Source organism: Phodopus roborovskii, unplaced genomic scaffold (assembly GCF_943737965.1).
Source record: "Phodopus roborovskii unplaced genomic scaffold, PHOROB, whole genome shotgun sequence".
In the NCBI taxonomy this organism is placed as follows: Eukaryota; Metazoa; Chordata; class Mammalia; order Rodentia; family Cricetidae; genus Phodopus; species Phodopus roborovskii.
Genome location: NW_026126567.1, coordinates 30,713,875 through 31,290,590, shown reverse-complemented (window position 1 = coordinate 31,290,590; position 576,716 = coordinate 30,713,875). Strand labels below are relative to the sequence as shown.

Sequence of the window (576,716 nt, the reverse complement as noted above, 5' to 3'; positions counted from 1 at the left end):
TTGTCTCAGGAAAAATATCTGTCATTTTTTTTCTCTCTCTTTTTTATATATATTTATTATTTTTTCTTATTGTACATATCAATCCCAGTTCCCCCTCCCTCCCATGCCCCCTGACCCCCTCCCATTCAATCCCTCTCCCCCCCCCCCACTCCACAGGGAGCATGATGCTTTTCAGAAGGGATCTTCAAAATCTGTCAAATCATTTGGAGTAGGGTCTAGGCCCTCCCTCCAGACTCTAGACTAAGGGAGTATCCCTCCTTGCAGAATGTGCTCCCAAAATCCTTTCATGCATCAGGGACACATTCTGGTTCCACTGTCAGAGGTCCCTTAGATTGCCCACGCCTTCTAACCAAGACTCATGTTCAGGGGGTCTGAGTCGGTCCAATGCTATTTTCCCAGCTATCAGTCTGGGGGGGGCGTCAATTAGCTCCCCTTTTTTCAGGTCAGCTGTCTTTGTGGGTTTCTCCAGCCTGGTCTTAACCCCTTTGCTCTTCTCTCTCTGCAACTGGATTCCAGCAGTTCAGCTCAGTGTTTAGCTGTGGGTGTTTGCTTCTGTTTCCATCAGCTACTAATGAGGGCTTTATGATGGCATATAAGTTAGTTATCAATCTCATTATCAGTGAAGGGGATTTAAGGTAGGGGACCTAGTATGAATCTCTTAAGTTCCAAGGAAGAACATTTTATAGCAAAGACGGGTAAGGCTGTGGCATCTGTGTGACATCTTTAACCTTCTTTAACTTTGGAAGCCTTTGCCCTTGACCATCACAGTTTTTCTATTACATGTTGAGTATCTCAGAATCTATTAAAAAACAAGTCGTCTGGACCTGATAACCATCAAATATATTTATAAACCTTCATTTCTATTTCTCTGTCTAGGCCAATGTCACATTATTTACCTTCCCTTCCAGTTTTAACTCTCATCAAATTAAGGTTGGATATCCATAGCCATCTTGTACTTTTGCTCTATTTCATTAAAGATGAATTTTTCTGCCATTGTAATTTCTTGTGATCAAAAGAAAATAAGGTTTTTTTTTTTCCAATGTCAATTCTTTGTTCTCTTAGTTTATCAAGAGAAATATTGCATGGACCTCTGCTTTCCTCAGTAATGCCTTTCTATTATTGCAAGGGTCTGATTTAACACAGACATGGTCCAAAAGAGGATGGATGACAAAAGGGATGAATGACAAAGGGAAAACAATGAACAAGCATCATTATAAAGTCATGAGATTATTTTTATTTAAATGATTCTATTGTAGCACACTCTTCACATTTGGACATTCTTTTATCTTGAGTGCTAAAAAAAGAATCCTAAAATTTTTCTCTTTCCCATCATTGCCTTTATGAGAATCTTAGGAAACCATTTAGCGATAGAGTTGCCTGTATACAATTGTATGGCCTTTTGCAAATATATATTATACCGTAACTAGTAAACAGCCTTTGCATTTAAAAAAAAAATAGGCAAAGGTGATGATGGAGTTTCTTTCCCATATGATACCACAGCTGCTTTGCCCCAAATAAACACACAAAAACTTATATTAATTATAAACTGTTTGGTCAGTGGTTTAGGCTTCTTAGTGACTAGCTCTCTCTTAATTAATAACCCATTTCTATTAAATTATGTATTGCCATGAGGCTGTGGCTTAATGGCATGTTACTCCTTCTGAATAATGGCATCTCCCTGGCAGCCTTTCTCTGCCTTCCTTTCTCCAGACTTCTCCTATTCTGGTAACCCCACCTATTCTTCCTGCCTGGCTACTAGTCAATCAGTGTTTTATTCATCAACCAATAAGAGAAATACACATATACACACACACGCATAATATATATATATATGTATATATATATATATATATATATATATGGAGAGAGAGAGAGAGAGCGAGAGAGACCCACCATCACAAAGGTATACCAAATAAAGATAATATTATAAAGGAGGATCTTTAGGAAACTTTGTTAGTCAAAAGAATATGCATAACAACCAAAGGTATGAGTTTATAATTTATAAAAATCAGGAAAATTTGCCAGTAAATATCAAGTAATGTCAGAAAAAAAATGCTAAGTAATATCTTTAACCAAATAATCATAAATATAAGCCATCATTTATTTTGTCTATTTTAAGTATTCCTTTGTTAAAGTTAGAAAACAACTGGAAGTTCTTGGTCCACATGGCACTCTTGTGCCTGCTGGTACTGCTTTTTCTCTGGGAGTTGTTTTCTGGAAAGCAATTTAGCAGCAGGCACCTTGTCACTCCAGGTTCTGTCAGAATACAAGCGATCCAGCAGCAATTCTGAAAAATTGTGCTAAGCCTGACACCTCAGCTTGGAAATTGAATAGAGGGTCAGGAATGCTCTTTCCAAGAAGTCAAGAGCTGGGCAATGGTGGTACACACCTTTAGTCCCAGCACTTGGGAGGAAGAAGCAGGCAGATCTCTGTGAGTTCAAGAGTGAGCAGCAGAAGAGAAACTTTCTGAAAACAAAACAAAAGAAAGGAAGGAAGGAAGGAAGGAAGAAAGAAAGAAAGAAAGAAAGAAAGAAAGAAAGAAAGGGAAAGAAGTAAAAAAGGTTTCAATAGTGAAATCTCAGCTCTCAGTTCCCTGTAGTACCTAAATAAGTGATGCTTTGGGAACAGGTAGAGCTTAGTGCTTGTGGGGCTAAGGTGTTTGATGCTCATGATGCTGTCTATAGGCTCACGAAAAGCTCCACAACTAAGCTCACACGTTCCCAGAGAAAAATAGGTTCTCCTCTATCTCAAATTCTTACAGCAGCATATTTTTAACAGAATCTTAAGCTGGGGAATCTCAGAAATATTCTTTCTGGACCTGAAGCCTCTATGGCATTCGAGACATCTCAAATATGGTGCCTATATTTTCAATGTATTTTTGATGCATTGCTTCTTGGAATTTAAACCAAGCAATACAACTATGTATGCTCATCCTTATGCTACTTAAGACAGAAAATGGTAACAATTGTAGTGATACCCACCTCCACACTTGTAGCACTGACCACACCCTTTTGGTCATGCTCACAGGTGCAGATGGGACCAGTGATAAGGATTAGGTTTGGGGCTCAGAGCTCTCTCTTGCTTCCTGGTCTGGTTGTGGAGAGCACCCTGGTGGCAGGGCTGGCATGCTTGGAGCGGGATCAGTCATCTGTTTTCTATGTAAGTGCATTCTCCTTGAATAAACTTCACTCCACCTGTACTGAGACTAGTGAATCTTGATCCCCACACAAATATCTGGTGCCCAACATGAGGCCCCAGCCCATGACCCTGAGATTAAGAGTCTCATGCTGTGCTCATGCCAATAAGCAACAACCTAGACAGTTACCAAGACCAGACTACTTATATAAATGATGGTGAATTCACGCAGGTAAATTCTTATATGAGATTCATTAATGAAGCTTCCTAGTTTCTCATTCTACTTCTACAGAAAGTGATATGCTCCTAATTTCCCGAAGTTTGGTGACACCATGATTGGTGTGTCAGTCATCACTTGACAAAATATTTAAGAGAACTATTTAAAAAGAAAAGATTCATTTCAGAGATTTCAGTCAGAGTCCCATGCCTTTGTTATATCTTGGGCTGTGGCATTCAGGACACCAGGGCAGGGAGCTCATGATGGCACAAAAGAGTCTCAAATCGTGGTACCAATGAAACTGGACAAGAGAAGATGGCACAGGGATAAAAATCTACCTTTCAAAAGCTGCCCCCAAATTCTCCAACTGAGTCTATGCCATTCCCCAAGAGCTGATTAGCTTATGAATCCATCGATGGTTTGCTTTCTAAGAGGTTAGAACCCTTATGATCCAGTCACCCCTAAGAAGCCCAAGAAGCCCACCTCTGATTACAGCTACAGCAGAAACAAAGCCTTCAGCACATGGATATGTGACATACATTTCAGCTCTAAACCAATGTCAACATGAACCAAGCATTTTCTTTACCTAGTGATGGAGAAGAAAGACTCAGTGTGATGTTACAGCAATCTTCCCCTGCTGCAGAGCACAGAATCACTCCTGAGAATGGAGACAGCAGGTAAACAAGTGGGCGCTGCTCCCTGATCCAACTATGTAAGCAAGAAGTGATCCTGATTGAATAAGCCACTGAGTCTTAGGGGTTGATTTTGAAAAGCAACTTTACCTATTCTGACTAGTATAATGACTTGCTCACAAAAAGATTGATCTTTCTGCCTATCAAAATAGGGAAATGAACACTATATGATCTTTCAAGCATATCATTTTGGAAATGTTAATATTTTGGTGGATAGTTTTGAGTGAAGGGATGAACAGATAAAAGCAGGTTACAGATAGTGGGTACATTTGAATTCCATTTACCTAAAAATACATGATTTGTGCATGAGATGCATGCTTACACATAAGGAGAAAGGTGACTAGAAAAATACTTGCTAGGATGCTATCCAGATGTGCAGGTTCTGATATTTGCTTTCTTTTGCACACTCTTCTGCATGGTGGTTAATTTTTGTAGTGTGTGTGTGTGTGTGTGAGAGAGAGAGAGAGAGAGAGAGAGAGAGAGAGAGAGAGGTAGAGAGAGAGAGAGAGAGAGAGAGAGAGAGAGAGAGAGAGAGAGACTGGAATACATTGTTAGATATCACTAATGTTAATTTATACAAATAAAAGTATCTTTGTTAGTGAAATATTGCTGTGATACAATACCATCAGCACAGCAACTCTTATAAAGGTAAACATTTATTTGGGGCAGATTTACAGGTTCAGAGTTTTAGTTCATTATCATCATGGCAAGGGTATGGAGGCATGGAGACATGGTGCTGGAGAAGGAGAGAGAATAGATCTGGATCGGCAGGAGGAAGAGAGTGAGATACTGAGCATGGCTTGAGCATTTGAGATCTCAAAGAACAGTGACACACTTTCTCCCATAAGGACACACCTACTCCAACAAGAAAACACCTACTTGCAAAAGGGCATGCCTCCTAAAAATGCCACCACTTCCTCTGAGCCTATGGGAGCCATTTTCATTCAAACCATGAAAAGGTAATATTTAAAGTAGGTTCCCAATATTTAAATGAATTCAAATATATGATATACCCACCAAGTTAGATGGAAGATGTGAGGGAATTTCTATATTTTATCTCTTATCCATGATGTGATCTAACAAATTCGCCTTCTAAAGATTCAGCTGCTGTTCAGATACTCTCTAGATTCCTAACAAGTGATTTGAATTCATTTTTCTTTCATTGGGAAGCAATTTTATTTCAAGCAAATAACTGTGCTGGACTCCATTTTCATTATCTGTAAAAATGGAGATTCATAACATACATAAACATATACACAGTGACTGAAGATACTGTATTATTCCATTAGATAAATAGTATAGAAGCAAAGAATTTTACTGTGGGGGCCACATTATCGAGCTTTAGCTCTCTGCCAATGACTAGCTGTATGACTCTGGGCAGGGCTTTCTACATTTTTGTACTTCAACATTTTCACCTGGAAAATCATGCCGATATTAGTAGTACATATTCAGAAGGTTTTTTACAAAGCTCAAAGAAGCTAGTGTTACATTTTTAAAGCAATCCTTGGCAAACTTAACTATTCACAAATAAATATAAGCAAATGCCATCTCAGATGCCATTGGAAGAGTGACTGGCATGTAGTAAATTCTCTATAAATTCCCACTATTGCTCATAAATGCAGCCTGATTCATGGGAAGCACACTCCTGAAGGTATAAGCCTCTGTTAAGCAAAAGTGAAGTGCAAAAGCAGGCATCTTTATTCATTGAGGATGTCATTTAGAAAGTGAATGTCTTTAATAAATCCTTCTTGTCTCTCAAATAGCACACCAGAACACATTACAGATGACACTGAAGGTGAATAGATGTGTGTTAGATCTGTCCCTCCTTAGCTATTCTTACAATCTCAGGCCATAATGTCATAATAAATGTGTGTAGACATGAAGGGATGTTATCAGAAATGCCCTGAGTAATTATTTAAATTGAGATCCATAGACACCTCCCTTGTATCCCCCAGGGCTCCTTCGGGGAGTTCAGTAACATTGGCAAGATACAGGATGCTAAGTGGGAGGGCTTGGAGAACTTCACTCATACTACAGCATCTCCACACTTGTCTATTATACACAGCCACAGCCCTTAATATTGTCTGATGGTACTAGATAACTTCAACACAGCATACTCTCATGGCAATGTGAGCATCATCAGAGTTGGCCACAAGATTACTTGGAGTTAAGTGAAGGGCCTCTTAGACCTTAGCAAAGCAACCTAGTGGCTGTGAAGGAACAAAATAGAAACAGAGCAGCTAAAAACCATTCAAACCAGTCTCTGCTATTGATCAGAAGCCATTCAAGGACCTGTGTTCAGTTCCATATCTGTCTCAGATGAACAAAGCAAGGGAAATGCTGGAAAGAGAGGACTCTGTATTAACATCTTCAGGAATAGGTCTGGTTGCTTTGCTTTGATAAATATAAAAATAAGATATTAGCTATAACCAACCAAAGTTTCATATAATGAATAAAGAGGTCATTTATATAAGACTTTTGGGGAAAATGGTTTCAATGTTTCAAGAACAGTGGAAGAGCAATGATGCTGGCCTTCACCACATCCCTGGCCATGCTAGTCCATATGGACTCCAAAAAATAATTTACCAGAAGGAAACCTTTCTTCTTCTGAGACCTATACCTGGAAATAACACACACAAAGCTTTGGTAATGTCTGGTATGCCCTATGATGCCTATGCCAGACCTCTGCACTGAGGAAGAGAGGAAAATTCAGGAAAATGGAACGTTCTTTGTAGCAGTATGTCAAAGGTATTGAGTATTGTATCACTAGGGTAGCTATGAAGCACAGAGAAGGAAAGAACTACTTCCACCCTTCATCTGCTACCCACTAAGCACTCTTTTTGTACCACCAGTCTTCTCAAAATAATGAAAACACACCAGATCCCAGCTAAAAAATACAACAAACCTTGAAATTTCACCCTCTGATTATTTCCACCCTAGGGAGGAACTATCATGAAAGCGCTATGTGGAGTGGCAGAAATTGAGGCTCTGTAGGATTTAAAATATTCTAAGAAAAATAAAGAGCTCATGGCACAAGTCTAGAGATTAAGCTCTCATCACTTTTCTCTGAGAGTTCAGAAAGAAATGCGGAACAAAGTCACTGAAGCAAAGCCAAAAGCCACTTTCATTTTGGTACAAGCAACTCCTGCTGCCTTTTTCTCTGTGCAATTTATCATGAAAGTGTGGCTTTTATTCCAGGGCAGAGGGGAAGCTAGAAGTCAATTCCATCTACCTCCTTTGATAAGAGTATCATGAGTGACTGTCAGAATTAAAACAAAAGAAAAGAAATTTGGTCCTACACCAGGAAAAATAATATTCGGCAGCATAAAGGGCATAAGTACCACAACCATTCATGATCTAGAATTAATGAGAACTCTGGGCAGCATGAAAAGTGTTCATCTGAAGAGACTTAGTGGTGCATTAAGTACTGTTCTGCATGACAAAAGCAAGGTGGGAATCTCATTTCTCTAACGTATATGTATTCTAAGAGGTCATTTTTCTGATGACTCCTTCCTTGTCAGCAAACTTCTGTCCATTTGTGATCTTCCTCCAAGAGCAATGAATGAAGGGTAGAGTGATAGAATTTGGAAGTTAGGGGCTGGAGAGATGGCTCAGCAGTTGAGGGTGCTTGCTACTCTTCCTGAAGACCAAATTTTGTTTCCTAACTCCCAAATAATAGCATATAATGGTATCTAGCTTCAGCTTCAGAAGAACTGATGCCCTCTTCTGGCTTCCTCTTCTATCCACACACACACACACACACACACACACACACACACACACACACCACAAATGAACAATAACACACATACAATAATTAACAATAAAATTTTACAAAACATTATTGAAATAGGGGGATTATATGGGGATAATAAATCTAGGTAGGAACTTGTTTCATACATATATCAAATAAAATTCAAGGATATTAAATAAAAACCAAGTCCCAGAGATAACACTTAACTGGTTATAAAAGCAGAAAGATATAGGATTTTTAAAATATAAATGTTACGTAAAAATTTAAATTTCTAAATTCCATAAAACATTGTGTTCATAGTTAATGGGCAAATATATGAGGCAAAATACATTTGCAGTATTTACAATAAGCAAAAGCATATCTACTATATATAATTAGTTCTTATAAATAAATAGGAATAATACCAGCTCTCTGTTCATCCCTGTTCCAGAGGTAGCCACATCTTCTCAAGCAGCGTCAGCCTCATCCCTGAGGCAGGATGGTGAAGGTCAGAGTAAACAGGCCATGTTGGATGATTGCTTGCTAGGGCTGTCTTTAACTCCAGCAAAGTTGATATTGTTGCCATCAATGACCTTTTCACTTATCACACTACATGGTCTACATGTTTCAACCTGACTCTACTCACTGCAATTTCCATAGCACAACCAAGGCTGAGAATGAGTTGAGTAGCTTATAATCAATGGGAAGGCCATCTTCCAGGAGAGAAATTCTGTCAATGTCAAAAGGGATGATGCTGGAGCAGAGTGTGCTGTGGAGTATACTGGTGTCTTCACCGCTATGGAGAAGGCTAGGGACCACTTGAAGAATGGAGCTATGGAAGGATCATCATCTGTGCTCTTTCTGTTAATGTCCTATGTTTGTGATGGGTGTGAAGCAAGAGAAGGTCAAATCACACAAGATTGTCAGCAATGCTTCCTGAACCACCAACTGTTTACCCACTCCTGGCCAATGTCATGCATGATAACTTTGACATTGTTAAAGGACTCCTGACCATAGTGCATACCATCACTGCCACCCAGAAGACTATGGACAGTCCCTCAAGGAAGCTGTGGTATGATGGCCATGGGATGCCTATCATCCCTGCATCCACTGGTGCTGCCAAGACTGCAGACATGATCATCCTAGAGCTGAATGGGAAGCTCATTGGCATGGCCTTCTGAGTGCCTATACCCAGTATTCCACCACAGATCAGACATGCTGCCAGAGAAAAGCTGCCAAGTACAAAGACATCAAGGAAGTGAAGGGCATCATGAGCTACACTGAGGACTAGGTTGTCTCCTTTGATGTTAACAGTGATGCCCACTTTTCTCACCTTTTATTGCTCTTAATAACAACTTTGTAAAGTTTCCTGTTATGGCAATAAATGCAGCTATAACAACATGTTGGTGGGCTTTATGACCTGTATATCATTCAAGAAGTAAGAAGCCTGGATGCCAGCAAGAATACAAGAGGAAGAGAGGCCCTCATCTGCTGAGGAGTTCCCATCCCAACTCAGCCCCTAACACTGAGTATGTTCCCTCGAAGCTCCATCCCAAAACCCCCAAAGAAGGGCAGGGGCTTAGGGAGCCTTACTTCCTCCAATATCATCAATAAAGTCCACTGCACCCATTCACCATTCAAAGGGAATAATCTCAATGCACAAGCAGACCAAGGATATAAATGCTCAATTATAAAATGCAAATTGTTAGTAAGTGGATAAACAAAACCTTATCTCATAAAGTCCTTAAATAATGTCACCAGATGACAAAGCTGTTTATAATGACAAGCTGCATGCAGATGGCACCTTTGAAGAACTTGGGAGAGGTAGAAATCATAGTCAAATAAAATGGATAACTTCTAGTCTAACAAAGGGCTAGTTGTCTTGATGCCAAACATGGGTTCTACCAAGATCAGGGAAAGCTCAGAGCACAGACTTTGGGACCTCAACCAAATCAGACAGAAACACTAGCATCACTCCCATGCTACTAGTTAGGACTGACACATGTCCCTGGCATCAGGTCTGATCTCACCTGTGCCCTGTTCTCTGGGGAGCACATAATGATGTGGTCATCTCATGTGTTCTTTTGGTACAAAATACTGGTCCACAAAGATTGGTATACCAAACCAGGAAGGCATGTAGCAGTGCATATCACAAATCTCTATATTCTGAGACAGTGAAGTGTAATCTAATTGAAATAGCTGTGCAAACAAAGCAGGCTGCTGAAAATACCTAAGGAAGCACTTCTTTCTATTGAAAAAAAATTCCAGGAATAATCTGACTACCTTATGAATTATAGATAACTTAAATGGTAAAACACCAAGTAAACAAAATTAATATTTTAAGAAGTTTTAATAATATGTGAAAGTACTCAAGATATGTAAATTAAAAATAAGTTAAAACATTATCTATTTTTTTAAGAAAAGGACCCAAAATTTAACAAAATATAAAGGCTGCTTACCTTTGATATAAGAAATTAATATTGTTTATTTGTAAGATTATAATATTAACTATAGTAGTATAATTAAAACTATTTGTAGGGCAGGAAAGATGAGTCAGTAGTTAAAAGCACTAGCTTCTCTTCCAAAGGAGCTAAGCTCAGTTCCCTACAACCACATGACAGCTCACAATCATCTGTAATTCTAGTTCCAGGGATCTGACATCCTCTTACAACCTCCAAAACACAAGGCATACATGTAGTACATAGATGTCCATACAGACAAAACACTCATACATAAAATAATAAATGGAAATACTAAATCTGTTAGGAAAACAAACAAGGATAAATAGAGTCATCTCACATGTGTAAAATTTGATTAGTTTTGAAATAATTTTTGTTTTAATTAAAATATAATCATATCACTTCCCCCTTCCCCTTTGTCCCTCCAATTACTCCCCAGTGCCCTCCCTCTAATATTTCTCATGTTCTCCCCACTCCTGGTCAAACTGATGGCCCTTTCTCTTTGATTATTATTGTTACATGTATACCCATAAATATATAAATACCACCTGGTAAGTCCATTTTTTCTTGGGTATATGATTTCAATATTGGTCACTTTGTATTGATAACAAATCTCTGGAAGAAACTTACTCTCTCCTCTCACTGTATAATAGGTAAGTGTAGCTCTCACTGCATATCAAAGAGGCCTCTCTTTGAAGCAAATAGAAACAATTACAGAAAACCACAACTGGTGGGAATTCAAATTACAGCTGAGGGAACATCACAGAAGAGGGGGCAGAAGGATTCTAAGAGCCAGAGGTCCAGGAAGTTTGCTGTGAGACTTTGTCTTCTAGAAATGACAGGACTCTACCAGTGATGCCTTAGCAACATGGCTGTCAAAACAAGACCAGACTAATGACAACACCAAAAGACATGCTAATATGAAAGCTCATGAAGGCCCACACATAAACATGGAACCTCAGACCAAGAAAAGTTGTTTTTATCATTTATCTTAATGAAACAGCATGACAAAAAAAAAAAAAACCTGGGGAAGAAAGGGTTGGTTTGGCTTACACTTCCATATTGGTGTTCATTACTGAAGAAAGTCAGGACAGGAACTCAAACAGGCAGGAGCCTAGAAGCAAGGGGCTGATGCAGAGACAACAGAGGGGTGCTGTTCACTAGCTTGCTTCTCCTGTTTGGTGGTTTCAATGAATATGGCCTCTAAAGGGAGTGGCACTATTAGGCTGTATGGCTTTCTTAGAGTAGGTGTGTCTTGTTGGAGGAAGTGTGTCACTGTGGGTGTGGGCTTTCAGGTCTTGTATATGCTCAAAATACTGCCCAGTGACACAGTTTACTTCTGTAGCCTGCAAAATATAGAACTCGGTTTCTTCTCCAGTACTATGTCTGCCTGAATGCTGCCATGTCCCACAAGATGATGATGGACTAAACTTCTGGAAGTGTAAGCCACTCCATTCAATTCTTTTCTTTATAGGAGTCACTGTAGTCATAGTGTTTCTTCACAGCAATAGAAACCCCAACTAAGGTACCATGGCTTGCTTAGCCTGCTTTCTTTTTTTCTTTTTCTTTCTTTCTTTTTTTTATTTTAAATATTGACCCCAGTTCCCTTTCCCTCCCTTCCTCCCTCCATTACTCCCTCCCTCCTTCCCTCTCTCCCCCCTTACATGCACCCCAACCACCCTCCCCTCCAATACACCCCACTCCACATGTAGGGTGATGCCATCCAGGATGGGTCATCTAAATCTGTCAAGTCATTTGAAGTAGGGACTAGGACTTCTCTCCTGTCTCTAGGCTAAGGGAGTATCCCTCCATGGGGGATGTGCTTGCAAGGTCCTTTTGTGCACAAGGAATACATCCTGGTTCCACTGTCTGAGGTCCCTTAGGCTGCTCAGGCCTTCTAGCTGAGACCCATGTTCAGGGGGTCTGAGTCAGTCCCATGCTGGATTCCCAGATATCAGTCTGGGGGCCTGATTTCTTATACCCAGGACCATCAACTCAGGGATGGCACCACTCACAATGGGCTGGAAAATCCCTGAATCACTAATTGAGAAAATACCTTACAGCTGGATCTCATGGAGGACCTTCCTCAACTGAGGCTCCTTCCTCTCTGATGACTCTAACTTGTGTCAAATTGGCACAAAACCAGCTAGCATAGCTGATGCCTTATGAACTTGACACACAAACATATAACTATTAAGCCCTAATCCTTCCCTTCTTATTTATTCCCAAGATCTTACATTAAAAACAGATAACTTTAAAACTTCCACAGTCTTTAGAAGTTCAAACACATTAAAATTTCAGCCCCTTTAAAATAGCTAACCTGTTAAAATCTTTTTAAAATTTAAAAGTCTCTCAACTGTGGGCTCTAGTAAAATACTTATACTTCAAGAGGAAAAACTCAGGAAATAGCAACAACAACAACAAAAAAAAAAATCAGAGCAAAATCAAACTCCAATCTATTCTTAAGAGGTTTTACTCTTTAAAATACCTTAAAATAATATTCTGCAACACAAACCCCCAATGCCTGGGATCCACTGATGACCTCTGGATTCCTCCAAAGGCTTGGGTCACTTCTCCAGCTCTGCCCTCTGCAGAACCCACAGCTTGTCTTCTAGGCTCCTGCTGGCCCTACTCCACTGTTGCTGCTGTTCTAGGTGGTCATCCCATGCTACTGGCATCTCCAAAACTTCTGGGGCCTGCTATGAGCAGGTTTTCCCGCCAGCCTGGTCCCAGAGCCACACCAGCTCCAAATAACACACAGAGAGGACACTGTATTAGATATAATGTTGTTAGCCTGCTACTAGTGTTTCTTATTGGATAGCTGTCTTAAATATTAACCCATTTCTATTAATCTAAGTATTTTCATGTGGTCTCATCTTACCAGATAGAGGGCCTGGAGTTCTGCTCTCTCAGTCCTACATTTTGAAACTCCTCCCTACTACTTCCCGAATCCTCCTTGTCTCCTAGTCCCGCCTATCTTGCCTTCCTATTGGCCAACAGTGCTTTATTCATTAACCAATAAGAAAAACATATTTACAGAATGTCACCTCCCCGTGACTCCTTGCACTACACTTTCACCAGTAGTCTCATGGGGTTTCTTCATGGCTCTAAGCCTCACCTTCTCTTCATGACCACTTCAGTCCTGGGCCTTCAACTACCCCTGAGGCTTCAGCTTCACCAGTGGCCATTCCTGGTCTCTCATGATGCTAACCCTTAACTGTTCTCCATAACCCCTTCATGCCTTCAAAACCAGCATCACCTGGGTGACTCTTACATATTACCAAACTGCTAACACATCCGTGGCCACCCCTGAACACAGCTCTGTGGTTTCAGAGAACACTTCCTAGAAAATTTAACCTCAATAATTTCCCAGTGATCTCACCTCAACCCTCAACTAGAGCTAATTATTTAGCCCCAACTAACCAGCATCAATTGTCCTAGTAATTCGAAGGTTTTACTTCAGTGACCTTGCCTAGGTCTATAGCGCCAGGCATTTCTGTAATAGCCTGCCTGTGTGAACGTCTGAAATCTCTGGGACACTCACAAATGAAAATGCTAATTTAGATGTGCATTTCCATGAGCCCATAGTTGCTTCCTTTAGCAGTCTTACCCTGCTTGAAATTACCATGACCCTTTATCTGTATGTATCTCAGTATCACATTACAGTCTGAACAAAAGTGAGAGGTATGTATGTGTGCATGTGTGTGTGTGTGAGAGAGAGAGACCCCTGTTAGAACATAAGCACATTGAAAGCATGACCTAAATCTATCATCTTTGTGTTTTTCATTGGATTTATCTAAGTGTGTAACAGATGCTTAGTAAATATCTGTGCAAAATATTAAAAGGAGTACACATAAAATTACTTTTGACAAGTAATATATAAACTTTACACTGGCCTTTGCCAATTCACTTGGTACGTGTCCAAGCAGCCAACAGAAGTGAGTGAAATAGACTTGAAGTATTTCATCTAATAATTGGTGAGTTATTCAGGGATGATGGGCTTTCTGTCTAGCTGATGATACCTGCTGCATAACTCCTCATAAATATTGCTGGGAAGGAATTGGCTAACAGATTTGCCAAACCCCGCCTTTTTTTCTGAGGCTAAAATTCCTAACCTATGAGAAATGTTTCAATTTTAAAATTTCACCTGCTTATCAATGCATTTTATATATACAGAGCATAACAGGTAGTTACTTTAGAATTATACATGTACCACAGCCTACCAGCTGGCATGATATCATGTCCAAAGACAGGGATTCTGGCTTAATCTCTTCTTACTAGAAGGTAAAATGCCCCACAGCTTGTAAACATCTATCCTTGCCTTCATTTTTTCCCCATCCTCTTCTGTAACTGCCAGGATCAACTCTAAGACCAGTTTTATTGTTGTTCATCTGTTTTTCTCTGGTTGTCTTGTCTAAGATAAACTCAATATCCCATCTTTAAACTGCCCTCTCTTTCTGTTTATTTTCTATTTTCTGGCTTTTATTGCTTTTGTGAAGTGAAGGTCACTTTTTCTCTGTAATCCAATGCCCAACAAGCCTTTCTTTCTAACATTCTTTGAAATACGTTGATCTTGTCTATGCTGACTTTCTTTCATTCTACTTGAACTTTTGGCTCTTTCTTTTGTATTAATTGATTTCTTTCCACACTTTAAGTTTGAGGTTTTTCTCCCCTTTGGCCACTTTTTGCCTTGGGCATAGATTTGAAGTGTCATATTTCTCTAGGGAACACTGACTGTATCATCACTGGGTCTCTCTTCCCAGTAAATCTGTTCATATCTGTTGGGTATCTTCAATAGTAGCCATGATGTCTAACACATGTATATAGATATAATGGGACTCTGGTCACCATTTTATCCATATACTATGATTCATGGGCCCGAAGATCCAAAGATGGCATAGACCTGTCCCCATAGCAAGATAACATCAATATTCCAGTTACTTCTGTGAACACACTGGGTGATTGTGTTCATATTGTTTCCATAGTTTTGAGGAAGCAAAAAAAAAAAAAAAAAAAAAAAAAGCACAAAAGATAATGCACAGACACGTCAACAAAATCATCCTTCTTGCATGGTTTCCTACGGTTCAGCTTTATAAATCTTTACACCCACCTCTAAAACTGTATTATGGACCCTACTGGGTGTGTATAAAACACAAAGCTGAGGCTCTTTCTTAAACTTCTGCTGTCTTTGTGAAAAGGCCTTTCCAAACTCAAGCCTTTATTTCTTTCATGTACTGGTATGAGTAAACTACAAACCCAATTTAAGAATCCCATTTTGTATATCTATTAAAACCAGGTCTACAAAGGATGTTGAATAAAACAGTTGTGATTTTAACTGGAAAGAACCAAACATGAGCAAAAAAGGAAACCTTTGAGGACATTTTGTACACACATGATAATAAGCCATGATTAAAATATCAAAAGATACCACTATAGTCCATTTTCTATCACTAAAATAGAATGACATAGAGTATCTTGGAGAATAGACATAACTTTCCTCACAGTTGCAAATGCTGGCAGCACAAGAAGAAGGTATTAGCATCTGGTGAGGGGCTTCTCACTCTATCATAGTGTGGAAGAGAGTACTGCAAGGAAATGTGCATCATGCTCCTCTCTTGTGTCTTCCTTATTTGTCTCATAAAGCCATAAATGTCATCAATTCCATCTCAAAACAGCATCGTTCTATGATTCAAGGGAGGTATATTTTAATTAATGATTTACTGGAAGAAACATTCTAATTCTATCAGATACATAAAGCTAGGCTGTAAACTGGCCATGATGATGCCTGCCTTTAATTCCAGCACTCAGGAGGCAGACGCAGGTGGATCTCTGAGTTCAAGGTCAGTCTGGTCTACACAGTGAGTTCCAGGATGTTGAGGGCTATAAAGTGAGATCCTGTCTCCAAGAGAAGACGAGTGAAGGAGAAGGAAAAGGAAGAGGAGGAGGGGGAGGAGGGAAGAAGTGGGAGGAGGAGAAGGAGCAAGAGGAAGAAGAAGGAGGAGGAAGAGGAAGAAGACTATTTCAGGAAATATAAATGATTAGAACAATCTTCATGAATACCTAAAAGACAGGTAAGGTAAACTAAATCTATTACACCAATTTATACCACTTCCCATGATTCACCAAGCTTTTGGTGCTTTTTATATTTTCACCAGATAAACACAGCTAAGTCCAGTCTGTTGTAATATTAAAGACACCAGTGAAGGTTAAGAAAATGAGGGAGAGAGAGAGAGAGAGAGAGAGAGAGAGAGAGAGAGAGAGAGAGAGAGAGAGAGAGGCTTTAGACCATTGATAACCTGATGATGCTCTTTGAAAAAGATCTGTTAATGTTTGAACCTGAACTGGAACCTGACTTGGGTAAGCAGAAGTGTGGTTATGTGTACATTTAAAATCAAACCACTACTCAGGGGTTGTGCAAAGTATTTTTTAAGAGTTCAAATACTCACGCGAGATTCACATATTACTGCCCTATTGTTCAAATGCTAAAGTCTTTCAAAAATTTTTTAAAATGGATAAGACACTTGAAATACTATAGTTTTCAAATTTCTTTCCTGATCATACAGTTTAAAGTATGGTGGCAAACCATAATTGCTTATTGTCAAACTTCCAATTTGTATTGCCGGTTCAAAATACCTTCTCTCTGAATGGGTTTGACCTTCCTCAGAGAACACATGCAAGCCCAGAAGTATTCCATATCTTAGGGTCCAGGAAGCAATTCCATCATCCTAGATACCATAGAAATGATCTCATGTGCTGACTGCCAATATACATTTATTTATTTTTGAACTTTTCCATCTGTTCTTCATTATGAGAAAGTAATGGGAACTCAAAATAAAGAAAATACCAAGATATGAAAATCAATTGACACATTGAAATACCAAAGTTGTGATTATATAGTTTTGTCTCACTATCCACCCCTTTACCCCCAGTGCTTGGGTTGGAAGCCTATGTCACAATGCCCTGCCAATGTTATGTTTATTTTGAGGCAACATGAAACTCTATCCTGTTAAGAGTGTTTTCCTACTTACTCCCAGTCAGATTAGTCCTAGCTGACAGTTTACAAAATCTGAGTTTTTGTAGGGAAGGTAACCTTTCTCGTTGATTAAATCCAAGTCACTATTAACACTAACAACTGTCACTGATAACACGAGATGTTACAACATTCTAATCTCAAAAGTCAAGAACTTATATGTTAACTGATGATCTCATCTAGTTTCAAATTAGCCAGATTAAAATAAATTAAATGCTCATTCCTTTTCATGTAGTGAGACATAAAAAGTGTCCCAGTATGTCTCTTGGGAATGGCTGCTTTCATTTGGCTCCAGAGATGATATGGTGTCTTTAATTCTTTTATCAATGTTACCAAAGCAACAGATGGAAGATCAGGCAGTTAAGGGGAGGTGAACATGTGCTACACTTGTGATAACTTCTTTTCCCTGATGAAGTTGCTCGCTGAAAATCATTTTGCTCTTGTCTGCAGCTAAGGGTAGGGAGCCCAGAAATGACAAAGAAGAAATTACAGGGCCCTGCGAAATTCACAATCTGTTAAAGTGGCAGGGACAGAGAACAAATTCACCTCTCTTTTCTCAGGCTTTTTCTTTGCCTCATGTTTTTCTTTCAGTCAGAGAAATATCCAGAATTCTTTGATTTTTTTTCCCTCGACAAGCATTTGTTACTTATTTTTAAATGTTTTATCTAATTTGGGGGAAGGTACCTGAGCCACAGCACTCAGGTGAGGTTAGAGAAAACCACTGAACATCCGTTCTCCCATGCTTCAATGTAAATCCCATAGGTTGAACTCAGGCCCTTTGGCCTGAAAGCCAGCACTTCTACCTGCTGAACCAGTTCACTAGTCTTTTTAACAAACTTAGTAAGCATACATACCTGCTACACACATATGAGATAACAGAGAGTGGCAAACACTTGGAGCCCAGCAAGCTAGCAAGAAGATGGACACTAAGCAGTAACTTCAGGAGCTAGAGAGAGGTGTCAGAGCTTAAGAGTGCTTGCTGCTCTTCAGCACACATATCCAGAAGCTCACAACTACCTGTAATTCTAGCCCCAAGGGATCAGACACCCTCTTCTGTCCTCCACGGACATTTATACACACATACACACAAATTAAAATAAATGTCAGAGAATCTATCAATTATTAAATGGAAAATAGATTTAGTTCATTGATCTAGGAATGAAGAAAGGGTACATGAGTCATCACCCAGGATCCCAACAAGAAACAGAAGCCACTCACTCATACAGGTCAATGGAAGACGTCATAAAAAAGAATGAGGGGACTATAGATAAAAATATGGTTAGGGAGTAGACCCATGATAGGAGAATTGCAGTGTTCCTGGGTAGCAAAAAGTAGTAGAATTCTCAGGGGAACAGCAAAGAATCGGGGCCTCTCCCTTATAACCTACACATCACATTACCCCAGCCCCACCCAACACATATGGGGGAGACCACACACACACACACACACACACACACACAGACAGACAGAGAGAGAGAGAGAGAGAGAGAGAGAGAGAGAGAGAGAGCAAAGGGGTAATGGCACCTGTAGATGAGCTACATGGAGCTATCTGCATGTATAAGCCTTTCCTTAGTGGAGAAATGCCTGTAGCCCAAGAAGAGAGCAAGCTTGGACAATAGGAACTAAGCCATATTATTATCTACCCTGTCTCCTGGTGTCTCTCTTTTGCAAGACCAAGTGCAAAACTTAAAAAGCCCCCCCATAATTCCCCGGAACTTTTTCACTTTCAGTTTAATACTGGCACTGGATTAACACAATTAAAGTCAGACAGCAAAATAGTAGACTTTGACCATGGAAAGGGCAGAGCAAGTCTGAGAAATGGAGAGCAAATTGATGAGGGAGTTTGTGGAATAGACAGCACACCTGCTTTTGTTTCTGGTAAATCAAATTGTATCTGCCCTGAGTCTCCGCCCATTGAAGAGAAATTCAATTTCCATAACTATCTGGCTCCCAATTCCTTCCTTCATAGAATGATAGGATAATCTTAGCAATTTGTGGCAGAAGTATTGGGAATTGAGCCAGGTCTTGGCAGTTGTTGCTGTCTATAACTTTCTCTCCTTTGGATAACCAATTATTTCCTTTCTCTGGGCATTCAAACAGTTAGAAACAATCTCTGTTTCAAGGCAATGTCTTTCTGTTTAGCACCGGCTGGCCTTGAACTCACTTTGTAGCCCTGACCTCATTGGCCTCAAACTCAATATGACCCTCCTACCTCAGCTTCCCAAGAACTAAGAATATAAGCACACACAAAAACCCATAAATCTACGCTATGGTTTTCTTTTTATGTTCTTCAATTTGGTGTATTCAGTGGAAAAATGGATGGCCATTCCACCGTAGTTTTAACATAGAAAGTGTACATTTGTTCTATACACACTAAGATAAATAATATCTGTCTAAAACATCTCATATTTAAACCACTGTTTTAGTCTATATTTTAATTCATCTTCCAACCACAGCTGCCAGGGACAAACCCAGCCATATGCTTCATAGACATGCTCCCCTGAGACTGTATCAACAGCCTTCTCTTCTTACACTCAGGGCCTGTTTCCTGTGACCTTGACAATGTTTTTAGACACAATGGTCACTCTGATACTACTTCTAACTCAGCTCATCTTAAAATTAGCCACCTTTCTCCACTGATGAATCTATGGTTAATCTTTCTGAGTGGACTCAAACTTTCCCTGTTCTTATTCATTCCACCAAAAAGAATGCAGACATGTAAAGGCACAGCATGGTTTTCTCTGTGCAAGTGTGTGAGCACACAACACTTAAAAGGAGTATTCTTTCAACAACCCATCCTGTCACTAAATAACACCTGCTTCAATGAAGCAAATAATGGTGATGAAAATTGTCAGGGAAGAGGGAAGTTATATCCTGTATAAACTAAGAAAGAATAGGCAAAGACAGCCTAGGGAAAGGTGTGTGAAAGTCAGAGTGCCTGAGCTTGGCAGGCATCTTTGCTAATTTTGTAGAACTTCCAAGTTTTCCTGGTACCTGCCTTCTCACCTATGCTAATGATGATAAACTGTTGCCTCAAGATCCACAGCCATCCTTTCACACCACATATGGGCTTATTACTATCACCTTCCAACAACAAGCAGCAATTAGGGAAGGTGAGTATGTAGTATAATGCAAAAACTCACAGTTGTTGGTTTGATCCTGCATGACATTCACATCTAATTAACCTGGTTTCTGGAGGAAGATCTGCTGGATACTAAGCATGGTAACAAAACTATTGGCAATTTTTAAAAAATGAGAAAATAATATGTTCGTTTTGGTCACGCACTTTAGTGGCCTGTCCAATAGTTATTATATTAGGTCAATACAAAATAGTTGAACTAATAAACCCATAGCTCATGGGCAACTGGGAACCTAATAAAGGATGTACCTTATAGCCCCAGAGAGCCCTGTTACTGCCAAGGATATGCAAGTGACACAGAGAAGTGGCAAGAAATAAATTCCCTAACCTTTTCCTCCTAATGTGTGCTCATCTCTTCTTCCTGTTTCAGCTGGCTAAACCCCAGGTGAAACTTGGAAGGGGGGGAGACAAGATGCAGTACCAAAAGAATTGGGCTAACAAAACAGATCTGCTTGAGAACTGAGGACCTAGGAAAGAGAGTTTCTAGGCAGAGAGCAGAGGAGAGAACGAGGTGAGAGGGTGGGATGGAAGGGCTATCACTGTTGTTTTATTTCCTGTATTTCAGATTTGAGAACCAACCTAGGGTTTGTGAACCTGTCAGGGAACAGAAGTATGGCTAAGATAGCCGGAAACAGTCAATATCCTTGAATAGAGTGCAAAAGTTCTTATAAGATACAACAATATTCAAGGTAACTTACAGAATGGCGAAAAGACTATGATATGTAGATACTGTAGGGGAAATGTGAAATTGACCATGAGACTCGTAAAAAAGTATTAAAGGCACATTTTATTACAGCATTACTCTATTACAGTTTTATTCCTTCAACCAATAACAATGTAGGTCTTAGATATATTGAGTTAGTATTTTGTAACAGAATAATAATAACAACAACAAAATACAACTATCCATCCACAAGCACATCTTCCAGACTATGCAGGAGACAGACAGTGACAGATGTTTAGATTCCTCAATGGGAATGTGGACTTTGGTCTTTCATTCTTTAAGAGTACAGGTAGCAAACAGCTCTAAACGGCTCTCAGCTGTTAGTCCTCTCTAAGGATTGATTGCCTTAGCCAGGAGAAAGACATTACACAAGGTCATATATCTTTTTCCAGTCTGGTAATGGCTCAGATTCATTGTCTGATTAATATGAGCCTACAAATGACCATTCTTGTGCTATCTTTGTATCTTCCCCCATAGGGCTACCCAAGGCTTCAACTGAGACTGCTGCAACTCAACCCAACTGCCCTCTGCTTCATCCTGATTCACTCCTTTCCCTTCTGCAAGCTGATCTCAAGAATACTCTATAGTAAAAGATTTGTCTACTGATCTCCTTATCTACCTTCCTTGGAACCAAGCTGCTACAGAGAGTTCTTAATAAAAAGTGCTCATATTTCTCTACACTGTTCAGCATAAATACTGTGGTAATATAGCACAAAATGCACATCTTCCTGTCAGTATATCATCAAATTCTCTCCACATTATATCCCTTTCCTGGGTATTAGTTTTGCTATTTATATGCATTTGAGAAATTACTGTATCTATATCCTTTAAAATAAACCCAACACAATACATCTCCAGTGAATAAACCAAAGGCAAAGTCAACAGGACAACCAAGGGCCAAAACTAATGAGTCTGTCCTGCAAGCATAATCAACATAATTCAAGAGATGGAAAAGAGAATCTTTACTGGCCAAAGAAAATCTTAAGTCCAACAAATCCCTAACACAAAATATCCAGAAAATATGGAGCACTGTCAAAAAGCCAAAATCATAGAAGAAAACTTTCCCAACCTAAAGAAAGACATGCCAATGAAAGTACAAGAAGCTTAGTGAACACCAAATAGAGTGGGCCACAAAAAAATGTCCCCTCACCACATAATAATCAAAACACCAAACATACAAAATAAAGGAGGAATATTAAGAGCAGTGAAGGAAAAAACCAAGTAACATATAAAGGCAAACCTATCAGAGAAATCCTTGGAAACTCTGAAGACTTGATGGACCTAGATAGATATTCTACCAACATTAATAGATCACAGATGCCAATCCAGACTACTAAACCCAGCAAAGCTTTCAATCACTATTGATGGAGAAACCAAGATATTCCATGACAAAACCAGACTTAAAGAATATTTATAAACTAATCCAGCCCTACAGAAAGTTCCGGAAGGAAACCTCCAAGCCAAGGAAGTCAACTACACTCACAAAAACATAGGCAATAGATAATCCCACTTCATCAACAACCAAAGAAAAGAGGAGGGGGGCATCCACTCAAATACCACCACCAATTCCAAAACAAACAAGAATTAGCAATCAATGGTCATTAATATCCCTCAATATTAATGGTCTTCACTTGCCTATAAAAAGATACAGGCTAACAGAATGGATATAAAGGCAGATTCCATCCTTCTACTGAATACAAGAAACACACCTCAACTTCAAAGGCAGATATTACCTCAGAGTTAAAGGTTGGGAAAAGATTTTCCAATCAAATGGGCCCAAGAAACAAGCTGATATAGCAATACTGACATCTAACAAAGTAGACATTAAACTGAAATCAATCAAAAGAGATGAAGAAAGTCATTTATTATTCATCACAGGAGAAATCCATCAAGATGAAGTCCCTATTATGAACATCTATGCCCCAAATACAAAGGCACTCACATCTGTAAAGGAAACATTACTAAAATCCAAATCACACATAAAACCTCACACACTAATAGTGGGAGATTTCAACACCCCACTCTCAACACTAGACAGGTCCACCAGACAGAAACTTAACAAAGAAAAACAAAGGAATTAACAGACGTTATCACCCAATTGGGTTTAACAGACATTTATAGAACATTCCATCCAAACACAAAAGAATATCCATTCTTCTCAGCACTACATGGAACCTTCTCCAAAATCGACCAGACACTTGGCAATATAGTAAACCTCAGTAGGTAAGAAAAAATTAAAATAACCCCCTATATCTTATCAGACCATCATGCTCTAAAGTTAGAATTCAACAACCCAAATTGCAGAAATCCTACAAACCCATGGAAATTGAAATTCGCAATTGCACCATTCCTGGGTCAAGGAAGAAATAAAGAAAGAAATTAAAGACATCCTAGAATTCAGTGAGAATTAAGACACAATATACAAAAACTTATGGGAGAATTGGAAAGTAGTACTAAGAGGAAAGTTCATAGCACTAAGTGCCCATATGAAGAAAGTGGAGAATAGTCACATTAGAGAATTAACAGCAAAACTAAAGCTCTAGAACAAAAAGAAGCAAACTTACCCCAGAGAAGTAATATCAGGAAATAATCAAATTGAGGGCTGAAATCAATAAAATAGAAACTAGAAAATCAATATAAAAAAATCAATGTAACAAAGAGTTGGTTCTTTGAGAAAATCAACAAGATAGATAAACCTTTATCCAAACTAACCAAAAGGCATAGACAGAACATGCAAATTAAAAAGATCAGAAATGAAAAGGGGGACATAATAATGGACACTAAGGAAATCCAGAGAATATTCAAGTCATACTTTGAAAAACTGTAGTCCACAAAATTAAAAAAACTCAATGGAAATGGACAATTTTCTGGATAGATATCACTTACCAAAATTAAATCAAGAACAGAAAACCAATTTAAGTAGACCTATAACCCCTAATGAAATAGAAGTTGTCATCAAAAATCTCCCAACCCAAAAAAAAAAAAAAAAAAGCTCAAGGCTAGATTGTTTCAGTGCAGAATGCTACCAGAAATCCAAAAACAGCTACTACCAATACTCCTCAAAGTGTTCCACACAATAGAAGCAGAAGGGTCATTGCCAAACTCTTTTTACAAGGCTATAGTTACCTTAGTACCAAAGACACACAAAGATACAACGAAGAAAGAAAACTACAGACCAATATCCCTCATTAACATTGATGCAAAAATACTCAATGAATACAAAAATACATCAGATAAGTCATCCACCATGACCAAGTAGGCTTCATCCTGGGGATGCAAGGATGATGCATCGTACAAAAATTGATCAATGTAATCCACCATATAAACAAACTGAAAAAGAAAAATCATATGATTATTTCACTAGATGCTGAAAAGGCCTGTGACAAAATCTAGCACGCTTTCATAATTAAGGTCTTGGAGATATCAGGGATAACAGGAACATACCTAAGCATAATAAAAGCAACATACAGCAAACCAACAGCCAACATCAAACTAAATGGAGAGAAACTCAATGTGAATCCTCTAAAATCAGGAAAAAGACAAGGCTGTTCACTTTCTCCACATCTCTTCAACATTGTACTTGAAATTCTAGCTAGAGCAGTAAGACAACAAAAGGAGATCAAGGGGATACAAACTGGAAAGGAAGAAGTCAAACTCTCACTATTTGCAGATGATATGATAGTTTGCATAAGTGACCGGAAAAACTCTACCAAGGAATTCCTACAGCTGATAAACACCTTCAGCAATTTGGTAGGATACAAGAGGGAACCATTACAGGTTTTAGAAGAAATCTGGCACCAGGGAAATGTCCAGAGATCTACAAGGATGACTCTAAATAACAATCTAAGCAATCACTGAAAGGCTACCTTAAATGCCCTTCCCCGATAATGAGAATGATGAGTACCTTATATGTTATCTTAGCGTATTCATCTAGTAGCTGATGGACACAGTAGCAGAGATTCACAGCTAAACACTGAGCCGAACTCCTGGAATCCAGGTGCAGACAGGGAGGAGTTATGAGCAAGGGGTCAAGATCAGGCTGGAGAAACCCACAGAATCAGTTGACCCGACCAAGGAGGAGCTCATTCACTCTAGTCTGATAGCTGGGAAACAAGCATAGAACCAACCTAGATTCCCTGAGTGTGGTGTTAGTTGGGAGGACTGGTAGTGGGATCAGTATCTATTCCTAGTATACAAATGGACTTTGATTGCCTATTCCATGTAGAAAGATACTCCCTCAGCCTAGCCATATTGGGGAGACCATGGGCCTTGCTCCAAATGATATGACAGACTTTGAAGACTCCCCACAGAAGGCCTCATCTTCTTTGGGGAACAGAGAGAGGATGGGATGGGGGTTGGTAGGGGAGCAGGGGAGGAGGGGAGGGTGCAGGAATTGGGATTGATATGTAAAACAAGCTTGTTTCAAATTTCAATTTTAAAAATTTTATATAGAAAAACAAATAATAAAATAAAAAAAATTAATGAGATGATGAGAAACTTGTGCTTTTGCACATCTCACGGAAAACACATTTCAAACAGAAGTTTGATGACTGGTCCCTTGGTCTCCTCTCACTGGAGACCCCTTTGTGTCAGAAATCAAAATCTTCCTCTGCTTATCACTGTATCACTGTATCATTGCATCATTGTATCTCTGTATCACTATATCACTGTGTCACTCCATCACTGTATCTCTGCATCACTGGATTATTCCATCACTGTATCTCAGTTATCACTGTATCATTCCATCACTGTATCTCTGCTTCAGTGTATCTCTGTATCATTGTATCTCTGTAGCACTGTATATCTGTATCACCATATCTCTGCTGCATAACTGTCTCTCTGCATCACTGTATCTCTGTATCACTGTATCTCTTCAATTGATACAGTGGCATGTTCTACCCACACCTCTAAACTTAACCTAGGAAGATGTCACAGGTGGAAAAAGTCAGGATAATGTTGACTTATTATTTAAAAAGTTCAGCCCTGCATATTGAAAATGAAGTCATATCTGAGATATTAGAATAACAGGTAACCTATAAAATGGGTATGTATATGGCACAGTGCTAAATGCTTTAATAGTGTCTCACTTAAGGAAAGGGGGGAAGCAACTGCTGGAAACTACTAATTGTGACTTAGAGTCAGTTATTAACTGGTTATAGATTTTAAAGAAAAGCACAGATCAAATATGAACTACAGTGGTTTTGCAGTGTTTTAGTGTGAGTCTATTTGTAAGCCAGTCTCTACTCACATGAAAGGCTGGCCAGTCTTACCTTGTTAGCCTTTATTTGCTCATTTGTGTCATGGTATATGTGATCTCCTTGGGTAGCTATTCATTTTCAACAACCCCATTTCAATAAGCGTGTGAGATCATGTGAGCAGCTAATTGGACTCTATTTCAAAAACCATTCCATACACAAAGACTATCTCAATTAAATATCTTACAAACTTGATCCCCAGGCCCTTGTCACACGGAATATTAACTTCCAGATTACAGAGTCTAACTGGGTCAGTCATGACATCTGTGTAGAGATTAATTTCTTCCTTTCACTTTTCTTCAGCATCCCTTATTTAAAATATTGACTGCCACAGCGATTTCCCACAATGTCCAATCAGTACCAAGTGAAGATTTTTCATACTTCCAGGCAGGGTTTAAAAGTGCCAGCATTTAAAAGCTCAAGTTCTTCTCGAGGCAAATGATTATAGTCATTTGTGTAATTCTTGTTGACAGTTTCTTTAACTTTGGTCTCCAAGTCATAAAAATTAATGTCTATAATTTGCTTTATGGTCCTACAGAGAGGGGTAGCAAATGAAAGAGGAAAAATACCTGCTCTATCAAGAGTATGGCCAGAATTGATCTCTGAGTGAAATTCCAGAATAAAATTAATGCTAAGAGGCAAAGAAAAGGAAATGGAAGAAGAAAAAAGCATTAAACAACTATACCAGGGGAGAAATATAAACCCTACAAAGACAGGTCTGCTAATAAAAAGATAGAGTACTAAATTATTATGACTCTAGACCTAGCTAAATGATTATAGCCATTTTTCAACTCCTGTTTACCAAGTCAAATTAGAAAAATAAACCAGCACAATAAGAATGATGGAGACATTGCTAAATAAGTATTGGCAAATTGCAGGTGAGAGTATTTACAATAAATGTGAGCATAAACATTTCAATGAAATGATATGCATCCTATCTACCTAGTAAGAAAATTAGCATCCATCTACTGAATTGCTTATAATTGTGTTTAAACAAAGCACCCAAGACGCAGCCCAAGATTAGAGGAAAACAGATGTGATACCATTCATGTAGCAGGTGAGAATGACTGCACCAGCCATTGTAATTCAGAAACTCTACCTTAACAATAGTATAATGAAACAATACAATAAAATGAGAAATCGTTAAGCAGCTAGAATGCAATGGAATCAAAAGCCAAAGATGAGATGGGCTTACAAAGAAAATATCACATTAGGCTAGAGCCATAGATTTTTTTCCAAATTAGAAAATCAATGGCTGAAAGAAATGAAGGAGATGTTTCATAATTGGCCTTTGGTGGAGCTTGTGACAAAGTCTCATAAAATTTTATTTGTCAAATTGCTTTGAATTGGCTTAGAGACAAATAGAGTCACCTGGACTTAAAATTGGTGGCCTCAATGGCAAAATACACCTAGAAGGCTCTAATAAGGATGGGTATTTAAGTTAGTTAACTTTGGTCTATAAATTTGTGGGTTGAAAAAGATGACCTTCATCTTAACCTCCTAAACGATGAATCTATCTCTTTTACTCCCCAGCTAATATTTCCCATCTTCTCACCTAAAAAATCTTCCTTGTTAGAGGAAAAAATAATTTTCAAGAGGTTTCTTGCAAAAGTACTTTGTGTCATTATGGGGGATGTCCTTCTGTATGTACAATTCTCTCATTGTCCAGAAGCCAGGCAGGAACTATAGTTGGGGCTACCAGATGAACAGAATGTAAAAAGAGGTTTCAAAAGAGATGTCATGCTGCCAAAGGAGTAACATGCCAGATTATGGGTAAACCACAGCCTTGTGGCAATACATAGATTCATAGAAATGGGTTAATAATCAAGAGATAGCTGGCCAATAAGAAGCCTAAGCTATCAGCCCAACAGTTTAAAAATTAATATAGTGTCCATATGTTTATTTGGAGTGAATCAGCTGCAGGACCAGGTAGAACAGAAGCTCGATCTACATGTCAAGCATGCTTGCACATGTCTATAAACCCAGAACCAAGGGTTTGGCAGATGTGGGGAGGTTCAGATCAGCCTGGGGTACATAGTGTACCTCTGTGTCAGAAAGCATACAAATACCACTTTGTCTTTCCATTTAGTAAGAGCTATTTTTTTCCCCATACAATCAAAAAGAACCCAGGACCTAGAAGCTGATTCTCTATCATGACAAGAGAGAGAAACATCTTTTTGTCAATATCCTAAGATGTAAATGTGGCTCACTCTAAACAGGTGAACAACCAGTAGATATGGTAAGGCAGCCAAAATCTAGTGCACCTATTCTGAAGAAAAAGCCAAGAGAGACATTTTTGTTTTGTTGTTGTTAGTTTTGTTTTGTTTTAGGCACAAAGATAGACATAGAGGTAGCTGGAACTGAGACGCAGAGATTAAGCAGAAGACCATGTGAGATACAGGAGAAACAAGAAAAACCAATATCCTAGAAGGAGGAAACCTTGCATGCTATGGCACAAGAATAAAGTGCCTTGGTTCAGAACAGCTATGTTATGTGAATTTAGGTTGACCAGATACCCAATGTTCAATATGCCACCCAGTTTAAAGTCTCATTAAGTACCTTTTTGTGTGTACAATAATAGTAAAGGGAACTAGCTTTATGGTAGAAATGGCCAACACAATCTGGGCCCTGCTTAACTCACCAGTTTCACCTTGCAGCTTCCAGATACCATACTCCATGGGGATTTCCCACTTCTGTTATTGCTGGCAGAAGAGTCAACAACAGACCTTTTGTTCCAGTGTATCATTTCAAGGCCATAGGGAATTATCCTAGAAATTAGAGATAGGGGCTCCCTCTGGATGGAAGGTAGATTTTCTGATTTCCCAGTTTTATAAAGGTGATGTCTATGTAGACCAAAAAGCAGAAGGGCTTACTACCTCAGACTTCTCAAACTCAAGAGTTCCCGGTGGTGACAAAAACTCACTGCATGTAGCCACACCTATGCCTGTCCACCACATTGCCTCAGAGGACTTGAGAATGAGAGAAGGAAAATGTTGCCAACATATTTCTGCTATTTTCTTTGCTGTGAATAACAAATAGCATCCCCTGTCTCTGACTTGAGAGTAGTGTGTCTGTCTTCTGCCAGCATCCGTACATCCATAACAAGAAAAAAAAAAAAAAAAAAAAAAGGTTCACTGTTTTAGTTTTAAATGCTCGATTGGTAAAATCTCACCCCATCCATCCACAGCTCTTGACACACCCTCACTTTCTGAACTACAACCATGCTGGCTTTGTTTACATTTTTATTTCCTTGGTCATACGCATTCACTATTTAATTTGCCCTATTTGACCTCCTGTGGCTCTCAATTCAAGCCTCACTTGCTCAGTGTGAAATCCTTTCCACACAGACAGACACCCCCAGACACTTAGTATAATAAACCTTACAAAACAAAATGAAGTGACACGCAATGCCCAATGGGATTTTTTCATATCTCCAACACTAAAAAGAGGGCACAAAACACAGTTTCCTAAGTTCCTAGACTTTGGTATGTGTGTTCACAATTGGTCCATTTAAATCTTATTGATACAAATGAAACATATTGTTCAACTAGAAAAAAATAAGGATATGGACTTGGCAGGAGATATAGATACTTTGGGCTTTTTTGTTTGTTTGTTTCTTGTCTACACTATACTTGTCTTTCTTCTCTAACTCCAGCCAGGTGAAAGGTTGTCAAGAGAAACTTTCTCAGAGATTAGGACTGTTACTAGAGGCCACTCCCAGTTCACTCCCTGTTTAGTTGTTTACTTAATAGCAGAAAGTAGGCCTTGAGCTATGCTGCTACTTATACAGCCTGTGAGTTCTAGGTTCTTTATCTATCTATCTACCTATCTATCTATCTATCTATCTATCTATCTATCTATCTATCTATCTATCTATCATCTATCTATTTTACTTATTTTGCTTTTTAAGCGAGGTTCATACTAAATAGCATTTGGTGCCTAGAGTTTTCTATGTAACTTGGCTGGTTTCAAACTCATAGAAAACCACTTACTTCTGCCTCTTGTGTGCTGATTAAAGACATATTCCACTATACCCAGCAAACCTTTGATTCCCTAAGAAAACTTTATGTAAGATGGGTGTGGTGGTACAAGCTTTCAATCCCAGCACTCCAGAGTTAGAGAGAGACCAGATCTCTGAATTCAAAGTTAGCTATATTTATAGAATGAATTCTAGGACAGGCAGTACTACACAGAGAAACCCAATCTCAAAGAAAAAAAATAGGAAGCCTTATATATGTTTCTTGGAGTCAAAGATGAGAACATAAAGACCTAAAAGTGAGTCTTCAGGAAAAATCTAGAAAAGTGGGGTTATCCTGAAAGTTCTTTCAGAACAAACGGATGAAAGAGGGCAGCAGAAACACAATAGTTTTGAATATCTTGAAATCTAAAGATCAAAAACATATAATATTTATCCAAGCATCTAACGGTTATGATTGAAGTTACCCAGGTTACAATTTTATCCAAAAAATTCATTCCCTGGGGCTATCTGCTGATCTATAAAAACCCAGGAGTGGTTGTCTAGATAGGAGCTCCTGGGTCCTATGGTTCAAAGTTGAAATGTTTTCACAGGCTTATGTAGGCTAGGCTGCCTGCCAAAAGGCTTTGGGAAGTGATTAGAACTAGAGGATTGTAATCTAGCCAGTAGATTAATTGGTTAATGGATTCCAAATGTGGCATTATTGGCCAATAGTGACTTCTTGGAGGAAGTAGGCCACTATGAGTACTTCAATAATCATGAAAAGATACACTAGGTCTCTGCTACCTTACTTTTCTTCCTATTTCCTAATTACCATGTTGTAGACTCTTCTTCAGAATGTACCTCTTATTTGAAGAATGGACGCCATGAACCTTTCCTTCTCTCCTAAATGGTTAGTGTCAGGTATTTTGTCATGGCCATGAGAAGTCTGACTCTTGGAAAGAATGATAAGATATGGTCTACCAAATACATGAAAAAGAAGAGAAAGTGAGGAGCAAGAAACACCAAGGCCAGCTCTTTTATCCGTTGTTCATTTTGGGAATCAGACTTTTAACTGAGAGACAAAAATTTAGATTGAGATTTGTATGGACTTTATAACATCTCAAAACATGCTGTATTTAATGTCAAGGTGTTATACCAAAAGTTATAGGCCCAAGAAAATGAAATAAAGTCAAATGAACTAGAAATAAATTAACTGTTTCTATTTACACACAACATTAATTATCTACATCAATGAAATCTAAGGGATTAAAAAACATCCTCATAAAACTGCAGTTCAACAGTTCAACAAAGGTTGAACGTATAAGATTGTATAGAAGCCATTTACATTGCTATATAAGAACATAAAAACAGAAACTAAAATCACCAAGCCATTATAGATGCTCCACTAAAATTGCATATTTAGCTATGAAAGATTTAATATGCAGAGCAAGGATATAGGAAAGGATAAGGAGAATAGTTCTTGCAAGCAGAATATAGAAAATCACAAAGAATGGACATTGATATAGGTGGAAAGATCAGGAATTATGAGAACAAGAAAGGTTACTATGGTAATGGGGTAATATGCTAGACTGATCTTGCTAAATAGGGCTAGTTACGGAATCATCAAACCTTTGTGGAATAACTGAAGGCTCTAAATGTACAGCCAAGAGAAAGCCAGAGTATGAAAGGTTTTCACAGATCTTGGCCCACAACAAGGAAATAGACCCCAACCCTGGAATAAATGATTCCAAATGAACAGTACTGTCTGGGTCATACCTGGCCAATGGACAGTCTGGGGACTTTCCAAATCATTCTTATGGTTTATCCTTTAAAGAAGAACAGGTCATAACTGGGTGAGCTCTCAAACATGAGATCATACTTTGTAATCAATCGCCTTGTGCCCCATGCATGTATGCTGATTTGCGGTTTGTTTCTATAAAAAGGAGCCTAAACCCTTTGAGGGGTATGCAGCTTTCCCTGAGATTTGCTGACACCCAAGTGAACTTGTTCAATAAACACCTCTTGCTTGTTGCATCTCCTGGTTTTGGTGGTTGTGTCACAGGGCTCTCCCATCGGCCCATGAGGACTCCTGAATTAGGGTCTTACAGGTATACAATTTAAAAGTCATGTAGAATCTGTATACTAAAAATTATAAATTTCTGGTTATGGAAATCAATGAGCTGAATAAATTGGAATAGTATGTTCAAAGATTGACAGACTCAACTTAGCATAGATGTAAGTTTTGCTCAGATTTACCTAAAGGTTGGTGATGTAGCTCTCAGTGGTAGAGTACTCAAAAAGTATGGACAAAGCTCTGAACAAGCCAATTGACCCAAGAAGAATGTAATTCCTTGTATAGATGTGGGGAAAGAACCCTACAATTAATAACAGCAAGGTAAATATTATAAAACAATGGAGACAATATTGTTATGTTGTACCTTTATTTTATTTTACATGGTTCCATAAATTTCAGTATACACATGTTTCTGTGAGTTCAAATATGTAGGGAGGTGTGTGCCTGTGTGTGCGTGCGTGCGCATGCGCATGTGTGTGTGTGTCTGTGTGTTAGAGTTCTACTTTGGATATCATTCCTCACTCATTATTCACTTTGTTTTTGTTTGTTGGTTTGTTTGAGACAGGTTCTCTCACAAGGACCTAGGGCTTACTAATTTATCTAACTGCCTAGCTAGAAAACCTCAGAATCCTATCTTCCCTACCCCAGCACTGAGATTATGAATGGGTTCTACCATGCCAATAGTGTGTGTGTGTGTGTGTGTGTGTGTGTGTGCAATTGCATCTCCATGCTTGCAATAATAGGGGCTAAAAGAAAAGGTCTATGTCTTGCTGATTTAGTATTTGTCTGACTCCTTTGATACAGGTTTTCCTGGTAAGCATGCAGCTCATTGATTCAGGTAAGCTTGTTGGCTAGTATGCCCCCTTACCCTTCTCAGTGTATGGGTTATACATGCACTTTACCAACTAAGACATATTCCATTATAATGCTTCAAAATTTAAAGATTACAAACAGGGAGCTGGTTAGAAGTCTGCATTGAATAGGGATTTAGGGTGGGAAGCAGAGAGTGATTGATGTGATGATGCAGAAGGAATTTCAAATGACAAAACTCCCTTATCTATGGCATTGAATACAGGTCTTAGTTAGGGTTAACATTTCTATGAAGAAACACTATGACCAAAGAAAGTTGAGGACGATAAGTTTATTTGACTTACACTTCCCCAGCACTGTCCATTATGGAATGAAATAAAGGATGGGAACTCAAACGGGGCAGAAATCTAAAGGAACTTATGCCAAAGCCATGGAAGGATGATGCCTACTGGCTTGTTACCCATCCCTTGTACAGTCAGTCAGCTTTCTTATAGAAGTGAGGATCATCTTCCTAGGGGTGATTCCACCCACAGTGGGTTGGGTCCTCCTATATCAATCACTAATTAAGAAAATGTTCTACAGACCTGTCTACAGCTTCATCTTATTTAGGAATTTTCTCAATTGAGGCTCCCACCAGTCCAGTCAATCCAGCTTGTGCTAAGTTGACATAAGCATAGCTAGTGCAGCACATGAACCTACACATGGGATAAAGTGATGCACAACAAATGTTTACACATGTACACAGACACATGAACACAAAACTAGGGAAATGTTAAAAAGAATAACTGGATTTTATTGATATCCAGATTGTGGGAGTAGTTTTATGAAATGTTAATATAAGATAAACTTGTAATGAGTATCTGTGTCCTCTATATCATGTCTTAAAACTGTGTGACTCTGCTATCAACTCAATAATTACATCAATTAGCAAGTTATGGAACATGAAGAAGATCTCCTTAGAAAAGTAATTTATCTTCCTAGTCGCACGTGCTTTCCTTCTCTTTCTCATAGTTCTCTCTCCACTCACTGCCCCCCTACTTCCCCTGTGCTCTGGGGGACTTGTCCCTTCCCCCTTCTGTGAGGGACTTTATATGAATCTCTTAGAATACACCTTGTATCCTAGTTCCTCTGGTAGTGTGAATTATAGGCTGGTGATCCTTTGCTCTAGGTCTGAAATCCATATATGAGCGAGTACATACCATGTTCCTCTTTTTGTGACTGGATTACCTCATTCAGGATGGTTTCTTCTAGTGCCATCCACTTGCCTGGGAATTTCAAGATTCCATTATTTTTTTTTCTGCAGAGTCATATTCCATTGTGTAGATGTGCCACCTTCTTTACCCATTCTTCAGTTGAAGGGCATCTAGGTTGCTTCCAGGTTCTTGCTATTACAAATAGTGCTGCTATGAACATAGTTGAACAGATGGCTTTGTTGCATTGATGTGAATCCTTTGGGTATATGCCTAAGATGGGGATTGCCGGGTCCTGTGGTAAACTAATTCCCATTTTCCTGAGGAACCTCCATACTGATCTCCAAAATGGCTGTATGAGTTTGCACTCCCACCAGCAATGGAGGAGTGTTCCTCTTTCTCCACATCCTCTCCAGCATAAGTTGTTATTGGTGTTTCTAATTTTAGCCATTCTGGCAGGAGTAAGATGGTATCTCAAAGTTGTTTTGAGTCAGGGTAGGAATAGGAGACAGGAGAGAGAGAGAGAGAGAGAGAGAGAGAGAGAGAGAGAGAGAGAGAGAGAGAGAGAGAGAATACAAAAGAGGAAGCCATTATTGGTATGAAGAGGAAACTGAACCTATAGAGAGGTCTAGAGACCTACAAGACTGACTCCAACTAACAATTTGAGCAACTGTGGAAAGGCTACCATAAATGCCCTTCCCTGATAGTGAGATCAACAACTAACTTATCCACCATCATGGAGCCCTCATCTAGTACCTACTAGAAACAGAAGCAAACACCCACAACTAAACACTGAGTTGAACTAGAATCCAGATGCAGAGAGAGAGGACAAGACCAGGTTGCAGAAACACATAGAGACAGCTGAACTGAACAAGGAGGAGCTAATGCCCCCCCAGACTGACAGCTGGGAATCCAGCATGGGACTGACTCAGACTCCCTGAATATGGGTCTCAGCTAGAAGGACTGAGCAGTCTAAGGGACCTCAAACAGTGGAACTAGGATGTTTTCCTGGTGCACAAAAGGACCTTGCAGATACATCCCCCATGGAGGGGGGAGGGGGAGAGACAGGAGAGAAGTCCTAGTCCCTACTTAGAATGGCTTGACAGATTTACATGACCCCTCCTGGATGGCATAGCCCTACATGTGGAATGGGGGTGGGGGGGAGGGAGGGGAGGGTTGTCAGGGTGCATGTGAAGGGGGAGAGAGGGTAAGAGGGAGGGAGAGGGAACTGGGATCAACATGTAAAATAAAAAATAATAAAAATAAAATAAAAATTAAAATAAAATAAAAAGAAATTTATCAAAATGTATTTAAAGGAAAAAATTTCAGAAGATGAATCCTTTTCCATGTACACCAACGTAAGTACAAGTTAATTTTTCATGCTGTCATCCTCATTTTGAGTATCCTTTGCCTTTTGTCCCTGTGGCTTCTTCGTGGCAGGCTCATGTCTGGTTCACTCATTATTCTACTATTCCATCTTGGTATCTAATATTAGACAGTGAAATATCATCTACTAAAAAAAGAGGAAGTATAATGATATGAGGTTAGTCAAATAGAACTTCATAGTGGTTAATAGACTATTGTAAGCAGTTATGACATTACAGGAAGCAGGGCAACAATAAAAACTGTGTTCAAGCTAATTCCTATTCTCCTGAGGAACCGCCATACTGATCTCCAAAATGGCTGTACGAGTTTGCACTCCCACCAGCAGAGGAGGAATATTCCCCTTTCTCCACATCCTCTCCAGCATGAGTTGTCATTGGTGTTTCTAATTTTAGCCATTCTGGCAGGAATAAGATGGTATCTCAAAGTTGTTTTGATTTGCATTTCCCTGATAGCTAAGGATGTGGAGCATTTTCTTAAGTGTCTTTCAGCCTTTTTGATTTCCTCTATTGAGAATTCTCTCTTTAGTTCTGTACCCCATTTTTTAATAGGGTTATTTGATGTTTTGTTGACTAGTTTCTTGAGTTCTTTGTATATTTTGGAGATCAGCCCTTTGTCAGATGTAGGATTGGTGAAAAATCTTTTCCCAGTCTGTGGGCTGCCATTTGGTCTTGTCCACTGTGCCCTTTGCCTTATAGAAGCTTCTAAGTTTGAGGAGGTCCCATTTATTAATTGTTTCTCTCAGTGTCTGTGCCCCTGGAGTTATGTTCAGGAAGCTGTCTCCTACACGAATTTGTTCAAGAGTACATCCTACTTTCTCTTCTAAGAGGTTCAGTGTGGCTGGATTTATGTTGAGGTCTTTGATCCATTTGGACTTGAGTTTTGTGAAGGGCAATAAACATGGGCCTATCTGCAGTCTTCTACACACCATCATCCAGTTGTGCCAGCACCATTTGTTGAAGATGCTTTCCTCCCCCCATTGTATACTTTTAGAAACCTGATAGATCCAAAGAGCATCAGAGAAGCAATCAGCTAACTCTTCCTCTCCACACTTCCCAAATCAAAAAGTACTAGCTAACCCCTCCCTACAATTTACTGTACCCCCCATCTAGGTCATCTGAAACCTGTGCCCCCATCTAAGTCATCTGAAACCTCTCTGCAGTGGTGTCCTGACTGCAAAATATAATAGGGCAATGGTGGCACAAAGTTTGTGGGAGTAACCAATCAATGTCTGATTTGACTTAAGGCCAACTCCACAAGTTGGAACACATACAGAACACTGTTTGAGTGACTAAGAACCAAAGACTAAATAGCTGAGGGACTTAGGATAAAAGAAGATACTACTGTTCTACTAAGTGACCTTAGCAATAAAATAACCCCTGATGACATTCTGCTGTACTCAGAAATCAGAGATGTTTCCTTCTGCAGCAGATGGGATTGAAGACTGAGATTCACAGCCAGACATAACGCAGAGATGAGACCTTGGATCACTGAGCCCTAAATCAAATGTCTCTATCAAATCCCCCCTCCCTCCTACTCCCAGGTCAGGGATCATGGAATCCCAAGGAAGAGGAGGCAGAAAGAATGGAAGAGCCAGGTAGAAAGGAGGATATCATGAAAACAAGATCCTGTAAATCAACAAGACCAAAACTCACAGAGTTCACATTATAGAATTTTATTATTATCCTTTAGAAGTTTTTTTCTAATGAGAGACAGAAAGGAGGTGAATCTATATGGAAGGGGAGATGGGAGGAATGGGAAGGAATAGAGGGAGTGGACACTGTAATCAGGATACATTATGTGAGAAAAGCAAAACTATTTTCAATAAAGTAAAAATAAAAAATGGAACCATACACAAAGTGGGGTAGGGACTGGAAGGAATTAAAGAGAGGAGGAATTGAAGGAGAATATGATCAAAATACATTGTATAAAGTTCTCAAAGAATTAATAAAATATTTATTTAGAAAAAAAAAGTGTTTTCAAGTGTCAAACTGACCAGGGTTCACGTTCCTCCTCTGCCTTCTTTAGGGAGGTGACCAGGAACTTACATGATCCTCTAAACCTCTGTTTTCTCATCTACAGCATGAAAGTATTAAGGTCATCTAGCCTAGAAAGGTTGTTATGAGAACTCAGTATCATTAAAACATAATGCTTAGGACAAGTATTCAGTGAGTGTCCCTGCTTCTTCTACTAACATTATAGTACTTACAAAATTCATATTACAAGACCACTTTTTCCCACTAAAGAAAGAAAACAATGATCAGTGTGCTTCAGTGAGACATGGGTAAAGATATTTTCTGTTTTGGAAGAATCTCATATATGCACATTACATATTTTGATCAGGTTCACATCCCACCACCTCTCTATAATTCTTCCCCATTGCCATAGCACTATATCTTCTCCAGTTTCATGTGCTCTTCTTGTTTGTATCCCAGTGAATCAATGCAATGTCTCCAGTAGGGGTACTGCTGTAGGGCTTTCTATTGCAACATAAGGAAGCCTTTAGGGGCTTTATCCATGAGAAATCTGACTCACACTCTAAGTAGCTATCAGCTGCCAATAGCTCTTCAGTTAGAGATATGACTTTGTGACTACACCCACTATGCAGAAATTTTGATTGGTGTGATCTTATACAGGTTTTGTGCATGTAGTCACAGTCACTGTTTGTTCATATGTTTAACCACCCTACTTTATCTAGAAAACACTCTTTTGATCTAGCTCCCTACAGGCTTCTGGCTCTTTCAATATTTTAGCCTCTTCTTTTCAACAACGATCCCTAAGGCATGGAAGGATGGGGTGTGATACTGATCCCACATTTAGGGCTAAACACTCTATGTCCTCTTATTCTTTGTTCCATAATTAGTTGAGGGTCTCTGAATCAACTACCATTTATGACAAGTAAAAACTTCTCTCATGAAGGCTGAGAGATTTGCTTATCTACTTTAAGGAACTTGTTCAGTACTGTGTCAGTCTAGCAAAATAATAAGAGTTGGTTCTCTCCTAGACCTATAACCTGAGTTCTGCTTTGTGGAGAAGACATCGAATCCAATCAGAAAGTTATTGTTTACTTTCTTTACATGTGTGCCACCATTGTTGCATACCCTGCCATGCCTTTCATTATTGTTGCCTTCAGTGTTCATAGAGGGGTAAGGCTGTTGTCTATTTTTTTTTTTTACCCAAGAGCCTATATAGCATCTTCAAGCACTCTGAAGCTAGCTAGCAGAGAGGAAACTTCCTGGTCAATATCAACTTTGTATCTCTGTGTTCTATGACTTGAATATGTCATGTCCTCAGCAATAGGGCCTTACTACCAAGTTCTAGTGGGTCACCAAGAGCAAAGGCAATAAATAGTCTGTACCGTTTGGTCTACTGAACTTAACTCAAAAAGAGATAACTCATTCCTGGGCCTTTTATTTGATAACTTACAGTATCTGGGAAAACACTGCTGAGTTATTATGAGGGAATTCCATTTATACTGTTTTTCTATATGTCTGCTTTATATTTTAGAATACTTATGCACTTTGCTTCCAAGTGGCCTTCTCAAAGGTCTTTAGTGTTAATTATTCCCTTCACTCACCCTTCTTGTACAGTACTCCCACTTCCTACCACCTGAAATCTTTTCCCTCTCTTGAAAGGCCCCCATGAAATTCTTACTGATTTTCCCAGCACTTTGATTACTCCAACTTAAACATATGTATCTAAAGAGAAAGAGAGAGAGAGAGAGAGAGAGAGTGTGTGTGTGTGTGTGTGTGTGTGTGTGTGTGTGTGTGTGTGTATATATATATATATATATATATATATATATATATATATAATTTCCAGCTTCACCCGTTGCTTGAAAAGTTCATAATATCATTTTATATAATAACTCAATAGTACTACATTTTGTAAATTTAGCAATTTACTTTATCCATTCACCAGTCATACAGACTTTCCCCTTCCTGGCTATTGTGAATAGAGCAACAGTGCATGAATGAGCAGGTATCTCTATAATATGATATGGAGTCTTTTGAGATTTATGACCCAAAATGGTACAGATATATTTTAGTATAGAACTGTTTCCACCTTTTTGAGTAATCTTCACACTGATTTCAGTAGTAGCTATATTAGTTTGTACTTCCACCAGCAGTGAATAAGTTTTCCTCTTTCCTAACATATTTGCCAGTATGAGTGTCATTAGTTTTGTTGATCTTAGTACTCTGACTTGGGTAAGATTAAATCCCAAAGTAATTTTAATTTTTATTTTCTCAATGGCTAAAGATGTTGAACATTAAAAAAAAAAATCTAAGCCATTTGTATTTTTTTCTGAACTCTGGCTCCATGTTACAAGCTTTAACTTTTTTTCTTGATGTTCAGTAGTTTTGAATTTGTATAGTCTAGATACACACTTTTTGTGTATCTAGTGGAATGAGAATGGTCCCCATAGGTTCATGTTTAAATGATTGGTCCCCAGCTAGTGAAACAGTTTGAGAAGGATTTGAAAGATGTGGTCTGTTAGGAGATGTGCTACTGGGGATGAGTGTTGAGATTTCAAAGCCCACACATGGTCCTGGCTCTGTCTGTCTTTGTCTCTGTCTCTCTGTGTGTATGTGAGTCTCTCTCTCTCTCTCCTCTCTCTCCTCTCTCTCTCTCTCTCTCTGCCTGCTGTCTTCAGATTATGATGTAGCTCTCAGCTACTTTCCTAGCAACATGCCTGTCTGCCTCCTGTGCCTCCTGATGCCACAATCCTTACTGTATTGACAATGGACAAAACCCAGAAAATTGCAAGCAAGCCCATTAAATAAATGCTTTCTTTCTTCAGAACTGTGTTGGTTGTGGTGTCTCTTCATAGCAAGAGAACAGTAACTAACACACTCTTTCATTTTGCATAGTTAAAAAGTGACATTTTCAGAAGATGCTCATTAGTAAAAAATAAATCAAAGTATGTATTTTTTTGGAAAATACAATTAATGAATGTATTACATTAGATCATTTGAAATGCAATATTTATAGGATTATACATTTAGCCACAAAATACATAAATTTAAAACAGCAATATAGAGCACATAAAATATATTCTATTCACACAGTAAACTTTAAAAAATGTAAAAAGTGATAATTGTAAAATCCTCTCAATTACTTGGAGACCGCTGAATAAACTAAAATGGCACAGGGGCCAAAGGAGCAGTGAGAGATGTTTTGAACTAAATTAAAATGAAAATTTAAATTACCAGCAGTTCCTCTAGAAAAATTTATAGCATGAAGTATATATAGTGTGGGAAAAGACCTAAAGTTAATAACTAAGCCTCTGCATTAGAAAATAAAGAAGAAAAATGCAAGCCCAAAGCAAGCAGAATAAAAGAAATAACAAAAGGTGGAACATATGAAATTGAAAACAGAAAAACAGCAGTGAGTAGCAATAAAACTGAAGGCCTGGCTTGGAGAGCAATAATTTACATACTTCTAGCCAGGTCAACCAGGGGGAAGAAGATATAGACTTACAAGTGTTCAAAAGTGAAGAAAGTATCAATGCCGCAGATGTTGACAAGTGAAAGACATCGTGACTATTTGCCATATCCAAACTTCATAGCTTACCTGTAATTGACCAGTTTCTTCAAATATATTAAGTACCAAACTTCAAAAAGAGAAAACCAATTTCATGGAGGCATTTCTCATGCCATACTAAGGGGACACCATATAGCAACAATTTTCCTAGCCCTGTGGCTCTTAAAAATCTTTCCACAACCCTTTCCATGAACCTTAGGTACAAGGGTTGTGCTGATGATATGGTGCTTGAGATTGAACAGTCCAGTGTCCCTTAGTTTCTGTATTGTGACTAGCTGGTTGTGTCTGTAATCATTTTCATCTGTTGAAAAAACAAACCCCTTTGTTGAGAGTCAAGCTTATCTGTACATATGAAGTTAAGTATTTAGACATTATATTAGTTTAGGATAACGGCTGTAGTATGTTCTTCTCTAGTGCCATGGATAGTTGTGTGGGTGTATAGTATTATGAATGAATTTCCTTCAATTGCATGTCCTTAAGTTCAATTAGACCATTGTTAATCCCTCCCCCTCCCCAAAGTTAGTGCCAATATTGCACCAGTGGCAATGTATTGATGGTATAGTCATTATGATGCATAGACTTTACAGTTGGGGTGGGGTTATAGATTGTTCCTTTCCCTTGGTAGACTGAATATCACCTTCTGCTACTATAAGAGCTATGTCAGATTGGAAGTTTTCAGGTAGGTTCCAGATTGAATTATCCAAATCATGTGATCAAAGTGTGTAGTGTCTTCATCAATAAAATTTTTCCTTCAACCTCTGGGAGAGAGCTAAGGATAATTGTCATAGCCCATGTTGGTTTTGGAGACTCTTGCACTCCTCAGGCCAACAACTCCTGTGTAAGTTTCCTATTCCTCACACTAGCAATACCAGCTGGCATGCAAACATGGACAAGAGAAATTTCACATAGATGAAGGTCAATGGCTGCTGAGACAGCTAAAATGAGCTCCCACATAGTATGTACAATACCAATGGTTAGCCCTGAACACATTTGCTTATGAACGATGCTAAATGGACATAATATATTGCATACACATATTTGACAACAATTAAAGAAGAGGCCATGGATTTGAGAGGGAGAAACATGGGAGGAATGTGATGTAGATATAGAATTCATGCATGAAGTCCTCAAAAAGATTTTTAAAGTAAATTTAAAAGGATATAGTTAGCTGGGCATTATGGTTCATGCCTTTAATCCTAGCATTTGGAGATAGAAGGAAGCAGATCTCTGACTTAGAGGCCATCTTAGTCTACAAAGTGAGTTCCAGTACAGTCGGGGCTCCATAGAGAAGTTGTCTCATGAAACCATTAAATAAATAAATAAATAAATAAATAAATAAATAAATAAATGTATGGTGGAGCACAATGTTGCTTCTGAGACCCCAACTAAGCTCTTACAAGGAATCTATGGGCATAAATTATAAAAATAGTAATTTTCACTTTGCAGATGTATTTGGATCCAGAGCAAAGGTTACCACTGATTGGGTCAAGTTGAATTAACTGTTTGAGCTATGGAAAACTGTGGAAACAGTTTGGAAAAGTTGCTTTTCTTTCTACCACCTCTGTGAAACAATACATCTCATAATCACCAATAAATATTTCTAAGATAATTTCTGATTTTAGACAAACTACAAACACACACACACACACACACACACACATACACACACACATTCATACACAGAGAGAAAGAAAGAGAGACAATCATTTGAACAGGCACTAATCTATTACACAAGTGAATTAATAATTCTGAAGCTTTAAATAAATAAAATAATAAATAAATTAATAAATAAAATCACCTGGCTAAGACAGCCTCACCAATGGATCCTACCAAATGCTTAATGAAGAAATAAATGTGTGATGCCTCTACTACACATTTTGTTTCAGTCAATAAAACGTACAGAGCAGTGACCCACTTATTACAAAAGGCTAATATTATATCAACACCCAAATCAGATAAAAGCAGTAAAAGAAATAAATACCAGCTACTACTTGTTAGTAATATGGATTCAAAATCTCCATATTAACATGGGTAACACTTCCCTCCAAGTCTGTTAAAAAATCAATACCAGGATCAAGAATAAGTAAATAAGGCTGTCACATTCAAAGGCCAATCCTTGCGTTCTACCATCACAAGAAAAACTAGACAAGCCTTCTGAGCATATCACATATGCAGACAAATGATGGGAGATGTCATTCTGTATATATGTTTCTCTTATTGGTTAATGAATAAAGCACTGTGGGCCAATATGTAAGCAAGATAGGTGGGACTAGGAGAGGAGAGGATTCTGGGAAATGTAAGACAGTCTCCAAGTGACCTCTGGAGAAGAAGATGCATGAATCTGGTGTTCTTGGTAAGATAACACAATGCAGAAATACATTTATTAGTAACTTGAGTTAGTAATTTAGACAGACCTAGCCAGTAAGAAACACTAGTCAGTAGCCAACAGTTTCATAATTAATGCAGTGCCTCTATGTTTGGAGGTAACACAGCTGCCAGACCAGGCTGGTGGGAAAGTTCTCATAACAGACAAAGATTTTGGCAATGTCTGAAGCACATTCCTGAAAAAAGCCCCCAACAGACCAGCAATGGAGATCTCTCTCATCTTGGAAAATCTGCACAAAGTTCTATATGCCTAAAAGTCTACTTTAGATTGTTTATAAACAAATGCACAATTTACATAATTATGTTTTAAAATGTATATATCTACACAAAAAGCATAGTGGCATCAACTCTAATGGCGAGGAGCTGGTTTCTTCCTCCTCAGGTAATACATGGAATGCTGGTATCTATTCTTTTCAATACTTTTGTATGGCACAGAGTCTTGGGTGTTGTAATTAAGAAAAGAAAAAAATGTTGAATAGTGTGCAGATTTGGAAATAAAATTATCCTTTTTCCTCAGAGCACGTGATTACCTATGTGCAGAATCCCAAAGAAACAAAAAGATACTTCTTAAACTACTTAGAATATTTAGCAAATCACAGAACACAATTAATACATAAAGTTACTTGCTATTCTGTGTCAGAAGTGAACACTGAACTTTCAGAGACACAAAGAATAAATAAGTGCAATTTACAAGGGCTTTCAACATAAAATTGCACAATTGTAAACTTATCACAACATATGTGTGGCCTATATATGGAAAATATAAAATTATTTTTCCTAGGGAATATAAATATGTTACACTTCCACTCTGCCTTTTCCGCCCCATATTTTCAGTTCATATTTTAACCCCTCTAGGAAAGACTTCATGAAATTACAGCTGATTCCTGTAGCCTATTCCTGGTTTTGTGACCCATGGAGCCAAGATACATTTCCAATACAAAAAAGTTGCACATATAAATTCTTACATGTACAATGATTTTGTTTTCCCATAAAGACAAGAAAAAACTTGATTGGTTAGTTCAATAATTTTTTTCAAATGTGTTTTCTTTATTCTAATATGTGAATTTTATTTTTCTTTTTGAATTTGAAATTGTATATATTTATAGTTTGCAACACAATTTGGAATAACAAGATGAGAAAAATTATAAACACAGTTGTCTGTGACAAAGAATAAAATTTCTCAACATTTTTTTTTTTCTAGAGACAGTGATTCGCCATATAATTCAGGCTAAACTGGAACTCACATGTAGTTTAGATTGGCCTCAACCTCAGGGTCCACTAGCTTCAGCCTCCTATGTACTGGAAATATGGACTTACAACACCACATATGATGTATTTGTGTGTGTGCCTGGGGGGCCAATTTTCAATATATTTTTATTCACTAAACTTACCGTATTGCATAATAGATCCCTTGAACTTATTCTGATCTAATGAAAGCATTTTTGCAGTTTGGCTAACATCTACCAAATTCCCCATCTACTTCTGCCTCCATAATCACCATTCTACACTTTGCTCTGATGCGTTTCTAAAAAATAAAAGTAAAATGAAGTTGTCCTATTTATTCATGTCTTTCTTTTCTGCATTCTCTCTCTCTCTCTCTCTCTCTCTCTCTCTCTCTCTCTGTGTGTGTGTGTGTGTGTGTGTGTGTGTGTGTGTGTGTGTGTGTGTGGTGTACTCAGGTGTCTAGGAAAGCCAGAAGAAGGAGGAGGTACCAGCTGGAGTTATGATTATAAGTCATAAGGTATGAATATTTGATACTATGGGAGAGACGCAAGCACACTTAACAACTCAGCCATCTGCCCAGCCTCTAGTTTAACATTTCAGGATATATGAGGTATATGGTATTTATCTTTCTGTCTAGATTATCACAGTTACTACAAATGAGAAGATGTCCATTCTTTTTTCTAGTTCCAAATAGCATTTTTATGATCTACAAATGCAACATGGTGTTTATTCGTCTACTGATAGACCCATAGGTTGATTCATAACTTCGCTATAGTGGATCATGACATGAACTTGGGAAGTCAGATGTCTGTTCAACATACAGATTTCACTTCCTTAGTACATTTACCCTGTATTGAAATTGCTATATCAAACAATAGTCATATTTAATGATTTTGAGGACCTTCGATACTATTTTCAAAGTGACTGCACCAATTCACATTCTCACTAATAATGTAAAAAGTTCTCCATTATCTACATTCTCATAAACCCTTGCTTGTGAGTGAGTGTTGTAATAATACTTAGAATTGCACCAAAAAAATTAAATAAAGAATTGAACCAAACTACAAATTTCTGCTAAAATAAATAAATAAACAAAATCTCTATAAAATGGAAAGAGTCTATATTCAGAGGTAGGAAAATAGTGTCAAGTTATTAAAATCTTATAAGTTAATCTATAAATTCAATGAAATGTCTGTCACAATTTTAGCATAGCGTTTTGTTGCTATTGACAAAGTGACTGTCAGGTTTCTGTGAAAAAGTAAGTGTTCTGAAATAGCCAGGACTTGATTCTAAGACTTATTTTAGAGGAAAGGGTGTGTTAGAAGCCTGTAATCCTTATACTCTAAAGACAGAAGCAAGAGGCACAGGAATTCAAGGCTAGCTTTGGCTATATAGGTAGTTAAAAGTCAGCCTTAACCACATGAGACCTAATGTTAAATAAACAAGAACAATAAAAAACACCCTACTGTAAAGCTATAAAAATAAAAATAATGATCTGTTAACTAAAAGAAAAAATCAGTTCATAGGTCAGTGGAAAATAGTTGAAAACTGGATGGATAGAAATAGTCAAGTGACATTTGGAACTAGAGCCCAGAAAACTCAATAGTAGAAATTACAGTCTCCTCATTTATGGTGCTGAAGAAATTCCACATGCCAAAACAAAAATAATGCCTTGATATTAACATTACACCTTTCAGAAATTTTAAATCAAACTGAATTATATACTTATGCTATAGGCAACATGCAAAACTATAAATTTCTAGAAAAGAACAAAGTAAACAATTTATGAGCATGTGTTTGGTGGTTGTAAGACACAACACTAAATGATAATGATAAATGAATAAAATAGTAAGTTGGATGTTATTAAAATGAAAAGTTTTCATCCGGTGTAGCACATTAAAAATGAGCAGACAAGTTACAAACTAAAAAAAAATCTATAAAACACATATCTGACCAAGGACTTGTGTCCAATATATAAAAAGAGTTCTTAAAACTCGACAATAAATCAATAGGCACTTATTTTTTTAAATGTTTGTTCTATTTTATGTATATAGGTGTTCTGTATAAATGCATGTATGTGCATTGCATGCATGCCTGATTCTTATAGAGACCAAAAGAAGGCATGGAATCACCTGAAACTGGAATTAAGACAGTTGTTAGCTGCCATGCAGGTGCTAGGAATCATAGCTTGGTCCTCTGGAAGTTCTCTTACCTAGAGAGACATCACTTGATGTTTGTGAGATATCATGTGTAAATTCTGGAATTAAAAAAAAATATTATAGAATTCTCATATGAGGCTAAACTGGAGGATTCTTTTTATTGGCCCTTATCCAAACTAACCAAAAGGTAGAGAGAGAATAGCCAAATTAGCAAAATCAGAAATGAAAAGGAGGCCAAAATACCAGACACTGAAGAAATCCAGGGAATCATCAGGTCATCATTATCAGGGAAGAGCATTTAAGGTAGCCTTTCCACTATTGCTTAGATTGTTACTTGGGGTCATCCTTGTAGATCTCTGGACATTTCCTTGTGCCGGGTTTCTCTTAAAACATATAATGGCTCCGTCTATTATGGTCTCTTTTTCTTGCTCTCCTCTATTCTTTCCCTAACTCAATATTCCTGCTACCTTCTATGCCATCTTAGAGTCTTCATCTAGTAGCTGATGGAAGGAGAAGCCGATACCCACAGCTAAACACTGAGCTGAACTCTTGGAATCCAGTTGCAGACAGGGGAGAGAATAAGCAAAGGAGTCAAAACCATGCTGGAGAAACCCATAGAAACTGCTGACCTGAACGAAGGGGAGCTCATGAGCTCCAGTATGATAGATGGGACACCAGCATAAGACTGACCTAGATGCCCTGGGTGTGATGTTAGGATATATATATATATATATATATATATATATATATATATATATATATATATATCCTATACTCCACAAAATTGAAAAATCCAAAAGTAATGGACAATTATCTGGATAGACACCATCATAAATCAAGACCATATAAATAATTTAAATAGACCTACAATCCCTAAGGCGGTAGGAGATGTCATTAAAAGTCTCTCTACCCCCTCCCCCAAATAAAAGAAAACAAAAGTTCAGGGACAAATGGGTTCAGCACAGATTTCTACCAGAATTTCAAAGAAGAGCTAATACCTACACTCCTCAAACAGTTCCACATAATAGAAACAGAAGGAATATTGCCAAACACTTTTTATGAGGCTACAGTTACCTTGACATCCAAACTGAACAAAGATGCAACAAAGAAAGAGAATTATAGACTGAACTCCCCATGAACATAGATGCAAACTGAATCCAAGAACAGATAAAATAATCACCGACCATAATTAAGTAGGCTTCATTCCAGAGATTTAGGTATGGTTCAACATACTAAAATTTGTCAATGTAATCCATCATATAAACAAACAGAAAGAAAAAAAAAGATCATCTCACTAGATGCTGAAAAAGTCTTGACAAAGTCCAACATCCCTTCATGATAAAGGTCTTGGAGAGATCAGTAATAACAGGAATATACCTAAACATAGTAAAAGCAATATACATCGAACTAACAGCTAACATCAAACTAAATGGAGAGAATCCTAATGTGATTCCTCTAAATCAGGAACAAGACAAGGCCATCTACTCTCTCCATATCTCTTTAATATAGTAGTTGAAACTCTAGCTAGAACAAAAAAGACAGCAAAAGGACATTGAGGGGATAAAAATTGGAAAGAAAGAAGTTAAACTTTTGGTATTTGTGGATAATATGATAGTTTACATAAGTGACCTCAAAAATTCTACCAGGGAATTCATACAGCCAATAAACACCTTCAGTAATGTGTTGGGATACAAGATTAACTAAAAAAAGAAATCAGTAGCTCTACTATATACAAATGATAAACAGGCTGAGAAAGAAATCAGAGAAACATCAACCTTTGCAATAGCCACAAATAATAGCCAAATAAAAGCCAAAGATAATTTGGTTTAACTCTAGCCAAACAAATGAAAGAACTGTATGTCAAGAATTTTAAGACTCAGAAATAAGAAATTTAAGAAGATATCAGAAAAGGGAAATATGTCCCATGTTCTTAGGTAGGATTAACACAGTAAAAATAACAGTCTTACCAAAAGCAATCTACAGATTCAAGGCACTCCCCATTAAAATGCCAACACAATTATTCACAGATCTTAAAAGAATAATATTCAGCTTCATATGAGAAACAGAAAACCCAGGATAGTTAAAACAGTCCTGTACAATAAATGGAATTCTGGAGGCATCCCTGACTTCAAGCTCTATTATAGAGCTCTAGTCCTGGAAACAGCTTGGTGTTGGCACAAAAAACAGTCAGGTAGACTAATAGAATCAAATTGAAAAGCCCAATATTAATCCACACAACTATGAACACCTGACTTTGACAAAGAAACAAAAATGGTACAGGCAAAGTGGGGGGGAAGCATCTTCAGCAAAGTTGCTGACATAACTGGATGCTGACATGTAGAAGAATGCAAATAGACCCATATCTATCCCTGTGCACAAAATTCAAGTCCAAGTGGATCAAAAACCTCAACTTCAATCCAGGTACACTGAACCTGATAGAAGAGCACGTGGAAAGTAGCATTACATGCATTTGTGCTGGAGACCACTTCCTAAATATAACACCAATAGCAGAGACACTGAGAGCAACAATTAATAAGTGGAACCTCCTGAAACTGAAAAACTTCTGTCAGGCAAAGGACACAGTAAATAAGACAAAATGGCAGCCCACAGAATGGGGAAGTATCTTCTTCACCAACCACATTGGATAGAGGGCTGATCTCCAAAATATATAAAGAACACAAGAAACTGGACATCAAAATACCAAATAGTCCAATTTAAAAAAATGGGTACAGATCTAAGCAGAGAATTCTCAACAGAAGAATATTCTATTTTTATGAAGTATTTTGGTTAGCATATAAAACAATGGTCTCATTGTGACATTTTCATACGCATACATATTGAACTTTGTTCCCATCCATTTCCTATTATTCATTCTCCTTATCTCTGCACCTCTTTATCCCCACAGGAACTTTTAATCTTTAAGATCACTTTGACATGCCCCTTTCAGCTGTGGACAGCGATCTCACAATCTCCTTTTGCCCTTAGTAGTAAATGAAGAAAGCTTACATGCACACATTCACGTGGTCTGCATGTTTGGCCTCTGTTCTGTCACATTGCTTTATGATATTTTTATTGAATATAGAAATTGTTTGTTCACTGTGTAGTTCCTTTCTGACATACAGTGAAATATTTGATAGTAAATGATACATCCTCTGACATTTACTTCAAAGTGCTTCAGACATAAAACGTACTGTTTTCAAGAGTAGAGATAAGATATATATGGCAAGATGTTTTGACTACTGCACCTGGGTATTTGGGCTTGCCAAAATTTTTATTTTCGTGAGTGCTTTTAAAATTTAGTTTTAAGTGTGTACTGCTCTTCAAATGTTTATTTTTAAAAATAATTTCAAGTTTTCATCTGTTTCGTAAGGCTTGCATACTGTTATTTGCTTTTACAATATGCCAATTTATAGTTCCACAAACACAGACCTGAAATAATTAAAATGTAAAACCATCATAAAAAGAAGTGTTAGTCCTTAAATCAAGGAAAGACTCTCTGTACTACCTCAGTCTGTGCAGTAAATTATACATACTGTAAATGAGCACAGCTTCTTTTAAACTTACAAGGAACAATTTTGTCTTTGTGAGAGTTTTATAACTACATCTAACAGCCTATAAAAAGCCTGTCTTGAAGTGGTTCCCATGGTGACAGGATATAATATATGTGTCCATTAAATTTGGAAATTTAATGAAGTGTAATAAAAATCTACTTCAGAAAAATACACTTATCAGCATATTTTTATTAATTAAAATATTTCATTGAGCATTTTTCATGTCTGCATGCCTGACAGCAAATAAAAGCTTTGCCACAGATTAACTGTGACTTTTGAGTTCCATCCAATATTAATTGGTACAAAATAGGAAAGGCATTTCTGCAGAGAAAATATTTTGACTGGTGGCCCAGAATGATTAATGAGTAAACAGCCATCCTTCCTGAACTATTCATATACCAATTCAAAGGCCAGCAGCAATACAGAGTTTGACATTGTGTCTTTGAGGTTGGGAACACATGACAAAGTGGTTGGCTTTAATATTTTGGGGAAGAGAAGAGCATTGCTAGGGGTGCGTGACCTTTGTGCCTATCGAGAACACCCAGTATCTCTGTAGCAGTTTAAGAAGACTATATACACATTTAGTCAGTTGATGCAAACAAAGATGACAATACACTCCTTAATATACCACTGAAGGCACATACATACATAAATTGCAAAAGCAGTGGAGGAGGGGAGTGATGGGGGGGTGTCCTTCTCTGAATATCTTTCTCTTATTGGTTGATAAATAAAACACTGTTTGACCAGTAGCCAGGCAGGAAAGATAGGCTGGGCTATCAGACCAGGAGAAGGCTGGGGAGAGGAAGGCAGAGAGAGGCTGGGAAGAGACAGCACGCTACCAAAGGAGTAACATGCTGGATTATGGGTAATCCACAGCCTTGCGGCAATACATAGATTAATAGAAATGGGTTAACAATTAAAACAGAGTTAACCAATAAAACAGTCTAGTCTTTGTGTTTATTTGGTGCAACGTGGCTGTGGGACCAGGCAGGATAGAAACCTCCATCTTCGGGGAAGGGAGGAAGGAAGGAAGAAGAATGCATAAGCAGTGAGTCAAACATATCTTCCTTCCTCCCTCGACTGCATCTCTCCCTCCTCCATGCCATCCATCCCTTCCCCTCCCTCCTTATCTTTTTTCCAATGAAGGATCACACCCAGATTCTAACATATGTTAGGTAAATTCTCTAATACTAAGCTAAATCCCAATCACCAGTAATATTCTCTTTGGGGGTGATTAAAATTTTAACAACAAAGAAATATCTTTTTCCCATGATATTTAATTAGTTATTTATCACATGAATAGCAGGATAGAATACCTGTTCCTTGGGTTCCATTTGCATGTAAGTTCTTGAGTTACCAATATCTGAATGACTTTGACATAATAGAAATCACCTAGGATATAATGAGATAAAATATGTGCCGTCCACACTGGAAGATCACAGTGGTAATCACACATCTGCTGTCACTGTGATGATTACTAGAGAAGAAAAATTCAGAGGAAAAACTTATTCAAGGTTTCAAAGCTTCCTGTGGTCACCTTGGTCATCATAAGGAGGCTGAGACAGAGTAATCACTTACAACATGACAACCAGGAAGCAGAGACAGAGATACATAGGGTGCGGAAGCTTCTGCTACCTGAGATTCTCTATCTAGTTCAGCTCAGCAGTCTATGTGATGGTGCTACCCTTTGGAGTGAGTCTGCCCCCTTAGTCCTCTCCAAGTGCACTCAGAGTTGTACCTAGGGATGGGCTTTACTATCTTCTAGGTTCTTTGCAAGCCAATCAAATTATTTATCAAAATTCATCATCAAAACCATCAATAGCCTCTTGTGATTAAATTAATCTGAGGACAGTTCCTTTCTTCAGTTCCTGTACTAGAGTGCAGTGTGAGAATTACAAGGATCTTCATTATTCTGGTAGCTGGACCATGAAGGATCCTGATGATTAAACAGACTGAGCTAATCTCTTGATGAAGGAGTAGGGGCTGGGTTCTTTAGGTTTTAAACCCTACCCCCAAAACACCTTTCAAAAATATTCTTACAAGTAAGTCAGCCATCATGGTTTGCCTATAATTCTGGCATCCAGGAGCATGAGGCAGGAGGATTGTTAAGTTTGAGGTCAACTGTAGCTACATAGTGAGACCCTGCCTCAAAACAAAACAACCTCCTCTTATAAATGACTCTTATTATTTGATCACATTTCAAATTCCTAGTTACATTTTCACAACTTTAGAAAAACATATCAAGGTTCAATATCCCCTATTTACATTAAAGAAAATGTAAATAAATGATTATGCTGGGCCTGTTGCTGAGGGCAGAGAATGAATATTTAACCTGGACCACTGGTCATTCTTCAGTTACAGATTCCTGATAAAGAATGAACTGGGGAAGTCAGGTGTGTTTGCAAAGGCTCCTGATCCCAGCCCTAGGAGGCAGAGACAGGAGGATCTCTGTGAGCTCAAGACCAGCTACATATTGAGTTTCAGGACAGCCAGGGCTTCATTGAGAGACCAAGATTCAACAAACAAACAAACAAATAAGTAAATAAGTAAGAGTGGACAGAGGATGAGTGGACAGAGAAAAGACAGAGAAGATAAAAGCTGGGTCAGGAGTTCTTGAACAAGCTATATCTTATGCCAAGCAAGTTTATAAAGAAGTATAGCATTTTATAAACACTGTTCCTGGAAGGAGAACTGGAACAGTGTCAACAAAAACAAAACAAACTTGTCACACAATAGCACAAAGTCAGCAGGAGACTGAATCAACGTTACACAAGGGGAACACAGGAACATCTCAAGGACATCAGAGACTAAGCACACAGTAGCTTTGTGATGACAACCAAGACTCTTAGAATGGGACAGTTGAATGGTTACAAGGCCACATCTCTCTCAAGGCCCTAGCCCCAGGCCATTACCAGATCAGCCATGTATATTCCTGGGTTTTGAGAGGGAGTCAACTGTGTTCCTTCTCCATACATAAGCATCTCGAGAAAAACTTTAGTTGATAGAAACCTCCATGGTTCTCCATTTTCATTTTTACTAAGAACAGGTGAGTTACTTGTATCTGAGTCTCCAAGAGTTCCCACCGTCCTTTGATCCAACAAATCCACCCCATCCCGGTGTTGTTAAAAGACTTACTAACACAAATATTCCAAGAATGATGCTGAATGAATGTTGCAGGATAGTAAAGGAGTTGAATACTTGTAACTTAAACAATAGATCTTTGGCCAATTTGGAGGGGGAATTGAAGGCAAGACTGGCATAGTCTAAGTCAATTACTAATTGCTTAAGGATTACTAAATCCAAACTAACATTCCCTATAGGTGATTCTTTTAAAATTTGTTCCCATTTCCATTCAGACTCATTATAACTTTTTTTTTTTTTTACATTATTTCTTAGGTTTTACTTTCGGAAAAAGAAAAAGATAATGAGAAACTGTTGTGGTATCAACAATCACTTATGTGTACAAACATCAACCCCACACATGATTTATGCCTAGGAGTCACTTCATCTAGTGAGTCTGGAAGCTTCTTTGAATAAGCAGTTATGTCATAGCTTTGCCATAGCTTTGAAAGCAGCTGTGGCTCTGGCCTGGAATACAGAGGGGCACACTTGCAAGTAATTGTCTTCAAAACTTCCCATTCCCACATTATTGTCATCAGTGTAAATATTTCACAAAACCACATGCAACTGTTATGAGTGTAAAAGTCACTTCACAGTCTATCTACCTCCATCAAACACAGGATGATTCATTCGCCACTACGTGCACATACATGGACAGTCTCATCTCCAATTCTTAAGCAAAAAATCAGAACTCTGCAGAATCTTCCACTGTCAGGGCTTGAAATAAAACAGAAATTATTCAATGGGCAGGCAGAAGTCCATGGGCTTCAGAAAAAGGAACTGAACATCAAATGTTAACCAGCCTTATCCGCTCTAATTTGACAGCCTAAGGCACTGAGACCTAATTGGTTTCTTGTGCCTAATAACAAAGACAAGTCCATCTTCTGTCTTAACTCTCAATGATGTCTGATAGTATCACATTGCTAAGGTTGAGATCACTTCATCCAACTTCAGCCATTTGCCCTTCCCAAGACTTCATTTTGTTATCTTAATGAATTCTATCATATTTAGCAAGCTGAATTTATGCCTGCAATTCATCAGTAGGTAGATTTTTCCAAGCCTCATTTATAGTCTTCAGTCTTCCTAGAGCAGATCCATCTTTAGTCTCTTGGAAGCTTTCAGATGCATAAATGTTATATGTTGATTGAGGTCTTTTTGGTTTTCCAATCAACAATAATTCTCTCTTTTTTATTGATGCTTTCTTTTTTAAACGTTTTTGCTTGACTTCTTTCTCAAAAGATAACAACTGAGTTGGAGTTAGCTGGTCTTTAAACTTGCTCATAACTTCTCTGTATGCTTTCCAGTGTGCCCTAAAATCAGCTTCATACTTTTTTTTTTCTTCTGCATCCGGTAGTTCCCTCCATGTGGTCGCTATTTTTCTAACCAGTTCCGAAAATTTTGCATATGGATGTTTAGCTTTAATTCTGGGTAGCTGTTCTGTAGAAAATTGAAGGTATGAAGCCATAGGTTTCCTTGGATAATTAATCACCCAAGTTGGGTGAAAAACATCTCGGAATACAGACAAGGCTGAGCGGCAAGGTTAAGTGACCTCCACAGCCCACTCACATCTCGGCCCCAAGTGCCCGAGTGCCCTTGTACCCTTAGCGAGCCCATTTCCCAGAACAGTGCCATTGCTGGGGCCGGCTGCAAAGAGCTGTAGTAGCTAGCACACACCACTGTGCCTACACACAGCCGAACAAGCTCAGACGTATCTTGAATCATCCAGACACTGCAAAGTTAATTGTTGTTATATAGTTTGTACTATATCTCATAAGCGTAATACCATAGCTTTTTAAAGCATTTACCTTACTCTCTAGTTTCTTTATCTATATTTTCTTGTGTTATAAGCAAGCTGATTAACAAAATGGACCGTTTATTGAGTAAAGACCACTATAGTAGTATTTTCTTATTGGGACTGACAGCCAGCAAATAATAACACAGAGACTTACTACTAATTAAGAAAATTGGCCTTCAGATTAGACTTTTTTCCAACTAGTTATTTTAACTTAAATTAACCCATATTTTAAAATCTATGTTCTGGCATGTGGCTCATTACCTCATCTGCATACAGCATGTCCTGTTTGCCCTGTGTCTCGATAGCAAATCTGTCTATCCTCTGCTTAGGGTTCCTTTCTCTTATAGGAAATCTTCCTATTCTTTCCCGCCTAGCTATTGGCCATTCAAACTTTTCATTAAACCAATCACAATGACACATATTCTCACAGTGTAAACAAATAGCCCACAACAGGCCACTCTGGAAGCAGCCACAGATGCTATAGCAATGACTCTAACAAAGATGTTAAAACAAGACCTAAAAATATTCACTTCCTAGTAAGAACCTGATGTAGTTCAAAGAAGGAAAACTTGTTCCAAATCACTGTAGTGTGTATCATTAAGAAGCACGGGAGACATAACAACAAAAACAAAACAAGGAAAAGGGATGTTGAAGCAAAAGAAGGCTCTTACGAGCAATGGAGGAGTTTACAAAAAATTAGAGAGTATCCAATTAATACAAGTAATTTTGAAGTGTTCCCCATGTTCTTGATTAGGGGAATTCCCATTCAGTAACATCAATGGAGGGTAAGCTCTATTAGTGAGTCCAAATATAAAAGAATGCCCAAAATCACATAAATGATCACATTGTTCAGGGCTATGGCTAACAGCCAATAGTTCAGCTGAAACTTTCCTTCTGGGAACCATATACCAGGAGGTGGCCATTAAGGAGATCCAAGGAAGTTATCTTCATCCAGACCATATGGATACTTGCTTCCAGGATAAGCTAAGCAGCATCTCAGGTCATCATCTCAGGGGTAAGTTCCTCAGAATTACGGCATGCCACCAAGGGGGTACTCGATTTTTAGGTCAAGGTCTGGATCTTCATTGCAGACTGGGAAGCATCCATCCAACAGGACAGTCTGACTAGAAACTGGAAAACTCTAGTGAAAAATTAATTGATAACACTTGATAAATTGAACCTTCAAAACTCTGTGGACTCCAAATCCTTAAAGGTTACTTAAATGAGAGTGTAATCCACACTGACTCACCAATGATAAATAAATAGGAGTGGATAATGTCACACTGTAGTCAGCGAGCAGTGTACTGCTTTTTTTAATCTTAAGAGATACATTTGGAAGATCAGATATGGCTATTTGATATTGTTAAATCTTATATAATAGTCTAATAGCCAGATATTTAAAAATAAACCTTGATTTAACATAGATTTTAACCAATGTCACTGTAATTGTTGATCTTAGACTTTAGAAAAACTGAAATATTAATGAATTGTTAAGTCTTATTATGGAAAGAGAGACTATATACCAAGTCACTATCTCTTGTTTTTGTATTCATGTCTCTTTAGCGGTTATGAAATTTTGGGGTTTTCCTTAGCCACCAGGCAAGTACTGACAAAACACAAAAGCTTTTTTTATCCATGGAGGTTTTTATTTTCATTTATATTTCTGTTAGTAGAGAAAGATAGTCTGCAACAAAGTGCTAATAAAAGCAAAGGGCATGATATTATAGAGTAACTTAAAAAGTATAAATTCCACAATACAAACCTGGTACGTGTGCTAGCTTGTTGGAGCCCATATAGTGGGATGGCAGGTTCAGCCCTAATATATGGGAAAGAAACCTGGCCCTGTTCCAACCTAATGAGCCACACTATGTTGACTCCTCATGGGAGTCCTTACCCATGAGGAGGAGTGGTCTGGCGGTGGGTGGGAGAGAGAACTGTGGTTGGAATATAAAGTGAAATCAAAAGTTAAAAAAAGTATAAATACATAGACAAGAAAAATACTCTATGGAGAGGTGGATGATGGTTAATAATGACAATAAACTTCATGTGACTAAATCAGCAGAGAAATAAACTTTGGTGGATGGTGTGTGATGTCGTTTTTAGAAAGGATTAGCTCAAGACCAGGAGAAAGTGTTGCCTGCTTGACTACCTAAATATGTATTGCTACGTATCTGCCCTTAAATCTGCCATCATTCACTGAAGTCAGACCCTAGCTTCCACCCCTTCAATACTGACTTAATATTAGAAACTCTCCAGGAATATTTCTGGACTGATAAAAAAAACTGTTGAATTATTCAGTTTCATGTACTGAGAACCTACAGAGTCTCAGCTTCTCTAGCATGCACACAGCCATTGTTGCCCCTACTAGTATATCCCCTTTTCTGATATTCTTACATTATATTGGGTCTGTTCCTCTGGAGACTATTGCCTAATACATGGGATGACTTTGATCAGCATGAATGTAGATGAGGACAAGAGAGTATTTACTGAGACCTAGAGAGTTAAGAAGACATGCAAACATTTTAGATTTATTGCTGTGACAAGAGTAAAGATGGGATTGTAATTTACAAAGATATGATAGATGACAACTTATTTTATAAATGATCAATTCTAATAGGAGAGTTAGGAACTTTGTTACTGGATCCTGAACTTTATGGTTTGATCCATTGAACATACCATGAAGTGAAATGAAAGGTCTTTCTAAAAGGTTATACTTTATTTATTTCAGTGTTTCCCAATTAGAGTGATTCCACTTCCTCTAACATTTGGCAATATGGAGAAACATTTTTGTGTGTGTGGTCATAATAAGGGGATGAGGATGCTACTAACATCCAATGATCAAGGGTCATTGAGATACTATTTAACATCTTACAGAACATATGCATTCAGTGATTCTGCAGCTGAGAATTTTTCCCTAACTCTACTCTAACCTGCATTTGACTCATCAGTTGCATGATGGGAACAATAGAAAAAGATGAGTTATGTAAATCATAATATGTATTTTTTCATAGGAAACAAAGATACCAATCACAGAAATAAAAGTGCAAATAAGTGGAAACTGCACAGCTAGATCTATAATCTCATCAGGCATGGGTCATCCATTAGTATTCCCTTTTGCACCAAGAGCAAAGACATTTTGCTTGAGGAACAAGCTGAATTCTCTTTAATCTTCTATTTAATCTTTTATGTGATAAACTTCAGAGATAAATAATACAAAAATACAATTATTCATTATTGTTCATTATTGTCTATTAAACAGATAATACACTAATTTGACCTGTAGAAATCCCCAAGGAAAATCATTTCATGTCTATAGAAGGAACTTTCTTTGCAGAAGTTGATAGCTTGCCTTCAGAAATGTGAAAATGTTTTTTTTAATTATACTCGTACTTTTATAACTTTTTATAAAGAGTATGTTGTTGTATTTTGTTTTGTTTTTCTAGAAAGGGTTTCTCTGGGTATCCCAGGCTGTCCTGAGATCAGTGTTGCCTTGAACTAAAAAACTTGCCTGGTGTGTGTGTGTGTGTGTGTGTGTGTGTGTGTGTGTGTGTGTTCATGCTATTAATTATGTTCCTCAGAGAGCCCTCACTAATACAATATATGTTGAAGAATTCTTTGTAAATAAAGTGGTATCCCTGCAAGTAAGGCATCCTTGAGATGATTTATAGTTGACCTAAAATGTGAAGTGTTAGCACAGCTGTATCTCCAGAACATAAAATAATGCCAAGAACATTTTTAATACATCTTTATAAATATTTACCAAATGAAAAAATGTAACATTAAATGGAAGAAGTTACAAGAATTTTTTCAGTACAATATACAATCTAGATGATCTCACACACAGACACACACACACACACACACACACACACACACACACACACACACAGGAAAAGATTTAGAAGGATAGACATTGTTTACAATGTTAATGTTAATTATTGGACAATATATTTATGAAACCTTTGTATTTACCTTTTGGGTGTTTGTTGTATCAATACATATACATTTGTGTGTATAGGTATATATGCATATGTGAAGGTCATAGGTAGACACCATGTATCTTCTTTGAGTTCTACCTAGTTTTTGAGACATTTTCTCTCACTGAACCTGGAACTTTCCTACTTGGACTAAACTGGCTGGCCACTGAACTCCATAGAGCTTTCCTCCCTCTTTTCCTATACTAAGCTTATAGACATATAGACATGGGCCAAGTAGCTCTCTCTCTCTCTCTCTCTCTCTCTCTCTCTCTCTCTCTCTCTCTCTATTCTGATGTTCTGGAAATGCAAACAGCCCCCATGTGTGAAAAGCAGATATTTTATGGACTGAAAGAAGATTCAGGAGGATCTCTGGGTTTGAGGCCAGACTGATCTACATAGTGAGCTCCAGGACTACCATGACCATGAAGAGGAATTTCCAAAAACAAACAAACAAACACGAATTCCCTGATGGTCTTTATTTCATTCTGTATGATAATCATTTGGGTATATATGACAATTTAATTTAAAAAATGTGTATTGGTGTTCTGTTAGATATCTGCTATACTCTTAACAGAAAGGGATGGACAATATATTTCCTACCATTAAAGATACAGAGTTAACACAAAGTGTTGGCTTTTGCTATAAAGATTAAACAATGATGATAACAAAAGAACTACTTTTAGTGTCAGTAGCCAATACAACAATAAAAAATATGCTTGGGTCATCAGAACCAAGATCTGAATGCCATATGGCTTGGGTCCCAGTATGACAATAATACTGCCAGTATGACAATAAAACCTGAGATGTGAAGAAAAGAGGCATAGCTGTGTGTTTCTGTGTGTATTCAAGTCACATCTTTATTTTTAGCTAAGGAGAAATGACAAATAGCATGTTGACTGCCACTTCCAGACTCATGGCTAATTTACCATCCCTCAACCTAACTCTCATTCAAGAGTAAGTCTTTATTTAACCTCTTAGGTATACCTTCATATTCGCCACTATTCCATCCTCTTCATTCTACATCCCGTAGCATCCAGGACTCCACCCAACCAAAGAAATGCTTTCAATAATGTCTTCAGGATTGTGTAGATGAGAATTTATGACTTACAATCTATATAGTATCAATTCAAAGGATTGAAGTAACTGACAAAATGATAATTTTTAATCAATATCTGTAGCTCTTCTTTGTTTTTTTTTTTTGTTGTTGTTGTTGTTTGTTTGTTTTTTTTGTCATCTTGGACACTGAAGATAGATGGCCTTAATATGCAGTCCTTTGCATTAGTAAACCCAAATTCAAAGGGAGAAGCCCATAATGGAATCTCTTCTTCAGTTAGGCTCATATCAATATGCATTTAAATCAACAGCTATGGTACCCTGCTCAGGGTGTCATCGGAACTGAGGAGTGTGTGCAGGGGACCCTGCCCTAGTGGTCCAGCAAATCTGCTGCCAGAGTCCTGATGCCACCTCCAACATGAGAAGGGATAAGTGTGGGCCTGTTTCCAGCCTTCCTTCTGGTACCATGCTCAGAGCATCCTGAGCACTGAGAACTGAGGACTGTGTGAAGGGGAGCCAAAACTAACATTAATGGGTATAGAAAAAGGTAATGAAACCCAACTCAAAGGTGTAGAAAATATATTCAACAAAATCATAGAAGAAAACTAACCCAACCTAAAGAAAGACATGCCAATAAAAGTACAAGAAGCTTACAGAACACCAAATATAGTGAACTACAAAAGAAAGTTCCCTAGCCACATAATAATCAAAACACCAAACATACAGAATAAAGAAAGAATACTAAGAGCAACAAAGGAAAAAAGCCAAGTAACATATGAAGGCAAGCCTATCAGAATTACACCTGACTTCTCCATGGAAACTCTGAAGATCAGAGGTCCTGGTTAGATATTTTGTCACCACTAAGAGATGATGGATGCCAGCCTAGACTACTATGCCAAACAAAGCTTTCAATCACTATTGATGGAGAAACCAAGATATTCCATCATTTAAACAATACAAATCAACTAATCTACCCCTATAAAAAGTTCTGGAAGGAAAACTCCAATCCAAGGAAAATAACTAAACACACACACACACACACACACACACACACACACACACACACACACACACACCACCACCACCAACAGAAAAAACATAGGCAATAGATAATCTCAGTTTACCAACAGCCAAGGAAAAATGGGGGGAAATCCACACACAATACCACCACCAACAGCAAATTCAAAACAAGCAAGAATTAACAATCAATGGTCATTAATATCCCTCAATGTTAATATTATCAACTCACCTATAAAAAGACACACCTCAATTTCAAAGGCAGACCCAAAGGGTTGGGAAAAGATTTTTTTTCATTCAAATGGATCCAAGAAACAAGCAGGTGTAGCAATAATTAATCTAACAAATTAGACTTTAAATCAAAATCAATCAAAAGAGACAAAGATGGTCATTTCTGATTTATCAAAGTGGAAATCTATCAAGATGAAGTCTCAATTCAAACATCTGTGCCCCAAATGCAAAGGCACCTACATTTGTAAAAGAAACATTACTAAAACTCAAATCGCACATAAAACCTCACATGTTAATATAGAGAGATTTCAACACCCCACTCTCAACACTAGACAGGTCCAACAGATACAAGCTTGACAAAGAAATAAAGAAACTAACAGAAGTTATGACCCAATTGGGTTCAACAGATATTTGTAGAACATTCATTCCAAACACAAAAGAATAGTCCTTCTTCTCAGTGCCACATGGAACCTTCTCTAAAATCAACCATGTACTTGGCAATATACTAAACTTCAATAGGTACAAAAAATTGCAATAACCCCCTGTATCCTATGAGACCACCATGCTTTGAAGTTACAATTCAACAACACAAATTGCAGAAAACCTACAAACTTGTGGAAATTGAACAATACGCAATTGCACCAATCCCGGGCCAAGGAAGAAATTAAGAAAGAAATTAAAACTACCTAGAATTCAACGAGAATGAAGACACAACATACCCAAACTTATGGGATACTTTGAAAGCACTACTATGATGAAAGTTCATAGCACTAAGTGCCCATATGAAGAAATTGGAGAATAGTCACACTAGAGAATTAACAACACAATTTAAAGCTCTAGAACAAAAAGAAGCAAACTCACCCTGGAGGAGTAGAGGCCAGGAAATAATCAATTTGAGAGCTGAAATTAATAAAGCTAAAACTAGAAAAACAATACAAAGTATCAATGTAACAAAGAAAATCAACATGATAGACAACCTGTTATCCAAACTAACCAAAAGACAGAGAAAGAACATGCAAATTAACAAAATCAAAAATTAAAAGGGTGACATAACAACACACACATGGGAAATACATAGAATCTTCAGGTCATACTTTGAAACCCGTACTCCACAAAATTCGAAAATTTAACAAGAGTGAACAATTATCTGCATAGATATCACTTACCAAAATTAAATCAAGACCAAATAAGCAATTTAAATAGACCTATAAATATCCCCTAATGAAATTGAAGTAGTCATCAAAAGTTTCCCAACCAAAAAAAAAAGCCCACGGCCAGATAGTTTTATTGCAAAATTCTACTGGAAATTTAAAAAGCAGCTAATAGTAATACTCCTCTAAGTGCTCTATACAATAGAAGCAGAAGGGTCATTGCCAAATTCTTTTTACAGGGCTACAATTACTTTCGTACACAAACCACACTAAGACACAACCAAGAAAGAGAACTACAGATCAATATCACTCATGAACATTGATGCAAAAATACTCAATAAAATACTGGCAAGTTGAGTCCAAGAATACATCAGAGTAATCATGAACCATGACCAAGTAGGCTCCATCTCAGGGATGCAGGGATGGTCCAAAATATGAAAATCCAATAATGTAATTCACAATAAAAACAAGCTGAAAAAGAAAAACCATATGATTACCTCACTAGATGTTTAAAAAAAAAACCTTTAGCAAACTCCAACACCCCTTCATGATAAAGGTTTTGGAGAGATCAGAGATAACAGGAACATACATAAAGAAAATAAAAGCAATATACAGCAAACCAACATTCAACATCAAACTAAATGGAAAGAAACCCAATGAGATTCCTCTAAACTCAGGAACAAGACAAAGCTGCCCACTCTCTCTATATCTCTTCAATATTGTGCTTGAGCTACTAGCTAGAGCAATAAGAAAACAAAAACAGATCAAAGTGATACAAATGGGAAAGAAAGAAGTAAAAATTTTCACTATTTGCAGATGATATAGTTTACATAAGTGACCCAAAAAATTCTACCAGGGAACTCCTACAGCTGATATACACCTTCAGCAAGGTGGCAGGATACAAAATTAACATCAACAAAATCAGTAGCCCTACTATATACAGACGATAAAGGGGCTGAGAAAGAAATCAAAGAAGCATCACCTTTTACAATAGTCACAAACAATATAAAATATCTTGAGGTAACACTAACTGAACAAGTGAAAGACTTATATATTAAGAACTTTGAGTCTTTAAAGAAAGAAATTAAAGAAGATACCAGAAAATGAAAAGATCTCCCATGATCTTGGATAGGTAGGATCAACATAGTAAAAATGGCAATCTTGCCAAAAGCAATCTACAGATTCAATGCAATCACCATCAAAATGCCTCACAACTCTTTGAAGACCTTGAAAGAACAATATTCAACTTTATTTGGAAAAATAAAAGACTCAGAATAGCCAAAACAACCCTGTATAATAAAGGAACTTCAGGGGGCATCACCATCCCTGACTTTAAACACTATTTTAATGCTATAGTCCTGAAAACAGCTTGGTATTGGTACAAAAATAGACAGGAAAACCCACAGAATCAAATTTATAACCCTGATATTAACCCACACACCTACAAACACCTGATTTTTGACAAAGAAGCTAAATTTATACAATGGAAAAAGTATGTATCATTAACAAATGGTGCTGGCACAATTGGATACTGGTGTGTAGAAGACTAACTAAATCCTTATCTATCACCATGCACAAAACGTAAGTCCAAATGGATCAAAGACCTCAGCATAAACCTAGCCACATTGAACATCTTAGAAGAGAAACTGGGAGTTGAACAAATTGGTACAGGAGACTGCTTCCCGAACATAACATTATTAGCACAGACACTAAGATCGACAATTAATAAATGGGACCTCCTGAAACTGAGAAGCTAAACCAGTAGTCCACACAATGGGAAAGAATCTTTACCAACCCCACATCCAACACAGGGATGACCTCCAAATTATATAAAGAAATGAAGAAGCTAGTTACCAAAACACCAAATAATCCAATTAAAAAGTGGGATACAGAATACAGAACTAAATAGAGAATTCTCAATGGAGGAATCTAAAATGGCTGAAAGACACCTAAGAAAGTGCTCAACATCCTTAGCCATCAGGAAATGCAAATCAAAACAACTCTGAGATACCATCTTATTCCTGTCAGAATTGTTAAAATAAAAACACCAAAGATAGTTTATGCTGAACAGGATGTGGGGAAAGGGGCACACTCCTCCACTGCTAGTGACAGTGCAAAATCACATAGCCATTTTGGAAATCAGTATGAAGTTCCTCAGGAAAATGGGAATTAGCCTACTTCAAGATTTCAGTAATTCTACTCTTAGGCATACCCAAAGATGCACATTTATACAACAAGGATATCTGTTCTACTATGTTTATAGCTGTAATAGCAAGAACCTGGAAGCAACCTAGATGCCCCTCAACTGAAGAATGGATGGAGAAAATGCAGTACATTTACACAATGGAACACTACTCAGCAGAAAAACACAATGGAATCGTGAAAATTGCAGGGAAATGGATGGAACTAGAAAATCCATCCTCAGTGAGGTAACCTAGTCACAAAAGACAAACACAGTATGTACTCACTCATATATAGATTTGACAAAGATCAAAGGATTACCAGCCTACAATTCACACTGGCAAAAAAGATAGGAAACAAGGAGGAACCTAAGAGAGATATTCATGGTCCCCTGAAGTGGGGGGAAAGGGACAAGAATCTCCTGAGCATATTTGGAGCAGAGAAGGAGGGCATAGGGAGTTAGGTGAAAGAGAAGGGGAAAAGAGGAGAGGAGTAGTGGGTATGAGGGAACAGAAAGATTGAGACAGGGAAAGAATAGAGGAGAACAAGAAAAGAGATGTCATAATACAGGGAGCCATTATAGATTTAAGGAGAAATCTGGTACTAGGGAAATGCCCAGAGAGCTACAAGGATGAACCTAACTAATAATCTGAGCAGTAATAGAGAAGATACCTTTAAAGCCCTTCCATGATTATGAGATAGACCTTATATGTTGTCTTGGAGCCTTTATCTAGTATCTGTTGGAAGCACAAGCAGACACCCACAGCTAAACACTATCTGAACTCCTTTAATCCAGTAATAAAGAGTGAGGAGTGAGGAGCAAAGGGGTTAAGTCCAGGTTGGAGAAACCCACAGAATCAGCTGACCTGAACAAAGGGGAGTTCATGAACCCCAGATTGATAGCTGGGAAACCATCATAGGACTGACCCAGACCCTAATATGGATGTTAGTTAGGAGAACTGGACAGTCTATGGGTCCTCCAGTAATGGATCAGTATTTATCCCCAGTATAGGAATAGACTTTGGGAGCCCATCCCACATAGAGGGATACTTGATCTGCATAGACATATGGGGTAGGGCCTAGGCCCTGCCTCAAATGATATGACAGACTTTGAAGACTCCCTATGGAAGGCCTCACCTTCCTGCGGAGCAGAAATGGAATGGGATGGGTTTTGGTGTGGGTGGTAGAGAAAGAGGGGAGTGTGAGTTAACTTTGATTAACATGTAAAACAACCTTGTTTCAAATTTAAATTAAAAAAGAAAAACTAGAAAAAAATCAACAGCCATAGTGATTGTTAAATTATCAATGTAAGATAATAATAATTGTGTGTGTGTGACTAATAAGAATAAAAATAAGAATGTAACCTATTTTTGTATAGTGTAAAGATAAGCAATGGAAGTAGAGGTCAGAAGCAATCTCTCAATCATAGGGCAGCAGGAGCCAACATATGGGCCACAGAATGCTCAGGGGACCACAGAGCTGCTATACAGAATGAGAACATCAGTTAAAAATTCTGTAAAGTATTCAGTTAAATGTTTCCTTCACTGTCTGAAACGTGCCAAAATGGATTAAGTTTATCTATAAAGATAATTTAGTGCCCAAGTTTTACTGGCCTCATAATTTATTTTTTCAGAGCATATTGCAGGTTTAGGAAGTGTGTTGTTGTTATTATCTTCAGGGATTTTAAAAATCATTAAACCAGATTAGAAGAGATTTCTAATTTTGGTGTGGTGAAAGTCTATAAGAACCATTCTCATTTCTGATGCAAAGTAAACTGGAAGACCTTTAAAAACCTGATGACCAAGTCATACCTCAGGCAAATCAACCTAGTCGAGAGCCACTGGCATTGTTATCAGGTCTTACATCAATGCCTGAAGCCCCAGTCTCCTTGATAATCTTAATGGGAATCTCGGTGGCCCCATGGAACAGGGATCTATCATACCACCATGCTTAACATAAGATGAAGTACTTTGCATCTAAGATCATATTTATTTCAGTCATATCTTACATTGCCATCATTGTAGGACACATGCTTCTTTCCTGTCAATATAAATTAATGGACAATATTTTTTTTCCTTAGTTGTTTGAAAATGCTATTCTGGAAAAAAAAATCAGCACATAGGAAAAAGGTTCAAATTAACTAATAAAGTTCTAGTATCACTGAAAAGCAAATACCAAGATAGAGAGTAAAGAATATTAACTCTGACATGTAATATTTAAGGGCAGACATTTTATTAATATTTATATACCTAATATGTACAATCTAGAAATCTAAATAGCAGAGATGCTTTTTGCATCACACATTTAAGCCCGGTGAATGTAGCCATGCATCTGCATCACGTAAAAGAGTGAAATTGTCTTACAGGTAGAAGCTGACATTGACTTCTTTGCCAACCAAACTTAGCTTTTCAGAAAACATAATTGTTTATAGTTCTTCCAAATGGATCTAGATGAGCTATGTGGAAACTTGTTGTGCAGAACATTATGGTTTTTACTTAATAGAATAAAAAATACTTCAACTTTAGGACTTCCAGACACACATTCAAACAGTCAAAATCCTTTGATTTCAAATAACATTGACTGAATTCTCCTAAAACCAAACAACATTCTTCAGAAATCTGTCAATGGCTAAGTTCATTATTTGGAGTGATTTGATACATTGCAGATATCCTTTTAAAATGAATACTAATTTAATGGATTAAATCAAATCCATTTGTTTAATTCCACATGGATTCAAAGTAGAATCATTAAAGCAAAAGTATATTTTATCAATAAAATTGAAAAGACATATGACAACAGTTTTATTGTTTATTTATATTATTAACCAGAGCCCAATTTCAACCTGATTTTCTAAAAACAGTTATCTGGTTTTAGTCACTAATGCATTTTCCTTTGTTATTTGCATTGCTAATGATTGTTTTGAATAAGGAATTAGGGAGACAAATGATATTTCTGTATATTTAATTACACATATTTAGGACCTTTTGCCTTTAAATGCAGTATATTGGAAGAAGTAGATACTAATACTAGATAATTTGTGAAATTATATATTACATTATTTGTATTTAGAATAGGAGAGGAGCTAAGTATTTCAAGACTGTCCAAAATCTAACAACTACTAGTTCATAAATATACAAATGAGTTTTAAAAGATTTTTAAAATTTCCATTTATCAAATAAGTATGAGTTTTATTAGACCGATCATACAACACTTTAAGATAAAAATGTAAGAGTTACCACCAACTTCAACATAGCAATTCATTGAATTTTCTTGCTGTGGCAAATTTGTGTCTAATTTAAGTGACATTCCTCACAAAACTGTTGGTTTCCCTAATAACGGAATGATGCTGTTACTTCTATCACAGTTTGTCAGAAATTATGAAATTGGAACAGAAAGTCAGGGACCAAAGGCTGCAGTGAGAAGAGGAATTTATGCTGTATTTACTCTGGTGGTTGCTGTCATGTTGGAGAGGAGTTAGAATTTGTTTCTGTGGAATAGAAACCACAGGGGCATTTTTCAGTGATCAAAATTATTTCAAGATGGAAACATCCCACAAATGAAATAAGCTACTTATTAACTAGGCTAGTAAGCTTGAGTGTTAAAGAAGACATATGAATGCAGGACCAAAATGTAACATGACTACTTTTGAAGTTTATTTCTACACAGAAATCCTAGGACTGTCTAAGGTTAATGACAACTGCTTGCGACTTATCACAAACCACAGAATTGAGTTTAAACAAATCATTTGAGATATCAGAAATCAGAACTGATCTAAAATAGAAATTGTCAGGCACGATAAATCTTCTTAGAAAGACAAATTGCTATGCCTAAAAATTCTCTATAAAATATAGACAAGTATGACTATTTTCACCGATTCAGATTAGAGAGTGCAAAGACTATAGACTTACGATGTTTAAAGTTACTCAGTGAATGTTCATTTCTTTATGATACATGTTAGTCAATGCTCAGATATTTATGTCATTATATTTATTTTATTAAAAGGATCATGGTCAATTATCAAACTTGCACACATAGTTAGAAGACTATTTTGGCAAATTTACACATCCACTGAATGAAGTTGGAAACTTAGACATGATAACTCTTTCAAATTCTCTTTGATTTCAATTGGAGCTGTAAAAGAATGTCTCTAAGCACCTGTCTTGTAGTTTTCTACATTTGTCCTTTGGTTTCTTTGAGCAGCAATAGCCTATGTAGTTCACTAGAGAAAATTCACATAAATCAGTAACAAAAAAGAATATTTCTGCTGCATATCCTTTAAAATACACCATTATTTTGGTGAATATTTGAAAACAAATGGTATCTTAGCTTTAGAATCAGCTATTGCTGATAATTGTTAATAGGTTTAGTTTCAATAACTATACTGATATGTGTGTAAAAAAATACAGCAGGATTTAATGCTAACAAATTAAACATTTCATCTAGATGTATTATCATGGTCAAAATGAAAACAATGATCACACCATATGAATTCAGAAAAAAAAAACCATACTTATTTTATACCAATACAACTTAAGCACACAATAAAACATGTGGAAAATGTCTTCAGTATTTGCTGAGCACTGACCACTTACATGTATTATTTTAAATGTTATGACTAAAATTTAAACCCATTGTGGGAGGCATTAGCAAGAATTCAGAATTCAAGTGTCCAAGACTATTAGAAATTCCTATGAATCACTGTGTAAGATAACGGATTTTTTAAATTTTGTTTTTGATATTACAATATAATTACATTATTTTTCTTTATCTCCTTTGAAAGCTTTCCACTAATTTCCCTTGCTCCCTTTCAAAATTATGGCCTCTTTTTCTTTAAATGTACACACACACACACACACACACACACACACACACACACACACACACTGATCATTCAATATAATATTACTCGCATTTGTACATTGTCATGGCTGACAATTTGGCATCAGACAACCAATCCCTGTGCTCTTCCCCGGAGAAGACAATTTCTCCCACTGTTAGCATTTCTTAGTTGCCTGTAATTATTTGTGTAGGTTGAGGCTTTCACTCATCTGCATTAGCTTGTCTATTGGATCCATCCTTGTTCAAGTTTAGGTGGCCATGTTGTTGAGACTTCATAGGAGTAGGTTTTGATATCTCTGGGAAACACAATCTCACAGCAAACTCCCTGTCCCACTGACTGTTGCAATTCTTTTTCTCTCTCCTCAATTATTCCTGATCCTTAGATGAAGGAGTTATGTTGGCTTCAGATCTCTGAGTTTTCATTATCTGTGGTTTTCTCTAATGTTCTCTGTTGCAAAGTGAAGTTTCTTTGATAAAGGGTGAGGACTATGCTTATCTGTAGGTATAAGGACAAACACTTAGAATGAAGACAGTAATTATGCTGTCTTAGTAGAGTGATGGTTGTAGGTTCTCCCATGACTTCACTAACCCTGGGTAATTGGCTAGGTTTGAGTATCAGACATGATTTCCTTTTAATGAATATGTCAAACTAGAGCGCTGTTGGTTATAGACAAGTTATGTTTGTAACTATTGAACTCTTAGGATTATCACATCATGCTAGTCATTGTTGTGGTTCATAGGATTCATAGCTGGGTAGGATTATTGGTTGCTTCTCCCTTTTGGAATCTTGCATGGTGCCTTCTGGTAACAGAAACACAGTCCTCAGGGAGGGGGCTTTTACATAGATTTTGGATCAGAATTCCTGGGCCCTGTGTTAGAAGTGCATGATGTTTTCGGCATTCACTTTCCAAACCTCTGGCAGCAACAAAGGACAACAGCAATAGCCTGTAATGTTTTAGGAGTTTCTTGAACAACCCTAACCAACTTGAAAGAAGTCTTCTCATGACTGGCATTGGGATTTTTCTTAGTTGGTCTATGGCTCTTGACAGGAAGCAATGTCAACCCAGACATGAAATTTTCATTTAAACTATATATGCATATTCATATGACAATGATATGCCATTTTTTACAGGTACTTAATAGTATGGTTCTTTATGATTTTTTTCAGATAATCGATGCTTTTAAGATGCAAACATTTCATCAAATTACCATTGTGTTATTCACAAGAAAATAATTGATTTAATTTCTAAAAATTAATCCAGAATGCATTAAAGGCAATATGGCATGATATAAAATGATGCAACCAATAACTGCATAGTTCTGCCACTGTACCTGTGTATATCCTTATCATGAGACATGCTGGGTGATTGCTGTCACTGCTACCAGTTACAGATCTGTTCTTCATCACCCTGTCTGTCCTGTGCTGAGACCAGAATTGTATAAACATCTCAGTATGTTATCTTGTCCTATGTTTTCTACAGAATTTTCCAAGAGAAATCAGCAGCAGGAGATGGAGAGATAGTGAGCTGAGAACAGAAACATGCCCCTTGTTGGGCATCATGGATTGACTGCTTCTGAAGCTTTCAATTGTAGTTCTTACAAAGTTCTCTTCTCAGGAATATGGTATGTACTCAGTCATATATGGATTTTAGATATCGAGCAAAGGATCACCAGCCTATAATTCACATCGCCAGAGAAACTAGGGTACAAGGAGGAACCTAAGAGATTCATACAAGGTCCCTCACAGAAGGGGAAAGGGACACAATCTCCTGAGCATATTGGGGGGAGGCAGTGAGTGGAGAGGGGAATGGAGAAAGAGAAGGGGAGGACAGAAGAGCATGAAGAACATGTGGGACTAGGAACAAATAGATGAGAACAAAAAGAAAAAAAAAACACAAAAAGAGAGAGATGCCATAATAGAGTGAGCCATTATAGGTTTGAAGAAAAAACTGACTATAGAGAAATGTCCAGAGAACTACAAGGATGACCCCAACTAACAATCTGAGCAACAGTGGAGAGGCTACCTTAAATGCCCTTCCCTGATGATGAGATTGATAATTAACTTATATGCCATCATAAAGCCCTCATCTGGTAGCTGATAGAAACAAAAGAAGACACCTATAGCTAAACACTGAGCTGAACTCCTGGAATCCAGTTGTAGAGAGGGAGGAGTAATGAGAAAATTGGGGCAAGACCATGCTACAGAAACCCACAGAGACAGCTGACCTGAACAAGGAGGAGCTAATGGACCCCAGACTGATAACTGGGAAACCAGCATTGAACCAACTCAGACCCCCCTGAATGTGGGTCTCAGTTAGAAGGCCTGGACAGTATAAGGGTCCTCTGACAGTGGAACCAGGGTGTATCCATGGTGCATGAAAGGACTTTGGGAGCACATTCCCCATGGAGGGACACTCCCTTAGCCTAGAGGCAAGATGGAAGGCCTAGATCCTACTCCAAATAACTTGACAGATTTTGATGATCCCTCCTGGAAGGTATCACCCTCTCTGTGGAGTGTGGGGAGGAATGGGATGGGAGGGGGAGGGGCACGGGAAGAAGGGAGGAAGGGAGGAAGAGGGGACTGGGATCGATATGTAAAATAAGAAAAAATAATAAATATGTATATATATTTATAATATATAAATAAATATAAATTAAATAAATATAATACATACACGTGTGTGTGCACGCACACACACACACACACACACACACACACACACACACATATATATATATATATATATATATATATATATATATATATAAAACAAAGTTCTCTTCTCTCCATAGTCTCAATCTCCCAATGTTCCTAATAACCCAGCTTTTTCTCAAACTCTTGTAGATCTAAGACTGATAACATCTCCCAGTGGTTACTAGCTTTAGGGAATCCTTCTGTTTTCTCTGCATGCTGCCAATGCTTTTACACTGGTGTCTTGTTAATAAATTATCCAATTTGAGAGAGCCATCTATTACCTAGGCCTGATAGAGGAAATCAAACATCCGTACCTAACATCTTAAGTATCGTTAAATGGACTTTCTGACTGTGCTCTGTTTGTCCTAGTTTTCCACTCTCAGGTGCTAAAACTATAGTTTGGGATCAAATAACTTGTGGCTAGTTAATTTCTGACTTAAAGAAAATAGAACTCCCTAATTTGATTTACATGGGGTTTTGTTTATTTCTTTGAGACAGTATATTGCAGATCCCAGGCTAATTTCCAATTGGTCATATAGTTGATGTCCTTTAGTTACTGATGTTTCTGCATATACTTCCTAAGTGCTGGGGTTACATGCTGGAACTATTACACCCAAATTATTTCTACAAGTTTTGTGTTCCTCTTCTCCACCTAGTAGCCTTAATGTAATCAGTGTGCATTCATAAATGGATGCTTACAATAAATGCACAACACCTGCCATCATTTGACTGCATGTTCTTTATAGATTTGCCTATTCAGAACTTCACTAGAGTCTGCCAGTTCTTTCCTCTGCATGGACCAATCCTGGATAGTTGACTATATTTCTTCTTTGTCTTTTAATCCTAAAGAGTCAGGCACTTGGAATCTCATTTATCTCACAGTGGATTTTATGGTGGGTCATACAAATAGCACTTATCTTCCTTTTTCAACCATTATGATGTTTTTTCTTTTCATCTATAAAAGTTACAGTGGAATAAACATGCAGCTCCTACCCACACAGAACAGTAGGATTTCCTGTGTGTCCTCTGATAAGCCTTCTCTAGTATAGGTTTTTGGTGGATACCTGAGGAATGTCATATCCATAGATCTCCTTCTCGCAAGCACTGGTTTATTAAATATATATTGAGGGTGACTTAATATGCCAAAATGGCTCTGGGCCTTGGCTGGTAGCCACCATTACCACTCAGAGGAATCCAGAAACACATTTTGAAAGTGGCAGTGATTTGAAAGTGTTGGTCATTTTGAATGCAGCACCACATAATTGATCACAGAGATTCATCTCACAGCAGTGAAACCAGGCACGCTACTCTGAATTGTAAGGCTCTGTACACATGTAACCCTTCTTCTCCCAAGGCTCTTGGAATTGCAGAAATACAATTTAGATTTAGCTGGGGAGCCACTGAACATTAAGTTCCCAAAAGCACAGACCAAAACAACCTCTGAAGTACTGGGATGAAAGAGAATCGTGGCAGCATCATTGAAACCTGAAACACAGCAATCACTTACTTTTCTACTAGCACTGACCTAAACACCTTTGATCAACTATCGGCTCCTGAACTGCAAATTTAAATCTTCACCTCAGACTTCATCTATTGCTTCCATCTACTACCATGTCCTCTGCAACATGTCCAAGACTGAGAAGATGCTTCATATCCCTCCAGTTTCCCTGGAATATTTCTTGCATCACTAAATAATGCTTTTGTCTATCCAAATATACTCAATTTTTAAAAGCTTGGATTTCTCAAATCCAGTGTGCCAGCAAATGCTGTTAGCACTTCCTCCTAAAGATGGAGAGTTTGATCATAACTTCCCACCTCTCCCACTGCAATCCATGCCTGTACAGCAGAAACCATTTCCTGGATTAACACTGAATTCTCTAGTTCTCTTTTTCTTTTTTTAAAATTAATTTTTATTTAAATTAAAAACAATCTTATTTTACATACCAATCCCAGTTTTCTCTCCCTCCATTCCCCTACCAACTCCCCATCCTACCCCTATTCACTCCTTAGGGAGGGTGAGACCTCCCATGGGGGATCATCAAAGTCTGTTACATCAGACCCTCCCTCATGTAGCTCTCCTTTTCTAGATCTGCTCCCAACATAGACTACACACAGAGTATATAATGTATTCCTTTTACAACATGATTCATCATTTCACATGGCTTCGGCTTCTACATCCAAACCTCTGGAGTCCTCCCAACTTACACAGCACCAAAAAAACAAAAACAAAAACAAAAAAAAAACCCTTTTTTCTGTTTGTTGCTTCTCTCAGTCCCCTTTTATTAGATTTCAAAGTTAGCTTTCTAAATAATGGGTCCCACTATGGTGTCTTCCACATATACGTCATTACACTTGCTTCTTATCAATTCCCCTCCACTACTGTCGTCCTCCTGTTCCTCTCTTATCGATCTCAAGTGGTCTCACCTTCTGATTTCATGTCAACCCTTTCTTAACATCTTTCTCCACTCTCATGTCTCCTTTCTGATGTCATCATACCCCCCCACACACATACACACACATGCATGCATGCATCCATGCACACACATGTGCATACACATACACACACATGCATACACACACATGCGTGCACACACACATACCACACGCACATGCACACACACATCCATGCATGTACACACATATCCATGCACACACACACATACATACACGTGCACACACACATGCATGCAAACACATGCACACACGTACAGACACACACAGGCACATACACTCTCTCTCACACACACCTCTACATTCTATGCATGATAGAAAACTTTAGCATTTTATTTTGTGGCCTACTTATTTCATATAGCATAGTCATTTCTGCTTCCACCAACTTTTCTGCCATCATAATTTGACTTTTTATAACTAAAGTCTTGTCTAATATATTGTGAATTGTTTTATTCACTCATTGTGGATGGACACTAAAGTAGAAATTCTTTACCAATACTTAGGTGACAAGTTATAAAGCTCTTCTCTGATTTTTGCTGTTAACTGGTTGTTTATAGTGTGTTCTCCTATCCCAGACTTTCACACTCTAGTCCAGCCTCATAGACACTTGCACTGTTCTTTACCTTTACTCCCAGTAACATATGTCTGTTTTGCATCACATCCATTACCAAAGACATGTATGTAGGGGTGAAGGCTCTATATAAGCACCAGATTGACTTTTCCATGTTCAATGAGTTATGTAGGTGTTGGTTTTAGCAAAGGAGCTTTGCCATCAGCTTGTGGAATACAACATATAGTCTTGGAAACAATCTAGTTTGTATAGGGGCTCCCATGGGACCCCTTTGGCCAACAACTCAATCAGCTATAACCCAGTTTCAGTACTGGGAGCTTCATTTGATGATAAGCAATGTCTACTTGATGATCTGTCTCCCCCCATTATTTGATGATTTCATTTAGATTGCCTTTACATGTGTATTTTAGGAGTCTCTTACATTATTTCCACACTTCCCCTCAAATGTTCCTTAGTTATAGCTGACTTTCCTCCTATTCCCTAGCTTGTTCCACTCTTTGCTTCCCTTCCCAATGACTAAGACTGATTCTTTCTCTAGTTCCATTCATTTACCTGAAAATTGCACTCCCATCAGCAATGTAGGGGTATTCCCCTTGCTCCACATCCTAGACAGCATGAGCTGTCACTTGTGTTATTGATCTTAGCCATTCTGATGGGCATAGGATGAAATCTCAAAGTAGTTTTCATTTGTATCTCTCTGATAATGAAGGATGAACTCAGCCATTTTGAGTTTTCTCTTTTGAGAATTCTTTATGTCGCTCTGTAACCCATTTTTAAACTGCCTTTTCTTCTTTTGTGGTTTTTGAGTTCTTTATATATTTTAGATATTAGCCATATTTGGAATGTGTAGCTGGAAAAAAGAGGCCTTACAGAAGCTTTCCATTTCACGAGGTCTCATTTATTACTTATCGATCTTAATGCCTGCACTAACAGTGTTATGTTCAGAAAGTCTTCTCCTGTGCCAAAGAGTTCCAGGCTATTCCCCACATTCTTTTCTATCAGGTTCAGTGCATCTGGTTTTATGTAGGGGTCTATTGTGCACTTGGATTTAAGTTCTAGGTGTGGTGACGAATATGGATTTATTGGCATTTTCCTACGTGCACTCAGCCAATTTGACCAGCACCATCTTTTAAAAACAACCTTGTATTGTTCTTTATTTTTGTGGAATTATTCTTTATTTTTGTGGAATTATTCTATTTAAGTTGATGTTAGGAGCTATGGGCTTACTGTAAACTGCCTTTACTACATTGAGGTTCATCCATTGTATTTCTTATCTCTCCAGAACTTTTATCATGAAGGGGTGCTGGATTTTTGTCAAGGGCCTTTTATGCATCTAATGAGATGATTATGTTGTTTTTGACATTCAGTCTATTTATATGCCAAACAACAATTATCCTTTACTTGCATTGAATGATCCCTGTTTCTCTGGGATGAAGTGAATGAACTTCACAGTGAGTGAATCTTTTTGTGTGTTCTTGGATCCAGTTGGCAAGTATTTTATTGAAATTAAATTTTCAGTTATTTTATCTTTTCATCTGTGTTCATAAGGGATATTGGTCTGTAGTTCTCTTTTTCATTGAGTCATTATGTGGTTTGGGTAACTGTGAACTCAGAAAATGAATTTAGTGATGTTTTTTCTGCTTCTATTTTGTGGAATAATTTGAGGAGTAGTGTCATTCATTCTTCTTTGAATGTCTAGTAGAATTATGAGATAAAACTGTTTGGTCATAGGACATTTTTTGGGGTGGGGGAACTTACAATGACTACTTGTTTTTTAGGACTTATAGATCAGTTTCAATTGCTTATCTGATCTTGATTTAACTTTGGTAAGTGGTATGCATTTAGAAAATCATTTCTTTTAGAATGAAGTTTTGAAAATGATCAGGATTCTCTAAGTGTCTGATGTTATGCCCCCCTTTTCATTTCTAATTTTGTTAATTTTAATATTTTCTTTCCATCCTTTAGTTAACTTAAGAGTTTGTCACTTGTATTCTCAAGGAATCAGCTCTTTGTTTCATTGATTCTTTGTATTTGTTTGTTCAATGCAATCCCCATCAAAATTTGGGTGCAACTCTTCACAGAGCTCAAAAGAACAACACTTAACTTCATATGGAAAAACAAACAAAAAAACAGGGTAGCTATAAGGGAAAAACTTCTGTATAATAAAGGAAATTCTGGATGTATCACCATCTCTGACTTCAAGATCCACTATAGAGCTATAGTAATAAAAACAGCATGATGCTGTCATAAAAACTGACAGGTGGATCAATGGAATCTGGTTACACTGAACCTGGTAGAAGAGAAAGTGGGAGGTACCCTTAAATGAATTGGTACAGGAGACCACTTCCTGAATATTACACCAGTAGCACAGTTACTGAAAGCAGCAATCAATAAATGCGAACTCCTGAAATTGAAAACTTCTGTAAGGCAAAGGACACTGTCAATAAGACAAAATGACAGCTTACAGAATCAGAAAAAAATCTTCACCAACCTCACATCTAAGAGAGGGCTGATCTCCAAAATATATAAAGAATTCGAGAAACTAGCTTTCAAAATACCAAATAATCCAATGGAAAAAAAAAAATGTGGTACAGATTTAAACACAATTCTCAGCAGAAAAGTCTCAGTGGCCATGAAACACTTAAATAATTGTCCAACATTCTTAGCTATCAGGGAAATGCAAATCAAAATGACTCCGATATAATATCTTACAACTGTCATAATAGCTCAGATCAAAAATGCTAATGACAGCCTAGGTTTGAGAAGATGTGAAATGAAGGGAACACTCCTCCATGGCTGATGAGTGTAAACTTGCACAGACACTTTGGAAATCAGTATGGCAGTTTTTCAGAACAGGTAATTAATTTACCTCAATACCCAGCTATAACAATCTTGAACATATATCCGAAGGATGCTCAATCATACCACAAGGACACTTAATTAACTATGTTCATAGCAACATTATTCATAATAGCCAGAACCTGGAAACAACATAGATACCCTTCACCTGAAAAATGAATAAAGAAAATGTGATATATTTACACAATGAAGTATTACTCATTAGGGGGGAAATGACATCATGAAATTTGCAGGAAAATAGATGGAACTAGAAACAAACAAACAAAAAACATTCTGAGTGAGGTAACACAGACCCAGAAAGACAAACATGGTATGTACTCACTCGTAAGTGGATGTTAAATGTAAAGAAAGGATAACCATATGTAATCCACAGCCCCAGAGCAGCTTAACAGGAAGATCCTAACAGGGATCCTCCTGGAAACAGGAAATAAACAAGATTTTGTGGGTAAACTGGGGGCACAGTGTACGGGTAGAGGAGATGGGAAGAGGGGATGGGAACATGGAGGATCAAATTGGTAAAGTTGGGGGCAGGACAGAGGGGGAGAGTAATGAAAGAGATATATTGTTAGATGTATCCCTTTGGGATTAGGAAGAAACCTGGTGCCAGGGAAACTCCCAGGAGTCCACAAGGATGACCACAGATAGGACTCCTAGCAATAGTAGAGAGGGTGCCTGAACTGGCCTTCTCCTGTAATTACATTGGTGACTACCCTAATTGTCATCAGCGAGCCTTCATCCATTAACTTATGGAAGCAGATGCAGAGATTCACAGCTAAGCACTGGGCTGAACTCATGGAGTACAGTTGAAGAGAGGGAGAAGAGATTACACAAGCGGGGGGCAGGTCAAGATCATTAAGGGGAAACCCACAGAGACAGCTGACCTGAGCTAGTGGGAGCTCAGGACTTGAACCAACAGAAGGAGAGCCATTGTGGGACCAGCCTAGGCCTTCTGCATGTTTGTGACAGTTGTGTAGATTGGTCTGTTTGTGGAGCCCTAGCAGTGGGATCAGGACCTGTCCATGGTGCATGAGATGGCTTTTTGGGATCTATTCCTCATGCTGGGATGTATAGCCCAGCCTTGACATGGGGGTGGGGGAGGGAGCTTGGTCTGTAGCAACTTGATATGCCATATTTGTTGACTCCCATGGGAGGCCAGCCTCTTTCTGAAAGGTGGAGTGGATGGAGAGGGTAGATGGGAGGTCAGGGGAGGGAATGGGAAGAGAGGAGTGAGGGGAAACTGGAATTGGTGTGTAAAACTAAATTAAAATAATTAATAAAAAGAATGAGGATGGGCTGGAGTAGGTACAGTCTGAGGTTGTCCACAGGAAGGAAAAATGCAGACTGTTGCACTGTGTTCTGCTTAGTTCCCTGGGAATGGGGGGGGGGAGAGTAAGGAGAGGCCACAAAACATGTAGTCTGCTACAGGGCTAGGGATAAGACTGGGAAATTGGCTTTGGAGGAAAAGAAGAGGGTGAAGACCCAAAGCTTGCCTACCTGCTTTGCTGGCCTACTTTCTTCTCTGGCTGGCTTGGACAGAGGGTTCCCAGAAAATGCCTGCTGGAGTTGGGGGTTGAGATAACAGGATGAGTGGGGAAGAAGCCTGAAGGAGAAGTTATGGGAGATATGATTGAGACATTTCTGGGGTGAGGGAAGGTGGTCTTGCTACACGGTTTGAGGTAAGATTAAGGCATGGATTTAGAGGAGAGGAGGGAGAAATGAAGACCAGCAGTTAGGCTATCTGCTTCCCTGGCAGGAGTGGCCTGCTGGTTTGTAGGGAGTGCCTGTTGGAGGTGGAGGCTGGGATAAAGTGAAGGAACAAAGGGTAGAAGGGAAGATCTGTGTGTTTGGATGGAGGTGGGGCAGGGATGGAGGCAAGGCAGCATCAGGTGGTCTTCTACTGAATTGGGGATGAGACTGGGGGATTGGTTTTAGAGTAAAGGAGAGAGAGGTAAAGATCTTCAGTTAGCCTATATGCTTCCCTGGTTGGAGTGCAAGTTAATCATCCTTTTCAAGCTGACATTACCCCATGGTCAATTTTATCATCTCTTATACCAAGACCGCTGGAAAAAAATCCAGATTTGGCAATTATAATATTCTCCTAAGGAGCCATTTGATGCTCATAAAACCCTAAAAACTACCATCTAGGGAGCAAGGAGGCTGGGGTAGTGGAGAGATGCATTATCTCAAACAGCTTGAGCGGGCTCCCAAGAATAGGCTGTGGCCCATAACATCATAATGACCTGTCCATTTCTCATTAGGAGGAAGCAGTGTGGCCAGCAGCACAAACTACTTTGAAAGCTCTTTCATGAGCCTGTTTTCTTACATGTTCACTGCGGTCTTGTGGCAGGAATATGAGATTCTAAAAGAGAATTTGTAATATCAAGGCAAATAATAAAAATATCCCATGCCTCCTAATCGTAGAATTAGAAAATGGGATTTAAAAAAAAAAAGAAATGTGAGGGAAGAAATTGCTGCAGAGAATACATCAAGTGAATTTAAAGCAGATCTTTACACTCTCATACTTAATAGGCTAAAATATTAGACAAAATACCATGTCCCATTTGTTATATGTTACATAACATATTTGACTCTAAGGAGGAATTCAGAAATTGGTATGTATTATTTTTCTAATCTCTGTGACATCGGCTAAGATTGTTGACTCAGTATCTCATATATGTGAGTTAAGTCCTCACTATTATTTAATAGCCATGAGAATAAATCAGACACAGCCTCTCTGGTCTTCCATTTGCCAGTAAAACTAATAAACAGAATAAATAATGTGTGTAGTGCACTATGTGGTGCCTCATCTATGTCTCAGAGTTACACTATACCATTTAGTCCCTATGGCTTGTAAATATAGAGACTCCATTTTTACTCCTCGTTTGCTTATAAGGCCACTTTGAAGACTTTATACAATGTCCTCCAGTCTCAATTCCCTTGTCTATAATATGGGGGAAAATATTCGACATGATAATTATTAGGGTTCTATGAGGACAGAGAAATTGATGTTTGGCCTATGCTTGTCACATCAATATTCTATATGCACATACCTGGCTCAGCATTCATTCAGTTATTCATGCAAAAATGTTATAAAGCATGTGTTATTGTCAGGCACTATTTTCAGCTGCAAGTGCAGTCAAGTCAAGAACAGTAACACTAATTCCCAAACAGACTACTTCGGGAGGCTGAGAGTTAGGTTGGTAAAGAATGACACAAAGTACATTGGCAAGAAACGGACAACACTGCAGTAGATGCTACAATAGGTGGGAAGGCATGAATTAAACCCACCCACATTTAGAGGGGAAGAAACCTTTCCAAAGCCTTCAGTAGTCAAAATAAGATCTGAAGGATAATGAGGATTACATATACATATATGTGCTGGTTGAGGTTGCAGAGGTAGTTGTAAGGAGTATGGTTTTTCCACCCGCCGCCTGGTCTTGTCTTGCCGCCATGCCAGCCCCAAATAATACACTGAGACTCTGTATTGGATATTATACTGTTGGCCAGTTACTACTTTTTTATCGGCTAGCTCTGTCTTAAGTATTAACCCATTTGTGTTAATCTATGTATTTCCATGTGGTCTACTTATTGGGAGCCGGCTGCCGCGTACTGCTCTCTCCAGACTCTCCATCTTGACTCCTCCTTACTACTTCCTCTTCCTCCTTGTCTCTTAGTCCCTCCTATCTCCTTTCCTATTGGCCAACAGTGCTTTATTTATTAACCAGTATGAGAAACATATACAGAATGACATCTCCCATCAGGTATATAGTGGTAGTATAGTTAATGGGTAGGGCAGTCCTGGCAGAGGCAAAGCATGGAAGATATTCTCTGTAGTGAATGTGCAAAGAACTAGATACAAGAGACGCCAATCAAATAGCCAAGAGCATTTCAGAGCATCTGTAGATAACAAAGGCTATCAATCGATATTGAATTAATTAGTTGGCTCTACATAGATAGGCTGGATGCCCTGTTTTCTTAACTTGGCTAAATTTTTATGATATGTGTTCTGGCATTTGCTACATTTCTTTGAAAACGTGTTCACACCCAGCCAAAAATTATAGTTAAAACAAATGCTCTAGATGAAGAGTGCCTAAGTTCAAATCCCAGCTCTTTCAGTCACTATTGGACATTGCTCATTAACCTCCAGTTTTCTCTGTCATGAAATAGGTATATTTTTAAGATGCTTATGTGGATGTAGCTAAATATTATAGTAATTGGCACAATACATTTAGCCAAAGTGTGTTATTAGCACAAGAGTTACTCTTCCCTAAGATTTTACTGCATGTATTTCTTGCTTTAAGACCAGACTATCAGCTCTGTGATGTCAAAGACACCATTTTAAATACTTTCTTCATTTGATAGGACATGCCAATGCTAGCTCAAAGATGTTACTAAATGTGTACCGAAGGTTACTTTAGTTTAGGTCGCTGAGAATGATTCATATGATTATAAATCCTAGACACAAACATGCCCAGGCATGGATCTGTGACTCTGCTGGTGTGATCTCGGGAAATAACCCTACCATTATTCTAGTTTTCCTGGGCATAAATGGAGATGGTCAACACAGTATCTTCCTTAGTTTATTATGAACATTCAATGGATTTCTCTACATAAAACATTTAGGTTACAGCTGGTAATTCAAAGCTAGTATGGTTATTATTATGCTGTTTGTGTTTTTGTGTTTTTAGGCTTGGAATGGGAAATCAGGACTAAATGAGGTATACAACAAATGTTAAAATGTAGCCAACCAAGAGATATAGTGACATAAGAATAGGCAATTTTCTTTTATTTACATAATCATTTGTACATGTGCAAAATGCTTATGTACCTTCATTATATTAAAATAACAGTATCTAATATAACTGGCCATGAAACTGTCTCTCTGCCTTGTATCTTACTCAGTTTTACTAGTTATAGCTCAATCACAATCTTGACTTTGATAAAACATAAGCAAGAAAGTGACAAGCTTTCTAGAAACAAGGAACTAAACAAAAATCTGTAGCCTACTATCCTGACACCAAGAAATAACTACAAATTTAGCTTCAAAAAATTTTCAATTAATAATGGCTCAAATCTTAACAGGCTTAATGCAATTTGAACCATCAAAATCAGTTGTAGAGCTAAACCAAAGCCACTTATTCAATCCTGATTTGAAGCTTAGAGAATTTATTCTTCTAAGAATCTGTAATTCCAGTATCTCTGTGGGGCTTATTGGGTAATGGAGGAAGACACAATATCCATACAGAATGCTAGGAGTACAAATTGGGGAATCCCTAATTCATTAATTAAATTGCAGGGGTAATGTTTTCTGTACCAATAAAATCCCTATGAGTACAATAATGATCTCAGACTGATAGCTGGACAACAGAAATGTGTAATGTCCTGGCATACAGTTGAGAACAGAGTTCATTAAGGCTGTTATGGCAAATGACTTCAACTGAAAAAAGTATGCATGCATATTAGCTATATAATACACACACAATACACTGTAGTGTAATAAAGACTTCCTTTTAAAAGTCATGAATTGAGATTGCTTCCTTTCAAAAAAAATTACAATGATCACTTTTTGTAAAAGTGGTTAAGCATGAATCCTGTGCCTGTCTTCTATATAAGGCTATAGCCTTATCCTTAACATTTATTTATAAAACTTTCTCTAGGGTTCTGAACTATAGACACAGGTACAATAAAAATGAGATGAAGAAATATACCTTGGCTACTCTACAGCCAGTAATTTGATGTTAGCTACCATGTTATTCTTACAAAATTTTTAATTCAGTCAGTAAGTTCACAAATGCTCATGACTTGCTTGTTTCTTCTTTTTATTTTTTCTTTTGTTCTTTACTTATACTGACTATTTTTAGGAATTCCAGGTAGGAATTGCTTTGACAAGTTAATATTCCTGGGATAACCATGAGGAAAGCTTGTTTCATTTTCCTCCAAGCTATGAAAAGTGGGTAGATCTTTTCAAAGTATCTAAAGGTACACTTTCACTAAGAAACTTGGGGATTTGATCTTAAAACTCATGTATCTACTAAATGTAGATCATGGGTAAAATAAGTGACCCAGAAGATATTCCTGCTGAGTCTTGCTGAGCTAGACTCTTGCTGAGAGGATGGAGTGAGCTTCAGAACTACCACAAACCAAGGTTATAACATGTAGCCTTTCAAAACTATTGTGACAACTCTCAAGATTAACAGTGTATAAGTAAGATTCCCCTTGGCCTTGGGTCAAAGCAGCATCCTGACTTGAGTTATTACTGAGCTCATCTAAATTTTACCCTCATTTGTTTCATCACCCCAGTAAATTACATGGTAGGGCACACACATTTAAGCTTCTCTTAAAGATAAACAGGCATGAACATTCAATGTATGCACACACACGCGCACACACACACTCACACACACACACATACAAACGCATATTTCCTCATACATTCCTATACATAGACATAGTTCCATAAGCACACATATCCTCATACAAACACATAAATGTTGAATAAAGAATACACTAATTAGGTTTTTAAATAGTTTTTAATTTCAAAGTTGATGCTCTTTGAAGATATTTGAGAGTTATGTTCTCTGAGTTCACTCAGAAGATAAGAAAAACAATGGGAAAAAATTATAATTTACTCACTACTTACCCTTTTTCTGTGTTTCATATATATATTTGTATTTTTCCCAAACATAAAATAACGCAAAATGGTATTCCATCCTTAATTAAATGAAACATAAACATTGTTGGCTTTGGAAGTAAGAACATGAATGCCCAAATTGACCCTCAACAAATGCTGATATTTGTTTTGTATGATTGGATTTAATTGGTTGAGTCCATCCTTTTGAGGTATTATGAACCATGCTTGGATGGAACTTGCATGAGCTAATATTATACTACTCTAACTAAACACCTGGCAAAATGCGTTTAAGGAGAAAAAAAAGGCTTATTTTTTTGCCCTGGCTTGAAGAAGTATAATCCATCAAGGTATAGGCCTTCTGGCAGGGGTCACATCATGGTGGGAGCAGGCAACTGGGACTCCTCAGATCTACACAAAACAAGAAGCAGAGAATAGAATCCTGAGGATTGGCTGGCCTGCTCCTTTACCTAGCCCCAAGCTATTCCATAGTTCTGCCCACATTCCAGGTATATCTTCTCCAGGCTGTTGCTCCTGCCTGTAGACCCTCTCAAACATACCCAAAGTGAGTCCTCAATGTACTAGGTGTTCCTTAATGCAATCAATTTAACAAACAAAATTAGCTATGACAAAACTCAAGAAAAATAGAAATGTTGCCAGTGTGATATGATCAACTGTACCTTTGTTGTTGTTATTGTAGTAGTAGTAGTAGTAGTAGAAAGTACAAGGCCTGAACATGTACCTGCTCACTTCAATCCTATTTTACCATTGCTGAAGGAATGGAAAAAGAAGAAATTACCTAAGCAACCTGAACTCTGGCATCTGATTATATGCTGTGCTTTTAAAAATATTCTGAGGAAGACACATAGACGCTCATGTAAATCAACTAGTTATGAAATGTGGCTTATCTGACTGCCCTGCTTAATGAAGTGTTCCTTCAAATGAGGTTATTTTTCATGGCAGAGGCTATCAACAACAGCTTTTAAGTTCAGAACTGCTTTTTATGTTTACAGAAGAGGTGTTTATTTTCTTTAGAAATCAAAGCCATATAAATACTATAATACTTCACATGGAAACACACACACACACACACACACACTAGTTGAAACAATCCTGAATTATAAAGAACTGTCAGAGGTCTCACCATCTTAGATTTCAAGTTATGCTACAGAGCTATAGTTAAAAAAAAATATTCAGCATGTTAGTGACATAAAAACAGACACTTTGATCAGTGGAAGAGAATTGAAATCCAAGACATAATTCCACACACATATGGACACCAATTTTTTGACAAAAAAAACAAAAATGTACACTGGAGAAAAGATGGTGTCTTCAACAAGTTTGTGGTATTTTAAATGTAATTGGCCCCCATAATCTTATAGGGAGTGGTATTATTAAGAAGTATGGCTTTTTTGCAATGGGTGTGCCCTTGTTGGAGAAAGTGTGTCTCTGTGGGACACTGTGGGTTTCCAATGCTCAGGATACCACCTACTGCCTCAGTCAACTTCTATTGCCTGCAAGATGTAGAACTCTCAGCTACTACTCTACCACTATCATTGCTGGCATGCTACCATGCTACCATGCTCCCCATCATGATGATAATGGACTGAAACTCTGAAACTCTAAGCAAGCCACCCCAATAAAATGTTTTCCTTTAAAGGAGTTGCTGTGGTCATACTGTCTCTTCATAGCTATAGAAAGCCTAACTAAGACAGAAGTTGATATCAGTGACTGGAGTATTGCTGTGATTGGTCTGACCATATTTTTGTTGGAGTAATATGGGCTTTGGTACTTTGGGTTAGGAAAACAGTGGAATGCTTTAAGTAATACTTAATGATCCATACTAGTAGGAGAATGGAAGACAGTAGTGCTTAAGGTGATTTTATGAACTGTGGAAATCAAGAGGTTTCAGAGGAAAGAATTTTCATATGTTGGTTAGAGACTGGTCTTGTGATATTTTGGTGAAGGAAATGGGTATCTTTTGTCTTTGCCTGAAGATAAGGTGAAGAATTTTGGATTAATTTCTTTGGCAGAGGAAATCTCAAAACAGGCTAGTATAGACTCTATTGTGTGGTTATTAGTGGTGACTCTAATGAGGATTTATAATGAAAAGGAGCAAATTGGGAAAGGTAAATTAAAAGATGAAATTTTTAAGGAGATAAAGAGCATCTGGAAGTGGAAAAGAGCTAAATCCTGTTTTGTGTTCTAGGAGATAAATAGGTTAAGAAATAGAGTAAAGGGAGACGTGACCTCAGGGCAAGATCCCACCCAGCTAAATTTCCAACTTGTGAAAAGGAACTAAAGCAAAGTTTAGAGCCAGGTGTGGTTGGGTGCTGCTTTAATCCCAAAACTGGAAAGGCAGAGGCTGCAGTATCTCTGAGTTTGAGACCAGCCTGGCCTAGAGATCCAGTTTCACAACAGCCGAGCTTAGGCAATGAAAGACAGAAAGCTGGTGAAGATGTAATTAAATGAGGGATCCATGTTCCAGCCCCAGCAAGCAGCCAGACTTGACAGCTTCAGCCACATGGTGGATCTGGAGTTAAGGGTAGAAGACAGGAGTTATGGGATGAAGCCAATGAGACAAGACATGTGTTAAGGTTATCCTTGAATGGAGGCCTACAGAGACTATTACATGAAGCTATGAAGTTGACGCCTAGATTACTTTAAGAACGCAAGATATTAGAGATAACAGAGTGTAGCACCCACACTACACTCTGCTTCACTAATAGGGCGAAGGCCTAGATATTTAAATAAAAGACAAAACAGCAGGTCATTTGTTCAACTGGAATGTTGAATGCTGTTTATTGAGGGAAAGGAGCGGGCTTATATACTGACTCACAGCACAGTGGAAAACAATCAAGGGTCGAGAGTGAAAGCTCTCTGGCTTAGTTCCTCCCCAGAAGATGTGTGTTAGCAAATCAAGAAGAGTACAGAGAACTACTCTGGTGCAAGATGCTCCAACCAACAGCTTCAGGCTTGCTCAAGGTGACTCGGAGGTCCATGCCTGAGGACCCTACACCAAAATAATGGGATGCCTGCTGAGGAGAGCTGTTAACAGAGAGTGAAACCAGCCCAAGAGAAAGAACTGTGTTGCATTCAGCAAAGCTGAAAGGAATTGAAGATCTGAAGAGCATTTTGTCATCAGACATGTAAATGCAGTATTTGGAGTTTGCCCAGCTGGTTTTTGCTTTGGTGATTACAGGTTAGGAGATTGCATGAACCTCAGAAAAGACTTTGAATTTTGGATTTTAAAACATTATTGAGACTGTGACATACTATAGGGACTTTTGAAGTTGGACTAAATGCATTATAATATTGTTATAAGCTTATGGGGGCCAGGGGTGGGATGTGGCAGTTTGAATGTAATTGGCATCCATAATCTCATAAGATGTAGCACTAATTAGGAGGTGTGGCTTTGTTGAAATGGGTATGGATTTGTTGGAAAGTATGTCACTGTTGGAGACAGGCTTTGAGGTTTCCTATGCTCAGGACAGTGCCCAATGCCTCAGTCAACTTCCTGTTGCCTGCTAGATCTAGAAATCTTCAGCAACTACTCCAGTACCACATCTGCCTTCCATGCTTCTGGCCATGATGACAATGGACTGTAAGCTGCCACCTCTACTAAATGCTTTCATTCATCAAAGTTGCCATGGTCACAGTGTTTCTTCATAGCAATAGAAACATTAACTAAGAAAGACAAAGTGGTACTGGTCAAGACAAACAGTTGCATGTAAATAAGTGAAAATTGATCCATATTTATTACCCTGCACAAGACTGATGAAAAAACTCTCAATATAAGAGCAGATACCCTGAATCTAGTAGAAGAGAAAGTAGTCAATAATCATTGCTCAGGAAAGGACTTTTTGAAGAGGAATCTAATAGGACAGTGATTAATATCAACAACCAATAAATGAGACCTCATAAAGGAAAATAGCTGCTGAACAGAAAAGCACACCATCACATGAGCAAAGCAACAGACTTCAGGATGGAAAAGTGTTCTTTACAATTTTACATCAGAAAGGAGTTAGGGTTGAGAATCTACAAAGAATTTTAAAACTCAATTAAAAAAAATCACCTAATTTGTAAAAATAAGCAAGGGAATACTGTGCTGGCTAGTTTTATGTCAACTTGACACAAGCTAGAATCATCTGAGAGGAGGGAACTTAACTGAGAAAACGCCTTCATAAAGTCTGGCTATAGACAAGCCTTTATGGCATTTTCTTAATTAGTGGTTTAAGTAGGGACACAGTCCATTGTGGGTGGTGCTATCTCTAGGCTAGCTTTCTATAAGAAAGCAGGCTGTGCAAACTATAGGAAGCAAGCTAGAAATCAGAATGCCTCTGTAGCCTCTGCATCAGCTCCTGCCCCCAGGTTCCTGCCTTCGCTGCTTTGATAATGGACTGTTATATGTAACTGTGAGTGAAAGAAACTTTAAACTAAGACAGGTACGGAGTTAAAAGGGTTCTCAAAGGATGAAATGCAAGTGGCTGAGAAATACTTTTAAGATGTTGCTAATTGTAAGCCACTAGAGGAATGCAAATTCAAACTACCATGGTATTTCAACTTACCCCAGACAGAATGGGTAAAATCAATAAAATAAATGATGACAGAAGATGCTGGCAGGACACAGGGAATGGGAGCACAGATAGGTACAGCTCCTGTGGAAATCAGGAAGCTCTGAGCAGTTCTCCCTCAAGATCCAGCTACTCCACTTTTGGAATCTACACAAAGGAATCTGTGTCTCACTGTGGAGATACTTACTCATCCATGCCATTTGCTGTTCTATTGATAACAGCCAGAAGAAGGAGACTGCCTAGATGTTCATTAACTGATGGATGGATAGTGAAACTGTGGTATGTTTACAAAATGGAATCATTCAACTGTTAAGAAATATTAAATTATAAGTTTTTAGGTAAATGAATGGCGCTAGAATAATCATCCTGAGTGAGATGATCTGGACACAGAAAAACAAACATTGTATGTTTTCTCTTATAGGTGGAAGTTGGCTTTAAGCTTTTGATATGCATTTCATTTAGTGTTCACAGAACTAAAGTAGCTAGTAAGGGACCAGGGAGGAAGAGAGGATCATCCAAGGGGGTGTATATAAAGGAGGAATACAATATATAATGTTAAAAATAAATAAAAGATAAAAGAAAGTTTAAGGGGGTGATGGGAGGGCAGGGTAGAGGAGGAGAGATGGGGAAGGATAACTAACACTAAGGCATTTGAAAAGTCATAGAATCCTAATAATGTAGACGCTTCCTAAAATATATACACATATAATGGAATTTATTAAATGCAGTTATCATATAATGGGGGACACAATGCTATAACTAGATACAATATGCTACCCCACAAAAAAGAATAAAAACAAAGTTCAGTATCAGAAAAGGGTTAAACTTTTTTGAATCACTGGTTAAAGGGGTCCCATATATTTCCCCCAAAACATTACAGGCTATTGCCAGTGTTGTTGTTTGTACCCCACACCCTGATAGTGAGCTCCTCTTGTTGAAGACATCACATAATCATGTTATTGAATATGGACAAATAGAGCTTGTGCTCAATTAGAAGCTTCACTCCTGACTAATATTTATGCTCATGTGTGAAGGAGTGGAGTATGTGTGTGCATGAGTATGAGATGGTAAATATGTGAATGAATTATGTGGCATGTGTGAGTGTATATGTGGGCATGATGTATATACATATATATGAGAATGTTGGAACATGTGTGTTTAGATTTTGTGTGTGAATGTGTAATTGTATGAGCATACACATGTATGAGAAAGTGTCAGTGTGAGCATCTGTGATTATGAGATACAGTATTTATTTGTGTGTGTGAGTGAATTTTTGTGTGTGCAAATGTCTGTGTGTGTTAGAGAGTCTGTGATTACAGAGAAAGACTTATATGTTCTGCAATTAAGTAGGGATCTGAAGTACTGTCTTAGCCTTATCTTAGCAAAACATCGCTGATTCTATATTTTGTAGATCCTAAACCAAGCAACAAATATGTAAATGGTAATATAACCATATATTCAAGACTTCATTAGTCCTTGTTGATACCTGTTGCCTGGTAGACTGTGGGAATTGATGAGCACATGCATGAATGAAGGGTTAAGAACTCCCATGAGAAGACACAGGGTAATAATTTTAACTTTATATGTTGAGCACAATTCTTCTTTTCAATAAGTCTGCATGATTCCATGTGGGCCACAAATTATAGAACTAGGCATGAGATCCCTTGGGCCATAGTTTTGTTTTAAGTTTTTCCTTCCTTGTGACTTAAGAATTTCTATCACATTTATGAACAATGATATGTGGTTTTTCTGATAAACATAGGATTTTTAGACTTATGCTGTTATTATACTGTACATGACAAAAATAATTGAAACATCAAATCTGTGAGCTATAATAATAATAACCTATCTTCAAGATATATTGGTCCACTTCTACAACAGAGGCATATATGCTATGAGAAGACCTGTTCCATAAAATAAAACCCCTACTTTATACTTTTAAATTAACCCCAGAATCTGAGATTAGTTAATGAGCACCAGGGGCACTCTTACTACAATTATTCTATTAAATGAAGATAGTAATAAAAAAAACTTAAAATGATAAATCAGCAAACCCATAGAACAGTGCACTGCTGAGCCCTCATCAGAAAAGTCTCTTATTATTGTATATGGTAATTAACACAGAAACTAACAACTAAATAATATCAGAAAGAGAAAGATTTTGGAGTACTCATCTATAAGTGGGATATCTTCATCAAACACCTCTCCATAAGTCTCACTCAGGGTTCTATGTGAAAGGGGAGGCATACAGATGGTGGTTGACAACTCAAAGGAAACAAAATTTTCCAGAAGTAATGGGACTAATGTACATAGGACCTTTTAGAGAGATCAGCCAAGACTCTCTTGTATCAGAAACTCATTGTGGTGGTTTGAAAAGAAATGGCCCCCACATGGAGTAAAGCTATTAGGAGGTTTGGCTTTGTTGGAGTAGGTGTGGCTTTCTTGGATTAAGTGTGTCATTGTGGAGGTGGGCCTTGAGGTCTTAAAAGCTCATATCTGGCCAGTGGGACACAGACTCTTTCTGCTGCATGCAAATCAAGATATAGAACTCTCAGCTCCTTCTCCAACACCCTGTCTGCCTGTCTGCCTCCAACTACCATGTCCTGCCATGATGATAACAGATGAAGCCTCTGAACTGTAATTTAGCATTAATTAAATGTTTTCCTTTGTAAGAGTTGACATGGTAATGGTGTCTTTTCACAGCAATAGAAGCCCTAGCAAAGACACTGATTGATGAAGATCAATGTGAGGGAAAGATTTAGATGTCCTGCAAAGACTTTGCAAGCCTTGAAATTGATACTCCCCAGGTCAAACAGGCAGGTGCACAAATAGAAGTTATACTCAGTCTTCCAGTTCTTAAAACATGTGATGTGCCTATAATGGAAACAGTAGTATAGAAAATCACAGAACAGGTAAGAAAACAAGAGTCTCTGAGGTACGGTTAAATGCTAATCATATGGAAATAAAAATGTGTTGACATGGTGCAATCATATCAGATGTTGATGAGATTAAAAGGAAGGTTGAAACTTGTTCTCATGGTACCCACAAATGAATGAAAGTTCCTCAATCCAAAAGTGATTTAAAAGACCCTCTGAAGGCCCTATCACCCACACAGCAGGAACCATCAGCACATTCAATAATCAAGAGTCCTGGAGCTTGTTTGGTCTGTAACTCAACAGAATAGCCTTAGTCAAGCTCAAAGGCCATGCTGCCTTCCTTTAAAGTGATTGACACTGCACTCAAATCCAAACTCTACTTAGCTAAAGAAAAACATAATCTATTCTTAGGCCTGGCAACATGGGTCAGTGGTTAAAGGTGCTTCCCACTCTTACAGAGAATTCTGGTTCGGTTCCCAACACTCACATAGAAATTCACAACCATCAAGGGATCTAATACCACTTTCCATCCTCTCTCAGCACTAGGTAAACACATGGTGCACATACACACATGCCAGAAAAAAATATTCCTGTGGTGATATATTGTTTATGATCTAACAAAATTTGTCTGGAGATCAGAATGCAAAGCTACACACAGACACAGAGGCCAGGCAGTGGTGATACAAACCTTTAATCCCAGCAGCATACTTGCTAGCCATAGAAGCCAGGCAGTGTTGGCATACACCTGTATTCCCAGGACTCAGAAGACAGAGGCAGATGGATCTCTGTGAGTTCAAGGCCACCCAGAGGTACATGAGAGTGAATCAGTCTAAAGAGAAATAGAGCTCACGCCTTTAATCCCAGCACTGGAGACAGGAACAGGTTCTCGGAGCTGGCATTCAGTCTTAGGCAATCAGTCTCCAGCCATGATAAGATTCATGAAGCTAAGAAGGATGTCCCAGCCTTGATAGAGGTAGGAGCTAGGTGCTTGAACCCCAGTATCTGCCTCTGGGTTTATGTTAATTATATTACACACATGCATTAAAAAGAAAAATGTTTTTAAAAGAATCTGTGTTTTCCAGCTAAATACTGATCCGAACTCTTGGAATCCAGTTGCAGACAGGGAGGAGTGATGAGCAAAGGGGTCAAGACCAGGCTGGAGATACCCACAGAAACTGCTGACCTGAACAAGGGGGAGCTCGTGGACTCCAGTCTGATGATAGCTGGTAAATCAGCATAGGACCAACCCAGATTCCTGGAACACGGTGTTAGTTGGGAGGACTGGGCAGTAAATGGGGCCTCTGGTAGTGGGTCAGTATTTATCCCCAGTATACAAATGGACTTTGGGAGCCCATTCCACATAGAGGGATACTCCCTCAGCCTAGACACATGGGGGAGGGGCTGGGTCCTGGTCCAAATGATATGACAGACTTTGAAGACTCCCATGGAAGTCCTCACCCTCCCTGGGGAGCAGAAAGGGGATAGGTCAGGGGTTGGTGAGGGGGAAAAAAGAAGGACAGGAGGGTGCAGGAACTGAGAATAACATATAAAAAAGAAGCTTGTTTCAAATTTAAATTTAAAAAATTATAAAAAAGAATCTGTGTCCTCTTATTCATCACTTTCTTAATAAAGAGAGAATGTATCTGAATCTCAACAGAATGTATTCCTTGTAGAGACTATTTTTTCTAGTGCTGTATCATATAATCTTTCAACATCTACACGTAGCTCTTTTTTAAAATTATTGCATGAAACTACCTCATTTAAGTCTTCCTGTAACTATGAAGTAGTCAGATAATACTAGAACACAATATATTGTTAAAATTTTTTAAGAACAAAAATACTAATGATGTCATTTAAAAAAAAAACGACATTTCTAAGCATAAGTGTAGTGTCTTGCTATCATGCTCATGAGCTCACAAAAGTTGAGGCAATCTATACAATACCTGTACAAGTTCAAGCCAACCCACATACTGAAATAGATGGATTGATGACCTTTTAGGCTCTACTCATGAGGAGATACTGGTAGTGGATGGTTACTAGGGAGAATCACTTCTTTGTTCAGGACATGGTCATTGTTAGGGCTCCCATATTGTAGTGGATGGACCCACACCCATGCATACACTGACTTTCACTACTATTAGTGAGCTTTTTAAAAGACAAGGAGCTTAGAGAAATGGATCAGCAGTTAAAATGGCTAAGCAGTTATTCTTCCAGGGAACTCAGTTTTGAATTCCTGCACCCATACGGTGGCTAACAGCTATCTGTTACTCCAGTCTCAGGGGATCTGATACCTTCTTCGGACCTCTGAAAACAATGTATGCATATGGTTCACAGACATACACACCAAGCAAAGTACCTATAAAGGTAAAAACAAAAGTAAAGGTTTTAAAATAAAATATATGAAGATGGGGGAGCACGTTGAAGGAGATATGGGAGAGCTGGGGGAATTGATGCTAGATATAATCATATTTCAATGTATTATGAAATTCTTAATAATAAAAATTTTGAAATGTATAGTGATAGCTTCATAAACTAATGGCTTTTTATACTAACACATTCATTTCATCATTGCTTTCAAGACCTTTATAATTCAATGAGAGAATGAGAGAAAAAGAGGAGTAACAACAAGAATGAACCAAGGTAGTAAAGTAAAAGAGAAAACAGTTGACATCACAGAAAAGCCAGAAAGCCAAGGCAGAAACCAGGAATATAAAAAGGTGTGCCATGATATGATAGTTTACATAAATGACCCAAAAAGCTCTATCAAGTAACTCCTACAGCTGATAAACACATTCAACAAATAAGCAGAATACAAGATTAACTAAAAAAAAATCAGTAGCCCTACTATATATAGACAAAAAATGGGCTGAGAAAGAAATCAGAGAAATGCCACAAAATAGGCACAAACAAAATAAAGTATATTGGGGTAATGCTTACCAAACAAGTGAAAGACCTATATAGCAAAAACTTTGTACTTTTAAAGAAAGACATTAAAGAAGATACCAGAAAATGGGAAGATCTCCCATGCTCTTGGATAGGTAGGTAACACAGTAAAAATGGCAATCTTGCAAAAAACAATCTACAGACTCAATGCAATCCCCATCAAAATTCCTCACAATTTTTCACTGACTTTGAAAGGGTAGTATTCAACTTCACATGGAAAAACAAAAGACCCAGGATAGCCAAAACAGCCCTGAACAATAAAGGAACTTCAGGAGAAATCACCATCCCCAACTTCAAGCTCTACTATAGAGCTACAGTCCTGAAAATAGCTTGATATTGGCACAAAAATAGACAGGTAGACCAAAGGAATCTAATAGAAAATCCTGATATTAAACCACAGTGATGGACACCTGATTTTTGACAAACCTGCTAAAATTATAGAATGGAAGGAGGAAAGCATCTTCAACAAATGGTGCTGGCACAAATGGATGGTGGTGTGTAGACTGCAGATAGACTCATCTATCACTATGAGCAAAACTTAAGTCCAATTAGATCAAAGACCTCAACATAAATCCAGCCACAATAAACCTCTTAGAAGAGAAAGTGGGAGATACTCTTGAACAAATTGGTACAGGAGACTGCTTCCTGAACATAACACGAGTAGCACAAACACTGAGATTGACAATTAATAAATGGGACCTCCTCAAACTGAGAAGCTTCTATAAGGCAAAGGACACAGTGGACAAGCCAAATGGCAGCCCACAGACTGGGAACAAATCTTCACCAACCCCACATCTGACAGAGGGTTGATCTCCAAAATATACAAAGAACTCAAGTCACCAAAACACAAAATAACCCTATTAAAAAGTGGGGTACAGAACTGAATAGAGATTCTCAATAGAGGAATCCAAAATGGCTGAAAGAGACTTAAGAAAATGCTCAACATCCTTAGCCATCAGGGAAATGCAAATCAAAACAACTCTAAGCTACCATCTTACTCCTGTCAGAATGATTAATATAAAAATAGGGAAGGTGTGCTGGTTTGAAAGATAACACCCCACATAGCATCAAATGCATCAATATTTGATCCTAAATTGGTGGAACTATTTGGAAAGGATTAGGAGCTGTGCCCTTGCTGGAGAAGGATGAAATTTGAGGTTTCAAAATATCATACTAGTTCTCACTGTGTCTATATCTTTTCGTTTTCTACTTGCGGATCAAGATAAAAAGCTTTCACTTGTTTTTTCACCTGGTTTTCCATGCCTTTCCTCCACCATCCGGGACTCTAACCCTCTGAAACCATTGAAACCATGCACCTAGTTAAGAGCTTTCTTTTGTAAGTTGCCTTGTTCATGGTGTTTTATCCCAGCAGTAGGAAAGTAACTAAGACAGATGGTGAATAAAGGTGAATAAAATAGATAATATTAAGTAGTTAATGAGTAAGTGCATCTGACAGATGTGAAAATCTGTAATTTCCTCAATAATGATTAGACAATATAATTTCTAACACTACATAGTGCTTGTACTGGAGATGTCTTTGCCCTTTGAATCTACACTAAACCTTTTCTTATTATTAAATTGAACCCTTTGGTATGGCTTAAGAAGACTTAAGTCCCCTGGGGGAAATTCAACGTGTGACAGTACCACAAATGTCAGGACCCTTCACGACACCTCCACAGAAGTAGATCTTTAAGTTTAGAGAATTTGATGATTGTGTCTCAAGATTAACTCTTAAAATGCTGCATATGGAAAACAAAATCAGTGGGTTCAATTTTTGTCTTAAAAAGAATAGGAGCATGAATTTCTTTCAGAGAAAACATAGTCATTAATAGCTGTGTCTCTTTAAATAATTAAGCTTTCGAATATCAGATTTCCCCTCAGTTGAGCTCTAGATTCTGTGAAGCCCTCACACTAAAATCAGATTTCAGCTGACTTAAGAATCTGGCTACATGCTGCGGTATTGACATGGTTAAAATGTCATAATGCTGTGATTCGGTATTCTCTCATCCCCCATGAAAAGATGGGACAGGGTATAAGGAACTTGGAGCCAAGGAGAAGTGACAGCCCAAGAAAGATAGAGGAGTCAAAGAACCTGCAAGTAAAGGGTCTTCCAAATCTTTGCTCTACTCATGAACTTTTTATTGGATCCCACAGAAGGAGTTCCAATGCTCTAGCTGTACTTCCCAATTTTGGTTTTTAATAATAAAGAACCCAGCACATTAATTTTTAAAACTAGGAAATGATAGGGCGAAGACTCCATAAACATCTGAAATGTTAATCACACAAAAACTCCCAGAGCAATTTCACTCTGGACATCTCATGGTTATGCATTACAATGGGAGTTTTCATCAGAACACTGACCCTGGCTGACATGGGCTGCTGAGCAACGGGCACCTAAGGCAGTCTGAAACTGTGAGCCAGGTCCTGTGGAGTCAGGCAACCAGGAGGAAATGTTCAAGAAGGTCCATTGCCTTGTGGGTGTGCTGGGCCGGGGTGTGGGAAGTGGTACTTAATCTACACTGAGTAGCTCTAGAAACCCAGCATATATTCTCACAATGGACTGCCAGAGCCCACAATGAAACCTGCTTACCATCATCCGTGTTTCACCACTGAGGAGAATCTGGTTCACAAAAATAGAAAAACTCCTCTGAATTCACGCAGTCATATAGGACGTTTGCATTGCTATAGCTGTGTTCTTTCTGTATGACATTCTACCACTTGAAGAACACAGATTTATTATCTCACAGTGATTGTGGGTCAGGAGTCTGGGTTTAAGCTTCTTAGACCTTCTGTTCAGGGTCTCACTGGGCTGAAATCCAACTGTCAGCTAGGGCTGTAAATTTTATGAGTGGTTTGAAGTTGAATTTTACAAGCTCAGTGGTTATTCACGGGATTAATTTGCTTGTGGTTGTATTACAGAGATTCTTCAACAGCTGCCACACAGGATTCCTCTCCATTTGAAGTCACACATAGCCCTTGTGTTAGGCCTTTCCCAGGCACTTCACTTCACTGTAATGTTCTCCCAGGCCATCAAGATCTCTCTCTCTCTCTCTCTCTCTCTCTCTCTCTCTCTCTCTCTCTCTCTCTCTCTCTCTCTTATTTAGTTATTTAGGCATAATGGTGCTCAAATACAGGGTGGAGACTAGGAAGATACTTCTTAAATAAACTTTTGGGATTTTTATTTTCTGTTGGAATTATTGTCTTAAATATAAATATTCTATAAACTGGTCATGGATTTGGACATTCTCTCAATACAGGTTAGCTTTTGCTATGATAACAAATGAAGACAAAATTTGCAGTGACTTAAAACATTTAATTCTTGCTATATAATATGTAACCATCAATAACAGGACAAAGGCTGATGGAGCATCCTCTACAGGTCAACATAACAGAGAAGAGGCATGATAAATCTAAAATATCCACTTTTTAAAAAAGTTTTCCTTTAATTCACAGTACATTTTAAAAAGTGAGACTATGTAGCCATTCCTGGGTTCAACAAGATTGAAAAAATTCCCCGTGTAGGAAGTAGCTCTTTGAGAATGGAAAGTGAATTTTTGGCAAACAGTAACATAACCCATTATGACTGATATTAGCAGGTTGCAAGACTTTGTTCTACCCTTTTGAACTTGCCCTTACTATGTGTCAACAGTTAAGCTTCTGTAGTGATGGAAGCAAAGGCAGTTAGAATTCTAGAGTAAAGAGAAACCGGAAAGCTTTCATTAGAAAGCAACTCACAGTTCCCTAGGTCACTACACTCTCTTTTATGAATAGGGAAAACAACTCAGAGAATCTACCTGACTTCCCCTCAGGAACTCTAGCATAAAATATGAGAAATCACTGGCTTCACAACTCAAAACATTTTCCTACTGCCTACCTCAAAGCGAACATCACCTACTTCTTAGGAGTAGATGCATAGATGTGTTCAGTGCTGAAATATGATTTGCACTGTTGGTAAGAGGACCTCTGTCCTTGAGACATAATGGGACTTACTGAAATAATTCTCCATGTTCTGTTGGGATAGGCTGTAATAACTCTCAGTTTTTTGCTTGTTTTGAAGCTTTGCATGGACATAGCAAGATCATCTATAATAAAAAATTATCTATGGGGCCTTGTGTCCTTCTATATAAATTATGTATGCTTTAGTGGTGGCTTATCCTGTGGCTTTTTATCAAAAGTTAGTTCATTTAGGACTCTACTAAAGTCTGTATTGTCAAGAAATGTAAACTTAACTTTCATATTTTTTATAAAGGAAAACAACAACAAACCTCTCGAGTGTACATTAAATTCTGATTCCAAAGCCTTTTATTCTAACCTGTTTCATCTTCTCTGCTGCTGTTATCACTTCATCATAAGTTTCTTTTCTACTCCTACACTTGCCACCAAATTTGATTACATCATCTGATAAATGCTTTCATTTATCAACAGGGTAAAGCTTGAGGGTGGCAGACAATTTAGTAGAACAGAGAGAGATCTCAAGAGCTAAAAGAATTTTGGATTCAGTTTTAAATATAAGCTTTTGCAAGTATCATGCACTTTAAATCCTTCAAATTTTTATCACTTATACATACTTCAGTGTTCCCGAATCCCTTAGACTTGTCTCTGCCCTCTCCTCATTTGCTGACTCTAGCAAGTGTTGCAAGCAATAGTTGGTACGGTTTACTTCTGAACAGATCCAAGGCTAGAAATCTGATAAGTGAATTCAGCTTCTGATGATTTGTGGCTCTCTCTTCTACACCCACACCCACACACGTATACATATAATGCAGGTAAGTATTTCCTCGAGGGTTCACTAACATAAATAAACTAAATGATGTCAAGTCAGACAGGGAAAATTCTTCAAAGAAAGCCAACTTGGCATTCATACTTCAGCCATGGGGGGGAGAATATTCAAACAAATAGAAAGAACGTGTGTCTGAAAAGCTGTTTCTCTACAAAGCCAGAATTTGAGAAAACTTAGAAATGTGATTATTTGAACAGAAATATTCCTGGAAAGCATCATTGATTACTGGGAAAATGACTGAGCTAAGGTCAGGAACCCATAATCTCACCCTGTAAACCTTGAAAACTTACCGTATTCCAGATCTTAGTCTCCTCATTTGGGAACTACAAAGCTTAACCACTGAACCATCTCCCCAGTCTCTTTGCCCTTTTTTTCCTCCAGGATTGGGTGTTCCCATGTCTACTACTAAACACCATGATACTACATACAGCATTTGTTACTTTTGTTGTTGTTTTGTTTTGTTTCTTGAGAAGTTCTGGCTTTCCTGTAACCTGGCTTTGTAGACCAAGCTGTTCTTGAACTCATAGAGACTAACTTGCCTCTGATTTCCATGTTCTGGGATTAAAGGTGTGCACCACCACCCAGATAACATTTGTTACTTTTAAAGTTCCTCTATCAATGAAATCTCACACATTTATCTGGTTTCTGTAAATTGCATCGTCTTACAACATTCTCCTGGCTGACTGGCAAGTGCTGAGCTACTGTCTGCTTAGAAGTATTTGTTGTTTTGAGCCATGATTACAGGGCTTTCCAGAACTAATGTATTTTGTGCAATAATCTCATTTAAACAGACATTGCTTTTTGTAGGAAAACAAGTGTATAAAAAATAAGTAAAAGCAATGACAGTTTAACAATTGCTTTTCTTCTTACCATTTTCTTCTCAATAACACTACCATTCATAAGTATAAGAAAGGGTTAAGATGTAAGAACAGAGAATACTCAAGTTTAGTTCCAAAGATTTAGACATACCTTTGCTATCTGCCAGATGGGCCTTTGAAGTGCAAAACAGGAACAGATCCCTAAGGGAAGGCTGGCAAACAAGTTCTGACCTGTGAATTAATCAGAGAAACAACTGGGTGTGAATAGACCCAGTATTGTAGGTGTGACTGGTGTGGGTTGCTTAACCAGGGTGGTCTCCATGGAAGGAGAAAGCAATAATTCACTTGGGACCCAGGCAGACAAGTGTAGGATCAGTCTCTCTAGACCATCACTAAGTGCAGGTGAGAGGCAAGTTACAAATCACTCACTATGGAAACTTATGAATGAAGATTTATACTTTCCACGTTGTGCGCTGTGATCTCACAACTGAGCAAGAAAATCTAAATCCTTAGCATTTAAGTTACACAAAAGCAGACTTTGTTCATTTTGTTCACTATTGCATAAGCAGCACCTCAAATAGTGTCTGGCATTGCTTGTAATGGCTCACTAGATGTGTACTTTACAAGTTATTCTTGTACTAAGGTTCATATAATCCAGACAGATTGCAAAAGAAGATTATTTTTATAATATTCTCTATATTTTACACAAACAGCATACAGATTTAGGCATACACATTGGCACCTAAGCCCCTTTGTTTTCACGCTTCTCATGTACTTTAGCATAATCTGAACTGTTAGCTGAAATCCGTATCTGGTCATCATGAAAGCATCAGAGATCTGAAAGAGTAAAAAAAAGAAATATAGATTCAGACTATGTTACTTATAGGACTGAGAAGATAGAAGAGAAGGGTCTACATATACTCCCCATGATTGTCAGAAAATCGTGGCCTTTCTGAGAATCAACAGCAAGGACTCAAGAAAGTCCCCTCAGGAACTGATCCTAGTAGGGATATAGAGATGATGGAAACAGAGGAACCAGAAACTTTAGAAAAAATAAATCCTGGGTCTAGCCTTGGCATAAGCAACATTGCTCACTGTTGTTGTAAGATTCATTCATTCCAGAGAATTATCATTTCATTCAAGTCCTAATCACTTGAAAATGTGTGATCATACCATATTGTTGAATGAGTCTTGGTAAGGGCTGAACATAAAGACAAAGATTGAATTTCCCTCTAGCCTCAAAATATGAACCTATGTGTCCACTTTAGTTTCTTTTGAAGAAAGAAAGTGTGATACTTCATTTTTCACACTGTGTTTAAGAGTTCAATGTGAAATTTCAAATATGTAGGAAGAGTGAAGAGAGTATATTATTGAATACTCATTATCCACCATCATCCTTACCCATCATCAATAGATCTGTTTGTTTCATCTCTATTTCCTACTCTCTGTACTGTGCTGATCATTTTTATTTAGCAGTTTATTAAGACATAAAACTTAAGCTCTTCTATTATAAGATGTGTCTGTTTTATTGATGTCAATGGGAGGCCTGCCCATTTCTGAAAAGAAATGGAGGAGGAGTGCATGGGAGGCAGAGAGGAGGTGGGAGGAGGACCTGGGAGGAGCAGAGGGAGGGGAAACGAAAGAAAGAAAAAAGAGAGAGCGAGGAAGGGAGGGAAGGAGGGGGAAAGAAGGAAGAAAAATAGAAGAAAGAATGAACATAATACATAAGAAGATGTGTCAGTGGTTTCTAGAAAATTTGTAAGTTGTATAAATATGACAATAAATTTTTAAGACATTTTCATCACACCACGCTTCCCTCTGTTCATTTGTATGTAGTTAATCTATCTGTTTATTATTATTATTTTTTTGTCTGCAAACCCAGGCAACCACAGGTCTTCCTTGTCTCTACTCAAGTTGCTTCCCCCGAATATTTCACATATAGGGAACTGGATAATGCCCAATCACTTGTTTTTGTGATTTCTTCATCTAGCATGAAGTTCTTGAGTTTTGTTCAGGGTGTAGCTGTATAAGTGGTTCAATAATTTCCATTGCTAAGTATATTTAGTTCTCTGACCACTTGGTATTTCGTTTATACATTCACTAGTATTTAATTTAATTTGGTATTTAATTTTCTTGGGGATTTTATATTACAATAATGTTATAGATATCTTTTGGTTATAATTTTCATTTTTCTTTGGCAAGCATTTATATATGGAATTTTTACGTGAGAGTCCCCCCCCCCAATTCAGTGGAAACTTAACTTGCATACAATGTTGAGAAGGGGTAATATTAGAGGGTAGAGATTGGGTCTGTGGGCTTTTCCCTTATTAACGGAGCGAGGCTGTGATCAAAGGAAGGCAAGCTTATGTAAGTGCAGTTTACCTTGTTCTCTCTCTTTCGTTCTCTCTTGCCACGTGCACCTCAGTGCTCTTGCCAGATTGAGGCCTCAGGCTTAACTTTCTAGCTCCCAGGACAATAGACCATGTAAGCTTTAAGTATGCACAATTTTTTCAGCCTGTGGTATTCTGTTATAATAAGAGATTAGGATACAGGGTCACATGGTAACCAATTGAGAAAGTAGAAACCTGTTTCCTAAAGTAGTTCTAGCATTTTGCATCTGTAATGTGTAGAGGTCTAGTTTTTTACATCCTCTCTAACCCTTATTTTTAGTTCTTTTTTTTATCATAGTCATTCTGGTGTATATAAAGAGAGAGTATGCTTTTAATTTGCATATGCATAATATTCATTATGACATTGAGTACTTGTTCTTGTATTTTTATTTGTCTTCTCTGGTGAGGCTAGTCAAGTTCTCTCCACCCCTAGTGAGTTGTTTGCCTCCTTACTGTTGAAGCAACAGTGTTCTTTATATATTTTGGACCCAATTTCTTTAGGAAATACATACTTTGTAATAATATGTAGTACTATGCAATAGCATTTTTTAAGAAGTCCCTTATTTTTGTAATGTGGTCTTTTGAACTCCCTCTCAACCCAGACAGTTACACTACCTACTTAATTGATGCAGGCACGGGACAAATTTTTTCGTAGTTTAAGCTATGAGAAATACTGGGAACCAATTAAACTTTTCGAAAGACTGGACTAGCACCTGAAACAAAAGACTTGTCCAGCTTCTGGGTGGCCTGCTATAGGGAAACAGAGGACCACAAACAAAGATGTGTGGGGTCAGAACAGCTGCTGGGATTTTGATAGCAGTTCAATGGGGAAACTATACATCTATTTGGGGATATTTAACATCTCCCAATTCATGAACATGAAACTTCTCTCTACTTTTTTAGCTGTCCTTTTTATTCCTGTCACCTATGTTTTGTAGTTTGCAGTGTTAAAGGTCTTACATTTCTTTTATTCAATTTATCCTTAAGTATCCTATTATTTGTGGAGCTATTGTGAATGGAATTATTTCCTAAATTTTATTTCCAGACTGTTCATTGCTAGTATATAGAATTACAATTGATTTTTGTACATTGATTTTGTATCCTATGATCTCACAAACTCATTCATTATTTCCAACAGCTCCTCCCACAACCACTTAGGATTTTCTGTGTAGCAGTGTGGGATTTCTTTTGCATATTGTTTGTATATTAAAATTTAGAACATCCTAATTTTAAATTAAGCAAATGAGAATATTCTCAAATTCAGTCCTCCAACAGGAAATGCCTAATGGGAAGAGCTTTCTGAGCAAGCTTGGGTATATCATCACGTGGGAGAGTAGGCAACATTTGCTTCATTTACCTGTGATAGACGACCAGAAACCAAGTTCACTGTAGCCTTTGAGACTTTCGTAAGCATGGGATCTGCAAAAAATCACCTTGTGCATATTCTAGCTCCTGGGGCCTACATAGTCTGAGGCCAAAACCTCACAGAAGTTATGGACCATGCACAGTCCCCAACTGTGTCTGCAAGGTGACAGGCAGTGGCAATGCTCAGGTGGCACTCTCAGCTCTTTTCCAGAGAAATGGGAAGTGTTAGGAATGTATAAAGGTAATAAGACATACCACTTTAGTTTCTCTATTTCTAATCAGACCTATTTTATGCCCTCCCTCTCTCTTTGATAACCAGTTTGTCCTATATAGCTAAGGCTACACTCAAGCATCTGTCCTCCTCCTTCAGTCTCTTACATGCTGAGTTCATAAGCATGTGATACCTTACCCACTTCATTTTACAGCAAACACAAAGGTCCTATTGATGCAGGAAATAAGTACTTGTCAATGAGACTAGTACTGCAACCTGTGGTTGCTGCCTCTAGGAACACTGCACTGATTGAATGAACATTCTGGACTCAAGTTATCACTTTGAAGTTTGAGTCATCTCATATCTCAGAGCCTCTGTCCTTTCTTCCAAACATGAGAAGCATAATAACACCCCCATACACATAGCCATGTAGAGTTGCATTGGGTATAAAGGAAATATATTCTATAGTATCCCTTCACAGTCCAAAATCTAAACAAGTAGAAACAAAAATACATTGACCCACTGCCTCCATGCTATGATGTCTGAAACATGTCCCAGGTATTCATATTTAGATGCTATATTTAGCTCCAGTTTTCTGAGATATTGTTCTCCCAGGAGGTATTTTTAGTTGTAATAATATAGATTTTATTTTTATAGAATTGTGTAATGTAATTTTTATTTGAATTAAAAGAGCTTGGCTTCTCCCTCCCTCCCTTTCTCCTTCCCTGTCCTCTATCTCCTCTCTCTCTCTCTCTCTCTCTCTCTCTCTCTCTCTCTTCTTCTTCTTCTTCTTCTTCTTCTTCTTCTTCTTCTTCTTCTTCTTCTTCTTCTTCTTCTTCTCCTTCTCCTTCTCCTTCTCCTTCTCCTTCTCCTTCTCCTTCTTCTACTTCTTCTTCTTCTTCTTTCCTGAGTGGGTCCCAGCACAAAAATGGTGTTGTTAATCTTGGTTTTGCTTGGTTTCTTTGCTTCTATCTGACACTCTGTGATTCCCTGCTTCCCATACCCCCAGTCTACCCTAGAACACAGACAAATCAGAGCTTGACTCTTTTCCCGAATGTCCTTTATCCAATCAGTCAAGTCTTAGATTTTGTCTCCTTCATATCACTCAAACCCATCCATTTCTCCTCACCCCACCTGACATGCCTCCATTTTAATTAGTTATTTCTCACCCAAAACTCATGACCCAGCCCCCTACACAGACTCTCAGAGAAGCCCCATGCTTCTCTTTATCTCCATTCCTTTCTCCATGTTGCAGCCAGAACGTCCTTCCTGAAGTTCACGATATTTATATCCTGGAATTCCCTGCTGGATTCTCAGAATAATCAAATCCCAGACTACTGACCCTGGCACACTTGCCCTTTCAGGTCCATCCTCCAAGCATCAGGCCCCTGGTCATCTTCTTGCTTCTCCCTTTGCTACTATTTTTATTGCCCTTTTACTCTGACAGTTCCTATCTCCGCAATGGGCTCCTTCTATTTTACTTTCTTGTCTCCAGCTACTCATAATACTGGCTCCTGTTTTCTTTAAGTGTTCTTCCAACCTGCTCCTTTCATAAGCCCAATTCCAAGTCACAGCCCATAATCCTGTCCCCTCTTGTGATAACCCTTTCCAGGACTTCTAAAGCTAGGCTAGATGCCTCTTGCTGTTCCCTTCTTATCTCCCTTATTCATTCATGCTTCAATTTGCCTATTTGTTACTATGGGTCCTCAAGTAGACCACCATCTCTCTGAGGACATGATGCATGCCTATTTCTGTTATCTCCCAACAGCAAATGTTGCATTCTTATTCTTATTTCTTCTAATTACCTAGATACTGGGGATATTGGCTGCAACTCAAAATCATGTCCCAAACTTGGAATTGCCCTTGGTTGCAATAAGAGAGGGCTTAAACACCTGGAGTGTGGTCCACTACTTTTTAGATGGCATGGGCATAAAAAAAAGGCTTGAATTCTTAGGTTTCTATTACTGGGATAAAACATTATGACCAAAAGAAGCTTGGGGAAGAAATAGTTTATTTTGTTTTATAGCTTGTAGTCCATTATCCAGGGAATCCAGGGCAGGAATTCAGGACAGGAAAATAGAAGCAGGAACTAATGCAGAGGCCATGGAGGAGTGCTGCCTACTGGATTGTTCCTCCTGATTTTCTCAGTATATTTTTTTATAGCAGCCAGGACCAGCAGCCCACAGATGGCTCCATACACAATAAGTTTGGCCCTCCTACATCAATCACCGTCAAGACAGTGAAGCACAGGCTAGCCCACATGCCAGTCTGGTGGAAGAATTTTCTCAATTGAGGATCCCTTTTCCAAAATGACTACAGCATGTGCCAAGAAGACATAAAAGTAGCCAGTACAGTCCCCTCACATACTTAGGACAGCTTTCAGACACAAAGTTTCTGGCAGAATTTGACTAGGTCTCAGATGCAACTGTGCTGAGTTACACAGTTCTCCCTGCACCATCTCCCAAGATTGTTGTTCTGTGATACCTTCTGTACCTAATTCATTATTTCCTATCTCAGACAATATTTCCAGGGAATCCTGGCTAAGATAGTCTTAAAACATAGTCTCTGAAACATAATAGACCAAAAATGTTTGGCTCACAAACAGGCAAAATGGTGAATGGGTAAGCACCCTTTGAGACTAATTCTAAGCGTGAAAAACTTGCAAGATTTTACTGCCTACTTTTTTGAAAGTTCCCTTGGACATCCTATTTGTAGGATGAAGGATGCCATCTTTAGAACATAGTTCCTTTCTTGGTCACCTGGCTCAAAGTGATCAAGCTAAGACTACTTAGGGGATGTAACTTTACTGTGTATATTAGTGGAAAGGAATAAGATGTTACTTTGCAAATTATAAGTCAAATAGAAAATAGTTTGTTTTTCATTATGGGATCTTTCTGAGAATTAAAATAGTATTAGAGCAAATTTTATGCTGTTCAAAGGTGTTTTAGGTTAAGTCTTTAGGGTACACTTCAAAGGGACAAAGAACACATAGTTACCTGAAGATGCTACACAGACTGAAGCACCTCAGCTTTCTCATGGGATAGCATTCATTTCCTGGGATCTAAAGGAATTCTCTGATTATACAAACACTGGATATACATACAGACTTAATGTCTTGAACCTGAGAGAAATTTTCTAATGGGGAAAATCAAGATGAACCATGGGACTTCACTGGGGATGGCTGGAAGACTAGCCTGCCCAAATAGATGTGTAAATAATAGAGAGGTTAGGTTTGAACGTTGTATGCTCAAAGTAGACCATCTAGCCAATGACTGACTTCTTAGTAACTATAACCATAGGAATACAAACAGAGATGTTTGCCTGAGCATGACTGCACACACTCACACACACACACACACACACACACACACACACACACACACACACACACGCACGCACGCACGCACGCACACACGCACACACACACGGGCTCTGAGAAATGTATGTTAGATTGTCACCAAAGTTTTGCATTCTTTGTGAAAATGACCATTTAAAACCCTTCATTACTCCGAGGGAGTTGTTGTCATTTGTTTCATTTTTAACTACATGATATACACATAAACAAACATATATTGCAATTCTGAAGCAATGGTTATTAGGAGGCCAGTGTGGGAGTTAAAATAATAGGAACACAGTTGTAAGGAATGAGTCACAGAACTTGATGCATTAAGGTACATTTCAGTGAGTGAAGGACTCATCATCAAGTAAAAAGAATTGGAGAAGAGACACAGTGATAAGAAAGGCCTTTCATGTGTACAACCCAAGAAAATTTTATGATCTGAAACCTGTGCTTGATCTTGAAAATTCCAAGAGAATATCTGGGTTATACCCTGCCATATACATGCTTGGATGAATCACCTCACATACATTAGTATACCAGAAAATTCTACTGATAAAGAAAACTTTTGGGCTGCTGTCTGGAAAAAAAAAATAAACCCTACCTACTTATACATAATAATATTGCCAGGACCACCTTATAAGGAACTAACAGGGTTGACTGGAAGGCTTATTTTAACAATAGAGTAATATTGCTAATAAAGGTATTCTCGAAGATTTATGTGGCCATTGAATACAAGAAGATTTAGAGGAGAGTGGGCAAAGATGTGTTAAGCAATAGCTACTATTTTTCAGTTTCAGTCCTTATCAAATGTAAAATGAGGACAGTGGTTGAGGGATGAGGAAAGGAATGTCAACAGAGCAATTGACAATGACAGAATGGATGAACGTGTTCACTAACTCGCCATAACTATTGAAATGATGGGAAGGCAGGATAATGGAGATGGTGTAATCATGCTTTTAGAGCACAGATGACCTCTATGAGCGTCTATTGGATGGTTTTCAAGCTCTTATGGAGCTGCAGAACCTTCAAATATCAACATTTCAAGGACAGATATGAAGTTAAAACAAAGCTTAGGAGCAATGTGGGTATCTATCCACTGGTGGGTGAAAGAAGGACACAGATTCTTTCACACTGAGAAACTTTGGTAGGGAAAAGTTTTTAGAACAATATACATCTGAAAGAAGGGCTTGGAAGTATAGACTTCATGACAGAAGTAATATTTATTCCACTTCCAAAAATAGTTCCAAGTAAATAAGTTTAGGAGGAGAAATATCTCACAGAAACAATTCTGGAGGCTTTGTTGATAGAAATACCCATACAGTAAGATGTTAAAAAGCTGCATCTTAGAACATATTACTTGAAATCAACGTTTGGCTCTATCAAAGCCATGGACTCCCTGGAGAATGTATTACATTAAAATTAAATTAGGAGACTGATACTTATTGGCATCTCATTGTGAAGATTAACAGCTATTCCATAGACAAGGCTTAGCCCAAGAGCAAACACAGGGCAAGCAACAGTTAATGCATTAAAATAAATATTGCATACCAAGTACTGTAGCAGACTTTCTTGGGCTACCAGCCCCCAAATCATGACATGGAAACATATTAATGCTTAGCCTTAGCTTAGACTTGGTTTACTCACTCTTATAAATTAATTTAACCTGTTTCTATTCATCTACATTTGCCCTGGAACCTTTTAACTTTCTTTCATTCTGTATTTCCTACTTTCTTGCTTCCTTTGTGTCTGGCAGGCTGGCTCTTGGCATTTCTTTGGTGACTCTTTTTCTTTCTTTCTTTCTTGAGCCTAAAATCCTCCTACTTACTCTCCCTACCTGGGAGGCCCGCCTATTTGTTTTCTGTAATTCACCTTTGTATTAGCCCAATCAGGTGTTTTAGGCAGGGAAGGTAAAATAGCAACACATCTTAACATAATTAAACAAATGCAGCCTAACAAAAGCAACATACCTTTACATAAACAATTATTCTGTGACACAAACAAATGTAACAACCTTTACTTAGTTAAGCAAGTATTCTTTTCCTCAAAAATTTTTACTGTGTTGGTAATGAGGGGGTGGCCTGGAATGAGATACTATTTAAGTTTTCACTACAAGAATCTTAACCATGTTACCTCCTATAGAAGTGTAAAGCATGCCCATGCTTAGACACTGTAAGGAGTGGAACCTATTCTTTGTCACTTGGGTTTGGACTGGACTTCATTGTTTTTAGGAGGTAGAACTTGTGGCTTCCTCTTTGCTCTCTCCAGTCACTCTTATTTATTTATTTATTTATTTATTTATTTATTTATTTATTTATTTTTTAAGCAAGCTTGTTTTGCATGTCAATCCTCTCCCTCCCCTCCTCCCCTGTCCCCCACTCTAACCCCCCATTCCATTCCCTTCCTGCTCCCCAGGAAGGGTGAGGCCTTCCATGGGGGATCTTCAAAGTCTGTCATATCATTTGGAGCAGAGCCTAGGCTCTCCACATGTGTCTAGGCTGAGAGAGTATCCCTCTATGTGGATTGGGCTCCCAAAGTCCTTTTGTATACTAGGGATAAATTCTGATCTACTACCAGAGACCCCATAGACAGTTCAGGCCTCCTAACCAACACCAGCATTCAGAGGGTGTGGGTCGGTCCTATGTTGGTTTCCTAGTTATCAGACTGGAGTCTAGGAGCCCCCGCTTGTTCAGGTCAGCTGATTCTGTGGGATTCTCCAGCCTGGTCTTGACCCCTCTGCTCATCACTCCTCCCTCTCTGAAACTGGATTCCAAGAGTTGGTCTCAGTGTTTAGTTGTGGGTGCCTGCTTCTGCTTCCATCAGCTACTGGGTGAAGGCTCTAGGATGGCATATAAGGTAGTCATCAATCTCATTATTGGGGAAGAGCATCTAAGGTAGCTTCTCCACTATTGCTTAGATTGTTACTTGGGATCATCCTTGTAGATATCTGGACATTTCCCTAGTGCCAGATTTCTCTTTAAACGTGTATTGGGTCCCTGGGTCCCTCTATTATGGTGCCTCTTTTCTTGCTCTCCCGTGTATTCTTTCCCAGACTCAATCTTCCTGCTCTCTCATGTCCTCCTCTCCCCATCCTCTTCTCTGCTTCTCTTTCTCCTAACTTTCTTTCCTCTCCCCCCCTCATGCTCCCAATTTGTAGCATACTAATTCCCACTTTCTGTCACACTGATTTCCAAAGTGGCTGTATGAGTTTGTACTCCTACCAGCAGTGGAGGAGCGTTTCCCTTTCTCCACATCCTCTCCAGCATAAACTTTCTTTAGTGTTTTTGATTTTAGCCATTCTGACAGGAGTAAGATGGTATCTCAGAGTTGTTTTGATTTGCATTCCCCTGATGGCTAAGGATGTTGAACACTTACGTGTCTTTGAGCCATTTTAGATCCCTCGATTGAGAATTCTCTATTTAGCTCTGTACTCCACTTTTTAAGTGGATTATTTGGTGTTTTGGTTACTAGCTTCTTGTATATTTTGGAAATCATCCCTCCCTCTGTAAATGTTGGGTTGGTGAATATTTTTTCCCATTTTGTGGGTTGCTGTTTTGTCTTGTTGACTTTGTCCTTTGCCTTTCTCCTGTTATGAGCCTGGTTCCAGAGCCATATCAGCCCCAAATAACACACAAAGACACTGTATTATATATAACACTATTGGCTTGTTACTAGTGTTTCTGACTAGGCAGCAAGTTGTCTCTGTCATTTTTAAAGTTTATATAATCCTTCTATGCCTTTGATGGAGTTGGAAACAGATAGTTATGGTTATAGTTTTCCTTAGTTAGGACTAAATGTAAGTTATATAGTAAGAATTTAGACTCACAAAGATTGGATAGATGATGGAATATTTTCTTTAAATCTTGCTAAATGTTAATGAACTAAATATATTTAACTGTAGTTCTTATTTGATAACTGTTTTGTTATATATTTTACTATGTTAAAGTTAAAACCCATCTTTTTATTTTAGACAGAAAATAGGAGATGATGGGAGATGTCATTCTGTAAATATGTTTCTCTCATTGGTTAATGAATAAAGCACTGTTGGCAAATAGGAAGGCAAGATAGGTGGGACTCGGAGACAAGGAGGATTCTGGGAGATGTAGTAAGGAGGGTCAAGATGTAGGACATGAGAGAAGTCCAGACCCTCCCTCCAGTAAGATAAGACCATGTGGAAACATTTAGATTAATATAAATGGGTTAATATTTAAAACAGAGATAGCCAATAAGACACACTAGTAACAGGCCAACAGTGTTATATCTAACAAAGTGTCTCTGTGTGTTATTTGGTGCTGACACGGCTGTGGGACCAGGCTGGCAGGAAAACTGCTCGTAACATTCTCCAGTCACTCTTTAAGAGAGGACAGCTATGATTTTTTGGAGGTCACCCCTAAAATTCTACAAACAGATCTATGTGCAAGGCTTTGAGGCTTTCTGCCAACAGCCAGAACTAAGAGGGTAGCCAGTGTTGAGTGACTATCTAGCCCAAGTCAAGTGTTCAGATGAGTACAGCCCGACAGACAGGCTAACTGCAACCTCACAAAAGACCCAGTGACACAAGCACCACAACTGCACAGTTGCTTTATTTTCATATTGCTTTCGTGTGTTTGTGTCTCTCTCTGTGTGTGTGTGTGTGTGTGTGTGTGTGTGGTATTACACTTCTTCCATGAAGTCATGCATGAAATTCAGAGGTTGATGTAAGCTATATTCCTCAATTGCTTCTCCTTCTTGTTTTTGAGCCATGTTCTCTCACTGAGCTTATCATGTTTGATAAGCTGGCTAGCCACTGAGTCTTCAAATTATGTCTGGCTGGCTTTTATGTGAATGTTGGGGATATAAACTTTGAAACTCATGATTGTATAACAAACAATTTATTCACTTGGGTATCTTCCTGGATCCTACCTCTGACTCCTTGAGCCACAGAAATTGTGTGAGATGATAACTATTCACCACCTGAAACTTTTATATTTTAGGATAGTCGGTTATATATGCAGATACTATCTTTCAAAAATACTCCATAAAAATGGACAATTGTTCACAACAAAGGCAAGAAAGTCATAGCCAGAGGTGTTAATTACTTTGTTTTTTTTCCCCAGCTAGTCCATACTACATAGACAAAGTCATATTTTGAGTCCAAATCTGTTTTCAAGGTCCAAGGTACTTTTATCTCTGCATCCTCAAAAGGGATCTATGATAGAAGTAATAAAGCATTTCCCATAAGGAGCCAGGGCCTGGGGCAATTGTTGTTGTAGTGTATGTTGTTTTCTTTTTTCCTGAAATGAGCCCAGAGAGTGAGAAGAACCCTTGAAAGATTGTATGTGGATTCCAGGTGTCTGTCGTAAACATGCCCCTGCATTACCTATGATACCTAACAAATATTACTTAGTTAACATTAAAGACTGTGAAGCAAAAATTATCCCATAATTTCCCAGATCACCAACCATTCAAATTCCTACCTCACAGAAATACTTTTCAAATTCTGCATTTTTACTACAGTACAGCACAGGCTGAGAAGGCATATGGGAGGCAACTGCTACTTTTCTTGTCTTTCCAGGCACATTTTTTGGTGAGCTGTGGGCTCGCTTTCCCAGGTACAGTCTAAATCATAACCTATGTCTCATTTTTCTTTTCCCTCTTTGCATTTGTGAACACTAAGATCAAGTCCTAGATCATGCCTTCCAGATTTATGAAGACAGTAATACATCATCCACACTCTAGGAGCCTTTTTGCCTACTTCTAACTGATTGAATTCTCTGAGAATTTTACCTTCTGACCACTGTTGGACATATTTTTCTCATCTTGCATCACAGAAGTCCAAATCCTTTCCTACTTTTTCCAACAGCATAGCATATAGGATAACACACATTGGGAGGGGGGATGGAGGGAGACAGAGAGGAGAGACTGCAGAGGTTTTGATTTGCAATAGTTCACGAATATAAGCACAGGGATGGACAACCATAGGCACATACCTGATATTATGGTATTCAGCTTCATGTGCTGACTCCAAAACTGCATATAGTGAACCAAATTATATGGAAACTTCTAAGAATAGTATAACATGGTGGATCAGGCTGGCTTCAAAATCTCAGCTTTCCTCTTCAGCCTCCCAGATGCTAAAATTACTTACAGGTGTGCATCACTACTTCCGGCAAGATATTGTTAAGCCTTTCCCTGTAGTCACTCCTCTGTGTTCTCTAGCATACTGGGTAATTAGGCTTTAAGACTGCAAATACATTATAACCCAGCCTGTATTTTATTAACAATGTAAAACATTTCAAGGGAAAAAGCTTGTTCATTCCTGATTTTCACAGAACACTTTTTTTTTTACCTGGAATCTAATCACCCACACTCATTCTTTGCTCTTAACAATTATTCAACAGATTCTGACTTAATAGTGACTAACATCCTATGCCTCCTGCATACTGTACTTGGTTGGAGTGCTGCTGTTTTTTTTGTTTTTTTTTTTTTTTGTATTTCCCCCCCACCCAAGCTCTGCCCAGAGGCATTCTCTAATAGAACTGGTTGAAGGGAGAGCTATGGAATAGGCCATTGGTTTTTGGTTTTAACCACCAGTACTGTTTTAAAGTCAAGAAGCTGGATGAATAGGAAATGGGTAAAAAAATGAATAGCATTAGGTTACATTTTTATCTTTTAAGAAACTATTTTAAAAATATCATTGAAAAAATTACTACCTTTAATTGGCCAGACCTGCATCACCAAAGGAAGGGGAAAAAAATCAAAAACTAATTAGTTATTCTAAAATACCATCAGGGTCACTCATGAGGGAGAAGAACAGAATGGATGTCTAGAAAGAAATTCACAGTTTGGGCAGAACTGGGTGCATGCAGTCAAATCATCCATCCTGTGTGCTTGCACTTTCTTAGTTACAAGAGCAAAGCTCTTAATCCCAGTTTCGGTTGTCAGGAGTGCTACACAAGAAAAAAACACAATGTTCTGCTTGCACTGTGGCTACCTGGCCCACGAAGTCAGCCAATAGACACCTATTATGTCTGTTATTCTATGAAGAACAAAGAACTAGATAAAGCTGATAAAAAGAGGTAACGTTCTGAGTAGTTAATACGAAAGGATTCAGGTAGGCCACTCTGCACAGAAACCACTGGAATTTCTCAGTGTGAATGGATTTGAACATTTTGCTGTCCAATTTAGTATCCTTCATGTGTTCCTTCCTTTTAGTTTTATGGAGAGCCCTGGACCTCTGGATAGGACACAAGGCATTTGTGTTCTTGGACATTTCTCAGTACACTGACAGGTACATCCTATATACCTTCCCTGATAGTTCATGGTCTTTTCTCCCCTCTCTGCTTGCACATGTATTTAAACACCATTAGGAATGCCCTGCCTCCTACTTTGTCCCTATGACTTCAGTGCGTTTCTCATCACCTGGTTCAAGCATCTGGATTCTGGGAAGCCCTCTGTTAAGGTTGGGGTCTGAACTTCTCTCACAGCCTCAAGATTTGAATGGTTGGTACCTGTTGAGCCTTTAGGATCTGTCCAGCAGAAACAGATCATTAGCCTTTTAGGGTTATAGCTCTTTCTGATTCTGGTGTTGTCTCTCCACTTCCTGTTTGTTGCTACATGAGAAGTCTCTATCCCACACTCCTACCATCATTTTTTTCCCTGCTATGATGGACTAAAACACCATGAAACTGTAAGGCAAAAGAAGCTCTTCCTCTAGGAAGTTCCCATTGATGGGCATTTTGTCACAGGGATGAGAGAAGTCAGTCAGTATTCTTATACATAATAGTGCTTTACTCAATATGTTATTCTTTAGAACTCACGGTTCCTTTGGCTGTTCCAGTAAGGACCCAGAATCTAGACAACTCTATCACTTGCCACAATTTAAAACATCTGCTTTGATGAAGCTTATTTGCTTTTAATTTGAACCACATAAAATTGACCTATCTAGTGGCTTTTCATGTCTCAAACTAGTATTTCCTTCATGTCTTACACTAAAAACAACTAGTAGACACACCAGTTAGAAAAGATATTAAAGACTTGACTTGAAATTAAATTTTGCATTAACAGCATATTCCAATGATTTTAAAATTTTAATATCACCCAGATCATTAAAAGTTTGAAAACAGCTAAGGATTTTAAGATTTTGCTATGGAGTTTTTAAAATCTCTAAGGTGGTACATGTGTTTAGAAAGTCATGTGTGAGAACCATAGGCAGTGTCTTTCCTCTGGCTTTCTTTTCCATTCATTCACTCTAAAGAGAAATTTAATATACATTAAACCACAAGAAGGAAGCTGGATTTCAGTTCTGTCCATATTTTCAATACTTGATGGCCTATTCTAAAATTGTCTTCTTGTGGACTCTGCCTCACTGGACGGGTCTATTTCTATTCTATGTAGAATGAATGACTTAGGCTTGATTTGCACAAGCTTCCATAGACTTGGAATTAAAGTAACATTGATGGTGTTTAATGGTTGCATGAAAGCAGCTTTTAAAATACCTGCACAAAGTTACATTACTTTACCAGAGGACTAAGCTTGCCCTCAGTAACCAGTAAACAAGAACAAAACCCACTCTGAAACAAAACTGACAAGAAAGTCTTCCTGGTAATCAAGATGAAGAAAAGTAGAGGGTGACTATCGAAGAATCGGAACTCCCAAATCACTTCCTTAGAGTTCTTTTGCAAAGAGTCTTGAAAACAAAAACAGTGGAGGCTGGACAGAAACTTGGGGACTGGATGGCTTCATTACAACAGGCATATATGAGCTCATGTCCTTTAAAGTCTTAACTCACTCGAGAGGTTCCCAAGGCCATTGGCTCATTCCTAGTAGGCATACATGAGTCTATATTTTTGAATAAAGGAGAAAACAGCCGAGGAGTTTATCTTTCATCATTTATCTGTCAGGTCTGAGATACGGCCATACACGTGTTTTGTTTTGTTTTGTTTTTTTGTATCCCCCCCTCCCAAGCTCTGCCCAGAGGCATTCTCTAATAGAACTGGTTGAAGGGAGAGCTATGGAATTGGCCATTGGTTTTTGGTTTTAACCACCAGTACTGTTTTAAAGTCAAGAAGCTGGATGAATAGGAAATGGGTGATTTCCTTTTATTCTTTCTACTTAGAAGTGTCACGAGAGAGGCCCAGAGTAAGGATACATCCAGAAGCTAAAAGAAACTGAACTGTGTATAGTGTTACTGGTAAGACTATCACAAGAGGCCAAGGGACAGAGAAGGCTGACAGAGAAACTCTCACTTTGGAAGCCAACTGTCCCATTCTCTGATGTCCTCTAGTGTAACCTTTTCATCAGACCTTTAAGGATGTTGCCATTGGAAAAATTTTAAGCCACTCCCCATATCAGTCTTTACCCTGAGAGGATCAAAAGTCATCTGTCTCTCCTGCTGGGATACCCAAACATTACAGAATGCACAGGAACAAGTTTCCATGCACCTTCTGCAGCAGGTCCCTGGCACGAGGCGAGGCGGGTGGGAGGTGGGGGCAGCCACTACTCTCCTCACTGACCCATAATGGCAAGGGTCCAGGGGCCCAGAAAGAGAACACAGCACCCACTCAGAGGCTCACAGCCCTTCAGCCTCCTGCCTAAAGACAGCTAGGTGCCCAATAGCTTCTAATTGACAGCTAAGGTCTCAATCACGGGTCCCTCCTCTCATAGCTAAAAGAAACCTAGCGCATGACAGTTTGGGAGATGTAGTCCTCTCAAATGCTAGTTCTCTCAAGACTCCCTCCCAATGGCCCCAGAAGACAGAACAGTCAGTCTGCTGCCACAGAATCTATATCCCCAGTCTCACTGTGGCGTCGGAATTAAGCTCCAAGTGATATTTGGGCGGCTTCTCGGTTGGGAGCAGAGAGAACGGACTACAACACCCATGCTGCTTCGCGCGGAGCAGGAGCCGGGTGCTCGCTTTGCGTGACCGCAGCAGGTTGGTCCTGGAGCAGATGAGCGCAGAATATTTAGGCGAAAGCGACAGGAGGGGGGGAGCGCTGGGCAGGAGGAGTACCTCGGCCAAGAAAATTATGCATGCGTTAGGCAAGCTCTGAGAGAATGGCTGTGGAAGGTAAGGGACGCTTGGGGCGTTTTAAGCTCCCTCTTAACCCGCGCACCCCAATCCACACATCCCTGATGAAGCTAGGCTCCGGAGGGGAGGAGAGAAAAGGGGGTGGCGGCGAGCGGGCCCCTTCCCCCCCCCCCTCAGGTACTCACCTGAGCCCTGCGAGGCCAGGAGGCGCTTGCCTTTGAGAGACCTCTTAGGTGCGCGGGACTTCAGGGTAGGAGGTGAAGGAAAGAGCGCTCTCAGACCTGAGCAATGTACTGGAAATGGGTGGAAAGAGGGGAAGTCCAGAGCGCGGGTTCAGCCCCTTTCCCTGTTAGCGAGGGTAGACTGGGTATGCTCGTTTTCGCCACCCAAACGTGGGTGAAGACCCTAGCCAGGTGAGTCATCCAGATGGTTGGACTTCCACTGGAGCGAGGACCCCTTGCTGTGCGTCCCCAACAGTGGCTGCAGTGGGTATGCCCCTAGAATGAGGGAGGTTTCACACCTGTTTCCAAGTAGTCCTGCCCAGGGTTAGCAAAAGTTCACTGCATCGAAGTGTGGCCAGCTGCTTGGATTGGGAAATTCATTTCTTTGAAGACTGCCTTCCTCTTCCTTCGTGTAATTTTTGAACTTCGAATTTGCCATTTTGATTGCACAGTCCTGCCTCTTTTGAACTTTCTGATTAAGAGTTGAGTCAGGCAGTTTTGGAGGGATCTAAGTATTCACGTCACTTTCACTTACTTTAGAGCACACAGAAAGGAGCATGTAGACAAGAAGGGTTTCTTATGTCAAGTTAGATGTCTCATTGTGCCTCTATAAGGAGATGAAATATGAGTGTGGGGTGATGTGGGAAGCCTACCTTCACTTCCAAAATTATGGTTCCTGAGTGCACTTAGGGCTAGAGGGGACCAGAAGTAAGAAAAAGAAGGCATGGCTGCCAGCCACATCAGGCTGCTTGCCAAAGGGCAAGGCGCTGGTTCCTTGTTGGCTACAGACAAGAAAACCCACAGGGGTTTTTGCTTGTTCCTGGCCTCTCTGCCTTGGGAGATAGCACAGGAAATATTCTGACTCTTTAAAAGGCAACAGCCCAGCTCACACACTCAACACCTTTAAACTCAGGAATAGTGGCCTCTGGGCTATCTCAGGATCAGAGTCTCAGTCTAATGCCTCTACTTTCAGCTTCCTCGATTGTACCAACAAAAATAACCACCTCCCCAACACGCAAAACCCTGCCCTTCTTTTCAGGTAGTCAAGTAAATAGGTAGACAGGTAACAGATAGATGATAGTAGATAGACAGATAGGCAGATAGATGGTAGATAAGCAGACAGATGATGGATAACAGGTAGCTGGATAGATATGGACATAGATGATATATAAATAGATGATGGAGTACAAATAGATAGATATGAAGATAGGTAGGTAGATAGATAGACAGATGGATAATAGATATGCCACAGAAACAGAAAGCCAACATAGAATGAGCTTGAGAACAAAGTCTGTTTATCTTCAGCCACCTTTTCACTTTATCCACCAGGTGACATTGATTATGATCTCTCTTTTGTGTCCCTCCCACTTGTTGGCAGTCCACAGTGCTCTTAAAGACAATTTCCTGTTCACTTGAGAAGTATAGAATAGAATTAGTCGTATTTCTTGCCTTGTGGGGGAATTGCACCAGTAAAATCAGACCTTACCAAAACAAGGGCTCTAAAAAGTGCTCATAGATGGCTTCAAAGAGCTTATTGTATGTTCTAGTGACTTCCTTGACTGAAAGGTCTCAGTAGTAAACAGGAGGCCCTGGGCCTGAATCATAAGGAGGGCAAAGGAAGTGCTTTAAACTTTCACTGAGAAGGATTCCTGCCTGTAGTTTTTGCAAAGAGGGTGCTTTCAGCAGGAAGTAGGTCCTTCTGGGGTTCTTCCTCCTGGACCTTCAAGGCTCAGGAAAGACAATGTTTCCTGGAAGAATTCATTCCAGACCTTCCACTCTTCTGTCTTTCTAAGCTACGGGGACTCCCTGATCTGATCAGCCCTATCACAGTGCTTAAATCTGCCCCACACTTACCATACTTAATGTCTCTTGATGGATTCTGAGGCCTTGGAGGAAAGGAGACCATGCACTCTAATTTCCAAGACATTAGCATAGACCTTTGCCCATAGGAAGTCCTCAAAACTTGCCAGGGATTGAACAGCAAACATTCATGGAACATTTATAACTGACTCCATAATGGTGCCCAAATGCCATAAAATGGAAGTTTGAAGGTATTTATTCAAGGACAGTTCCCTTTTCTTAGCCTCAGTGTTTGAAGACTCAAAGCTACTATTTTCATCTGCTACCCAGACTGACATTTTTGTCCTCGTACCTGATGATACTACTATTATTATTATTAGTAGTAGTAGTATTTGGTTTTTGGAGACAGAGTTTCTCTGTATTGCTTTGGAGCCTGTCCTGGAATTAGCTCTGTAGACCAAGCTGACCTCAAATTCACAGAGATCTGCCTGCCTCTGCCTCCCAAGTGCTGAGATGATCTTGAACCATCAAAGTGCTAAATATCTTATTATGTATAACTATTATATACAGAAGTCCCAGGTCAATACCAAACATTGATCAGTTTATACATTTTCATTAAGAAATGGTGAGTCAGGCAAAGAGGAATTTTATCAGAGGAACTGGACAGGAAATTAGTATGTAATAACATCTGGGCTTTCACGTCTCTATCTGGGAGAAGCAAAATGGGCTTGCTAGTGTTTGATGATTGGAAATAGTGCAGTAGAGGACAGGCCTTATAGAAGGATGTCTAGAGCACAGGATAACTATAAATGTTACTTATACTCACTGCCATTTCTCTCATTTAAGAGAAAACCCTACTGCTTAACACCTGTTTTACACCCTGATGCTTTATTCATGCCAGCCACAATCTCTAATTAGTAACAAATTAGAAGGTTTTTATAATGTGTAATCCTCCCCTTAAGTAAACTTGAGCTTGTAAAAATGTTAATTGCAAGTAGGGCCCTTACTCATTTTGTTTAATGTGTGGCTTCCTATTTAATATAGAAAGGGGTGCCCTTTGTTTAATATTTTATGGGTACTGTGACACACACACACACACACACACACACACACACACACACAAGAATGTCTTATTTGTTTCTTAACCTAATTATGGCTTTTTCTTTGTTTTACATTTATAGGTGCCTGGGCTACTATATATCTGTCTTAGATGTTAATATCTTATAGTTAGGTCTTGTGTTTAGCCCAGTGTGTACCTTATGTGAATGAATGAATGGATGGATGAATGATTGAAAGGTGATCAGTTCCTGGGTGGAACTATGCGCTGTTTTATTTCTGTTCTTGCCTCCATACACATGTGTTATCCTACCATGGAATATGATTCCATATTATGGTCTGCATTGTGTTGAGATTGTATCGTCATGTTGAGTATTTCTAAATGGAGAAGGAAGACCTCTAGTCACTCATTCTTCATGTATAGAACACATGGGAAGGTCTACTTATTGGTGTGATTCTGTTTATCAGAAATGAGTTGTAATAGTTTACAGGGAGAGGGGGAAATGGAAATCTGTTAGGGTAGTCGGTGTGAGGTTTGTCTCTGTGGTCTCTTAGCAGTGCTTGGCACTTAGGAAACAATGACTGTTTCATGAATAAACACATGATTCTCCAGAGCTAGAGAAGAAGGGTGTTTCTCCCTGTCTTTGGATCCTTCTCTACTCCTTTATCCTTGGCATTTTTTTGACAAAGTAGGATGAGGGAGCACTCTTCTCTTTGTGTTTCTGAGGCAGCCAGGTCAAACAGAGTAGCTCCTCTTAAATGGCAAGGAAATTACTTGCAATTTTCAGCACTAGAAGCTCCCCTCCCATCAAGGAAAGCATTCCCAATGGAAAGCTATGTGCTCTAAATGACTTCTATGATTTGAATTTTCATTCTTAACTGATGATACATTTGTTGAATGACGCCTTATCAGTCATTCAGATTCTGTGGTTTTGCTGTAGTAAGAAGGAAAACGCTGCTTATTGCTGGCTTCTTGGGAGACAAGGTAACTGGAATAGAGGAAAAGAACAGACACTTGTAACAAAGAGAAGCAGTTATAGGGTAGTGGGGTTTGAGAACTAGTAAATGCCGACTTTACCTACCCATCGTGATTTGATAACCAGACTCCTAGAAAGGAATAACAGTATGAGATAACAATGTCACTTTTATCATAAGCCAACATGGGTCACCTTTTAGACTCTTGATTCAATAGTAAGCAGGCGTGTTCACACTGCTCTGAGAGCAGTAAGAACTGATACCTACAGATTCCAAGAATACCCCAAAGAAAAAGAGAGAGGGCTAGAGTAACCCATGCCTTGTGACTTTCACAGGCATGCACGTAAGATTACTGTCTCTCCTCTAGGAAGAACTGTGAGTGGACGAAAAGAGAGCTACCAGAACCATTTAATGAAACCTCCCTGTTCCATGCAAAAGAGAGATGGCTTCCCCGCCCTGTATGCCCTTCACTGCTATCCCTTCTGGACTTTTACAACTACGTTTCAATCTTTCTTATGTCTGACTCTGAATGAATGGAGGAGAGATGAGTGAATCGCTGAGTGGGATTATGAATTGTTTGAATTCCTAACTGGCCGCCACGCTGAAACTTCCCAGTTCCGTCGGCCTATAGAAGCAGTGAGAAAGTGCGCATGCTTCCCAATGGTTGTTTCAGTGTAACTTTTCCGGCTCTCCTCCACTACACATGTCATGAAGGGTTCCTTCCTTCTTCTTCTTTGCTTAATTTCATTTTGTTTTCCAGTCCACCAGATCTGAATTACCTGCCCCTTCAGCCCCTGTTGATCACTGTTTCTGGAAATAAGAATGGTGACTGGTTACTCATCACTGGAAACTCCTGGGGAGCGGGGGTGGCTCCATGAATAAGACACAAGGCCTCAACCCCCTGATTGGAAACTTGCTTGTGGCAGCAGCTCTTGCTTCACCCATTGCTTTTTGCAGATTTCTCCTTCAGTCTCAGACAGGGCTGGGTCTAATCCCTTGCCTAACCTAGCCCAGCCCTTACTAAATCCTTTCATCTTGCCCTTTCTTCCTCATTGGCCTTGCTGTTCTCATATGCCAAAATGAACAAGGGTAGGAATAAAGAAGGGACATGTGGAGTTGAATGAAGTGCTGAGTCACAGTGGTTGCTGTGGTGACATGTCACTGAGAGAGGTCACTGGGAAGCTGAAGCCTATACTTGAACTCCTAAGATGCTATGCCTTTGATTCATTAGGAGAAGAGGGGTGCTGTTGCCGGCCCTCGTTTGTGGTCCTTAGACAGGTTTTATAATTCTGGCAATGAGCAGTAGAGTGCTGTCCATGTGCAGAGAACTATGCCAATTGTGGTGGCAGAAGTAATAAGGAGGGGTCCTGAGCCTTTCTGTTCCCCTGCCTACAGCTCTCCTACCTACAGTTTGGTGAAAGACAAGCCAAATACACCCGGTGCCGTAAGTGCTAAATAAAATTACAAGCTTCGATAACGTGGGAGGTCTGAGAACAAATGGGGCATTTAGGGACAGGCTAATGGAGGAGTAGCAGCATTGAGTGAGCCTTTCATTAGGATTTATGGGTGGGGTAGTGGGTAAAGGGCATGGGACATGTATGTATTATGTGTTCTTCCTATTGGGGTTTTCCCCTAATCCTAGAAGAGTGGTTGTTTTGCCCTATGGACAAGAAAAATGGAAGAAAAGTCTCCTAAGTCAACTCTAGCATATTCTTTTCCCAAAGGACTCTTGTCATTTGCTTTCTCAGCTTCAGCACTCCCCATCCCATCTGGATCATGCATGTGGCTCTTTGGGAACCACAGGAGCAAGTGAGAGAAGCTGTGCTCTTGTAAATCATGCTGGTTCCTGCTTGATTTCCTGAAGTGGAATAGAGCAGTGCCACCCTCTCTGAGCTGGCTCCTAAGAGAAATTGTGGCTATATTTAGTCTGGCTTTGCTAAAGAGTGGGTGCAAGAAGCTGTTCGTACAGCTCATCTCCTCGAGTACGGAGAAGGATGGCGCAGCTGCCAGTGACAGGGGTGGCCCACCTCACTGCCTCCCACAGCCAACTTCCCTTATCTCTGAGGCCTGGAGGATCAGGTTGGCAAGTTGAATTTCTTTGCTCCTGCTGCTTCGCAGTTGCCTTGATGCTGGGGAAGGTATTCATGCTATTCTCTTGATCGTATCCCAAGTCTCCAGTTATTTGATAGATCTCTGTGGAATGCTTGATGGATTTTGGTCTCCAATTACCCTTGGAACCTGGGACAGAAAGGGGGTCAGGCCAACTCAATAGGTTCTTCTCAACCTCCCCATCTTGTAGTTGTCCTGGTGGGGCCCAGAGCAGCAGTGGTGATCACTTTAAATTTGCAAGTTGTATAGCTAGATAAGCTGAGCAGTTATGCAGAGGTGCAGAAGACCTTCACAGTATGTCTGGGCAATGCATGTAGCATTTAGTACATTAACCCAATGGGAGTTCCAATAGACATTAAGGCAACACTAGGACTCAGTCTGGCAGTTGCTCACTGAGTGCTCATGAAAGGCTGAGCCATATGCTGGATGTCAGGCTGTCTATCTCTGCTTAATTTCCTGCCACACTCAGGAATGTATCTAAACCATGTTACATAGTATTTAGTAGAATAGTAGGTATCTATGTAGGATAATACTAATAATGTGTAAGTGATGCATTATAAAGTGTCTTCAGTTGAAAACGTATTTGGATGTATTCATAACCAGATGATGTGTATATACAGGGTAACAACAAGATACAAATCTTGTTGGCTTAACATTTCCTGAGGAGACATGAAAAAATATTTACCCCAGGAAGGGCACCTAAGTGAGTTTTGGGGACCGTACATTTACTTGGAGTTACTTATAGGAGCTTGGTAAGGATTCATCTAAAGGAGCATGAACAATTAAAGAGCAGATATACCCCCCAAGAAAAGACAGAGGTGATGGGCCTAGTGAGGGGCTTCCAAATCTCTCCCAAGCCTTGTGAGCCTTTCCTCATTTGAACACGTAAATGACAGTCATGTCAATGCTCTGAAGCTCCTGGGACATTCAGTGTGGGAATAGGCACACATGGCTAAGGAAAACATCCCACAACAAGAAGCCATTGTTCCTGGAAGTTATTCAGTAGAGAGCCATCTCTGACCTGAATATTCCCTCCCTCAAACTTAAGAAGAGTAGTTTTGTATGTCTCCGCCCTGTCCATTCATCACCCAGATACATGATATAGAGGCAAAACAAGAAACATCTCACTGGACTCTATGGAAAGGACATTGGTAAACTGATTGACTGTGGCCCAGTTAAGGTAAGAGTCAAATGACTCTTCTGCTGCAGAAAATTTACAACAAGGTTGGTGTGGTAAGTGCCCAAGAAAAATATGAGAACTTTCTAGAGGTTTAAGCAACATCTTTGGTGAAACAGAATATCCTAAAATATTCTGGGGGGAAAAATGATCTTTCTCAAGTAGGCAATTGTGAAATGAAAGATATTGTCTTGCTGGCATAAAGCTTGATGTGGAAATTATATAACAAGTATAAGATAGATTCTTTTTCTGTTCTAAGAATTAACACATATTTATAATTATAGCCAAAATGTGTTTGAAGAGGACATTAAATAAACTTACCTTCTCTTTCCAGATCAAGTAGTATCCTTCCAATTGGGTCAGTATTATTTTCAATACTCTAGTCTCCATCTGGAATGTATTCATAATCTCCCATTCTCTCTTTCTCTCAGTAAGATATAGATAGATACTTCTTACCTCTTGTTCTGTCTTTTATGATTTCATATTAATATTTTAAAGCTTTTTTAAAACTTGGATCTTTTAGGTGATAATTTTATACAGTGAAATTATAAAGTTCTCAGCCTTTCAGAAAGTACACATACTCCTCTAACCAACAGTACTACAGAGATCTAGAACATTGCTAATACCTTGGAAAATTTGCTCCCCTGACAGCACTGGTCTAGAGTGTGTCCCTGTTATTTTCTTCATCTAGAATATCACATAATGGCATCATACATCTTGTTGCTATTTGAGACTGGTCCCTGAGCAATATCCTGTGGAGTGGAAATACTGACATTTACCGAGGACATGTGAATTGTTTCTAGTCCTTGTGGTTGTTAGTGAGCCACTGCAAACAACCACCTACAGTTTGTATGGCTTTCAAGAGTGGGATTTTTAAGTTACATAAACTGTGTTTCAGGAGCAGAGAAGAGAGCTCGCATCGGTAACGTGCTTACTGCGCAACTGTAAGGACTTAAGTTCATATCCCTACAACTTATGTAAAACTTGTATGTGGTGGCCCGTATCTGAAACCTCAGCCCTGAAGAAGGCAGAGATGGTTAGCCCAGTAGTTCATTGGCAGATGAGTCTTTCTGAAATGACAAGCTCCATGTTCAGTGAAAGACCATGTAGGGACAAACAAAAAGGAAGATACCCGATGTCAACTTCAGGCCTCCACATGCACACACAGATGTGTATGCTCACAAATAAGCACACAGACACACATATGCATACACAATCCCCTCCTAAAATCATAAATTATAAATAAATAAATAAATAAATAAATGAATTTGTTTGGCTTTGTACAGAACTGCCAAATTGTTTGCTAAGGTATCTTTGTTTCACACGTAAGTTTTTTGATTTGGATTTTTGTTCTTTGTATTAATCATCTCCTGATAATGGATGCCTCACATAAGTCAGAGACTTAAACTAATATGTATATGGTGGTTGGGTAGGATTAGAAGGGAACAGCTGTATGGCTATGACAAGTACACGTCCCAGATTTCACAGTAGATATAGCCTAAAAATGTCACTAACTTTAGCGTCTAAAGGAGAAAGGGTCTAAATTTACTATTTGAAGATGTTACATAAGAAGTTGTCATGAAGGTCTGGACACTAGATTGCTGCTGTTGTGTTTGTGAGATCAATTGTAAGAGAAGAACAAGGCTTGCTTTAGGGAAAAGTTTGGGAGGCACACAGATAGGAAAAAGAGGCCTTAATCTGAGTACAGGGGCTAGAGAGACGGTTCATTGGTTAGCAGCATGTGCTGTTCTTACAGATAACTGGAGTTTGGTTCCCAGTACATAATGGATGGTTCAGAGCTCTGAACTCTATTGGGTTTGATGCTCTTTTCTGCCCTCCTCAGACATTGCTGTCACATGCACAAAATCCTACACACACACACACACACACACACACACACACACACACACACACACACACTTAACAACAAAATAAAAATAAAATCTTTGCAAAAACAAAGTTTAGAAAGAGAAGGAAACAACTCATTGTCTCTGAATAGATTAGTCTTTCCTGTCAAGATGAATTAGTACTATCTGTGGCCCATGGGAAGGTTAGCTGCTTTTACATCGAATAAACCTTGAGGAAGGGCACAGGCTGGCTTGTGTTTTGCAATGAGAATTGAGTCTTTCATCAACTGTTCATTTATACATTAAGAGCAGTAGTAGTTTCACCTGCAAAAGCTACACATTCTCAGCTAGAAAGTGGGTCTGGCAGTAGAACTGCTTCTGAATTCAGCCACAGCCATGGGGTCATTGCACAGGTTTTCTTACAATTAAGATTGGGATAAAATGCCATAAAAAAGGAACTTGGTGGGGATAGGGTTTATTCCACTCACACTGTCATATAACAGTTCATCATCAAAAGCAGTGAGGGCAGGAACTCAAGCAGAGCAGGGACATGAAGGCGGGGGCTGAAGCAGAGGCCATAGGGGGTTCTGCTTACTGGCTTGCTTCACATTGCTTGTTCAGCCTGCTTTCTTATAGAACCCAGGCTTACCAGCCAAGGGGAGGCGTCACACCCATCAATCACTAACTAACAAAATGTCCTATATGCTTGTCTATAGCCCGAACTCCTTTTATGGGTACTTCCTCAGTTGAGGCTCCCTCCTCTCTGATGATTCTTTGTGTCCTTTCTGTTGGCATGTCCTGTTTTGGTAGTTTGACTTTACTAGTTGTCTTTTAGAAACCTTAGTGATTTATGATGGACAGTATAAAAATAGGACACTAATTAGATTCTGGCATGGGGATAGTTCTTCTGAGTTGTTGGAGCAAGTCTAATAAATTGTCCTGCTCCTGACTTTCTACACGTTTGCTTTGCATTGTTTTTCACATGGAGCATCATGTCTGGGCTTGTGGTGATATGCTATTTGTGATTTATTAAAGCTTGCCTGAGGATTCAGAAAACAAAGTCAGCCACAAGCCACAGAAGCTAGGCACACACCTTTCGACCCAGGGCTCAGGATTAAGAGGTAGATGGATCTTGGTTGTTCCAGGCCACACTAAACTGCACAAATTGATCCAGTCCTAAAGAGAAAACAGCCCACACAAAGATGATCTCAGCACTTGGGATCACAGGCCTTTAATCCCAAGACTCATGACAGGTATGAAAGACAGGAACAAGTCTCAGAGCTGGCATTCATTCTCCAGCCTCACTGAAGATAGGAAAACATAGAGTCTCTAGCCACAATGCGGAGAACATATCAGTCCTAGTGAATCTGAGGAGCAGTGAAGATGAGAGCAGTTTGAGGATCACACCTTTGATCTGAGCTGAGCTAGAGGTAAGAGCTGGTGGCCAGATGCTTTGCTTTTCTGATCTTCAGCTTGAAGCTTTAATACATCACAAATTTATTGCTGTAGTTTACCTGTCCTGCCATCCAAGTTCACCTGTATGCCCAGCCTGTGATTGGTGAAAATCACCATTTTTCTTGGACAATAGATACTTATTGTATGCCTTCTGTAAATTATACCTTGTGAAAGGCACCAGATGGTATAAAAACGTCTGGAGGTACTGAGTTTTTCCCTTCTGGATATTAGTTGAATCAGGGATTTAAAATTTATGCTCTAGCTAGGTGTGGTGGCCCATACCTTTAATAGGAGTAATTAGGAGGCAGACACAGATAGATCTATGTGAGTTTGAGGCCAGCCTGGTCTACATAGTGAGTTCCAAGACAGCCAGAGCTATACACAGTGAGACCTTGACCTAAAACAACAGCAAGATTCATGTTTTAAATGTATCAGAACGAAAACAGTAGCTCTTGGGCAAAAGAGGCCATGAGAACAAACCGCACCCTCTTTCTTTGTATCAGAGCAAGCTACTATGCTTGCACAGATGCATCTCACACCACCTTGCATTGTATGTTTTTGTTTTGTTGTTTAACCTCTATGGAAAGGATGGCCATAACATGCAAAGACGAAAAAGCAATAAGGGAGAAGCTGTAGTCACATGTGATGGTTTGAACGAGAAATGGCCCTCATAGTCTCAGGCATTTGAATATTTTTGTCCCCAGTTAGCAGTACTTTTTTGTGAGGTTTAAGTGGTTCAGCACCTGACCATGCATGTCACTGGGTGCACGGAATCTTACAGTTGTCCTTGAGGGGCATGTGTCATAGTTTTTTCAGGTTATAGTTCATGCCTCCTGGCATATGTGTGTACCTTTCAGTTCCTGAGAAACTGAGGCACTGCCTCAGGCAGTGAAGCCTTCAGGCCACATGGGTATCTCTGTCTTCCTTAGACGTCAATGAAGCATTAAGAAATCTGACAGAACAATTGATCTTAGACATTAACCTTGTATACCTTGCGAACGTTGTTATTATATCCTGGTAACTACTGTTCTATTCTGTTTCTGATAAGGTTATAAAAAGTCTGATTGCTTAGAATAAGCTTGACTCAGCCTCAGTCTTACTGAGGTCCCTTCCTCCAGCCCATGCATGCCTGGTTAAGATTCTTTTCTCACTGGCTGTATCAGGACACTCTGGTTTGGTAAATAAGTGCTGGCATTTACAATTAGCGACTTGCTTTGAGGTTAAAAAGGTATCAACACTTCCAGTTTGCTCTCTCTGTGTGGCACTTATGGTAAAGAATATAAGCTCTCAGCTTCCTGTTATTGCATTCATTCCTGCCACTTCCCCACTTTGAAGGACTTGCATCCCTCTAGAACTGTAAACTGAAAACAAACAAGCCAACAAACAAACAAAAAACAAAAATTCTTTCTTCTATAAGTTGCCATCCTTGGTCATGGTATTTTATGATAGCAACAGAATAATAATAAGATAATAATGGAACAATAGGAAGGGGGAAAGGGAGGAGCAGCTGTTAGAAATGTTTTCTAGGGGAAAAGAGCTAGGGTTTGGGATTATTTAATTATAAGGAACAGTCGATATGTAATTAACCCCAACTGTTCAGGGGCTCTCCACTGACAATACAATGGAATTCATGTTCTCCACTTTCAGATCCCTCCAAAAGGGCTGTGCCCTCTTTCAGGGATCACACTCTGCTGCTAAGAAGTCTTTGTATTCATTTTCTGGGGACCACAACAGACCTTCCTTCTGTCTGTTCTTATCCCTTCCCTGTTAAATGCCTTACCCATATGTTCACACACTGCCTTTCTCACATCCTTCTCTACACATAAGGCAAGAGAAAATGTGGGAAAGAGCAATAGATGCTAATATGGGAAGTCTGGAAGAGTAGCATTCTGGAGGAGAGATGGGAGAATTTTCAGGAGATGGGAAGAAGCAGCCAATGGAGTCATCTATCATGCCAGTGTCAGCATTTCACATGTACAAAGTCAACCAATGAGTGTGTTCTGGGACCTGCCTATCAGCTTTGGCAAGGAAAAAAAGGTTTTAAAGTCAAATGGAGAAGCAGATCTGCATCATGATAGTTCAAGAAGTTGATGGGCATCAAGGGAAAACCTATTCTTTTCAGTGTGTGTGTTCATACATGTGCACATGTATGTTTGGAGGCCAGAGACCAACTTCAAATGTTGTTCTTCAAGAGTCATCTACCTGGTATTTGGGACAAGTATTCTGATTGGCCTGGAGCTTGCCCATTAGGCTAGACCAGCTGGCCAGCAAGCCCCAGGAATCCACCTGTCTCTGCCTCCCCAGTGCAGGGTTTATAACCACACAACCTTGCCTGGCTATTTTTTAAAACACATGTATTCTAGTGATCAAACTGGGATTCTTATGTTTTCATGGCCAGCACTTGACTTACTGGGAATCTCCTTAGTATAAGGAAACTATTTTTGATGTACTTGGATGGAAATGGGGAAAAGAAACTGTGTGAGTGTGGGAAGAAGGGATAATTAATTATAGTGAACACCGATCCATGTCACAGGGATCATTTCTAGCATGGCTAGAAATTGGGAGAAAGGAAACAATGGACTATGCCTGGACCTGAAACAAGTTAAAGTGGAGGGTTTTGCTTTGGTAGGAAATACTTGAAAGTACTGTTTTCTAAGAGTGAGTGAACCAACTTAATGAAGAGGTAGTGTTTGAAGGTACAAAGGGATAGAGAGGATTGGAAGAGAAGGTACTGTTATTTCTGGAAAGGCTAGGTGGTAGATGGAGTCAGTAAAGGAATGCTATAATTGAAAAACTAAATTCACAGCTATTAAAAAGTTCTGATGTGATATGCACTGCATTAAATGTTGTATATGAACTTACTCATCTTCATATTGATCCTGTCAGGTAGGGAACCACTACCATCCCCAGGTACAAAAGGAAAAGAATGCAAAAGGCTAGCTTGTTTGCCCGTGGTCACACAGCTGGTAAACAGTAGAGCTGCTGTTGGAACTATGAAAATGATCATGCCTTTACTACATAATCATACTTTGGGGAAATGCTAAATTAAGATATAATCACCTATATAATTTTCTTTTATTTATTTTCATTTTATGTATATGGGTAGTTTTCCTACATATATACCTGTGTAACACATGCATACATGGTGCAGAAGGAGGCCAGAAGAAAGCACAAGATCCCTTGGAACTGGAGTTAGAAATGGTTTTAAGCTTCCATGTACTTCTAGAAGAACAGCCAGTTCTCTTAACTCTTTAACCCATACATTATTTTCTTTTAAAACAAGAGTTTTTGAGAATATTTTGTTTCTTTATTCTGCAATAGCTAAGTAGAACATAGATGGAGCAAGAAGGATTCTTGTTCTCAGGTACAAGAGGAAATAGGTAGTAGCAGAAGAAAAGATGAGAATAAATCTGGCCAACTTTACAGTTCCACTTGGAAAGACAGTCAGTCTCTATTTCCTTCTCTCTCCAGGGCAACTTCCTGCTCTCAGCTGCACTAGAATTTGGTTTCCAGAGTTCTTAGGCCACATCTCTGCCTGTTAGGGATGAGTTTCCACTACCCCTAAGCAGCTCTTTGGAACTCCTGCCTCTCTGTAGCTGGCCTTTTTTTAAAACCAAATCTCAATAGCTGGTTGCTTTGGCACCCGTGTGTTTGCTGGGACTTACCGCAAGACCATCATTGTTTAAGTCACATAGCCTGGCTTCTTTGGCACAGGGATTTCTAAAGTGTTCCTTGTTTGAGCTGCAGATGATCAGCTGGCTGCTAGAAGAGAACTCAGGCTTCCTTTTCATAATTAACGGTGTGAAGAGTCCCCTGGTTCAAAGTCACATCAGGTGGTGGAGAGTTGAGATTTAGAATTGGCTGGCTTGATTCTTTTTATTGTGACTTCTGTGGAAGAGGTCACATAGAGCCCACTTTGGAAGAGTTTGTAAATGAGGTATCAATCCTTGTCTATAGAATTTCATAGGGATCCAGAATTTGTTTTAAATTAAGGACATAGCAACAAGAACTCATGTGATGGTGTGAAGGAGCCTAGTTGTCTCAATATGACAGGTTGAACACTTTTTTATTTTTAATTGATTTCTAAAGCTTCTGAATATCCAAACTAAATTTAGTTTACATTTTAAAGTTTGATCCCCTGAATAGTAAAATCTTGATGGTTTCCATATGGGAAAAAATATCATAAAAAGACAAATAAGAAACCTACAGTAATAGCTAACATTATAACAGCTCAGCTTGTAGGCACTTGTGACATTAGCAATCAGAATACTCTTTGGCCAATAAGCCATGGTTGATGGCCAATAGCAGTTCTGAATAGTCTTATGAAATGGGTATTAATATTATTTCCATTTCTGCCATGAAAAAAATGACCAGAGAAATGAAACATTTCCCAAAGACCACCACAAGGAAGAAAATCATGGTTTGAGAATTATAACTCCTTTGGATAACTTCAGTGTCTGCTTTGTTGCTGCTGAATGTATCTGCTACCCAGACATAGCCAATATCTCTCTCATACAAGGAGAGTTAGCATTTTTGGGCTTTATATGAACAAATAGCTATACCTAGAGTAGCACATGCTAGTCTAGTATATCATGATAGTTGTTGATAAAAATGACAAAAGCATTATCATCTCTTTGCATGTACTTGAGTATTAAGGATTGATTAACATTGTGCCCCTTAACTGTAGCACTTAATGAGGCCAATGATAGGGAGTCTGAAGATAGCAAGAAATATGTTTGGAAGTTATCATCACTTTCTGTTTACTTGGGGCTGTTGGGTGTTTGTGGTCATTGTTAAAGTCATTGATTAGTCATCCTGAAATGTGTTTTCATGGGCTGGTATGGCATAAGGACAGCATTCAAGTTAATTGCAGAAATGTACTGTAACATGCTTTCCAGTTGTCCTTATTTACGCTCATCATGTTTGTGTATTCACATTTACTGTCCTTATTGATTACTGCCATGATGTTTCATCCTAATTTTCAATGTATTCTTTGTACAAGGTTTTCTGTGCCTCTCATTCTTTCGGGGTATCATTTTAGTCTTCTCTATCTAGTAACCACCTAATGTTTTATAATTTCTACTTCTATTTTGTGTAGCATGGAGGCTGTTAGGTCATTATTGTTCTTAATATCATAGAGTCTTTAATTAAGTAACCATTTAGAAGCACTATATTTCTTACAGTTAAACACAAAGGGACCTCTGTGGTTAATACTTCAAAATAGGGTTTCTTTTGTCTTTTTTAAGTGATAAAACATAATTCATTATTTTGCAAGGAAATAGACAGATATTCTACATATGCCAGGCATGTGATTTGGACTTTCATGAAGCCTCAGGATTAGATTTCCTGTTGTAGGGTACTGGATCATACTTAGGCTTCTACCTTGGTTTTGCTAGCCCACATCTCCCAGTTTCCCAAAACTTCCCAAAGAAGGAAGGTTCATGGGAGGTGTGCTTCAGAGATCTTGCTCATCAGAAAGAACTTTTATTCTCCCTTTATTGCTTAACTGATAACTTGATTAGTGTTTTTTTATTTGAGTTGGAAATTTTCTTCCCATACAAAAGGAAAGGATTAATATCATTTTTATGATAATATATTTTTATTTAAATTTGAAACAAGCTTGTTTTACATGTCAATTCCAGTTCCCTTACCTTCTGCTTCTCCCATGTTCCCCTTTAACCCCCATCCTCTTTTTGCTCTCCAGGGAGGGTGAGGCCTTCCAAGGGGATCTTCAAAGTCTGTCTTATCATTTGGATCAGGGCCTAGGCCCTCCCCCATGTGTCTAGGCTGAGAGAGTATCCCTCTATGTGGAATGGGCTCACAAAGTCCATTCCTATACTAGGGATGAATACTGATCCATTACCAGAGGCGCCATAGACTGCCCTGTCCTCCTAACTAACACCCACATTCAAGGGGGCTGGGTTGGACCTATGCTGGTTCTTAGTTATCAGACAGAGGTCCACGAGTTCCCCTTTTTCCGGCCAGTTTCTGTGGGGTTGCACCAGCCTGGTGTCTTGACCCCTTTGCTCATCACTCCTCCTTTCTACAACTGGATTCCAGGACTTTGTCTCAGTGTTTAGCTGTGGCTGTCTGCTTCTGCTTCTGCTTCCATCAGTTGCTTGATGAAGGCTCTAGGATGGCACATGAGGTAGTCATCAATCTCATTATTGGGGAAGAACATTTAAGGTAGCCTTTCTACTACTGCTTAGATTGTTAGATGGGATCATGCTTGTAGATCTCTGGACATTTCCCTAGGGCCCAATTTCTTTTAAAACCTATAATGGCCCCCTCTATTATGGTATCTCTTTTCTTGCTCCCCTATATTTTTTCTCTGACTTAATCTTCCTGCTCCCTAATGCCCTCCTCTCCCCTACTCTTCTCCTTTTCACTTTATCCTAACTTCCCCTCCCCACCCCCCCATGCTCCCAATTTGCTCTGAAGGTCTTCTCCTTTTCCCCTTCTCCAGGGGACCATGTATGTCTCCCTTAGGGTCCTTCTTTTTTTTCTGATGGTATGGACAATAGGCTGGCAATCCTTTGCTCTGCATGTAAAATCCATATATGAATGAATATATTCTATGTCTTCTTTTTGTGAATGAGTTACCTCACTCAGGATGGTTTCTTCTAGTTCCATCCATTTGTCTGCAAATTTCAAGATTCCATTGTTTTGTTTTTTTTCCCACTGAGTAGTACTCCATTCTATATATGTACCACATTTTCTTCATCCATTCTTCAGTTGAGGGCATTTAGGTTGCTTCTAGGTTCTAGCTATTACAAATAATGGTGCTATAAACATAGTTGAACAGATGTCCTTATTGTATGAGTGTCCATCTTTTGGCTATATACATAAGAGTGGAATTGCTGTATCTTGTGGTAGACAGATTCCCATTTTCCTGAGGAACTGCCATACTGATTTCCAAAGTGGCTGTACCAGTTTGCACTCCCACCAGTAGTGGAGGAATGTGTCTCTTTCTCCACTGTCTTTGGTGTTTTTTATTTTAATCATTCTGACAGGAGTAAGAAGGTTATCTCAGAGTTGTTTTGATTTGCATTTCCCTGATGGCTAAGGTTGTTGAGCACTTTTTTCTTAAGTGTCTTCCAGGCATTTTAGATTCCTCTATTGAGAATTCTCTATTTAGTTCTCTGTACCTCACGTTTTATATGAATTATCTGGTGATTTGGTAACTAGCTTCTTGAGTTCTTTGTAAATTTTGGAAATCAGCCTTCTGTCAGATGTGGGGTTGGTGAATATCTTTTCCCATTCTGTGGGCTGCCATTTTGTTTTGTTGACTATGTCTTTTGCCATACAGAAGCTTTTCAATTTCAAGAGGCCCCATTTATTAATTGTCAATCTCAGTGTCTGTGCTACTGGTATTTTGTTCACGAAGCAGTCTCCTGTACCAGTTTGTTCATAGGTACCTCCCACTTTCTCTACCAAGAGGTTCAGTATGGCTGGATTTATGCTGAGGGTTTTGATCCACTTGGATTTAAGTTTTGTTCATGGTGATAGCTATGGATCTATCAGCAGTTTTCTACAAATCAGCATCCACTTATGCCAGCACCATTTCTTGAAGATGCTTTCTTCTTTCCATTATATAATTTTAGCTTCTTTGTCAAAACTCAGGCTTTTGTAGGTATGTGGGTTTAAATCAGGGTTTTTAATTCTATTCTACTGTATATTTTTGTACCAATACCAAGCTGTTTTCAGAAGTATAGCTCTATAATAGAATTTGAAATCTGAGATGCTGATGCCTCTGGAAGTTCCTTTATTGTACAGTGTTGTTTTGGCTATCCTGGTCTTTAGTTTTTCCATATAAAGTTGAGTACTGCCCTTTCAAGGTCTGTGAAGAATTGTGCTGGGGATTTGATGGTGTTCGGCAAGATTGCCATTTTTATTATGTTGATCTTGCCTGTCCATGAGCATAGGAGATCTTTTCATTTTCTGGTATGTTGTTTAATTGCTTTTATTATGTTTAGGTATATTCCTGTTATCACTGATCTCTCCAAGACTTTTATCATGAAAGGTGTTGGATTTTTGCCAAAAGCTTTTTCAGCATCTAGTAAAATAATAATGTGGTTTTTCTTTTTCCGTTTGTTGATATAGTGGATTTCATTGATGGATTTTCATTTGTTGAACCATCTCACCATCTCTGTGATGAAGCCTACTTGGCCATGGTGGATGATTTCTCTGAAGTGTTCTTGGATTTGATTTGCCAGTATTTTATTGAATTTTTTTTTTTTTGCATCATTGCTCATGAGGGGTGATAGATGGTCTGTTGTCTCTTCCTTAATTGTGTCTTTGTGTGACTTGGGTACTAAGGTAATTGTAACCTTGCAAAAAGAGTTTGGCAATGACCCTTCTGCTTCTATTGGTATTAGCTGTTCTTTGAATTTCTGGTAGAATTCTACAGTGAAACCATCTGGCCCTGGGTCTTTTGTTTGTTTGTTTGTTTGGCAAACATTTGATGACTGCTTTATTTCATTAGGGGTTATAGGTCTATTTAAATGGCTTATTCTGTTCTTGATTTAATTTTGGTAAATGATATCTATCCAGAAAATTGTTCATTTCCGATAAAATTTTGGTTTTTGTGGAGTATAGGTTTTCAAAGTATGACCTGAACTGTTTCTGTATTTCCTCAGTGTCCCTTGTTATGTCCCCCTTTTTATTTCTGTTTTTTGTTGATTTGCATGCTCTCTCTGTGCCTTTTGGTTAGTTTGGATAAAGATTTGTCTATGTTGTTGATTTTCTCAAAGAACCAACTCTTTTTTACATTGATTCTTTATACTGCTTTCCTAGTTTCTAATTTATTCATTTCAGCCCTCAATTAGATTATTTCCTGGAGTCTACTCCTTCAGGGTGAGTTTGCTTCTTTTTGGTCTAGAGCTTTCTATTCTGCTGTTAATTCTCTAGTTTCTTTCTTCATGTGGGCACTTAGTGCCATGAACTTTCCTAGTGTCCCATAATTTTGGGTATGTTGTGTCTTCTTCTCATTGAATTCCAGGAAGACTTTAATTTCATTTTTATTTGTTCCTTGACCCAGTAATGGTGCAATTGCCCATTGTTCAGTTTCCATGAGTTTGTAGGGTTTCTGCAATTCGTGTTGTTGTTGAATTCTAACTTAACACATGGTGATCTGATAAGATTAGAGGGTGTTATTCTAATGTTTTTGTACCTATTGAGGTTTGCTATGTTGCCGAGTATGTGGTCGATTTTAGAAAAGGTTCCATGTGGAATTGAGAAGAAGGTATATTCTTTTGTGTTTGGATGGAATGTTCTATAAATGTCTGTTAAACCCAATGGGGACATAACTTCTGTTAGTTCCTTTGCTTCTTTTCTAAGTTTCTGTCTTGTGAAACTGTCTAGTGTTGAAAGTGGGGTGTTAAAATCTCCCAGTATAAGTGTGTGAGGTTTTATGTGAATTTGAGTTTTAGTAATTTTTTTTTTATGGATGTGGATGCCTTTGTATTTGGGGCATAGATGTTCAAAATTGAGACTTCATCTTGATGGATTTCTCCTGTGGTAAATAAGAATTGATCTTCTTCATCTCTTTTGATTGATTTTAGCTTAAAGTCTAATTTGTTAGATATTAGGATTGCTACACCTGCTAGTTTCTTGCATCCATTTAATGTTTCTACTGTTGTTTTAAAATTTTCATGACTTTTCTGGTTTGTGAAATACCTTTAGTGCCCTGTGTTGTGGATGTCATGGGTCTTTCAATGTTTCATTTACAGTATTTAGAATAATATGATAGTTTAGTTGAGCGTTACTTCTCACATTTATTTCTGCAAGTTCCCCTCTCCTGTTTGTTCATTTGAAAAGTTGTTTCATAATATTGAATTGTTATGGTCTCCACTTGTGGAAAAGCCCACTTTAAAAAGTAAAAGACGGGAACCTTCCTGTAGGTGTGAATGACATTTATTGATTCTCATGAGCTGACCAGTTAGTTAAATTCAGGGCAAGGGAGAAGGGAACTTACATGATAGCATTTGTGTCTTTTTTTTCTTGAATTGGTTACCTGGAGAAGGTCCAGCATTTGAATTCTAACATCTGGATCCAGAGTCCATGTCTTTGATTGCATCCCTCTTATTTACTTTCAGGTATTTTCATATCAAAGTGTGCTTTATCATGTCATTTCTATGAATGTCAATGACCTAAATGCATATGTTGTGGTTTTCATCACTAAAGAGGATTCTTTTAAACAGAGATTCTTTCTATGAATTTTGTAATATTGCTTTTTTCACTGATGTATTTGAATTCATGTTATAATACTTGGTGCCTAGCAGATGCTCTGAAAAAATTGTTGATTCAATTTAGATCTTGTTAGCAGTATCAGGCTTTCTGAACAATATAAGTGGGATATAGGATAAAGCCCACATTTCATAACCACCTTTCTTGTGCATTTGACAAAAATGAGCATGCCAATAATACATTCAGTACTAAAAGAATGTTTCTGTTTATGGAAATTTTGGGGACAAGCACTTATCTTCTTATGGGAATGTATTTCAGAGAAACCAATCATAGTTGACCTGTAAAAGAAATGTAGAATGAGAATGTATAAAGTACAGACCTGGTAGACTCATACAAGTAGGAATATTGTGGCTCTTTGAATCTCGATTTGCATACGATGTGCTGACTGCTCCTGGAGACCTATACCATCTGTTTCTTTGTGCTGAGTTTCTCTTTTTAAAGTTAGGATGAAGGAGTATCCCCAAGGGCTGATACACAGCTGTCTCTTTCCATCCCTACTTGTCCCTTCTCCTCTCTGCTTCTATCCAACAGCACACCATTAGAGTAGAAATGTGTCTGAGAGCTTAGTATTGCTTAATTTGCCTCTTTGCAAAGTCAACTGTCAAACAACAGCTCGGCCATGAGTCTGCTCATGTTATGCCTCTTCTCCTTCATTGTGACATCTGAACTTTAGCTCTCAAAGAGGGAATCTATGGTCTGAGGATCCCCTAGATAAAATATAGACCAAGAAGAGAGCAACTGTGTTAAAAGTGTTAAAAGATAAACGTCCCTAAACATTTGAACTTCTGGTAGCAAGATGATCCCATGCTAGGCTTATTTGTTAGTATATGAGCAAAGAAAAGAAGTTTGTATTAGGATTGGAAAAATGAGGAGAATTGAGTGCATGGAAATATTTAGACACAGACAAGCCATTCAAGAGTCAAAGAGGAAAACAATATTGTATTTAGCTTTATAGGTACATTGTATGTTTAGATCCAGAAATGGAGTTTACAAATATAAAGTTTTAAGAATCTAATTTACTAAATTCATGTATAGGGCAGGGTGATATCAGAAATTCAAGAGCTTAAAAAATTATGCAACGTGGCAATATTAACCTATTTTAAATTAGCAGTTTAAAACACTTGACATTACATGCCTATTTTATAACTCCTTTGGAAAGAAAAAAGAAAAGATTATCCATGGATTTACTTTCAGAATACAGCCACTATGAGTATTTGGCATATTTTATTCTAACCTTTCCCATGGGAGATTTTTAGTTTTGCATAACAGTCATAAGATATTTGGATGGCTTTTTAGTGCAAATCTTTGGTTTTGGTTGAAGTTGACTGGGTTGTATTCTGATAATGCATGTCTGTGATGTGTTCTTTTCTTGTCATGAGGTTGAAAGAGCAATGCCTTAGTTTTTGGCTTGAATAAATTCTCTATGATGATATATATATATATATATATATATATATATATATATATATCACTGTTGAGATTAGAAAGTGAATAATCCTTAGAGGAAAGAAGGGAATTGTGTGTTTCACAACCACTTAAAAATACCTTCTAAAAAATAATCAGAAGCACAAAAGTGGCTTGGGGGACATGTAAAACATAGATAAGACTTTAAGTTTCCTCATTTGGGAAAGAGTCTCTCAGTGGCTTTAGGACACATTATTGATATATGTTAATGTTTATTAAATTTGTAGTCATTATTATATATAAAGTGATGATTTCCATGCCAAAAGAAATGAGTGTTTATACTCAGAAGCAAGTAAAGGAAACTGTAACAAAGTCACCACTGAACCCAGCTTGGAAATCTTAGTCTTGTCCATGTCATCCTGTCATGACTTCCCCAAGTACCATCCCCAATAAAAAATGATGCTGTGAAACCATGCTTTTTTCATGAGTTCCTTTTATAAATGACATACTGTGACTCAATGAATTTATGATTCTGGCACTGAATGTAGAGAACATGAATATCACACAACCATGCATTCCTCCCATGTAATCAGACTTTCTTTGGACTACCATCTCCATAATGACATGGAGACTTCATACTAAGAATAAAGGCTTGGCCTTAGCTTAGGCTTCTCCCTAACTAGCTCTTATAACTTAAATCAACCCATTTATATTAATCTACATTCTGCCAGGTGGCTTGTTACCTCTCCTCCATAATGTATCCAATGACTTCCTCCACATCCCAGTGGCAAATCCCCTGCCTCTCGGATTTCTTCCCAGAATTCCTTTCTCTGCCAGGAAATCCTGCCTATCCTCTGCTGCCTACCTATTGACCATTCAGCTCTTTATTAAACCAATCATAAGACACCTTAGGCAGATGAGGTAAAACAAAGACATATTTTCCCAGGGAACAAAAAATTATCCCACAACACACCCATTCCCCATATCCTGTAAGGTCCCTCCTTTCACTCCTCATTTTTCTGTACAATCCAGAGATCAGGCAATGAGGGCCTTGTATAGAGTTATGTTGCAATATATTCATCCTCATTGTTGTTTTTGGAACTACAAAAAGCCAGGTTCTGAGGTTCTAACAAATAGTATGATCTGCAAAGTCTAAACTGTTTACTACCTGTCCCTCCATAGAAAAGACTTTCAACCCTGCATCTAAACAGATGGCATGGAAACCCCTTGCCATCATGATTACCTTTGTCCCAGCTTTGGCCTTTATATTTTCACGTGTGGAGAATCCAAAAGCCTCTAAACTTTTCAAAATTCAGTTTTTCACTGTGAAGATGCATTCTCCATGGAGATAGGATCAGTTTTTAAGTCTTGAAACACCAGATTTTTTTTCCCATATCAAATCCTGCAGAGGCATCCAGCTTTGCTATTGATAAAAATCCAAGTCCTTGCCTAACACAGGAGATGAAAACCGCTACATTGTGCCAATATCTGAAGACTTTTTGACCCCAAGAGACTAGATTCTGTTTAACATAATATGTGTTATGTGGATTTTAAGGCTTAGGAAATACAGTACAAACCACAAGGCTCAGGTAGGAAGCTCAGGTTGGCTTCCCTTCCTTAGATATGTTCTGTAGATTTAGGCTTGATCAGAGTTTCTCACTGTGTCTCCTGGAATATATGATGTCTGTGGGCTTCTTTTTTTTTTATTAGCCTACTCTCTGCTCTTGACTTCAAGTAGCCTCTAATTCTGTGGTATACCCATTCAGGTGTTTATTCAACAATGGGGGAGAGCCTTATATACCCTCCTCCCAGCACCCAGTCTGTGTTCTAATCCACTGATGTTGCCTGATTGCCCCTCTTTGGCTATGCACAATCAGGACCTTGGACAAAGCCTGTTGCTAGGCCCTCAGGCAGACTCCAGGTTGGCTCATCTCTCAGCCTTGTAGGCCTTATCTTTCTACACATCCGTCCTTTTAAATTTATTACATGGACACTCAGTGGACACCAGAGTCCTTTGGTCCAGCCTTGTTGGCCCTGTCTCAGGAGGACTCAGGGACTGGACTGTGCCTGTCTTAAGTTAGTCTGTGCTGAACAAGCTCTTCTCACCCATCATTGACTACCTGCCCTCCCTGGAAGATCATTCCTTCCAGGAGAGTTGCCAGGGTAAAGGTCTAGGCAATAGCCTTTTGAGTTTCAGATAACCAGACATGCATAACCCCCTGAGAAGTACTTCAAGAGCCATTAACACACAAAGAGTTGCCTCACTTACTGCCTGCTGCTGTCAAATATTCTACAGGAAACATTTAAAGAGAATACAATGAACAATACCACCCCACCACTTAAGTCATATATGAGCATCCAGGAGGGATCAAACAGCCTTTTTATATTATGCCTAACTTTTTTTAAAAAAATGAGGAGTCAAAGGCCATAACCTCTGCCCTTATCTAATTTAATTGCAAAACTTCATGTGTTAGCTATGATGAATAATATAGAGTCTTAGTTGACCATGTGCCCTAAGTATATTTAACCAGCTCCTGGTGTGCTAAACTAACATTCCTCATCTCAAATGGCTCATACAAAATGAGGAAAAGTGAGGGTCACAGTTGAGTCTTATCAAGGTATTTAAAGGGCCAATTTTTTCCTCCAATAATAAATCAATTTGTTTTGAGTGCAATGAGAGCAAGAAGGGGGAATATATGCATTACCCATCCTAAGTTATTCCCTCCTTGGTGGAAGCAGGCTGATCCATGGCCAGGTACAAGTCTCTTACTGAGACCCCTAGTGGTGTCATGGCAGTCTGAGGAAAAAAACACGAGAATACCCTTGCCCATGGGTTAGTGAAGGGGCTAGCCACTGCTATTGAAGAGAGATAGGATTTCTCCATCTCACCTTGGCAGAGTTGTCCAGTGCTTGTAGGCTGGGCTGAGCTTCTTGTCATCAAAACTGAGAAAGTTCATATGGAAAAGGACCTCTTTTAAAGCCAGATGAAGATCTCTCCTAGCTTCTGACAAGTTAGTCCTGGCCAACAGCTCCTTAAGAGCTCTGTTGGTCCCCCTCCACAATGGCTTGTCCCTGCAGATGGCAGAGGATTCCAGTGGCATGGGAAATCCTCCAGGACCCCAGAAAGTCATTGATTTGTTTAGAGGCATAGGCAGAGCGATTGTCAATATTAACTACCCAAGGTACTTCCATAACTACCATGCTGACTTAATGACCTTGATAACATTGACAGCTTTCTCCCTGGAAAGGGTGAGGGCATAAACAAAAGAGGAACAGATACCTATTATCTCATGAACATATTTAAGATCGCCAAAGGTGGCATTGTGTGTAATATCCATCTTCCAGATTGTGCTAGGCAACAAGCCCTAGGAATTAACCCTAGTGCATTGAAGCGGTCCTAAGGGGGCAAAAGGGGTACAAGTAGCACATGCCTGGGACAAAAGTTTAAAGCCAAAATGGTCCTATCCTGTAGCTCCAGGGGAATTTGAAAAAAAAAAAAACTTAATATCTAAAACTAAAATATAATAAGATGGAGGAATAGCTCTAGGGTGGGGGAGGCCTGTTTTTTTCCATTTGGTTGTTAACTGCATGAAGATCCTGTAGGCGGTGGTAGCATCCCAATCTCTTGGTTATAACAAATATGGGGCTATTATGTTTACTTGTGGTTGGTTCCATGTGCCCCATCTTTAGCTGTTCTGCAGCTAATTCCTAAAGGATTAGGATTGACAACTTGGGTTCAATGATAGGCTATTGTTCCACCCAGATGTCTTGATTCAAGAGCCATGTCAATGGGATGGGGACAGGAGGTTAGATCATGGTGGATTTCTGAGAAGCAGTGGCCCTTAGAATTGGGGGTGCAGCTCACACATAGGATTACAGTTTGTCAAACCTTTTTTTCCCATGGACCAGAACCATCGAAGAAACTATCACTAATAGTTAGGAGAGCACCCATATCATCCAGGATATTTCTGCCCCAAGGATTCTTGGTACAGTTGAATGGCTTTCTTGTTGTCATCAAGGTCTTTCCAATGAACCAAACCAGAGTTAAGTTTTGAATTTTGTTGGCCTACTCCACAGCTGAGAGCGTCAGGTCTAAATTTCCAATGGGGAAAGTAGAGAACTTTCATTTCTGTTAGTATGGTGACATCCACACATGTGTCCACTAAGCCTCTAACAGCTTGTCCATCATGATAGAGGGTTAGCATTTGGAAAACATGGAAAAATGGGCAGTGTCCAGTAGATTTTTGGATTACCAGAGCCTCCTCTTACTGGCAGGGCTGAGGAGTGCCCCACCTGGAGTTTAAATGGACAGTTAGGTGCTTCAGCAGGCTGAGACCTACAATTCTTTGCCCAGTGAAATCTTTTATTGTATCTGGGGCACAGGACCTTAGGTTTTGCCCAAGGGCAGACATGCCATAGATGGTCTGGTTTGCTGTACCCCCAGCAAGATCTATCTGCTTGGGGGCTCTTGGGTGTGTAATTGATGGGCTGCCTATATACAAGGAGGGCATTTGGGGTCAAGATCTCTTGTAAGCAGTACCCACTGCCTCACTGACACATGCAAAAAAAAATCAGTAAAAGCTCCCTCAACAGCCAGCAATTAAATAAGATTGCAGAAATAAGCATGCTGCAAGCCCTAAGAGCTTTGAAGGCCAGGTTAGAAACCTGTTGGTAGGAGGGCGAAAAAAAGAGGCCTTAGCTGAAGTGAAAACAAGGACTCTAAGAGATGCCGTCTTCATGGGTTTTGATAACAGCAGCAGCAGCAACAGCAGCTGCTGCAGCCATGAAAGCAAATGGTGGAGTTGCTAGAATTTTTCTCAAACGAGCTCTGTGTTCTTGACTCCCCCTCCCTGCACCTCCATTCTTAAGGATCGAGCTAAATAGTAACAGTTGGTGTTTACAATGTTGTAATGGCCATCATATTGAGAAGTGACTGGATGCATATTTAGAAATAATTTATACTACCATAAAGTAAATTGCTAATCTTTTAGAGTGGATTCTTTAGACTTTTGCTGTTTGCTTTTTCATACCAGCCAAGAAGATGCAGACCAATGAGACAACTGCTAGAATGTTTTAAAAACATCATCTGATTTGAAAAGCTAAGTGGGAATATAAATCTCTCTTAAGTACACCATGTTCTGTTTTCTGGTGGTTTTGTTTCTTTGGTTATGCTACAGCTCAGTGTACAACTGTATGCAATAAAATGTTCACAGGATACATACCCACTAGGTCTCAGCTGTAGGGTGGGAGCATAAGGGCTTTGGAATATATGCTAACTATCACCAATTAGTTTCCCTGGTGGATTTAGCATATAAAGGGACACAGTTATCGATGTCCTTTAAATTGTGATGTCTTGAAGCATCATCACTTAACCAAAGAAATGTGGTTAAGTAAAGCAAGTCTACAGTGAGGAATTGTGATATAGGATGCAATAGAATTGTGTCTTGATTTTATGATGGAAGCAGAGATCTAGCCCAGGGCCTGTTCATGTTCAACACATGTCCTACCACCAAGCTACACTCTTAGCTGTAAGCAATGACATCCTAATATGCATACCTCATCTGGAAGGATGCTCATGTACAAGCATAGTGAACTTGAATGTTGTTACTGTGTGTTTATTCATGCATATTACTGAAAAAAACATGAGCTAAGTTCTTTTTCCTGCTTGAAATATTTAATGACTACATAATTGTTCAGGGAGAAATGAATCCTTATTTCTTATGCTAATGCCCAGGGCCCTACTTCCTCAAAGTAATGACACCTATATTATTATTTTTTTTGTAAAGTTTCCATTACCCCTCTTCTCAACTGAACATAAGCCAGGATCTCGTACATTCTAGAGGCTATGTTGGTTAATTTAGTTAAGTCTTCATAAACTGGGGTCACTTGGGAAAAGAAATCATCAAATGAGGAATTGAGCCCATCAAATTGACTTGGAAGCATGTTTGTGGGGGAATTTTCTTAATTAATCGTTGATGTGATAGAGCCCAGACCATTGTGGGAGGTGCCATCCTTGGAAAAAGTGGTCCTGCATTGTATGAGAAAGTCTGAACAAGTCATGAGTACCAAGCCAGTGAACAGTGTTCCTCCATTGTCTCTACTTGAGTTTGTGCCTTGAGTTCCTGCCCTGGCTTCCCTCAGTGATGGACCATACCCTGTTCTCCACATAGACCCTTTCCTCCCAAAGCTTCTTCCAGTCAGTGTTGTCTTCCTGTAGCATATGTTCCTGTCGTAAACCCTCTTCCCCACTCCCTCCATGATTGATTCCCAGCCTCCTGCTGTCCTGAGATTTACTATGTAGACCAGGCTGGCCTGAACTCACAGAGATCCACCTACCTCTACCTCATAATTGCTTGGATTAAAGGTGCATGCCACCACAACTGACGTTCCTACTCTACTTTCTGTTAATGTACTTTAGGTTCCATGTGATTTGCTCTTCTCTACAAATATTCCCTCCCTAATCTGCACCTTTTTTAAACTGGCTCTTTTGCTTGGTGGCTTCCTATGATATGTATTTGGAAGCCTGACTTCCTCTTCCGATTAATTTGAGATATGAAGTTCCTATGAAGCATTTCCTGTTTTCTTCTTTCTTTTTCTTTTCTTTTCTTTTCTTTTTTTTCCCCCTGGCATTTTGCAGTTTTTCACCCTTTCCTTGTTACTTTTTCTGTACCATTCACTGCTACTTCTACCCTTTTGGCTCCTCTGTCACCCATGGTGTCTCTATTGGTCGGCTTGCTTTTCTTTAATAGTGTAGCAGAATTCAGAGTCTTGGTTTTTAGAGACACTTTCCAAATGAGAACACATATAGTTTCTATAGTTGACTTTTTTAAAAATAAGCTTAAAACTCATATGTATATAAGACAGATTTACCATTTCTAGTCTGACTTCATAGACACTGCAAATGTCTTCAGGAAAAATACTTCAGGAAAGGTAATGTGAGAATCAAAGCGGGTCTGGCGCTGTGGCCATTTTTTGAGCAGAAGACTCAAAGAGCAGACTACTTTTCATTTTGCTGATGGCCAATGACAGCTTTGCCCATGTTCCTGTCTTGTCTGGATTGGTTTTGTTGAGCTGCCTTTTTAGGAGACTGAGCTTTGCCAGAGCTGATTTATCTGTGAACCCCAATTCATCTCTTTCCACCTCCAAAATAATCTTCATTCTCTAAAGGCTTATAACAAGGAAATAACTGTGATTTGTGACAGAAGCAGCCAGGTTGGGGAGTAGATTATTCAAAAAAAAAAAAAATCTGACAGTTGTCTGAAGTAACTAAACAGGAAGTCACTTGCTTCTACAAAACCGTGTCTGAAATGTGTATGGAAGAATAATAGGAAGGTTACAAAACCTGTTTATTCTCAAATGGATGAGTGTTTTATAACATCCCTTGTTAAGGCATTATCATAATTTTCTCTTATCTTTAAGGTATAGTCATGACTACTTAGATGATTTTAAACAACCCCTAAAACGTGATCACCTGAGGTAATTTCTGACTTCATTTTTTTTCTCCTTCAGTACCATCAAAGTAACATTTATAGAATGAACAGGTTGATTTTAAGACAGAGAAGCTGCTGATGAAATTTAAGTTTGGACAGTCTGATGGGAGATGTCATTCTGTATATGTTTCTCATACTGGTTAATAATAAAGCACTGTTGGCCAATAGGAAAGGAAGATAGGAGGGACTAGGAGACAAGGAGGAAATAGGAAGTAGTAAGGAGGAGTTAAGATGGAGAGTCTGAAGAAAGCAGTATGCCGCTGGCTCCCCGGTAAGAGAAATACATAGATCAGCAGAAATGGGTTCATAATTAAAGGCAGAGCTAGCCGATAAGAAACAAGTAACCGGGCCAACAGTATTGTACCAAATACAGAGTCTCTGTGTTTTATTTGGGGCTGGCGGCGTGGCGGTGGGACCAGACCAGCGGCGGCGGGCGGAAAAACCATACACGTTACAACAGTCCAATAACATCTACGTGATAATGAAGATACTCAGTAATGTGTACTGTCCAAGTACAGCAAACACAGTCACATGGCACAAGGAGGGAAGGAATTTAAAATTGTGTTGAAATAAAATTAAGCCAACTTCTAACTGTTGTCCTGGTTCTAAGTTCCCCTCCAGTGACCTTAACCATGATGCTTCATATCTTTGGGTCTACCCCCTTTGAATATCTCTCTCAGCACTATTGATGAAAAGCCTTCTATACTTGTCAATCATTTACTGCTTGCTTTCCCCTTCTTGAAATATCGGGTAAAGAGTTCCTATGCTAGGGTCACTTTTTTTTTTTTTTTTTTTTTTTTTTTTTTTTTTTTTAATTATCTGGTTTTGCTATTGAAGTCACCTTGCCAGTACAACCTATGTAAGAGGTACGGCATCTTACTGTATAGAATGGGCTCCCACAAGCTAGCTCATGCACCAGAGAGATCCTGGTCCTACTGTCAAGGTCCCCTCCAAAAAGACCAATCTACACAACATGCAGAGGGCCAACTCAGTCCCTAGGGTCTTTACAGCTGCCAGTTTAGAGTTCACAGATTTCCAAAAGCTTGGTTCAGTTATCTCTGTAGATTTCCCCTTGATGATCTTGGCCTCCCTTGCTCATATATTTCCTCCTCCCTCTCTTTGAATGGATTCCCAAAGTTCAGACTGGTGCTTAATTATGGAACTTTGCATCTGGTTCCCTCAATTTTTGGATGAAGGTTCTATGATGACAGTTGGGGTATTCACCAATCTAATTACAAGGGAGGGCCAGTTCAGACACCCTATCCACTATTGCTAGGATTCTAAACTGGGATCATCCTTGTGGATTCTGGGAATTTCCCTACCACCAGGTTTCTCTCTATCCCCATAATGGCTCTCTTTATCAAGATATCTCTTTCATTGCTTTCCCACTCTGTCCCTCCTCCAACTCAACCATCCTATTCTTTCATGTTCTCATCCTCATCCCCTCCCCTTTATCATCTACCTCATCCCCAGTTTACCCAGAAAATCTTACCTAATTCTCATTCCCAGGGTGATCTATTCATCCTTCTTAGGGTCCTTCTTGTTACCTATCTTCTCTGGAGCTGTGGATTTTAGTCTAGTTATTTGCTTTACATCTAGTATCCACTTATAAGTGAGTGCATACTGTCTTTGCCTTTCTGGGTTTGTGTTAGCTCATTCAGGATGGTTTGAGATTTTTTTTTTTGTTGTTGTTGTTTGCTTGTGTTTTTTTTCTTGTTCCATCCATTTGCCTGCAAATTTCATGATGTAATTTTTTTAACAGCTGAATAGTACTCCATTGTGTATATTACCACATTTTCTTTATCCATTCTTCAGTTGAGGGATATCTAGGTTGTTTTCAGGTTCTGGATATTATGAATAATTCTTCTATGAACATTGTTGAGCAGATGTCCTTGTACTATGATTGAGCATCGTTTGGGTATATGCCCAATTTTCTGAGAAACTGCCATACTGATTTCCAAAGTGGCTGTACAAGTTTGCACTCTCAGCAGCACAGGAGAGGTGTTCCCCTTACTCTACATCCTCTCCAACATAGGCTGTCCTTAGTATTTTTTATCTTAGTCATTCTGACAGGTGTAAGATGGAATCTCAGAGTCATTTCGATTTGTGTTTCCCCAATAATTAAGGATGTTGAGTAGTTCTTTAAATGCCCTTTGGCCACTTGAGATTCTTCTTTTGAGAATTCTCTGTTTAGCTCTGTATTCCCCTTTTTATTGCATTATTTGGTACTTTGGTGTCCAGTTTCTTGAGCTCTTTATATATTTTGAAGATCAACCCTCTGTCAGATGTGGGGTAGGTAAAGAACTTTTTCCATTCTATAATTGTCATTTTGTCTTATTTATCATATTCTTTGCCTTATGGAAGCTTTCAAGTTTCAGGAGGTCCCATTTACTGATTGTTGCTTTCACTGTCTGTTAGGAAGTGGTCTCCTGTGCCAGTAAATTCAAGGCTATTCCCCACTTACTCTTTTATTAGGTTCAATGTAACTGGATTTATGTTGAGGTCTTAGCCTTAAGGCAGGGGGTCCTGCCTGAACTTAATGGGCCAGGCTTTTTTGATTTTCCATAGGAGGCCTTATTCTCTTGGAGGAGTGGTAGATGGAGAGAGGAGATAAGGGCTGGGCAAGGAGGGGTGGGAGGGAGAACTGTAATTGGAATGTAAAATAAAATTAAAATAAATAGAGGTATGGATACTGTTTTATCATTACTTGTAGCCCCATAGTGTATGTGTGATATAAATATATATGATTTGTCTAAGCATGTATATGTGTATATAAGTATATGTAAAGCTGTTCTTTTTTCCGTCTTTCTTCTCAGTTGAATTTCACTTTAGTTTGTATTTTTTCACTAAGGAATGCCTTTTATAAGGCATTCCTACATGTATCCTTTAAAACAAATGATCAGTATCTTTAACTTATTAAAACTTCTAGTTCCTAATGTTGTATCACCATGGAAGGGAGTTAATGGGATACAGATAAAATATAGGCATTCACTGAATTAATGTTAGATGTCAGCTGCTTTATTAATATCTTGTTTTACCAACACAATAACAATGCAAGGGTAAAAGGTGAGATGATATTATAATTCCTGTTATATAGAAAACATGCTATGACTGTATATTTAAATGCATATATTACAAGACAGTAGTGGATTATACTCTATTTGTTGCATTGGATGAAGAGTAAATATGTCAAAGTCATTTGTAAGTATAATTAAAGCTTATTTCATACCTTGTTTTTTATTAACATCAAAAGTTAATCCATATGCAATAAGCAACATGTATTGAATGTTAATTTTCCAACTTACAAAATATTATCCAATTAAAAAAGCAAAGCACCCAGCATTTTGGTTACCCCACTAGGGACTTCTACACTCTCCTTAAATAGTCTCTATTCCCTCTATTTTACTGCCCAGTCTACGCACATAGCCTTTCAATTTGGTTATTATATTTTTTCAACTGTCACATTTTAATTTGTTCTTTATTTCATCTATTTCTTTGCAGGGACTTTCTATTTCTTCGCTGGAGCTTTCTCTCTTTTTCATTTGTGTAAAAAGTAGTGTCTTAGCTGGGGTTTTCTATTGTTATGAAATGATACCATGATTACAGCAAGTCTAAACTTTTAATTAGGGTGGCTCCCTTACAGTTTCAGAGATTCAGTCCATTATTTTCATGTCAGGGAACATGATAACATGCAGTATCCTGAGCATAGGAGACCTCAAGTCTACCCCCACAATGACAGACTTACTCCAATAAAGCCATACCACTCCAACAAAGCTATGCCTCTTAATAGTGTCACTCCCTATGTATGAGATTATGGTGATCAATTGCATTCAAACTACCACAAGTAGTTTCTCACTGAAGCATATTCAAAATATCTGCTTTAATATCCTTATCCAATACTTTCACACCCCTGTAGTTTGATGATGGCATCCTTTCATTACCTTTTTATCATTATGTTTGAGATCCTTTGATTCTTGGTTACAGGCATTTTTTGTTTTAATTGAAAAAGGATATTTTAATTTCATGTCAGGAGACTCTGGATCTCATTGAAGTTATCTGTTTCTGTTTGAGTCCTTTAACCTTACTCTGGACAAGGGGGTGGGGTAAAAGGTAGCTATTCTATTATAAGGTGGAGTTAGAATGCAGGTTTTCATCACTTGATACCTGAAGGTGGATTTCTTCCTTATGGCAGAATGCTAGTCAAAATCCTGCAATCCAGAAGGCTTCCTCTAGATACTACCCAGAGAAGGAGGGTTCAGATCTTGCTTGGTAGTAGAGCAAGTCCACCCTTAATACATCCTCATAATTAACACTTTGTGGGTGAAGAGGTAGTTTCATAACTAGTTGACCCACCTGAAAGTTGATCTTTGTGCTTGGCCTCCTGTGAAATCTACCTTCTTGATATGTTGGGGGTAACTTGTTTCAACTGAGTGAGGGTGAAAGTCATTCTCCCTAGCTTTTTCTAGAAGGGATAGAAGGGTTACATTGTTTTCTCTCATGCCAGAGTAGAAGAGTTATGTCCAAATGCTTTACATTTTTCTAGGCTTTCCATTTTCTGGCCTTTTGGCTGCTGAGCTCCAATCATGTCTTCTTGCCTGGGTTCCTTAAGCTCTGAGGTTTGTATATATGAGGGAAAGATAACTCAAGGAATTCATACCCACTCTATTTGTCTAGTTGGAAGATCTTTTTATGATTTGCCTTCTCTCCTATTCAGTCTTATGCTTGTAGTGTTCCTCAATTTGGGTTTTATTTTATGGAATAATTTCAACAACAAAACAGAATAGAGCACCTATGAAAAACCATCATTTCATAAATCTGTAATACACATTGATTGGACCAATTTGCTTCTATTTCTTCATCCATAATATGAAATATGCCTCATATGACATTGTTAAAAATATTTTAAAGTGAAATTATATAGATAATTTGTTATGCCCACAAAAAGATACTGGTATCTGTTCTCTAATAATTTAGATACCTCAGTATTGACCATTATGTCCTTTTTACAAGTGAGAATATTTAATATTCGTGTACCTCAAAGATTGTCTAAACCTTTCCCCACTCTATTTACTGATGTTAAAATACTAAAATACTAAAATCTTTTTTTTTAATATCCACTACATTTAGATTGTCTACTTCAGATATACTGGGTAAGTTGATGTAGTCATTACCAGTAGGTAGTCTTTGAAGAGTGGCATTGATTATGAGAATCTATTCAACAAAGATGAAATTATCTCCACAGACAAAAAGAAAAAGGCAGAGTGAGTGTGTATCATGTGCTTTAGTAGGGACACTGTCATCTCACAGCTGCATGTAGTGTAAACATCTGGCTGAGATGAACAGTCATCTTGGCTAAGCTTTAAAAGTCACATCAGTGTTGCCAGGGATATCATTGGATACGTGGGTATTATATATATTAGTGTGATGAAACACCATGACTGAAGAAACTTGAGGGGGAAAGAATTTTATTTGAATTATATTGACACACTGTAATCCACCAGTGAAGGAAGTTGAGATAGGAACTCAAACATGGGAGGAAACTGAATTTAGGAGCTGATGCAGAGACCATGGAGGAGTGCTACTTACTGGATTACTCATCTTGGATTGTCATCTGTCTTTGTTATAGAACCTAGGACCAAAACTCCAGAGATGGAACCACCCACAGTGGGCTAGGCCCTCCCCCCATCAAGCACTAATTAAGAAAATGAGCTTTAGACATTCCTACAGCCTTGACATAGGGAGCTACTTTTCTTTCTTTCTTTCTTTCTTTTTTCTTTTTTTTTTTTTTTACTTTATTTAATCATTCCCTCATATGTTACATCAGACTGTAATGCCCCCTCTATCCTCTCTTCCCAGTCCCTCCCCCCACCTTCTCTCTCCCCCAGAACTACTCCTCCTCCATTTCCCTTCATAAAAGGGCCATCAGAGATACCAACAAAACATGGAATATCATGTGTTGCAATTAGACTATGCACACCCTCTCAAATTAAGGCTGGATGAGGCAATTAGGAGGAAAGGGGTCATCCCAAAAGCAAATATAGCAAAGAATCAATAGGAATTATTTCATTAATGTTTTGGTGCTTATTAATTAATTTTAATATCACAATTTGGAGTTAGTGTCTATTCACATATCAACCAAACTTACTAATGTTCACAGTATTTAACAATATAGAAATCAAAGTATTACTTACACATTTCATTTGGTAAAATGAAGATATTTGAAATTTTTGTCAATACTTCTCAGAGGAAATTTAATGTGAATTTATAAGCATATTTTTCTGCCAATCTTATCAATTTTCTAAATTTTATTTTCTAGTAGGTTGACATCTAAAATTCATTTTGGGATGGCAGATTAGGAATAAATAACATAAATGCCATACTTATAACAACTTTTTGAAACGTGAAGCAAATTTGAGGGGAAATAGGATAACAAATATAAAATGCAAAGAAAATTTAAAGCATTTGACTCTCAAAGTACTTTGTGAGTGTTTGTTTTCATGAATTGCTACCTTTTTTTATTTTCTTTTTAAATTATTTTTTTTTTCAGATAGCACTATGAAATGTGCTAGTTTTTGTCATTTATTTTCCTTGTACATTTTCCAAATGAGAAAGTTTCTGGTAATGTGATGAGCACATTTCCTGCCTTCAGACTCTCATAGAAAGTCCTTTCCCTCCTTTTTCTTTTTTTAAAAATTTCTTAAGTTTTTTTTATATTTTACTTTATTATTTATTTATTTTACATGTCGATTAAATTTTTTTATTATTTTTTCTTATTTTACATATTGATCCCAGTTCCCTCTCCCTCCCTCCCATACCCCCTAACTCCCCCCCCTGCACAGGGAGGGTGATGCCTTCCAGGAGGGATCATCAAAATCCATCAAGTCATTTGGAGTAGGGACTAGGCCCTCCCCCTGCCTCTAGGCTAAGGGAGTATCCCTCCATGGGGAATGTGCTCCCAAAGTCCTTTTGTGCACCAGGGATACATCCTGGTTCCACTGTCAGAGGTCCCTTAGTCTGTCCAGGCCTTCTAACTGAGACCCACGTTCAGGGGTTCTGAGTTGGTATAATGCTGGTTTCCCAGCTATCAGTCTGGGGGTCCATGAGCTCCTTCTTGTTCAGGTCAGCTGTCTCTGTGGGTTTCTATAGCCTGGTCTTGACCCCTTTTGTTATCACTCTTCCCTCTCTGCAACTAGATTCCAGGAGTTTGGCCCAGTGTTTATCTGTGGGTGTCTGCTTCTGTTTCCATCAGCTGCTAGATAAGGGATCCATGATGGTGGATAAGTTAGCTATCAGTCTCATTATCAGGGAAGGGCATTTAAGGTAGCCTTTCCAGTGTTGCTCAGATTGTTAGTTGGGGTCACCTTGTAGGTCTCTGGACATTTCTCTAGAGTCAGTTTCCTCTTCAAACCTATAATGAGGAAGCCATTTTTTTTTTCAATTGAAGTTCCCTTCTCTATAATGACTCTACCTTGTGTCAAGTTTACATAAAACTTTTTGAGTCCCTAATGTCTTTCTTTCCTCTTCTTTTTTTTTTTTTTTTTTCTCTTTTCTTTTCTTCTCATTGATGGGATATCTTCTTCCTTCTTGGTCCTTTCTTACATGGACTAAAAACCCTACCTATTACTGATTACTTAGATGTTCTGAGGATGATCTCATCCATTGTTTAATGCTGTAGCACTGATGTTCCTGAACAGAGAAAACGAGTTCTGCTTGTGTTTACAAATGTGAAGCTTCAGCATATGTGTGGTAAACTAGATTTAGTTCACTAGAGGAGAATTTTGTAAATTACATTCTGTTTCCTCATATCCTGACACAAGTGATAAAATAGGGCACACCTTTAATTGCCTGGGGTGGGGGAGGATGAATGAAACCCATTAGAAGACTTAGGAATTTCTCTGTGCTGTTACTACGGTATGCAGCTTGGCTTCTTATACCCCAGCATTGTTGTGTATCTGTTCGGGCAGGGGTTACTCTTACTCTTTACTCTTTTGGGGGGTCCACTATGAATCTCTCAAATAATCACACACAGACACATGGATGTTTATTCTTACTTACAAATGCCTGGCCTTCGTTTGTCTTGTTTGTAGCCAGCTTTTCTTAAATTATCCCATTCTCCTCTGTTTTTACCTTTCTCTATTCTGTATATGTTTTCTTTCCTTCTTACTCCATGTTTGGCTGTATGACTGAGTGATTGGCCCTATCTTTTCTTGTTCCTTTGTCTCTTTTTGCTCTTTTGCTCCTTCTATTTATTCTCTCTGTCTGCCAACCCCACCTATCCTTTCTCTTGCCTTGTTATTGGCTGTTCAGCTCTTTATCAGACCACTCAGGTGTTTTAGACAGGCACAGTAACACAGCTTCACAGGGCTAAACAAATGTAACACAAAGAATACAACACATCTTTGCATCATTAAACAAATCTTTCAAAGCATAAATAAATGTAACACACCTTAAATTAATATTCCACAACATAGCATTCTCCAGGATACTGTTGTGCTTTACTCTAGAACAAGAGTCAAAATTTTCTACAAAGGGATGCCTAGTATTTCAATATTTCACACTTTAGGGCAAACAATCTCCTTTTAACTACTCATTTCTGCAATTGTAGCACAAAAGCAGATGAGCAATAATACATGAATAAATGAACATGGCTGTGTTCCAGTAAAACTTTATTTATGGACATCCAAATTTAAGTTTCTCATCACTCTTGTGTGCTACGAAATCTTTCATTTTTTTTCTCAATAATTTGAGATTTATTATTTTATGTGTGAGGATTTTTTTTTTATTTTACCTGTATGTCTGAATGTATACCATGACAGAAAAGTGATTGGTCCCTTGGGACTGGAGTCAACAGTCAGTTGGGAGCTATCATATGGAATGGTATTCACAGCGGAATTCAACTAGGGTCCTATGCAAGAGCAACAGTAGTTGTTAACTGCCTGAGCCAACTCTGTAGCCCCTACAATTATTTATAATGTGAATTAATCTGTGGTCACTGACCACATAGAAAACAAGGTAGGCTGGACTTGATTGATATACCTAGATCTGCTTATCCCTGTCATGGTAGATGACTGGTTAGGTTTATTTGCCCAAGGAGACACTGTGTTCTCTATTAGTGAAACAAAAGTATCTTTGTTCCTGAGACAAATGTTTCTGATAGTCCTGAAATATTTTCATATTTAACCCTTAGTATTCAGGTACCTGTGAACATATACCTGCTGATGTATGAAAAAGTAAATCCATAAATTATGGACACAAAGTTGGTGACACAAAGTAACAAAGAAGTAATGCTTTTGCTGCCACTTCTTCAAAGCCTTTCCTGCATTGATTCTGTCTCTGATAACTGTGGTTTTTGTTTTGTTTTGCTAACTATATTCTTCATGTACGTCTTCCTTGTAAGTTACTATTGTGCTTACTGCTTATCCAGCTTCTGAGTCATGATGAATGTATGAAACCTGGACCAGAATGTTTTCCTCAGGCCATTTTTTTTATCCTTTAGGAGGAGCTAAGAAGCCACTATTGTTGATTAAAATGGAGTAATGCATTTTACAAGTCATATAAAAAGTATAGGCGATTTGACTCACAATGTCAGAATAAGCAGTGATTTTTTTTTTCTCGTGTGCTCTGAAGACCAAAAGTTAGTGTTTAGGAACAAAATCTGATTCCCTCAAATATGTCAGAGCCAATGACTATTAGACTCTTGACTCTCATATATGTAGCCATTCTAGACTTCCATTGAATTCCATGTAAAAGAGAAGAAGACAAGCTAGTATCAAATCATGTCTTCATTTGTCAGTTTCAATATTTTTCCCTCTCCTCAAACTCCTTCTAATATCCTCTGTACTATCATCTGCCCACAGCCACATGTGGCTGCAAGGGCAGCTGGGAAATTGAACCGGACCTTGAAGCTTGAAGGGGAAATTACTGGAAATGTGTTTGTATTCCAATATGTCTACAACAAGGAGAAGCAGAACCTGTGTGATAATCAAATTACTTCTGCTAGAAAGTTTCTACTGAATTTGAATCCAGAATGATTTATCTACAGTTATTACTTAAACTGATATTTTAGGGTATCTACTCTGTGTCTCATATATAAGAGAGGTGTGACAGAAGGGCTGTTTTGTTCAGGGACTTCATCTCTAGCTGGGAACAAGAGAAGCACATGTAATTTTAAACATGCTACCTCAATTCTAAAAGCTAATGATAGGGATTGTAATATCTTTATTTCTAAGACCATTCATTCACTTGACAACATTTATTGGATACAGCTATGGACAGCTATTTAGGCCTTTTTTGGAACAAAAAAAAAATGAACAAATCTCCATTCTGCAGATGATAGTCAAGCTTATCAAAATAGTCCTGTAGTTCAGTCATTTTGTGAATTAAATAGGTAGCTTGGAAACAATCTTTATTTGCTGTTCTGAAAAATACACAAGTTATTCAAAAGCCAACCACAATGAGTAGGGTTGAATCAGAATCATTCCATAATTTCTAGCCTTTTCTTTAAACAATGGCTAGGTATCTACTGTGAATTGGTTATGCAGTCAGGCACTGAGTGTAAAACTCAATAAAATGTAGTAGGTTTCTCCTGGGAACTATTGGTAGTCTAGGCAGGCATGTTATAAATATTTGCAATGCATAGCACATACTACACAGAGACACATTCTGATATTCTAATAAGAAAAAAAATATGAATTGCCAACATTGTTCAGGTAAATACACAGAGTACAAGCTCAGTTAAGGCTTTATGGTGGAAATAAGACAACATGAACACTGCCTGAAGAGGTTATCCATTCAAATAATGTCAAAGAGCACTGTGTAGAGTCCACCCAATTTGGGGAAGCACACACATTTCAGGCACCTGTGGTGGAGGTGCTACTGAGCCATTTCACCTTGAGATTTCATGGGGAATATTTGCTCAATGTTTGTCCAATACAGAGGTATTGGACATGAATGAAGCTCCATTCTTTCTTTCATGTGAGATGTATGGAATTAGAAAGGATTGGGTAGTTGGGTGACTTCTTATCAAAGTACTCCCTACATCAGTGGAGTGATGTGGTATATACTGTGACTCTTATTACAGCTACATCTATGTCTGTATCTATCATCTATCTATATAATCTATATCCACATATATATATGTGTGTGTGTGTGTGTGTGTGTGTGTGCATATATATCATTATCAGGAGACAAAATGAGCCTAGCACTTCCTTGTTTGTCACTGTCATCTAAGTCACATCTCAACAGCATTTCTGGAGGTACAGTTCTGAAAGGACTAAACATGCTTTGAAACAAGAGGCAGCCCAGTTTGATGGGAGGTGATTCCTTCTCCAGAAAAATTCTAACGTGTTGTTGAGCTGGTTTTTCTTTCCATATGTGCATGCATGCACACATGTGCACATGTGTGCACACACTCACACATATGTAGAATTCATAATAACAAAAATGTAACAATTAATATACTAGTTGAGAATACCAATGAGGTTGCTGATGAAGAAAGTGTGGAATCTGTGAATAACAATGTCTTGAGAACTTTGCTTTCTATTTATTGATGACATAATGCATCAAGTGAGAATGAATATAGTAGGCTTTTTGTTGTTTACTTTGTTTTTAAATTGTTATTATGATAAAATGTAATTTAAGCTCTTGTAAGTATCCAGTGGTACAGAAGACATTAAGTAACTGTAACCACTGCCACTCTGCAAAACCTTTCATTATCCCAAATGGGAACACTGCACACCAAGCACCTAAAACAGCTCCTTATTTTTTTCCATACCCAGCCCCTGGATTACAATTGTTTTAGTTTTGGACTTTCTTGATTTGGCTGCTCTAAGTAATTAATATAAGTGGATTCATGCAAATGTTGTTCTAAGTACTCTTAATTTTTATCTTTTTATTCCCTTTCGGTTTCTTGAGATAAGAGTGAAGGGTGTAGTTCAGGCTGACCTGAAATTTGTTATGAAGCCCAGCCCTCAAACTTGTGACAGTGCTCCTCCCTCAGTCTTCCAAGTGCCAAGAGTCACTACACAGAGCTATGTCTCTTTGTGACAGGCTTGTTTTATTTAGCACAATTTCCTAATGTTCATGTGTGTTATTTTCTTTCTCAAGATCTTATTTATGCTTAAAATTAATTATAGTTCCATTTTATTTGTCACATTTTTCCCAGCCCTTGCTGAATCCATGGACATTTAGATTGTTTTACCTTTCTATTTACCAATATCACTCTTTTATTTTTTGTCATCCCTGGCATCAACCCAGACGTTCATGTTTTCTTGATATATACTCATATTAGTCACTCATATTAGATCAACTCCCTTGTTTGGGTTACCAACCTACTCACCATCCATGTCAGCCTACACATCTTCTTCAGCAAAAATCCTTTGGTTATACTGCCTCACGCAACTATTCTCAGGGACTGAATGCACAGGAAGATTTGGTGGATAGATATGTCCACCACATAAATGTGACTGCCTTTCCTACCATGGCTGCAAGTCCTAAGAGGGCAGATACATACCAACCGATATTTATTATCAATGTCTCCACTCCTAGATCTCAAGCACAGCATATGATACACATATAAGAAAAGAAACATTTGTTCAAGTGCAGAATGAACCAGAATTCTCCTCTCTTTTCCTAGTTATGCCTTAAATCAGTAGGAAAGTTTTCTTCACTAGTATTTTGTTTTCAAAATATAAGAGAGTCTATAAACAAGAAGCATAGTATAGTTTCTTGACTTTCTATACACGTAGCATTATTTGTCACACAAATACTTAAATCTTCCATAGCTGTTCCCTCCTTGATGGCAAACCTAGGGTTGATTTAGTTTTTTTGCTCTTGGACTTATTTGTTTAAAAATATATCTGACAGGCTTTGCTTTGTTTTCTCTGAAATTTCATGTCCCTGAAATTTACAAATCAAGTGATGTTCCAGTGGCCTCTTCTAAGGTGTGACCTTCATCTCTGCTCATCATGTACAAGGCACCCCTTTTGCTTTCTCATTTCTGTCTTCATCACTACCCTTGCTTGTTTTCACTAAAGTTATTTACTCAGTTTAATGAGCTCAGCTGCTCAGGGGTCATCTCTGAGACCCCCTTCATGTTTCTTTGATTGTTCTCAAATATTCCTCTGCTGAACAGGTTTCTAGTTATTGAATCAATGCCATAGAAAGCTTGAAGTCTTTACCCAAAGGTTTTTCAGCCATGGCTTTTATTTAACGTATTAGCATTGAACCCTTCAAAATGAAGAGTTAAAATCCAAAATGTATCTTACCTCATTGTTAAAAACAATTAGCATGGAAAAATCTTCACCACAAACGGGTATGTATATGTATATGTATGTATATTCCATTTTGAAGACATCATCTTCCTTCATATGAACCTTCCCCTCAAGGGGAAGCTGGATGAACATTTAGAGTAGTGCACAGGTAGAATAAAACGTCTTTCTAAGGGAGGGACCCATGTGAAAAGATGATGGGAGTATGGGAGTCTGATTTGATGGGAGGCAATAGGGCAAGAAAATCTGAGGTGTTGGAAGCTCATAGCAGTGCAGTGGTATTCCCTGAATTTCAATGCAGAAAACCAACAGGGGATCATGCTGGAAGAGAAAGATCAAAGCTGCGCATTTTTCTCTCTCTCATTAATGTCTAATTCCATCCCATGTGAATCTACTATCTCCCTACAGAAGCACACCTTTTTAGGATAATCACAATTTTAGTATATGTAATTGAATATTCCTTTTAAGAAGGCTAGTCTTTGGAGATGTAGACGCTGATTGATATTAACAGTAATTAGTTTCATACCCTCACAGATTCTCTTTCTATCACTGTAATTTGAGCATTGTCATTTGTTCTCCAATATTCTGTCTATCCCAACTCTATTGAGTAGCAGCATTAAATGCTTGAGAAACTGAGTGTAGTTGAATTTCATTTGGCTTAAGTTCACTGTGGTCACTTCAAGGGTTTCAGTCAAATAATGAACATGTTATTCACTTTCAGCTGATGGGAAAGGATTAAAGTTTAGAGGATGATTTGGGGAAAGAACTGTGCCCTAAATTCTCTCTTCTTCAAGGTTAATACCTGAAGCATATAGCTCAAGGGTCTCTCTGTAGAGGATAAAAGTGTTGCAACCAATAGCAACATGGAGAGATGGCGGGGGGGGGGGGGGATCAAGATCTTTTAGCGGACTCTTGAGCTACAAACTCAGCTAGTTTGGGACTTGTACTTAGAAAGAACTTTCCATTATAAAAGCTTACAGGTTTCTTTTCTATTTAATCTAGTTTGGATATGCTCATCTCTAACTTAAATTCGTGTGCATTGCAAATGATCCTTGATCTTTGTGACCTTCTGCAGACACCTGGGTGACCTTTTGTACCATAACCCCTTTGAGCCTCATTTCCCTTATCTGAAAAATGAATATAATTATGTCTGGCAGAGTTTTTCATGAATATCATTTGAGGTTCAGAATAAAGCCTGTGGTGGGGGGCACATGGACTGATATTTTCTGAGTGATTAACATTGGGATGTGACCGTTCATTGCTTTTAGGAAAGCTTGAGACTAGGGGAAGAGAAATCCATTAATAATATCTATATAAAATTGCAGGAAATCATATGCTTATGATCTTCTTTTCAAGAGAATGGTATAGATTATTGGATATTTATACTCCACAGTACCTGGTATGCCAGGGGAAGGTCACAGGTATAGGGGTGAAACAAAGAATTAGAAAAAAAGGACATAGAGAAGTCATATTAAAGACAAAGCTTAAAGGCTGAGTAGGAATTAGGTGAATACTGGAGAACATTGTAGGCAGAGACACAGGTACAGGTGTTTGAGTTGGAAAAGGACTTGATGAAGAGAAAAAGGAAACAATTGAACAAAGCATGATGACCAAGAGATGTTAGCTGTGGGAGGACAAGCTGGAAAGATCAAAGAAGACAGATAACAGTGGGATTTTTTGGACAAGATGAAGGTTTCTGAATGATCTCAGTGTGAAATGAGGCCAGAAGAACACTGTAGGCAAAGGAGTCTTATGACATCATATACATACATTTATGTGTATAGGTCTTAAGGGACAAGAAGAAGCAGATAAATTTGAATGGAAGTCTGATTGTGTGATGCCTGTTGTTGTCTATAAGGGGTTGTTGAGATGGAACAGGGAAGCATTTGAATGGTTGTTTGAGTTCCGGCTAATGGCTTTGCTGATAGATGACAGAGATTGTGGTGAATCTTGGGGAGAGTGAAGCCACGTAGGCAGATTTTTGTCATAGGGAAACTGAAATTCCCATTTGAACATTTGCAGATTCGGTGTTTCCTGTACGAAAAGCTATGGGAATACATGATACGTGTGAATTGAAAGAAAATGCCTTGCTTCACTGCTATTGGAAAGTATTCTCTCAAAGTAGTCGTCCCTATAGAAGAGTCTTCAAAAGTCAGTAAGAGGAGTGGGAACACAGCCTGGATAGAGTGGCTAGGGAAAACTACTGGAGTGCAGAGTTGAAAAGGTGACCAAAGGGGAAGAGTGGAATGTGGGAGACTGTCAGTGGATTAATGTACTAAGGGAGATAAAAGCGAGATTTTAGTATTTGACTTTGAGCCAGCTGAGATCAAAGAGCTCATGATGTGAGGAGAATTTAAATTTTATGGTTTTGCATCAGAAAGATGTGAGATATTTTATTATGACCTATCCCAAAACACATGCACGTATATGTCATGTGCATACATGTAGCTATAAAGAAGTGTGTGCAAGTGGTGATTTGTGGGAATATATGATTCTCGTAGCATTCATTGCTATTTCTTAGATGATATTGGGTACATAGGAGGAACTTATACATATTTTCCAAATAAATATACCCAAAACTGAGCCCCAGGCTTTATTGGTAGACACAGCCATTTCAGAGACTAAGATGAAAAATTATAGCTATTAGGCTTGAGCACCCTAAGCCCCCACATTCATCTTTACTTCTCTTTCTTGTAGCAGTGATAACTTTTAAAAGTCATGAGTTCATTTGTCTGTATAGTTCTTAGAATGTCCCTCCTGTGTTAAGTCCATATGGAAGTGTCTACCATAATGACAGTATATACACATGCACAATAAATATAGGTGGAATGATTTTAAGAGGGTAGATGGAGTAGATGGATGTTTTATGAAAAGATGACTTCAGTAGGGTGCAGGGAGTGAGCAGGTTCTAGATGAAGGCAGAGCAATAAACCAGACTACAGAGTTGAAATAGCTAAGTGAGAGGCAGTAAAGCCATTGCCTGGTCTGGTGCTCCATCTGTAATGTGGGGATTAACAGTGTGCTCAAAGTAAAAGTCTTTGGAATCAAGGGGTTTGGATTTATGTTCCCAAGTTCAAGATTTCCTACAATGCCATGTTCTTTTCCTCACCTATATTATTTCCTACAGTCATTAAAGCACCTCTCAACTCCAGGACACCTTGTTTCTTCCCACTTAGGCCTGATGGAATATTTTCTGTCACAGACACTTTCTTTGTATGATGTGTTTTCTGAGATCTATTTGTTCGTCTCTCCTAGCTCTCCATTGTGGTTTGAACCCTCGGGGTATTGATCACCCTGCCCACGCTGAAGGAATTAAGCTGCAAATTGAAGGTGAAAGTGTAGAATCGCAATCCATTAAAAACAAAAATTTCCAAAAGGTGCCTGACCAAAAAGGAACCCCCAAGAGACTGCAGGGAGAAGCTGAGACAGCAAAGGTGAGCTATTTGCCAATTAAGCGCTAAAAGTCTAAAGCTGTAGGCTTGCAAAGCCCTGGTTCAGCCACAGAGAAGGGCTGATGATTCTTCTGCTAATAGCTGATATATCTTTGGTAACATTAGTGCTGTGTCTGGCTGGTAAATGACAATAAATGCAATGTTGACTGAGTTCCCTGTGGGTGAAATTGAAACACATGTGCAGCTGTCCCGCAGTGTGAGGCTGTGGGCCATGGGTCATGGAAAAAGACCCTCTGTACGTAACAAGAGTAGATTTGTAAACCTTTTATCTTTTTGCACAAGTTATGCAATTTTACGTTTCATATTCTACTTCTGTAAAGGAATACTAAAATCTGTTTCCCCCGTTTAGGATGAGATGAGCTGAGTAACTGATTTTTGTGCCCTTAGGGGCTTATGTTTTTAATCATCCTATGAATCAGAGTATAGTAAACATTAGTTAGTGTTTTGTCTTTGGCCTAAAGGTAGATGCCATACAACTGACCAAGAATGTTTTGAAAGTGTATACAGAGAGTGGGGTTCTGAGGGCCAACCAGTTTTTTTGATGAGGACAGTCTCTTGAAGATTTTACTTTCTTAAAAGTCACCATGTACAAATATAGAGACGCACAACCAAACATAACACACACAGAGAGAGAGAGATAACACACACACACAGAGAGAGAGAGACAGAGAAAGACAGAGAGGGATAGAGACAGGGAGACAGAGACACAGAGAGGAGAGAGACCTTGGTGAACTCAGCCATACATGGGATGTTTCCATCAAGTCTCCCCCCTTAGACCTCAAGGAACCCAGAGGAAGAGGAGGCAGAAAGAGTATAAGAGCCAGAGGGGATGGAGGACACCAAGGAAGCAAGTTCCTCTACATCAACATAAGCAAGGTTCACACGAACTCGCAGAGACTGAGGCAACAGGCACAGTGTCTGCAGTCTGCACCGGGCCCTCTGTGTATATTATATCTTCCAGTTTAATGTTTATATGGGATTCCTGAGTGTGTGAATGAGATCCTTATGCTTTCTCTAGAACTCTTTCCTTCTGTTGATTTGTCTTGTCCTACTTTGATGTGATATTTTTTTTTATCTTACTGTATTTTATTTTGTTAAATTGTATTATTTCCTCTTAGAAGCACATTCTTTTCTAATGAGATACAGAAAGGTATTGGCTCTGGATGGGAAGTGAGGTACGGAGGAACTGGGAGGAATAGAAGGAGGGGAAACTGTAATCAGGATATATTATATGAGAAATCTATTTTCAATAAAAATGGGGAAAGTCACTGTATGGATTTTTGTGTGAACTTGGTGAGGATATCCATGGCAAGTGTTGAAGATGTTCATTTTAATTCTTTTTTAGAAACTGAGGGAATTAATCTTGCTAGACATTTGGATCCTCTCTTTGCAGACTCTACAAGAGAATTTCCATTGATGTTTGTTGAGTGAGTGAGTGAGTGTGTGAAAACCTTAGAAAACAAATGTAAGAACCTAAGGACACTCAGAAGTAAGAAGGTCATCATGGTTGTTGGCCATGATCCTCTCACCTCTCCCCCAAATCACGTTGTGTGTATTAAAATGTGATTTTGTTTGTGATTTACCTGCAGTTGTGTATAAAGACAATCATTGCTTCCTCTCTTTGGCTGGATAATTAAAAACTGATAACATTACTCATATGTATCTCTGAGTGTGATGTAAGAAGTGGTGAATGATCAGTGAGGAAGCTATCACAAGCACTTTGTACTGAATGTTTTTATGGAGAGACATAGCGCCTTGAAAGGAAATTGCTGGGTGCTCTACGTTTTGCTTCTGAGCAGAGTTGGTGATAAGTGAGCTTTTACCATGACACCCGAATTTAACCAGTCTCTGGTGCTACACAAGCATCCAGAAGATGCAGGAGAAAAATGCCCCAGGGCCTTACTTTACTCCGAAGATAAACAGAGCTTGTCTGCATTAAACGATGCCTAAAATATTAAAATTCCAACTGGGAAAAAGAAAACTAATTCTTGCTATTTTGTTTCATTTTAGTTCCAATGTAATTGAATATTTCCAGATTATACCTCTGTTCTTTAAAAAAGATTTACAGAAAGTCATTTCAGATCTTATGTGGCTTGATTGCCTCTGAATTAATTAATGGTGAATGTGCAATGTCCTGCTTCTGCTGAAAATCCCTACAATTCTGGAAAGTGGTCCTCTGGCTCAGCAGAGCCCTTTGTAAGTTGCCTTGCTTCTCTTAAAACTGAGGATCCAATATGCACCTTTGCAAAACAAAACATCACAGTTAGAAACTATGTTCATTGGAGTTTGTCCAAATCATCTACAACAAAAGCCCGAAACAAGGAGAGTCTAGGGTTTTGACATGGACATGTTTAAGGATAAACAGAGTAAAAATTTCAGTAAGGCACTGACAGAATTCCACAATTCAATTTCAAATTCATAAGAATGTGTCCATCTCTTCATAGAGGGTTAGCAGGTGAAGATGGTTGCTTGGGAGATAAAGTGACAGTATCCTCAGGCCATAACTGCAGGTGCAGTGACATCAAAACCTCAAGTCTGCCCCTCAAGCAGTTCAGACTGGTTTTATGCACATATAGACATGTTCCCATTTTCTCTTCTGTTGTTTAGAGAGGGCCAGCAGAACTGTGAGCATTCTTTTTTTTCTCCTTGACTTATTCTTAACTTACCCAATAAACCTCTAGCCCAAAATATGTGTATATAAAGTCATTCAATAGTGCAAATGGGCACAGCTTTCCTGAAGGATAGTTTAATGGTAGCTCTGGTAGCTCCTAACGTTTTCAGTGGGTATGATTTTCAGGCCAATGAAACTCTTCCTAGGTATTTATACTGAGGAAACAATAAGATATACAAAGGTGTCTACAGAATAATTATCAGCCCAACACTGTTTATAATATAGAAACATTGAAAATACCTGGATTCACAGCACACTGGCTAAAGAAGCAATATGCGTTGATGTAGTGGAAGGAAGCAGGGATGCTTATGCATTTCTATAGAAAGATACAGGTGATAATACCTTAAATTGTGGAAGACATGCTACTACAGAATGTGAATGTTGCCACATATGTAAAAATGTCTTTAAATAAGCCATTCCAGATGGGAAAGTGTTCAGTCTCCATTTTGAGCAGTAGTTTATATTGAAGTTGAGTTGAAAGGGGAAACTTTTTTTTTAACTTTTTTTTTATATATAACCAAGTCCATTTAAATGAAAACAAACATTTATAGACAATATTTGGGAATTTGGGCATTGTTCTTTCCAAACTACTACCTGCTGATAAGGGGCTCTGACATGGGGGATTCGAAGAAGGCTGTAGTCTGTAAGGCTGCTTTGTCCAGCTGTTTTGAATGTAGGATCACCTGGTACTCTGTTTCAGGTGGTCTTGCTTGATCAAACCACATTAGTCTGGAAGGAATCCACATCTTTTCATTTTCTGTGGAAACAAAAATAGAAATCCTTTTCCCCAGTAACTTGTCCTTGAACTTAAATTTTGGAGTCAAAGCATTTTTTTTTTTAATTTATTATTTTACATGTCGATTCCAGTTCCCTCTCCCTCCCTCCCTCCTTCCCTCCCTCCCTCCTTTCCTCCCTTTTACCCTCTCTGCCCTCTCACATGCACTCTAACCACCCTCCCCTCCCATCCCCCCACTCCAATTCCATATGTAGGGGAATGCCATCCAGTTGGGGTCATGTAGATCTGACAGGTCCTGTGCAGTAGGGACTAGGGCTTCTCTCCTGTCTCTAGATTAAGGCAGTTATCCCTCCATGGGGGATATGTTCGCAAAGTCCTTTTGTGCACCAGGGATACATCCTGGCTCCACTGTCTGAGGTCCCTTAGACTGCTCAGTCCTTCTGGCTGAGACCCATATTCAGGGGGGCCTGAGTCAGTCCCATGCTGGCTTCCCAGCTATCAGTCTGGTGGCCCGTTAGCTCCTCCTTGTTCAGGTAAACTGTTTCTATGTGTTTCTGCAGCCTGGTCTTGAAGGGGGAAACTTTATATACTTCTGTTTTGTTTGGTTGTTTTTAGAGATAAGTATTATTTTCATTATATTTATTTACAGAATTAAAGGCTCTTCAGATTTTTTTTATCTTTTTGTTTGTTTGTTTGTTTTTGTATTATGAGAGAGGGTTTCTGTGTGTAGTTTTGGAGGCTGTCCTGGAACTCACTCTGTAGACTAGGCTGGTCTCTAACTCATAGAGATCACCTGCCTCTGCCTCCCAAGTGCTGGGATTAAAGGCATGCGCCACCACCACCCGGCTCTTTCAGATTTTTGTATTCATAGTTTTAATGTGATTTTTTTTCTGTTTACAAGTAGTGTTTTTCCTTTTAGGCTGCTCAATTTCCTTGTGTGGCTCCTATTCCTGCTGGTAAGTTGCTTGCCAAAGGAGTGAAGCTTCTAATACCTGTTGATAACTTTTTATTTGTTGAAAAAGTGAGTTACTGGGCCATTGCCTTCTTGTGGCTTAGGTTGTAATGAAATCTAATTAGATACTCATTTTACATTTGTCTCTACTTGGGGAGTTCAAACTCTGGCTAGCTGCTACCTTTGATTGATTTGTGACCTGTTTGGCAAGTTAATTTCTTCCATATATGTTCCCTAGACTCTACCCAGGGAACCCTGTTGTAGCTCTGGGCTGTGTCACAATGAGTTGACCCTGTTAGGCTGTGACTCCAGTCCTTCTGTCATCAGCACCTGGTTCAGATCTCCAATGGATGTTGTGAGCTTTGTGACTCCAACTGACCAAAATTCATCATCTTTAATTTCAATTTTTGCTTTACATTAGCTCCAAACTTTAGTATCTTAAGACTTATTTTTTTTAGTGTGTGTGTGTGTGTGTGTGTGTGTGTGTGTGTGTGTGTGTGTGTGTGTGTATCTTTGTAGAGGTATGTGTATGTGAGTGAAGATGTCACAGGAAGGCCGAAAAAAGCATCAGATCTCCAGATTTGGAGTTACCAACAATTGTGGCCAGTCTACCTGGGCATTAGGAACTTAATTTGATTCTTCTGCAAGAGCTTTCAACCACTGAACTATCTCTCTAGCCCCATTATTAAATACTTTTAAGCAATGCTAGAGCCTATGTGAGGGTTGCAACATGAGTGTAATTGAAGTATATTTGTATATCTTTCATAATTGAAAAGATACATAGATCCCTCATTCAGGATTCAGGGAACCCCACAAAAGAGGAGGCAGAAAGAGTGTAAAATCCAGAGGGGATGGAGGACACCAGGGAAACAAGGCCCCCAAAGTCAACATGAGCAAAACTCATATGAACCCAATACCCAAGCAGCATACACAGGGCTAACACAGCACTGCATCAGTTTCTTGGCATATATATTATGTGCCCGACCCTGCGGGGCAGTCAAGGACGAACTGGGAGACACCTAGGGGAATCGAAGAGTAAGGGACAAGAAGAACGACAGCAAGTCCATATTCTGATCAAGCTGCCAAACTTTATTTTCTCAGGGGAGGCTTATATAGGACCATGGGCAGGATGTGAACAGGGGTTTGCAAGTGGTCAGGATGAAAGGGTCAGTAGAAGGAATGCCCTGAACTAATCTTTAACTGGCTTTAAAACTGTAGCAGGAGGAATATCCTGAGATATTCTTTAACTGGTTGTAAAACCACAAGCCTGTATCTAGGAATGTTATGCTAAACATTCTGCTTACTTCTTAAGGAACAGTAATTTTCTATCTCAGAGGCCTGAGGTAGTGAGGATGGTGATGGTCCCCAACAATTATGGTTTTTAATAAAATCCCAGAGTCAGATATAGAGGAGGAAATTCTGAGATATCAGAGAGATATAGGAGCAAAACCACAGTCTCCTTACCTACTCAACTTCCCAGCCAAAAAGAGACTGAGCTCCTGTCTTATCACTTCCTCTCTCCACCCTGCCATGCCACTTCCTTTCTGTCTGTGAAGACCTCCAGAAATCTATGGTTAGCCAGTGGTTAGCTCTACCTTCTGATCTTCAGGCCAGCTGTATTTGTGATGCAAACAAGATATCACCACAAATTCTGATATATAATAGTCTTTCTTTTCATTTATTGTATTTTACTTTGTTACATTGTATTATTATCCCTTAGAAGTCTGCTTGTTTTCCAACGAGAGTCGGAAAGGGAGTGGATGCAGATGGGAGGGATGGTGGAGAGAACTTGGAGGAGCAGAGGGAGCTGAAACCATACTCATGATATATTATGTGAGGAAGCAATAGTTTGAATACTAGAAAAATATATGTGCATGTGTATAGCTGTTAATTTTTATGGTTTTCTCAATTTTTGGACAATTAACTCTTGTGGGCTTTTTTTCTCTTAGAAAGTAATGTAGGAACAGCTCTTTCTAGTTGCCACCACCTAAGGAAGTCGTCAGTAACATGCTGCTTCTAGCTCTTCTAAAGCAAAGAGAAACCAACAGAGTACCCCACTGTGTCTGAAAACCAATTGCTGGAAAGTCTTCGTTTTAGTTCACGGAACTGAACACAATTGAAATGTGTCGCTTTGACAGATGCTTAATGTGAGTCCTCAGGATTCCCTTGAGTCGGTGGAAATCTTTGCCAAGAGTATGCGCACCATCCCAGCAACTGTAGTTCCAAACTCAAGATATAGAAATAATACTTTAACATTGCAGGGGAGAGTACAAGACAAGAGATACAATAGACACAGCATTTCTGTTTCACAGGGACTTCCAGAAGTTCTTTGAAGAAACTGTTGCCATAACTAAGAGTTTTGATGAGGATGACTTTCTGATGCAGCAAAGGTGCAGCCTCTTTCTCAGCCATTTTCTATACCATTCTAGTCATGTAGCCTGTGGGCAAGTGATAGTTTCTGCAACTAGGTGACAGTTTCCAAGGAAACAACCCGGTGGGTAGCAGACCCTGCAGACAGGGCCAGAACTGAGATCAGTTAGCTGTTTGCTCACAAAGCATTTTGGTACAAGACTAGTAGGAAGGGTACCTCATTGATCCCAGGTAGAACTTGATCTATGTTGTGAAGTGTAAAACGATGCAAGCTCACAGCAGGGAGGATGGTTGTGTCCTTAGTGTTGACTCCTAAGCAGCATGGTCCAGATGTGGCAGTAGAGATAATTCAGTGTATGCAACAGATGTCTCAGAGGGTTGGATTTGTATGGTGGAATTCAAGGCTGGATAAATGGGTGAGGGACAGGTGTATGGGACTTGAGTGAAAGGCGTGGATTTATTTTCAACAGAATTGTCCAAGAGAGTAGCCATTAGGAACCCGTGGCTATGGCAATGTTAAAAGTTTGAATAAAGTGAAACAAGCCCCTCTTTTGGTCACAACAGCCACATTTCAAGCTTGTGATCACAGCACATGTGTGGAGGCTCTGGAGGCTCCGTCTTGTGCTGAGTGGGCTGAAGACAGAAAGTCCTTCTGTGAAGGAATACTCTTATCTGGGAAAATCTGTGGAACTGTCTGGGTACAGGAGGGAGTTGAAAGACTAACACAGGTTGATGTTCTCTCTGAACTTTGTCCTTGGGCCTAGATGGATGCATGTCTCAGTTAGAAATACCATTTATCACAATAAGCAGAAGACTCTTATGAAAGTGGCATTCCTTCATGCTCTGATGGTTGAAACTCTGCCATCATGCAGAGGCAGAGGTAGGTGGATTTCTGAGTTCAAGGCCAGCCTAGTTGACAGAGTGGATTCCAGGACATCCAGAGCTACATGGTGTTCCCAGAGGAAATCCTCACTCAAAAAACAAAAGAATCAAAACCACATTTTTGAAAATTGATGATGAAATAGCATCAATCCAGAGGCAGGCAGGATCCTGGCCATACCTCATCCTGGGATTTTGGTCTGTGTCATCACAGTGACATAAATGAACTTTGGGAAACTAGAAAGTCCTGATTTTTAGAATTAATCTTCTAGGTGTTTAATGGGATTGCCACCTGGTATATTCTTAGACATATTTAGTACAAGTTTTATGAATGTAAGAATCTTTCTTTTCCTTCCAATAATGCTAATACCAGAGATATGTTCTTTAACTGTCTCTCTCATTTCCAGATCTGTCTTGTACTTATATTTTTACAATCACCACCTCTGCCTCCCAGTTCAGAAACCTGGCCGTTTAGGTGGCTCATCGAAATGTAGTTTCTGTTTAATAACTGAAATCTCAGTCTAATAGCTCTAAATTTGCAGCTTTGTGTTGCCTAAGCATTAAATGAACACATGATCTTTTTATTTGAAAGGAACAATGCAGTCTGTTGCACTTAGGATCTAGCCCAATAGGCACAAGAAGAGGTTAAAATGTTACATGTACTCTTTCCTTCTCGGAGAGAAACACAGCAGATCTTGATCATTGTATTATATAAGGGAGAAACAATGCCAGCATCTGAAACAGTGAATAATTCCCTCACTTGGCTTTGGGATGTATTATGTGAATCTTTGGCAGTAGATAGCCTTTTCTCATTAGGCTAATATTAGATTCAGTTTGTATTTCTTTGGCACAGACTTAAAGGAGCTGGCCTGGAACTTGGTGCTAGAGGCAGAGAAGAAGAAAGCCTGGTGTTGTGGATAAAGCCACAGGCAAGTAGATGACAGTGGACTGCAGGGCAACTGGAGAGATTTGTAACAATGAGCAGGAGTCATTATCCAGTAACAAACAGAAAGCTGAAAGAACTTTGACTCGGGTTAATAAGATGAAGATGGGGGTTAACCCTTGATCATATTACATTGTTTGGCGGACACTGAGAAGGTTTGTGACAGTGTGGGGATGATGTCATCCTTGGCTATCTGTACATCTTGGCTCAAGGAACAAGAGTGTCTCCACATAAAGCTGCCAACCCAGTGTAATGTCCCCAATGATGGGAAAAGATGTAATGCATGATACACACAATGAGCACATGTTTAATGAATTGTCAAAGGGTCAGAGCAAGAGTGAAATAAAAAAAAATGACTTCATGCTCTGTGAGTCTCAGCCTCACCACTGTATTGGGTATTTGGAGAGATCTCAGAAGAAGCCACAGTAAACTTTCACTCAGAGATGTGTTTATTAATACGAGTTAAGCTTTGAAAACTTTACCATGACATGGTACATTTCAGCCACTGACTCATGGTGTGGCCAACAAAGAGAAAACTCTCAAGAGTATCTGTTGAGATGTTGAGATTCAGTAGGGTTCCTGCAGACTTTGAGGCTTGGCAGGACTACAGCTTACCTTAAAACACACTTCTTCCAAATTCGTGATCCATGGTAACAAAGCAGTATGCAACATAGTCAAGCAGCTATTGACTAGTGATACTCTTCTAGAGGTCTAAGACTACTTGGAGTGACACTTGAGATTTCAAAATGAAGAGTGGATATTTAAGAGAGATGGAGCATCCAATCGAGGATGAGGCATCCTGTCATCTCTCCATTGGCAGATTTGATACAGCTCAGACAGTTCTAAGAGGATGACTTTGAGTTCTGGATGTGGCTGCTCATAGACTGCAAAAATGTTCTTTCTTCTAGTCTAAAACACTGGAGATCCACCCAAATGTGGCAGAACTAACACAGTCATAACTGGATTGATTTAGATGTCTCAGAATTGCCTGTCTCTATAAGAAGGTCAATTTTCACAAATAAACATAGGGGACTTTCATGACAGCATTAGGTTCATGGTACAGTCAAAATGAAAAGACCCTCAGTCCTTGACAAGGAGCATGTGGGAAGCCTAAAGGAATTATGTGCCCTAGCCAGGTCTTTCAAGTGAAGGATTAGGAAAGTGATGATACAGAACTGCATAGCAAAGAGCAGGGTGGTACAGGACCAGCACTCATAAGGGGTGGTAGAAAGCAGAGTTCAGTCTTTGACTAGGCCCTTGACTAGGTCAGCAAATTGCTGACACCAATGACTAGCAGTTGGCGAACATACCTCATTTCTAAGGAGGTAAAATAATTTACTCTCTCTTTCCACATTACCATATATCTTATTTATAAATGTTGTTAGTATGGTTTTCTCATTCCTTCTTGGTTTACTTTCCTAATCTCCCACACTGTAGTTGTTGCCAAACTATGAATATATGGACCCAGGTGACTGTTTAGAATAGAGATAGAGATTTGCAAACCTTCTTGTAAATGATCATCTAAGAGGTGTCTCTGTATGATAGACACTGATATGCCATATAATATTGAGGGGGCAGTTATATTTCATTGAGATAACAAGGTACTTTAGACACAGTCTGTGTCTTCAGGATGGTACAGCATGTGGACAGAACACCTTACCAGAGATGCCAGGTAGATGATGAGAATGTAGTTGGGTATACTTTAAGCTGTCTTAAATAAAGACATCCTCTGTTTTTTTTTTTTTTTTTTTTTTTTTTTTTGCCTTATTTTTATCAGTATGTAAAGGTTCATAGCATATGTTCTGTCTGAACATAAAGTACAAGAGGTTTATAATTATTAAGGTCGAAACCGCCATAGTACATAAATAATTTAGAATTGTGCTGTTACCACTGGTGCATGCTCTTACTGTTTGGATATAAGGGTCTTCCCAGTATGTTAAGAACTTGGTCCTCAGCTAGTGTTTTGGGGGAGATCTGGGAACCCAGATCATGAAATGTCTTGTCCCTACCCCCTTCCAGTGTCTCTTTCTGGTTTCTTTCTGCCATGAAGTAAACATCCTCCTATACCACTCATTCATTCTCCCTTGATACAGGGAAACTTCTGAAGTTGTGAACTGAAATAAATCTTCCATTAGATTGTTTATGTCAGATATTTCATACCAGTGCTGAAAAAAGAAGAAAACAGCATATATTGTGAAAGACAAAGGTTTCTGCAATGCTGATAAATTAGACTGAAATTGAATATCATGTTGAAAATGCAAATGGCATTGGCAGTTCTGTCTTGTAAGGTGCCGCAGTAATCTGTAAGTCACATTTATTCTCCCCATTACCCCTTCTGAAGTCCATGCTTGGTCTCCCTCCATAGCTCTCACATGGTTCCTCCTCACCATCACTTTTCCATGGAACACACGAGTAGCTTCTTTACTCTTGCTCTCTTGGGACCCAGTCCTCTTGTAGCTGTCACAAGTGGGAAGATTCCATTCACTTGCTTACCATCCTTAATGCTTTCCCAGAGTGCTTCAGGTGAAAACCCAAGCCCCTATCATGGTCCATAATAAATTTCAAAGCTTCAGTCCAGCTCAGTTCCTATTGAGTCCAACTTGCTTCCTACCAGGTGCTACCCTAGCAGGCGGGCTCTCGCCAGAATCCCCTTCTATTTTCTTGAACAGGAAGTTGTGTTAACTTCCTGGAGAATATTTGTACTTACCATCTCTTTTGCCATGATGCTCTTCTGTTTGATAATTGTGAACTTTGCTCTTGGTCTAGATCCCACCTCTACCATGGCTCTTTAAGAAGCTAGTGCTAAATCCTTTTTCCACACCTACATTAGTCTCTCAGTGTGGTGTCCTCCACAGAAGATCTGTCAGAAGTTATCTTGTTTCTTTTCTGTCTTTCCACAGGAATTCAAGCTCCCTGAGAGCAATCTGCTCTTGCTTGTTGCTCTAACACCATTGTCTGTTAGTGTGTAGTTAGGACTAAATTGTTGATAAGTGAAGGATGAAGCTAGTTCCCATGGCGCAGAAATCTCTTACCTTTCATAGTGTGTTGATTTTGACAGTTATTTCATTATCTTTAGCTTTTCCAGTAGTAATCTAAAGATAAATCTTGGGTCCCACAATGGCTGACTGTTTTGCAGGAGTGTATGTTTATCTACACTGGTGGGTGCAATGTGATGTGATTTACATGGCATATACATGCTACTTGCATAGTCACTCTAGTAGGCTCCATCCTCAAAAAAACACTGGTTGTACCTCAGTCTAGGTAAATACTTGGCGAAGATCAGGGCTAACTTCTCAATCTTTATTTACATGAAGTCTCTGCAGCCTCAGGATCAGATCCTGCTATCTCTCTACAATTACCACTGTTGTCCAGTATTATATATGAAGACTACCTGACATGATCCTAGCCTTCAGTGTAATGGTCTCTGAGTCCCCTGGTTTTACTCTCCATCCTCTCAAGCTAGTCAGTACTTGAAGAAATGGAAAGAAGCTTCCCCCTTAAATAATTAGGAGCTCTGATTTAAACTGGAAAATTAGACCCGTGGGCATGGAGCAAATCCAACAAGATTACTTCCAGGACTAGATGAACGGTTTCCAAATGTTTGACAGGTCCCCTTATATACACACTATCATAGCCAGCAGGAGCTGCTGTTACAAAGTGCTGTAAACCAGGTGGCTTCAACAGTAACTATCTGTTTCTCATAATTCTAAAGCTTAGAAAGACTACAATCAACATGCCAGATGATGTGTTCCAGTGAGTGTTCCCTTGGCTTGTAGCTGGCCAAGTTCTTTCTGTGTCCTATGGCAAAGAGAGTGTAGGCTAATGCCTCCTCCTCTTAAACCAATACTCATTTTCTATTATAACCTCATCAACTGAAATTACCTTCCAAATTCTTCCTCTAAAACTATCAAATTCAGGGGAAGGGCTTCAACATAAGAGTTTTCAATGCTCAAGCATTGAGTCCTTGACATATACCAACTAAGTGTTTTAGCCATATGCCAAGTGTCTATTTTTAAATCAATATTTGACTGTAGTTGAATATGGTCATAAAATGGATGTCTGACATACAATAATAAATCTGAAATATTCATACTTTTTATTGCAACTTAATTAAAGTTGTACAAAAGAGTTTTACAATTTGGCATTGAAGAGCTATGATAATAGTTTCTTAGGACTGTCCCCTACGGGAGTTATTTTATATTACATATTTATGACACTGAAAATAAGCTCTGTCAACTGGATGCCAGTGAAGGAGCAAAATACACTTTCTTCATGCTTCCATAACAATACTTCCAATGGCTATACCCCCACCCCAAGTCATTAAACATTTTTCCTTATTAATGACCAACAGTAAGACTTGGAGCCTGGGTTTGCCGTGTTGTTTGATATGTTGCGTTATAGCATTCCCATAAACTAAAACCGTGGGCCAAGTTTAAAGATGCTTTCTAGAAACTCACCCTAAATATTTTTACTTTTTTACTGTTCCTTTATTATTCTTTGTAAGCAATGTTTTCAGAGATCCACAGTTAAACATGATTCTCATTTCACCAACCAGTGTGACCCTATCAATAAACAGACACCTTATTATTCCTTTGCTATGTACCCTCTATTTACTCACTGTTTCCCGCAGATTAGAAGTCCACAACATTCCAGCATCCTCTCAGGCCTGTGTGCTATGTCCTTTAGAAAGTCACTGCTGTCATCTGCTACTACACTTTTTCATGCCCTGGCTGTTCCTGCTTCAGTCCAGGCATTTGTCTACCTCAGGGCCTTCATCCTGGCTGCACAGGTGCACTCCCAACTCCTTGTGAGCTGTTCCAGAGAACATTCAGGAGGCAAACTCTTTCCCAAGGCTCCAATCTTTGTCACATTATCCTCCCATCCCCTTATCGCTTTCTAAACGTATATATACTTTGTAATTTATTGTGCTTATTATTTAATGCCACCATCTGCTAGACAATAAACTCAGGGCCCTAAGTATCTCAACCCAAGAAACACTTACAAAGACCAGCTATTTGTTGTTTGCATGAATTCATCTCATGTCCATTACACATTCAGTCTTCACTGGGCTGGTAGAATTTTCCTGTATAAAACAAACCAGGAGATTGCATTTTCTCAATTATGTTTAGAATGTTTTATGTTAGAAAGAAAAAAGAACAAGCATCAATAAAAGAAAGAGCAACAATAAAATCAGAATGAGTTATTGATAGTGGTACATTAATTGGATATGTAAATAATCTATATTAGCAAATGTTCATTAGCTGTCCACAAGTTCACTGTTTCCAAGAAGATAGTTAAAATGGCATTTGGCTACTTAGCCTGCCAAAACCCAAAAGCATAGCCAATTCCTAACAGCAGATATTTGGACGAATCATCACAACCAAAGCTGAATTTAGTCCTTCTTTATCCTCATATAATTCATCTCTTTAGGTCTTAAATACTAGATCCAGTTTCCATGTCTGTCTTGCATATTATGTAACTAATTTGTTGGAGGGGCAGGACTACAATTCAGCTTTTTCTCATATTTTATCAGACAACAAGGGTGACATGTACATATTTAAGCAGTAGGAAATTCATAGAGGTCATCAGTAACAGGTCAGACAAGAAAACATCAGTGTCTAAATATGCTAAGCAGCACAAATTTTTTGCAGAGGAAATGTAATATATTTTAATAACCCGTAAAGAACACAGACCCCAGGAGCCTTGGATCTAACACCTGTTCTACCCTGACACTTACAGCTATGTTACCTGGGGCCAGGTTCTCAGCCTTTGTTGTCTGTGTGCATTGATGTGTCGAGAGGGAATAATACAGTCTACCTCACTGGGCTGTCCAGAATCTTTGATGCTTACATATCAAATGGTTAGATAGACACCTGACAGCATCAGCAATATGAGTCTGTATTGTTACCCTTAATATATAGTTATTGTCCTCAGAAGCACAAATTGAATTAAATATTGTATTTCTAATGTACATGGACACACCCATACTCCACAGATATTGGAGATGGATCCAGATTAGCTGCCTTCACTTTGTTTTGTTTGTCTAGATTCACTTAATGTTTAAACAATTCTTCACCCGTAGAAATTCCAGAAACTTTTCCTTTAAATTCTCAAGAGTTCTTACTTTTCTGGAAAAACTGTAGCATCTGGAAATAGGCACTGTAGGTTCACACCAGCTGGGACTGTACAGCTGCTGCTCGTGTTTGATGGGCAGCTCTTTCTCTCTTGGTTCTGCTCATGTCTGGTCCTCTTTACTCATTTGGATTCCTGCTGGTGATCCACGAGCTGTTTCGTTTCTGACCCGTGCTGTATAAAACACAGACACAATACAAATGGGATAGCTAACTGTCTTTTATTTAGCAAGGATGGATCTTACAGGCCTAAAAGTACACATGTTCTATATTCAGTAGTGCATATGCAGTCCCTTCTGTGGGCATGTTATATTGTACAAGACAGAAGGGACATCACCTTCATGGCATCTGTCTTCTATTAGACAAATCTCAAGTAATTATTCTAATAGAAAGTCTAATATTTGGAAGAAAACTGAGGTCTAGAAACTCAGAAAAAATAAATAAATAAAGACCGAGTAAGACACAGGAGAGATGTAGGATAGGGGTAAACAAATATAATAATTTTTTTCCCCTTAGGTGAAAGTTAGATATTGACAGTAGGCAGCATTCTACAAGCACAACCATGTTTAGGAAAGAATGAGATCATGGAAAAATCATGACATTGTATTTGAGTTGTTTTTATTATTAACTCCTGTGTGTGTGTGTGTGTGTGTGTATGTGTCTGTGTGTGTGTGTGTGTGTGTGTGTGTGTGTTCCATTGTGCATGCATTGAAGTCAGAAGATGACTTACAGGAGTCAAATCCACCCTGTGTTCTGAGGATCAAACTTAGGCTGTCAGGCTTGCATGGCAGGTACTTTCCCTGCTGATCCAGGGTTTAGTTTAAACAGTGCATTGTAAACTCAGGGAAGGGATTTCTGTAGAGGAAGGGTTTACAAAGAGAAGCTCTGGTGGTTCCTCGGAGAGGAATTAGAAGCTAGGAAGTACTGAAATAGGGAGACAGGGGCAGAGTTATTGTAGATTTACAGGTGAAAGGTGATGGTATCTAGAACAGATCAATACAAATGAGAAATGTAAAAGCCAAATATATTTTGGACATAGAACTTCTAAGATGTGATTAGTTATAATCCACGAGGCAAAGAAAGTAATTAAGGATTGTTGTTGAATTTCTGATTTGTTTAACTAGCTGATTATTGATATTAATTAGTAACATAGTGAATCTTGGGAGGAATCAGAATTTCATTTTGACCTTGTTAATTCTATGATTCCCGAGTAGGAAGATGCCAAGTATAACATTTAACATGAATCCAGACACAAAACGTCTTTGCTCAAGATGAAGATTATATGTCACACTGGTGTGTGTGTGTGTGTGTGTGTGTACTATTATAAAGTATGTAGAAACCATGGTGTTTTCTGATGAACTTTATCTCTGAAGCAGTAAACCTTCTTTCTATTTCCTATAAGTCTGCAGCTACTGTGCCTTCTCTGACTGCTATTTTGCTGTGTATCATGAACCATGATGGGTTGAGTCTCTACTGTTCCCTTGGAGGAGAAATAACACAAAGTAAAGGCATTTGCATATAGCTCCTCTCAGATGTCTCTTGTCAGCCTACTTTTTGACCATACCATGATCCCTATCAAATACTGCTTTATCCATCTAATGAAGTAAAGAAAATTCTCTCTCTCTCTCCCCCTCTCTCTCTTTCTCATACAATATATCCAAACTTCATTTTCCCCTCCCTCCCCTCCTTCTAGCCCCCTCCCCCTCCACTAGCTACTACATCCAGTGCTCCTCCATTTCCCTTCAAAAACGAGCAGGCCCAATGTTATGAATCAAGCATTCTCGGTGAAGTAAGAATAAGTTTTCCCTGTGTCCTAGGTTCTGGAGATATTTGTTACTGCAGCACAACCAGATCAATCCAACTGGTATCTTTAAAGAGTCTTGTACTGCTTACAGTTACATGGAAAGTTACTGTCACCTTGATGAACTTTGGGACCAAATGTATTCCCTGACAAAAACCTGGGTGCTTAACTGATACTCCAAAGACAGTAGCAATCACAAATTTTTGTTTTAGCATGTAGAGTCTATCTATCTGAACCCCCCCCTTTTTTTTCTTAAAACAAAATTACTGAAATAATAGAAGTAAATTTCGATTTAAAGAGTTTTTTTCTCCTGGTACCCAGCATTTGTTATCTAGCCATTCTGGGACATGGATTTCCCTAGTGCCCCATTTGGTGTTTGAATATAACTGACAGCAATGAGCTGCTGCTTCCACCTCCCACTGATGCTCATTTCCTGTCACGTGGTACTTGACACTTTTTATCACTGAGTGTGCAGCACCTGTAGCAGATTGCAGCTGATGGGCATGAGAGTTACAGATGAATGTTGTTTTGTGTGCTGAATGCATGAGTGCATGGGTGTGTGTGGGGGGGGGAGAATGAAAGAGAGAGAGAGTGTGTGTGTGTGTGTGTGTGTGTGTGTGTGTGTGCGCGCGCGCGCGCGCGCGCACGCGCATGTGCGTGGGCACACCCAAGTGCCCCCATGGTGCATTGGAAAGGCAGGGGTGTGCCTTAATGTACTTAAGTAATTACTTCGATGTGGAAAGGCTGGCCTGCTTTCCCCTCCTGAATGCTCCTTTGGCACATACCCTTTCTTAGTGTTAGTGTCAACTTTCTGAGACATGGCGCTTCTCCTTGAACGACCTCCTCTTCCTCTTGGGCTTTCTTGACTAATATTTATTGGCAACATCTGGAGTTTAGTTATTTACAGCAGTGCTTATTACTGTGTGCCCCGTGAGTCATGGCAGCTTGTAGCTAGCTCTGCCATTTTGTTGCAGATGCTCACAGCTCCCTCCCCCACCAGTCCTGAGTCTTCCAGCCATTTCTCAGAAAGCAGGGCCTGCAGGTAGTAACAAAAATCCCAGACCATCCATGGATGAGGAATGGTCAAAATTACAATAGACATTGAAAGCCATCGAATACTTCTCATTTTTAAATGAAAATACTATTCCAGGGCAAAATGTTGCTGGTAAAGAAGCAAAATGGATGGCAAAACCCTGCAGTTAACATGATTGCTATTCATATCCTACCACACCTTCCTGTTGTGAAAGTAATACTTCATTCGCAAATCATTTCTTAGGTATTTCAGCCATGGCAGAACAATATTAATGTGTTTGAGTTAATTACTTTAGCTTAAGGGCTTCTTGACCTTTCTCCTGAAGTTCCTTTAAGAGCCTTTGCCTGTTAGAACTCAGCAAGCTGGGATTCCTGCTCTGGGTGTGGTTAAGAGGGACAGAGGAGAATGGAATGGGGAGGGTCAGGCACCAGCCCCTGCTGCTCAAGGTAATTCTTAAAGTACCATACCACTCTTTTCTTAGCAGGTAACACTTTCTACACATACAGAAGCATATGAAGTAGGTTTGTATGATTAAGGGGAAATTGACATTATTGAAGCTCTCCCCAGCCCTTGTTTTTTTTTTTTTTTTCTTTAAATTTCTTTTAAAATTTAGTCTTTGTGTCTTTCACATTATGCATCCTGATCCCACCTGTCTCCTGTGCCCTCCCATCAGCCCTCTGCCAGTGGAACCCTCCCACACCCCAAATAAAATAAAATTTTAGATAAAAAGAAAAAAGAAAGGAAGAAAGGGAAAATCTTGTCATGGAAGCTGCAGTGTGACACTGTGAATCATACATCTTTACATGCAGACACCACAAAGAATCATTGGTGTGGTCTGAGGCCCCTGGTCTCTGCTACACTATGACACTGGCCCTCACTAGGACTCTTCCTGCACATCCTATTGCTGCCCTATGTCCTGGAGATACTGTAGCCCTGGGTCTAAGTACTGCCCCCCATCCCCAAGCTGTGCTTCCGCATATTATGGATGGGGTGGATGTTGGGGTGAGCCAACACTTAATCCTAGGTCAGGACCTGGGTAGTTGCAGACTTGGTCAGCCCACCACCTTTCCTATCTCTTCATCACAAGGTGAGCACTCGAGCATCACCCTGGCCTCAGCAAAGCAAGGGATGAGATCAGTTTTCCATCAGTTTTCACATCCTAGGGGTCCATTCTTCCACGCCTACATCCTGACCCTGTCACCTGTAGTGTGCAAGGGAGCTCTCAGCAAAATGGACATTGCACCTTGCCTAGGCAGCACAGTAGAGCTGACCCTTTGTGAGGCTGACCTTGGCAGAGGTGTGGGTGAGTCAGCCTGATGTTGGTTGGGGAGAGATAGCCCCTCCATACCCGTGAAGGCCTAAGGCAGATGGGAGATCTGGCCCTGAGGTCTTATGAGTAGGAGAGCTGTCCCTGTCCCTCATTAGCTGGGTGACTGGCCCCTATGCCATGCCTCGGCAACACAGTAGAGCAGGCCTTGAAGATATAGGTGTGGGAGAGCCAACTCAGAAGACATGAATGCAGAACTGACCAAGCCCCTTGATCATCCCTGCAAAGGGAAAGCTAGGCCAGGGCAATGCCAGAGAGCATTGAGAGGGTAATGAGGACTAAGGAGGGCTGGTGGGCTAACCAACCTTGCCACTACCCAGGCCCATAACCAGGGTTATTATGTTGGCCCACTCCAACATCCACCCCATTTATGATCTGCTGGAACATGTGAAGGGACCCACACTCAAAGCTGCAGCATCTCCATGACACAGGACAGCAGCAGGATAACCAAGAAGAGTTCCAGCGAGGGCCCAGTATCAACAGACAGTGTAGAGAAATCAGAGGTAGGTGAGAGAGCAGTCCCCGTTATGTGTCATGTGGCCGCATGAGTGGGGAGGAGACCCCTTTGCCACCATGCCTCTGGTGGGAGAGCTGTCCTGAGGTTGTAAGAGCAGGAGAACTGTCCCTGCCCCTCATCAGGTTCTGCACACCAGAGAGTGCCCCTACACCTCCCTGGCCATTTGAAATAGTCTTTCTACTCTTGAATTCCTCTAGTATTCTCTGCACATGATTGGCTCTCTTAGCTGCATCCTGTTCTGTTCCGTGCCTTTTCTCTTTTCATGACATGAAGTAGACATGTTTAAGTGTCCTCTGTCTTCAAAACAACCATAAGAGTGGTGACCTCTTGGTTTTCTTTACTTTTTTCTTCAAATATAGCCATTCAGGAAGTACTTTGAGCTCTCCCCTGATTTTAAAAAAATAAAAAGTGTTATGTGCTCTATCTACACATTTATTTCAGAAGAGGGCATCAGTTTCCACTATGGATGGTTGTGAGCCACCATGTATTTGCTGGGAATTGGACTCAGGACTCTGGAGGAGCAACCAGTGCTCTCAACCCCTGAGCCATTTCTCCAGCCCCTCTTCTCTGACTTTTAAACTTTAATTTTCTATTGTTCCTATCACTGATGACAGCTGAGTCTGTTTCTCATGCTGGCCTGGCTTCTTAACTGTTTCTGCCTTGCTAGGTTTCAGCAGTGTGGCTGACAGTTCCATGTGAACAAGCTGGGGTCATGTCGAAGGGCACCATCAGAGGAGCAAAAAGGAAATGCTGCATCTCTTCTTTATGAAACTGAGAATTTATCACAAAAACCAAAGAACAAAGCACAGCACACACACACACACACACACACACACACACGATGATAGGGAAGTTTGACTTGATTTGGTCCGTAGTTCTGAAGGGACTATTTCTTTTCACATATGCTACAAACCAAATTATTTGACATTACTTTTAATTATCTTTGTCTTGTTTTGTTTTGTTTTATTTATTTTACATTTTAGTAAAAATTCAAATATTTTCCTGTTATAAAACAAACACTCAAGATAGGTAATGATTTTATATTTTCCTGTATTTTTTTATAATGTATCTACTATCTGGGCCTTGAATGTCCCCTTCAAAGAGAGAGAGCGAGAGAGAGAGCAAGAGAGAGAGGATGTGTGTGCACTTTAAAATAAGAGAAACATAAAGCTATTCACAGATTAATCATTGAAGCAAAGTATAATACCTCCTAGGCAAATAATAGATTACCTTTTGGAGATCAGCTGTTTGATGTATTGTTGTGAGTTTTTAAATGCATTTTTGATTTGCTCTTTGAGAATTTCATACATGAATACAATGTATTTTGGTCAATGCCACCTCTTATTCTCCTCCCCACTCTTATACAATATATTATAACTCTATTTACCCCCATAGCCCTCTGCTGTCTTTTTTTCCCATCTCTGTTTCCTACTTGTCCCCCAGTGACACATAACTGAAGAAGTGACCCTTACTCTTGCAGCAATCAATAACTTCTTAAGAAGGGGTGGGGCCTGGTGTGGCACCTCCTCTATCCGTGATGGAATGTAGAAGGATCAAGCATTTTGCAGATATTCATTCCTGGTGTGTGTACAGGATTCTAGCCTCCCAGTGGCCTTGTTTTCTGGATAGCATCCTCTCCATCTTCTGGCTTTTAGTTTTTCTGTCCCGTCTTCTGTAGAGTTCTGTGTGCCTTGATAGGGGAGAGGGAGCTGGTATAGATGCTCCACTTAGGGCTGAGTGCTCAAGGGTCACTAATTCTCAGCACCTTGTCCACATATGAGTTTCTGTGCTGTCAACTTCTGCAAAAAAAAAAAAAAAAAAAAGGAGTCTTCTCTCCCCAGGCTGTGGGTGGCTCTAGTCTATGAATATAATGACAAATATTTAGGAGGTAGTTTGGCAATGTGTCCTTTTAGGGAAACAATGAATATCAAAGGGATTTAATTGGGTTTATAGTACTAGGTGTGTGTTCCTTCTGGTGGAGAGGGCTCCAATCCCATTGCAGTGTAGTTAATTAGCACCAATAGAGTCCTGTCACTGAGGCTCCAGGGGGCATATCTTGCCTGGAAGTATTGCAGCAAGAATGAGATCACTGATGAGTTTTCTCTGCCAGTAACCTGCTTGGCACCTACCAGCACTGTTGTGAACATTAACCAGCAGGTGAAGAGATTCCAGTTCACTACTAACTTGATTTCTTTGTGTCCTATAACCAAAGTGTGTGGAATGCCTTTATTTCTCTGTATCCTATAATTGAAGTGTGTGTTGTCTTCAGCAGAGGGAGGGCTCCTGCCATCTGGTTTGGGTGGACACCCAAGAGCATGAATTTTTGTGTTTTATGGTACATTTCTTCTTAATTTTAGACCATTTTAAATATTTATGTTTATTTTTAACATTTGTTTTTATTTTGTGTGCAAAGATGTTTTGCCTGCATGTATGTCTGTGCAAATTCATATACCTTGTTGGTGTATGTGCATATGAATGTATGTGATTGCAAAAGCCAAAAGAGGGCATCAGGTACCTGGAGTTGGAGTTACAGGTTCTGAGTCACCCAAAGAGGGTGTCAAAACAAAGTTCATTCCTCTTCATCTGTGACTTATGTTCTTAACCACTGAGCCACTAATCCAGACCTACTATGCTTGCTTTCTCTATTTGTGGGCTGAACAAGAACTTGTCCTTATGTTTATTAGTTTTTTAAACCACATTTATTAATCAGGCAGTCTTCTGCACCATACATTTGAATGCACTAATGTCTTTTCCCTTTAGTACATTAATTTCATGTTGAGAGTTACAACTTAGCATTTGGCTTCTTTTATTGAAAAAGACAGGTTTAAGACAATGATAAATTAGAGCTTTGGATGTTTATAAATGGTTTTAACTCCTATTATAAACTGATTCTACAAGGAAAATATAGATGCAATTTAAATTATAGATGTGTGTTAAGAGTAGGTTTTCCCTGTCCTGGTCCCAGTGCCATGCCAGCCCCAAATAACACACAGAGACACTGTATTTGATATAATTCTGTTGGCCTATTACTAGCATTTCTTATTGGCTAGCTCTGTCTTAAATATTAAATCATTTCTATTAATCTAAGTATTTTCACATGGTCTCATCTTACTGGAGAGAGGGCCTAGAAGACCTCTGTTTTCTCAGCTCTCTACCTGTTGACTCCTCCCTACTACTTCCTTGAATCCTCCTTTTCTCCTAGCCCCGCCTATCTTGCTTTCCTATTGGCCAACAGTGCTTTATTCATTAACCCATAAGAGAAACACATTTACAGAATGACATCTCCCATCAGATGTGCTTTTAAAAGGCTGTACTCTTACCAATAGATAAATGAAAGCCTTTGTTTGCTATAAAATACTAAAAGTTTAGATTTTCACAATATCAGGAGCCAGAATTTTATTATTCATTAAATGTGTGCTTTGATTTCTAAATGTGTCCTCTCTAAATGTGGTCTCTAAATTTGACTACTATCTGTGAGTATTTTGTATATATTTTGTGAAGCTCAGACACTTTTAGACATTTGGCTAAAAAGTTTTAAATGTGAACAATTGAAAAAATATAGGTATTATAATTAGGAAAATAAATAAAACTGTGAGTTTGAATTGATTAACATATATCAAAAACATCACAATTTAAAAAGAAAATAAGATTTGCTAACTGAGCTAAGTATGTCCATTTTACCTGTATGTTTTAACTGCACATTGTTCATAAGTAACTTTCTAAAATTTTCCGGGCTAAGAATAGAAAATTTAGTTTTTCTTCTAATGTATCTTGGTATCAAGGCTAAGATTTGTGTCATTGGCTCTTCACTTACATATACTTACATATACTCACTGGTTATTCTAACACTGGGGGCTTTAATTCGAAAACAAAATGCATAGCTCTTTGATTTCCTACTGTTTCTATAAAAAGAAGAAATGGTATGTTTAGAATCATATATGATATATCATATGATATATGAATATATATATATTCATATATATATATATATTGTACCATAAGGGTTTAGGAGAACCAGGTTCTCAGAAAATACTTCCCAGAGGCTAGTTCCTCCTTTACCACAGCTCTAAGTTTGCTTCCTCTACTCCACAATGCCTCCACTAACAAATATTCCTGTCTTATGACAGAATGTGTCCAAGTGGGCAGGATAATAGTGGAAATATCCTGGGAAGTCAATCCTAAGCTGAGAGACATAGTTGTAATGTACCTATACATGTAAGTAAGTTCACAATATTTTATACCATATAGATGACATGAATTAATATGACTTCACCTCAGCTCATCCTCAGCCAATTCTTTAAATATCTGAGTATTCTAGCAATCTTTGACTTGGGAGAGAGAGTCACCGAGTGGAGTGGGGCTAGGAATAGTTACCGGACTATAGAGGAAATACCTTATTCTTGCCAATTTCACATACATTACCAAAATGTTTGAATAAATGAATCCATTGAGAACTTTCTGATCTTGAGTAAATGAATTGTCCTGAAGCTTTTATTATATATGTAGCTGCACAGAATAGTTGCCTCTGTTTAGCTGTGAGTTCTTAAGTTTTCAAAAATATATTTCTTTTTTTTAAAGGTGTGGGGGGGATGTAGGTGTAGGTCTGTGTGTGAGTGAGTGTGTGTGTCTGTAGACATGAGAGGCATCAGATTCCTTGAGATGGAATTACAGGCAGTTGTGAGCTACCTGATATAAGTGTTGAGAAATTAACACAAACCTTGTGGAAGAAGAGTAACCACTGAGCCATCTCTCTGTCCCTGCTATTAGTTTTCTGAATCTTAGCTATGTGAGATCAGTTTTTGAGACAGTTTTAGTACCAGATTTTATTTTAGTGTTTTCAGATCAAAATGTATTTCAGATCAACAAAGATCATCTAGTTGATTTCAGATCACATTAGACAAGCACACTAGGCTTGCTATCTATGTACTTCATTTAAAAGTACCTACTTTGTATAGTCATTCGAGAAGTATGGCATACTGGACTTCTTACTAGAGTTTGCTAAGTTACACATTAAAAGAAAAAGATGCCTTTAATGACAGCAGGCACTTATAGAGTCCTTATCATATGCCAAGTGCTGTTTCCATCATATGTGATTTATGACATGATATCTTATTCTGGCAGCACTGCATGTTAGATAAACTAGAAGCCATCCTTTCACAGATCTCAAGAAACACTGGATAAAATGTGAACCACATCCTAGCAAATGTATGTCAGGCTTTGCAAGGAAGTGACCAAATCTTCAGGTGCTAGAAACACCATGATGACTCTATAGTGTCCTTGACTGAGGATGGACACTTGGATTTACTGCCCCTTGGTCCTTAGAAGTGGCCCTGTAAAAGAAGAACCATTTGAAAGCAAAGAGTGGATCAAAATGTCTACCCAGTAGTTCAGGAAAGAAAAGTTAAATTGCTGTGTCTTATTGTGGATCCTAGGTATGGGAAAAACAAGTTAGAATACCCTGAATCCAAGTGTCTACCCTCTTGCCATGAGTTTGTGATCTATATATTTCCCATGTTCTCCAGGATCTACATCACTAGTGATAAAGGTATTGGAAAACACCAAGACTGGTAGTTCTACCTGAAGTATCATTTTTAGAGTCACATTACTAAGTAGTTACTTGACACACTTCTTTAGGGATCCAGTATATCCATTATCAGATTTCACATTGCAGGGGGAAAGAGGCTTCCTCCTTCTGGTAGGGCTGTGCAATAAGCATATTGCTTTGTTGCCCTGGGCAAGAGTGTATGACAAAGGTACAACACAGCCAGGAATTTCCCTACACCTCATCTGTGCCAGCTGTTGCCCAGTGGAAACCAGGAAAGTTACGATGTGTTGATCCAAAGTGCAGAATAGATCTCTGAAATAATCTTAAATTATGATATTAATACTTTTGAATGCCGGTGTGGTTGTCACCTTAGGCTATAGAATTCATGCACCCGTTTGATTCATTAACAAAAGGCTGGAAGTAATACAGAGTGCCCTAGAAAAACATCCTACTGGCTCCATGGTGCAGGGGTGGAGGAGCTGGGGGAGGAATAATGCTGTCTTAAGGAAATGAGTTTTGTTTGTTTTTTCTGGCACCTACTCAAGAAGAAAGGAAAATATTAGGAGCAAACTGTGAAACTTGGGTAGGAGTGTTGTTGTTGTTTTATTAGTGGTTTAAACAAAACAAAGAATGCAAATCAAGCCCCAAGATAAACAACATCAGGACTCTGAAGAAGCTTCCATGGAAACTCATTTATAATTAATTGATTTGGGGAAGGACCCTCTGTGTGCTCTTGATTTGCTTTCTTCTCACATTTGCTAAGTTAAGGAATAACAGATGAATGCTAGCTCTTTAATACAGTTCCTCACACTGTGGCGACTTCCCTACCATAAAATTATTTTCATTGCTACTTCTTAACTGTAATTAATCATAATATAAGTATCTGATATGCAGGATATCCAGTATGTGGTGCCAGTCGCCACCTACGGGTTGAGAACCACTGAATTAGCGTTTGCACATTGTGTGGATAAATCGTGCTTTTCCCTTTATAAAGCTACTGCAGTCACAGTGCAAGTTACTGGGAAGCTGGGCAGGAGGAGGAATGATGTGTTTGTTAACACAGCTGAACCTGTTTGATCTTCTTCCAGACATATTAATGAGAATGTATATTTGAAGTATCCTGTAAACACTTTGGATATTTGGAAATTCATATCCCTTTCTTATGTTTGTCCCAGTTGTTGGAGAATAAGTAAGAAAATGGGAGATTAGGGCTCTGCACAGTTTCCTAACATCCTCATCTCACTAATTTCATCTGTAGAGAAGGATGAAGGGTGGTCTTGGGCTGTGGCATCCATATCTGTTGTGAAAAGTCTGCCTCTGATAATCTGTAGTGTGTTTGTGGCTTGAATATTTTATAAATTCTGGATTCCTTTTCAAGTGAGTTACTTATACTACCTCAGAATTGTATACTAGAGATTGGAAGTGGCATACAGATGAACAATGTTTGATGTAATGGTATGTGTGTGTCTGTGTGTGTGTGTAAAGAGACAGAGAACCAAATAATGACATTCTGGCTGTTCCTGCCCAAGACAAAGAGAAAAGTATCATAGGTGATAATTTTAAAGAAAACTAATAAAAAAGGGCAGGTTTTAGATAAATGGAGAAAGATACTACAAGTGACCAAAATGTAGGCAATGTCTTATGTTAATCTATCAGCCTATCTCAACATGCTCACATTCTCTGTAAAGACTACAGTCTATAATCAGACAGCAGGGTGGACAACTGGCCATTAAATATGTGCTCATTTATATTGTGTATATTCTTGTGCTGAGCACTGGCAGCAGAATTCTTGTGGGAATGTGGTGGGTTTGATCCTTCGGACCATACTTCTTGGGATAAAATGAAGGAGGAAAGTGTCCCTGTCTTAGGGACACCAGGAAAAGCCTCACTGAAGTTTTGGTTTATATATTGGGGTGGGCATCCCAGGCACGAAGCACCAGGGACCTGATGCCAGGAGTTTTAGCGGATTCTTTTTTTTTTTTTTTTTTAAGGAAGTTCCCATGGGGCATGGCTGAAATAGCTCAGCAGGGAGAGCATTAGTTTGAAGGAATTACCCAGGACGGTGTATTTCAGCTGTCTTTTATTCCAGATGGCAAACAAGCTATCTGTCCATTCTGGAATGTTTGTCCTGTAACTTCAAGGCTTACAGTTTTTTATTCTCGAAAGAGTCTCAAGCAGAAGTCCTTCACAGTCAATGGACATTCATTTTCATTATGTCTTTTGTCATATCTTTGTTTTATGAAAAGGTAAAAAGGAGACTGATGACTTCAATGATCTCCAATGAGGACCAGCTTTGTAGCTGTAATTAAGTGGCTGCCTTTGGTTTTGTGTTTGCTGGGAGCCTCCTGCAAAGCAAACCAATGTGGCCTTCTGTTGTGTTTCCAGGAGCCAAGAACTAGCTGGGCTAGATTCCCGCTGAGTCTGTGTAATGTGTTCCTTCCCAAGCTGCAGATCTGCAGGGTTGACATCATCACCTTGAATAATCAAGCTTCCCAAGCTGCTTGAATGAAAGGCATGGGACTTGAGGAGGGGCAGAGGGCATTGCCTGGGGAGTTCATAACTAATTTTATCTCTCTGCTTAAAAAACAAAATCCCCTGTAGGAATGTTTCCTGGTAATTAAGAGAGATAACAAATTCAAACTTGTATAGGGTTACTTTATTGCTCCTCATCTCCTATCCTGGGAGGAGATTGGATCTTGCCAACAGGCAGGATTCAAGTTTGCTTTCATCCCAGTGGTCCTCACCTGGTTTCCCTGGGAACTGATGGGGATCTTATAGGGTAAGCCTCACTGCCAGGACTGCTGGATGTGGTGTTTTCTAAGGAGAATGGCCTGCAGAGCTCCTTCCATGCCAGGCCTGGAACTTACAGAAAACTCTCCCCACAGCACATTGACAGTTTGATGCTACTTGCTATCGTTCAGGTTTCACCTTGGTGAGAGCCCTGATCAGTTACCATTCCATATTCTCTGGCCATGCCATAACCTTCTCTGTCATCCAGAGAGTTGGTTTTAAGCTCCTTCATGCACAGAGAGTTGTGTGGAAACAGAAACATATGCATGGGGGGAGAGCTCACCTTGTGCACAGCAATCTTCCTTGTGTTGTGTGCATCATCCACAGGCATCAAGCATACGGCAAAGGGTGTCTTGGAGCTCAGCTGCCCCTAGGAATTCTGGGAATTCTGGTGAATGAAAGCTTTGGGGTTGTGCACAATCTCACTAGCTGTGAAACTTGGAGGAAGTAACCTCAGTTGCCAGAAAGAAAACCAAAGATTACTATAGTAAGAACTTGTAGCTCAGCAATTCAAAGGTGTAAGTTTGTCATATTTATGAAATTGGGTGGTATCTTACTGTCACTTACATGTCACCATTTCATTTGTAAGAGGTTTGGGTTTTGGTTTTGTTTTCCTTTCTTGGGAACATTGGGATACACTGAAGTATGCTGTCTTTCTTTCTTTCTTCACTTCAAACAAAGAATATGGGGTCTGAAGAAAGTAGTAATACCCTAATTTATCAGGTATAACCATGCCTGAGTGATATTAGGGTGTCCTGACCTGCTTATTTGAAAATATATGTGTGTATAGCCTTATGTACAAGCATGTGAATATAACATCTTTGCATACCATAAATACTTTTTGTATGGTTTTGTGTCTTCTCTCAGGTATACTGATTTATCTTTATATGACTGAAGCTGGACCATCTGCTTTTTATCACTCAACCTACATGGTTTTATTACAGCAAAAATGAAAGAAGTGATAATCGGTCCTTTCACCTATCAACTTGGCTTTGATTCTATTCTAGATGCTACCTTAGCCTTTCTATCTCCTTCCTTCTTCGGGCTGTATGTGAATGCACATATCACAGTATCTGACACATTGCATGTTCTCAACAAATCTAGCTTCTCATCTTCATTCCCCTTAAAGCCTTCACAATTAGCAGAAAGGTGGAGGTATTGGAGGAAGGAGGGATGTCGAGAGAGGAGAGCTACTGACTGTCCTCTCTTTGAGTTGTTAGCAAACAAGAGGAAGTAAGACCACCCAGCTTGAGTGGTTTGCGTCATGTTGTTCGTTTTCTTTTGGTTCTCAGTAATATGCAACAAGTTGCTTTATTCTCTGAAGATAAGATGTAATGATTTCACTAGACCCCAGATAAATGATAAATGGATGTTTATCGGGGGACACTTACACAGAAAATAATGAAGAACCACGGGAGTGCGGTCTATGCCCTTCTTATCAGATCTGCTGACCCCAGAGAAAGAGAGTAGGCAAGCCAGACCAAGCCTCACGCTTCCCCCTTTCTGCTTCCATCCGCCTGAAACCACGCCCAAAGGGGTGTGGCCACTGTTATAGTTCACCAGCAAGATGCCTCTACAATTCTTAGTTTGACTTTTCAGGACATAATTTGGGTAAAATCCCAGGGCACCTTCCTACCCTCTTTTGACTTGGAGTCTTCATCATTTCAAGGACAACATGCCTAGAACACCCAAACTCTAGTCAGCCCTTGCCAGTTGCCCATGAAAGGCAAGTATGACTCTTACCATGGAAGCAGATGCCTTTGTGTTTTGTGTCCCGCTCTCAAACTACTGCTACTATCACTCAAATAACTGCCTGGTAATGTGCCCTTTAGTATCTTTCCTTTCAAGTGTCTAAGGAAGGCTGCTTCCCTTAACAAAGCCTGGTCAGGGGATGGGATTCTTTTTTGTTTCTAGTTTCGATGACACCATGCATCTGTGATTTCTAATCAGTCTCTTCTTGTCAGATATGTCTCTAAACCATAATGCCACTAAATTTTTGTAGCATATTACAAAAATAAAAGATGATCTCAAGCCATCAAGCATATAAACAATTATTAAATACTTATATCATTTAGTCAAATATGTGAGTGGAAAAAGTGGTGATGGATATTGATATTTGGAGAACTGATGGGGACTAGATTGGGCCAGGGTGGGTTTGGGTTTGGGGAATGTAAGGGAAGAGGGTTAGAAGAGATGGTAAAAGACTTATACAACCAGACCTAAGTTCTTAAATGCTGTCCTGCATGCAGGAGCCCTAAATGACTTTCTTAATAGGAGAATTATAGGATAAAGGTGATATTAGGAAGGGTCATTTGACCCCAGTGGCTTGGCATAGGCAAAAGGAAAAATGAGTATGAAGACTATCCTAGAAATTTGTGAATGCTGATAGGATGGATGAAAAAACAGAGATAGGATTACAACATGGTCTGTAGGAAGAGTCTTCATGCTGAACACTATACATCAAGGTCACTAAGTTATCCTTGGTGAAGTACAGTAGGGTGTGAGAGCAAAATGCCAGCTTAATGAGGAGGTGGGTTTTTGTTTGACTATGTCACATGAAATGAAGGTAGCTGATGTAAAGGGAAATATCCACTTTTCGTTAGCTCCAAATGATGGTGAGGCATTGGCGGAGGATGTACGTAGTGTGAAAGTTCTTCCAAATGGAGTATGATTGGCATCAGTCATGAGGAAAGGTGATGGCAGAGATAGATGCCAGACTCTGGGGAATCCTTAAAACAGGAGGGGTCAAACCAGGAGTTCACAGGGCTGGAGAATGGATTGAGCCTTTCAAGAGACTTTCACATTAAATAGAATATTTTTAATTAATGGTTTATGTTAGCATTCAAGCTAGTGAGTCGCATCATGGCATCTTCATCGAACTGTGCCATTCTGGTTTATTTCAATTACCTGTAAGTCACCAGATTAGAAAGTTACCATGAGAAGGGAAGAAGAGATGAGATGAGAAGTAGCAGAAAACCTGTAGTAGGAAATTGTAAAGGGATCTGAGGAAAGAAAGGGAGGCTCTTGACTTTTTTTCTGTGGGGGTGGGGGTAGAAGGGCCCAAGCCTATAGGGAGAGCATGGTTTTCTTTTGTTCTTAAACAGTTCAACTTGATTTAATTCTACGTTTTACTCGTATTCCCTTCATTGGCATCCCGCCCCCATTCTTTCCTTCCCACCTTTCACCTTCTTGCCTTCCCTTCCCTCTTCATCTCTTACATTACTCTTTTCTCTCTTATATTGGCTTGCTTTGACCTGCTGTCATGCATGGATACCTGCAGACCTGTCTGTGGGTTAGACATAGCATTGCATGCAAGATAAGAATGAAGGTAGAAAGGAAAATGTAAGCAACCTTGGGAAGTCCAGGGTTGTGTTTGTTTATATCACATGCAGGAGCACTTTGTCCCTCAAAGGCAAATTGATCCGCCTGATAGAAGTAAAATGCATTTTGTTAAATGGTGTTTGCAGGCAGCCCATCATTATCTAAATGTGTATGAGCTTGGAAATTAACTTTCACTTATATCCAGTTATAAGTAATCTCACAGAAGCAACTGCCATCAAATTGTCTCTCCATGTTCTCCAATTCCCTGGCTCTGGAAGACCCAAGGAGTCCTTTGCTTTTCCTTGTAATGATGTTAAAAGACGAAAGCAGCATTTAGCCTCTCCCAAGTGCCCTAAGTGTCAGAGTCTTTTATACACCAGACTTTAAAATCTCTATCTAAAGTTGCTTTCCCTTTTTAAAATTAATTTTCTATAATTTTGATCATGTGTTTTTACTCCCCCAACTTCTCCCAAAACCTTTCCACCTCCTTCACCACCCAACATCATATTCCCAGTCTTTCCTGACATTCACATCTCTCTCTCTAAAAACAAACAAACAAACAAACAAACAAACAAACCCAACCAATTAGACAAAAAAAAAAAAAAAAAAAAAAAAAGCACCACCCTACACAAAAGTACATGAGGTCTATTTTGTGTTGGGAAACTATTCTAGGACATGGAGACTGCCCTGAAGTGTGGTTGATGTGGCTGATATACTCAGTGACACTCCATTGGAGAAAACTGATGTACTTCCTTCGCTAGCAGGTATAAATTGCGAATAACTTCTTGGTTAAAGTTTATACCTTATGTCTACTCCCCCTCCATTTGGGACCCCATCTGAGTTGAACCTGTGCAGGCCCTGTGCATGCTGCCAGTCTCTGTGAGTTCACCTGTGCATCAGTCCCATTGTATCTGGAAGACCCTGTTTCCTTGAAATATGACTCCTGGCTCTTGAAGTCTTCCTGCCTACTTTTCCACAGGAATCTCTGAGCCTGGCAGGGAGGGCTTTCATGCAAACATTCCATTTAGGACTGAGTGTTCTAAAGTCTCTCACTCTCTAAGATTGCAGTCTTTATTTAGTACAGTATTCTAAGTATTTCATGTTTGTGGCAAATATTGTTCATTGTGGGCATGTTTACATGTTCCTAAAGCATTTAATCATAAAATGATTTCTTTTTTTTTAAGTGAAATGAATGGAAATATATGTATATGTTTTCCCTCAGAGAGTGAAAATACCCAATCATCTTTAAACATCCCAGAGTTTATTTTGGGCACTCTTCTCTTGCTATTTGAATGTCTTGTGCTGTTGTTACAGAAACTAATTTACTTTCCAGCAGCCCAGACCCCCATTTATCACTGGTCCAGTAGGTCTTCCACCCTTGCACAGAACTAAAATGGACTGCCCTTTGCAGATAGCATATGACCACCCTCTAAGATGCACTTGTCTCAACTTTGGTTTGTTTTCATTGTAGTATTTTTGCACAGCCTCTTCAAGAACAAATAATAGTCAGAACCCCCTGGAGTTAACTCATTCATTACCCTGATTAATTAGTGTGTGTACCTTGCTTGCCATTTAATGAAATAATTATGTATTTCATCACGGGTGACTTAATATTTTTAATAAATGAAATTTAACATATGGAATTTAAATCTGGCTTGATGGCCATAAGAGCAGCTTAGTATACCAATCTAGTTCCACAAAGCTAAACCCTGCTTCTCTCTGCTGTTTTGTAAATAAAGTTTTATTGACACATAACCATGTATATTCTTTCTCCTACAATTGTAGGTTAGAGTAGCCCCAACATATACTGCACATCTTACAATGGCCCCAAAAGCTCGTGGTCTAGTATGCGTCCAAAACCTGGAATAGAAGTTTCCCAGCGCTGAAAGACTTGGCCACAAAGTCATGGACAGGCACTTCAGACTGGCTACAGAGTCATATAAAATATTTGTGCTTTCTGGGAAGAGGGTGGGCCATAAGTCCATAAAGATGGATTGAAATCTCTACTCCTCTCTTTGCTGACTGCATGCCCTCAGACAGAGGTTTAAACTCAGAGGCCTAGACACATCAGAAAGGTGGGCTGAATAACACTGCACTTCCTGGGTACTAAGGATCTAGTGACTTAATACACATACAGTCCCCAGACATGGGGTTTCCCATGTTTAGCTTCATTCTCTGCAAAGATGGGTTCCTGTATGTCTAGGTTTATGCATTTTTGCCAACTGAGATGAAAGGAAATCTTGTTGTCTGCCTTGCATCAATTAAGCTTCTCAAAAATAATCTCAATCAGTTCTACTCAGGTCACATGCCCACCCTGGAGTCAGTCATTGCCCCACCATGGTCCTGTGACTTTACTGAGGGTTGTCTCCCATCAGAAGGGAATGCAGCCAAAAAAATTAATGTTGCCAGCTCTGTTCTCTCCTTTGTTTGACCTCTTCGTTTGGTTTTTTAGCTTATCTTTGCATATATTTTACCATGATATAAAACTTTTCAAGGGCAAAGGCTTGGGACATTCATGAACACATTTTATAGGCCATACTATAATGGTGGATATTTAAGAAGCAGAAAGATTCCTTTAGGGAATATTTGTGCAGCAGCTATAGTTTACTGTGTTTCTAGAGTATATTTGGAATTCTATGAAAGACAGTCTCCAAGATCCTTAGATTCCCATTTTCCTCAATAGGAAGTAGGATTTTTTTCCCCACAAAGACAAAGCATAGGTGTATACACACAATTCACACACACTCAGAGTTGTGCAGTTCCTTCTTTCTGGTTATATCAGGTTCCTCTCCATTAAGATAATGGTTAGAAATGCAAATGGGACTGCCATTATTACAGATGACCTTGAAACTGCAGAGGAAAAAAACCATAAAGCACTAGCCAACTTTAGTGTTTTATTATAATTAAAAATTACTAATGATAGACCTCATCACTGGTCATAGGACACTGGGGACCTGTATCATGGTGGTTGAGAATCATCACAATGGAAGAATTGGGAGTCACCTTGAGGTGATGGGAGATATGTGTAAAATGAATGATGATTCCATGGCATAAATTGAGTACCAGTGAAAGAGCCAACATCTGGATCAACTGAAAGGGCATGACATCCTTCAGATGGGGTATCTATTACTTGTGGATCTATGTTAGTCATTAAGTCACTGATTGTAAGAACTAGAAAGCCCCCTGCTAGCTTAAGCACAAATACAGCCGTTACTTTAAGGATTTAGAAGCCTCTTGCAGTCCTCAGTCAATGAACCTAGAGACTGGCACACCATAATTATTATTGGATAAATATAGGACTCTCAAAGTAACGCTGTCAGAAGACTAAATCCTATTTGGTCTTCAGCTTTTACCTCTTTTGTATATCAACTTCTCTGTTTTTCCATGTTCTTCCTTGCAGTAGGGGTCTGCTTCCCAGTCCATGAAGCAACAAATGAATACCCATGTATGAGTAGACATCCCCAGCTTAAAAACAGAAGCATTATGCTGAAAAGACACTCCAAAGTCTCCACTGAGGCTATCACTAGATAGAAGAGATGAGTCAATACCAAGTCCATTATAGTATTCACTGGTGGCTCAAGCTGGAGCCAGAATAGTTCAGCCTGTGGTCTTGTATAGAAGTCAACTCTGTTTTTCTTCTATGGTTCTTGTCAGTTAGGCTCTGGGACAGACAAGAGAACTTAAACTGTCATTTGAGAATGTGTCAATTTGAGACATCCTTATTTTTGTGATAGCAGCTAGTTGATGCTGAATAATAATGGGATTCTATTCCTGGACTTGTGATGCGATTTCTGAGAAAATGCACAGCAATTTGGAAGATATATCTATATATGATTGGCAATGCCAAGGCAGCTCACACTGCTAAAGCAGTACAACTCATTTGCGTGACATTTCTAGTCTGTTTGTACTGAGTATAATAATGATTTAATATGCGATGGATCATGCACTACTCTTGAGAGGTTGGACATGGTGGTTCAAAAGTGTCAGTAGGTTTATAAGCTTCACTAACCCACTTTCCATCTCTGTAATGTGGAGTAAGTTCCTTCACTCTTCTGAGTTTTAACTTACCTCTTGCAAAATAGAGATAATGACGTCTGAGTTGAGATAAAGAGAATGTAAAAACCTTAGTTTATAAGCAACAATATAATATACTAAAAGCATTACTTTTTGTAGGAGAAAAGCTGCTTAATTATTGTAGAATTAATAACTTCATGTAAAAGATCACATGAACACAGTTAAACATAGAGGACAACATGGAAGAAAATATTTGTAATCTAAATAGCAAGCAATGAATTTATTTTTATTTATGAGAATTTGGGCAAACAAATAGTTAAAATACACCCCTTAAGCAAACCAATATATAGATGAATGGGATAAAGGAATAGACTATTCAACGAATTAATTTAATGTGACAACAAATAAATGCATTTGTTTCACTGATAACCAAATAAATTCATTTTTGAAATGGGGTGCGTTTGCACAAGATAAGAAAAAACTTTAAAAATCATTAAAATATCTGGTACTGCCAAGTACTACAAACATTGGGTACTTATAGTTGTGGTTAATAAGAATGTTCTTTAAAAAAAATCTTGTGTTTAAGTCATTTTGCAATACTAGAAGAAACCATCCTGAGTGAAGTAACCCAAATGCAGAAAGAAAAGCCTGGCATGTACTCATTCATAAGTGTGGATTTTAGACATAGAGCAAAATATAACCAGCCCTGGAGCCACAACCCCAGAGAAGCCAGATAACAAGAAGGACCCTAAGAGAGAAAGACATGGACCCCCAAGAAGGGGAAAGGGACACGATCCTGAGTAAATTAGGAGCACAGGGGGATGGGGGAGTGAAGGAGGAGGAAGAGGAGGGGAGAAAGGGAGGAGGAGAAGAATATGAGGGATCAGGAAGGTCGAGTTGAGGGAAGAACAGAAAAGGAGAACAAGGAAAGAGTTACCTTAATAGAGGGAGCCATTATGGCTTAAAGAGGAATCTGTCACTAGGGAAATATCCAGGGATCCACAAGGATGACCCCAACTAAGAATCTAAGCAGTAGTAGAGAGGCTACCTTAAATGCCCTCCTCCTATAATGAGATTGATAACTCCCTTATAGCCATCCTAGAACTTTTACCCAGTAGCTGTTGGAAACAGAAGCAGAGATTCACAGCTAAGCACTGAGCTGAACCCCTGGAATCCAGTGGTATATAGAGAGGGAGGAGTGATGAAAAAAGGCATCAAGACCATGCTGGGGAAACCAGAGAAATAGCTGACCTGAGCAAGTGGGAGTTCACGGACCCCAGACTGACTGCAGGAAAACCAGCATAAGTCTGAACCAGGACCCCTGAATGTGGGTGTCAGTTGTGGGGCATGAGCAGTGTATGGAGCCTCTGGCAGTGGAACCAGTGTTTATCCCTAGTGCACGAATATGCTTTGGGAGCCCACTCCCCATGGAGGAATACTTTCCCAGTCTAGACACACAGAGGAGGGCCTAGGTCCTGCTGCAAATGCAAATGATGTGACAGACTTTGATGGCTCCCCCAAGGAGGCCTCACCTTCCCTAAGTAGTGGATGAGGGGTGGGGTGGAGGGTTGGCTCTAGTTTTTCATATGCCTCTATTGAAAAACATTTTTGCCTTGTGCAGCTTGTCCTTGTTAATGTATAGTTTACTCTGGTGATGTAGTGAGCTCTCAGAGTCTAAATTGCTCTATGCTCGCCATAAAGCTGACTATAGCGGGAGACTTTAGTGTGTCTCATTTATTGGCTCCATTCTCCCAGATCCCACCACCTTTAGAGCAGTGAATATGTGGTGACCCTTCTAAGGTTTCTTAATATCATAAGCCAGATGGCGGAGGTTAAAGAACCCTGCCATTTGCCACTGCATGGTCCTCAGCAAAATTATTTACTTGTCAACCTCAGCTTCTGCAAATGCAAAGGGAGTTAGTAGTTTCTACCTCACATTATTAAGAAGCTTAAATGAGGAAACCCATGTGGAACAGCAGGATACTAATAAACTTCCAGTAAGTATTAGTTATTATATAGTGATAGTTTCCATTTACTCTCCACATTAAAATTTTGCCATCTTAGGACAAATAGGACTTGTTCCTTATATCGAGCCTTGTGAGAAATACAATGAATTAAGCAATTGTGATAAAATGCAATTAGATGTTTGAGCATTTACAAATGCCTAAATTACCTACATTATTAACTTTATGGATGTCATAAAAGTGAGGTGGCAAAGTAGATGTGGTTCAGTGCTGTTCTCTCATCATTTTGACAGAGCTAAAGCTTGTGTGTACAATCTTGTGAACATAGGAACTAAATAACTCCTGAACCTAACTGCCCAGAGATGTATTCCTATGGACTGCTTCAGGAATACTGCAGACATGCGAGAGGCAGGATATGGTAGAGACATTTGTACCATAACGAAGACATTTCCAGCTTGTCTACCTGTTGAGGAGGAGATAAACACATGTTTCAGCTACAGGAAATACATGTGGTGTCCACAAAATGTACGGTCTTTCTTCCCCTTCTTCCACAATGTTCTCTGAGCCCTGGGTGCAGAAGTCTTTTGTAGATGTATCCCCTGGAACTGCATTCCACAATTCTGTGTTTTGATTGATTATGGTTTCTGTAATAGTTCCCCTCTGTTGCAAAATGGAGTTCCATTGGTGAGGGGTGACTACTGTACATATCTATGGATATAAGTACAAATATTTAGATAATTGTTAGGAATATGCTGGTTTAGTAAAGTGTTGGTTGAGGTTCTCCTCTAAAGTCCATGACTTCACTATCCCTGAATAGTTGGTTAGGCTTCCCATACCAGATATGGCTTTCCTCTCTTGAGTGAGTCTTAAGTCTAATTTGAGAGTTTTTGATTACTGACAAGATATGCATTCCACTACTCACCCATAAGGATGTTGTGTCATGGTAATTGTTGATGGGGTTCATAAGCATTGTACTGGGTAGGACTGTTAGTTTTCTCCCTCCTTTGGAAGCTTGCATAGCTCTTTCTGATACCATAAAAGCTACTCCTCAGAGTTGTTTTCAACTAAGCCTCTGTCATTCTATTTTATTAATAAAGACACTGGAGCCAGATGCTAGGGTGAAAACCTACTAGCTTGGAGAGACAGAGGAAGCACTGCTTCCTCCTCCACCATCGTCCCAGAAAAAGAGACATTTCTCCAATGCCATCTCAAACGAAAACTCCAACTGGATGTTCTTCCATGTATTGTTTTTTCCTATAATTTGTTTGTTCCAACTTTTTGACCCACTGTTGGTTTTATTTAATCCTAATTACAATGTTTAAGCAGAAAGCTCTTGAACTACAGGTGTGTGTAACATGAATAATAAAATCCTAGAGACAGATATTGGGATTAAAACTAAAGATCAGAAAAGCAAATCAGCCCACCACTAGCTCTTACCTCAACCTCAGACCAAAAGGGTGATCCTGGCCTCAGATTGCATCTCCAGACTGCACTGCTCCTCAGACTCACTGTTCTCCACCAAACCTAAGACTGCTAGCCTGCTGCTGTCTCCTCCAACCTTATATTCCTCTCTAGTGCTGGGATTAAAGACATGCCATCCCAAATTCTGTGATCAAAAGTATGAGCTCTATTACTCTTTTGGACTGTTTCACTCTCATGTAGCCCAGAGTGGCCTTGAACTTACAGAGTTCTATCTGCCTCTGCCTCCTGAGTGCTGGGATTAAAACTATATGGGACTACTGCCTAGCCTCTATGGCTAACTAGTGTGGCTGCTGGGATTAATGGTGTATACCACCATTGCCTGGCCTCTATGCACAGCTAGAGAGGCAAGTTTTTCACTCTGATATCCAGGCAAGCTTTATTCATTATATCATAAACAAAATATTACCACAGGTGTATGCTAGGGCTAAGCCACACCACAGCTAGAAACAGGTTTTTCCAGTAAATAATGCAATCTCGGTCCACAGTGTGATCAAATATTTTCAACACCTCAGGGAGGAAGCTCTTGGGTCAGTTCCAGCTCAGGGGTCTCTGGGCCCTGTTTATGAACTGTGTGGTATGTTCAGCAATTAGGAATTTACCTATCACTTCTTGGAAAACTAAAGGCAATAACAGTAGGCTATGTGTTTTCGGAGTCTCTCCAATAGCCCTGACCAACAAGGAGGAAACTAATAGATATGCCAAAATGGACATGGGAAAACCTAGAAGACCTCACCTACACACACACACACACACACACACACACACACACACACAGAGAGAGAGAGAGAGAGAGAGAGAGAGAGAGAGAGAGAGAGAGAGAGAGAGAGAGAGGTGGGGGTAACTAAGTAATGCAGAGAATGGAAGAAATATTATTTTCAAGGGAATAACACACCAACTGGTTATCCAAAACCATATGGTCATCCCTGAAAATATACATACATTTAACGTCATACAGACTTAGCAGGGTATATTTAGGAATATGCATGTGTGTATTCATGTAATAATTATTAATAAGAAATAGACTGAATTTGAAAGTGAACAAGGAGTTGTATATGGCAGGACTTGGAGGCAGAAAAGAGAAAGGAGATGTCATAATTATATTATAATCTCAAAAATAAAAGAGAAAATGTGGAAATTGGGGTGATGGTGGTAGTTTCATGTGACAGGAGAACACAGACGGTCCTGATGAACTTTAGAACCATTATTTCCTTCAAGCTAACATTTGAAACTTCTACTGTGGATCAGGTACTGCTTCCTCTTGGTGATTGGAGCATGGATGAATGCAAACCTGTGTCTGTTATAATGGCACTTACATTCTTGGAAAAAAAAAATTAGTCAATAAGCAATAGGTAAAGGTACAGTGTGCTCCGTGATAACTGATATGAGAAGCGATTACAAAGCGGGGTGAGGGACAGGTTGAGCAGATGGGGGACAACAGTGGGAAGTCAAGGAAGACCTGACCAACAAGTTCATGTTTGTTATGAGATCGGAAGGAAATGGTAGTCTATCTTGGGGAATCGATGCTGCGATATGTAGGTAAACCATACAGAAACTCTTGAGGCTGAGATTGCTTGAATAGCCTGTATGGCTTCTATAGAAAGGGTGGCAGGCAGTGCATCGGAGAATAGAGAAAGAGTAGATCTCAAATGGAGTGTAGTGAGCCTTTGTGCTCATTTTTGCCTTTTCTCTGAGTGAGCAGCATTAGGCTGTGATATAATCTGACAGCATTTAGGGAGTACCACTCTGGCTGCTGTGTTGAGAGTAGACCATCAATGGCAAGAAGGAAGCAAGAATGCCACTTATTATTGTGATCATCTAGGGGGAGAGAGGGTGGCTGAACAATGAGGACCCAGTGGGCAGGGAGGAGGAGGTTTTAGGCATTTTTATTCTGAAAGTAGGACAGTGTTATTTGGTGGTGGATGGCTGTGTGAATGCCTGGGGAAAAAACAGCCAAGCCTGTCTGGAGGTTTTTGGTGTGATCAATTGGAAAGCCACAGGTAACATCTGAGTCAAAGGACTACAAAAGAAGTGGGATTGCTGTGTGAGAATATAACCCAGAAATTAGTTTTTAGACATTTTCAGTTGAAGCCATTGAACAGGTGACTTGATAGAGAAGCCTAATATTCAGAGAAGCCCAAGTTGCAGATACAAACCTAGGAGGCAACAACAAGTGAATGGTGTTTAAATTCGGTGAGTTTCTGTAGGGATCTGCTGCAGTCTGAATGCTGGAACATACTTAGAAATCAGAGAAATTAGAAGAAAATAGCAAGTACTGAGTTAAAAAAAAAAAAAAAAAAAGCAGTAGCAGAGTAGGAAGGGAAGCTTGTGAGTCATTCTCAATGCTAAAACCAGAAAGCATCTCTAGGGGATGGTAGAAACAAATGTTCCTGGTATGTTGAGTACAGAGCTGAGAGCTGGCCCTAGAATTCAGCCGTGTGAATCCATGTTGACGGTGAAAGCTTTGCCTGTGTAGTGTGTTAGGTGGTTTGTTTATTTGTTTGTTTTTTAGCCTAAGAATTGTGGCTTCAATAAAGAGCAGGCTGAGTTTGCATTTGGAGAACACCAACAATTAATGCTTCCTAAGCGTTTTACTCTGTAATGGAAAGGATGGAACTGGAAGGTAGCATTGGTTGTAAGAATGAGAGACATAAAATGACAGTTATATTCTGTTGACATGACCCCATCAAAAGGAGACAGATGAGGATGTGGGGGAATAACAAATACATGCTAGACAGATTGACTTATGGGCGTCCACAGTTATATGAGAAGAGGCAAAAGGAATGACACAGGAGACAAATGTGGGCAGCAAAGTCAGTGATGTGTGAAGTAGAAAGGATTAGGGCTTTCTATTCTACAGCTGAAATTAGACTTTTCATTCAGAACTATTACTGGCTGGTTTTGTGTGTCAACTTGACACAAGCTAGAATCATCGGAGAGAAAGGAATCTCAGTTGAGGAAATGCCTCCATGAGATCCAACTGCAAGGCATTTTCCTCAATTAGTGATCATTGAGGGACAACCGAACCTATGATGGGTGGTGCCATCCCTGGGCTGGTGGTCCTGGATTCTATAAGAAAGCAGGCTAAGCAAAGCAGGGAAAGCAAACTAGTAACACCCTTCCATGGCTTCTGCATCTGCTCCTGCCTCGAGGTTCCTGCCCTGTATGAGTTCCTGTCCTGAATTTCTTCAGTGATGAACAGCAATATGGAAGCATAAGCCAAAAATAAATCCTTTTATCTCATGGTGTTTCATCACAGTAATAGAAACCCTAACTATGATAAAAGTACAGAGGGTTGGAGTATATATTGAGGGGATGTAGGTGATGGGCTGCTTTAAGGAAAACAAAGTCACTGAGAAAATAGAGATACTTGTGAATGACTGGCCCTGGATTTCAAGGGACACTAATTGGTACAGTTATCTAGTTCTTTCGGGACTCTTCTATCTGGCAACTGTAGGCACTGAGTAGAGAGAGTTAGATTATGCAAAGCTGGTATGTTCATAACAGGCATGTGTGTTGTCAACATTTGAGAGAGGCAAAAATACACCAAATCAGTTTAATTTTATTCTCTAAGCACTGGTAAGCACCTATGACATGTTTTGTAGGACAAACTCTGACAGCAATGATGGGTGGGTAGAAGGAGCACTACTATAGTCAGTGATGAGAGAACCAATTCTAAACTGTGTCTGTTTTAGCTTCTCTAACAGTGGTACCTGCTTTCAAGTTTATGGGTTGTTCCGAATCTAGATCTTTTGTCCAAAAGTAAATAATAACTTCTCTTCCCACAGGAAATTGAGATACCACCTCATTTCTGCTCCCCTTTCTACAGACGTCAATAGGCCAAGTCAGCAGTTCTGATAGATTGTCAAAACTTACTTTAAAATTTCTGTGTTCTTCAGTACACACGTGTTGTGGACCCCTTCAGTTCAACTGGGCCAACTATTCTCAGATATAAAATCTGTAACACACACACACACACACACACACACACACACACACACACGTTTTGTAAAACCCTATAAAATTGCATTTTCAGATAGAGAAATTTCAAATATCACAATGACCCCTAAGGACCAAAACAGCCTGAAACATTGTGTATCTTATTAAGTAGAGAGATCCAGACAAAATCTACCATGTGGATATGTGTAAATGTCTTTATGCCAGAATATTCTCTTACAGCTTTGTCTTGGGAAAGCTTTAACGTTCTTATTGGCTGATGCCCTTAGAAACAGCTCATGACCCATTTTCATTTGTTTTTAATTTAGGTAAATAAAAAGACATTGAAAACTTCCTGGTAGATCCTGTTGGGCTGTGCTTGTTCACAATGTGTTTGTTTCCCAAGGTAACAAATAAGGGAAAGACATGCTTACCTGACTCACAGTTAAGTTGGTATGAAATCTTTAATCTTGTGTTGTCACCAGTAGATCAAAAGTTCACAGCAACTTTGTAAAAAAATATCCCCTTTAATGTGAAATAATTCCCCCTCATTTCTTTTTTATGGGAACTTTGTTAAAGGTCATGCTTGCCGATGAAGTATGGTTATTTAGTATTGAACTTAACATCTATTATTCTATGTCAGCATTCATTTTTAATTTAATTTGGCACATGCATCGCTGTTACTATAAATCAAGCCTTGATATGCTCCAGTCTCCCAAAATAGTGCTGAAAATCTCTCTTCTGCTCTTTTTTTAGCAGAGGCCTCCAAAGCTTGAGAACTCCATGTGAGTGGGTTTGGATTCTGTCTAAATCTCGCTCTCATTTGATTTCTCTTTTCTTCTTCTGCCCTTCCCTGTATATGTGCCCAGGAAGGAAGGGAGAGAAGCAGGGAAAGGGAGAGAGATACAAATACACTCAGACAGACTGACTAACTCTGACATAGGTAACAATAATCTCTACTAAGAAGTCTCTGCCACTGAATACTGTAAACAATGAGGAGTTATGGGAGAAGAGCATTTTAGTCCCAACGGCTCACAATTTTAAGAACATTGGACAAACCATGGGTATGTTAATTATTATTTGTGCTACAGACCTTGTTTGCTAGGGAAAAAAAGCATTTTCTGTTTACAAATATGGATACTGACTCACTGTAAGACTCCCTATTTAGTTATCCAATGTGAATTTGAAACACTAGGCAAAAACATCCACTCTGCCTTTGGAAAAGGGATAGCTTTAGCTTTTACATTGGTGCCTTAACTTCTGAGTCTGACTGAATCACAACAAAATGAGTTGGATATAGGGGTATGGCATTTAATTACCTGGGAAGAAAAAAGTGTAATAAGCTCTTAGCCTTATGACTTAGCATTATTATTATTATTACTGTTAAGGAAAGTAAGGATCTAGTTGGGATCACCAGCACAGCCTGGTCTTAGATGAAGCCTGGATCTGCATGTTAAACACGAAAAGTGGTGAAGGTCACACGTCAGTCACTTCAGCTATTGTATGCATATCTGGTAGTATAACACTATCAGCCAGGGCATTGTCAAATATGCAGGTAGCTGGAGGATAAATATGGAAGCGGTGTGAAAGGTAAAAGCAAGAATAGGAGAATAAATGACAGAGAGCACTTATCTCTCAATAAGAGAAATGGTTTCAAATGTGCCCTCCTTCAGACCAGCTCTGACAGGTCTCATACAAAATCCTCATGCATCCGAGAGGGAGAGACCCTGTGTTCAGCCTCCTCTGCTCAGCAAAGGGATGAGGAAAATGGACATGGCAGCTGGTATTAAAGGAGCTTAGCTCAAAGGGAGGATCAAGGCAAATGTGACAGACAGCGAGTGCTGGGTAGAGATAAGAGCTTCGTGATAAATGTTTGAAAACGTGTGAGGAATTGGTCAATGTACAAAATAAAATGGAGAGGGAGAAACACCACAATTTTTAGATCAGCATGCACAAGGCTGTTAGTCTGGACAAAAGGGGGAATCCAGCAAGTACTCTGGCAAGCATAAGCCTATGTGGCATGAATATATATATATATGTATGTATGTATGTATGTATATACATATATATAATACATACATATATATATTTATGTATGTATATATACATATATATAATACATAAATAAATATATATATTTATGTATGTATATATATCCATATATATATAATACATAAATACATTATAATTATAAATCTACACAGAGACCATCAGATCTTTAGTACCTGAGTATATATAGATTGACGAGACCGATAGTGACTCTGTGCTCCATAATAGGTTTACCCTTGTCCTAATTATTCTTTATGGATCACTACACAGAATGGATATAAAAAAGAATGGCTTTAACCTTTCTCTCAGGCTGATTGGAGTTTTACTATCTCTTTGCTCTTCTCCTTTCTAAATCTGGGGGAAAATTTTGTATAAGAAACAGTAAATTGAGCCACTATGACCTTTTGATATTTGGGTATAGCAAAAATGTGATTGTCTTTAGACAACTTAGTGGTGAGTCCTCCAGAAGAGAACATAAACTTGGCTTTCTGATGTCCAGTGTTCTCCCACTGAACTATCCCACCAACCATTTGGCATTCTAAAGTCCTTCCTCACATCACAGTCTAGTATTGAAGGCCTGTACATTCTCAGATGGGTTTATGCTTTCAGAAATGTTAACCCATGTACATGCCTTAGAATAAATGCACATTTACATTTTAAGTTTTCTTTATTGTATTCCCTTTATCCTTGCCCTAATAGTATAGGGATGAAACTGACTTTCATTGTCCTCCCTTTCTGTGTTTGCAGTAATATAGCCATATTTTGAAGCATCTCACATTTCTGTAGTATGATCTCTTGCCATTCTTGACAGTTTAGACAATCCTCATGTATGAATATTCAGGTAGGCATGCAAATAGATTTAAGTTGACTACATTTTCTGAAAAGTCAGGAATTTGAAGATAGACATTTTTATAGCTATGTTTTCCTTTTGTTGCTTAAAGCTACAGCAATATTTCAGCTTTATGTTTATCATAAGATAATTGTAGTAGGTCCTGATGACTGAGGACTGCATGCAGGTAAGTGTGCCATAGTGGTCCAGCTCACCTGGAGGCTGCCAGCATCCTGGTGTACTGATGCCACCTCCAACCATGGGAGGGGTAAGTGTGAGCCTGTTTCATGCCTGCCTCCTGGAGCCCTTCTCAGAGACTCGTGAGGATTGAGGACTGTGTGCAGGGGAGCCCACAGTAGTGGACCAGCTCATCCAGAATGTGTAAGCATCCTGGTCCAGCCTCCAGCCATGGGAGGAGTCCTACCACCATCCACTGGAGTAGAAAAGCCATAGAAGCATGGGAAATGCTTGCACCCAAAAGAAGAGAACCTTGGTCTTGTACCCACCAGAAGAGGGAGAAACCCTACCAGTATGCACTGGAAGAAGAGATGGGTAGACGACAGTATAAGACCACAGTCAACAACAGAAAGATCAAAGTGACATCCCTAGAGTCTAGGCCCTCCGCACCAGTAAGACTTGAACATCCCAACACAGATGAAGCAGAAGAGAAAGACTCTAAAAACAACTACATGAAGATGATAGAGACCATAAAAGAGGTAATGAAAAAAATCCCTCAAAGGAATAGAAGAAAAAAATTAAAAAAAAAAATAGAGGAAAAGACAAACCAAAAATTAAAAGAAACAATTCAAAAATGTACAAGGTTTGAAAGCTGAAATAGAAACAAAGCTGAAAAACAAACAAACAAAAACAAAATAATAACAGTCTGAGGGAATGCTTGGAATAGAAATGTTAGGCAAACTATCAGGAACAACAGGTGCAAACATAACCAACTGAATACAATAGATGGAAGAGAGAAATTCAGGCATTAAAAATACACTAGGAGAATAGATTCATCAACCAAAGAAGATCTTAAGTCCAACAAATCCCTGCCACAAAACATCCAGTAAATATGGGACAGCATAAAAAGGCCAAACCTAAGAATAATAGGTAGAGCAGAAGATGAGAATCCCAACTCAAAGGTGCAGAAAATATATTCAACAAAATCATAGAAGAAAACCAACCCAACCTAAAGAAAACATGCCAATGAAAGTACATAAAGCTTACAGAACACCAAATACAGTGGACCACAAAAGAAAGTCCCCTCAACACATAAAAATAAAAACACCAAACATACAGAATAAAGAAAGAATACTAAGAGCAACAAAGGGAAAAGTACAAGTAACATATAAAGGCAAACCTATCAGAATTACACCTGACTTCTCCATGGAAACTCTGAAGGGCAGAAGGTCCTGGATGGATATTCTGTCAACACTAAGAGATCACAGATACCCGCCCAGACTCCTATACCCAGCAAATCTTTCAATAACTATTGATGGAGAAACCAAGATATCCCATGACAAAACCAGAATTAAACAATGCACATGAACTGATCTAGCCCTACAAAAAGTTCTGGAAGGAAAACTCCGACCCAAGGAATTAACTACACACACAAAAACATAGGCAATAGATAATTCCACTTTACCACTTTACAGCCAAAAGAAAAATGGGGGAAATCCACACACAGTACCACCAAGAATAACAAATCCAAAACAAGCAAGAATTAACAATCAATGGTCAGTAATACCCCTCAATATTAATGGTGTTAACTTGCCTATAAAAAGACACAGGCTAAAAGATTGGATACGAAGACAAAAATCCATCCTTCTTCTGCATATAAGAAACACACCTCAACTTCAAAGACAGAGGTCACCTCAGAGTTAAGGGTTGGAAAATGACTTTTCAATCAAATGGAACAAAGAAACTAGCAGGTGTAGCAATACTTATATCTAACAAATTAGACTTTAAACTAAAATCAATCAAAATAAATGAATAATGTCATTTCTTATGCATCACAGGAAAAATCCATCAAGATGAAGTTTCAGTTGTGAACATCTATGCCTCAAATACAAAGGCACCCACATTCATAAAAGAAACATTACTAAAACTCAAATCTCACATAAAACCTTAAACACTTATAGTGGGAGATTTTAACACCCCACTCTTAACATTAAACCGGTCCACCAGACAGAAGCTTAGCAAAGAAACAAATGAACAAACAGAAGTTTTGACCCAACTGGATTTAGCAGACATTTATAGAACTCTCCATCCAAACAGAAAAGAATATACCTTCTACTCAGCACCACATGAAGCCTTCTCTAAAATTGACCACATACTTGGCAACATAGTAAACCTCAATAGATACGAAAAAATGGAATAACCCCCTGTATCTTATCATACCACCATGCTTTAAAGTTAGAATTCAACAACAAAAATTGCAGAAAACCTATAAATTCATGGAAACTGAACCATGTGCAATTGCACCATTCCTGGGTCAAGAAAGAAATAAAGAAAGAAATTAAAAACTTCCTAGAATTAAATGAGAATGAAGCTACAACATACCCAAACTTATGGGACACTTTGAAAGCAGGGCTAAGAGGAAAGTTCATAGCCCTAAGTGCCCACATTAAAAAATTGGAGAAAATCACTCTAGAGAATTAACAGCACAATTGAAAGCTCTAGAACAAAAAGAAGCAAACTCACCCCAGGGGAGTAGACACCAGGAAATAATCAATTTGAGGGCTCAAATCCTATTAGAAACTAGGAAAAAAAATACAAAGAATCAATGGAACAAAGAATTGGTTTTTCGAGAAAAATCAACTAGATAGACAAGCCTTTATCCAAACTAACCAAAAGACAGAGAAAACATGCAAATTAACAAAATCAGAAATGAAAAGAGAGAGATAACAACAGACACAGAGGAAATACAGAGAATCTTCAGGTCATACTTTGAAAACCTGTATTCCACAAAATTCGAAAATTCAAAGGAAATGAACAAATTTCTGGATAGCTATCACTTACCAAAAATTAAATCAAGAACAGATAAGCAATTTAAATAGACTTATAACCCCTAATAAAATAGAGGCAATCAACAAAAGTCTCCCAACCAAAAAAAAAAAAAAAAAGAAAGAAAGAAAGAAAAAAGAAAAGCTCAGGGCCAGATGATTTCAGTGCAGAATTCTACCATTCTACCAGAAATTCAAAGAAGAGCTAATATTAATAGTCCTCAAATTGTTTCACACAATAGAAGTAGAAGGGTCATTACCAAACTCTTTTTACAAGCCTACAATTACCTTGGTAGCCAAGCCACACAAAGACACAATAAAAAAGAGAACTACAGACTAATATCCATAATGAACATTGGTGCAAAAATACTCAGTGAGATACTGGCAAATCGAATCCAAGAACACATCAGAGAAATCATCCACCATGACCAAGTAGACTTCATCCCTGCGTTGCAGGAATGGTTCAACATATGAAAATCCACATGATCATCTCACTAGATGTTGACACAATCCAACACCCCTTCATGATATAGGTCTTGGAGAGATCAGGGATAACTGGATTATACCTAAACATAATAAAAGCAATATACAGCAAACCAACAGCAACATCAAACTAAATGAAGAGAAACTCAAAGTGATTTCTCTAAAATCAGGAACAAGACAAGGCTGCCCACTCTCTCCATATCTCTTCAAGATTGTACTTGAAGTACTAGCTAGAACAATTAAGACAACAAAAGGAGATCAAGGGGATACAAATTGGAAAGGAAGACGTCAAATTTTCACTATTGCACATGATATGATAGTTTATATACATGACCTGAAAACCTCTACCAGGGAACTTTTACAGCTGATAAATACCTTCAGCAAATTGGCAGGATACAAGATTAACTTAAAAAAAAATCAGTAGCCCTAATATATACAGATGATAAAGGGGATGACTTACCCTTTCCAATAACCACAAACAACATAAAATGTCTTGGGGTAATTCTTACCAAACAAATGAATGACCTATATAATAAGAACTTTGAGTCATTAAAGGAAGAAATTAAAGGAGATACCAGAAAATGGAAAAATCTTCCATGCTCTTGGATAGGTAGGATCAACATAGTAAAAATGGCAATTTTTCCAAAAGCAATCTACAGATTCAATGCAATCCCTATTAAAATCCTGGCACAATCCTTCACAGACCTTGAAAGAACAGTCTTCAACTTATATGGAAAAACAAAAGACCCAGGATAGCCAAAACAACCCTGTAAAGTAAAGGAACTTCCAGGGGCATCACCATCCCTTACTTCAAACTCTTATTATAGTGCTATAGTCCTGAAAACAGCTTGGTATTAACACAAAAATAGACAGGTAAACTAATGGAATCGAATTGAAAACCCTGGTATTAACCCACACACCTAAACACCTGATTTTTGAAAAGAAGCTAAATTTATATAATGGAAAAAAGAAAGCATATTCAACAAATTCTGCTAGTATAAGTGGATATCGGCATGTGGATGACTGCAGATAGATCCATATCTATTGCCATGCACAAAATGTGAGTCCAGATGGATGAAAGACCCAGCAACACTGAACCTTTTAGAAGAGAAAGTGGGAGGTACCCTTGAACGTATTGGTATAGGAAATTGCTTCTTGAACATACCACCCATAGCACAGACACTGAGACAATTAATAAATGGGACCACCTGAAACTGAGATGCTTCTGTAAGGCAAAGAGCACAGTAGACAAGACCAAACGGCAGCCCACAGAATGGGAAAAGATATTCACCAACCCAACATCTGACAGAGGGCTGATTTCCAAAATATACAAAGAACTCAAGAAGCTAGTTACCAAAACATCAAACAATCCAATTAAAAAGTGGTGTATAGACCTAAATAGAGAATTCTCTATGGAGGAATCTAAAATATCTGAAGACACTTAAGAAAGTGCTCAACATCCTTAGCCATCAGGGAAGTGCAATTCAAAACAACTCTGAGATACCATCTTACTACTGTCAGAATAGCTAAAATCAAAAACACCAAAGACACTTTATGCCAGAGAGGATGTGGGCAAAGGGGCACATTCCTCCACTGCTGGTAGGAGTGCAAACTTGTACAGCCACTTTGGAAATCAGTATGGTGGTTCCTCAAGAAAATGGAAATTTTCTACCTCAAGATCCAGTAATTCTATTCTTAGGCATATTCTCAAAAGATGAACATCCATACAACAAGGACATCTGTTCAACTATGTTCATAGCAGCATTATTTGTAATTGCCAGAACCTGGAAGCAACCTAGATGCACCTCAACTGAAGAATGTATGGAGAAAATGTGGTGCACTTACACAGTAGAGTAGTACTCAGCTGAAAAACACAATGAAATTCTGAAATTTCCAGGGAAATTGGTGGAACTCGAGGAAACTATCCTGAGTGAGGTAACCCAGTCACAAAAAGACAAACATGGTATATACTTACTCTTATATGGATTTTAGACATAGAGCAAAGGATTACCAGCCTACAAGCCACACCACCAGAAAAGCTAGGAAACAAGGTGGATCTTAGGAGAGACATACATGGTCCCCTGGAGAAGGGGAAAGGAACAAGATCTCCTGAGAAATTTGGGAACATGGAGGGAGGGGAGAGGGAGTTAGGAGACAGAGAAGGGGAGAAGAGGAGGGGAGAGTTGGGCATGAGGGAAAAGGAAGTTTGAGAGAGGAAAAGAATAGAGGAGATCAAGAAAAGAGATACCATAATAGAAGGAGCCATTATAGATTTAAGGAGAAATCTGGTACTAGGGAAATGTCCAGAGACCTACAAGGATGACCCCAACTAAGAATCTAAGCAATAGTGGAGAGTCTACTTTTAATTTCCTTCCACGACATTGAGATTAATGACTGCCTTATATGCATGCCATCCTAGATCCTCCATCCCATGGCTGATGGAAGCAGAAGCAGACACCCCACAGGTAAACACTAGCTGAACTCCTAGATTCCAGTTGCAGAGAGGGAGGAGTGATGAGCAAAGGGGTCTAAACCAGGATGGAAAATCCCACAGAATCAGCTTACCTGAACAAAGGGAGTTCATGCACTGATAGCTGGGAAATCAGTATAAGACTGACCCAGACCCCCCAGAATGTGGTTTTTAGTTAGAAGAACTGGGCAGTCTATGGGTCCTCTAGTAATGGATCAGTATTTACCCCTAGTATATGAATGGACTTTGGGAGCCCATCCCACGTAGAGTGATAGTTTTTCAGCCTAGACACATAGGGAAGGGCCTGGGCACTTCTTCAAATGATATGACAGACTTTGAAAACTCCCCATGGAAGGCCTCACTCTCCCTGGGGGAGGGGGCAAAAAGGGGATGGGCTTGGCCTTGGTTGGGGTGATATGGAAAGATGGAAGGGTGAGGGAACTGGGAATGACATGTAAAACAACCTTGTTTCAAATTTACATAAAAAGGGAACAAAAGATAATTATATTAGTATACTGCAAATGAGCTTAGCCTCCCTTTTCTCAACTCCACTCTTGAGTATGTAGTGCCTTCCCTGGGGTATTCTCTACTGTGGGGCCACAGAAAGCTCTTCCATAAGCTGACAATTACCTGAAATTATCAGCAATCATACAAGAGGAAATTAAAATTTATGGAAGCGGCAACATAATTACTATATTTTAAAACACAGATCTTAAATATACCCTAATTGCTTTAACACAAATGATGTCACTGTGGCTTTAACCAGTTGATGTAGAAAACACAGGCTAGAAGACCTATAAAAACCACGTCCTAATGTTAAGGATATGTATCTTTAGACAATCTGTGGAAATCCCTTCTTTTCTTATATAGTTTGCTCCCATAGGATGCACCATGAAGGAAATCATCTTCAGGCTGAGGTGTGGGGTTAAATGGGAGGCCTGGGTCCTTCAATGGGAGACACCATCATGGGAGACAACTCACACATGTCATATGAAATGAAAGGACATCCATTGCACATGAGTATATGATTAAAATGAGTACAATTGTGTTTTGTGTACCTTACAATGGACATAAATATTGTACTGTATTGATTGGTGACTTATTTCTAGGGAGCTTTAAATTGTGCAGAGCTTCATTATATTCTGGGATTAAGCTAGCGCTTACATTTTAGCCATTTGTGCTCTTCTTTAGCAGTTACTGCTTCAATTAAATATAGCAAGAGCTTAGCAAAAAATGCATAGTATTCAGAGGGGGCTTGGTGACTATGTAGCACATAGTTTCTTAGACCTTAAACAGACACACAGACACTTAAGTGGGTATTTGGAAAACCAAAGATCTACTACTAAAGTTCAGCAAAGGTCCTTTTATACTGAGGATCTTGATGAGGAGAAATTGAGCAATGCTACCCTGCTGTTGGGGTTCTGTCGTTCCCATGGATACACACTTGGAAGTCTGTGACCATAAATCAGGTATCCTCTGCTTTTGACAGCTGTATCTTTCTTCTGCTGGTGACATTTTCTGTATTTCTGTGTCTCCTGCCTCTCCGATGTAGCTGTGTTGTTCGAAACTGTAATCTTGAGCTTGGTTCTCACACGTGGTTCTCTGTAAGAGTTCATCCTTTTCACAAACATTTATTACAAGCCTATATGCCCCGTAACAAGGACACGAATAAAGAAATCTTGAGTGTATACTGCTCAGATATGCATTCCAGCTCAGAAACCAAGATACGTCCAGCTCCAGATGCGGGTAGGGTCTGAAGATGGGTGAATGCAAGAGCAGTGACAGAGAAATCAGGCATGGGACACTTGTTAGTTTTATTTTAGGAGAGGGCAGAGAAGCAGCACATCCCCTGTGAGATAAGGTCCCAGAAAGGGATGTAAGGAGTGGGTAAGGGAAGGAAATGAGCCAGGCCATGGTGGTCAGAAAATCTTGCTGTCTGACTGACTGGCAGTCAGAGAGCTTCTTTATTTATACAAAATTTAGTAAGTAGGGAGACATTTGTGTCCCAAAACATAGATCATATCATTTTTGGTTCTGGACATGTGTTTGACATTTTTTTCTTGTTCATCTTTTAGTCATTATTAATAAACTATGACAGAGTTATCATTTCCAATCATTTTCCCTCAAGTTTTGGTATCACTGATAAATAGTTATCTTTCATAACCATTTTTACGCATTAACCCCATAACCCAATTTTTAAGAATCTGGAGCCATACGACAAGGACACTAGACAAAAACAATCTTCAACCCATCCCAGGCATACTGCCATGTGCCAAGCAGTGTATCATTAACCCTTAATGGTCAGAGTGCACAAGAAATCTCCTCAGGCGCTGCTGCAGTTATTCAAATTCTAGCATAATATAATGTTTGTATTTTATAATCTTTATAGAATACTTTTTATCATTATCTTTCTACATCATTCTTTGCCAATCAGTATGAGTCTCTGTAGGACAGAGGTGACTTCAGCTCATCTAATTTTGTTGCTGTATATGCCACGTAATAGCCTGAGTGTATAGTGGGCAGAGGCTTGCAGTCTAAACTGTGGCCAAGTCCTCTAGCCCATCGAATCTTGTTGACCTTTTTGAGTTTACTTTGTTTTGAATATCTTGTTCCTATGTAAGTGCAGGGGCAGATGTTTCAAGGATGTCTCATAGCCTCAAAGAGAGACCTCTGGCATCTTTATATGTGTCACAGGCATAAGGCATAAGGAAGACCTTCAAGTAGATAAAGGTGTCTCCCTGAAAGCGGGAGGGGTAGTGTGTTCAGGACTTTCCTGGGGAAGCCTAGAAGCAGTATTCATGGGAGAAGGTATAAAAGATTATAAGGAATTTTCCATTAATACAAAATCCTTAAATTGAACAAATATTAAAAGTCTCCCAAGTATACAACAGGTGGAGATGAAAACCAAAGGTGGCAGGGCAGCCATCATGTGGCTCAGCTTTGCCGGAGTTTGTCAAACAGCTGTGCTGGCCTTATGACTTTTGCTATTCCCAGCAGATATGACTGTGCCAGACATGGAAATATTTAATGATGGTTTTCTTTAGGTGTTCCAATGTACTTATCATGAAGGTGGTGCAGTAGGGTATGAGTCTCGAACTCTGGGTATCAGGGAGGAAGAGAAACATCACCTGAATGACATAATTTAAGTCCGGATGCAATCATGAGTTTGCAGTTACATATAGGAGTCAAGCTTCATCTTCTAATTTATACTGAGGATGGTTTCTCTAGGAAACTGTTTCTTATAAACTTACATGTCCAAGAGCTAAGCAATTATCAACAGATGCTAGACAGTTTTGTTAGCTATCTGCATTTCCAGGAAACCACTTAACACATGTGATCTTTCATAAAACACTTTGCATCCTCCTGATGGACAGTAATAGTAGACTCCATAAAACGTCTAAAAAGTCTTACAGACTGTAAATGCTTATGGATAATTTATCCCAGAAATTCATACAGGTTGCCCTTATGTGCTTAATATTCTCACCTTTGATGGAACTATTGTTAGACATTAACAGTGTAAAGTCACTCTGAGTAGCTATTTGGGAATGATACAATTGCTATTTCATTTTAGTTAAGCAGGTAGAAGTGCTATGATTATAACCTTCCAGACTCCAAGGACTGATGTAAACACAGAGAGTAGACATTGTATCCAAACTAGCTTTGACAGGATTTACTCTAGAGAATCTCAACCTTTTCCTCCCTACAGAGAGTTTGTTCTTCCTAGAGATGAGAATGCCAAGGAACCACTTTGAACCAACAGCCACTAGATTAAAATGGTTTGTTTCTCATTGGTTATTTGTAGGAAAAGGTTTTAAGGAAATGAAAATTGTTTCCCATGTTAGGGAAACAAAAATCAGCCTAAAAATAAAGATTATAATCTCCTAATTGTCTTGAAATACGGAGTTTATAAAATATAAAATCTTCACAAATACAATTTGGATATTAATTGATGGCCAAGGAGATGGCTCAGTCAGTAAAGAACTTACTAAGCAGTCGGGTGTTGGTGGCACACACCTTTAATCCCAGAACCAGGAGTCAGAAGCAAGTGAGTCTCTGTGAGTTTGAGGCCAGCCTGGTCTACAGAGTGAGTTCCAGGGCAGCCTCCAAAGCAATACAGAGAAATCCTGTCTCAAAAACAAACAAACAAACAAACAAAAAACAAAAACCAAAACAAACTAGCTAAAAGAACTTACTAAGCAAGCATGATGACCCAAGTTCTGATTTGTTTCATGCACTTGTGGTCCTGAGGCTGGGAAGATGGAGGTGGGAGGATCCCTGGGGCTTTCTAGCCAGTCTGGCCTATGGCTGGGGTCCCCCTTTAGTGAAAGGCCCTGTCTCAAATATAAGGTGAAGGACAAATGAGGCTATCAATTTCTGATACCCACACATGGCACACATATGTGTATTTACACCCCACACACAAATAAATAAATTGAAATTTTATCTGAAACACAGAAAATATGTCTTTTGGCAACACAAACAAGCCTTGGGATAGCTTTAAAGAAAAACAAATGAACAGGAATAGATAATTAAAACCAAATATTTAAAATACAAAGGAGGAGAAAGAAAAACCTTTTGGACTCTCTTGAGGGCTAGGTTGCTCCAAGGATATCTTCATCACACAGCCTCCAGATTCTCACCACCAGCCCTGAATGTGTTTAGTATAAATGCACACACATGATATAAAATGGCCCAAACTATAAGCATAACTGAGGTGCCATCATAACAGCCCAAACTAACAAATGCAACAGTTAGAATATTCTTATAAGGCATGATTTATATCAGCATGGGCCACTTGAGAGAAACTACCCATCATGCCTACAGAATGGAGGCAAGAATTAGTGAAGCTTGTAAGGTATGGGGGGAAAGTTAGAGAGGCTAATGACAAAAGGTCAAGGGTGAGTCAGCTGTAGAGATATGAGTTGCTCTTCGTTAGAGCTTTCCTGGGCCTCTAGAGAGTCTTCCTAGCAAGTCTCCATGTAGCAAGGGAGTTGGAGAGACTGGAGTCACTGTTCTTATGTCTAATTCTATAGCTACCCTTTATGATGACAGGGTTTGACATTGACATTGTCATGTTCTTTTTTTGTTTGTTTGTTTGTTTGTTTGTTTTTGTTATATTCTGTTTTTTGAAACAGGTTTTCTCTATGTCGCCATGGTTATACCAGAACTTTCTCTGTAGACCAGGCTGGTCTCAAACTCAGAGATCTGCCTGCCTCTGCCTCCCAAGTGCTTGGATTAAAGTCTGTATCACCACTGCCAAGCTCAGAATAGGATGTTTTTGTTTAATTATCATTAGGGTTTAATGGGTCTTTGAATGGTGGCTAGAGGGGATGGTCAAGGCTGGGTATTCCAGATAGTTTGAGGCTCAATCTGATCAAAGACATGTGTGTGCAGTATGAGTAACTTCAGGCTCAGAAGAAGGGAAAATGATTGTTTCCTTTACTAAAATGTGGGACATGAGAAACGTTGAGATTAAAGTGGTCCTCATACCATCCATGAGGTTCAGGCAGGGGACCCCAGATAAACATCACTCCATCAGTATACCCAACCACACACTTTTCCTAGCTCCCATGATGACTTCTCTCAGTACACAAGTGCAGGCCAATAATGCTGTCTTCCCAGTGTCAATTTTTTTCCACATAAACGCATCTTATTTTTTCTTGTCAACTACCGCTTGTCCGTATTACCATATATTTCAGGTTGGCATCTTATATCAGCTGTAATTGCCTCTATTTAATTGTCTTACGTTGACTAAATCAGCCTTTCATATGCAACATGGCATAAGGACTCACAGATGGTTTGCAACCTAAACAATTTATGGACTGCTTTAAATGCATTATAGATAGAAGGAGAATGTACAACCTTTAACAGCACGTCAGCCTTCACCTGTAGTAATGGAGAGACTAATGGAACAGGAATTTCTCACTCATAGATGCTGCTCAATAAAACTTTTAAGGGCAGGAGCTCAGTCCTGCCTCAACTTGATGTTCCATTCTTTGTGCAAGTCCCTCAGAGGCCTGTCCTTTTCTGAATTGAGATGGATGAGGAGCTGATGGGAAGGGGAGGTAAGTGGGAAAGGGGAGAGGATGGGAAGAGAAGAGGGAGGGGAAACTGGTTGGCAAGTAAAATAAATATTATTTAAAGTATTTAAATAATATTATTTAAATAAAATTAGAAAGAAAAAGAAAAAAGAACAAAAAACAGACCCTTGTGATCATACGTAAAGATAAAGCACGAGGTGACTCCTTCTGCTTTCTTCGTGTCATGCTGTGAGCTGTCCTTCCACGCTGAGGTAGGGATAAATTGAGTCTGCATGCAAAGGCAGTCTGTAAACATATGATACCCTATTAATGTTCAAAATCCCTACAGTGCCCACAGTTTATCTTTGGGACCTCTCAGGTCATCTAATTGGACAGAAGCTTGTGAGGTAAATGCCTTTTGACTGAGGAGGCTAAGAACTTCCAATTATCTCTGTATACAACAGGGACGTCACATTTGAATTTTGTCCAACAGGTGGATTTACTTGGTCTGCCTATTGATCTAAAAGTTTTACTTAAATTAGGTGCCACCATTTAATAATAGAAAATTCAGCTAAAATATGAGTTCTAAGTGTTTTTGGAAAGCTTTATACCTTAATTCCCATATAGAACCGATCAGCTGAAAAGACATAGGCCTGGTGTGTTTCTTCTTCATTAGCGGTGATACCCATGATAATCTGTTTTCCCCAAAAACACTGACAGAAGATCTCATTTGCTATTGATATTTTTTGACTCTTCCCAAAGCCGCCCTCCTCATTTACATTACCTGTTTTGACCCTGTAGACTGTCAAGTTGACTTCCTGCAGAGGACATTGTTACCATGAAACTCCATCCTTATTCAAAATATTCCCCCTACCAACTATATCTGAACTATTTGCCTCTGAAGCCTGCCTTTCTTTCTTCTTTGTTTGACTGTCTGTGTATAGCAACCAAATCAAACTCTGTGTCTTTCTCTATCAATATATAATGTACATTTGAAAAATATATTAGATAAATGCAATATATTAGGGATACATATAAATCTGTTATAAATATATCTCATCTATAGACATATATTAGAAAAAGTGCTGTGTTTGGTCTAGTTTTTAACAAAAACATGTAAGTGTATATGTGGAGGGTTAGGAGGTTAGTGTGTGTTGGTTTGTTTGGAAAGGGCTATTTGGAGAAGCATCCACTTTTGTAGTATATTTACAATTTTCAGATTTAGTACATACTGCATGAGCCATACTAGCCTTTTTCACAGTTAAAACCTTTTATACAGACTCTGATTTTTAATATTTATCAGTGTATGCATAAATCTTTATCTTGAAGACTTTAGACTCCATTTTTACTGAATTATTTTAATATTTTACTTCCAAAATATTATCTTCAAATTCTCTGTCCTTGAAATACCTGTATTGGGGATGGGTATTTTGCTTAATTTTATAAGCTCTTGATTTATAAGAGAAAAACAAATCAAATGATATATTTGTGATAGGTATAAATTGAGTATCCGTATTTATTTCACTAAGACAGTTCATCAGGCTGTGGGAAAATAAATATTTTTTTAATCTCAGAATCATCACAGTGTACTAAGAAGACTCATGTAGAGGACCTAAATTACAAGAAAAAAATTACAGTGAATAGTAACATTTAAAACATCTAATCAGGCATGGTGGTGCATGCCTTTGATCTCAGACATCAGGAGGCAGAGGCAGATAGATCTTTGTGAGTTTAGTACCAGCATGGTTTACATAGTGAGATTGAGGCCAGGCAGTGGTACATAATGAGACCCTGTCTCAAATCAGTACAGATCTCAGTAGTGCATCAGTTTTTTTCACATATGTATTACTTGAAATTAAGCAAGGGCTTTGTGGAGAAATGAATATAACTGATGATATGATTAGGGAAAGCTTCACATTAGAAATGATGCCTGAACATGGATGTAAAGGATGATGTATACACTGCAGAGTGGAGAAAGGTCTAGTGATTGCTCTCCAAACCAAGGGACTGCATGTTTGAGGAATAGCGGTGGGGATGGGTGTTAGGAGGCAGGCTCATATCATTAGAAAAATAAATGTGACCATATCATAGAGAATCCAGTGTGCCATGCCAAGTATTTAAGCACAAAACTATAAATCTCCATGTTTCTAACCATTGGCTATGATTTTATTTTCTGTTGTATGAACTATCCTTTGAGATGTGTGCCTGTTTAGTTCAAGATCTTCATTTGAATTCTCCAGACTTTATTCAGGCATAAGGGACATAAAATAAAGGTAACACAGAGTGTTTTATGCAATCAGCCATGTAACCAACAAACTGTAACAGGGTAGGTTTTTTGGCTCAAAGAACTGAAAAATCAGATCTCAGAGATGGCTAGATCTAGTGTGCTATATTATTTTATGTCTTTTTGGCTTTTTGTTTGCTCTGTTGATTTGGTAGTTTTTCCTTTGTTTTTTATTGTCTTTCCCAATGCTGTCTGGAATCTCTTTCTTTATTGCATTTCTAATCTTTATTTATTTTACATCCCATTTGCAGTTTTCTCTTCCTCCCCCCCCCCCAAGTCCTTCCATCACCCACCTTTTCTCTGCCCCCCATCCACTCCACCTGTTGTTTCTTTTCAGCAAGGGGCAGGCATCCCATGGATATCAATGAAACATGGCATATGAAGTTGCAGTAAGATTAAACACCTCCCTTTTTTCATACTGGGTTGCTTTGCCCAGTATGAGGAATAAGAAGCCAGCAGAAGAGTCAGAAACAGCCCCTGCTCCCACGGTTACAGACTTAACAGAAAACCAAGCTATTCAACTGTCACACGTATGCAGAGGGTCTAGGTCAGTCCCATTGCAGGCTCCCTGGTTATCAGTTCAGTCTCTGTAAGCTCCTATGAGCCTTGATAATTGTGTGGGTTTTCTTGTGACGTCCCTGACCCCTCTGGCTCCTACAATCCTTCTTCCCTCTCTTCAGCAGAATTACCTGAGCTGTGGGTCTCTGCATCTGTTTCTACCAGCTGCTGGATGAAGCTTCTCTGATGACTATTGGGCTAGGCACCAATTTACTTGTATAACAAAATAACCGTTTCTTGTCCTTACATTGATGTTTTTCCTCCAGTCATGTTTGGTTCTGTTGTAGGTCTCTAGGTTATCCAGCCTGTGCTTTTGGTGCACCAGGCATTGTTGGGGTGGGCTTACTCTCCTGGCAGAAGTTGTAGGCTAGACTAGTCATTGGTTGGCCACTCCCTCAATCTCTAGGCCTCCCTTACCACAGCATATCCTAATTTTGTTTTGTTTTGCTTTGCATCCCAGTGTGGCATTTCCCAGCCAGGAGTTATATTTACTTGCCTGATTGATAAGTGAACATGAAAAATTGGAAATGTGAGCGTGTGTGTGTGTGTGTGTGTGTGTGTGTGTGTGTGTGTGTGTGTGTAGCTACAAATGTCCTAACTTTAAATGAAAAGGGGAAGATATGCATACATAGTTGAAAAAAATACCCATTATAGTGACACAATATTTTTAATTAAAAATAGTTAATCACCATTTATTTATCTGTAAGTAAAGATTTAGATACCATTAATAAGCCAAAAAAGATTAAGCTTAATTCTGCCCATTCTAAAAATAACATGGAAGACTAGGTCTTTGTTCTATGTAGGGCTGTAGGAGTTAATTTTTGTCAATGACACAAACTAGAGTTATCTGGGAAGAGAGAATTGTGTCTGTTGGGTATTTTTATTTGCTGGTAATTAACATAAAATGGTCTATCTAGCCTACTATAGGAGATGACATTCTGGGCGTGTGGTCCTAGGTTGTGTAAGAAAGCTAGATAAGCATGAGTCCGAGACAGAGTAAGCCCATAAACAACTTTGATACAACAATCATTCATTCATTTTTGCTTGTTTCTCCCTGAGTTCCTTACTGACTTCCTCAATGAAGCATCACCTGGAAATGTAGGTCAAATAATCCCTTCATTCCCAAGTTCTGTTTAATAATGATGCTCTTTCACAGCCACAGAAAGAGAAGCTAGATTGTTACTTTGATAAGGACAGTTTGGGGGAAGATTGTAGAAATCTTTAGAACCTTGGGCTAAAAAAGCTATTGAGTGCTTGGAGCTTACTGGGCTGTTCTGTGAACCCTTGGAAATAAAAATGTTGGAGAAAATACAGATAATAGAGGCCTGACTACTAAAGTTTTAGAAGGGAGCAAATACCTAAGTACTGGGCCAGGGTCATTTGTTTGCTACTTCAGATTAAGAAGTGATGGAAGAAATGAAATTATTGTTTTACTAGGACAATGGACACTAGTCAGCTGGGATTGAAAATTAGCTGTGATTTTGTTTTGTTTTGTTTTTTTTTTAAAGAGAATTTAGACTTTTATATCACTAGAAATTTTAAAGTCTGTGAAATTTTAAAGTGGTACCTTGTTTTTACATGGTGATATTAACATGAAATCTCAGGGACAAGGAAAAGTTAAGGTTTAGCAGGGATCTGTTTGTTTAGTTGACAACGGGTGGAGTTAGGATAGTTAATCTTCATTGTCAATGAGACACATCTGAGAATCTGGAATTGAATTGTCTTTATCAGTTTGGCCTGTGTGCATGAATGTCAGTCATCATTTCTCTCCTTGCTAGCATGGCTAAATCTAGGCAGTTTGGCCTTGTCTGTTTAAAAATGGTAGCTGAATATGAGCTTGGAAGCAAGCCAGTGAGTGGCAGCATTTCTTTGTGGTGCTTTTCAGTTTCAGTTTCCGGTTCCTGCCATGAGTTACTGTCTTGTTTTCGCTTGATGTTTGCTGAAATAACCTGTTCCTCCCTGCCTTGGCTTTACTTATGGTGTTTATCACAGCAACAGAAGCCAAAGTAGAAGTGAAATATGTCTCTGATTTTTGCTTCCACAAGTAAATACATATGGTTAATGTAATCACAATGTTGCATGATTTAACTTGAACCAAAATCTGTCTGTGTGATGTTCCACTAAATGACCCACATGACACTGTGAAGTTCAGCATTCCATAGTATATTTTGTGTTGTGTGGTGTTATGAATGTTTTAATTTTTTCACTTTAGTTAATAGTTTTTCATAGAAGTTTGATTGTTTGAATTTTAAGAAATGTCATGCCTCTCCAAAAAAGAACTTTAGGCTTGCTTGGGCCTTGCCATGATAACTGACACAGCAAATATTGCTTTGAAATTTGTCTTATCAAATCTACCCGTTACATTGTAAATCTACAGTTTACAAATCATCATATGCATTGTTTTAAACATCAAAAGATCTCTAAATTTGTCAGTTGACCTTCTAGACACAACATATGGCCTAAAATAACACAGCTAAGTAAAAAATGTGGAATTGTCAAATCCCTAGAGTTTTACTAGCTTTCTTTTTCATATGAACATTTCAATTTCAATGGCTGTCAATTTCTCTGAATAAGAATTTATCTTTTCCCATATTCCAGGCCATCATTCTGAGTGCTTTTCAGAGGAATAGTCAAATTAGATTGTTCTCTACAGCTTTGAAGTTTCATATTTATTTATTTATTCTTTAGTAATTTGGTGAGTGTTTTGTATTATAGCATCCCTTTTGTTAACAGCTCAGTTTCTTCCTACCATTCTAGATGAGGTGTCAATGATAAGCAAAGTAATATTTGAATTCCAGTAGATCCTTTGTGAAGGAAAATATAATATCCTAGACTGTCACAGTCAGTTTATTTTTTAAATGACACTGATGTATTAGACTTTTACTTGAATTTCACAGGAAACCTCGTTTCCATAGCATTGATATCTGGAGTGATCCTGTCCATAGCTTGTTTGTTTGATGAAGGGCTTTCTATATGTTGAATGTTGACAGCTACTAGCAATTTTAGTTGTTGTTCCAAGCTCTCTTGATAGAAAATCTGTGAGCAATACTAAGTAAAGAAATTTTCTCCCCTGTTCCAACTTTTAGGAAATGATTACACAAGTTCCAGATGTTGGGTGCATTGTAGAGATGGGCTACACTGTATGACCAGTAGGTGCCACTGACCAATGCATGTATGATGCCTTCTCAAAAGCCATGCAAAATAAATATATGGAGGAGTGTTACTGTCACTTGGTTAATGAGTGGCTATTCCTCACATGTTGTAGAAAAACACCTCTACTCAGAGGTCAATATCAAGTGATGTAAATTAAATTATCATTCTCTTTAACTGGCACTAATGGAGTGTTATAAAAGAATCTCCTTTAAATGTGTGTAGTTTCCTTTCCTACCTCAAAAATTGTAACATTACTTGGAAACTTGAGGAAACAGCTTTGTTTTCACGTGTATAATTTGTCATAGGATTGTATGAGAGCTGGGTGTATAACTCAGTGGCAGCATGCTTGCCTGGTCATGTGTGAGGCCCTGGGTCTTAACAGGGAAGCATAAAGATTGTTTACATCCTACTGTTGCCTACTGTGATGATTAATCTTGCTTTGTGACATTGACACACCTGGGAAAAGGAAGCCTCAATTCAAGAATTGCCTCCATCACTTCGGCCTGTTGTCGTGTGTGGGACATTTTCCTGGCTGCTAATTGATGTGGGATGGCCCAGCCCACTGTGGGTGTCACCATCCAAAGGCTGATGGCTCAGGCTTCATAACAAAAGGGTCTGAATGTGAGCCTGGAAACAAGCCAGTGAGAAGTAGTCCCTGCTTCAGTTCCTGTCCCCAGGTTCCTGCCTTGAACTCCGCCCTGACTTCCCTTAATAATGCTGTACCTGTTGCTGCCTAAGTTCTTCTTATTCATGGTGTTTATTGCAGCAAGAGAGAGCAGAGTAGAACACTTTCTCAGGTAGAAACTTGAGTTGGGGTTACAGGAATCTAAAGCCGTGATTCCCAAACCTCCCAGGAGATTCTTTATCATACTAAATATTTTTAATTAAAAAAATTCTACCTGCTATGAAAAAAAAAAGTCCAGTACATCTTTAGAAGAATGGAATATCTTTTCCACTTAAAAAAAAAGTGTGAAAAAACACTTTTTTGTATGTATGTATGTGCTCCGTTGCATGGATATGTGTGACTACTATAAATCACACAGATAACTCAGCTTTGATACTAAGTTTCAGCAGGGATATTCATTATTATTGAAGTAATTTATTACACATTATATAATTGTATACATCCATGAGTTAATGCTTAGATATTTTTATCCCATCAACATTTATTTTTATCTATCATCTATTTATTTGTATTTATTTATTTGAGATATGGTCTCTGCATACCTCTGGCTATCCTGCAACTCACTATGTAGACAAGGCTGACCTCTAGCTAACAGATATTAACTAACTAAATGATTAACTAACCTGACTCTGTCTCCCTAGTGCTGGGATTAAAAGTGAAGAAACCACCACAGCCAGCCCTCCCATCAGTATTTATAATCCAAGATGGATGGTCATTGGTATTAGATATATAGGACCTAATATTGAAGACAAAAGGCAAAAACAGTCTCATTTTAAACGGGTTGAAGCCCTCAAAAGAAGGAAGCGCCACAGTCAGAACTAGATACAAATGGAGGGCAGGAAGGAGCGTTGAAGTTAATGTTTGTTTTTGAGTTTGAGAAGAGTACATCTGCAGAATCATATACTTGCATATTTACGTGGAAAAACAACTGCAGTGTGGATGTAGGAATCAGGACACTTGACCCAGTATAGATGAAGTGGAGTATATTTGGAGAAAAGAACTTACACTGGAAACAAGTGACTGTCGCGGCCTTCCGCTCCAAGGATACAGACCCTGCCACCCAGATGCTCTCTGTACCCGAAATAGGGGCTCTTGAGCCCCAATGCCTTTCCTTTTAACCTGTCACGTCTGCACCTGTGACCACGTCCAAAAGGGCGTGGTCAGTGATACAGGTGTGGAGGTGGATGTCACTACACTGCAGGGATGGCATCTGTGAAAATATGTTCACTCTGTCCTTAAGTCAGGGCTACTTTGTAAAGACAAGGAGTTCCTGGTGCCTGGGGAGGGAGGGGTGTCTGAACACCTGACAGTTCTGCCCCCTTGGTGCCCACAAGTCAGCTCCACTCCATCCCTTTTACCCTGCCTGGTCTCGCCTATGTGGCTCATCGGGAATGATTCCATGACTGTTTTTTCCTAGGTTCTTGATGATTAAATATTATTAAAATTTGGATTGTTAGCCAAATCCTTTCATACAAAGTTTTTTGTCAATTTTCATATAATGATTTAGCACATAAAGAATACAAATATACTGAAATATATTTCACTAGATAATCTTTTCACCTCCTCATTAATAACTAATTCAAAATCACCCCAGAAAGGGTTTTTGTTTTATCAAAAAATTATTTAACCTTATGGGGAAAAGGCTAATATCCTTGATATTTTTCTCATTCTTTTATCTCTCATGTGTCAATTCACTGTCGATGTTTAGAACAGATTATATTATTATATTATATTATTAAGAATATAAAATGTTACTACAAAGCAGATTCCATAAGAAATTTGATACATCATTTTTGTATGATACCAGACTTTCAATCATGTTGTAACATTAAAGTTCCATTTTTAATGTTGCCTGTCCCTGGATTAATGTTCAATGCTAAAGAGTAAAAAGAGGTTTAGAGAAAATGATTTGGTTCTTCCTTTTTATCCCAACATCTCTGACCTTCTCTGTCTAACTTTATGATTGATCTTAAAAATTGGGTTGAAAAGAAGTGTACTTACTGTGCAATTGTTATATACCAAAAAAAGTTTCTACATTTTATAATAATGAGAATAATGAACCCCCTGCCCAAATAATAAAAATGAACATAATAAAGAGTAGGCTGGGAAGGTGAGGTTAAGGGGAGAATCTCAGATGATGCATGAGTTTCCTGCTTTACCGTTGAGATGACATAGAAACTGGAAGCAAATCAAACTGGCATTAACAAGTCCACACTTATTATTAGTTTTGAGAATGCGTACTTCCTAGATATAAACACAAAACAGTAGTTTCAAAACGACCTTTCTTTGAGAGAATGTTGCTTTAGTCTACTTTAGTCCTTGAATCATTGGTATTTAGATAAAGACAATACTTGTGAGTTTGTTCAACAAGGAGACACCACCTTTATTTTGAGAGGTGATGCCTATGAGGTATACTCATAAATTAAAAGTTGAAATTATTTCCTATTTGTCAGCCCAGGCCTCTGCTCTGTTACATATAATAGCTAATAATTACTTTTATTATTGGTTTAGGGTACAAATCTTAATTACCTATGGGATCTTGTGCAAGTTACCTGGATTTTCTAGGACTTTTTGGTTGTATTAAGCTACAGAAAAATAAAAGGAATGTGTAGATACATGATGATTGTGCCACACTTGGCATCAGGTTTGGTACACAAGCCTTTGTTCAGTGCTTTGTGGGATGTAAACCTCAGTCAAGAGGTTTACAGTCTAGTTGTCAATAATGTCTATATATTCATATGGTTGTAATTTAGTACAAGGTACCATTCAGAACTGACAGAAGCAAATCCTCACAAGACTGAGATGATGTATTACTTGACTTGGACTTTGAATAATATAAGGAATGTCTAAATATATCCTGGCTTCTCTAGGAAATAATTGCACAAGCAAAGCTAGAAGGGTAAAAATCCACAGCAGCTTAGTGTGGCTGCAATGTACAATGCATGAAATACAGCCATGCAACAAATATTAAGGCCCATGAGGTTGGTTGTATTTATACTGCTTTGTATAAGGTCTGGAGTGGCTGTGTTTGTTAGTTTAGTCACTGAGCCATGGAAAGTGGATTTTCGTTGTAATGATTTGGAGAAATTTGAGGCTAATTGATTTATAACCACCACACCACTGATAGTTAGGAGTCCTTCCCTTAGTAGCTTCATGGAAGCATAGGATTTGTGCTGACAACCAAACAGCTGAAGTCTCTGTTCAGCTCTGGGCTTCTATAGGAAACAGCCAGTCACAGGTCACATGTTCCTTCATACAAGCCTAGTCCTGAGCATTAGAAGTCATTTTTTGAGTTGTCTAAATTAAAGACTAAAAGTTTCTAAATTGGCCAAGACTGATGTTTTTTGTTATTAGTGTTAATCTAAGAAACTCTCAGCCAAATGTGCCCAACCCTGGGGCCTGTCAGCATGTTAGTAAAGACATCAAATCCATATGGCACATCATGTTTTAACAGATAACCAAATGCATTTCCTTTTACTCATTTATGAGTCAAAACCCCAGACTGAGAGAAGGTGCAGCCTTTTTGTAGTTCTTGTAAACATGGTAGATATGGCAGCAGGATCTGCCTTTCCCATGGGAACTGGCAAAGTAACACAGAGTAGGTCCTAAAATGTTAGGCAAGGTTAAGACTCTAGCCAGAGGATAAGGGCCTCTCTATAATCGTCTTTACCCAATATCAGGTTCTAGAATCTGATCACAAGAGCTTTTTGAGGTATGGTTTAGAATTGTAAGTTATTAAGTTTAATGAATGTTCAGTACATTAAGAAAAATAATATAATGGGTTAGGAACCCTAGAAAGCTCATGGAATACAAGGTGCCAATCTATAATATGGAACCCGAACTTTCCTCTGCCAGTGCCTCTACTGGTCCATCCTACTGGTATGGAGGGACTCTGTTTTCTGTGAACTTAACCTATTGAGCTTTGGAATTCTGTTCATTACTACAGCAGTAACCATGAGAGTTGACTCTAATTTAATGTTTCTTTTTTAGAGATAATGATTTGGTGTGTTGATGACTAATGTTATGGCCAGTACATGAAGGAATATCTAAATCCTATTCAGGGGGGCACAGAAGATTTTCCAATAGCTGGAAAAATAGGAGACAGATGAATTCATCCTTTTTGTTTCCATGTAGATTCTGCTGTAGGAAGCACTAGTAATTTCATAAAGAATGGTCTCTGTTTCTAAGCTGGTGGACATGCTAGGATTATATCCAGCTGTGAGTTATAGAAAAACTAATTAAACAGTGGCTTAAGTGCAAGGCTGACTTTTCTCACACGGCACTGAAGCTCAGAGTATGCAGTGCATGACTGGATCCCAGAGGTACAAGCCCCCACCTCTGTGCTTTCCTTAGCATCAGGCTTTTCCTTTCGCTTAACTTCTAGCTGGCTTACCCTATTTGCATGCCAAATTCAAAGAGGTGTGGCCCAAGGGGGAAAAGGTGGTATGACCTTTTGAAAGCAGTTTTCCTTGAGGCTGAAACTTCCACTTTGACCCCATAACTCAACCACACACCTAGTTTCAAAGGAGACTCCCAAAAAGCTTTACAGTACTTTTGTGAAAATTAGGAATTTTGTTTGTAAGAAAAGAATGATTATTATGGAAGCTGGAAGCATCAACTTCTAAAGTTTATGAAGTTTGAATAAGATCAAAATGAGTAGACCCTGAGACTTGCTCAGGGTCTGCTTCTTTTCACCAAAACTCAATTCTGTAGTGCCACACCCTATTCTAACTCTTGCCACCTGTGGAGTCAGAAGTCTGAGATCAGTGTGTTACCAGGACCTTCCAGAGACTCCATGGAATCACCTCCTCTTTTCATTTTCCAGTGTCAGCTGTTGGCAATCCTTGACTTGGAGCTGCATCTCTCTGCCCTGTCTTCATGATGTCTTCTCTTCTGTCTCAAATACCCTGTGCCTTTCTCCTTGTAGTATATTTATCATTGGATTTAAGGTCCATTTCACCAATCCTGGAGGGTGTCATCATCTCCAGATCATCATGTGCAAAGGTTCTGAGAATTAGAGGATGGACAGTTTGCATGGATACCTTTCATTTCACGGTACCTTTTCTAAACTCTGAGACTTGCTAGGGAGTTCTGAGCCTTTCTGAAAAAAAAAAAAAGATAGAAAGATCAAAGGTCCATCTACCAGATGATCTTACCAAGATTAACAGTTCGGTCCTCTGGGTTTGTGGGCAGAACATGAAGATTTGCTTTGAGTATTAGATGAATCTGATCTGTCCATCTGTACTGCTGTCATCTGAGCTTCTCTGTAATGACTGGGTTCGGATAAGTGGTCACAAAGTGTGTCACTTTGCTGTAGCTACTGTGGCTGTTACTGAAGAGGTTTATATGGATTGATGTTTTCTTCCCTTTCAACTCTGGAATTAGGATATAGGCGTATAATGAATGTGAATGGCTCTGTATGCTGATACACACAGAAAAGAATACCTTTTTCTTGGTGGTGTACATTGCACTTCTCAACACTGTGAAAGCTAGCCAGGAGTGATGAAGCTTCCAGATCATAGCCAACTAAGCTGGCAAGCTCTAAAAATAACTGGCCCCAGGTTTTATGGTGTGTGTGTTTAGGGGGGGGGAGTTCCTAGTGCTTTCTCTTAGTTTCTTTTTATTTATTTTATTTAGTTCGTTCATCTTGTTTTATCCTTGTTTTTGTTTTGTTTTGTTTGCTTGCTTGTTTTCTTAAGAGAGAAAGAGAGACAGAGACAGAGAGAGAGAGAGAGAGAGAGAGAGAGAGAGAGAGAGAGAAATTGGGCATAGAGTTGGAAGGTGCTGGGAGGAAATGAGGGAATGGAAACTATCATCAAAATATAATAAATTAAAGACTTTATTTTGAATTTTAAAAAAGTTAGAAGTAGTTGCCCTGGCAACACAGGTTCACTCATCCAATAGTGGTATTGACATCATTGGAGTAACCAAACACTTTTAGATTGGACTTAAGTCCACTCTACAATATGAAAAAAAAATCCATACCTGTCACTGTTACCAGGTCAAGAATCTGTGACTAAACAGATTGGAGGCCCTAGGGAACAGCCTACTATTTTTCTGCTGAATGGACGCAGTACCGAACCAACTCCTAATGACTTTTTCAGTATACCCATAAATCAATGCTTCTCTCAGTTCTCATCTGGGAAGCTTCTATTTGCAGTAGACGGAGATTAACACAAAAGCTTACAACTGGCCAAGGTGAGCATAGGGTGAGAATGCAGATTGCCCAGCCCTAAGTGGAACAAATATATCATATTCCCTCTTCCATGGCCCTGATATCTCTGTGGAACAGTAGGCAAGAAGAGTGTAAGTGCTAGGTGCGGTGGATGACTTCAAGGAGATACCTTCTTGACACATGGGGAAGCTGCTTGTAAGAATTCACAGTGACTGTGATGGGCATGCACAAAGGCCAGACCAAATCCCAACATCAGGTGGGGGCGGGATTGGCATGAAGTTCTATTCTTATCCATGGAGCTCTTGGCAACTGTTAGCTGCTGGTAGAGGAGGAGAGAGTTTTCTTTAAGAGTGTAGCCACTGGTAAAGTCGGCAGTCCACATGCCAAAGAATATTTGAATAGGACAAATTGGTCTTGAAGAGTATAAAAAGGGGAACTAAGGGCATAAATTCAGATGTTATTATTGATCCCTTGAGGTTGGGGGTCAATATGATCAAAAGACATTGTATGGAACTCTTTAAGAACTAATAAAGATAAGGAATGGTTGATTTAAATGGTATTGGGGATTGAATTCATCCAAGGAAAATATCTGCCATAGGCTCTTTTTCGGTGGTAGATTCCTTTCAGGATGTGGCTTTAAAGATAGTTAAATAAGGGGGTTTTGAGTCTAATCGCCATTGGTAACTTGAAAAACTAATCTTATTTACAGACCCTAAACAATCATCTCACACAGCCTCTTTGAGACGGAATTAATTTTTACTTTTGTTCTGATTTAGACAGTAGTTTTCATTGTGTGTTACCTTAGGCAGAAAAGAAGACATGGCTATGGAGGGTTGACAAATGAAGAAGGCAGATGATGGTAATCTTGGTTTTCTCCCTCTTGCCTCTAGGTGGCAGTTGGTTTCTGACTAATGTCCAGCTTTATTTTCTCCTGCATTGCTCAGAAACTAAGGGAAGGCATAGTCTTCAAAACAATGGGCTGTGTCCCCTGTAAGCTTTCTTTCATGAGTTTGAATTGGAGCTTTCTTGGACGCTCTCTACAAAGTTAGTAAAAGTTGTTTTGGGTGAACTTTGAAGTGTTCGTAGCTGGGCTGTTGTGCTTGGTGCCACACGCCTGTAATCTTAACACTTGGGACAATATAGTAGGAGGATGATTCCCCCTTCCGGGTCTGAGCTACATGTTGAAATGCTATTTCATTGACGGGGGCAATGTATAAATCTACAAATAAATAGTGTATGTAATGCTGGCTCCTGAGAAGGGAGCACATATCCTGCATTTCAAAATATTTGTTAAATGAATAGACCATCCTAACACTTTCTATCAAACAACTTGCCTCATTAAAGCTTCACTCCCAGCCACACAAGTAATCACCAAGGGCTCTTAATTTCCCTCTGTGATGCTGCATTGGGATGAGAGCTTGTTTTCTATTACAAAACCAAACTGCAGTGCATGATACATTTCCTTTGACTCTACACAGACAACATTAATGGATTTATTTTAAATTGTTGTTTGTAAAATGAAAGCAAACGCCAAATAATTATATGAAATTGTTTTTTAATGTTTGCATAATTTTTTCATCATTAAAAGCCACCAGCCTCTTTAATATTGAGGCACAATCAACCATTGGACATAAAAAATCATTACCTTGACGCTTTTAATATTCCTGCCTTGTACATAGATACAGGCTCTCTCTCTCTGCACTGCATGGTTATTTATAGTGCTTGACACATTGGCACCTTATTCCAGAAAATGCATTGTTTGGGCAAGAACTTCAATATGCAGATAGAAGGGATGCTGGAAAATCTTTATTCTGACAATTTCTGCACACCAACTTGGGTACTTGTCTTACTACAGAGAGAAGACTAAAAGTCATTCTCTTTTTATAATTTTGCAGAGCCTTGCTATTCTCACCCCTTCTTCCCATTTCCAAAGCTATCCCATTCTAAACTATAGCCCAGGGTTGGAAAAGCCTACAGAATCTATTTACTAAAATGAAGGTGTGGTTTTAAAGACACCTTTCAAAATCACTGAGGTGGCCTAGATGTTCAGTGGGTATTTGCTTTGAATTTAATTGTGCGTATTTTATTCAGTGCCAGATCTGAATGAGAATGTGCCCTTCGGTATCTCTGAGATTTGAATACACAGGAGGCCATTAGTGCTTTAACTTTCCTGGGTTTGCAACAGCTATGAGGAAAAAGCATTTTTCCTCTTGTTTCTGTTTCATTGACACCTAACCTGAAATGGTGAGACAAGCTTCATGGTAGTTGTAAATGGTTGTTTTCATCTCTGCAAGTCAGAGCATTCATCAGCAAAACAATATGCAAAAATAAAACACTAATGCTAATGTGCATTTGTCTCACATCACCCACAATTATGTATTCATCAAACAGTCTCACTGGTCTCATGAATTCACTGGCTTTATAATGAAGAGATGTTATAAATGTGAGCTTATATTTATTTATATATTCAGGATAACGAAAGATTCCTTTTGTCTGTTATAATAAAGTCCTTAAAAGAGAGAGTTTTAAAGTTGTCCTCTAATAAATAAACTAATAAGAGAGTTCAGAGTGATCTGCATGCCAAGCGTGAGGAAGTTTGTTAGAAGTGTGTAAGCTTGGCAGTCACTCCTGGTATCATTCTCTATGGTCCATAGCCATACTTTCAGTTTCAAATGTGTGAGTTTGTTAGGCATGTAGCAAACCAAAATAAAACAGAAAATATCAAGAGGCAGATAGAGAGGAAAAATCAAATCAGGTGCTTACAACATCTGTAGATGATTGGAATAGCCTAATTGAGAAAGAAAATAAAGGTAACATAATCAACTCACAACGTCCAGCAGAAATTGCCTGGTAAAGAGACAGTAGTACTGGAATTTCCAGCTCAAAGTTATCATATGGCTTCCTGTTCCCACTGCAGACATCAAAGAATATTACTCATTAATTAATTTATTTGTGTGCATGTGTTTCTCTGTGTAAATGTGCATGAATGTGTGTTTTCGGGCATGTGCCATCCATGTTTGTGGAGACCAGAATGAAACTTCAGATATCTTCGTTCTATTTGCCTCTGCTTATTCCTTTGAGGAAAACTCCCATCAAACTTGGGGCTCAAATTTTTAAGCTGGAAGCCAGAATGCCTCAGCAATTAATCTCACCTGTCTTCAGCCTTCTTCAGAACAATGGCTGCAAGCATGTATTGGATGTTACCAATGAGCTACCTCTCCAGTCCTCACTGTAGGCATTTTTTTTTATATCATGTAATAAATAATGGTAATCTCTAACTGGAAAGGATTTGTCCTGCTAGTTTTTCTCAAGGACATGTTATTTTTACTCACACATGTTTTTGCTGATCTTTCTCCTTGTCACAGAGATAAGGGTCACAGTCCCCATCCTCCAGACAAGGAGCTATAGAAGGTACTTTTACACAAACATGCTTGGGTTTGAATTAGGGGAGTCATGTCTACCCCCAGAGTTTTCTTCTTAGTAAGCCTAAATAGCACGTGACCATATACCCATAGATTGTATACTTCAACTTTCCACCCACTAGATCTGCATCAGGATTTTTTTTAAGAGGAGGGCCTTGTTACCCATATACATGTTAACATTTGAGAAACACAGCACCAGTCTCTGCATATTGCCATAAAGTTGTAGAAGTAAAACATTGTAACACATGAACAGTTAAGGAAAGATGCTTTCCAGCTATTGCTAACAAATCCAAGGTCCAAGCTGGATAGATTCGCAGGCCACATCCACAATTTCTTTTAAGTCTTCTGAAGACCAGAAATCTATAATTTTTAAAGTACTTAATTATGATTTATTGAGAAATAAAATTGTGCTGTATTCATAGTGTATAATATATTTTTAAATAAATATATGTTGTAGAATGACTGAATTAAGCTAATTAACATGCATACTTCCGTGGTTTTGTTGTTGTTGTTGTTGTGATGAGGATACTTGAGATAGGCTTAAGCCTTTCTATGTTTGGAATGCTTCCTAGGCAGTTGTGGTGAATGGCTAGTTTTATAAGAAGCAAGATTTTGGAAGAATTGGGCATGAAACTGACAGCTTAAGAAATTGCATTGTAGAAGGGAGACTTCATATTGTAAAAAGAGTTCATGTAAGATTGACTACAAAATGCACAATTATGGTCAGTTGGAAGCTTTCAAAGGAGGGTCACAGAAAATGAAAAAAAATGAAGCACTCACTCCATTCTTCATCTGATTGTAGTGAGGATTAAGAAAATATGGAAATCCAGTGAAGTAACAATTCTATTCTGATCATAGAGGGGGCTCCCAGAAAGGAACCCCGTTCCTGTGTTCTAAAAACGATCCTAATCAAATATAAGAAACATTTCTGTAGAAAGAAGATAGAGAGAGGGAGGGAGTAGGAATTCCAATGACAAACACAATATTGGAACACATGGCCTGTTTCTTGGGGCCCAAACCAACATCTATTCTGATATCAGCAACCAAGAGAGAAGACAAGAAAGGCTCCCAGCAATCTGTGGTAAGGGCAGTTTTCTGTGGCTGCTGGCTGCACCTAATCATCTTGTTGGTTATCTTGAGACTTTGAGGTGGAGGAAATCAAAGTCTTTTAAAGTTTTCATTACTAAAGGAATGGATATTTGAGGTTCTTAGATTTCATCTTGATAGTGCAGAAGGCTTTGGCCAAGAACCACAACATGTGCTTTTATCCACAGTGATCAGTTAGAAGATTCCAATTTTCAATGGTTATTCTCCACTTATTCCAGACAATGTCCTTTCTGAGCACATGGAACTCATACCCAGTGCTGCGTTTCTAAGTCTTTTATAGGTGTTCATTCATTATCACTCCACAGAGTCTGTAGGGCCACTACTGAAAATAGGAATGAAGCATATTAGTGCAATGTAATTTTGATTTGAGACATTAAGTGACTTCCTGGGCATATGGCTAATCTTGGAGCTTGGAATCAATCACTTTCACATTTCTGCTCTTATGTTATAATAGAGCACTGTGGTCATCATTGGTTCTAGATAACATTTCTCCTGTCTTCCCCCCCCCCCCTCATGCTTCTAGGGACTGAACTTTCTGGTCTCCTGTTGGCTAGATGATTCTAGCTAATTAACTGTAAGTGGAGATGATGTGTGATCTAATGCTTCAGTTTTCAGGAAGAAGCTAACTTCTACCTTCCTTTGTCAGTGTTAATCACTGAAGTCTGTGTTGGGCCATGCCTCTGCTTATCCGAGTCCCTGAGTTAACCATGGGCCTGTATTGGTTGCTTTTCTCTTTGCTGTGACAAACCTGATAGAGGCAATTTAAACAACAACAAAAAAAAAAAAAAAAGAAAAAAGAAAAGAAAATTACTTTGACGTATGGTTTCTGGGAATACAGTCTACCTTGGCAGTGATGCATGGTGTCTGGGCTCTGTCATTGGCTTCAGGAGGATGTAGTTTATTCACATTGTTGCTGACCATGAAGGACAGATATGTCTAGAAGCAGGGCTGAACCGTACTCTCAGAGCCTGTCCCTAGTAGCCTACATCTGCCATCTGAATACTACATCCCCAAAGTTCTGCAACACACTCAAACAGCACCATCAGCATCAGATGATATGTTTATGGACATGAGTCTGTGTGGGACATGTCCCATTCACAACAGAAAACCTGTCATAGAAACATACTGTGATCCACAATTAAAACATGTTGACATTAAATCACTAGTACCTAGCCATTGTTACTATATCATAGTCTAGCATATACGGGCAGGTACACATTCTTGTCTGTTTAAGCTCTAGAGAGTGAGAGGGTGGAAAATAAACTTAGCAGAACACTAAGCACTTTTACATAGCCCACAATGTACTTCTCTCTGAGAAATGGTATTATGTTTTTCTTACACCTCGTTATGTTAATAGTTTCTCCTATATGCCTAAAAACATCTATGATTAATGAATGAATAAAATTTATAATTCTATTTTGAAGTGAACTGCATGGATATGTTCCTTTCTGTCATGACATATGTTAGCAATATCATTTCTATTTCGAATGTTTTTCATATTTTCTATGCTTCTCTGTCCTAAGCCAAGAAGATTTAGGAATATACACCAACACTTCCTAAGGTACAAAGCTTAGGTAATGGATGTGTGTATTACTTTTTAACTGCCAGCATGGGTTGCAGAGGAGCAAGGAAGAGAAGATGCAGTTACATTATTATAAATTCAGTGCAGTAGCTCATCCAGTTTGATTTGCTGGCTTGCCTGGAGCCATTCACAGACCTTTAGGAGCATTGTAAAGAAATAAATGTTACAGGAATAACATGCCTATCAAGCAGATCTTAAATGTATTAGTGTATACTGAGATTATTTCATTTTTTATTTTGTTGTGAACACTATGTTGTTCTCTGTTTTCTTTTATGTACCATACTAATGAGCCTGTCTTCAAGGGAATAGCATATTGTGCTTTATACGGAGTCTTTAAATGGAGGCTGTGTGGTCATTGAGAAGACTAAGTAGATTTCAAATACCTTCCTTTAAAGCAAATGTGTTTTGTCTCATCTTTACTCCTAAGCCTGCTGGCCCTGAGAAAGTTGTGTGAGTACATGGTGATGCACCCTACTGTGGCATAGTCTCTATCTTCTTCTACTTAGTCAGTTATTGCTTTTTGATCTTCCCTTTAATACATACTGTGATTCTTTTGTTGCTTGTGTGTGTGTGTGTGTGTGTGTGTGTGTGTGTGTGTGTGTGTGTGTGTGTGTAGGACAGGACAGAGGTCAGTATCAGTTTTCATCAAATTATTCATTGTTAACCCTCAAGTAAATTTCACTGACAACCCAGACATTTCAATCTTATTAGTGTTTTCTGTCAGCTTTCTTATACTGATCATAGCCATCCTCCATGTCTGAGAACTTTTTTTACCCTTATTATATGTTGATTATCAAAAGGGTATATTTTTGAATAAATTTCCCCAAATATTTGTGCAAGCGTTCTTCTGTATTCTTAAAAGACTTGAGAAAAATTCTGAAAAGGCAATCATCTTGTGTGAATCTCTTAACTCACAAGTTGTATTATTTCATAATAAATTCTCCTCAAACTACTATCAGTGATAGCTGATAACATTTAGCATCCATAATGCCATATCTATCTGTGATGTTTTGCATATGTTATCTCATTTAATTTTTCCTAGGACCCCAGGAGGAGATTGTTATTGTTAAATCCATTGCACAGATGAAGAATGGGGGATGGAGAAGGATTAGTAAGAAACTATAGCTTAGCCTAGCCACCAGAACCACGTCTCCAATCTCTAAGTCACAAATTTAACTGTAACTTAGAGAAAGGGACATAAAGGCACTGCATAAATAACTGAACAGAAACGCCTGCAATATTTTTGGAGACTTTTTCCCCATCATTGTCAAAACTCACTAACTTTCCTGTTTTCACCTTGGTCATTAATACATTTTGATTTATTAGTTGAAAAGATTATGCACAAATCACACCCAGATGAATTTAAATGAAGGGTCTGGATGTATTTCGGTATTTCTAGATATAGAGTAGAAATGAATACCATGATGGCACACTTCCTCTCAGGCCCTGACTTTAGCTGTTCTAGGAGTCCTGTGCTATAGTTAATACCAAGGATCCATGTTGGTCTATTGTGGTAGGAGCATAAATCTTTTTCAGTGTCTGGTGGCTTCATCCTCACAGTGGCTCTCTTTTAGCTTGATGCTCTATTGCTCAAGCTCACCCTTTGTGATTTCTCATCTTCTACCAGAAACAGTGGTGGCAATGACCTAGTGCATGTCAGACACACATATCTGGCTTTGAGAGCACTATCTTCTGAGAGTCTTATAACTCCATAACATACAGATTATCATATTTTATAGGAAAATCGAGCTCATTGAGGCTTTGTAACTGTTTATGATAGCACAGTTGGAACATCACAGAAATGCATAAGCCCTGTATTTGGGAATAAATGGAGAACATTCACCAGGCATCTGTTATTTGGGCGTGGCGTGAGACCCTGCTGCACAAGAACACTCAGTAAAAGGGAATGGACTTGACCTTCACAATCATATAAAGGAATATTCACACAAGGTATTAGAAAAATGAGTAGGTAGAGCTTGTTGATGAAGGACTGACAAGTTCCTTAGGAAAACCTGAAATCAGAGTCAAGACCGCTTTTGATTAAACAGTCATTAGCCAGACAGATAAATTCTCAGAGTAGGGTCGCATTAGAATATAGGTTTAAGAAGACTAATATCACAACTATTTATGAATGTGTGTTCAGTGAGGACCTAGGGGCTGCTTGCATGGCCCTTGTACTTCTCCAGCTGGCATTAAACACAATTTCTTAAAAGTACGTGGCACACATCCTACCACGAATTTTCATAGAGTGAAGGCAGGTGAAGCTGTCAACTTACTTTTCTTGTTACTCCTCCACATAATTACCAGCTTAGTGTCCTGTAATAGGGGAGCCTCCATTTCACAGGTCTGGAGGTCAGAGTCCCAAATGGCACTGAAAGACCAAAACTAAGTTATCTGTGGCTTCTTCCAGACTCTAGAATCCAGAGTGTCTTGGAGAGAATCTCCAGTCCCTGAAAGACTGGCCCGTGGCTCCTTCTAGCATTTTCAAAGCCATTCATATCACCTCTACTCTTACACTCCTACCTCCTTCTTATGAAGGCTCTGAGAGTCCTGCCTTCACCTTCACAACATTTGTGAAGAGGAACATTTCCTTTTGCTGACCATGGCACAGTCAGGTGAAGAGATTCCCTTGGCTCTAATAGAAACTTGGAGATAAATAGAAGCAAAAAAGCTACCAACATCTAGAGCATAGTTTCTCAACCTGTGGTCATGATGCCATGGGGGTCATATATCATATATCCTTAATATTCTATATTTACATTAGAATTCATAACTAGCAAAATTACAGTCATGTAGTAGCAACAAAAATAATGTTATAGTTTGGGGTCGTCACAACATGAGGAACTGTACTAAAGGATCCCATCTCTAGGAGGCTTGAGATCAGGAATCTTTCAATTGTGAGATGATAAGGTCTAAAACAAAAGGAGTAAAAGTAGGAATGGAAAGCGGTGATTGATTTGAGAGAAATTGGGATGTACAGCAGTTGCCAATTAGCTGGATAAGTAAAAGAAGAGGAGGGAGAATTCAAGAAGGGCCTCAAAGATTCTCATGGTCACCAGGCTAGCAAGTATTCTTAATTTTCTATGTACAATAATATTTTGTAAACCTTTAAGTTTTGGCATAAATATTCTCAGCTGGTAGAGCATTAATTGATTTGACTTCTAACAGATTATTGGTTTTGGACCCTCCTGCTGGTTATTCACATTTTCTGTTATAATATTTTTTCTTTTCTCTGTTGTAAACTATAGTTTAATGAAGGGTAGGAACTTGTGTCTTCTGCACTAAATTACACTTTAGTATAGTATTTTAAACTGGCATGTTATTGAGATTTTGATAAAAGGGTTCCTATGTATTCTTGTAGTGGTTTTTTGATGCATGTAGGAAAATATTTTTTATAAATGCTTTGGGCAAATAAATTGCTTTTTGTAATATAATTGTAGATTATTGACTTTCATGAAAAACTGGCTTTCATGAATGCTGGCTTTCATTTGTGGTTTATGAACCATAATTTGAACACTCTAGGCACTCAAGAACCCATAGAATGGTTTTATCTATAATATGCTCTAAATTCCCTTTTTTGTTCATCATATGTTGTGTATAGTTTTTAGGTAAGAATATATATTCCTTTGTTCAAATATTTAAGGATATGTGCTAATAACACAAATTAAACTATTTAAAAAAAAAGGTATGGAAGAAGTGTTAGTCATATCAAAACAGCAGAGAGCATGCCATGGGATGAACCAAAGTTTGCTTAACTGAATGATTTAATCACTATTACCTAGTTAAGCAACTGCATCCTTTCTGTTGTATTTGAAATATATTTATTGAGTGATTTCTGTTAAATATTGTTTTCAAAGATGGAAAATATGCACTGTATTTATCAGAGAGGCTATTTTTGAATATATAAAGGTGTCATAAAAATCAACAGAAACTGCCCAGTGTTGTAAATAGTCAATGATTCAAATAGATACTACAAAAAGGATGTTAATGTTCAAAGCCCTTAGTTTATCGCAGCACTGGAAAATTAAATATTAGTATAGCCAGTGCATGCATAAATTGTGTTTAGCATTTGAAATGGGAAATGTAAATTAGAATCACAGTCACATGTGACCTGACATTGAAACAATGAAAAATATTGAAGACACCAAATAACTAAAAATATGGAGAATATCAATTATCAATGAATCTCTGGAAGAAACTTCTCATGCGTTCTGAGTGGGAATGTAAAATAATACAGTTACTCTTGGAAAACAGTTGGCAAGTTTTCACACACATGCAGAATACCTAGAGAGTTAATGTGAGATCCCATGTCAGGTCCCTGGTACCACAAATAGTTAAAAACACATTTAACAAATGTACATTTGCTCAGTGACTTAAATTTTACCCTTATGTATTTAAAAGGAATTGCAAGCACGTTAGCAACATGATTGTATCAACAGACATTGTTGAATACAGTGAAACTAGCCCCCTCAGAGATACACCTAGAGGAGAGGTAGGCTCTACTATTCTCCTGGGAGTTTCTCTGATGGGGAATTTTTTTTTTTTTTTTGGATGTTGTGACTATGAGGTGTTTTTGTTGTTGTTGTTGTTGTTGTTGTTGTTATTGGTTGATGAATAACAGTGTTTTGGCCAATGGACAGGCAAGATTTAGTTAGGGGGGAGTTTTGAACAGAGGTAGGGAGAGGCGGGACACTAGAATATTACCCCATAAGCAAAGGCCATGTGGTGATACAAAGATTAATTGAAATTAATACATAATTAAGAGCTAGCCAGTAAGAAGCCTGAACCAATGGACAAACAATTATAAATGTATATTAAATCTCTGAGTGGTTATTTTATAGTAGTTATGGGGATCCAGTTGGGTGGAGAGAAACCAATCCATTGAGACCAAGATAGATGGAGAAAGTTCCCTTGTATTTCTCAATATAATTCAGGTGATCATGATTGATCATGACAGAGGGTGGCAGATTGTGGGCAGATTCCAGCTTGTAAAATTTTCACAGAGCCTATTAAGTGATTTGATATTTGCCCAAGAGTAATGGAAGATCACATTTGGTTTTACTTTTTAAAATTATCTAACTGGGAAAGCAAAGCTAGGTATTTGCCAATTTTCTGATCATTATTCTGTTTTGAAAATGATTAGAAGGGCATCACCAACCACTAATAGTAAAGGGTTCCTGCCTTTGTCTTACTTAGGGTCTTATGACTCAATTCTGGACAGAAGACTATAAATGGATGTATTCTTTGGTGGATGCATGGGGTTGTCTCAAAGAAGGAGCTGATATATATTCCCACTTTTTATCTTCCTTCAGGAAGTCATATATAACTTTCATCTTTAAAGATGGTGATCACACCCTACAGTAAGAATCTTTATGTACTGTGGAGCACATTATAGGCAGATTTTAGAGTCCTAGGTTGTGAGAAGTAGAAGAGTATAAAGGGTGAGAAGGTAATTTAGGATTTTTCTTAGATAAACCTATTTTTAACCAAACATAGTTAGGTTTGAATGTTTCAAAACCATCTTAGATTCATTACTACTTTTAAACACAAAGATTCATTTTATTTTTTAATGATATTTTACTTCTTTTCCTTCTGTTTCTTCATCATTTAAGGATAGAAGTGATAGAAATGAAACAATCTAACATCAACACAAATAGCAATCCTTGGGTTGAACTTTCAATTTATATTAATGGCTGCCTTAAACATAGGAAAATGATAAGCATGATCCACAATTATAAACTAATTGGCAAGAATATCAGAATAAAATTTCAATAAATGGGTCTCTTCCCTTTCAGTTTTTACTAAGCAAAGTTTATTAGCATCTTAAAGAGAAGCCATGCATGGCTCTCATATCTGAGTAACTGTAAAATGTTTACATATGGTAATAATTTCCTACATCAACAATATCACTGTCTATATTAAAAATGCCCAAATAATAAGCACTTAACACATTGTTACTTAATAAAGATTATTCCTATCTGCTAGAAGGAAAGAAAGGTAGGGAGGATATAGAGAAGTATTATGCAAGAGGTCATTAATCTGAATTGTCTAGAATGTTTCTAGAGATCCAAGCTCCATCTTTTCCCCCCGTTTCCCACCATGTTGTCTACCAGGGCTTCAGTATCCTACTAATAACCAACAATTTGTGCATTTGTTTTTTACAATTTAATCATGTTGCTTTCTTTTAATAAATTAAACTGGAAATTAACCTTAGAAACACATATAACCATTAGAATGTTTGCACTTAGAAAGATATGAGGAGCTAAAAAATGTTTCAAATTATTTTTAAAGGCTTTATAAAGACATCATCTGAACAGGGTTGTTATTTCTGGTCAATATAAAGAAATAAACATCTGGACTTTTAAACACCAGAATTATTGAAGGAAGTTCATCAAAGTAGTTTCTCCCAAGATCTTTACAGGGGGGAAAGGGTCACATATCTTAGATGATTTAGAGGAAACTTGGCATGAGTTTAGAGACTAAAACTGGTGCCATTTAAACACTCCTTTTGCTAGAACTTTATAGTCATCTTAACAGCTTTTCTTTATGTGCTAACTGGATACTTTTGATGATAGAGATCTGCCTTGACCATGCTTCCTCATGGATCTTTCCGTTTTATTCTACCAGATACATGGTTGACTTCACAGTACATATGTTAAGGTTTCTGTTGAAGTAAATATAACCTATTGATGAAATTAATCAGATTGAAGAAATGGAGAATGTTGTATAACTGATGAATCTTACAAGTAATGAGGGCATGATCTGGCCAGTCAACATGGACTGGCCCATGCTGGGCCAGTCAACAATGGACAAGGATATAGATCTGAAGTGTAAGAACTGAAATCAAATTCTAGCTTATCTTAGTGCTCTGAGACAGTTACTTTTCATCCCTAGGTTTCATTTTCATCATTTCTAATAGAGTACTGATCGTGCTCACCTCAAGTGGTAATTTGGGAAAGTAAAATGAAATGATAATTTTGAAGAGCTTATCACAGCCTATTATCCTTATTAAGCTACAAACTCTATAAAACTCTGGAAGCCATACAAGATAGCCAAGTGTGAGTTGTGTGCTTATTCATTTCGTCTCATCTTTTTAAATTTCTTTCCTTCTTTCTTTTTTTTGTTAAACAGCCACATTGGTCAGTTTCAGGCTAAGTAGCAGAAGCCAAATGCTGTAAACCAATGTGATTAGAGTCCCACAATGAAAGGAAGCATCCTGGAGATACACTACATTTAGCCTGGATTATTTTTAGTGCACACTCATGGGTATTCTATAGCTCCCCTAGAACCACTCTGTACCCATTTTTTTTTTTTTTTTTTTTTTTTTTTTTTTTTTGCTGTGCTGGTAAGACTAGAATATATAGGCTTCCTTGCCCTTTGGCTGCTATTTGGAAACAGATGCCCAAAGAGTAAGAATACAGAGTGTGGATTATTGTTTCTTCTACTCTACTACTGTTGGGCTGAGACTTGAGAGTAGCTTCATTCTGCTACCAAAACACTGGCTCCTGTTGAGTAGTATCAACTACCTTGATTCCATCTTATTGTCCTTGCTCAGATTACCAAGAGGTGGTGATCTGCCTCCCTGTCATGTAGGTACAAAAATACTTCATTTCCTTCTTTGGTTCTACTACATCTTTCTCTGGTTTTCTTAATGTTATTTGCTGTGTCTATTTCTTGTTGTCAGTATTGCAAGCAACTATAAATTCTATGGCTCACAGCAACATGTTATTTTACTCTATAGTTCTATGTCAGAAGTGTGACATGGGCTGAAATCATGTCAGCAGAGTTACCTTCCTAACGTAGAGGACATGAGGGAAAATCTGTTTCCTCATCCTTTCTAGCCTCTAGAGGTTGTCCAGATCTTTTGACTCTGCTCTCCATCTTCATAGCCATCCAAAGCAGCCATTGTGTCCTTGTGTTAGTGTCCTGTTACTGACACAAAGTATATGAAATAATCACCTTAAAAGTCAGAAAGGTAGCCTGGCAAAGTGATTCAGTGGGTGAAGGAGACTTGAGAGACTAGAGCCTGGAGACGTGTTTGAAACTGGATCTTACGTGTTAGAAGGAACCAATTCTAGCACACTGTCCTCTGCCCTCCACACACATTCCATATCACATGCCAAATGTAGAAAAGAATAATTTACATTATTTGTTTGCCTCCTTATGGTGATAGAGATTAAACCCACGGCCATGTTAACAAAGCCTATTACCCTTTGATTACAAAGGGTTATTGTGACTCATGAATTTCAGATGTTTCAGTCAAGGATCACCACATGGCCAATTGCCTTTGGGCCTGTGATGAAGGACTACCTCATGACAGGAAGCATGTTGCAAAGAGGGACTGTCACCTCATGACAATCGGAAAGCAATGATAAAGACAGGCCAGGAGCAATGTCCCAAATTCTCCTTCACAATCTCATTGTGATGACCAGCTTCCTCTCCCACTTTGTAAAGGTTCTGTCACCACCCCATAATGCCACAAACTGCTGACCAAACTTTCAATATTTGAGGATAGTCTAGAAGTAAATGTATGACAAACCTCATGTCACTTCTTCAGGGTCTCCCCTGTCACACTTTTGATTTTATGCTTGCCCAAACAACTGATGTAAATTTATTTATCACAAGATCCCTACCTAGCCTTGCTCACAAGAGCAGATGTCAGGTAACATATTTATAAGTTCAAAGGATTACAATATGAACATCTTTACAAGTATTATTGTCTCTGAGAACCTCCACTAAATGTTTTCCATTTACCCCTTTTTGTCCCTGCTTCCTGCCAGGACCTGAATGGATGCAATATGATTTCCTGTGTCGATTCTGAGGTAATATTATTTAATATATGTTGAAAACAGGTTCCGAAATGAATCAGTCCAGTTTGGAGTTGACATATATTTATGGCAGTTTAATGGTTTTGAATAATTTTTTAAGACTAGAAAATCCATAAATTTTACATTTGCCAGTAGATAAAACTATAAAATCCAATAAAGATTGGTTAGCTTAAGTCACAATATTTGATTTATAAAATGTAAGCATCAAATATATATGCACACATGCATATGATCTATTAATTCTCTAGAGCTGAGACTATCAGCCTGAATAAGATTTTTGAGAAGGGAACAGATGAGCAAGAAAGATAAAATCTATACTGAAGACCTTCAATTTGAGAAAGATACAGAATGTGAAAGTCTGAACTTTGTTCTGGTTCCTTTTTCCTTTCTTTTTAACCATCTAACCAACCATCTGGTTTACCTACTAAGAATTCACAGCTGATTTTGACCAGTGGATTTTGTAACCCTACCAAATGGACAATTACTCCAAAATTGCCTTAATTCTTATTATATACTTTGATAACCAATGTAACATCTAAATCATGCAATGAAAGAACACAAAATAGAGGAGGAGCCTAAGAGTAAGACAAGGCACAGATCATGATGGTACAGTTGTAGAAGGTTTAGGAAAGATTTCAAATGGAGATCAATATCAACCATAAGCATCATTAGGTAGAGTCATGTGAGGGAAAGCTGTATAGTACCAAAGGTCACTGTTTGGATTTCTTCACCCCCATGTTCTCATAAATATTAGTTAAATGAAGGAATCAAAGACAGATGAGAGAGGGAGATAAAGAAGTGACATTTCAGAATTGTAATCACTCCTTTGAAGTTTGTCTTTGCTGTATTATGCCTCTTTGAAATTGGAGCATGTAAGAATAGATATCAGTGTACTGGAAGCTCTAGTGAAACAAGGCCAAGCAAGTGAATTTGTTGTCAGTTGACTTTGTGTAGGAATTTCTCCTTCTTGGTTCTATTTGGTGAGGAGACAGGAATACTTTTTGGTTTTAATCACTTTTTTTGGGAGGATCACTGACATGCAAAAAGCTATATTTAATGTATACAACTTGATGAGCCTAGAAGTATATACCCATGAAATCTATTTTCATAAAGGAAACACAAACCTCCCAAGGTTTATTCCTATTTAATTTATTACTATTGCTTTTATTATTTGAGGTTAAAATATTTAGCTTAAAATTTACTATCATAACAACATTTTAAGCACATATTATAGTACTATTAGCTATAGGCATATGCTGGACAGATCATGTAAGGTGGTCATTTGTAATTTGCTTTAACAAGTAAGAATTCTAATACATTTAAGTTCTAGTACATCTCTAGAACTTAGTTTGCACCACTGTAATATGAAGAGAGTTGCATTTAAACCATGAAACTACATCAATAATGAATGTATAAATGACTCAGAGTAGACCATCCTAGGAATCCTTCTTGGCTAATGCATTATTTCAATTCAAATATTCGCATGATCATTTTATACAACTGATGTTACTGACATGATCACGGGTTCTCTTCTCACATAGAATCTACCCATCACCTACACCCTTCTGCTTCTCACATAGGATCTACACACCACACCTACACCCTTCTGCTTCCCTTTCCCTATTCTATGTCTGTTTTCTCATCTATAAGATAGGGAAATTTTACTTCACGTTGTTATTTTTAAAATTAACTAGAAGTAGCGTGGGTCAGCATCTAGCCCTTCGTAGGTCCTTAAACATGCTTGCGTAACATTGCCTATCGTAGTTGTGTGTCTCTTCAAGAATGTAGGCACTTTTATTATATAAAGGTATCAGTGTTTTAGGAAGCATTAATATTGATCCTCTAGATATGACTTGCAATAACCATATTTCATCATAAAGACAGAAAATCAAAAGTTGGCCACTGACCAGTAAATAACATGTTATAATGAAATTCACTAGGTGGCAATCTTGGTCTCAATATGGCAAGTGTTGAGTAATTGACAGGAATTCTTATTTGTTAAAGCAAATTGCAAATGACCACCTTAGATGACACAAGCAGGGCAATAAATGTAGAAAGTGATTTAAGACTAGGTTCGTATAATGTCAGTCTTTCGATTTACAAATCTAAATGGTATGTTTCTCCATAAAAAGTGCATGTTAATGCAAAACAGTGTCTCCTTAAAATGTCAAGTGTGGTGAATTACTAAGATGTTGCTGATGCTTTGTGTTTTAACCTCAAGCACTCCCTATTATTGTCTTGATTGTTACAAATAGCAGGTATGCTTTCCGACATGATTATTACTTTATTAAATAATTTTGGCTAATGCACTTCTACCTCTTCCATGTGTCTCCAATAATTTATTCATGAGCCTCATCATATTCTGCATAAAATTGGCATGATTATATTTGCACCTGAAATTTCTTTAGATTGAAATGGATGCAAAGATCAGATACTTTAAAAATACTTTGCCACGCTGCCTTCTAATTGCCAATTTCACCGAGTGTAAGAATGCAGTTACTGTTTCCTTCCTTGTGGCTTCCCTGGGAATAATACTCCAAATGCCAAATAAAAACCAAGTAGCTTCTTCTTCTGCCTCGGCTGAGGGCATCAGTGTCAGAATGTCAGAATGTCCTTGTTATAGAGTAGGAGGTGACTTCTGTGAGCATCCGGAATTACTGATCCTTGAGCAGCTTGAAAGAGAGCAATACAACATATATACATTTTCCTTACCTTTGATCTAGAAGGCAATCAGTAAAAGTTCCAGTTGTGTTTATAAAGTAAACAAGTCAAGGCAAGTTAAAATATCTTTTCTCTGAAAATTGCCTATTGTTCTGCTGATAGGATTAAAATTACTGCCATTACAAGCTTCTGGAGTTTAGGTGACTGCTTGTCCAACTAGCCACATGAAAAGCTTGTTTCATGTGTGAAATTATATGCTTCTGTACTTACTAAATTAAAAATATACTCATCATTTGGGGGAAGCAGTACAAATAATGAAAGTATTTAAGAAAGGACATTTGGTTACCTTTTATTGGGGCAAAACTGCCTGGATACAAGTCCCTGTTTGGACACTGTGTGGTTTCCTTAATCTCTACAATGGAGATTGCTGTAATTAAGTCATTGGGCTGTTGAAAAAAATTAAATGAGTTAATATATGTGAAGTTAGACTTGAGGGAAACACTAATGGTATCTTCCGAGGCAAACTGCAGACCCTGCTTCCCCTGTAATACCATCTGCTTCGTCCCTTCCCAGCTACCTGTGTGACTGATCACCCAAGTCCTATGCTGTGGGCTTTTATTGTGTCTAATGGAACTCTTTATTGTACCTCTGTCATTTCCCCCTATTCATGTAAGCCAGTCTCACCCACACATTGATTAAGATCACAGAGTGTAGGGATTGTGAACAGCCGCTTTTAAATCCCACCTGTGCCCAGTACCACAACAGGAGCCTACAAGACTTTGACTTCAAATCATTGGTGAAAATAGATCAAATTAACCCCTCCTGAAAAGCCTTTTAGGGTTTTGGTTTTCTGTCTCAGTGGAGAATTAGTTGGTTCTTGCCTAGTGTTTCCTGATTCTATAAGCTTTTTTTTTTTTTTTCTTCCTCCTACCTGCCTCTCTCTGAAGGTGGAGGTTTCTATCCTGCCTGGTACCACAGCTGATTAGTCCCAAATAAGCACACAGAGACATAATAATTATTAAAGTGTTAGCCAATGGCTAGGGCTTCTTACTGGCTAGCTCTGCATTAAATATTAACCCGATTCTATTAATCTATATATTGCCACAAGGCTGTGGCTTACCCATAATCCAGCATGTTCCTTCTTCAGCATCTCTTCATAGCCTCTCTCCTCAGCATTCTCATCTCCTAGCCCTGCCTATCTTCCTGCCTCTACTGGACAATCAGTGTTTTATTTATGAACCAATAAGAGAAACATATATACAGAAGAACATCCCCCACCATCCTTCATTCTTTTCTTTCATTTGTCTATGATCCAACCTCCTAGCCATCATTTAGCAAATACCTCTTAACTGCCAAACACATTTGAGAAGTGGTGCTAGGTACTGCACATACAGATGGGCAGTCTTCTAAAGAGACTCTGCGTTGTATAGAAGTTATCATATGTTCTAAACAAGATTATCATTTGATTATTAATGACTGTATAAGATGTTATAGGAAAACTATATCATAATTGCTTAGGGGAAAATAGAAGTAAGGAAAGTCAGGACAAGTGGAGGGGACTGTGTAGGAGGTGGCATGACAGGCTTTCATAGGTCAGAATGGGTCACTGAAGCCAAGACTAGAGAGTACTGTTAAGCAATAGGCTGAGATATCTTGTCCTTCAGGTCACACAATAGTGTCCATCAGTACTGCAGTGGGAAGCCACTGGAATGTCTGAAAGGTTGAAGTTTCTGGTTTGTATGTGCACTTCTGGTTACTTCCATAGATAGTGCTTTGTGGGGATCCAGGTTAATGTAGAGGTCAGTATTGTAGGCAATTTCCATTACCCAATCTCACACATTGAGCAGTTTAGTAGTTAACTTAATTGATTCCTCTTGCTTGGTTTACAAGGTCCTAGGACCTAATATGACACTTAATAAGCATTAGAAGGCACTGAGGAAGGAGTAGCTGGATGAATTTAAGGATGCTGTTTGTGCAGTCACCAGGGTTTGCAGCTCCTGAGTTATCTTCTCATTCACGTATTGTTGGTGGCTGAGTGCTGCTGTCTCTTACTTAACCAAGTGGGATATGCTTATTCCTTCACCAAATGCCTGTGATCAAGGACAGTGCTCTCTGTCCAAATAACAGAGATCTACTTGCTTCTCCTTATCTAGATAACCCTTAAAACAACCTGATCTTGAGAGTTTCTGGAAGTTAATGCTTAATTTCGTCTGACTGTTAAGATTGCTATTTGGTTATTGTGGTTGTTCTTGATTTCCAGGTACTTTGCTTATTAAATCTATATTCAGAGTCTGATGAATCTAGAATTAGAGATACACATCTCTATTCTCCTCCCTTATTTCTTTGTGTGCCACTTTTGGAAGATAATATGACCACCATGAAGTTGAGACATTGGTAGCATCTAGGGGTGCAGCAGTGAGCTCAAGTGTCAGGAAGCATCAGCTGTTGAAAAGCTGGCTTTCTAAGAGCAATTTCACAGGAAGTCAATGAGTATGGGAAGAAAAAGAATTGCTAGACAAGAATGCTTTATTGGGAAAGTAGTGTTCATACAAATTCTTGAAGAAGAATGAGTTATAATATTAGGAAAGAATGTACCAGGTGCAAAGACCAACCAGGACGAAGGTCCTGAGGCACAGTGTGCCTGGCTAATTAGAGAGTGTACAGGAGGACAATGTAGTTAAGGGATATTGACAGGAAATCTGACCAGAGAGATGGTAGGGGATAGCAGAAAAATAATTTTCAGTGTACCATTAAAGCGTGCCTTTCCCTGTGGTGGAGATGGGGAGCTGGTACGGTGTTTTAGTTGAAGTAATTAGAGACATATCGAATATTAACTGTTCTTCAAGTGACAAAGGGAAAATACTCTACAAAATGCATTTGTCTTGAAATCAGTATCCCAGGTATGGAATAAGAATTTGCTGACATTGGCTGTGAGTAATGATGACATGATTTTATTGGCTGGGCAGCTTACAATGTCAAATAATGGAGTGTCAGCTTTCTATAATGAGCTCTAGAAGCTCTTACCCATTGCTGCGCAGAGTCACTCAGGATCACGCAAAGTAGATCAATGCAACAAAGACTGTGATGACAGTAACTGTTCCAGGTAGCCAATTGTTAGGAAGAGAGAAAATGTAACTGAAGTGGATGGGCTGCCCAAAGGAATGTTCCATGACAGGGATTCTTGAACCAAATTGCCTGGCCAGTGCTTCCATCTCCATGTTATGTAGTATTATGTAAGTTCGTTTCTCTGTGCTGCTGTGGCCACAACGATGCCATAGGAATAATGATGGTTATTATGAGTTGTCATGACAGCATCTTCTGATCTCTAAAGATTCTTATGTGCTTCAAATAAATCTGAATCCACATCTTCATTTTCCTTGGGTTTCTACCTGACATTTTTTACTTTTTGGAAATGAGATTGCTCTCTTTAGGGTCCCATTGACCTTTCCCTGATTACCTGCATCTTTCTGTCTGCCTCCACATAGCCAATGGCCCTGCAGTGTAGCCTGAAGATTATTTAGTCCTTTCTTCTATTTCTTCATGAAAACAGAACAACAGCTCTCCCTCAATGGAAACACTGTTGGAGAAAAATATTTTGGCCAAGACATCATGGTAATTATCTAAGTCTCAAAGGAATTAATTTTCTGGTAGTAGTTGAGCTTACTGCCTTTAAAAAATAGTTTATTCAATTAATATGATATAAAGGGATTTGTATTTAAGTAGTTGGATGGTTCCCAGAATAAGAATGAAGGCACATTCCCTTTGGAGTACAAGGCTAGGCAGTCTTTGCTAGTGGACATATATTAAGTTTGTTTAGGTTCTTAGGATTTTGAAGAATTAGCGTCAGTGTGAGACTATATCTAGACTATTTGTTTGTTTTTACTCTAATCTATAATAATGTCATTACACTCTGACATTTTGTTGAGTATCACCTCTATTCCAGAAATACTTAGAAATACTTAGAAAACATTTTTAAAATCTAAACATTATTGTCATGTGGCCTGGTAGATAGCATCATAACTATGTTCCACTTTAAACAATCTGGACCTATGATATCATAAAGCCAGTGTTCACAGCTTCCTGTATCTACTTCTTACATTTCCATTCTTCCCACCCCTTGTCTCTTTGATAGACAGATGCTTAGACATACAAGTGAAAGACCTTGCTTTTTCTAGCCTGGCAAGTAACATGAGCACTTCATTGTTAGAAACTGAGTTGTTTCTGTACGAGTTTCCTATATATCCAGAGTAGAGTGGTTGGGAGAAGTTGTGAACCTTCAGGAGATAGAGTCTAATGGGAGGTCCTTAAATCATTGGGATGGGTTGTGTGCCCTTTGAGGAGTCTGTTAGGTCAGGATGTTTCCTGTCTTTTCCCTCCTCCTCCCCAACCCCAACTCATAAGATAAATGGGTTTTCTGTGTGTCTTCTACAGTATTGTCATTCAGTAGTAACTCCAGTAAAGGCCCAAAACAGTTGGATTGTGCAATCTTGGACCAAACCATAGTTAAGTAAACCTTTTCTCTTTGTAAGTTAACTACCCTGGATATTTCATTATAGTAATGGAAAGCTGACTAACATATCTTCCCAGAACCAATAACATAAAATTGACTTTTAAGGAAGCCAGGTGTTTATCCTGTCCCTGATGCTTTTTAGGACTTAAGGACTTCCGCTAAGTATTTATTCCAAAGGATCATTTGAACCATCCATATAATGGCAAAACATAAAAGGAAAACATTATAGGCTTGAAAGAGGTAATTGACAAAAGTGAATACTTTCATTCTGAGATTTCTGGTTGTGTTGTAACGAAGGATCTTTTATCATACACTTTATCATACTTAGAGCACCAGCAGCAGCAGCTGCTCCTTGTGAAGCATCCATCTGGAACTGATAATAAAGAAAGCCAAGGACCCATCTTGGCACTAAAAGCCATACAGATTACTACAGAGACCTGCTGACAAGTGTAGGTACAGGAAGTGGTGAGCCTGGGTTGAGCCCAGGTGGTTACAGGCTCTCTAGAAGACCTGCATTTATAAAACTGCCAGCAGTTAGGAAGAGGCATTGAATATTGCTCCAAAGTTGGCATGGAGTCACTGGGGCTAAAGGAGCATATGCCATTTTGTTAGTGACTTTGGCAGAAGTATTGGATGTTTGGAGATGCCAATATGTGAATGAAAACATATAATAATTTCATCATTTGTTTTGCGTAGTTATAAAAACATACCTAGTATTATCCTGTCCCTAGAGCCACCTATTCAGATTTGTAACAGCAATGCTAGTTATCTTTAGTCTTCTTTGTTGCTTATAAAGCTCTTTGCATTATTCATTCCATTTCTTGTGTGTTCTTGTTATGAATAATAACTGTTTAATAGTTATGAACTAGCATCTGGGAACTCTGAAACAGTTGGGGGTTCACAGAATTGAAGATATCTCACCTTTTTTAGCTAGAGTAAGCATCTGTTCTTATTTATAATGTAAGATGGACATTTCATGCATGAAACTACAGAAACTATCCAGAACAAATATATTACTCCTTTACTTAAAAAAAAAAAGAGTACCTAACACACTCTGAAAAATATCCTCACTATCCCTCCTTTCCTATATGAAAATAATCTCATATTATCATGATCTAAGGTCCAATAATTGGCTTGAACTTCCCAGATTTTGGGCAAGATGCCATTAGACACCTGTGTAGCAAACAGCTGAGACTGTGCCACTACCCCAGTGAGTAACCATTCCAATCTGGACCACTGCTAGCAAGCCCAAATTCTCACAATGTTTGGAGAAAGAGTTTAATAGTGAAACCAGGCAGAGCTTCTAGATGCCACTTGGGATACCAAGGGGTAGATATTGTATAATTTCTACTTAGAGGCATGAAGAGGAAGGATTTATGGGAAATTTGCAAACATTACATTGCCTTCTGCCAATGTTTTGGCATTCAAATCTTAAAAATTCCTTTCTTAAGAGTGATGACTGATTTGCTAATCCCACCTGCTTCTCATAAGAAGTGATGGAATTTATGTTGGTTGTTAATGGACCTGCAACCCAAAATGATTTTTTTCTAAACAATTTTTCTACAGCCTGATTTAACCCTGTTACTTTCCCAGTATTCAATTTTGTGTGTAGTAATCCTCATTAGCATTTTTGGGAATAATCCATCAAATTCTATTTAAGTGCCTTTGAGAACAGTACTGAAGCATTGAGTATGGACTCTAGAACCAATGCTAGCTGGATTCTATAACTAGTTTCTTTTATAAGCTAATCAATGTATTTAAATACCTTATACCTCCATATCAACATCTGTAAAACAGGAGTAATAGTAGTATTTGCCACATGGATTGATGAAAAAAATTAATATGTACTAGAGTTCTTAGATCACTTGTACATAGGTGCTACATTTCAGTGCATATTGGATGAAAGAAGACAAAGGCCAATGGTTATGATAGCAATACTGATAATTTTATAATAATAAATGTATTAACAATAAAATAATCATATGCATTAATCATTATCATTGGGTTGTTGTTGGGTTTCAGATGAAAAGGACAGCTGTACCATGGAGTGGCTAATGAGCTTGGAGTGAAATATAGCCCCAGTCAGTCCAGTTTCTTAAGTGTTGGCTAAATGCGTGAGGGACTTTAAAAATATGGAAGGTATTTGAAAGGATTCTGGCGATATCTCAAGCTAGCAGTTTCTCAGAGCACTGCTTTCTAAGCTGGGGAAGTAGTGTGTGCTATACAAGGAACTGGTGAGTAGGTGTGTAATGATGAGTTAGAACGTAGCACATCTCTAGAGAGGAACTGGTGAGTAGGTTTGTAATTATGAGTTAGAATGTAGCACATCTCTAGAGAGGAACTGGTGAGCAGGTTTGTAATGATGAGTTAGAACGTGGCACATCTCTAGAGAGGAACTGGTGAGCAGGTTTGTAATGATGAGTTAGAACGTAGCACATCTCTAGAGAGGAAAGCCCACAAAAGTTGTCACATGCCTTTGGGGCCCTTGTAGACTGTCTGCATTGGGAAGTTCTGATGCATGTGAGCAACAGAGCCAAGGTGGCATAAAATCAAAGAAATGAAGACTGAAGAAGACTCTTGAGGACTTGGAGTTCTCTCTTCACAAAGGTATGAGTTTTATAGATTGCAGGATGACGCAGTCCCTGAAATGATTTTAAGACTAAAAAGAGTGGTCAGAGCTTTCTTTATTTGGATTTTCTTTAAGTAATGTAGGAAAAAGATCTTAAGAGACAAATGGAAAACTGGAATGGGGATTTTTATAAAATAAATATTCAGTAAGAGACTGTTTAGAAGTATGTACAGGGTTTAAAACTCCAACAGGACATAGCAAGGGTTCCTGGAGTGTGGGAACCTTTCTTTGTGGGTCTTCAGTCAAAACCAACCACCTTGCCTGGTTTGTACCTGAGATGGGGAGTGTGTATTGAGAAAGGGTATGTAAAGGCATTAAGAGAAAGAGACAGACACAGGATAGAGCCAGGAGAGCAATCCAGTGAACACTGAATGGCCCAGTTTATTCTTCAACATTTTTAAGTACCCAACCACAAGAGGGAACATGACCGAAGACTTCTATTATCATGTATAAAGAGCAAACAGACTTCCATTAATCCTTCAAGCATTTGGTAACCACACCTGTTATCTGGCCTTCAGGGTCAAGAGTAAAGGCACCTGAGCCCAAATGTGTTGTTATTTGGATAAGACATCTGCTATCAAGGCTGAAACATCCTGCAGTAGCCAAGCCTTGGTAAGTCTTTTGACTTACTAAGGACAGTTTTGTACTTTCTGACCTTGAGGCAAGATGGAGAGCAGCCATCTTTATGGGCCCCAACACTGGAGGTAGCAAAAGATGGAGTCCCAAAGGGAGAGATCACTGTGCATTAGTTGAAGTCCAGAGATAGGAACATGTGACAGACGGCAGAAGCTAGAGAGAAACTCAAAAGAAGCAGGGAACAAGATACTCAGTCCATATGTTTATCATACCTCCTGCTAGTAGTGCTTCCAGGGACTAACCCTTACTGGAAGCCATGGTTCAATGAAGAAAGAAGTTACTCTTCCTGGTGTAGAGAATTACTAAGACTAGGGCAAAGGAAGAATAACCAACACTGCTTTACTGCAGGTCATTTTGACATCCTTTTAAGTCCCCCAACCCCACTGAAAAGCTTCAGAAAGACACTAGTTAGGAGTAAGACTGGAATGTGGAATTTTCTCAGCACCTTTCTTTTTGTTTTGAATCCGAGCCACCAGTCTTCTACACAGCCCCCCCCCCCTTTGTTCTAATTACAACCAGCTCTTTTCTATTAAGGCATTTTAATTAAAAAGACACAGAATAAATACAATTATTCTTCCTCCCCTTTTCTCATTTATTGAAACTCTTCTGTGTGGCAAGCTTTGGAGACTGATTACCTATCCTTACGAGTCTAGAAGTTGTTTGATATTGGTATTCTGTGGATGAGGAAGCAGAGACATTGATTACCCAGACACTGTAGCTAGTAAATAAGGAGAGTAGGATTCAAAATCGGATTTGGTTTGTGTTCACACCTCACTGCCTACATGCAATGGAAGTTCTCTAAGCAAATCCACTACTCTGTCTGTAGAGGATTTTGAGGAACGGGATCTATGCTGTCTAATTAATCACTACCATTGCCTTTCTCCTCAGCACTGCCACCAATGCCAGGGTCACAACACTGCCTTTATCACCACTGTTACCACCCCCAGAACCTTCTAGACTATTATCACCACCACTACTGTCACCAAAACCACCACCACCTCCCACACTATTACCACCTCTGTGATCACCTTCACCATCACCGGTGTTCTTACTACCAAAACAGAGATGGCAAATGCTTAACAGTGGAGTTTTATGGCGCGTCAACCCAAATATTTTAAGGAAGAGTTGTTTCAGGTCAACTTTCATTTTTTATTTTTATTTTTTAATGAAATGCTTCAGTTGTACCTTGGCAAAGGCATTTTATAGGTTCTTTGGTCCATTCTTCTTGGAAATGTTTTCAGCAGTGACATGTTGGTTATAACTTGGTGTTACAAAGTGTTTTAATAGAGCTATTGGTTTAGGAACTACTTTAATTCTGCTTTGACAGAACTAAAATTTCTTCACCAGAGAGTATGATGAAATTGTTCTATGCTCAAGATTATCCATCCTGTCTCACCAAAACTAGTGAGTTGCTAAAAGTCCTTAAACTGCAGACTAGGTAATTGAATATTTTGTATATCAAATTAAGGCACAAATGATGCTTTTAATAGCACAATTATTCATAATAGGGAAAAGGTCAGCTTTCGCTAGTAATTATCTATTCTCTATAATTTTTAAAATATGGAAAAAAAACTGCTGTGGCCAGCACATCCAAAGGCAAAAGGCACTAGAGTACCACTGGTATGAGAAAAACACCCTGACTATTAAATTAGTAATTTTGTTTGAAAGGCACAATGTGTAATTGATCATCTAATTTGCCTGAAGTCTTTCATTTAAATATTACATCTCACAGCTTCTCCAATGCACATTTTCATAACTAGGTATCATATCTTCCACAATTTATTTAGCATCATTTTTCTTTTCTACTTTAGTGATACATGAACTTAATGTATATCTTAAAACTAGTTGAATCTTACATGAGACAAAAAAAAAGGATCTAGAACTTTTGTTCTCCCAATGAGATATTCCTGAAAGAGGAAAAAAAAAAAAAAGCCCTTCAGATAAAACTAATGCTTAAGAATGCCAAAGATTAAATCCTGTCATTGATTTCTCTACTGTATGTGTGTGAAATACTACATTATGGGAGTAGTAATTGTAAGCATAAATAATATCCCCTGCTTCATTTGGATAGTGTTTTATAATTTATCAGTGGCTATTGCCTGACTCATCTTATTTATGCTGATCATCTTGAAATGTAGACATCATTCCTCCACTCAGCCAAAATACTTGAAAGTCCAATGACTCAACTAAACCTAACCAGAGCACAAATCAGATCATAGGTCTTGGGCCTGTAAGCCCATTCTTTCTACTACAAAAATAAAATAAAAGTCAGAACTTACTACCCAACTAAACCTAGCCTACTGCATACTTGTAGCTGTTCAGATTCTTTCCCCGTGTTAATTTTTAATTGTATAAGCAATACATCTATATGGCCCACTTTTTAAAGGGGGCAAATACAGTGTAAAACACAAAATACCTCCTTACTGTTACCCCCTTCTGAGTATTTACTATGTGTCTGTGAGTATCAACATCTTTTAGTGTAAACTGATGAGTATTTTCTGTGGATTTTTTGACTTGACTGTCTCACTTGTACTCTATCTTGGTGATTTATTCATTCATTCAACAAATATTTGCTATTCTCAGCACTGGGAAATCTTCCCATGTAGCTTTAACTTTCTGACAGATGGAAAGTATCCATATATATATATATATATATATATATATATATGTAATTATATATATATATATATATATATATATATATATAATTTATTAAAACATCTTCCTTTCGCCAGACACATTTGGCTTGTTTCCAGGATAATTCCAGTTAAATTAATGCCATAATGACAGTATTAGAAACTATAGTACCTGCCTGTCTGTGCAAATGTGTTTAATTGTGGACTAGCTAGATTGCTTGGTGGCAAGAGGTTAGGCAGATGTACAAAAATTGTAGTTGGTTTGTCTCAGAGTTTACAAAAAGAGCTGAACCAATGATGTGACAGAGTAGGCAACCTTATTTCTGTGGACTCCATTTATAAAATGTCAGTAATAACACTAACCTCACAGAGTTCAAAACTTCTGCAGAATAAAGCAGAACCCTAGCAAGATTTTATCCTTTTCACAGGGAAGGCACATCCACAGAAAAGTATATAACAAGCATCCTGTTCTTGGGGATATCTGCATAGCCCAGATAATTGAAATGGGTCAGAGGAAGCCCTGAGAGTTCCAAAATGTGTTTGAAAGGGCAGAAAGGTTTGAAAGGTTTGACTCCTCAAACTTGAAGATAGAAATGGGCTAAGCTGGGACATTCCAGGGAGAGCCAACAGTGGGACCGAGGCAGAGAAAACACCTTATCATTGTGAGAAACTAAAAATCAGCAGATGAAAATGTGGTAGTTCTCCACAACAACTTAAAAGTTGGAATAGGCGTTTACACGAATTCACAATGGCCAGGAGAGGATGGACAAGACAACTGCAAGGCCAAGACAACCAACATGAATGGGGGGTGGGGGGAGGCTCAGGAAGTCCCAATACTGTCCAAGAAGACGCTGCTATTGATGACTACTGGGAGAGGATGAGTCACTTTTCTTCAGGGTTCTGAGCCCGGAGGGAACACCCATGCAGTCCTTCACACATGCCCATATAATCAGCACTAAATAGACTCAGTGGGGTTTAAAGTTAAAGGCATACATACACAAGAGCAGAGAAGGAGAGACAGAGAGGGCAAGAAGGTGCACTGACATTAAGAGAAAGTTGTTGAGGGGGGTAAGGAAGGAATTGAAGGGGAATGAGGGAGTGGATTGGATCTAAACTCAGTTATATTTATGCATGAATATTGAACAAAACATTTAATTTGGTAAGTTTTGGAATAATTGTTGAACTTTGTATCTGAACATCCATGCAGAAAATAACTCCCTTTGTTTTGCCACTTTTGCTTGGCCACTGCCTTTTGCACCTTGCTTGTTAGCATGGAGATAAAACTCTATACTTGTGGAAGAACTCCTGAAGTCCAGCATACTTTTCAGTCAGGGAATTGTGGTCATGAAAAGGTCAGAAATAGAGCAAAAATTGGAGTAAAGAGTCAGTTCCACTATCACAATGAACCTGCCTTCCAGACCAACCTGTCTGATCTGCCCTTGGCCCAACACACTGCCAGAAACTTTGGAGTTGAAGAGGGAAGGGACCAAGGGAGTTGGATGACCAAATGCTAACCACAATCCTCCATGTTAGAATACCCACACGGCTCTGGGAAGGACTACATGGCTGTCTGGATTTCCCTTTACAGGGAACTATTTTCTGAAGACATTTCTGAGCTCATGGAAATAGCAGCAGAGTAGATGAAAGGCATTTTGGCATTTCTTACAGAGGATGATGCTGCCAAGAGCACTGCGGGTTTTGTTTTATTATAATATATATATATATATATATATATATATATATATATATATATATATTCTGAGCATGAGGAAACTGATTGCTTTACAGAGGCAGTTGGCAAAAACCCAGCCCTCCTTGCTGGTTCAGTTACCTCCTGGTGAGTCAGCCAAGCATCATGATGAAAGACTTTTGTCTTCTACTTGTCTATCATTCACAACTATTTATTCCTGTTAGGAACCTGTACCAGGTGTGTGTGTGTGTGTGTGTGTGTGTGTGTGTGTGTGTGTGTGCATGCTCATATATACATGTATGTATGTGTGTGTGTGTGTGTGTGTGTGTATACACAAAGTTTGCCAGGGTGTTCTGCTATTTGATATTGTTTAATTAACATCTTTGTTTGTCGTGTTGACAAAAAAGAATTGTGCATTATAATAAGGAAGTTATTGAAGGAATAGGAAGTAATGGCTTGTAGCAGTTCCATTCTTCCACTGAATGGAACTTCCATTGAATGTGGAATAGTAGTACTTCCCATCCTCGTATTCCAGTATAGCATGGAAAGCTACAAGTCACATGATATCATCATACCCTTAAATCCTAGAATTGGTAATGTGTCTTGGTGATTTGAACATGTAGTCTAAATTTCACTTTGAGTCAGAAATAGATTGGCCTTGTCATAAATTTACTGAGAATCACTTATGTGGCATTTTTACCCCATCCTTTATGAAGTAGAATTCAAGCAGATCTTTATCAACTTACATGTTTAGTTTACATGAGATCCCACATGGGTAGGAACTTATGAACCTAAAGCTGTTCTAAGATCCTATATCCTTCAACTGTTCAAGATGAGTGTACATGCTGATATCATGTCTTACCCTGAGACAATCTTGAGGCAGAATGTGGCAATGTTTGCTCTAGAAAGACCTACCATTTTTCTAATAGAACTTTTCCCACAAGAGTTAGAACAATGTGTGAAATGTGACAACAAAGTCAATAATTTAATACTAAGCATTTTTATGTAGACATTTCAATAGGCAGGTATTAGTCTAAACACTGTACATGTACTATACCTCTTAAGTCTTCATTAGCCCCATGAAGTAGATAGATATTTCCATTAGACACAGAAACAGAAATTCTAAGATTATCAGCTATGGACCATAGAGTGCACATGCAAGCTCAGACAGTGTGGTTCTAGGAACCCTTCGCTAAAGCACGTTGTGAGATCTGTCTCAAGGGGACTCAGGGAAAGTCATATCGGCAAGGATTCATAGACAAGAGACATGACAAATAGAAGTTTGGACCACTGCTCCTGAATAGAAGACACAAGGAAATACAACCCTGCCATTTTCTGCTCCCAACAGACTTATGTCTTCTTTTGAGATTTCTACTCAGAATCATTGATTACTGAAAGTGGTTTGTGAAGCAATCCAATTAAGTGAGCCACGAATTACATGTCAAGTGTTACCATCTTTATTTGCTTATGTCAAGTAGAGTCAGAGGCTTTCTGTGATCAGAAAAGCAAGTGGAAAGTGGCTGATTAATTTTCTTTAAATTTTGTCAAAATTTCTGGGCAGTGAATCTAATTTTCACTTTTTCTTTCTTAACATATCCCATTTTTTCCCTTTGTCTGTTCCTGCTAGCCAGAACCTACCATTTATAATTTTTCTCATATTGAGTATTGTATTAATAACATTAATTGGACTCTTTCCTTATTTTGCTTGTTTCAAATAGTTTGTAAAGAATGATCAGTTACAGCAGTTACAGACCTGCTTAGATGGATGTTAGCCATCTTATAGACTACATATAAATGCAAATTATTTTTAAGAAACTATCTTTGAAATCACATATGAGAATTTTTCTAGTTAATCTTTCTGAGTGATTTGTTGTATATTTACTATGAGCCAGAAATGAGGCATTTATAAGAATGAGCTTACAACTATAACTTCATATTTTCTCATGTATGATATGAGTTTAATACTGAGATTTCTATCTGATCATATGTAATCCTTCATTTTTAAACCCACAAAATCCAATTTGAGCTGCTCACATATTCTTGGATATGTGGCCTTCAGCTGGAATGTTTTCAGCTTTCCAGAGGCTGTAGTCTTAAAGAAAACTGGCTCTCTCTCTCTCTCTTTCTCTCTCTCCCCATCATCATCATCATCAACTATCAATTGCCAATGGCTCTTCTGCTAGAGACTTTGTGCCTGCCTCCCCTCCCCATGCTGGGGTTTGGTATGGTTTGAGCCTGCACAGGGTGTGTGCATGTTTTCACAACCACTGTGGCTTCATATATGTTACTACTCAATTGAATCCAGAAGGCACTATTTCCTTGTAGTCATCTACCGTGTCAGGTTCTTACATTCTTTCTGTTCCCTCTTCTTCTGTAACGAACTTCTGCACTGGGAGGAGGGGTTGTGATATAAATGTCCCATTTAGGGATGCACATTTCATAGTCTTATTCTCTGTACATTGGACAGTTCTGAGTATCTGTGTTAATCATCATCTACAAACAGAAGCTTGTCTGATGAAGGGTGAGAGATGCATTGGTTTGTGGATATAATGATAAGTCATAAGAAACCACTTTATTACTGTGTCCACTTAGGAAAACAATAGTAGGTTCTCTCCTAGGATCTATGACCTGTCTAGTTACAGGTTCTAGGTCCATTAACAGTGACAAGTATGGTATTTATCTTGTCGATAAGGACTTAAATCCAATCAGAAATACAGTTGGTTACTTCCATGATGTCCACGCCACTATTGCATCAGTGGTCATGTTTCACCAGACCAGTTATAAAGACAGCAGGGTTCACAGGTGGGTAAGACTAATGTTTATTTTTCTGCTCCAGAATTGTTTATAGTACCTCCCACTGCTTTGGAAGATAGACAAGAAGGATGGAGTTTAATCTGTATAAATCAGTTAATCTGGTGCATATGGCTGAGTGCTGTCATATTTAATTGTAGCCACATGTTCTCAGAGTTGTCTTGACTTCTGAGTATGAGAACTAGAGCAGCCAAATACTCTGGTTTTAGAACTCCTATCAATCTCTGGGCTCCTGGATTATGTGTCAAATGCCTGTGTACTGTTAGCCATTGCTTTTACCTGAACTACTGTTATAATCTCAGAGTCCATCTTGAAAATCACTGAGCAGAGTCCATGGAACCACAGTGAAACTCACAGAGACAGCTGACCTGAATAAGGAGGAGCTAATGGGCCCCCAGACTGATAGCTGGGAAACCAGAATTGGACCGACTCAGATCCACTGAACATGGGTCTCAGCTAGAAGGCCTGAGCAGTCTAAGGGACCTCTGACAGTAGAACCAGGATGTATCCCTGGTGCACAAAAGAACTTTGGGAGCATACTCCCCATGGAGGGATACTCCCTTAATCTAGAGGCAGGAGGGAGGGCCTAGTCCCTACTCCAAATGACTTGTCAGATTTTGTTGATCCTGAAAGGCATCACCCTCCCTGTAGTGTAGGGGGGGTAGGATGGGAGGGTGGTCTGGGGGGGGGAGAGATGGGAGAGAGGAAGGAAAGGAAGGAGAGGGAACTGGGATTGATATGTAAAATAAGAAAAAATAAATTTAAAAGAAAAAAGAAAAGAAAACCACTGAGCAAAGGGTCCATTACAAAAAGAGTACAGTGTTTGCTGTTTCTCATTCTTTATGCTGAGTAACTGAGATTTGAGATCTAGGACATCTTTAATTTCTCCTCTAATCTTCTAGTTTCCTTTAGTTACTATAAAGTGATTAATGAAGCCTCTGAGATAGTGGATCAATCTTAGAAGCCAGAGGTTTGAACAGGTGGCTAGCTCATCCTAGATCCACTTGACATTGAACTCTCTGAGTGCCCACAACCTTATATGGGATGTTTGGATGCCTTAGTTTTAAAACTAGAGTTCCAGATAACTATCTGGATAGTTCAGATAAACTATCCTCTAAGTTTTCCTAATACTTAGCCAGCATTGTTATGGATATGAAGAGCAGTTAACTTTCCAGTTTGGAGAACTCTCCACTGTGTAGTACCAGGCACACTGACAACTATTGCCTCTGCTTTAACTCTTTGAAGATAAAGCTGCTTTTTAAAAAGCATAAACTATTATTATCGTTTCTAACTTCCTAATGACACCCCAGGTCATCCCACCAGCTCTGAGATGTTCACAAACAGTTTTTCCCGGTAGGGGGAAAAAAATCTTTGAGTGGGAAATACCCTCTATATGTGATTGCTTTTTTTTTTTTTTTTTAGCTCCAATTTTACATAAAAGTATTGTAAATCTTGCTCCCGAAGGGTTAGGAGACAGCCTGCTGCCAGTTCTTTAAAAAGAACTACATTCAACAAAAATGTAGAAACCTAGTAACACTGGATAGGATTGATCTGTGGATCCTTTACCGCACTTTGAGCCATTTTCTGTGCCTTGTCTTGGCAGACTTTTGGGGGAAAAGCTTTTATTCTCAGCTAAATAGCATGATATTGGTTGGAATCCAAATTCATACCATTTTCCCAAGCATAAATAGCCCTTGACTTCTTCTGATTGTCTCTGTGATTCTCTCTACAGTCAGCCTGTAGTATTTCACTTTTGACCCCTTTTCTCAGTAGTATGCTCATAGGTGATCCTGGCCAGCCTTTCCTGAGCCACTGGACATACAAAGTCACTCTGTCCCTGCAGTTTCTCATTTACGGGTTTTCCTGAAGGTGAATGACTCAGTCATATTATGCTATTTTATAACATAACCAATTTCAGTTCAGCCAAGTTAGTGCCATCAGCTATCATAAATATAAAGCAACTACATTTCTTTGTGTGAGTTATTTGAGGGAACTTCTCCCAGTTCCCTTTTATTTACTTAATTTTTTGCACAACGAGGCGGGGGGGGGGGGGGGGGAGGAAGGAGGTATGTAATTGAAGGATCAACCAAAACCCTGATCCTTTTAGCAACACTGTTGCTTTTACGTGCTTCTTCTGTAAGGAGCCTCTGAAATACTGTTCTCATTTTTATTCCTGAAAACTCAGGCATCATCTCAAAGAGAGATTAAATGACCTCCCCAAGGACATTCATTGCTAGTCAGAGGTTGATCCAGTAATCTAATTAAGGCCCTATAATTCTAGCAGTCTTGCCAAAACCACACTTTCCCCTCCTCCTCCAGCCAAAGCCAGTAATTGAATATGATGACCTGCTTGGCCCCCAGCCCTAGAAGCCCTCTGATCCCCCAGCTGAAGCCATGAGACCACATTTAAAACTTCTGCAGGCTAGAAGTATGGGACAGTAATCATTAATTAGAGAGAGTTTAAAGGACTCTCATGGGAGAAGTCAGTTCTTGTCACTTATGCTTCTTTGGGCTTTGTCTTCTTAGAGGTAGCTCAACTCCGTTATGTAGCATGGTACTCACACTTTTAGAACCACTTTTCTCTTCACTTTCATGAGATTTTCCTCTTTTCATCCAATTCCTACAAGGTGAGCTTGATCCGCCTTGACATCCGTCCTGCTTTCTCACACTTGTATTCTTTTGTGAGCCAATGGCAGGCAGGGAGTCCTGCCTTCCCCTGCCCACTCACCACCTGCTCAATTTCTCACATGATGATGGCTGTGCCATAGCTGTGATGCCCAAATAAATTCCTACCCTTATTCCCAAATCCCCAGTCCAGCAATGTCCACCTGAGCCACTGTGTTCTCACCATATGGTGAGTGGTTGTGCTCACCTGCCTGCCTAAGTACTCCATGCCCTAGAGCTTGGTCAGCATCGGCCAGCACCACCCTTGTGAGTCAGGCTTAGTTCAAGATTCTAGCTTTTTCCTGCCACATATGAAGCACCACCTTCTTGGTCTGGAAGGGAGCCATCCATTTCCTAAGCCATCTGAAGATTTCAGTTGGACTCAGTAGATGTCTGACTTTCTGTTTATTGCTTACAGGAGTTAACTTTTTATCCTAACATCTGAGGAGAGCCAGCTATTTGTCTTTCCAAGTGATACTTATTTCCTTTGCCCCCCCCCCAGTTTTCCTTGTCCTTATTTTCAAACCATTTTTTCAAGTTTGTGAATGTACATATATTTGTTTATTCATCTCTTTATTTTCTAGTTTAACTTTATAGAAATGTTTGAGGCAACTATTGATGTAGCAATGTAGTCCATGGGTAGATACAAAGACATATGATAAACGAGAAATAGGCATATATTCATTGGGTTCCTTTCCTCTTTTTTGATCCATATTGACTAAACTTAAAGTATCTGGTACAAAGAAAAGTATCTCGTGCTGTCTATGAAACTGCATAGTACATCTTTGAATTTTATTGCTGTTCCCTTCATAACTCCTTAAATATATTTGGCATTCAACCTGTATCCCTTATTAATAATAAAGCAAAAGCTGTTTTTTTATTCTCTAGTTTGCTGTCAAAATGAAGAAAAAAAAACCTGTACAAGTTTACCAAAACAGCAATATCATTCACTTTGTGTAGGAAGAGAAGCCTGACAAGGCTATTAGAAGTCTGGAAATAAGTAATGATCTTGAAGGGACTACATGATCAGATGCACACATAACCCTGGATTGCAATTATTCAAAAATGGTAAAAAAAAAAAAAAAAAGAGGGAGACTTTAAAATCAAGCAGACTTTGGAAGGGATAGATAGAAGATTGTGCCTGAAATTAACTAAATCATGCAGAGAGTCTATAATTTATTTGACACTTATGAACAATTAGGGTAATTCTGAATTTTCACTGTTGCAAAAGTGCCATAGAAATGCACTCATTTATAGTAAATATTTTATCAAGCATATAAAAATATTTTATGGCTTATATAATTTTACCTGTTTCATACTTACCTCACTATTACTCCTCCCTTGTCCTGTGTGGTGACATCTTGTTTGTATAAATAAAGCCTGTCTGGGGGTCAGAGGATGGAGCTAATACTAGCTAACCATAGAGGTCTGGTGTTCTGTACAGACAGACAGGAAATGAGGTAGCTGGGCAGAAACAGGATATAAGCAGGGAGAAACAGGAAATCTCTCCCTTTTCTGCTTAGATGCTAAGGAGGTAAGATGTGCTCTGACTTGCTCCTTGTCTCTGATCTCTCAGCATTTCCCTGTATATCTGATTCCAGACTTTTATTTTCTAGACCAATTAGAACTCTATTTACACCTCTGGTCCTCTTTATTTCCCCAAATGGTCCCTTTTCAACTGCCATAGGCTGTGCATATGTACACTGATGTATGCATGTGCATCTACATATATAAAATATATTTCTAAAATCTAAGTTCTAGATATGACAGAAAACATACAATATTTGTTTCATTCTCCCTACCTGTTATCCTTCATTGATCCTTTATCCCTTCTCTTTAACTTTTTTTTTCTACTAAATACCCCACTTATGACTTTAGTAGCATGTATGTTTAGTTAGATTCTGCACTGAGATACTTGACTTCTTGAGCCTGCTTTATTTCATTTAATATGATTTCTGTTTCCTTCCACTTTTCTACAAATGATAACATTTCATTCTTTGTAGCTGAATAATTAATTTACTAACTGATAGACATCTGAGCTTGCTCCTTGTGGTTGTGAATATACTGCGATGTACATGGATGCACAGTAATAGATAGCTTTGAGTAGATGCCCTGGAGTGCTACAGCTAGATCTTATGGTTCTGTATCTAAGGTCTTGAGGAACTTCCATACTGATTTTTACAGAGGCTGAAGAACAGCATACTGTGCTGTTTGATCTCCACCAAAATGGCTCAAAAATATAATCCCAACACTTGAAAGTCTGAATCTGGAGAAACCTGAGCCCTGCATTTATTATAGCAAGGCTTTACCACACATGAAATCTTATCTGTTATGTTCATAGGAGAAAAGTCTTGAGCAAAATACAAAACTATGATCTGAGGATATGCTTCAATAGGTACTTTACTCAAGCATAAGGACCTGATTTCAGATTCCCAATGCTCACAGAAAGCTGGGTATGGCAGGGCACTCAACCTCAGAGCTGAGGAGAGATGACAACCATATCATGGGAGCTCATTGTCTAACCAATATAGACAACTAGGTAAGCTCCAGATTCAGTGCTAAGATTCTGTCTGGCTTGAAATTGTTCAAGTCTTACACATGCTGCCACACACCTACCTTTGAATGCTTTATTTGATATTTTTGTTATAGATGGAGAGAGACATGAGAAAAGGCTGAGAAAGAACTAACCAAGTTGTGTGGGGAAGGTCTGGGAGGAGTTGGGAGAGAGAAAAATCATTATCAGAATATATTGTTAGAAACAAATTGCATAAAAAGCAACATTAAAGTACAGAGTGATTGGGGAAGATAGTCAACATTATCCTCTGGCCTCCACATATCTTCCTGTCAAGCACACCTGCACATGCGTGTGGCACAGAGTATGCATGCAAACATGCGCCACACACACACAAACACACACAAGCACATATATTTTACATATATATATGTATATACATATATATATACATATATATATATATATATATATGAAAATAGAAATCCCAAGTATTTCTTCAAATCCTCTAACTTGGTGACTGATTTTTCACCAGCTCAAGAATTTGTATACAATCTTCAAATCAAATAATGAAAAGATACACAATTCCATGTAAGTCACATATATTAATCCCACCAGGTATAAGAAGGCAAATATTTTTTTTCCCATTCTGTAGGATGTTTCTTCACTGTGATTGCTGATGTTTTTCTTTTGTTGTACAAACTTTTCTATTTCATATGCTGCCATTTGTAAATTATTGAAATTGTTTCCTTGGGTATCGGAACACTTCTCAGGAAGCCTTTGTCTATGCCAATGCATTGAAGTGTTTTCCCCTAGTGCTTTCTTTCAAAGACTTGGTATTAAAAACTCATGTTTAAGTTTCCATTGAAACTTCTTAGAGTCACTCGGGGTCACCTTCTTTGGCAGATCTGAACATCTTTGCATGTATCTGACACAAAATCATCCAAGGTTAATAATGGTTTGTTACTTTTAAGTGGCTGTTTAATAATTTGAATTGTGATATGCAGAGGCATTTCCCATGTGCTTGCCGCTGCCCTTTGTACCACCAACCATTCTTTGGAAGTCATCTTGTTTAAAGTGAGGACTAAGAAAACATGGAAAAGTTCCACTGAATATGTTAACCTTATCAACAAAAAATGCTTTGCAAATAGGAACTGTAAAGTTAATGTGACAGATTATAAAGTATTGTTGGACTCCTTTCTGGTGTGGCAGATTTTTTAAAGTGATATGCTAATATTGTAAACCCTGAAGTCATGAACTGAGTGCAGGCATGCAGGCACAGGCCCGTGCACACATGGAGACTGAAACTACTATTTACTTTGAACAATGGAGCAAACAGCGCATGAAATGAGGTGTTGGGCACATTAAATCTACAGACTTTAAACTTTTTATATGGTCACCTCTCAACAAGTAATAGTAACTTAAAAAGCAGTTTGAGTCTAAGAACTGTGGAATAAATTCCATTTGATGATTGCAAATACTGATTGAAAAGCAACCTGAGAGAGGTGGCTGTCACCCTGTTTGCAGTGTGGAAGATTTTTGCTGCTTCATAATCAATACTCCCAAATGATTCTGAAAGGTACAGAAAAACAATGCAATTGAAGACTGAAGAGTCAGGGGGAAAAGTCAGTTTGAAATCCTTTGCAGAAGTTTTCTTCAAGGGTCAGGAAAATATACCATGCTGGACTTTCTCTGTTCATTGTATTAAATGTTTAACCCAGATATTTCATTATTAAGGAAATGTGCTTTCAAATCAAAGAGGTCAAGAAATGCAGAAGATGCCTTTGAACCTCCAGGCTCCTTCTGCATTTTCTCAGAATACTAAATAGCTAAAGGACCAGAGGGAGGCCCCAGAATAGAAATAGAAAATAAGGTACATGGAAAGACACAGGGCGATGTGCTTTAACTTAACAATCCGGCTATATCAAGGGAAAAATGGAAATGGAATACAGGAGGTAAGAGGGAAGCTTGCTTACTAAAAAAGGGAAGGAACAGGGGAAGTGAAAAGAACAAGAAGGTGCAGGAGGGGTTTTAGATCACGCTATGTAGAGACGTGTTAGTCAAGGGGAAAAAAAAGTGATTTGTGGTCTGTCTCCTAGTGTCATTGTTCATTTTCACAGACCCAGGCGCTGCTTATCAACTAGAAAGGATTTTATTCCTGGGTTTCTTAAGCACCTTGATAGGATCCCAGATTTCACGGTCACGAATAATATGTATGAGCAGAATGAACATTCTCCATTTGACTCCAGGTTTCTATTTCTAGTCCTAAATGATCCTCCCTTGAGAAGGCAGTCATCCCTGAAGGCCCAAAGGACAAATCACATTGGAAACAAAGGTTGAGCGGTTGACCGTGTTTCCTCTTGGAGGAGGAGTACATGCTGATTGGGAGCCAGGATCTGTGTGCAACTGAATCTTTGTGGCCAGACAGATGCTGCAACAATGCTGCAACGTTGCTAATAATAAGAGTCAGCCACATATTTAGGTCTCAGAAAGGACCAGAATATGGTCCTGTGTTTCCTATCCTTTTGTACTAATTTTTGGAAAAGAGCTATAAAATGACAACCATCGACCTTCTGCATGCTTGAGAATCTGGGTAAACTGTGGGTAAGAAATAACTCATCTGACTTATTACAGAGCTGCCAATGAAATTTCTAAGACACATTCTTTTGATTTCCACCTGTCCCATGTAACCTCAATAGGAAGGATTGCAGGAAGAGTACATAGGATTAGCCAGCAGCAGCAGGGACCAAGAAATAACAATAACAGTCAGGATTAACACTTGAGCTAAACAGCACATTTTCTGTTTATGCTGTAACTGAATCCTCACAGCAAACCTATTAAATAGATACCATATCTCTTTTGCCTTGATGGGGAAGCAGAGGTATAGAGAAATGAGATTCCCTCCTTACGGCTGCATAGTGAGAAAGTGAGGAAAACCAGGATGCAGACCTGGCATGTGAAATCCTACTTGCAGAGTCATAATTTCTCCCAGGATTAGGCACCCTCCCTTGCTTAGACTTCCTGCAGCTTCTCTCCTACATGTGAGTGTGGAGTATATACAATTTAAGGAAATGCCTCTTGTTGCTTGTGCACTGTTCGATATCCAACATTTAAAACAAAGCCAAACATTAACAAACTCAGCACATAGGAAGGGATGGAAGAGGGGCGAGAGGAAACCCATCTCTATTTTCAGACTCAGATTTACAGGGGCACAGCAAGTCACTGCAGGATGCTTTATTGCTTTGCTTTGTCTCATGATTATAACTAAATATCTCTCTTTTATCGAATTAGGGCAACCGCACCTAGAAGATTAAAAAGGTTTATTCTGTAGTCTCACTTCTAGAATTAGTATATCATGGAGGAAGAATCTGAATAGTGGAGAGAGTTCTACCTTGTTATACAGTGTACTCACCTATGGACTACTTATTGTGTGCCTACATGATAGCTTCAGGGACTATTTTAGCAGTTGGGTATAAGAAATCGTTTTACATAAGTGCTGTAATGAAAATACAATGGACTAAACATGTCTTCGAGATTGATTTTCATTATGTGGCCGACAACAATCCTGAGATGACACTTAAACTGAACTCTGAATGGAAACCCAAGCTATCCCTGAAAGAGGAGCTGGCTTTGTTTATCTGCTCTCGTTGTATTGGAGCAATGGAAAGAGGACAAGAACATCTTGGTCTTGAGACATCAAGACCATGACAAAGAAGATGAGTAGATACTCCAGAATGGAAGATGGAGTCTGGGTTTTTTTGTAAATACAAGGGCAGCCCATGTAGGTTCTGGTGATATTTACATACTTTTCTCAGGTTTACTTTCCTCGTGTGATGGAAGGTGGATTATAAGAGGGCAAGTAAAGAAATTTGGAAATCAGAATAGGTTTGTTTCTTCTAGCTGAGAAGCATTTAATTTGAACTAAGGTAGAGGTTAGTATATAGATCCAGCTGATATTTTCCACATAGACTTCCATGGATATATACATATATATATACATACATATATACATACATACATACATACATATATATATATATAAATGATATGTGTATGGGTTAATAAAATATTTTGTATTTTATTTGTATAATAATGTATATGTATATGGGTGATAGCGCTAGAGGGAAGCAGAATGGCTCCAAGATGTAAACATTTATAGAAAATCATATTTGAATGAGATGTGAATTCTGTTTGAAGGAGATTGTGAATTCTCTTTTGAGCCTGTGAAGTTTAAAGGTCATGCTGGGCTTCTAAATGAGATATTAAACAAGAAACTTATAGATCACTCAGAAGTATGGTAAAATAATAATAACTCGTGTGTGTGTGTGTGTGTGTGTGTGTGTGTGTGTGTGTGTGTGTAAAACCCAGTCATTGTTGTTTTAACAATGTGAAAGCCAGGATGTTAAATTATTCTGAAGAGAGTAAAGGCAAATACTAGAAGTTTTACAAAAGAACTATTAAGTATACCATACAGGTCATAGAAGAGACAACAGGCAAAGGCAGGAGTAACCACAGATGTAGACAAAAGATGTCTGAGAGGGGTGAATGGAAGCTGAGCACAGATTGCTTCTCAATACAAAAGTTTACACTACTGCATCATATAGGACCATGAGATGACCTGACTGAAAGTATGATGTTGGAATTTACAATCTATGTGCATGCAGGATCATGGCAGGAGTATTTCAGTAGAAGGATGAGAGGGAACCCAAGTAGAACTTGAGAAACACTAAAGAATGTACATATAGATTGTTACCTCAAAAGCCTATCTCAAAACATTTACTGTGACCTGACTAGAGTTGTGGGAGAGTATCAGGGCATAGCCAAGACAAGGAAGAAATTAACAGTTTCCTAAATCTGTGGTGGCTAGAGCAACACAGATTAAATAGTAAAAACTGCTAAAAAGCTAAATGGCTATTTGTAGAGGATGATTAAATTCTAGCATATCATTGCAATGCAAGTGTTGAGAATGTATGTTTTGGGGTATGGGCATACAGTTTTAGCATGTATAAAATGTTTCATGTGGTATGCACCTATAATGCAGGCACATAGAAGAGGGAAGCAGGATGTTTACCAGTTCAGGACCAGCCTGAGCTACATACAAAATGAGACCATGTCTCGAACAAATAAATGGTATACATTATACATATATGTGTATTTTAAAGATATATGAAATTGGAGGTTTCATGGACAAGATGGCAAACTGTGAAGAAATACCTCATTTTTTTTCAACTGAGTAACATTAGAAATCAGTAACATGGAGAAAAACATAAGACAACAATTACAGAGAGTACAGAGGAGAGGAGAAACATCCCTGAGGGAAGAGGATTTGGGAAAGCCAAAATCGTTACAGAGAAGGGATCTTGAGGAAGTTAGTATGCTATAAAATCCCAAAGTGGCTTTGGGCTTGGGAATTTGAGTGACAAACATGACCTAAAATGAGAAATAGTTTAAGAAGAATGTATTAATCATTTATTGGGAAGCCAATGCCCTGATTAAATTTTAAGCACAAACACCAAGAAATGGTTTGTGTCTTTAAACTGTGTGTTAGGGTGTTCTGTCTTCTTTCATTTTGTTTTTTACATCTAGTGTGGTTTGCTGAATCTTCACTGTGGTGCTTGGGGGATACGGTATTAAAAGGCCACTCAGGCAATAGGCCCAACACAGAATACAGAAAGCCTAGTTTAGTCTTTATTGCCCAATTATCATTTTAAACAAAGTAGTAAACCAGTGATTTCCAAGGCACATACAGATGGTCAAGTATGCCTAAAATTTTTTTTTAAAAAAAAAATAATCACTGTTATATCAAAAAAAGGAAAAAAGAAAGAAAGAAAAACTTTCCATTTCTTCAAAGCAAAACTGACAGGCGAGATACATTCCAATAAAGTGCTTGGTGAGTTTTTCCCAGGTCTCATTTTTTTTTTAAAGCTGAACTGATAAAGTTAGTCACTTTTTTCCCCATTTTGTTTGAAATACATTTTAACATCTTTTTTTTCTCTCATATATTACATCTTGACCAGACTGCCTTCTACACACACACACACACACACACACACACACACACACACACACACACACACACACAGTAGATCTACTCCTCCTTCATTTCCTTTCATAAAAGAGTGGGCCTCTCAGGGATATAAACCAAACATGGTGTAACAAGTTACAATAAGACTAAGCACATAATATCATACCATGGCTATGTAAGGCAACCCGGTAGGAGGAAAAGGGTCCCAAAAGCAGGCAGTCCCTGTTCCCACTGTTAGAAGTCCCACAGGAACACCAAGCTATACAACTGCCACATTTATATAGAAGACCTAGATAAGCCCCATACAGTCTCCCTAATTGCCAGTTTCTGTGAGTCATTATGAGTCCTACTTAGTTGACTGTATGGGCTGTGTTCTTATGGCATCCTTGACCACTCTGGCTCCTATAATCCTTCCTCCACCTTTTCTTCAGGGTTCCTCCAGCTCTGCCTAATGTATGGCTGTGGGTCTCAGCATCTCCTCCTACAAGTTGCTGGATGAAGCCTCTCTAATGATGATTATGCTAGGCTCCTGTATATGAGTATAGCAGAATATCATTAGGAACCATCTTGTTGACATTTTTTGTTGTTTTGGTTTGGTTTTTGCCTGCCATGTTTTGTTCTATCCTAGATCTCTGGGTCATCCATCCTTTGTTTCCTGGCCCTCCAGGTAGTATCAGGCATGGGTTCCCTCTTGTGGAGTAGGTCTCAAGTTGGACCAGTCATTGGTTTGCCACTCCCACAAATTCGGTGCCACCTTTACCCCAGTACATCTTTTAGTCAAGACAAACTGTAGGTTGAATATTTTGTAGCTGAGTTGATGCCCCAGTCCCTCCACTGGAGGAGGCCTTACCTGATTACAGAAGATGACTGGTTCATGCCCTCTTAGATTCCTGGGACTTTCCATTGCAATAAACTTCTACCTCACCCCTGAAATGCCAAGCTACTCCAGTCGTCCCTCCCAGTACTCTCCTTCCAACCCTGCCCCATCCCTTCTGTTCCCATCACCACTGCTTCCAGTCCACCCAGGCCATATCTTCTATTTCCCCTTCCCAGGGAGATCCCCCACTTGAGCCCTCTTTGTTACTCAGCTTCCCTACATCTGTGGATTGTTGCATGTTTATCTTGATGCCATTGCTTTTAACAGATGAGTAATACTTAATTGTGTAAATGTACCACATTTTCTTTATCCATTCTTCTGTTGAAAAACATCTTGGTTGTTTCCATTTTCTGGTTATTATGAATAAAGCTTCTATAAACATAATTGACCACCCTTATAGTAGGATGGAGTGTCCTTTGGGTATATGCCCAGGATGTGGGTAGTAGCTGGGCATTGAGGTAGATTGATTCCCAATTTTCTGAAACACCACCATAATCAAAGAGCTGGAGAGGCAAAGACAGACACATCCCTGGGGCTCATAGACCTGCCAGCCTAGCCTGCTTGCTACTTAGCAAGTTCTAGGATATTTAGTCTCTCATTGGAATCTGAGGGTAGATAGCTACTAAGGAAGGACAGCAGTGGTTGTCTTTGTACCTACCTACACACACACACACACACACACACACACACACACACACACGCACATGCACATACACATACACACATGTGTACACACACTCAAACTTGCACAAACACCCATACATTCACACATGTATATGCATAAAGTTCTAATGCTTCATAGAGGAACAAATCAGGATGTGTGTGTGTGTGTGTGTCTTCAAAATTAAACTAGAATTTAGATTTTAAAAACTAGTAAGTTACTTGGCAGATGAAATTGAGAAAAATCTGTCATGTGAACAGGAGTCAGCAAACCTTTTCTAGAAAGGTTTGGGTAGTAAATATTCTCATCACTACAGACTGCACAGTCCCTGTCACCATTATTCACCCCAGATTTTTGTACATGGTCATGTTCCAATACAATGCAATGCTTAGGAAAATGAAATTTGAGTTGCTCACTTTTTTTATATGCCATAAAATTTCTGTCCTCTTTTTTATTGCCAACCACTTAAAAATATAAAGATGGTAGCTTACAATCAGTAAGAGGTTATATTTGATCCATGGGACATAGTTGCTGACTCCTAGTTTAGAAAGAGTCTGTGTGTGATATGTGGGAAAGGTATTTTTTGTTAAATATAAATAAATATTCAATATCTGAGTCATACACCTAAATGAATTGAAAGTAGAATCTCATATTTGCATACCCATGTTCACCGCAGTATCATTCACAAGGCAAAAGAGTAATAGTTATCCCTAATCCATCCCTATCACAAAAATACTGATTGATCTACCTACCAATATACACGCAGGAGTCTAACATCATTTTGGAGAATATCTCCTAGATCCATACACAAACCTCCAGCTCAGCTCAAAATAATTCTCATAGTTTCAGCCCTTGCTATCGAGAATCATTCTTTTTTTTTTTTTTTTTTTGACCTACAGAAGGTAAATCTGATATCATCCATAAATGGATGAATGATAAATAAATTGAAGGAAGATATGAATTATTGTCCAGCATCAAATAGGAAGCTTAGGAGCTGGAGAGATGGTTCAGTAGTTAAGAGCACTGATTGATCTTCCAGAAGAGGAGGTTACAGTTCCCATCACCTATGTCATGATTCCCAACTGTCTACAACTCCAGTTACAGAGTATGTGATACCCTCTTCTGGCATCCTTGGGCACTACATGTCTATAATACCCAGATGAACATGCGGGCAAAATACCCATGCAATAAAATATAAATTAATGAAATCTCAAAAAAAAAAAAAGGAAAGGCATTATGACACATGGTACTACATGAATGAACCTTGAGGACAGTATACTTGGTAAAGAAAAATCAAGACAGCCACAAAATCTATACCTATACCTATACCTATATAATAGTCAAACTGACAGAAACCAAAACTGGAGTGTTCATTACAGGGACAGTGAGGGGAGTAGATGTGAGGGGATATCATCAAGTTTTGTGGGGAGGGGGAGGATCTGGAAGGACCTGAGGGAGCAGAAAGCATGATCAAAATATATTTTATTGAATTTTTTTACTGTTTTTTTTTAATAACTAGGTGATGGTATACATCTTTAATCACAGCACATGGGAGGCAGAGGCAGGAGGATTTCCAAGCTCAAGGCCAGCTTGGCTTATAAAACAAGTTGCTGGACAACCAGGGTTACAAAAAGAAGCTATTTCTCAAACTCACCAACAAACAAGAATAAAAAGAAAATGCTACAGCCTCCTTGAAACTGCTGTAGTCTTTTCACAGGACTACTTGGTGTTAGAAAGACATAGCATAATATCGTCAGAATTATCAGTGATATTGTTTACCAGCTTACAATTCCACATCTAGTCATTTTATTAATCAAAGTGTGGAAGTAGAATAAAACCCTTTTCTTATGTGCAAAGGCTTCTAAGAAGTGTCTTTGGCTATTGCTCCACCAAGCAAAAGATGCAAATAAGAAAGGGCAAAAGAAGCATCTAGGAAACCATCCCCCATCCATCCATCCATCCATCCACTCATCCAACCATCTATCCATCCACCCAGCCATCCATCCATCAATCCACCCACTCACCCATCCATCCATCCATCCACCCACCCATCCATCCACTCATCCAACCATCTATCCATCCACCCAGCCATCCATCCATCAATCCACCCACTCACCCATCCATCCATCCACTCATCTATCCATCCATCTATTCATCCATCAATCCACCCACCCACCCACCCACCAATCCATCTGTCCATCCACCAATTCATGTACTAATCAAAACTAAGCTAACCTGTAGCCAGGAGGAATTCATTCAGTATATATTTGAGAAAGGGGGAAGGGGACTATGATTACCATCTTTTAAAAATATTTTTCTTTTATTTGTGTTTGTTTGTTTGTTTGCTTGTTTTTAGAATGAAAAGCTTTCTATGATGGTGCTAAGCTATATAACCAGAACTTGGGAAGGCAGAGTTGGGAAGACTGCAGGTTTGAGTGGTCAGCAATGAAAAGGGAATGAGACAGGCAGGAAAGAGAAAATTAGATAGTGCAAAGACCTAAAACTTCATAAGAATTTATGTTCCAAATTAGAGTAAACTAAACTGTGGCATGAATTTCAGCAATAGTGGAAATGTCAGAGATATGATCTATTTTCCTCTTGTAAAGACTTCTTTAAGATTCTCAAAAGATAGGATATTGGACTTCTAAGATTATGGTAAAAAGAACAAAAATAATGCTGACTAGGCTACTTGACTCCTCATTCGATCAGAATCTACACAATTGTAATAATTAGTAAATGACTCTTACTGATTATTAACTTCACAACAATCCACAATCATAACATAGAAAAATGGATAGACTGTTGGATTGAATAAATAATGTTGACAACATAATAGCAAAACTACAGATGACAAAATATGGTACTTTGGAAGAGCAAAACAAGTAGAGAAAATTTAAAGGTGTCTATATTTGAAATTCATATAAATATAAGTGTACTACTTAAGGTTATAAAAACAATCAATAGAGCTAAAATTACTAATGAATGGACAGCTGATGGAATAAACTACCAATTTGCTAATTCCTAATTCCTAATTATTCTTACTGAGAAATCAATAGATAACTCCTGAAGCCCAGTAAATTAAAAAGATCAAGAAGAAGACCCATGGAGATGTTGGTGATTATGTTACCCAACTTTTCCATTGCTGTGACATCTGAGAGGAACAGTTTAAAGCAGGAACTACATGCTTGACTTGGTCTCTTAGCCTACTCTATTGTCACCAGATCTTTAACAGAACTGAAACATCGTGGCAGAAAGGCATGGCTGAGGAAGGTTTCCTACCTCATGGAGGCCAGGAAACAGAACATGTTAACAGGGAAAAACCACGAGGTTTCACCTTAAAGACATTCCCACAATGGTCTGATTATTCCAACCACACCCCAACATCCACAGTTTCATCACTCTTCAATAGTCTGCTCATATTTTGAATCCATCCATTCATTGGTCCACTGGTAAAGGCAATGCTTTGATGCAATGACCCCCCAGCAAACATCTCCCCCTGGATATTGCTTGTCTTGGGGCCCATGCCTTTAATGCATAATAATTTTGGTGGATATTTCATATACAAACTATAAATGCCCTCGAAATTGCAACTGCAATTGGAGATGTTGACTTAACTTAAGACCATGTATAAGTTCTTTGAAGAAAAAATAGCTGCCAAGACAAGAAATGTGTTTTTCACTTTAATCTCTTAAAACTCTTTTTCATGCTTTCTTTGATAGTGGTAAGATTAGAAAATAAGTGTGATTATAGAAACAAAAGAAGTAATTGGGTTATTAATCAAATGAAGATGCATGAGTATTTGTTCAGACGAGAATGTAGCCATAAAGATGTGTACCTGGACATGGATTCTGGAAAAGCAGCCCATAATATTAACATACGATTCTAATAAAGCAAGTGCTCAATGATTTTTTTCTTCAGTGATATGAAAATCAAGTGCAAATATACAAGAAAATGGGTTCCTTGATTGTCTTATAATTCATCTTGTTTACTTTGTCATCCTGTTGATAATATACTGGTAGTGAGATTTTCAAGGTCCATCAATCTTAGATTCTTAGGGTGTTGAGTTTAAATTGACCAGTCTCTGAGCAGGTTTGGTCCTGTGTAATTTAACTTTAGATGCCATGTCTGAGCCACAGACTAGGTGACTTAAATAACAGACTGTGTTTCCTCAGTATTCTAGAGGCTGGAAACCTGAGATCAGGGTGCTATCATGGCCAGACTCCTGTGAGAAATAGCCTCTTGGCTCACAGGTAGCCACTCTCACTGTGGTGAAAAGAGAGAGAGAAGGGAATAGAAGGAGAGAGGGTGGGTATGCCCTGGGTTTCCTCTTGTAATGCTACTAACTCTGTCAAATGGGATCCACCCTTATGACCTCCTAAAACCTAAATCTGTGTTAAAATACAAATTCAGAGTTAGAGCATCAGTGTGTGACTGATGAATTCCCACAGCACCTAATACATAGCAGCCTTAATTGAAGTAATGGAACAGGTTAACAGACTATAGTGAGCATGAATCCATGAAGCTGGGAGATGAGATATCCTTTCAGTAAGTTTAAGACTAGAATTGCAAACATCACACAGATACTATACTTCCAGATATTGGAACTTGTTTCTCTATTCCCCACTCTACACCAATCCAACACCCTCTTTGGGGTGCTCATGCTTTCTTTCTAGGACCAAGTGTTTGGTAGCCTCAAACTCTGTAAGGATTCATTACCTTCCATTTTCTATTAAAAAATCATGCAAACTAAATAATAAGCTATTTTGTTACTTTACTTTCAGTTTTACATTCTGGACAGAGTAGCTGTTTTCATTGTCCTTTTACTAGTATTACCATTGAAATAGAAAGATTATTATTATATAGTATTACATAGAAAATATGTCCTCCATCCAGTTGTGGAGAGGGCTGAGTGATAAGCAAAGGAGTAAAGACCAGGCTGGAGAAATCCACAGAAACAGTTGACAACGGGGAGCTCATGGACCCCAGACTGATAGCTGGGAAACCAGCACAGGACAGACCCAGCCCTCCTGAATGTGGGTGGATTGGTCAATCTATTGGACCTCTGGTAGTGGATCAGTATTTATCCCTAGTATAAGAATGGACTTTGGGAGCCCATCCCACATAGAGGGATAGTCTCTCAGCTTAGACACACAGGGAGGGGCCTAGGCCCTGCTTCAGATGATATGACAGACTTTGAAGATCCCCCATGGGAGGCCTCACCCTCCCTGGGGAGCAGAAAGGGGATGAGATAGGGGGCCAGTGGAGGGCATGGGAAGAGGGGAGGGAGAAGGAACTGGGATTGACATGTAAAACAAGATTGTTTCTAATTTAAATTTGAAAAGTCATTGTGTCCTCCATTCATTCCCATTAATTGGGAAGATTCATAGTGGGGAGGGAAGCAGACTAGCTTATATATCTGCCCTGGATATACCAAGACAATAGTATGGCCTTCTTTCTTGTTTATATTTATCTTAATTGAGTGATCAAGGAAGCCATGTAGCCCCAGGAGTATCAATAACATAGTCCATATTCCTGACCTTTATTTTTCCGTTATGTCTATCAAACTAGAGTCTAGTTACACAGCTAAGTCTCTATGCTGTGTAACTTTATTGCATATATACCAAATGCAGCCCTGAAGCTCAGTAGCAATGATTTCATATGTGTTGCTTGACTTCTGTAAGCCTGTTCCTCTATAAGTCAGATATGGTAGGTGCTTCATAAACTGTTGGAAAGATTCAAGATGACTTTTCTGAAGTCAACAATTTCCTTATATTCTGAATATTATATTATTTCTAATATTGCTTGGGATGACTTCATAAATACCCTCTGCCAGCTTCCCCTCATCTATTTAGTAGGCTTGACTATGCATGATCTCACAAAGTTTACAAAACATAAAAGAACGTAGAAAAGACACAAGTTCACTCAAGAACTCATCTCAGACATGCAACAACTTTATCTAATCTTGTATTTTTGTCAAGCTAAGCCACGCAACTCCTACTTGTCCACCAGACTCAAGAAGTGGGAAAACAGATGAAAACTTGTTACTGAAGATCTCTAGTCATATTGCACCTGATCCCTTTGGAATGAAGACATCACTATTATCAACCCACTCTACTGTCATTCCAAAGGCATTCTTGCAGAAATATACAATGATAATGGCAAAGTAGCATCAAAATGGTTCATATTTGTTTTCATATTTGCTTTTGTCATGCTTTTCTGTACCCATCATTCACACAAAGAATTGTTAATAGGATGTTCATGCAGTTAATGTATGCCTTTGTGTGTAGTACACTTATCACCTGTGAATGTGTTCATCTGTGTGGCTGAGTGGTGAGTTTTCCTGCTATGCCAAGACAAATCAGACTCAAAGCACAGTATGAGCCTCTCCATGTATATCTCTTGACCAGATTAGCAATTAAGCTATTAGGAAAAAAAAAAAAAAAACAGGCTTTGATAATTAGAGCCATACAGGTTGCTAGATGGAACTTGTGTCATGTTGATTGCCTGTTTAGTTAGGAGATTTTATTGTTAGGAACCCTGGTGCCAACAGCATGCATTTTGGAGAAAGGAGATTTTAGCAACCTTGCTTACAGGCATCCTCGGTGACACTTTCAAGCAGCACCTGTACTTGTGCGTAGATCACAGCATCTGTACATGTGAGTAGATCACCACATCTGCACATGTGGGTGGATCACCACATCCGTACTTGTGGGTGGGTCACATCATCTGCACATGTGGGTGGATCACAGCATCTGCACATGTGAGTGGGTCACAGCATCTGCACATGTGGGTGGATCACCACATCCGTACTTGTGGGTGGGTCATATCATCTGCACATGTGGGTGGATCACAGCATCTGCACATGTGAGTGGGTCACAGCATCTGCACATGTGGGTGGATCACCACATCCGTACTTGTGGGTGGGTCACATCATCTGCACATGTGGGTGGATCACAGCATCTGCACATGTGGGTGGGTCACAGCATCTGCACATGTGGGTGGATCACCACATCTGTACTTGTGGGTGGGTCACATCATCTGCACTTGTGGGTGGGTCACAGCATCTGCACACCTGGATAAATAGTGTCTTCCTTTATAAATAGCCATGTGACATACCTGGGGGCTCTGAACTGTGACTGTGGTATGTGATTAAGGCACTTTGCAAATAGGGAAGGCTGAAAGTGAGTTTGAGTCAGAAATCACTGCAAAACTTCTCGTAAACTCCAGAACATCATATTTGTGTAGCTCGCAGAGTAAATAGTATGTTTCCATAAGAATGAACATACCATACCTCCTTATTCAATATCTTTTTTATCGTTTCTTCTTTTTACTCTATTTTCTCACCCTCTCCCATACCCATCCTTATTGACTGATGTCTAAATCCTACTCCTTCTGTAGCAGCTATCTTTCTGCAGTTAAAGGTTCAATTTTAAAATTCTTCTTTCATTCAGTACATCCCAACTACTATTTTCCCTCCCTCTATCCCCCCTGCCCCTTCCCTCTCCCCTCTGCCTCAGATCCACTCAGTGTACCTATTTTACTGTGCCCACAATTCAAGTCACCTGACCTCCACAAATCACCAGTGCCCACTGTGCCATGCCAGCCAGTGGAGAAGTTTATGAATGCAATCAAAGATGCATTCTTTCTAGACACATAGTATGTGTGTGTTCATGTACTATTTACATGCCTTAGATAAACAATCTCTAGCCCTTTCACAAACCACAGGGTAAGAATTATCTGTAACATATAGAAGGGAAAAGCCTGTTTAGAATGGTCCAGGAACCATCTCAAGATCCATAGTACTAGTGATTAATGAAACTGGCCTTCGTTGAAGGCCTTGCATGACTCCAAATGCCAAACTTCTCTTGTCTCATCATTCTCTGTGTCAATCAAAAACAGGAAAAAAAAAGATTAAGAGTCATAGATGTGAACTATGCTGCTAAGAATCATGGTGCTAGACAGCTTCTGCATTTTTTTTTCCTGCAAATTCTGCAACTTCTGCTCAGTCAGTACAAGAAAAATCTAATGGGAGGAAAGGATGCTTCAACTTGAGAATGTTAAGAGCACAGCTGGGACTTGAACCAGTTTTCTGACACTGAGGATGTAGGAGTTGTGATATATGACAATGTTCCAGACAATTCTTCTATTTGTTAACAAGATAATTATTGGACGCCTGGTACAGGTCACTGTCCTAAAGTTTGGAATCTCTCACAGAAATGAGAAAGAATTCCACCCTTTTGCAAGGTACAAAGCCCTGAGAGAAGTCACATAGTAAACAGTAGATCAAATGAGTGAATTGTGTAGTGAGCTGCATGTACTTGTCTCAGAGAAAGAAAGAGTACAGTGAGGTAATGAGAACTGGAAGTATCAGAGGGAGGGATGCTGGATTTCTAAGCAGGGAGCCAGGGATACTAACCCTTACTGAAAAAAGGCTGATGGAGGTAAGGAGGAAGCCATGTAGGTACAAGCATATTCGAGGCAAAGTAAGGGGCATTGTTGACACTTCTAAACAACAGCAAAGAGACTGTAATAGTGAGAAAGGAAAGTATTAGGAGAGGGATAAGCAAAATGACATCAGTGACATTTGGCAGGGAGATTGTGTGAACCCTTGTACACCATTTTAAATGTTTAAAATGAAGACTAAGGGAAGACAGAATTCTGTTGGTTGCACTGGACACTCAGGTACAGTTGTCTAGGTAGAGCACAGCAGTAGGTAGAGGGTATTGATAAGAGAGATGGAGTTTGATATACTTGGTTGTAGGTCCCTCGGGTATCTGTAGTGGATTCTATGCAGAATATAAGAGAAACAGAGGGATCTATGGTGAATCTCAGCAAGAGAAGGAAGTCTCTATCAAAGGAGAGTCTATCGTATGAATATCTATTTTAAGATGTGTTGAGAGTGACAGATGGATTGAATATGTAACTAGACCTGCAAAGTTGTCTGTTCCACATTGGAGTCTATAGTTTGGGAAAAGATTGAGCTGGAAATATACTTTAAGGTTCATCAGCATATATCATGGTATGAAAACAACATCATTAGATCCACATAGAGCTCTGATGTGGTATGAAAATGAAATTTAGTTTAGCTAGTGGTGAAGAAATCTGTTTTCCTTTTGATATAGGCTACAACTCAATAATCGGTGAGACACATGATGAAGTCCAACTTTAATTTTGGCATGATGGAACCACTAGTGCTCATTAACAATGAATGGGTAATTTCATATAGATAGTTATTAAAACTGCAAAGTTTTAGGAAGAGCCTTGAATCTGTACAGAAAAGAGAGCAGCAAGAGGGAGAAAGAGGAGGGTATAGAGTGTAGTTGTTTTCAGTTAGGGGACTGATAGGTAGTCCTGAAGAGAAGTTGCTCATGCCTAGGCGTGCGCGCGCGCATACACACACACACACACACACACACACACACACACACACACACACAAAGCCTTAATATATTCATCATAGCCAAGCCCTTTGAACCACTATTTTAGATGTCTTGAATAGAATTGAATTCCTGTGTTAGATCTTAACCAGAAACTAATTGATGACTCAGACCCTTGCAAACTTGCTGTGCATATGAACCTGCAGCACCAACGAATGAAAAAGAGCACTATTAAGTTCCATTGTGGACAAACAGGAGAAAACTTTTTTCAGTCCATCCTTATATTCACTTTTTTTTCACTTTTCGTAAGGTCTCTACCACAGTGGTGTCCTAGAGTAGTGGTTCTTCTAGGCCTTAGCACTCTGTTACATTTTTAAAAGTAATTGTGAACCATTAAGAGCTTCTATTTTCATAGCTGGTACAAATATGAGAGGGTAGGCAACAGAATGGTTAATGTCGTTTGAAACAATGAATTTAAAGCTTAAAAATTGAATTGGGATTCAGGGAGAAAAAATCTGCGTAAACGATACAACAGCTCTGATTTGAGTTCAGTTCATTTGAAGAAGACTCAAGAGTCTAGATTTCTGTAAGTTCATCATAAGTCAATGGTGTGACTCAGTAATGATCAATATTTTAGCTTGTCAGCAATCAATTTTATTTTTATAGTCAAAACACTGAGGATGCTGCCGTGGAGTTTTGGGGGGGGGCATATGAACAAATTACGGTGGGCAATGGGGAGTTACATTTTCTAGCACATTTGAAAAAGCTAACAAAGTTATACTATGGCTTTGAAGTATTACCCACGTTGCTTCACCATTGCTGCTCTTCAGGAGCTGTTAGCAGAGGGGATCAACACAGTGAGAAATTATATCATTCTGATGATGTTAAAAACGTGGCTGAAGGTAAAACAATGTGAAATAACAGTACACGTGCATGCATTCCTTCAACCAGGAGGATATAAGCTCTGTTTTTGTTGTTGTTGTTGTTGTTGTTTTGTTTTGTTTTGTTTTTTTGTTTTTTCCCCTGGGAATATTCTGACAGGGGTTGTCTTCTCTTTGGGAGGCCTGTGTCTTAAGAGCTTTCTCAGCCATAATATATTTGGTTCCAAACAAAGAATAATCATAGGAAGTGAACTTCATGTGCCAGAGAGATAGGTCAGTTGGTAAAGTACCTGACTTATTTGTAAGCCTGAGAACCTACATTGGATCCCTGGAATTCAAATCTTAAAAGGAGGAGACAGATGAATCCTTGGGCTTACTGGTCAGCCATCCCAGCCTGTTTGGTAAGTTCCAGGCCAGTAAGAGACAAGTCTCAAATAACAGGATGGACAGTATCTAAGGAATAACACCCAACATTATCCTCTGGCGACCACATGTATATGTACCTATACACATATACACACCATAAAATAATAGTAAGTAATAAAATAAGTGAACGTCATAGGCTGCCAACAGAATATAATAGTTAAGGGATAACTTCACAATTTTCTATACATCTCTTTCCATGAAAGAGTTAAAGTGGGCATTATTATTGTTAAAAGGTTAGTTAGTTCAAGTATTGATTGAGTATTTTATGAACTATCACAATTTTTTGGTGTTTAGAGACTGTTTCATGAATGAATGAACATTTAAAGCCATCAAAGTAGACTCTGACCATTTATTGTATGTAAAAGTATGTTTCTTTCTCTTCTTTCTTCCCTCTCCTCTGTCTTTTTCTGTAGTCTTAAGTGTGATAGCACAGGAGCAGTCAACCAAAGAGAACAGGGAACTAAAGGGAGGGTATGTGGTTTGAATAAGAATGACCTCCTACAGACCCATATATTTGAATCCTTGGTCCCCTGTTGATGGAACTGTTTTGGAAGGGTTAGGAAGCATAGCCTTGTTGGAGGAGGTGTGTCACTGGGGAATGGTTTTCAGGTGTTGAAAGCTCATATTTTAACCAGTGTGCTTTCTGCTTCATGGTCATGTCACAAGATGTAAGCTCCCAGGTACTACCCCAGCATCATGCATGCCTGCTTGCTGTCATGCTTCCCACCATGATCCACGATAGTCATGGACTCTCGCTCTTTGAAACAGTAAACCTCAAATAAATGCTTACTCCTCTAAGTTGCCTTGATTTTGGTGTCTTATCACAGAAATGACAAAGACAGGGCATTACAAGAAAGTAAAAAAAGACGCTCCTATAGCTTGCCGAACTGATATATAATAAGATGCTGACATCACATGTACCACTTTCTAATAGTTGTCTATGAGTCTCATTTTGTCCCACCAATGACTATAATAAAAGCTGCCAAGTTCTCTGATTTTTCTCAGTCAACCATTTAGGACTCACACAAACTCATCCAGCAGAGCCTTTACACAGTAGTTACATTCTTGTAATTACGGTGTTCTCTTATAACTCAAAACCAAGTAAATTAAGAGAGAATTTGTATTGGAAAAAAAAAAGAGGGAGTAATTAGATTAAAAAATAAAATTTGGCTTTAAATTCACTTTTCAGTATGTTCTTTCAATACTAAATTTATTTCAAGCATTTAATTATTTCATTACTTAGCAGAAAAGCTTCATCTTTACCTTGGGAAGCTCAAAATTTACCATTTAAAACCACTTTCTGGCTAAGCACAAATTATAAATTACTATAAAACACAGCTGAAATTATTGCATATGGACAAATTAAAATTAAAAATCATTTGCAAAAACAGTCATATTTTGCAAGCAACCTTTCCCTCAGGCTATGAGTCTTGCATAAAGTCTCCCTGCATAAGAGAAAGTAAAAGTGTCTGAAATGCATTTTCACTTTGTCAATATAAAGACCAGGGCTAGTTCAGATAGGAAATGTCTGGAATCCTGCTTCATGTCACAGAGCACAGAGGTTAAGATAATAAACTGCCTCGGGCCTCTCTCAGGGCAGCAAAACAAACCAAAATTGTCTCTGGAGTTGTAAATCGAGGAATGGTGCGGTAAAACTGAGCATGCAGAAAGAAAACCGGGGTAAATGTTTTTTTAATGTTGGCCGTTGGGCAGGATTTTTTTTTTCTATTAGTTTACTGTTCACAGCAAATATGAAATGCTTTGTCTCGGCTGTTTGAACTATTATTATTTGGGTTTAGTCTCTCGCTGTGAGGGAAAAAGAAGACCTAGCAGCTATTTTAAAAATGAGAAAATGATCATCTAGTGATAGATACAAAGAGGAATGTGAACACTGAAAGGCAGAGAGAAGGAGAGCAGTGCAAGGATGTGACACCTACACACCTCCTGCTGTTACCTTCTGCAAGGGTCAACATGCTAATCTCATGTATGGGGCTAGATTTAGCCTGTTGTTCCAATTTATACATAGAAGCAAACTTGAAGCTCTTCCAGGGCATCAGGTTATGGTATTCATTCTCAAAACTCAGTTGAGGTTGGGATGCAGTTAATGGGATGCTGCTACAAGGCACTACGGCCAAGGATCATCTTGGTGTTACAAAAGAGAAGTGGAGAGAGAATAAATTTTAAAACTAGTGCAGACAGGGGGATTGTCATTATGACTCATTAATGCTACCCCTTAGCAAGCTAATGTGTAGAAGACTAATAACAATTTAATAATGCAACCATGGTTAAGAGTTAGCTGATAAATAGGGTCATGACTTTTAATCACAATTGATTAGAGAGACATTAAACAGTGAATTTTAATGACAAATGGAAATCAGCCCCATCCCCCATTCCATTTGTCATATATCACTGGAAGTTCACACAATCTGGAGCTTGAGTTTACTCCTTTTAAGCAGATAACACCAAATTCATACTTAGTTTTAATAGAATACGTTAGAAGGAAACTTGAGTGTTAGCTTTAGAACCACTGAGTTTCTGATGAAAAGGAACATATCTAAGAAACGCGTCCATGACAGGATGGTGAGGTTGCGCTCTGCGTTGACTTGACAAGTTTGAGTAAATCATCACCTGGAGCCCAGCTGAGGGACTCAAGCCCCCTGTTCCTTAGGAAATGAGCAAGTTAAAGGGTGACCTTTCCAGATGGAAGTTTAATGTATTGATGTATAAGCAACTTCATCCTCCTGCCTTCCCTGTCCTAATTTACAGTCTTCTCTGACTGGTTTATAGGAGTCTTCAAAAAATCTGATTAGCTTTACTTTTTCGAAACTTGCAGGAGTTTCAGGGTAATGATGTGTCAGCTCTAAACTCATTCAGCTAATCTGAGGGGAAAGTTTTAGAGTAGGAAAGAGCCAGATTCAGAGGTGCTGACTTGTGAAACATGCTACAAAGTACACTTCTACCTAAGAGCTCTCAAATTCTAAGTTTGTTTTTTTTTTGGGGGTGGGGGGTGAGTGTTGTTTGGTTGGTTGGTTGGTGTTTGTTTTTTGTTTTTTTTTTTTTTTTCACACAAACGGAAAGAATGTTGTGATGGACAAAAGAAAAAGACTCAATATTAACATCAAAACAACAGCAGCTATAAAAACATATGCTCCCTTGAATTTTTCAAGAACAAAGTTCTCCTCTTTCATCCATCGGGATTAGGAAAAAAAGTCCATAAACTTTCAAACAGAAGAAAAAATGGCTGCCTCCTTAGGTGGTAGGCAGAGGTGGCCATATTTGACTGCACTCCATTTGTCAGGATGGTCACATACCTTGCTGAAATTCAGTGGCTAAAAATATTAGCCCCTAGTAACAGAAGTGATGGCCATCACATCGTATAAAGTATAAGCACATATATGTAAAAGTACCCATATATTTTTCTATTTTGCTAAAATATATTCTGATTAATTTGATAAGCACCAAAAATTATTACATGTTGTCTTCATTACTTTTCTATTGCAGCAATAAAACACAATTAACCATTATAAACTTGTAAAAGAAAATGTTTAATTTGGTTTGTGGTTTCAGAGAGTTAGAGCCCGTGACCATAGGGAAGGGATCACTGAGAGTTCACATCTGGATCCATAACTAAAATTCAGACAGAAATAGATAGGGAAAGCTCCGGACATGGCTCTAGTCCGTGCCCAGTGGCACATCTCCTCCACCAAGCCTAATGCTCCTAACCCAAGTAATTGTACCAAGTATTCAAATATAGAAGTCTATGAGAACCTTTTACATTGAAACTGCCACATATAGCAAAGTAAAAAGTGAGAGCATCATTTGTAATTATTTTATATGTAATGGCCCAAGGAATCATCCAGTTATTAAAAAAAAAAAAGAAAAGTACTACCTGAGTATTTACCGCAAGGATTTGCATTTTCTATCTCCCCATCTTTTGGTGAATATTTCACTATCTGTACCATTCTCTCTTAATAATGTTTTCTTAAAATTGGAACTTTGAGCAGTAATTAAATATTGCTCAAAAGCAAACTAGATATTACAAACCAGAAAATATATTTTGTGTCATAATTTCTTCACCACAAATAATAGTTAACAGTAAGTAAATAATTGCAGAAAGAATAATTGCAGGTTAGACCTACTGCTTTTTGTTAAATATTCTAAAACCGAAGCAAGTCTTTCTCTGTAAAATAAAAATAAAATGTTCACAAATATTTGGAAGATATCATTCACACTCCTGCCAACTTAAGGCCTTCTCCTTGCCTTAATCTAACAGGTTGAAAAAGGAGTAAAATAAAATAATACCTACACTCGGTACCAGTGGAGCTATCTTAAAGAAGTCTCAATATTTCAGCTCTCCTTTTTTGACAAATATTGAAAACAATAAAATCATTGACATAGGAGCTTTCAGCTAGCCTAACTTCAATTCTTGGGATCCATGAGGAAAAAGACAGAGCCAACATTTAGTAATAAATGTATTTGCAATCAACCATTTATCAAAGACTGAACCTTTCACTTCCTGTTTTATTTTTCACTTTCTAATTTTTATTTTTCTTTACTTATGATCAGTTCCCTGGGAGATGCAGTGAGCAGTAAAAGGCCTTGACTAGTTGGCTTCTATATAAAGCCTAAGGACTCTCATTATCTTATTACCATTCCCTGCGTGCTGGCAGAATTGACTCCTTGCTTTCCCACTGTGGCATGACTGATGCTCCCAGGCTTCATGGGACCACCCTGTGTCCAGAGCCCCCAGGCACACTAGCACTTTTTAGTATGCTGGTATCTAAAGCCGCTAACATTCAGTCCTGAAGTAATTATTCTCACCTGCTAGGGCAAGCTCTGTAACAGGTAATAGGGATGTCAGGGAGGAAACAGAGATGCTTCCAGCAACCACAAAGGCACTTGACAATGACTACTTTACCCCCAAACCTTAAGTACCTGCTTAGAAAACCTATTGTGTTGTTGCTACAATATTTTAAAAATTCCACTTTCTAGGAGGTTTTCCAGTACAGATAATAACTCAAGAATGGGTCGAATGTTCATTGCCTTTTCTGCTCGCACCTTTTCGTGTGTGTGTGTGTGTGTGTGTGTGTGTGTGTGTGTGTGTGTGTGTCTGTCTGTCTGTCTGTCTGTCTGTGTGTTTTCACTATTGACGAAGGTTGCTGAGGTTACAAGGAAACAAGAGCTACATCTTTCTCTTCAGGGAATTCAGGCTATAGCCTTTTCCAAGCATGCTAGGATGTTGAACATTAGTGCCTTTCCTGGAATAGGGCCACATTAACAGACATCCTTTCCTTTTCTCCACAGTCAGCCACGGTGAAGCTGTCAAAACCAGTGGCCCTGTGGACCCAGCAGGATGTCTGCAAGTGGCTGAAGAAACACTGTCCAAATCAGTATCAGATCTACAGTGAGTCATTCAGACAACATGATATAACTGGTAAAGTCTGCAGTATCTGAAACATTCCCCCTTCCCCTCCTCTTCCCATCATGATGGCTTTTCCCCATGCCCATACAGCAAAACACTATTTTCCTATTGAAGTTTCCTGCTATAAGTTGGCTCTAGAGCAGGCAATAAACTCCAGATCAGAGAAGCCATGATACTGAACGAATCGGGTGGTTATTGGAGGAAAGCGGATTTTTAATACGTAATGCAAGTATATGGGGGGGGGGGAGTGGTGGATCCTAGAGTAAACAAGAATCCATCACTTCTAGTAAAGAGAAGGGAACAGTCAACTTGGTTTTAGGATTGGTGTGGGGATTTTGTGAAGATGAAGACTTTCTATGTGGGAGAATCTTTCCTTTTCCCCACCCTCCCACCCCCATAAATCAAGCCTATTGACTTTTTTGATTGATTAGCTACATATGTGCAGCTAATGATGTAAAAGAATCAATATTGGAAGTCCCTTTCCTTACCAAACCAGTCCTGTCCTGTCAGTCATACAGCCGTGATGCACACTCTGCTTTGTCCCCACCTGAGGTTGCCTAAGTGTCTGAAGTGATGCTGTACTCCTTACCGTCACTGAGATGAACACATTTAAGTCACATAGTAAAACTACTTTTCCATTGAGGTTATTATACAGCAGTATTTGGAATCAGAAAAGCGGGAAGGTAGGATATTCTGGAAGGCCTTTTCAATCACGTCTCTCAGCAGGGGATGGCATGGATAAGAAAGTCCCATCCCCACCTTCCTCCCCACCCCCACTAGAGTGAGGAGGAACATACGTGGACTTGTCTGGTGCCAAGATTCCACCTGCACATTGACAGCTCTCCTCCCCACCATCCTTCACAGCTATGCCTTAGACAGACAGGACTGTGGAGCACTGCTCTAGAGGAAGGGATGCTTGAGAATCAGGAGTCTGGTCTAGAACCTTTCTTTCCTTTAATAGAAACCTGAACCCCTAGTTGAAAACATTGCTTCCCATGGGATTAACAAGTAACCTGGACACCAAGCCTTTCCCCAAATCCATGTTCTACTCTGAGAAAGAGAAAGAGTAGTCTTTCTCAGTCTGCTCACTTCTGTTACTTTGGAAGGAGATGCCTGAAGGAAAATGTACTTCCCTTGAAGTTCAGTTTTCCAATGCAACTCTGCTATCTGGAGCAGATCTTCCACCTCCCTACATAAAATTTGTCTGGGGGTTCTCAGAGTACAGTCAATGGCATCCTTGAATCCTAGAGAAATAAGGAGGGGAGTGTGCCAGACTGAGGGGAGGGTAGTGAAGGTACACAGCCTACTCAGTTTCTACATTTCACTTTCTAGTTCCTGTCTTAAAGTATATGAACAGCAAAGGCCCACAGAGGGTCTGTTGATCTACTGCAACAGTGATCAGTCCATTAGGAACCATCCACCAGATAGCAGTTATCTCCATTAGATAATGGCTGCTTATGGTCCTTTAATTCCTGCATGATGGTAGTGGAAGCAGTGGTATCACTTTGTGTGTGTGTGGGGGGGTATTCAAGACAGGGTTCCTAGGTATACCAGCCCTGGCTGTCCTGGAATTCACTTTATAGACCAAGCTGGCCTCGAACTTACAGAGATCTGCCTGCCTCTGCCTCCTGAGTGCTGGGATCAAAGGTGTGTGCCACCACCACCACCTAGCTACGGTGAGAATTATGACATGCACTCAAGAGCCAGATGTGTCTTCCGGAGACTTATATAAGGAGGGTAAACAGTACCTTCAGACTAAATGACTTCAGAATGGAGGAAATAACCAAGTGCTTGGCTAAGTGATTGAAATGGGATGAGGTGTGGGTTAGTTGTCAAGCTGCTCTAGACAGTGTCTTTGGTCTCCACAAAACACCTGTGGTGTCAGTAATCCACTATACGGGTCTGAGCTCGAGCTAAAGCTTCTTACTCCAGCAAGTTATTAAGTTATTCAACCTCACTTCTTTGTCTCCAAAATAAAGATAGTACTTAAAAACATTACAAAGTTGTGAAAATAAAATTAAATAATATAGATAAGCCACTAGGGCAACCCTTCTACCTGCAAGACTATGTTCTTATTTATGTCAGGTCTTACCTGGAATTGTTAAAAAAAAAAAAAAAAGAAAGAAAGAAAGAAAGAAAGAAAAAGAAAAAAGAAAGAAGGAAGGAAGGAAGGAAGGAAGGAAGGAAGAAAGGAAGGAAAAATAACCCCCTGACTTTAAGATCAACCTATTTCTATCAAAGAAGGCAGGGAATTACTTGGGGACTTAGGAAGAGAATGATTTCAGACTAACATTTGGTCCATATCTTTTGGACACTCACCTGTTTTTTTTTTTTTTATAGAGTATTTTTTATTTAATTTTATATAACAAAGTCCAATTAAATGAAAACAAACATTTATACACAATATTTGGGAATTTGGGCGTCGTTCTTTCCAAACTACTTCCTGCTGGTAAGGGGCGCTGTCTTGGGGGATTCGAAGAAGATTCAGATATCCTAGCTGTAGTCTGTAGGGCTGTTTTGTCCAGCTGTTTGGAATGTAGGATCAGCTTGTACTCTGTTTCAGGCGGTCTGGTGTGATCAAACCACATTAGTCTGGAAGGAATCCACATCTTTTCATTTTCTGTGGAAACAAAAATAGAAATACTTTTCCCCAGTAACTTGTTCTTCAACTTAAATTTTGGAGTCAAAGCGTTTTTTTTTTTTTTTTTTTTTTTTTTTTTTTTTTTTTTATTTTACATGTCGATCCCAGTTCCCTCTCCCTCCCTCCCTCCCACCCCCCAAGCCCTCCCTCCCTCCTTCCCTCCCTTTTGCCCTCTCTACCCTCTCCCATGCACTCTAAACACCCTCCCCTCCCAACCCCCCACCACAATACAATATGTAGGGGAATGCCATCCAGTTGGGGTCATGTAGATCTGACAGGTCCTGTGAAGTAGGGACTAGGGCTTCTCTCCTATCTCTAGAATAAGGCAGTTATCCCTCCATGGGGGATATGTTTGCAAAGTCCTTTTGTGCACCAGGGATACATCCTGGCTCCACTGTCTGAGGTCTCTTAGACTGCTCAGACCTTCTGGCTGAGACCCATATTCAGGGGGGTCCGAGTCAGACCCCCTGTTGGCTTCCCAGCTATCAGTCTAGTGGCCCTTAGCTCCTCCTTGTTCAGGTAAGCTGTCTCTATGTACTTCTACCGCATGGTCTTGTCCTCTCCATCTGCTTCTGGGTTCTAGTTTGACTCAGTGTTTATGTATGGGTGTTTGCTCCTGTTTTCAACAGGCATTAGTTGAGGACTCCATGGAGAAGTTAGTTGTTGATCTCACTCTCTGGGAAGGGCATTTATGATAGCCTTTCCACGGAAGCTGAGATTGTTAGTTGGGAGCAGTCTTGTAGTTCCCTCGACCTTTCTTTGTGGACACTCACCTGTTAAAAGCCAGAGAACACTGCTCCCTTGCTCTCGGACCTCTGCTCTTCTCAGGATGAACATATAGTACGTAAATCATCCAGATTCCCATGTGACCAGAAACTAATTTCCAGAATTTATATCAGTCTGCAGTAGCTAGCTACCTGACTTTGAAAGCTGTGGGAACTCCAGTACACTTGGAGTCTGTGATGATAACCAGGGAAGGGAAGTTCATAAAAAATAAAAACAGAGCTAAGATCATAGCTACATTGGTAGACTTTCTAGGCAGTCCTTCACAAAGCCTGGGATTTGGTCCCCAGCATCATATAAGCCAACTGTGGTTGTACATACTTATAACTCACCATATGGGAAGCAAAAACAGGAAAATCAGATGTTCAATGTTACCTCAACTAGCTAGTGAGTTACAGGCTAGCCTGAGATACATGAGAGCCTACCTCAAAACAACAACAGTAACCAATTAAACTGTAATGTAATGGCAAACCTCAAGAGCATATGCAACCAGCAGAGTGACTTGGAGAAATGACAGAAGGAAGGGGTCAAAGCCCAGAGATGCAGCATTCTCGTGTGTTCAGTGCACTCCAGTTTGCAAGAGATAGTTCCAATACCTCCCTTGTGGTGCTGCTGAGAAAATGGACCACATCACAGGAAGCATACAATAAATGTGGACTGGGGCAGTCTTCCTATACGCTGTCCTGATTTCTGAGAAAACAGACCACACCTTTAAGCCGTGTTGATCTAGCTCTATTATACTGAACACTGGGAGAGCAGTGCCCGAAGGGGAAACAAAACAGTTTGGGCTAGTATATACCCTGTGTTAATCTGAAAGGCTATGAACAAGATTATTTAGCTGTCTGCTGAGGGATGCTATTCATTTATTTCTCTTAAAACAAAGATAAACAGGTACTTGCTCACTGGGGGAGCATGCTCTGTCAAAGTAACATAAAACACAAACACCCCGTGATTTCCAGGCAGCCAGTCCAATGATGGTAATTAAAATGAGCGTACATTACATGGACAGAAGGGGAGAGGCAGTAGGTGGGCGTCCTCTGTCAAACCATCGTCGATGTTCTTTACCCCAATCTTTAAGACACAGTAACTGCTTGATGTCACACAGCTAGTCTCTGTCAGTAGCATGCGAGTGATGTTTAGCATAAAGAAAGCATCATTGGGAAGATTTAATGGGATGGTGTGTGTGATGGGCCAAACTTAATGCCGACAAATAGTGGGCTTTCACCCATTTAGCATGTGTTTATGGAGCATCTACCACTCAGTGGGTTTGAGAAATAAGGAAATATGGTAACTGTGGATCCATGTGGTGGGAAAGTGTGTGTCCTTAAAATACCGTTACACCATTGTGTTATCTAATTCTAATGGAAAGAGCTGTTTCACAAGTCTGAGTTTCAGATAACTAATAGTGCACTAACCTCCTGCTTTTGTCTGCGCTTCTACTTTAAATGCTGATTTTAATTACTAATAGGTTATTAATTACTAATGATCAACAGTAGTTTGGAAATATTTAGTGGAAACGGCTATGTTTTGAAGATACTATATTTGCCTAACCATTTCATTGGTTACTCTTCTGTGGCCAGTTTCTAAGCTCAACTTTGTCATAGGTATACACAAAAGAAAACAGATAATATTTTTTAGGGTTGGGTATGAAAGACTTTGAAATATACCTGTGGAGAAAAAGCGGGGACTTTGGTAGAATAAATTTCTATCCATTTACATGTAAATTTTGTTCCACAAAAGTTTGCTTGGTTCAGCCTCTGTGGAAAAGTGAACTTGGCCTTGCATTTGCCCATTGATTTCAGCCATCCCAACCTGTAATTGTGTCTGCTGTTGGGTTCTTTTTGGAACTAATTATTGCAACATATATGTTTCCTCAGCAGTGAATCAAGTAAAAATCTCAAATACATACTAATTTTTGTATGGGGGAATGATTTAAGCTTTTTCTTTCTTTTTTTTTTTTTAAGACAAGGTTTCACCAAGTGGCTTATCTGGAACTTGCCTGTCCTTAAACTTACAGCACCTTTTGCCCTAAGTCTCTGAGTGCTGGGATTGATTGGAGGACTGTCCCAGCATACCTACCTTTACTTTAACCTTCCATTTGGAATTTACACATAACCTTAAAACACTTTTGGACTTGTACTTTTATGAGCAATTCCACAATATTAGTATTTTTTATGCCATTGTTTCAAGGACATTAAGTTATAGCCAGATTTTCAGCTCAGTTTTTGTAAAACCTAAGAAGAGATATATTTTTAACCCACCAATGCTTCCAAGCTTTTGTAAATTTTCTATTAAGAGTGCTGATAATTCCATTGTGCTCAGGGACACCTGCTATTTTATGTTTAATCAGATGAGAAGTTACTTGTGTTAATTCCCTGCAGACACATTCTTTAAAAGAAGTAAGATGGTCAGAACACTGGAGAGACATTAAGATATATAGATTGAAATCATCAGATTAGGTTTGAAGGAAAGAAATCCACCTCTTTTTCTCCCCTTGCAAGATTCTTTCCCTAGCTTCCTGGGGCCTGCTTTGGAATGCTGATGAAGAGGCTATGTTGGGACTAGGTGTAAACTCACAGTCAGCTTTCAGATTCTCTTTCATGCACAGTTAAGACTCTTTGCAGGTTGGAGGAGACTTCATCCCCTGGCTGTGCCAAGTATTCCTGTGGTAGCTGCTAAGTCAACCTAACTCCTCTGGCTTCAAACCCAGTACCTGTGGGGACTGTTTCCCCTGCCAACTTTAAAGACTTATTTTCATGAGCAAAGCACTTACAATTTCCCAGAATATAAAATATTTTTAATAGCTACCTCGAATAAATGTATGAAGGATTTCTGGGTTTGTGTTGGTCTATTTCATGCAACAACTATGTGTGTGCTTTATATGTCTGAAGGAATAGAGATCTTTTGAATATCCCTTGCACATGTTTCTTATTGATTTTCCTATCTCTAAATAGTCTCCCACATGATTGATGAATCCCTCTAGACTTTATTGTTTTGAGGGAGTGGGAGGACTTCTACTATTACCTTCCCCAGGTTTAAAAGAATCCCACTGAGGATGATGGTTAACACAGAAACTTACAACTGTTCAAAATGCAGAGAATAGACATTGTAGAGTGCATGGCCACAACTGGGACATCTATATAACACCCCCTCCCTCTAAGGCTCAGTGACCATTGTTGAGAATAAGGCAGAAAGATTTTTAAGTCCATTTGTGGACTGAGTTTTTCTCCTGCCTGGTCCCATAGCCATTTAGTCCCAAATAAACACACTGAGGCTTATATTAATTTTAACCTGTTTAACTCATGGTTCAGCCTTCTTACTAGCTAGCTCTCTCTTAATTATTAACCCATTTCTATTAAACTGTATTGCCACAAGGCTGTGGCTTACTCATAATGATCTGTAATATTACTCCTTTGGTGGCTACATGGCCTCTCTTTGGTGAAACTCCCTCTGTTCCTCTTTCCAGAACTTCTAGTCTGGTAGCCCTGCCTATACTTCCTGCCTGGCTACTGGCCAATCAGCATTTATTCACCAATCAATAAGAGAAACATATATTCACAGCATACAGAAGGACATGCCCCATCAACCATTGGTTTGAAAAATTCAGGAAAAAAGAGTATTTTCTGAACGTGATAGGACCACTTGCACTGATGAACTCAGAGCAGCTGTGGTTGTTTGTGTAAGACCCACACAAGATGAAGCTACTCAACATCCATGAAAGAGGAAAAGGAACCATGAGGGTCCCCGCCCCCATTACTAAGCTGCTATGAACCTTTGGTGACATCAGGAGTAGTCAGGGTCAGATTTCTTTAGGGGTGTGGCTCCTGGCAGACAACCACACTATATACAGATGCTCCCAAACACAAGAGTATATGGACAGTACAAATTGGAGTTGATGGGTTATTTTTAAGACATTTGAGATGGAATAGAGATGGTTACAGATCTGGAGGAAGTTAGCAGAGGGAGTTTGAGATGAATGTGATCAAGCTACAGTTTATAAAACTCTCAAAGAATCAATAAAGTACTTTTAAAGTAGGCTAGTGATATTCATGTGCCTAAAATTTGACAGTTCTGCTTATACTGTGGAGTTGAGAGAACCACTTTATCTTTTTCAATCCATTTGAATATGACTCTATGAATTTACTAGCATTGTTCTATAAAGTGCTAATTTTTTGAGCCGTTTCACCCCTTTAATCTTTGCTATTGTCTTCTTTTATTATGGGTAGTTCCCATCCCACTTCCTTGTTAAATGTCACTAGTTACCATGCTGGCCTAAAATTTTGCACTTACCACATGCCGGGTAGAGCACTATGGCCAATAGTTCTAGAATACATGTTCTTCATAAGTTTGAGGGAATTTTGCAACCCAATATACCATTGAGGCCATAGATAAATGAAGGTCACAACTCTGAAATTCTGTACTTTATATAATATTCTCTGATTGTAGCAAAATTAAAGTGCAACTCATTTAAAAATATGTCTGTGGGAGAGATGGCTTGGCTGTAAAGGACACTCTTTGCTCCTTCAGAGGACTTCAGTTTGGTTCCCAGCACCCATGTAGTATATTACAAGTGTCCATAACTTCAGTTCCAGGGGATCTGATACCCTCTTCTGGTCTCTATGGGAACCAGGCATACATAAGGTTTACACACATCCCTACATGCAGGTAAAACATTCACACATGTGAAATAAGAATATATAATTTTTTATAAAATATGTAAAGTTAAAAAATAAATACTAAAAAAAGTAGCCCTTTATGACATCAAGTAATTCACAGTAGTTAGAAATTGAACATGTATGTATATAATTATGAGGATGAAGAAGAAACCACAAGACTAACTGGAAATTCTTTGGAATTTGATGGTAATTGGAACAATTTCATCAAATGCTTATGGGTATAGCTGTGGTAGAACAGAGAGGGCAATTATAGCATTAAATAGCTATATTAGAAAGGAAGAAGAAAGACATTAAATGAATTAAATGTCCATCAAAAAAAGTTAGGAAAGGTAGAACACACCAATGCCAGAATAGGAGAGAAATCATACATTTAAGAGCTTGAACTAATGAAGCTAAAAATGTACACACCATAAAAAATTTACAAAGTGGACCTTTGATCAATGCCTAGCTAAACTGAACAAGAAAAAAAGGCAATACAAAGGAAGTAGTTTATCCCTAAATTTTTAATAATTTAAATATGATTATGTGATTAAATAAATGTGCTGTTATTATGTGATATAAAATATGCTTATGCCAATACATTTAGTAGCTAGCATATGAGAAATGTGTGTGAATATGCTTATGCCAATACATTTAGTATGTTTGAAATATGCAAATTTCCCCAAAATTGTTGACTTAAAACTGACTCAGGAAAGACAGACAAATTAAGTAGCCACATATTTCTTAGTGAATTAAGTTTATGCTTAGAATTTGTCACAAAGAAAAAGTCTAAGCCCACAAATGTTTCTCAGTATATTCAAGTAGTTGGTAATACTAAACATTCCCATCACTTCAGGAAGTTGAAGGAAAGATGTGGCAGGGAATCCTTCATCCTTCAAAGCTCAGAATAACTGTTAGCATAACAAGAAAAAGGTACAAACAAGCTATATTAATACATGCAATCATACACTCAAAATAGACCTAAAAAAAGTTGCCAAAAATATGATTTCAATCTTGAATGAAGACGCCACAATCTGCTTCAAAAAATAGAGTATACTTTCATTGTAATAAATGTACAATAAAAGTGACAAAATTTAACACATACATGATATACATGATAAAACATCTCTGATATAGAATAAACAAAATCTTCACAATAAATAGTATCTATAATAAACCGCTAGCTAATGGTTTAAAAAACTTTTTATTTCTCTCCTATATCTGAGAGCAGATGAGGACAGATTCCACTGCCAAATATATACAAAATATTATGAGTAGGAAACAAAATAAGTAAAAGAATTAAAGGCACAAGGATTATAAGGGAAGAAGTAAAATTATTATTTTATTGATGACACCTTATTTAGAATATCAGGACACAAATAATCAAGGGAGAAATCTTACAAGAACTATTAATTTAATTTTGGAAACACAGAAAATAAGATTAATATATAAAATTAATATAACACATATATAACTATTCAGAGAAAATTATAAAACATTGCTGAAAAATTGAAAGTCTAAACAAATGGTGTTATACCACATTTGTGCATAAAATTCTCAACCTTAAAATGTCTATTTTCTCCAAGATGATATATATCTCTATTATAATATCAGAAATGCAGAGAGTTTTTTAAGTGAAATAAACACATTAATTTTAAAATGTATGTAGAAATATTTAATGAAGCTGGAGTAGTGAAAATAATTTAGAAAGAGTTTTTTGTGAGCTTGCCCACTTGATTTCAAGACTTACTAAGTTGAACTACATATAGTAGTGGAGTAAGGACTAGCTTCTAGACCAATAGAACTGAATAAAAATTATAGAATTATACTTACATACGTGTGACCAAGTGACTTTCAAAAATGATACCAGAGAGAGCTGGAAGATGTCTTCATTTGGTAAGTTGCTTGCTCATGAAGCTTGAGGACTTAAGCTTAACCCCCATTACCCACACACAAACCAGCCAGGGGGGCATGTGCCTGCAATCCCAGCACTGGGGGAAAAAAGAGACAGGAGGATCCCTGAGCTAACTGACAAGGAAATGTGGACAAATCATTGATCACTGAACTCAGTGAGAGAGCCTGTCCGTGTCAGTTACTTTTGTATTCATGTGAATGAACACCATGGCCAAAGCAAACTTAATGAAAGAGGTTTTATTTGGACTTATGGTCCCAAAGGGTAAGAGTTCATCACCATCACTGCATGAAGGCTGAAAAAGCAGGCTGAGAGCTCATATCTTAAACGGTAATAAGGAAGCAGAGATAAGTGTCTGGGAATGGCAAGGGGCTTTGAAGACTCAGGGGACAAACTTCAACCCCTCCTAAACCTGCACAAACAGTGCCAGCAACTGGAGAACAAGTACTCAAACCTCTGAGCCTGTGGGGTACATGTGCATTCAAATCATGACTGTCTCAAAAAATAAAAGTGGGAAGTGAGAAGACATGTGGGGTCAACCTCTGACTCACATATGTATGCACATATGCACACATCCACTAATACATAGAGATATCTAAACACTGATGATATCAAACCCAGCAAGAAAGACCGATCTTATCAATAAGTGGTACCAGAAAACTTCAACCCCTGTTATAATACCTGAATATAAAGTCTAAATCTATAAAATTCCTAGAAGAGTGACACGAGGGGGAAAAAACTCTTTATATACTTGGTGATAGTTGCAGATTCACTAACAAGTCCCCCAAAGCACAGCTTGCAGTGAGATTGACAAATTTATCCAAGTTAAACCTCCTATTCTTCTAAACATTCATCAAGACAGGGAAAAGGCCAAGTCAATTCAGGATGGAGGCAGTTTTTAAAGAGTACTTACAATGCAATTCATAAGACATGAAAGCACAGGAAAGATTATTTGAAGAAAGGAAGTGGCCCAGGTGAGGGGGCAGGGGATGGGAGAGGGCAATGGCGGAAAGGGAATGAGCAAGAACAAAATGTAATAGCTATCTGCATGAAAGCGCCACGGTGAAACCCATCTCTTTGTGAGCTAAGTTTAAAAACTTAACCTAAAATCTTTCTGTCAAGAAAGTGCTTACAGAGAGAATACATAAATGACACTTTGAACTTAAGGCAAATAACTACTGATCCACTACCAGAGGCCCCATAGACTGCCCAGTCCTCCTAACTAACACCCACATTCAGGGAATCTGGGTCAGTCTTATTCTGGTTTCCCAACTATCAGACTGGGATCCATGAGCTCCCCCTTGTTCAGGTCAGCTGTTTCTGTGGGTTTCTCCAGCCTGGTCTTGATGCCTTTGCTCATCACTCTTTCCTCTCTGCAACTGGATTCCAGGAGTTCTGCTCAGTGTTTAGCTGTGAGTATCTGCTTCTGTTTCCATCAGCTCCTGTATGAAAGCCTCTGGTAGTGGGCCAATATTTATCCTTTGGGAGCCATTCCACATAGAGGGATACTCCCTCAGCCTAGACATATGGGGGAGGGTCTAGGCCCTGCTCCAAATGATATAACAGATTTTGAAGATCCCCCATGGAAGGCCTCATCCTCCCTGGGGAGCAGAAAGGGGATGGAATGGGGCAGGGGAGCAGAGGAGGAAGGGAGGATGAGAGAACTGGGATTGACATATAAAACAAGCTTGTTTCAAATTTAAATAAAAAAAATTATAAAAAAAAAAGAAGGCAAATAACCCAATCGCTGTGCACAAAAGATGCCCTTAGGATGATGACACTTGAATTGACAATAAGCAACGTACTGAGGGAGATGGAAGCAAAGCCATATTGAGATGCCACTTTACACCTGATATAATGAAAAGTTCAGACCCCAGACTAGGACCAAAGTGCCATAGATATCATAAAAATGAATCTTTGTCCATTTTGTGTGCACAGTATAGTACCATATGTCTAGGCAACTTTAGCTTTTAGAAAGTTAATCCCAATTTAAGATGATGCTTCAGTTCTGTTCTGAGAGATTCCTTCAGGAGAACTGAAAATAATCCCTAATAAAGGTTTTAGCCCACTAATACTTGATGGAGCTTTACTTGGAATAGCCAGAAAGTCTCACCAACCCTTATGTCTATCAAGAGGGAGCAGATGAAATGTGATATATCCACCCTAACACAACCACTCAGAGTGAAAACCAGCTGAAGGTCAGTGCAAGGTTTTCAGCACACATTGTACTGATTGTGGTGCGCTTAACACAGAAAAAGCATGCAGTGCAGGATTCTAATTGTCAGAAATTCTGTGACAGAAATGATCCACCTGTGGTTAGAGTGGTCAAGTCAGTAAGTCCTAGCATAGAAAGCAAATGGGAACAGACTGCAAGGAAGAGCAAAGGGATTTTTTTACAATGGTGAAAATATTTTATATCTTTGCCAGAAGCATCAATTTGTTATTTCAAGTATGTGGAACTTGTCGTATATAAGAGTTATGTATCCATCAGTTTGGCTTTTAAATATTTATTTATTGTTATTTTGTGTGTAATGAGTGTTTTCTCAACATGTGTGAATAGGCGCCATGTGCATTTCTAGTCTCCTTGTAGACAAGAAGAGGGCATCAGGGCGTGAGATGCCCTGGAACTAGAGTTACAGATGATTGTATAGCATAGTATGGGTACTGGGAAACAAACCCTGATCCTCTGAAGTAGCAGCCAATGTCTTCACTGAGCCATTGCTCCAGGCTCCTAGGAAGGTGGTTTTTAAGAACTGATACACTTCTCTGAAATTTCAAACGACATACCGATTTAAGAGAGAAAATGACAATATCATCTTACATGCTTCCATCCTGGCTATAGTGTCACTTATAATCAAATTGAGTGGATATTGATTTTAGAATCATCTCTGTGTAATAAAGTTATTTACAGAAAGATTGAGTTTGTAAATCCATTTTATGCATTTCTTTCCTCTGGAAAGAATAATCTGAATATACAAAATCATTCTTATAAAGAAAGGCATAGACTTGCCATTTGTGCAAGATTACTATCTCCGAAGAACAAAACTTTGCTGTCTTCTTAGAATTCTTCTAGATATCACTGATGAGTTAAATTGCAAAACATTTTTCTAGAATATATGCTTGTCACATTTATGTTTTATCCATTAATATTTTTAAATTAAAACTACTCTCACATCATCTTAGAGAGCAGTTTTTGTTTAAAAACAAAACCTAAGATTTAAAACTGTAATAAATTTGGCCATAAGAAAAACGCACATCATTTTTATTTCTCCTGTTTTCATCGCAGAGCACTACCACTAACACAGAGAAGCTGCCGTTCCAAGGGGAAACATTGATTTTTCAAATGCAGGATTCATTTATTATTAGTAATAATACAATGAAAGTTGCCTCTACTTGAGCTATTTGTTTCTTAAGAACAGCAAGAATGGGTGGACAATAGAATTGTCCTGCTTGGAAATTCCTCTGACATCTTTCATGTTAACAGTTGCTTCTAGGTGACCCTGTGCAGGCTCTTAACTGAGCAATGAAAGTGCTGTGTGTATAAATGCCATGCACCATCCAGCTCTGTGCCTGGAACTGACTGTTCACTGTGGAAGAATAAGTATCTCTTAACAACCTTACATGTTGTTACTGGTGAGGAAGAGAGACTTGGCATTCAGGAAGTCACTCAAAATATGTGGAGGTGCTTGCTGAGCAGGTATGCACCATCACACACACACACACACACACACACACACACACACACACACACACACCAGCTTGTTGTGGGCACCAGGTGGTTAAACTATGGTAAAAGGTTAGAATGTTGCCTGGCACATGGGGGCAGTAAACATTGTTAATTTTTATTTAATTTTTTGAGATAAGATTTCTTTGTATAGCCCTGACTATCCTGTAATTCACTATGTTAACCATGCTGGCTTCAAACTCATAGAGACCCACCTGTCTCTGCCTTCTGCATTCTGGAATTAAGGGCATGTGTCACCATGTCTAATTCCCATTATTACCATTCTTAATCTGTATTTAATTAACTGATAAGCATTTAATGGGCACTGCTGCTTGCCCATAATTTCACTGAGGAAGATAGGTTAGACCTGTCCCATTAGGGAAGAAAGCAAGGCATCACTGGTTCTGCAGTGTGAGTCTGGAAGGAACCTCCTCCCATCCATCTTCTGTCTGTTTGCACAAGAGTAGTCAGAATAACAGAGCTGATTTGCAAAAGAGAATACAACTTTCCAATTACTTGATTATGTCCAGAGCTAGGTCACATTATTCAGGGAAATGAGAACATCTGTTTTAATGGAAAATCCATAGCTTTCCGTATTAGTTATTTTTCTGTTGCTATGGCAGACTATCTTAACCAAAACCAGCACAGGGAGGAACAAATTTAATTTGGCTTATGGTCTCAGAGGAATACAGTCCACTGTGGCTTGAAAGACATCACTGCAAGAGTAAGAAGCTGGCTGCAAGAAGCAGAAGGAACAGGAAGCAGGGACAGGCTGTAAACCCTCAACGCTGCCCTTGGTGATTGACTTCCTCCAGAAAGGCTCTACTTCCTAACGGTTTCACGTCAATTAGAGACCAAGTACTCAAATACACGAGCCTACGTGGGACATCCCTCATCCAAACCACAATGACCATCCATTTCCAAAGAGCAACTTGAATGTCTTATGAAGATGGACTTTATACATTTACTGTTCTCCAAGCAGACTTTGTTTTTCTTGTCACTAGGTAACCTCTATAGTCTCCTATCAGAATGTCACAAGATACTAGATCAGATAACACCAAGTCTGTGTCAATATTGAATATTGAGTTGTCTGCCCCTTGAAAAATAAAGTCCATTTTGCATGAGGTTCCTTCGCTGTCCCCACTTGCTTTTTGGCTCATTTCCTTTTAATTCTATTTTTTTAAACTAGTCACTGTGTTAATTACAAATTTTGTCTTGTTTGGACTTTGTATGTTTGGAGGAAAGTTCTGGACTTGTATCATCAGAAAACCCCTAGCTTGGCTTTCCTTTCCTTTTGAAAATGATAAGTCCCACACACTCATCAGCACATAGCTCCAGACTACATGGCCATTATCTTCATAACTATATCTTTTTTAAAGTTTATTTTTAATTTCATTTTGCATTCCAAATGAAGTTTTCCCTCCTACCCCTCCTCCTGCCAGCCCTTGCTTCACCCACCCCACACACACCCAGTCCAACCCCTCCATCCACTCCTCTCACAGGGTAAGGGCTCCTATAGGGCAGTTGACAAAGCCTGAACAACAAAGTTGAGGCAGGGCCAAGACTCCCCCCTAGTCCCTCCTGCATTAAGGCTGTGCATGGCATCCCACTGACAGCAGATGTCCTTCTGTATGTATACTATGAATTTATGTTTCTCTTATTGGTTGGTGAATAAATGCTGATTGGCCAGTATTCAGGCAAGTAGTACAGTTGGGGCTACCAGACTAGGAGAATGCTGGGGGGAAAAATGCAGAGTGTGGCCAAGGAGATGCCGTGTAGCTGCTGAGGGAGCAACAGGGTCGGGCATCACTGGTAAGCCAAGACAAAATAGTGGAAATACATAGTTTAATAGAAATGGGTTATTAATTAAGAGAGAGCCAAACAATAAGAAGCCTGAGCCATTGACCAAACAGTTCATAATTAATATAAGCATATGTGTGTTTATTTGGGACAAAACAGCCAATGGACAAGCAGGACAGAACCTCCATCTATATTCCACCATAAAAAATGGGCTCCAACAAGCTAACTCATGTACCAGGAATAGATATTGGTCCTTCAGCCAGGGCAGATAGAGCCAGCTGCACAATTGTATCCCACATACAGAGGGCCTACATGGGGTCTCATGGCATCTCCATGGCTTTCAGTCTAGAGTTCATGAGTTCCCATGAGTTTGGTTGAGCAGTCTCTATAACTTGCCCCTTCACAATCTTGACCTCCCTTGCTCATGCATTCCCCCTTCCTCTCTTCAACTGGATTTCCATAGCTCTGCCTGGTGCTTGGTTGTATCTCTGCATTTGGTTCCATCTATTACTGGATGAAGGCTCTATCTTTTCTAGAGCTGTGGATCATATTTTACTGGATTAGGCATTTAGAGACAGTCAGATAACTTGACTGATGACTCTTTTATTCTGGGTGTCATCATTTGTGGTAATAATCCCTATATAGCTTATGGTAGAAGGCACTGAAGTCCACATGTGGGAGCTAATTATATTTAAAATATTATGGAATTGCCATAATGATGTGTAACTGTCTTCAAAAGGTCTTAGCTAGCAGCACTCTTAAGAACATATTGTTTAAACTTCTATGCCTCCCATTGAGATTTTCTTTAATTACCTTATTAGCTTTAGGATAATGTTACTGTTAGAATAAGCTTGACAAGGTTTCTATTTTTGATAGCTATGTACAATGAGAGGAAAAAATTCCATTGCAATTTAGTGCAGTCCATTGAGTATTTACTTGATGTAGCCTTAACTAAACCTTTCCTAGTCTTGGTTTTTCTTTTCTTGAAAATATGATTATGGCAATTCATCTCACAAAGCTGGTATCTGCTCTTCCTAAAAATGAGCTGTATTTTTATTAATTCTGTACAGAGTTTTGTAAATCACTTTTGAAGTAGTAGAAATTTATATAAATGCATTATTTGTACATGCATGTATGTGTTTATGTATAGATGTGTTATGGTTATGATAGGAAACATCTCAAAAGGCTCATATGTTGGATGCTTAGTCTACAGAAGGTAGAGCTACTGAGAGGTGATTGGATCATGAAGACATTAACCTCTTGCATGCATGAATCCATTGATAAATACAATCTGAATGGGCTATTACAAGATGGAGTCTGTGGATCTCTCCCTAAAGAGCTATCCACTGTTAATAGTGTATCCACAGTGGTGTAGCTGTTAGTTAATTGCCCTTGCTTAGTGCATAATGCCTCCTCCAAATATCATGCAGGAAATTCTAACTAAATGCAGTGGGTCAAAAAAAAAAAAAAAGAAAGAAAGAAAAAGAAAAAGAAGGAAGAAGGAAGAAGGAAGAAAGGAAGGAATGAAGGAAGGAAGGAAGAAAGGTAAAGGCAAGAAAGTAGGAGAATCATACTTGTTGATAAGAAGAAAGGTTTTGGCAGGACTGAGAAGGACATAAGAAGAGATAATGGAGGTACAAAAAAAATAAGTGTAAAATATATATTATTTCCCCAAGAAATAATATGAGCCCTAATTGGAGGAAACAGGCTACAGATAGTATGTCTTTAAAGTGTGTACTTTGGTCCTGGTCCTTCTCTGCCTCCTGTCCCCTGTGAGGACATAGTATACACCATACTCCACACCATGCTGTTCTGCTTCATTGGTCATGGGATCAGAAGCAAATGTCCAAGTGACCATAGTCTTTGAGCTGTAAAACCATGAAGTAAAATAATTTTCCCTTCCTTGGGTTATTTCCCCAAGTATTTTGTCACATCAATTAAAAGTGACTAGCAGTCTATGTATAGTTTTTCTTTTTGTTGTATAAAAGGAATATGTGTAAATGACCTAATTAATTTTTTTAATGAAAGATTTTTCTATTGCATATAATACATTGTTCTGGCATATATGTCTGCCCACCAGAAGAGGGCACCAGATATCATTACTGATGACTGTGAGCTGCCTTGTGGTGACTGAGAATTGAACTGGGAACCTCTGGAAGAGAAGCCAGTGCTCTTAACCTCTGAGCCATCTCTCTAGTTCCTAATTAACATTCTTAAACTTCCTAAAGAGCTCCAGTTTCCATGGCCCACTGGACTTTTGCTTTATCTAATACATTTTAATAATGGTGATTTCCATAAATGATTCTATATACTAAACAAATTTAGTATAGCAAACTTCCAAGGCATTTACCAAGTAACTTACAATGAAAAGAATTCAAACAGTATTTCCTTAAAGTATCACCATGTTGAAAACCATATAATTTAAATCTACTGAGTGCTTATATGCCAGGTACCTGAGTTAAAATACTATGTGTATTGGTGAATTATATGTTTACTACAGCACTGTAAGGTAGATACTGTCATTATTCCTATTTTACCCTTGAGTAAAATGAAGACAGGAGAACTTAGGTAGTTTGTTTGCTTGTTTGTTTGTTTGTTTTTATGTTTTTGGTAGCAAAGTCATGATTTTAGATTCAGGTATCTGGATCCTCATTTTTAGTGCTGGCCTAGTCTACACAGTATAAGACAGCATCCCAGAAGTTCGAGTAAGCAATGTAATATGGAAGTAAGAAATGAAGAGGAACAGAGTAGCAAAGTACATATTTGAAGAGGGTGATTGGGAAGTCTCTTTAGGGATAGCTGAATTTATACTACATATAATATTAAAAGAAAAAACCCTCAAATTTAAAATTCTATGCATATAATGTTGTCTGTCAGAGAATTTAAAATGAAAACACTTGAGCTGTGGGATCACCATTCCCTAATGCCTCAGATTCTGCCTCTCCCCATGCTGAAGGCATTTGCCTGTCTGCATCCTGGGGGGAGAGGTCTAAGCAGTGAAGATAGATTCGAAGGGCAGAGAGGCGGTGGTATTGCAGAAGACTTTGAGGACCACATAAAAGAAATTTCTCCTGGGTTTCCTTCAATACTTCAATAATGATAGGACCCAGTTAGTAATGAGTGGAGAAGGGAACTCTATGCGTAGCTGAAAAATCATAGACATACTGATATTCCTGGGAGGGAAGCCCACTCTTAAAACTGAAAAGAAAGTTTTTATTGACTGGCACTGAAAACATGGCGGTGGCCGAGCAGGCGTGGGGAGCTGTAGCTGGTGTATCCTGGCTGTGCAGGAGGTTCTGCCATATGATGTCATACACCTTTAAGCAACAACCTCTGCACCAATATGTATGAAGACCGCCTTTCCCGATGGGTGCGCCCTAGTTTAACACAGTACGGTTCATGTTTATTCAAACACAAGATACCCCATATCCCAACAACTTAAAGTTTATTCCAGGAAAGCCGGTTCTTGAGACGAGGATCATGGACTTACCCACACCAGCTGCAGCTTTCCGATCCCCTCTGGCCAGGCAGTTATTCAGGATTGAAGGAGTGAAAAGTGTCTTCTTTGGACCATATTTCATCACAGTCACAAAGGAGAATGAAGAATTACACTGGAATTTACTGAAACCAGATGTTTATGCAACAATTATGGACTTCTTTGCGTCTGGCTTACCTCTAGTTACTGAAGAAACAGCTTCAAGAGAAGCAGGTTCTGAAGAAGATGATGAAGTGATAGCAATGATTAAAGAACTGTTGGATACTAGACAACGGCCTGCTGTGCAGGAGGATAGGGGGTGACGTGATCTACAGAGGCTTTGAAGATGCCATCGTGTGGCTGACGCTCCAGGGCTCCTACCCCAGCTGCCCCAGCTCCATCATCACCCTCAAAAGCGGGAGTCAGAACATGTTGCTGTTTTATATTCCGGAAGTGATGAATCAGATTAAAAAGGAGCAAATCCACCTTAGATAATCCGAATTGTCTTTATCCGCATCCTTTGGATTTAACTGTACAGAGCCTTATTAATCTCTGCTATGGGAGGTGGTTGATAAAATCCTTCCTTCCTCCAGAATGATATAAATGTAATTTGCTGCACCTCACAAGATATTTATACTGTCCTGAGTCATTGTCCACACATGTAGGGTGTTTTTTTAATTTTTACTCCTCATCTCTTCTGGTTCTTCCTTTGCATGCTATTTGAAGCTGTTTAAAATACATTTCCCATTTAACTCATTTGCCTTTTTTTTTTTTAACATACAGAAATAAATAGAAAGAATGCTTTTAAAATATTAAAAGAAGGAAAGGAAGGGAGGAAGAAAGGAAGAAAGAAAGAAAGAAAAAGTCTTTATTTGCTGATCAGCAGCCACATGCATGCCCAAATCATACAGCCCCCAAGCCTTATAGTTCTTAGTCTATTATGCACAAAAGTCACATCCTGGTTAGCACGTTTCAGTTAGCAAGAAATGGAATGACAGAAGTAAAAAAGCAAGGTTAGTACATTTAGGGACTTTTTACTCAAGGACCTAACTGGAACTGTGGACTAGGTCTTTGTTCCCATTTTGGCAGGGGTTAGGACCTACATGTAGTGTTTTAAGGTCGGAATGGCACCTTTAACATGGCATCAGTCATTCTAAGTTCTGGGGCCTAGTATATTGCTCACTGGTTCAATGGCATGAGTCAGATAGTGGACTCGTCTTGTGGAGGGGGGTATATTGTCCCCTCAAAACTCACAATTTAAAAGAATTCAGTCTCTGTTTTATATAATTATGTAGCCAGCTGAACAAACAGGGTCCTGTGGTGAGGTTTGGGAGTAAAAGCATGGTCATAAGTAGGGTAATTAACCAAGGGACCAGGAGAACAGGATTGATTTCAGGTGTCTCCTTTCTCTTTCCTTAAGTTTAATTCTGACCATGACTAAACTTACTCTAACTACCCCTGCCTGGTTGGCATAGAAGCAACAAGTTTCTCCCAGTGCCAAACAAAAACTTTATTTTATGAAGATTCTGGATTCTGAAGAACAGCATTCACTAAGGTATCCTCCAGATGAGAAATAGAATTTTTGCAGATGTTCTAAGTCTATGTCTACTTGAGCTACATTTAGAGCTGAAGTGGAGCCTGCAATACCGGCCCCCACCAACAGGGGAATGAAAATGGAGATGGCCTGCCATGCATGGGAAAGCCCAGAATCTAGATGTAGGTGTATCCTGTCCTCTTCAGTGTTATAGATGAACACCTGTGGTATGACATTCATGAGGATGCAAAGAAATAACGTCTCCTTCAGTGTAAACAATTTGGAAGATATACACTTAGTTAAGCTATTAGCGCAATGTACACTTAGTTAAGCTATTAGCACAAGCAAGCCAGGTAGTCTCTGCAGCCTAGAAATATACTGCACTGCCATTCTTGGAGTTAATATGCTATGTACGGCTACATGAATCTGAATAGAGAAAAGTATCTAAGGGGTATAGTGATGACATAAATGAGCACCCTTTCCTTGCTGGTCCCCCAGACAAACATTTTAGGTTGGTCCCTATATAGTTGTCAGGATTGGAAATGGAGTTTATTGTTTGATTAATTGTCTTCTTCACTAATGGATCCATAGCCCCAGGAGTGAACTCCTTTGTGTCCTCTTATCCCACTTGCCTCTGGATGTAATATTTTATAGAAATCTACCTGGAAGATAGGCTGTGTCTCAATGGATAGATTACCTACAGCTTCCCTGGTTTCTTAATTTCCATACCCAGAATCTTGGCATGTGGAGGCTACGGGCCTTTCCCACAAAGTGATGAAGACTAAATATGACAATCATAGTCATAGGTCTTTGTCAATCTTAAGTGGTTTGAAGGACCTGGTGATGAGCCATCTATCATCCTCCGTAGCCTCCTTCCACTGGGTGTGATAGATCTATGGGGTAACACCTGTGACCTTCACTGCTGTAGGGGTGGTGAGGATCATAGGGCATGGGCCTTTCTATGTCAGCTTCAGTCTCTAGGTTGGGATCCTCTTCACTCACATAAGATCCCTAGGCTAGAACTTGTGGGCAGGCTCAGACACAGGAAGGGTATAGCACCAGTTCTAATAGGCTTTAATAATAAAGGAGCAAACCACAGACATACCTTGCTTCTTAAACTTCCCAGTCGAAAAGAGACTGAGCTCCTGTGTTCTTCTGCCTTATTACTTCTTCTCTCCACCAAGCCATATCACTTCCTGTCTGTCTTAAGCCCTGGGAAAGGAGGGGTTCTTGTACTAGAATACAACTCCTCTGGTGCCTGGTTTATCTAACTGTCTCTTGTTGTGATAAGCCAGTACCTGGAATAAAATGGACATCTAATAGTGTTGATTGGATTAATTCAGTCTGCTTGCTTTGATGGTCTTAACACTCTATTGAAAGCCTTTCTTCATTTTTTGCCGAGGCAATTTGATTACTGCTCCTTCAATTTCTTAAGTTGCCTCTTTCCCCAGAACTCATCCTATACTTCGTTGTCAGCAGCTTCTGATAATCACTCTCTATTGACGTTCTAGTCTGTCTTCATGTGACATCCTGTTTTGTGTTTTTAAAGAGCTCCTCATTTGGCTCTGCACTAAGTCACAGAACGCCATCTTTAAACATGCCAGAAGAAGTATTCTTTACAGACTCTCCAAATTTTGCAGTTCTCTGAATCCTATATTCCCTTGGGTGGTTCTTCTTGAGATGTTTTGGCAAACTGCATCTAGAACTGGGCTTAGATCTGGAGAGATTGTAACAGTGCTATGAAAGTTCACTTTGTCTAACAAAATTTTAGAATCAGGTGATATTTTGTTGGGTAGAAATGAACATCACTTATCTGAAAATTTTCACTTTAGGTCAAAAGGACAGGGGTATGTAATCTGTCACACCATAAAGACAATGAGCTCTGATTTGCCTGTGTTTCAAAGTACATTATAAAGAGACCATCATTGCACCCATCCAAATGTTCACATTTGGATGTAATAGTGCTTACATTTTAGGTGTTGGACCTTCGTGGCAATTTAGCTAACCAAAGACTGTATAAGGACATTAATGTATATTATCTCAGAGTTTACAGCCTAAATTGGGAAAGTAATAAGAGTAAGTGACTAATGTATGGTTGGTCTAAACTATGTAAAGTTGCTAATGCTGAGTGATTTTGACCAATAGTGACAGTTTCATTAGGTCTGACACAAGTGGAATAATACATCTTATTTAAAACGCAAAGATAATAATATTTTCTGTTTTATCAGTGTGACAAGTACTTTGTCACACTCATGAACCCTGAATTTGTAGAGTGAATATAACAGCTATTTTATAATAAAGCTTTGTTTTTACAAGAATAAATTGGCAGGCCAGATGTGGCAAACAGCCTGCAATTTGCCAGGCCTTGTTCTGACTTCTGTTTGTGAGTGGTATTTGCAAAAGAAACCAGAAGGCATGGTTTTCATAAGCCTCTATTGTATTTCACTTTTACGTACATTCAGTATTGAAAACTTAAAATGCATACAAAGAGTTGGAAATTTTATATTCTGCTTATTCCACCATTCTGCAGTAAGAACTTATACACACATTTGACACATATCCTCTCCCTGTTTTCTCTGCACAGATGTTTATTGCTAAGGAGTAGTGATGTTCCTTACAAGATGGTATAGTCTTCTTTCCACTAAAAATAGCTCAGGATTGTAGGTCTGTGTTGATTATCAAGCACTTGTGTTTTCTTTGACTTCTTTATAGTTATTGTCTAGATGTTGTCTACTTTATGGATGAACTGTGTGTCTGGTCCCATTCATTTTCCACTCAGCACCTTCAATACTCTACTCACTCTTCCCTGACCGCAGCCATGTCTCAGATTGTAAAGTAGTATCATGGATGTTTCTACCCCATACTTAAAAGCATACACACACACACACACACACACACACACACACACACACACACACACACACACACACTGAATGAGAAACACAGCTTTTCAAGACCATTGATTTCTCTTGATGCTTATAGCCCTCTGTCGGGAGAGTGACAATTATCTTTCTCTCCAGCATTTGTTCATCGGGTATTGATTTATTGATCAAATCCCTTCACTTTTGTCACATCTGTGAACAGCCACAGTAATGACATCAGATTTGTAGGTAAATGAGCAGAGGATTCAATCCAAACTGAGTCCCTATCTTTGGGGAAAGTGAAAATCTTTGACTGTGCTTTTTCTGTCTGCTTCCCTCTTCCCCAAGGCTTCCCCGAAGGAGAAGCTTACACAGCTTTTCTTAAATTCATTAAATTTTCAGTGTCTTTCCCCAACAGTCGTACACAGCCCATAATATAAACCATGAGGATATTAGAATTCCTTCCGGGGAAGAACAGACCATGAGCAGTTTTAAACGTCTCATGTTACACCATGTCCTTCTCCATAAACTTTTTAGTGCTGATGAGGCAGGTCCATTGGCAAGTGGAGGGGGTCCTATGCTCATTCCAGAGTGATCTTAACCCCATGCCTTCCATTTTGTAATAAAGTCGCAGAGGTGATCAGCTGAGCATATAGAAAAAGAGAAAAGGGGAACATAAATTCGTCCCTGTAAAATATGCCCACGTTAAGTCTCAGTCCAACAAAGTAAACAAATATAGCAGATGTAAAGGATGAAATGAAAGGTGACAACAAGTGATGCTATGCTAGATATCTGGAAGACCACAGACGGCCCAAATGTTCCCAGAATGTTTCCAGACTGACTTGAATGTTGTTAGTTGTAATATATATATATATCTTCTGTTGAAAAGTGTACCTCATTTGAACTTTAATAGAGTATCATTTCACAGATTATCTAATCGTAGAATCCTGTTGGTCGAATGTAACTGTGAGTCTCTTCAGATAGTCTACAACTCATGTGTTTAAAATAAAGAAGGGGATAAAGAAGAGAACTCAAAAAATGAAAGGAAATAAAAGAAGAAAAATCAATAATACCAATAGAATTAATCATATGCATGAATGAAACTGTCGAAAGGTTTAAAATGAAAAATAAGTAAATCTCAAAGGGAAAAAAGGTGAATTTGACCCAGGCTCCAGTGCCAGTAGATGGCAGCACTCAGCTCTCCTGACACTTAAGGCTAATTTTTCTTTCTATTTTCTTTTTTATTCTAAGGAAAATTCTGCCATCTCTACTCTCATTATTTGCCTTTGTTAATTAAATACTCACCACAGCAATATTTACCTATCATAGAACTGCTAATCTGGTGCTATTGATATGTAGTTTGGGGGTGGTGGATATTTTATGTCAAGAAAGGATTGTTTTGGAAGAGTCAGTATTCTCTTGTGATGTGTCTATTTCAGACATCATCATTTGAGATTCTGTAATGCTGAAGTTATCACTCAACAAGAGAAATTGCTACCTTTATCTACAAGTAGAGAAGACACAAAAATGATCTCCATATCCTTTTTGATAATGCTAACAAAACATCAGAGACAGGATGACCAAACGCAATGGGAAAAGCAGTTCTTAATGAGGGGTCACATGGTGGGCTCGTATGTGTTCATGTGAGTGTGGGTATTTGCCAGACGATAACAAATATTCTTGTGCTTTACTGATTTTATTGAAAAACTGGTTGACTTTCTTTTGGGATGTTGTTGTGATTCACATCCCTCCTTGTCACATTTGCTGTACACATTTGACTTGCTTTTCCTATAAAGGGTGGTTTAAAATAATGGTTAAAAATTAAATTGGATTTATGAACAGGTCTACTCTGCTCTCTAGAAAAAGTGACAGTACTAAGGGCAAAGCCATGATAGCTTCAGAAGATCAGAGGCCCCTTTTTTTTTTTTTTCTTTTTGAAACATTGTAGTTTAATAAAATGGGCATTTCAACTACACCTTAAGAAATACTAATTCAGAAGTCACAAGTGATGTGGCCTTCTTCTTAGAAAGACTGTGTAGTAGATGCTAGAGACACAGGGGCCAAAAAAGAATCAACTGACTGAATGTGTGGTGAGCTGTGTGCTTGCCAAGAATTGTAGGGCAGGTGTTCATCCAAAATGAGTCTCAGATTCCTCATCTGCAGAGCAATGCAGTTAGAATAGAAAATTCTCTCAAGATGTTTAAACGCTAAGATTCTAAATTGGGCATTTAGCAGTTGAATATTAAATAAATCATTGTTAATAATAGGATATTATGCAAGATGATACTGTGAATCGCACTACTCACACTAATTTATCTAATTTTGCTTTAGTACCCACTTTTATCCTACAATATGAGAAGATAATAACATTTGTTTTCATTGCAAATATCCAGTATTTTAGCCCATTCATTTTAGGGGATTTTTTTTCTTTATTCTGGCCATTTGTTTACTTACTGAATATCTCATAGTTATTTCTTTGAAGTTTAATTATTTACTGATTAACTAAATACTTTGTAATTTATTATGAATTGCTAATTTACAAATCATTCATTACCTACTAATTGTTCAATTATCTTTAAATTAGTGCCCATTAATTTACTCAATAAACACTTGCTGAGCTATTACTAGAGGGCTGGCTCTGGTAGAACAGATACACGAAGAAGACAAAGAGACAGGGCTCATTGTATAGAACAGAGACATGAAGAAAACAAAGAAAGAGACAGGACTCATTGTGTGAGGATGTAACTCTGTTCTGAAGCTGGATTTGCTAGTAGAACTCTCATGTCCAAAGTTTTCTTCACTAACCCCATTCTGCATATCTCCATTTTTTTTTAAGCCAGAGAGCACAGTACTCTCCCTCCCAAAGAAAGTGGCCAAATTGCCAAAAACTTCAAATATGCAAACACTGAAAAATATTCAAAATACAAACACATTAAGTAACTCTTCCAAACAAAGTTTGAGTCTTAGATAATCAAACAGCACTCAGTGGTGATTGCAAATAGAGGTAGATGCTAAGTATTTAGGGGCAGTGAAAGAAGAGAGATGGATGCAGACCCTGCAGTGGGGCAAACAAGCTTGGAGGAGTGAGGCCGGGTAATGTTGGCTGAGAGGCCTCCCTCTGTTTCCATCATTCTGGTTGTCCTCTGGCCAGGTAGCACTGGCCAGGTTAGCCAAGCCTTAATGAGTGAAACTGTGTGCCAGAAACTGGCTTGATTTTCACATAAGACAATCTCTACAATCTCAGATTTTGGCAGCAGTAACATTTAGCTCAACAAGCTCTATATTATTTTAGATGAAGCCAAGTCTTTGCTATTTGATTCTGTTCACGTTTAAAGGTTTCTTTGAATCCAGCTGACTCCCAAGGGCCTGTTAGAGGCAACTGAGTAGAATGGCAGTGTCACTGATTATCCTGTACCAGAATTTGAGTGACAGTCCCTGATTAGGGGGAAAAAGTGGTAGTGCAATTCTTTCCCATATCTTTTAATGTAATTAATAGTAACAATTAATGTAGTTAATGATTGGGAAGGTGACTATTTCTTATAACATTTTGTGTTTCCCTTTACATCCCATATTTAATGCCACCACATTGATTTAGATAAGTCATACACATTGCAAACTGCCTGTGATTCCACTTTAAGAGAACTGCTGAATTAATAGACCCAGTTTCCCTAATCTAGTAGAAAGAAAATCTTGCTCTCCTTCCCTACCTCTGACCATTGATGTCTGTTCTTTGCCGGGATGTGGGAAATGTCTCCAGAACTCTTTAGAGAAAAAAACGGGGAAAGGCATAGTAGATAAATGCCATTGAGAGAGGGCTGCAGCAGACGAGGCATTTGAGTTACTTGAGGTTGTGGGCTCTGTCAGTCACAGGAAGCTCTCTGTATCTCTTCGGTCTCCCAAGGGACCAGCAGATCCCGTGTGAACATGTGAGCACACCTGAGCACACTTCTGCACTTAGAATGTGACTGGGAGACTTGGCTGTTTGACATGTGTGGGCAGATTGGACAGCTCATCCTTAAAACACATTTAGGAATGGAGACTGTTTATTCTAGAGTGGGTTACTGGAGGCCGGAGGCTAGAAAGAAATGTAGTTCTACCAAAACCTCAAGGAGAGTCAGCTCTCTGGTATGCTCATCTTGAACAAAGAACAGAATCTGCAATTTCTCCTTTAGCCAAATAATTTCTTTTTCACATTAAGTACAACTTTTTGTCCAAAAGGGTCTTCTGTTATTTTTATAACATAAGCAACTAATTATCCATAACAGTTCACACATTGTTGCGTGCATGAGCGCACACACACCACCTGACAGCAGAGTTATCTTTACTCTTTAAAGTAGTTTCTCCTCAAATTGTCTGCATACAAAATGAAGCATGGCCATCATGGTAGTATGGATCCTTTATATCTATAACTTTTATATCTTAATCCATTTGGGGTGAAATTAATCAATAAAAGATCTTAGATGGAAAGTTGTGTGATGGAATTTGACATCTTTGTGAATAGTCCTTGGAAGAAATGTTTGTGAAGGATTATTTCTCCACTTTATCCTAAAGACTCCTCAGTCTTCTTATGCAGAACAATAGCTGATTAGGCACTTGCAGTTCCGAGGAGGTCCTCAAGGGGGAGCAGTCACATCAGTTAAAGGTAGGAGAGTTAGCTAGGGGTTAACTCCCTGTCACTGGCCTGAAATACCTGGTGGTAACTAACATATATAGAGAAAAGGGTTGTTAGGACTCACAGTTTTGAAGGTTCCAATGCAATATCAATCAGATCCATTGCTTTGGTCCTCTGGGTAGACCAGATGGCAATAACAGGGAGCACTGGGCAGATCAAGCTCTCATCTTGTTCCTAGAAAGCAAAGACAGGACAAGGTAGTGGTTTCCCAGTCCCCTTGAGTGTATTGACAACAACATCCTGCTCACCTTTCAAAACTGCTACCATCTCCTAACAGCACCACTGTATGTGAGACGAGATGATACACACTAGTAATATTCTTTTAAAAGAAATTTCTCTTTAGACATACTGGATCTAAATTGATCAGCTTTAATGCTGGGTGTCACTACCATATGCCAGGAGTGTGGTCAACCTAGTCAGTGTCCCTACAAGCTCCAGAAAACTCTCAAAGCTGAGTCTTTGGCATGTAGTATTAATTGGGACATTCTATGTAGATAGAGCTACTCAAACTTACCTACCATCTTACACCACCTCATAAGGTACAGGATTACAGAAAATGTGAAAAGAATTACTCTCCTCCTCTCATGGGAGATTTTCCTCCTCTACATCACAAACCTCAGCTTTTAGTCTAAATCTTTCCATGGCAGAATACCTATTTAGCCTAACATTACTAAACGATAGTCCTACTTGAAGATGTCTTTCTGTTTCCAAAGAGTAGAGGCCAATTACTAAATATGTTTGCCTCTCTTGTATGTGAAGTTGAGGTGGATTGACTATAAACTAGACTCTTTTCCCGGACACTCTTCCCCTCTCAAAAAAGGTATGTTGTCACTAAAACATATTTTTTTGAGACAAGAATTTCATATAGCCAAGAATAACCTTGAACTTCTGATCCTCCTCCCTCCAGCCACCCAGTGATGTGATTCTAAGTGTGGCCATGTTTGGATGTTTGATGTAAAACCCAGGGATTTGCTCATGTTTAGCAATCATTTTGCCCTCTGAACTATAGGTCCAACCACATTTTGGCGTGTAGCTCTTCTCATTCAGCTACCTCCCCATTTACCTCAGACATAATTTCCTAATGGAAAAAATTGAAACAAAGGTTTCATAGTAATTTTTGTCTTTACAGTTTTTGAAAATAAAGTGACCTTTTATGAAAAATCCAATATTAAGAGGAAATTATTCTTGTGTTCTCACTCAGAATGCAATGGGAAGATTTCTGTGGAGTATAAATGTTTGCAAACTCTTTGTTTAAAGTAAGCTTTAACCAAACACCTGGTAAGGATTGCAGTTCGTTAATGACTTGCAAAATCTCCAAGTTGGGAAATACAGTTATGCCTCTGATTCATTTGGCAGAGAGTCAAGCCTGACAACCATTGTTTAACATCTTTTTATCCACGAAGACTCTGATTCATTGAGAACATCTGAGGTTTCAGCAGAATTCCCCACCCCTCACCCCTTGACCCTGTACCAAATTGCTCAATTATGTTCCATAAAGTATTTTATTATTCTTTCCAATTTGAAGTAACAGAAAAATGCTAGTAAGCCATGTTACTTATCTTCTGTGGTCCTTACCTATCTAATGATCCTTCCAAAATCTATCACTCATCTGTGCCTACTTCTTATATGTGTTGAATAATTATTATATTCATGAAACTGGGCTGCCTGCTACCAGGCCTGGGATGAAAGGTGGGATACTGTGCCACTGGGTAGTCAGTGAGCTCTCCAACTTCTTACCTGTCTTCACCTCCCCAGCTCCATGACTGCAGACACCAACTTGCCCAGATCACGCTTCTCAAATTTTCACACTATATAATATAAATCTCCTTTCTTCCACATCCAATGGTATGCTCTCTACTTTCTAGTGACTTTTTTTCACTGAAAGCTCCCTACCAGTCTTTCCCCTTAAAACCCGTTACTCTTACCATTCCAAAGTCAATGCCACATGTTGAGTCATTTTGTTGTATGAGCACCTCACTTTTGGCAACACATTCTGGAAGTTAACTGTTACTACATGACAGAGAACCTCAAAAAAATCTAAAGCTGGGGATTTTCTGTGCCTTCTAATACTTCCTGAGATCATTCACAGGTATTGACATGACCAATATACTGGGAGAGAGGGCACAACATGGACTCAGAACATGCCTGGCTCAGAATATAAGGCTTGGGGGCATTGTTCACCTGCACATGGCCTCTCTTTTATGGCTGCCTGAGGGCAATTGAACCTCGTACATAGCAGTGACCTTCCCTCACAGCAGAGTGAGTATCCCAAAAGCACCAAGAAAAGTTCTGTTGTCCATAGCTGTCTAATGATTCTTTCAAAATCAAAATGACTTTTATTGACAACAAAGTCTATTTGGTCAAAACACACAGGAATCCACCCAGATCTAAAGACAGGAAGCAAAGTCCCTACCTCTCAATATAGGGAGTGTCAAAATGTTCACACTCCTATTTTAAGATCACAATATAGACCATTGATGTATGCCATATTCTACATCTGAATTTTCTCATGGGCTTCACGGAATCATTTGGACTTGAGCTGAGACTGCCCACACTTCTTTTATTCTGTCAGACATAGCACTGCTCTCAGCCTTCAGTTCCCAAAATCTCTTCCCATAAAATCCATTTTTACTTTGTTCATTTTTTTAAGACAGGGGTTCTCTGGTTAATAGCCTTGACTGTGCTGGAACTAGCTCTGTAGACCAAGCTGGCTTCAAACTCGCCAAGATCGGCCTCCCTCTGCCTTCCAAGTGCTAGGATTAAAGACATGCACTTACTACACACATCAATGTTATGAAATGCTTATGATCATGTCTTCCCGATATACATAACTCCACCTCATTATGCTGCACTTTATACCTGAATCTCATAAATGTGCTCTTTCAAATGCAATTCTAAACAACAAAAAAGATAGTTCCCATAAGACAAATAGAAGACATTGTAAGGTATGCTAATTGTTATTACTTCAGAACACGTTTTCACTAGCTAATACTTCAAAGGGAAAATATGCACTTTAAGATAACATTTAGGGGCTAGAAAGATGGATCAAAGGTTAATGTCATTTACTGCTCTTCTAGAGAACACGGATTCAGTTCCCACCTCCCTCATACAGGCTCACCCCTACCTGTAACTCCATTTCCAGGGGATCCGATGCCCTCTTGCCTACTCAGACAGGGTCCTGCACACACACGATGCACGGATACTTACACTAGTTCACACATATACATATGAATAAATAAATATTTTTAAAATATAGCTTTCAGAGTTGATGATGATGAATGTAAATACTTATTTAAGTTGGTATTTCTTTGCATTTTTTAGGTTTTAGTGCAGTTTCCTTATTAAAATACTACATCATTGCTTTGAAATTGGGATGGATCTAATCAAGTGATTTTTTTTTCAGCATCATCATTTGTTGACTTTCAAGATCTGTGTTAACTTTATGTTCTATTCCATGTGAGCCAGTTTAGTTGAAGCTAGAATGAGGAGCTATAAAGCTATTTAACAAGTGCATGTCCATTCCATGTCCCCTTGTCCTGATGAGAGCCTGTGAGTATGCATAACAGTGCTGCCTGCTCAGACCTAGGAACCCCCAATTTTCTTTGGGGTTATCTTTTGTATTCATTGCCTCTCCAAATAGTAGATGCTTGTTGTTTTAGGTGAAATATATATATGAACATATAATATTTTCTTGCCACCTTGTCATAAGTCATCTAGTGTTTCCCTTTAGAGTCCAAGCATAGTAAAAGTAACTGGCATAGGTGACATTCAATACATATCTAAATATCTATTTGCTTTCTTTAAATGACACCAAAGGGGCATTTGGTGTCTGTTAAATGAACAACGAAATTGTTCTGTGTGCAACCAAAAGAAAAATGTGGAAACCTTAGTCACTTGCAGCTGCTGTTCTCCTCAGCAATCTAGTCAAACCATGGCAAATAAGCAAGCAGTGTCTTAGTCAGTGTTCTGCTACTGTGAAGAGACACCATGACCCTGGCAACTCTTACAAAGGTAAGAGTTTAATGGGACTTGCTTACACTTAGTTCCTTATCCTCACGACAGGGAGCATGGCAGCAAGCAAGCAAACAGACGTGGTAGCTGAGAATTCTATGTCCACATTCAAAGGCAGCGGGAGAAGAGAGAAAGCCACTGGGCCTGGCTTAGGCCCTTGGGCCTCAAAGCTGGCCCCTAGTGACACAGTTCTCAAGTAAGACCACACCTACTCCCACAAGGCTATGTCCATTCCCTAGGCATTCAAACATAGGAGCCTATGGGGGCCATTCTTATTCAAGCCACCCACCACAGAGTCTTGTTTTCCTTTGAAATGATTTCCACCAGAAGTTTGAAAGATTAACATTCTGTATTAGTGAAATCCACACATTTTCCCTGTTCCCTGCATACTTTCTGTGTGTGACTTCATCTTCTCATCTTTCATAACAGCCACATAAGTACCTTAGTGTTGCTCAAACATTAACTAACTTGAAAGCAAACTAGCTATCTTCTTTTGTCCTTTTTAATGAGAGAGCTAGGTGAAATGAGTTAAAAATTTCTTGCTAAAGAACATGTAGCAAACCAGTAACCATGCTGGGATTAAATTAAATATTCTGACTCAAGACCCTTACCTCATTCTTCTGAGCCACTATGGCTTTTGATCTTGGCTTGAAATAGAAGACTCATTGATGATTTAATAAGTGGACTTTTAAATCTGCAAATGATAGAGCATTTTAAAAGTTAAAGCAGTTGACATAGCAAAATTTTGAGGACTGTTTTTGTAATGAAGTTACTATGAAATAGTTTATTAAGATAAACAAACTAGGACTGAAGAAGGAAGTGTGACTTGATCGTAGAAAGCTTGTCTAGCATGCACAGTGTCCTGGGTTTAATCCCCAGAACTTCAAAACAAATGGTTAAGATGCTGAATTTGGGACTTGAGAGCCGGATCAGTCAATAAAGCACTTGTTGTGCAAGGATGAGAATTCTAGGTAAGATGGGTAAGATGCTCAGTGCCCACACGGAAATCTAGGCACAGCAAAGGTCGACTGTAATGCCCATGCTGGGAAGAGAAGAGTAGAAGACCCTTGAGGCTTGCTGGACAGCCAGCAATCAAATCAATAAGTTCCAACTGTAACGAAAGACCCTGTCTCAAAGAATTAAGGAAGACAATCTATCTACATCAACTCTGACCTCCACAGCCAAGTCCACATATGGGCACACATATGTACATGCACATATGTAAGTATAGTAAATTATATGATTTTAACAAAGGTTTAAAAAAAATGCATAGTGTTTGCTTCAATCTAATTTCCTCAGAACAAAAACAGGAGACAAGCCTATCCGGGTCTTGGGTATTTTTACTCTTTAAGTGATATTTTTCCTTTTTTGTAGTCAGGGGGGTGGAAACACTTAGATTTGGTTCCCTCCAGCTTGTATAACCTGGTTAAATCAATATTCCTCATTCTCCCAATATCATTGACCTTGTTGTATTGCGCTGTGGAAAATATTTTTGTGACTGACCACAGAGAGAAAACAAAATGAAGTCAACAAGACTTGCTTTGCTATCTGTTTGCACATATGATTCCCATCTGTGGTTAATATTTATTTATGGAAACTATCATCTCCACCTAGGCTTTCTGAGAGTTTTGAAATATGATGAGCAGGGGCAGAGTAAAGTCTATAAAATCACAAGCGGCAAGAACCCAAAGTGATTTTAGACTAGTTATCCAGGCTCTTAAGTCCTAGGACAAAATGCCCTACCTTTTCTTCCTTTCCTCCACTTTTCTGTCTCTCCTCCCTCCTACCTTTTCATCTCTCCCCCTCTCCTTCTTCCTCTCTGTTTTCCCTCTCTTCCTGCTTCCCCTTTCTCTTTCTTCCTCTTCTTTTTGCCTTCTCTCTGTCTTACGCTGTCTTCCTCTTTGTTATTCCCCCCTCCCCCCAGCCCTGGTTTAACATATATACAGTAAAAGTGTATGGATCTTGAATGTACAACTCAGTATGATTTACATATTAGCATACCCTCATGTAAACCTCGCTCATTAGGTCAGACTGTTTCTAGGACCCTACCTGACTCTCCCATGCTTCCTCCCAGTTAACGTCCCCAGAGTTAACCAGTATTCTAACTTCTACCACCATAGATTAATTTTGTTTATTAATCTCTTTAGGGCTCAGGTTTTTCACTGAACTTTTTCTCCATGAGACTTGTCCATGTTATGGAGTATAGCTACCGGTTTTGCTTTCTTATTGTTGAAAATTATTCCATTGCATGAGTATATCCTAATGTATCCATCCCATTGCTAAGAGTTACTCCATTTTTATTTTCAATTAAGCTATTACATGTATTATTATCTTTGGGTGGAAATCAGCATTCATTTGTATACTCAGAAATAAAAATCCATGAATCTTATGTACACTTAGACTTTGTACATTAAATATGTAACCTGGAGTTGTCAAAGATGTTCACTCTAATTTATACATTGGTACCAACAAACCCCCACCATATCTTGCCAAAACTTCACATTGTTATTATTTCTTAAATTGGGCATTATGCTGAAGTTACAGAACAAGTCATTCATAAACTGAAGGATACAGATGAAAGAAAGAGTATTTCTGAGAAAGTGAACATTCCTGTTACCAGGCTTTTGAGAGGAACACTAGTTGGGGGGAAAAAAAAAGCTAACAGTTCTCTGAGTATATCTGAGTACCTTAGCCTTTTCCTGGCTGCTGGATAAAGAGACATTCTCCCAGGCCTCACAATTACATTCTAGGAAGTCAGCATGCAAGCCACAGTGGTAGTGTTTTTCACACATGGGAATTTGTACGCTCACCACCGTTGACATTTGCAAGTACCAAAACCTCAAATAGCAACTGAGCAAACTAGGTTAAATATCTGGTGTCTGTAATTTCAGGCTGAGAGTTGAGCTACTCTGAAGTCAGGATAGCCTGAGAAAATCTGAAGTTTCTATGGTATTGATCGGTCTAGTGTGTAAATAAGTTAATAATAATAATTACCATCCCAGATGGAAAAGAGCATATAGGAATATAGGACCAAAAAAAAAAAAAAAAAAAAAAAAGGATATCTTGAGTTTTATTTCTGAGGTCAAGAATTTTACAAATTAGTAAAATCACCAAATCATTTGTTTAAGAAAGTCAGAGAATAACATGCATTATAAATAGTAAAATCCAGACAGTATCACCCTGAGACTTGTTTTATAAAATAGGAGTGTATTGTCATTATTGTCATATTCAAATAATAAGGAAACTATTTATCATCAAGAAATGCATGGCTCAAGAGAAAGCTCATGGTTCTTTGAGAATATATATTGTTTCTACCACCTCTGAACTCCCTAATTCCTCATTTACTTTTCTTATGTCCTTCGTTGTATTGTGTCAAAACAGACTTGAGAGTCCAATTACTGCAGTCTATCCTACTAATTCACTTTTTATCAATATTTATAATCGTTTTAAGAAATTTCTTCCTTGATGATTTTTTGTCTTTTAATTTGACAGTGGCCACCCTTCCTAGGTCCTTCCTGAGTGTATAATATCCCATTTCATCCTCATCCTTGTCATATTATTAAACAAACACTATTAGCATCCTCTCCTTTTCATTATTTTTAACATGTAGAAACCATGTTTGGGATAAAACCAAAGTTCCCATATTAATATATGAAACAATTTAATTCTAAGGCATTTCACTCCTAAACTCCTGTTCTTCAGATTAGGAAAATGAATCAATTTATACACGCAAAGACTATCCACAGCATTTTAAAAAGTGTTGAAGACACTCTTCCCTATCTCCATTTAGAATTTCAGAATTGTAGCCTGGTTGGCTCAACAAATTAGGACACCTTATCCTCCACTATTCTTTTTCTCTTTTATTAGTTCAGTTGCAACAGTGACCTGGCTAAAATTAGCTAATACTCTTGAATTCTCAGGGTTGCATTAGAGGAGTAGGCAGGCTGCAGGAGGACAGGCAGCTGCCGGCTTCAGCCTTCCTGTAGACAGCTGTGATCAATCATGAGCAAAGCTCAGTACCCAGCTCACAGAGCAGAGCTTGACAGGGATTATGGTACATTTTAGAGATTATTCACTGGCACATATTCCCACAACTCATGATGTAATCCTGCAAAATAAATAAACAAACAACCAAACAAATAAAATACCCCCAAGTCTTTGCTCTGCCCAAGGTTTTTGTTAGCAGTACCATGTGAAGATACTGTTTCTGGATAGTTCTGATTATCTTGGCAGCCACCGATCTGGTTATCCTTTAGGAGCACAGAGATTCTTACATCATATGTCCTCCCGGTACACATTCAACATCTGCTACTACCCCTTGCTTTTTACTAGAAGACAAACAGGGCTGGGGATTTCTAAGGGTTCAGTGACATTCCATAGATCAAAGGGCCAGGTTTTACACACACAGATGACACTCCCTGGCCTCTGACCCAGAACACTTCTGGCTTGTTTGGCTGTCAGGGTGTCCTTTTAAGCCTTGATCCCTGGGCACTTTGCCAATGTGGGTATTATACATGCCTGGCATATTGAGCTAGGAAACGTTCACCTACATTTCTTTCACCTTGATATGTGAGTATGATTTCACCATCTGCCTTGCTTCTGTGTCTTACATATTTCTCTCTGATATTTTGATCTATGAGGACTTGCCTTTGATTAAGGTTTCTGCTGCTTAAATGTTCACTTTTGGTTTCTCTATCAGAAGATTGGAGATACCTCCGGTGACCCAACTTCTCTAGCATATTAAATCTGGGTGTCAAATATGTGTACTTTCTTTGATAGATGGCCTAATAAGCTGTTTCTATCTAATTTCACTGGTTTTGTAGTGCTGAATTATTTCTTTCTATCTTTCTTCCTCTCCTGTGACTTCCCCATGTTGCATAGGGCTTCATAATTAAATAGAATAAACTGTTTATAGCTTCATCTTGAAAACATATGTTGTTTCACATTAAAAGACAAAAAAGTGGGGTTTTATGTATCAAAAGTATAATTAACAAAAAAGAAATAAAGGAAATGTAAACCCAGTTCAAGAAAATCTTACTTAAAAGTTGCCCTGAAGGATCATGGGGGTGCATTTCTAAGTGGCAGGATATATTCTGAAAATGGGAGCTCACAATTAAATGCAAAAGCACATCTGGTGGGCATGTGGTCAGTCTTCATATCCTCAGAAGGTGTATGCTCAAAACAATTGATCTCATGGCATAACTTATTCAAAGTGTAAGTTCTTATCAACCTAATTTGTATGTCCTCATGTGTTTTAAATGTTTTCATTTTTTTTAGATAAAGCCTAGAATAGTAGTAAACACAGAAATAACACATAGAATCCAAAACAAAATAAACAGGAAGACCATTGTCTTGCTGTTAATAATAAACTGCACGAAACATTAGAAATTTTAATTTTCAAAAGTGCCCTAATTTACCTGGGCAGTGGTGGCACATGCCTTTAATCCCAGTACTCAGGAGGCAGAGGCAGGTGGATCTCTGTGAGTTCCAAGCCAGCCTGGTTTACAAAACTACAAAGAGAAACACTGTCTCAAAAAGAAACAAACACACAAAAAGTGCCCTAATTCTTTCTTTAAATAGGGAGGGTGCTAGGAGTATTCCCTTCAAATAGTTACATCCTTTCTCTTAGAGGCAAATTACAGCAATTGCCCAAGATGCGGTGAATCAGAATGACATGCCACAATAAAATCCAACCCAAAACAAACAAGATTTGATGTTCTATTAGATATTTATGATTTCAGACATAACAATTCTGTAAAGTCATTCCAAAGATGGTGTCTCTTCTTTCTTCAGTTTAGGCACATTCCAAAGCTATTCTTCACTGTAATAGTAAAGTTGTAACATTTGACATCTTTATGTAGAGGACTTAATTTAGCCAATGTAGTTTTCATTGAATTCAAGCTGTTGGTGTTATGGCGGCAATACATTTATCAGTTATAAGATGTGTTCTCAATCTCAGTTCTGTTTTTAGCAGCTGATCAGTATTCATTGGAACAAGCCCTTCCTTTGACAGAGCTGTCTTCTGTCTTGTGAGGGTATATGTTCTAACAGCCACACCAGGGTGCACCGTGTGTTGGTTTACAGATTTTTTTTAGCTGAAGGCATGTGTTCTGCTATGCTCCATTGCTCTGCATACAAAGGAAGGCATTTCCGTTGTAACATCAAGCTCATTTCAATTATGGAGGCTATACAGATTTTGCAAGGGACAGAGGGCAGTGCTACATCTCCATGCTACTTTGAGGCACCTGACTTTTATTTATATCCAAGTGTCTCCTGATGGAAAGAAACTCATTATACAAAAACTGAGATTTACCAAATGAGAAAGCAACAAGTTGAATGTTTTTGTTACTATGTAGACTAAGGAAAAAAAATCTTATTCAAAAGAATGTTCATTTTGGTAGAGTGGTTGAAAAAATAGGATTTGACATTGCATGGTCCTACAGCTGACCCAAAAACATTAACTCTCTGCCTAGGAAGTCTTTATCTTTATTCTTTACTTATTCTTTACTATTCTTAACTTTTACATCTAGAAAGAGAGAGGAAAGTAATTGTGCCCACTTGTGAGAACCCAATGGGCTAATTCATGTCAAGCATTTTTATTTTAAGCCCTAGAATAGAAAAAAAACTCTCAGTCAAATGTATTGTACATAAGTATTCATTTTTTGTGTAGAAATATGTACATGTGAACATTTTATGTATATATTTATGACTTTACCTAGTGTACAAGTACATACTGTACTGCAATTATATAGTACTCAAAATGTTTGATAGAAAATGAGCTACACTTATACAATCAATTGAGGATAAACACATAGAATCTTTACCAGTTTTGTCTGACTAATTATGTATTAGCAAGGCTACTATTCAAATTCATTTTCATTCCTTGTACACACAGCTACTAACTATAGGAGTTATATGACCTAAAAACCTGTTTAATAGTACCACAGAACCATCTGGGCTGTCTTGAAATCACCACAGACAATATGAACATTTGTGTTAGAGAGTCAAGTGATGCCTCTCTACCCCATAAACCCCAGTTAGAAGTGGCTTCCTTAGGAAGCCAACTTAGAACAGTGTCATAGTTATTGTTTTATTGCTGTGAAGGGATCCCATGACCAAGAGACACCAAGAAAGGCAATTATTTTACAAAGAAAGAATGTAATTGGGAGCTTGCTTACAGTATCTGAGGGTTAGTCTCTAAACATGCAAATATATGAATATGAACTTATGGGGGCCAATTCTCATTCAACCACACAACCAAGTTTCCATAGGGCAATATAAGGTGATTCATTACTTTTTGTATTACTGTGACAAAGGCAAAGCAAAACAAAACAAAACAAAAACAAAAACAAAAAAACCCAGGGACAAAATAAGTCAGGACAAAAGGTTTTTTTTTTGTTTGTTTGTTTGTTTTTTTTTTTTTTGATGTATAATTTCAGGGTAAGCTCTGTCTGTCATGGTGGGAAAAGCATGGCAGCTGGGGCCTGAGGCAGCTTGTCATATTGCAGTCACAGTTAAGAAGCAAAGAGTAGCGAATTTCAGTATTCAGCTTGCTTTCTCCTTTTTATTCAGTCTGGCACTTAGGTGGGCTTTCCTTCATCAACTAGCCCAACATCTCCCACAGAAATACCCAGAATTTATCTACAATGTGCTTCTCGATTCTGTCAAGTGGACGCTCAATGTAAACCATCACACAGACTATGCACATACTCAGCATCTGTGAGGAAGTTGACATAAGCAAGATGGGTCAGAGGAACGAGGCAGGATATGGATCAGACTCAGAAGGGCCTGGGTTCTTCCCTTGGAATGATCTGGAGCTGGAATTATCTTTTGAAGTTCCATGGGGTAAGAGGTGCCAGCATGGTCATTAATATAAACATTACATGTTACCTGTTGTGACTTTAAGATAGTCCTGATGGCCCCACTGTATCACCCACCATGTCACTAGGTCACTGCTTCTATTGTCAGTAAGTCCTGTGTGTAGAGAATGAAAATGAACTTGAAGAGTGGCCTTGGCGATACTATGTAAGCAATATAAAACTGTTAAAACTTCCATGAATACTGGGAGAGTGCCAGGAAGAGCGAGGCTGGTACCCTCTTCTGCCCATATCACTAGATGCAGGCTATTCTCAGGAAAAGGAGCTTGGCCTTGGTCAAGGTGACTCTTCTTAGTGGAAGAAACTTACAAGAATGACTGACAGGTGGGAAGACACTGCTAAGGAAGCAGCTGGGAAGTTCCTCAGTCCAGAAGGAAGCTCTGTGTCACAGCATGAGGTCCATGAGCAATCAGTAGAACCAATTATTGTTGGAAAGTGCGGTTTGATTTGTTCTGAGTTATCTGATTTCTTTCCTCTGGTTTTGCTCTTTCCACCTTCCCCTGTCTTCCACTCTTAACTATTCATTTCCTCCCTTTCTACAGCTTTATTGAAGTATGACTGGTGTACAATGAAGCACGCATGTATTACATATTTAATTTGTTGATTTGCATCTGTGACTAATCCAATCCTGCTGAACCACCCCCAGCATCAATTTCATGACTATGTCTAGCACTTACCAAGTTTCTTTATTTCCTTTGTGTCCCTCTCCTTCTCTGCAACCCATCTCTCCCAGTATCACTGGGCTACTTTGTCCTGTGAATTTGGACTTTGTAGAATCTTATTTAAATAGAATTGAGGGTAGTTTAGTGTGGGCTAGAAATAAAAAGACCGAGAGGATCTTCTTCTTTTCAAAGCCTCTCTTTGTGCAGAGAAAGGCTAGACAGCTGTGAGGGTAGAGAAGGTAAGCTTTGGCACTGGAAAGCTAATAACTTGAAATCCTACCATTCCTTGCTGCCTCTGATCTTAATCATATTATTTAAATTGTCAGGCTCCATTTTACTCATTTTAAGGATGAGGATGATAATTGAACCAGCTCAGAAGAAAGCTGCAAAGATTATATTAAAGACTGAAAACAATTGCTGGAAGCTACACCTAGCCTATCATAATTACTTGTTAAATTATTGTTTATGATGATGTTTTTATTGTTTCAACAATGGTGCTGTCTAAAGTTTAAGGGTCTATTTCTATGTAACTCTTTTCACCTTTATCTGTTGGGCCAAACAGATTAAAAAGCTGAGGGAAAAGCTCCTATAGTGTGACCTGGGCACAGGAGAATCTAATATACAATCTACAAATTCAAAGATTCTGTCCTTCCAGGACCTTAAACCTCAAAATATATGTAATGGCTTGCCTTGCTAGATTCCCCAACATTCAGTAAAGGGTAAGTTTCTTGAAGCATACTGCCAGTGCCTCAGGCTTCTTTCTATATCTGCTGTCACTCCTCAAGAATATCCTAGTAGGCCCATACCTCTATTCAGCCAATACTATTCAGCCAATATTGATGTTCTTCAGGGTGTGAGTAAAGGGACCTCTTCTCATTTCACACTCAGTTTCTTCCTGCTTGTGCATTCAGATGTCAACTTTACCATGATGTCACCCAAACAAAATCCCCAGACCTGCCTTCTCTTTGGAGCTCCATTCTGTGTAACTGCATGTCCACTCCACCTCTAAGTTGACCACGTCACAGACAAGGGCTGTTCCTGTTAGACATCCAAACCAATGTGACTGCTGTTTGCTCTCGTACCTGCTCACTCAGTCCTTGCCATGTCAGCAGATGGACTTTAGCTGTTAACCAGATGTCCTAAACAGATCACAAGTGACAACACTTCACACTGGATTCGGGTCCTTCATCTTTGACTGGTCATTCTGGTTCTATGTGCATTTTTTCCTACTTTATGCTTATCTTCCTATTAGCACTGTTTCTAAGTCAAAGCCACCGTGGTCTATGAGCTCAGCAAAAGTTCCAATTTTCCAGCTACTTATCTTCACTTGCTGTCATTGCTTATGTCCTCCATGGAGATTATTTGTGAGAAGCCAGAAAGAACTTTGAGTATAAAAGTCATCATGCCATTTGCATATTAAAAACTCTGTGTTGACTCTCCAGTACAATCATTTACTGTAAAGTGAATGACAAGATTCTTCATATTTGCCTCCAAGACCATTGCCATTAGCTAGCTCTCCACCATAATCTCAAATCTAGGGCCTTCTAGAATTCCATGTGTTAGACTCACAGGATTTCTTGCTTTAATTTGAAGCCTGTATTCCAAGAGCATTTGCATGTATCCCCTCCCCCCCCAAAAAAAAACTATTACCTTAACACCCCACAGTCTATCAGGAGGTAAATAGAAAGTTCTTCTTCAACTTTTCTTTTACCACACCATATTCCTATTCTGGATAGCTGACGTCCTTCTCTTGAAAAGCACCATATTCTTTTCTGATTTGAAATGATGTCTTTATCTGAATGGTGTTTTTATTGTTTTCCCCATGGAACTGTAAATATGGACATAGACTACATGGATTGTATCCTGGGCCCTTATACAGTCTCTGGCCTAATATCTGACACATTCCTTCTTAAATGAGAAATACCTAATTAAGTAGCCCTAGCCATCCTAATAGTGGAATCTTGGTTCTAGTCTTTGCTCTGTCATGTGCTCATCATGTATCTTTGGACAATTCCCTTCATTTTTCTTTATCTGCTTTTGGGGATGATATTTCTTTGCCTTTTCTCACAGAGCCATTAATTTACTCAGCAATTGTTGAGCACTGAGTTACTTTATCAAAAGTCTAAGAGTGAAAAGAAAGGCTGGGCATGTGAATACATTTTCTAGTGATAAAATAATAAATGTAACAGCAAGTCCTATACAAGTCATACTGTTCTACAATATTTGATCCAAAATAAACATGTTGCATCAGGTACTATGAAGGCACTTTTAAATTTATAAATTTATATTTTGTGTAATTTGTTATATAAAGTAGAATAATACTTTATTATACTTCATCATAAAAACCCCAAGGCAATGAAAATCAGTCCTATTTCACAGAAAAGGGAATTATGACTCAGCAGCATTTAGTAAATTATTCATGTTCATAGAACCAGACTGTGTAGGCAACATGCTTAATGCCCATGCTCCTTTCTCTAAAATAGGGTCTCTGCAAACACAGCACAAAAATGAAAATACCATCTAAAGTGAAATGTAAAGAAAGCAATGCAGTACCACAGCAACACTAGAGTCAGTGCTCTAGAACAAACTGTTAAGTGTAAGGTCCTCCAACCTCAAAGAATTTCTAAGCATTGTTCTAAATAACACTCCATTCTCTGCGACTACAAGCAAGAGAGGCATTACAATTCATAAGAAGCTCCTGCAATAATGACCACAAATAAACAATAACAGAAATGAACCCAAAATAGGTTGAATAGAAGAGGAAGTTGGAAAAAGTGAAGGTTTTGGTATAACTTCAATTTGGATTTGACTTTTAAGAGCTGAAATTCAATCAATTAATTCACTCTTCCAGCCATAATTAAACTTTAGTCAACTTCCATTACTCTTCCATTCACAATGCCCTTCAAGTTATATCTTAATTGAAATGCTCTGTTATGTGCATTGAGATGTCCAAAATCCAAAATAGGAACATTTTTACTTGAACTAAATTGGAATCCCTGTCCTGATATTTGTCCACTTTGTTTTTAACTGTGTATATCTTCCACAGAAGCATTTCCCTCTCCTGTAAAATGGAGATTAAGGATCTATCCTAGGATAGTCCTGTGGATGAGATCCATATGAATATATTAAAAAGTCTATGATGAGGACTTCTATGTTGGTTTGCCTCCCTGCCCACATAAGTCCTATGACAGAATCCTGGGGGTATCTGCCTTTTGGATTGGCATTTTCAAAAGCACTTGGTTAACAGAAAACATCAATCAGTGGTTCTTCACCAGGGCCAACTTTGTCCTCCATCAGTCAGAATTTGAAGATACTTTTAATTGGCCCAGGTGGGAAGACATTGTTATATGAAAAGCCAGAGATTTTGTAGAAAACATCCTAAAATACACAGGACAGCCACACTTGGAGTCATGGAAGTACCCAGCCTCAAGGGTTCACAGTGCTACATATCATGATGTCTTTTTGTGATTTTACATCTTTAAAAACATAGATTTTGTTTCTCCCCGTTCAGCCTTGCATCTTGTGAAGAGTTTCCCAGTATCCATCAGGACCCCATCATTCAGATATTGGCCATAGTTTTGGTGTGACTTACACAGTTCCCCTTACAGTCTAGGTGGACTTTTTCCTTTCCTTTCCTAAAGAAAATAACAAGACTGCATTCTGCTACCTAAAGTGATTCCTTGCGAGCACACCAGATGGAAGGGAGAAGGTAGAATACCACTCTGCTTTTCAGGTGAAGAAATTGAAGCCTGGGAAAAGTGTTGACCAATGGCTGTGTAGCTAACAACTGAGTAATCTAGCACGGGATTTGCCCTGTCCTCCAAACTCAAGGCCTCTTTCTTTTGTTAGAGTTTTCTTCGTTGTCTTTGATGACAGGTTTCATCACTCATATGTTCATTACTACTGATTTGATGGCCTTGTATCTGTGAAAGCCAGAACACTTTCTATTTCTCCTATTGTGCATCTATGTAATTAGACCCAGTCACTAATCCATACTGATGAATGAATTTTGAGTATGCAGAAGGTAAGGGGACATCACAGGTAACTTAGTTGATAAAGCTTTGCCTTGAAAGTGTGAGGAATCGAGTTCAATACTAAGAACCCATGTTTAAATAATAATAAAAACCACATTGTACTAGTAATCCCAGCACCTGGAGTGCAGATACAGGCAAATCCCTGATGCTTTCTGAGTGCCTAGTCTAGCCTAGGTGATGAGTTCCAGGCCAAGAAGAGAATCCAAAAATTTTACAAAAGACAAACATCATCCAAGGAAGAACCGAGGCTGCCCTCTGACACTGACATACATATAAATACATTTGCATAACCCCTCCACACACATGTACATCTATACACAGAGAGACATGCACAACCAAAAGTATAAGGTAAAACAAAGCTATCCACCTTAAAATAAAGTCAAAGTTAATTTACACCCAGGATTTAAATGTGACTTGGCCATGTATTTCAAATTAATTCATTTGTTGAACCTAAATTGCTCTGCACCTGTTATTTTTCAATATAAAAAAAGCTATATGTGTTGTTCTACTGTAGCTATGACTGTGAGTAGCATGTTGAGGAGGGACAAGTACTTGTCATTAGGCATCTCTTGATAGGCATGCTTCTTGATAATTAATTTTAAAACATGCCAAGTTTGCAAGTCATCATTTACCTTGTGACACTCAGTCAACAAAGATTCTCACAGTGCAGATGAATGCTGACAAATAAAAGCAAAGATTCCATGAGGATTGGTTTACCCATCAAAAGCAGAAAGGCCTTGAAGGCTGCTTTATTGTACCATGAATCTTCAGCTATAACCACCATTAGGTTGGTATGAGACTTCCTTTCAAAAATAACAAAAAACAAACTCTGACTGCTCTGAAGTACCAGAGAATATTATTACTGAGTCTTCTTAGAGAAGAAAACAACCCCCCAAAAAATGTTCTAAGGGATTTTAAAAATAATTTTGGGAGATGATTTGGTAACTGCAATTAGCAAAATAAAAATACTTAAATTTTTCAAGAGGCTAAAAGTAACAGGAACATGTTTTTGCTTCATTTAAAAGGTACTGTAAGTAATTTCTTTCTGAATTTATATTTTAGATGGGAATTAATATTATTCCAATTCCCTCCTATTAACATCATCACCACCTGAATATAGTAAGCCAAAAAAAGTAGACTGTCTAAAACAGACTTTCTACCTAAGACTGGTTAAAAACATCAGTATGCAGTTCTGATCAGTCCAGTAAATTACTTACAGTAACCACAGTACAAATTTCCTTCTCTTCTTCATCCCAAAGAAGGGCATGCCAATCATTTGGAGTCTCACCAAGTGAAGAACCAGGCTGGGTGGTGGACGGTGCTCTCCTGAGATATATTGTTCTTGCCTCCTTGCCAGGAAATGATGTAATGAGTTGGCTGACCTTTGAGTTCTTGCATGTGCCGGTACTAGGGGATTTGTTGTCACCTTTAAGAAATCAGGGATATTAGGCTGTAGGTTTAGGAAGATGAATTTGTGGTGTATTTTTAGGCAATAAAAAAAAATCGTAAAGGCCCTTCACTACTCTGGGACACAGTGAACTGTTCATTTAGAATGGGTTGCACAGAATTCAGTGGCAAAGCCCAAGCCCTATTCCTACAGACAGTTGGGACAAAGCCACCAAAATTCATTTCTACTGAAAGAAGGAGAGTCACGACGAGGGAAATGTGATAGAGGATAAGACATTGAAAGTATCAACTTGTGAGTAAAATATGGCCCATATACATGATTTGTTCGGCTCTAGCAGTGTGAAAAACAGCTAATTTTTAAACTGGTAGATTTTGCAAAACTAGTAACTTTTCAGTTATTCGTAACTTAAAATGGAAGCAGCAGCAATAGATGGGCCATATTCTAACTGTAATTTCACAGAGGAAAAAAAATGGATTCAAATAGTCTGTTTCAAGAGAAAAATCAAACTGTGCAGCCCAACTAATTTCAATGGAGCAGTTCTCACACAATTACATTATCCTCACAAGCAATGCATTTGAATTTGTGATCTCTGCAGTAATTGGATAAGGAGGACAGGATCCTCTAGGCACATGAAGCAGATAGAAAAGTATATGGTCAAATTTGGGGTGAATTCCAAGTGTATTCTAAAGAATAATAATTAAAAGGCCAATATTTTCCAATGACTAACTTGTATAAAACATCAGAGCCCTATCATTTTCATTCACTTATACAAGATTTCTTTTCTTCAAATGGGAATGGGGACTCAGTGGCAGCTTGGCTCACATTGACACATAAAATAGAACCTGCCACTCACCACCCTACCGCCTCAGTTCCCTCCCCTCATCATATATTGACATTTGTAACTGAGAAACTCAGGGTGTCTGACCTCAGGCAAGGCTGCATTGAGAAAAATCAAATAACAGTGTCTTCCACCCCCATCTACCCACTTCCTCTCGGTCTCCTATTTCTCTTCTACTTTCTTGACTTTGCTCACTTAATTCCCTAGCCAGTTCTCTGTGTGTGACAACAGAGACAACCACTAACGGCAAATCTATAATATATTATACCTTGGGAGATGGTTTAGCAGGAAAAAGAACGTTCCTCTTAGCAACCAGGACAAATCCAGTAAGGAAGTTATATTTGCTCTGTCTGAGTCACACCCACGCAACATTAATTTAACAAATATTTATTTAGTGCCAGAATAGAGTCATACTGTGGTTAGGGACTTGGGAACAGCAGTGAAGCCCCATTTTCAGAGCTTGCATCATGGCAAGGTGTAGGAAGGAAACGGCAAATAAAAATAAACACATTAAGCAAGAAAGTGATGCTTTTCTCAAGAGCTGAAAAATACTGCAGGGGAATTCTTTTTATTTTTCTTTAATTGTCAAAAGTTTCCCCCAAAAGAGAAAGAGCAGCTCCCAAAATATGAAAGAGAACTTCTCTTACAGTGACAAAGATGGACGCCATAGAGACAAAAACAAGAGAGGTGCTAATGATTTTGATTGGGGTTTGTGGCTACACAAACATCATTTCTTCCACCCCATGTGTTCTCTTTTATTGTAGAAGGGAAAAAAGGGAAGACTGGGACCAAGAATTTCCTGTGCCTGCCTGCCTACCTTCTTTCCTCCCTTTATTCCTCCCTTCCTTCCTTCCTTCCCTCCTTCCCTCTATCCCTTCCTCCCTCCTTCCTGACTTCTTTCCCCCCTTCCCTCCCTCCTTCCTTCTCTCTTTTGCCTCCCTCCCATCCATCTATACTCTTCATACCCAGCAATGGAGAGCTTCTGAGAACTCCTGAATATACCTTTCTGATTCTTAGAGGCTGTTTCCTACGCCTTGAATTACCTCCTCCTTCCTACTCATCTCAATGGCTTCTGTCTTTTGCTCCAAGTTCCCTGGAATGCCATACACACATATGCATGCTCGCGCACGCACACACACACACACACACACACACACACACACACACACACACAATGTGTGTTTTGTCACTGATGTGAAATCCATTCTTTTTTCACTGTCTTCCTAGTTTTTGTAGAGGGACAAGTTCAATCCATGATAAGCATGTAGTCTGTGATAAATGAATAAATGAATCTGTTGAATAGCAGCTGTCAAAGCCACCACTCCCCCCTCCCTCGTCACTCTCCACTGCATGGTGGTGCTATGTTCCTGGTCCCATTGTTTTCTTAAGCCCACAGAGATGGTGGCCATTCACAGCCCCTCCAGCTCACTAATCTGAGTCCCTATGCAAGAACTAGCAGAAATAAGCTTCATGAGTGTCTTAGTTGCTTTTCTATTTCTGTGCCAAAAACACTGTGGCCAAAGCAACTTAGAGAAAGAAGAGTGTGCTTGGGGCTTATAATTCCAGAATCAAAAGAATCCTTCGCCATCATGCCAGGGCAGAGTGGCAGCAGGCAGGCATAGTGGCAGGAACACCTACGAGTTCACATCTCCCACCCCAGACAAGAGGCAAACTGGGGATGGTGCTTGGATGAGAAACCTCAAAGCCCACTTCCAGAAAGGTGACATCTCCTAAAACTCCTGCAGTGGTGCCACTAACTGGGAACAAAGTAATCAAATCCTGAGCCTGGTGGAGGTCGCGGAGTGGGGGAGGGGCGCATTCCCATTCAATCCACCACAGGAGGATGAGCGTCACGTGTAGAATTCCACAGCAGTCAGTTAAGTTAGAGGATGCTGAGTAGAATGGCCTCTCCCAAATCTACAGCTTCTTAATAGGACATAGAACAGCAGATTTTGGGAGTTTTATAGCTCCTAATCAGCCATGGATAAACATGGTACTTTCACAGAGTCATTAACAATGAGATAATCTATGTAAAGCTCTTAGGACGGTGTTTAACACATAGTAAATGTTTGCTATTGTTATCACTGTCACAGGAGAAGGAACAGGAGTCCTGTGAGTGTGAAGAGACACCAAATTTGTATCATCCCAGTGGTTCTAGGGTACAGAACCACTGCATATGTTCTCTGCCATTGCATTGTTGCAGTCTGTGGAATAGTGTCATTTTTATACATGTTTTGAAAATGAGGAAGCTAAAACTCAGACTATGCCTTACTGAATATTAAGCCATATCTATTAGCTCATAACCCCATGCACTTATTATTTTCTACTTTCTCCTTGTCTCTTTGGGTCTAAATATTCCCATTTTGGAGTATTGGGACAACAGGTTTGGCTAAAGAATGTTGATTATATGATCACCACACTGGTATTTGCTCTGAACGGGGTTAAAGTTACATCCAGGGATGGCCGGTTAGTGCATAAAGTAGGCCTTTCCTGGGAGTGGATTTGAACTGACTCTATTTGAAATAACTCAATACACACTGACCATTTGTTTGAGATTAGCCCAGAAGAAAAGATACCCTGAAATTCAGTGCATCTTCCAAGGAAAGTGACACTGAGGAGTCTCAGTAGCAACAAAGCTGAGGTCAAGCCTGCAGTCCACCCCAACATTTCCATTTACACCATCAGCATGCAACCATTATCTTGAAAACCTGTGATGGTGTCAGGCATAACTGTCTATCAGTTGAATGACACCCAGGACCAGGCTGGACTTGACGGTTAGAGACATATCCAGATCTACGTCTTTGACTGGAGCCTCCCTTCTCTGTGTGGACGTGGAATCCTGTGCCACACATGAAAGGCTCCAAAGTGCCCTCCGGTTTCAGTTGACTGAAGAAAGACCTGCAAAGACAGCAGTGCCCAGTTCTTGACACTTGTCCTTATCTTCTAAGCAATGGCATCTTTGCAGGTGTGACTAAGGCTCTCCCCATGAATCAATTATACCAGATTATTCATGTGGTATTACTGCTAACCACAAGTGTCACCATAGGAGAAGTAGAGATTTTGTGTGTGTGTGTGTGTGTGTGTGTGTGTGTGTGTGTGTGTATTATATAATATATATGAGCTGTGTGAACATCTTCACGCAGTCTTCCCTGACGCAATTCAAGGCGTGCTATGAATATTTTTAACAACAGTAGCATCAATCTGGATAATCCATACAGAAGTTAGGTCTTAGCAATAACCTCTTATTTCTGTAACTCCTATCATGATCTACAAATGATTTCTGCTAGCTTAATGATTTGGGGGTTTGAGACCAGCATTGAAGGAATGAGAATATTAAGAGGAACAAAGAAGGACATTTTAATGACCTTCTTTTTTTAGGTCGACCTATTCCATTACTTCTGCAGACCCCAGATGTTTGCTGGAGATAGAATAGCAGGAACAGGCCATGATTTCCTGCCTCCATCACATCCTTTCCTGGAGCAGTTACCAATTTCCTGCTCATAAAAGGGGCTACCAGCCATTGTGGATAAGCTTGGAAACCTGAGTGGGAACCGAGGGCCTCCTTTTCTCCCTGCTGCTTCTAGGAATTGTAAAGTCATAAAATCAGAGTCAGGAGCCTTACCTATCCCGCCATTCTTCCTGGCTTTGTGACACCATCTCTTCCTGTTTTGACTTCTCTCGATGTCCAACCTCCCATCTATTCCCTTCATAAGAACCAGTGAAGACATGGCGTAATGCCCAAGTCAGAACTGGTCCCACTTTAATCTCCACTCCTCCCCAAGCCTGCCAGGCTTTCTTAAACTCTGTCCTGGCCTCCTCTCAGACCTCGCTTTTTACCTTTGCCCTACCGCTACTAGTGACACTTTCCATTCCTCTAACTTACTCGACACTTCCATTCCCTTGTCTTTCTCCCAAGTCCCAGTGTCACCTCCACAGACAGACCCAGGACTCAAAGTTATTGTCCCTTTACTACCATCTGTTCTCTACTTTTCATTATGACCCCCACAGAGAAATTGGAAAAGGAAAGAACTCTTTATTTGAGTTATTTTTTAAAAAATAATTTTATTCATTCTTAGAGAATTCTATGCCCTTATACTTTATTCATAAACATGTATTTTGATCGTATACATCCCCATTGCCTTAGCTCCTCCAGACCCATTCCCATCTACTTACCCTTAAAATATTGAATTAAATCTATGTTGCCCAAATACCACTCAGCATGGGAACGTCCCCTCAAGCATACATCCCCTTAAAGCAAACTAACGCTCCTTTTCCCAGAAGCCATCAATTGTCAGTATCTTCTCCCCATCCATGCTGGGATTCTTTTCGACTTGAGCTTGCACAAGTCTATTTGAGTTCTTAAAATGATGTCAATTCCATTCATGAGGATAACTGCTGCTGTAACAAATTTAGAGGCTTAAAGTATTCATTTGTGAAATTCAGAACTTTGAAAATGGCTGTCATGGGGCTCAAAGTGAAATAATAGTGGAATGACTTTGGAATATGTGGGAGAGAAGCGATTTTGGAGTCAGCTTCTGAATTTATGGGGACGCCATAGCTCCTGGCCACTTCACTCTGACTTCTGTTTGCATTGCCACCCCAATATTCTCTATCTATCTATCTCTCTATCTCTCTATCTCTCTATCTCTCTATCTCTCTCTCTCCTTCTCTGTTCCTTTGTAGTGAGACTTGATGGGCTGCCTGGGTGATATTTTGTAGTCCTTATACTTCACTCACTTTTACAAAGCCTCTTTTGCCATGCAATGTAACAAATTAGATTGTAACATCTTCCAGTGACGTTACTTTATCTTGCTGCAGAAGGCAATGGAAAGGGAGTGTGTCTCCTTTTTCCTCTTGTTCCTTTTTCATGGTCACTATGATCACCTGATGGAATCAAGCCTGACTTGTATCTGTGGGGCTTCTTCCATCAAAATTCCATAGAAGCTGTAGATCACTGTCAACACACGAACACACACACACACACACACACACACACACACACACAGAGAGAGAGAGAGAGAGAGACAGAGACACAGAGAGACAGAGAGAGAGAGATGTTCTTCCCAAACAATGGTCCATGGTCATGTCATCAATATTCCCATCCAATATTCCTACCTACCCTATTGTACCCACCTAACTTCTGGGCAGAGGGTTGGAGGGAATCATAGCATGTCACAGTATACAGCTGGCTTTTTTCTAAGTAGGAAGGGCCATGTCATTGTTTCTGGCTAATAAATGACTGTACACCAAGCATTCCATTGGTGAGAGGAGATATATAAGCACTTTTCTTTTCTCTACCTTTGCTTTGATGATCAAAATTACTAAGTTCAAGGAAGGTAGACTTACAGTCAACATGCTGAATAAAGCCAGGCACAGTGCCCCCACCATAATTTCCTGCCCTTGGGAGTGTAAGGCAGGAGGATTTTAAGTTTAAGGCAAGCAAGGGCTACTTGGTAAGACCTTGTCTCAAAAGCAAAAAAAAAAAAAAAAAAAAAAACCAACAACAACAACAAAAAAAAAAAACAAAAAAAAAACAAAAAACACATTCAGGATAAACCAGTAAGTGTTGAGATGTTGAGATATAATTTCAAGTCACCATGTGCAGCGTATAACCTAGCTTATCTTGACCAGTTTTCTGTGAAAGGGTTATGGAAAGGGAAGATGAAGATTGAATAGCACTGGCTCTCCTAGCTGCTCCTCTCCATTCAACCTGTATCTATTCACAGGCTGCCCATTCATCAGCTACATTCATGGGTTTTGTTGTTCCTTTGACGGAAATGCCCATCTTCCCCTTCTAGTTGTCTGGTTTCTTTTCTAAGGTGATAGAAGATGTGATTCCGTTCTTCATAAAGAAACAAGAGTTGCAGTTTGTTAAGAAGCAATTCTAATGTAGATCTAAACATAGATATCAGGGAAGGGAGAGTGGTGTTTAGGGAAAGAACAGCACACACCCAAGACATGGATGTGAACTTCTCGACAGTTTCCAACACCTATACAAAACTGTACTCACAGACTTGTCATTGATCACAGACAGCTGCCTCTGTCTCTTCTTCATGATAGAGACGATAACAGATCCACAGGTGTGACAGCTGAGGCTGTAGAAAGAGAGTAAACAGTGCTGTGGGCATTTAACAAGGTCACTCTCTTAGCGTCAGCCCTGGGAATGAAGTATGCTTAGTTCAAGGTAAATGCACAGTGGGGCATAATTTGGTGACTTCATAGAAATCAAGGCAAAAGAAAAACATGCAGACATCTGGGGACAAAAATGGAGTTGGAAGGGGGGCGTGCTGAGTTGCCAAGGCCTAGCTAGATCTGTGGCATCCTAAGCAGCAGAGCTCCTGAGTTTGCCCTCCTCAATGACATCCCTACCTTGTCTCCTCTTACCCTCCTCTTTATGGGTCTTTTGTATTCAGCAAATGTTGGGGTGAGCAGAGCTTCCCGCAGCTGGAGCCAGAGCTGGATGTCTTCAGATTAAAACCAGACCATAAATGTGTATTTCACAAAAACAGGATGGCTGCTGGAGTTCCTGTAAGCATAGTGAGAGCACCTAGTTCTACAGCTGGGGTGTCAATAAAGGTTCCATTGGCCAGCCTGAGAATCCATCACCCAGTAAAGAGCACCGTTTCCATGGAAACTTGCAATTAGTGACCCAGATAAGCAAGTGAAAGTTCTCTATTTTACCTACCTCATTGTTTGGGTCTACTGAGGATTTCCACTATTGCATAAAAACTAGGACTTTCTTTTGCATAGGTGGAATTTCTCTATGCAAATCACCAGTCCTGTCATCATAGACCACAGGGGTCCCTCTGTTCTACATCAGCTGCACTTAGTTATAAACTTTTTTTTTTTTTTGGTCGGGGCTAGCCGAAACCAAGATGGAAGTCATTCTCCAGGATAATGCTCACTTTCTTCTCTCTCCATTCCTTAAACCCCTGCAGGGCGAGCCCTGCTGAGACTCACCGACAAGAAGCTGGAACGCATGGGGATCGCCCAGGAGAACCAGAGACAGCACATCCTACAGCAGGTGCTCCAGCTGAAAGTGCGGGAAGAAGTCAGAAACCTGCAGTTACTCACACAAGGTAGCCCGCTGCTTCCTGGTGGGTGGGTGCACGGGTACCTGGGAAGACAGAACATGTGATCATTGTGACAGAGGGGAGCCAGGAAATTTGTTGTTGTTTCCTTACAGAATTCTCTTCATTAAAAGAAAATAAGTAGGTAGTTTTAAAGGCTACTTCACTCCAAAACTTTTCTTTTTCATTGCTCACCCGAGAGAAAGATGCATAAATAAATAATGGGTGCACAAATGGAATTACTGGCGCTAACTTCAAGGTTATCACGTACAGCGAGCGGCATAGATTGCTTACTGCACGGCTCCAGAGAGCACCGATCACATTGATCAGGGTCCAATCGCTCCCTCCAGAGTTGTGTGGTGTGCAGGCTGCACAACTAAATAGCAAAATCCTGACTACCCTCGTATGAACAATAATTCTGAGGAGGTCTTAGACTTTGAATAACTCTAAAATTAATATGGCCAGTGATAGAGATGAGGTTTTGATTTATTTGTTTTACTTTGCTTTTCATTGGCCAATAGAGGGTATACTTTTTTTTTAAACATACCTTTATTTAACTGAATTAATGCATGCATATTCTTTAGAAACTAAAAACTCAATTAAGGTCTTGAGAATAGTATTGTTTAAAATATAGACTAGGATATTTAAATTTGGACTGTTAAGGCTGTGTAACTCAATATTGTCTCTATGACTCTGAAGTATCAAGAAAATCTAAAATTTGAAGAAACTCTTCCGTCCCACTATATATAACTTAGGTATTTACACACTGTTTGATGGCTATAAGCTCCCATCGACTCTACTCTTTCTTCTTTTGTTGCCCATCATGCATCATTTTAAATGAAAGAATGATAAAGTGTTTTTTGAGAGCATTGAGTAATTTTCAATATTCAGAGCATAGTAATTGTATGCATACTGGAGAAACCTAGGTCAGTCAAGTTTCCTATTATTGCATTTAGATTAACCCAATAAGAGTCCATTTGCCTAGAGCAGTGGTTCTCATCTGGTGGGTCATGAAACCTTTGGGGGTTGTGTGTGAGATATCCTGCATATCAGATATTTACATTATGGTTCATAACAGTAGCATAACAACAACTATGAAGTAGTAATGAAATGATTTTATGGTTGACGATCACCACACCATGAGGAACTGCATTAAAGGATTAGAGCAAGAGGCAGGTTGAGAACCACTGGCCTAGAAGAGAAGATGTAGTGTCTCAAAGATGAGTCCTGCAAAATGGTAAGTACAGACAGAGAGTGAAGCATTTGGATACACCTGTTGGAAATTTGTCCCTAGATACTCCTGGTGGTGAGTCATAGGAATGGGTGTGCTGAGTAATCTGAATGTGACCTGTTGGTACACCTTTATATTTCTCTTAACAAGTAAATAGAGATAATATGATTTATGACAAGAAACGTTATCATGGTGCTATTTCTACAGTGGAAAAAAAAAAAGAAGAAGTGAATCATTCTGCTTAAACTTTATATAACCCAGGCACTAAAAGTATCTTTTAAAGAATACATAAGGTAAGAAAAATATTTGAGAATGGGAGTGAAAGCATATGGAAAAGTTGATTTATCTCATGGCTCAATTCTTCAAAATACAGATTTATTATATTTTCACATATGTGTAATATGTAAGTAAAGGGGTGCAAATGATTATGCTACATTTTCATGATGGTTCTTTCTGGGACACATGCTTGTGGATGATCTTAACTGTAATCATGTATTTGTTCATGTTTTCTGAATCTATTATAAAGTACTGTTGTTTAAGCAGAGCATATTAACTAGTAGCGTCTACAGCATCCTTCTTTCCAGGTTTTATTTGGTGTCTGGACATTCTAGGAGTTTTGTTTTTCTCCTGTGTTGATGATGAGGGAGAGATGTATCCTCATGGGGCATGTCTTTGACACCATCCTTTACTCCTTTCCACCTGCCTAGGCTGTATCTCACAAAATCATCTTTAGCATGCATTGCCCAGAAGTCTTCCTCAGATACTGTTTAAGCCTACTAAGCTGAGTTTGTCAGTGCTCTGGGAAGGTCATAAGCTCAACCTTTCTGATTCCACTGTTGGCATTTTCCCCCAGTTAAAAACCTGTACATGCGGTGTCCTTTCATCCCATTCCCTTTAGAAGAAACTAGTGTTCTCTTTAGCTCGTGGGTATTTTTCTCTGAATTTTTATGGCCTTTCTTAGTGTTTGTCCTTCGCATCTTCGTGTGCAGAATCACTTTATGTCAGGCATCCTTTAAAAAAAAAATCCCACCATGTTATTGAAGTGTTAATTTCTTTTTTTTTTCTTCTTCTTCTTCTTTTTAGAAAGGGAAACAAAATTGACAAGATGTTTTGAAGATTGATAGTAGATGATATAAAGAGATCTGGGGGGGAGCTTTGAATTATTGGGGGGTCTAGGTTTGCACTAATAAGAATCAGTGTCCCCTCTACTCAAGGGAGCTGACTGGTTTGACACGTATATCATATGGCGATATACTACAGGGGTGATTCTATATTAACTATCTGACTCTTCAAACCCACAAAAACTAAGCTAAAATATGTAGAATAAGTATAAGTATTTCACGATGTTTTTTTTTTCAGTCTTTTTTAAAGTCTATGGGCCTGTGTCTGGAGGACAGTCGTTCAGTTTCTAGAAAAGGAACCCAGTGCCAGGACACATTAATATCATTACTCTGTTTTTGTTGGCGTTGATTGCATAATCCATTCACGCTGCTGCAGTAAATGCTGCAAACTAATTAGATTATTGCATTGTAGTTACTATTCTCACTTCTGTGACAAGATGACTGACAATAGCAACTTAAGGAGGGATGGTTTTCTTTTGGCTAACAGTTTGAGGGTATACTTGGCACACCTGGTAGGGTATACCTGGAGGGAAACCATGGCAGCAGAATTGTGAGGCAGCTGGCCACATTGTTTCTACATTTAGAAGAGAGAGAAGAATGCTGTGCTGGCTTCCCTTTCTCCTTATTCACTCCTGAACCCCAGCCCACACAATGGTACCATCCGCAATTAGAGTGGATTTCCGACCTCTGAGAGTTCTCTCAAAGACATACCCACAAATTTGTTTCCTATGTGATCCTATATTTTGTCAAGTTTACAATAGGTATTAATAGTGAAAAGCAATGGATTTATTTCTAATCTTTCTGATTCCTGAGAAGTCTGGGGCCAAGGTTCTAGAGGATTCAACAACTACTAAAACCAGCTTCATGAGCCCTTCTTACTGAGTCTTCCCATTGTCATTCATATGTCAGAAGCAAGACATAAGCACTTGGACATCCTTAACAAAGGTACTTGGCCCATTCATGAAAATTCTAGCCTCAAGAGCCAGTCCTCTATCAGAAGTCCGATCTCCTTAAACCATACCTTAAGGATCACAAGTTCAATAAATGAGTGTGTTTGAAGGACAAGATATTTGATCTATTGCATTGGTATCTAACTTTGTGTTATTTTTAAACAAAATAACCATTTTAAAGGTAGTTATCACCTTTCACGTAATCCATGTATGAATGTGTGTGTGTGTGTGTGTGTGTGTGTGTGTGTGTGTGTGTGTGTGTATGGAGACAGGAAGTTGATTTAGGATGTCTCTTCTCACTCCCCACCTACTTTAGTTTGTACAACTGAGTATAGAGCTCACCTACTTCTCTAGATTGGCTGGTCAGTGAACTATGAAGATGTTCCTGTGTCTGCAAACCAAGTCTAACACACACACACACACACACACACACACACACACACACACACACACACACACAGTGCTAGAGTTACAGATGTGCGTCACCATACCTGGGTTTTTTGTGTGAATGCTGAGGATCTGGTTTTAAGTCCTTTTACATCAAGCACCTCTTGAACCATCTCCTCCACTCCCAATGTTCTCCATTTTTGAGGAAAGGATTTTATCTTTTAAATGATTGGACTTTTTGTGCATTTCTATTTTGCATTTAGAGGTCTTTGGAAGAGTATAGGTGGCTCCCTTTAGAGAAGCGGCTAAGTAAATCATGGCATACATAGTTACTGGAGGTCTCTGAACCTGTAAATGAGGAATGCAGAAGGACCCTTGGGAAACCATGAAAAATAAAAGAGCAAGATGCAGAACCATATTCATACATACTGTGCATTTGCCAGAAAGAGAGAAATAGTTTCTCTGTACATTCTTTGTTTATATAAGAAATGCTGAGTAATGTAGAAGAAACTAATGGAAATTTCACTCAGGGGGCAGGAATAGTGGATAAAACTAATGTAAGTTACAACCAGGGGACAGGCAATGTGGCTATGGAGAGAAGATGTGTGCTTCAGGTGTCTTGAACTATGTGGACTTGAACTACTTTAAAGAACATATTTTAAAAAATAAACAAGGATACTCTCTCAGCTTAGACGAATGGGGGAGGGTTTAGGCCCTGCCCCAAATGATATGACAGACTTTGAAGACTCCCCATCACCCTCCGTGGGGAGCAGAAAGGGGATGGGCTGGGGTGATAGAGGAGGATAAGGGAACTGGGATTGACATGTAAAATAGCTTTGTTTCAAATATAAATTAAAAAAAAAAAAAGGAAAAAAGAAGTTTGCCTTGAGAAAAGTCAATTATGGTGTACAGAAAAAATATAATAATACTTCATTGGTTTGCATACAGCATGGAGTAAATAAAGTTCAGCATTCAATTTCAATTTTCAAAAACAAAAAGTAAACAAGAGAGAGAAAGAATACGTTTAACATTTGCTATGCTTGGATTTTAAATCCTGACATGAACTTCTCATGCTGTTGCTTCTGAGAAATCATTTGAGCACTCTGTGCTCCCATTTATTAACTTCTGAAATAGAGATGTATAACTTTGATCAACCAATAAGAATATGGTAGGAATTAATGGAGCTGAATATGCTTAGCCATTAGCCATTGTCACATAATTAAACCAAGTGTGCATTTACAACAGACCTCATCATTTTAATACCTTTTCTGAAATATTTTATCTGACACACAGTTTACTTACATTCACTTAGGTCATACTTTATGCAGGAAAAACTAAGATTCTTGCCTCATTTTTCCTGATCCACTCCTCCTGGATGGTGACAAAAAGAAAAATAACAAAACAAACAAACAAAAAACCTATAAGACTTTTTTTTTAAATTGCATAATGGGTGCATAGTAAATATCAGTTTTTACTCACTGTTCAGAAACCATAGCGAACACTCTTAAAACAGCTCATCATGTGAAATCAGGGCCATCTCCTCTGAAGTCCTGGCTGCCCCTCTTGCCATTGACAATGGCCTCATAGCTCTCTCACATTTGCAGGCGACATTACCAATGTTTGCTCTTGCTTTCATGCTATATATTTGATGCCTTTAGAGAGATTGTCTCTAATGAAAGAAAGCCTTCGGTGAAAGCCTTTGGTGTTCTGTGTCCTACCCGTGAGCAGCCAGAGTGTCAATCTGGTGGTCACATTTGATTAACTGTTTCTGATAGAAACTCAGCTGGCTCAGGACACTCCCAGTCACATTTTGGGAAAGTAGCTGGAAAGTCATCCTGACACTCTACTTGTGTTTGATTCATGAGAGATGGGAGTGGGGCTGTGCTTTATGCAACACACAAAGGTGGTATGTAGTGTTCTAGAATCCTTCAAATTTATCCATATTTGGTGATATAATCAGCATTCTTGGCATTTTAATATTTGACATTGCTTCTAGAAAGCAAAAGTCCCCAATAGATACTGTATTTGACATAGCTAATGGGTTATAAATGTTTAATATACATAGAGCATGCACAAGTTGTCACACCAACTCTTCATGTGTCTCTACCTTGGTCCCTATTGTTTGCTAGTCTCAATGTAAATATAAGGGATAGTGACAATGATCATGTCCAAAGGTAGACAAACCTTGCTAACAAAGGATAGCTAAGTTCTATCTCAGTCCAGAGCAAACATTTACTTTCTTCTCATGCTTTTTTTGAGACTGACATTTTTTTTCTTATGCAGGATTACACAAGGACACTTTCACGCAAGTATATTTGCTCCAGTTTTATATTATATATTTGATATGATATATATATATAAATGTTACACATATATAATATCTAGTACCCACAAATGAGAGAAATAATGCTATATTTCTTAACTTAATTTGCTTGATGATTATTTCCAGTTGCATCCATAGTTTTGCAAATGGCATAACTTCATCCTTTTTTAAAATCATTTTTATTTTTTGAAGTTATAATTACAATCTTTCTCCCCTATATTGCCTCCCTCAACCTTTCCTATACTTCTTTGTGTGTAAATTATTTCACTGTGCATATGTCCCATGTTGTTTTTTAATTCATTTTCTGTTATTACACATTTAAGTTGGTTTTATAACTTGACTTTTGTAATTAGTTCTTCAGCAAACATCATTGTGTAAGTTCTCAAGGATGGATTGTCTTAGGGTCATTTGGGTGTAGACTAGGATGTTGTATAGCTGAGCCACATGTAGGTCTATGGTTAAGTTCTTGAGGAGGCTCCATAGTGACTTCCATAAAGGCTGGACCAGCAGTGCATAAGGCTTCCTTTTTTTTGTCTGCATCTTTGCCAGCATTTATTACTCATTTCTTGGTGACTGCCATTCCGACTGATAGGAGATGAAATTTCAATGCAAATGTCTTAACCAACTAAACCATCTCACCAGCTCCAATTTTGAATGATTTTTAGATTTAAGAAAACATTGTGTGTGTGTGTGTGTGTGTGTGTGTGTGTGTGTGTGTGTATCAGTATGAGTGAATGTCACACTAGTGCAGTAATTTTAGAGGTTAGAAGAGGGCTTTGGATCTATTGGATCTGGAATTATAAACACTTTCATGAGCCACCTAAAGTAGATGATGGGAACCAAACTCAGATCCTCCCAAGGAGCCCCAAGAATTCAGAGCCACTAAGCCACCCCCCACAGCCCCTGAATAAATCTTACTTTTCTTCCAAATAATTTTGAATATTCTTGCTTTGAAGGTTACATTTTCCTTGACACTGAATTCTACCTATTCTTTTAAAGAGTTATTTCTTTTATTTTTGAGAATATTATGTAAATACATCATTTCCCCTTCCTGCTTCTCCCTACAAACCCTCCCATATATATTCCTAAGTATAACCTGCTCAGACTGTATAACGTTACTTGAATGTATGATTTCAGGGGAGACAATTTGGTATTGGCTAACCAAGGTGTGTGCTCTTCTCTGGGAACAATTTCTCTTATCATTTCTCACTTGCCTATAGATAGTTCACTTTAGGATATCTACTGTTGTGAATCTCATTCAGCTCATATTTAGCCAGTCAGGTTGATGAGACTTTGTAAGTGAAGCTTCTACCATTTCTAGAAGACAAAAATCTCACTGTGAACTCTGTGATCTTCTGGCTCATTGGAGATTTTAATTGCATTTTTCTTATGGCTATGATGTTGGACATTTTTCCATATTAGATTGACTATTCACGTTATTTTTGTGTACTATCTGGTCATTTCATTAGCTCAGGTATTGATTAGGTTATTTAATTTCTTGTTCTTTAGGCTTTTAGTTCTTTGTGTATTCTAGATATTAACTCTCTGTCAGAATATAATTAGAAAAGCTGTTCTCTCATTCTATAGGCTGTCTTAATTGTTTCCCTTGTTGTGTAAAGGCTTTTGAATTCTTTGTAGTACCATTTACTGATTGTTGACACAAGTTCCTGAGTAACCTGAGTCCTACTCAGAAAGTGTTTGTCCATGCTGTGCCTTACAGTGTTTTTCCGAGTTTTTTCCACCACCAGTTTTAGTTTCGGTCTTACATTAAGGCTTTGGATCCATTAGGATTTTTTTTTTACACTGTGAAAGCCGTAATGTAAGACCCCAAACTGAAACTTCAAACCCACTGGAATGGTCAGAGTAAAAATAAGAGTAAAGTTAAGAAAATATAGAAATCAGAACTCTTACTCAGTGGTAGGGAGAATTCAGAATTGGATAAACATTATAGAAATCACTATGGAGGTTTTATCAGCTAATTAAAAATGGAATTACAATCTGATCCATCAATACCACTTTTGGATATGGCCAAATGAAGTCACAGCAGGAGCTCGAACTAATATAGGTGCACTTGTTATCATTGCATCACATTGACCAAGAGACAGAAATATACCAAATACCTACCTTCAGATGAATGAATGAAGAAAAGAGAAAACACAGGGCATATTTAAAATGGAATATCATTTAAAAGCATTTAAGAAGGAAATACATAGAGGCTGAACACATGAACATTAAGGAAGTTCGTTATAGATCACAGAAACAGAGGGGCTCTCAAGGACAGCTGTTGAATTAGTGTTTGTGGGTACAGGTTTACAATATAGAAATGTTACATACATGTGTTGCACTGCAATTTCAATATACTTCACAATACCAAACCTTACTCTTAGCAATATTTAAGACAGAAAGTTTAGTGTTATGTGCTTTTTTGTACTATAACTAAATCAATGTCTGTTCATTTGTGTTTAAAAAATTAAGAACATATGCTTTTGATATCCTCAGCATTATTGTTGCTATTCCTAAATTTTCCCTTTTCAGTTATAAATTCTTACCTCAGTCCCAGAAGTAGTACAATAAGGTCCCACTCCTTTGGTGTCTGTTCTCAATGACTTACTCAGCTACAAAAGTAGAAATTGTCTGAAAATATATCAGCAACTGGTTTGGTTAAAATCAGGCAGTATAAAGCAATGTTTCAAGTGACAGTTAGGGTAAATGAAAGCAGTAGATCTAGCCATCATTAATATATTTATAATTACTGCCTGCAAAATTTGAAAAGAGAGAGAGGAAGGAGTAGGAAGGGGGAAGGAAAAGGGAAGGAAGGAGAGACAGAGAGCAGACAAAGAGAAGCATGATTTAAAAAAAAAATCATGTCTGACTGTTTGGGCTCATTAAACATTAGTGTCCTAAAGGGCTGCTTCTACTTTGTCCAAATATATGTGTCAAAATTTAGTTGGGAATGGCATGACCAGATGGACTGCTCCAGTGTTCCACTCTTGGAAAAGACAAAAATTGGAAACATTGCATTCAGATCCAAGAAGATGTTTCAGAACTCTATGTACAGTTTGAGTATTTTAGTACAATCACCTCCACAGTGATGTTTCGGCAAATAAACTAGGCCATCTGGTCCCCCAACCTTGCTTAAAGGAGGAAGTTTGTAGAATAGAGCAATGGGCCTTTAAGCAATTATCTAATCTCATTTCATATATCTGACCATGGAAACTCAATTGAATAGAGAAGTCTTCATACTACAAACCAAATTCATAGAATGTCTGTAAAGGACACCAATTCTCTCATTGTTATTAATATATAATTTATATACAGTACAAGTCATCAATTTTAGTGTGTGGTTGTGAAAGTATTGCAAGATGCTTGCAAAATCATGCATATCAAGTTTCCTTATAAATTTTGGGTTTCATTTAGTTGGGTGAATACATGGAGGTAAAATTACTAATTTGTATCACAAATATGTTATTTGCCTAATAAACAACTCAAGGTCAATATTCTTAAACTAATGAAAAATGAGATTGACCTCTACCTATAACATATATCTAAAAATATCGCTAGGTTTTCAGAGAAATCAACTGTATCATTGGTGTTTGTTTTGAAATTGCAAGGATGAAACCAAGAGTGTTGTGTGTGTTAGCTGCATGTCCTCCCACTCTTTCCCCTCCCCATCTCTTCTTTTTACTTTTTATTTTGGGAGAAAGCTGGGGAGATGGTAGTCAAATTTAGCTGTGACACTGGTGTTTCAAATCTGATGTAACCTGTCAGTTTTGATACGTGGCTTTTCTGCCTTCTCAAAAAGTAAAATTGACCTTCATTTCCTTGACTCCCCTATCCTTGTGTGTCTGATAATGACACTCTAACTTCTCCTAGTCTTGACTTAACAGTTCCTTCTCAGGCTAGTAGTATATACAACTTATTCTTAAATGTTCATGCCTCCTGAAAATGGATCTTAGTTTTCTCATTTAACACAGTCTCTGAAAATCTCACGCACAACATACATACTTTAGTCATTCCCAACCACCATCTCCCCAGTCCAGTCTTAACCCCCATTGTTTCTTCTCCCACATGACAGTTAATGTTGACTGACTACTTTTTTGGACTGTGCAGCACTTACAATACTAGTAAAGGATACCAGTGGGTGTGTCTGTGTGGGTTTCTAGAGATACTACATCATATGAGCTCTTACCTAAATGAATGTCTTAATAAATTGACTGGTCCCAATTTGAATAGACTATTGGGACATGGCAGAACTGTATAACATGGGGGCAGATTGGAGGAGATGTGTTCCTGGGCAACATATCTTTTGGAGCTGTAAGGGACCAGCTGTTGCCCTAATCCCTTCTTATTACTTTTCGGTTATGCTTCCTGGCCAACACGCAGTGAGTTGCTCTCCTTTGTACAAAGGACTAAGCCCTCTAAAAGAATGAAAATTAACCTTTTTTCTTTAAATTATTCTCTTGAGTATTCAAGTAACAGATACCTGAAAAGAACTAATAGCTCAAGGTTAATGCTTACATTACTTGCAGCTGGGGAGATGGCTCAGTGGTTAAGGGCATCTGTTGCCCTTCCAAATCCAGTTGCCAGCATACATGTTGGGTTATGACAGCTCCAGGGGATTTGACATCTTTTGGGTGATGTGGGTACCAGCACTCACAGGCATATTCCCACGCAGAGGAACACACAAAAATACACATACATAGTATTTAAAATAAGTCATTTTAAAAAGTATATATATTACTTGGTAACCTGATGTTGAAGGCACAATTTCAGCTGCAGTATTCCCTTTGTACATATGTAATCAGTAGACAAATCCACTGAGTTCCACTTATAAAATGTGTTTGTAGCCTTATCTGCCTCATTACCACCCCATCACTGCATCAATTCACCCCTTTGCATTCCCATCTGAGACCATTAGCATAACCAACTAGTTATCCTTTGATCACTAGTGTCTGTTTACCCATTCAATCACTTCTTCACTCTTAGTGTCATGGTTAATTTAAATATACCTTTGACAAAGTTATTTTTATCATTTCCCAGCAGGTGTATTCAGCCTTTGGCTGGCAGGCTACCTGTGTCCTAGGATAGTTCTGAATGTGACCCAATACAAAAATCATAAGCCTGCTTAAGCATTGTGAGGGTTAGTGTAGGTGTGCACGTGATTATTTTGTAGATCAGCTGCACAGTTCCTGCGTGTATAATTTTTAGATGACAATATTGTAATCATAATGTCAAAAGGTTGGACATGACTGCAACATTTGTTGGCTCTCTTTCACCTACAGAAAAAAATTAAAACTTCTAAGCATCCCGCAGAAAGACATCTAGATACATTATTGATACATTAATGTTAACTTTGGGCAAATTGATTTCCAGAAATAATGATACTTCAGCTGTAAAAATAAGGATAGAATGTGTTTCACAGGTTTATGATGATTATGTACTAAAACTTGCAAAAGGACCTAGCCTTGGTGAGTTTCCACTCTTTCTGAAAAGGTTGCCTCATCTTCCTGAACCAATCACATCCCAATATGAATTGTTCCTTTAGTCTTACTAATTATGTATTTATTGCAGAGTATCCATTTTCCTTTATTTTCATGATCTCTGAGTCCCACAGTAGGCACTAAAGATGAAAGTGAACACCTTATGTAGTAATGAAGTTAGAAGTCATTATAGAGGTATGCAGATGTGTAATGGTGGCATGGAAAATGAATCTAACCACAACTGGGGACAAGGGGATAACAAAAACTTTAGAAGTGTATGCCACATGAACTAGCTCTTGAATGAAAAAAAATCCTATGTTATGTGTTATGTGTTATGATTTAGAAACCAAATAAAGCCCCAGAAGGATCACATGTCACATGTTCAGGCTAGATCTGTAGCTGTCAGTAGTTTTTGTGAAGTTCTGGGAGCTAAGGAGATCAAGCCTAGTTGGAAGATGTAAGTCAACACAGGAACATAGGTAGGTGCTAAGGAGCTGTCTCTTGTCCTGGACTAACTCTCTCTTCCCTCTCCTTCTGTCTCTCCCTCCTTCCCTCCTTTCCTTCCCTCCCTCCCTCCCTCATTCCCTCCCTGCCTTCCTCTCTTCCTTCCTCCCTTCCTCCCTTCCTGTTCCTCTCCCTCTCATTCCCTCCCCTCTCTGCTGCTTGTTTGCCATGAAGTAAACTGCTCCTCTCTACCATATGTCACATCGTTGCAGATCCAGAATCAACCAAACCGAATGACTGTGTATTGAACCCGTTGAAACTGCAGTCCCAAATAAATGATCCATACTTTCCTACTTTTAAGCTGTAGATGTCAGGTTTTAAGTCCCTGGAGCCAAAAAGAAACTTGGTTCCTGATGCCCTAGGACCACTCTGGCCCCTGTAGATTATTAATAATCTCTGTGGTTGTCTGATCTTGCTCTGCCTATCCACCTCCTAGCATTAGAGTCCAGCAAAAAGTGGATCCTCTGTGAGTTTTTCAGATTTAAATTTAGTTGTTGTATTTTGTTCTCATTTTCTAGCTCTTTTTATTTCCCATGTAATTGTCTCTTAGTGGAAGATACCAATTTCAGTTTGAGTTTATAAAAAGTAAAGGTAGTTATTTAAACCAATGTCCATAAAAAGCATTATCTAGAATTTCTGTTATTCTTTTTCTTCTCTCACCTCTTTTACTTCCTTCCCCTAAGTATTATCATCATCAACTGTAATCTTCTTTTATTGACTTGGATTACCAAAGACAAGGGCTTTTCAATTTGTAAGTTACCCACCCACATTGTTTTGCCTAGGATATTCAATCCCTAAATGTTCTCCTGAGTGGCGCTGTCAAGCTGCTATAAATGAACCATTTCCTCCTCTGACCCATCATTCAGCATCAGCACTTGGTGGGTGAAGATGTTGGGTGAGTAGTCTCATGGGATCTGGTTAGATTCTCCTGCTACAAGTGGGGTCATTTATGGTCTCATTCATCATCATCCGATTACGATCTGACAAATGCATGCTCTTCCTAATTTGCTCCAAGAAAGTATACCTACAAACTTTTACTTCCCTGAGCTTTCCCCTGACACACTTCAAAATCTTCCTACCTTATTATGCAAATTTTAGAGTGAGGAATACTTCTAATTTTATCGACTCTTCAAACTGTCAAAGAATTCTCCTTAATGTGAGCTTTATTCATAAAAGTCTAAACACAGCCATCTTTTAGGGATTTTGAAAACCACACATCAGTTTATCAGTGGGGTTTAGAAGGATGATGTGTGCATCCTAGTTAGTATTCACTCTAATTCATGTTTAGTCTGAGTCCACTGTGGCCAATTAATATAAGAAGGTATTTTGTTTGAAGTAAGGTTTGATACTGACTCTTGCTTTTGATCTGTGGGATTCTTCATGACATAAAAATGTTTATCTATTCTAGTGCCCCCAATGACAGCATAAGGGAGAGGCATCCACACCCTTTTTTCTCAGACTTGGACTTGTTATGGTGATGAGTAACGGGGATTCCCAAAGACTCCAAGTGCTTTTTTCTAAGCTCCTCTGTAGAACTAACCTCACATTCCTTTACCATTATTTGGGCAATTGAAAATGATCACGTAATTATGTCACCTCAACCTTATGGATTAAGGTTCTCTAATGGTCCATGTTGCATTGAAAGTAAGTCAGTACATCCTGGATTTGCTACAATGACATTGGTTCCCTTCTTCAGGGTGAGTATAGAGGATGCCACCCTAAAATCTAGTCACTGCAGTGGCCAAATGCTTTAAGGGCTTTCGAAGGTCCAGTGAACTGCTCTGGCTCTTCTGAGGAGAAACAGGGAAATGTGTGTAGTTTAGAATATATATCCTTTGTGTTGAATATTATCAAATTTTCTGCCACCTTTCTTTGTTTTCTTTCTTTTCTTTCTTTCTTTCTCTTTTTTACCACCAATTCTCAGTATGTAGCATAACAAAGTATAGATAATACAACGTTTCCTTGCATCAAAGTTCCTACATGCCTATTCCAGAATCACGTGTGTCAACTAAACTGGGAATAGAGCCTAACGTTTAAAAACCATTATTACAAAGCTGTATCCTGGCCAAGAGCAAGAGTCTTTTGTCATCTCTGGAACAAAGCCTTCTTCTTTATTAATATATATTTCTCCTTTCATGTATGTATCTTCATGGCTATGGTACACATTCATTCAGTGATTCCTTCAACACACATTTATTGAGTACCTACTTTGTAACAATAAATCCCTATATACTTTCTGTAAGGCTTGATAAAGGGATGAGTTGGACAGTCCTTGCCATCAAAGTCAAATGATGTAGTGTGCATATGAAGTGACATAACACAAAATGAGGAGTGACAGAGGGGAGTGAAAATATCTACAGGAATATGTCATTAAGACATCCAAGAAGAAGTAACTTCTGAACCATGCCATGACTTAGAATTAACAGGGTGTGTTTGCTTTCTCTTTAATTATCAAAAAAATATGACAGCATCAAGGCACTAAGCACCCTTGAGAAGTACATAATGCTGTAATAGTGAATGTACTATAAGACTAGGAATTTACTGTTTATTACATGAGAGACCTTTACTGACTTTTTCTGAGATATGGTAAGCAAGAAAGATAAGATACATATAGGCAATTTATATTTTAGTGATAAATCTTTTATCACCAAATATTTATAGCAGTCAGTTAAATGAAAGAAAATAAGGTCTTAATGAATAAATGAATGAGCAAAGGGATTTTCCTGGCTCCAAAGAATAAGGCAACTCTTTCTCAGAAAACTGAGATCTAAAAATAGAAGAGGGGTTATCCAGCATAGCTACTTCTTAAGGACTATAGAAAGAAACCCTGTCCCACTTGGAAGAAACAGGCTGTTCTGAGGCTGTATTGGGGTTTTTCTGAGAAGAACCTGTGGGGTATATATAGATGTATGAGGAGCCATATTACGGAAATTGGTTCACACAATTATGTAGGCCGAGAAGTCCCACAAACCTGCCATCTGCAGACTGAGGAACCAGAGAAATTAATAGTCCCATTCCATACAAGGCCAAAAGCCTAAGATAGGGGACAGTAGTGGTATAAGTTCCTTAGTTCAAGGGCCTAAGAACCAGTAGCTTCAATGTGCAAAAGTAATGGAAATTAGAAAAACCAACTTGAGAGAGAAAGAACCTGCGTTCTCCCCCATTTGCTGTTCTATTCTTATTCTCAGCGTTTTCAGTGGTGGTGGTGGTGAGGCCTGGTCCTTTTGGTTCAGCCTACAAACTCAAATACTGATTTCCCCTGGAAGTACCTTCAGAGACACACCTAGAAGCAGTGTGTTAGCACTTCCCTTTTTCAGTTGACACATACGCCCTCCCAGTTAACACATAAACCATCAAAAGCTTTGATGAGTTCTAGGTCCCTGAAGAATGCTAATGTAAGTTTGAGGGTCTACAGGAAGTAGGAAGGGTGAGCTGGTAAGAAGATGGACACGAGTATGGAAATTCAAAGCCAGGGAAGAGCCAGTGTTTCAGAGCAGATTTAAGAGCAGAGGCAAAGCAACCATACAGCATGTGGCTGTCGGGCAGGGAATGTCCTCACTTGCTCTCAGAAAGATAAGGCTTTTAATTGATTCCAATTTTCAGCTGATTTTTCTAGGGTCCTGTCAACACTTGGTATGGCTGTCTGCTTTGCAATAACTCCAATGGGGAAAAAAAGATTAATTTCATGTGATACGTATCTGCTGGTGCATCCAAGATTTTACTTAACCAATTGTCTGGGCATCCTGTAGTCCAGTCAATGTGATACACAAGAGTTATCCTCAGATTGAGTAGGATGGCTGGTTGGCCCTGACCACTTTCCTAATATGAAATCTTTCTTGTTCCAATGATCTTGGATTTTTCGTCACACCGATAAATTGTTAGCCATTATGTACTTTTACAAATTAATACTTGAGCTTGTTAATATGAAAGGGTTTTTTTTTTAATTTAATTGGTGTTTGTCAGACACATAGTTGTCTTCTTTTATCTCCTATTTTTCACTATTCATGACTTCTGGGAATTGGGATTATATGATTTATCTGAGCTACCTACTAGATTCTTTGATTTAGGGGTGTGAAGTCATCACACTTATTTCCAATATTAATATAATAATGAAGCAGAGATGCCACCCTTGCCTGTCCTCGTTTCTCCAAATTTTTGGAGTGATCTTAATCTCATCAGATCAATAACATGAATTTTTTTGCTAGTTGACATTTTGATTGACCCAACTGACATTGATTCCACACAAAGGACTACATAGTACTCTATTAATAGTGACCTTAAGGATTTCCCATGTCTGGTGTGTAAGAGGTGGTGTGGCTTTGTATTACATATTTGAAGTCTAACTCTTCAGATTATCAAATACAAGCAAAACTGATGCTTAGCATTAAAACCCATCAAACACAGCTGAAGGTTGCATAAGTGGAGGGTCTGAAAAATATAAGAAGCACTTGATCCTGGTTTTTAGTTCATCACATTCCCACCACATGGCAGCTGCATGGTTCATACTTAATGGAAACTATATACAGATATGTATCTTTTTATGAGGCAAGAACTTTGGCTTTGTGTGTGTGTGTGTGTGTGTGTGTGTGTGTGTGTGTGTGTGTGATTTGTACTACTAAAACTAAGATCATTCACCGAAAAGTAGAAGAGATGAAATAATAGATCAAAGTTTGCTGGCCTAAAATTGTTTTTTTTTTCCTTTGAAAAAATAAATTGATTATCCATCCCGACTTTGTTTTCTAGAACAAAGAGTTTTAGTGAAACACTTGTGGTCTAGTAGAATCCCATATGTACTAAATAAAGCATAAGTAGATTGTCTCTAATTCTCTTTTAGTTTTTAAAAGTTTAGTGTGTGTTCTTTTGTGTTGCCTTTCCCTTTTCTGAACTAATTTTCTGTCTAAACTTCCCTTCCCTCCCCCTAACCCTTGGTATATTCCTCTTAGCACTTAGAAGAGCTATTAGAAACTTATTAATTAAGGATCGCTTTCTGCTTTTTTGTCAGGGGCAATCATTTGTTTTAGAGCTGATTTTCTGCCTTAATTAAATGAAAATGTCACCCTGTCAAATGAATTAATTTATATTTATTTATCCAGTTCTCCAGGCTTGAATATCTTAGTAGGGACCTTGGTTCATCACATTTGCTCACACAATGAACTGAAAAATGTCTTGTATATCAGTTTTAAAGACTCATAAATGATCATTCCACCCTGCAAAAACATCTCCTAAGCAAATGGTTCTTTTTTTCATGGAGAAGTTATCTAGATACATGTAAGATTCATATTGAAGGATGTCTGTGTATGCTCAAGCATCAAAGAGGGTTCTACCCATCACTGGGATCCCTTGGGCTTTTGAGTGACAAGCATACTATGTTAACCACCTGTGTGCTTGTATTTACCTTTTCAAAATGCTGATAACTGATGCAAGATTTAAGTTCTAGCCTGCTTATCCTCCAAATCTGAAAGATTTATTTATTGTGTATAGCCTCTGTAATTACCTCATAAATGCTTTAAGAGTTTAAAAGACAACTAACATTCTTGTGTGTTATTCATTCAATATGTTTATCATGTGCCTACTATATGTCAGATGAAATATTGAGACTCATTGATGAACAATGTAGGCTAAGCCAGTAAAAGAGAAGAGGAGGACAAAGAGTAATATGAGCAAAACTATGACCAATACACAATGAAGTCCGAATTCAAATATGCTATAAAAATTCAGTCTGGCCGGGTGTTGGTGATACAGAGAAACCTTGTCTCAAAAAATAAACAAACAAACAAAAAATTCAATCTATGTATACATAACATGTGGTACTTGGCATGTAGAAGTTACTTAACTAACTGAATGAGCATATTAATAAATTAATCTTGCAGAATAGGTGGATAATAGTCTAGCAATTATTAAGTTACTGACTGTATAGAATCTCATATTAATGTGCTGGAAATTAGAAGATTGTATAGTGGTGATTAACAGAATTAAAGAAGAGCAGGCAGGGAGTGTTCTCCAAGAGAAGAATAGTGATGCTAAGATACTCACTACAGCAAATACAAGGTTGGAAGGTGAATGGTTGGACATGGGGCTACAGATTTAGGCCAAAGCTAACCCACTAGAACTTCTTCAAATATATTAAATATAACCATAAACCCAAGAACTTCACTGTCCAGTGAAGAATTTAAAATAAAAAAAAAAGTGACAAAATCAAGTGTCATTTTCAGACGCTAAATTTGACTTCTTCACAGAGAATGTGTATCATGTTGGGAAGGCGGGAGTTCACATTATTTTCTGTGTATGCTAACAAATCACCAGATTGGTAACATAGAATTCTGAGACAAGGGTGTTATACGTTTCTGGGGCTCCAAATTCCAGAATTCATTTTTCTGAGCTATTGTTAGGATCTCAACAGGCTGTGTTTCTTTGAAGGGGACTCAAGAGTAATCAACTTCATTGCTCTTGTACACTTTAGATGCCATGCTCAGTCTCTACTTAGTGTTTTTCTTCTTATATCTTCAAAACCAGTCAGGAAATGTCAAATCCTTGTGGCTTATGTCATCCCTGTGGTTTTTTCCACTCATCCATTTCCTGGGTTAAGTGTAACTTCCCAACTCCAAATCAATAGAGAACATCCATGCACAACTAGGATTCTCCTTTGATGCACCAGCTAACATGCACTTAAGATCTAGGGTTAGAAATTAGATGTCTCTAGAAGGCTTTCTTCAGCCTGCCTTAGTGACAAGTTGATAACAATAGTTAACTGTTCTTGGGAAGTTGATAATGCCACCACGATTTCCACTCTAGCTTATAATAACTATGAAAGAGACAGAAATTGAAAAGTACAGAATTTCCTTTAGTAATGATGGAAATGTTCTAGAATTAGATAATGCTGATTATTTGTACAACCCTATGAATATAACAAAGCACACAGAAGTGAGTACTTAAAATGGTTAAAATGAATTTATTTATCATAATAAGCAACAGAACTATGAGATCTGGTCAGTCACCTGAAGTTTTGTAATGTTTCATTTTCAGCCAATAGGCCATAGTGTGTCTGGCAGACTCCTCAGCAAAGCAAGAAACTTTCCACCTATATTGGCAGTTTGTCAGTCACTTTTCTCTGTGTACTGTAGACTGTCTGGCAGACTCTTCTTTGAAGCAGGAACCCTGTAGGAATGTCAATCTTGTATCAGCAGTCACTGTTCTATGGGTCCTGCATATCCAGTTTAGTTTATACATCATAAAGTCAAAAGTCCAGACAAGAGTAGCTTCATGCCCAAATGGCTAGTTTTGCCATATTAGAAGTAAACTCCATAATGAGTTTCTTCGATGTCCAACTTCCTTTCTGACACAGGTGGTGTTGCCAGGAGCAGTTATGTCTCACTGTCATGAAAAATCCTAAACCATTTTAAATATTCTGTAGGTCTTTGAAAGGTTTGAGGAATATCTATCCATCTCAAATACATTTCTGTATATCTAGAAAACCTAACTATAAGTTTTGGCTATTATAGGTGATTTTATGCAGTCTGTATTTAATTATGCATTACATTTTAAAAGATCTGTATAAACAAAATACCTAAACCAGAGGAGAAATTTACATATCACAAAACTGACCTTAAATTTGTATCAATAAATGAAAATCCATACCAATGCAAAGTATTCATTCCTATATCATTTCTCCCTTTCTTCTTTAGGAGATTGACTGTGATCATTAACCATTTATGACCAACCCCATTTAAATAAAAACAAACATTTATAAAGAACATTTGGGAATTTGGGCATCATTCTTTCCAAACTGCTTCCTGCTGGTTGGGGGTTGCTGTGAATCATGAGAAAAAAATAAACCTGGTCAAATCTTGGTTCTAGTAGTCTGAAGCTGCATCTCCTCAGGTGTATTCAATGCTGGTTCACCTGGCCATTGCTTCAGGGGGTCTTCATTCATCAAACCATATTGGTCTGGAAGGAATCTACAGCTTTTCATTTTCTGTGGAAACACAAATAAAATCTCCTTTCCAGTGAGAAAAATGCTGCTACCAAGAAGCCATTCTTGACTTTTTGTTCTTTTGTTTTGAAAATCACTTTTTAAGCTTTTGTCAAGTTTTAAGTGGAAATGTGTGCCACAAGTCCGGGCGCCATTTTGTACTGTGAGTTTTCTGGCTCGGCATGTCCTGTCACCAGTCTCTGCCCCCAAAGAAACACACAGATGCTATATTAATTATGCAACTTTTGGCCATTGGCTATGGTTTCTTATTGGCTAGCTCTGTCTTAAATATTAAGTCATTTCTGTCAGTCTAAGTATTTCCACATGGTCTTGGCTTACTGGGAATGCTGGATCTGCATCTCCTTTGCCTGCTACATCTCTGCAGAGAATAGGGGCTTTCTTTTTTGTATCTTAATAAGGGCTAAAATCATGATACCTCGGCTGTGAGAGGCAGTGGTGTTGAGAGTCAAATGGTCCCCTGGCTTCACCTGGCATTGGGATTAGGAAATGCCAGTACTTTTGTTTTCTAGTCCTTTAAATTTTTCCTGGTAGATACTAAGTGCTATGACAGTAAAGATAATTGAAATAATTATCACTTAGACTCCAGGAAGCCCATTCTATTTAAGCCTTGGGCTTAGAAAGACTTGACTTTTCCATCCTTTGATGGAATGTAAGAGTGTTGACTTTGACTAAATCTTGTTACCTGGGTGGGGATGGAGAAGTAAGTGGCTGTCTTCCAAACCAAACAGGAGGATGACTTTTATCAAACTTTCATGTTAGTTTTTTTTTTTAATTAACATACAAATTAACAGAGTTCACTATGACGTTTCAGAATTTTTTTTATTATTCCTCCTCCCATCCATTTCTCCCACTTCCTCCTCCCCTACCTGGCCCTCCAACTTCTTACACACCTCCTGCTGGTCCCTTTGCTTTCCTGATTAGCCCTCAAAAGGCTTTCATGGAGCATGCATTCACTTTTTGCTGTTTCTTGTTTTCTCTGGCTCCTGTCCTTTAAAGCCTCTTCCTTGTCCTGTACCCATCATAGTCCCTCACAAAGAAAAATGAAAGAATGGCATTTGCAGAAAAATGGGTGAAATTGGGAATTGCCATACTACTTAAAGTAACCCAGACTCAGACGAAGGATAATTTTAATCTGGAAGCTCTATTCCAAACCCTAAATGGAAGGTCATTAAGTTCTTAAATGGGTAGATGTTTATAGAGTGCTTGTTAGGTGATAGACACTTAATATCCAAGACAACCCTGACTTGAAGCATCCTCTATCCCAAGAAATATGCCAAAAATGTATGCTTTTAATTTCTTCAAGTTTTATCAAATTGCCCCAAGGTCCAGGATACTTACCCATGAGGCTGGAGTGACAATAATGTTGACAATAATCGCTGTCATTTGTCATATGTTTACTATGTGTCCACCTTGTTCTAAGCACTCTATTTTCTTTGTAAAGCTTGTTGAGGTTGCACCTAGTATTTCCATATTGTAGATGAAGAAAGAGAGACATAAAAGTGTTAAATGATTTTAACCAAGTGTCTCAGTCTCGGGGCTGCTAAAACAAGCAATGGAGCTGATACAGTCTTCAGAATTATGACACTGCTGTGTAGCATGCCATCTTTGTTGCTAAAATTGGCTACATTGGCATTATAATAGTTCATCATAACCCTGTGTTCTGTAAACAGAACTTCAGCTGGGAACATAATATAAACAATGCCTGTTCTACCTAGTTGTAGAACATTATATGAGATAATACTAGCTTTTCTGAGGTCACTATAGCACAATACCGTAAACAGAGTGGTTTACATAACAAATGTATTGTCTCACCATTTTAGAGAGCACTGGCACTAGACTCAGATGTTGGCAGGACTAGTTGCTTTTTAGGACTCAATCCTTGGTTTGTAGAGGAGTGATGTTTCTGTGTGATTTAAGATGTTACCCCCTCTGTAAATAGTCCTTGCACTAATCTCCCTTTCTTATGAGAACAACATTCTAATTAATGAGTTTCTAGAGATCCAGGTGTGTGGAGGTGATGGATCTGTTTCAATGAAGAGTTGATTGAACTTGATGATGGATTGAATGTACGGGTAGAAGGACAATTACAAAAAATTAGTTCATGTCAGGAAAAATGGCTCAGCACTAAAGATACTTGCCACCAAGGCAAAAGATCTGGGTTTGATAGCCAGAGCCCATCTAAGAATGAAAGTAGAGGACCAACTTTACCAAGTTTCCTCTGACTATGGTGCATTCCTGTCATATACACATACAAATAGATAAATAAAAAATAAGTAATCGTTTTAAAATTAATGAGTCTAGAGCTAAGGAGAAGCTTCAAGTGGGTAACGTTCTTGCTGCACAAACATGAAATCTTGAGTTTAGATACAGAACAAATAAAAAGTAGGCTTAGCAGTCTATCCATGTAATCCCAGCACAGGAGCAAGGAAAGGAAGACAGGTAGATTTATGGAGTTCTCTGGCCAGCCTGTCTACCCTAGTTGGCATGTTCTATGTTCAATGAGAGATCCTGTCTTAAAAAATAAAATAAACATAAACATAAATGAAGAAAGACAACCAGTGCTAATCTCTGGCCACCATGTGAGAAAACACATACACACACACACACACACACACACACACGCACATGCACACGCACACCATACAAATGAGACCAGGTTATTGGTCTGAGTCCCCACAATGGCAAAGAAGCCATTGTGGAAGAGGCTGGGAAGAGGAGCATGAGACAATGGTTTGGATCAGAATTGAGAACGTTGATTTGTAAAACCCTTTGAAATAGCCTATAAATTGTACAAATATCCAAGAATGGAGCATCAATAAGAAGCTGGCAGTGTGGGAGTATGTTTTGGAATCATCAATACATCAATATCCATGATACTGGAGGTACTTTGTGTAGTCACTTGCCTATTAAGCATTTCTTCCCTTCCCTCACATTGACTTCTATGTTAAAGGTGACAACTGGAGGTTTATATTCTTCCTTGAGGTTCAGGGCAGCAATTGTGGAACTCAGAACTGTTGCTGGAGTTTCTTGACCCACCAGGTCCCACCGCTGCTTCAGCCCCAAATAAACTCACAGAATCTTACATTAATTATTATACTGTTGGCCTATGGTTAGGGCTTCTTCTCTTTCTCTCTCTGCCCACCTTTCCCAGGTTTGACACATATGCCCTGCTTTGACACATACTGGTTCCCCATGTAACACTGTCCTATCAACACTGAGGTAGATAACCCACAGCAAAGTGGCGCAAACCTTAGACTTTGGCGTCAAAGACTATCTCAGTTATTATCCCAACTCTATTCTTTCCCATATAACCAATGGCAAATAAAATATCCATATAAAGGTAAGTTTTATTGGCCAAAACAGTGAGAATAAAAATACCTAGTACATACAGTCTCTATGAGGATTAAAGGGGATATATTTTCAAAGTGATTATGTCCATATCTAACTAAATGGTTGATAGTAAATAGATCTACCTCTAAGAACCCTTTCATCCTGGAGATTACTGTATAGATAAAATATACCTTTTACAAGTCTATTCTCATAAGTCAAGTGGTGGAATTTTGTTACATTTCACAGTTGTCACAAGCTGAGGAGCTGAGCAGGTATACTACAGGTTATATGGCTTTATCACATCCAGTAAACTGCTTCAGACACAAGCCAGTTTCTTTGTCAACAAGAATAACAAGAAGAGGTGCTCCAATATCGAATGACAACTTTTCATTGTGAGTGAAGCCAGAGGCCAGCACAGATGACAGTGCATTCGCTCTGTGTGATTGTTTCCCTGACCAGATGTGAGCTTATTGACAGATACCTTCCAATAGTTGGAGTAAGTTCTTTTGTGATTACATGAGAACATTTCTCACCACATAGAACTTCCCCCAAGTTCTTCCAGAATAGAAAAATCACCACAAATTGTTGCCTCCAAACTATGCAGTCTATACTTTTGTTCCAGTAATATCATGGTTATTATGTTCTAATAATCTACTGACATGTCATCATGCTTATTGCCTGAGTCATCTGATGTTTTTATGCCCTTTATGCCCAACACCATTTGAGTCATAATGAAGAACACAGACTCCTTTAGGATTAATTATTATTACTTGATTCTGCAAATGTGGCATGACTGGAGAACAAGACTAAAATTGAGATTTAATATTGATTTGAACCATACATGTGTGCCCTAGAATGTCTCCATCCAATAGGACTTCCCTAATTGGTGGGAATGTTCTAGGTGTGTGGTGCTTAGTGCAGCAGCCACCAGCTGCATGTGGTGATTGAAGGTTGAGCTATAGGTAGGAGAATCGAGGAATGGGATCTGTAACCTTAGTTAACTTACACATCATCATATGTGACTACCAACAACTGCATTGCACAGCACTCTGTCTCTCTAGAGAGTTGGATGTGGTTCTTAGGATTTCATGAAAGTAGTAGGGCTTTAGTCTGAATTTGAAATTAGAAAGTTGAGGGCAATTCTCTGTAAGCCAATGTTTTAAACAAAGGCTGAGACATGGGGAAACATGTACTTTATGAAAAATATAGAAGGAAGTAGTTGGTCATCCAATGCCAAGTGGTCAACACAGAAGGCCTATACATAAAAGTCTCATTATGCATACTGAAAAACATATATATATATATATATATGTTTTAGTCCTCTCTATATGCCCCTTTCTCTCTGTCTCTTTCTCCCTCTCTCTTCTCTCTCTCTCTCTTTCTCTCTTGCTTTCTGTCTCTCTGGGGCTTATATAGAAATAACAAAGAAAGAGAGCCCATAAATTTTAGAGAGAGAAAGGGACTGTACTGTAGTGAGGGGAGGAAAGAAGGAAATGATAATTTCAAAAATAAAACTATAAAAACAAAGGTAAAAATACATAGAGAAAGAATCAAGGGAAATTAGAAAGTTACTTTTTTTTTTTTACTGTTAAATAGTAAGAGTTTATTGTTTATTTTTTTAAGTGAAAAACAATGTTTTACATGTCAATTCCAGTGCCCTCTCCCACCTTTCTTTCCCTGCCCCATACCCATACCTTATCTACTTTCTGCTCACGAAGGAGAACGAGGAGTTCCCTGGAGAAATTTCAAAGTCTATTGCATCATTTGGAGCAGGACCTAGGCCCTCCCCTGAGTGTCTAGGCTAAGAAAGTATCCCTCAATGTGGAATGGGCTCTGAAAGTCCATTCACACACTAGGGACAAATATTGTACCATTATCAGCGTCCTCAGAGATTGCCCAGGCCTCTTAACTGACACCCACATTCAGGGGGTCTGGGTCGGTCATATTCTAGTTTCCCAGCTATCAGTCTAGTGTCCATGAGCTCCCCCTTGTTCAGGACAGCTGTTTCTGTGGGTTTCTCCGGACTTGTCTAGACCCTTGGCTCATCAATCCTTTCTCTCTGCAACTGGGTCCAGTTCAGCTCAATAATTAGCTGTGGGTGTCTGCTTCTGCTTCTATAAGCTAACGAAGGCTCTATAATGGCATATAAGGTAGTCATCACTCTTATTATAAGGGAAGGGCATTTAAGGTAGCCTCTCCACTATTGCTTAGATTGTTAGGTGAGGTCATCCTTATTGATTGATCCCTGGACATTTCCCTTTAAACCTATAATGCCTCTGACTATTATGGTATCTCATTTGTTCTCCTCTATTCTTTCCCTGACTCATTTTTCCTGCTCCTTCATGCCCTCTTCTTCTCCCCTTCCCTCTCTCCTAACTCCATTTCCCCTCCCCACATGCTCCCAATTTGCTCATGAGATCTTGTCCCCTTCTCCTTCCCTGGGGGACCATGTATGTCTTTCTTAGGGTCCTCCTTATTTCCTAGCTTTTCTAGCAGGGTGGATTATAGGATGGTAATCCTTTGCTCTATGTCTAATATCCATATATGAGTGAGGACATGCATTGTTTGTCTTTTTGTGACTGGGTTAGCTCACACAGGATGGTTTCTTTAAGTTCCATCCATTTGCCTGCAAATTTCAAGGTTCCATTGGCTTTTGTTTTTTGTTTTTTTTTTTTTTTTTCTGCAGAGTAATACTTCATTGTGTAAATATACCACATTTTCTCCATCCATTGTTCAGTTGAGGGCCATCTAGGTTGCTTCCAGGTTCTAGCTAGTACAAATAATGCTGCTATGAACAGTGTTGAACAGATGTCCTTGTATGAATGTGCATCTTGTGGGTATTTGTGTAATACTGGAAATTCTGGATCTTGTAGTAGACTGATTACAATTTTCTTGAGAAACTGCCATATTGATTACCAAAGTGGCTGTATGAATTTGCATTCCCACCAGCAGTGGTGGAGTGTTCGCTTTTCTCCACATCCTCTCCAGCATAAACTATCATTGGTGTTTTTGACTGTAGCCATTCTGACAGGAATAAGATCGTATCTCAGAGTTCTTTTGATTTACATTTCCCTAATGGCTAAGGATGTTGAGCACTTTCTTAAGTATTTTTTCCAGCCATTTTAGAGTCCTCTATTGAAAATTCTCTATTTAGTTATGTACCCCATTTTTTAATTGGATTGTTTGGTGTTGTAGTAATTAGCTTCTTGAGTTATTGTATATTTTGGAAATCAACCTTCTGTCAGATGTAGAGTTGATGAATATCTTTTCCCATTCTGTGGGCTGCCGTTTTGTCTTATTGACAGTGTCCTCTGCTTTACAGAAGCTTTTCAGTTTCAGGAGGTCCCCATTTATTAATTATTGATCTCAGTATCTGTGCTACTGGTGTTATGTTCAGGAGGCAGTCTCCTGTACCAATTCGTTCAAGGGTATCACCCACTTTCTCTTCTAAGAGGTTCAGGGTGGCTGGATTTATGTTGAGATATTTGATCCATTTGGGCTTACATTTTGTGCATGGCCATAGATATGGATCTATCTGTAGTGTTCTACAAGTCAGCACCCAGTTATGCCAGCACCATTTGTTGAAGATACTTTCTTTTTTTCATTGTATAATTGATGGGAGATGCCATTATGTACATATGTTTCTCATACTGGTTTAGTGAATAAAGCACTGTTAGCCAATAGGCAAGCAAGATAGGCGGGACTAGGAGACAAGGAGGAAAGAGGAAGTAGAAAGGAGGAGTCAAAATGGAGAGTCTGGAGAAAGCAGAATGCTAGCCGGCTCCCCAGTAAGAGACCTCGTGAAAATACATAGATCAGCAGAAATGGGTTAACACTTAAGATAGAGCTAGCTGATAAGAAACAAGTAACTGGCCAACAGCATAATATCAAATACAGAGTCTCTGTGCGTTATTTGGGGCTGGCACAGCTGCGGGACAAGACTGGCAGAGGGAGGAAAAACCTACTCCTTACATATAATTTTAGATTCTTCGTCAAAAATCAGGGGTTTATAGGTTTGTGGGTTATTATCAAGGTTTTCAATTCAATTCCATTGGTCTACTTGTCTATTTTTGCACCAATATCCAGCTATTTTCTGGGCTATGGCTCTATAAGAGAGCTTTAAGTCAGGGATGGTGATGTCCCCGAAAGTTCCTTTATTGTACAGGGTTGTTTTGGCTATCCTGGATTTTTTTTTTCATATAAAGTTGAGTATTGTCCTTTCAAGGTCTGTGAAGAATTATGTTGGGATTTTGATGGGAACTGCACTGAATGTGTACATTGCTTTTGGCAAGATTGCCATTTTTACTATGTTTATCCTACCTATCCAAAAGCATGGGAGATCTTTCCATTTTCTGGTATCTTCTTTAATTTCTTTCTTTAAAGATGCAAAATTCTTGGCATACAGGTCTTTCACTTGTTTGGTTAATGCTATCCCAAGATTTTTTATGTTGTGTGTAGCTATTGTAAAGGGTGATGCTTCTCTGATTTCTTTCTCAACCTATTTTTCTTCTGTATATTGTAGAGCTACTGATTTTTTTTTCTTTTTCTTTTTTTTTTTTTTTTTTTTTTTTTTTTTTTTTTTTTTTTTTTTTTTTTTTTTTTTGTGTCTTGTATCCTGCCACATTGCTGAAGGTGATTATCAGCTGTAAGAGTCCCCTGGTAGAGATTTTTGGGTCATTTATGTAAATTATCATATCACCTGAGAATAGAGAAAGTTTAACTTCTTTCCAATTTGTATCCCCTTGATATTTTTTATTGTTATCTTAATGCTCTAGCTAGTACTTCAAGTACAATATTGAAGAGATAAGAAGAGAGTGGGCAGCCTTATTTTAGAAGAATCACATTGAGTTTCTCTCCATTTAGTTTGATGTTGGCTATTGGTTTGCTGTATATTGTTTTTATTATGCTTAGGTATGTTCCTGTTACCCTTGATCTCTCCAAGACCTCTATCATAAAGGGGTGTTGGATTTTGTCAAAGGCTTTTTCAGCGTCTAGTGAGATGATCATGTGGGTTTTCTTTTTCAGTTTGTTTGTAAGATGGATGACATTGATGGATTTTCATATGTTGAACCATCCCTGCTTCCCTAGGATGAAGCCTACTTGGTCAAGTTGGAAGATTTCTCTTATGTGTTCTTGGATTCTATTTGTCAGTATTTTATTTAGTATTTTGCATCAATGACAATGAGGTCTATTAATCCGTAGTTTTATGTTTGTTTGTTTGTTTTGTTTTGTTTTTTTCTTAGTTGTGTCTTTGTGTGGCTTGGGTACCAAGGTAATTGTAGCCTCATAAAAAGAGTTTGCCAAATACCCGACTGCTTCTATTGTGTGAAACATGTTGAGGTGTATTGGTATTAGCTTTTCTTTGAACTTCTGGTAGAATTCTGCACTGAAACTATCTGGCCCTGGGCTTTTTCTTTCTTTTTTCCTTTCTTTCTTTCTTTCTTTCTTTCTTTCTTTCTTTCTTTCTTTCTCTCTCTCTCTCTCTCTCTCTCTCTCTCTCTCTCTCTCTCTCTCTCTCTCTCTCTCTCTCTTCCTTTCTTTCTTGATTGGGAGACTTTTGATGCCTGCCTCTATTTCATTACAGGTTATAGGTCTATTTAAATTGCTTATCTGTTCTTGATTTAATTTTGGTGAGTGAGATCCAACCAAAATATTGTTCATATCCTTTACACTTTCGAATTTGTGAAGTACATGTTTTCAAAATATGACCTAAAGATTCTCTGGATTTCCTCAGTGTCTTTTGTTATGTCCCCCTTTTCATTTCTGATTTTGTTAATTTGCATATTCTCTGTTGGGAACCAGAAGTCTGATGACCCCACCCCTGACGATGGGCAGGATGCTCACAGCCATGTTATGGCTACCTCAGGCTTTACCTGTCTGCTCAAGCTTTACCTGTCTGCTTAAGCTTTACCTGGCTGCCAGGGGACTCAGTTCTCAAGCACAAGTTTCCCTTTTAAAGTAAGTGTGCCATTTCTCTCTCTCTCAATCTCTCTCTCTCTCTCTCTCTCTCTCTCTCTCTCTCTCTCTCTCTCTCTCTCTCTCTCTCCCTGCTTTTGGTTGGCCATCAGCTACCCCCCTTTCTCTCCCCTTGCTTTCAGTAAACTCCACATGGGTGCTGAGTCTTGTGTTTGTGTTTCATAGGCAATAGCTGCAGCAAAAGAACACTCTGCCTTTTGGTTAGTTTGTATAAAGGTTTGTCTATCTTGTTGATTTTCTAGAAGAACCAACTCTCTGTTACATTGATTTTTTGTATTGTTTTCTTTGTTTCTGCTTTATTGATTTCAGACCTCAATATGATTATTTTCCAGTGTCTGCTCCTCTGGGGTGAGTTTCCTTCTTTTTGTTCTAGAACTTTCACGTGTGCTATTAATTCTCTATTGTGACTATTCTTCAGTTTCTTCATGTAGGCACTTAGTGCTATGAACTTTCCTCTTAACAGGCTTTCAAAGTGTCCTATCAATAGGCCAGTTAAGACCATTAATATTGAGAGATATTAATGACCACTGATTAGTAATTCTTGTTTGTTTTGGATTTGTTGTTAGTGGTGGAATTGTGTGTGGATTCCCTCCACCCCATCCCCCACCCCCCTTTTTTTTTTTTTTTTTTTTTTTTTTTTTTGGTTGTTGGTTTGGGTATGCTGTGTCTTCATTCTCATTGAATTCTTCTAGGAAGTCTTTTTTTTTTTTTTTTTCTTCCTTGCCCCAGGAATGGTGCAACTGCACATTCAATTTCCATGAGTTTATAGGGTTATTGCAATTTGTGTTATTGAATTCTAATTTTAAAGCCTGGTACTCTGCTCTGATAAGAGACAGGGGTGTATTCCAAATTTTTTTTGTATCTGTTGAGGTTTGCTTTGTTGCTAAGTATGTGGTGCTGAGAAGAAGGTATATTCTTTTGTGTTTGGATGTAATGTTCTATAAAAATCTGTTAAACCCAATTGGATTATAACTTCTGTTAGTTGTTTTGTTTCTTTGTTACGTCCTCTTTGGTGGTCATATTTAGTGATGAGAGTGGGGTGTTGAAGTTTCCCACTATAATTGTGTGAGGTTTTATGTGAAATTTGAATTTTAGTAATGTTTCTTTTATGAATGTGTGTGCTTTGTATTTGGGGCATAGATGTTCAGAATTGAGACTTCAACTTGATTGATTTTTCCTGTGATGAATATGAAATGAACTTTGTCGTCTCTTTAGATTGATTTTAACTTGAAGACTAATTTGTTAGATATTAGGATTGCTACATGAGCTTGTTTCTTGAGTCTATTTGATTGGAAAATCTTTTCCAACCATGAAGCACCATCTGGCTCTGAAGTTGAAGTGTTTCTTATATCCAGCAGAAGGATTGATTCTCTCTTCCTATCCATTATGTTAGCCTGTGTGTTTTTATAAGCCAGTTAAGACCATTAATATTGAGAGATATTAATGACCACTGATTAGTAATTCTTGTTTGTTTTGGACCCCCCCCCTTTTTTTTTTTGGTTGTTGGTATAGTGGGATTACTATCTATGTTTTTTGTGAGTGTAGTTAACCTCCTTAGTTTGGAGTTTTCCTTCCAGAACTTTCTGTAAGATTGGATTAGTGGATGTATATTGTTTAAATCTGGTTTTGTCATGGAATATCTTGGTTTCTCCATCTATAGTGATTGAGACCTTTGCTGGATATAGTAATCTGGGCTGATATCTGTGGTCTCTTAGTGACTATACAGGACCTTCTGGCTTTCAGGGTTTCCATGGAAAAGTCAGGTGTACTTCTGATAGTTTTGCCTTTTTATGTTACTTGTTACTTTTCCTTTGCTGCTCTTAATATTCTTTTTTTATTCTGTATGTTTGATGTTTTTATTATTATGTAGCAGGGGGACTTTTTTGTGGTCCACTCTATTTAGTGTTCTGTAAGTTTCTTGTACTTTCATTTGCATGTCTTTCTTTAGATTGGGGAACTTTTCATCTATGATTTTGTTGAAAATGTTTTCTGCACCTTTGAGGTGGGTTTTTTCATCTTCTTCTATGCCTACTATTTTTAGGTTTGGCCTTTTCACAGTGTCCCATATTTCCTGGATATTTTGTATTAGGGATTTGTTTGACTTAAGATTGTCTTTGGTCAATGACTCTATTATTTTCCCAGTGTATCTTCATCGCCTGAGATTCTCTCTTCCATCTCTTGTGTTCTGTTGGTTATGCTTGCATCTGTAATTCTAATCATTTGCCCAGCTCTTCTATTTCTAGCAATCCCTCAGGCTGGTTTTGTTCTTTTGTTGTTGTTGTTGTTTTGTTTGTTTGATTTTGGTTTTGTCTCTATTTCACCTTTCAAGACATGCAATGTTTGAATTTCTTCCATCCTTTATTTGGTATTATTATTATTATTATTATTATTATTATTATTATTATTATTTCTTCCTTGTTTTCTTTAAGAGATTTGTTTATTTCTTGCAATTTTTTCTTTGTCTTTTCCTCCATTGCTTGAATTTTGTTTGTTTGTTTTTTCTTCCATTTCTTTTCTTTGTTCCTCTTTTAGGGTCTCTATCATCTTCATAAAGTTGTTTTTAGGGACATTCTCTTCTGCTTCATCTGTGTTGGAATGTTCAGGTCTTGCTGATATGGAGTCCCTAGACTCTAGTGGTATCATATTGATCTTTCTATTGTTGAATGTGTTCTTATACTGTCATCTTCCCATCTGTTCTTCCAGTGGGTGCTAGTGGCATCTCTCCCTCTCCTGGTGGGTACAGGTCCAAAGTTCTCTTCCTGTGGGTGCAAGCAGGTCCAATACTCAGATGGCTCTTGTCTTCCCATGGGTAGAGGCAGGAATAGCAATGCAATGTTGGCATATTCTGGATGGGCTGGTCTGCTGGGACAGTTTCCCTGTTCGAAGTTCCCAGGACTCAGGAGGCTCAGAGCAGGATACTGGAATGGGTTTATTGGTTTAAGTACTTTGTTTGCATACTTTTTTCAATAAACAAGTTATTTTCTTTATTTATTTTACATACTAACCACAGTTTCTTTGCTCTCCTCTCCTTCTGTTCCTTCCCCTCACCTCCCTTCGACCCCCACCCCTATCCACTCCTCTCTCTGTATTCGGAAGTGGCAAGGCCTCCCATGGGAGTTTAACAAAGTATGGCATATCAGTGAGGCAGTGCCAAGCTCCTCCCCTTTGCATTAAGCCTGGGGAGGAATCCCACCATAGGGAACAGGTTCCAAAGAGCCATTCACGTGTCAGGGATGGGTCCTGGTCCCACTGCTAGGGGTCCAACAAACAGACCAAGATATACAACTATTACCAAGACTCAGAGGGCTTAGGTTGGTTCCATGCCTGTTCCATAGCTGTGGGTCCAGAGTCCTTGAACTCCTACAAGCTCAGACCAACTGTATCTGTGATTCCAGCCATGCTCTTAACACCCCTGGCTTCCTTCCCCTCTTCAACTAGACTCCCAGAGCTCGGTCCATTGTTTGGCTGTGGATCTGTGCATCTGCTTCCATCAGTTACTGGATGAAGGCATACAATGGGAAAGTTTTAAAATTTGCTCAGAAAAAAAAATGTCTAAAATATGAACTATTGTACTTCACAAGATTCATCTAAGTATTTTACCTGCCTCAATCATCTCATTATTTTCAGTGAGAATTTATGGAATATTGAAGTTTATAGTTTTGTAAATAAATAACTCCACAAGAGTTATAGCACGTAGCACGCAAGCTGTTTGTTGTAATTTTCAGGAGCAAAAATATGACAATCTAAAGAGAATTCAAAGAGTCAATTACTGAGTAGAGGTTAAAGAAATTCTGGCATGGGGGGGTGGATAAGTGACAACAGAAGTTGAGGGATAACGGGATGGAGAGTGCTAGATTGAGCTTGGGGAGTGATGCCACTGAGGGTAGGCCCACTGGTAGTAGGGAAGGTAATATTCCAGAAAGCCAACAGAAGCATAGGGATGGGAGGGATAGCCTGGCCTCCCATTTGTGTCCTGCTCATGCCTTTCAATGCCCAAAAAGACATCCAGAATCTGGAGGGCAAAGAGTAAGCCAGGACTTTGGTTCCCATGGTACAGAATGACTGTGAAGACAAGAATGGAAGGCACAGGTAAAGAAAAAGGGTATAAATAACTTTTTGTAAAGGTAGGGTTTTAAGAAGCATGGTTTTAGTTTGTGCTGCTGTAATAAGATATGTTAGTAGCATGAAAAATAAAAGACCCAGTACTGATATTGGGGTTCAAACTTCAAACTGAAGAACAGAAAAGCAAAGTAGCGGGCTACTAGCACTTACTACTACCATGGGCTGATCCTGCTGCCTCTCCTCAGTGTGGCTGAAGAATCCTGATACCAAATGCCTTCCTATCTTCAGTGTGTCTGGAAAATGAATCCCTGATACTGAAACCTTGCTTCTGTCTTATGTACCTCTCTAATGCTGGGATTAAAGGTGTGTGATGCCAGGTGCTGAGATCATCTTTGTGTGAGCTGTTTCTCTTTAGGACTAGATCAATCTTATGTAGATCTGGGTGGCCTTGGACTCACAGAAATTCATCTACCTCTTAATTCTGAGTCCTAGGATTAAAGGTCTGCAACACCACCTCCTAGCTTCTGGCTGCTGGGATTAAAAGTGTGTGCCTGGCTTCTATGACTTGTGACTGACTTTGCTCCCTGAATCCTCAGGCAGCTTTAATAAATCATAAACCACATATGTTAAACCAGGTGGTTTAAACAACTAACTAACTTCTTCTTCTTCTTCTTCTTCTTCTTCTTCTTCTTCTTCTTCTTCTTCTTCTTCTTCTTCTTCTTTTTTTTTTTTTTTTTTTTTTTCCCAAGAGAGGGTTTCTCTATATTGCATTGGAGCCTGTCCTGCAACTAGCTCTGTAGTCCAGTCTGGCCTTGAACTCAGAAAGATCCTTCTGCCTCTGCCTCCCAAGTGCTGGGACTAAAGGCATGCACCATCAACACCCAGCTAGCAACTAACATTTTTAATGGTTCTGGAGGTGAGGAGGTCCCTGATCCAGTTGCCTATAGGTTCAACTCCTGGGAGGACCCTTTTCTGGTTATTAGACATTGCTTTATTTCTACATCCTCACCTGGAAGAGAAAGGGGACAGGGTATTATCAGTGTTCTACCCTCATAAACCACTTACCTGTTAAAGGCCTCACCCCAAATGCTATCCCACTGAAGATTACAGACCCAGCATAGAAAAGTTTTAGGAATATAAACATTAAGAACGAGCTAAATGGGAACTATTTAAATGTCTAATGTTAATTGAAGTATGGTGAAGCCATATAGTAAAGTGTAATGGAGCAAAGTAATACAGGATGATCAAGGTACTAGTTTTAAGTGGTATATATTCAGGAAGATAGGTACATTATTCTCATAGCCAAAAAAAAAAAAAAATTGAAAATAAATGCCCTGATGGAAATAAAAAGATGGGAGCATAGCAGTGTTAGTGTGTGTGTGTGTGTGTGTGTGTGTGTGTGTGTTTATGTTCATTAATATGCATGTGGAGAAGTAGATATGTGTGCATATGCAGTTCAGAGGTCAACATCTGCTTAAATGTTCTCCCTTATTTTTTGACATGAGTTTCTCCTTGAATCTGGAACATGTCAATTCAACTAGACTGGCTGACCACCAGACTCCAAGGATCTTCCTGTCTTCCACACCCCAACACGGATTACACATATACACCACCCTGCCAGTCTTCTTACGTGAATGCTGGAGATCCAAACTCAGCTCCTCATTCTTGCAAACCAAACACTTCATTGACCGATCCATCTCCCCAGCCTGCAGGGGGATGTTTTTACTATCTTTGCATCTTCTTGCTCTTTTCTGATTCCCTTGAACAATTCAACTCCTATATTGTTTATACCCTGTGGCTGTTCCTATTGTTACTGTTCTGTCCAAGGGGCTACATGACTTAGAAGCAGGCATGTCACTAGGTTCCTACCTAGCCATCACTTGCTGGTCTTTTCTTAGCCTCATTCTCATTCTGTGCCCGTTTGGCAGTGACTAGGTGCCTGAACTACATGACTTAGTGCCGTCAAAATAGGATGAGCCAATAAAAATGGTCTTCTTTTACAATGTACCACTGAGAAACTCTGAGGTCCTGGAAAATGGCCTGATTTCCTATTGATCTTTTTACTGCTTCAATTATTTCCTCAATCATGGTTGGTTAATTTAGATCCCCACCAACCCTCTTTTTCCATTGTCTATTATATTTGGTCCCTGTTAAATATGAATCTTCAGCAGCACTTCCATTACTAAATTGACAGTTGCCTAATGCTTTATTGACAACTCTAAGAATGAAGCGTATTTCTTCGGAACCATGTAGGCGGTAGCCATTTTTTCCCCCCCGTGAGCCATCTAAGCATAGCCAGTGTTTTGTGTTCTTGTAATCTTAATTTGAAAAACAGCAATCCATCTGTTTCATTGTTTTATTCTTTCCTAATAGAAGAAAATTTCCCCCTACTGTCTTACTGATCTACAGTCATCCAACCCTGATGCGCCCTTGTAAATGGAATTAACTCCAGCAATGTGATGGCTTTTCATATTAGTTATCATTTCAGTAAATCCATTCACTCTCCCTGGCTTGCTTTTTAACCTCCAGCTGCTACACAATTATTAGTTCTTGGATGACTGCTTCAGCAGCATTACTGTAGTACTTTCTTGTAGTAGATATTAATAATAATAAGCAGTTTATAAATGTGCAGAATGTTAAATGCACATAAGGATTATTGTTGATAAGCCTAATTGTAATCAGAATTTTCCACTGGGTGAGCTAGAACTCTTGTGGTTGGGATGAATAGAAATCAACTCAAGGTGGCTTCAGCAAAGAGACACTGTGGGGTTGTCTCCATATGTACTGAGAGGAATCTTTGACAAGCTTTTGAGATAAAAATGCAGCTGGACCCCAAGAAGAATTAAAACTGTAACTGGAAAATCAGCAAGAATCTGAAGAGGGCAGGGGATGCTTTCTAGTAGTAAAGCACGTGCCTAAGAACGTGAGGTGCCAGGCTCAGCCTCAGCATCACAGCTGCAATGATCAACCACCTGCTCTCTTTGGTTTCTGACTTTTTTTTTCTGAATCAGATGCAGCACCTTTCATATGATAGGCAAAGTCTTTACCAGGAAACTATAACCACCATCTGCAGCCTTCATCCTTCAGACTTAATTTTTCACTTCTCATTTCATTTAACAGGAAAGCTGATGGTTTCCATTGCCTTCAACGTTTCATAGCCATGATTAGACCCAGCAGAACCCTCTTGTGTGTCTTCTTGATCTTTTAATTTTATGCTTGCAGTTATCCCCATCCAGATTGCAAATTCTCTGGACAAGGGCTCTGATTGGCTCAGTGCTGATCCATTCAATAACATGTGAAGGGAGGCCCAGAATGTGTGTTTCTCAACATCTGGTAATATTCCTGTGCTCTTTACTCACTGTGTAGTAGCCACAGAGTTTGAAAGATGTTGTTCATAGTTATTATATAGTTGATGGTTTTGTTCACCTTAATTGCATTGCATAGACAGAAATTTACCAGTTTCACCATCTTCCTTTGCATAACATTTTAAAAATGAAGCAAATAGTTCATATAGATGGAGCAATGCAGTGTAAACTCTAATGACTTAGGCCCCACATGGCCAAAAAATAAATAAAAGGGAAAAAAATTTTTAATGTTCTTGACTTAAATAATTGCCATAAAAACATGCCAGGGTAATGATGGAATTGGATCAACGTAAACTAGCACTGACATCAAGAAAAGTGAAGCAGAAAGCAGGCTCATGAAAGCCAAGCTTGTCTTCCTGTTATCAGTAGAGCAGTGTGAGTACCACACTTACTAATCATCTACTGTTTTATGGCCAAACACCAACCTGCGTATACTTAGTGACATTGACATCTAGAAGATCTAGAAGATAACAATTAGCCTTCTGTCTGGGGCTTACTTCATTGAATCTTTGAATAAAGACATGCGTGTCTTGTGCACATTGTATACATTTGTCAAATACCTACTGGGGTGAAATGAATCCTACCATTATGGTTATCAAAAGAGTTTTAAGTGCACGTTGGTCTTAATTAAGCTCTGTGGTAGGCACTTGAATAAGTACTTCATATTCTTAAGTCATTTCATTTTCACAATATATACTGTGAAGTGGGTTCTTCTGTAATTTCCTTTTAATAGACAAGAACCCTAGGATCCAAGAGTCTGAAATAATCATTGAGGTCACAGTTAGGTATTTATTGGAGAAAGAAGGTTGACTCCACCTCTCTCTGGCCACGTAATTTTGGCTCCGTTTAGTATCTTAGCTGTGTTTTGGCTTGCTCAGCCTTCTGTTAATTCTCTGAAGGATAGCAAAAGGACACTGCCCCACCACAGGTTAACACTGCCATATACTGGAGAATGGGTAAGCTATGACACACCCCAGTGTACCATGGCAGGTATCAAGACCAAGGCAGCTGGAGAAGAGGCTCCACCACTTCCCAGTTAAGTTATCTTGGGAGATGTCTTTTCCTTACACCTGGCAAGCACAGAACAAATAGCCCTACCTTATAGTCACTCAGTGAAGAAAAAAATTGATATGTTAATTCTGAAAGGATTCAGAAAAAAAAATCAGAAGCCCTTCAACAAGTAGCTCTTACTCCAAAGTACTATATATGTAAGGGAGGCAGGGTACAGATTTCTATGTTTAATTCTGCTAGGTTTACAGCAATCATTAGCCCCTGAAAATAGAATCCTGAAAAAGGGCTCTTCTCTTATGTGCACAGTTATTAAGTGTATATACTGTGGACAATACACCCGTCTCACTATTAATTAAAGATATAAGGGCAAGCACTGTGACAATATATGTAATGTTCTAGATACTGTTTCCATAAAACAGATGGAACTTAGTAAAAGGACTGTGAAGAAACACCTAAGAATGATTGTAAGCCTGAAAAATCTAGGGTTGTATCAGGAGACAGCAAACTAAGTTCTCTATCAAGGCCTTTTGAAATGCTTTATTCCAGCAAGCTTTATTAGGCCTTGTGCCGCAAGGGCTCTCTCCCTATTTTCACAGCCATCCATACCACATGCTACAAAACAGACCACTGTTTGTCTCTTCCAAGATGACACAGCTGACTCTTAATGTATCTTAATGAGGGATTGCTCAGTTATCTAGAACATTCTTCAGTTGGAGTTAGCCTGTGAAGGGATAAAGCCAAAGTACCAATGCATATTACAAATTGACTTTTTCCTGGTGGCAGCTTGTCGTTTTTCAATTTGGCATCTTTCCCTGTTCTCTTCTCCACCATGTAAATCTGCATGGGACTTGATTCATAGGGGATTTTCTTATGAGGTGCCTTTCTTCAAACATATGGATAACATTGCCAGGTTTAACTGAAGGCTGTTTAGAGTCTTGCTCTGTTTACAGGCTAAAGCAGATCACTTCTGTTCTTGGCCTCAGTCCTAGATGCCCAGGAAATTAATGGTGCTTCTTGGCCTGTGACAGCCTGTTTACATCCTGGAGTTGGTCCCTGGTTTTCACCGGCTTTGAGTGTCCCTTCTTCCTTAGACCTGCTGCCAATTCTGTCTGGCACTCTTCAGGGCTACCCCTCTCTGACAACCTTTCCTTTCCATAGTTGCTGAAGCCACAATGATTTATTTTCTATGCCTTCCCATGATTGATGGCATGGAATAATGCATAATGTATGCTTGACATGAGCTGTAAAGAACCTTTCTCTCCTATGTATGGTGTGTGTGTGTGTGTGTGTGTGTCTATACGTCTGTCTGTCTTTCTGTCTCTCTGTGTGTCTATGGTGTGTGTAATGTATGTATGCGTATGTGAGTATATGTGTATTAAAAATGTGTGTGGTCAAGGGGATGATGCCAAGTGTCCTCTTAAGTCACTTTCCCCTTCATTGAGGCACTGTATCTTATGGTTTCCAGAGCTTACGAATTCAGCTAGTGTATCTAGCCAGCTTGCTTAGAGAATGCTTTGTTTCCAGTGCTGCCTGTCGTTAGGCAAACTGCCACAAGGACCCAGCTTTTACAAAGGTGCTGGGGATCCAATCTCCCACCCTGATAGGTAAAAGGCAAGGGCATTATCCACCAAACCATCTCCCTAACCATCTGTGTTCACTTTTTTCAAAGTTATAGTTGTAGCATGCACTGTGCACACCGTTCTAATCTTTTACTAGTGGGGAAAAGGGTGTCCACCAGAGTTAGGAAACTTGTCACACACCAATCACGGTCAGGGCTGAAAATGGAGGAACTCAGCCATACTGAGGCAAGACCTGCTCTCTTCAACATTACTTTTACCTTACTTGCACATTTCCCAGAACAACCTCCTGTTTGAGTCAATGAGTTGTATCATAACCTCTTTACACACAGAGAGAGCTACATAAGTACTGGCTATTATTATTAGTGTGTTTAATGAAAGGCAAATGCTGAGAACAGAGAAATAATAGAAGTTAATACATCATGTCTGGGATTTGCCAAATTGTGTTAATATCTAACAGACTGTGCTAAATATTTTTTAAAAAATAAATGACCATGGGTAAACTAGTTGACAAAATATTGATTAAAACTAAAAGTATGGCCTTCTAGTGCCCTGCTCAGAGCCTCCTGAGGACTGGAGACTGTGCATGCACAGTGGAACCTATCTCAGAGGACCGGCCTGTCCAGAGTCTACTAGTCTTAGTCCCACCACCACCCACAGGAGAAGCTCGCCTTCCAGTGGTGCCCTGCTCAGAGCCTCCTGAAAACTGGGGACTACACAGGGGGACCATTCCAGCATACCAGCTCATCCAGTCTACCAATATCCTAGTCACACATCCACCCAGAGGAAGAAGAGAGCCACCAGAGAGGACTGAACCTGCTTGCACTCACCTGAAGAGAGCCTTAGTTCCATAAGCACCAGGAGAGGGAAAGACCCCACTAGTACCTAATGGAAGAAGGGATGGATAGACAACAGTATAAGAACATAGTCAACAAAAGAAAGATCAACATGACTAAACCAAAGTCTAGGGAATCCACACCAGCAAGACCTGAATATCCTAACACAGATGAAGCAGAAAAAGAACAACCCTAAAAACAAATTTATGATGATGGTAGAGAGCCTCAAAGAGGTAGTAAGAAAATTCCTTAAAGAAATGGAGGAAAAGACAAACAAAAACTTGTAAGAAAGAATTTAAACAATACAAGGCTTGAAAGCTGAAATAAAGACAATAAAAAAAAAAAAAAAAAAAAAAAAAACCACAATCTGAGGGAAGGCTGGAAATAGAAAAACTAGGTAAATGATCAGAAACTACAGATGCAAGCATAATCAAGAGAACACAAGAGATGGAAGAGAAGATCTCACGCGTTGAAGATACACTAGAAGAAATAGATTCATCGATCAAAGAAAATCTTAAGTCCAACAGATCCCAGACACAAAATATCCAGGAAATATGGGACACTGTGAAAAGGCCAAACCTAAGAATAATAGGAATAGAAGAAGGTGAAGAAGCCCAACTCAAAGGTGCAGAAAACATATTCAACAAAATCAAAGCAGAGATTTTCCCAACCTAAAAAATGATGTGTCAATGAAAGTACAAGAAGCTTATAGAACACCAAATAGAGTGGACTGCAAAAAAAGAAGAAGAAGAAGAAGAAGAAGAAGAAGAAGAAGAAGAAGAAGTTCCCTTGCCCCCTTGCCACATAATACTCAAAACACCAAACATACAGAATAAAGAAAAGAATATTAAGAGCATCAAAGAAAAAAGGCCAAGTAACATATAAACCTATCAGAATTACACCTGACTTCTCCATGGAAACTCTAAAGGCCAACAGATCCTGGAAGATATTCAGATATTCTACCAACACTAAGAGACCAAAGATGACTACTAAACCCAGCAAAGCTTTCAATCACAATAGATGAAGAAACCAATATATTCGATAACAAAACCACATTTGAACAATACATATCCACTAATCCAGCCCTTCAGAAAGATCTGGAAGGAAAACTCCAACCCAAGGAAGTTAACTATACTCACAAAAACATAGGCAATAGATAATCCCACTTTACCAACAGCCAAAAGGAAAAAGGGGGGAAATCCACACACAATACCTCCACCAAAATAATCTAAAACAAACAAGAACTAACAATCAATGGTCATTAATATCCCTCAATATTAATGGCCTTAACTAGCCTTTAAAAAGACACAGGCTAACAAAATGGATAGGAAAACAGAATCGATCCTTTTGCTGCATACAAGAAAGACACCTCAAATTCAAACATAGACATTACCTCATAATTGCAGGTTGGAAAAAGATTTTCCAATCAAATGAAGCCAAGAAACAAACTCCTGTAGCAATCCTATTATCTAACAAATAAGACTTTAAACTAAATTCAATCAAAAGAGATGAAGAAGATCATTTCATAGTCTTCACAGGAAAAATCCATCAAGATGAAGCCTCAATTCTGAACATGTATGCCCCCAATACTAAGGCACCCATATTTGTAAAAGAAACATTACTAAAGTTCAAATCATACATGAAACCTCACATATTTATGGTAGGAGATTTCAACACCCTATTCTTACCAGTAGACAGGACCACCAGGCAGAAACTTGACCAAGAAACAAAGGAACTAACAGAAGTTATGACCCAATTGGATTTAACAGACATTTATAGAACATTCCATCCAAACACAAAAGAATATACCTTCTTCTCAGTACCACATGGTATCTTCTCTAAAATCGACCACATACTCGGCAATGTAGCAAACCTCAATAGGTTAAAAAAAAATTGGAATAACCCCCTGTGTCTTATCAGACCACCATGTTTTAAAGTTAGAATTCAACAACACATATTGCGGAAACCCTACAGACTCATGGAAACTGAACAATGTACAATTGTACCATATCTGAGTCAAGGAAGAAATAAAGAAAGAAGTGAAAGGCTCCCTAGAATTCAATGAGAATGAAGACATAACATACCCAAACTCATGGGACACTTTGACGCAGTGCTAAGAGGAAACTTCATAGCACTAAGTGCCAACATGAAGTGGAGAATAGTCACACTAGAGAATTAACAGCACAACTGAAAGCTCTAGAATAAAAAGAAGCAAAATCACCCCAGAGACACCTGGAAATAATCAAATTGTGGCTGAAAACCATAAAATAGAGACTAGGAAAACAATACAAAGAATCAATGTAACAGAGAGTTGGTTCTTCAAGAAAATCAAAAAGATAGACAGAATTTTATCCAAACTAACCAAAAGGCAGAGAGAGAACGTGGAAATTAACAAAATCAGAAATGAAAAGGGGGAAATAAAAAAGGACACTGAAGAAATCCAGAGAATTTTCAGGTCATATTTTGAAAATCTGTACTCCACAAAATTCAAAAATGTAAAGGAAATGAACAATTTTCTAGATAAATATCACTAACAAAAATTAAATCAAGAACAAATAAGCAATTTAGATAGACCTATAACCCCTGATGAAATAGAAGCAGTCACCAAAAACCTCCCAACCAAAAGGAAAAAAAAAGCCCAGTGCCAGATTGGCAGTGAGGAATTCTGTGAGGAATTCTACCAGAAATTCAAAGAACAGCTAATACCAATACACCTCAAAGTGTTTCACACAAGAGAAACAGAAGAGTCATTGGCAAACTCTTTTTACGAGGCTACAATTACCTTGGTACCCAAGCCACACAAGGACACAACTAAGAAAGAGAATTACAGATTAATATCCCTCCTGAACATGGATACAAAAATACTCAATAAAATACTGGCAAATCGAAACCAAGAACACATCAGAGGAATCACCCACCATGACAAAGTAGGCTTCATCCCAGGGATGATGGGATGGTTCACAATATGAAAATCCATCAATGTATTCCACCATATACACACACACACACACACACACACACACACACACACACACACACACACATGATCATCTCACTAGATGCTGAAAAAAAAAAAAAACCTTTGACAAAATCCAATACCCCTTCATGATAAAACCTAAAAGACTTTTATACTACTGAATTTCTCTAAGCCTTCAATATCCTATTGTATATTAAACCCCCTCTGAGTGGCCATTGTATCCAGGATTTTCCCACCCATCCCCCACTATTTCCTATTAGAATACCTTGCAGGAAAAGCTAGCACTATAGAACTGGGATGTTTCCCTTATATTATTTTTAAAGCTAGCACTATAGAACTAGGATACTTCCCTTATGTTATTTTTATTGCCCTTATATTATTTTTATACACCCTCTCTGGCATCTGGAAACTTGGGTTTCAGGAGAATTCCTACCAATCCCTAGACAGGTGCTCATGATGATAAAACAGCCACACACACACACACACACACACACACACACACACACCACATCACCTGTGCTGAATTGCTGCTTTCCTTCCAGGAACCTGCAATGTTGGATTGCATCAGGTAGACAATTTGTCTGTAAGCACAAGCACAACATTTGGTCGTAAGTTTCTAATGAAAGTCTATAGTAGAAAGTTCATGTTTTATCATGGCTTGTTGTTGGGCTTATTCTATTGACTCACTGGTTTAAAAAAAAACAAAAAAAGCAAAAAAAAAAAAAAAACTCTTGATGACTGGAGCTTAGATTTCCCCAGATTCCACACTATGTAGGGGTTTTTTTCCCCATTTTTTGATTTTATTTTGTTGTAATAGGTCTTTGTTATGAGTCCAAAACTTTGCACAATCCTGTGAGTCAACCTCATAAATCATCAAGTTTGTGTGTATTCCTCTGGACCTTGTCACATCCAAAAAGTCCTTCTCCTCACAATGTCTTTTAGCATCTCATGGGACTTTGAGATTTCACACCATTTCACTGTGTGAACTAGTGATTAGGTGCTCAGATGCCACCATACGCCTTTGCCCTGAACATTACACGAAAGATGTTAGCTCATTTCCAAGTAACAATTTTCTCACCTGGCTGGAGCACATAGAGTAAATACAACTCACAGGCTAAAACCAACTGTAGTGATTTTATGAGAAGGATAAAGATAGAACCAACAGCCTCAAGATTTAATCATCTTTACATCCTTCTATTTTTAGACTTAGCTTATCCCAAATGAAAAGCATATCGTTTTCTATATACATTGTTATCTAAAATGTATTAAAATAATATGTTTATAATTTGTTGATAAATCTGATCAGATAATGTCACTGAAGAGACTCAATGCCTCTTTGGGTCACATGTCTCCCTGAGTTCATTTGATGGTATGCACAGCTATGTCAGGGTCTCCTGGGAAGAAGAAGCAGGCTGCCTTGGTACATAAAATGCCAGGAAGAGACAGAGATTAATCCCAGCGCGTGCTGCTCCAAGCACCTTTTCTGGTACTTCTCCTCTTCTACATTCTTCTCAGCTTTCTTCCCTTCCCTTTTTATTCAAGTCTGCTGCCAAAAGTTATATTTGCGTACCCTCCACCCTTGGTGGAACACTGTGTTTCCTATGACATAGGCTGCTTCCTTTGAGTTCTTGTTGGATGTCTAGACCATCTACTCTTTTTTCCTTTGACCTGTTCTTAGTGACCCTGTTGAGCCATGTCCTGATAATGGGTCTTGAACCACTTGCATTGTCTGACAACTTGCCTAACTGACTAGTTGGGCAGAAAATCCTTGATGTCTCAGTATCCGTGCTTATGCTGCATCTTGCTTCCCATGCTTTTTGTTTCTTCTACAACCTCGTTTTCTTTAACCTCTTCATTTAAATCCTTTGTTCTAAACTCAATGAAGATGCCCTACTCCTTTATATCCTTGACACCTTCCTGATCTTTAGATTCCCACCAGTATCTCTGTGGAAATGCCTGGGCACTTACCATGTTATTTAATTATACACCCAACACACAACGAATGAACTTCTACTTAAACCCATTCACTGCACTCAACAGCAGTGACACAAGAAAGAATGAAACAAGTCCAAGGTCCCAAAGAGCTTGCTATCTCGTTTGTCTGTGACACATGATTATTGTAGTACTTTGGGTCTCATATTAGTTAACTGATTATCCATCTGTTCATGTCAAATTCCCTGAGGAGAGGAAAAGTTCTAAATGACCAGTAGTAAATAAAGATAACAAGTCACATGAAAATCCAAAATGTGTCCATTTTGGAAAATCCAAATGTTCTCTACAGTTCACTGGCCTTGGCCTCCATTTCTTCATCTATAAACTTAGATTACTCACACTTACCTCTCACCAATGTTAAGAAGACTGGTTCAAACAGAGCTAATAAAATATCCAAAACTGGGGCAAGCATATCATGGTCACATTTGGGGATGGTAGCCATAATTCTCAAATAAGTCAGCCTATGAGGGAAGTACTTATTATTCCATTCCCACCCCCCAGGAACTTTGGCCTTAGGGTAGCACTGGGGAGACAGATCCTGGTGGGAAGATCCCATCATTGTACTGTCAGCCTTCCCTCATAGTGTCCAACCTGAGCAGGATGGGAGGAGATAAAAGAATAGAGTTAGAGTTGTGAGTCACAAAGTCAACAATGCATGTAAAGACTCGCCCAGCTTCCTCTGCACAGGAACATGGATTTCCACATCCATTTTTGGCTTTCATGTTGCTGTTCAAAGTTTACTTCATTTCCTGGCAGCCACCAGATGCAGAATAGAGTTTAGAAGGGAGGAATTTCCTTGTAATGTTCGCTTACTGTGGGCCAAGCGTCATATACATTCTCAACTCTACAACATCCCTCCAAAGAGGTTCTAGTTGTTGCTTCCCAGATGGAAGAGCTCAGATTTGAGGACATTAGATAATCTCACCAATGTTGTATACCTAATCATAAATATAGCACCTTTGTCCTTTACAATAAATGCTCTTCAGTTAGTAAAAGACTAGTTTAAATTCTTTTACTTACACATCTTGTGTACCAAACAAACCACTCCTACTCAGGCCAAAGGGTCTCCAGTAGAAAAATAAATTTACAGCAATCTTGCAATTCCATTGTCCTAATACTTTTAGGACTGGGTCTCCAGTGAATCAGTAGAGAAGCTGTCATAAGTTCTAAGAAGGCCTTCTATAGTTCATGCAGATAAACACCCTCAATATTGTTCATTCTGATCCCAGTCCTGGCCCTCCTACCAAACGCCCATAGAGGCAATTACACAATGGTGCCCATCACCATGGCAACCAGGACAGACCAAAAACTGTCTAGGGATAGTTTGGCCTCTTGATTCCTTGTTGTTATTTCTGGACAACTCCTACTTAAAACTATTCTCCTTCTCCCAAACTACATTTTATACCCCTGTTAATGCTTATATTCATAATATAGCTGCATAGGCAGGAAGAGACCATGAAGGTTCTATACCAACATGATAGAGTTGGTTTTGGTCCATTTACTAGGTGCCTTTTGTGTTGCAAGTGGCTAAGTTGCAGAAGATTGTGAGAGCAGAGTTTATTGGGAAAGTTAGTGCTATGAGTGATGAGGGGAATCTGTCTCAGATATGGGAGGTAAGGAATTGTTCTGGACATTGTTGAAGCCCAAAGCAACCCTCCTTATCTTACAGAAGAGGAAACAGACCTTACCAGGGAAAATGAGTTTATGATCTCACTACTTCATGCATCAGGAGTAAAAACTCCATTTCTGCACTAAGCACCTCTCCATGCTAAGTCAGGGAAATGGCATTCACCATACATGGTCTTCTCTTGATTCTACTAAAACCCTTACCAACACCAGTTTAGAAAAACAGGCAGCGTCCTTCCTGGCTGTGCTTGGTTTTGTTCTCTTTCTGAAAAAGCTGTTTTTATCGGTCAGCTTTGTGCTATCATGATAAAATAACTGAAATAATTGATTTATAAAAAGAAATGGAATCTTAAGCTTAGACAGGAGAGTCAAATCGAAGATCAGACAACCTAATGGCTAGCCTTTGATGATAGTGGCATCATCACAATAGGAGGGGTAGGGCACATGTCAGTACAACTGCTCACATCGAAAGCCAGAAAGCAAAAAAATGAGAAAATGAGCCAAGCTCCCAACTGTCTCCTTTGGGAACACATTGCCAGGGACCAAAGACACACCCAGTATCTATACCTCCCAAAGGGCCAACCATATTGTTTTAATTTTATTTTATTTTTGTTTTCGCTTGTTTGTTTTTTCTTGACAGGGTTTCTCTGTATAATAGGCCTAGCTGTCCTGAACCTAGCTCGTTAGACCAGGCTGACCAGGAACTCACAGAGATCCACCTGCTTCTGTCTCCAAAATGCTGGGATTAAAGATGTGCCCACCACCACCTGGCTGGGCCAACCGTATTCTAAGAGTTCCACTCACTGGGAACTGTATGGACTGTATGGACTATTCACACAAATCATACACTTCCCGTGTAGTAGAGTATGAGCACTGAGTAGGACCACCTACTTTAGAATCACCTATCATATCAATTCATTACAAAGTTTTAAAGTGTTTCCTAGTTCTTCTGAGTCTGGATGCGATCTGTCTCTTGAGTTTAAGAGCTACTGATATAGATTTGAGGCTTTTTATATCCATGACTTATGGCCTAGGTTTTTTGTTCCACTGGGGGGGGGGTTAAGTCAGTCCTTCTTTCATCATCTTGCATTCCTAGGTCTCAGTCAAATTCGACAGGAAATGAAAATCACTATATTTTTTGTCAAGCTGTGATTTGGCCAGAATAGGCATGGGAGAAGGAAATTCTCAAAATAAGAGACATTCCATTTCCCCTTATGGATCATGATATTGTTACAGAGGAAGCTTGCTCATTTACTCTTGGTGTATTTTCAATAAAAGTTTCTTGTCAAACATGATGAAACACTAAGATCTTCATTGTCAGTGAAGGGAAAACTATTTTCAAATAGATGCCGGTATTTTCTTCCAACTCCTTTGGAGGAATTTGGTTTTGTGCTTCCAGGAGAAAGAAGACAATGATGGGCATGGACAGTGTCTGTACCAGTTTAAATATTTTCACACATGCCCTATTTACACTTTGTATGTCTATGAGTCCACTAATTGATATGATGAAACAATAATGGCATCCTGAGGATGGTCCTTTCATAAATAGTATGAGTGCCATATAACAGAGACCAAAATAGTTTCTTCATGTGTTTCTGTCTTATACACATACAATCTGCTTATAGCTCTAAAGAGTCCTCACCAGAACCCAGCAACACTGTCACCCTAATTTTGAACTCTGAATCTCTAAAATAGAAGAAAATTGTGTATACTACTTAAGCCACCCAGTTTATAGCACATTGTGAAAGCACATTTGCTATCACATGGACCAAGGTCCAAAAATATAGATATGGAGTCATCTGTCTTCATTTACTATGGAACATCAAAGATGAATGTCAGTTCTCTAAAATTCCTCCCATTTAGAGGGAGGCTCAGCACCCTAGAATCTGGGAAGGCTTACTAACTGATAAAAGATATGGTGGAAGTCATAACTGGGCCACTGTCTGAACCTAAGCCCTGAGACACCAGAACTGCTAAATTTAAAATTCTTTGGAATATATGACATGAGCCTGATTGCTACACTAGTGTAAAGCCAACCTACAGTAAGAAACTTAGATACAGATATCATGTGAGAAAAGACAGAATAGTCAAGAAGCACCTTCCCTCTAGAAATAAAAATAGGGGTGCCTTCTTGAAGCAGATCTTCAGATGAACCATCCAACTGAGCCCTCTACCAATATCTAGCCCATAAGACCATAAGTAAAATTAAATTAATGCTTTGAGATAAAAATATAGATTCAATAACTACAAGAGGCTGTTTCTAGATTCCTCTCTTCTGAAACTTATTTCACCCTGTTTGTTTTGGTGTGTATCCTAATGAAATTTATGTTATGTAGGAGCCTTTGAACTATATAATATTTGGGGAATTAAATATTGAATATATATATATATACATATATATATATATGTATATATATATATACATATCCATGCCTCCACAGCATCTGCAGACTCAACCAACTTCTAATAAAAAATATGCAGTTATTTTTCAACTGTTTAGTGAGCATGTACAGACTTTTTTCTTATTCCTAAACAGACCCCTATAACAACTATTTGCATTATATTTAATTACAGTGGGTATTATATGGAACATAAATGTAGTTTTAAATATATGGACAGATGTATGTAGTTTGTATGCAAATATGATACCTTTTTTTTATGAGATACTTTTCACATCTGTGGCTTTCATGGATCCTGAAAACCAATTGCCTGAAGACATCGAGAGATACCTGAAAGAAATGGCAATTTCTATGTGGAGTGATTTATCTTGAATGGACCACCTTGCTCAAGGTACAGAGAGCATGAGGCCCAGGACAGGTCAGCTGTGAGAGCTGGTTTCCTTATCTGTGAAAGCAGGTCCTATTCATCTTTGGCACTGATGACTCTATGAATATGAGAGCTCAGCTTCTGTAGTACATATTCTGAGTGCTCTTGCAATGTATTAGAAATCTACGCCCTGGTGATCCAGGCTGTGGGACCAATGAAATATCCAGTTCTTTGCTATGTCCTGTGCCTTACTTGTCTCCTCCAGCTCTCAGTAAATATTTGTGGAATAAATGAATGAGCAAATGAGTATGTGTTAGTCAGCACAGTTACAAAGACAAATGAGATATGATCTCTGCCCTTGAGGAGCTCACAGTCTATTGAACACAAGCAGCAAATTAAATACTGGTCATGCCTCCTGGGTAGTACATTCTTTTTATTATAGAAGCACCATTTCATCTATGTCTAGCTGCTCTTCATACTGATGTACAAATGCAATGAGATATGGGAAAATGTACCTTAGAGGAGCCTAGAAAGGAAGAGGAGGCTTCCCACTTCCCCTGTAGAGCTAGCCTCTCCATGCTGACTGACTGCCAGAAAGGCAGAAGGGAAGAATGCCCCACCAGAGCTGCAGGAACCTGGGCCCAATTACTCAGAATCACCCTCAGGGACCCATCAGAAAGCCAGGAACAAATCCACTGACACATCGTTCCATCAAGCTGCACCTGCACTGACTGCAGAAGCAGGATTGTGGTGACTGTGTGGGCACTGCTCCCTAAGCTGGAGCTAAAGGAGAAAGATGTGAGGGAGACACTGGGGTTTTCATTTGCTTTATAAAAGGAGAGGTGAGAATTTTAAAGCCAACGTGAATGGGTAGTTGTGTCCATTAGGAACGAGTAATGGTGTGGAGGAGGGCGAGGAGGGCAATAGGGAAATGTTTGATGATGGGGACCCAAGCAGAATTCATGAGCAGGAACAACTCTCTGGTGTTCTGCTATTCTACTGCTCAATGCAATGGCTGTAATTCAGAGAAACCCACGATATATTGTATGAAGAACCACAGGAGAGGATATCAGATATGCTAATGATAAGGAGATGGGAATGTTAATAACTCTGGCTTGATCAGGACCCACATCTATTGAAAACTATAACTGTATCCCATAAATATATCCAAGTACATGTTTATCAGACTTTTTTCAGATATTTAAGGACATGAAAATGCTCACTACCTGGATTTGATTATTAATATAAATGTATGTATGTTATGTGTGTGTAATTATCACAAAGTAGTCTATAAATATGTATAAATAAAATCATCAACTGAACAAGAGAAATATGAGAAACCCAGGTTTTAGACAGCCATCTTCATCCATGTTTTTCAAAGAATTAGTTTTTTTCCTTAACAAATGTGTTTCAAATCTGTACATCTTTGTCCCCTTTATTTATGCTTATTTTTTTTTTTTACGTCTGACAAAGAGAAAATGATACTTTTGTTTAATCTTGTAGGTGAGTGGCTTCTAGGTCTTTTCTAGTATCCATCTAACAAAAGTTTCATGTGTGGTGGCTTGAACAAAAATGACCCCCAAAGGGGGAAGGTAGCACTATTAGGAGGTGTGGCCATGTTAGAAGAAGTATGTCACTGTGAGCACTGGCTTTGAGGTCTTTTTTGCTCAAGCCTCACTCAATGTGATTGAGTCAACTTCCTGTTGCTTGTAAGATGTAGGACTCTCAGCTACTCCTCCAACATCACATCTGCCTGCATGTTCCCCCATCACGATGATAATAGACTGAACCTCTGAAACTGTAAGCAAGACACCCTCAATTAAATTTGTCCTTATAAGAGTTGCTGTGGACACGGTGTCTCTTCACAGCAACAAAAACCCAAACTAAGACACCATGGCACTGTGTTTATATGATCAATATGTCCTAATGACTAAAATCTAGTTGGATTTTTGAAAGATTTCTCTTTGTGTTGGATAATGCAAGCAGAGGGTGTCTGACCATTGTTAGGCAAGGACACTGTCCCTGTCTGGTCCATAGCTAGCCAAGCAGTGTGCCCTAAGAGGTTGAACTCTGGGGAGATGTGATTCTGCAAAGGAGGGTCTGGTACAATACTTACCTACTGTTGGTATTCAGGCATCTGTACTGGCCTGCCTGTGGAGTTCTGTCAGGATACACCCTCAGCTGCTACCACCAAGAGCACCACCTGTGCATACTCATTACATTCCCTTCTAAAAGTGCTCTGCCCACCTCCCATGCCCCCTCCCTCTCCCTCTGTCTGTTCCTCTCTCTCTCTCTCTCTCTCTCTCTCTCTCTCTCTCTCTCTCTCTCTTTCTTCTTCTCTCTTTGCCTCTCTTTCCTCTCTCCCACTGTTCCCGTCCCCAGAGCCAGTCTTCCCCTCCCCTTTGCCCTTTTTAAGAGCCTTTCCCCTTAATAAAAACCCCCTCTGCTTGAACCCTGTCACATGGTGTCTTTCTCTCTTGAGCGACTTTTTTTTTTTTTTTTAATTACAACTCCCAGTTTGGTGCCTTTGTTCCCCACACTCTGAGTGCTTGCACATAGAAACTCCTTAAGAAAGGGTTGAAACAACAAAGACCACCTGATTCCTCTGTCCCTCACAGCATGAACGTTTATTAGCAATAGCACATGAAAAGAAAATAACCATCTTTATGAAGACATATTTTCTCCTTTAAGGAGTGGTTTCTTGTCATTCAGAAATAGAATCTGAAGGAGCCAAATTCATTATGTTAGCAATCACCTGAAATTATAAAAATCAAAAGTTCTGAAAGTTAACAAAAACTGTCAATGGAAGCCATTGTGTACGTGGCACTATTTATCTTCTGATTCTGGTTAAAGAGATATATTTTCAGAAAAAAAATTTTTAAAGAAGCCAGCATTAAGGCTCATACCTATAGCACTTGGCAGGTTAAAGCAGGAAGTATGCAACAAATTTGAGGCCATCCTGGGCTAGAGTGAGACCCTGCATTTAAAAAGAAAAAATGAGAACAGCATTAACCTCACAAAAACATAACTTGCTAACCAATTTTGTTTCTGTCCTTCTAAGTTTTACAATCTTTCTTTGACACTTGGGTTAACTACCATGGCTCTTAGCTATTACAAACATTTCCCTGATTTTAGTACACTTAAAAATCTAGAATCTCATGGCCCTCAACTTCTGTCTTTATGAGAGGTGCTACATTAAGTGAATTGAAGTTGGAAGTGACTAAAAGGATTAATACAGTTAAAGGAGACATGACTGTTTCCAAGACGTGTGCATCAATCAAAGCCTTGGGACTCAGAGCACGTACAAGGACAATGATGCCTAGCTGCTAAGTAACAGGGATTGCTGGTCCCAAAGCAGCCATTACCAAAGACCTGCTTGGTTGCATAATCTTGTCCTGTAATCTTATCAACAGTGTCAAAAATTTCAAAAGGGAGTAACATGGATAAAATCCCTGAAGCATAAGACCTTCATTCTCCTTCAACTCGGAAAGTGATTCTGTCATGTTACAATCATAAACCCAAAAAGAACTTAGAAAGGCCCCATGGTCCATGCTCCTGACTTCAGATAAATCCAAGCATAACCTATCATAGAATAGTGATGTGCCTGTTTGTAACCCTTCAAGTAAAAGATGCTATGTGAATTGCTTTGATAGCCCCCTGGATATTTAATTACCTTTTCCAGAAGGGAACTTTTGGTATGACTTCAGAGCTTCTCAGAGCTGGTTCCTATATCTATGTTTTCACACTGACTATGAAACATTTAGTAGGCTGGTGATCTTGCTGAATCTTATTCAACTACTTTGTAGCATGGGAATAAGCAACAGGCTTCTTAATGACATGGGATGGTTTTAAAGAGTAAAAAGAAACAGAAAAGCCCCTTAAAACATGTCACTTCCATGCCCCTCTGTTACCTGACACCCTCCCATTACAGTCCTAGTGTTCTTCAACATTACTGTGGAGGGAGACTGCCCAATGTTTGGTCATTTCCTGAGGTAGGAGACAGGGCGGTGTAACTGGAAAAAAAAATTGGCACATACTTCAAAGAGAAACTGGCTTGCCATCAGAATAGCAAGATAAAAAGAGAAAACATTTAGTATGTCACACTAGATTGTTGCAGTTAGCAGTTACTGCCTATGCCCGATACCATTTGACATCACTGGGGCATAGGACCAAAGAGCTTTGCAGCCAATCCACTTAATAATAAGGGAAGATGATTCCTTTCATTTTTTCATTATTGAGGTAGCAGGGAAGCATGTTGTTAACAGAGACCTACAAGAAGCCCCACATACAGATGGAAGGGAAGGGAAAGCCAGGCTTTGTATCCCAGTAGCATTGCTCAGAAAGTAAAGCACATTGAGACATAAGTTGTATGCTGTGGTAATGTCTGAGAAATGCCTCATGTTTGTTGGTGGTTGTGTCTACACTATGGCAAGGAAATGTCTCACCCAAGAGTGTGCCATGAAGTACTATCCAAAGACTTGGGAACATGAGAAGAGCTCCATGAGCTGAAAAAGTTGGTCAGTCAAGGTTTTCATACTCTGCTGTAAATTTAGCTTTGTCATTCCTGACTATCAAAATTCATGGATCTATCTTACCTTTTTTTATGCAACAAAGATATAAAGTATGTGTAGCCTCTGCTAAGTGCAGCATTGAGGTCTAGGGTGAAGGATGACAGACATGAGTCATGTCCTTGGATTGCTCACTGGAACATGTCTGTTATTCAGCAGCTACTCATTGCTTAAATACAGAAAGGGAGATATTTAACCAGATGAGTTGCAATATGATGACACAAGTTCTAGTAACTTCTGCTATGGTACTGTGATTTTATCTTGAGTGAAATAATTGGGGAGGGTGCCTTGTAAAAGGTGCAGTGCTGGGATACATCTCTTTTTTATTGAGATTTTAACATAATTATATCATTTCTCTCTTCTCTTTCCTCCCTTCTAACACTCTCATGTACCCCATCTTGTTCTCTTTCATATTCATGATCCTTTTTCACATTGATTCTTACTCTCTCTCTCTCTCTCTCTCTCTCTCTCTCTCTCTGTGTGTGTGTGTGTGTGTGTGTGTGTGTGTGTGTGTGCATGGGTGCATGTGTGCATGTGTGCGTGCGTGTGCGTGTGTGTGTCCTATAAACTGCTCAGGATATATAATGTTACTTGTATGTATGTTTTCAGGGCTGACCATCTGATATTGGATAAACAAGTGGTATGTTCTTCCCTGGAGAAAACTATTTCTCCCACTCTTAGCATTCCTTGGTTGCCTGGGCTACATCTGAAAAGATGGTTATTGATTTGTGAAGCAAGCACTTAAAATTTGAACCCACATACCATATGCATGGTACTCTGGGCTGTTAAGTCAATACACACAGTTTGATGGGAGGACACAGTGGAGATCAGATAAGAGGCTGAGGGAAGGTGGAGTGCAGAAGTGATGATCCTTAATGTCTCCTCAGTTTCTGGTGATGAGTGCTCTCTTTCTTATAAATCAAACCCTGCTGTCTATAACATTCACTCCCTTGAACTTTCCTGAAAATAGGAAAGTCCTCTTGGCCCGTAAAATATCATTCATCTTCTAAAAGATAATGTGTGAGATCATTTCTTAGCTTGGGAATAGTCAGTGTCAACACAAGGCATTGTGAACATGCACTCTCTTTCAGAAGTGGTACTCCTGGGACCATAAGACATAAAGGTGTGTGGATTTAATGTCATCGCTTATGCAGGGAGTTGTGGGAATTAGATGAAAAGAAACACGAGTTCCACGGACTTCAGTGATGATCAAGCAAAGAGCATGGCCTACTTCCCATTGAGCCTTTGCCAGTTTGTCTTGTCACATCAAAATCTCAACTGTACACAGGGATACAGTGAGTCTGAATCTCAGATGTTCTGGAAACTAAGAAACAAGGTATGAGTTAAGGAAGAGGGGGTTGGAACAGTAGTGACTCTGCTTAGGAAAGCCCTCCACACAGTGACTATCTGAGCTGTACCTTATGCTTCTCAGTCCCAAAACTAATGCTAGAAGGGAAATTCCACATACTCTCTGACACTAAAATTCCTCTGTTCTCCTTCTTGGGACACACGTTTTCTCAGGAGATAGATTACTAAACAGTCACAGTAACACTTGAGATATATAAAAGCATAGAGAATGCCAAGGGCACTACAAGTGACCCCTAGCTTCCCTTACAATGGGAAGCAGTCAGAAGTCAGGACTTGGGGCTCATAACTGACCCAGGACAAGCAAAGCATTTCAGGGATGGCAACGAGATTCCAGAACTGACTTGTGTACTGTGGCTGAAGATTTGCTTTTGTGATGGCAACCATTGTGAGAATAAGGTATAGATCAAAGTACAAAGTGCTGAAATATTGGAACATTGACAGTAAGTCATCACAGGCTTACAGAGACCACTCCTGAGGCAAGAAACCTAGATAGACCGTGTGGCTATAAACGGAGCTCACACACACACACACACACACACACACACACACACCACGCATACACACACGCACACGTACACACATGCACGCACACACACGCATGCACACACGCGTACACACACGCGTACACACATGCACACACGCACACACGCGCGCGCACACACGCGCGCGCACACACACATGCACACACACACAGATACTCACGCATGCACGCATGTATTCAAGAACACACACATGCTCACCCCTTCCTAATTATGCAGCTGTCATGTTGCAAGAGGCAGCAAAAAGTGGAAAGATGAAGTCTAATTTGGTGTTGTGACTGCAAAAATAAAGAGCACCTGTGCATCTTGTTCTGGGAAATGAGTCAAATTGGTGAAACACGTTAAGTAATCACAGCAAATGTCAATCTCAACCCTGAAGCTATGCTACCTTTAATGAACGGTTTCATGGTCATCTCCACTCAGAGGAATGAAGAGCAATTTCATATTTCTATTTTATTTTCAGTTGCACACATACCACATAACCATTATCTTAAAATTTTAAATTATGATTGTATAAACTAAAACCTTAAAAGGGTTTTGTTTTTTGTTTAGACCCATTAAATAAATGTTAACAAATGTTACCATTCCATCTATATATATTTTAGACTTCCATAAATATGAATATTTCTAAAAGTAATTAATTGGTTATTCTGTACTCTTAGTTTACATTTGATCTTTTAATAATTTTATTTTCTTTGTTTCTCCCTTTTTTTGTGAAACTGGTTTGGGCTGAATTTTTCTTTGAGGGTCTTCCACCCTCTTCATTATACCCCAAGAATATGGCAGAAATGATACCTGTTTTGAGTTCCCCCTTGTAGTTTATTTCGTCTCTAAATAAATAATATTAATGCATGTTCAAAAAGTATTTCCCAGTCTGTGTATCAAATTATTGACGCCCCCTAGAGGTAAATACAAAATGACCATCCTTCCCTTCCCTCCTTATATCCACCACCCATTCTCCTCCATTTTTTATTCTATGGTGTCTGTGTGTGTGTGTGTGTGTGTGTGTGTGTGTGTGTCTGTGTGTCTGTGTGTCTGTGTGTGTGTGTGTATGTATCCCACTCTATAATATTTAAAGTGTTGATTATCATGGAATGGGATATCATAGTTCAAAACTATTATTTGCATTCTTTTCATAGACTATGTTTCTTTAAAATAACTTCTTAAAAGTGTCCCTTGGTTCCCACATTGTTAGGTAGTCTCCATTACCTAGAGAACCATCTCTGACGCCCTTCCTTGAGAAAATGCCTGCCCCTTGTCTTCCTTACTGCTGACCATCTTGAGCAGATGATGGTCTAAGAATCTGTCTTCTCTCAAAATCACATGTACAAATCCCATCTGTGGGATTTGCATCTTTTCTTTTGTAGGGGATTTGTTTCTTTCTCCCAGACCTTGGGAAGTATCTTCTTTTAGACTTTATGTTGTTTGCTCCCAATTTCCCTCGGTTCTCACCAAGTCCAAGGAACAGCCATACCTTTTCCCACTAGTTTTTCCATTACAGATTTTTTTTTTCTCATTCCCATTGGCATAGCTTCATAGGAGTTCTGATGACATCTCACCCTCCATTACATGTTCACTTACTCACCCGTCTTTCCCTCCTTTCATCCCTTTCTCCCTCTAAACTCTGAGTTGTTATCTCAAGTTAGGCTCATTTGATAAATTCTTTTAAAAAATACTATCTTTTTTATTTTACATTCCAATCCCCATTCCCCCTCCCTCCCCACCTCCAGCTTTCCCCACCCTTACCCTTACCTCACCCCCATCCACTCCTCAGAGAGAGTGAGGCCTCCCATGAGGAGTCAACAAACTCTGTCACTTCAAGTTGAGACAAGACCCTCACCCTGTGTCTAGGCTGAGCAAGGTAACCCTCCATAGGAAATGGGCTCCAAAAGTCAGCTCATGCACTAGGAATAAAGCCTGGCCCCATGACCAGTGGCCCCAAAAACTGCTCAAGCTACACAACTTCTTTCACATTCAGAGAGCCTAGTTCAGTCCTGTGCAGGTTACTTCTAAATGAAGTTGATTTTCAAAATCTCTCGGGGAGTCTCTAAACACAGAGTCCTCACCTCACCAAGGCCCACTGCATCAAAACCTCCTACATTACCCCAAGCATGTATGTGTTAGTGTGTGTCCCACCCACTTCACAGTTCTTGTGATTACAGACCAGGAAAGGGCGGTCCCACCTCACTATTACAATACATTTAATTCAGGGGTGAGTTTCCTCTGTGCAAACTGCATGAAATTTTAAATCAGCAATGGAGTTATTTGCCAGTTTGGTTCTTTTAATAAGATCCCTTTTCTTTTGATATATAGCCTCATTACATATCTTGCTGAATATTTGAGTTTTGAGCAACAACTTTCAGAATACAAAGAAGGTACACTATTGCCTAGTGCTAAATCTTCATCAAAGTATATTGTCCTCTTCTTGAGATGTATGTATCTCCATTTTTGTGTGCTAAGGAACTATTCAATTCCATCATGTGGCCTATTGGATAGCTTACTATTCAGGGGCAGCCAAGGTGACTTCATGAATTCCCAGGAGTTCTTAAATTGTGGTCTTTGTGATTGACATTGACATAGAAAGTTTTGCTAATTTGTAGCCTGGGGAGAATGGCTAGGGGCCAAGTTCATGTGCCCTTACAGGAGAACTTTGCCTGAGTAGGTCTCTAAACTTCTGATACATCTGTGTAGAAAAAATGGGTCTTTGCCTGAAGACCTGACTTCTCATAGCTCTTGCATACTTCACCTTTCCTAGACTTACTGTTCCCATGGGTTAGATGAGGCCTGTAACTAAGAATATTTGTCACATTTCTTTAGGAATTTCTCATTGGTGACAGTTTGGCAGAGAACTATTCCCAGAGAGCTTAGCATAGCAAATCTACAGGAGTAATCCACCGACTCTGGATACTGAGACAGGGGGAATGAGTGTTTGAGACTAACCTGAGTTCCATAGCAGTATATTATCTTAAATCAGTAGCATGCACAACATGCACAAAGCCCTACATTTGATCCCTAGTAACACACACACATACACACACACACACACACAGAGAGAGAGAGAGAGAGAGAGACAGAGAGAGAGAGAGAGAGAGATCAACGCCTTCACAGTAATCTTGCATGGTTGAGCCATATTTATATTTATTTTCCTACATGCATGAATATTCATTCCACATTGTTATAAATCCCAGATTAGATTCATAGGAAAGGCAATAACAGTCCAGAACTAAAATATATCCAGTCCCTATATATGATATGGTTAAGTGAAATGTGGTCTATCTATACAGAGTAATTCAGATTCCAATTCACCATATGAACAAAACTAAACAGAAAGTAGAACAGATGGCTCATATCATGCAAAATAGTCAATATGGTCAATATAAATTTTATAAAAGGATTATCCTTGTTTAGACTAGGGATACATAGAGAATTTTTAACCACGTAAATGATGAGTGAAAATATAGTCCAGTGGTTATTGCAGACAGTGTGGGGAAATGATCAAAGAGTGACACTCTAGTCCATCAGTGTAACTGTTAATATTTTTAATTCTGTGTTCAGTAGCACATTTTTGGGCATTTGGTTTATTGCAATTTTTAGTAGTAATATTAATTTTAATAGCGATTTTTAATGACTACACCCTTAAAGGCTTTAACTTATCCTAGTAATTAAATTATATGTGCACAATGATTTTAATAACTTCTTTTAATATGTGACACTTTATCATAATTTTTTAAAATAAACTACATAAAAGTTTTGCTAAATATAGCCATTCACTATCCCTGCTCTACTCTTATGGTGGCCTTAGACCATGTACCCATGTTGGGATGAGGTTGACGTGTTCCTTCTATGCACTCGTGTGAACCATAATTTTGTTTTGTTTTGTTTTTTTCAAAAATTCTTCAACTTTCAATCTCACCAGAGAACTTCACAATCCTCTTACAATAGAGTATATAGGCTACAGGAAGAGATGGAGGCTGGGAATAACTTGGTCAACTGAGTAAAATGTTAGGAAGTTCAGTGGCCAAAGATGGTGAGCAACACACCACAGAGCACTGAAAAGCCATAGTCAGGATTGTGGTTTTATCTTAAAGCAAGTCGGGGAGGGAGGGTTTATTTGGCTCACACTTCCACAGGATAGGAATGTGGAGGCAGGAGCTGATGCAGTGGCCATGGATGGGTCCTGCTTACTGGCTTTGTTACAGATCCCAGGACCTCCAGCCCAGGGATGGCTCCACACACAATGGACCAGGCAGTTCCCCATGGTCACTAAGAAAAATGCCTCCCCAACTTGCTTTTGGTCATGGTGTTTCATCACAGCAGTAGTAACCCTAACCAAAACAACTGTAAAGGACCTGTTCAGTAATTCTGCATGCCAGGGTGTGTGTGTGTGTGTGTGTGTGTGTGTGTGTGTGTGTGTTGATTTTCTTCTGCCAATATCTGCCTCTCCCAGTGTATGGCCACTTTGTGGAAGGGACCAAAATAGCAATTTTCTAGTTGTTTTCATCTTTGATTTACTTCACTGTAAATGTGACATAAAGCTGGCTGGGTTAGACTAATTAGACCTAAAATTTGGTTTCCTGCTGTTAAGTGGGATTTTGGAGAAAGCATCTCTCCACCCCCCAAAGAATGGAACATTTGACGGCAGTAACCACTTTGACATCCTATGAGGCATCTTGCTGTCTTTTTTGGAAAGTGATTTATAGGTCACTTTGTACCCCATCTCCATGAATTATCTGAGAAGCCAGGGAAACATACACAGGCCCTGCAGAAATAAACGGATATTCAAGCTGGGCCCAAAGGTGCTGTAAAGGAACAGTTCCTTAGCTGTGGAGTCAAAGCAAGGAAGAAAGAAGAGTATAACCACCACGTATCTGAGCAGATTCAGATGTGTATACTGAAAAACTCATCAGCAGTAAACATCCCCAAACACCTTTGAAGTGTTCTCTTTCCCCTTTCTTTGTGTTTTCACCATCCCAGAATCCTAAATCAAGATAAGCCACTCAGTTATCAAAGCAGGAGGAGAAATGGACACACATGCACTTTGTACATAAAAATACACACTCTGGTCAAGACAGAGACTCAGTGGGCAATCCACTTGCTGCACACTCCACACAACCTGGGTTAAAATCCCCGAACCCATGATTTTAAAAATCCAGATGAGATTGCACGAATCTATAATCCCAGTATTCCAATGGTGACATGGAAGACAAAAACATACAAATCACCTACTCCCCAAGTTGTCCCTTGACCTCTATACATGGGCCATGGCATGTATGCACCTGTGCAAGTAACTCTCTCTCTCTCTCTCTCTCTCTCTCTCTCTCTCTCTCTCTCTCTCTCTCTCTCTCTCTCTCTCCACCATCTCAGTCCTGAATTTTGGCTTCTTTTAAGACCTGACACTTAACCCCTTAAACCTCAACTGTGACAATTTTATTGTGATACAGGTTACAAACTTCTCACAAGTTATTTATGAGAAAATGTGTTATTTTCTGCATCTTAGAACCTTACAATTGATTGGTGACCACCATAGAGTTAATTCATTCATTCATTCTCTCTCTCTCTCTCTCTCTCTCTCTCTCTCTCTCTGTCTCTCTCTGTGTGTGTGTGTGTGTGTGTGTGTGTTTGTGTGTGTGTGTGTCTCCAGTTTGACACAGGAATAGGGAGCTGCAATTGAGAAATTGAAGCATCAGGTGTGATTGAACAAGATCACACATTTCATTCCGTCTTTAGTTTCACATTACTCTTCAACAGCTGAATCCATGCATTTTCCCCCATGGATTCAGTGGAACCACACATTTTTAGTATTCCCAGGAAACTATGACAAAATGTTTCTAAAATAAGCCACCCTGCTAGGCTGTTGTAAGTCAAATTTGGTTTTGTTTCCAAATTATTCAGTATCTCTAGACCAGTTTTATTAATCCATTCATCTCCCCAGAGAGTAAGAGTCCTAGTAATTTAATATCATTGGTGTTCAGTTTCAACTGACATTAATTCAAAAACAGGCTTAGAATCAAGGGCAGTAAACCAAGTTCTCAGGATGGAGGACTTGGGGGATGGCGGTCAGTTCTAAGATGATCTGAAGACCAATTGTGTGGCCTGATGACCACAGTTAATAATGTCTATGATGGAAACAGTTTGTTCTCTCTGTCATCAGAATCTGTACTGTCAGGTGAACAATAGAGCATGGCAATATTTACCCCATATTTACACTGTATTAGATGTTGTTGCTAATCTAGAGATTTTCAAGTCTATGAAAATATAAGTGAATAGATTATATACAACAAACGATAGATTAGGTGGGACTTGAGCATCAATAGATTTGGATGTCCAGGATGGTCTCTCAGGTCCCCTGGAGGTGTTGGGTGGTAACTGTGCTTAAAGATTATTAATAATAATAATAAGCTTATTCTTTAAATGTAAATGAGTGCATATATGCCCATGCATATACACACATACACACAAAGCTGCATGAAGCGAATTAATTATCTTGATTGTGAAAAGCATTTTCTAGTGTGCATATATATTAAAATGCCATGCTGTATACTTTAAATATATATAATTTTTATTTGTCAATGAGGCTGAAGGAAAAAAATACTTAAAATTCTTCACAGCTTTTCTTCTCACTTCCTCCTTTTGTTTCCCCTTCTACTCCCGGTGTTCATAACACTCATTTCAAACCTGCTTCTAGGATTTGGAATTGGAAATGGCATGAAAGCCTCTCCTCTGCAGGCACGTTTTGAGAGGCTATGTGTGTAGTGTTCTTAATGCTATTTTAAAAATGAGGCTGGCCATGGTGGCTCATGCCTATAATCTCAGCACTTGGGAGGCTAAGGCAGATGGATGGCTAATTCAAGGCCAATTTAGGTTGCATAGCAAGTTCATATCCAGCCTGGGCTACACAGGGAGACCATGCCTAAAGAGAAAAATAGACAAGGTGAGAGGAGGGGAAGCTGGGGTGGGGAGCAATGTAGTGATATGTTATTTACGATTTAATAAAGCTTGCCTGAGGAGTCAGGATGCAAAGCCATCTACAGCAGTTAGCTATAGAAGCTAGGCAGTTGTGGTGCACATCTTTAATCTTAGGACTCAGGAGACAGAGGTAGATGGATCTCTGTTAGTTCAAGGCCACACTGAGCTATAGGAAATGGATCCAGTCCTAAAGAGAAACAGCTCATACAAAGGTGATCTCAGCACTTGAGATCACATGCCTTTAATCCCAGGATTTGAGAGGTGTAAAAGGAAGAAGCAAAGTCACTCTCAGGGATTGATCTCCGGCTACTCTGAAGACAGGACAGCCATTTTGGTATGAAGTAGAGTAAGAGCTAGGGTCTACCTGCTTTACTTCTCTAACCCTCAGCTTGAACCCCAATATCTATCTCTGGGCTTTTATTAATTCATGTTATAAAGCAAAATGAAATTGAATAAAGGTACTATGCCTACCATTGACAGTAGTAGGTGACTGACATTGGCCAACTAGACTAAAGCATTTTGTATTGAGAAGCCAACGGTAGGCACATGGCATGCCCAGCACAGAAGTGAATACCACTACTGATGAGGTCTTTAGAGAGAAAAGTAGTTGTTCCCTAGCCATGCATATTCTTCTTCTGCACCCAGAAGCAAGTCCCCTTGAACAGCAATGGTTGTTTACATACCATGGTGCAGATTAATACTCTACTGATGAAAATCGAATTTCCATCAGGTGCCAGGTACCATCACTAGTCTTTGTCATCACATCTCTGCTAGCTTCTCCATTCTCATTTGTTCACCCTCAATGGACTCTACTACTATCCCAGTAGATAGAATAAACCTCAACCCATGAACGTGATCTCTCCTACTTCTCTTCTGGTCCATGACCTAGGGGAGATTGGTCATCCCTTTCCCTAGTGCCTATCTAATTTCAGGTCAAGTCTCAGGTCTCAAGTTCCCTAGGGGCCTCACTTCTCATTGTCCCTATTTTCACACTCTCTACAGCTCCTTCTTGTCTCTTCCAACCCCTGTGTGTGTGTGTGTGTGTGTGTGTGTGTGTGTATACATCCTTTCCAATCATGTGCATTGTGTCTTATTCATTGTAGTCCATACTCTATTTGAGACCTCGTTATCATAAATAAGTACAGTTCTCATGTACCCATTCGCCTTTGATTGTAGTCATTGGAAGACCTAGTAGCTGCCAAATAGAAAATGGAGGCAATATGGCATTTATAATATTCATCAACCTAATTTTAGCTAGAATTAACACCCCCATGCATTTTCTTATGAAAATCACTTTTCCTCCATGATGTACTTTTTCATAATAATGGAACTCCCTGTCAAAATTAAATAGACCCTGTTGGGAACGTAGGATGGGTCTTTGATAATATCACTTTTTGACAATTACCAAGGCAATGCTATCATTACTGTGGACAAAATAAAATGTGTTTAAAAAATAAGATGAAGTTGGTTTTTATACAGACCTTCATATACATGACAGAAGGAATGGGCAAAAAATGAAATATCTGAGTTTGTGTAGTGGGATTAAAGGTAGGTTCTCCTTTTGCCAAGATGATATTTAATATTTTATGACCTGTCTTAGATGTAAAAAAAATGTTAGAAAGAAAAACAAGGATATTTTGAAAGAAGTACATTCCAAGAAGCTTTGTTTAACTTCTAAGAATCCAAATGAATAAAAGAATTTTCCCTGTAAAAATAATTTACCAATGCCATTGTATCAGGAATATTTTTTCTGTTTGGCCTTTTTTCTGCAAGATGTTCACTTGTTCATTCAATAAATAAATGTTAAGTATGAACAGTATGTCAGAAATTCTACTAGACATTTGTTTCCTCTGCATTAATAATAATGGTGGCATATTTTTAAAGCTCCTTTTACCTCCCCAAGCTGTTTTTCATACTTTCATCTACTGTTTCTCATAGTCCTGCGGGGTAGATAGGACATGTGTATTAGTCATACGAACTCTAGCTGTTGTAGCAAATTTTCCAAAAAGTAAGTGGCTTAGTTCTTTGTCATTTAACATTCCTAGCTGGAGGTGGCAGATCAGTGGGTGGCTCCATTCTACGCAGTGATTTCAAGAACTAGCCTTAAAGTAGAGGACCCTGAGCAAGCAAAGAGAGGTTACAAATGTCACTTGTGCTGACATTCTGTTGGCAAGACCTTAATCGCATAAACACACTAGCCTCAAGGGAAATTTGAAATTGCAGTCTTATGGAAGGAAAAATACATTTTAGTGTATAGTTAGCAGTCTCTGCCACAACAAATATGTTTAAGTTGCCATTTGTAAGATGAAAAAACAAAGGCTTAGAAAGGTTGACTTCAGTAAAATCACTTGGTTAAATGTAAGTAGTTACAACCTGATGTCTGGCTCCTGAATGGAAATCTGTAATTCTCTCAAGTTCATCACAGAATACTTCTTGGGAGAAACTGTACCTGTGAGCATCAAGATATTGTCTCTGTTGATATGAGCTGTTATGACAAAGTCTAGAATTTTATTTTGTGTCTCAACTGTACTTCTGCCTGGAACAGAGAGACTGTCTAATACTAACACTGTTAGTACTTGATAAAAGGCTAAGTGCTGCCTCATGGTAGAAGCATTGTTGGTTGGCTTTCCAACTCTCAGACATGACTGAGCACAGCTTAATAAAGCTCACACCCAAATCACACATCAGAGGAAGTTGATGCACTGCCCATAGGCATGAATTAACCATCTTATCTGTAGTTACTCCCTAATCAATGGCTCCTTAATATTAATAGAGAGAACTGGTCACATGGTGGGTACAGTGGATCTATAGAAAGGATGAAGACAGATACAATCCTAGCCACTGTGCTTCTCACTGTAGACAACAACCAATAAACAGAATAAAAAGTACTGTCAAGGCTGCCAAGAGACAGAATGAGAGGTGGCCTGTTTTGGAGACAGCTTTCCTATGACTGAGTGGAAGTCACTCATGTGAAAAACAGTGGAAAGGATCCTCCAGACTGGGGGGGGGACGTGGGGGCGCATAGGAAGAACAGTGATTTGGAGGAAAGAATATAGCCCTACAGAAATTAAAAATCTCATGAAGCCAAGGACACTGGATAAATGAAAGTGGTCAAGATACACCAGCCAGACTATTCTAATTTAGCCTGCACAAATATTCTTCATTTTTGTGGAGAATTAATTTATGCATGGAGAAGTCACAAAGCCAAATAACTAGCCTGTCGTGTAGATAATTTAAAAAGAGCAGCAGTGTATAAGTCCAAAGAGTCTAGCACTGTGTGTCCTCTGTCCCCGTACTCCATCGTACTTTACACCATAAAGGCAAAAGAGACTCAGAACTTCCATATTGACTATAAATGACATCTCTGGCCAAACCGCAAAGAAAAATGGCATCTCTACTTTATCAAGGGATTAACCCCAAACCTCTAGATCCCTCTTTCCAACAAAGGAACCTTGAATTAAAATCCAAGGGGGTGAAGAATTTGAGTAGAATATCTTTATGTTAGTTGTCTTTTCTGAAGTTACCTTATTTGTCTGCAATATATGCAGATACAAAACTTTAGGAGGCTGGGGAGATAAACCTGAGAGTAAGAGCAGTTTTTCTGCAGGGATTAGAACCTGAGTTTGAATTCCCAACATCCATATAAAAAGTGTGGCTTCTCAGAGCTGGTCTGTAACCCTAGAATTAGAGAATGGAGATAGATGGATCCCAAGAATTCACTGGTTGACCAGCCTAGCCCATTTCTTGACAGGAAACTTTCTTCTAAATATTTTGTCTTTTAGCACAACACTTCTTTGCAGTTATATTAACTGAATATATCAGTAGATGGCACAGATGGAGTACACCATGTTATTGCAACTTAGACCTATAGATAGACATCCAAAAGTGCCACTCAGCACTGCTATGACATACCATCTCTCAAAGGGTAAATACAATGCTAAATTCTAGTAGTCAACAATAATGTTGTCATCTGTGTTTCTATGTTTATTATAAAAGGAATCATCCAACACACTTGGTGTCTGATTCAGCATGTCCTTTAAATTTATTTGTGTTGACTAAAGTGTTGTTCATTCATTCATTCCCCTAGACTATACAGCATGTAAATGGACCAAAATCCATTTACATCTGCCTCAGATCATGAATAGTCCCTCGGATCTTTGAGTGAATATCTATGCATCTTCTTGCCACATCTACCATTGAAATGAATTGCAGTGTGTCTGTATCTATTTGCTAATGTTCCTGTAACAAAATAGTATAGGCCAGATGGCTTAAATAAAAGATAAATCTATTTTCCCACAAACCTAGAAGCTCTGAATCTTGAGAAAGACTGAGGAATCAATAAGGTTGGTTCCTTGGGAAGCCTTTCTCCTCCACTTGTAGGAGGCTAGCCCTCTTTCCTTATGTCTCTTCCTGGTCATTCCTCTGAGTCTGTCTCCAGGTTTCTTCTTCTCATAAGGATTGAAGCCATATTAGATTAGTACTCTCCCTAATAACCTCATTTTAACATAATTAGCATTTTGAAAAGCCTATTTTTAAATACAATGCTAGGAGTTAGCATTAATACATGAATTTGATGGGAAGGACAGAAACAGGAACAATCTCCAGGGAGGTATGCTAATTTAAAACCATTTCAAAAGCTTATATACTGTCTGATTCTGTGTAGGTAACATTATTGAAATTACAAAGGTATGCAGACAGAGAACATATTAGTGATTGCAGGAGATGTGGGTGGGGGATGACCTGAAAGTATTCTGCAAGGAACCCTCGTGCTGATGGATCTGCTCTGTGTGTGGATTGTGGACAAGGTCACACAACCAGAGGTGTGATCAAAACTCCAAAGAAACACACACACACACTCACAGGCTCATGCTTAAAAAGGAGTGTATTCTACTGATGTGGGCATCCTAGTTTTAATATATATGCAATCTCCCTGTGCACTCGCATATCATGTGAATTATTTCATATATGATATTTCATATCATATAATTATTTCAAAATGAAAAGTAAAATAAGAAAGTGGTTTTATTTTCCACTTTCAGGTTTCCATTGGCAATAGAGAAATCCTACTTAGATTTCCTTTTAGTCTATAAAATTTATTAATTTAAACAGTTTAATAAATAGCAGAGGAGAGAACTACATATATGCCAAGCCTCTATTTACTCCTGCCTTTTGGTTTTAAGTTAATGGAGATAATAACTAGAAAGTATTTAGAAAAAATACTTCCTTTCCAATTTCATGAAGATGAAAAACAAGAATAACCATCAAATCATTAATCTATTTTCAAATATTTTATTTTTGAGGAAGGGTGCCTATGCCTATACATAGTCCTACTCTCCTGGAACATGTTATGTGGACCAGAATGACCTCAAAATCAGAGATTTTCCTACCTCTTCCTACCTAGTGCTAGGATTAAAAATGTGTACTATCGTGTCTGGCTTAATCTCTGTCTCTCTCTCTCTCTCTCATTAGTTACTTTTATTTTATATGTACATTTTGCTGGTTTGTATATCAGTCTACCATATGTATGCAATGCATGTGAGCCAGAAAAGGGCATCAGATCCCCTGAAACTGGAGTTATATACATTTGTGAAGTGACCATGTAGGCTCTGGGAACCAAACCCAGGTCCTCTCCTAGAGCAGTAAGTACAATTAACTGCTGAGCCATTTCTCTATCCACAACTTTTAATGTCTTTCAAGTAAAAAGTATTTACTAACATATGGTCCTGCCCATCTCGCCTTCCTTCATGTCCCTCCTTCCCAAATCATTCTTTATATATAGCAATATGCCACATTTGAAAGCTGCCTAATTTCAAAATTACTACCAGGAGTAAAACTTTTATAAGTTTGAGTGTTTGTTCTTTCTGTTAAGTCATGCAAACCAGGCTGAATATTTCTGACTTAAGGAAAAGTACAATACATGATGTCATAGGAATTGTTCTTTTTTAAAGATATATAAAGTAACTGGCTCTATTTCAGGCCTAACCAAGCCACTGCCTTTAGCCACAATTGACCACATAGCTTTGGGAAGTTATTATGATACATCCTCTCAACTATCCTAAATGGTTCCAATAGAATACTCCTGATAGAAGTAAGAATTCTTAGCCGGGAGTTGGTGGCACACACCTTTAATCCCAGCACTCGGGAGGCAGAAGCAGATGGATCTCTGTGAGTTTGAGGCCAGTCTGGTCTACAGAGCAAGTTCCGGGACAACCTCCAAAGCAATACAGAAAAACCGTGTCTCGAACAACCAAAAGAAGAAAGAAAAAAGAAATAAGAATTCTTTGTTAATTCCATGCATGTCTTGATAAGCCTTGGCTCCCTTGGCCTTCTCAAAGAGCCACTACAGGTAGGTGCTTGCAGGAAAAGAGGAAGGCTGATGGGCAGGCCTCAGTCATCTCGGAGGTACACCAAAATCATCACCTTGGCTGCTGTAGCTGTTGTTTTGTACTTGGCCAAGTGAGGAAATGTGAGTGAAGAAAAGCCAGAACACCTCTTTTCCACTTGTAAATTAGCAAATTGCCATCAGATTATCTAATTTTCCTCCCTGCTGATCTCACACCTGCACACCATCAGTACTTTGAGCTAATATGTCAATACAGGGGCGTAAATTGCTTTATATTCTACATGGATTTCTAGTTCACTGCGCATGTTGATGATAGAAAAATGCCTTCTTTATTTCCCACAGTAGACATGAAACAAGAAGGGAATCTCTTCACTGTCTCCATTAATGAATACATGCTAATGGCTCTTAATGGAAGGGGAAACTTCTGTATATCCATATAGAGTGCACTATAAATTTTTCTTCCTTATTTGTCTTCTCATTAACTTAGTATTGTTGTTTAAGGGAAGTATCTTCATAAGCACTATAGAAATATTCCTATTTCATTTACTATCAAACAAAAGGGATTTCCTTGGCTGATTTTGGACATCACTTGTGACTCTACTGTAGACTTTAGACATTTGTCCAGGCTCTAACACCAACTCTGACTTATGAAATTATGCTTGCTGATTTTTACTGGGACAGATTGTTTTGCCTTTTGGAAACTTGGTATCCCAGTTGCACACCTTACAAAACACATTTAGCAGAAAGATTGAATTGGATATTATACACTAAAAATGCAAAGAGAAGGGTCCGTTGTGATATACACTCTATAATCATTTACGAAGAGCTAGAGTTGGCTGTGGGGATAGTGGGAACAGTGACAGACAAGAGGAATACACCCATTTAAGGAGGAGGAGAAAAGACTAACCCATATCAAACCATGCTCATAGACAATATATCATTAAATGTAAAAGCCTTCAGATCTCAGGGAGTAAACTGGGGTGTTGACAGTTGCAATGGTTGTTGACCTGGAAGGGATAAGATAGCGGTAGACAACACAGGCTGGATCCGAAGGAGGCACAAAAGCAAGGAGAACTGGATAGATGGCGCCACAGATTGAGTGACAGCAGAAGCTGTTCATTTCCCAGGAAAGGGCTAATAAACAGCCAAAAGTTCTGAGCAGCTCTGTGATGGGACGAAAGCTGAAGGTTGCAGAAATGAAGATCCTGAAATGGGGACTAGGGAGGAAGCTTGGTGAAAGAACACCCACCTAGCACGCACGGGGCCCTTGTTTCAGGTCCTTGCACTGGAAAAAAAAATGTCAAATAACTAAAATCCAGATGTAATGCAATGAAAATTTGTAAAGAAAGGGTGATTCTAGGAATGGTGGAAAAATAGCAGAGTGTGAGCAACCCTTTTTAAGGCAAGTGAGATGGTGAAGACCTCCTGGTTTCCAGCACTAATGTAAAAATAACCTAGAACGGTGGTGATGACAGAAGTGTGGAAGATGACAAATGATTAATAACTTGGAGGTCACAGGAAAACATAAACACAAAAATGATTGACATGTTGTTGAAGGTAAGATTGTGGATGTCTGAGAAAATTAACTAGAGAGGACAAACATATTCTGTGATTTCAAAAAAATATTATGTTGATTATTGAAGTCAGATGGCAAGAGACTTTTTTTAAAAAATGAGGGGAACAGGAATAGGGTCACAGTAAGGTGGAGGAGCCACTAAGAAAACTTAACATAAGGGTTTCTTCTGGGATGCTTGTAGACTGAGGCATTGGTATAGATTCCAGGAGAACATGAGTCTTGGCATTTACTTATTATTTTCAGACACTTGGACTTACTTCAGAATGAAACAAATGGGTGAATCTAGCATAACTTCATGTTGCACACATGCTCACATGAGATCCACAAACTCTTCCTGTAAGGGCTACCATTCACAATAGTTGTTCAAAGTCAGACAGTGTTTTTATTTTTTTGTGTGTGTATTATTTTTTTTTATTTTTTTTATTTAATTTTATATAACAAAGTCCAATTAAATGAAAACAAACATTTATACACAATATTTGGGAATTTGGGCATCGTTCTTTCCAAACTACTTCCTGCTGGTAAGGGGCGCTGTCTTGGGGGATTCGAAGAAGATTCAGATATCCTAGCTGTAGTCTGTAGGGCTGTTTCAGACAGTGTTTTTAATCTGTTGTCACTGTTCAGCTGTGCTGTGTTACACAAAAGCAACCATAGATGGATATGTAAATGAGTGTGTTTGGCTGTGTTCTAATAAGCTTTACTTATAGAAATGTATGGTGGGCTATATTTAGTCCATGGGCAAGAGTTTGCTGACCCCTGCTCTAGAATAACATGACTATACATAGGCAATGCATTCTATGTATCTCCTCCAGGTCAGTTCATTATGTAAGTAGCCTCTGAAGTCAGCTTTGGCAGGTTGTATTGTCCATCTACAATATCACACCTTGATTGTACTTTCTCTTCTGGTAAGCAAATATTTGACATCTATCTGAAACATGTCTTGAGGTACTGGGAAATTCAGAACTTAGCTGAGCGAAAGTTGCTGCACATATAATGAAATGTAAAATATTCTGTTCCCATCCAAAACATCATGCTGCTTCAATTTGCAGAATATACAGTGATAGAGCATTAAAATTCTGGTGTGTCAGTCTAGTGGCAAAACTTAAGTGAAAACAGACAAATATGTTCAGTGTGCTTATGTAACAATTACCTTAATGGGAGTGGAAAATAGTACAAATTCCTAAGGGTTCTCATTATTTCAAGAATGCCACTTTGGACCCTGCAGTTCAGTGTCCCAGGAATTTATTTTGTTGATCATAAGTCAGTATTCTCTTCTAGTAACAGGGAGACTCTCAAGGCCTTGAGCCATTTTTATTTCCATGAAGGCAGCTCGTCGGGGGAAGGCCTCAGCAATGTCTTAGTTTGCCCACAATATTCTGTTGCCCATGTTGTAAGTTTGATTTCAAAAGTATAAGTAAATTAAAATGCCAGTAAAAACTACACACTGATGTGTAGCATCTTACACATTTTAGGAAATGTATTTTTAAACATTTTAAAATATATTTGTATGATTTTGTTGTCTATGTGCATGTATGTGCCCCCACATATATGACTAGTGCCCATGGAAGTCAGGATAAGTTATAAGAGCACCTAGAATTGGATTTTTGAATGGCTGTGAGCTACCATGTGGATACTGGGATAGGAAACCAAGTCCTCTCTAAGAACAAGTGTTCTGAGTGCTGGGCTTTCTCTCCAGCCCTGAAAACTATTTTTGAGGTAACAATTGTTTCCCATCCTTAACAGTCAAATTTTAAACTTAATAATGATTTTTCTAATGAATCAATGTGACAATTTCTAAATTTATAAACCTTACTGTGTCTGGTCTTTATATTCATAAAATGAGACTTATTATCTTTATTTCTTGGAGCTGCTCTGAGAATTAAACCAGTTATTAGTTGTGAGAACATTGAGTGCCTTGTTGGAATAGTAAAATACTTGCTAGTGCTTTGAAGTCTTTTTATTATGTAATGTGTGCTTCTTTAGACATGGAACTATGAACATGATAAGATGTAGACCCTGCCCTTAATAAGCTTTCTATCTGGTTAAAAAACACCATTACTACAGGTCAAATGCAGGAAATGAAGTCACTCATGCTATTTTAAGCAGACAGTATTTAACATAGGAAATTAGATGATTACAAAGTTGTCAGAAGGGCTGGAGAAAGTCCAAGTTTGCTGCTGGAATCCTCAAAAGGTTAGGTGAACAAGACAACTCATCTTGTCCTGTCAGGTAAAGGACACTTTCTGCCTCAATAAAGGGAGTTGGAGATACAGGAAACTATTGGGGGAAATCACTGATATTAATAGCACACTGTCTAACCTGTGATCTTGGGATCAGAAAATCACCATTATTTTTTTTTTTTTGCAACTGTCTCTGTATACCCATAAAGTTCTCTTCATTCCCCCAGAGCTCTGCTTATCATAACCCAGAGTCCTCTTATTGTGAAGGAACAGCCTTCCCATATTTTTTTTTTCATTTCACTAAACAGTATTTATTGGTTGAATCTATAATGTAGCTGCAAGGGAGTCTTTAAAACGTAGTTACTTGGCTTTAGCACCTCTTCAGTATAATGAGACACAGAAGAGTCAATATGCAATACATGTTCAACACCACTTACCCATTAATGTAGAGAAAAAAATAACAATAAACTGATCATGGTGACTTTTCTTGTTTGCCAACTTGATTATATCTGAAATTAACTAAAACTCAAATGACTGAGCACATCTATGAGGAAATTTTTTCTTAATTAAATCATTTGAACATGGAAGACCCACTTGTAATATGGATCTTTGAGATGGGAAGATAAATCTTTAATCCAGATCTTTTGAGGTTGGAAGATCCACTTTTAATATGGAATATACCATCTTCTGGCAGCCTATATAGAGGACATTCGAGAAGGAAGCTTCTCTCCCTTTTATATAGATACATTCTAACATCTGTTCCTCAAGAATAGTCATATTGCATTGATTATACTAAGTTGGGGCATTACTAGAGAAGAATACAGTTGAATAGAACAATGGAAAGAGTAAAGCTCAAAGTCAAACAACCTAGTCAATCAAGGTCCTGACAAGACCCAGATAAAACACTTTAGTGGAATGATTTGGAGAACTTTGTCTTGCTTTCCTAGTGCCATGAAAAAGCATGATCATCAAGGCAACTTATAAAAAGAAAGCATTTAATTTGGGGATCATGATTCCAAAGGGTTAGAGTCTATACAGATCAATGCCTAGGAGGACATAACATGATGGAAAGTGCATAGAGTGGAACTAGAGAAATAGAATATTTAATCACACTCCTCTGCCTTTCAAGCTGTTTTTTAACTTTAGGTAAGTGAGCTTCAGGTTGCTCACTGCAAAACAAGGGTACCAGTAATACCCAGGTTTGCTAAAAAACATAAAGTAAGACTGTCTGAATAATGTCTGGAGATCCCTTGGCACCTGGGAGATATCAATTAATGTTCTCTTAACATGCTCCTAGATGATGACAAGTATTTCACTTGTGGTTGCCTTACAAGTTCTTCAGAGTTGGCCTATTTCGTAGAGTGCTCCACAGAACATGTACCTGGGGTTCTTGTCAACATAGAGTCCCTGGCCCTGAATCCCAGTCTAAGTCTTGAGCAGCAGGAGGTGAATCTTCATTTCAGACAAGTTCCCCCAAGTGATTTTCACACACAATAAAGTGTAGGAAGCACCATTCTAGAAGTCCATATTTCTAATTGATGCTCACTAAGGTAAAGCATAGGCAAGATTTATCTATGCTTAATGTCATTAGGTACAGTTACAGCCCATCAGCTCCATGAAGAGGGACCATCAGACCAGGACACTAACAACCTGTCTTGTAATGTTAGGTCACACTGGTTCTCCATTTTACTTACTTTATTAACACCTAAGGAACAATGTTCCCAGGCTTTTAATTAAAAATTCTCTAACTTCCAGACTTTAATCATTTTCTAGGTTGGATATCAGTTTGAATTTTGCCACTCTTCCCTTTCAGAAAAAAAAAATCATAATTGACAAAGCAGACACTGTTTAAAGAGATAAAACTTTTTGAAAGCATTGTACAGGAGAATAGGTCAGTTATATTTATAAACAGGAAGAGACCAAAATTTAGGATGGGATCCAACAATTGGCTATCCCTCCTTACTTAAGGAAAGCTACAAAAAAGAGTCATTAATAGTTAGAAACTGAACAGAACTTACTTGGATCCTAAAAGGGTTAAGATTTGCCTTAATAGCAACAGTCTCAACATAGTAACAGTTTAGGTAAAAGAAAGTATAACTTGATGTTCAGATACAACTGCAGATATAGGTGGAATAAAGGTGACATCATAAGGTTCCCAAAGGCAGAGCTCCTACTTGATTTGGTCCTGCCCATGAAATATGGACCTTGTTTTCATGGTCCAGTGTGAAACTACAGAGAACCTATAGAGCTTCTGACTTTTGAAGAAGGATTGGCATGTTTCATTTTATCACTTTAGGCGGAACTTATTCACATGGCTTCACCATACTCTAAGAGGTTGAGCTACAGAATTTCAGAGAAGTATCCTATTAGATGGGTGATATGTTCCAGTCAAGTGGAAATTGTTGCCCACTTGTTATAGGCCAAGACATTTGCATGTTTTCTGTTTCTAGTAGGACAGGTACCAGAACACTGATTCCATTCCCAGTATTTTTAAAAGAAGAAAAGTAATATAGAAAAATTTCAACACAGTCATAAAAGCATTAAATATCCAAACCTCAAAAAATGAGGTAACCCAGAGTTTACCAGTAATAGTAAGCTTGTACCTTCTTTGGACCTGGAGAGTAGGGAACTGGACAGAGCCTAGGAGCACCAACTGCCCAGCAGAACTCAGGTAATGCTGAGCTTTTCCAGTGGATCCAGTGTCTCACACTGGCTAAAGCCATGTGAAAGTGAGTGTGCTTGGAAATTCAGTTCCAAACAGAACTGGTGAGAAAAGATAAAATATTCACATACAATCAAACTGGAAGGAAAGCAAGCCAAGATTGGGAACCTGGATAGGTTGCTGTCTAAGAATTATTGTGCCCAAATTCTGAACCCCAAAATCACCAAGAGACCCATTCAGATGCAAAAGTAATGAGTCTTTTATTGCTTAATGAGTTAACTGTCTTAACTGGGGGCCTTTGTTTATCACAGCAGGTGGGATGAAAAGGACCCCAAGGGGCCTCAAGTTGGGGACTTTATTGGGAGGAGCAAGGGAGTGTCTAGAGGTATGCATCAGTTTCAGGATTGGTACACCTCCTGGTTTGGGTGACCTGTCCTGTGTTGATTGGTCAACTGGTTGTTATGGTCTACAAGCCCTTCCAGGGTGGTTGCTCTGCTCAGCATGTCACTGTTACACCACCTTTACCATTAAGACTATAAAGCACATCCAGAGCCTGCCAGCTAACTTCTCATTGGTTTCTTGCCATGTGAAGAGTATCTGTCCTCCTAGTGACTAGGAGGAAGGGCAAGATCAGTAAATTCAGCACATTTTGCTGAGTCAGAGGCCTACATCTTGTTGGGTCTTTTCTGCAGCCTGTCATGGCTGCCAAAGCAGGGGAATGGGTGAGGGCCTGATCCCTGCAGAATGTACTGGACATTATCTCTAGATAAATACAAGAAATTTAAAACACCAAAGAGGACACCAGTCCAGAAATCAATCACTGAAAAGGATGAAAAGGATGAGGGTATCATAATTCACAATAGAGACAAGGGGAAACAACCCAAAAATCAATAAATACAAAAAGATAATATATGGTATTAGGGCATAATGAAAAATTATTCTTCCATAAAATGAGGTGAAATTTGAATATATATTTTAATGTCAATAAATGTTGAAAGATTGTGCTACCTGAAATAAGCCCAGCAGAGACCAGGAAATATTGTGTGAAGTCACAAATTCCTTGAATGGGCATATTCATGATAAAACAGGACATAGAGGAAAAGCTGTGGTAGAGGAAAATAGAGAGTCATTGAATGTAGACTTCTGTTGGAGAAGGTTCTGGAAAGAGACAGTAGTGGTGGCTCAATGTGTGAGTGCACTTAATTCCACTAAACCACACATTTTAAAAGGTTGCAGTGGTGCATTTTAAAAAATGAAATTATTTTAGAAGTTCATCATAAAATAATTAAAAAGGTTCCTATGCTTTTAAAATGTATATACCGATTTAAAAACTCTTCATGGATAAAGTAAATGTTAGGGAAGAAGCAACTGAAACTGACCAATGGACAGAACAATGAGATAGAAGGACCATGAAGACTTAAAAAATCAAAACATAAACTGAGAGCTGTTGCAAAGTTTCCATATGTATTCTAAAGGAAGAAATAAAGGAAGAACCACTGCTGCTTGGGCACATGAGAATACTCAGCAGGTAAAAGCACTTGTACAGATCTCATGGCCAAAGGAAAGACCTGACTCCTGGAAATTGCCCTTTGACCTCCTCTCTGGCACCATGGCACATATGCATGCATGCACAGAACCGACCAATGATAAATAAAATTTAAATTAAAAAATAAACACTTCCTCCCTCTCTCTCAGACTCAACTTGATATGACCGTAAAGCATAATCTTAAATTAGAATAGAAAGACAAAAGCAAAATCAGAAAACTAGGTGATGAATTTAATAGAATTACCATAGAGAGAGTATCTGCAGAACTGGAAATAATCTCACAAAAGAATAGGAAAAGAGATGCACACCCAGAGGGAACACAAAGGATGCTCTAAAGAGCAAAGAAAATTAGAAAGAGTAATGATGTCTGGGTACCATGTTTTCAGAAAGTAGAGGGGAGTGAGGTTGTTCAGCTGTGTCAAAGTCAGCCAAGAATGCTGTAAGCATAAACATTGCAAGATGCTTGTTGGTTGTTATATCCAATGATGGCAGAATGTCATTGGCTGCTTGGGGAAGACCATTTCTGTGGTGGCGAGAGGAATTTATGCCAGAACACAGTGAGCTCACCATCTTTTCTGCCTCTCTCCATTTGCTTGCTCAACAGAAGCAGTAAACAAACCCAGTTCCCAGAACTACACTGACAACATTGATGGTAGCAGCACACAAATTAAGAGGTAAACAAACAAACAAAAAAAAAAGTCATGTTAATTTCAAGCTCCATTAGAAACACAGGCAGAGAAAAAAAATCAACATTTGTCAGATAGAAAAGGTCAAAATTAAAAGGGAAAATAACTTTGTTGTTGAGATCCTAAGAAGGTCTTGCCAGGAGTGAAGACCAGGGACTATTTTGTTTCTTCTTTTACTTTTGTCAGTAATGGGATTCTAAAGCATGCCCTCTTGATCATGCCTCCTCTGATCAGAAATGTGAGGAGGTGGAATATGGCTGCATACTTTCCCTAGGAAAAGAGACCACTCTGTATTTGGGGATACACACAGGACCCTCCTGCTGAGCTGTCTTCTATTTGTTTTGCCTATAATTACTTTTCTTGTCTTTTAACATCCCTAGTAGTGTTTATGGTTTGGCCGGATGTGTACGTCCACTCTTTTGAAGACTCCATAATGTATATAATCTCTGACATGAGAATGGTATAACATATCAGAGAGGCTTCAATTCTTTCATCCCTTTGAAGACACCACAGATCAAATCCAGGAAAGGCACACATGCCCTTTCCTTACTTGCCTATGCTGATGGGGACAGTACACAAATGAAAACAGATACTCCTAATACGTTCTTTTTAATGTCATGGCAGTGTGCATTCCAGTCTTTGATGATGGATGGGTCTTCATTTGTAAATGTAAAGCCATGTGTGTTAACTTAGTTTCCTTCCAGGCATTTTGTATTAGTGAGTATGCCATATGGCTTCGTAGTGTTCCCTAAGCCAGTTTCTTGCTGTACTTTGATTTAGTAAATGGAGGAAGAAAATTCACAGAATGTTTCCATCATAACTTTTCTGTTAGGGTGAGAGCTCTATTCCACATGAAGTGTTGGCCTTGGTGATTTCTCTGGATTCTATAAGTCTATGGTATCTTTTTCTCTACATGTATTAAATTTGAAGAGTCAGTCACTAAACACAATCTGATCTACCTTCACTCTCCTAAAAACTAAGAAGAGTTTGTTTTGTTTTGTTTTGGTTTTTAATTATACTTCAAGAACAATAGATTTCCTTTTGAACATGGAAATACAGTCATTGCTAAATTACATGAACTTCAGGTATTAGTTATAGTACAAAGTAAGAAATTGTAGGAGACTCTTTACTAAGAAGTGTAACATAGCTTGTGGCCTGGGTTTAATTAAATGCTGCTTGTGGCACCATACAGGCTGGCACTTAATTATATTTAGTTCATTCCTGTATTGTATATCATCTTTTACTTTTCTATAACTGCTTCGTGTGCTCTGTTCTTGTGAGTTCCAGCTCTGGTGCAAGTTCTGTGAGAACAACTGACATCACACAGTAGACATTCACTATGTTTCCTATAAATGAGCTCATGAGCAAAGAAATACATGTTGCCTTTTAGAAAATGATGCTGTGGTTCACAGAACATGATGGCACCTGAGATATTGAGCAGAAATGAACACAGGCAACAGTTATGAGGCCTCCCTGGAAGGTGTCCACATTTATCCCTGGCTTTCATCTACTCAGAGTCAGAGTACCAGTGAAATACATGACATTTTAAAATATGAACAGTTCTACCAGATCCCAGTATCGGTGCATTTCCATACTTATTTTATTCTTATCCCTTGCCTATACTTCTTAAATTTCTCAGTTCCCACTGTCACTTTCCAGGTGTTGTTATCTTAGTCTTCTTGGCAATAGCTTATGCTAACGTGATCAAAATGAGATATTCCTGGGTAGTCTGTGTGCAGAGTGTCTCTGAGAACAGCATCTGGAATGGGTGGCAATGCTGGTGTCTACTCCAGTAGAAAATACCAAAGCGGAGAGCATTGACTTTCCTGTGTCTTACATGGGTCGCTGTGCCCAGGAGCCTGCATGATTTCAAAACTGTCTACAAAAGTGAAACACATTCATCATGACAAAAGTCATTTTTCCAGGTCTCACATAATTCATGAATTGTTAAAGCAATGTGTTAATGAAGATGCTCGCTATAAATATATGCACTGTCTCTCTGAGGCAACTTTTAATGAGTCCAGTACAAATTGCTTTTGACTTGTAGGCATCCATGATTAAATCTGGCCAGAGATTCACCCAGTGACCCACCTAATGAACCTATGATGGCTAAACTATTTTGTGTCTGTAGCTTTTAGCTTTGAAGGACCTACCTACCACCCATGGGCATTTTAATCAGAAAGAAAGTAGTTGAGCCAGTCAAGAGGACCACTTCCATCATCATGGCTTACCACATTTCACATTTCCACTGTGGACTGTGTTGACAGATTCAGCATTCTGCATGTTACTAGTCCTCTGCAATGACACTGTGCTAATCATTCTTATCCAGTGGCCCGACAACATTTCCAATGGTTCTCTTTTCCTCCAAGGTCTTCATGGTTTTGTTTTCAGATTCTTTTCTCCTATTAGTGCATTGAATCCTGTTTCTAATTTGTCATTAGCATTTCTACTCTGGTTTAATTGTTTTTGCAAATGACAAAATAATTAGTATTAGACATCTGTAACCCTTTTCACCTTTAAACAAAGAAACCTCCCACCAATGAATAAAATTGCTAAAAGTTGTAAATGGCTACATGGATTTCATGTAAGCACTTTTGTATTGTATAAAGTTCAAAGTTGTGAAGATGTGCATGGCAGAATTGCAAGTTTTCCTTTTAGTAGAGTCAGTATGTAGGATCTCAGAAGCAATCAGCTTTTGAACGCCCCCCCCCAATCAGTAATATATAACAGTTACACTTTAAGAAGTTATTTTGAAAGGTACTAATGTGAGAATCCCTCACCCCCACCCCACTGGCTCTGCAACTCTTGAATGAATCGAGAATTTCATACATGCATGCAATGAAATGTGGTCATATTTACTTCCCATATTTCCCTTCTAGATTTCTCCCAACATGTATGCCTCTAAAAAGAAATTATTCTTTCTGTGGTATTTTGTTTGTTTGTTTGTTTTCTTTCCTGATGACCCAAAAGTCTAGTTAGTGTTTATCCTTTAAAAAAATCTGACCACCTGCTCTCTTTAGATACTTAGATACACGTAGTCCCCTTTCTGCATCACCAGCTGACTTTCATTGATAGAGACTTAGCATCTTTCCAGTCTCTAGTACCCCATTTATTTGTCAGGTCTTTCCAGACCTCTATACACAGTGTGTTCTATGATCAAACTAGACTCTAACCAAATTATCTTTCCTCTGTTATGCAAATTCTGTGTCATTGTCACCAGGGATGTCTCCCCTAGAAAGGTCTGAAAGAAAAGCAATGATGATCATTGCAGAAGAGGGGCAGAGAGAGTGTAAGAGCCAGAGGCAATGGAGGATCACAATGAAATGGTGTTTTTTGAATACAACAAAGTAGCTGCACATGTATACTCATGGGGTTTGTGACACCATGCACAAGATATATGCAAGCCTAAAACTAGACCAGATTCCAGAATGGAGAAAGGACTTGGACATGAGCGTCTACTCTAGCTCAAGGTTATTGATAATCATTAGTCACTGAGAAAGGAAGAGTCAGTTTTCTCTACAGGTAGGTTGTTCATGCACCACCAGAAAGCCACACATCCAAGAACATGTGAGTAGCACAAACTGGCCTTAATGTGGAATGCAGTTACAGGGATAGGTGAGGTTGGATAGAAAAGCTTCTTAGAGTTCCTAGTGTGAAGGCTGGTTAAAGGTAGTCCACAAATGCCCAAATAAAGAATAACAGATATTGATTTGGGAAGCACTCATACAACGAAGATAAATAACAACTGCAGTCTTCTGCCCCCAGAGGTACAAGGTCTGTGATGCAGTATGCTCAGACCACAACCCAAGAGTGAGCCCTAGCGAGGCCCCCTCCTCTTCTTTATAAGGGTCCTGTCCTCACACAGAAGCCACACCCAATGGCCACTACCTCAAGTCTGGGGGTGGGGGGGACAAGATGCCTCTACACTATTGTTATGATAAAATGCCATGTTTGAAAGCAACTTGGAGAGGAAAGGGTTTAGATCATGTTCACTTAAAAATCACATTCCAATACTGAAAGAAGTTAAGGACAGGAATGCAAACAAAGCAGGATCAGGAGCTGGCAGATTCCAAGTCCATAGGAGAGGGCTACTTACTGGTTTGTCCCCCTTGCTTGATAACTGGTGTTCTTACAGCACCCAGGACCTCCAGGCAGGGGAGTAGCAGCAGTGAGCTGAACCACCCCACATCAATCGTAAGTAGATGAAATGCAATCCAGACTCTCCCACAAGCCAATCTGGTGGGAGCATTCTCTCAGTTAAAGTTCTTTCTTCCAACATGACTCTCTAGTTTGTGTCAGGTTAACAAAAAATTAGTCAGCACAGAAGACAGGCAAGAGAGAGCTCAGAAAATATAGTGGAGGGGAATAAGGAGGATCAAAATAGATTGTATGAAACTGTCAACGACCCAATAAAAATAAACATTAGAAAAGTGATGATATTTCCCAAATATCCCTAGCTAAAGCATGCCCTTCTCTCGGCTCCTTTGCATAATGTCCCGTATTACATTACATGAAATCGAATTCAAAGGTGACATAAAATAGACACATCACATATTAAACCTGTGTTCATGTTTCTGATCATAAGCAAAATGTTTTCTAAGGAGAATTTTGAAGTCATAAAATCACAAAAAAGGAAACTTTGCCTTTGATGGCACCTACAATATGAAAATAATCTCCATCTGTATTCCCTTAAGTACTTATATAATTGTTTGTTTATTTATTCATTATCATTCATTAAACATATCTCTTTGCTTAATATCATGTTGTATGTTTGGTTATCATTTATTCAGACAGCCTAAATAGTGCTGCCAATTTTCTTTTTATTATAAATCCCAGCAGGATGAACATTTTATCCCTAATCTGTGAAAACAGCTGATCATATTTCTAGGGTTAGCTCTTAACAAGTGACTCCTCTAGTAAGAGTATGTGTAAAAAAATGAGGCAAACATTATTTTTTCTGGCAGTAAGTTGCCAGAAATACTTAAAAGTACTTATACTCAGAAATCAGGTCAGTGATGAGCAGACAAATTCTATTTATGCCAGGAATCTGTAGTTGACTTGTTCTATTTATATACATTATGATGATTTTAAATAAATACATTATAAAAATTAAATGCTTTCGTCCCTAGGCATAATTGTGTTCTTCAGGAAGACAAATATGAACATTTTAAAGAATCTATATTACAGCCATTTGAACAGACTTCTAAAAATGTATTACACTTGATTCTCCTCTCTTTGTGCAGATAGAACCATTGTCCTGTACAAGTCACAGCAAACCTGATCTTTCCCCCGCTTTATCTAACTATTGATACAGTTTGAATTTGCATTATTTTAGTAATGAGGTGGAACTATACTTGCATCTTACTTACTGTCCATTTATGTTTCTTCTTTTGATTTTTTAAATGACCATCTCAAAGATGATACACATAGTATTTGCTATCGCTGTGTCATTAGAAGTAGATACGCCTACATACATGCTATAACCATGGCATGAACACTTAGGAAGTTTCCATTCTTTAATGAACATCAAACTGTATTGACATTCTTCTCTATACTTGAAGAGTTTGTTGCATTGTGAAATTAAAGGCAACTACATGGTAATGACCCAGAAAAAAATATCTGAGTTCATAAATCAGTCATGAAAGCAATTATCAAAAAATTATTCCAGTTGCAGACAGAGTCATGAAAGCCTGAACAGAGTAAATTCCTGGCTTTTGAAAATTCACATTTACCTAAATGCATCCATCATGGGGAGTTTTTCAATGCTTTAATATTTCATATCATTTAACATGCCTATCTTAAGCAACAGTTGTCTACTAGTCTGTATGTCACTATATCATATAGATAGCTATACATATATACGTGTGTGTGTGTGTGTGTGTGTGTGTGTGTGTGTGTGTGTGGCATGAATAAAGACTAGGTGTAGTTGAGTACATTGATAATCCTAACACTCAGATAGCTGAAACAGGGGAATCATAAGTATGAATGAAGCCAGCCTAGACTACATAGCAACAACCTATCTTTTCTTGTTATGAAGGCAAAGTACACAATGAAGAGTTTATTTTAGCCTTCAGTCCCAGAGATACACTCCATCATGACAGGGAAGATATGGTGGCTAAAGCAGGAAGCAGCCCACCACATTGCATCCATAGTCAGGAAGCAATGACAAATGCTAGTGTTCTGCTGGTTTCCTTTTTTGTTTGTTTCCCATCTCAACTGACCTAATGTAGAAAATCATCAATAGATATACCAAGAGATATCTCTCTCCAAGATGATGCTATAATTTATCAAATTGGCAATCAATGTAAGCCATCATAAAGTCTAAAAAGAAAAACATCAAGATGGTAAATGTGTATACTTGAAACTGGAATTGTATCTACTTTAAAGATCTGTATTGGTTTTATAACCTATTGTTATCTAAAGTAATGGCAACCACATTGTTGAATAGATTGGAAAGAAATGAGTGAATGAACTAACATTCAATACTTAGGCATCAAGACTGGCTTTACCTTACGTTGTATGATAACATAAATGCACCATAAAGGCAAAGGCAGACAAGCCTTGATATAATCTTGTTTCTTCTGCTAAGAAATAGCTAAGACTTTCTCTCCACCAGTGGCCAGTGAGGACCTATTCTGTGCTCTAAACTTGAGTGCTGGAGTTGCAACATAAATACTATACATGACTGTTGAGCCTTTGGAAACTTTGACTCCATTGAAGAAGTAGAGGGATGTCACTCAAACATTCCTATTCATAAGTGGAGAATTACAGAATTTACTATGTGTTGGGCATATGACAGAGGCTTACCTGGCCAGAGGTTCAGTGTTCTCTTTCCTTGGAGAAGAAATAAAATTGAGCTATAACTGGAGCCAAAATGAACATTTTGGACACATGTTTCACAAACATAAATAAAAACCACTTTATGGTAGAAAAACCAAGAACTTACCTATGAAAGGAAGCACAGAGAAGAGGTGGAAAGAGGTAGAATGATGCTGAAGAGATTTATTTTTATTTTTTAATTTATTTTTTCATTTTACAAATTAGCCCCAGTTCCCCCTCCCTCTCGTTCTCCCCCTCCACATCCCTCCATCCTACCACCCATTAGCTGAAGAGCTTTTTTGCACCTTTTCTCTGTATAATGGTCACACTGACCCTCAGCCTCTTTTCCAGCTGCATAAACTTAATAAGAACCTACTCAGAAATATATTGGCAAGTAGGCATTCATTTGTTTTGCATGGCTTACTGGAAACCTTGAGTTCTAATCATTTCTTTACACTCTTTTCTTCCTTCTGTTAGCAGTAGGTTGAATTCATTAGGGGAAAAAATCTGTCTTGTATTTTGGTGACTCTCCTTAGGGCCTACCCTGGTGCAAACTGCATAGTAAATACTAAGTGACATCTAGGATTGCCATGAGCCTTACTGAGCAAACTTGTATGTGCAAGGACTTAACATACTTTCTCACCAAGGCTTTTCTTTAATAAAAATTGCTGTGAACTTAAATGCTAAATTGAGTCTCATGAATTTGGCACTTTTGTGTATAGAATTATTCACATTTGTTACCATTGTTATTTGAGGTTTGAGGGTTCTGTTTGACTGTAATTCCATTTTCAAGTAAAGTACAATATTGGGTAATCTAGATCTTCAAGGTGTCTCAGAGACGTAATGGTGAAAAATGTAATCTATATATATTGAATTTTTTGTGTGTTATAGAGTTCTTCTGATGGATATTTAAAAAAGTAGAGAGAAATTAAATTAATGTATAAAAATTACATTCAGCGATAATTTGCAGTTCAAACAACAAAGCACTCATTTAGAGCTTCGACCTTGTAATTCAGCTGATTAGAAGAATCCAATACTGTCTTTATTTCCTGTTGGGTGGCAGCTAATTGATGGGAGTGAATCAGTATGCAGAAAGTTGGCAAGTTCCACTCTTGTATCAAGATGACTTGCTTATACTACTTCCTCAGTTTTCAAGTTAAAAAAAAAAAAGTTTTCTTCTTCCTAATTGACAACATTGCAAGCTAAACCTGGCTTCTCCCTTTTTTACTTTCTTGTGTCATTATGTAATAAAGTCCCTGGGTTCTGAACTTTTCTGGACAGTTTTATTGACATCACACAGGTCAGAATCAAATGGATCAGTCTTCTCTAATTAGGGAATCAAAAATAGTTATCTTAAAAGTCATTTGAGCTAGATTAACATCCCCAGATCCAACCTGCTACCTGCTATACAGCAAGCAGCTTATGGGAAAATGTACCAGAGCTGCCCTTGGTTCCATAACCCTACATGATCTTTTTTCATTTTCTGATTATTTATTATACATACAAGATGATGTTTATACTTCACACATTACCTACTTGGGTTTTCATGTTTCCTTTTTTCCTTTTCCTTTTATTGACCAGGTTAGTTATGTTTATGACACTATTGGGTATCTCATACAGTGTGGTTTTATGTACTGGTCTGTTCATAAATTATTAAATGCCACACCAGGAAAATTCCTTCCAGAAACAAGTTCTCTTAACATGTAACCACTGGTAAATTCTGCTGAGCTCCACAATGCATAAAGCAGACCCAGATCTGCACATGAAGAATGCCAGCAAAACTCTTCTTCCACCAGTGAAGCAATTAAATTTATGTTCCATTTGCTGACTGTGTTGCATGCCTAAGTTGATCATGTTTGCAAAAGCCATCTCAATCTTTTCAGCTTACTCAGCTCATGAGAAAATAAGGATGTACAGCTAGGATCTGGAACTTTTGGGTAGAAAGAAAAAGATTCACACTCAATGAACAAGAAAATGGCATTCCTGGCTATCAGTCTGGAAGGAAGGGTTTTTCTCTGGATGCCGTGGCAGGCTCCCTGCCTGTGTCCCTAAATATCAGTCCATGCTTCATCGCTGACTAACTGTCTTTCCCACCTAATGTGACAGTGGATGGGCCTGACATGATGACAGTCCACTCTATGGGAACCAAAGCTGATCCAAGGCAGTGGCCCGGATGTTCAAACTGAGTAGATTGTGCTAAATCTTTCTTTTAGTGTACACATCTTATTGCTTTTGAGCTATGCCCTCAGTGCCTATGTTGTGAATGGCAGCCGTCCAATAGGGCGGGCTCTGCTTGAAGACTTGGCAGAGAGCACATTTTTCCCACTAAGGAACGGTCCATGCCTCTCCCATCTCTCCACGTCACCTCTTATCCAGCCACAGAACCTGGATTTGTCAATAGCATACTTGTGGAGGGACCTGGGGTTACTTGTAAGGGTGGGCTTTTGGCCCAAGGTAGAGGACATCTCATTGAGACCAGTGAGTTGACTGGATATTAAAACTATTTGACACTTCGCATCTTCAGTTCCCTTCCAGCAGCATATATCCGGCTCCAATTTTTCACCAGTTGCTTTAAGAAAGTATAATCTGAAGTTAAGTTATAATTGTTAAGAGAACACATCATCGGGGAAAAACCATGTTCTTGAAACTAAACGTGAAGTGGCTGCTCTGCTGTTTGGTTTTCTCTTTTATGCATTATCCTTCAATTACAAATATCCATCAGTGTCCATGCTTTGCTGTGATTAATGTGAGGAAAGCTGGTGCTTGCTGGCTCACCAGAAGGCAAACACCAAGATGACGTTTCTTGAGACACTTGAGTCACGAAAGCTGACTGCTGGAAAAGCCTTGGCACTTTGCTCTTCAGTTTGTCTTTCCAAGATATAGCCCTGCTCTGAATTTCAGCACCTCAGTTGTATAGTGAAGGAACGGGAAAAGTCTAGAAGGTTCTTGAGAGTGTTCATCCTAAGTCTGCTCTTGGTCCCTGAGAGGTCTTGCAGCTACTGATGAATGTGGCTGAGCTTCACTGATGTCACTAATAATTGAAATCAGGCCTGATTTGCAAAGCTTGGGTATTTGTTTTGTTTACAGAGTAAGGACAAAACGTTAGCCTGGCTCAGTATCAGTGATGAATTGAGGGAGGTATCATTAGAGTGTTTGGGGGAATTACCTATGAATACAGGTTTGTTGATGTTTTTCTCTCTATGTCAGGCCCTGTGGCTTTCTCTCTTTGTCTCTTATCTGTGTGTGTGTTTGTGTGTGTGTGTGTGTGTGTGTGCATGTACACGTGCACGCCTGTGTGTGTGCCTGGGTATGTGTATGTGTGTGTGTGCCTGTGTGTGTGTATGTGTGTGCCCTGTGTGTGTGTGCGCGCATGCATGCGAGTGTGTGGGTGTGGGTGTCGGTGTTCACGCACACACACACAGACACACACACCATGTGGTGTTAAGCATCAAACCCAGGGCCTAGTAAATGCTAAACAAGCCTTCTACTCTCAAGCTTTATCTTCATGCCTAAACACGGCACTTTTGGATCCAAGGATTCCAAAATATGTTTTGCTAGATTTATCTTAATCCCTTAATTCTGGCATGCTGTCATTTATACTAAGCCATGGAATTTAGTGTCTAAAGAACCACCCGGTAGCCTTTGTTCCTTCTTGTTTATAGATCATTTTCAGGACACAGAGAAGAGGCTCAGCTACTACTATAGGACATGTGAAGTAGGGTCTTACATGTGTCCCATTTCCAAGTGCCTAAAAGTTGTTAGTCACGTGTCAGTGGCTCACAGTGGACCTGATACCAGCCCCAGAGCTTTGCCTTTGTAGCCTGAAACAAGGAAAACACATGACAATCTATACAGATCTGAGTCCTCTTAACATTTTCCTCAAAACTAGAAAAAAAAAAATGAGAGATTTTTCTGGAAAGTAAATGGTCATCGATGGTAATAGAGAAACTCCAAGATGTTAGTAAATATTTCCTCACAGAGGACACTCAGAAACCAAGCATCTGAGATATCATCCAGCTGCTGGAAACTCGCCTGATTTGGTTTCATTAAAGATACCAAAGAATAATTAAACCAGAAGGGGAATTCTGTGTCCTGTTCCCTGGGGGTGGGGTGGGGGCTATGATTAATAAGTGACTTTCCATGTCATTCTTTTTTCCACTTCCTGTTTTTCTCCCTTAAAAAAAAATCACTATGATGGTGGGTCCAAACAGGATGGGAGAACCTGAGTATCCGAGGCTATTTATAATCTAATCCCAGGAATTCTGATTTTTTTTTTTTCACATGCATTTGCCAGGCTTGTCTTTCCTGTAGACCTGAATGGAACTATCTTCCTCTAGATAGGAAAAGACTAGCACTGTGAAAGTATTGAAGGAGGAAGAGGTGATGAGTGGGTAGTATTAACCCAAAACAGTGGTTCTCAACCTGGGCGGGGGGTGTGACTCTTTTGGGAGTCTCATTATCAGATATCCTGCATATCAGATATTTACATCATGATTCATAACAGTAGCAAAATTACAGTTCTGAAAAAGTAGCAATGAAATATTTTTATGGTTGGGGGTCACCACGATATGACCAATTCATTGTTTTAAAGGGTCACAGCACAGAACCACTGGCCTAAAAACGGGAGTGAGGAGCAAAGACTGTGAATATAAAGTGATGTCACCTTACTTCTCATCATCTTTGCAACATAGTGGTACTCTGTCACAAATAGGAAAAGACTTGAGTTCATGGTCTTAGGGACTGTACATAATTAAACTGAAGCATAAATGTAAGCTAGCATTCCAGTAAGCTGCTTATTAATATAATTAGGCCAGTGAAGCAAGGAGGGAGCAAAGGAACTGGGAGGTTGGTTTGGTTAAAATGCTAGTTTTACAGGGAGATATAGAGCTAAGAGAGAGTGTTGTGGCTACACAATTAATAAGTAAAAGCACTGAGGAACCAAAACCCAAAGTCACTGAAAAAAAGAAAAAGAATCATTTTCCTACTTTCTCTGTAGTCATAGAAATCTTGGATTTTTTTAAAACATATACACCATGTCTGAATTAGCTGCCCTAAATTTTCATTGAGAACTTACATCTCTGAACTTGACTCTGTTTAAATTTTGCACTTATTAAATAGTAATTAGCTTGATTTCCACTAAATGGGAAGAATCCCAATGAGAACATTGAATCCTTTAATTACAAGTAGTACCACCTCATTTGGGAAATGTAATCTTAACATGACACAGATAGATGTGGTGCTTGGATGGACCCCTGTGGCCCATGCTGCAGGTAAACATGCTTCTGTCCACTTTTCTCAAGGAAACCCTTGAGAGGCCTACCGGACGGTCAGCCCTGTTTGCTCCATCCCTGTCACATGATGGCTTCAATGGCTTGGACCAAGACTCTACAATTTATATAAGGTCAACAGCGGGAAACAGGCCATGCAGATTCTAGCCTAGTACCTGTTAAACTCCCAACTATTTTATGCAGTGAGGAGTTTTTAGTGTCACCAATTCTAAAATGTAGAGACTGTGATTGCCTTTCAAAGACTATAGAAATATTACACAAGTGACTGATTTTCCTCTCTGGATTTCCCATTAGATTTTCTTGAAATCAAATTGGTCATTGTTTTTAGCTTTGCTCTCATGTGTCGTGCTATTACATAAGGGCTAGAATTTGTACTTAGATGGTCCCTGGCAAGCTTCTAAGTCATTGAATCTTGCTTTCTTGTGTTCTTTAGTAGCAGAAAATGCCCTCCTAAGCCCTCCATTTGATCATAGAAACAGGCAAGGCCAAAAAATCTCAGAAGATGTGACACCTCTCTTAAATGAATCATTTTAAAATTTTACTTCTTTCTGATTATAACTATATTAGGAATCCAACTCTCTTGGTTTGTCAAAGAAAAGAGACAATTAATTCAAAAGTGCTTCTGGGGACTTAATAAAGGGTAGCTGAATATTATTTGAGACCACACTGTTTAAAAGGGTGTCTTCTCATAAAGAAAAGTTGTGTGTGTGTGTGTGTGTGTGTGTGTGTGTGTGTGTGTGTGTGTGTTTATCAAGAATTAGGAAGGCGAAGAACTTAAGTTGGCAGCCAAGATTCCATTTAACATCCATTAATGTGAGAAACCAGCACAAATGGCTGGTCCATTGTGCCTACATCAAGCTTAGATGCCCAAGCCATTTGGGCTTCATTGAATCCAAGGAAAGTTACCGTTGCTTATCAAAGTCCCTTAAAGTATGAAGGGTTACTAAATGCTGGATACATCTTCCTTGCATTCATATTATAGAAACGAACCAGAAGTTCTGACTGGTGCCATTTTGAGAAGCTGCTAGTAAAGAAAACACTTGTCAAGGTTGCTTCAGGGGACAGTGGCTTGATCTTCAGGATGTCTCTTTTCCAACCTATCAATTAAGAAAGGAGCATAGCCAGTTGGGATGTGTTTGATAGCTCTGCAATGGATCACTAGACTTGTATTGTCTAGAGTTCTTCAAGTTGCCAGGAATCCAAAGCTTGCCATGTGACATCCCCAGAAGCCTGATGGCATGTGACTAGTTTACTCTGTTAAATGAAACTGCTGAGATGACTGTCATGAGGTGATTAATAACGTACATAAATCTTAACTATGGGGAGAAAAGAAGATGAACCGATGCATGCACATATTGGAAATGCAATGAAACAAAATTGAAGCTACCAGGATTTGTTAATATATAACAGAAAAACAATAACGTGTTTATTGTTCCCCACTGGCCTTGTTTTGTTGGTCTTATTTTAGACATGATCAGTGAGATATACTCTGTGGTTTGCTTGGTTTTGTTTTGCTTCATTTTTCTAGCATGGAAATTTTGACAACAATGTGGAAAAGTAATAGTGACATCATAAGAGGGCACCTGGTATTTATAAAGTATCATTTATGTTCTTTGTGTCAGTGGTGATTCTAGAAATAAAGGATTAGTTCGCCTTCCCTCAAAGCCATTATTGGGTGTTATTTGTAATTGTATATAAAGTTTTGGTAGTTTTCAAAGTAATTGGAACCCTAGAGCAAATAAACACTAAATGGGCTCTCATCTTTGATGTTATTTTTTTTCTCAGTCTAAATAGCTCTGTTTCTGTGATAATTATATACTAGTCATTATAAAATTAAAAATCATTTTAAGTGGATGGATGCCTTTTTATATAAAGTATTTGTTTCTTGCTAATTATTGTGGACTAATTTTGGTTTATGATGTTCTGCAAGAACTCTGAAATCATTGCCTTTGAGCCCTGGTCTCCAGTGTTTGCAAGCTTCCGTTGCAGAAGGGAAACAGGAAGATGCTGATGGGGGAAAGTCTGAGGTAATCAAATGAGAATGTACATAACTTCAAGAAGATGGGCTTGCTGGAGACTGTGATCCACATTTCTGCAACTGGGCGTGGGGCTCATTCAAAAAAGCATTACTGTGGGCTACAAATATGGCTCAGTGGCACAGAGGATACAAGTTCAGTTCCCAGCACCCCACATTGGGCAACTTGCAACTGCTTATAACACCAGCACTAGGGAATCTGCTCCTGTCCTTTGGCCTCTTGGGATACTGCATCCATGTGCATGTACCCTCACTAAGGCATACATATGTACATATACTTAAGAATAAGCACAAATTTTAAAAGTTGTATTGTTGCTATAGCCCTCACTTTCACTGTGTCGCGCTCTAGACACGGTGGCCTTTGCCATCTGACTTTCCTCTCTCTGAACCTCCAGTTTTGCATTTATACAATAGATGTAAGAATTCCTTTCGGCATTGTTTTGCTTATTATAAGCAACGGCTGTAATTCTTAAATCTAAAATACTGTTACTACAGTCACTAGCTAGTATTATCATCAATAATTATCCCTTCCACTGTTATTTTTATATGATAGAAAAAATTAACTACCATCATAGCCAGAAAATGGGTCATCAAGACAATTCTGGACATCTTGTGACACGTTTCCCCTGCCATGGGAACTCTTCACTTATCAAAAGCACGGGATTAAATGAAGTCATAAAAGGGGAAGTATGGCACGTCCTTTTCCTACTGGTATAGACAAACTTTTGGTTATGTGTGGGTAGAAAGGATGACTGTTTAGGCCACAAGAACCTTCAGGTTCTCAAGATCCCACTAACCCACTAAAGCATGGCAGTCCGCATTGCCAGGCTCTCTCTAGGACAACAGGAAAACAAACAGAAGGTAAACTGTGTTCAAAGGAAACCAAACCATCAAACAATAAGACAAACCCCTGGCAAGCTACATCATAAATGTCGCCTTTCCTCTGGTCTCCCCTTTCTGTATAGCAAATGGGTGCCAGGAGTTATATGGGTTAGTCAGCAAGGCACACCAGGTGTCCCTGTCAGGAAGCAGAGATGATGAATGCCAAGTTCCCAGGTTCCCTCTAACTCCCAGCACTATCGCAAATGCTGTCATCAATAAACTATTTCCTTTTGCTCTCCTTAGCTCTTTGCTCCGACTTCTCATTTTTCATTTTGCTGTTGGTTTAAAGTACAGTCTTCCTGAGTCAGTGTCTTGGTTCTAGGTACTGAGGTTGCTGATGTTTTTATTTTTTGAATTTTTTTACTCCTTTTCATCTTTTTATTTAATAATAAGTTTCAGTATTTAATATTTTTCAGAATAGTTAACCCCTCCCATGAACTACCTTTGCTCTCTAAAATTCACACACACAGACACACACACACACACAGAAAGAGAGAGAGAGAGAGAGAGGGAGAGAGAGGGAGAGAGAGAGAGAGACTCCATATTTCAGGCACAGAATGTCTTCCAGTTGCTTAACCCAGTTTTACAGCTTCTGTAGTACGTTATGGCCATCCAGATTATAGGAGCTTGTGTGGGATTTGCAGAGATAAGATGGTGTGAGGGGACTTCCTTGTTGATTTCACCATAGGGCTGAGATTTCAGACTTCACATGGATTCCCATGACAACATGACAAAGAAACAAAAACTCATTCCTGTTTTGTTTTGACTTTTTTTGTTTTGTTTTTCTTCTTTTATTTTAAATTTGAAACAAGCTTGTTTTATATGTCAATCCCAGTTTCCAAACCCATCCCATCCCCTTTCTGCTCCCCAGGGAAGGTGAGACCTTCCATGGGGGAGTCTTCAGGTCTGTCATATATCATTGGGAGCAGGGCCCAGACCCTCCCCCATGTGTCTAGGCTGAGGGAGTATCCCTCTATGTGGGATGAGCTCCCCCTTGTTTAGATCAACAATTTCTACGAGGTTCTCCAGCTTGGTCTTGACCCCTTTGCTCATCACTCCTCCCTCTCTGCAACTGGATTCCAGGAGTTTGGCACAGTGTTTAGCTGTGAGCTTCTGCTTCTGCTCCCATCAGCTACTGGATGAAGGCTCTAGGTTGGCATATAAAGTAATCATCAATCTCATTATCGGTGAAGGGCATTAAAGGTAGCCTCTCCACTATCGCTTAGATTGTTACTTGGAGATATCCTTGTAGATCTCTGGACATTTCCCTAGTGTCAGATTTCTCTTAAAACTTATAATGGCTCCCTCTATTATGGTTTCTCTTGTCTTGCTCTCCTCTATTCTTTCCCTGAATCAGTCTTTCCACTCTGTCATGTCCACCTCTCCCTTCCTCTTCCCCCTAACTCCCTCTCTGCTCCCCCCATGCTCCCAATTTGCTTGAGAGATCTTGTCCCTTTCCCCTTCTCCAGGTGACCATGCATGTCTCTCTTAGGATCCTTATTGTTTCCTTGCTTTTCTGGCAATGTGGATTGTAGGCTGGTAATCCTCTATGTCTAAAAACCATATATGAGTGTGTACATACTGTGTTTATCTTTTTGTGACAGAGTAACCTCACTCGGGATGGTCTTCTAATTCCATCCATTTGCCTGCATATTTCAAGATTCTATTTTTTTTTCCTGCTGAGTAGTACTCCATTGTGTAAATGTACCACAATCCATTCTTCATTTGAGGGGCATTTAGGTTGCTTCCAGTTTCTGGCTATTACAAATAATGCTGCTATGAACATAGTTGAACAAATGTCCTTGTATGAATGTGCATCTTTTTGGTATATGCCCAAGAGTGAAATTACTGGATCCTGAGGTAGACTCCCATTTTCTTGAGGAACTGCCATACTGACTTCCAAAGTGGCTGTAAAGTTTGCACTCCCACCAGCAATGGAGGAGTGTCCTCTTTCTCCACATCTCCAGCATAAAGCCTTTGATGTTTTTGATTTTAGCCACTCTGACAGGAGTAAGGTGGTATCTACAAGTTGCATTTCCCTAATGCCTAAGAATGTTGAGCACTTTCTCAAGTGTCTTTCAGCCATTTTAGATTTTTTTTTTTTTTTAATAGCTTTGGAACCTGTTGAGGAACTCTCTGTATGGAACAGACTGGTCTCAAACTCACAGAGAGCCTCCTGTCTCTGCCTCCTAGGTTCTGGAAGCAGATGCAAAAATCCACAACTAACCAATGGGCTGAGCTCCTGGGGTACAATCAAAGTGAGGGAGGAGTGATAATATGGACAAAGGAGTCAAGACCATGATGAGAAAACCCATAGAATCAGCTGACCTGAGCTAGTGTGAGATCACTGACTCTGGTCTGACAAATGGGGAACCTGCATAAGACTTAACTAGACTCCCTTATAATAAGTGACAATGGTGTGACTGGGACAATATATGAGGTCACTGGCAGTGGGTTCAAGATTGTACTCAAATGCACAAACTGACTTAGTGGAGCCCATTTTGTATGAAGAGATATCTTGCCCAGCCTAGACACAGGAGTGTGGGGTTGGGCGGTCCCTTGGTTCTGCCTCAATGAGATGATGGCCGAGACTTAGTAGACTTCCTAGGGGAGGCCTTATCCTCTCCATGGAGCAGATGGGAGGTAGGGTGGGGTGGGAGGGGGAGGAAGAGGAGAGGAGGGTGAGGGAACTGGGATTAGAATGTAAACCATAAATTAATTTAAGAAATGCCATATGAGAATAATGAGTGATATTTTATTGATAATTGGAAAGTGGATATTTACTAAAATGAAATCTATTCTGTTTTTTTTAACTAAAGAAAAAAGTTTTAGTTTTTCTTTTTTTAGTTTTTAGTCTAAAATTAGTGTTTGGCTGGGTGGTGGTGATACACACCTTTAATCCCAACACTCAGGAGACAGAAACAGGCAAGAACCCTGTGAGTTCGAGGCCAGTCTGGTCTACAAAGCGAGTTCCAAGACACCCAGGGCTATTATACAGAGAAGCTGTGTCTCAAAAAAGTGTGTGTGTGTGTGTGTGTGTGTGTGTGTGTGTGTGTGTGTGTTGAAGTTTCCATACATTTTCATACATGTATGTATTGTATCTTGAGCACATGCCTCCTCATACTTCGCCACCTCCCTTCAAATAACTTAAATCATGATTTGCCATGTAGACAGTCAGTATCACACTGCAGTTAATCTGTGTGTCCTTTGCCTGGCTTCTCAGCATACTCCCCACCCCCCACCCCCACCCCCATTCCCAAGAGAATCTGCCTGATTGTGTTGATAATTGGGTGTCAAACAAGAAACACAAAGCTTGCAAAGTTCCCTCTTCCTGCTTTCTTCACCCAGTTCTCTCCATGCCCAGAGCTTCCTGATCCCACCACCCTGGTTTCAAAGTCAACAGGGGTATGGGGTGCCCTGCCAGGTTATGACACATTGCCTCTGGGGTAAGAGAAGAAAATGTTCTCTTCCTAGTAGACTCAGGGAGTGGTAGTCCTTGCCTTTATTAGTTCTTTTTAAGATGCTGGAAGAAAAAAAAAATTGGATGGGTTTCAGGAGAAGAAATAAGGGGGAATTGCTAAGAAATGGGAAGCAAGCCATACTCAGAAAAGAACAGGCCCCAGCAAAACCAAAGAAATGCCACCCTAACTGTATCTCGGCAAGAAGGAAGCAATACAGTTTTCTAAGATATGACTGTGCACTGGAAAGCCTCTGGAGCCTCAGATCCATAGCCAGCTGTGAAGGGATGTGTTTGAGGATAAAACAAGGACTCTTAGAGTCCTGCTTCTACATGAATTGTAAGTTCATGTTCATGTATGCCCACTATGTGCCAGTGGTGGGTCATCCCAATTCACAATGTCCCAGGCACTTTAGACAAGCCTGGTATTGAAAATGAGCCCATGTCCCTTTCTACTGTGTTGTATTATCAGAAGCAGGGGGTATCTCCAAGTGGTTCATCCCTGTTGGCAGGTTTCTGTTATAGGGACAGCAGTGAGCTAGGTGATGAGTTATTTTGAAGAAGGCTGTTGATGGCACAGTGACTCAAGGAAAGTGTTGGTTCTTTATTGCTTTATATTTGCATTTTATTAAACACAATAAATATTACTACTGAGATGTAGATTACCATTTTCTATTTACTTACTTCTTTTGTATAAATCATACCCTCTATACACTCACCAAAATCTGTATAATTATTCTAACATGAGCATTACCAGACTCTCAGCAAATATCCATTGTAACATGTGAGAAAAATGCATTTACCAACCAGAGTAGAGAGACTCTGTGACTATTATTAAATATGCAAAAGCAGAGAAATCTGTGTGGCTGTGCAAAGGATGACCACACATAACACAATTATCTATACCTACTGGAGAGGGGGTTCTTTGACTAGAATCATGTAGAATCCAAAAACAGAATTGTTGTCTGTTGTAGGAATTCATTCAGCCAATAGCTTTTGGGGTGCTGGCCATTTGGGGCATGGTCTGAGGTGCTATTTGTGGACTGATAAGCTGGGAGAAATGTACTCTCTCTCTTGGATGATGGCCAAAGATCTGATTACAGCTCAGTGCCCCTGGGACCATAGCAGCTCTCTATCTTATTGTCATTTGTAAGTTTTCCCCAAATAAGTATCTAATACTCCTTTATTTCGGACTCTCGTGGACTCTCTTACCATTTGTTTACACTTATCTGCTATACTTACAAGTTTCTTATGTATCCCATTTTCTAGAAAATGATAATGCTCAAAATATACATGCTGCCAATGGCAAGTGCAGGAGACTTTAATGAATTGTCTGCTTTCATTTCAAGTCACTCCTGATGTTCCATTTGTGTCTATGTGGAAAACAAGGCTGTTTCATATTCTTCCAAGAACATTATTACAGGAGATGGGAATGTATCTGGCAATCTGACTGCAAATGTTCAACACAGGATTGTGTAACAAATAGTTTTCCTGCCAGCCTGGTCCCAGAGCTGCATCAGCCTCAAATAACACACAGAGACACTATATTAGATATAAGCTGTTGGCCTGTTACTAGCGTTTCTTGTTAGCTAGCTCTGTCATAAATATTAACCCATTTCTATTAATCTAAGTATTCCTATGTGGTCTTATCTTACCAGAGAGAGGATCCAGACCTTCTTCTCAAGTCCCTACATCTTGAATCTCCTCCTACCTCTAACCAGAATCCTCCTTGTCTCCTAGTCCCGCCTATCTTGTTTTCCTATTTGCCAATAGTCTTTATTCACTAACCAATAAGAGAAACATATTTACAGAATGACATCTCCCATCAGGAGAGACTGCTTCTTGTCCGACTCAGTGCAAAAATATGCAGTTGTATTGTTTGAAGGGAAGTAGGTGTTTCAACTAGTTCTGCCTCCATTGGGGTGAACAACCCAGACTATAAGAAGCAAAGCTTTGCCCGATCATTTTAAATGGCTTTTAAAGGTGCAAGAAACATGGGTTTATTTTTGTCATTGCCAAGGAAAAAAAAGTGGCCATCATAGTTGCTCAATAAGAATCCAAAGACAGTCCTGAAAGGATTTCGTGTAGTGAGTTCACTAGAAGGAGATTTGAGCAGTTCTTTGATTTTGACTTTATTTTCCTCTTATATTGATATAAAGTTGTGAGTCAGAGTTAACACAGATTCAGAAAGTGATATTCTTTACATTGGCTTGCCAGTGGGCATTTAGACTGCAAGCTATCTTGTCTTCTCGATCCTTATCATCTACATAGTGGAATATACTGTTGTTGATGCTGTTTCTGAAGAAACTCCCAGCTAATTAGAATCCTACTCACCAGCCTTCAGGTTAATCTCCTCCATACTCATCAACCCAAACTCCTATCTTTTTTCTTTGGTGTCTACTTGCTTTGTTCTCCTCGGTTTCCACAAGTCTCCAGGCACACTGTGACACATGAAACCTTCCTCTTTGAATGTAACCTCTTTCCCTGGAATAGAGTTTTTGCTTCCTACTCTAGTCTTCAGGTTCATCCCAAAGAACCATTCAGCTATGGTCAAAAGGCTTCACCGTATCTGTTAATTCAGACGTTTGTGTCTGATTAGAGAAAAATTGTGGGCATAATCCTGTGATGAATCAGCCTAGCAGCAAAGAATAGAACATTTAGTCTCCTGTCTGCCCTTCAGTACAAAGTCTGTAAGTGGCCACTGAGTAAGAGTCTCTTGCTTTGGGCTTATACTCCCTATCTGCCTAATGTGGTTCAGACTTATTATAGAGACTCAAATCATATTCATAATTTATGCCCCAAATGATTCCATTAACATATCAGAATCAGATCTAAACTATGCTAGGAAGTGCTGCCTTGTTTTTTGCTAAGAGACAATATTTCTCTTCAAGTGCCACAAAAGGAAAACTATGTATTTTCCCCATAGTCCTGGCTAAATGTCAAGATAATGGGAAATTCTACACACATCTACACTTAGAACTAGATTTTATTTGTGATTTGTCTAGACTCACTGGAATTTTTATTGTTTGTGAATTTAATCCAAAGATGCAATTATCCAGCCAATTCTACCTGAAGCCTAAGTTGGGCTTAAATGAGATTTTTTTTTAAGGAACAGAGAAAATGTATTTATCCATATATGTCATTTGTACACAGAAGTATACACATAAATGTTGTATGCACGAATGTTAACATAAAATGAGAATGTGCAAAGAACACAGTACATAAATGCAAACAGTCTGCAGGGTAAAATAGTTATATTAACCTCAAAACCAGCACCTCTTTTAGTCTGTTGTATCTAGTCTGAAAAACTGGATAGTATCAATTTGACCATCAAAATCTTGTACCCTGGCCTATTCCAGCAAATTCTAGTAACATGTGAGATCATTCTCATTTTGTGAGGAATATATACTGTACCATGGTTACAGCACTTGCTGCCAAGGTTAACTGGGATTTCAACCTGTACTGTTTCTTTAAACTGAGAACCAAATGTTGCATATTTGAAAAGCAAAAGAAATCAGTTGCAGGAGACTGAAATGTGAGATTCTCACAGACATTTCTCTGGGTCAACAGTTCTTAGGGCCATTGAAAGGGAGTGGTTGGGTGCTGGAACCCACCTTTTGGCCTGCTCAGCAGACAGCAACACTAGCATGGGCAGGAAAGCCAAGACGAAGAAACATCCTTTACCTGCCTGGATCCCTGTGTCCTCATAAAATGGGAAAAGGGGGGACCTTAAAGTTATTAAAATAGGGTTCAGGTTACTCCAAGATGTTTGTTTCATCTTGAGTGTGTCACATGGCAATTCACAAACCGTGATTTCCTTTTTTACACCAACAGTCAAAATAACAATATAAGAAAAGGGCAGTGAGAGAATCTAATCTACTACAATCGAGACTAATTAAACTACTGCCGTCCAATATTATTCAGATCCAAACACATACTTTCTTCTCCAAATGATTTGGCCTAAACCAGGGATCAGTGATATCTGTTTCTGGTAGTTATTGACCTCATTTCTGCCCAAAGAAGCTGAAGGATACAGAACTACTCTTAACAATGACTTTGCTGAGCTTGAAAAGACCTGCTGGTGAGAACCAGTGCTTTTAATGTAGATGGATTTTAAAATAGGGATAATGAACAAATTTTAGGGAGACATCAATTTAGAAATTAGGTAACAGTCTCTAGCATCACATCCAGTAAGTGGTCTTCACTAAGGCTACCAGGACCAAGGCTACTCAGTACTCTCCCCGGCTGCATCAGGGTAAGGTCAGGACTCTTTGCTGATCCCATTCCTAAGCAAATTTCTGAGCTCTTTCTCCATGTCCCATGTCATTTACAGAAACGACTGGCATACGAATGATACATTATTTCCTGTGCCTGGCCTGTATGATCCCTTTGTGACAAATTTTACCAGCCCTATTTCTAAAAATGCCTAGTATCTATTAGAAAGGGAATATTCATTCACCAAATATATTCTTTGTATCTGCTACAAAGTATACACTGGGCTAGGAGGTGCTAGTCAGTAGTGAATGGTTCAGAGGCACTGCCTGCCTTGCAGCAGCTGCATCCCTCAGGGATCTTGTTGACTGGATAGATATAAGAGCTCTTGATGGAAAGGAAGTACTGAGCAAGTACAGTCCCATAATTTGGAAAAGCGCTGAATTATACAGATTCATGGGATCTCCAATATTTTCCTCTTACTAACTCACCATGTAACATTTATGCTCTTGTTTCCTTATTTATAAAACGAGAGGCCAAAAATAAGTTCTTTGTGAGCACTTTAATTTCTAGAATAACGTAATCCCTGGGAATCCGGAATATGCAAGTCAAAGAGAAATGGTGGTAGATGTTTTGTTAGAACTACTAGCTGTTTCTGCAACTGAATTTAGATATAACCTAAATGAGTTTTAGCTAGATTTCTATTGCTGTGATTAAACAGCAGGAATGTGAGGAGAGGGCTTATTTCAGCTGATAGTTGGACTCCATCATAAAGGGAAGTCAGGGCAGGAACTTAGAGGCAGGAACTAAAGCACAAGGCATGGAGGAATGCTGCTCCCTGGCTTGCTCCCAGAGGCTTCCTGAACCTGCTTCCTTATGCCACCAAGGACCACCTGGCCAGGGGTGATACTGCTTATAGTGGGCCACCCCCCCCATGTCAATGATAATGAATAAAATGCCCCCAAAGGCTTACCTACAGGTCAATCTCAAATGATTCTGTCTGTGTCACATTGACCAAAAACTAAACGTGTCCATGTAAGGACTGCTACTAAAATGGTAAGTAGGCTGTGGTCATTAGCATAACTTCCCATATGAGGACTGCTACTAACATAGTAATTAGGATGTGATTATTAGCGTAACACAGAAAGCAGTCTTGGAGATCCTGCTTAGGGATGTGGAACGTGTACACTCCCACCCTTGATCTAGATGTACGGAGGTACCAGCCCCTGTGCAGGTAGCTGATCTAGCCTGAGATTAATAGTAAGAAGTCCTCTTTTTAGGGAACCCTAACCAATGAAGCTCCCCTCCCCCACCCCCGGGCATAGTACATATATAATAATACAGTTGGCATAAGACTTGTTTACCTGATGAGAAAGTAATCTCTTGTCACCATGTATGCCCACTGGAAGTTGTGCTCAAATTAGTTTTCCTACTTCTAAACTAGGCTTGTGCCTTTTCTCTTATTCATTGGCTGCAGCCTGGATTATGGAAAGCTGACCTACAACTTTTTTTTTAAAAAAATCTCCTAAATATGATAAATAGCCCAGAGTTGTGACCCTATTCAGGTCATTAAATAAAATCAGCAACATTCAGGCTGCCTTCGCCATATTACTATGGAGAACTGTAACACTGAAACACACTGGAGGCATCAGCAAGGATAATTTTGTCCTGGATTCTATCTAGATCTGTATGTATCCCAGTCGGTGTAACATACACCAAGCAATGTGACTGATTAGATGTAAGTGCAGGGTGTTTTGGGAACCTCAATTCCTCGCCAAGTTACTTCACTACAAATGACACTAAGGGAATATGTTGCCATTACTATGACACCGTAACAACTGGACTAAAAATATATTTTGACTAAGATTGAAGACACTGTGTTATCATTTACACAGGGGGTTGGCTTCTAAAATTCTTTGTTCAGCTAAAGAAAATATTATGGCTAGTAATATCATTGTTAGTATCCAAGTTCTCAGGACAGAATAAAGCCTAAAAGCTTTCCATCTATTTGCTGTGCTCCGTGACCTCCTCTCATCACCACCATCAAAAGGACAACATGACCCAGCCCCAGGTACAAGTGAAAAGAAAGGTCAACTCTGAATTGTGGCAGTATCCTATAGAAGGGAATCATTTGTGCTTCACAAATTTGCTATTGTAAGTCATTGTTTACCATGTACGTCTGTGTGTTGTCTATACTGAATTACTCCACAAAACCAACTGTATCATGGATATAGCAAATCCCACATCTCCCAAGAAAAGAAACAGTGAAATCTCAAGTGCACTGGGAGCAGGATTATGCTGGATAGATCAGCTACAATGCATCAAATATGTTTGTCCAAATTACAGCAGTAAAATAGACTTCTTATTTATTCCTTCTCGTGCATATAAAGCACTAGCAATATATATCACAATGTCACAACAAGGAAATGGTGGGTGGATTAACTACTTCTATACTGTATCTGATGGCTATTTTGAAAGCATTCTTCAAATGTAGACCAGAAAAGGTGATGGGAGTTTAAAGGTGCGATATCACATATCACATAACCGTTTCTTCTCTGCAATAATCATAACTCATCATAAACATCAATGAGAAGATGGCAATGTGTGATGGTGGCCTCACATGAAAAGACACTGGGGCATACCCCAAGTTTAATCTAGGTTTCCATTTTGCTTTTAAGCATGGGAAGTTGTTGGGGAATTTTCCTTTTCATGCGTATTCGGTTGGCAATAAAGTATTATTTGTCTGATCAATAGAAAGTCTTAAAACTAGCAGGACCAACACCAGCTGATTGCAATTTCTACTTCAGAAAAAACAGTTGTTAGTCTTTCTACTCCACTTGGAAAAACATGTCAAGGGTGAGCATTTGAACTTGGAATTCATCTTCATTTTTGCATCCGAGGTTGAAGCAGAACCAGGCCCAGATGTGCAGTTGGTTTCTGTTCAATTTCAACTCCACTGAGAGAATGGTACTTACTTGGATAATTTTTTTCCAGGTTACGTAAGCACACCCATTTTGTTTAAATAGCAGAGCTAGGAATGCCCACAGAGACAGCATGATAATACTTTCTTCTCTGAATAGTGTTTTGAAGCAGATTTTCCTGAAGAAGGATTGCAAGACTTTTCTAATCTCTGATATTAGCACACCTTAGGAGACACTGAAAACACATATATTGGAGCTCCCTTAAACCTCCATTAGATATGTTCAGCTGAGGACTTAGGACACATACAACAACAAGAGGCTATTACTGTCCTTTGTCTGTGATAAGTTCCATGGTGATAGAGCCCCATAAGTTAGCTTATGTCTTGGGTCAACTATGAGAATTGGCATGATGACTTTCATCAAGTGTAAGCATGTCCCCCAGGGTTCTTACATAAACAGATTCATGTAGTCTATGAGATTTAATATGTAAGCCAACACAAGATTATTTTGGAAGGCTTAATTGCTTTTGGGGGTTTGATGAGTTTTAAATGTAAAATATTTGGTCAAAAAGCAAAAATGATAATTAAAAGTAAAAATTGCCTCACTCTGAACACAAACAAAGGTTTACTTTGGAAGCATTTGTTTATGTGATCACTGTTTAAGTTTTCCCACAATCTGGGCTCTTTCTGGAATCCATAAATACCATGTTTACTAACAGAATGAGCACTAGCAATTAGCAAAGTTATAACCACGGCTGGGTAAATAACTGCACTGTTTGCTATGAAAATTGCCAAGGAAAGAAATATCATGATTGTTCAGACAAACTCAGAAAAGATGCTTTGTCTGGGACAAGGCAGCATTATTCCAGAGAAAGGGCATGAAGTGTGAAATTAAATATGCAGGAGTGTGAGTCCCAATTTAGACTTTAATAAGCTCAAAATCTCATCTCAATGTGTTATCTATAAAATGAGAGTAATAATGATTGAATGTAGTGTTATTAGGGGTTAAATACAGCATGAGAGTAATATACATAGTGGACAGAAAATATGGTGTTAGGATTAATCCCTTTTGTTTCCTTGATCCCTAAAGTATGTCAACTAAGAATCAAGTTCTGCAAATGTTTCCACTCAGGAGACACACAAATCCAATTTCATTTCTACACTCCTCCCCCCCTTTACTCCAGACCTCCATAAACCTGTCAAAACGGCATACGGAAATGATTGCATCAAAACCAAACATAATCTCCCACTATGAGTAAAATAAATGGCTGTATGTTTATAAAAAAAAGGCCTCTCATTTGTATTTTAAAGTTTTAGCTCATAGATAGATAATAAATAGGTAAGTAGCTAGATAGACAGATGACATATGCTACTAGATGATAGATGACAGATATTATAGATAGATGATAGATAGATAATAGACAGATGATACATAGCTAGGTAGATAGATAATAGAAATATGATACACAGACAGATTAGGTAGATAGATAGATAGATAGATAGATAGATAGATAGATGATAGATAAATAGATAGAGAGATAGACAGACAGACAGACAGACAGACAGACAGATGATAGATAAATAGATAGAGAGATAGACAGACAGACAGACAGATAGATAGATAGATAGATAGATAGATAGATAGATAGATAGAGATGATAGATAGACCAGTCAAAGGAAAATGGCATCTGTTCTATGAAAAAGTGATGGTCTTATCCTTGTACAGAATAGCAAGTGGAACCTCATATCCTTCCCTTAAAGATGAAAAAAAAAATCAAAAGTGAAAGTTTTCCAGTAGTGACTTAGGAAAAGTACACTTCTTTTCCTTGGCTCTGGATGATAGAAGATCATCACCATATTCACACTTATGGAGGAGAGAAATTTAACAAAACAGAAAAATTTTAAATTCTCAAGAAATCAAGAAAGTAAAGTTTTAAAAGAATTGTGGGAAAGCAAAACAGATACTACAAAGTAAAAGCAGAAGAGGAATATATACCTTAGCCAATAAAACCAACACTATATTTTTCTCTTTCCTTCAAAAGCAAAATATCAAACTAAATTAATACCTATATGCAATCAGATAAAATATACCTATATATTGTTTATGAAAGAAATAAAATAGCTGAAAGTTAAAGTAAGCTTCAATAATCCTTGCTTGCTTCAATATTCCATGCAAGCAAAAAAATCCTTAATATAATAATATAAGCAAAATAAAATAAATCTTAAAATCAATAGTTATATACCACATACAAGGATACTTTCTGCATTTTTTTAAAGTTACTATTGTTTAGGTAATTACAGTGTTGTTGAATTCATGCTACTTGAGATGTGAAAGGCAAATTAACAGAAGTGTAATTAGCTATATGTAATTTAACATTATGTGGAACATTTTTGTGTGTGGCTTTTAGTAGGATATACAAAACAAAGAATGATGGGCATGTTGGGTGACCTTAGTCTTGAAAACATACACAGAGCACTCACTGTTTCCAGCTGCAAAGATGCTATTTTGAGGTAGACAAAAAGTATGTGCAAATTGATCATATTCTAGAGTATGAAGCAAGTTCAACAAATTTTAAAGAATCAATTATATCATGTAGAATGCAAACAGATTCATTATAAAAAACAAACATATGAAAACCTGAATATTCTTAGGTCAGGGTCAAATAACAACTCCTTTTATAAATGATGGGACTTAACTGACCATATAGGTACTATTTTAAAAATGCATAAAAGATAAAGTAATAATTTAGGAAAAATTCATACTCTTTAATGTTTATGTTAAAACAAAAAATGTATGAATTGATCATCAATTGAAAATTTTGTAAAACAGCAAATTAAACCCACAAGTAATGAGGGAGAGTATAAATATGATTTTAAAAAGATGTTAAAATAGAAAAGGCAAAAACTTGTTTCCTTGAAAAAAAATTAACACATGGCTAAATTACTCCATGCAAATAATTTGGAAGTGTAGACAAATGAACAATATGTAAACACATATGAATCACCAAAACTAATTTAAGAAAATATAGAAAACCCAAATGGTTCCATATGCATGAAAGAAACGAAATTGATGATTAATTATTCCCTCCTGAGAAGCACGAAACTGAAAGATTGCTTATAAAAAGGAGGGAGGGAGATGAACCTGGGATCGATATGTAAAATAAAATAAATAAATAAATAACATATTAAAAAAAAAAGTTCTTCCCTATACCAGGTCCAAAATATGTCAATTCTTTCAGACAAGAGAAGATGAAAGAATATTCTCAATTTAATTCTATAAGAACAGTATCAATTTTGCATCCAAAATGTGACATACTATAAGAAAATTAAATTGATGCCAGAAAGATAGCTCACCAAATGGGACTGGCTTTACAACCAAGAAGACTGGAATATTGGCCCTGGCACCCATATAATAAGCCAAGTATATCACAAATGCTTGCGTCTCTGAGAAAGCTGACCACACCTTTTGGCCTGAGAGTCAGCAACCACACAAATATGTGGTGTACACACATAAATAAACAAATGTCTTTAAAGAAAAAAATATATACTGTTCAAATATCTGAACACCAACAAATAAACAGGAAATTGGCAAAATGAATTTTAAAAATTAAGCATCATGAATTTAAGGTGATCCCTGAAAACAAATTTAGTTGATAATTAGAAAGATAACACAATTCATTATATAACCTCATGAAGGGGGGCGGGGGAATCCTCTCTATAGGTACTAAAAACTCATTCAATAAAATTCTATAAACATTCCTTAATTTAAAAATAAATTAAGAACTAGAAATGGAATGGAATTTTCTTAAAGTAGTAATCTCTTGCCCTGGTTAGATTTATTGTCAACTTGACACAACCTAGAGTCACCTAGGAATAGAGAACTTCAATGGAAGAATCATGTCCATCAGATTTATCAACAGGCATGTCTGTGAGAGATTGTCTCGATTGATGATTGATGTGGGAGGGCCCAGTCTAATGTGGTTGGTACCATCCCTAGGCAACTTGAGCTGTGCTATATAAGAAAGAAAACTGAGTGTGAAGAGAGCAAGCCAGTAGGCAGCATTCCTACATGGTTCTCGCCTCTAACTTCTAATAGTTCTATGCCAGCTTGACACAAGATGTAGTCATATGAGAGGAGAGACTCAGTTGAGAAAATGCCTCCATAAGATCTGGCTGTGGGCAAGCCTGTAGGGCATTTTCTTAATTAGTGATTGATGGGGGGAGGGCACAGCCCAATGTAGGCGGTGTCATCCTCAGCTGGTGAACCTGGTTCTATAATAGTGTTTCTCAACCCCTTTGGGGTCAAATGACCCTTTCACAGGAGTCACATTAGATCATCAAAATTATCACATGTTTATATTACAATTCATAACAGTAGCAAAATTAGTTATGAAGTAGCAACAAAAATAATTTTATGACTGGGGATCAACCCAACATGAGGAACTATATTAAGTGGTTGCAGCGTGCTGTGTTAAACAGTTGCAGCATTGGGAAGGCTGAGAACCACTGTTCTACAAGAAAGCAGGCTCAGCTAACTGTGAGAATCAAGGCCGATAAGCAGCATTCTTCCATAGCCTCTGTATCGGTGTCTGCCTCCTGTTTCATGCCCTTGATTGATTCCTGTCCTGAATTTCTTCAATGCTAAAGCATAGGCCAACTAAACTTTTTCCTCCCAAGTTCCTTTGGTCATTCTGTTCCATCATAGCATAGTAGCTCTAACTAATGTACTTGATTTGCTGCCGTGACATCCCATATTGTTGAGGTATGACTTAAAAGGTAAGTCATATAAACTCTTTTCTCCTCAATTGGTTTTAGCTAGAATGTTTTATCATAGCAACAGAATGAACTATATATATGGAAGGGGGGATGAGAATCATATGTAATGAAAGTTGATCAAAAAAACTCTTTTAAATTAGAAACAGAATCAAGATCTCACCACATTTATTCAGCCAACTTGTAAAGGTTTTAACCTAGAGAAATATGGGATAGAGAATAATTTGCATACCAGAATATGGGCATAAGAACATTTACAGTAGCTTTTATTTTAATAGTAGAAAATTGGAAATTACCCAATTATCCTTTATTTAGAATTGATACATCAACTGTGATGTCTTCATTAAAAGGCCTCCAATTCAGCTAGAGAATAAAGTAGCTGTGTCTACGTGTCCACAGGCATAAATAGTGGTAAGCCACTAATCACAAAACACATATGCATTTTGTAATTCACTTTTATGAAATGTATTAAAGCTCATAAATGCAAGTGATGGGAGATGTCATTCTGTATATGTTTCTCATACTGGTTAATAATAAAGCACTGTTGGCCAATAGGAAAGGAAGATAGGAGGGACTAGGAGACAAGGAGGAAATAGGAAGTAGTAAGGAGGAGTCAAGATGGAGAGTCTGAAGAAAGCAGTGGGCCCCCCGCCCCCCGGTAAGAGAAATACATAGATCAGCAGAAATGGGTTAATAATTAAGGCAGAGCTAGCCGATAAGAAACAAGTAACAGGGCCAACAGCATTGTATCAAATACAGAATCTCTGTGTATTATTTGGGGCTGGCGCGGCTGCGGGACAAGACCAGGCGGCTGGCGGAAAAACCGTAAACGTTACATGGAAGTATATTCATTGATTTTTGTGTGTGTGTGTGTGTAACAGTCCTGGCTGTCCTGGAACTCGCTCTGTAGACCAGGCTGGCCTTGAACTTACTGAGGATCCACTTGCCTCCGCCTTCCAAATGCTGGAATTAAAGGCACCACCACAATCCAGCTGCTCATATATTTTAAAGTCCATATGTAAACTATTAAAAAAACTAACACTGTTCAAAATCTTAGCACCATGTAAGAAGAGCATGGTGGGGGCAGAGTCAGTCTCATACACAACTTTCATTTTATTAAACTAGTGGTAGATACTCAGGCATTTATTATTTAAACTATTTCTGATAGTATTTATATGATATTTCATACTGTACAAAACAAAATAGTCATTGTGAATGTAGACAGAATATGCATTCTTTCTTTTTGTACTTTTCTGTCTCCCCATTGGAATATCATTTCTAGAAAATTTCCCAGAAGAACTTCTGAGTAATCATTTAACTCTGCATTTTTTGCTTGTGTAACCAGTAGCTGACTTTTCCCATTTTATTTTCCTTTGCATTTTTTTATATCTATACTACCACTTCCAAGGGAACAATGGGCTTATGCCACGCAATGCCCTTAAAGAAAACTCACTTAGTGATTTACAAAGTACTTTTACTTTCTCAAATCACTTCCCCGCCTATAATGCAGGCAATGTAATACCTGTCTCATACAATGGAGAAAGTTTATTCAATGAAATACCATCCCGTAATTTCACAAACCCTTAGTAGTTAAGAAATTAGATGGCTCATGTAAAATCCTCGCACAATGTTGGGCACAAAGCTGGTGTTGGTATCATGATCAAGACCTTGTTTGTTTCCCTTCTCTTGTGACCTTCTAAAGGCAGCTGCCTCTACCTGGGTGACTCTACCCGCTTCTATGTTGCACAACTCTATGTAGAACAGATTATTGAGAGCAAGTGTTTTTAGATATCCATCTGTGTTTATCTGCATTGCTTTTCTCCATTGATTGCAAAGAAAAGGAGTCCTCTATGTTTGCTGGATTGGATTAGCCTACTCCATCACTTCAAGGCTCTGTACTGACAACCTGTTTGACAAAATTCATCACTTGGTCTCTCAAGATTCATGCAAGTGAGTCTCCAAATAGTAAATGCTTCATCTCTCAAGCAGATTGGCTGACCAGCTACTTTGATCAATCATCACAGAACCTCTCCATTAAAATTCAGTAAAGTGACTTATGCAAAAGCTGTCTCTCCACAGATCACATGACTAAAAGTGCCCCCAAACCTAGTTTTTTTCCTTTCCCTCATTCCCCCAGCCTTTCCCTGAATTCCAGTATGGGTCACCAGGCCTTTACCTAACCAGAAGAGATAATAACTCCAGTAATTATCTTCAACTGATGTGATAACCCCTTGGCATCCTCGTGGTATCATTATTTTATCTTATCTCTTCTCTATGCTTATTTTTCTCTGTCCATTTGCTGTGGGTTATATCCTATTGTGATTCAGGATGTAGGTCACTGTTGTATTCTGAATCATAAAATCAAGTATGCAACCTAGGGCATGGTCAAGGATATGCTGAAGAGAATGCTAAGAAACAATATCTAGTAAACACTGAATGTGTTTTTTGACTCTCTACTTCCCCAAAGAATACCACAAACAAAGGATGAAAGTTTCCATTCAATGTGCTACAGAGTGAAAAGTTTAATCCAAAAAAAATATATCAATAAAGATAAAAATGCAGAGCCATCCCACCCTGTGAAGCTTCACAAAGTAAATAGGACAAATGCACAGAATAAGACAGGAAAAAGAAAGATGCTATGACATTGCTGGCATGCTCAGCTGTTTGAGAAATACAAAGCAAAGTCACTAGGTTCATTTTCTGCATTTCCTTTCCATTTCAGATGGCTACATGTTGAACTTGAAACTTCTAATCCCAGGATTCTGATTATTTAGACTTCAGTTATTTGCAGGATCTGTAACCTCAGAGGAATATGAAAGAACATATAGTATTTCTAAAAAGTACAAATACCTTTGAGGGTAGAGCATTCATAAGAATGTTTTTTAATGATCCTGACCATTATTCTACAATAAGTATCAGTGATACTAAAGACTTTCCCCTTTCACCACCACTACTAAAAACAGTCACATCCCCCCCCCAAAAAAAAATTTTTGAAAAGTTTTTTGTACAATATCTTTTGATGTTTCCCCTCCCCCCATTCCTCTCAGATCCTCCTCAGCTCCCCACCCCATCCCCCACTTTATGTTCTTTTTCTCTCTTTTTCAAACTGACAAAATAACAAGAAACACACACCAAAAGATTTTAAAAAAAAAAAAAAAAAAAAAGCAAAACCACAAAATGAAAATCAAAACAAACAAGAAAAGACAAGAAAGACAAAAAATTCCAAAACAAGTAAAACTAAAACAAAAAGTCCATAAAAATACCATTGACGCCCTTTGCATTGGCCAAATACTCCTGGACCTGGAAGCTACCCTGAAGTATGGTTAATATACCCAATGAAACTCTACTGGAGAAAAAATTATCCCTTTGCCAGTGGTTGTCAATTACACATAGTTTTTTGGTTAAAGATAGAACTCCATGTCCATTCCCCTCTCTCATTCCTGTGATAACATCTGGTTTGAATTATGTAGGTCTGAATTGTGGTGCTATATTATTTATGATTTGTTAAAGCTTGCCCAAGGATTCAGAAAGCAGAGTCAGCCATGAGCTATAGTGATCAGGTGGTGGTAGTACACACCTTTAATCCCACCACTTGGGAAGTAGAGGTTGACAGATCTCTGCTAACTCAAGGCCACAATGAGCTACTCAAAATTGATCCAGGCCTTAAGAGAAACAGCTCTCACAAAGATGATCTCAGCACTCATCAGTCTTGTGGTGTCTGGAAGGAACAGTTTGCATGGACTCAACCCCCTACTCTGGCTTTTGAATATCTGTTCCCCGTCCCTGTCCCACATAGATAAACTTTGAGGGAATGACTTTGATGAAGACATCTCATTTAGAACTGAGTGCTCCAAAGTTGTACATTGTCCAGTTTGGGTCTCTGAGACCCATCTGCTGCAAGAACCCTCTTTGGCATAAGTTGAACACTGATCTATGGGTATAGCAATGTGTCCTTAGGAGTCATTTTATTGCTACATTCCTTTAGCGGAATAATAATATTAGGTCCATAACCTATCTAGTCTCAGATTCTTGGACACTTAGGAGTATCAGGTATGGATTCCATCTCATGGACTGGGCCTTAAATTGGATTTATTTTAAAGTGATTGATTACTCTCATAATACTTACATCCTTGTTGTACCAGTATATCTTTCAAGCAGATTATTGTTGTAGGTGGCAGGGTTTATATCTGGGTGCTACTGAAAAACTTTCTCCACTGGTATATATACCCTGTCTAATACCACAAACACTAGTTAATAGGGACACAGCTTTGAGGTAGGTACCAGATTGACTTCTCCATGTTTGATGACATCAGTAGGTGTTATCTTCAGCAAAAGGACATTACTACAGGTTATAGAGAGCAGCCAATTGCCTTGGCAATAGCATGGGGTGTTTGGACATTTTCATATGCTCCCTTTTTCAACAGCAAGATGTAACCCATTTCTGGCATCTGAGGTTTTTCTTGGTGAAATAAAATGCTTGGTTGAGGCAATGCCTTCTCTACTATTTAGTTTCTCCATTTAGATTCCTTACATATATGTATAAATATTTAGGAAGCTTCCATTAGCATGGGTTTCCATGTGGCTTTTCAAATGGCCATTGGTGTTAGTTGTCCCACCCATATTCCCTTCTGTACCTTTCTTTCTCACACCCATCCATATTTAATCTTACTCTAGTTTCCTTTGTCACTCCATATCACTATATTCTATTGACACTTCTTGAGGACATCCTTATCTCCTACTTGACCTTTACTGAGTACTTAACCTCTGTGGTTATTCTGATTATAGCATACATTTTTGAAGCTAACATCACCATATCAAAAAACACATCATTTGTGTTTCTCCCATGTCTTTTACCGTAGCGGCTACACTGAGTATGTCTACTGACCATAGATGATCCACATAATTCCAGTTTGTGAGCCTTAACAATTTCCACTGCACAGATAGTAGATACTCACATGAATAGTGATCTCACCCCAGCTTACTCAAACAGTGGAAATGAATCTGGAATATACCTCTGTTCGTACTGGTAACTTCAACCTGCAACAATGAAGAAAGTTGCATGCAAGTGTTTCTATGCAAACAATTCTTATTGGTTGGAATAAAACAAGCTAGGTAAGAGGAATAGAGAAGTTTTATAAACACTACTAACACATTCAGATCAATACAGGAGACCAAAAACTTGATTGAATAAAACATCTTGCTTCCACCTCATTGCATCCTTGTCCATATTGATCAGCTGTAATAGAGCATGACAAAAGGTATTGATTGACTAAGGCAATTCTCAGGTATTTGGGACTTGAAAGCAGCTACAGACTACCAAGAAGGCAATGCTCTACAAGCCTAAAATGAGAAGGGTTAAGTGAAAAGAGGGCTGGGGTTTAAGGTATTCAGTGTCTGGATCCATCTGGCAAATGACTTGCTTGAGGCAGATTGGGCCTCATTTACTCCACCCATAAGTGATAGCTAAGCATACGTTGCTTATTGTCTTATAAATAGCTGTTGATAAAATGCCTGTTTAAAGTATTTGCCTGGGTTTCTGTAATATTGATTTCTATTAGACTCTGAAAAACAGCAAAAGCAGATTGAACACAGAGTTCCTTCTACATTGGTGGGGGGGGGCAGAGAAGGTTTAAATCTACCCACCCATATTCAGAAAACAGAAAGATGAGAGCATAAATTTTCATTTCTTTATTTTATATTTATTTTCTCTTTAGCTGTGTGTGCTCATGTGCTCATGAGCACATGCATGCATGTGTGCGTGCATGTACACACATGTGTGTAGGTAACCACAAAGGCAGAAGGTGCAATTCCCTGCACCTGGAGTTACAGGATGTAGGTAGGCTACAGGACATGGATGCGGAGATTCAAGCTCTATCCTATCCAACATTAGCAAGTGTTCTTACCCTCTGAGCCAGCTATCCAGCAAAATAGAACAGCTTTGGTTTTAACTGGGGAGCTGCAAGATGAATTGTGATAAATACATCAGAAGAAACCAAAATGAAGAATATTGTTAGAAAGTGCGAATAACAATCCAGTTTCAAAATGCCCTCTCCCAAACCCTATCTTCAGGATACTTCCAGGGCCTCACTCTGGCTAGGAGCTGAAGCTTTATTCTGAATGTATTAGTTGTTTTTCTCATTGTTGTGACCAAGAGAGAATTTGTTTTGACTTGTGGTTTAAGGATATAGTCCATCAAGGCCAGGAAGCAAAGAGGCAGGGAGTATCAGCCCTAACAGACCCATCGTCATGAAGCAGAAAGAGATGAGTGATGGTGACTCTCCTTCTCCTTTTTTTTTTTTTTTTTTTTCTGAGTTGTAGAAATTTAAATATTTTATTATTTTCTAAATCCAAGTTTCAAAATTATTCTATAAGGGAAACAAATTACTTTCATTTGTTTGTGACAATGAGTTTGAAAAGTAGGCTCTTTTTCCTGAACTGAGCATGAATCAACAGAGCTAAGTGAAGGGTAAACTTTAAATGTTGAGGAAATCTATTGCATTTATGTGAAAGTCTCATGGTATGTTTTGGGTCTCATAAAGTAATCAAGATCACTATCTTTAACTTACTTTGATCTTAATTTAATATTCTAGAGTGGGAAGGATTTGTGTTGTGAAAATTGTAATTTTTCTGCAAATGTTTATGGAGCATGTATTTGGGCCCAAGAATTTTCTTAAGAACAACAGGGTAGAGTGCGGGGTCTGCTTGATGGTAGAGCACTTGCCTAGCATCCAGGAGAACGTGGGTTCGAGCCCCAGCAACGCAAAAAAAAAAAAAAAAAAAAAAAAAAAAAACCATAGTATAACTCAGTGAAGCTGGCAAAACCAACTTCCCTTAGAGAATTTACATTCTGTTGTGAAAAGTGACATGAAAACCTTAACTACATAGTATTGTAGAAGGTAGCCATAGAGATTGTAAAAATACAGCAAATTAAGAAGAAAAAAGGAGGTTGGAAGTGAGTGAAATTATGAAATTATTAGTCAAGGTGAGCATTACTGAGATGGCATCTGAGCAAATATTTGGAGCAAGGAAAACAGAAGCTAAAAGAGAGAAAGCATGTTCCAAACTTATGGAACACGCCATACAAGACACTAAGACAGGAGTATGTCTGTCACAAACAATGAGGAACAAAGAGGCGATCGGGCTTAAAGCAGGTCGAATATGCAATAAGGTGTCAAGGTCAGAGATAATCTTGGACAGACCTCTTCTAAGTTTCACATCTGGCCACCCACTCAAGGTCTTTGTCTTATGTTTTCCCCTTCCTCTCTTTTATCATATAAATTACCTCTCCTCTGGATCATGTCTTCAACCACAATAATAAGCCTTCTCCTTTTTATTCAGCTGATGGAAACAGAAGCAGACACCCACAGCTAAATACTGAGCTGAACTATGGGAATCCAGTTGCAGAGAGGGAAGAGTGATAAGAAAAGGGGTCAGGACCAGGCTACAGAAACCCACAGAGACAGCTGACCTGAACAAGGAGGAGCTAATCGGCCCCTAGACTGATAGCTAGGAAACCAGCATTGTAATGACTGAGACCCCATGAACATGGGTCTCAGTTAGAAAGCCTGAGCAGTCAAAGGGAACTCTAACAGTGGAACCAAGATGTATCCCTGGTGCACAAAAGGACTTTGGGAGCACATTCCCCATGGAGGGATACTCCCTTAGCCTAGAGACAGGAGGGAGGGCCTGTGGAGGAAAGGGGGGAGAGGGAACTGGGATCCATATGTAAAATAAGAAAAAAAATAACAAATATATATTTAAAAAAGAAAAACTTAAAAAAAAATTCTGCATCTCACAAATTGACTTACCTGCCACCTTCAAAATGAACAGTGTGTGTGCCTTTTATTGCAAGTGGGACAGAGGGAGGTGATATCGACTGCCCCTATCAGTGGCTTACAATTTAGGATGTTTTACATTTCTAAATATAGGGTTGTCTGATATGTTTTCCTATTTTCATTTTTTTAGTATTAAAATATAAACTTTGTAGATTACAATGTAGAACACTTTTACTATTTTTGTACATTGTAGAGTGGCTAATATATATATCAGCGTATTATTATCTTACAAATCAATGTTTACAGTAAGAACACTTCAAGTTTCAAGTAGATTTGATAAACTACAGTCATCCCACAATAGCTCTTTAAATTCCTAGTTCTATCTACCTGAAGTTTTTACCTTTTGGCCCATAACTTCCAACTCCTCTACCCTCCCTGGCCTCTCCTAACTACTTTGATACTCACGGGTTTTATAAGCTTGATTTTATATCCAGGTGACTGAGATCATGCAATGTTCATTCTCCTCTGTCTGGTTGATTTCACTTAACATAGTATCTTTGAGGTTCATCGTGTTTTTTTCTAATGCTAAGTAATATTCTCTTGTATGAAGATACTACATGCTCTCTATTTGCCCATTGATGAACATCAAGGTATCTCGACTATTGTAAAGACAGCAATGAACGTGAGAGAGCAAATAACTTTCCGGCATCTTTTGGGTATGTGTCCAGAATGTCCACACCATTTTCCATTATGAGGGCTCTACATTTCATTCCCACCAGCAGTGTATTGTGGCTCTTATTCTCCCCCATACTCACTAACACTCTTCCGTTGTCTATTTGCTAATAGCCATTGTCACAAATGAGAACTGGTATTGGTGTCTTATACTGTAAGATAGCTTACAGTCTTCGATATGAACTATGGTTTTTAAACATTTTTTCAACAGTGAATTTCTCATTCTCATGCAAAGCTGTAGGCCTTATCTCCATAACAGTTTCTGTATATAAATTTTACATATACTTGAATCAAAGAGCCCATACTCCCATTCATGCACTGCTTAAGTATTCTTCAGCCTTTTTGACTTTAATTGTATTTTTTTCTTTTCATCCTCACTTCTAAATCATGTTTGATTAAATGGCCAAATGGATAGAAAGGGAAGAATTTGAGCTCTGACTGATTTATTTGGTGGAACCAAGGATAAACACACAATGCACTGTTGTATTTCTTGCTTGGGAAACTCCTCCTGGAACAAGGACTAGTTCTGAATCTTTCCTCTTGACTTTTTGCATTCTGCCTTGTTATTCACCTCTGTTCAGCCTTCAACAATTCCTAAAGAATGTCTTTACGACCTAGACCCCTGACTTCCCAGCCTCAACTTAAAGAAAAAAAAATGCCCTTAATAATGTATCTTGTCATTCTATAAAGAAAGAAAAGAAGGAAAGAAAGAATGTTACATTGTGCCTAGTTTGTTCTACATAGTCAAGGCTGCCATATGGCTTCAATGGATGTTTAGCGAAAATGTACTTAATATCTCATAAAAACCTACATAAAGATGTCAAATGTCCATAATTAAAGAAGACTCCTCTTTGAGCTATCGCTTTAGCAATTAACCACCTGGAGCTGTCTGGCCAAGTCCTAATCAATTAGACAGTTGGGGATGTTTTGAAGATGTACTAGTCCTAAGGAGAGTTGGGAATACTTCGCAAGTTTAGTGGTGATGATAGTGCTGGGATAACTGGATTCAGGGTGTTCTCATTATGAAAATGCCTCATACAGGGCTGTTTCGCTCCCTCGGGTAATCACCATGGCAAGTACCTGAGCAGCATCCCTGAGTCTTGCCCTTTTAGACTATTAGAACTCACCGTGGCCTTGTGAGGAGCAATCATGTGGAGGTCACATGAAATTACCTTCTGAATTAATTCACTTTCTCCATGGTTCCTTCCCTTCTACTAAGGACTGTCATGTCTTGACTTCAGCTTGCAACACTGGCAGATGGATAATCAGTTCTCCAACTGAGCAACAACTGAGGGAAATAGCATCTTTGGCATCTGTTGCCCTAGGGAGGGGACAGGAGATGAAGTAGATACTGAGCACACACACACTCCAGTTATCACTGCAGCATATTTTTCTTTTGTCTTCCCTCCAGCCTTCTACCCTTACTCTCTTCACTCTTCTACATGGCAGCAATGTTATATTTCACTTTAGGGGTTATCTTCACCAGCATTAGGTTTAAAAAAAAAAAGAGGCTATAGGTTTCTGGGTGACTTTGTGACAGTCACTACTATGTCTCACAGAATGTTTTCTATTTTGTTTTGTGTTTTGGTAGGTTTTTAATTTGTCATTAAAACAGATACATGTTCCAATACATGATTATTTGTGTCACTAAAGGGCAATGTATGTACAGGCTGTTTGTAAAAGATGGCTAGATGTTGGAGAATACCCTTCAGAAGGAGAGGAGGCAGTGGTGGTTGAGTCTAGCCCAGATGGTATAAAGGTACTGGCAGAAATGAGCCACTGGAGGTGGCTACTCAAAACCTGTTTGCCATATGCATAGAGTGTTAACTAGAGGCACCTGTTGATTTTTGCAGGTGTTCTTAAAAAAAAAAAAAAAAAAAACAATTGAACTTGGGGCTAGAAATAAAATTGAAACATATTTAGAAATGACAACTATTTCAATGGTAGTGGAATATGTTATGCCTCTTACAGAGTGCAGGAAGTCTCACGTTACATAATTAAAACCATCTCCTAGTGGAGAAGGGTGGTGGGAACCTTCTGAGACTGTCTGTGTTTCCTCTCAGCACCTCTACAGAAAGTTCTATTTCCATCTCCGCTGCGTGGCAGCCAAGGCTAATGGCCTTCAGTGTCACTGTGACACTGTGGCTTGTATCTGAGTATGCACTGTTACTAAATATTCAGTTTATACTAAGAATGTACAATGTACCCATTACGCTCTATACCTTAGCTTTCACATACATCCACTCTATGTTCTCTGGTATCTGTGCAATCCTTCTACCTTTCCTGGGAAGATTTAACTTCTAGAAGATGGCAATAGTGACTTTTTACTTTTTGTGTAGATATGATTTCTATTTTTGGAAGAAATGCTGTGACTAAAATGCAGCTGTAAGTATGTATATTGATTCACTGACATTTTTCCATGGTTTATGTGTGTGTGTTTAAGCAGTATTCTGTTATCTCCTTCGGGAAAAAGTATGTCAGTAGAGTCTCACGTTCCCCAATTCTTGGTACTTAAGACAAGATTGGAACTGAAAAAAAAAACAAATAAACAAACAGACAACAACAAAAATCAGGCTGGTTTTCCTAATTCCAGCTTTGTTCCACTCCATCTTACGATCAAAGTCCATGTTGTGTCTTCTGTTGTGTTTTTACATATTTGTGCATAAAAATTACAGTTTAGCAGTCTATGGGACTGGATTGATGCTCACCTCAGCTGTCCAGCAGGTCTGTTCGGTTTCCAGCATGCACATGATAACACACAATTGACTGTCCCTCCAATCCCAGGGACCCCATGAACTCCTACGTGTATATGGTGCACACATACTGATACAGGCTCACGCCCATGCACACAGAATAGTTAAAAATAAATTCTTTATTTTGTCTGTTTGTATATGGCTCATCCAAAATACTATATCACAATACTGCTCTAGGATCCTACTTTTCATTTAATTTGTAAGACAGTTTACTTTTAATTGAATAAAAATAAAAACTGTATACAAAATAAATAAATGTATCTTATAATTTTGAAAAACAGAATTCTAGTCCACACTGACTTCATGCTTGGCTCTCCCAGGCTTCTGTACTGAGGTCTCTACAGCATTCCTTCCTCCCACCAGCTACCCAATGTAGGCACATTTTTCAAATGGGGACACTAAATATAGGAACTTTAAGCACAACTGAGTTAAAATACCAATAAGAATAATGGGAAATGGAATAAGCAGATATTGATAAACAGACATTGAACCTGGGTGGGGAGGATGTAGAATCAAATCAGGATGATGCTGTCTTGTTTTCTATGTCTGAAAAATATTTGTAAAGTAAGTTTTAATTGTAAAAATAGAAGTGGAGAAATAAGGTGAACTTGTCACAAGAAATAACACTTCTGCCATATCCAAATGTGCTTAAAAGTATTGGAGTGTACCTTGTCAGAGCAGAAAATGCAGTAACCATGCTTTGGTCTAGAAGGCCTTCCTTGTATAGTTGGTTCCCTGGTATTCTGTGGCCCTAACGACTTCTGGCTTCTTGGAGCATTCCTTCTGAATGTTCCACCCAGGAAGACATAACGGGATGTCATTCCACGTGGTATGAAAATGTCCCTGTGGTGCTCATTTGTGCAAACCTGACTTTGCCCAGTCACTTGTCTGCCTTGTAAATGACTTCTTTTCCATGTCGTCTGCCCGCCAGCTCATTTTCTTATTGTTAACTGAAGAATTGTTCATCTCTGTTTAGAATTGGGCTCTGCATCTGCTTTATGCTCTCCATCTGTTCTCATTGTAGTTTCTCTGTAATATATTAGGTGCTGGGTAACATTTAAAGACCTAGCCAAGTCAGCATGGGCCTTGAGCTTTCTTTCTCTCTTAGTGGGAGAGCAGCTTAGACTCAGCAAAAATATACATTTTGTTTCACTGCCAAGCAGAAACCATTTACCTTTGAAGCGTTACTCAGTTGCCATTCTCTTCCTCTTTGCCTTTCTTCTCCTGGGCATATCCCATCCTCCACCCCACCTGCAGAAAAAAAATGACATGGCTTTCCAAGGAAGCCTGAGAAAAAGCAACCATTTCTGCACCAATGAACTGGTATATAATGGATTGAAAATTCAGGTACTGCTCTGTTCAATGCGTCTCTCTCAGATGCTTCAGGCCAGAAGAGAAGCAGCTGTACCTTGGAACTTCTGAGTCAGTGTGCCTCAAAAGCCTAGCCTCTACAAAGTTCTGCTTTCCCCTCTGCAAAGTGACAGGACTACTGCCTACCTTATAGTATTACCATGCAGATAAACTTCAAAAAGTGTCCACAGTAGGACTCATCACCTATTGAAAAGGCTTCACAAATTGTCAGTAGCCATCATGACCGTTAACTCTGCCGTCACTGTCAACTTAGGAAAATGATAACTGTGGACAGTAATACTACCAAAAAAAAAAAAAGTAAGAATGTGTTTTTTTTGTTGACAAACTAAGTTGAAACCAATTTCACATTAACAGCAGGCGTTTGCCAACTTTGAAAACATAGCTACCAATGAGGATCCAAAAGAAGGGCTCTGAGGATGGCATTCTTTTCAAGTGTCATCCTCACTTTGATTGGAAACTTTTACCGAAATGTGAGTCTCATTGAATTTCTTTTTCTCCTTTCTTGTCTAGCCAGCTGTCATTATATGTATCCTTGGAGGTGGGAGTTTTCTGACCGGGGCTTGCGTAGGACAGAAGAGTCAGGCTTTGATTCTGTTTGTGTTTGAGGTTAGTGATGAAGAATTCAAAAGAAGCACTGTTGGATGCTCTGGGGGAGAGTCCAGGCGTCACCTTCTTCTGTTTGCTGGGAAGTTGGGGATGATAAAGAACAACAATGCTAATAAGTAGCACTGTGTCTAGCAGAGTTCACAAAGCAATTCTGTATTTCTGAGGAAAGAGAAGTCTTTGATGAATGCATTTTTGACACACACAAAAACTCAAAAACTAATTAAATTTTGACTGTAACATCTGTATTCATTTCATTTGCACTTTTAACAATCACTTAACTTGGCATCTTCTTGGGCCCAGGCACTTTGTCAGACCCTGGAATGCTGTGTGGAGTAAGACCTCACAAAAGAAAAATGAAAACACGGTTCAATTCTGTCATTTGAGGAGAATTGAAAAGGGGGCATATTGCAAATATTAGGACTGTGTTTAGATGATGGCCAGGAGATGGTGTAAAGCCTGAGGAAACACAGCAGCAAGGAGCTGGGACCATGGTGGCCTAAATTAGCATAGAGAACTGGTGAATTCTCTATTCACCCCAAAGGGGACAACATCACTTCCCTTCTGCTTTCAGGAAGTACCTTCCCATTGATAAGTCCTGTCTGGCATGCCAGTTAGCACATGGAGTCAGGTGCAGAATAATGGAACTAGAAAGGACAAGGGAAGGAGTCCGGCATAAGTTCTTTGAGATCAAAAGTCTACTGGTGGAAGAAAGACACATGAGCAACCAATTTCAATATGATATTTATAAGATTAAACTGTGTAACTATGGTTAAAATACTGTTGCCTATATACTAATGTAAGGCCCCAGACAGGGAACAGAAAATGGCTTAGCAGACAGAGGCACTTACTACCAAGCTCTGTTTACTTGAGCACAGTCCCCAGAATCCATGTGGTAGAATGAGCAAGCTGATCATTGCAAATTGGCCCCTGATTTCTACACATGAGTTTAGCATGCACACATATATGCATGTACATACATACACACAAGCACTAATAAATAAACATAATTTAAAAAAAAAAAAGAGCTCAGGCCATAGAGCTACTAGCACTTGTATTGGGGATCTTCAAAGCTGAGTGTAGACGGAAATTTCTATCCCACCTGGTCATGCAGTCATTAGTCCCAAATAACACACAGAGGCTTACATTAATTATAAACTGGCTGATGGTTTAGGCTTCTTACTGGATAGCTCTCTCTTAATTATTAACCCATAACTATTAATCTATATATTTCCACATGGCCTTATCTTACTGGAGAATGCCCAGGCATCCTACCTTCCAGGTAGCTACGTGACATCCCCCTCTTGGGACAGAAGTCTGGAGGTCTGTATAGACAGACAGGATATGAGGTAGCTGGGAAGAAACAGGATATAAGCAGGGAGAAACAGGAAATCACTCTCTTGACTACTAAGAAGCTAAGGAGGTAAGATGTGGTTGTGGCTTGCTCCATCTTCTCTCTGATCTCTCAGCATTTTCCTCTATAGCTGACTCCAGGTTTTTATTACTTAGGCCTCTATAGTTAGCTAGTGGCAACTTCCATTCTCTGACCTTCAGATAGGCTTTATTTGTACAAGCAAGCTATCACCACAGCTGAGAATAAGTTTTCTGGGGGCTTGAAAGAAGTGGAGGAAATATGAGGGTTAGAAGAAAAGATTAGTATACAAATCACACAGATAATATTTGCTTAGAAATCATCAGTATGGGGGCTAAGGAGATTAGTATGTAGCAGCATTTGTTTTACATTTATGAGGACATGGATACAAATTCCTAGCACCCACAAAAAAATCTTGGCCTGACTGTGTATACCTGCACTTGCCTGGAACCCCAGGCACCATTGGTAGAGAAAATTAGACTGATCCAAACAGAAAGCTAGCTGGCCAGTCATCCTACATTGAACTAGCTTTCAGCTCAATGAGACAGACACCAAGTCTCTAGGCAACAAGGCAGAAATGATACAAGAAGATATATGACATCTTCCTATGGCCTCCTAATGGGCACAAACACCTACACATTGACATGTGTGCAACACACACAAAGAAAAGAAGTCCTGAGTGAGGTAACACAATCACAAAAAGACAAACACTGTATGTGCTCACACATATATGGATTTTAGACATAGAGCAAAGGATTACCAGCCTACAAGTCACACCGCCAGAAAAGCTAGGAAGCAAGGAGGACCCTGGGGAGGGGGAAAGGGACAAGATCTTCCTGAGCAAATTGGGAGCATGGGGGAAGGGAGAGGAAGTTAGGAGAAAGAGAAGTGGAGAAGAGGAGGGAAGAGGTGGGCATGAGGGAACAGGAAGATTCAGACAAAGAAAGAGTATAGGAGAACAAGAAAAGAGATACCATAATAGAGGGAGCCATTATAGATTTTAGGAGAAATCTGGCACTAGGGAAATGCCAAGAAATCTATCTACAAGGATGAACTCAACTAACAATCTAAGCAATAGTGGAGAGGCTACCTTTAAATCCTTTCCCAGATAATGAGATTGATGACTACCATATATGCCATCATCTAGTAGCTGATGGAAACAGAAGCAGATACCCACAGCTAGCCAAATTCCTGGAATCCAATTACAGAGAGGGAAAAGTGATAGGCAAAGGGGTCAAGACCAGGCTGGAGGAACCCACAGAATCAGCTGACCTGAACAAAAGGGAGCTCATGCACCCCAGTCTGATAGGTGGGAAACCAGCATAGAACTAACCCAGACCCCCTGAATGTGGGTGTTAGTTAGGAGGACTGGGCAGTCTTCAGGGCCTCTAATAATGGATCAATATTTATCCCTAGTATTCAAATGGACTTTGGGAGCCCATTCCACACAGAGGGATACTCTCTCAGCCTGGACACATGGGGAAGGGCCTAGGCCCTGCTCCAAATGATATGACAGACTTTGAAGACTCCCCATGGAAGGCCTCACCCTCCCTGAGGATCAGAAAGAGGATGGGCTAGGGTTTAGTGGGGGTGATAGGGGAGGATGGGAGTGTGAGGGGAACTGGGATTGACATGAAAAACAACCTTGTTTCAAATTTAAATTTAAAGGGGGGTAAGACAAGAAGTAAGTCATTGTGAAAATAGAGCCTAAGGGGTACGAACACAAACTGGGTCTTTTGTGAAGCTTTATTTGGATTGTTGGAGAATATGACCCAGTGTCAGTACAAGTCTCATAACAGTATGAGATGCTTCTAACATGCAAGCTTCCTGAGAGCAAATGTTGCTTGTTGGATACCTATACCAGCACCTAGAACAGCAGGTGGCACAGGCTAGGGGCTCAGGAGCTCCTTGGATTTTGGATAAATCAATGCACAGAAGAATTTCTATACCTAAACCCATGTCTCCATTCTAATTCATTAAAATTAAACTTGATACACTTTAACAACTGACACTATTTTGGTTCTTACTTCTTGGCTGAAAACTAAAGAGATTTCAAGGATAGTTTTGTGGAACAGATGCTTGAAGGGGACTCAGAGCATCTGTCCATCATTAGGAGCATTACTTAGCCTTCTGTGTTTTTGCTTTCTCCTCGACTATAATGTTAACGTGAAGATCAAATGGTACCAAAGGGGCCTCAGCAGGTGGAGAGTACTTGCCAGAGGAGATACAAGGATGCTTTGGTTTCCTCCTCAAAGCAGAAAGGCACAACAGATGTACTTTCTTCAAATAATCAAATGGTATTCCATTAAACATGGGGTGTCTCTATATTAAGGGAATTTTATGCAGGTTCCCCATTTGTCAGACCAGAGTCAGTGATCTCTCACTAGCTCAGGTCAGCTGATTCTGTGGGTTTTCCCATCATGGTCTTGACTCCTTTGTCCATATTATCACTCCTCCCTCACTTTGATTGTACCCCAGGAGCTCAACCCAATGGTTAGTTGTGGATTTTTGCATCTGCTTCCATCTGTTTCTGGAAGAGGGTTCTAGCTTCTCTGGGGTTTTGCATTGTAGGGGAGGTGAAGAGGTGCCTTGGTCCTGCCTCAATGAGATGATGGGACAGACTTAGTAGACTTCCTAGGGGAGGCCTTACCCTCTCCATGGAGCAGATGAGAGGTTGGGGGAGGGGGAGGGAAATTGGAGGAAAGGAGGGAAAGGTAACAGGGGTTGGAATGTAAAAAATACATTAATTAAAAAAGAAATAAGACAAAACAAACAAAATATGAGGTTTCTCGCCTTTGGTACACTTATATTTGGGTTGTGGTACTTTCTGATATTGTATTGCAGGTGATTCTCTTCTGCATTGTAGGACCTGGTATGGTATTCCTGACTTCTATGGGTGGCCACTGATATGCCTAATACTACCATCACTACTTGTAATGACCAGAAATATCTCAAGATACAATGGTGTGCCTGGAGGGCAAAGTTTCCCCTGCACTAAACACTCATCCTCACTCTTAAGCACTCTTCTTCAGGGTTTTTCTAAAATATACTGGTAACTTTCTTGGCCTCTTATATGTGGGCTTTTGGATTATAACAATCAAAAGCCAGCTGCAACAATCCTAATACCTTAAGGCACATTAAAAAAGATTTGCCTGCATCTCTAAGCTGCTGTAGTTTTGTAGACCTGTGTCTTTGTTCCATCCACGGTTTTGATTTTCCCTCCCACTCTGCCTGTGTGGCTGACAGCTGTCACTTTCTTGTAAGCATTGATGTATAATAATTTTCTATTTCTAATCTGCTGAGAATTTAAAAAGCAGTTAGCTTTCACAGACTGAATCTAAAATGAGAGTGTGAAGTCCCTGTGTTTGAGCATAGATGTACAGGCGCCTGCCAGATCGGCTTTTCGTTTGATCCACAAAGAGACCTTCATACTCCCCACTTCTCAGTGCTGCTCCCCTGACGTGTGTGTGTGTGTGTGTGTGTGTGTGTGTGTGTGTGTGTGTGTGTGTGTGTCCTCACCACTATTGTTTTTTAATACAATTTAATGATGTTAGCCATAGCTCTCCCATTTCCTCGATTTGGAATGAAAGAAGAGAGAGGTGAGATAATCAAACTTGCCTACCAATCATGCAAAACATGTCATAGAGTAGTTCATCATTCCTGTTTTTACTACCATTCTCAGTATGCCTTCTTTTCAGAAATGGTATGAGACATGTGTATCATTATTATGTATATGAAACTGTACAGAATCCGGATAATCTAGGCGAATGAAATGGTCTTCAATATTTTAAGTAAAAATATGTCAAATGTGTTAGGACTGAGCGTGCAGCATAGTGCCAGGCTCATATTATATTTGTGAAGGAAAGCACATGAATGAATTACAAAAATATAGTCTACCATCTCATTTCCTAGTGCAAGGGGAGACCTGATGTAAGATGTGGCAAGCTAAAGATAAGAGCTTCAAAACCCAGATGGGGAAAATGGTTTATAATGAAAGCACAGGCTAATCTTTCATGTCACAGATAAAGAGAGGGTGGTAATGGTCGCAAGAGAGGGAGACGAAATGACTGAACTTCAGCCCATTTCCTGATTTGCTGCAGTTCCCTTTTAAGTCCGCAGATTAGGAATGGCCCAGAACATTTCAGCCCCTGGGATGAATCCACCTCCTTTTATTTCCTCCGTTGCCAGTGATTGTGTATTTCAATGGACGAAGAGAAAGGTTAAAGCTCTTGGTGTGTGTTTGACACCAGTATCTGGAACCGCCGGTGTCTCTAACGGCTCTCTTCTCCAGGTTGTTAGGCTATTTCTGTCTGCTGTAGCAAGGAATAATCCCTCATGCCAGAATAAAGCAACCTGCAGTGGAACACTTACCTGAATGGTGAGCAAGGTCACAGGAAAGCATTTCATTTAAAAATGGCTCTGTACATAATAAAAAGGGATCAGTTCTCTACGTGACTCTTAACACTCTGGGAACAATGCCATTTAGTTTGCTGTGTATTTTCAAGGTCATGACTTCTGTTAACATTCTGTACCAGTCACAGACTTCCAGAGGGTGACCATGGTCAGCCAGACCCTTGAGGCTAACCATCTTGCAACCAGGCATAAGAAATATGAGCAGGTACCCCTTCAGGTGAATTCCAGATTCATGCTAATTTGTGAATATAATGGATACTGGGTGCTGAGATTTTTTTTTTTTTTTTTTTACTGGCTTACAGATTTCTTATGATCACTTCAGTGAAGAGTTTCAATGGGGGGGGGGAGTTGACTGAACCCAAATCACAAAGAAAATCCATCCTTTGAAAGATAAAGAAATACATACGATACTACAAGCACCTGTTTGTATTTAGTAGAAAAGATCTTTGTGCATCTCGAGTTCTGCAGTGTCAGCATCTTGGTTAGGTCATCAGTTAATTGGGCTGGGTTAATGGTTCTTTTTACTGGGGTGACTTTTAATCACCTTTTTAATCATGGACTGCTGTGAGGAGAAAGACATCATCCCTTCCCATCTTCACCCCCAACACAGCAGGAGTTATATGCTGTTGCTTTGGAGAATGCTGGGTACTTGGTCTCTTTTTTGACTGTGTCCGGAACAAAGAGTGGCTGTCACTGGTTCTAAACACATTTTCTCCAGATGGTTGCAGGGGATCTAGGGCAATGCTCTGGGCCTTGGGTCACTTTGGTAGTGTGTAGTGGAGAGGTAGGAGATAAACTGGATTCAAGTAGAGTTCAGTGTTAGTAACTTAGTAAGGAATGGTGGATGAAGCAGGTTAGCAAAACTGTGAGCATGGCATTTCCTATCCTTTCGGTTCCTGCGATCTGCTTGAATCTCAGGTATCCTAAAAGATAGGCATAACAAAGGATTCTGTGCTAAAAAGAATATGTATAAAACATAGCCTTAATAGGTATGTTCGGCTACTTCTATTACTCACTTTGTAATTATTGAGAACAACCAGGTCCAGCAATTTACATAAAGGTTGACTTGCAAGAATTCTTTACATTATAAACCACAGCATATGTGCTTAATGTATGCACATGTGCATGCATGTGAAAGCCAGAGGTTGATACTGAGTGCCTTTCTTAGTCACCCACTGAAACTGAGCTCACTGATTCAGCTACTGCATAGACAGCAAGCTCTAGAGATCTGCATATCTCTACCCAGCCCAGCACAAGGGCTTCTAGAGAAGCACCAGTGTACTCAGCTTTTTATTCGGGTACTGGGAATCTGAACTCAGGCCTTCATGCTTGCATAGCAAACCATCTCCCATAAACCTAATCTGTATTTTTTTAAGTCTGAGAAATGGGAGCTTTATCCCTCTGAGTCTTAACTTTGAGACTTAACCTATTCCTGGGCTTTATTTGGGACTGGTTGAGCTAGATTTGGAAAATAGATTTTCCAGTTCTGTAATGTCCATTTTATACTAGACATCATTCTTGTATTTTATAAGTTAAGACAATTTTTTAGGAATAAATTGGGAAACTAAATCCACCAATAGCAATATTTCAGAGAATCTTTATTCTCACAGTACATGTGAAAAGCTCTTGAAACATAACACATTTATATTTTACAAGATGATCACATATATTATAAAGAATAAATATATTCTTAGGTTATGGGTACATGCTTATGCACATTTGTGATTTATCCATTTTGTTCCTACCATACCTACCAAATTATTATGGAATAAATCTTAAAATACTTGCAGGATCATTAGCTTAAGGCAATGTTTAATAATCTTCTTTATTCATCTAACCATCTATATTTTTGTCAATGAAAATGAATTTCTTTTTTTTTTTTTTTTTTTTTTTTTTCTGGAACTTGAGTTATAGGAGCTTGTGGGCTGTTGTGTGAGTACTGGGAATGGAACCCAGGTTAACTGCTGAACTATCTCCCAAGCACTGAAATTGAAAATGGAGTGGTTTCATTGGGGGGGGGTGGGGTATATGTGCTAGAGATTGAATTTAGAGCTTCATGAATCCTGAGTATTCTACTCTTCCAGTCCCACAAGTCATATAATTTTTGAAATCACAAAAGAGAAAGGTAGGCACAAACTTGACTCATTATAAAGTTGGAGAACTTGAGACTCCTTAAATGCCCCTCCATTCTGCCTTCCACGTTGATTTTGTCACATCCCATACCATTAGAAAAAGTTTTTGAAAGTGATTCTTTAAGCTTCTGAGTTTACAGTTTGTGTAAATAACTGGATCCCAAAGGTGTATCATCAACAGAATAAGAGCACATCATGGCTGTTACGGGTGAAATGGCATTTGGGACCATATAAGACTCTGGAGTAGGGGGTCTGCTTGGCAGAGAAGAAACTGAAAAACAGAACTACCTCAATCTCTGACACCAGTTTAGAAACAGAACCAGGACTAATCTCTGAGCATGAGAGGGTCCAGACAATGGAACTCCAGATTCTATAGTGGAAAGTGTGAGAACAGCGTGGCCTTGCAGTACACAATGGCATGTTGGAAAGACATAGACATGGAATTTCTTCATATAGGAGGGAAAGAATTCGCATGGCTCACAGTCATAAGAAGAAATGGAGGAAAGGAAGCAAGGCCCCAGGACAGAAGAATGAAAACAATTTAAATTGCATGCAGGTTATTAATTACTATCTCCAGAGCGATTGGTATGCTATGCTAGATGGTACAGGAGACATTACTTAAGATCACTTCCAGCATAGCTCACTGCTCCCTTCCATGGGGCATTAATTGTAGTCTCTGGAACCTTGTTTGCAACAGGAAGGCTGTAACAGGGATGGAGACTATTGAGAAGACAAACTGTTACATCAGTGCCATTTTTGTAACAATTCTTCCCCTCCTGCCACCCCTGGCCTGAAAGATCCCAGAGGGGAAACATTCACCACAGCTTAGTGCTTGACATATAGGGGATTGACTCTAGAACAATCTTTCAAAACCTAAGTTTTATTCTAAAGTAAGTGGTTAATGGTCCTTACTCGTTTCACCCTTTTCTACATATTTCATCTTCTGTCCACGGATGTGGCCAATTTCTGCTCAGACGCAATCCACTTTACTTGGAAGAAGCTGTGGTTTAAGCATCATTGCTGCTACAGGGAATGTTGCTACCCTCATTTAAACATCATCAATGTCTAAAGTATTGGAGGTGTTTTCACAGATAGAACAGTCATTCAAAAAGATTGAGACATGAGAACTTTTTAACAGAAGGGGGTGGTTAAGAATAACAGACCCAAGTATTTTCTTTCCCATACTGGACATTTTCTTCTTGGTACATAACAGGCATTAGATAAATATTTAAATATTTTAGAGTTAGAATAAGTAGGTTTGTGGCTAAGGTTATAACCCAGTTGAAGAGCAATTCCCTAGCATGTTCCCATCTGGAGTTCTATCCTTGGCATTATGAAAAATGAAAAGAATAAAGGACTTTGATTTCAAATAAATCACTTCTTTTGTTGCCTTTCATTTTATCCACTGGTTATAATCTTCTTTTACCTAGCCTTGATTACTGATTACTCTGTGCATTATCTCAAGTAATTGAACGTGCACTAAATAGTGGAGAAAAGGCACAGTATTCCAATTCTCTATCTGTGCAGTAGAAACACTAGTACTATGAGCTTCCTAAGCTCATGGTGTCACTGCCACCATTGCTACAAGACATTTTGGGCAACCTGCTGTTTACAAAGGGATTTGCTAGGACCTACAATGACAGAGCAGGGGAGAAAGGGAGAAGGAGGGAGGGAAGTAGAGAGAGAGAGACTTATAGAATATTGTCATAAAGCCAAAAAACATGAAGTAGCAGTAATACTGCACAACATTATAGTTTGAGAGAGACTAGCATGGGTAAACTTACTGTTTGTTCAAAGGAACATTTAAATTGATATTGTTATTGTCATTATCTCTGTGTTGGCACTGGGAAAACTGAGTTTCCCAGCTCACAAGGTGGAACTGTGGTCCACCTCAGATTGGACCTCCATGAAGGGAGAGAATGAAAGGATGCCATTTTCCTATAAAGTCTTTCACTGAAATATCAACCATACCAAGAGTGACTCAGTTTTTCCAAACACCAAGATTGGATGCAACGGAATTTATACAATCTTGAAATTATACTCGAGGAAATTTTCGCACAGTGTCCCTCTCTCGGCTAAGTAGTGGTATTGATCTGGACATCCTCTTTTCTACCACATGGGCTTCTAAATCTCCCAGTCACTGATGGCTATGACTTGCCATCCCAACTAGATGCTCTGCACAGGTGGCCTCTCAGTTCCTGCCAGTAGTGCCAGAGCCTCCCCTCATTATTCCACTCTGCAGGAATTTCCACAGCAGCCAGTGCTGCAGACAGGGTAAATGAAGAAACACACCCTATCCTCGCGGTCCTGATTTGAACTCTTTGTAGAGGGAGTAAAACTTCTCGGCCACCGCGGCGTTCCCACTGACTAGCATGCCCACTAAATATATGCGGCCAGCCAGTAATTGGAAAGAGGATTTGCTGGGGCAGGGCAGACAGAGAGAAAAATGGGCAGGAACATAGGGTGAGAGAAGGTGCAAAAAGAACTAAGATGAGAAAGGAGGGAGAGAAGACACAGAAGAAGAAAAACACAAAAACAAGAGTCTAGAAGAAGGTGCCTGACTCCTTACACAAATGGGTAATGACATGAAAAGGCACTGTTGGGAAGAAGATGGTAAAAAGACATGCCACGCTCCTCCTGGGCCTGCTGCTAACAAGATGTGGGGTCTGGGCCAGTCAGTCAGTCTTTCAAGGCAAGGGTCAAGTCCTTGTTTGTAACATGCTATAATCAGACCAGATTATTAAGCATTCCCTCCTGGACATGTGTTTCCTGGACTCCATCGAGACCCTCCATGGACCAGCAAAAACTAGCTCCCACAGCATCAAGCTAGCCCACTTCCTATATGTCCTCAGTCTTCTTACTGGAATCTAAGTGTTATAGCTGATCATAACTTACAGTGCACAGAAAGAATTCTGGAAGGACAAATCTCATTTTATCTAACACTATCTTTAAACCAAGTTACCTACATTTACATCCTTCGGGTCTGCACTCTGTGACACCCTGTCAGAGCCCGACTAGGAAACTTCAGAGCAGAGAATGCAAAACAAAATATAGATATTTATAATTGAAGTATCATTCCCCCTGGGTATAACTTCCTTTTCTTTTTCTTTATAATGAAAATTCAGTCAACTGAATATTTTGTTCCCCAAGGAAGATTTCCCAGCTGCAGATCATGCTGAACCCGTGGGGAGACTCTCTAGCAGAAAATGATGCCCACTCAACAGCTAATGATCACCTTGCATGGGATCAGAATGTAGCAAGGTCTTTGAGGTTAGCCCCCTTTCGGCTGTGAATTGGGCGTTAGGTACAGAATATATCGAAAAGCATTTTTCAGGAGCTTGCAAACCAAATGAGCACTGGATCCAATTTTATACATGTACAGGTATATCAAATAAATTTAATTTCCCCATTGAAGGTACTTGCTTTTAATTCTGAGGCCAGTGGTGCAGAACAGTTTTGAAGATTAAATTTTCCATCCCAAGAAAGTAGTTGGGGAGAGAACTTCTAAAGCACAAGTAACCAAATAGCAGAAGGTTTTCAATGCATACAGCAAAGGCATGGGTATAAAAAAAAGAAAAAGGTCTAGCGAGCCATAGGCAGACAAGAAACTTCCAGGTGCAAGATTACATTGGGTCACCTCATTTCAAACCAGATAATCACCTTATTTATAACCAAATCAGGGCTAGCTTCAATGCCCCAGTTACAGCTGCAGGGAAGCCACTCCAGCATCTGAGGCTACTTACTCTGTGTTACGTGTGGTCCAAAGCTCGACTTCCAGACTTTTTAACCACTATTGAAAGAGGCACATGATAAAGTATAATTTGGAAGACCAAACCCAAGGGCTTTTAGGAATAATCTGAACTCATTTGAGGCACAATGCCTTGCCTGTTTTCTGTTACTCACCCACCATGGCATCCTGTGTCTCTCTCCATCTGCTGCCCCTGTCCATCTATCTGGGACTTCAGGAGCCATGATTTATAGTGCTGCATTGCAACTAAGCTCTACAACCTTAGGCAAGGGCCTTTACCTCTGTGTTCTCTCTCCCTCCCTTTCTCTCTCTCTCTCTCTCTCTCTCTCTCTCTCTCTCTCTCTCTCTCTCTCTCTGTGTGTGTGTGTGTGTGTGTGTGTGTGTGTGTGTCTGGCTCTCTCTCTTTCTTTCTCTGTATTTTAAATAGTAATCACAATAATAGGGTAAGGACAATTGAGTAAAAATGACTTCAAGTTCTACAAGCACAGAGAATCATTTCTAGAACTACTCAGGTCCATGAAACACACTGGGCCTTTGACCCTCAAGGACTGAACACAATGCCTTCAGAATGTTCAGACCTTAGGGAAAACATATTATACTGGCCTATTTATGTCTCTGTGTGTGGTGTGCATGTGTGTATAGTTTATATGTATGCACATATATATTGAGACCTCAGGTCTCTACCTTATTTCTTTAGACAAGATATCTCACTGAATCTAGAACCCACTGATTTTGCAAGACTACCGCTAATGAGATCTGAAGATCATCCCCACTCCTTCTTCCTAGCACTAGGATCACCAACACAAGCCACTATGCCAGGTTTTCATGTGGGTTCCAGAAACCCAAGCCCAGGCTTTCCTGCTTGTATGGCAAGCATCTTACACACTGGGACATCTTCCCAGCACCCCCCCCCCATTTTTTTTCAGCTTGCAGCTTTCCCAGCATTTGAGTTTTTCAAACTTTGGGTAGTTAGCTCTCTTCACCACACTGAACACATTTTACTTAGTCTCACTTCTTGAGTGCGCACTGCATGCTCAATGCTGTTTCTGATAATTTTCTATAAAATAACGTATTCTGTTGTTATATGCCCCCTTAAATTTCCTTATAAAAGTTAGATACGGAGCACAGAGAGTTTTGTTGATTTGCCTAGGTTGGGGAGCTGACAGTCAGATTAAAACACAAGACATGCCAACACCACACTGTTCCAGAAGCCATCCTCATAGACATGGAATGAAATAATTAAATGATGGCCCTGCTAGGAGCTTCCTGAGGTCTGGGGACTGCATGCTGGGGAGCCCGTTCCCCACGGACTGGCCTATCTAGAATGTGCCAGTGTCCTGGTTCCATCTCCAACCACAGTAGGAGATAAGCTTGAGCCTAAGCTTGAGCCTGTTTCCAGTCTACCTTTGGGGGCCTGCTTGGAGCCTTCTGAGGCCTGGTGCCTGCCCACACTCTGGGGAGCCCGCCCATATAGACAGGCCTGCCCAGAGTCTGCCAGAGTCCTAGTGCTGCCTCAACACATGGAGGGAGCCTGCATTCCGGTACCCTACTGGGAGCCTCCTGAGGAGTGGGGGCTGTGCACTAAGTAAGCCATCCTGACAGACCAGCCCACCCAGAGTCTGCCATTGCCCTACTCCCACCTCCATCCACTGGAAGAGGAGAGTCATCAGAGTATTGGACCTGCTTGCAACCACCAGAAGAGATCCTTGGTCAGGTACCACCAGGAGAGGGAGAGACCCCACCAGAACACACTGGAAGAAAGGATGGGTAGACAACAGTATAATAACACAGTTAACAACACAGAGATGCCCCCAGAGTCTAGGGAGGCCACACCAGAAAGACCTGAACATCCCAACACAGATGAAGCAGAAAAGAATGACCCTTAAAACAACTTCATGAAGATGATAGAGACCCTAAAAAAGAAAATGAGAAAATCCTTTAAAGGAATGGAAGAAAAGACAAACCAAAAACCAAAAATGGTAAGAAACAGCGCAAGGTTTGAAAGTTGGAATAGAGTGAAAAAAAAGAAAAAAAAAGAAACAGTCTGAGGGAATGCTGGGAATGGAAAAGCTGGTAAACAATCAGTAACTACACTCAGACATTGAAGATAACACTAGGAGAAATAGATTCATCAACCAAAGCGCAACCAAAGAAAATCTTAAGTCTAACAAATCCCTAACACTAAATATCCATGAAATATGGGACACCATGAAAAGGCCAAACCTAAAAATAAAATAATAGGTATAGAAAAAGGTGAAGAAACCCAACTCAAAGGTGCAGAAAATATATTCAATAAAATCTTAGAAAAAAAAAAAAACTTTCCCAAACTAAAGAAAGGCATGCCAATGAAAGTACAAGAATATTACAGAACACAACATAGAGTGGACCACAAAAAAAAAAAATAGTTCCCTCACCACATAATAATCAAAACACCAAATATACAGAATATAGAAAGAATATTAAGAGCAGCAAAGGAAAAAGGCCAAGTAAAATATAAAGGCAAACCTATCAGAATTATACCCGACTTCTCCTTGGAAACTCTGAAGGCCAGAAGGTCCTGGATAAATAGTTCATCAGCACTAAGAGATCAGGGATGCCAACCCAGACTACTATAGCCAGCAAAGCTTTCAATCACTATAGAGGAAGAAACAAAGATATTCAATGACAAAATCAGATTTAAACAATAGTTATCAACTAATCCAGTCCTACAAAAAGTTCTGGAATAAAAACTCCAACCCAAAGAAGTCAACTACATCTACAAAAACATAGGTAATAGATAATTCCACTTTACCAACAGCCTAAAGAAAAATGGGGAATCAACTCATAATACCAACAACAACAACAAATCCAAAACAAACAAGAGTTAGCAATCAATGGTCATTAATATCCCTCAATATTAATGGTTTTAACTCACCTAAGACAATAGATACAAAAACAGAATCCATCCTTTTTCAGCATACAAGAACACGGCTCAACTTCAGAGACAGATGGTACCTCAGAGTTAAGTATAGGGAAAAGATTTTCCAATCAAATGGACCCAAGAAACAAGTGGGTGTAGCAACCTAATATCTAACAAATTAGACTTTAAACTAAATTCAGTCAAAAGAGATAAAGAAGGCAATTTCTTATTCATCACACAAGAAATCCATAAAGATGAAGTCTCAGTTCTGAACACTGATGCCTCAAATACAAAGGCACCCACATTCATAAAAGAAACATTACTGAAACATGACATAAAACCTCACACACATATAGTGGGAGATTTCAACACCCCACTCTCAACACTAGACATGTCCAACAGACAGAAACTTAACAAAAAACAAAGGAATTAAAGAAGATGTAACCCAACTGGGTTTAATAGACATCTATAGAACATTCCATCCAAACACAAAAGCACCACGTGGAACCATCTCTAAAATCGACCACATACTCAGCAATATAGCAAATCACAACAGGTACAAAAAAATTGGAATGACCACCTGTATTTTATCAGACCACCATACTTTAAAGTTAGAATTCAACAACAACTCAAGTTACAGAAATGCTACAAATTAACAGAAATTGAATAATGCACAATTGCACCATTTCTGGGTCAAGGAAGAACTAAAAAAAAGAAATTAAAGAGTTCCTAGAAATCAATGAGAATGAAGACACAACATATCCAAACTTATGGCACACTTTGAAAGCAGTATTAAGAGAAAAGTTCATAGCACTAAGTGCCCACATGAAAAAAAAGGAGAATAGTCACATTAGAGAATTAACAACACAACTGAAAGCTCTAGAATAAAATGACGCAAACTCACCCCAAAGGAGTAGATGCCAGGAAATAATCAAATGGAGGGCTAAAATCAATAAAGTAGAAACTATGAAAACAATACCAAAAAATCAGTGTAACAAAGAGTTGGCCCTTTGAGAAAATCAACAAGATAGATAAACCTTTATCCAAACTAACCAAAAGGCATAGAGAGAACCTGCAAATTAACAAAATCAGAAATGAAATGGGGACAGAACAACGGACACTGAGGAAATCCAGAGAATGGGGGATTGGTCAGGGGAACAGGGGAGAACAAGAGGGTGCAGGAAGTGGGATTGGCAAATAAAACAAGCTTGTTTCAAATTTAAACTTAAAAATTACCAAAAAAGAAATAAATAATAAACTGACCTTCCTTGCCCTGCTTTGTCTTATCACACAGACCATGTACCTTTCATAATAAGAGAAATTCCTAGTTTGACTAGATGACCCCACAGACAAAGGGGAGACCAAGGGAGAGACCTGCTTGCCTCCAATCTCCATGGAGCCCTACACTAGCCCCATCATTGGAATGTAGCTTAATTAACTCAGAAACCATGTCTGTTCATAGTCACATGATTAGTCATGAGGTCTACAGCTCACTGGATCTTCCTTAACGCCTACCCAAGGAACCTCCGAATGCATCTATCAGAAGTTCATGCTATTACTGAAAATGACCCTAAAGTTGACATTGCATCTAAAATCATCCTGCTTCTTAAAGCAAGATCAAAGAGCTCTTTCTTATAGACTATACATAGCAACCCTCCAATTATTGTTTCTCTTTTATTATAGAAATGCCACCTGCCCTGAGAATTACCTTTCTTGTTTTCTAAAATACCGTTGTAAAAGGTTTTTTAAATGACTGGTGGGAATAAAAACTGCAGCTAATGTTGTGTTTTACACACACACACACACACACACACACACACACACACACACACACACACACTACATTTTATAAAATAAAGCAATTGGTAGCTGAAATAGTACTTTGACAATAGCCACAGTTCTGTTCAACTGACAGTCCTGGAGAGTGAACAGATTCTCATGAATAAAGAGGTGCTCCAAGCCGTATTTATCTTAAACTGGATCTGTTTTAGAGAGTGGGGTATTTTAAGCAGAAGTATATGTTAACAAGTGAAAAGAATGTTCTAATAGGAACACTTTCTGGGGGTTTTGTCAGTTAACACTGAACATACCTTAATTGGCTTCAATTTGTTACTCTAACATTTCAGAAGAGGATATTCATCTTCCAACATATTCCAAGATAAAGTCATCTGAAAGCAGTCTTTTTTTTCAGATTATGAACAAAATGAACAGTGAAATGGGCCAGGTGAACAAACAGGTCACTATGACTGCATCCAGTTCTGCCAGTGCCCATGGCAGACATCAGTAATCAGCCTTAACAATCTGAGGATTTCTCTCAACAGCACTGTCTAAATAGCCAGCATCCATCATGTTAGCCAAGCTAACAGTCCTTTTGTCTCTCCATAGTAAGAGCCAATGTTCATGTCAGAGTAGCCAAATACTAAAAATATAATTCCATGTAAAATACAAAATAATGATGACATAAAAAACTGTTCTGTGGAGATCTTACCCCATAAACTCTACATTATAAACAAAAATAGAATTCCAGTTGAACTACTGTACCAAAATAGGACACACCAAAATCCAAAATTTTTTGAGTACCAAAACGACAGAAGTAGAAAATTTCACATCTGACTGTTGCTAGAGTTACTTTTTCCCTCCAGCTTCCACTGCTGCTTTAGCCACAAATAAGCACCCAGAGTCTTATATCAATATAAAACTGTTGGCCAATGGCCAGGGCTCCTTATTGGCAAGATCTGTCTTAATTATTAACCAATTCCATTAATCTAAGTATTTCCACATGGTCTTATCTTACAGGAAACGGGTCCGGACCTGTTTCTCTGCTACTCGGTGACTCTTCGAGGTTCCTCTCTGCCTACCTTTCCCAGAATTCTCCTTGTCTCCTAGCCCCACCTATCTTTCAGCCTCTATTGGTCAAACTGTTTTATTCATCAACAAATAAGAGAAATATATATACAGAAGGACATCCCCCATAATCTGTTCTCAATGAGTTGCAATCAAAATATAACACCATTAAAATATTGTATAAAATAAAATTACCTTCAGGTTGTAGGTATGGGGCTATGCATATAAGTTACATACAAAACATAAATTAAGTCCATGTACGGACCTGGATCTCATCCTTGGGATATCTTATTATATATATGCAAATACCCTAAAATCTTAAAAATAATTAAAAAATCAATATGCTACTGTTTCCAAGGATTTCTTGTAATGAATGCTCAACCTAAAGTTTCTAGTGTAGGAAAAGAATTCATCATTAGGAATTGGACTTTATTTTGGATAAACTAGAGTTCCTACTTAACTGTATTTTCATTTCTTCTACTGGAGAAATGTCCCTATTGATCATTTCCAAAGAGACTGTCCCATTCTTCTTTCATATGATCTGTGTTTGTCAGCTTTCCATCACTATGACAAAAGAATCTAAAAGATAGCCAATTTATATGCCAATTGCTCAGAGTTTCAGAGGTCCCAGTTCAAGGTCACTTTGGCCCACTGTCTTGAGGCTTGTGGCAAAGCAGTATATTTTGGCAGGCATGGTGGAGCAAAGCAGTTCCCTCCATGGCAACCAAGGAACAAAGACAGAAAAAAGGAAGGGTCCATCTTAATATCCATTTCTCCGTGGCCACCTAGCACCCCAGATAAAGTCTCCCCTACTTTCCAGTAGCACCGTAGTCAGATCTTTCTAAAGTGTGCGAGTCTTTAAGGGACATTCAAGATCTAAACTGTGACATGAGCTTCCACAATAGTCCCAGTCAACAGTAACTCCCTCATAGTTACTGCTTAATCTTCCCAATAATCCCAATCAGCATTCCCTTTCTCATAGGGACTGACAGTATCTGCTTTCCTCGTTATATGAGAACTTAGCATCATTTGACATAGTAAGGTAATGTGAAGTGATAAATTTCCCTCCTAACTATGCTTCTTGCTTTCAGGATTGCCAACTTTAATTTGATATTCCATTTGTAGCAATGGATAACCCTAGATACACCACTTACCTAGCTGTATCTTTCTCACCTTTTAACTAGTGAAAGAAAACTCCAGCTCCTCTCCAGCCGCGGTGTGACCCAGCAAAACATTAAAGTTTGCATGAAACCTTGCTGTGTTCCTCATCATATCATATACCTCCTGCTTGCATACCTCTCACTCTGCCTAGAATTCTTTCCCCACCTAACTCTAATTCATCCGAGTTCTGCTATGTTGTCAATGCCATAGAACTCCTTCCCTATGTTCCTGACATGGGGGTCTGTAATTCTCTTCTAAAATGTTCCATAAGGTTCATTCCTATTTATATCATAGCATTTAACATGTGTTGTGGTTTGAATGTGAACGTGATATGTCTCCCATACGCTTTTGTGTTTAAAACGTGGTCCCCAGCTGGTGGAACTATTTCAGAAGGTTACAGAACTTTAAGGAGGTGGAGCCTTGCTGAAGGAAGTGTGTCATTAGAGACAAGCCTTCTGCCTGTCCTCTTTGTTTTTGAATGCCTCATGCTTCTGCTGCAATTCTTTTCTCCCACCATGATGAACTGCATCCCTCTGGAACTGTAAGCCAAAATGAATCCTTTTCCTCTTGAGTTACTTTTGGCAGGTTTTTTTTTTGTTGTTGTTGTTGTTGTTGTTTTGTTTTGTTTTGTTTTAATCACAACAAAAGAAACTACGACACTGTGTAACATGAGAATAATCTGTCTCTGTGTTTCCTTGACATTGTTGTGACTGAATGTCACAGAAAATCCATATCAAATGGTGATGTATTTGTGTTCAGAAACTGAAAAACGTTGGTTTTAAATGTAGTTAGATCCAAAAGTTCATAGATTATTGGAGCTTTGCTTTTCTGTACTTCTCTTGATCCTGCATTCTGTGCTGACTCAGATTAATCCTCTCTTGTTATAAAAATGATTGCCTCTGTTAATAACATAAGTTCCCTTATGTTAAGATATTCTTTCGGGGGGGGGGAAAGGTGCTTCTTCTTCTTACTGTTTGATAAAATGGGTAAACTTCCTGTCACTGATGCAAAAGATGAGAGTGTGATGATTGGCTGAGATTCCATGGTTTAAAGTACAGATTCTTGTACTCTATAACCTTGTACAACAAACAAAGGTTGATTTAGAGGCCAGCAACAATATCTTCTATACTCTCCTGTGAGATCTCGCTCCAGAAAGTAATGTGTTTCCTGCTGTGTTCTGTGCATTCGCAGCTTATAGCAGAAGACTTGATGCCTGTATAGAAACTAATCAGCATGCCTGTGCTTGGCTGAAGGAAACTGAGCCTTCCTGAACCTGAAAAACAAATCTGTATTCTTGTTCACCTCTCTGCTTCAGCTCATAGTTTGCACCTGCAACTATTACCTCCCATCCCTCCACTTAGGAATCATGGGTTTCTGTTTCCCTTGAAATAGGTTAACTTTTCTCAATCAAAATTCACCATAAACCCCACTACCCTTTTCTCACCCCAACTGCAGAAATATCTGCCTGTTTAAAGATGCTCGCTCCAAGGCTTCCCTTAAAACTGGAAGATTCTGTGATAAATGCAAGAAGAATACAGCACCAGAAATGACAGAAACATCAAAAGGGATTGGTTTGCCAACCAGCCCTTTTTATTAAATAGTCCCTGAAGGCAGCTGCTATATATCTTTTGATTGTTCCTACAGAAGAAAGAATAGCAGAGTACAAAATGATGAGACTTTGCAAAGAAGTCTGGGGCAGATTCTTGTGCCACCAATTCTAAACTGTGGGCAATATTGGGCAAGTGGTTTAGTCAATGCTTATACCTTCCTATGTATGATGTAGATAATGACACCACTGTCTAAGAGAATAATAAAAGGCAAATGAGATGAATTGTCTGTCAGGGTTGGGACACTCCATGGTAAGTAAGTTCCACTCTTTCCTCTGAATGACTCTAAGTGTGTCATATGCTCAGAGTTGCTGGTTCCTTCATTCCAGTTTTCATGGAATCTAGGCTGCTAATGAACTCAGCATTACAAAAGCTTCTCTGAAAACCATTCTGGCCTCACAAAACCTAACTGCAAGAACTTAAGACTTCTTGGCAATTTTTGGCATCTCCTCTGGGTTCACCAAAAGGCAGTTTTCTCTACCTTGGCATGTCACGATTGTGTCTGGTGGTGAAAAAAGGAACAACTTAACAGGTGTGGTCACTCTGGAAACCGAGAGGAAATGGATGTGAAGACCAGGGAGGGTCACTGTGATGTGGACAGCCTTCGGTGTCCTCAAGATTTCTCTAATTCTGGACCTGTACTTCCATGCTCGCTAAGGTGGAAGTCAGCTTCATATACTGTTTGTAGAAACAAGCAGCTGAACAAGTGTGGAATGAAGTGAAGCCTTTATGTACATTGCATACTTCAGACTTAGGGGTATCCATGTTTATAAGTAAAACTTTACACATTGCCTTCCTCGGGTTAGCACTTCAGACTATCATGCCTCTTTTAGATTGTCTCTTTTGTCTCTTCTCCATCTTTTAGGGTTTTTTTTCTGCCATACTTTCCTTTGGAATGAAAAGAAAAAGAAAAAAGATACGCTCTCTTAGTCTTACTTCAGGCCATTTTATCATCAACGTTAAACAGTTTTGAACTCCATTCCGTTCTTCATCAAATACTTGCATGAAGCTAAGATAGTTCTATCCTTGAGGGAATTCTAATCTCAACTATTAGTAGTCATTAATAATATTAATTTCAAATGCAAACGTGAATTGTTTTCATACAAAAAAAAATGTATGAGAAGATACATCCAATGAAAAGGATTAGAGATATTCTAAATTTTCAGTGATTTATCCCTAGTACACGAATGGACTTTGGGAGCCCATTCCACATAGAGGGATACTCCCTCTGCCTAGACACATAGGGGAGGGCCTGGTCCCTGCTCCAAATGATATGTAGACTTTGAAGATCCCCCATGGAAGGTCTCACTCTCTCTGGAGAAGCAGAAAGGGGATGGGATGAGGGTGAGGGGAGGTGCGGGAACTGGGATTGACATGTAAAACAAACTTGTTCCTAATTTTATCCTTGGTTTCTGATAGAGAGGGACAGCTCCTGAAGACAGTGCCTGTCAGCCATAGACTCTTTAACTTCTTTTTGGATCCACTGAAGCAAAATCATCCTCTCAATTTTTCCTGTTTTTCCTCTATGCAGAATTCTTTATTTAGATAAATGTTAAAACAAATTCTTCAATTCTGTAAAGTTCTCAGCCATCCATGTTCCTGTGAAGAATAATCAGAGTGGAGCCAACCTCTCAGAATACACAGGATAGGCTTTCCAAGTCTCCATCATAGCTGCGTGTGCAAATGACAGGAAAATGTGGCAAGTGTCTTTGGAAATTTAAAGCTTATTTTCTTTGTGTAAAAGGGACACACGTTTATTTTAGAAAGTCTGTAGTCTGCACACATGTAAAGAGAGCAAGATTCATAGCCCATGACAACACCCAAAAGCAACTACCATTAATGTTTCCTTTCTTTCCGGTGAACATGTTCAGATGTGTGTGTAATTTTAGTGGGATCATACTGAGCACATGGGTTTTGTTTTTGTACCACAGATTCATAGTCAAGGTAACCATATTATTTGATTTGTGACATATGGTCCTTGGGAAATTATTTTGGGTTTTTTAATTATTATTTTGTTTTGTTTAAATGTCTTTTAAGGAACTCGAATGGGTCATCTTCTTTCCAAATTTGATTTCTGTTTTCTACCACCTCCTGCAAGTGACAATGATACATTTATACTATTACTTTGATGATAAATTGACTTCTGATATATATATATATATATATATATATATATATATATATAAAATTACAGACTTAATAGTTCCGTGTGTGTATATACCTGCATGTATGAATGTGTGTGTGTGTGTGTGTGTGTGTATGTGTGTGTGTGTGATCATATGTCTATGCATGAACATGTACAGGCAGGAGTTGACATTGGGTGACTTTCTCATCACTCTCCACCTTTTTATCAAGACAGTCTCCCACTTGTTCTGGAGCTTACCCTCTGGCTAGACTGCTCTTAGAAAACTCCTCATATTCATCCTGTTTCCACCTCTCAGTGCTGGGACATATCAGCATACATGGGTATGACAGATTCAAATTCAGGGCCTTGTGCTCCCACAGTCAACACTTCACCCACTGAGCTTCTCACCCTACTATTTTAAAATCTATTTGAGTTTCCATGTGGGCATATAGATCATGTCTCCAGGTGCTATCTAGCAACCCCTGGCATTTATTTAGTTGCTTCCTTGGTGACACACCGTTTGGATGCATCAAATAACTGAGAAGAATTTATCTGCACTAGACCAGGACTGGAGAGAGTTGGGTCATGGAACCCCTTTGTGCCTAATTTGACATGGGTGAACTGTGTCTACTCCACCCAGAAAGCATTATCCCAATTGCTAATTGTGTCCTATCTGATACATGTAAAGTGCTATATGGCTGCATTTGCATTTTCTGATAATTGGGCAGTTTGAACATCACCTTATATAATTCCTTGCTAGTTAGAATTCCCCATACTAAGGATAGCTTCTCATAACCCTTAAATTTGACAGAGGGGTAGAGTTTCATGCCTGACTTGTTTGTCCACTTATCCTACTCATAGATTTGCAATGATTCATACTTTAATATGTTCAATTTGCCTTTATTTTTACATTCTGTTGTCTTTGTTTTAACTCTCTTTAGTGTCTTCTATAATATATGCATACATACAATGTTTTTCTTTTATGCCATTTATGGTATATATCTTTAATATGTCACTGCTTCATTTTGTGCTTCATGCTAGCTTATTTATTATTGAATTTTTTGTGTTAAAAATGAAATGTTTATATTAATTGTACATGTTCAAGCTATTATTTTCAAGAGTATTTTTTTACAAGCATCTCATTTGATTTCTATGACAAGAAAATGCTGGAGATGTTATTCTTCTCACTGTATCAACAGGAAAAAAAAGAAAAAAAACTAGATCAACTCAGAGAGAAATAATGACTTGCCCAATTTCACACAGCCCATCAGTAGCCATACTGGAATCAATAGTCTAGTCTCACATCCTCAAGTTCAATAGCATTCCCATGAGGCTTATCAAGAATCAAGATAATTTCCCAAAAGCTATCCATGGAAGTTAGTGTCTTGACTAGAATTTCCAAATATCTGAGGCAAATGTTTTCCTATTCATCTTAAACTTCATCTGTATGTGGTGGTGTGCTTTTATGTGTGTGTGCACAAGTGTACACATGCTGTGCTTACACAAATGGACACCGAATATCTTTCTCTATCAATTCCTACCTTATTTCTAAAGATGGAGATTCCACCAAACATACAGCTCACTGTTTCCACTAAACTGGCTGATGATCAAACCCATAGGATCCCTCTCTCCCACCCTCTTAGTGATGAGGTTGCCTGCTGAGGTTTTACATGGATTATCAGAATCTAAACCTGAGTCCTCACATTTATGTAACAAGCTCTTTACCTGTTGATGTAGTGGTGTAACACTAATATAACCCCTGAAAAGACAATGGTGACATTGATTGAGCACATCAATGTGATTACAACTTAATGAAAAAAAAAAAAAGAGTCTTCTGTTACTCCATCATTCACACATCTTTGCCTTTGCTCTAGTGGAAGCTGAGAACTCATCTTCACTTCTTCCTAGAATACACCCCACCCCTAAGATGGTATTTGTCAGTTTTAAAGTCCAGAATGCAATATTTCTTTCTGAGCAGTGAGCCCATCAGTGATCTTACAGAAGTAGGGGTATGGGGTCACTCATGTCTTAGAACACTATTGTGAGAGCCAGGTTTCCATCCACAACTTTACTCTCAGTGGTCTGGATACAGATAGTTTCTGGCTATCAAGATAAGATACTCTCTGAACATACCCTCAGATTTCAGAAATGAACTGAACCATCTGGCCAAGACCAGAAAGTTTGGAATAAAAAATGAGAAGTAGGACAAAATTCCAATCACCCTCACACCAGAAAATGTCCTCCAGAACATAAGTACATCATGAATTTTTTCCTTAGTGCAAACTGTACAAAGATGGATGTGAGAGAAATATTGAACTCTAACTCCTAAAAATCAATGAAAGCCATCCCAGGAATGGGACTAATAGGGTTAGGTGGGTGCTTCTGGGGAAAAGGAAGCTATGCTCAGAGCTCCCAGTGGCAAGGGAAAAGGTGATTGGTGATGGGGTAACAGAATTATTCTTCAATATAATCTTAATTACTTTACAAAAGCTGTTCATAGGCATTTTGTGGAGAAGGAGGGGGAAAAACAGCCAACTATTAGTTAGAGCTTTTTAATCTTGGCAGGTCCTTCAGTACCACAGGCAAAATCTGCATTCTCTGACTGAACATGTCTTTCTTGTATGAAGATTCCGTTTGCATAATCCAACTGAGTAAGACTACAGTCGGTACTTCAAGAAGAATGGGTATTTCAAACATTCATCTGATGACCTCAAAAGGTTATAAAAGCAATAATAATTACAGCTTCCACTCAGTGCCTGCCTGCTGTGTGCCAAACATTGTGTTTAACAAGTACCAGTTCACTTACTGGGGGAGGGACCTGTGGTATATGTGCTATTGTTGTCTCCATTGGAATATGAGGAAATTGGGACTTAGAGAGCTGGAATGAGTTGCCAAAGGCTAGAAAGCCAATAACTGGAAAAACTGGAATGCAAAGCCAGAGCTATGCAATTCAAAAAGGAAAGTTCTATGTGCTCAACATTTGTCTAAGTTAGCCTTTACTTTGTAACAAATGACAACCAAGTGGCCACTTAAGACTTTGGTATGTCACTTGGTTTCTGAGGGACACAAATCTAAGAGTGACTTCTGCCTCAAAGTCGTTTTGGAAATTGCAGTCAACATGTCAGCAGGGCTACATTTGAAGACTTGACCTGAGTTAGAGATCGCCTTGCCACATCACTTATGTAACTGTTAGTGAGAGACCTTAATGGCTTGTGTGATCCTCCCCTCTCTAGGACACCGGTTCTCAAGCTTCCTAATGCTACGACCCTTTAATGCAGTTCCTCATGCTGTGGTGACCCCCAACCATAAATTATTTTCATTGCTACTTCATAACATATTGCTACTGTTATGGATCACAGTACAAATATTTTTGGAGATATAGGTATGCCACAAGTTGAGAACCACTACTCTAGGGTACGCATGAGTTATATTTGGAAATAAAATTATCCTATAGCAATTTTATGAAAATCAGCTAAGAAACCTGAGATACAAGCTAAAATAAGCCACATGGATTTGAATTTCTTCGTTGCTCTAGGAATCTACCAGCACTTTGTACATAGAATTTAGAGCTATCCCTGATTCTGCACAAGAATGGCCATGATGATACCTGTTGACCTCTGTCCTAGGACAGCCCAGTCCTTATGCAGGGGACACCCTATCCAAAGCTCTTTATAGTAACAATGAGAAGACCTGATATCTGCACACTGCTCCTGGAAAGCAGTTCATAGTTTTTTGTTTGTTTGTTTTGGTATTTTAGGGTTTTTTTTTTTTCTTATTTTATATATTGATCCCAGTTCCCTCTCCCTCCCTCCCATACCCACCCCCCCCCCCGCAACCAACCTCCCATCCCATTCTCCCCCAACTCCACAGGGAGGGTGGTACCTTCAGGAGAGGTCAACAAAATCTGTCAAGTCATTTGGAGTAGGGTCTAGGTCCTCCCTCCTGCCTCTAGGCTAAGGGAGTATCCCTCCATTAGGAATATGCTCCCAAAGTCCTTTTGTGCACCAGGAATACATCCTGGTTCCACTGTCTGAGGTCCCTTAGACTGCCCAAGCCTTCTAACTGAGACCAATTCAGGAGGTCTGAGTCAGTCCAATGCTGGATTCCCAGCTATGAGTCTGGGAGCCCATTAGCTCCTCCTTGTTCAGGACAGCTATCTCTGTGGGTTTCTATAGCCTGGTCTTGTCCTCCCTCTCAAGCAGTTCATAGTTAATGGAATGGATGGGAATCCCCAATTTTTTTTATGTTGGATAGAATAAAGGTATAGTAAATAAATCTGAGAAGTATTCAAAAGCAGGCACCCAAACTCTTTGATATTCCAACCTGCTGTGTCTCAACCCCAGCAGGGGAGTAAGTGGTGTCTGAGTAGAAAAGGAAGCCAGAGTTTAGACTAAGAAAGTGGATTATAGTAAAATAGTTTTTGGTGTGTCCACAGTTTTAGTGAGAAAAATGATGCCCCTTGATGTTCTGAAGTCTGGAGAGAGAATTTTCTTTATAAACAGAACATCTAGGAGAACTCTGGCACATAGTAGGTGCTCAGGAAGTAGAAGTGTATATGCATTCTTGTTATATTATCATCATTCCAGCTTTTACCACTGTCTTGAAGATTAAGATGCAGACATTTACTTAGTATCATTACTACCCATTCAATTGTATTCTAAGTTCATAAGATAGGAACCTCATGTATCAGCTCTTTGTACTACTGTATTCCCATTACTTAACAAAAAGAAGATACCCAGCAAATGTTTTATAAGAATTAATATACATGGGCTGGAGAGATGGCTCAGCCATTAAAGGCTAGGCTCACAACCAAAAATTTAAAAATTGGTGTACATAATCCAGCACCTCCTATGCATACATTTTCCATAGATGAGAGTTAGCATTGTAATCATCATCCTACCACCATTATCATCATTATCATCATCACCAGCATCCTCATCCCCAAGACATAAGTGGACCCTGGTGTATTAATTCACTAGTGTTCTTAGTCTATGACCATAAGATATAATTTTCTTTTCCATCTCAGATAGCTGTTTCACAGTAGGATCTGATGTTTTTTCCATGGTTACAAACATACTAACATCAACATAAAGTGTTATTATGCTTAGAGGAGCAAATGAAAAAAAGTATCTCTATAAAACTGTCACCAGCACTACCACAGGGATCAGCCAAAGTATACCAAAGTCATACTCAATAGCTCTTATGGAATCCCATCTCCACTGTTTACCCAATGAGTGACCTAGGGAAAGTTAGCAAACTTAACTGGACCCATGCTGTGAACTCATTTATAAAGATAGAGCATCACCAAGCAAGCACCAAAGTAGCTATTGAAAGAAATGCCAGAGATACTCTTTGCCAAGTTGCTTGCATGTGTCTTTTCCATAATAGATGCCAATATTTTTGGAATGAATGATACATGCATGTACATGGATGATGTGTCTTATGCTTCCAAATCCATCATTCTTTCCAACAATTCAATCAGCATATGAAGAGATCTTTCCAAATACTAAGAATCTCTGACAGTGGAGGATGTGAGTTCTAGGAATCACTATGACATCAGCCAAGTTCTAAGATATAAATCTGAGTTCCAGGGTCTTAGTCACAAAATAAGAGGAAATCACGTTTTCACAGCACAATAAGTGTGCCACTGGACTGCATCCTTTAAACATGACTAAAATGCTAGGCTTTGTGTCACATATGCTCTACCACAATTTTTCCAAAATGAAAAGTCCTGGAAGACCAGTTTACTAGTTTCCTGATACTGGGAGGCTAGCATTTGATGCCAACAATACTGGATGGAGTGGAGGATTCCATAATATATGCTAAGCACAGCCAAATGTCAGGTTTGGCCCCTTGGTGGTCCTATGAGTGAAGCATTGCTATTGTTACTAGATTTTCAGAAGAGGAGATGAGCAATGAAGTGTTTCTAGAGCAGGCTTGTACCATCTGAGTGATCTAGTTCCTTCAGCAAGGTCCCAAGACCTAATAGCCCATTTTATCTATGAGTTCTACGATGGATGAATCCCAATATTCCAATCATTTTTACTCACTTTAGAATGATACCACCAGCTGGTACCTGAAGTTTTAGGAGGCATTTCACACCTAAAATACAACAGTAGACTTAAGAACATCAATCATAATCAGAGAATCCATAACTCAAAGGTGGTCCAGTCAAAGCACAAATACTGACTCCCTTCTGCATGTATGTCTCCTCATCGGATGTGTAGAAAGGAGAATGCAGTTTCTGATTGTGTTCCAGCATCCTCTTGCCTGGCCTTCTTAGTGGCTCTGTGGGTTTCTGTTTTTCTTTTTCACCCAGATGAAGCCCTGAGAAGGGCTGATGTCTCCCAAAGCAAGCCTTTCGGTCTTAAGGACCAGTTCTGATTCTACACTATACTGTTCTTTTCAGTCTTAACATCAAACTTCTTACCCAAGGTGGATTTCATATGTGGTGCTTTGCATGAGCACAAGTCAAAATTGCTTTCAACAACCTTTCTTTATGGTGATGCAAAACACTTCTAGTCGGTGCAAGCAAGGTTCTCCCCATAATTGTGTCTGTAATAATCCACTATTTCATATTTATTTCATCAGTTTCAACAGTTCATGAGAACACCTATAATCTTAGATCCAGTAATCAACTGTTTCAGAATTGCCCTATCCTAAATTTAGGCCTTAAACTTGGTAATTTAGCTAGAGAATTTCAGTGCTGAGTGCCATTCTTCCATGGATAAGGGAAGTGCTGCTATTGGGGTTGTGTTTAATTCTTATTATTTAGTAAATTGAACTGGATACTGTGGAGCTCAAAAATGTAGGGTATAATTGCTTTAATGATATGAAGTCTCTGTGGCTGCTGGCTTCCCCGTCCTCACTAGGATTCGGTCACAAATGGGACACTGTGCTCAGTGCAGCTTTTATCTCTCATATTTTAGTAAAACAAATATTGTTACAGTATGCGATTTGTGAAAGAATCAGTTAAGGTGATGAAGGAGTTGTCAGATGAGGCCAATCATAACTGCTAACTTTCCTGATGGACTTACTAAGTGTTTGACATTGTACCATGAGCATTTCTTTAAATTTCACACCAAACCTGAGATATCTAGACAGTCACTGTCCCATTTACGATAGTCTAAAGAGATTACTCTGTAGTATAATATACCCAGTCTTGGCTAAGAACGCCTGTCCCAGAATTATATATTTGCCACTTTATTGCAGCATTTTCCCAGCACAGAGTGATTTGGGAGTCTATGTGTTATTTGTTTGTTGCAGATCATGGAGGGGAGGATGGGAATAAGAGATGGGAGTAGCATGTGATACCTTGTGAGGGATACAGATAACCCCAGTTGGGGTGTGTATTCTAATGTTTATTTGTCTGTTTCCCAGGTAGGTCTCAGGACACTAATTACCAGTCAGGAATGTCTTTGTTTCTGGGTTGCCTGCCCCTTTCCAAACAGGACCCCAACAGCTGGGAGCACAGCTCTCAGATCTCTTTTCTTCTGTAGAAGACTCACATTTAATTACCTGATGGGAAGCTACACTTCTTTCTCAAAGTGTTTAAACCCTACTGACATGATGATACATGTTTAAAAAATAGATTTAGAGCAATCAAGCCCATTTTAAAAGTATATAATATGCATGCTCTTTCTTAATGGGCTCAGAAGGGCATCTTATTGACCCTAAATTTGAAGTTTATACATCTGAGACAATTGAACAGATTTCCATATAAATGATGGTAGAATTGACAGCTTACTTAGATAATACCTTCTGATTATCAGAAAATGGGATGAAATTCTAAATTGTAAGCCTACTTGGAATTTAGCAGCCAAACAGTTGGCTTTCTGAAAATAATGTACAAGAAAAAGTAGATTAAAATCAATTCTGCTTCTGAAAATATTTAGAAATAAAAAATGGCTGCCTATTGAGAGACTATGTATCTTTAATGTTTCATCTGTATAATTAGATTTTGTGTTCATTTCCTTGCTCTCTGAATCCCTAAAAAGAAAACAGAAGGATTCACCATATGCAATATATTACATATAGTTGTGTTTATTACTTCATTCAATAAACATTTCCTAAATGCTGTACAGAGTGAGCAGCAAACAAGAGACACCTGCTATTGCAGAGGTATTCTTTTTTCCCCTTTTTTCTTCATTTAAATTTGAAACAAGACTGTTTTACATGTTTGCAAAGACATTCTAACTAGGAAAAAAGAATAGGAACACAGAAACACATCCAGGGATGAGGAGATGCTCAGTGGGTAAAATGCCTGCTATGCAAGCATGGATACCTGGATTCAGAACCTCAGAACACTGTCAAAAGCCAGCCAGGCCAATGCACAACTGTAACACCAGTGGATGGAAATAGGGGAAATAGGCCTCCCAAGTCAGTCAGTCTCACTCAATCTGCAAGGTCAAGATTCAGTGAGAGATCCTGTCTCTGGAAATATGGTAACAAATGTTAGAGAAAGACACCAGATATCAACTCCCCTGACACACACACACACACACACACACACACACACACACACACACGTACACGTACACACGTGCACATGTGCACACATTCATATGCACACACAGGCATGCATGCACATACACACACTTACATGGTCACTATGTGAACTTTCTGATAACAATATGTATTGTGACAAATGTGAAGTCAGAATACACTAGGCTATACCCTCAGGTTGCACTAGGCTATATCATCTTGTGGGGAGTGTCAGAAATGGCTATGTAGGCAAAAGGAGTAGAAAAGGGTTCATGTGCTCTTTCTTATACAAACTTCTCACCAAAGGATATATTAAATGGAATATTTTAAACCAAAATAACCCCCTTCTACCTCCTCCCCACTGCTGTTTTTCCAGTTTATTTTTGTTTCATGGAAAATAATTCATTATCCAAGGTCAAAAGTTCTCAGCCCACCTTTAACAGTGTCCCAGAGCATCTCACAATGGGAAGGAAAATCCACACCTAATGGCTCCAGTGTGGAATCCCTTGCTGCCTAGCAACTACCTCATAACCTGTGAATTTGATGGCTCCTATCTGAGTGAAGCTTTCTCCGTCCTTTGAAATCCTCTCCTCAAATAGTCATGTCCCCTTGGCAAGCGTGTTACCATTTCCCAAACTCATGGCCCCTAGAGCTATTTTACAGGGTGATAAAGCATCTTGTGAACTTGAATTATCCACAGAGCTGAGAGCAAGGTATTGAAGTACTAACCTGGAAATAGTCCTGATGGCCTGTGGAACTTCCCTGTCTCTTCCTTCAGCTTTCACGGGAGAAAGGGAACTGTCATTGGATGCATCCTCCCAAAAGCCAAGCTGTAACCCAGGCTCAGGTCACCCTAGAAACCCAGGGATGTTTTCATATTGCAGGTGAAAGGAAACCTGAGGCCCACACTGTTTAAAACACTTCTTGAGAGTCATCCTGACTATAAATCATAGATGTCAAATTTGACTCGACATAGTTCACGTTCCAAAGTTGTCATCATCATCTTTCTAACAATGGTTCCAAGAAATGATCAACTTACCTTGTCCAGCTGTGAGAAATAATATATGGAGCTCTCCCAATGCTTGGTATATCCAAAAGCTTTGTACTTAATTGTCCTGGTGAGTGCCTGGCATGTGGGCTGCAAATTAACGTCGCAACCAAAGGAAGATTACTTCTAGAAATACAATTTCCAATGGTAGATGATATTTCAGGCAGTAAACTGCCTGTCTTAACACTGGGTGTCAAAACCCTATGGGCAATTTATAAAGAAGTTGAAATAAGGAACAAGACAAATACGTTTTAGACTTTACCAAATTCCTCTCCATTTGGAAGGAAGAAAAATATTATTCTCTGGGAATTGGAAGAAAATAGATTCATTCCTTTCCGCTGTTGCTTGAGTCCAACTAAGCAATAACACATGGTAGAGCCAAATGCTCTGATCGGTTCCTTTGAGTTGTTATTAAAGTTTGCAAAATATCACTCAGATTCTTCCTGGCAGAGTTTCAATATCGCCTGTTTAAACTGGAATCAGGCTGATACTCTTCATCTCTGTTAAACCTGCCAAAGCTGGTGAACCCATAACATCAATCTGCCGGCACCATGGCTGCCATGCAGCAAAGACTGGACACGCCTCAGGAGCCCACACCCTGGGCTAGTCCTTAGATGCTGCTTAAGTCAAGCATGACTAAATCAGCCTTTTTCCTCTTCTCTCTCTTTGCTTCTTTCTGTCTCCCCTACACATATACATGCATGTACATGCACACACATGCAGTAAGTCTTTGCCTAAGCAGGGAAGAGGAGGGAGCTCTGCAAAGCAGAGCACCTCTTGTGGAGGAAGATGTAGAGCCTTTCTACTCCTCTGGGAGATGCTATTCACCCTCAGGCAGCATCTCTTGCCACTCCCCAACTTTATCCTCTACTCTACTACAGCCCAGAAGAACCTGTTGCACTTCCTCCAGCATCACAGGGTCTGCTCCTGCTGACACCCTGATTGACACCTTTTCCCTACCCTCTCTTAGCGAACTCCAGTTAGCCCTCTACACTTTAGTTTGGGTGGCATTCCTCAGGTCCTTAGGAATGATTTAGATGCCTGCTTTATCTGCTACTATGAGAGTTAGCTTATTTTATGTGATCACAACCTTGATTGTAGTTATTCCCTCAATAAAACTGCAAGTTCTGAGATACAGAAGAAGGCTGACCTTGTCCTCATACATTGCTGAGACAGATAGATACACACACACACACACACACACACACACACACACACACACACACACACACACAGGTCTAAAAGTGTACACATCATGATGGTTCACATTCTAATGGCACAAGCTCAGTCACAGGCCACATCTAACTGCAAAGGATTCTTGGGACATTTAGTCTTTAGCTAGGCAGCTACTTCTTCTAAAAAGTATGTGAAAAAAAGCATAAATTTTGATAGATGGGCTTGTTATATTCCTGGATCCCAGTGCTTAATAAAGTAACCAATCAAAATATAGTTGCCAGACTAAGTAAACAAACTAATGACAAACAACTTAGAGGGAAAAAAATACCTTAATATAGTCTATGCCAAACAGTGTACAAGTATAACTATATACACATCCTTCAAATCAATAGTACCAAGCTGTTGACAACCAGAAAGACATGAAAAGTTCTGCTGGCCTTAACAATTATTCTTGCTTGTTGAATGGCAGGACCTGGTCCAGCACCCAGCATGAAATTGGTGCTTATCAATATAGGGATCGAATGAATGCATGATTAGGAGAAGTGAGTCAGCATAAACATCACTGTGTTCACATCCTGTTTGGCAGGTGATCTCCAACTCTCCATCCAGGGGCGAGCCTCCCCTCCTAATCCCAGAGTAGCACCTGATATTAGACCTGCATGTAGAAGTTCATTTTCCCCCTGATCACTATAGACTGGCTTTCTGCTATAGTGTAAATATGGAAGCAGAGAAGTCACATATGCCAACATCCATGTACATGATGTGTGGGCATGTCAACCTGCCTGTTGTCTAGTCCTTGGAAGGCAGAGATGGGATTCCCAGAGCAAGCTGGATAGCAAGACTAGTCTATATACTATCAGAGAACCCTGGGTTCAATTGCCAGACCTGCCTCAAAAAAGAAGAAAAAGAAAGAGAGAGAGAGAAAGAGAAGAAAAAGATTAAGAACAACTTTGGATATCAACTTCTGATCTCCACTCTCATCCGTATATATGAGCACCTACACACCTATGGATATACATACACACATTAAAAATAAAAATAATAGGTGCTGAAACATGGCTCTGTGGCTAAAGATACCAGCTGCTCTTCCAGACAATCTAGGTTTGATTCCCAGCATCTATATAACAGCTCACAATCATCTCTAACTCAAGTCCAAAGAATCTGATGCCTCTTCTGTTATCTGCAGGTAGCAGGCACACACATGGTGCATGATCTGATGTATAGACAAAACACTCACTCACAAATAAAAAGTAGTAATAAATTTATAACTCAAAACTCATCACTTCCTTGCTTAAAACTACCAGTGGCCTCCAGTTACATTTTGGATAAAATCTAAATTTTTTCACATTACTATCAGTCACATGCATCTCGTCTCCTTCCTCTTGTTTAAAATCAGCAACTCTCCTGCTTGTTTACTGTGTTAGAAGCACATTCAATTTCTCCCCTTTCTGTACAGCTGTGGCTTGTTTCCACCTCAGGTGCCTCTGATATGGACTCTGTCTACCTGCCTGGTGCCCTATGCCCCAGCTTTTTTTTTTTTTTTTTTAATTTTCCCATTGATTCTTTCTTGCCATTCAGATTTTAGTCCAAGCACATTTTCTTCAATGAATCCTCTGACTCTCATACTTTCAGAGAAGTTCTTCACACCCAGCCAGTCATTTTGTCCCCATAGATTACCCAAACCATGTGCCTTCCAGGGGAGCTCAAACCCCACAGCATCCATCAAGAACTACCCAGGAAGGTTTGAAGATGCTATTCTGTTCCAGCTGACATCTGGAAGAGTTCTGATTGGGGTATCTCCTGGCTTGCTCGGGAATGAGTGGTTGCTCATGTGAGCTGAAGCATCTAGTGCTGAGGCAGTAAATGGGGATAATTAGACTTTGTCTCTGAACTTCAGATGGCTGTCATTGCTGGTCATAGGAGGGTGGCTATGCATAATCTCTCATTCCATAGAAGTCTTCCCACAGGGGCCTGTGCTTTTGTGTGGAACAAAGAGGGGAGTACCAAAGACGGGTGTGGGAGTTTTACTTTCTGAGCACTTATCTTTCTGACATGCTTAGCTGAGAGTCAGAAACCAGCCTCCATTAACTCTTCAAGTTCCTGGAGTTCGTTGCGGATTTTCAGCATTTAACCATCCATAGACTAACCCAAGGGGAGCAGAGAAAGTGGTGCCTTGAGATGTGGGAAGGGTGGGTCTAAAAGTGAACTGTGAGGGTGGGAAGGAGGGAGAAAAAGAAATGTGAGTCCTTAGTTAATGTAACACATTTTTCAGACTTAAGGGAAGGCAGAGATGAACCAGACATAAATCTGAACATTGTACGAATGATACACTTTCCCCAAGTCTTATTTCTCCATCATGGGTAATTTTCCTTTAGTCCTTTAAGCTGAGATCTTTCCTTGTATGATGATAGTTGAGGAAAAGCAGCACAGATTCAATTATAGTTGTGATGTTTGCATTTAAACTGTTTTCCAAGTTCTATCAGATGTTCAGTCACACCCCTGTGTAACATTCTTGGCTAACAAATGATGAGTGGATGTTGGAGTGCCATTGTGATATACTCAGAGTCTTGCCCTTTGTATGCCAGGAAGAAAGCTTTGCTCCTGACTTTTCCTCCAATGTTCTTCCATCCTAAAATTGTCGGTTGATGCAGCATCCTGTTCTTTCACCTTCTAACCACTCCTCTGTGAGAAAGCCATACACAAGTCCACTTTCCCCCAAACTGCTCTCATCTCCCCGTCAGGTCACCCTTATAGAAGTTCTTGATGACAACCTGCCTCCTTCGTGACCGAATACCTTCCCCTAGTGTGCACTCATGAAATGTCTCCTTTCTTAGTTCACCTGTTTTACTGGATACTAATTATTTATCTCACGATTTTCATGAGAGCAGAGGTCATGTATGTTCCTGCTCCTTTAGTATATGGGTTGTATTGTAGATGTATCAACAGGGGCTAGCCCATAGTCTGTTTTTCTATGCATTTTGGCCAGTTGTTGTTTTCTCCAATGGCCTCTACTGGTAATAAATAAATAAGCAAATATAAAATCAGTAAGAAGATAAAAAGAAAGCAAGAAAACCAGAAGCCTTTATTTCCTTGGGGATAAGCACTATAACTTGCCTGTGAATTTAAAGGTAAGTATTTAAAATTAAGTTAAAAATTGTACTGGTTTGGAGAAGTAGCCATAATGGGTTCTCTTCTAGGACCCATGATTTCACCAGCCAAGGGTAGTGAGCTAAGTTTATAGTACAAACATGAATTCACTCCTACTGAGTGTGCCTTAAGTCCAATTAAATGGCTATGGTTATTCCCACATTGTGTTTGCCACTATTGAACATTTCTGGGTATCTTGACAGTCTGGTTGTTTGTAGGTGTTAACCCCTACAAGAAGGACTCTCTTGACAACATGATTAAGAAATAGACTCTCTCTGGAACATTTTATTGTTTAGAAATTTCACTATGATTACTTGTCCATATTCTTTCATAATTTTCATTACTGAGTTATATATTCAGCATGAAACTTTAATATGCCTAAAGATAAATAACTTGTTCCAGGCTAATACTCTGCCCATCAAAGTAGCAATAATAACAAAGTCTCTCAATAAACAGGGTTTATTGTGGTTCATGGTTCTGTGAGTCACTGTTAGAATTGACTCTTATTCCTTAACTTCCCTGTGAACTGAATAGGGACTGTGTGTTTGTGTGTGTGTGTGTGTGTGTGTGTGTGTGTGTGTGTGTGTGTGTGTGTGTGTGTGTGGTGGTTTAAGAATTAAATGGAAAGACAATGGGCCAGCATGTTTGACAGCACCTAACACAGTAAATAGTCAATGTATCTGGTTCTGTATTCTCCCAACTTCATCTGTGATACAGAAAGTTGGAGTGAGAATCAAGTCTGAATCTAGAGACTAGATATGCCCAAGTCTGGGGAAGAGATTGAAGCCATCCTGGAGACTGCCCTTGCTTTGAGCCACTTCATCCCTAAACAAGTTGAGCTTCATTCCATATTCAGTCCTTGAACAGCTGCCTCTGTTTTAGAGAACTCAAGTTCTTCCTCTGTACTTGGCCAACCCCGGAGCATGATCTGTACCTGGGCTGGAGGCTCCTGGAACACAGGAATTGTTCTGGCCTTACCCTATGTACCTGGGTCTAGCTGCTCTTCAGGAGCCCTTTGTAAAGTTTTCCTGAATTGAAATAAATGGGCCCACGTGACTTAATATGCTGTTTTGGAGATTTGGTTGAACTCCTAAACACTGAGTTCTAGAAAGGCTCTGGTCCATTAACCCAGTTCCCCTGCAAGCTGTTAGTGAGCTTAATGATCTCTATGCCCCCAGTATGGCAGGAAGCCCACTCCCTGGCAGACTGCACCAACAGCCTCCAAAAGCACTGACAGCACAGCTTTTCCAGCAGCATCTGAACAGGTTCTCTATAAACTCAATGCAGTGATTTTCTTGAAGTTCCAGAAGACCCAACCTCATGCTCAGAGTCAGGGAGCTCTCCCCGAAACTATGTGATCCTGTTTTTGATAGTTTTGTCCACTTATTAAGGCACCTGATGTGTGCATACTCCTCATAAGTGCATACTCCTGATATGTGCATACTCTTCATACAGGCATACTCCACATGTGCATACTCAACATTTGGTGATGGAAGAAAAGGACAAAGGGAGGAGAAGAGGGATGAAGGAAGGATGGGTTATTTGGATTCAAGATGTGCAGCATTTAATAAAGGAAGAACACTAGTCCGAACCACTTTTACTGTTTTCTAATAAAAGATTCTGTGAGTGGGTCTGTGACCAATATAAGCATGGGGCAAGCATCAGGAATGCAACAATATATTTTGGATATTTCACTAAATATTGTCTCCAAACTTGTGCCCTTTCTTGGATCCTCAGTTGAGAAATAGCTGCAGTAGGTGAGCAATCATGATGACACTGACTAAAGATGGATGGAAACAGATATAAACCCAAAATGGTTTTAGTGCCAGAAATGCTGTTTGCTCAACAATCAGCAACATCAAAGGACTTACGCATTTCCCACAGAGCTCAGCAGTTTCACCAGTGATGCACTGAAATTCACACCTCTGCCTCAGCACTCAGTTTCTCACATGAACTAGAGTCAGACCTTTTAACTGCTGATAACCAGAACTGATTGGTTGCCTTGTTATCCAAGGAGCTAGCCTCTAGAACTTTGCTACATGCTGGAACATTAAAAGGCTTTCTTTAAATTTTATAAATTCCTTCTGTTTGGCTTTTTTTTGTTTGTTTGTTTTTCTTTTAATCCTGTAATGAAAATTTTAGACAGCAGATGTCTATCCTGCCGTAATTTGGGAAGTGCTGCTGTTGCACGAACCATTACTGCTATGCCAATACATATCCAGATTTCTTTGAGATGGTGGAGTATATCCCTGGTCTTCATAGCTCCCATTATTTTTTTCCAGTTTGTTTTTAATTTTTTTAAATTTATTTTATATAACCAAGTCCATTTAAATGAAAACAAACATTTATAGACAATATTTGGGAATTTGGGCATTGTTCTTTCCAAACTACTTCCTGCTGGTAAGGGGCGCTATCATGGGGGATTCTAAGAAGATTCAGAAATTCTGGCTATAGTCTGTAAGGCTGCTTTGTCCAGCATAGCACCCATTATTGAACATTCTTGATTTTTTTTTTTTTTTAGTCTTAAAGCTTGGAGTTAGACAAAAAGGATAATAGTAGCCCCGTTGGGAATGCTATGCATTCCCTCTGCCTTTCCTGATTAAATCATTACCACCACTGTGAAATTGGAGAGTTTGTTTTAGGCGTGATGAATGAGGGAAGCCACTGAGCCAGAGTGAAAACTTAGCCTCTCCAAAGACTGCCATCATCTCATCCCCATCATTAGACACATTCCAAATTTACCTGAGTGCCCTAATGTATCTTTTCTTGATACAGCTCCACGCAATTTCTAGCAAACAAAACCACTTATTTACTATATGCATTGTAATTTTCTCATAAGATTGTATCATTTCACAGACTGTGAGCTTCTTAGACTTAAAAATCCCGTTGGTCTTATTGTTGTTGTTGTTCAATAGCATATCCCAAGTTCAAAGCAGAACCTGGCTGGATTGGTAGTGCATGCCTATAGTTCCAGCACTTAAGAGGTTAAAGCCAGGAGGGTCACAAAAATCAAGGACAGCCTGGGCCACATAGTTGAGAGCATGTTCGAAAAATAAACATGGAGCTGGCAAATAGGAAGCCTTCGCTATATACGTCAGTTGTCACTGTTGCTGCTTGGCATGCTAGTGTCCTGTATTCACAGCATTAGTGGAAAAATCTGAGGTCAAGGGCCACATGATGATTTACAGAAGATGACACAATGAACAAATTGGCAAGAAAAACCAGATCTCCTTATCACAGCCCAATTCTTTGCCTAACTCCCAACTCAATCTTGTCACGCTTTTATTGTGCTATAAAGCGAATAACTGTTTATGAGTTCATTCCCAGGCACATTATTGCTTTTACATCACATCAAAGAACTTGAGACGGGTAAAGATATAGCCATATTGATCTCAGAAACTCAGCTTTTCTTCCCCCATGGAATCCTGGATTGAGGCTCATATAAAGTGACCTCCAACAAGTCTACCTGTGCATCCAGGCAGGATAACTGTGTTTACTCACATCAGGGAATTTTAAAATCAGTCTTAAATGATTCAAGAACCCTTTTCAGTTCCAAGCCACCATCTCTTACAGAACCTTAGAAGTTATAAAATGTCATCGTGCTGAGATGTCTTTGCTCCAAGTAATGAATATGTCCCAGGAAACCCCAGATGGTACAGGAAGAAGCATGTGTCAGTCGGTCTATCTCAGAATCAGGCCACTGGGGTCTGATACAATTTGGATGACATCTAAAATAGACAGTATCAACCTGCGAAGCAAGCAGATGTTAAAGTGAAAGGGTTGGGTTTGTCTTTTTGAAGAGTGCTTCCTTGACTGTCGAGAAAATATGTCTGAGTACATTAACAACAGGACACACCTTGAAATCCTCATACTAATATTTCTTCATTCTTCTGAAACTAGAAACATCATTTTTCATAGAAGACAAGGAAAGAAAGATTGTTCTGAGAATAAGCACAGCCTACTCTGTTGTCACGAGGTCCTCCGAAGAGGACTTGACTACATTTTAGCAGAGAAAATGGATCATGGTCATTACACCCATGCTCTTGGATTGACTAGTAACAGGCTATGTTGAGGGATGTACTGCAATGCTGGATGCTAGCAAAACAGCTAGCACTACAACCCTTCAGAAAGATCTATACCACCTTCAAACACATTTCCCCATACACTTACATCAAATCACCCTGAGTCAGTGGTAACAGAGCTTCTTTCCATCTCCTCTTTATGAATAAGAAAGCTGACATAAGAGACATTCATGATACCCAATCCACAATGAGAGTCTATATCCAACAGCTTCGATTTTTTTCCTTTATTCTTGTTGTGGTACATTATGCTGCCTGCCCACGGGAATGCCCCACCAGTGTGTTTTAAGAGCATCTCCTGTACATATGTTACACCAGATTGTCACCTTCCACTGGCCCACTTCCAAAAGGCCCACCCCTCTTCCCTTTTTCCCGACATTTCAAAGCTTCCTTTCTTCTGGTCAGAAATTCTAGACACTTCACAGGAGCCCTTATTCATTGTCCTTTTTCACTGCACTTCTTAAAGTTAATGCTGGGTTTCCATGGTTGAAATGCCAAAACTTGTCTCTCTTACCTGATGTCTCTAGCCCCTTCTTGGCTTAGGCGTTCACTTTTCCTCATTGCAAGGTAATGCGCAGTGGTTTGATGTATCGCCAAATCATTGTTGAGTCTCCTCTCAGTGCCAGGCATGGTACCTGGTGCTGACCAATAGAAAACTTAGACCTTGTTTCCATGGTACCCTGCTCTTCAGTAAAGACATAACCAAATAATTGTTCCAACAGATATAGAAAGGGAACTGTAACAAGCTACAAAGGTGTATTTCTGAGCTATAAGGCATGATCATGGTGTATCCAGTGTTCTAAAATATTCCTGATTCTCGGTGCCTACATGATTGGAAACAGAAACAAAAGCTTAAGTCTGTTGGCCTGCTGTGCATGCCCCTTCATGCTCTGACTCTGAACACCAGATTAGGTTGCAGGTTGCTGCAACCCCATTTCTCCCCAATCCCTCACTCAATGAACTCATCCTATGACTAAGTCAAATCTGATAGATATGTATGTAATTTCATTCCATTCCAGAAAGAGCCCTGTCTCTTCATTCATCTACATCTGCCTCAAGCAAACTTTTTCAGAAATGTTGTCATTCTCCTTGATATTCAAAATAGTGTTCTACTTTGCTTAAACAGCCCTTCCCACTGCTTAGTTATAATTAATAACTCCATGTGTTTCCCACAATGTTTCCCACACCACAAGTATAACAGTGCTCTTGTTGTAATGTGCCTATTTTTTTCTTTCTGCTCTGCCCCTAAGCTCCAAAACTGTGAACCTCTTATGAACAGAGATAATTTTAACCAACATAGTTTTGAATTTATGTTTTGTTTATTATCTGATGTCAAACTAACTAGAAAATACAGAGGGTAAGAGTATCTAGATCCTCACTTCCTTTGACCATAGGTCTTGAATTGCTCAGAGCTACTCCTCTCATCTCAATTTAATTTCAAGAAATTCTCCCTCATCTTTTTTGTTCTTTTAAAAAGCACATCCAGGTGTTTCAAAGGTTTTCATATCTTGATATTGCAACATATGTCTTATCTGTAAAAATGTCTCCCACCCCATTTCCTAAACCTGTGAGACAGTGGGAACAAAGGTTGATTACAAAGTCACTGTATCCAAAAATTAGAAAAGTTGTTATGGGAAGGCTTTGGTCTTCATGTAGGCTAAGTCTAGATGGAGTATCTCTTCAAAAGTAGCATACGTTATAACTATTTCCATTTGGTCCCACCAACTTGCAACAGGAAGTTGAAAGATGAATGGTAAGTGGAGATGGAAGGATGCTAAGAACCAGAGGTCAGGGAGGACCAAGGTGAAACAGGAACACTGCTTATCTGAACATAGAGCAATTGAAGTTTTCATAATTGCTATGCAAGATCAAGCCAGTCTATATTATCACATGGAAAGGGGGGAAGACACACAAGTCTCCGCCTTTAAGTGACAAACCACTCACCTCACTGTTGATGACTGCTGGGAGAGGCTGACTCACTTTTTTGTATGGGTGTGGCCCTTGGTAAGTCAACTATACTTAATTGGATAACACTATGCCAATGTGTATATGGACAGCATTGACTGAACTCCATTGATTTTTTAAAAAAGAAAAGAAACCCTAAAATTGGATGTGGAGGAGAGTTTTAAGAATATTGACAAGTAGATATGGAAGAATTTAGTGAAGTAGGTGAATATGAGACCAAAATTTTATATATATATATATATATGAAATCTTCAAAGAATTAATAAAATATTTTTGAAAAGAAAAACAAATAAGAATTGAGGATAATTTTTGGCATATTAACTTTATAATATGGTAACAATGGTAGGAAATGTACTGGTTAAATAAAAATAGACTCCCTAAGAATATACAGTCTTCAGATCTGACACTAAAATGAGGCTTTCATATGGACTGTCAAATTTGATATTCCACAGCCTAGCCAGATTGTTGATATTGGCTAAGAAAATGTATAAACCGCTTTGTAAAATGAATAACCCACAAGAATCACTGGGAGGCCACATTGATACCCACCTTTTTCAGCCGTGGGAGGAAAAGGGATGCAAGCCACCAGGCACAGATTTATACAGCTTTAGATGCAGAATTCCCAGGTTGATCTCTCCATCTCTGAGCAGGCTCAACTGTTTGCCCAGATGCTAAACTAGCTTTATTTTTTTCAATGTATACCATGACTCTAAAACAATTAATAAGATCATTCAGAAAGACAGGAAACTCAGAGAGAAATTCTCCCTCCTTTCTCTATTATTGTATAACACTTTACCTCTAACAGTGGCCTTAACAACAATCATTTCTAGTATGTCTCACCATTTTTAGGGTTGAGGCACTATTTAGTAGAACAGCACTTCAACTTTACATAGCTTCACATGTAGTTAGTTCCCTGGTGGTACTATGCTGTTGCCAAGGTTGACCCAAGAGAGCTCAGAACCATTGCTGCTGACTTGGCTTCTCCACATGGTCTTTTAGCAGGGCAGTTGGACTTCTAGTGAGAAATGAGAGTTTCCGTCCTCATCTAGCCTGGAACTGTGGCATCTCGGCCCCATTCCATTATTCACCGGTCAAAGCTGTTAGAAGCCAGTGTGCATTGAAAGGGAAGGAAGAATTAGACCTGGCCTTCTGACTGAGAAGGAATCAAAGAATCTGTTGCTGTCTTCAGATCCGTCTAAGGATGCTAGCAAAATTATCTTGTGTAATTTTGAAATAAGATTTCTACTTTAGATTAAAACCTAAATGGAACAGATAATTTGAGAGTTGCTCACTTATTGTCATAGCACATGAAACTGAAGACATTACACAAACTAGAGAAAGCCAGGTACAAAAGATGAATACCAGATAACCTCACTTGCATATGAAATATCATATGACTGAATACAACACACAGAGGCTAGAATAGTGATTATCAAAGACTTAGAGAAAGGAAAAGGAAGAATGATGATGGAAAGCTACAGCTGGACAAAACAAGAGTGGTTTTTAAAACTTATTGGTCAGCATGGTGACCATAGTTAATGATGAATACAGATGAATTAATGAACAATGAATATAGATGAGCTTAAAGAGGAGACTTGAAAATTTTCACCACAAAGGAATGAACTAAGTGATTGATACATTTGGGCTGGAGAGAAGGCTCAGCAGTTAAGAGCACTGACTTCTCTTCCAGAGGACTCGGGTTCAATTCCCAACATCCACCTGGCAATTCACAACTGTCTGTAACTGCAGTTCCAAGAAACCTGACACTGTAACACAGACATGCATGCAGGCAAAACACCAAGCACATTAGATAAAAATGAATGAATTACTTTTTTAAAAGTGATTTATATATTAGTTAACTTGATTTACTCATTCCAGAAAGCATACATATATTAAAGTGCCATATTATACTCCATAAAGTTTTTTCTTGATAGCTGAAAACTTAAAATAGTAATTAAAAGTGTAGACTCAATCCCTGCAAGAGCCTGTGAACTATAAATTTCTGATCCACCATAGAACAAAAATTTTAAAACAACAAAGATAAAACATATTGAGGAGATGTTTTTAGGCCTCCATAGCAACTTAATATTGAACCTATCATCAGATCACTTGTTTTCTGACTACAGATCAATATAAAAGTGGCAAAACATGACCCATGAACTAGATATGGCATGAACTATGTGTTAGTTGTGACTAGCAATATTACATATAACCAAGCAATGTGATAGTGCCCTATGGTTAGGTCCTATGGAGAACTTAGACCAACAATGGGCAGAGAGGGTGAATATGAGGGGACCAAAGGCATAGCATGTGCAAAAGTCAGAGTCGGGAGAGCATCAGCAAGAATTAGGCCAGAGCTCATTTCTGAGGGGACTATGGGTGTCTACACCCATATGTGTCATGACTCCAGGGGCCTCATATACAGCCTCGTGTGCTTAAGTTTACCCATAAGGAATAGGGGGTTAGGAAGTTCCCAAATGCAGACAGACCTCAACATTGACTTCCTAGAATTTACTTCTCCATGATGTCTTTTTCCTTGCAAGACCTGGTTCAGGTTGCAGTCTCTTTAGAACCAGGCAATGTAAGTGAGCCCTCTCCCATGAAATCTGACAAATACTTTCTCCTGCTACGATTTTATACTATTTTATGTTGTACTATTAATTGCAAACATGTCGACCATATGGCTAGCAAAAATTCCCTTGCCCAAGTCTCACTCTTCTTCTGTAGCACAGTCCTTTGCCCATGGTGGTATGCTTTTGGAGTATGCTCGTGAACAAGACAGGGAGCTTTGGTGGGATGCTAATGGGATAAAGGTGTTGGAAGTCGATCATGGCAAGCCCCTCTGGTGGCACACAAATGTAATCCCAGCACTTGGGAAGTACAGACAGAAAGATCAGGAGTTCAAGGTCAGCCTTAACTACATAAGAAATTCAGGATCGTCCTGGACTACATGAAAAACTGTATAAGAAAAGAAAAAAGAGGGTGAACAGGGAGAGAAGGAATAGATTATAGCAGAAGCAAGATTGTTAGATATGAAACTAATGCACCGGTCTAAGAGAGAGCTATTGAGAGCAGGGACTGCCATGAAAAAGCTACATGGAGAGTGGATTTAGTGGGTGGATATTAACATATACAAATTACACACTGGGTCATGTCAGCAATTTTAAATCTCACTCCACATAGTGACACATAACAAATAATTCACCAAGAAATGTTGAGAATGAACTTCAATGGTTTAGATTTTCCAGCTTGTTCAAACTTAACTCTTTTAAGACTCCCAAAATAGCAGGGCATTGGTGATGCACACTTTTAATCCCAGCACTCAGGAGGCAGAAGCTGTCAGACCTCTGTGAGTTCCAGGCCTACCTGGTCTACAGAGCTAGTTCCAGGATAGGCTCCAATTACTATTAATTGATACTGTCTAGTGGTCCTGGCTACTTCTATCCTGCTACCTTACATCTCAGAACTTCTGAGCAAATATAATAATGGATCATACTTAGAAAATAGGGACAGCTGTTTCCCTTGTAATTTATAAGCTTCTCAAAGGTTTCTCCCTAACAGATATATTACAATACTAGATTGAGTTTTATCAGAAGTCTGTACACTGTTTTGTAAAGAAGCAAACAGTAATTTGGAACTTGTTAGTCTCTGCAGCAATACTCAACTCTTTCTCTACAATTTGAAAGTTGCTGTAGGCAATATATAAACACATGTATGTGACTGTGTTCCAATAAAACTTAAATTAGAATACATATGGTGGGCCACATTTGTCCTACAGGTGCTCGAACTTAAATATAGAGCCCACCCTGTATATATACATGGTTTGTTTCTCTGAAATTTAAAAAAAAACTGTCTCCTTGGCTTCAGTTGCACAATGATGAAAAGTTTAACCCTGTTGTATCTGTTAAATGATGTATTTATTCTGTGTGTATGCATGTATGCTTAGCTATATGTATATATGTATATGCACTGTGTGCATGCAGTGCCCTCTGAGGTCAGAGAGGGCATTAGATCCTGTAGAACTGGAGTTACAGATGCATATATGCATTCTGGCAACCAAACAGAGGTTCTCTGAAAGAGTAGCAAGTTCTCTTAACCACTGAGTGATCTCACCAGCCCCAAATTCTGCCTGCGTTTTTATTTTGTTTTAATTTTAAAAGCTCTACTTTAAGTAGAAATAAATGCATTATATGTAATTTATATGGACTCAACTGTGTGTTCTGTGTGTATCATGACCTGCAAAAAAGCTGATCTTTTTTTTGGGGGGGGTGGAGAAGTTCGAGACAGGTATTCTCTGTGTAGCCCAGACTGGCCTGGAATTTGCTCTGTAGACCAACCAGGCTGGCCTTCAATTCACACTCTGCCTCCTGAGTGCAGGGATTAAAGACATGTGCCACCACTCCTGGCCAGAAAGCAGATATTATTCAAAGATGAGTTACATTATTATCACCAAAAGATATTTCTGTGAGAGCCAAGTTGCCTTTTTTCTTTATTTGTTTCTTTCTTTTTCTTTTAATTTATTTTATTATTTTACATGTTGATCCCAGTTCCCTCTCCCTCCCTCCTTCCCTTCCTCTTACCCTCTCTGCCCCCTTACATGCACCCTGACTACCGTCCCCTCCCATACCCCCACTGCAATTCCACATGTAGGGCAATGCCATCCAGGTGGGGTCATGTAGACTGTCAAGTCATTTGAAGTAGGGACTAGGACTCCTCTCCTGTCTCTAGGTTAAGGCAGTATCCCTCCATGGGGGATGTGTTCGCAAGGTGTGCACCAGGAATACATCCTGGTTCCACTGTCTGAGGTCCCTTAGACTGCTCAGTCCTTCTGGCTGAGACCCATATTCAGGGGGGTCCTGAGTCAGTCCCATGCTGGATTCCCAGCTATCAGTCTGGGGGGTCTGTTAGCTCCTCCTTGTTCAGGTCAGCTGTCTCTATGTGTTTCTGCAACCTGGTCTTGTCCTCTCCATCTGCATCTGGATTCTAGTTCGACTCAGTGTTTAGGTATGGGTGTTTGCTTCTGTTTCCAACAGAAACTAGATGAGGGCTCCATGATGGTGGATAAGTTAGTTGTTGATCTCACTATCAGGGAAAGACATTTATGGTAGCCTTTCCACGGTTGCGCAAATTATTAGTTGGCTGCAGTCTTGTAGGTCTCTAGACCTTTCTTTAGGTTCAGTTTTCTCTTCAAACAAATAATGGCTCCCTCTTTTATGTTCTCTCTCTCTAACTCTCTCTCTCTCCTGTCTTCTATTCCTACCCTGACTAAATCTTCCTATTCGCACGTACTTTCCTCTCCTCCCCCTCTTTTTCTCCTACTTCTCTCTCCATTCATTGCCCCCCCCACTTCCCATGTGCTCTGGGGGACTTGTCCCTTCCACCTTATGTGAAGGACTTTATATGAATCTCTTGTATCCTAGTTCCTCTGATGGTGTGAATTATAGGCTGGTGATCCTTTGCTCTAGGTCTAAAATCCATATATGAGCAAGTACATGCCATGTTCCTCTTTTTGTGACTGGGTTACCTCATTCAGGGTTGTTTCTTCTAGTGCCATCCACTTGCCTGAAAATTTTAAGATTCCATTATTTTTTTTTTCTGCAGAGTTGTGTTCTGTTGTGTAGGTGTGCCACATCTTCTTTATCCATTCTTCAGTTGAGGGGCATCTAGGTTGCTTCCAGTTTCTTGCTATTACAAATAATGCTGCTATGAACATAGTTGAGCACATGTCTTTGTTGCATGGATGTGGATCATTTGGGCATATGCCTAAGATGGGGATTGCCGGGTCCTGTGGTAAACTAATTCCCATTTTCCTGAGGAACCACCATACTGATCTCCAAAATGGCTTTATGGGTTTGCACTCCCACCAGCAGTGGAGGAGTGTTCCCCTTTCTCCACATCCTCTCCTGCATAAATTGTCATTGGTGTTTCTAATTTTAGCCATTCTGGCAGGAGTAAGATGATATCTCAGAGATGTTTTGATTTACATTTCCCTGATAGCTAAGGATGTGGAGCACTTCCTTAAGTGTCTTTTAGCCTTTTTTATTTCCTCTATTGAGAATTCTTTCTTCAGTTCTATACACCATTTTTAAATAGGGTTATTTGGTGTTTTGTTGACTAATTTCTTTAGTTCTTTGTATATTTTGGAGATCAGCCCTTTGTTGGATGTAGGATTGGTGAAAACCATTTCCCAGTCTGTCAGCTGCCGTGTGGTCTTGTCCACTGAGTCCCTTGCCTTACATAAGCTTCTAGGTTTGAAGAGGTCCCATTTATTAATTGTTGCTCTCAGTGCCTGTGCCTCAGGAGTTATGTTCAGGAAATGGTCTCCTATACCGATTTGTTCAAGGGTACCTCCTACTTTCTCTTCTAAGAGGTTCAGTGAGGCTAGAGATATGTTGAGGTCTTTGATCCATTTGGACTTGAGTTTTGTGCATAGCGACAGACATGGGTCTATCTGCAGTCTTCTACACACCCTCATCCAATTGTGCCAGCACCATTTGTTGAAGATGCTGTCCTATTTGTTTCTTTCTTTCTCTTCCTTCTGTCGTTCCTTTCCTTCTTTCTTTATTTCTTCCTTCCTTCCTTTCTTCCTGTCTGTCTGTCTTTCATATTTATTGAAGGCTTCATTATGTACTAAGACCTTTGTCTAACGTTATATTGTTGTTGTTATTTTGATGCTTTGTAGCTTTTACTTTCCTTTTTAAAAATTATTCATTCACTGTTTGATAGTTTTATACCCTTAGAGAATTTGAGTCATTTCACCCCATCCCCCTTTCTTACCTCTGCCCCACTTCCACTGAAACCCTTCCTTTTCATCCCAGTAAGTGTCCCTTCTACCCTCATGGCTTTGGTTTTGTTTTTGTGGTGGTTTTAAGGTTGTTGTTTTTGTTTTGAAGTGTGACCCACTGAGTTAAATTAGGGTTGCTCTCGTGACATAGGGTAGAGGTTATTTACTAAAGCACAGGTTCCCTTTCAGTGCCTACACCCCTGAAGAAAATGACACCCTCCACCCCTTAACGATTAGCGATTAGTGTCACTCAGGAGGGGGTAAGACAGTAGGAGCCTCTTCATAACCCTGGCCTAAATGCTGACATGCCAAATCTTGTGCAGGGAACCATAGCATCAGAGTATAGTACCATGTATTGTGTGTGCAAGCTGGAAATCAATGTCGGGTGTCTTCCTCTGGTACACCATATTTTTTGGGACAGGATCTCTTACTGAACCTGAAAGACACCAGTTGACTAGATGGCTAACCACAAACTCCAACAATCCTCCTGTCTCTGACCTCTGGCCCCAAAAGTGGAGTTACAGGCATACACTGCAACGTCTGGCTTAGCTCACCATACTTACACAGCAGGCACATCTTCCAAGCCCCAGCCTCTAGAATTTTAAACTTCCAAACTAGACACATTAAGTCCAGCCTAGTAACTCCAGTGTGCTGAATAATTGTGCAAAGTTTTCACTTCAGTAAGCAGAGGACTAAGTTCACGTCCAGGTTCTGCCTCTTAAGATTCCAGAACAAGCCTTGCTCTAAGCCACTTTGAAAATTAATAACAAGGTAGTGGTTTTTCTTTAGTTATCTATTTCTACATAACATATTGCACTGTATCTCAGAGGCTCCAAACATCAATTACTCTTTGGGCATAATTTTGTAAATTAGAAAAGGTTTGATAAGGACCTCTTATTTTTCACTTCCTGTCCCGTAACCCGGAACTGTGGATCCACAGCACAGATGCTTGCCTCAAATGGTGGGCAGTTCATCTGAATGCTCAATGTGGTTGTCAGTTGGGACACTCAGTTTCCCTCTTCACATAGCTCCTGGGATTATTGATTGCTTGTAGCTCTGTTTGAAAGGGGAAAGGGAAAGTAAGTCTAGAAGTCTGTCATATTCTATTGAAAGAACTCGTTAAAGGCTTGGCCCAGGTACAAAAGACCCCTTTCAGTGAGATGTAGGAAGAGAAGCTATGCCATAGAATTTGCAACAAATAAGACTAGTCACGGTTTCATAGCTCCTGCAATATGAATTATGCTCCAAAAATTCAGATTAAAATACAACAATCCAAGTACCCTCTTATTAAAAGGGAAGAGACTTAAGATTTATGGTGTGTCCACTGGGCATAGGATCTATGGTAGACAAACTTTCAGTCACTATTTTCCAGTGCCTTTGAGATGCACTTTTTCCATAATTCTAATGTTTCTAAATTGTACATTTTATAGTCTAGGGAAGCATATGACAACTTGAGGTCATATGGCAATCTTGTGTGTAAGTATTTGGCTGTGATTGTTCATATTTTTATCACTTCGCCCAAGCTTAATTGCTATTTAAAATGGCTTCTGAAATATTACACTATAACTTGGCATTGAAGCAAAATGTATCTTGTAAGCCAAAAGTCATGAAACAGCACCATCAATGAGGCAAATTTTGACACTGAAGGTATAACCACAATTTTATATGTTTTTGCAAAGCAGAAATCTGAGCTTTGCACTCAGATAGAAATACATAACAAATAAATGAAGGTGTGTCAAGTTTTATTACTGAAATACATGCAGAGGTATTGCCTATCACACGTGAAGGTGGTACCCAAACACAGAGAAATTGCTAGGTTCTTTAGAACAGAAGTCAGAAACTATGAAGCAATAGCAGGCTGATTTGTTCCTTGGTTTGGACTATCAAAGCATTCTGTCATAGTTTAATTGGTAGAGCATTTTTGTTGTTCTGTCTTATTGGTACATTTTTTAAAGTGCAGCTTGTATGGTATGCCGGCTAGTTTCTATGTCAACTTGATATAAGCTACAGTCATCTGAGAAAATGGAACTTCAATGAACAACATGCATCCTTTAGATTGGGGTCTAGGCAAGCAGGTAAGGAATTTTCTTAATTAGTGATTGATGTGGGAGGGACCAGCCCACCATAGGTGGTGCCATTCCTGGGCTGGTGGTCTTGGGTTCTATAAGAAAACAGGCTTAGCAAGCCATGGGGAACAAGAAAGTAAACAGTACCCCATAGCCTTTGCATCAACTCCTGCATCCTGGTTTCTTCCTTGTTTAAGTTCTTGTCCTGCATTCCCCAGTAGTTGATTGTTACCTAGAAATATAAGTGAAATAAACTCTTCCCCAGCCTTCTTTTAATCAAAGTGTCTCTCACTGCAGTAAAAACACAAACTAAGGTAGATGGGAAGAAATATGGTGATAGATCTTTAAAAAAAGAAAACAGCCTGTAAAACATCTGGATTCCCTTTACTTACAGAGGAGAAGGCTGTGGCTCAGATGGTTCAGAGAGATTAAGCAGCTGGACTTGTCACAAAGTCCACAAAGCTGGTGCCTTCGTTCTCCCGTGTGATGCTCTTGGTTGTAAAGGCAGCCTAGCTTGGTTCTAGAAGGATGAGATGCTGCTTGGTGTCAGCCCTACACCCACCCAACTTCAACATAGATAAAATGTGTTTACAATGCCCTAAACCCAAACTCTTTAAGCGTAGCTAAATAAAAAATGTTTATTTGTACAGACACATAATACTGAATCAATCAGTCACCGTTCTGAAATGGGAATGATTTAAGATGTCAAATGTTTTGCAGTCCTTGAGGGCAGGAGTAGTAAGTTTGGAGAAGGTTTCCCAAACTGCTATTTTAAGATAGTACATAAGCATTCCTTGACATCTTACGGAAATTAAGCCATAGTTTTAGTCCACATTGCTCACTGATTTGCAAAGGGTACCAGGGGTTTCCTGTCCTTTTCCTTGTCTGGACCGGTGACATGCGGGGAAAGCATGGAAAGCAGTAAGAATCCACCTCTCTTGTCTTTACTGCCATGGTCATGATAGGAGAAGAGTCCCCCAGACTTTCTCTGCCGTAATGTGGGAACCCCATCACTTCTGATATGGTCCTTCTTATACGGTCCTGCCATGTTCATTTGGTTGAAAAGACTATACTAAGACCTCAGATGCATACAATCTGTAACAGTCATATCTGTAAACAGTAAACGGTACTCCTCTGCCTCCTCATGCCTCAGGAATCTTGCCCTTCTCCACTAGCATACAGGATGCTGTATAATCATGAACTTTTCCTATGAATGTGGCCCAGTGTCCCAAGCACTGCCTGAGGATTTAAAAAAAAATTATTTGATAGTCATTTTTCATGTGTCCAGTGGCACAGTGCCTGAGATGGCAATCAGTAAATAATCCAAGAATATAAGAGGTAACACATGACTATAGTCCAAGCCTTGTGAAGTAGATGCAGCAGAACCCTGAGTTCAAGTACAGCCTAAGCTGTCTAGGAAGACTGTGGGAAGGAAGAAAGGTAGATAGAAGAAGATGTTGATCTGGGCACAGAGTTTGATAGTCAGTTGCACCATAGGGGGAAATGGTGTTTATTTTGTCTATTATCTCAGCAGAATCATACAGGATCCAGAACAGACCAAGAGAGGCTTAGTAAGAATATGTAACACCTTCTTAGCAATGAGTACATTATAAGCTGTCCTTGTAAGAAGTGTAAAACTAGGCAGGGAGACATAGAAGGAGGCAGAGATCAGCACTTGAACGACTACTTTGCGATGTGTTATGGATAAGTCTAAGTAAAGATGTTGAGATAATCTGTGCTGGAGCACTCACTTGGTTAAGAGTGCCTGCAAACACTCATCTTAGCCAGCTATTCTGAAGGACCCGAGTTCAGTTCCCAGGCAGCTCATAGCCACCTCTAACTCGAGGTCTGTGGCACAAGCTGTCGTGTTCTGACCTCCATATGTATACGACTGCACCCATGTGGTGTTCTTCATATACACATCATGTGTTTAAAGATGACTACTTGGGATTCAGTGATATATCAGGAGTCTTGTCCCTAGGAAAATAAATTGATTCTCCCTCTCAGAAGCCATTGATTACCTGTAGCTAAATCTTCTTTCAGTTGCAGGGACTTGTGAAACTTGTCCCATCCACAATGATGTGACTAGTGTGGTTACCTGTGGATTTTCTTTACACAACAGTATTGTTGAGATTTCATGAGTGTACCAACCCTCTAATGTCTAGAACACACTACCTCACAACTGGCTTCCTGGTCCTCTGGCTCTTACCCCTCTCTGCTATCATCTTCAGTGATATTCCCTTAGCCTTAGGTATACCAGCTGCATTGTGGATATACCAACTGGGCCTGGGTTCCTCACTAATGCTTTGCGTTTTGGCCAATTGTTAATCTCTATAGGAAGATGTTCTGCTTTGAACAGAGCAGGAAATGGGTCCAGGAAGCTTATCATAAGGAAATTAAACTCGGGTGGGTGCCATATGTGTTTAATCGAAGCATGTGGAGGGGAGGGCAGAGGCAGGTGGACCTCTGTGAGTTTAAGGCCAGTCTGTCCACATAATGTGTCCACATAATGAGTTTCAGGCCAGACAGAGCTATATATTAAGATCTCATCTCAAAAAAAAAAAAAAAAAAAAAAAAAAGCATGCTACCCTGGCACTGGAGAGATGGGTGAGCCACTAAGAAAATGTACTGTTCTTCTGGTTCAGTTCCCAGCACCTATATGAGTGCGATCATAACCACCTACAACACCAGCTCTAGGGATTCCAATGCCCCCTTCTGACCTTTGCTGGTATTGTACTCATGACATATACACATACATATACACATGTGGAAAATAAACATAGTTTTTCTCCAAAAAGAACACTATGCTGACAGTGATCTTCAGATCTTGTCTGCAATGCTGAAAACATTTCCACTGAAGAAATGCAGTGCATAGTACATGGCTCTGGAATAGCATGGTCCACTCCACACAGCATCCTTCAATTAGTAGTTGTGTGTCCCAGCCTCTCTGCTCTTAAGTTCTCCCATTTCAAAGTGGAGCTGATAATCATATCAACCACCAAGCTATGATGAGGCTTCAAATAAAGGACTCACATGAACCCCATTGCAAAAGTACTTCTTGCATGACAGTATGCCACAAATGTGGTTGTTATTGTCTCTTCTTTTCTGTGTACCCTGGTTCCCTCATGAAAACAGAGATAATAATACTAGTCCCAGCCCATTTCCTTTGGACCCCGACAGACTGAAAGGCAATTAAATGTGTGAAAGCAGTTTGGAAGTGCTGCATAGTAAGGGGGACCAAGGATTGCTAACTGCCATATCCTTAGCAGAAAGCTGCTCTCAAGAGCCTGGACTGCAAGGCAGGGAGCATGTATCTGAACTGCTGGCTGCAGGGAAGTGGGGAGTGTGTGTGTGTACATATGCGTGTGTGCATGCATGTGTACGTGTGTGTATGTGCAGGCATGCGTGCGTGTGTGCGTGCATCCGTGTGTGCGTGTGTGTATGTGTGTGTGTGTGTGTGTGTGTGTGTATTCTCTGGATACAGTATGTCAAGGTGAAGGCCTTCACATTTGCCTGTTCCAAGATTATGTAAAGATGGGAAGGTGACATCTAAGCCAGAAATAAATAAGGTTTAAACTCTGCAGTGTTGCAAATTGGTGAAATCTCGAGCCTCATACATACTTTTGGACATCTGGGCTCTATTACCGGAAATTCCATTAAACCTTCAGCTTCATAATTCTGCATGGAAACTGGTAAATTGCAAGGTCCTGCTGATGGCCACCAGCCAGTTTAAGCAATTAATCACAAGAGTCCCCAAGCAGGTTTGGAACACATGCCAAGTGGATTCTTTGAGGGTAAACTGTGTATACAAAATAAAGTGCCCAATCCACACAGTTTCATAGCAACACATCTTGTAGCTCTGCCCACACAGAGAAATTACCTGTTATCATTAAGACATCCAAGACTCATAACTTTTTCCTCAATGGAAATGAGTACTAGCCCAGGGAACATCTCCAAATCTCGTTAACTGTAACACAGACTTGTAAACTGATAATTCCCGTTTAAACAAACTGACCAAGCCCAACCTTTTTTTTTTTTTTTTTTTTTTTTTTTTTTTTGCTATTCTGGTCTTGGTCCACTACTTGCATCTGTCCATCTGTCCCTTGTGTCCAGGCCAAGAACCAACACCCACAGCACTGCGACCTTAGATCCTGACTTCAGACCCCTGCCAGACTCTGAGGTTGAATAGCTCACAACGAATGCTCTATTTCTCCTAAGGTTTCTTGCTTGGTTTTGCCAAGTCTAAGAGGTTTGCGTAAACGAGATAATCTTCTGCACTTTGGGATGTTTATAGAGTTTTTCTTAATGGCCATTTTGTATAAACAGTGATTCTGGGAACTTGTACAAAGGCAGAGAGAAAGCCTTGTGTCACCCTGACAAAAGGAGGCAGGTGTGGACAAGAACAAACTTATAATATGGATGACAACAAAGGGAGTTCCCCTTGCTGGGTGACTTCCTTTTCTGAGGCCATCTTGCTCACTTTTCAGTTCTACAGCCGAGTAGCCACTTGGCATATGCAGACATGTAAACATAAGTGAAGTAAAATTAAAGCTAAAAAGTAATCTCTGTGGACTAGAGAGATGGTTCCGAAGATTAAGAGCACTTGCTGTCAAACATAATGACATGAGTTCAATTCCCAGCACCTCCGTAAAAGTCCAGGCATGGTCTTACACATGCCTGTATCTCCAGTGCTATGGAAAGCTGACACAGGCGGATCTCTGAGGCTCCCTGGGCAGCCAGTCTAACTGGTGAGCCCCAGGTTCAGTGACACTCACTGAACTTAAGAAAATAAAATGGAGGGTAATAGAACAGGCTATGACATGTGACCTGCACTCAAGTGCATGGATCCGTGCATCTGCATACACTCACACTTATCCTATATACTACACACACCACCGCCATCACAGCGAAGTTCTTTCATTCACTGCTCATGTGTCAAGTCCTCAGTGAACACACCCAGCCATTGGCGACTGTATTAGAACAGCTAGGACACTTCCATCACTGCCAAAATCTGAAGTATCCAGTGCTACAGTAGGTTGGGAGCCCCCTGACCTTGCCACTCAGAGTGTGGTCCATGTACTAGTGACACTGGTGTCAGCTGAGAACTTGTAGAATTACATGGCCAGGAATGTGGTATCCTGTGATTCATCACACACTGAAAGCTGAGAGTCACTTGCTGAGGTCCCCTGTGCTTTAAGAGTGTGTGTTGATGTTCATCGTTGTTTGTCACCTTGATTTGCTTTCTTTTAGCTTGCACGGCACTGTTTCAGGAAGAGATTCTTCTAGCCCCCTTGAGACTAGGCATTCAAAAGGAGAAACAGAAACACCTTGTAGATTCCTGCAGAATGCTTTCTGCTTTCTCTTGAGAGAGCTTCAGAAACTGGAGAGTATTTTTACTATCATTCTTTCTCTAAAGAAGAGACTCTTAGGTAAGAATACTTTTCCATGGAAGGGGCTGTTGGACTGGCCAACAGGGAAGCTCTTGATATCAACTAGAATTAAACAGTGCAAACAGACAGGGAAGAATAGGTGGATGAATAAAGAAACAAGCAAGAAAGAAAAACTAGGTTTGCTCATACAGTTGACAAACAGGCAAGCAGGTCTCTGTGCTCTGTGATGGAGTAAGCTGGGGCACAGAAGCAATGGGAGAAACTAGAAAACAATGCTTCAGAATATCCCCAGCCAGCTGGCTGATGCTGTAGAGAAGGAGGGGAATTTCAGTAGCAGCTGGGACTAAACTCCAAGGTGCATACCTGTGCTCTCTCTTTGATTCATTGTTGCTTGTGCCAGTGGACTGAGTTTTCCTCAGAAAGGTTGTTTGGGCTGTTAGAGTGACTGTCAGAATGTAATGACTTGAGACATTCACATCTATCCAGTGCAAAGGATGGAGTCACTGGGGTTACTGCAGACTAATTGTCTGTACAAATGCATCCCGGATGAGAGCAGCTGGCTGGCTGGACCTTTCTCTCCCCACCCCCTGCAAAAAAAAATGCATCATTTCAATTTGTGTGGTACAAGGTGAGCATCTCCTGCTGTCAGCTGGTATCTGGTTCACAATAGCTCTAAGCAGAGGGGCGTTTGGCTAGTTTCCAGAGGAAATCACTCCTAAAGACCTAAGGCAATAGATAGGGCTCCATATACTGAAATCCCTACCCCAGCTCTCATTAAAGAACAAGAGTGGGCACTCCACCCCAACTTCCACACATACCTGCTAACTCCACTCATGTAATTCTCTTCATGTGTTCGTTTGCACACCCATTCTCTCATTTGCATGAACATGTGAAGAACAGCCTTGATATTCCTGGTGTTTTCCACCACAGCCTACCATTTCCCTGAAGGAACTTGAGGTTCATAGCAGTTTCCAGAGAGACTATAAATACCACCTTCCCCTGAAACATGGTCAGAAATTCAAATCTATGGTCGCCCTCTAAAAGCAATAGATCTACTTCCTCCCATTTTGAGCTCAGAGCAATGTGCCAAGCTCCTTGGAAGACTTCTAAACACCACGAAGTGCTAGCCTAGAGACAGACATATCATCATCCAGTGATGCTAGTACGAGACAACACAGCTTCTAATATAGTTTCATCATGTGAATTTGAAACCCCTCAAGCCCTACACCCTCAAAGTAGTGTAGATCTCTTCAGGCAGTGTGGGGAGGAATACATACATGCGGAAGCCTGCAGGAAGCATAAAGTACTGGGAAGATATAACATGTCCAGGTCCCTGGAACCTTGCATAAGGTAGACAGTTTGCACAGGTCTCAAAGCTCTCCTGCCTGCCGTACTCTGTGACCCAGCACTGGATCACTGCCTTGTATTATATCCAGCGTTCTTGTTATTTTGTTATATGAAAAGAGCAAGGCTATAAAGCACATTTTCCCACAGCCGATACCACTTTTCTCTGTCTGAAGGACAAATAACTACTATTTAAATACTGGGGGAAAGACGTGGGTGTTTTCATGGCCTGCTGCCAACCTGGCTTCATGAGCATTACTGCGACTCTTGTTAAACATATAGCTTTCCAATCTTCCCCCTGGACATTCTGATCCAGTACAGGGGGAGAAAGCGAGACAAAGCAAAAATTTTGAGAAGTTCCCTGAGGTGAGTCTCACGCAGGCAAGTTGGAAGACCTGTGGTGCAAATGTCAGTTTTCAAACCCTGGAAGCTGAAAACCCAATTTAACCTGCGTGAATCGGAGTCGATTTCCCGGAAAGGTTTAGTTTAGGTTTGTTTTCCATAGTCAGACTTTAAAATGTATGGGCTAAGGTGGTGGCTCAATGAGGGAAGCACTAGCTGCTACAGTGTGAGGGCCAGAATCCAGGTAAAGCCAGACGCAGTGTGTACACAACTATAAACGGCAGTGCTACCATGGCAAGATGGGAAACACAAAGGAGTTTGTGAGAGAGCTAGCCTGGCCTAGGCAGCCATGTACTACAAGAGCTGTCTCAAGCAAGGTGGACGGCAAGGCCTCTCATTTAGTCACACATGATATGGGTTCTGTGCCCCCACACTCTCCCTCTCTCTCTCTCTCTGTTTCTCTGTTACACACACATACACACATGCGCACACACAGAGAGAAAGAGCCCACAGAGAAAGAGCAACAGAGAGGATTTTTAAATTGTAAAAATTAATAAAACAAACTTTTATTGGTATATTATTTATAGGATGCACTGTGGTACACACAGAATAATCAAAGCAGGGTAACTATAACCGGCGAAATATACGATTTTTCAGCCCCATAGAACTGAGTAGCATTTCTACTTGTAGTAGGAAAGTAAGTGAACACAAGTCCTTGTGCCTTCTCGCCCTGCCTTGCTCACCTACTTGCTCTTGAGCTCAGAAGTGAGGAAAAGAGAAATCTCGGCTTACAGAGAGCATGTCCTTTCCTTCTTGGTAGTTTCAAATCAGGGCCAGTTTCCTCTGTTCTGAATCCTTCAGAACTCCCCAGAGCCCATGATGACTGCAGAATCAGGCAGCAGAGATAGTCTTCTTCTTACCATACCAGGAGCCAACCACATTCTGATAGGAAAATAGAAACTATGGGGTCAGGGCATGAGAGATGGTGATAAGGTCCTTCCCTGTTATGTGTTAATTTCCTACTCGGCACTTGTGGAATAAACAAGCACCCGAGCATGTCTTAGCCAAAGCAAGGGTTACAGCCTGGCTCATGACCACAGCCTATCCTAGGTCACTTATTTCTCTAAGGCTGGCTTTCTTCGCCTGTGGACTGGAGGTAATGTGTCCTCCCTCACTTAGTTGCTGCAGAGCAGATCTGAGTGTGATGCTGGGCACACGGCAATAACTTTTTGCTGTCATCGTCATGTTGTTTATAAACTGTATTATTCACTCTAGAGAAATGTCCAGAGACCTACAAAGATGACCATAGAGACAGCTGATCTGAACAAGGGGGAGCTAATGAACCCCCCAGACTGATAGCTAGGAAACCAGGATTGGACCGACTCAGACCCCCTGAACATGAGTCTCAGTTAGAAGGCCTGGACAGTCTATGGGACCTCTGACAGCGGAACCAGGATGTATCCCTGGTGCACAAAAGGACTTTGGGAGCACATTCCCCATGGAGGGATACTCCCTTAGCCTAGAGACAGGAGGGAGGGCCTAGACCCAACTCCAAATGACTTGACAGATTTTGTTGATCCCTCCTGGAAGGCATCACCCTCCCTGTGGAGTGGGGGGGAGGGGGAATGGGATGGGAGGGTGGTCTGGGGGCATGGTAGGGAAGGAAGGAGGGAAAGGGAAAGGGAACTGGGATTGATATGTAAAATAAGATAAATAAATAAATAAAAAGTAAAAAACTGTATTACTCAGAAATCTCCATGGGAATAGAAAACAATCAAATGACATGCAGTTATTCATATACATGCACATATTTATATAGACATACACAAACACATATATGAGACAGGCTTAGTATAGGAATGGGCTCAGTTAATTGTGGAAACAGAAAAGTCTCATGATCTCCCGCTTGAGAGCCAAAAGTATAGTTCTGTTCTGAGTCTGTATGTAATGGCAGAAGAAACACCAATGTTCTAGCAACAAACAGCAGAAACATGAATGATCCATTACTCAGTCTTGCCTATTCAAATCTGAGGCCTACCCACATTATGGAGGGCCATTAGCTTTTCCCAACCTACCAACTCAGGCATTGATCTCTCAGACAAATAGCTTCACAGAGACATGAGAATAATAGCTAACCACATATGTGGGCACCCTGCAACTCAGCTGGGTTGACACAAAAAGCTAACCTTCACAGTATGATGGATTCTACTTTTCTAGGACATGTGAGAAGTTACGGGGTAATGTACATATATTGTCAGTTTCATTGTTACTCTTCATGCAAGTTCTCTGGCACTCTGATACCACCTTGTTAGAAAATCTGACCTCCATTTCCATGTAGCCAGGGGATAACGCTGATTCCTCAATCACATTCTCAGTGAGAAAATGCCCTCTTAAAAGTCTCTTGAGAACAAGGAGTGATAGAGATGGAACCAGTACCTCCAGAACCACATATAGTATCTCATACCAGAAGCCCTGATAGCAAAGCTTAGTTTTATGGCCACATAAGTCATCCCTTGTCCTCCTCTTATAACTTCTTGCATGCATACTAATTAATTAATTGAGCATATCTGCCTAAATCATCCCATCTTGATTCTTATAATGGCATGCCTGCGAGGGTTCTAGAAGTTAGAAGTGATTTGGTTTTAAAGGTTTTGATTGCATTGAATATAAAATCAAATAAAATGAGAAAATGATGAATAGATGAGGGGAGTGGGGTTTGAAATTAGCCTTATTTCCTGTGCACATAAGAGGCCCACTTAGGTTGGTTTTTATCTTGACCTATTTTGAGAGTGAGATATTTGGCTCACAGCCAAGAATAGAAAATAAGCAAAGATCTGTGTCTGCTAAACCAACCTCAGCACTTTTGACATTTCAAGCAGGAGAAGTCTTTGTTGGGGAGCTGTCCTATGCATTCCTAAGTGTTTAGCAGTGTCATGACCTCAACTCACTGGATGCTAGTAGTAGCCTCTATGAGTGACAACCAGAAATGTCTTCCAGACAGTGCCAGTTGTCTGCCCTGTGGCAAAACTGCTCATTTGAGAAGCACTCAGCCATACTGTGAAAGGTTATAAACTGTTAAGAGACAAGTAAACCAGCTTTCTGTAGGATAAACCTCTTGTACAGCACTCCATAGCTAGGATTCATGTTTCATGGAAATTCTTTTACACAGCATACTTTCTTGTTTTCTCTCTTCTCTTGCTGTTGAAGTTAGAGAATTCCTTTTCCTAATGTGCATTCTTTCTTAAAATCAAAGGAGACTTATGGCGACAGCAGATCTGGGTTCTGGTTTCAGCCCTGTGCATTCTGGCCACAGGGCAGTGACATGTTCATGTGCCTGCCCTTCTCTGAACACATAGTGATGGAGGCCTCCAAAATGGCACTGGGATTGCAGCAAGTAGTTACCTATAAAGTCTTGGTCAGCCTAGGGTGCCTGCTCAGTAAACCATAGACCTGCTTACTGGCTGTTACGTTGACAACTGTGGCACCCACTCACGCCAACTATAAATTACAAACACATAGCCAAGAGCAATTTGGGCCCACACCAAAGACCTTAAACTTGCGTTTCATGAAAGACACATTCTTTCACAAAGACATTTCCCTTTCTTTCTGAATGGAAGACCCTAAATGCCATCTTTCAAAGGAAAAATTGTATTTGCTCCTCTCAAGATCATGAGATGTGGAGTTACTTGACACAGTATCTTTCCTCCAAACATCAAGTCTTCATCCCCTGTTGCTAGGGAGAAAGGAGACAAAGCTCAACACTTAAGTCCAGGCTGACCGTTGCCTGCCCGGAAAGTCACTTCCTGCCTTTGAAGTGTTGGAACCTCCTGTTATCAGGCGACTGTCTGAAGTCTGACTAATGTAGAGAAGAGTGGAACCAGAGTACAGTGACTGTGACCCGGCAGGTGGGGAGAGGTTACCAAGGACTGACCTCTGGGCATTTTGTTTCTTTTCCTAGCCCTTAAGCAAGGAGATACTTGTATCTTTGATTTCCCAAAGGAACTTTTGGAGCCTGTGATAATAATAAAACAATAGAAGCTGTCACTCACTCATCAGTTATCTCTTATTTGCTAAACATGATTCAAAGCCCCATCCTCTGAGCTCCTTTCCTCATCACAACAACTCACCTAAGTAGAGATGACGTTACCTATTTTAAAGATGAAGCAACTGAGTTTTGAAAAAAACTCATGGTTTTTGCATCACAGTCATCTAGTAAGTGATAAGCCTTGGAAGTGAACGGGAGATCTTCCAGAACCCATGCTCTCGACTACTGGGTTTACAAAGCTTCCCTACCTATCCCATATTCTGAATCAAACATGACTGACTCCAAGGATGCAAACTTACTTACTATATGAAACAACCAAATAATGAGTCTTCTCCAACATTATATCCTTCTTAATTTCACAACTACATATTAAGCACTAACTGTACACCTGATATTGCATAGTGTTTTAACAAGACGCAAATAAGATGTGGCGTTACTCTCAACAGGTTGAAGGGGAAGCTGAGGTATTGCTTATTGGTAGAGTGCTCGCCTGGCATGTACAAGTCCCTGAGTTTAAAAGAGGGGTGTGATAATTATATTAGATAAAGTGTTTTTTGAGAACTTGTGGTAAATGTTTAAGAAGCCATACTAGCACCCAGGAGGGAGTTCTTGACTGTATCTAGGAAGAGCAAAAGCTTCATAAAGAACATGACTCCTGGAAGAAGAAGGTTCTGTCTGATGGAGGAGGTGGTATTCATGGAGTCAGAAGTATACAAAGAAAACATCCAAGAAGTTGGAGCATAGGCCAGAACGATGCTTTCAAAATGGTGAGATAGAAGGATTCAGGGATAGCTGAAGCCCAAGGGGATTGAGTGTAGTGAAGTCTTGCCTATGAATTTGTAACAGTGACCACATCCCTTTGGGCATGGCTTCAGGCAGACAGAAACGGGAAAGGGGGAAGCATGAGGCTTGGTCTCGCTTGTATGCTCTCTTTCTCTTGGGTCAGCGGATCTGATAGGAAGGGCAGAGACAAGCTCCTTCGATACTTTATTATTATCTGTGTAAGTATTCCCCAATAAACACCATTTATCATTTATCTTGAGTCTAGTTAAATCATTACACCCTTGCCTTCACTAGAGCTCAAAGCAGATACCATGGGAAAGATAGTCTGCCTCCGATTTAACAGAGACAAATGTGCCTTTGACCAAATGTAGTTTTTAGTTTTATTTTGTTTCTTTGTTTTCATTTTTGAGACTAGGTCTCACATAGCCTGGCCTCCTAGCCCTCAAATTTACTATACAGATAAGAATGACCTTGAACTTCTGATTTCCTGTATCTAACTCCCAATGGGATTATAGATGTATACTGGGTTTCTGCAGTGCTAGGAACTAAACTCAGGCTTCATTAATACTAGGCAAGCTACTGTACCAACTAAGAAAATCCTCAGCCCCATTCACATAGTGCATGAATGTGGGTGTGTGCCTCATGTTCGTGCACACATGTGTGAAGGCCAGAGGTTGGGTTTCATGTCTTTTATTGACCTTCATCTTATTTGTGAGAGAGGGTCTCACTGAACCTGGAGCTCATAGATTAACTTCACTAGCAGGCAGCAAGCTCTTGCCTATAGCCTTCCAGCACTGAGATACACATCACACACCAAGGCATTATTGATTTTTTATTTTCACCTTTGAGATAATATCTCTGCGTAGGTCTGGTTCCCCTGGAGTTTGCTTATAGACCAGACCGGGCTCATACTCATAGAGACCTGCCTGCCTCTGCTGCCTGAGTATTGGGATAAAAACAAGCAACCACCATGCCTGGCAAAGAACCCATACTCTATATGGGCACAGGGAGTCTGAACTCAGGAACTCAGGCCCTCGGGCTAAAGCGTCAGGTACTTTACCCACTGAGCCACTACCCTAGCTTGCTTTATGTAGGTTTTGAACTATTACTTCTAGAGCTGATAACAAAAATCTCTAGTGAGGGCCAGAGGGATGGCTGAGGGGGTTATGGGCATGTACACCTAAGCCTGACCACCTAAGCTCTACCTCCACGTCCCATATGACAGAAGGTGGAAAGCATATGGTGCATGCCCATATACATGTGTACACAGACACAATAAATTATCACATTTAAGAGAAGTCTATAGTGATGACAGAAAAGCCTACCATTGACCATGCATGAGAAAAAGATTAAGGTTCAAATTTGGCTTTTGGTTTGCTTGCTTGCTTGTTTGCTTGCTTTTTTATTTTCTTTTGTTTTGTTTTTGAGTCAGGGCTTCTCTATGCCAACCTGGTTATCATGGAACTCACTTGTTAGACCAGGATGGCCTTGAACTCACAGATATCTGCCGGCCTCTGGAGTGCTGGGATTACAGGTGGGCACCACCACACCCGGTTTAGGTTCAAGTTTAATTTAACTGAGTGTCTTATTATCCAACTTGAGTAAATAGTGACTTCTTGTTTCCACTGAGCTTAATAGCGCATAGCGACTCAGCTAAAAGACACCAAACACTATATAAAAGGCATTATGCCACAATAGACTTCCTCCTTTGACTGTTTCTCTTCCCAAGAATACTGCTTGTGATAGTCACGTGCCAAGATCTTGTCAATCCTGAAAATTTGTCTGTGGCCTCCACTGCCTTGCATGTTCATATTCTATTAAGAACACATCACTATTCTTTCGGATACAAATTAATTTCTACTCCAATTTTCTGTCCTGCCTATCATCAGCTTTCATTGTGCTGATTGGACTTGTGGGTAAACACAGAATCCCACCCAAGAAAGTGGAGCATAAGAAAGACTCTGGACACTTATATTTTATATTTTCAACCTGTTACCACTTTTATATCACTAGAGCAGAACACACTTATCTTTAAATATAACTTGCACCCTTATGACTTGTGTGACCTTAGGCTAGTAACACTCTGGACTTTGACTTCCTTATTCATGAAATGGGTATGCTTTACCTTTTCCTAAGCAAAGTATTGGGCACTAAAGGTGAAAAAGCATTAAAATATAATAGGCTAAGATGAAGTCCATGAATATAAATTAGACATGTCTGTCCTCCATAAGCTCTCAGAAAGCCACGTAGACACAATGGTTATGTGAATGGTAAACCTGACTGCAATTTCCACACAAAGATTAAGTCTGGTAACTCCGCAGGGCTCAGTCTCTAACTGTCATTATTCCTGTTTGAATTTTATTTTGTTGGCTTTTGTCTAAGAATATACGTCTCCCAGATCTGATGGTAACAACAGCTTCAAGAATATTGTGCTGTGCTGTACATGAAATCGGTGCTGAACTTCAAGGCTGTATGGTGATCCATACATTAGTCTCTGTCTCTCCCTTTCGATGACAATGGAGTGTCATCTCTGTATGAAAGTATGAAGTATTATTTTCCTATATAGTACTGGTGAATGTCGACTACCATGATACACTAGGGAATATTGTTTGGGAGTGAGCCTAATTTTCCTTACCGTTTTGCAAAGTCTTTCAACAGTGACACTAGTAGCACTTTTTCCATTTTCATTTTCCATTAGTTTATGCATATATTACGTTGTGTATTATAGCATATCATAACTGTTCATCCTGTTGCCATATAATCATCCAAATTATTATGCTAATGGGCTTTTAATCATCTATCATATTAATGTACTATAATTTGCTTAACTTAAATTTTCAACAATAGACTTGTTTCTAGTTTTTTTCTGTAGTATAAATAACCTCTAGGTTACAGAGTTTTGCTCATAGCTTCTTTCATTTTTCATATTTTTCCTTTGGGTACATGCCTAGGAAGGGGCTCACTAGATAAGGAGATATAAATTTTTAATGACTTTTAAATAAATGGATGTTATTTTTTCCAGTTTACAATGCCACGAGCAAAATGTTAACATTCTGCTCACAATGCAATCTTATCAGAAGGGTGTGTTACTATTTGATATTTAATATACCAATACCAGAGGACCTTTTGTTTTGCTTTTCCTCATAAACAAGTTTTAATCAAACACTTACAAATTTTGTATATTCTTGTACTTTGTAAAGCCACCTGGACTTGAAGACCTAAGAATACTTCTTTTCCATCAGTAACTCCTACTGTTGCTCAATAATTTTATGTGTATTAAATAAAATGAATGTTGAATTCTTAGAAAAATATTATTTTATGTCATAATAATGAGTTATTGAATACCTGTGTGTGGAGACCTGTGTGTGGAGTAGCCAGAAAAGTTAAAATAAGGATAATGTATCTATTCCAGAATTCCAAAAGTCCAAAGAAGGACCACAGTGCAAAGAGTTCTAATCTCTAGTCAGATTTGAATGACTTTTTCTTTCTAGCCTCAATCCAACTTGGTTTTCAATGTGCAAACTCAGGAGCTCTTAATCATACTGCTTCTAATATCTCCTTCTTGGTTTTATTCAAGAATTCCTAATGAATGAAATCATACACACGCATGCGCACGCGCGCGTGCACACACACACACACACACACACACACACACACACACACACGCACGCAAAATGTCTTAGGCAATTTCCAGATGCATAATGCCCCCAGATGGGTACAGGCATGCAGCTGTAGAAAATAAGATGGGCTGCCAACCTGCACCTCTGTCAAGGGACTGAATGTCAGGTCCAGAGACCCAGTTCTGCCCTTTATTCCAGGCAATGTGGCCTGGCTCTTGAAATGGGCATCCTCTGTGTGTTTGCCAACTGGTACAAGAATGTTTCATGACCAGCCACTACTAATCTATCCTGAGTTGATTAAGCCTCATCTTGGCTATCCGTTTCTCTTTTCCAAAAAGGTGTTAGGGTTTCTTTAAATAAGATAATTGTTCCATGTTGGTATCTCAGACTGTAGAGAAAGTCACTAACCATGTTTCCCTGCCACCCCTCCGTTTTTCCCTTCTTGCAGCCTCAGCAGAGTGTTCTCCATAAACATGTTAGCCTTGCAAGCTGCCGCCCTGCCAGTGGATATGAGCATGGCCTGTTCCCCAGAGAAAGACTTACTCATGGTACTGCCTGAAGAGATCCTTGGAGCACCGACAGAGTAACTGGATTAACTGAGAAAATGCCTATTCAGTCAAGATCCTCAAATTTGGGAGAAACATAATCTTGGTTTGCAGTGGATTTTCAAATGAGGTGCATAACATACAGTGCCAACTCGTTCCAAGTGGTCACTGGCAGACCATTAGCTGGAAAACTGCTTCCAGTTTTCATCACTGTGCATAACTCAAGTTCCCCCTTGGGCTCTGTCTGTGCCCTTCACTAGAAGTCCTGTTTTAGCATGGCAACTACTGGATTATTTCATTAAGTGTGCAGATGGCATGATGTTTTAGAAAAAAAAATACAAGAGTCCTGCAGTCTCGGTGGAAGGGTTCACAATATTCTGCCCTAATAGGAATGTAAATGTGTATTGACTGTGTTAGTTACAATGTCCAAAGGTGTTCTGTCCAACGCTGAAGCACTTTATATGAGAACAGTACATTGAGATGAAATAGCATATTTGGTACATGTAGGAAAACAAACGTTCTCTCTTTTCTTTACAAATCTTGTCTTATTTCTGGCTCAGACTGTCCAAGACAAACTCCACTCCTAGTATCTTCCCAGTTGTCTGTGGTAGATCAGTGTAAATATGGCCACAATACTGTTAGACTTCACTTGCTGACACTTTACTGGATAACTGGATTACTTACAGCACAAAGGGAAGCAGAAGCTAGCCAGCCTGGCGACTGGACTGTTTGAAGTCTTGGTTCCTTGTTCCCAGGCACAACTTAACACATGACATCATGACACTCTGTCCAGGATGCTGCTCTCTAGCCGATGCGTACACACTCTTCTTCTATAGCGGAGATCTTCCAAGCACAAAGACCATTGTGGATTGATGCCAAGAGCAGCAGAAAGCAACCTTTCTTAGTGGCCCCACTTGTACACTTAAGAAAACTTCCAGAGGTCAAGCTTAAATTGAAATTCTGGTGAGAAGCATCAAATGACCACACACACACACACACACACACACACACACACACACACACACACACACACACACAGTGTGCCTAGAGAAGTAAAGTATTCGGCCCACACTCGGTTTCTTCCTCAGCATAGAACTTTACTCTTCCCTTTTAATACTTCCTGGTATGTAATATATGACTTTTTTTTTAAACTCTGTCTAACAACAAAGCACAGACGTGGGAAACCTGTCCATTCAGTGGTTGCTTACCTGAGCACTAGAAAAGTGTTCATTCATATTGATTGCCCCCTTGTGATACATTAGCATCTTTTCCCTGGAAATTGAAAGTTGGCTGAATCAAAACCTCAGTGAAGTATGTTATGAGTGTTCACTAAACTAACCTGAGGGCAATAGGCATCAGAGACTAATATTTAAAATAGATGTAACAACCTCTGGTACCCTTCCAGCATAAGCAAGCAAGAATTTTGCATTGTCTCCAAGCATTCATTCTCTGTCTCTACTTGGGATTTCAGGCAGTGGAAATATCTGAATGGGATACAAATAGGATATCTCTCCCCAGGATGGCTCCTGTTAGATGTGGCCCCTAGAGAGGGGCCTCCTGATAGGGAGCTCAGAGACATGATAGCTACCAAGAGATCTGGACTTTTCATAGATCACCACCAGAACCATCGAAGTTACCACAGAACATAATTCTCTAAAAAGCTGAAATTGGTAATCTAAACCCAGGCTGCCAAGTCCCCGCCCTATGACCCATCCATTTGCCTTGGTTCCAACAGCAGAGTTTATGCTTTCCTTCACTCCTGAAAACAAGCATCTTGGACCACGATGGTCCAAGAACCATGCTGGGTAAACTCTAGTATATAAGGCACGATCTTCCTTCTTCTATTGAGTTATTTTTCTCTCCTGTCCCACAGTGCAAACTGAATTGAGACACCACACTCACCCTGTTCACATTGCCAGAGAAACATAGGAAAATGTTCATGACAGGCAGCAGGCAGGTCCCATTCCTGAATGAATGGGTGGCTTCAGGACACATAGAGGCCCTTGCTAGACAGCCAGCTAAGTTGATCAGAGTTTCCCACAGTAGCTTTCAGTTGCTATCCTTTATGTCCATCCCAATCTCTCTTTTCTATAGACATTTACCACTATGCTGGAGTCTCTGAAAAGCCAGTTCTATAACTAATCCTAAAGAGGCTGAATTGGTTCTAATGAATCCTACAAACCCTGCCTGGTGCTGAGATCTTGGAGCTGGGAATTAACTGGTATAGTTGGTGATACTCTGAGACCCCTCTAAAACCCTTGGAGAATTGGATGCACATTTGAGTGCAAATGTCCATGGAATGACCATGGGCTATTGTTACAATCTGAAGAATTGAAAATAAGTTGCCTCTTTTTTTTTTTTTTTTTTTTTTTTTTTTTTTTTGAGTCAGAGAAATACTGTAATGTTATTGAAAGATAATGGCTAAAATAGGTAAAGATAGAAATAGATAGAAATGGAAAAAGGCAAAATGAAGCCCCTTAAAGAGCCCAGTTGAAAATAGCATCTCTAAAAAATGCCTTAATGCCTACATATTTGAATATGAGCCTGCACTGTTTTCTAAACTGTCAACCTCTGTTTGAAATTATTATTGGTTTGGAAACATGGAGGCATAAAATCTGTGCATGCACAAGCAAAACCAGGAAAATGGAGAAATGATGTCATTCATGTCTACAGCTTCCTTGGTGTATGGAGATCCTCTGTGAGACTGCCTCATGGTTACTTCTTGCTTTGTTGTGTATGTGTTGTGGGGGTGCAAATGAGTGTGAAATTTTACCTTCCTGAAATCCAGGTGTATCTATGGCGGGTTTTGTTTAGTAGGACAGGAGATACGGGGAGCTAAGGAATAGATGTTTTAATATCTAAAGACTGTAAATGATTGAGGCTTAGTTTTTCCTTTTTCTTAAATTTCTGCTATCCCTCTTACTAAAAGGCTAACACTCACTCATATACAGGAAATGCACTCTTGGGAATGAACTGAAATGAATAATTATCAGGCTCTTCCAGGTGCTGAGGGGATTAGCTCTGTTCATATCCAAAACCAAATTTAAATATGCAGCGCATCATAGTTCTGTTGGGGTGGAAAACAAATCGCACCAGTAGCTTGAGACTTGCCTAGGAGGGATAGGGCCCCTAACAACTTTCTTTATGGGATGTGGCTTACATTCAAATCCCTGCGCTAGCTCTGTGATGGGTCTACCCACAATTCGATGTCTACCTCCACGATATGGGCAAACATGTCAGGCTCTCTCTGTAGTCACACAGTCCTCGGTGCACAGGGGATCGTGCCATTTCTAACATTCAGTGGGGAGATGGAGATCAAGGATGCCTGTGAATATAAACTGAGGATAAGAAACTCCATAATACTTCCTTTGTCTGCACATGTCATGTAATTGGTTCTAGATAGCAACAATAAAAGTCGCAAGGAAGTAAAGTTTTTAAGACAATCCAAACCTCTTCCCCAGGCATTAACAGCCATGTTTTCTTCTTCCGTGTTCTTTAGAGTAATTTTGCTATGTGACAACTAGACTTAATGCTGCCATAGACTTAAAAATCTAATCTTTGAAAGTGACAAAAATTCATTTATTCTTTAAAGGCTGTTTTTATTCATCGCCTCTCCCACAGCCCTCTCCACCCCTCTTTTTGCTTTTTGCTTTATTTTATGTGTGTATGGGGGGAAGGTTTTTTTTTCTTTTTATTCTCACCTCTTTCTTTCACATAGTGCTCTAGGTATATTTCAAGTATTCTATAACAAAACCACATAGTCCTCACCAGTTTTTTTCCCCTGTCCTGACTAGTAATTCAGTTTTAAGCTTGACCTTGATGCTGCCCATCTCCAGGAAGTCACTGGTCAGTGGGATTAGAGAGGAGAGCAGGCCAAGAGATATATGTACTTGAGCACAGCTGAGAACTCTTACTTCAAAGACAGGCGAGCCTTCACCTCAAGCCCCTTAGATCTGGGTCTAATCCTGGAGACAGAGCATGGTCCTGTGAACTCTGGCTGACCAATAGACAGAAGCTTAAAGGTAAAAGAAGGTTGATTCACTTATATTCCTCTGGTGATGTCTGTTAACTGGAATAGACTTCTGAAAGCTTTGGGTGAGGCAAAAAAAAAAATGGTCAAACATCTCTGAAGGTGGCTCCAGGACTGGTATCAATGCTGACACCTCTGTCCATCAGTTTAGTTTCAAAGGCAAAATCCTGGATAAGGAAGTAGGAAGGACAAGTGCTATTTCTAAACTCTAAAATGTGTAGCAAGAAATATAGGTGATGAAACTGAAAAGAGAAAGATCATCAGGCATGGACCAGTGCTGGTCCTCTGCTCTGCATCAAAGGACAAAGAAATGACTTCTACACATCAGTGAAACCTGGTCAGTCAAGGTTTTATAAAGCTATTTACCAAATTATTTACCAAATAAGGCTACTTAAGAACCATAAGCACCCAAGAATTCTCCCACCAGAACACCCTTTTGCACTTATTTCAAGCATTAAAAGACACCAGCAAGCTACACTAGCTACCATTTAAAAATCACTAGTGATAGGACTCACAAGTCAAGTGACATAATGATACCAGCATTGTTGGTCTTTTGACATTCCTTCTGATCACATAACATTTTCAAATTTTGGAGCTAATGATTTGGGATATTTAGGGTCAATCCATTATTTTATTGTTGTTCTCCAAACCTAAGAAATTTCTAGTAGCCTTTGAAAGGATCATAGAACCAGATCTTTCTGCATAAAGTGTCTTGTGTTTGCATAGTTTGCATAGTTTGCAGAAATGCTACAAAATCTATTGAGCTGGGCAGTGGTAATGAAGGCCTTAGGAAGCAGAAGCAGTTGGATCTTCGAGGGCAGCCTGGTCTACAGAGCAAGTTCCGGGTCAGCCATGGCTACACAGAGAAACGCTGTCTCAAAAAACTCAAAAAAAAAAAAAAAAAAAAAAAAAAAAAAAAAGGAATAAAGAAAGAAACTCACTGAAACACTGAAGAACGATGGTTGCCTGCCATCATATCCACAGCCTTTTGGAATTCGATCATTCAGATCAAAGGAAATAAACTGTTGAATCACACAGTTTTTCCATATTAGCATAAACATAATTATCAAATGCAGAATTCCAGTTTTGAGTGTTTTGAAAGAACACACAAATCAGTTTTGTGGAATTGCATTTAATCACTACCACCCCTTCTCAAGTCCTATAAAAATATTTTAAAATACTTTATACTGAAACAAAATCTGTAGCAAAAATTCTAACTACAGTAGATCATTATTTCACCTGGGAAGGAGAAGCGAATTTTGCCTCCAATCCAATACATTGGGCACTTTAGACATTTCTCTCCCACCTACAAACTGAACATGCTCTGTTTTCATCTCCTGAGAAGTGACCCCCGCCTCTGAAATAGCACCAAGACCATGAAGGACTTTTTAAACACACTAGGTAGACTCCATATTCAAGCATAAATACAAAAATAGAGCTTGGAATTTGAAGATTATTGAATCATATATATATATATATATATATATATATATCACATATATACATACATATGTGTGTGTGCGTGTGTGTATAGTGTGTGTGTGTGTGTGTGTGTGTGTGTGTGTGTGTACCTAATCTAACCACATAACCACATTGGGAGCTGACCACAGCAATCCCCTGTCTGGATCCCATGCAGTTAATTCAAGACAAGCATGCTTTTCTTCACATATCAGCTATGGACATGAAGCACATGCCAGCTCTTTTTAAAAGACCTCTGATGGAGCTGGGGATGGTATTGAGTTGGTGGTGTTTGCATAGCATGCACAAAGCCATAAGTTGGATCGCTAATACCTCAGCCAGGTAGAATGGTACATGAGGCAAGGGAGGATCGAGAGTTCAAGGTCATCCTAGACTACATAGCGATTTTGAGGCTATTCTGAGCTGCTGTGTGAGATCCTGTCTCGAAAAATGAATCAATTAAAAAGACCCCTGGTTACTGATGGAAACCTTGAAGGTCATGCTAGTTGCTGATGGGTATTCATGTTCAAATTGCTGGAGCCTTGTTTTCATCCTTGTTTATTTGAATTTTTTTCAACAGTGCTGAGAATGGAATCCAGGGTCTCTAGCATACTAGCCAAGTGTTCTACCCACGAGTCACATCCCCTGGCTATCTTTTTCATGCTTATCCTACCTCACATCACCAGGACCACAAGCCTTAGCTTCTGCAAGGGTGTTGACTCCCTGCCCCCCACCCCGACACACACACACACACACACGGGAAAGAGGGCTTCTACTCACACTGGGCAATGGTAGGGCTCTGCATAGTTTACCTCCATCTATCTTTCCTCTCCTAGCCAAAAAGCACTGTCCTAAGAATGCCATGCAGGAGGTGGCTGGGGTTTGGCTAGTAGAAGAAGCACACATTGTAGAGAACTGAATAAGACTGGGCTCGTTAATTTGCATGGTGAGACTCAGTGATGATGAGAGCAGAAGCCGGACTGCTGAAAAGCCAAGGCAGCACCAATGTTTTGAAATTCATTCTACTGAACCACACTCTGGTAGTTCTAGTTAATCCAACTATTTAATAATATTAGGCACTAAGTTAAATAGCTTTACACGAAATTTTAGAAAAGATCAATATTGTAACAAAATTACAGATTAGCAGTAAAAAGTACCTGAGAAAAGAAACTATTGATTTGCTATGGTTTATATACTTACATTATACTTAGGACTTTGTAGAGATTGGCACGGTGCTGATAAAGGGGAAGGAACTGTTCAGAATTCAAGAATAGTGGAGTAATAGCAGGGTGGGCCTTAGCCTTTCTGGAATGCTCTCTCTCCTTCAGCAGACAGGGTTGTTTGGGAACTAGAAGGAGCTAATGGGTAAAGTTGTTCCATACCACGTATTTATGGATAATTGCCATAGCAAATTGGGTTACAAGCTTTGTTAATGATACTGTTCCTCACTTTGATTTTTTGTTTTCTTCAAAAACAAGTATTACCAAGCCTTCACTCTGAGATTAAAAAAAGAAAAGGAAGAATTAGAAAGTGCGCGTGGTATTTTACATATGTAAACACATACACACATGAATGGTTGGACACACAGACACACACACGGATGTATAGACACTGAAATACAGATATACACACACAGACAACAACACACACAGATACACAGACACACACGCACACATATACAAAGGCACACACAGAGAGACATACAGACACCAATACAAACAGACACACACAAGCTTTTACTGAGATACATGAGATGATGGTAGAACCTTCAGTGATGGCATCCACTTATCTCCATTCCCATCCCCTCTCCAAGGTTCATACAATAGTGACCCAGACAGATATGGCAACAGGCAAAGACTCCCAACCTTCAGACCGAACAAAACCACAGAGCATGTGCAGATGGCAAGCTGAGGGCATCAAGAACTACATAGACATGACATATTTCCATGATCAGGTGCTATCACATGTTAGTATTTGCTCTAGGAAAGAGGAAAATCATTTGGTGTAAATTAAACGAACAGCAATGAGCTCTACAGAGTCTGAGGGGACAGAGGGTGTATGTAGTTCAGTGGTGGAGGGCTTGCTCAGCATATATAAGGACCCAGGTTCAATCCCTGGCACTACAAAAAAATAAAAATAAGGACAAAACCTCTCCCCAGAAATAACCAAGTTCGAGGCAAGAAATCCAATTGGGAAAAAAAAAAGACTGAAAGGTGGCCCATTCTTTGACCAGCATGACAGAAAAGCACATTTCATACTGTAGTAGTCTGTGGAGACTATAGACATTATAGCTCCCTCAAGTGCATAGTGAAAGCAACGGTCTTAATGATGTTGAAAGGGTTCCAGGCCCAGAATAGAAAGACACAATCAAGTTATGTGGCAAAAACAAGAGTGCCTTCTCCGTTGGATGTCCATATTCCCGGGCTCCACGGCATCAGATGTTTAGAAACACTTCTCCTCTAAACATAAGAATTACTGTGCACCACAATTTTGAGCCACTGACCTATGTATCTTGAGCAGCTACCAACTTGCCAACTCCCTTTGGGTCTCCTTTATATTTTCCTAGAATATTTCTTTCTATTTTGGGTTTTCTTCATAAAGTCTGGGAAGGGGTGTGATTCTTTTTAAATTGATGAAAATAAAACCGTCCAGATTTCTGCCCACTTGTATCCATGAGCATGCTCTCTATCAGGCTTGAAAATCGGCTTTATCATTTTGTATATTTGACTATTTTGTATTCGGCATTATTTGACTCCTTCTGTGCATGGCAATGTATTAAAATGTGGGATTTCTATTACTGTGTAAAAGTGTTTTGATTCTGATGTTCAACATATAGCCTTGGCAAACGGAAAAAAAAATAGCATTAAACTTTTCATTTCTATTTTCTTCAGCTCATCAGCTTTGTAGAAGGAAAGGAAAAGTTAACAGCATTTCACTTTCCCTGTGTTAGCTAATGATGCAATTCATGGTGGAAAATTGTCCTCAATTATGCTGGGTTTCCTGGAGAAATAATGTATATGAGATGAATTGGTGACCTCCCTCCCAGCCCACAGAATTCCCCCAGTATTGAATCCCACCAGTGGGATTGGTTTCTATTGAATGCTTGAGTATTGAGAACTGCTGGACAAAAGTCACTATTTCCTTCATCCTCAGACATGGTGACACACCAGAGAAAAGAGGGACTAAAGATCTTGGCTCACCAACTTGTTCTTATGGACAGTCTTAAATGCCCAGCGTAGCATAGATGATGGCATTTCCCAGCAACTCCTGTCTGCATTTCTTTTCAGATGGTGACCAAGTGTAACAAATCTGTCTTTTATCAATAGGTACAGACATTCAAAATCATCTACCTGAAGGCAGCGCTGTCAGACACATTCAGCAAAAACCTCAGCGTAGCTCAGCAAACATCTGCATGCCTCACTTGTTCATTCATAAACATTACCACAAATTTTTATTGAAACTTAAATAATTTCCAGAATAATAAGGTGCACCAAATATAAATGAGGTGGTTTCACCTGCTCTAAACTGCTACTTTCAACCTCCTTGTTTATTTTAGCAAACATGTACCAGGACTTGACTGACTAAGGAATGACCCAACAAGAGCTGAATAAAAGCATCTTTTCCAGACAGGAAAAGTCCTGCATCACAAGAAAACACCAGTGTTAGTCATTGCTTTTATTTCCCAAAGCAAAGTCCAGTGATAACCTTGGAGGCTAACTCACAGAGTTAGCTTCAGAATGCTGCTTCCCTTCTAACTCCAAGCACACATTTTTCTCCATTCCTCTGAACACATTTGAAAACAGGTAACATGGCAGTCTTGTTGGTTGAGAAGATAGGGAAACCATAGCCTACCCACCCCCACCCCCCACAATAAATAAATAAATAAATAAATAAATAAATAAATAAATAACATATTCTCATCTTACCATTTCTGGGACCACTCCTGACCATTACTCCTCTTTTTGCCTCATCCTCTTGTTTCTTCCTTCCATTGTTTCCCCCATCTTAAATTGGTCTCTCTCTTTGTTTTCCTGGACACACTTTTTTCTGCTGTCCCTTCTCCCACATATCTCATTTTCCTCTTTTCTTCTTTCCTATGTCCTCTCCCCCCACCTCTATCTCTCCCATTTCATTCATCTTTCATCTCCTTCAGGATGGAACACATTTATATTTTAACCTCACCTCTTGGTCCATCATAGCTGCTTAAGAAGTCTCAAATGGGAACTGTGGACCCTGCATGCTACACCTTCTGTGATGCTGGGGAAATTCTGTGGGAAACCAGCCAGGCAAGATGTGTTCACTGGTATAGTGGTGACAAGTGCATCTGGATTCTAAGCTCACTCCGCATCTGGTACTGTAAATCTGTAAACTTTGTCAAAGCTCTGTGACTGGGGATATCATGGGTCATGGTGGGGAAGCTTCATCTGTTGTTTCTGCTAAATGGACATGATACACTCATCAGGTTGCCCTATAAAGAGCTATGCTAATTCTTATATGCTACTGTCAGCTTTGGTTGACATGACTTCTTTTTTGCAGCGAGCAGCATCAACCTCAAAGACTCTGAACTAGCCATAGTGTTGAGAATAATTGTTGGGTGCTCACCTATAAGTGGAGAATGTATACCATCCCCTCCAAAGCTCAGAGAACACTGCAGAAGAAGAGATGGAAAGAATATAAGGACAGAGGAAGGGATGGAGTTTTGTGGAATGTTGCATCCCAGGCATTACACTCTTGAACTCACAGCCTCTGTGGTCCTTTGTACAAGACCAAGACAAGATAGGACCTTTCAACATGCTGCCAAGGAGAGAAGAGAGATTCATGAGTTCCCAAACATTTGTGAAGATTTATAGGCAGTTTATGGTTGCTGGGGGGTGCAGGGAGAAATATTTTCCTTAGTGATGTAGGTAATGATAGGATGCCCCTCTCCTGTAAAAAATCAACCCTAATGAAAACCATTAGGTCACATACACCCCTAAAGACATGAATGGAAGAAGATCTGAGACGAGGAAGCAGATCAGTGGATGTACTAAGAAGACAATGCGGATAATGGGAGGTATGAGTATGGTTAAAATGCAATGCAGAGCTATACGGAAATGTCATAATTAAACCCATTACATACAAATATTTACTAATATAAAGCTGAAAGGAATATCAGGAGAGCTGAATCAAACTTTAAAATCTGAGTCATGTTCTTCCCAGCTAGTTTTATTTCTCCCTAACTGGATCTCACAACCCTTCTATTCTTTATTAAGAAAATCTCATTATAATACAGGACAAAATCAGGTGTGTTATCTGAGGAAGGGGAAAGTGCTAGGCATCAAGTTCTCCCTAGGCTTGGAATACACAAATTTCCATCAATACCACTTTACAGATGCAATTGGAAGCCTTCGGGCCATCTTAGAGCTTGGCGCTTCCAGCTTCTCTGGATAAATAAGGTGGCTATACTTGGATCAAGAGCAGGGATGTCTGTGAGAAGTTCAGTTGAGACCATCAAAATAATTTATTGACTGAAGATTATTCAGAATCCTATAAAATCTTTTTGTGAGACCCGGTAAAGTCCACCCAAAGACATCTGCATCTTTCTATTTCCAATCTTCCCTTCAGATGATCCCTTGTAGATCTCAGCTTTTTTTCGATTAACTCCCATATTTCTGCCCTGCCCTCCCCTAGAGGCTTTTTACTAAAGAAATCTTTTTACTAAAGAAATCTAAAATGCATCCCAGATTCCTGTTGGTTCACTTTGCCAAGAGATGTCCCTGGTAAAGGAGGTTTGTTATGATTGGGGAAACATTAGGAGTGTTGTACTTCCTGCTGCTCAGATATCTTTTTTTTTTTCAACATCTAGAGATGCATGTACATGGCCAAATAACTTTACATTACCTCTTGTGAATAGCACATAATTACTGAAAAAACTAACCTGAGAGAAGCTTGAGTAAAGGCAACTGCAACTTCTCTTTTTGGACAGCCCCGTGACAATACAAGGTAGGGGTAGATAATGAAAGCTGTATGTGGTTGCTTCCAAGGAAAGGTGGCCTCATTCTTACACAAACTTGCCAAGAATCTGGTTTTCCTTCACCTTTTCATTTTGGTTTGTAACTCAAATGCTCTTATGTTACCTCAAGCCAGTCTTTGTGGGGATATCTGGGGTAGGGTGAGGGGGAAGGCATAGAAAGCATTACCAGACATTCCTACATCCTTCATCAAACGTTGAAAGCGCAGGGGGGCAGGTGTAGGGGGTACAGGAGTACATGTGTGTGACCATGACACTTTGGAACAGAAGAGAGGAGGATCATAGTTCAAGGCCACCCTCAGAAATTGTAGGGTATCCAGGTGGGTGTGAGTTTGGTTGTGTGTCACAAGGAAAACATCTCATTCATCCTCTACACAAAGACAGCTGCTTCTCCTGTCCTCCTCTTTGAGGAGAGTCCACCTAAATCACAGACTTTTTCCAAGTAATTCTCTCATGTTTTGCTTCTCCAGTCTTCTCTGTTGTCCAGATTCTGCCCCATCAAGTCATTCAAAACTAGTAAACATTGAACTTTCTTCAATGATCAATGGAATGGAAAGTCCATCATAATAGATTTATCTTAATAATTTTTTATCAATTTTGGGGGGTGTTTCCCAAGGATCATTGGCTGAAAAGTTGATCAGTTTATGTGGTTGCCACTGGTAGCTCAGACTCTACCTGCAGAAAGTAAACCTAGCAAGCCTTGCAACTTTTAATGTGGATTCATTTAGCGAATATAGTTGGGCATTGCACTATGAACCAGGAACTCTGTATGGCCCTAGGGTAGGTATTGGGTAAGGCAGAGGTAAGTGACATTTGTCCTGAATACAAAGGGCTTACGTTCTCTGAGGCCCACTCCACTGAAGGGAATACATACCGAGTACTATAAACTTGATCAAAAGCCTATGCCTGGGAGCTCGAGGAAATCTGCTACTGATGCTTTGTTAAATAGACATGTAGTTAAACTGCTTCTAAATATTTCTGTTTGGATCCATAGACCTGTGTGGCTCTCAGCTGTAGTCAGAGAAGTTTCTAATGGCAGTGGGCGATTGTCAATACAGAGACTCATAACCAGTCAAAACACTGAGAAGAAAGGATTCCTGAGTGCTCAGCCCTAAATGGGACGTTTATGTCACCTACTCTGGGGCACAGGGAACATCACCAAAGATGGGAGGTTTCCACTGTGAGCACAGGCTGCTTTCTGTGTATGGTATGGTCACTGTCATCACGGACACACAGAAGTTGTTATCAACTGTATAAGACCTGTACACACACACACACACACACACACACACACACACACACATCATACGAAAGTAAGAGGGGTCTAGCAGACTAATGGGAGAGAAAGAGTATCAACAGGAGTGGGACGGGGGGAGAAGAAAAGGCAATAGGGGGTAGATAACATCACAGTATGCTCTATGCAAGGATGAAATCATGAAAAACAAAAACCTGATTAAAAGCAAAAGAAAACAAAGACAACCCAGAATCTTACAGCCTAGGATGAAGGGAGCATCGGCAGGACCCGGATGTTCTTCCTTAGTAAGTATCCCTTACTAAAATGCAGTTGTCTCTGGTCAGATAATCATTTTAGCCTCCTTTGTTGTCGGACTCTGGGAAGAGAGAGAAGTTGGTGCAACACTGCCCAGGGTCAGGTGAGTCTGAGACAGTCCAGGTTCTTTATGTTCTCCTAGAGACTCAACGCCGCACGTTAGCATAAAAAAGGCTCTGAGAAGTCTTGCAGGAAATTATCTCATGTGTTTGTTCAGGGCAGCATTTTCAAAACTCACTCAAGCATAGGCTATTTTCCACCAGAGAATAACAATTAACCTGTAGAAAACGCATTTTTGGAAATGCTGTTCTAAGCCGTTCGGTGGCTAAACAGCAGTGTTATCCCAATAAAGTGAGAGGAGAGTCCCTCAGGACAGAAGAGGTGTGAAAGGCCTCTGTGCAGAAAACCTGGGGAGGGGAGGGTGAGAGAGACAATTTGGCCATTTTCATGAATAAATAGTCACAGAGCAGCTGCCTCACACTCAGTTCCCTGAGCCTGTCACATCCTGCCCTAACTCTGTCACCAGGATGGAAGGTGATCAAACAGTTAGAGAACTTTGGCCAAACCTTACATCTTTCTAGATTTTAGTCTTCTGTTCCGGAATATTGGAGGCCTGGAATAAAGGATACATTATCCCCATACACACACACATTAACCCCGATTCTATTTACGTACACTCTTGTCTCTGACTTTGCTTTTCAAAGATATGTAATCCACAGTAGTTAAGAGCAGAGCATCTGGGTTCAACACCCAGCAACCACATAGTGGTATACAGCCTTCTGCAACTTTAGTTTCAGGGGTCCCCATGTACTCTCCTGGACTCTACAGGCATATAGACATTCAGGCAAACATGTACATAAAATATAGTAATAAAAATAGGTAATGTGAATATGGACATTCTAGAAGTTTCGACCACACTGTAGCTTACTTTCCTACTTAAGACAAAAAGATAGTTTTCATCTTACATATTTTTGTCTCATGAGTGTTTTTCCAATGAAAACAAGAACTTGGACCACAATTTGAGCAATCAAGCACGGAGGCCCACACTTGGTAACAACTTCAGCAACAAGAACAGGTGTTGATTTTCATTGATGGAGCCAAAAAAAAATCTTTTAAAAATTATCCTTAGATACAATAAAATCAGCAGAAAAGAATTGTTTCAAATGGTTTGAAAGAACAAGTTACATCAAATCTGAGAGTGGGTGGTCTTTCTTTGATGATAGCCTGTTCAAAAATTAAATTAGGCTAGTTAGAGTGTGAGTCCAGACTGTGTAGTAAAGAAGTGTTTCTAACTCCTAGGAGATATTTCTATAAGAGTGTTTGTGTGGGCATGTGTGTGCACATATATGTTCTCGAGTGACAGAAATGTTGGTGGAAGGAAGGCGGGTAACGTTTCAAAGAAACACCTAGCGGACTTTCATTCAAGCTCATGTATTTAAGCCTGGGTAAATCTCACCTTGGTATCCCCATGATATTTTTCTATTATATTCCAAAATGTTGAGTAAAATGCTACTCAATTATGAAAATAGAATGAATTTTAAACGCTTAAAGACAGTGTATTGCATTTTTAAAATTAAAAATTATTAAAGTCAGAAAACAGTCCTGATGAGCAGATACAGTCTCTTAAATAAGGCTTGCTTTTTTTCTACTGAAGAAAATGGCTATATTCACTGAGTGTCTACTATAGTTCAAGCATCTTGCTTAATCTCTAGGTTATTTTGCTATGTTATAATCCTTTTTGCAAGGAAAAATGTAGTGGAAGGGGTCTGGATCCTTAGAGCAGACCATACAACCACTCGAGGCATTACTGAATTAGAAACACTATCAACCATTAGACAATATGCCCCCACTTAAGTGAGCATGGTGTATACACAAGGTATTATGTCTGGGAATTAATCCCTTGTATAGTGATTCTTAATCTCATTAAATCATAAAAATTCTTTATTAGCTTTTATTTGTTTTTAGCTTTTTGAATCAGAGTGTTGCTAGTAACTCTCCAACTATTCTAAAGCTCTCTGTATAGATCAAACTGGCTCTAAATTTGTGGTAAATCCTTCCTGCCTGTGCTTCCTGAGTGTCCAGATTGCAGGCATGCCCAGATCTATTCTTGTTTTTAAGTGAAACATAAAACTGCATATTCTCATGAGGAATATAAAATATGATGTTTTAACACATTTATATAACATGAAATGATCAGTTAGAACAATGATTCTCAACCTTCCAATTACAAAATTATTTTTGTGGCTACCTCATAACTGTAATTTTGCTACTGTTCTGAGTCATAGTGTAAATACTTTTGGATTACAGAGGTTTGCCAAAAGGGTTACGACCCACCATTTGAGAATTGATGAGTTAAAACAATGGCATATCAACTCAAACATTCATCATCTTTTTGTGCGTCGAGAATGTCCCAAGTCCTCTCCAATAACTAATTTTAGATGTATAATATTGTTGTCAGCCTTGGTGTTACTCCACTGTGCTAAAGTACATTTAAAATGCTTCTTCTATAGAAAATGTTTGTAGAACACTGTAAGAAGCTACAGCTAATCTCTTTTGCAATGTATCTACTTTGTTGCTGTGATAAAATACTGGGCCCAATACCAATTTACAGAAGAAAGAGTTTATTTTGGCTTATGGATCCTACAGAGAGTCCCTAAAAACAGGAGAGTCATGGCAGCTCTGAGAAGTGATGACATCTTCAACTGCATGCAGAAAATAGAGAGTATACCAGAAGTGGGGTGAGGTTAGAAACTCACCCACAGTGATTACTTCTTCCCTCAAGGCTCCAAGACCTGGAAATCCCATAACCTTCCCAAACAGCTCCACAAAGTGAGTCTGTGGGGAGCCATTTCACCTTCAAACCACAATAGTACCCAGCATTCAAACCTTAGTGTATGTTCCTCAGTGGGAAAAAGACCTTCTGAATACTTTACATGTTGAGAATTCTTGTCTTAAGCAACATTGTAGAATTTAGTTGATGAAGAAGAAATATAGACAACAAAAAAGTGGCCTTCAACAAGGTTCTTGTCTCAGGGAGGATATAGACACACAAGTTGGAGAGCCTGTGACTACAACAGGAAATTGACTAGGCAAGGTCCAGGTCCCATGAAGAACAATGATTGTATTTGCTCAGGGGAAAAAGAGCCACGGAAGTTGATGCTCATTCGATTTTTAGCCTTTTTTATACACCTGTAAACTCTTCAGGACCTCTAAAGGTACCCAAAAGACCAATTCATCCACATCCTAGGAACCTAGGAAAAATACTGCTATCTCTGTGTGTTAAGTTTAAGCTACAATGAGAACTTCTGGCAACAAAGTATGTTTTTCTATTACATTTAGCAAAAAAAAAAAAAAAAAAAAAACTATTCTCTAAAATGCTGATTCTAGCCTCTGCCCTTCAACAGTAATATCAAAGTATTCTCTTTAAGGTGGAACTTGGAATTTGGGATTTTTACAGAGATAATCAGCTATGACTTTTTGGGCTTTCTTAGTTAAATCTTTAAGCACTTTTTTTTTCAGTTGTGTTAATTTCACTGACACTGGGGATAGGAGAGTTGTTAGTAGGAAACCAAACCTACATCCTGTCCCTCATGTGATGTGATTTCAAGCTTGTCAATTCTTTTTTTTATGTTTATAGGAGTTTCTATTTATTTATAACCTATTTATTCTCACAAAGTACTTGTGACATTCATAAGAAATTATACCATAAAATAGAAGCTAAATATAAACCTGGGATCACACAAAGGGAAGAGCAATTAAGAAATTACAGAATTAAATTGTAGTGTCTGCACTTTAGCTATCATTATCAAAGAAGAGCCACAGGTTTCACATTAACATGAGAAATTATCAGCATGACTTGATGCAGGATTTACAGTGTCCATAAAAATAAACATGGTTATATTGTGAAGAAGATTTTTTTATTCTCATGAATTTTTAAAAGAAAATATTAAGAAGTGTGTTTACTGTGCCTAGAGCCATGTCTCTAACTCCTGCAAGGTGAGTTCAGTCTTCGCTGTTGGGGATGTTAAACAATGGAAAATTATCACTTTAGGGAAAGTCAAGATTTCCTTCCCGTATAAGTCTGAGGAAAAAAAATGTCTTAATGTGTCTTTATAGGTGGGTTTCTGAATGAAGCAGCAGACAATATCCCTGAAGCATATATAATAAAAGTTTCCAAATAGCTGCTTCTTATGAGGTCCCTCCTAGGCATCAAAGGGCAAATCAACCACATGCATCCAGGTGGAGAAAATCCTGTGGGGCCCAAAATAATACAGTCTCTATTTATGAGCTCATCAAATCTTAAGGTTACCTAAAGGATTGAGACCCATGAATGAGCAAGATATTGTGCTCATGAATACAGGCCCCTAGCAACCAACCTCAGCCATAATAGCAGTCATGTCTAGAGCCTTTGTAATGTGGCAGGCACTTGAATACATTGCTTTATTTTATCCTCGTAATAACTGCAAGGTACTTGCATTGGTCAGGTCTCTTTTGTTTGCATGTGACTCAAGCTACTTTAGGCAGAGAAAAAGAGAGGGCTTATTGGGTGGAATAATAGGAAAAGCACAAAGCTAAATGAACCTTTTGGCTCTGAGTATCAATGCCCGTAAGTGCCTTCTTCTTTCATAAGTGGGAAAGGTGGTAAATTATGGACCCAGGCTCATACAGAAACACAGAAGGATGTTCTCTCTCTCAGCTCCACAACAGTTCTGGAAGTGAACACTGTAAGTCTGCAGTCACCCGTACCTTGGCAAAAGCAGCTTCCTTGCCCTTTACAGTCAGCAGCAGCACAGATTATGGATGTCCACGTACGTGGCTTCTAGAAACAGTACAGACGACAGACGTGCACAGGGTCTCTGGCGTCAGCGTATGCCATGGACCTCAGCATGGTCCTTAGAGATTTTTTTTTTTAATTTAGAAAAAAATTTTGTCATTTTACATACCAACCCAAGTTCCACCTCCCTCCCGTTCCCTTGCAAACTCCCCCATCCCACTCCCCATGCACTCCTCAAAGGAGGTAAGACCTCCCTTGGCATACCAAGCCTGGCACACCAAGTTGAGGCCGACTAAGCCCCGGCCCCTGTATCAGGCTGAGCCAGGTAACCCACCACAGGGAGTGGGCTCCAAAAGATAGGTCCTGGTGTGTAAGGAGTATGGTTTTTCTGCCCACCGCCTGGTCTTGTCCCACCACCGCACCAGCCCCAATTAACACACAGAGACTATGTATATGATATAATTCTGTTGGCCAGTTACTAGTTTCTTATTGGCTAGCTCTGTCTTAATTATTAACGCATTTCTATGTAATTCCATGTGGTCTTACCAGCGAGAGGCAGCTGGCGGTTCTATTCTCTCCAGACTCTCCATGTTGACCCCTCCTTCCTACTTCCTCTTTCCTCCTTGTCTCCTAGTCCCTCCTGTCTTCCTTTCCTATTGGCCAACAGTGCTTTATTCATTAACCAGTATGAGAAACATATATACATAATGACATCTCCCATCACTGGTGCCCCTGCCAGGGCCCCTCCCGCAACAGATCAAGCCACATAACTGTCGCCCACATTCAGAGGGTCTACTTTGGTTCCATGCAGGTTCCCAAGTTGTCAGTACATAGTCGGTGAGCTCCCACTATCTCAGATCATCTGTCTCTGTGGTTTTCCCCATCATGATCTTGATCTCCCTTATTCATATGCCCCCCCTTCCCTCTCTTCAATCAAACTCCCTGAGCTAAGCTCAGTGCTTGGCTGTGAGTCACTGCATCTGCTCCCATCAGTTACTGGATATAGGTTCTGTGCTGACAATTGGGGTAGGGACTAATCTCATTACAGGAGAAGGCTAGTTCAGGTAGCCTCTCCACTCTTACGAGGAGTCTTAGCTGGATCATCCTTGTGGATTCTTTCGAATTTCCCTAGCACCAGATGTCTACCAAACCCCATAATGGCTCCCTCTATCAAGATATCTCTTTCATTGTAGAGATATTTTTTTAACCAACAAATGTAAAATAAGCAATTTGTTAAATATTTAAGTCTTATTATAAAAAGCTTTCAGAAAATAAAAAGTAAAAGTACTTTCATTTGAGTCCATGAAGCAATAAAACCAGGCTAACCCCTGGCATCCATTTTCATTCTACATGTGCTCGTCTTTTGGATTCTTTCTTACTTCTGCAGGTAAGCACATACTATTTAAGGAAAGTTAAAATCACAGAGATAAATGGCTATGTCAAGTCTTGAATTCCTAGAACAGAAAAGCCTAGAGCAGTGGTTCTCAACCTGTAGGTCACCACCCCTTTGGGGTTACAAATGACTTTTTTGCAGAGGTCACCTAAGACCATTAGAAAACACAGATACTTTATATTACAATTCATAACAGTAGCAAAATTACAGTTACAAAGCAGCAACAAAAAATAATTTTATGGTTGGGGGTCACCACCACATGAGGAACTGTATTAAAGGGTCACAGCATCAGGAAGCTTGAGAGCTACTGGCCTACAGGATACTTATCCATGAGGTGGAAGTTGTACCTTGGGTCAGGAATTTGTGTATGAGAAACCCCAAGCAATAGTGACTTTTTCAAAACCATTTTACAATTCAATTAAAAAATAATTACACCTTTTTCTACCTCCCCATTCTTCCTCCTATTCCTTCAAGTTGTCCTCCGGCCTGCACACTTGTGCCTTGGCCGATGCTAAAGCACACACAAATAAACGCATGTAACTTTTGAAAGTTAAAAAAAGTAACATGATTCAGAAGAAATATGAAATAATAATACAGCAAAAACTCAAACCACATATCAACAAAAACCTCAAACCAGCAAAACAACTGAACCATGGCAAAAATAACTACCTATGACTGAGCACAGAAGTCAAACTTTGATTTAGAAAAATGTAGGGGAAATGTAGGTACATGATACTAAAGTCGCCAGAAAATGACTGAGATACTGAGAAAAACCACAGTCCTTATTATCTATTATCTTTAACTGTCAATGTAATGCATCCTAAAGTCACCTAAGAGGACAGGCTCCATAGAAGAACTGTTCAAATCAGATAGATTGGCCTGCGGGACGGGGATGGCATGATTGTTAATTGATGTAGGAGGAGCCAATCCACTGTGTGAGACACCAGACACCATTCCCTGGACATGTAGTCCTTGGCTGTAGAAGAAAGCTATGTAAAATGAAGTAGGAAGCAGTGTTACCCAATGGTTTCTCCTTTTAGTGCCTGCTTGAGATCCTGTCTTAACTTCACTTAATGATGGAGGTGACCTGTAAAATGTATGTCAATCAAAGGCACATGTGAAAATGCACCCTTACCTAAAAGAAAGCAAAGATCATTTGTCTACACCACAGAGCCTCATAAGGCACAATGACAATGCTTACTTTATCAGTAAGATAAAAGTGCAGAAGCGTTTGTTTGAGCTGAACTTCTGCATCCTTTAAAGCAAGTTCTTTGGCTCCTTAATCTACTAGCTTGCCCTTTGCATTCCCACCCCCATAAAGATGGTCAACATTTCTTAGTAGGTGGCCTTGAAACTCTAACATCATCTTCTGACAACCCCTAACACATTGTAAGCTACATAGAAATAGAACTTTGCTTCGATCAATACTTGGATGGAAGGCAAAAAAACTGAAAAGAAATTTTGAGTGTAGCAAGGAATCCTGTTGTTCACTAGGGAGGTTTTACTTTTGACTGTGAGTCGATAATACCACTTGCCCAGAGAGAGAGGGCGGCGGGGGGGCGGGGGGAGGCTGTTTGGAAAACATTCTTCCCATCCTGTACAGTTCACAGAAAGCCCAATTTCTAAGATCTGGCGCATTACACTACCTGAAATAACAAAGATAAAGGCTAAACAATCTCACTTATGTGAAGCCTCTAAAATAAAAGCCTCGCTCCCAGGTACAGAATGTGAAATAGCTGTTGTCAGAGTCTTAAAGGAAGGGGAATTAGGAGATGCTATTCAATGAACACAAATTTTCACTGACATAAAACTGAGAAGTTCTGGAGCTGTTATGCCACACAGTGTCAATAATTAATGAAACTACACTGATAGGAGATGCCCTTCTGTATACATGTTTCTTTCTCTCAATGGTTAATGAATAAAATACTGATTGGCCAGTAGGTGGGGCTTGGAGGCGAGGAGACGCCAAGTAGAGACTGAGGAGATGGGACTCTCCAGATGTTCTCTAGTAAGATCAGACCATGTAGAAATACATAGATTAGTAGTTATGGGTTAATAATTAAGAGAGAGCTATCCAGTAAAAAGCCCTAGCCATCGCCAACAGTTTTATAACTAATATAGCATCTGTGTGTTTATTTGGGGCTGAAGCAGCTGTGTGTCTAGGCAGGACAGAAACCTCCATCTTCACTGTACTGTACTAAAACACTCAATAGAATAGAACGCAAGGAAGGTGTTCTTGCCGTATCCCTAGGGCAGGGAAAAGAGGAAACTTTAACAGTGATAAAATCTTTATTATCTTGACTATGGTACTGGTTTCATAAGTGTATGAACATTCACATTCAACTACTTATATACATTAAATATACAGATTTTTGCACAACAGCTATTTCTCAATAAAGTGGTTTTTAAAAACACAAATCCTATAGTATTTTCAATTCAAATAGAATGGTTTTAGGGTGATGTTCAACTCAGGTAATAATGTCTTGTACTAATTGTCACCTTGACACACTCTTGGATCATTTAGGAAGAGAGCCAACGAGTGATGGTCTAGATTAAGTTAGTCTCTGAACATGTCTGTGGCACATACCTTGATTGCCTTGATTGATGTCGGAAAAACCAACCTGAAAGTGGGTGGGAGCTATGTTGATGTTTGGAGAAAATGAGCTAAGTACTAAGCATGTGTGCACCCATTTCTCTCTGCTCTTGACTGAAGTGATGTGGCCAGCTGTCTCCAGTTTCTGCCAGTGTGATGGACCATTACAAGGAATTGTGAGAGAAAATAGGTCCCTCCTCACCTAAGTTGCTGGCTGTCAGTGCATGTCATCACAGCAACAGAAAAGAAAGTAGAACAGGTGATTACATTCCAACCCAAATTTCCAATGATTTACAATTTACTCAAACAGGAATGTTGATACTGACTGCAATAAAATATAGTGCTCAAATAAACCAAGGGAATGATCAAATACATATTTTATACTTCAAAAACTTATCCTTAGGAAACTTGGTATGAAGTCTAAGATACAATGCCTATTTTGGTCTGGTCTTCTTACAGTTAAACAATGCCTAGTTAAATGTTATTGAGATATAATAACTGTACCATTTGGTGTACCCATTTCAAATACATAATTTAATACTTTTAATAAATGGTCAGGTAAGTAGGTGATCCTCAGACATTCATACTCCCTCCTCTCCTGCAAATCATTCCCCAAGTACCATCCCTGCCTCTGTAGCAGATCACCTGCTGTGGCTTCCCCTTTCCCTCTGCAGCTATCTCCAAAGTAGCTCACAGATCTTCTCCTACAACCTCCCTCACTGCGCTATCATTTTGCCACAGATGACAACTTCCTCAGGCATTCTCTGGGAAGCCACCATCCTTTCCAGCCAGGGAACCAGACAGGCCAGGGAAACTGGTATGCTATCATTGGATATACACTCTCCTTCTTTTCTTCCAAACTCAATGCCTTGGTTTAATCCTAAGATCAGTAGTAAACTACTGGATATGACATCTTCTCTGTCTCTGCCCTCATTCCCAGGGAACTAAGAAGATTCTAATAATATCCTGTTTACCTCCCTCCTGTGGACATAATCAACACCCCATCATCTTCTAGCTCATTTCCATCCTTAAGTATCAGATGCCAAATACAAAGAAACACATTCTATCCAGAACAATAAGTAGCCAAACCTGGCAAGATCTCAGAAGCATTCCTTATTCCTTATTAGGCAAACCACTGCAACCACACTTACCTAAGAACCAGAGAGTGTAACAGAAACAAGGATTAAAACACCCACCTAACAAAGAAAAAAAAACAGATATCAGCACCTAGAATTACAATCAACCCAAACCTAGATGCCCAGTGTATAATCAGAATCAATAACAGCCAGGACAATATTTTTCCACAAAAGCCCAGCAACCCTACTACAGCAGACTCAGAGAAATACAACATAGCTGAAGCAAAAGAACACTCTGAAATAGCCTTTATGAATACATTAGAGGTCCTTAAAGAGGAAAAGAATAAATCTCTTAAAGAAATCTATGACAACATAAACCATGGAATGAAATGAAGAAAAGAGCTCAACACCTGAAAGTGGAAATAGAATCAATAAAGACAAGCTCAAGGAGGGAAAAAATGGAAATTGAAAATATAGGAATTTTTACAGGAAACTCAGAAGAAAGCCTCACCAAAAGAATACAAGAGATGGAAGAAAGAATCCACAGCACTGAAGATAAGACAGAAGAAATGGATACCTCCATCAAAGAAAATGTTAAATCTAAAAATAACCAAGCACAACATATCCAGGATATCTAGGATATGATGAAAAGATGAAACCTGTGAATAATGATAATGGAGGAAGCAGAAAAAAATCTAGGTCAAAGGCAAAGAAAGCATTTTCAACAAAATCATAGAAGAAAAAAAATCCCCAACCTAAAGAAAACCTTGCTTACATGGCAGAGAAACCCCTAGAGACAGTTGACCTGAACTCATGGGAGCTCATGAACTCTAGACTGACATCAAGGGAGCCTGCATGGGACCAAACTAGGCCCTCTGCATGTGGAAAACAGTTTGTGTAGCCTGGTCTATTTGTGGAACCCCTGACAGTGAGACCAGGATCTATCCCTGGTGCATGAGATGGCTTTTTGGAACCCATGCATTCCCTATGGTGGGATGACTTGCTCAGCCTTGATGCAGAGGGGAGGGTCTTGATCCTGCTTCAACTGAACATGCCAGGCTTTGTTGACTCCCATGGGAAGCTTTACCCCTTCTGAGGAATGGATTGGAGTGTTTTGAGGGGGGTTGGAGGAGTGGGGGGAGAGAGGGAGGGAGAGGAAACTGTGGTTGATATATAAAATGAATAAAAAATTTGAAAAAAAAAGAAAATATAAAGACGTTTCAATTATCTTATAGTTTAAAAAAGAAATATACAGTACACAATGTAGCCTAAAACAGAAAAGAAGTTTCTTACATCACATAATAATCAAAACACTATCATAAATAAGAAAGAATTATAAAAGCAGAAAGAATATAAAAGACCAAATAACATATAAAGGCAGATCTATTAGAATAAAACTAGACTTTTCAATGGAGACTCTAAAAGCCAGAAGGGCCCCCAACAGATGTTCTACAAGCTCTAATGTCATCCTATAATGCAGCAAAACTTTTAGTCACAATAGATGGCAAAAATAAAGACACTTCATGATAAAAATAAGTTTAAACAGCATCATCCTACAAATCCAGTTCTGCAGAAGGCACTAGAAGGAATACTGAAATCTGAAGTGGCTAACCACACCCAAGAAAACAAAAAGAATAAATAATATAAGGCCCTGGGAGCAGATACAGAGACCCACAGCCCAACACTAGGAATAGAAAGATCCCAAATTAGTGATCTCTATCAGGTCCCTCCCCTTAGAGCTCCAGGAACGCCATGCAAGAGGGAGAGGAAGCCAGAGGGGTAAAGAATACCAGGAGAAGTCATCCCACAGGCTTCAACAAAGTAGGGCTCATAGGGTCTCACAGAGACTGAAGTGGCAATCACACAGCTATCATGAGTCTGGGCTAGGTCCTCTGCCTATATATTATTATTATTGTTAGATTGGTCTTTCTGTGGGACTCCTAAGAGTAGCAGTGGGTATGTCTCTGACTGTTTTGTCTGATCCTGGGACCCTTTTCCTCCTAATGGGTTGCCTTACCCAGCCTTGATATGAGTGTTTGTGCCTAGTCTTATTGAGTCTTATTATGTATGTCCATGAATATTCTTGGAAGGCATGGTCTTTCCTGAAGAAAAGTGGAGGAGAAATGGATCGGGGGAAGAGAGGGAAGGTGTGAGGGGTGATGGGGGAGTGGAAGGAGGGGAACTGGGGAACTGGCTGAGATGTATTGAAAACAAAGTAATCAATAGCAATAAAAATAGTAATCTGGCCAGCAAATCAAAGTAAGGAGAAGACATACAACAAAATAATGAGAATAATGAGTTCCCAATAATAACTCCCAATGTCAATCGTCTCAATTTCTCAATAACAGAACAAAAACTAAGAGAATGGATTCAGAAACAGGATCCATTCTTCTGCAGCACCCAAGACACGCGTAAACATAAAGAGCAGACATAATCTCAGGGTAGAAAGATGGAGAAAGATATTCCAGGAAGAAAAACAAGAAGAAAGCTTACTTGTAGCCCTTTTAATAGACTCCAAACCAAAACTAATCAGAAGAGGTAGGGAAGGAAACATCCACCAAGAGGGTAGTGAAATTCTTAACATCTAGCCACCAAACACATGGGCCCCCAAGTTCATAAGAGAAACACTGTTACAGGTTAAACCACATATTGACCCTCACACACTGATAGTAGTGGGTGACATCAATACACCACTTTCATAAATAGACAAGTCATTAGACAAAAACTAAATAAGAAATGGTGGGGTTAACTGGCATCATGAACCAAATGGACCTACCAGATATTTATAGAACTTTTCATGCAAACACAAAACAATATACCTTCCTCTCAACATCTCATATAACTGTCTCCAAAACTGACCACATGCAAGAATACCAAAATAATACCCTGCATCTTATCTGACCACCACAATAGAACAACATATAAACAATAGAAACAACAGAAATGTTACAAACTCACGGAAACTGAGCTACTTACTGCTGAATAAAATTAGGAAAGAAATTTAAAACTTTCTAGAATTAAATGAGAATGACAACAAAACCTACCCAAACTTTTGGGACATGATGAAGGTGGTCCAAAGAAGCAAATTCATAGGACCAAGAGCCTACATAAAAGAGTTGGGGATATCTCACACTATCAACTTAACAGTACACCTAAAAGCTCTAGAACAAAAAGAACAAATAATACGCCAGAAGGTTACTAGACAGAAATAATCAAAATTAAAGCTGAAATCAATAAAACAGAAATCAAAACAAATAAACACTATATAGAATTAACAAAACAAGGAGCTGGTTCTTTCAGAAAATCCTTAAGATTGACAAACCATTAGCCTAATTAACTAAACAGCAGAGAGAGAATATCCAAACTAACAAAATTAGATATGAAAAGACTGACATAACAACAGACATTAAAGAAATACAGAGAATAATGAGGACATACTATAGTCTATCAAATACAATATAAAAGAAATATATAATTTTCTCAATATATAACATCCTCAAAAGTTAAATGAAGATCAGATAAGCAATTTTTTTCATTTTAAAAATAGCTTTTTATTATAGGTTAAAAAACAAAACCCAGCTGAGTATGTCAGTGCATGTCTGTAATCTCAGTTCTTGCAATAGAAGCAGGAGGAGAATCACAAGTTTCTTTTTTCTTATTTTACATATCGATCAGAATTCCCTCTCCCCCCTTCCTCTCTCCTTCCCTCCCTCCCTTTTTCCCTTCCTCCCTCCTGTACTCCCCCCCCCCCAATTCCACATGGAGGGTGAGGCCTTTCAGGAGGGATCAACAAAATCTGTCAAGTCATTTGGAGTAGGGTCTAGGCCCTCCCTCCTGCCTCTAGGCTAAGGGAGTATCCCTCCATGGGGAATGTGCTCCCAAAGTCCTTTCATGCACCAGGGATACATCCTGGTTCCATTGTCAGTGGTCCCTTAGACTTCCCAGGCCTTCTAACTGAGATTCATGTTCAGGGAGTCTGAGTCGGTCCAGTGCTGGGTTCCCAGCTATCAGTCTGGGGGTCCATGAGCTCCCCCTTGTTCAGGTCAGCTGTCTATATGGGTTTCTACAGCCTGGTCTTGTCCCCATTTTCTTATCACTCCTCCCTCTATGCATCTGGATTCCAGGATATCGGCTCAGAGTTTAGCTGTGGTTATCTGCTTCTGTTTCCATCAGCTACTAGATGAGGGTTCTGTGATGGTAGATAAGTTAGCCATCAGTGTCATTATCAGGAAAGGACATATAAGCAATTTAAATAGAACTATAACCCCTAGTAAAATAGAACCAGTAAAAGTAATCATTAAAAATCTCCCAACTTAAAAAAAGAAGGCCAGATGGTGTTGGCACAAAATTTGCCAGACTTTCAAAAGAGTTACCGCCAGTGCTCCTCTACTTATTTCCCAAAATAGAAACAAAAGGAACATTGCCCAATTCATTTTATGAGGCCACAGCTACACTGATACCCAGATCTAATAGGGACCCCAACAAAGAGAGAATTACAGAACAATTTCTCTTATAAACATAGATGGGAAAATACTAAAATACTTGCAAACAGAATCCAAGAGTACATTAAGATCAGCCTGCACTGCCAGACATGATGGCACATGTCTTTAATCCCAGCACTCAGGAGGCAGGGCCAAGTGGATCTGTGTGAATTGTAGGCCAGCCTGGTCTACAGAGCAAGTTCCAGTACAGTCAGTTCACACAGAGTCATCCTGTCTCAAGAAAAGAAAGAAAAAAAAATCATCCAGCATATTGAAGTATTCTTTATCCTAGAGATGAAATGCAGGGATGGATCAACACACATAAATCAATAAATGTATAAATACTGAAAGGAAAAAATACACATGATCATTTCATTGGCAGCAGAAAATATTTTAGAAAAAAATCCAGCACCCTTCACAATAAATGTCCTGAAGAGATTAGGGATATGAGGGACAGGGTTAAACATAATAAAGAACATAATGAAGGCAGTTTACTGAAAGTCCACAGTGAACATCAATATAAATAGAGAAACTCAAAGCATGCCCATTAAATCAGGAACAAGACAAGGTTGTCCACTGTCTCCATACCTATTCAATACAGAACACTAAATCTTAGCCAGAGCAATGAGACATTTGAAAGAGATCAAGGAAATACAAATTGGAAAGGAAGACACTAGAGTATCTTTATTTCCAGATAATGTGATAGTGTACCTACATGATGCTACAATTTCCACCATGATACTCTAACACTGATAAACAATTTCAACAAGGTAGCTAGACACAAAATTAACTCACAAAAATTAGTAGCCCTCCCATATGAAAATAGTTTTTAAATGGGTTGAGAAAGAAATCAGGAAAACTCTTCACGATATCCTCAAATAATGTAGTATCCTGGAGTAACTCTAACCAATCAAGAGAAAGATTTGCATGATTAAAAAAGAAAGACTTTAAGACAATGAAGCAAAAGATTGAAGATATCAGAATATGGAAAGGTTTCCCATACTCATGGATCAATAAGAGTAATATAGTAAAATAGATAATCTTACTGAAAGTAATCTACAGATTATGTGTGCTCCTCATCAAAATTCTAACACAATTCTTCACAGGTTTTTTTTTCAGATTCATATGGAAGTACAAAAACAAACAAAAATGAACAGAATAGCTAAAACAACCCTTATAATGAAAAATTGATGGAGGTACCACCATCCCCTATCTCAAATTGTATTACACAACAATTATAATTAAAAAAAAACAGCATAGCACCAGGACAAAAATAGAAGTATTGATCAGTGAAACCAAGAGGTAAGCCCACACATCTATGGACACCTGATATTTTTATTTTTAAAAAAAATCTAGAAACACACATGGAAGAGAGAGAGTATCTCCAACAAATGGCACTAGTCAAACTGCATGACTGAACATAGAATAATCCAAATAGTTTCATCCTTATCACCCTGCAGAAAACTGAACTCCAAATGGACCAAAGACCTCAACTTAAATCAGATATATTGCACCAGATAGAAGAGAAAGTGGGTGATAACCTTTGACTCATTGGCACAGAAAACAGACTTTCTGAACAAAACATTAATAACTTGGGCACTAAAATCAACAATTAATAAATGGGACCTCATAAAATTGTAAACCTTCTGCATGGCAAGGACATGACCATTCAGACAGAGTGGCCATCTGCAGAATGGGAAAAGATTTTCACCAACTACACATTTGATAGAGGGCTCATATCAAAAAAAATCTGGAAATTAAAAAAAAACAGTTTAAAAATGAAGTACAAATCTAACCATAGAATTTTCAAAAACAGGAGATTCAAATATGCTATCCTAGAGCCTTCATCTAGGAGCTGTTGGAAGCACAAGCAGACACCCACAGCTAAGCACTGAGCTGAACTCCTGGAATCCAGTTATAGACAGGGAGGAGTGATGAGCAAAGGGGTCAAGACCAGGCTGGAGAAACCCACAGAAACAGCTGAACTGATCAAGGGGGAGCTCATGCACCCCAGTCTGATAACTGGGAAGCCAGCATAAAACTGACTGAGACCCCCTGAATGTGGGTGTCAGTTAGGAGGACTGGGAAGTCTATGGAGCCTCTGTAAGTGGATCAGTATTTATCCCTAGTATATGAATGGACTTTGGGAGCCCATTCCGCATAGAGGGATACTCTCTCAGCCTAGACACATAAGGGAGGTCCTAGGCCCTGCCCCAAATGATGTGACAGACTTTGAAGATCCCCCATGGAAGGCTTCACCCTCCCTGGGAAGCAGAAAGGAGATGGGCTGGGGTTTGGTGGGGGTGATAGGGGAGGATGGAAGGGTGAGGGAACTGGAAAGAAAGGAAGGAAGAAAGAAAGGAAGGAAGGAAGGAAGGAAGAAAGGAAGGAAGGAAACTTCAAATGGCTGAGAAACAAATAAATGTTCAACATCCTTAGCCATCAGGGAATTGCAAATCAAAACTACTTTGAGATTTTATCTTATACTAATGAGAATGGACAATCTCAATAAAACAAATGGTGGCTCGTGTTATAGAAGATGTGAAGAGGGAACTCATCTGTTGGTGGTGGTACTGCAAACTCTCGTAGCCACAATGGAAATCAGTGTGTCAGTTCCTCAGAAAGTTGCGATCAATCTGTCACCAAATCCAGCTGTATCTTGGACATGTACCCAAGGACACTTCATATTACCACAGAGACACTTGCTCAGCCATGTTCATTGCTGCTCTATTCATTACAGCCTGACATTGGAATCAACCAATATTATCTGTGAAAGGACAAATAAATAAACAAACCGTGGTACATTTACACAATGGACCATTATTAGTCAGCAGTTTAAAAATGAAAATATAAAATTCACAGGTAAATGGATGGGACTATGAAAACACCATCCTGATTGAGGTAACTCAGACCCAAAAAGAGAAATGCAGTATGTATTTACTTATATGTGGATGCTAGCTGTTAATTCAATGATAACCAAGCTAAATTCTTATAACCACAGAGCTAAGGTAAAGTGTAAGGGACTAGGGGGAGGGGTGGATCTCCCTAAGAAGGGGAAATAGAATAGGTAGTTATAGGTGGATGGGGGAGACTGGAGTCAGAGGACCAAACTGGGGGAAGGGGAGGTCAAGGGAGGGAATACAAGGAGGGACAGCTAAAATAAAGGACCATTTGAGGGGTCATATGGAAACCTAATGCAGAAGAATCTTCCTATAATATATACATACATGAAGGCAATCATAATGAAATAGCCAAACAAGAGGCAGAGCCCAAACTGGGTAGCTCTTATCACCAAATGAGCTTCCAATACTAGGAATAGGTTACATTTGATTGCATTCTTTGCCAAACAGGTGCCTTGGGAACTCCCAAACAACCCAGACTATTGCCGAGGCTATTTATAACCCTCCACAAACTGACAGTAAAGCCCTGTCACTCAAAATACACATACACAACACATCGAACATGAAGAAGTCACACTAGTGCCAACCCAGAGACTTCATCCCTAGGGACTAGTATTCATGATAGTAGTAGGTACTACATATGCTATCAAAGGAGGAAATGGAAAAATCAACCCAGTGACAAACCATTCAGTCTTCAAGAGTGATCATCCCGGAAGATACAATATTGCTTGTGGGAGTAACTAACCTATCCTATATCTGATTTGGGTTAAGGCCCACTCCATGAGATGGAACCCTTAGACAAAGCTGCTTGGGTAACCAAGAACTTAGACTAGACAGCCCAGGGTCCTAGGGTAAGACTAAATACTACTGAGATAGATAGATAGATAGATAGATAGATAGATAGATAGGTAGGTAGGTAGGTAGGTAGGTAGGTAGGTAGGTAGGTAGGTAGATAGACAGACAGATAGATATGAACTTAGATAGATATGAACTTATTTCATATAGCAATGTTTATCCATGTTTTAATTTGTATTGAACTTCATTCCTTTTACTACCAAATAGTATTCCATGATATTTATTCCATTTCATGGATATACCACATTTTGCCTATCCATTTCTTAGTTGATAGCCAGCTCAGTCATTTCTACTTTTGACTATTCTCAATAATAGTGCTATAAACACTCAAGTGCAACTTTTGCTGTGGACAGTTGTGTTGTGTACTAGTTTCCTCCCAGATTAAGTCTTCCATATTAGAGGAAGATTCACAAGATGTGGGGTGGGAAGCAGGAAGTGAAACTTTTTGCAAAATTCTCTCACATTTTACATTCTGACTGCAATTTTCCCTCCCTTCTCTCCTCCCAGTCCCTCCCCTACCTCCCCTCTCCCTCAGATACACTCCATCTCCATTTCCATTCAGGAAAGAACAGGCCTCCTAGTGATATCAGCCAGCTATGGAATATCAAGTTACAATAAATAAGACTGGGCACATTTCCTCATCTGAAGGCTGGATGAGAAAACACAGTATATGGAAAGAGGTCCAAAAGGCAGGCAAAAGAGTAAGACACAGCACCTGTTCCCACTGTTAGGAGCCCCACCCACAAGAACACCAAGTTACACGCTATGACTTATATGCAGAAGACCTAGCTCAGATTCTTACAGGCTCCCTGATTATTGGTTAAGGCTCTGTGCCGCCTCTACAAGCCCTGGTAAGTTGATTCTGTGGGTTTTCTTATGATGTCCTTGACCCCTTTTCCTCTTACAATCTTTTCTCCCTGTCTTGCTCTATCCCCAAGTTCCACATAATATTTGGCTATGAATCTTGGCAACTACTCCCATCAGTTGCTGGGTGAAGCCTCTCTGATGACGATTATGCTGGGCTCTAGTCTATATCAGAGTATAATTAGGAATCATTTCATTGACTTTTTCTTTTTTCTTTCTTTCTTTTTTTTCCCCCTTGCAGTCATATTGGATCTATCCTAGGTCTCTGGGCTCTCCTGTCTCTGATTCCTGGCCTTTCTAGCAATATTGGGCATAAGCACCTTCTCACAGAATAAATCTCAAGTTGGACCATTCATTGATTGGCTACTCCCACAAGTCTGTGCCAGCCTTTACCCCAACACATTTTGAATGCAGGACAATCTGTAGGTCAAAGTTTTGTGCCTGGATTGCTATGGTAGTTTGAATGTAATTGGCCCCCAAAACCTCATAAGGACTGGCACTATTAGGTATGGCCTTGTTGGAGTGGGTATGACCTTGTTGGAGGAAATGTGTCACTGTGTGGGTATGCATTGAGTTTTCCTATACCAGGACACCGCCCAGTACCTCAGTCAATTTCCTAATGCCTGCAAGATGTAGGACTCTCCCTCAAGCCAGACCAATAACTTTCTGAAATGAACACTTGCACATGAAGATGTGTGGATAAAAGGGATTACTGCATGACTCACTATGTCACTCTACAGCTTCCATGCCAATATTTTTTTTTCCTTTCTTTTAAATTCTATTTTATTTTATTTGGTACACAGGTTGTAAGGGCAGGGGTAGATATAAAGGGATGGGAAATAAATGGGATAGAGATGCATGATATGAAAGACACAAAGATTAAATTAAAAGGACTTTTATTTTTAAAAAAAGTAGGACTCTCAGCTACTCCTCCAGCACCATGTCTGCCTGCATGCCAACATGCCCCCTGTCATGATGATAATGGACTGAGCCCCTAAAACTGTGTAAGCAATGCACTTCAATTAAATATTGTACTTAGAAGAGTTGTTGTGGTCAAGTTGTCCTTCACAGCAATAGAAACCCTAACCACAATAGTTGATATCCTAATTCCTCCACTGGAAGCCTTGCCTGGTTAAAAAAAAAAAAAAGACAGCCAGCTCAGGCTTGGTATCCCCCATTACTAGGCGTCTTTACTAGGGTCATCCTTATAGATTTCTGGAAGTTTCTAACAATGGAATATTTTAAGACAGGAGTTTTACAGATAGGTGAAACAGCATGTTCTGGGGAGAGGTTAAACCCTCTGCCCTTCAGAAAAGCTCATTAAGATATAAAGAAACAACTAAATGGTTTCAGGAAGACCCTGAAACTGACCAGATTCACCAGGCCCCTCCCTCCCCAAATGTATATAGGAAGCAAAGACTACTGAGAGTTACTCTCAGACAAGCTAGCTTCCTAGAAAAGGCTCAGATCAGCCACCTGGAAAAAGCACAGACAAGACAAGCAGCTTGAAAGAAGTAGAGACCAGCCAAAGTGTGTAGAAAAAACAATGACTAGCCAAGCTGCCCAAAGGGTCGAAGGTCAACTGACCTACCTGGAAAGGACTCTCTCTAACCTGTTGAGCTGCCTGCATGCTGGGCAGTGTGCTCCAGGTTTCCAATTTTTATTATTTGTCCCCATCTTGGCAATACAGCTGTCTTTGAATGATTTGAATGTAAATTACCCCTCACCTATATTTCCGTAAAAAGAAAAAAAATCCAATAAACTTCATTGGTTCACCATGCTGGCCTTTATAGGTATCCATATTTTATTGTGGGCTCCTCATCTGGGATGCATAGGTATTTGTTCACATCTCCCCAAGAAGCATCAGAGAACAAATTGATTTTTTTTTTCTTAAAAGCATGCCAAGGAGCAGAGTTGTTGAGTCTTACTTAGAGCAACTATACTCTTTACCACTGGGAGCCTGCGGCCCATTTTCCTGGATGACTAAACCATTTCACATTCTACCAGCAATATGTGAGACTTGTGCTCTCTCTTCATCCTCTCTAACATTTCTTACTTTGCAACACTTTGGTTATAACTACCCTAGATGGAATTTCAATACTGTTTTGCTTTGTACCAGCAAAGTGATTAATGATAGAGAATTTCTTTCACACATTTATTGGTTATTTATATACTCTTGATATCATTTGACCATATTTTCATGTGGCCAGTTGTCTTTACTTTTGTAAAAGTACTTATATGTTTGAGATCCTAGTTACTTTATGATATATATGTGAATATTTCCTCCCATTCTGTCAGGTTTCTTTGGTCTTTTTGACAATTTCATTTGTGACATTTAAGCTTTTAATTTGCTGTGGTTGCACTTTGTGTAGTCTAATTTGTCTATTCCTCCTTGTGATCTGTGTTTTGATATCTTTAAAAAAAATAACCTAACCCAAGAAAATAAAGATTTGTTCTTCTTATATCACCTTCTAAGACATTTATAGTTTTCCGTTTCTACATCTAGGTCTAAGATCCAATTTCAGTCAATTTTTGTATAAGGGTTAAGTACGAAGTACAATTCTATTTTGTACATTTAGCTGTTCCAAAAATATTTTAAATAATCACTTATCACCAATTTTATCACCTATATCAAAATCAATTAATCATAAATATAAGAACTAGGTTTAAAGCTAGGTGGTGGTGGTGCATGCCTTTAATCCCAGTTCTTGGGAGGCAGAAGCAGTTGGCTCTCTGTGAATTCAATGCCAGCCTCCTCTATAGAGCTAGTTCTAGGACATCCAGGACAGCACAAAGAAATTTTGTCTCATGAAAAAAAAAAAAAGAATTAGGTTTGCATTATTAGCATGTACTATATAAACCTCAAAAGGTAGCAATTTAATTAAGTTGATTTTGTCACATTGGTTGCAAAGTATGTCATCTTAGAAATTTGCAAACAAGAAATGCAAAGTCCTATGTCCAAAAACTTTAGAATGTGCCATCTTAAAGTTGCTTTTGAACTCTTTATGTATCCATAAAATATATTAATTTTCAAATAAAACATTATAGTATTATATTTGCAGTAAGTACAAATGATAATTGCTAATGTATATCAGGCCTGGAACCATGTAGAACTCAATAAGCACTGAATTTCCACACGAGGTGTCTCTGAGTTGAGTAGAGCCATTTTCCAGACAAGGAGACTGAGGCCAGGAGACGTTGTGCAATTTGTTCTCAGAGGTAATAAATCACTTGTGCATCTCCAAGTCTGAAACAAAATGCTTTCCTTCTGGATCTTGAAACATGGGTGTTGGAGATACCACCTACTCATGGCTATAAAAGCCCAAGTAGTCACTTAAAACCTGAGTGACTGCCACAAGTCTTCCACAATCCTGAAATGTCTTTAAATGCTCCATTTTAATCCTCCAATATGTACAAAACTTCCCCTCTCTAGGAGATGTGTGTTTTTAGAAATCTACTGTGCTAGACATTGTGCCACAAAGCCCAGCTGTGCTTATTTAAAATCATCATTTTATACAAAAAGATTGAACAAGTAAAGGGAAAGACCGTGTTCTTCAGTATTTGAGGATAATTATGCCCACAGAGGAGTCGTCAGGCAGCTTTTGGTCTCCTGGGCAACATATTAAAAAGAGATTTTTGGCCCAGGGTACAGCTTAGTAGGAGAACTCTTGCCTAACATGAGTGAAAGGCCTTGATTTAATCCCCAACACAAAGAAAAAGTTTGGAATTTCTTAGTTACCTGGTTATCTCTTTTCTCAATTATAAACCGAATGTTGCAGAGAGTATAGACATTACCACTTTCCTAAAGATATGTATCTGTTTTCTGCTTGTCTGTTGAAATAGGTTCAGGTGCATTCTACAATGATTTCAAACCAACTATCCATCTGATGGATGACCTTGGACTTGAAATACTCCTGCTCCCACATGCGCATTGCTGGCATTGCAGACATGGGCTATGATGCATTAACCCAGGTCTCCAATCCTGCAAGGCAAGCATTCTATCAACTGAGATGAGGCATCAGCCTCATAGTACCTCTCTTAAGTGTCTGTAACTATCCATATGCCTCCATTTAGGAAGCTGCCCAGTCCTAAGACCAACCAAAGCCTTGTGTGATATATGAACTACACATTTCATCAAATGTGACTACCAAACACTCTCCTTTAAACAATCCTATTCCATACTGATTTACATTGTACAAGTAAAAAGATATTCCCATGGGCACAAAAACTATAGCTGAAACATGTCATTTTGAAGCTAAGTACATCATTTTTGACAAAACAAAAAGAAAAAGAAAAGAAGTCAAACAAAGTCACCAGGAGGACAAACAATTTGCAGGACTCAGGCAAATACCATGTACAAGTGAAGGAGTTTGGCATTATATCTACCATGTAATTTCTGATGTACATTATGAGGCCACATCATGGAGCCCATAACCTCAAGGGAGGAAAGTAAGAAGTTACAGATTATTTATTTTAGTTTTTGAGATTATATTATAATTACATCGTTTGCCCTTCCCTGTCCTTTCTCCAAATTCTCTCATATACTCCTCTTTTCTCTCTTTCAAATTCATGGCCTCCCTTTTAATTAATTGTTGTCACATACACATATGTGTGGTTGTGCATATATTCCTAAATAAATCAATACAACTTGCTCGGTCTGTAAAATGTTATACTATATGTTTTCAGTGCTAACTATTTGGTGCCTGATAAACAACCGGTGTGTTCGTCCATGGGGAAGCCTGTTTCTTCCACTTCCCATTAAAAATAAATAAATACATATGACCAGAAAAAGCCATAGTATGGGAATGATCATCCTCAATAAATACACCTAAAGCAAAAAGAATTATAGAACTATTTGTTTTGAAAACACAGTCAACTTGTAAAAGACTGGAGCTGAAAATGTTTTGCTTGGACTTCCTCCTAAGAGCAGACAATACATGGTAGGAAGAAATACTCACCCACATCACTGTAGATCATAGGACACTATGCACCTCTGACACCTGAGGGCATGATGAACATGGTGAGGATGTCTGGCAGAGCCAGATGGATCCCTGCATTACAGCACCTGATTGAGAACTTTGATGCTCAGTGAAGCAGAGAAGCCCATTAGGGATGGACATTTGTTGAGCACAGGGGAGATGCTCCCTTGAGACATCAAGATCCTCACAGAGGACTTTGAAGGAAGCTGAGGTCTTGAATTATGTAAAGCAAGAAGAGCCAGGGAAATGTGTGTTTACCACTGTTACACCTTTGTTAATATACATGGTCTATGGGGGCCTATGAAAAATATCTCTCCCTTTTCTCCTCTCTCTCTCTCCAGATATGTGTAATATAACCAGCAAAAGCAAATCAACTAATTTTACGTTCACTTAATTAAAATGAACTTCTTCCTCAGCTTAGCAGTAGCACACAATGCACTTTTTAACAGCTTGTGCATCATTCCTATCCTGTAAATGTAGATAATCGTACTTACTTATTCATAAAGTTCTTTGAGGTTTTGGGATGAAAGGCCCCTTTAAAGTACAAAGCATTAATTTTTGTGACAGGAAATGAAGCAATGTTTAAAAAAAAAAACCTTTGTATTCTTTCT

At 39.1% G+C, this 576,716-nt stretch overlaps 1 protein-coding gene and 2 pseudogenes across 1 annotated transcript; 2 read left to right on the top strand and 1 right to left on the bottom strand.

Moving 5' to 3' along the window:
* The first annotated feature begins 8,276 nt into the window (after positions 1-8,276).
* Positions 8,277-9,219, top strand: LOC127235279 (glyceraldehyde-3-phosphate dehydrogenase-like; annotated as a pseudogene).
* Positions 9,220-54,671: 45,452 nt separating this feature from the next.
* Positions 54,672-57,930, bottom strand: LOC127235250 (transcription factor A, mitochondrial-like; annotated as a pseudogene).
* A 60,484-nt stretch (positions 57,931-118,414) lies between these two features.
* On the top strand, positions 118,415-539,487 carry Samd12 (sterile alpha motif domain containing 12). Its single transcript, XM_051202548.1, has 5 exons — positions 118,415-118,572; positions 164,839-165,017; positions 296,392-296,521; positions 350,335-350,475; positions 539,047-539,487. Exons 1-5 carry the CDS (start codon positions 118,560-118,562, stop codon positions 539,067-539,069), a joined length of 486 nt encoding a protein of 161 aa, XP_051058505.1. The 5' UTR covers positions 118,415-118,559; the 3' UTR covers positions 539,070-539,487.
* The last annotated feature ends 37,229 nt before the right edge of the window (positions 539,488-576,716 follow it).

Excerpts from the sequence above, each read along its gene's own strand:
- Samd12 (XM_051202548.1), top strand. Across the intron at positions 296,522-350,334 it reads CAGACAACATGATATAACTG|GGCGAGCCCTGCTGAGACTC; the intron begins GTAAAGTCTGCA and ends AAACCCCTGCAG. Across the intron at positions 350,476-539,046 it reads CCTGCAGTTACTCACACAAG|CCTCAGCAGAGTGTTCTCCA; the intron begins GTAGCCCGCTGC and ends CCCTTCTTGCAG.